The sequence below is a fragment of the Scyliorhinus canicula genome, chromosome 1, assembly GCF_902713615.1.
Source record: "Scyliorhinus canicula chromosome 1, sScyCan1.1, whole genome shotgun sequence".
Lineage (NCBI taxonomy): Eukaryota > Metazoa > Chordata > Chondrichthyes > Carcharhiniformes > Scyliorhinidae > Scyliorhinus > Scyliorhinus canicula.
The window spans coordinates 166,486,419-166,928,241 of record NC_052146.1 but is presented as its reverse complement, the minus strand read 5'-3'; the positions used below and the strand labels follow the sequence as shown (position 1 = coordinate 166,928,241).

At 48.0% G+C, this 441,823-nt stretch overlaps 1 protein-coding gene and 1 non-coding gene across 2 annotated transcripts; both read right to left on the bottom strand.

The window, feature by feature from the left end:
* Window positions 1-29,182: 29,182 nt before the first annotated feature.
* LOC119969069 (interleukin-6 receptor subunit beta-like) lies at window positions 29,183-320,819 on the bottom strand. Its single transcript, XM_038802271.1, has 16 exons — window positions 320,758-320,819; window positions 320,414-320,500; window positions 298,196-298,507; window positions 275,005-275,131; window positions 265,957-266,147; window positions 220,118-220,263; window positions 217,635-217,791; window positions 196,447-196,529; window positions 190,812-191,034; window positions 154,860-155,048; window positions 119,391-119,492; window positions 102,453-102,599; window positions 91,272-91,412; window positions 81,485-81,581; window positions 49,830-49,911; window positions 29,183-30,399 (listed from the first exon to the last, which is right to left on the bottom strand). Exons 2-16 carry the CDS (start codon window positions 320,478-320,480, stop codon window positions 29,908-29,910), a joined length of 2,556 nt encoding a protein of 851 aa, XP_038658199.1. The 5' UTR covers window positions 320,481-320,500; window positions 320,758-320,819; the 3' UTR covers window positions 29,183-29,907.
* trnag-ucc lies at window positions 305,780-305,851 on the bottom strand. Its single transcript has one exon. It is a non-coding gene; the product is annotated as a tRNA-Gly (tRNA).
* Window positions 320,820-441,823: the final 121,004 nt, after the last annotated feature.

Genomic DNA, 441,823 nt, shown 5'->3' with positions numbered 1-441,823 from the left:
CCTTTCCAAAATCTGTTTCCCAATCTGTTCCTCCACATCTCTGCTGCTATTAGGGGGGCTATAGAAAACTCCCAACAAGGTGACTGGTCCTTTCCTATTTCTGACTTCAACCCATATTACCTCAGTAGGCAGATCCTCCTCGAAGTGCCTTTCTGCAGCTGTTATACTATCTCTAATTAATAATGCCACCCCCCCCCCCACCTCTTTCACCATCCTCCCAATTTTTGTTAAAACATCTATAACCAGGGACCACCAACAACCATTTCTGCCCCTCTTCTATCCATGTTTCCGTGATGGCCACCACATCATAGTCCCAAGTACCTATCCATGCCTTAAGTTCACCCACCTTATTCCTGATGCTTCTTGCGTTGAAGTATACACACTTTGATCCATCTCCTTGCCTGAAAGTACTCTACTTTGTCAGTGCTACCTTCCCCACTGCGTCACTACATGCTTTGGCGTCCTGAATATAGAATCATAGAATTTACAGTGCAGAAGGAGGCCATTCAGCCCATCGAGTCTGCACCGGCTCTTGGAAAGAGTACCCTACCCAAGGTCAACACCTCCACCCTATCCCCATAACCCAGTAACCCCACGCAACACTAAGGGCAATTTTGGACACTAAGGGCAATTTATCATGGCCAATCCACCTAACCTGCACATCTTTGGACTGTGGGAGGAAACCGGAGCACCTGGAGGAAACCCACGCACACACGGGGAGGATGTGCAGGGTCCGCACAGACAGTGACCCAAGCCGGAATCAAACCTGGGACCCTGGAGCTGTGAAGCAATTGTGCTATCCACAATGCTACCGTGCTGCCCTCAAATATCGGCTTCCTTAGTTGCTGGACTACAAATCCAGTTCCCATTCCCCTGCCAAATTAGTTTAAACCCTCCCGAAGAGTACTAGAAAACCTCCCTCCCAGGATATTGGTGCTCCTTTGGTTCAGATGCAACCCATCCTGCTTGTACAGGTCCCACCTTCCCCAGAATGCGCTCCAATTATCCAAATACCTGAGGCCCTCCCTCCTACACCATTCCTGCAGCCACGTGTTCAACAGCACTCTCTCCCTATTCCTAGCCTCGCTATCATGTGGCACCGGCAACAAACCAGAGATGACAACTCTGTCCTGGCCTTTAACTTCCAGCCTAACTCCCTAAACTTGTTTATTACCTCCACACCCCTTTTCCTACCTACGTCATTTGTACCAATGTGCAATTGATGAGGGATGAGATGAGAGGGCTGCTTTTAGTTTCCCTCATTTTAGATGAGATTGTTGTCACCCAGCCCTCCTCCTCACCCATTAGCTTCTGTTCTGCTCCAAATCTGTTTCTGAGATCCTTGGGCATTACTTCCTTAAATTCAGTCCTCCTCAACTGCCCTTCCATCCATCCCCTGAGGGAAAATCTGACTATCCAGAGGTGTTTTTTCAGGCGTCAGATTCACAAATTGTGTATTCTCCCAACACTGACTCAGAAGTGAAAATTCAATAAATATTCAGGCCTGTATGTGTGTTTTCCAGAAACGTCAGTGATATTTCAATTGCTGTCATGCCAGACAAGAGAATAAATTCAAATTGCTCAGCTTTAACAAAGTTTATTATTAATGTTTTAATTTGCATGCAAACTTTTATTGTTATCTGCAAGTATTGAGAAGCAAAGGTCAGTATTTTTATGCACATAATAAATGCATGTAACGACAGATTCATTTGTTACAATTGTGCTCGGGAGGGGACTGGCCCATGATCGGTGCCCACCGATCGTCGGGCCGGCGTCTCCAAGAGACGCACTCTTTCCCCTCCACCGCCCCGCAAGATCAAGCCGCCTCGTCTTGCGGGGCAGTGGAGGGGAAGACGGCAGTCTGCACGTCCTCCCCGTGTGTGCGTGGGTTTCCTCCGGGTGCTCCGGTTTCCTCCCACAGTCCAAAGATGTGCGGGTTAGGTGGATTGGCCATGCTAAATTGCCCGTAGTGTCCTAAAAAAAAGTAAGGTTAAGGGGGGGGGGGTTGTTGGGTTAGGGGTATAGGGTGGTTACGTGGGTTTGGGTTTGAGCAGGGTGATCATTGGTCGGCACAACATCGAGGGCCGAAGGGCCTGTTCTGTGCTGTACTGTTCTATGTTCTATGTTCTAATTCTGCATCAGCTATCAACAGGGAATACAAACTGGAAAAACAAAAATACAAATGCTCCGTGGCTGAAGCAAGTGTCTCTCCATTTCAAAAGCCATTTAACTTTTGTGGGTACAGTCATCACATGAAGATTACAGGCCTGTGGTTTACATCAGATCAATGTAGTTTTTCAGTAATTCATTTGAATTTCACCAGAACAAGTTGAAGAATTTCTAACACCTGTAAAGAAAAATCTAGTTTCTAGAACTTCTGTTCTTAAAACATTGGGCGGAATTCTCCGCAACGGCCGACGCCGTCGTGAAACCCGGAGTGTTTCACGATGGCGTCTGAGGCCGCTCCTCGCCCCCTATTCTCCCCCTCCCCCGGGATGCTAGGAGCGGCGTTTCGTGAAGCTTGGCCGCCCGGCCTTGATGCTGGCGTCAAGGCGGCGCATCGATAATGATGCGGCCGGCGGCGCCTTAGTGACGTCAGCCGCGCATGCGCAGGTTGGCCGGCTCCAACCCGCGCATGTGCAGTTGCCGTCTTCCCCTCCGCTGCCCCACAAGACGTGGCGGCTTGATCTTGCGGGGCGGTGGAGGGGAAAGAGTGCATCTCTTGGAGACGCCGGCCCGACGATCGGTGGGCACCGATCATGGGCCAGTCCCCTCCCGAGCACGGCCGTGGTGTTCAATCCCCACAGGCCCCAAACTCACCTTTCACGCGATGTTCACGCCGGCAGCGACCAGGTGTGGTTTCTGCCAGCGTGAAACCGTCGGGGTCGTCAGGCCGCTTGGCCCATCCTGGCCGGAGAATCGCCGGTCGCCAGGAAAAACGGCAAGCGTCGATTCTCCAAGCGGGGGTGGTAGAATCGCGGGGGGTGCCAGAGCGGCCCTCCCGCGATTCTTCCTCCCGGCGTGGGGAGCGGAGAATCGCGCCCATTGTGTCGTAAGTTAAATCTGTTTAGAAAACTGATTACACGCCAAATATAAAATTAACCACCATTTTGTGTATCCACTAATTGCATCCATTTGTGAGCATTTGATACATTGCTCAAAATGAAGCTGTGTGGTTTTAGGCATAAGGCCACTGTGAAAGCTTTTGCGCGTATATGTCTTCATTTACTATCCAATGTACAACTAGTAAATGGTCTGCATAATATTTTAAAGACATTTTCATATATTTAAAAATTCACTTTCCTCACAGTTGGTTGGTGAACTCGACAGCCAAACTAATACTGTTTATCCAGTAATTAATCAATTTTCAGCCCAATGAATGGAACTGCACATACACTTTTAAATGAAGGTAACATTCACAACACAGAAGTACCAATCGGTAACAATCTGAGCAAATCTACTTATCATTACCATTGGTACCATCATTACCATTGCTGAAACTTAACACAGCCAGACTTTTTGCTACAGGTGCATGTTAGAACCTGGAAGTCTGCAGTAAGTAGCTCAGCTCCTGACTCCTCAAAGCCTGTTCACAAGACATTGCCTCAATGAGTGCAGCTCTGCCAACACTCAAGATGCTCAACATCATCCAGGACAAAGTAGCCTACTCCACAAATGCATAGTGGCAGTGGTGTTTACCATATGCACTGCAGCAACCTGTTGTACCTTCAAAACCCTTCAAGAATGACAAGGCAGCAGGTGCATGGGAATGTGAAATTGCAATTTTCCTTCCAAGCTGCAAACCATCCTGTCTTGGAATTATGACAATATTCCTTCACTGACACTGTGTCAACACCCTTGAACTTCCTTCCTAACAGCATTGTGGGTGTATCAATGCCAGATAGACTCAAGAAAAGAGTTCAGCTTGACATTTTCAAGGGTGGACAAAACATGCTGGCCTTACCAGTGATGAAAGAATAACATTTCAAAAATGGTTTATTAGAACATAGAAACACATACAATAAAAGCACTTTTGAAAATTTAGTGTGCAATTTGCATCCAGATCACCGATTCTGACTAATGTGTTACTTGGCAAAGATAGAGTCCCTCTGTTCCAAAGTATCAAGAAAGAGAAAGAAGTCAGATTTCACTCATTACTGGCTAAATACAAAAGCTGCATCAGATGATTTTGTTTCAAAGCTGGGATGTGTTACCCAATTCCATACATGAAGCTTTACTCTAAATTTCACAAACAGTGTGGTACAAAAGCTGATGAGGTGTCCGGGTGACAGCGACCCACAAACTACAACTAAGTACAAATGCATTTAACTGTTTAAAGAAGATGTGTTTTAAAAAGTGCAAGAAAGGTCACTGATCAGAAGATGGCTGAAATTGTACAGAGACCCCTATTTGATAGAGTGCTACACAATAGGCTTGTGAGCAAAGCTAGAGCTCATTGAATAAAAGGGAATGAAATGACATGGATGCAGAATTGTCTGAGTGAAAGAGTGTGGTGACGTTTGTTTTTCAGTTAAAAACCTGCAGATCATAGAAAACCTGAACGATGAGGAGGCTGATGTATAACTTCAAATGAGAGGTTAGAGGAGTGGGTGGATAAATAGTGGATCAAATTTAATGCAGAGAAGTTACAAGGAATGTACTGGGACTATGCAGATATAAAAGATTGGATAGGCTGGGGCTGTTCTCCTTGGAACAGATGAAGCTGAGGGGAGATTTGATTGAAATGTATAAAATTGTGAGGGTCCTGGATCGAGTGGATGGGAAGGGGCTATTTATCTTAGTCAGTGATATAAATTTTCTATAATTCTATTCGTGTGAAGTGATTGGGAGGAATAATACAGAAAAACTATTGAAATAATAGAAACAATGCTAACAGAGATCCAAAAGTATAAGGTATATATTTGCATTAATCATTGAAGGTGGCTGTACAGGCTGAGAGATTGGTTAATAACGTATAATGGGATTCATCAATATGGACATAGAGTACAAAAGCAAAGGAATGCAGTGAGCAGTGAGTGAAGCTGATCGTTTGGTAAGTGTGGGAGTTAAGTGAAGAGGGGGAGAGAGATTTTCTCTTTATTTTCTGCTGTCTTGTTTTCCTACTTACTTTCACAGGTCAGTCGGGGCACTTTCAGGCCGACCCAAAAAGATGGAAGATTATTGTGGATTAACTGAGAACCTTCAGGGGTAAGTAACAAGTCAGAGACTAAGAGAGGAGGCTAAAGTTAAAAGAAAGGGAGTATCTTTAAAGTTAGGTAATTAGCAAAGTTATCTCATAAGACTCAGCAAGCCGAAGTTTAAGACATGGCAGGTGAGGTCAGCAGAGTGGAATGTGTGACCTGTCATATGTGGGAAGTCATGGACCCTACCTCCATGATCACCTCATGTGATGAAGTGAGGAAGTGCTCGCAAAGGCAAAAACCTGAACTTTGCGTTTTACAGCTCGAGTGGTGGCTGGAGACACTTTGGCACATCCACAAGGCTGAGAGTTAAGTGTACAGCACATTTAGAGAGATGGTCAAGGGACTTGAAGAAAAAAGGGAATGGGACTCGGCTTTCTATTTTGGAATCTGATGAGAGTGCTGGTTCCTCCAGGGAGTGCAGACAGAGCTAATCTTCTGGTGCCACAAGGAGCCTCACTAAAGAAGCAGAGTAAGGAGTAAGAGAGATATTGTTGGTGGATTCATTAGTTAGGGAAACAGGTATTTCTGCAGCAACAGGCATGACTCCAGAATGCTGTGCTATCTCCCTGGTGCCAGGATCCAGGATGTCACTGAGTGGCTGCAGGGCATCCTGAAGGGGAGGGTGATAGGACATAGGTTGTGGTACACAGTAGTACTAATGATTTAGGTAGATTTTTCTCACAGTCTCTTTTACGGGATGTGGGTGTCACTGGTTATTGCCCATTCCTAGTTGCCCCTCAGAAGGTTCTGGTGCCTTCTTAAATTGTTGCAGTCCTTCTTGAATTGGTGAGGTGTTGGTACACCTACTGTGCTGTTAGGGAGGGTGTTCCAGCGACAGTGAAGGATCATGATATATTTCCAAGTCAGGGTGCTGAGTGACTTGGAGCAGAACCTCCAGGTGATGGGGTTCCCAGGTATTGGCTGCTCTTGTCTTTCCAGATGATAGTGGCCATGGATTTGGAAGATGCTCCTAATTTACCTTGTGGAGTTCCTGCAATGCACTTGTAGATGGTACACAGGGCTGCCACTGTTTGTCGGATTGAAGGAATTGAATGTTTGTGGAAGACGGAGGGACATTCAAGCGGGCTGCTTTGTCCTGAACGTTGTCGAGCTTCTTGAGTGTTGTTGGAGCTACACTCATCCAGGTAGTGGAGAGTATTCCATTACACTCCTGACTTCATAGAATCATAGAATTTATAGTGCAGAAGGAGGCCATTCAGCCCATCGTGTCTGCACCGGCCCTTGGAAGGAGCACCCTACCCAAGCCTACACCTCCACCCTTTTCCTCATAACTCAGTAGCCCCACCCAACACTAAGGGCAATTTTGGACACTAAGGGCAATTAAGCATAGCCAATCCACCTAACCTGCACATCATTGGACTGTGGGAGGAAACCGGAGCACCCGGAGGAAAACCATGCACACATGGGGAGAACGTGCAGACCAGTCAGTGACCCAAGCCGGGAATCAAACATGGGACCCTGGAGCTGTGAAGCAATTGTGTTAACCACTATGCTACCATGCTGCCCTTGTAGACTTTTGACTTGTAGATGGGGGACATGCTTTGGGGGGAGGGGAGGGGGGGGGGGGCGTCATGAGGTGAGTTACTCTTCACAGGATTCCTAGCCTCTGATCTGCTCTGGTAGCCACAGTGTTAACATGGCTAGTTCAGTTCAGTTTCTGATCAATGGTACTCCCAGGATCGTGATTGTGGTGGGATTCAGTGATGGTAGTGCCACTGAATGCAAGGGGCAACGGTTATATCTTCTCTTGTTGGAGATGTTATTGCCTGGCACTTGTATAGTGTGAATGTAACTTGCCACTTGTCAGCTCATCCTTGGATATTGTCCAGGTCTTGCATGGACTGCTTCGTTATCTGAGGAAACACGAATGGTGCTGAACATTGTGCAATGTTGCGAACATCCCTACTTCTGACTTTATGATGGAAAGGAAAACATTGATGAAGCAGCTAAAGATGGTTGGGCCGAGGACACTACCCTGAGGAACTCCTGCAGTGATGTCCTGGAGTTGAAATTATTGACCTGCAACTACCACGATCATCTTCCTCACAGTGCCAGATATGACTCTAACCAGCGGAGAAGTTTCCCCCGATTCCCATTGACTCTAGTTTAATTGGACTCTTTGATACCATAATTGGTCAAATGCTGCCTTGATGTCAAGGATAGTCACGCTCACCTCACGCCTGGCATTCATCTCTTTTGTCCATTTTAGAACCAAGGCTGTAATGAGGTCAGGTGCTGAGTGACCCTGGTGGAACCCAAACTGAGCGTTTGCGAGCAGGTTATTGCTGAGTATGTGCCACATGATAGCACTGTTGATGACTCCTTCCGTCACTTCCTTTTTCTTTTCTTTTTTGTTCTATAAATTTAGAGTACCCAATTCATTTTATCCAATTAAGGGGAAATTTAGCGTGGCCAATCCACCTATCCCACGCATCTTTGGGTTGTGGGGGCGAAACCCATGCAAACACACGGAGAACGAGCAAACTCCACACGGACAGTGACCCAGAGCCGCAGTCAAACCTGGGACCTCAGTGCTGTGAGGCAGCAGTGCTAACCACTGTGCCACTGCGTTGCCCTCTTCCATCACTTTACTGATGATGGAGAGTAGACTGATAGGGCGGTAATTGGCGGTGTTGGATTTGCGCTGTTTCTTGTGTACAGGGCACACCTGGGTAATTTTCCACATAATAACAACAATAATCTTTATCAGTATCACAATTCGGCAATGAAGTTACTGTGAAAATCTCCTCATCGCCACATTCTGGTGCCCCTTCGGGTACACTGAGGGAGAATTCAGAATGTCCAATTCACCTAACAAGCACATCTTTCAGGACTTATGGAAGGAATTCAGAGCACCTGGAGGAAACTCACACAAACACGGGGAGAATCTGAAGACTCCACGCAGACAGAGACCCAAGCTGGGAATTGAACCCAGGTCCCTGGCGATGTGAAACAACAATGCTACCAACTGTGCCACCGTGCCACCCAGTACTTGCTGGATAGATGGTGTAGCTGTACTGGATCTGCTTGACTAGGAGTGCGGCAAGTTCTGGTGCACAAGTCTTCAATACTATTGCCGGAATATTGTCAGGGCCCAAAGCCATTGCAGTATCAAGTGCCTGCAGCCATTTCTTGACATCATGTGGAGTGAATCATATTGGCTGAAGACTGACACCTGTGATGCTGGGGACCTCCAGGGGAGATCGAGATGGATTAATTATGTTTTTCCCTCTTGTTGGTTCCCTCACCACCTACTACAGCCCCAGTCCAGCAGTTATGTCCTTTAGGACATGGCCAGCTCGGTCTGTATTGGTACTACCAAGCCGCTCCTGGTAATGGACATTGTGGTCCCCCACCAGAGTATATTATGTGTCCTTGCTACCCTTAGTGCTTCCTCCAAGTGATTTTCACAATTGAGGAGTAATGATTCTTCAACTGATGGTAGATGGTACATGGTAATCAGCAGGATGTTTCCTTGCCCATGTGTAAGCTGAAACAATGAGACTTGTCCAGAGTCGATGTTGAGGACTACCATGGCAACTCCCTCCCGACTGCATACCACTGTGCTGCCATCTCTGCTGGGTCAGTTCTGCTGGTGGGAGGTTTAACAGGATGTTCCCTGGTGTGGAGGGCATTAACTATGAGGAGAGTTTGGATAAACATGGTTCCTTCTCACTGGAACGATGGAGGCTGTGGGGTGACCTGATGGAAGTCTACAAAATTTGAGGGGCATTGATAAAGTGGATAGTCAGAAGCTTTTTCCCAGGATGGAAGAGTCAATTACCAGCGGACAAAGGTTTAAAGTGTGAAGGGCAAAGTTTAGAGAAGATGTGCAAGGTAAGTTTTTTTACACAGAGAGTAGTGGGTGCCTGAACTCTGTCAGAGGAGGAGGTGGAAGCAGGTACAATAATGGTTTTCAAGGAATATCTTGATAAATACTTGAAAAGAATGGGAATAGAGGGATATGGACCCTGGAAGTTTAGGTTAGATGGGCAGCATGTTTGGTGCAGGCTTGAAGGGCCGAAGGGCCTGTTCCTGTGCTGCAGTTTTCTTTGTTCTTTGAATGATGATAGTGGTGTCTGGGACATTGCCTAAAAGATTTGATTCTGTGAGTATGACTAGGTCAGGCAGTTGCTTGACTAGTCTGTGAGAGAACTCTCTGAACTTTGGCACAAAGAAAGACTTTGCAGGTTCAACAGGGCTCGGTTTACCGTTGTCGTTTCCGGTGCCTAGGTTGAAACCGGGTGGTTCTTCCACTTTCATTCCTTTTTTGTGTTTTCAAAGCGGTTGAACGCAACTGAGTGGCTTGCTGGGGCATTTCATAGTCAACCACATTGCTGTGGGTCTGGAGTCACATGTAGGTCAGTCCAGGTAAGGATGGCAGATTAACATCCCTAAAGAGCATTAGTGAACCAGATGGGTTTTTACAACAATCAATAATGGTTTCATGATCATCATCAGACTGTTAATTCCAGATTTCTTTTTTAATGAGTTTAAATTCCATCACCTGCCGTGGTGAGATTCAAACCTGGGCCCACAGATCATTACCATGGGTCTCTGGATTACTAGTCCAGCGACAATATCACTACATCACTGCCTCCTGAGGGATGAGGTCCTGCGTAAGAAATTTAGGGATCTAGGCAGTAGACTAAAGAGCAGGACTTCAAAGGTTGTAATCTCTGGATTACCCCTGGTGCCACATGCGAGCGAGTACAGTATTTATTGGAGATAGAGAAGATGAATGCGTGGTTCAAGTGTTTGTGCAGGAGGGATGGGTTTAGATTTCTCTAACTCTTCGACGGTTCCTGGGGAAGATGGGACTAGCTAGATGGATAAAGAAAAGGCTGGGCAACAGGAGACAGAGAGTAGTGGTGCAAGGGAGTGTCTCAAAATGGAGAAGGGTGACTAGTGGTGTTCCACAGGGAACCGTGATCGGACTACTGCTGTTTGTGATCTACATAAATGATCTGGAGGAAGGTATAGGTGGCCTGATTAGCAAGTTTGCAAATGATACTAAGATTGGTGAGTTGCAGATAGCGAGGAGGACTGTCAGAGAATACAACAAAATATAGATAGATTGGAGAGTTGGGCAGAGAAATGGCAGATGGAGTTCAATCCAGGCAAATGCGAGGTGATGCATTTTGGAAGATCAAATTCAAGAGCGGACTATATGGTCAATGGAAGGGTCTTGGGGAAGATTGATGTACAGAGAGATCTGGGAGTTCAGGTCCATTGTACCCTGAAGGTGGCAATGCAGGTTGATAGAGTGGTCAAGAAGGCATACAGCATGCTTGCCTTCATCGGACAGGGTATTGAGTACAAAAGTTGGCAGGTCATGTTACAGTTGTACAGGACTTTGATTTGGCCACATTTGGAATACTGCGTGCAGTTCTGGTCGCCACATTACCAGAAGGATGTGGATGCTTTGGAGAGGGTGCAGAGGAGGTTCACCAGGATGTTGCCTGGTATGGAGGATGCTAGCTATGAAGAAAGGTTGAGTAGATTAGGATTGTTTTCGTTGGAAAGACGGAGGTTGAGGGGGGACCTGATTGAGGTCCACAAAATTATGAGAGGTATGGACAGGGTGGATATCAACAAGCTTTTACCAAGAGTGGGGGTGTCAGTTCCAAGGTTGTCACGATTTCAAGGTGAGAGGGGGAAAGTTTAAGAGAGATGTGCGTGGAAAGTTTTTTACGCAGAGGGTGGTGGGTGCCTGGAACGCTTTACCAGCGGAGGTGGTAACGATAGCATAATTTAAGAGGCATCTAGACAGGTACATGAACGGGCGGGAACAGAGGGAAGTAGACCTTGGAAAATAGGAGACAGGTTTAGATAAAGGATCTGGATCGGCAGAGACTGGGAGGGCCGAAGGGCCTGTTCCTGTGCTGTAATTTTCTTTGTTCTTTGTACAACTGGGATGGCCTGCACCTGAAACAGAGCAGGACTAACAGCCTTGCAGGTGTGTTTGTTATTGCTGTTGGGAGGGTATAAAAGAGGAGGTGGTGTTGCATTATTAATTAAGGAGTCTGTTACTGCAATAAGGAGGGATGAGCCCCCTCTGGGTTAGTGAACCGGCGCAGCGCCGCGCGAATAGCCCCACGCCGCCCCGACGCCGGGGCGCAATTGTCTGCAGTGCGGAGAATCGGCGCAATTGGCACTGGCATGGTCGGCGCGGCGCCGGTCGGCGCGGTGCCGGTCGGCGACTCTCGCCCCGATTCTCCAGCCCAGGTGGGCCGAGCGGCTGTCACTAAAAAGCCAAGTCCCGCCGGCAGCATTCTAACATCCTCTGAGCCAGCGGGACATTGGCGTTGACGGGTCTGGGGGCAGCCTGTGGACGTGGAGGGGGGGTTCGGCCCCGGGCGGGGGCCGACGTAGTGGCCTGTCCCGCAATTGGGGCCAGCCGATCAGCGGCTCGTGGACCGCTCCAGCGCCATGCTAGCCCCCTGTGGGCCGCAGAATGCGGTCCTGGACCAGGCACAGACGCCGGAGTAAAACACTCCCGTTTTTATGCTAGCGTTGGCACATAGCCGCCCGGTGGGAGAAACCCACCCAAGATTTTGGAAGATGATGTACCATGAATTGGTTCGAATTGGTCACAATTAGGATCCAAAATGTGGCTTTAATCAGCTAGTTGTTAGCCCGGTGGTCGACTACAGAGTAAGGCCGACCGGCGGGAACTCTGGGTACTTATACCCCACCTCGGAGGCGAGGCCTGCTTGCCTCTCGACCAATTGGGGAGCAGTCACATGACTAGTCACAGCCAATCGGACGAGATGCACATGACCAGCCAGAGCCAATGGGAAGCCAGTGCTCTGCACCAATGGCAATGCTCATATCCATACCACAACATTCACCCCTTGTGGAGAAAGAAGGCGGCGGGGGGGATGTAAGTGGAAGGGGGGGGGGTCCGAGGACTGTTGGCATGAGCAGCGGAAATCGAGAAAGGTGGGCTGCCCACTGGCTCGTGGCAAAAACAATACTACAGTAGTCCCCCGTTATACCGCGCTCCGCAATACCGCGGTTCGCGATATACCGCGGGGGGGCTGATGGAGCCCAACTGTCAGTTGTGTCAATTTCAGCGGCCGGCTGATTATTTCAGTGAGAGCAGCTTCCCTCTCTGGATCAAAGTGAGCCGGCCGCTGAAATTGACACTGCCGGCTGCTCTCTCCCTCCAATCAGAAACATTAAAACTTAAAAGTTGTAATGTAAAAGTTGTAAAAACTGCTCTCACTGAAATAATCAGCCGGCCGCTGAAATTGACACTGCCGAGGGGGGGGCGGGTGTTGGGGGGGGGGGGGGGAGAAGAGGGGGGGCGGGTGTTGGGGGGGGAGAAGAGGGGGGGCGGGTGTTGGGGGGGGAGAGGAGGGGGGGCGGGTGTTGGGGGGGAGAGGAGGGGGGCGGGTGTGGGGGAGACCCCCCTGTGGGTGTGGGGGAGACCCCCCTGGGGGTGTGGGGGAGAGAGGGTGGACCTGCGGGTGTTGGGGGAGAGAGGAGGGTCCTGCGGGTGTTGGGGGAGAGAGGGGGGCCCTGCGGGTGTTGGGGGGGGGAGAGGAGGGGGGCGGGTGTTGGGGGGAGAGAGGAGGGGGGCGGGTGTTGGGGGAGACCCCCCTGGGGGTGTGGGGGAAAGAGGGGGGCCCTGCGGGTGTTGCGGGAGAAAGGGGGGCCCTGCGGGTGTTGGGGGGGGAGAGGTGGGGGGGCGGGTGTTGGGGGGGGAGCGGGTGTGGGCGGGTGTGGGGGAGACCCCCCTGTGGGTGTGGGGGAGACCCCCCTGGGGGTGTGGGGGAGAGAGGGTGGACCTGCGGGTGTTGGGGGAGAGAGGAGGGCCCTGCGGGTGTTGGGGGAGAGAGGGGGGCCCTGCGGGTGTTGGGGGACGGGGGAGGAGGGGGGGGGAGGGGGCGAGCCGGAGGGTGTGGGGAGGGGGCGAGCCGGAGGGTGTGGGGGGACAGGGGGCGAGCTGGACACTGTGGGGGAGAGCAGGAGGGTGTGGGGGAGAGGGGGAGAGGGAGCGAGCCGGAGGGTGTGAGGGGAGAGGGGGCGAACCGGAGGGTGTGGGGGGAAAGGGGGCGAGCCGGAGGGTGTTGGGGGGGAGAGGGGGCGAGCCGGAGGGTGTGGGGGGAGAGGGGTCTAGTTGGAGGATGTGGGGGGAGAGGGGGCAAGCCGGAGGAAAAAAAAAGAAATTGACACTGCCGGCTGCTCTCTCCCTCCAATCAGAAACATTAAAACTTAAAAGTTGGATTGGAGGGAGAGAGCAGCGGGCAGTGTCAATTTCAGCGGCCGGCTGATTTCAGTGAGAGCAGCTTCCTTCTCCGGATCAAAGTGAGCCGGCCGCTGAAATTTTAATTGGATCCACGATGGGGGTTTTAAATTTATTTTAAAATCTATGCTAGCGCTTCCCATTGTGAGTCTACGGGGGTCTGACCTCTCCCCCCGCCCCCCGTAGACTCACAATGGGAAGCGCATGCATAGATTTTTAAATAAATTTAAAACCCCCATCATGGATATCCGCGGCTCGGATACAACGCGGGTGGCTGTCTTGGACCCCAACACCCGCGTTATAAAGGGGGACTACTGTACTACTACTAACTACGGGCATCACGGTAGCATTGTGGATAGCACAATCGCTTCACAGCTCCAGGTTCGATTCCGGCTTGGGTCACTGTCTGTGCGGAGTCTGCACATCCTCCCCGTGTGTGCGTGGGTTTCCTCCGGGTGCTCCGGTTTCCTCCCACAGTCACAAAGATATGCAGGTTAGGTGGATTGGCCATGATAAATTGCCCTTAGTGTCCAAAATTGTCCTTAGTGTTGGGTGAGGTTACTGGGTTATGGGGATAGGGTGGAGGTGTTGACCTTGGGTAGGGTGCTCTTTACAAGGGCCGGTGCAGACTCGATGGGCCGAATGGCCTCCTTCTGCACTGTAAATTCTATGATCTATGATTAAGGTACAACAGAATAACAGAAAGTACAAAATGTCTAAAAAAAGTCCCATGATCACAGCAGATGGACACGATCAGCCTGTCGGGTGTTCTAGAGGACCATCACAGTGGAGCCGGTGACGTCGGGCTGATGGTCGTCCTTGCCTCCGGGAGCGTCGGGCGTAGATGTGTCTCCGTATCCTGGGCTGGTGGTGGAGACACTGTAAATGGGGGAGAGGGGGCATGTGCGCTGGGTCGTGGGGGGCGCTGGGGGGAATTGGGGTTGGGGGGGTGTTGATGTAAAGGGGAGAAGGCCGCACACCGGTGGGTTCCAGGTCCCGAAGCGAGACCGTATCCTGCCGACCGTCGGGATACTCCACGTACGCATACTGCGGGTTGGCGTGGAGTAACTGGACTCGCTCAACCAACGGGTCGGACTTGTGCACCCGCACATGCTTCCGGAGCAAGATGGGCCTGGGGGTGGCCAGCCAGGTCGGGAGAGGGGATCCTGAGGACGACTTCCTGGGGAAAACAAGAAGACATTCATGGGGTGTTTGATTAGTGGTAGTACAGAGGAGAGACCGGATTGAATGCAGCGCGTCAGGGATGACCTCTTGCCAACAGGGAATAGGGAGATCTCTTGGACCGTAGGGCCAGCAGGATGGTCTTCCAAATGGTGCCATTCTCCCGCTCGACCTGACCGTTACCCTGGGGGTTATAACTGGTCATCCTGCTAGAGGCTATGCCCCTGCTGAGCAGGAATTGACGCAGGTCGTCACTTATAAAGGAGGAACCCCGGTCGCTACGGATGTACTCGGGGTAACCGAACAGGGAGAAGATGGATAGGAGGGCCTTTATGACGGTTGTTGTAGTCATGTCGGGGCAGGGAATGGCGAAAGGGAAGGGGGAGTATTCGTTGATAACACTCAAGAAATATGTGTTGCGGTTATTGGAGGGGAGGAGACCCTTGAAGTCTATACTGAGACGTTCGAAGGGGTGGGACGCCTTGATCAGATGCGCTCGTTCGGGGTGGTAGAAGCGCGGTTTGCACTCGGCGCAGACGTGGCAGTCCCTGGTGACGGTCCTGACTTCCTCAACGGAGTAGGGCAGGTTGCGGATCTTAATAAAATGGTAAAAACGGGTGACCCCTGGATGGCAGAGGTCCGCGTGGAGGGAGCGGAGGCGGTCAATCTGCGCGCTGGCGCAGGTACCGTGGGATAGGGCATCGGGAGGCTCATTGAGCTTCCCAGGACGATACAAGATATCGTAGTTGTACTTGGACAACTCGATCCGCCATCGCAAGATCTTGTCGTTCTTGATCTTGCCCCTCTGTGCATTATCGAACATGAAAGCCACTGACCGTTGGTCTGTGAGGAGGGTAAACCTCCTGCCGGCCAGATAGTGCCTCCAATATCGCACAGCTTCAACTATGGCCTGTGCCTCCTTTTCCACCAAAGAATGGCGGATTTCGGAAGCGTGGAGGGTTCGTGAGAAGGCCACGGGTCTGCCCGCTTGGTTCAGGGTGGCCGCCAGAGCTACGTCAGACGCGTTGCTGTCGACCTGGAATGGGAGGGACTCGTTGATAGCATGTATCGTGGCCTTTGCGATATCCGCTTTGATGCGGCTAAAGGCCTGGCAGGCCTCCATCGACAGGGGAAAGACTTTGTATTTCGCGATCCTGTTAACCAGATCAGAAATATGGGGGAGAGGATACGCGTCCAGTTGCGTAAACCTGTTGATGGTCTGACTGTAATCAATGACCATCCGGTTTTTCTCCCCAGTCCGAACTACCAGCACTTGGGCTCGCCAGGGACTGTTGCTGGCCTCGATAACTCCTTCCTTAATGAGCCTCTGGACCTCGGACCTGATGAAGGTCTGGTCCTGAGCGCTGTATCGTCTGCTCCGAGTAGCGACAGGTTTACAATCTGGGGTGAGATTAGCAAACAAGGAAGGGGGGTCCACTTTGAGGGACGCGAGGCTGCAGACAGTAAGGGGGGGAATAGGGCCGCCAAATTGGAAGGTCAAGCTCTGCAGGTTGCACTGGAAATCCAGGCCCAAGAGTGCCGGAGCGCATAGACGGGGGAGAATGAGGAGTTTGAAGCTTTTAAAAATCCTCCCCTGGACCGTGAGGTCCGCTATGCAGCACCCGGTGATTTGGACGGAGTGCGAACCTGAGGCCAATTCAATTTTATGTTTAACTGGATGGATGGGGAGCGCGCAGCGTCTTACCGTGTCGGGGTGGATGAAACTTTCCGTGCTCCCGGAGTCCAGCAGGCATCTCATTTTGTCTGTTGTGCTGGACCATTGTCGTAGTCTTGGCGAGCGTGTGTGGTCGCGACTGGTCGAGTTTGATGGAAGCCAGTCGTGGTGAGAGTTCCAGATCATCCTCGGTGGCAGAGTAATCGCTGGCAGAGCCTTCCGTGTTGGCCCAAGATGGCGGCGCCCAGGACCCGCACGTGGAGTCGGGTCCCAAGATGGCGGCGCCCAGGACCCGCACGTGGAGCCAGGGCCCCAAGATGACAGCGCCCATGGCCCGCACATGGCGTCCGGGGCCCTTAATGGCGGCGGCCGTGGGAACCTCGTGGCGGCTGGGGGCAGTGTCAGCGGCGTCTGCGGGCCGGTCGGGGCAGCTGGGAGCAAGGGTTGGGAGGACCGTGGGGCCGTTGCGGGGACCGGGAGGAGGGCTGGAGAGGTTGGTGCGCGGCTCTGGGCCCTAGAGGGGCCCGGGGGGAGGGGGGGGGAGATCCACGGTCGCTGCGCGGAACAGCAGTGACCGACTTGGTCTGGCAGACCACCGCGTAATGGCCCTTCGTCCCGCAGCTCTTGCACAGAGCGGAGCGTGTCGGGCAGCTCGGGTGCTTGGAGAGACCACAAAAATAGCAACGGGGCCCCGCAAGTTTGTCGGAGCAATCCGCAGCGCAGGCTTGGGGGGGGGGTCGGGGTCCGCGGAGGATGGGGTGCCATGGCGTCCAGGGGGTTGCCGCGCGGCCGGGGGCGTATGCGCGGGCGTTCAGGTCAGCAACCTCCAAGAGTCTGTGCCTCAGCTAGGCTGAGGGTGTTCTTCTCCAGCAATCGTTGGCGGATAAAAGGGGACTGCATGCCAACAACGTAAGCGTCTCTAATTAAAAGTTCCATGTGCTCGCCGAAACTTGGAGACATGCGCACGTTCTCCCTAGAGCTGCGAGGGCCTGTTAAAACTCTTCGAGTGACTCACCAGGGAACTGTTGTCTAGTCGTCAGGAGATGCCGTGCGTATACTTCGTTGACCGACCGGAGAAAATGTCCTTTGAGAATCTCCATGGCCGCATCATAATTGCTTTTGACCTCAATCATTGAGTATATCGGTGTGCCCACGCATGAGTGGAGGATTACATAGATTACATAGAATTTACAGTGCAGAAGGAGGCCATTCGGCCCATCGAGTCTGCACCGGCTCTTGGAAAGAGCACCCTATCCCCTATCCAAGGTCAACACCTCCACCCTATCCCCATTACCCAGTAACCCCACCCAACACTAAGGGCAATTTTGGACACTAGGGGCAATTTATCATGGCCAATCCACCTAACCCGCACATCTTTGGACTGTGGTGTTTTTGCTCCTTGTTGGGCTTGCCGGCTGCAGTCGTCAGGTAACTGCCCTCCAGCAGAGGGCAGCAGAGCAGAGCTTCTGATTGGCTGTTCCGGGGAGATTTGCATACGTGCAGTGCGGTCAGCGTAAGTTGAAGATGCACCTGCACAAGTGACCCGAGGAGTTCGACGGAAGGCAAGCATCCAGCAGAGGGCAGCAGAGCAGAGCTTCTGATTGGCTGTTCCGGGGAGATTTGCATACGTGCAGTGCGGTCAGCGTAAGTTGAAGGTGCACCTGCACAAGTGACCCGAGGAGTTCGATGGAAGGCAAGCATCCAGCAGAGGGCAGCAGAGCAGAGCTTCTGATTGGCTGTTCCGGGGAGATTTGCATACGTGCAGTGCGGTCAGCGTAAATTGAAGGTGGTTTGTGAAGGGGCTGTTCTCGAGTACCGTCAGGGGAGGGAGAGGGAACCGGCAGGCAGTGCAGGGATCCCCTGTGGCCGTTCCCCTCTATAACAAGTATACTGTTTTGGATACGGTTGCGGGGGACGACTTACCAGGAGTAAGCAATCGGGCACAGGTCTCTGGCACAGAGTCTGTCCCTGTTGCTCAGAAGGGAAGGGAGAAAAGGAACAGAGCACTTGTCATTGGGGACTCCACAGTTAGAGGGACAGACAGGAGGTTCTGTGGGAACGAAAGAGACTCACGGTTGGTGTGTTGCCTCCCAGGTGCCAGGGTTCGTGATGTCTCTGATCGTGTTTTTGGGATCCTTAAGGGGGAGGGGGAGCAGCCCCAAGTCGTGGTCCACATAGGTACCAACGACATAGGTAGGAAGAGAGATGGGGATTTGAGACAGAAATTCAGGGAGCTAGGGTGGAATCTGAGAGCTAGAACAAACAGAGTTGTTATCTCTGGGTTGTTACCCGTGCCACGTGCTAGCGAAGTGAGAAATAAGGAGAGAGAGGAGTTGAACACGTGACTACAGGGATGGTGCAGGAGGGAGGGTTTTGGTTTCCTGGATAATTGGGGCTCATTCTGGGGTAGGTGGGACCTCTACAAACAGGATGGTCTTCACCTGAACCAGAGGGGTACCAATATCCTGGGGGGGGGGGGGAGATTTGCTAGTGCTCTTCAGGGGGGGTTTAAACTAATTCAGCAGGGGGATAGAACATAGAACATAGAACAGTACAGCACAGAACAGGCCCTTCGGCCCTCGATGTTGTGCCGAGCAATGATCACCCTACCTAAACCCACGTAACCCGTATACCCGTAACCCAAGAATCCCCCCATTAACCTTACACTACGGGCAATTTAGCATGGCCAATCCACCTAACCCGCACATCTTTGGACTGTGGGAGGAAACCGGAGCACCCGGAGGAAACCCACGCACACACGGGGAGGACGTGCAGACTCCTCACAGACAGTGACCCAGCCGGGAACCGAACCTGGGACCCTGGAGCTGTGAAGCATTGATGCTAACCACCATGCTACCGTGAGGCCCCAATGGATGGGAACCTAAATTGTAGTCCCAGTGTACAGGATGTTGAGAGTAGTGAGGTCAGGGATAGGGTTAAAAGTTCGAAAGAGGGCACCGGCAAGCAAGACGCTGGTTTGAAGTGTGTCTACTTCAACGCCAGGAGCATCCGGAATAAGGTGGGTGAGCTTGCAGCATGGGTTGGTACCTGGGATCTCGATGTTGTGGCGATTTCGGAGACATGGGTAGAGCAGGGACAGGAATGGTTGTTGCAGGTTCCAGGATTTAGATGTTTCAGTAAGAACAGAGAAGGTGGTAAAAGAGGGGGGGGGGGGTGGCATTGTTAATCAAGGAAAGTATTACGGCGGTAGAAAGGACGTTTGAGGACTCGTCTACTGAGGTAGTATGGGCCGAGGTTAGGAACAGGAGACGAGAGGTCACCCTGTTGGGAGTTGTCTATAGACCTCCGAATAGTTCCAGAGATGTAGAGGAAAGGATTACAAAGATGATTCTCGACAGGAGCGAGAGTAACAGGGTAGTTGCTATGGGGGACTTTAACTTTCCAAATATTGACTGGAAATACTATAGTTCGAGTACTATAGATGGGTCAGTTTTTGTACAGTGTGTGCAGGAGGGTTTTCTGACACAGTATGTAGACAGGCCAACAAGGGGCGAGTCCACATTGGATTTGGTACTGGGTAATGAACCCGGCCAGGTGTTAGATTTAGATGTAGGTGAGCACTTTGGTGATAGTGATCACAACTCGGTTATGTTTACTTTAGCAATGGGCAGGGATAGGTATATACCGCAAGGCAAGAATTATAGCTGGGGGAAAGGCAATTATGATGCTATTCGGCAAGATTTAGGATGTATAGGATGGGGAAGGAAACTGCAGGGGATGGGTACAATCGAAATGTGGAGCTTTTTCAAGGAACAGCTACTGCGTGTCCTTGATAAGTATGTACCTGTCAGGCAGGGAGGAAGTTGTCGAGCAAGGGAACCGTGGTTTACTAAGGAAGTTGAAGCACTTGTCAAGAGGAAGAAGAAGGCTTATGTTAGGATGAGACATGAAGGCTCAGTTAGGGCACTTGAGAGTTACAAGTTAGCCAGGAAGGACCTAAAGGGAGAGTTAAGAAGAGTGAAGAGAGGACACGAAAAGTCGTTGGCGGATAGGATCAAGGAAAACCTTAAGGCTTTCTATAGGTATATCAGGAACAAAAGAATGACTAGAGTAAGATTAGGGCCAATCAAGGATAGTAGTTGAAAGTTGTGTGTGGAATCAGAGGAGATAGGGGAAGCGTTAAATGGATATTTTTCGTCAGTGTTTACACTGGAGAAAGACAATGTTGTCGAGGAGAACACTCAGGTTCAGTCGACCAGGCTAGATGGAATTGAGGTTCAAAAGGAGGAGGTGTTAGCAATTTTGGAAAATGTCAAAATAGATAAGTCCCCTGGGCCAGATGGGATTTATCCTAGGATTCTCTGGGAAGCCAGGGAGGAGATTGCAGAGCTTTTGTCCTTGATCTTTATGTCGTCTTTCTCGACAGGAATAGTGCCGGAAGACTGGAGGATAGCAAATGTTGTCCCCTTGTTCAAGAAGGGGAGTAGAGACAACCCTGGTAATTATAGACCAGTGAGCCTTACTTCGGTTGTGGGTAAAATGTTGGAAAAGGTTATAAGAGATAGGGTTTATAATCATCTTGAAAAGAACAAGTTGATTAGCGATAGTCAACACGGTTTTGTGAAGGGTAGGTCATGCCTCACAAACCTTATTGAGTTTTTTGAGAAGGTGACCAAACAGGTGGATTAGGGTAAAGCGGTTGATGTGGTGTATATGGATTTCAGTAAGGCGTTTGATAAGGTTCCCCACGGTAGGCTATTGCAGAAAATAAGGAAGTACGGGATTGAAGGTGATTTAGCGGTTTGGATCAGTAATTGGCTAGCTGAAAGAAGACAGAGGGTGGTGGTTGATGGCAAATGTTCATCCTGGAGTTCAGTTACCGCAAGGATCTGTTTTGGGGCCACTGCTGTTTGTCATTTTTATAAATGACCTGGAAGAGGGTGTTGAAGGATGGGTTAGTAAACTGGCAGATGACACGAAGGTCGGTGGAGTTGTGGATAGTGCTGAAGGATGTTATAGGATACAGAGGGACATAGATACGCTGCAGAGCTGGGCTGAGAGGTGGCAGATGGAGTTTAATGCGGAAAAGTGTGAGGTGGTTCACTTTGGAAGGAATAACAGGAATGCAGAGTATGGGCTAATGGCAAGATTCTTGGTAGTGTAGATGAACAGAGAGATCTCGGCATCCAGGTACATAAATCCCTGAAAGTTGCCACCCAGGTTAATAGGACTGTTAAGACGGCATATGGTGTGCTAGCCTTTATCAGCAGGGGGATTGAGTTTCGGAGCCACAAGGTCATGCTGCAGCTGTACATAACTCTGGTGCGGCCGCACCTGGAGTACTGCGTGCAGTTCTGGTCACCACATTATAGGAAGGATGTGGAAGCTTTGGAAAGAGTTCAGAGGAGATTTACTAGGATGTTCCCTGGTATGGAGGGAAGGTCTTACGAGGAAAGGCTCAGGGACTTGAGGTTGTTTTCGTTAGAGAGGAGAAGGCTGAGAGGTGACTTAATAGAGACATATAAGATAGTCAGAGGGTTAGATAGGGTGGACAGTGAGAGTCTTTTTCCTCGGATGGTGATGACCAACACGAGGGGACATAGCTTTAAATTTATATTGGACAGATGTCAGAGGCAGTTTCTTTACTCAGAGAGTAGTAGGGGTGTGGAACGCCCTGCCTGCAACAGTAGTAGACTCGCCAACTTTAAGGGCATTTAAGTGGTCACTGGATAGACATATGGATGAAAATGGAATAGTGTAGGTCAGATCGGCTTCAGATGGTTTCACAGGTCGGCGCAACATCGAGGGCCGAAGGGCCCATACTGCGCTGTAGTGTTCTATGTTCTATGTTCTAACTATTAAAACACGCCTGCCAGTTTTTAAAGATTGGAGATGCATTTGAAGCATGCAAGCTGGTGCGGAGGCAGTCAGGCTTGATGCGTAGCTCCATTCCAAAATTCTACCTGATTAAATTGATGTACCATCAATTGGACTCAAGACACAATTTGGATCCGAACTGTGGCTTTAATCAGCTTGTTGTTAGCCCGGTGGTCGACTACAGAGTAAGGCCGACCGGCGGGAGCTCTGGATGGAGGCGGGGCCTACTTGCCTCTCGACCAATTGGAGAGCAGTCACATGACTAGTCCCAGCCAATTGGATGAGAGGCACATGACCAGCCAGAGCCAATGGGAAGCCAGTGCTCTGCACCAATGGCAGTGTTCATATCCATACCACCACAGAAGGGTCTTCTAATGAGGCTTTGTTGTAGAGCTTTGTTGTAGAGCTTAGAAATAAAAAGGGGGCAGTCACATTGCTGGGAGTGTATTATGGACCACCAAATAGTCAGCCAGCAATCGAGAATATGTAGACAATTCAGCGAGATGTGTAAAAACAATAAAAGAGTAATTATATTAAGTGATTTCAACTTCCCCCAACATTAATTGGGATAGTCACATTGTAAAGGATTTAGTGGAAGCAGATTTTTTGAACTGTATTCAAAAAGAGATTTTTATATCAACATGTCAAAGGTCCAATAAGGGATGGTGCAGTTAGCTGGTGCAGTGGAAAGGCCTCTTCTCTCGTCTATGATTCTATGAAAGCAGTGGTTTGGCTTAACTGGTGTTTTCCCTGCAGTTTTGGCCACTGCACCTTCAGAAGGATGTGAGGTTGCAGAAAGGATTTTCGAGGATGACTGAGGGATGAAGAACTGCAGTTGTTAGAATGATCAGTCAAGTTGTCTGGTGTCTTTGAAGAGAAAGATTGAAAATAAATTTGATGGATGTACTCAAAATCATGAGGGCAGAGTAGGTATAAGTAAGAGAATGATCGGGCACAGATTTAGGTGCTGCACGGTGGCACAGTGGTTTATACTGCTGCCTCACAGTGCAAGGGACCCGGGTTCAATTCCGACCTCGGGTAACTATCTGTGTGGAGTCTACACTTTCTCCTTCTGTCTGCGTGGGTTTCCTCTGGGTGCTCTGCCTTCCTCCCACAGTCCAAAGGTATGCAGGTTAGGTAGATTGGCTGTGCTAAATTTCCCCTTAAGAGTCCAAAAGGTTAGGTGGTGTTACTGAGTTACGGGATAGGATGGTGGTGTGGGATTAAGTTTCCAAGGGCCGGTGCAGACTCGATGAGCCAAATGGCCTCCTTCTGCACTGTAAGTTCTATGATCCTATGATTTATGGTAATTGGCAAAAAGAAGCAGTGACAGCATGGAGAAAAAACATTTGCATTCAGTGTGTGGTTGTAATCTGGAATGCTCTGCCTGACAGTGTGTTGGTGACAGGGTCCATTGAGGCTAGCTAAAGGGAATTGGATTATTATCTGAACATGGAAAAATGTGCAGGGTTTTGTGGTGAAGTTATGGGTGTGGCACCAGGGGAATCGCTCCTTCAGAGGCCCAGCACATGGTCACCCTATCATAGAATCTTAGAAATGTTCAGCACAGGAGGCCATTTGGCACATCTTGTCTATGCCAGCCTGAGGACACCCAGGTTTCCTTTCTATTCCCATCTTTCTTGCACCTGATCTATAGCTCTTACAGCACTTAAGGTGCAGATCCAGGTACTTTTAAAAAGAGTTTAGGGTCTGTGCCTTCACCACCAATTCAGGCAGCGAATTCCAGACTCCTGCTACCCTCTGCGTAAAAAGGTTTTTCCTCATGTCCCCTCTACACCTTCTGTCACCTACCTTCAAGCTATGTCAACTGGTTCTACAATTCTCCACCAAGGGAAACAATTTTATCCTGTCCACTCTATTGTTCCCCTCATAATTTTGGACACCTTAATTAAGTCACCCCTCAGCCTTCTTTGTTCCAAGGAAAATAACCCCAACCTATCTAATCTCTCCTAATAGCTACACTTTTCTAGCCCTGACAACATTCCTGTAAATCCCCTGAGATGTAGAAATTCTATGAATCTACGAACAAGAAACCAGGCATTTCTGAATCAGGTTCTGCAAAATTAGGTTGGACACGTGGATCAAGTTTTAGCAGGGTCACATTTAGGTGACAGTGATCATTGACTTTGGAAATGGACAAAGAGCAATCCAGTATAAAATTAATTAATTGGGGAAGACCAATTTCAATGGGTAAGAATGGGGGGCCGGTTTAGCTCACTTGGTTTGTGATACAGACCATAGGCCAGCAATGCACATTCAATTCCCATACCAGCTGAGGTTATTCATGAAGGATCCTGCCCTCTCTACTTTGTCCCTCATCTAAGCTGTGGTGATCCTCAGTTTAAGTCACCACCACTCAACTCTCCCCCTCAAAGAAGCCTACAGTCATCAGGCACTTTAGCTAGTAGGGAATGCAGAAAATCATTCATTTTTCTGAATGGAAGATTGCTGGTGCCTCTGTTGCTTGTACTATATATCAGGCATTGTCAAACTTGGGCCGCAACCCGCGGGTGGGTCGCATGCAGGTGTGGAGAAGGTCTTTTAACTATGCCGGCTGCAAACGCCCTTCAAAATGGCCATGAGCATATAAAACAAAATTTGGCCGCACTGCGCATGCATGCCCAATCATCAGTGCACAAGCGCAAAACTATGCTCATGCGCACCGATGATTGGGCACGCATGCGCAGTGCGGCCGCATTTTCTTTATACGGTCGCAGCCTTTTTTTTTACAAGTTCGAGGGCTAAAGGGACCATTGGGGCCAAAGAAATCCAAAACCTTTTCCTCCATTTTTGTCAGCAACAAACAAGGTAAGAGAAGATGGCGGGTCACGCAGGTCAGCCTACATGGTCCGCGAAAGTCGTCCGGTTTTGGCCACAAAGGTCGGCCGGCGTGGGTCGCAAAGGTCAGCTAGATAGGGTCGCAAAGGTCGGCCGGGTTGGGTCACGAAGGTTGGCCGGTTGGTAAAAATGAGTCCCTGGAAAAAAAGTTTGAAAGACACTGGTATGCATAAAGAATTTGGAGGAAAGTGCAGCTGGTCTGATTAGTAAGTTCACGGATGACACCAAGGTTGGTGGAATGGCAGATCATAGAATTTTTTTATCATAGAATTTATCATAGAATATTCAGTGCAGAAGGAGGCCATTCGGCCCATCGACTCTGCACCGGCTCTTGGAAAGACCACCCTACCCAAGGTCAACACCTCCACCCTATCTCCATAACCCAGAAGGGCCACCACAACCCTTCGACCTGATTTATTGAGTCACCCACTAGAAAATCCAGACATCATCTTTTTCACCAATGGGTCAACAAACCGACCAAATGATATGACCCTCCTGGCCGGCTATGCAATAGTAATTCCATTCGAGATAGTGGAAGCTTTTGCTCTGCCTTCGGGAACGTCTGCTCAAACGGCCAAATAGTTTGCCCTGACTAAAGCATATATTCTAGCTAAAAATAAAACAGCCAATATTCATACTGATTCTCAATACGCTTTTGGGGTAGGACATGATTTTGGCCAATTATGGAAAAACAGGGGATTCCTAACTTCCTCCGGCCAACCTATTAAACATGCTAAATTGGTTTTAAATTTACCAAATGCTGTTCAGCTGCCTCGCAAGATAGCCGTTTTAAAGTGTGAAAGGCATACTACTGCAGACGATGGAGTCATGCGACAATAGATTTGCTGATAAAATAGCAAAGGAACTGGCTCTCAAAAAGCAGCCACAATTGAAAGTGGCTGCAGTTGAACTTCTGTTCACCATAACAGAACCAAAGTTAAACCAGGCACAGGAGCAAGCCTCCCTACAGGAGCATCGCTCTTGACTAAAAGCGGGTTGCTGTCAAGACAATCATCAAATCTGGATCCACCCAGATACCCGAGTAGTATGCCCCAGAAGTCTGTTCTTGCCACTATGTCACCTTGCCCATGGGCAGGCTCATGTGCAAAGGAGGGATGAAACCTGCCATATGTCAACAATGGTATGCTCCAGGTGTTATGGTAACAATTGAAGAAGTAGCCCGCACATGTATGATTTGTCAGAGGAATAATCGGGGTTAAAAAAAACACACCCACTGTCTTTGATCATTTACCACAACCCGAAATGCCTTTGGAAAATTTGCAGATAGATTTTGCACACATGCCGATGACTAAAGGATTCAAATACATGCTGGTGATAGTGGACATGTTTTTCCGGTGGGTAGAAGCTTTTCCAACCAAAAGAGATGATGCTACAACAGTGGTAAATATTCTGTTAAAGGAAATAATACCTAGGTTTGGGATACCAATGGGTATTCACAGTGACAGGGGAACTCATTTCACTAGCAAATTGACCAAAGCCCTAACAGAAGCCATGGGATTTTATTGGAAATTGCATGTACCACCCTCAGGAATGGTGGAAAGGGCGAATGGAATAATAAAACTGCAGTAACAAAATGGGCAGGTATGGCCAGATCTCATACCTATAGTAATTTGTGCCCTGAGAAATCAGAAAAATCGCAATATGGCCTTAACCCCGTATGAGGTATTAATGGGACGCCGTATGGCAACTGGAACGAAACCCCTAATGACCCCAGCAGCAGTAGCCTCAATTTGGGCAGATGAGGCATCATTAAAATATGCCTCACGGTAGCATGGTGGGGGGCCTCACGGTAGCATGGTGGTTAGCATCAATGCTTCACAGCTCCAGGGTCCCAGGTTCGATTCCCGGCTGGGTCACTGTCTGTGTGGAGTCTGCACGTCCTCCCCGTGTGTGCGTGGGTTTCCTCCGGGTGCTCCGGTTTCCTCCCACAGTCCAAAGATGTGCGGGTCAGGTGGATTGGCCATGCTAAATTGCCCGTAGTGTAAGGTTAATGGGGGGATTGTTGGGTTACGGGTATACGGGTTACGTGGGTTTAAGTAGGGTGATCATTGCTCGGCACAACATTGAGGGCCGAAGGGCCTGTTCTGTGCTGTACTGTTCTATGTTCTATGCCCAGGCCATATGTGAAACCACTGGAAAAAATACATGAAAAGTTGCGACAGGCTCAGATGCAACCAAAAGAGGGAAATACACACCCTTTAAACCTGGAGACCAAGTATGTGTGAAAGCATTAAACAAAGATTATTTTTCTCCTTGGTGGAAAGGACCCTACCAATTGCTGCTAACAACCCGAACAGCCATTAACGTAAGAGAAAAGCCAGATTAGATCCACGCAACTCGGTGTAAACTACATCATACGGAACATTGAGAGTACTAGCAAAATGCTGTCCTGAAGAGAATGACGGCGCTACTGTTCTTATGTATTGTCATATTAATAACATCATATAGGAGGTGAATTGTAAACTAACACCTTAATATACATGTCTCACTCATATGCAGAGAGGGTAACTAAATCCAGTTGTTAGGTTTGTATACAAATTCCCAGATGCTCATGGGAGGGCATCCCTGGGTGACCTATCCCATTCACCAGTAACGAGATAGCAGAATGGGCTCTAAGACAAAATAGAACAGGACGTGGTGAAGATACATAGAATATGTTAGATTGGAGATCAGCTTGATACGATATGAGTATGTTTGAGGAATGGTGGTGGCCTAGGTTTAATGTAACACGTCAACCACCCTGTTTGATCCTTCCCAATAATACTGGAGTCCAAAAAGGAAGTATATGCTTTAAGAAACATAAAACATATGGGACCTACCCAGTCGGCACGAGTCAGTGTGATCAGCCCTTGAATTGGCAACCCCCTATGTTCCACCTTACAGCTAAAGGACTATTCATCTTTGATTGGTCATGAGTTGAAAATCAAACTACTGGAGGCTCCTGGGAAGGGGATCCTATTCGAATAATGATGACTGATAGTAAAGGAAACCTGACCGCAAATAACGGCACATATTTTATCTATGGTCATAAGGCGTCCCTTGGTTACCAGAAAATTGGGAAGGCATCTGCTATTTGGATACAAAGTCCCTTATGTGCATCACGTTCAGCAATTGCAGGACCATCCTCATCACAGGACAACACAAATTATTATGACATGGGCACAAATGCTGGGAATAATGACACCACCATTAGGAATAGCCACTAATGCACATGAACGACATGAACTACAAGACATTCTTGAGCAGGTAGCTAATGATACTGCAGAAGGTGTTAAACAGATAGAAACTGAGATGGTTGCTATAAGAGCAATTGCCCCGCAGAATAGAATGGCCCTTGATTTCGTTAGCTGAAAAGAAATCAGAGTTGTGCTCTGATTGGAAGTAACTGTTGCACATACATCCCTGATAACTCAGAGAAATTTATAATATGGTGGATCAGATTCGTAGAGAGCTAATAAGATTAGATGAAAATGAGGGATGGGCCTTTGGCTTTGGGTGGTTAGGATCGTTAGGACAGAAGATTGTGTTTTGGATTATAATCACCATTATAATCTTAATTGTCACATCGTTGCTGCTTAAATGGTGCACAGACTCTTGTACAAACATGGGAACAGCCCTGGCTGCATTGCGTCATAACATACAGGGAACTGTCATATGTCCGTTCCCCTTACATTATAAACAACCCTTCTCAATGGAGGACACGATAATGTACTAAAAGGTGTTGATCAAAAGATCAAAAAGGAGGGAACTGTTGAAGGGATATTAATGAGTTACCCACTTAGAAGCATGCTGGGAAATTTTTGACCATAGTTTAACACTGCTTTTGAATGAAAATAAGGTCAGGCAACGTAAACAAAATATTGCTTAATATTTTGGACTCGGCCTTATTTTGATAAGAAGTTGTTCTTCTGAAGGACAACAAAATGCGTAATAGAAAATTGTTTTTAAACCAAGGACAAAACATTCATATTTCCGCTTACGTTTATTCCCAAGGTTTATCTCTTCAAAGTTTTTTATTTCACACTATAAATATAATGGTTTCACTCAGAGTGCTGTGTAATGGCTATGCAACCAGGCCAGTCCCCTCTCCGCAAATATTTGTGTAAATAAATTTCCTTAAATCGAACCTCGAAGAATTTGTCTTTATTATAATTTCCACGACAATAGGATTAGTGAGGAAAGGCAATATAATATAAGGGGTACAATTCTAATGGGGGAGCTGGAACAGAGGGATCTGGGGGAATATATGCATAATACCACCTTGGTAAGATAGGTTAAGCGGCCTCATTTGGCATTTGTGTTTAAATCTGGTCAGGCATTCGTGAGGATGCAGATGCTTGGGAATGGCTCCAGGGAAGCGAGATTCTAATTACTTGAATAAACTGACAAATCTAAAGCTGTTCTCTTCAGAGAAAGGAATCTTGACAAGACTTTTTACAGAGGAATTCAAAATGATTAGGGGTTTGGACAGAGTAGATTGGGAGAAACTGTTTCCATTGGTGTAAAAGTTGAGAAGCAGAGAAGATTTCAGGTGAAATGCAAAAGAACCAGAAGTAACATTAGGAAAAATGTTTCTTGCGCAGTGAATTGTTAGGATCTGGAATGCTCTGCCTGAAAGTGTGGAGGAGACAGATTCAACTTGGCTTTCAAATTGAAATTGGATGATTATACAAAGAGAAATAATTGGAGGGCTGCAGGAAAATGGCAGGGGATTGGGACTTGACGAGTTGCTCTTACGGAGAATAACAGACATGATGGGCTAAGTGGCCTTGTCATAGGACTAGAATCTTGGTATATTTGTAGCATCAGTGCATCATTATTAGTCACCAATGAATCACAGCTGTTGTCACCCTTTAATCACATTTGTTTTCAGACACTAGTCCCCATAAAAGTGGAAAGGTTTTCCATATCTCCTCTCCACCTATAAGGTCTGTCAATGAAATATCCTGAGATAGTTCACTGTCATTTGCAGCAGGCATTGTGAACCAAGGGTTCTCATGTGGTCTGGGACTTGGATTTAATTCATGCAAAAGTGGCTGATTGGATTCTGATCTGAGAAAGAGTGTGGGTCGAACTTTCTGGTCTTTAGAGTGGAGCACAGTAGCATATTGAGTCATTCCAGAAAGATTGTGGTATGGTGTGTAAACATCACAAGTATAGCCCTCTGACAAACAGTGCAGAGTATCTCCACTGTTGGGGGTCTTGCCATTAATGCTCATACCCTTTTCATCTTCTATCAAATGGCTTGATTTTACTGCAGAACCAGTGTTCTGTCTCGTGTCATTCTGAAGAAAAGTAAAAGAGGAGACGATGCAGTCAGGAGTCCCTTCCGAACAATTCCAATCCTTAATAAAACAAACATCTCAAGTTACCTCACTTTGAATAAACATCAACTATACAGAAACACTCTATGAACTCATAATCAATTATATACATATATTTGATTTGTACTAAAAAAACGGTGCCAAACATTAAATAGAATACTCCCATTTTTATTGAATGATGAGTGTTTTCAATTTAGAATTTTAGCCAAAATTCAATCCTAATCTTAACTCTATTTACAACTCTAATTGTAAACTGAACTCTCGGTATAGTCTCTAATGCCTAAATCCTATTTTAAGCTTGAGTCTAAACCCAAGATTTTAACTTAAATCATAACCTACCTCAAACTAATAATTGGAGCATAAAGGTTGGTGGAATTGCGGCTAGCGATGAGGACTGTCAGAGGATACAGCAGGGGTTAGATCATTTGGAGACTTGGGAGGAGAGATGGCAGATGGAGTTTAATCCGGACAAATGTGAGGGAATGCATTTTGGAAGGTCTAATATAGGTGGGGAATATACAGTGAATGGTGGAACCCTCAAGAGTATTGACAGTCAGAGAGATCTAGGTGTACAGGTCCACAGGTCACTGAAAGGGACAACACAGGTGGAGAAGGTAGTCAAGAGGCAAATGGCATGCTTGCCTTCATTGGCCGGGGCATTGAGTATAAAAATTGGCAAGTCATGTTGCAGCTGTATAGAACCTTAGTCAGGCCGCACTTGGAGTATAGTGTTCAATTCTGGTTGCCACACTACCAGAAGGATGTGGAGGCTTTAGAGAGGGTGCAGAAGAGATTTACCAAGATGTTTCCTGGTATGAAGGGCATAGGCTATGAGGAGCGGTTGAATAAACTAGGTTTGTTCTCACTGGAACGATGGAGGTTGAGGGGCGACCTGATAGAGGTCTACAAAATTATGAGGGGCATAGCCAGAGTAGATGGTCAGAGACATTTTCCTTGGGTGGAGGGGTCAATTACTAGGGGGCATAGGTTTAAGGGGTGAGGGGCAAGTTTTAGAGGAGATGCACGAGGCAAGTTTTTTTACACAGAGGGTAGTGGGTGCCTGGAACTCGCTACCGGAGGAGGTGGTTGAAGCAGGGATGATAGTGATGTTTAAGGGGCATCTTGACAAATGCATAAATAGGATGGCTATTGAGGGATACGGGCCCCGGAAGTATAGAAGATTTTAGTTTAGATGGGCAGCATGGTTGGCGCAGGCTTGGAGGGCTGAAGGGCCTGTTACTGTGCTGTACCTTTCTTTGTTCCTTGGAAGATGGGATTTATGGTCATTAAAGCCAAATGAATTTGAACATTCTAACATTGGAAAAGTAAAGAAAGAAAATTATCTGCAAAGTATCATTGGAATGAATCCATTAGGATTAAGAGAGCCTGAGTCGGTTGATGAAGGTAGTGCAGTGTAACATGGATTTTAGCAAGGTGTTTGGCAAAGTCCTACATGGCAGATTGGTCAAAAAATTATAAACCCATGGGATACAGAACAATGAGGCAACTGGATATAAAGTTGACTTACTAACAGGAAACAAAGGGTATTGGTCGATGGCTCCACTTGCAACCAGAAAGTTGTTTCAAGTGGTGTTCCACAGGGCTCGGTGTTGGGACACTTACTGTTTGTGTTATATATTAACAATTTGGACGTGAACATGACGGCATGATTGCAGGTGACACAAAGATGACATGCCGGGTGGTGGACAGTGTAGAGGATAACTATATCCTTCAAAATGATAGGTTGGTTGGTGGAGTGGGCGATAAAGTAGCAGATGGAATTTGAAACAGAGAAGTGTGAGACCATGCATTTGGGGACATCAAACAGTTATAAGGAGTACAAAATAAATGGGAATATCAAAAGAGAGGTAGATGAAGTGAGAAATCTTGGTGTACACATACACAGATTCCTAAAGGCAGCAGTTCCAAGTGGACAAATTAGTAAAGAAAGCATATGGAATGCTCTCCATCACTGGCAGAGGTATAGCATATATAGCATATATAAGTAAGGATATAATGTTGGAATTGTATATAACAATGGTGAAGCCACAACTGAGTATTGTGTGCAACTCTGGTCACCGCATTACAGGAAGGATGTAATTGCTCTGGAGAGAGTACAGAAGAGGTTTCCAAGAATGTTGCCAGCGTTAAAAAGTGTAGCTACGAGGCGCGATTGGATAGGTTGGGTTTATGTTCCTTGGTACAAAGAAGGCTGAGGGGTGACTGGAAGAAGGAACTGCAGGCACTGTTGCTAAGTTTGCAGATGGTATAAAGATCTGTAGAGGGACAAGTATTGTTGAGGAAGCAAGGGAGACCTGCAGAAGGATTTGGGCAGGCTAGGGGAGTGGGCAATGAAGTGGCAAATTAAATAAAATGTGGAAAAGTGCGAGGTAGGAGGAATTTAGGCATAGATTCTTTTCTAAATGGGGAAATGCTTAGGAAATCAGAAGCACAAAGGGACTTGGGAGTCCTTGTTCATGTTTCTTTTAAGGTTAACATGCAGGTTCAGTCAGCAGTTAAGAAGGAAAATGCAATGTTAGCATTCATGTCAAGAAGGCTAGAATACAAGACCAGAGATATACTTCTGAGTCTGTATAAGGCTCTGGTCAGGCCCCATTTGGTGTATTGTGAGCAGCTTTGGGCCCGTATCTAAGGAAGGATGTGCTGGCCTTGGAAAGGGTCCAGAGGAGGTTCACAAGAACGATCCCTGCATTGAAGAGCTTGTCGAATGAGGAGCGGTTGAGGATTCTGGGTCTGTACTTGTTGGAGTTCACAAGGATGAGGGGGGTTCTTATTGAAACTTACAGGATACTGCGAGGCCTGGACAGAGTGGACGTGGAGAGGATGTTTCCACTTGTGGGAAAAACTAGAACCAGAGGACACAATCTCAGACAGACTAAAGGGACAATCCTTCAAAACAGAGATGAGGAGGAATTTCTTCAGCCAGAGGGTGGTGAATCAGTGGAACACTGATTACTGTCTTTAAGACAGAGATAGTGAGGTTCTTGATCAATAAGGGGATCAGGCATTATGGGGAGAAGGCAGGAGAATGGGGATGAGAAAAATATCAGCCATCATTGAATGGTGGAGTAGACCCGATGTACCGAGTGGCCTAATTCTGCCCCTATGTCTTGTGGTCTTATGATCATATGGACTTAATTGAGGTATACAAAATTATGAGGTGAAGAGAAAGAGTGTACAGGATAAAATTGTTTCCCTTGATGGAGAATTCTAGAACCAGGGGACATAGATTCAAGTTAAGTGGCAGAAGGTGTAGAGGGGACATGAGGAAGAACCTTTTTTATGCAGAGTGGAGCAGGAGTCTGGAATTTACTGCCCGAGTTGGTGCTGGAGACCCGAAACTCTTTAAAAAAGTACCTGCATCTGCACCTTAAGTGCTCTAAGCTACAGGGCTATGGACCGGGCGCAGTAACGTGCACATGGGTGTCTTCGGGCTGGCATGGACAAGATGGGGTGGCACGGTAACACAGTGGTTAACACTGTTGCTTCACAGCTATAGGGTCCCAGGTTCGATTCCCGGCTTGGGTCACTCTCTGTGCGTACTGCCCGTGTGTGCGTGGGTTTCCTCCGGATGCTCCGGTTTCCTCCCACAGTCCAAATATGTGCAGGTTAGGTACATTGGCCATGATAAATTAGTGTCCAAAAATGTTCGGTGGGGTTACTGGGTTACGGGGATATGGTGGAGGGTTAAGTAGGGTGCTCTTTCCAAGTGCCAGTGCCAACTTGATGGGCTGAATGGCTGCCTTCTGCACTGTAAATGCTATGATTCTGGGATTCTATGTCCTCCTGCTGTACTGTAACTTTTCTAAGTTTCTATGGTTCTATGAGAGCTGAAACTAAAATGATAATATTGATCTAATAGCGAAGTGAGCAAAATGTTTTCAGAGCCTATGCTTATCTGACTCTGATTATTAATCTCTCTCCAAATACATTTGTTATAATATGCTTATCAGATATCCAAGGAAATGAGAAATTGCCAGGGCGCTGGCAATAATCTTTCAACTTTTCCAGACTCGGGAGGTGCCAAAAGATTGGAAAATTTCAAACATTATGCCCTTGTTCAAAAAATGTTCGAAGGATAAACCCAGCAATTAGACCAGTCAGTTTAACTTCAGTGGCGGGAAGCTTCCAGAAACAAGTATTCAGAATAAAATTAGTAGACACATGGAAAAAGGTGAGTTGATTAGGAAGATCCAGCATGGATTTCTACAGGGGAAATTATGGATGCGATCCAATTGCCACACTGTGCCCAAAAAGTAGTTCACCACGGTGCATCGCGGCCGATAGAAGCTGGGAGGCCTACCCGGCTCGCAATGCCTCGCGAGAGCTAACGTAATCTCATGCAATGTTGCGATGTAAATGCCGCCCATTGTGGGCGAGATCACTGTTGAGCAAATATGCATATTGAAGCAAGACAGCTAGTCTCACTTTAATGCGCAGATTCCTAAGTGATCCAAGGCGTGGGATCAATCTCTTCTGCCTCGGTGACCTTGGGCAAGTGCCGTTCAGCACTGGTCTCCACAAATGGGGACCAGACGGAATGGCATTTGTGGGGGTCTCCCAGGGGATCAGCGGTCCCCAGGTGCATGCTCTTTGGGCAGGGTGGTACCCTGGCACTGCTGTTGCCACCTGGGCACCATGGCAGGCCACAAGTGTGCCAGCCTGGCACTGCCAAGGTGACCAAGTGCACTGCCAGGGTGACAGGTTGGCACTGCCAATGTGCCATGCTGGCATTTTCTGTGCGCTGGTGATCAGGCTGGAAGTGCCCTGAGCGAGTGTTGGGGAGGTGCGTGGGGCTGTGGGAGACCATTCTTCCATAGTGAGTTGGGCTGCAGGGAGGGAGAATCAGAGATCCGGATCGGCATTGAGGAGATCTGGCGAGCAGAGTTCCTCAGTGCCCAAAACAGGGCTAAGTGCGGCCTGTGCCATGCGTTACCCGCTTAGTTATTTAATGCGAGTGGTATTTTGTAGCCATGTGTTTCTCGACCTGCGATCGCCGGGAAATATGCGACTAAATGCGTTCACGAGGGGACTTTGTTCCCTTTTAGTTGAATCGTGCCCTATGTTTAACTAACTTCCTGATTTTTTTGAAGAGGTAACGGAAAGGGTCGATGGGGTGTATGTGGACTTGCAAAAAGCATTCTGCACACACCAGGTGTGTGAGAAACGTATGGAATAAAAGGATCAGTAGCCACATTGTACAAAATTGATTGAAGAATAGAAAATAGAGGGCTGGATTCTCTGATGTTTCTTTGTATGTTTCTCGGCAGCACCTGTTCGCTGGTAGTGGGATTCTCTACTCCTGTCACTTATCAATGGAATTTCCCATTGAAGCCATCCCACACATCTGGGAAACCAGCAGGCGGGGCTGCGCTGCTGGTTGGAACAGCAAATCCCAAGAGCCATAGAGTTTTGGCTGGAGAGTAATGGTCAATGGATATTATTTGGCTGGAGGAAGGTTTATATTGGTGTTTCCCAGGGGACTATTGTTGTACAGGGGACAATTTCAAAGCTTAAAGGACATGGATAAGTTGGTGGAGTGGGCTGATAGGTGAAGTTCAATGCGGATCAGTGTGAAATTATGTATTTTGGTACATGGAGGAACAGGAGAGGCAATATAAACTAAGGGGCAAAATTCTTAAAGGCTGCAGGAGCAGAGGAACCTGAGTGAATATGTGCATGGATCACTGAAGGTGACAGGACAGGTGGAGTGACCAGTTATTAAAGTCTTTAGTTCTGGGTGCCACACTAAAGGGAGGCTATGAACACATTGGAGAGAGTGCAGAAGAATGGTTCCAGGAATGAGAAACTTAAGGATAGATTGGAGAGGTTGGGACTGTTCACGTTGGAGAGATGAAAGCTAAGAGAAGATTTGATAGAGATGTTCAAAATCTTAAGGGGGCTAGACAAAGTAAAGGCTATTCCTATTCATAAAATGATCAAGAACGAGAAGGCACAGACTTAAAGTGATTTCAGTGAGTGATTTGAGTCTGGAATGCACTGCTTGGGAGTGTGGTGGAGGCCGGCCCAGTCGAGGCATTCAAAAGGAAATGTTCCATTGCCATTATTGGGGATTAATGGACCTCTGCGATTGATGTCAGTTCTGTATTTAGTCCAGCTGGTGAGACTGCATTTTCCTGATCGGATGATTGCAGTGAAGGAACAGTTTTGCTAGTTGTTCGCATATATCTGCGGGTTGTACTGGCATATTTGGTTGTTCACTACCTTGCACACAATTGAGGTGACAACTGCTCTACTCATGTGCCAAATTGCCACATGGATCGACTCCAAAAGTGCTTTTGGTTTGTGCCCTGACTGACTCTCCAATGCTCAGCTCTGGTATGGCTTGGCAATTTTGTCCAGCTGAAATATGTGGCTGGATCCTCCGGCCCCCTCAGTCGCATGTTTCTCGGCAGTGGGAGGTGGCACACCGCTCAGTCATGGCAGGATTCTCTGCTCTTGTCACTGTAAATGAGATTTCCTATTGAAGCAACCTCACGCCACCGGGAAACCCGGGATCAGAGAATCCCGCCGCCATTAAACGGCCAACGAATTTCAGCCTTGGTGTTCTGTCATTACGCCTTGATATTTTTCATTCACACCTATTACCACTTCTGGTTTCAGTAGCATTTTGCTATTTGAAGAGACTTTGCAATGTGACATTCGTCTTTGGTCTGAACTACTTTCAATACCTTCAGTCGGTGTGTTTCTCTGCACGAGGATTGCCTTCTATACATTTGCTCAATTTCTTGACAATTTCTGGTGATTTTTAATACCACCTCAGCCTTTTCCTTTGACTGAGGATAATGTGGAAATAATTTGCAGTGTTGTATTTCACACTCTTTTGTGGAGCGGTTGAATTCTTTAATTGTAAACTGAGGGCCATGGTCACTCATCACAATGTCTGGAAAACGGTAATGACTGAAATGTGCTTTCATGCATTCTATTTATCTCCTGTCATCATTGAGATCACTTGATCTCACTCCTAGTGGTCAGAATCTACAGTGACAAGAAAATCAGTTCTTGCCAGTAGTGGCGATCCTCAGGGATCAGTGTTGGGATGCTTGCTGTTTGTAATACATATAAATGATTTGGAGGAAAATGTAACTGGTTTGATTACTAGGTTTGTAGACAACAGAAAAGTTGGTGGAATTATGGATAGCGATGAGGACTATCAGAGGATACAGCAGGATATAGATCGGTTGGAGACTTGGGCGGAGAGATGACAGATGGAATTTAATCCAGACAAATATCAGGTAATGTGTTTTAGAATGTCTAATACAGATGGGAAATATACAGTAAATGGCAGAACCCTTAAGAGTATCGATAGGCAGAGGGATCTGTGTGTATAGGCCCATAGGTCACTGAAAGTGGCAACACCGGTGGAGAAGGTAGTCAAGAAGGCATACGGCATGTTTGCCTTCATCGGCCAGGGCATAGAGTATAAAACTTGACAAGTCCTGTTGCAGCTTTATAGAACCTTAGCTAGACCACACTTGGAAAACAGTGTTCAATTCTGGTCACTACCAGAGGATGTGGAGGCTTTGGAGAGGTGCAGAAAAGATTTTCCAGGATGTTCCCTGGTATGGAGGGCATTACCTGTGAGGAGAGGTTGAATAAACTCGGTTTGTTCTCACTGCAACGACGGAGGTTGAGGGGCGACCTGATAGAAGTCTATACGATTATGAGGGGCATGGACAGAATGGATAGTCAGAAGCTTTTTCCAGGGTGGAAGAGTCAATTACTAGGGGGACAGTAGAGGGACAGGTAGTATTGAGGACACAAGAGGGATGCAGAAGGATTTGGACAAGCTGGGAGAGTGGGCAATGAAGTGGCAAATTAAATAAAATGTGATAAAGTGTGAGGTTATGTACTTTGGAAGGTGGAATTTAGGCATAGACTATTTTCTACACCATCTCAGACTTAAGGGACAATCCTTTAAAACTGAGATGAGGAGGAATTTCTTCAGCCAGAGGGTGGTGAATCTGTGGAACTCTTTACCGCAGAAGGCTGTGGAGGCCAAATCACTGTGGTCGCTGGTGGAGGAGCTGGTGGAGGAGCTCCTGGGGGGGAACAAAGTTGCGTCCCGCTCCTCGCCGAGAACATGCATCCAAGCGTGCAAATTCATCCATTTGGGCCAGCCATAACAAGAGAGTGGGGACGAAGACAAACCCGGATCCGAAGCGCATTAAAGTGGGAGACCTGGGCGCTCGGGAGCGGAGTGAACCCCCCCCCCCCCCACGCACAGCAGGAGAACGCGGGGTAAGACGAGCGGCGGCCCGGACCAAGGTGGGGACCGTGCCAGCAGCAAAGACCGAACACCCCCTCCCCCCCCCCCCCCCCCCCCAGCGGCCACCACCATGAGGCAGGCAGCGGAACAAAGACAAAGAGGGACTCCCTGCCCGACCAGAAGCCTCTCTCTCTCTCGACCCTGGGTAAGTGAGAAAAAAAAGAACTTCCCCTTTTTCAAAAAAAAACTTATTGAAAAGAAAACTTTTAAAGAGAAGGAATTTTGAATTTTTTTACTTTTTAAACAAAAAATAATTTTTTTTGAAGAGTTTTTAAAAATAAAAGTGCTAAAGGAGAGAAGGAAGGGGGAAGAAAAGGGGAGGGAACAAAAGAAAGGGGGAAAAAAGGTGAAGAAAAAAAATGCCAGAAGGAAACCAAAGCAGAGGGAGAAAGGGCACCGAAAGCAGACAGGGCAATGGGCGAGACCGTTCAGACAAGCTAATCAGCGCACAAAGCGGCGGATCGGAAGGTTCGCCGCAACAAAAGAATCGGACAGACTGGTGCATTTTCCCCTTGGGCCGGGGGGAACTGGAACTGGAAGGGTGCCTTTGCCGAGGCACTGAGGGAACATCAGAAAGATAACAAGGCAGGGATCAGTGTAGACATAGAGACCGCAGTGCAGGCAGCAATGGCCAAGGCCCTGGCGGAGGTGCAGCTCACCCTGGGCACAGCAGAGGAGAAACTGGAAGCCCAAGAGTAGAAACCGGAAGCCCAAGAGCCGACCATTTTGGAGCTGGAAAAAGCCATGACTGACATGAGCGACCGGATCACGTCCCTGGAGAAGGAGGTGGCGAGACTGGGCACAACACAGGGGAGCCTGAAGGGCAGAGTGGACGATCAGGAAAATCGCTCGAGAAGGCAAAATGGCAGGATAGTGGGCCTACCAGAGGGGATCGAGGGTAGAAACCCTCCGTCATACGTGGCTGAGATGCTGGGCAACTTAGCTGGGAGGAAAACTTTCCCAACCCACCAGAAATGGACAGATCACACCCGGCGCAGGAGATCAACCATGGGTAGTTATAGCTAAACTGCACCGGTACCAAGACAGGGAAACAATCCTGCGCTGGGCCAGGCAAAACAGAACCTGCAAATGGGAAGGACACTTCATTAGAGTTTATGAGGACATTGGGGCAGACCTATCCAGGAGACGGGCCGAATTCAATTGAACGAAAGCACCTCTTCACAAGAGCAACATGCGTTTTGATATGCTATACCCAGCAAAACTCTGGGTCACACACCAAGAAAGAGAGTACTTCTTCACAAATCCCGCAAAAGCAAACAAGTTTGTTGAGGAACACGGGCTGGAAAACCATCAGCTAGGATATAAACGCCAGGCCCCCCAGCCCCCACCCCCACCACGGCGAGTGCACCCTGAACAAAAAACAAACCACTACCCGAGGGACCGCTCCAGGTGGGAAGCCAGGCCCCAGCACGAGGGAACGAGAGTAGTGGAGAAGGGAGAGCAAGCGAGAGGAGTGCAGGATAGGATGGGGGAAGAGCGGGCAGAAAACCACAGAGGCCGGGCAAGGGAGAAGTGAGACAGTAACTCCTGCGAGGGGGGCCACCACACTAACTGGAAAGTCAGCGCCGGGGACATGCAACAAAGCAGGGCCGCAGCGTGCCCCCAACAGGGAGGAAGGCGCCAGACGGGGGTGGTGGGAAGGGGGGGGTCCACGACGACCACGCAACAGAGGCGGGAGTGCAAATGATAGGAACAGGGGAAAGAGGGACAAAAGAGGGGTATACGGAACAGGGGGGAAAAGGGGGGCAAGGGAGGGACTGGGAAGAGGGGGGAGGGACAAACAAGGCGAGAAAGGGAATAACAATAGGGCTACAAAATGCCACAACCATGGGCTCAGAACTAGGAATCGCTGCAAGCACCCACCCAGTACGGTCTCTGGGTGAAGGGAGACTCCATAGTGCAGGGGACTGCCCGCTTGGCGGACGCACAATGGGTGGCCATGTCGGATGCCCCCTAGACATAGGGAAACCCCGGAGCGCAGGGACCCGACCGCATGGAAGGAGTAGTATCATGGGCTGGAAAACCAACAGCTAGTGTAGAAGGGGCACTTGGCAAGGGGCAACAGCATGCCGACCCGGGGGGGGGGGGGGGGGGGGGGGGGCTCCCATCCTACCCTGCACTCCTCTCGCTTGCTCTCCCTTATCAGGAGAGCAGGGGGCATTAACCAGGTAAGTATGGTTAATCCCATAGGAGCGAGGGGACAGAAACCCCCCACCACGATAGTCACTTGGAATGTAAGGGGACTCAATGGCCCAGTGAAAAGATCCAGAGTCCTCACCCATCTAAGAAATATGAGGGCCGAAATAGTCTTCCTACAAGAGATACACCTGAGAGAGCAGGAATGACGGCAGGTAAGAAAGGGCTGGGTGGGACAAAACTACCATTCCTGCTGTGGGACGAGGGCTAGGGGGTTGGCAATAGTGATCAGCAAGAGGACGATGTTTAGGGTGCCAAAGACGGTTACGGACCTGAGATGAATGGCCGTTGACTCACATCCTTAGTCTGGAACTCCAGAATCATTCTTGCCATTGCAATGGACTGTCAGACTAATTTGTTGTCTTTCAATGAATATCATGATGTGGAGGTGCCGGTGTTGGGCTGGGGTGGGCACAGAAAGAAGTCTTACAAAATAAGGTTAAAGTCCAACAGGTTTATTTGAAATCACTAGCTTTCGAAGTGTAGCTCCTTCATCAGGTGAGTGAAGAGGTGGGTTACACAAACACATATATAGACAAAGCCAATGATGCAAGATGATGCACTGAATGAGAGACTTTGCAGGTAGTTAAGTCTTTACGGGTCCAGACAGTGCACCTAGAGAGAGAGATAATCACAGGTTAAAGAGGTGTGAATTGTCTTGAGCCAGGACAGTTGGTAGGATTTCACAAGCCCAGCCCAAATGATTGGGGGTTAAATGTATTGAGACATGAATCCAAGGTCCCGGTTGAGGCCATACTCTTGCATGCAGAACTTGGCTGTCAGTTTCTGTTCACTGATTCTGCCTTGTTGTGCTTCCTGAAGGCCGCCTTGGAGAACACTTACTCAAAGATCAGAGGCTGAATGCCTTTGACTGTTCAAGTGTTCCCCGACTGGAATGGAACATTCCTGCTTGGTGATTGTCACGTGATGCCCGTTCATCCATTGTCACACCGTCTGCATGGTCTCTCCAATGTACCACGCCTCGGAACATCCTTTCCTGCAGCGTATGATGTAGACAATGCTGGCTGAGTCGCACGAGTATGTATCGCGTACCTGGTGGGTGGTGTTCTCACGTGTAATGGTGGCATCCGTGTCGATGATCTGGCACGTCTTACAGGGTTGTCTGGTGTCATGGTCGCTGTTCTCCTGAAGGCTGGGTAGTTTGCTGCAAACAATGGTCTGTTTGAGGTTGTGCAGTTGTTTGAAGGCAAATATTGGGAGTGTGGGGATGGCTTGTCAAAATATTCATCGATGAGGTGTTGAAGGCTCCAAAGAAGATGTCGTAGTTTCTCCGTTCTGTATACACAGGATCTGTTCAGCTGAGGAGGAATGTAACAGACATCTACATATGCTGAAAGATGCCCTCATAAATATGGGATATGGCGCTCGACTCATCGATTGACAGCTTCAATGCTCCACAGCAAAAAAACACTCCAACCTCCTCAGAAGACAAACACTGGACTGACAGAGTACCCTTCATCGCCCAGTACTCCCCTGGAGCAGATAAACTTCTTTGGAGCATCTTTGGAGCCTTCAACACATCAACGATGAAGACGAACATCTTGCTAAGGCCATCTTATACCCATAACCCTGCACATTGATCATGGCTAATCCACCTAACTTGCACATCTTTGGAGTGTCTTTAATGAGATCATCATTTAATTGCCCTTATTCACATGATGCCACGAGTCGTGTTACTGTAGTCACACACTGACTCTTTTTAACCTTGAACATTAATGTTGAACATGTGCCATTCAGAAGTTACATTCACTTGGGTTCAAAACATGGCTCCAAGGCATTCACCATTTCAGCATTGGGTTTTTTCTGTTCTTCAGATGGATTTAAGATGGAATACAATATCAAGCAGTCTCTCTCCAGCAGTATCAAAAGTGTTGCTGTTCACATTATTTCCTACTTGTTAATTAAATGCATTGCAATCTCACAGTTTTGCAATTGCAAGTGGAAAAATTACCATTTCGGCCACACGTCACCTTTTATCTCAACAAGAGCTAAGGGTGGAAAATTTATGGCCATTTTTGACTCACCCAGTATTTTACTTGCAACCTTCAGTTGTGTTAGATTTTCCATGTCTATGTTAATTTTTTCAGCAGCATGTAGCAGGTTGGAACATTTAGGTGTTCCTCTTGCAGCAGCTGTGGTTACTCTTCCAGCTTTTCAAAACTCAATCCCAGCTCCATCTGACACCATATCATGAGCTCCAGGATTTTAGTCTTTCTAATGTAATGTCTTTATTGAACTGAATGTAACATGGCTGTGTCCAGGCAATTCATCATGTCAGAGTTCATATGACTATATTTTGTATTAATTGCATTACAAAAGCCAGAACACTCCATGTGAAAGTCTCATTGTTTTAACTTCTCCATCCTGAGGTCTCATAGAACATAGAACATTACAGCGCAATATGGGCCCTCCGGCCCTCGATGTTGCGCCGACCCATGAAACCATCTGAAGCCTATCTGACCTACACTATTCCCCATTTTCATCCATATGTCTATCCAGTGGCCACTTAAATACCCTTAAATTTGGCGAGTCTACGACTGTTGCAGGCAGGGCGTTCCACACCCCTACTACTCTCTAAGTAAAGAAACCTCTGACATCTGTCCTATATCTACCACCCCTCAATTTAAAACTATGTCCCCTCGTGTTGGTCATCACCATTCGAGGAAAACGACTCTCACCGTCCACCCTATCTAACCCTATGACTGTTTTATATGTCTCTATTAAGTCACCTCTCAGCCTTCTCCTCTCTAACGAAAACAACCTCAAGTCCCTGAGCCTTTCCTCGTAAGACCTTCCCTCCATACCAGGCAACATTCTAGTAAATCTCCTCTGAACCCTTTCCAAGACTTCCACATCCTTCCTATAATGTGGTGACCAGAACTGCGCGCAGTACCCCAGGTGCGGCCGCACCAGAGTTTTGTACAGCTGCAGCATGACCTCGTGGCTCCGAAACTCAATCCCCCTACTCATAAAGGCTAGCACACCATATGCCTTCTTAACAGCCCTATTAACCTGGGTGGCAACTTTCAGGGATTTATGTACCTGGATGCCGAGATCTCTCTGTTCATCTACACTACCAAGAATCTTGCCATTAGCCCAGTACTCTGCATTCCTGTTACTCCTTCCAAAGTGAACCACCTCACACTTTTCTGCATTAAACTCCATATGCCACCTCTCAGCCCAGCTCTGCAGCTTATCTATGTCCCTCTGTAATCTATAACATCCTTCAGCACTATCCACAACTCCACCGACCTTCGTGTCATCTGCAAATTTACTAGCCCATCCTTCTACACCCTCTTCCAGGTCATTTATAAAAATGACAAACAGCAGTGGCCCCAAAACAGATCCTTGCGGTACACCACTAGTAACTGAACTCCAGGATGAACATTTGCCATCAACCACCACCCTCTGTCTTCTTTCAGCTAGCCAATTACTGATCCAAACCGCTCAATCACCTTCAATCCCATACTTCCGTATTTTCTGCAATAGCCTACCGTGGGGAACCTTATCAAACGCCTTACTGAAATTCATATACACCACATCAACCGCTTTACCCTCATCCACCTGTTTGGTCACCTTCTCAAAAAACTCAATAAGGTTTGTGAGGCATGACCTACCCTTCACAAAACCGTGTTAAGTATCGCTAATCAACCTGTTCTTTTCAAGATGATTATAAACCCTATCTCTTATAACATTTTCCAACATTTTACCCAAAACCGAAGTAAGGCTCATAGATCTATAATTACCAGGGTTGTCTCTACTCCCCTTCTTGAACAAGGGGACAACATTTGCTATCCTCCAGTCTTCCGGCACTATTCCTGTCAACAAAGACGACATAAAGATCAAGGACAAGGGCTCTGCAATCTCCTCCCTGGCTTCCCAGAGAATCCTAGGATAAATCCCATCTGGCCCAGGGGACTTATCTATTTTTACACTTTCCAAAATTGCTAACACCTCCTCCTTGTGAACCTCAATCCCATCTAGCCTGGTCGACTGTACCTGAGTATTCTCCTCGACAACATTGTCTTTCTCCAGTGTAAACACTGATGAAAAATATCCATTTAACGCTTCCCTTATCTCCTCTTATTCCACACACAACTTTCCACTACTATCCTTGATTGGCCCTAATCTTACTCTAGTCATTCTTTTGCCTTAAGTCAAGAGTGGTCCGAGGGTAAATGTGCTAAATTGGGGGAAGGCTAATTATAACAATATTAGGCGGGAACTGAAGAACCTAGATTGGGGGCGGATGTTTGAGGGTAAATCAACATCTGACATGTGGGAGGCTTTCAAGTGTCAGTTGAAAGGAATTCAGGACCGGCATGTTCCTGTGCGGAAGAAGTATAAATACGGCCAAATTTCGGGAACCTTAGATAACAAGAAATATTGTCGACCTCGTCAAAAAGAAAAAGGAGGCAATTGTTAGGGCTAGAAGGCTGGGAACAGATGAAGCCTGTGTGGAATATAAGAAAAGTAGGAAGGAACTTAAGCAAGGAATCAGGAGGGCTAAAAGGGGTCACAAAAGGTCATTGGCAAATAGGGTTAAGGAAAATCCCAAGGCTTTTTACACGTACATAAAAAGCAAGAGGGTAGCCAGTGAAAGGGTTGGCCCACTGAAGGACAGGCAAGGGAATCTATGTGTGGAGCCAGAGGAAATGGGTCAGGTACTAGGTGAATATTTTCCATCAGTATTCACCAAAGAGAAGGAATTGGTGGATGTTGAGTCTGGAGAAGGGCGTGTAGATAGCTTAGGTCACATTGAGATCCAAAGCGACGAGGTGTTGGGTGTCTTGAAAAATATTACGGTAGATAAGTCCCCAGGACCTGATGGGATCTACCCTAGAATACTGAAGGAGGTTAGAGAGGAAATTGCTGAGGCCTTGACAGAAATCTTTGGATCCTCACTGTCTTTAGGTGATGTCCCGGATGACTGGAGAATAGCCAATGTTGTTCCTTTGTTTAAGAAGGTTAGCATGGATAATCCAGGGAACTACAGGCCGGTGAGCTTTACGTCAGTGGAAGGGAATTCTTTGACACAGGATCTATTCCCATTTGGAAGCAAATGGACGTATTAGCGAGAGGCTGTGAAGGGGAGGTCGTGTCTCGCTAACTTGATAGTTTTTTGAAGAGGTCACAAAGATGATTGATGCAGGTAGGGCAGTGGATGTTGTCTATATGGACTTCAGTAAGGCCTTTGACAAGGTCCCTCATGGCAGACTGGTACAAAAGGTGAAGTCACACGGGATCAGGGGTGAGCTGGCAAGATGGATACAGAACTGGCTAGGTCAAAGAAGGCAGAGAGTAGCAATGGAAGTGTGCTTTCCTGATTGGAGGCTGTGACTAGTGGTTTTCTGCAGGGATCAGTGCTGGGACCTTTGCTGTTCGTAGTATATATAAATGATTTGGAGAAAAATGTAACTGGTCTGATTAGTAAGTTTGCAGACGACACAAAGATTGGTGGAATTGCAGATTGTGATGAGGACTGTCAGAGGATACAGCTGGATTTAGATCATTTGGAGACTTGGGCAGAGAGATGGCAGATGGAGTTTAATCTGGACAAATGTGAGGTAATGCATTTTGGAAGGACTAATGCAGGTAGGGAATATACAGTGAATGGTAGAACCCTCAAGAGTATTGACAGTCAGAGAGATCTAGGTGTACAGGTCCACAGGTCACTGAAAGGGGCAACACAGGTGGAGAATGTAGTCAAGAAGGCATACGGCATGCTTGCCTTCATTGGCTGGGGCATTGAGTATAAGAATTGGCAAGTCATGTTGCAGCTGTATAGAACCTTACTCAGGCCACACTTGGAGTATAGTTTTCAATTCTGGTCGCCACACTAGCAGAAGGATGTGGAGGCTTTAGAGAGGGTACAGATGAGATTTACCTGGTATATTGCCTGGTATGGAGGGCATTAGTTATGAGGAGCGGTTGAATAAACTTGTTTTGTTCCCACTGGAATGATAGAGGTTGACAGGCGACCTGATAGAGGTCTACAAAATTATGAGGGGCATAGACAAAATGGATAGTCAGAGGCTTTTTCCCAGGGTAGAGGGGTCAATTACTAGGGGGCATGGGTTTAAGGTGCAAGGGGCAAGGTTTAGATCAGATGTACGAGGCAAATGTTTTACAGAGAGGGTATTGGGTGTCTGAAACTCGCTGCCGGAGGAGGTGGTGGAAGCAGGGACAAAAGTGACATTTAAGGGGCATCTTGATAAATACATGAATAGGATGGGAATATTGGGATATGGACCCAGGAAGTGTAGAAGATTTTAGTTTAGACGGGCAGCATGGTCGGCACAGGCTTGGAGCGCCGAGCGGCCTGTTCCTGCACTGTACTTTTCTTTGTTCTTTGTTCGTTGACTGATTCTTGAACATTCTGGGAGTGAAGAGTTATAGGGAACATATGGGGCAGGGTGTTTCGAGTTACGTGTCCCATCACCCACGACACAGAAACCCATGGCTGTTTAGCCCACTGCCTGCAGTTATTAAAATCTCTACAGGACCCGACTGGCCTACGGTTAAGGTTTACACCCCCATCAGGTAAGGAATGTCTCATTTAGATAGCTACCAGCTCCTCTGATTGGCCAGCAGGTCTGTAACCCCAGCAGCCCCTGTTCGATTGGTGGACACTGCTTGAACTGCAGATCAAAGAAGAGCAATTAAATGCCAGGCTTGAGATGAGTTCAGCAAAGAGAGTGGAGGTGGGAAGGGGTGGTGCACGCCAAATTTGAAAGACTGGGCGCACAGTATCTTTGTTTGTTCTCTTATCTGGCACCCGCCCACGCAGTAAAAGCTGCCAGGCTAGTCAATTATCGTTGCCTTCTATCTGATAGGTAATATAGTGCTGGAGGCACAATGAGGTACTTAAGTGGCTATTAATTGCCTTGAAATATCAAATAGTAGCAGGGCCTCCACCACTCCCTGTGAAATGGGAGGTAGGCTGGGATAGACAGATAGACAGTGACCAGGCCACAAGCTGTATTTTACAAGCCCCTCCATTTCCCCCCAAAATACATGGGGAGCTGTAAAGAACATAAGAACTAAGAGCAGGAGTAGGCCATCTGGGCAGCACGGTAGCATTGTGGATAGCACAATTGCTTCACAGCTCCAGGGTCCCAGGTTCGATTCCGGCTTGGGTCACTGTCTGTGCGGAGTCTGCACATCCTCCCCGTGTGTGCGTGGGTTTCCTCCGGGTGCTCCGGTTTCCTCCCACAGTCCAAAGATGTGCGGGTTAGGTGGATTGGCCATGATAAATTGCCCTTAGTGTCCAAAATTGCCCTTAGTGTTGGGTGGGGTTACTGAGTTATGGGGATAGGGTGGAGGTGTTGACCTTGGTAGGGGTAGGGTGCTCTTTCCAAGAGCCGGTGCGGACTCGATGGGCTGAATGGCCTCCTTCTGCACTGTAAATTCTATGTAATCTATGTAATCTGGCCCCTTGAGCCTGCTCCGCCATTCAATGAGATCATGGCTGATCTTTTGTGGACTCAGCTCCACTTTCACCATAAACCTTTTTTTCTATATTCTTCAAAAAACTATCTATCGTTATCTTAAAAATATTTAATGAAGAAACCTCAACTGCTTCACTGAGCAAGGAATTCCATAAATTCACAACGCTTTGGGTGAAGAAGTTCCTCCTAAAATCAGTCCTAAATCTACTTCCCCTTATTTTGACGCTATGCCAACTAGTTCTGCTGTCACCCGCCAGTGGAAACAACCTGCCCGCATCTAGAACATAGAACATAGAACATAGAACAGTACAGCACAGAACAGGCCCTTCGGCCCTCGATGTTGTGCCGAACAATGATCACCCTACTTAAACCCACGTAACCCGTATACCCATAACCCAACAATCCCCCCATTAACCTTACACTACGGGCAATTTAGCATGGCCAATCCACCTAACCTGCACATCTTTGGACTGTGGGAGGAAACCGGAGCACCCGGAGGAAACCCACGCACACACGGGGAGGACGTGCATACTCCACACAGACAGTGACCCAGCCGGGAATCGAACCTGGGACCCTGGAGCTGTGAAGCATTGATGCTAACCACCATGCTACCGTGTGGCCCCCTAATCTATCCTATCTATTCCCTTCATAATTTTAAATGTTTCAATAAGATCCCCCCTCATCCTTCTAAATTCCAACGAGTACAGTCCCAGTCTACTCAACCTCTCCTTGTAATCCAACCCCTACAGCTCTGGGATTAACCTAGTTAATCTCCTCTGCACACCCTCCAGCGCCAGTACGTCCTTTCTCAGGTAAGGAAACCAAAACTGAACACAATACTCCAGGTGTGGCCGCACCTTGTCAAGTGCCATCAGAATTGGATATGTTTAATTTGACTAGCCTCAGTTTATGCCTCCATGAATAAAAGGGAACTTTTCTCCTCTCTGGTGCATCACAGTATCTGAAGCTTGGTTTCTACGAACTCCCACATCGATGCGATACATTACCTTGTCACTTATCTAATAAGCGTTTTGAGGTTTTAAAATATTACTCAGCTAATTTAGTTTCAATCTTGGCGATAAACTTGTTCAATATATTACATTTAGATAAATGCTTTTGGTCTTTATTGTAATTTAGCCAACAGTCCGAATTTAATTCTGTTTGCTTAAATATATTTGTTACATATCGAACAACACCTCACTGAATGACCATGCTCACCCAAATTCGCTTGCACTCTGCTTAACTCAGGTTAAGTTGTTCCAGGCTAATAATCTTATTTATAACTACTGGCATAATTGAAACTCTTAATTTCACGCCCCTTAAGTGGCAGGCAATGGATTTGGAAATAACAGTGAGGGATGGGTTTGTAGCGAAGGGGGTGGACAGATACCGACACCTTTTGGATTCTGGTCACCCCATGACATTAGCTACTGTGGCATGGAGGCATTTACCTGAGATAGGCTCCCTGGGCTCCAGCTGGCAAGCGTACTATTCGCAGGGTTTGGTACTTTCAACCACAGATGTCTTATTATCCTGTGAATAACATCAAATACATTAATGTAAATCCTTCAAATGCAGTGACTACTACACAGACATCAAATTAAATTGCACTTTGTGACTGAACATTGGGCGATATGGAATGACATCGATTTTCTGGATGCGGTAATTCGAAATGGTCGGTCACTCGTTGAAACCGTCCGAAATTTACGCAACCAGAGTTAGCAACGCTATCCCAGAATTAAGCCTTCTGAGCCATGGAAGTCACAGTTTAATTCCAATTTGCTCTCTATGGTTATTTTCAGGCCAGTAAGTTGTAATTAGTGAAATGTTACAAGAGTTAGTATTGGGGGCTGAATTTACATTAATATTACTGATTTAGATAAAGGGGCTGACTGTATTGTAACCAATTTGTTTGCAAATGCAAGGATAAGTAGAAAACTAAGTTGTGAGGAGGATAAAAAAGTATTTATAAAGAGATAGAGATGGACATAAATTTTGAAGAGGTTGTATAATGTGGGAAAATGTGAGGTTAGCCACTTTGGCAGGAATAATAGAAAAACAGAATAGTATTTAAATAGAGGGAGGCTGCAAAATGTAGGAGTGTAAGGGTATTTGGGTATTCTTCTCCCTGAATTACAAAATCAACAAACATGCAGATACAGCAAGTAAGCAGGAAAGTAAATTATGTTTATTTCAAGTGGAATAGAACATGAAAGTTGAGAAACTTTGCTTCAAATATACAGGACTTTAAAAGGGTTGTCTTATAAGGAATGGTTGAGCAGGTTGGGCCTATACTCATTTGAGTTTTGAAGAATGAGAGGTGGTATTTTTGAAACATATATGATTCTGAGGGGGCTTGACGAGGGGGATGCTGAAAGGATGTTTTAGAATATAGAACATAGAACAGTACAGCACAGAACAGGCCCTTCGGCCCTCGATGTTGTGCCGAGCAATGATGACCCCACTCAAACCCACGTATCCACCCTATACCCGTAACCCAACAACAACCCCCCCCCCCCCCCCCCCCCCCCCCCCCCCCCACCCTCCTTAACCTTAATTTTAGGACACTACGGGCAATTTAGCATAGCCAATCCACCTAACCCGCACATCTCTGGACTGTGGGAGGAAACCGGAGCACCCGGAGGAAACCCACGCACACACGGGGAGGACATGCAGACTCCACACAGACAGTGACCCAGCCGGGAATCGAACCTGGGACCCTGGAGCTGTGAAGCATTTATGCTAACCACCATGCTACCGTGCTGCCCCCCATGCTACCGTGCTGCCCCACGATTTCTCCTTTGGGGAAATCTAGCACAAGTGGATACAATTTAAAATAAAGGATGTACCATTCAAGTTAGAAATGAAGAGCAATTTCTTCTCTGAGAGTTGTTAGTCTTTGTAATTCTGTTCCAAAGAGAGTAGTGGAGTCATTGAACATATTCAAGGCTGTTAGACAGAGCTAGGCATTGCCAAGGGTGTTGAGATCATGGGAGATATGGAAGAAAATGACATTAAGGCCACAATAAGATCAGCTATGATCACATTCAATGTTGGAGCAGGCTCGAGGAACCGAATGGCCTACTCCTACTTCTGATAAGATTATGAGATTTTAACAAAGAAAGTTGAATTTTGAATTGATAGGAATGATATGCCAAGATTTAAGTTGCAAGCTTTTACAGCACCAAAACACTAAATGTGCTATCACAGAATCACAAAATCGTTACAGCGCAGAAAGAGACCATTTGGCCTATCGTGCCTGCACCAACTCTCCAAATGAGCATCACAACTTCGTGCCATTCCCCTGCCATTTCCCCATACCCCTGCACATTGTTCATACTCAAATAATCATCTAATGCTTCCTTGAATGCCATGATTGAACCTGCATCCACCACACTTCCAGGCAGTATATTTCAGACCCAAACTACTCGGTGTGTGAAAAAGCTTTTTCTCACGTTGCATTTGCTTCTTTTATAAAATCACTCTAAATCTGTGTCTCCTCATTCTTGATATTTTTACAAGCGGGAACAATTTCTTCATATCTACTCTGTCCAGCCCACTCATGATTTAAAACATCTCTATCAAATCCCCTGTTTTCCTTCTTCTCTCCAAGGGGAACAGTCCCAACCTCTTCAACTCATCCTCTGCAACTCTTTACCCCTGGAATCATTCTTGTGACTCTCCTCTGTGCTCTCTACAATGCTTTCACAACTATGGCATGCAGAACTGGGCACAATCTCCAGATGAGGCCTAACTTTTAATTAATTGTTTAATTATATTGATCACTTAACATAGACCATAGCACATACAATGCAGAAGGAGGCCATTCGGCCCATCAAGTTTGCACCAACCCACTTCCACCCTACCCCCATAACCCAATAACCCCCTCCTAACCTTTTTGGCCACCTAGGGCAATTTAGCATGGCCAATATACCTAACCTGCACGCCTTTGAACTGTGGGAGGAAACCGGAGCAGCCGAAGGAAATCCACCCAGACAAGGGGAGAACATGCAGACTCTGCACAGACAGTGACCTAGCGGGGAATCGAACCTGGGACCCTGGAACTGTGAAGCCACAGTGCTATCCACTGAAGGAGGTCAGTTAGCTGGGTTGACTGGATGCTGGTTCTTGATGCGGAGTAAAGCCTTTCTGGTTGAGGTTCTCCAAGGCCTTCTCAAACTTGCTCTCATCTGAGGTTAAATCACCACCAGTCAGCTCTCCCACTCTGGAAAAATCCAGGGTTAAGGAGTTGTAGAGGATGAGTTGGAGAGATTGGGACTGTTTTCCTTGGAGAAAAGAAGACTAGGAGGAGATTTGATGGAGATATTTAATGCGCTGGATTCTCCATTTCTGAGGCTAAGTGGTGAGGCCGGCGCAGGATTTGTGGACTTACACGATAGTAAAGCTGCCACTGCACCTGGACTGATTCATTTACTGTTAAGGGGCTAGCATCGGCGGCATGTGGATCAAAATCGATTCCAGTGAGAAAAGGTGTGGAATTTGCTGAGTCCATGATTGACACTTAGGAGGCTGACAACCTGAAGCTGCATATTCACACTTCACTCCCCACACACACCATCCCAGCCAACAAGATGGCAGCAAGGAGACCAACCCCGAGATTCCCCCATGCTGAGCTGGAGGCCCTCCTGGACGTGGTGGAGGAGAAGCAGTACCCCTCCTGTACCCCTGGCCCGTGAAGGAGGCTGCCAACCAGGTGTTCACCATGCCTGTGCACAGTTGGAAGAGGCAGTCAGTGCACCAGTATCACAGTCCAGACCGGCCAGCAGTGCTTTAAAAAACTGCATGACGTCCTCAGGGCGGCCAGGGTGAGTTGGCAGAACTGTGCCCCTGGCACTAGCCCCGTTGCACACACCCATAACCCTACACCCCCACCCCCCCTCCGGAACCTGGAAGGTGGTCAAACCTCCACCCTGCACTACATGCTAGTACCATGGTCGGGTGCCCTGGCCACTGAGGCCATGAGCTGCCCAACTCCTGCGCTGTATCCATTGGACTGTCTGACACTTGTTATTTCCAGTTCCCCTCTCCCCATCACCCCCCTGCACCCCTCCACAAACACACCCACATACAGGAAAAAGCTGTCCATAACCACTGCGAGTGGGAGAAAACTAGAGCAAAACCTTCGGACCTGCAGCCCCTGACCGTGGCAGAACATAGGGTACTGGACATGGTCGGCAACCCAGAGGAAAGGCAGGTCACCAGGGCGGAGGAAATGAGGCCATGCTGAGTTGTGGTTCCTCACGACATGTGTGTCAACACCCCCCCCCCCACAACAAAGCGCCCACACCACCCACATCCCTACCCTCACTAGCACCATCATCCCCAAACCACCCTCAACCACACCCCACCCTCACCACCCCCGCGCCCCCACCCTAACCCTCACTCCCACCCCCCCCCACCCCTCCCCCCACATACCGCAGTCTAATCATGTGTCTTGACTTGCAGGATCTGCTTGAGATGAAGCAGGTCCATCGGGTGTCACCCACCCCCAGCCAATGCCACAGCCGGAGCACCCCTGTGAGCCGAGCTCTGATGACGAGAGCAGCTCGGACGGCATCCTTCGATGCCCGGTACGGTAGCATAGTGGTAAGCATAGCCCCTTAACAGTAATGGAATCGGTCCAGGTGCGGTGCCCGTTTTGCTATCGTGGAACTCCACAAATTCTGCGCCAGCGACAATTCACCGATTCTGTGACTTTGTCCGCAGGATCTGTCTCGTCTTATGACCAAAAAGTCAGCGGCGCCCCCCACACAACCCTTCATCCGGTGGGGGGCCAGCAGCCATTCTGCGCAAAGCCCCCAGCTTTACCGACGAATAGAACCGCAGAATGGCTGTCCATAGCTGCACGTGCGCACGGCGACAGCCTGTGGCGGAGGCACCGTACAACATGGAACCGGCCACATGCGGCACGGCCACATGCAGACCCAGCCTGCCATAAATTGCCCCCTGTAACCACCCTCGCCAACCCCGGTCCACTCCTCACCAGTCCCTCCAGCCCTAGCCGGAGCCCCCCTCCCAGTGCAATGAACAAAGAACAAAGAAAATTACAGCACAGGAACAGGCCATTCGGCCCTCCCAGCCGGCGCCAATCCAGATCCTTTATCTAAACCTGTCGCCTATTTTCCAAGGATCTACTTCCCTCTGTTCCCCGCCCGTTCATATATCTGTCTAGATGCATCTTAAATGACGCTATCGTGCCCGCCTCTACCACCTCCGCTGGCAAAGCGTTCCAGGCAGCCACCACCCTCTGCGTAAAAAACTTTCCACGCACATTTCCCTTAAACTTTCCCCCTCTCACCTTGAAATTGTGACCCCTTGTAACTGACACCCCCACTCTTGGAAAAAGATTGTTGCTATCCACCCTGTCCATACCTCTCATAATTTTGTAGACCTCAATTAGGTCCTCCCTCAACCTCTGTCTTTCCAACGAAAACAATCATAATCTACTCAACCTTTCTTCATAGCTAGCACACTCCATACCAGGCAACATTCTGGTGAACCTCCTCTGCACCCTCTCTAAAGCATCCACATCCTTCTGGTAATGTGGCGACCAGAACTACACGCAGTATTCCAAATGTGGCCTAACCAAACTCCTATACAACTGTAACATGACCTGCCTACTCTTATACTCAATACCCCATCCGATGAAGGCAAGCATGCTGTCTGCCTTCTTGACCACTCTATTCACCTGCGTTGCCACCTTCAGGGTACAATGGACCTGAACTCCCAGATCTCTCTGTAGATCAATTTTCCCCAGGACACTTCCATTTACCGTAGAGTCCGCTCTTGAATTGGATCTTCCAAAATGCATCACCTCGCATTTGCTTGGATTGAACTCCATCAGACCTCCTATACCTTCGTCCAGACCATTTATGTATATCACAAACAACAGTGGTCCAAGCACGGATCCCTGTGGAACACCACTAGTCACCTTTCTCCACTTTGAGACACTCTCTTCCACCACTACTCTCTGACTCCTATTGCCCAGTGTAGCCACCTGGGTTGGCCACTTCCTCACACAAAATGGAATAACGCAAAGGTTACAGGGAAAAATGGACAGTTACAAAGAGACAAGCAGTTTGCAGAACCTCTCTGTGTATTCTGGCTGCTAAAGAAACCAGACAGAAAAGAAACTAGCAGTTTGCATACTAATGAAGCGATCCCGGTGATTTCCAGGCAAAATGCACACAACAGTTAACTGCAATCGCTACATTCTATAGAAGGTCAGACATCCCGGTGCCAGTGGAGTCTGAAACAATAAACCCCAAGAACCGCCCAGTGATCAAGGAACAGCCCCGTTATTGGGGAAATTCAAATCAATCGATTGGGAAGAGACCATATAATAGTGGAGTGGTCGTAGTGGACAGTATACTGAAGGGGATTGACACTGTTTTCTGCAGCGAACAGCAAGAGTCCAGACGATTGTGTTGCCTGCCCAGTGCCAAGGTTCAAGACATCTTCTTTGGCTGGAGAGGAATTTGCAGAGGGAGGGAGAGGATCCAGGTGTCATGGTTCCTGTAAGTACCAATAACGCATGTAGAACAAGAAAAAAGGTTAGATATAAAGAATATGAGGAACTAGGCACTAAATTAAAAAGCTGAATATCAAAGGTTATAATCTCTAAATTATTACCTGACCCATGTGCAAATTGGATAGGATACATACAATTGGATCAATAAACATGTGTCTCAATCAATGGCATGGGAAAAGAGGGTTTGGTTTGTGGGGCACTGGCTCCAATACCAGAAAGTTGGGGTTGTACAGTTGGAGCTGCCCACATCTGAAACATGCAGGGACCAAGGTTCTTGCAAACTGCATAACTAGAGAAGTAGAGTTGGCTTTAAAGTAAATAGTGGGACAAGGGATCAAAAGGAGTGGAGCGGGATTCTCCATCACTCTCACCTCCTGGAAGTTTAGTCAAGTGCGGTCCCAGGGCTTGAACTAAGGTAGAATGCTGCGGTACCTTTGCTGGCCACTTCAAACAGTGCCTGAGTGGGCTGGAGAACAATCAGCTAATTAGACTCGCGAACAGCTCTCCAAAGTGGGAATTCCTTCCAAGGGTGAATGCTTAAATGAGCATGAAATGTCAGTAGGCCTGCCAGAGTTGATGGGGACAGGTTATGTGTCGACTTTCAGGTTGCAAATCCAGAGTGTTCAGCTTCCCAAAATTTCAGGCCATGACCTGATTGAATGGTGCAGCATGATTTAAAAAAAAATAAATTTAGAGTACCCAATTAATTTTTTCCTATTAAGGGGCATTTTAACGTGGCCAATCCACCTACACTGCACATCTTTGGGTTGTGGGGGCGGAACCCACACAAACACAGGGAGAATGTGCAAACTCTACACGGACAGTCACCCAGGGCTGGGATCAAACCTGGGACCTTGGCGCCGTGAGACAGCAGTGCTAACCACTGCACCACCGTGCTGCCCCTCATGATGGAGCAGCATTGAAGGGCTAAATGGCCTACTCCTGCTTCTAATTCATAAGTCCTTATGTGTCCTTATTGTATCCTGATGTTCTCTTTGAAACACTAAAACGGTTCCTTAGTCAGTAATGTCATCGCACCTCCTTTTTGTCTTCCTTAACTTTTCTATGAATATTAAATGCACAATCTCGCTTTTGAATCCACTCATCTATTATTTCCATTATGGTCTGTTCTAACGTGGCTATTTGTGTGCACAGCTCACCAATCTTAATCATCACACTTTGAGCTTCCCAGTATATCATCCCTCCTACAGGTATGATTCTTTCCATAGCCAATAATATAAACCATTCCTTTTAACACTCTTCTCTATCCTTTTTAAAATCCTGTAACTAGAAATGATGACCTGCCATTCCAGCTCTTCTTTAAGCCATCTTTCACCAGATGTGTTGCACTGTAAGTATGTACTGTTAATCAGTAAACATTTATTAGTCTTTGAATTTCTGCTTCCCATACTTGTTTGTTTATTTCCTGCCTCCCATTTTCATTTTTGAGAGCAGTTTTGAATCTAAGATATGATTCCCATCCTCCTGACAAGCTTGATTAAACCCTCCTCGACAGCACTATGTAAGGGTCCTTCCTGTTTATTCCCTTATTTCCCATTCCTTTGATTTCGCTGTTGTCATTTTTATTCCATGGATGATTAATGGACATGTATCCAGAGGGTGGCATGGTAACACAGTGATTAGCAGTGTTGTTTCACAGCTCCACGATCCCAGGTTTGATACCCAGCTTGGGTCACTGTCGGTGTGAAATCTGCATGTTTTCCCTGTGTCTAAGTGGGTTTCACGGGTGCTCCGGTTTCCTCCCACAAGTCCCAAAAGATATGCTGTTCGTTAATATGGACATTCTGAATTCTCCCTCAATGTACCAGAACAGGCGCCGGAATGTGGCGACTCGGGGTTTTTCACAGTCACTTCATTGCAATATTTATGTAAGCCTACTTGTGAGAATAATTTTTTTAATACTTTTATTATTATTATAAAGTCAAGCAGCAGAGAGATTGAGGAATTCAGAAGTTACAGGACAAAACACTCTGCTAGTCAGAACAGGAGCTTCAGACTTGTTAGCACCAGTGGGAAAAATGGGATTGTACTCAGTTTGATTGATTGTCTGTTTGCCAATGAATTGGCCGGAAGGCCGTACCCTGCCCAATAACAGGCAGTGATTGGATCCTATCCCAATGGAATCATTTTCAGAGTCCCATGGAACTCAGTTTGTCTCCTGGCAGTGAGGAACAAGGTCCTCCTACTATCTCTACTCTCTGTTTTCTCCAGAAAGGCTATGAGTGTTGAATTCCTGGGACTGGAATTGACCAGGATGTCACAACATAATTTGGTGGCTCGGGTCTGGAACGTTTCAAATGGTGGATGGCAAAGTTTGGGTTACAGTATAAATTAGCCAGAGACACCATGGGTTGGATTCTCCAATCCCTGACGCCGATATCGTGTTCGGCGACGGGGCAGAGAATCTCCAATTTTGCGATGCTCTGCCCCATGAAAGCAGCGTACTCACAGAGTACACCGCACACCGTATCCACGGCCTCTGTACGTTGGCTAAGGCCCACTTGTGATGTTCCGTCCCCGACCAGCCGAGTTCGCGCCGGTGAGGGACAAGTGTGGTCTCACTTGTTGGGAACACAGCGTGGCGGCTGCAGACTCAGTCCAGCACCGCCAAAGTCGGGGGAGGGCCAAACCGCAGGCAGGGGTGGACATAATCAGGACTGGGGACACTGGTGGGGCGGTCCAGGGCGTGCGTACTCCAAGACTGAACATAGGAACATAAGAATTAGGAGCAGAAGTAGGTAATTCACCACTTTGAGCCTTCTCCACCATGCAATCAGACCATGGCTGAATCAGATCAGGTCATTGAAAGTGGCAATGCAGGTGGAGAAGGTAGCCAAGAAGGCATACGCCTTGCTTGCCTTCAATGACTGGGCATTGAGTATAAAAATTGGCAAGTCATGCTGCAGCTGTATTGTGTTCAATTCTGGTCGTCACACTACCAGAAGGATGTGGAGGGTTTGGAGAGGGCACAGAGGAAGTTTACCAGGATATTCCCTGGTGGAGGGCATTAACTATGAGGAGAGGTTGGAAAAATTTGGTTTGTTCTCTCTGGAACGGCAGAGGTTGAGGGGCAACCTGATAGAGGTCTACAAAATTATGAGGGGCATAGACAGAGTGGATAGTCAGAGGCTTTTTCCCAGGGTAGAGGGGTGAATTACTAAGGGGCATAGGTATAAGATGCGAGGGGCAAAGTTTAGAGGAGATGTGCGAGGGAAGGTTTTTTTTACACAGAGGTGCTTGGAATTTGCTGCCGGAAGAGGTGGTGAAAGCAGGTACGATAGTGACGTTTAAGTGGCGTCTTAACAAATACATGAATAATGAGGCGGGCTGTTGTCAGCTGCAAAGACAGAGATAGGATGTAGAGCTGGGCTGAGATGGAGTTTAACCCTGAAAAGAGTGAGGTTGTCCATTTTGGAAGGACAAATATGAATGCGGAATACAGGGTTAACGGTAGGGTTTTTGGCAATGTGGAGGAGCAGAGAGATCTTGGGGCCTATGTTCATAGATCTTTGAAAGTTGCCACTCAAGTGGATAGAGCTGTGAAGAAGGCCTATGGTGTGCTAGCGTTCATTAGCAGAGGGATTGAATTTAAGAGCCTTGAGGTGATGATGCAGCTGTACAAAACCTTGGTAAGGCCGCATTTGGAGTACTGTGTGCAGTTCTGGTCGCCTCATTTTAGGAAGGATGTGGAAGCTTTGGAAGAGGTGCAAAGGAGATTTGCCAGGATGTTGCCTGGAGGTAAGTGATTGGCTGGTTACTGGTAAGTAGTTTTTTTTTCCCTGAGGTGTTATTGTGTGGGGCGCAGTGGTTGCTGAGTGAGTGCTTACTGAGAAGGGGAGTAAATTTTTAAAAAACTTACTGTTGGGAGTTTCCAGCTGAATCTGGTTGGAGTGAGGACAGAGTGACTGCTGGGTAAGTAGTAAAGATTAAAATTGTTTGCGCAGGCCCATAACAGCTGATTGCTGTTCTTGTCTGGGGCGCAGTGGTTGCAGGTTAAGTGTTATATTTTTATCTGAATCCCCCACCCTTCCACCTCCTGTAACCTAAGGGGTAGAGTGAATAACAGGTAAGCTCTTTCTTTCTTTTTCTTTTTTTTATCTAGAGGGGATGGCTGGGAAGGCAGTGCAATGTTCCTCCTGCAGAATTTTTGAGTGATTTCACCTGTGGGAAGTGCCCCCATCTCCAGCTCCTCAGAAACCGCATTAGGGAACTGGAGATGGAGCTGGAAGAACTGGAGCTGTAGTTACTCCTAAGAATCAAGATAGATGGGTGATGGTGAGAGGGGCTGGGAGGAAGCAGTCAGTGCAGGGATCGTCTGTCATTGTTCCCCTCAGTAACAAGTATAGATAGAATTACATAGAACATTACAGCGCAGTATGGGCCCTTCGTCCCTCGATGTTGCGCCAACCCGTGAAACCATCCGAAGCCTATCTGACCTACACTATTCCATTTTCATCCATATGTCTATCCAGTGACCACTTAAATGCCCTTAAAGTTGGCGAGTCTACTACTGTTGCAGGCAGGGCGTTCCACACCCCTACTACTCTCCGAGGAAAGAAACTGCCTCTGAAACTACCACCCCTCAATTTAAAGCTATGTCCCCTCGTGTTGGTCATCACCATCCGAGGAAAAAAACTCTCTCTGTCCACCCTATCTAACCCTCTGACTATCTTATATGTCTCTATTAAGTCACCTCTCAGCCTTCTCCTAACGAAAACAACCTCAAGTCCCTGAGTCTTTCCTCATAAGACCTTCCCTCCATACCAGGCAACATCTTAGTAAATCTCCTCTGAACCCTTTCCAAAGCTTCCACATCCTTCCTATAATGTCGTGACCAGAACTGCACGCAGTACTCCAGGTGCGGCCGCACCAGAGTTTTGTACAGCTGCAGCATGACCTCTTGGCTCCGAAACTCAATCCCCCTGCTTATAAAGGCTAGCACACCATATGCCTTCTTAACAGCCCTATTAACCTGGGTGGCAACTTTCAGGGATTTATGTACCTGGATGCCGAGATCTCTCTGTTCATCTACACTACCAAGAATCTTGCCATTAGCCCAGTACTCTGCATTCCTGTTACTCCTTCCAAAGTGAACCACCTCACACTTTTCCGCATTAAACTCCATCTGCCACCTCTCAGCCTAGCTCTGCAGATTATCTATGTCCCTCTGTAACCTATAACATCCTTCAGCACTAGCCACAACTCCACCGACCTTCGTGTCATCTGCAAATTTACTAACCCATCCTTCTACACCCTCTTCCAGGTCATTTATAAAAATGACAAACAGCAGTGGCCCCAAAACAGATCCTTGCGATACACCACTAGTAACTGAACTCCAGGATGAACATTTGCCATCAACCACCACCCTCTGTCTTCATTCAGCTAGCCAATTACTGATCCAAACTGCTAAATCACCTTCAATCCCATACTTCCGTATTTTCTGCAATAGCCTACCGTGGGGAACCTTATCAAACGCATATGAAATCCATATACACCACATCAACCGCTTTACCTTCATCCACCTGTTTGGTCACCTTCTCAAAAAACTCAATAAGGTTTGTGAGGCATGACCTACCCTTCACAAAACCGTGCTGAGTATCGCTAATCAACTTGTTCTTTTCAAGATGATTATCAACCCTATCTCTTATAACCTTTTCCAACATTTTACCCACAACCAAAGTAAGGCTCACAGGTCTACAATTACCAGGGTTGTTTGCACTGGAGTGCTGAGCTTGTGGAATTTGAGTGCTACAGTGAGAGTTTGGTGACTGAGAGAGTATAAGGGTTCATTTTTATTTAAAGTCTAGTATTTATTTTATTTAGTTAATTAACTTAAAAGTTGCTGTTTGGTCTATAAGAAGGTGGATTTTGAATCAGCTTAAACAAGGTTCTACTTGTACTTACTTGCAGCTGGAGCTTGTTAATTAGTTAATTGCATTAGGCCAGTTTTCAGAAGTTAGAGTTACAGTATAAATAGGAGCTAGTTACAGTGCAGACTTTGTTTGCACTGGAGTGCTGAGCTTGTGGCATTTGAGTGCTACAGTGAGAGTTTGGTGACTGAGGGAGTGCTGAGCTTGTGGCATTTGAGTGCTACAGTGAGAGTTTGGTGACTGAGGGAGTGCTGAGCTTGTGGCATTTGAGTGTTACAGTGAGAGTTTGGTGACTGAGGGAGTGCTGAGCTTGTGGCATTTGAGTGCCACAGTGAGAGTTTGGTGACTGAGGGAGTTAGGTGAGGAGGGAGTAAGGTGCTCCTTACATTTCATTTCCTATATTTATCAAAGAGCGTGAAGGGAGCCAGGAGTTTAGAGTACAGCTGACTGGAAGCAGAGTCGGAGGGCGGAGGTCCAGTTGGTCCACGGGGCAGCTAATTCTGTAAAATAAGAGGGGATGGATGCTAGGGCAGTTGCATGCTCCTCCTGTAGGATGTGGGTGGTGAGGGAAACCACTGGTGTCCCCGCTGACTATACCTGCGGGAAGTGCACCCAACTCCAGCTCCTCAGAGACCGTGTTAAGGTACTGGAGCTGGAGCTGGATGAACTTCGGATCATCCGGGAGGCAGAAGGGGTTATCGAGAAGGGTTACAGGGAGGTAGCCACACCAAAGGTACTGGACAAGAGTAGCTGGGTTACAGTCAGGGGAAAGAAAACTAACAGGCAGACAGTGCAGGGATCCCTTGTGGCCGTTCCCCTTCAAAACAAGTTTTAAAAATACCGTTTTGGATGCTGTTGGGGGGGATGACCTACCGGGGGAAGGCCCCAGCGGCCAGGTCTCTGGCACTGAGTCTGGCTCTGGGGCTCAGAAGGGAAGGGGGGAGCATAGAAAAGCAATAGTAATAGGAGATTCAATGGTTAGGGGAATAGATAGGAGATTCTGTGGTCGCGAGCGAGACTCCCGAAAGGTATGTTGCCTCCCGGGTGCCAGGGCCAGGGATGTCTCGGATCGTGTCTTCAGGATCCTGAAGGGGGAGGGTGAGCAGCCAGAAGTCGTGGTGCACATTGGTACCAACGATGTAGGTAGGAAAAAGGGTGTGGAGGTAATAAACAAGTTTAGGGAGTTAGGCTGGAAGTTAAAGGCCAGGACAGACAGAGTTGTCATCTCTGGTTTGTTGCCGGTGCCACGTGATAATGAGGCTAAGAATAGGGAGAGAGTGCAGTTGAACACGTGGCTGCAGGAATGGTGTAGGAGGGAGGGCTTCAGGTATTTGGATAATTGGAGCGCATTCTGGGGAAGGTGAGACCTGTACAAGCAGGACGGGTTGCACCTGAACCAGAGGGGCACCAATATCCTGGGGGGGAGGTTTTCTCGTAGTCTTCGGGAGGGTTTAAACCAATTTGGCAGGGGAATGGGAACCGGATTTGTAGTCCAGCAACTAAGGAAGCCGATAGTCAGGACGCCAAAGCACGTAGTGATGCAGTGGGGAAGGTAACAATGACAAAGGAGAATACTTGCAGGCAAGGAGATGGGTTGAAGTGTGTATACTTTAATGCAAGAAGCATCAGGAATAAGGTGGGTGAACTTAAGGCATGGATCGGTACTTGGGACTACGATGTGGTGGCCATCACGGAAACTTGGATAAAAGAGGGGCAGAAATGGTTGTTGGAGGTCCCTGGTTATAGATGTTTCAACAAGATTAGGGAGGGTGGTAAAAGAGGTGGGGGGGATGGCATTATTAATTAGAGATAGTATAACAGCTGCAGAAAGGCAGTTCAAGGGGGATCTGCCTACTGAGGTAATATGGGTTCAAGTTAGAAATAGGAAAGGAGCAGTCACCTTGTTGGGAGTTTTCCATAGGCCCCCCAATAGCAGCAGAGATATGGAGGAACAGATTGGGAAACAGATTTTGGAAAGGTGCATAAGTCACAGGGTAGTAGTCATGGGTGACTTCAACTTCCCAAACATTGAGTGGAAACTCTTTAGATCAAATAGTTTGGATGGGGTGGTGTTTGTGCAGTGCATCCAGGAAGCTTTTTTAACACAGTATGTAGATTGTCCGACCAGAGGGGAGGCCATATTGGATTTAGTACTTGGTAATGAACCAGGGCAGGTGATAGATTTGTTAGTGGGGGAGCATTTTGGAGGTAGTGACCACAATTCTGTGACTTTCACTTTAGTTATGGAGAGGGATAGGTGCGTGTAACAGGGCAAGGTTTACAATTGGGGAAAGGGTAAATACAATGCTGTCAGACAAGAATTGAAGTGCAGAAGTTGGGAACATAGGCTGTCAGGGAAGGACACAAGTGAAATGTGGAACTTGTTCAAGGAACAGGTACTGCGTGTCTTTGATATGTATGTCCCTGCCAGGCAGGGAAGAGATGGTCGAGTGAGGGAACCATGGTTGACATGAGAGGTTGAATGTCTTGTTAGAGGAAGAAGGAGACTTATGTAAGGCTGAAGAAACAAGGTTCAGACAGGGCGCTGGAGGGATACAAGATAGCCAGGAGGGAACTGAAGAAAGGGATTAGGAGAGCTAAGAGAGGGCATGAAAAATCTTTCGCAGGTAGGATCAAGGAAAACCCCAAGGCCTTTTACACATATGTGAGAAATATGAGAATGACTAGAGTGAGGGTAGGTCCGATCAAGGACAGTAGTCGGAGATTGTGTATTGAGTCTGAAGAGATAGGAGAGGTCTTGAACAAGTATTTTTCTTCAGTATTTACAAACGAGAGGGGCCATATTGTTGGAGAGGACAGCATGAAGCACACTGATACGCTCGAGGAGATACTTGTCAGGAAGGAAGATGTGTTTCGCGTTTTGAAAAACTTGAGGATAGACAAGTCCCCCGGGCCTGACGGGATATATCCAAGGATTCTATGGGAAGCAAGAAATGAAATTGCAGAGCCGTTGGCAATGATCTTTTCGTCCTCTCTGTCAACAGGGGTGGTACCAGAGGATTGGAGAGTGGTGAATGTCGTGCCCCTGTTCAAAGAAGGGAATAGGGATAACCCTGGGAATTACAGGCCAGTTAGTCTTACTTCGGTGCTAGGCAAAGTAATGGAAAGGGTACTGAGGGATAGGATTTCTGAGCATCTGGAAAGGCACTGCTTGATTAGGGATAGTCAGCACGGATTTTTGAGGGGTAGGTCTTGCCTTACAAGTCTTATTGACTTCTTTGAGGAGGTGACCAAGCATGTGGATGAAGGTAAAGCAGTGGATGTAGTGTACATGGATTTTAGTAAGGCATTTGATAAGGTTCCCCGTTGTAGGCCTGTGCAGAAAGTAAGGAGGCATGGGATAGTGGGAAATTTGGCCAGTTGGATAACAAACTGGCTAACCGATAGAAGACAGAGAGTGGTGGTGGATGGCAAATATTCAGCCTGGAGCCCAGTTATCAGTGGCGTACCGCAGGGATCAGATCTGGATCCTCTGCTGTTTGTGATTTTCATTAATGACTTGGATGAGGGAGTTGAAGGGTGGGTCAGTAAATTTGCAGATGATAGAAGATTGGTGGAGTTCTGGATAGTGAGGAGGGCTGTTGTCGGCTTCAAAGAGACATAGATTGAATGCAGGGCTGGGCTGAGAAGTGGCAGATGGAGTTTAACCCTGACGAGTGTGAGGTTGTCCATTTTGGAAGGACAAATATGAATGCGGAATACAGGGTTAACGGTAGGGTTCTTGGCAATGTGGAGGAGCAGAGAGATCTTGGGGTCTATGTTCATAGATCTTTGAAAGTTGCCACTCAGGTGGATAGAGCTGTGAAGAAGGCCTATGGTGTGCTCGCGTTCATTAGCAGAGGGATTGAATTTAAGAGCCGTGAGGTGATGATGCAGCTGTGCAAAACCTTGGTCAGGCCACATTTGGAGTACTGTGTGCAGTTCTGGTCGCCTCATTTTAGGAAGGATGTGGAAGCTTTGGAAAAGGTACAAAGGAGATTTACCAGGATGTTGCCTGGAATGGAGAGTAGGTCATACGAGGAAAGGTTGAGGGTGCTAGGCCTTTTCTCATTAGAACGGAGAAGGATGAGGGGCGACTTGATAGAGGTTTATAAGATGATTAGGGGAATAGATAGAGTAGACAGTCAGAGACTTTTTCCCCGGGTGGAACACACCATTACAAGGGGACATAAATTTAAGATAAATGGTGAAAGATATAGAGGGGATGTCAGAGGTAGGTTCTTTACCCAGAGAGTAGTGGGGGCATGGAATGCACTGCCTGTGGAAGTAGTTGAGTCGGAAACGTTAGGGACCTTCAAGCGGCTATTAGATAGGTACATGGATTATGGTAGAATAATGGTGTGTGGGTTAACTTCTTAAGGGCAGCACGGTAGCATTGTGGATAGCATAATTGCTTCACAGCTCCAGGGTCCCAAGTTTGATTTCGACTTGGGTCACTGTCTGTGTGGAGTCTGCACATCCTCCCCGTGACTGCGTGGGTTTCCTCCGGGTACTCCGGTTTCCTCCCACAGTCCAAAGATGTGCAGGTTGGGTGGATTGGCCATGAAAAATTATCCAAAATTCTATGACCTAGGACAAAAGTTTGGCACAACATCGTGGGCCGAAGGGCCTGTTCTGTGCTGTATTTCTCTATTTCTATTTCTATTTCCCCTTCTTGAACAAGGGGACAACATTTGCTATCCTCCAGTCTTCCGGCACTATTCCTGTCGACAAAGACGACATAAAGATCAAGGACATAGGCTCTGCAATCTCCTCCCTGGCTTCCCAGAGAATCCTAGGATACTGTTGAGGGGGACGACCTACCAGGGGTAAGGCACGATGAACGGATCTCCAGCACTGAGTCCATCCCTGTGGCTCAGAAGGGAAGGGGGGAGAGCAGTAGAGCAATAGTTATTGGGGACTCGATAGTTAGAGGGACAGATAGACGGTTCTGTAGCAGCGGAAGAGACTCACGGATGGTATGTTGCCTCCTGGGTGCCAGGGTCCGTGACGTCTCGGACCGTATTTTCAGAATTCTTAAGGGGGAGGGTGAACAGTCACAAGTCGTGGTACACATCGGTACCAACGACATAGGTAAAAGAAGGGACAGGGATTTAAAACAGGAATTTAGGGAGCTGGGGTGGAAGCTGAGAGCCAGGACAAACCATGTTGTCATCTCTGGTTTGTTGCTGGTGCTACGTGCTAGTGAGGTGAGGAACAGGGAGACAGTGCAGATAAACACGTGGCTGCAGGGATGGTGTAGGAGGGAGGGTTTCAGGTACGTGGATAATTGGAGCACATTCTGGGGAAGGTGGGACCTGTACAGACAGGACGGTTTGCACCTGAACCATAGGGGCACCAATGTCCTGGGAGGAAAATTTGCTACTGCTCTTCGGGGGGGGGGGGGGGGGGGGGGGGGGGGGTTAAACTAATTTGTCAGGGGGTTGAGAAAACCAGCTGTAGTCCAGAAGCCAGTGTTGAGAGTAGTGAGGTACTGAGGAGGGTATCAAGGTTGCAGGACTGTACCTGCAGACAGAAATAGGGGCCTCACGGTAGCATGGTGGTTAGCATCAATGCTTCACAGCTCCAGGGTCCCAGGTTCGATTCCCGGCTGGGTCACTGTCTGGGTGGAGTCTGCACGTCCTCCCCGTGTGTGCGTGGGTTTCCTCCGGGTGCTCCGGTTTCCTCCCACAGTCCAAAGATGTGCGGGTTAGGTGGATTGGACATGCTAAATTGCCCGTAGTGTAAGGTTAATGGGGGGATTGTTGGGTTACGGGTATACGGGTTACGTGGGTTTAAGTAGGGTGATCATGGCTCGGCACAACATCGAGGGCCGAAGGGCCTGTTCTGTGCTGTACTGTTCTATGTTCTATGTTCTAAAGGCGGGTTGAAGTGTGTCTACTTCAATGCAAGGAGCATCCGGAATAAGGTAGGTGAACTTGGAGTGTGGATTGGTACTTGGGACTACGATGTTGTGGCCATTACGGAGACATGGTTAAAACAGGGACAGGAATGGTTGTTGGAAGTTCCGGGGATAGATGTTTCAGTAAGAGGAGGAAAGATGGTAATAGAGGTGGAGGAGTAGCATTATTAATCAAGGATAGTTTAACGGCTGCAGAAAGGCAGTTCGAAGGGGATCTGCCTACTGAGGTTATATGGGCCAAAGTTAGAAATAGGAAAGGAGCGGTCACATTGTTCGGAGTTTTCTATAGGCCCCCAAATAGTAATAGAGATGTGGAGAAAGAAATTGCAAAACAGATTATGGATAGGTGTGGAGGTCTCAGGGTAGTTGTCAGGGGTGACTTTAACTTTCCAAATATTGATTGGAACCTCTATAGGTCGAACAGTTTGGATGGAGCGGTTTTGTACAGTGTGAGCAGGAGGGTTTCCTGACACAATATGTGGATAGTCTGACAAGAGGTGGGGCCACATTGGATTTGGTACTGGGTAATTAACTGGGCCAAGTATTCGATTTGTTTGTGGGAGAACACTTTGGAGATAGTGACCAATTTAGTGTCTTTCACTATTGCAATGGAGAGGGATAGGGCCAGACTGCAGGGCAAGGTTTATAATTGGGGGAGGGTATTATGATGCGGTTAGGCAAGAATTAGGGAACATAAGATGGGAACAGAAACTGACAGGGAAAGGCACAAATGAAAAGTGGAGCTTGTTCAAGGAACAAATACTGCGTGTCCTTGATAGGTATGTCCCTGTCAGGCAGGGAGGAAATGGCCGTGTGAAGGAACCAAAAGAGGTTGAATGTCTTGTCAAAGGAAAAAGGAAGCGTATGTAAGGATGAGAAAACAAGGTTCAGTTGGGTTGCTTGAGGGTTACAAGGTAGCAAGGAATGAGCTAAAAAAGGGCTTAGGAGAGCTAAAAGGGGGTGTGAGAAGTCCTTGGCAGGTCGGATCAAGGAAAACCCCAAGGCTTTCTACTCTTATGTGAGAAATAAAAGAATGACCAGGGTGAGGGTAGGGCCGGTCAAGGACAGTTGTGGAAACTTGTGCATGGAGTCAGAAGAAATAGGAGAGGCGTTGAATGAATATTTTTCTTCAGTGTTCACCAAGGAGAGGGGCCGTGTTTTTTGAGGATGAGTGTGTGATACAGGCGGGTAGGCTGGAGGGGGTAGATTTCATAGAATTTCATAGAATTTACAGTTCAGAAGGAGGCCATTCAGCCCATCGAGTCTTCACCGGCTCTGAAAGAGCACCCTACCCATGGTCAACACCTCCACCCTATCCCCATAACCCAGTAACCCCACCCATCACTAAGGGCAATTTTGGACCCTAAGGGCAATTTATCATGGCCAATCCACCTAACCTGCACATCTTTGGACTGTGGGAGGAAACCGGAGCACCCGGAGGAAACCCACACACACACGGGGAGGATGTGCAGACTCCGCACAGATAGTGACCCAAGCCGGAATTGAACCTGGGTCCCTGGAGCTGTGAAGCGATTGTGCTATCCGCAATGCTACCGTGCTGCCCCCAGATGTTCTGAGGAAAGATGTATTAGCAATTTTGAAAAACTTGAGGGTCAACAAGTCCCCTGGGCCAGATGGGATATATCCAAGGATTCTTTGGAAGGCAAGGGATGAGATTGCAGAGCCTTTGGCTTTGATCTTTGGGTCTTCACTGTCCACGGGGATCGTGCCAGAGGACTGGAGAGTGGCAAATGTTGTTCCTCTGTTCAAGAAAGGGAATAGGAATGACCCTGGTAATTATAGGCCAGTTAGCCTTACTTCAGTGGTCGGTAAGTTAATGGAAAAGATCCTGAAGGATAGGATTTATGACCACTTGGAAAGATGCACCTTAATCCGGGATAGTCAACACAGATTCGTGAAGGGTAAGTCTTGCCTCACAAATTTGATTGAATTCTTTGAGGAGGTAACTAAGTGTGTAGATGAAGGTAGAGCAGTTGATGTCGTATACATGGATTTTAGTAAGGCGTTTGATAAGGTTCCCCATGGTCAGCTTATGAAGAAAGTAAGGAGGTGTGGAATAGAGGGAAATTTGACCAATTGGATAAATAACTGGCTATCACATAGAAGACGGAGGTGGTGATAGACGGAACATTTTCAGACTGGAGACCAGTTACCAGCGGTGTACCACAGGGATCAGTGCTGGGTCCTCTGCTATTTGTGATTTTTATCAATGACTTGGAGGAGGGGGCTGAAGGATGGGTCAGTAAATTTGCTGATGACACCAAGTTTGGTGGAGTAGTGGATGAGGTGGAGGGCTGTTGTAGGCTGCAAAGAGACATTGATAGGATGCAGAGCTGGGCCAAAAAATGGCAGATGGAGTTTAACCCTGATAAGTGCGAGGTGATTCATTTTGGGAGAAAAAATGTGAATGCGGATTACTGGGTCAACGACAGGGTTCTGAGGAATGTGGAGGAACAGAGAGATCTTGGGGTTCCTGTCCACAGATCTCTGAAGGTTGCCACTCAAGTGGATAGAGTCGTGAAGAAGGCTTATAGTGTGTTAGCGGTTATTAACAGGGGGCTTGAGTTTAAGAGCCGCGGGGTTATGCTGCAACTATACATGACCCTGGTGAGACCACATTTGGAGTATTGTGTGAAGTTCTGGTCACCTCATTATAGGAGGAATGTGGAAGCATTGGAAAGGGTGCAAAGGAGATTTACCAGGATGCTGCCTGGTTTGTAGGATAGGTCGTATGAGGAAAGGTTGAGGGAGCTGGGCTTTTCTCTTTGGAGTGGAAGAGGATGAACATAGAACATAGAACATAGAACGATACAGCGCAGTACAGGCCCTTCGGCCCTCGATGTTGCACCGACATGGAAAAAAAAACTAAAGGCCATCTAACCTACACTATGCCCTTATCATCCATATGCTTATCCAATAAACTTTTGAATGCCCTCAATGTTGGCGAGTTCACTACTGTTGCAGGTAGGGCATTCCACGGCCTCACCACTCTTTGCGTAAAAAACCCACCTCTGACCTCTGTCCTATATCTATTACCCCTCAATTTAAGGCTATGTCCCCTCGTGCTAGCCACCCCCATCCGCGGGAGAAGGCTCTCGCTGTCCACCCTATCTAACCCTCTGATCATTTTGTATGCCTCTATTAAGTCACCTCTTAACCTTCTTCTATCTAACGAAAACAACCTCAAGTCCATCAGCCTTTCCTCATAAGATTTTCCCTCCATACCAGGCAACATCCTGGTAAATCTCCTCTGCACCCGTTCCAAAGCTTCCACGTCCTTCCTATAATGAGGCGACCAGAACTGTACGCAATACTCCAAATGCGGCCGTACTAGAGTTTTGTACAACTGCAACATGACCTCATGGCTCCGGAACTCAATCCCTCTACCAATAAAGGCCAACACACCATAGGCCTTCTTCACAACCCTATCAACCTGGGTGGCAACTTTCAGGGATCTATGTACATGGACACCGAGATCCCTCTGCTCATCCACACTACCAAGAATTTTACCATTAGCCAAATATTCTGCATTCCTGTTATTCTTTCCAAAGTGAATCACCTCACACTTCTCCACATTAAACTCCATTTGCCACCTCTCAGCCCAGCTCTGCAGCTTATCTATGTCCCTCTGTAACCTGCAACATCCTTCCGCACTGTCTACAACTCCACCGACTTTAGTGTCGTCTGCAAATTTACTCACCCATCCTTCTGCGCCCTCCTCTAGGTCATTTATAAAAATGACAAACAGCAACGGCCCCAGAACAGATCCTTGTGGTACGCCACTCGTAACTGAACTCCATTCTGAACATTTCCCATCAACTACCACTCTCTGTCTTCTTTCAACTAGCCAATTTCTGATCCACATCTCTAAATCACCCTCAATCCCCAGCCTCCGTATTTTCTGCAATAGCCGACCGTGGGGAACCTTATCAAACGCTTTACTGAAATCCATATACACCACATCAACTGCTCTACCCTCGTCTACCTGTTCAGTCACCTTCTCAAAGAACTCGATAAGGTTTGTGAGGCATGACCTACCCTTCACAAAACCATGCTGACTATCCCTAATCATATTATTCCTATCTAGATGATTATAAATCGTATCTTTTATAATCCTCTCCAAGACCTTACCCCCCACAGACGTTAGGCTCACCGGCCTATAGTTACCGGGGTTATCTCTACTCCCCTTCTTGAACAAAGGGACCACATTTGCTATCCTCCAGTCCTCTGGCACTATTCCTGTAGCCAATGATGACCTAAAAATCAAAGCCAAAGGCTCAGCAATCTCTTCCCTGGCTTCCCAGAGAATCCTAGGATAAATCCCATCCGGCCCCGGGGACTTATCTATTTTCACCTTGTCCAGAATTGCCAACACTTCTTCCCTACGCACCTCAATGCCTTCTATTCTAATAGCCTGGGTCTCAGCATTCTCCTCCACAATATTATCTTTTTCTTGAGTGAATACTGACGAAAAGTATTCATTTAGTATCTCGCTTATCTCCTCAGCCTCCACACACAACTTCCCACCACTGTCCTTGACTGGCCCTACTCTTACCCTAGTCATTCTTTTATTCCTGACATACCGATAGAAAGCTTTTGGGTTTTCCTTGATCCTACCTGCCAAAGACTTCTCATGTCCCCTCCTTGCTCGTCTCAGCTCTGTCTTTAGATCCTTCCTCGCTTCCTTGTAACTATCAAGCGCCCCAACTGAAACTTCACGCCTCATCTTCACATAGGCCTCCTTCTTCCTCTTAACAAGAGATTCCACTTCTTTGGTAAACCACGGTTCCCTCGCTCGACCCCTTCCTCCCTGCCTGACTGGTATGTACTTATCAAGAACATGCAATAGCTGTTTCTTGAACAAGCTCCACATATCCAGTGTGCCCAACCCTTGCAGCCTACTTCTCCAACCAACACATCCTAAGTCATGTCTAATGGCATCATAATTGCCCTTCCCCCAGCTATAACTCTTGCCCTGCGGGGTATACTTATCCCTTTCCATCACTAACGTAAAGGTCACCGAATTGTGGTCACTGTTTCCAAAGTGCTCACCTACCTCCAGATCTAACACCTGGCCTGGTTCATTACCCAAAACCAAATCCAATGTGGCCTCGCCTCTTGTTGGCCTGTCAACATATTGTGTCAGGAAACCCTCCTGCACACATTGTACAAAGAACGACCCATCTAATGTACTCGAACTATATCTTTTCCAGTCAATATTTGGAAAGTTAAAGTCTCCCATAACAACTACCCTGTTACTTTCGCTCTTTTCCAGAATCATCTTCGCCATCCTTTCCTCTACATCCCTAGAACTATTAGGTGGCCTATAGAAAACTCCCAACAGGGTGACCTCTCCTTTCCTGTTTCTAACCTCAGCCCATACTACCTCAGAAGAAGAGTCCCCATCTAGCATCCTTTCCGCCACCGTAATACTGTCCTTGACTAGCAGCGCCACACCTCCCCCTCTTTTGCCCCCTTCTCTGAGCTTACTAAAACACCTAAACCCCGGAACCTGCAACAACCATTCCTGTCCCTGCTCGATCCATGTCTCTGAAATGGCCACAACGTCGAAGTCCCAGGTACCCACCCATGCTGCCAGTTCCCCTACCTTATTTCGTATACTCCTGGCATTGAAGTAGACACACTTCAAACCACCTACCTGAACACTGGCACCCTCCTGCGAAGTCAAATCTGTGCTCCTAACCTCTATACTCTCAATCTCCCGTACCCCAAAACTACAATCCAGGTTCCCATGCCCCTGCTGAATTAGTTTAAACCCCCCCAAAGAGCACTAACAAATCTCCCCCCCAGGATATTGGTGCCCCTCAGGTTCAGATGTAGACCATCCTGTCTATAGAGGTCCCACCTTCCCCAGAAAGAGCCCCAGTTATCCAGAAATCTGAATCCCTCCCGCCTGCACCATCCCTGTAGCCACGTGTTTAATTGCTCTCTCTCCCTATTCCTCATCTCACTATCCCGTGGCACGGGCAACAACCCAGAGATAACAACTCTGTTTGTTCTCGCTCTGAACTTCCATCCTAGCTCCCTAAAGGCCTGCCTGACATCCTTGTCCCCTTTCCTACCTATGTCGTTAGTGCCAATGTGGACTACGACTTGGGGCTGCTCCCCCTCCCCCTTAAGGACCCGGAAAACACGATCCGAGACATCACTTACCCTTGCACCTGGGAGGCAACATACCAAACGTGAGTCTCTCTCGCTCCCGCAAAACCTCCTATCTGTGCCCCTGACTATTGAGTCCCCAATTACTAATGTTCTACTCCTTTGCCCCCTTCCCTTCTGAGCAACAGGGACAGACTCCGTGCCAGAGGCCCGTACCCCATGGCTTACCCCTGGTAAGTCGTCTTACCAGGCGACTTAATAGAGGTTTATTAAGATGATGAGGGGGATAGATAGAGTGGACGTTCAGAGACTATTTCCTTGGGTGGATGTAGCTGTTTCAAGGGGGGATAACTATTTTTTTTTAAATTGAGAGTACCCTATTATTTTTTCCAATTAAGGGGCAATTTAGCGTGGCCAATCTACCTACCCTGCACATCTTTGGGTTGTGGGGGTGAAACCCACGCAGACACGGGGAGAAAGTACAAACTTCACACGAACAGTGACCCAGGCCGGGATTCGAACCCGGGTCCTCAGCGCCGCAGGCAGCAATGCTAACCACTGTGCCACTGTTCTGCCCTAAGGGAGCATAACTATAAGCTTCAGGGTGGGAGATAGAGGAGGGATGTCCGAGGTAGGTTCTTTACTCAGAGAGTGGTTAGGGTGTGGAATGGACTGCCTCCTGTGCTAGTGGAGCGGACACTTTCTGAACTTTCAAGCGGTTATTGGATAGGCACATGGAGCACACCAGAATGACAGGGAGTGGGATTGCTTGATCTTGGTTTTGGACAATGCTCGGCACAACATCGAGGGCCGAAGGGCCTGTTCTGTGCTGTACTGTTCTATGGTCTATGTTCTATACTGGCGCACTCGGTGATCCCCAGCATGTTCGAAGTGCACCCTCACCCCCGCCTGTGGGGCTGGCTGCTGAGCGACAGGTGTTACCCGTTGTGGTCGTGGTTGATGATGCCCATATGAAAGCCACAGACCGACGTGGAGACCCGCTATAATGACGCCCATACGCCGACCATGGGTGTGGTCAAGAGGTGCTTCGGGATCCAGAAGATGCGCTTCAGGTGCCTGAACAGTTCTGGAGGGCCCCTCCAGATGCGAGGAGGGTCACCCGCATCGTGGTGGCCTGCTGCGTCTTCCACAATATAGCCCAGCAAAGGGGCAATGTGCTGGAGAAAGATGAGGAGGAAGGGCAGGCCTCGTCCAGCGAGGAGAATGACGGGGAGGGGTCTTTTGTTATCTTACTGTGGTGTGTTCGGTAGCACTACTGTACGTAACATGTGTTATTCAATCCAGTTGTTGAAGAGGCTTTCTGTACCTTGATGAAGAAGGTTCAAATTTGTCCAGATGTATTGAAAGGTTTATTGAGTAACTGTTAACAACTGTGTGAGTTCTTCACTTTAAGGTCAATACCAGTACAAAGGTTACAACGTTTATATACAGTAGCTATGTCATAGCACACCATTCACCCAGAGCTAGATCAATGCTCCTGCTCTTGTCACATTGTAATCACCAAGAGCGAGAGGGCTGCTTGCGTCTGGCTTTTATATCCGCCAGTGCTGTCCTCCAGTGATCTTCCAATTTCCCATTAAACCCTTATGTACATGCCCATACAAAGATCACTACAAAGGGGACAACGCTATCGCCAGGGCCAGCATGCACGGGACGCACTTGTCGCGACACGCTTCACCGACCAGGGGGAGGGGGTCTCTGGCCAGGGACACGTTTACCACCATCCCACACCACCCAACCCCCTCACCTCCCACAACACCGAACACCCTCACCTCCCACACCACCCAAACCCCTTCACCTCCCACACCACTAAACCCCTTCACCTCCCACACCACCCCACACCCCCTCACCTCCCACCCCACCCCACACCCCCTCACCACCGAACACCCTCACCTCCCACACCACCAAACCCCCTCCCCTCCCACACCACCAAACCCCCTCACCTCCCACACCACCGACCACCCTCACCTACCACACCACCCTCACCTCCCACACCACCAAACCCCTTCACCTCCCACACCACCAAACCCCCTCACCTCCCACACCACCAAACCCCCTTACCTCCCACACCACCGAACACCCTCACCTCCCACACCAACAAACCCCCTCACCTCCCACACCACCAAACCCCCTCACCTCCCACACCACCAAACCCCCTTACCTCCCACACCACCGAACACCCTCACCTCCCACACCAACAAACCCCCTCACCTCCCACACCACCAAACTCCCTCACCTCCCACACCACCAAACCCCCTCACCTCCCACACACCCTCACCTCCCACACCCCCTCACCTCCCACACCACCCTACACCCCCTCACCTCCCACACAACCAAACCCCCTCACCTCCCACACCACCAAACCCCCTCACCTCCCGCACCACCAAACCCCCTCACCTCCCACACCACCAAATCCCCTCACCTCCCACACCACCAAACCCCCTCACCTCCCACACCACCCCACACCCCCTCATCCCCCTCACCTCCCACACCACCAAACCCCCTCACCTCCCACACCACCCAACCACACGCATGCACACTGCCTCCAATTTACATACCTCTGGTGCTAGGAGCTGGGGGCACTGGGTTGGCAGTGACAGTGGATCTGGTCCACAAGATGGAGGATGATGACAGCCCGCTATGCGATGAGCTCCGTGCTCCACATCGTTTGACAATGCCTGACTCATTCCCACAGTAGCAAGTTCCACCTGGTTGTTTCCTGCATGCGAGCTGGCCAGTCTATCACACGCTCCTGTGGAATCCCGGGGACCGTTGAGGCGGGGGGGGGGGGGGGGGGGGGGGGGGGGGGGGGGGTGGAGAGCACGGTTCACCCACAGGGCCTTAATTCATCCCCCACCAGATGCACCAGGGACAGGAGGTGGGTGGGGGGTTAGAGTTCGAGGTGCTGTGGTGTTCCGGGCCTCTTCTGCTGGGGTCACTGGCACAGGCCGCAGCACCTCCTTCTCCCTCGGGGTGCCCGATAACCCCTGGGCTACTCCATGGGACAGGGTGCGGGTGGAGCCATCCCCTGAGGCCCCACCCACCACCTGGCGCTGCCATTCTGGAGGTCCACTCTGGTCTCGACCAGGGTCTGCATGCTCGCAGCCATGGAGCACAGGGAGTGGACCATCTCCGTCTGGGGCTGCACCATATCACGTTGCGACTGTGCCACCACACTGAGGGTCTGTACCACATCAGCCAGTGAGTGGGCCGCGTCCCTCAGGGTGGGCCACATCTGCCAGTGAATGGGCCACGTTCCTTTGGGACTGGGCCACATCCCTCTGGGACTTGATCACCTCCTTATGTGCCACGCCGGCCTGCGCCTGGGCAATGCTGCCGATGCTCTCAGCAATGGCCTGCTGTGACTGGGCCACGCATAGGAACGCCGCTGCAATCTCCAGGTGGATCTGGCATATGGTTGCCTTTGAGAGGGCAGCCCTGTCTTGGGCCTCGGCCCCCGCCTGCACAGAATTCGCAGGACTTGCACATGCTGGCCCACATCCGACACCGTCGCCCCCATTGCCTCCACAATGGAAGCCACTTGTGCAGTTTCGGCCTGGGTAGCACGCATGACCGGCACCATCCCCTACTCCTGCACCATCCCCTGCTCCTGGATGGACTCCTCCATCTGTATTTGCATCATTCCCTCCCATAGTCCCTGGGTCTCTGACTGCACCTCCACTGTGGCTGGGACTGGATGTTCCAGGTGCCCGGGACCCGTGTGGGCGGCAGCTGGTTCCTGGGGTCGGGCCGCCCTCCGACCATCTGGCCCCTCGGCTGCCCCACCAGAGCAGTCCAGGCACCTGAACCGCATCTTGAGGATGCTGATCCACTGTTTGATCACGCCTTGGTCACAGTATGGGCATCGGTGCAACATTGCTCCATGTTGGTCTCTGGGTATCATCAGCCATGAGCGCAACGGATACTCCCTGTTGCCCAGGAGCCAGCCGCTCACCTGGGGGAGCATGTTGAATGTGTTGAGCATCATCGAGTGCATCAGGATGAAGGCATCATGCACACTACCCAGGTGTTGGGTTCAGACATGCATGATGTGCACACCAACTGCACATTGAGTGTATTAAATCTCTTTTGGTCTGTGAAGGGCACCACATCATGCAGTGGTGTTCATAGGGGGACACGCGTTCCATCAATCACCCGTCATATATGGGGCATATATCCCAGTGATGGCGGCGAATGCCACTGCCTGGGCAACATGATGGATGTAGTATGCCGACCGGGCGTACAGGGCGTCCGTAACAGCATGGATGCAGCTGTGGACCAAAGGTCTCTGAGATTGCAGACTGGTTCCCACTCGGTGCCTGGAAAGACCCCATGCAAAGAGATTCAGGGTGACTGTCACCTTTTTTTTTTATAAATTTGGAATATCCAATTCATTTTTTCCAATTAAGGAGCAATTTAGCATGGCCAATCCACCTAACCTGCACATCTTTGGGTTGTGGGGGTGAAACCCACGCAGACACGGGGAGAATGTGCAAACTCCACACAGACAGTGACCCAGGGCCGGGATTCGAACCCGGGTCCTCAGCGCCGTAGGCAGCAATGCTAACCACTGTGCCACTGTGCCGCCCAGAGGGTGACTGTCACCTTGATGGCCACTGGGAGCAGGTCTCCTCCCCATACCCCCATGGTTCCAAATGTTCCATGATCTGGCACAGATATCTCAAAGTCCCCCCACTCAGCCACAGTCGGCGCGACATGTTCAGTCCGGCAGGTCCTCATAAGTCAGCCGCTTACGAGGTCTGATGCAATGCCTCCTCCCCACCTCCTCCTCGGCTTGTTGGTGACAGGCTTTCTATCATCACCAACTAGTTCCTGCTCCTCTGGGGCAAGGTCCTATTCAGTAGGATCCTCCCAGAGCAGCCTTTGTTTGTGCAGTCTCAATGCACCTGCTAGGTCTGTGGCAGCTAGGCAGATACCAACTGCATCTAGCTTGAAACCAAACTCCATTTTCTGCTGGGGGTAAAGGGGAGACATGTTATGGGCAGCACGGTAGCACAAGTGGATAGCACTGTGGCTTCACAGCGCCAGGGTCCCAGGTTTGATTCCCCGCTGGGTCACTGTCTGTGTGGAGTCTGTACGTTCTCCCCATGTCTGCGTGGGTTTCCTCCGGGTGCTCTGGTTTCCTCCTACAGTCCAAAGATGTGCAGGTTAGGTGGATTGGCCATGATAAATTGCCCTTCGTGATCGAAAGGTTAGATGGGGTTATTGGGTTATGGGGATAGGGTGCAAGTGAGGGCTTAAGTGAGTCGGTGCAGACTCGATAGGCCGAATGGCCTCCTTCTGCACTGTATGTTCTATGTTAACATGGTGAGTTGTCCCGTGCCAACCAGATCCAATGGGCTGCATGATATGCCTGGCCTGCATTACAGCCCCTGACCCCACATGTGCACCCTACGGCCCCCCTCCCATTCCCACCCCCAGCTCTGGCTGCTCCTCCTGGCACTTTGCCATCCGCACCACCCCCCTGACCCCGTTGGTGCCTGGTGCCGAGGGGCCTCTGACTCCACCACCTGTCCCTGCCAACAGGGATACTGGTGGCTAGTGCTACCGATGCCAGCGATATGCTCTTCGGCGCCTGTCCTTTGCCATCTTTTGGGGTCCACTGTCGGGGTGGTCCTTGGATGCGCCATGTGAAACCCCGCCAGCAGGATGGCTCTAGGTTGTGGAGGAGAGGGGGTGGGGTTCAGTGCGCCACTGATCGTCAGTGGCATGCATGCAGGCAGGGCCCACAGGTGAAGCTCGGCCGCCGGGTGTTGGGGGAGGAGCACCTGTTGAAACCGAAGCTGTGGTGTGCTGTGGGCCTTTTGTGCAGTGACTCCTTGTCTGGGGACAGGATAGATGGGGGCAGGGGCTCAGTGGGCGTGCAAAGCTTGCTGATAACTGGTCATCCTGTGGGGTGGGTTAGCTGGGGGTGTCATGGCGGAATGCCTGCCCTGGGGGGTGCTAGGGAAGATGCCGATGGCCACTGTACATGCATATCTGCCAGAAGAGCATGTTCTTTGGGTCACCTGCTGCTCTTACAGTGGGGCAGTGGGGCACAGTGGGCAGTCAGTGGGATGCACAGCCAGATGGGTGCCTTGCATGCTGCGGCAATGGTGATCCGTGCATGGACACCCCGGTCACGGGGACACGCTGACACCATGGCCCATCTCCTGGTCGCACCACGTCACATCCCCAACCCTGGCAGATGCCTCCTAGACTGCGGCACAACTGTTTGCCCACTGTTGCGCCTTTGGAAACATATCTTACCTCCTCTCTCTTCCTCATCGGCCATGGCGATGTTTCCCGATTTTAAATACCACAAGTGAACCACACCATCATCACTTCTGCCTGGTAGAGGCAGAGCATCGCGGGAGGCTTGAAAATACTGGGTAGGACCTGTCAATTATATGCTAATGGCCATTACTGTACAATTTACTTGCCCACGCCAGCACATGGCGTGGAACGCATTTACCTATATCAAGGTGCCAGAGCATGCTGATCTCGATTTTGGCTGACCTGCAATTCCCCGCCCAACTGCAATTCACAATTCCAGCATCACTGGACGGAGAACCCGCCCATTGTGTTTGCATTTACAAACCTGGTGACTTTAATTATTGGGCAGTGAAGGGTCAAAGCTTTTGGGTATTTTTCTAAGAACAATTAGTAAATTCACTTGTGTTGTGATTCCGGGTCAAGTGGGGCTATAATTGACTGCTTACTAGTTGTAACAACTAGTAAACCTGTCCAGCACCATATTTATTCCTATCCTCTTTAGGTTCAACCCATCTGGCTTATACAAGTCCCACATCCCCAAGAAAACATCCCAGTATCCCATGCATCCAAAGCTTTCCCTCTTGCAACATCTCTTCTGCCCCTAATTATTTAGAATCATAGAATCTCTATACTGCAGAAAGAGGCCATTCAGCCCATAAAGTCTACACTGACCCTCCAAAAGAGCACCCACCTACACCCACACCCCTACCCCATCCCCCCAACTCCACCTAACTTGCACATACTTGGAAACTGAAGGGCAATTTAGCATGGCCAATCCACCTAACCTGTCCATCTTTGGACTGTGGGAGGAAACTAGAGCACCCTGAGGAAACCCACACAGACACAGGAATAAAGTGCAAAATTCACACAGTCACCCGAGGTTGGAATTGAACCTGGGTCCCTGGTGCTGTAATGCACAGTGCTAACCACTGTGCCACCGTGCCGCCACGCATTTGATTCCATATTCCCCCATTCAGCCCTTCCCATATTCCATACTCACTAGCACAAAGCATTGGGACCTTTTACGGTCCTCCTTGTTAATTTCTTTCCTAGCTCCCTAAAAGTTTTATGCAAGGCCTCTCCTCTCTTTCTACCTATGTCAATGGTACAGATATCAACCCATCACCTTGGATTGTTCATCTTTTCCTCTCAAAATATTCTGCCGCCATTCAGTGTGACTGTAGACAGTTCCGTGTAGGGAGATATCTAACTGGTGCTTCGAGATGAATTGGAGTTTCCTTTTTCACATTCACCATGTTATAGATATGAACAGTACTTATTGCAGGGGATTGAGACACTTACATTCTTCGATGAAGAAAATACGTCAAAAGCAGAATTGATGGTAGTAAAAGGAGAAGTGGGGAGACCCATTTAAGGATGGTCAGCATGTTCTCATCATCTGCATGAAAAAAGCAAAGATAGTTACTGAAGTGAAGTCATACAAATCTGTTAAGTACCTTCAGAGAAACATTAATTTCCTTAATAAGAATAATCTTTACTTTGTCACAAGTAGGCTTATATTAACACTGCAATGAAGCTACTGTGGAAATCCCCTAGTCGCCACATTCCGGCGCCTGTTCAGATACAGAGGGAGAATTCAGAATTTCCAATTCACCATACAGCACGTCTTTTGGGACTTGTGGGAGGAAACTGGAGCACCTGGAGGAAACCCACACAGACACGGGGAGAACATACAGACTCCACACAGACAGTGACCTAAGCTAGGTATTGAACCTGGGACCGTGGTGCTAACCACTGTGCTACCATGCCACCCACAGATGTTGATGAGTAGCAGCCAGAGCAAACTGCATGTGACCACCACAGAGATGCAGCGAGAACGGGAAAGAGTAATGAAAGACCCGCTAGCCTTTGACCTGTCTCTGACTCTGTGGGCAGGATTCTTCGGTAATCAACACCGAAATAAATCGGATTTGGCGATCGGCCGGAGAATCAAAGTTTTCGACCAAATCGGGGCGGTGCCACTTTTGTGATGCTTCACCCCCTCCAGACGTTGCCTGAGGCCCGCCCTCCGATGCTCCGCCCCTGACGGGCCGAGTTCCCGAGAGCGTGAGTCTCTCATGGTCTCATCGATCGGGAACTTGGCGTGGCAGCTGCAGACGCAGTCCAACGCTGCCACAGTCGGGGGAGAACCAATCTGCAGGCAGGAGGAACTTTTCCAGGGGCTGGGGTCACTGTGGGGGATGGTCCAGGGTGCGCGAGCCGGCTGTTTGGCAGGCCGGGTCGCCAGTGGCCGGTGCCATGTCGCATGGTGCAGCTGCTGCAGGCCGCCGCCATGTGCATGCCCGGTCGCGGACCCGCCAATTTCCAGGCCATATTGGCAGCTGGAGCCGGGTGCTCTATGCTGCCCCCAGCCAAATAGAGGATCGGTGGCAGGTTTACACCATTTGTTCTGCCTAAAATGCCACTGTTACCACACCGGCGTGGGGACATAGCCTCAAAATCGGAGAATCAAGCCCTGTATCTCTGTCTCTGACCCCTGGACCTGAATTTTCACTTAATTGAAGTGGCTCTCTGTGGAGGATTGAATCTGGTCCTCACCATTTTCGTGGTGAGAGGGATGGGTTCAAGTTTTGAATAGCATGTCTGTGGTTCGTGGATGCAACTGCACATGTTAAAGTGCAGCTGTCTGATCGCTGATCTGATTTTGTCGACTGCATTGTCTGAAATAAGACTTGTAAGTTTGAGACGTGAAAGGCGAATGTCAGCAGAGACATTTGGAGAAATAGCGTAGTCTTTCCTATGGGCCCACGGACACTTTTTGGTGAAGTTTGCTGCCATTTTGTAAGCAGCAAAGTACCCTTTGAGATAGTTAAAATTAGACATATTTGTGTGTAAAAAGTGGATAAAATCAAATGAACTGTCTAGCTCATTGGAACTATTAAAGGGAACTGTCAAAAGGACATGCAAGCTATCATTAAATTTAAATCTCCAGCCTTTTAAAAAAAATTTTCAAAACAGTTTTTTAAAATAATTATTGCCTGCTATCTTACTGCGTCTCATAATATAAACCTAAATGTTGGCATTATAGGATTAGTGATGCATAATTGAAGGAAGTTAAGTGCAGTAAATGCGTTCTTCGAATTAATGACACTTTTGTTTATTCATCAAAGACAATCAATAACTTGATTTAATCTCAGCATGGGTCATTAGGTCTGTCCATGGTGGATACATGGGTAAGTTGGTATTATGGGCCACGGTTTAGAGAACACCAAAGTATATCATGGAGTTCACCTGACCCACAACTTTGCATAGATTTTGGTTATGGGGAGTACAAGCGCCCACTTTACAGGTGCGATGCATCAGAGAACAAAAAGTATTTTTCAACAAAACAAAATGTATTCTATGAATCCAGTTAACATATAAATCCATAGTAAGCATCTTACCAACTACCAACACCAATAACCCCACAAAAAGGGTACAGTACTCTACAGGTAACCCTTAGTAACTTTCCCAACAACATCCATCAGCCAAAATTAGTGGCCGGGATTCTCTCAGCCCGGGGCCCTACCGGAGAATCGTCGGGACCAGTGCAAATCACTCCATGACGCCCCGATGCTGGTCCGCCGATTCACTGGAACACGGAGAATCGGCTCCATTGGCGCCGGTGCAGTCGGCGCGGCGACGGTCGGGGGCCGCTCTATGGGGCCCTCCCCAGAAATTCTCAGCCTGCGATGGGCTGAGCAGACCACCTCCCCCCCCCCCCCACCAGGCCGCCCCCAGATGCATCCACACCGAGATCCCGGTGGGTAAGAGCAGGTGTGGGCGGCGCCGTCAGGACTTCGGCATGGATGCATCTGGGAGCAGACTGGTTGGGGCGGGAAAGGGAGGTCTGACCCCGGGGGAGGGGGACCTCTGCTGTGACTTGCCTGCAATTGGATTGGATTGGATTGGATTGGATTTGTTTATTGTCACGTGTACCGAGGTACAGTGAAAAGTATTTTTCTGCAAGCAGCTCAACAGATCATTCAGTACATGGGAAGAAAAGGGAATTAAACAGAATTCAAGAAAATACATGAGAATACATAGGGCAACACAATATATACAATGTAACTACATAAGCATTGGCATCGGATGAAGCAGACATGGGTGCAGTGTTAATGAGGTCAGTCCATAAGAGGGTCATTTAGGAGTCTGGTGACAGTGGGGAAGAAGCTGTTTTTCAGTCTGTTCATCCGTGTTCTCAGACTTCTGAATCTCCTGCCCGATGGAAGAAGTTGGAAAAGTGAGTAAGCCGGGTGGGAGGGATCCTTGATTATGCTGCCTGCTTTCCCCCGGCAGCGGGAGGTGTAGATGGAATCAATGGATGGGAGGCAGGTTCGTGTGATGGACTGGGCGGTATTCACGACTCTCTGAAGTGGGGCCTACCGATCATTGGGCCGGCCGCTTGGGCTGGGGGCCTCTATTGTTCCGCACCGGCCCCTGTAGCCCGACACCATGTTGCGTCGGGGCCGGTACGGAGAAGGGAGCCACTGCGCATGCGCGGCAATCACGCCGGTCCCATTGCGCATGCGCGTGTTGGCGCCGGTGCCACTGTGCATGCACGGACCCCACAGCGCCCATCTGACGCCGGGATCAGCAGCTGGTGCGGCGTGGGCAACTCCAGTGCCATGCTGGCCGTCTATAGGGGTCAGAATTTCTGCTCCTGAGGCCATGTTGATGCTGTCGAGAAAAGCGACGGCGTTTACGACGGCGTCAACACTTAGCCTCAGGATCAGAGAATCCTGCCCAGTAGGTTTGAATTCTCCACAGAGAATAGTTATCACTCTTAAATTATCAAGTGATCTAAACAAAATGGGCGGGATTCTCTGCGAACCGGTGGGGCGGGCCACTATGGCGCCGAGGAATGGCGTGAACCTCCGCACCTTCAGGGGCTAGGCCGGCGCCGGAGTATTTGGCGCCACGCCAGTCGGTGCGGAAGGGCTTGGGGCCACGTGATCTGGCGCCGGTGGGCCTCCGTCGGCCGACGCGAGTTGGCGCATGTGCGGGAGCTCCAGCACACCCAGCACATGCGCAGAGGGGTCCTTCTCCGCACCGGCCATGGCGGAGGGAAAGAGTGCCCCCACGACACAGGCCCACCCGCGGATTGGTGGGCCCCGATCATGGGACAGGACGCCCCCCCCTCCCGGGGTCAGAACCCCCCGCGGACCCCTGAGGACTCTGCAGGCCGTCCGTGGAGCCAGGACCCGCTGGTAAGGACCTGTTGTGATTTACGCCTGCAGGACTGGCCAAAAACAGGCGGCCACTCGACCCATTGCGGGCCGGAGAATCGCCGGGGGAGGGCGTTGTCATGGCTCCCGACTGGTGCGGCGCGATTCCCGCCCCCGCCAGAACTCCAGCGCCGGAGAATTCGGAATTCGGCATCCGGCGGGGGCAGGATTCATACCGCCCCCCCCCCCAGGAAAGTCTCTGACCCAACGGTGGGGGGTCGGAGATTCCCGCCCCTTGTTTACCTCAGAGAGAGAGACCAACATACATCTGCTTGGTTTGAATGCAGCTCTCCAACTGAAAGGGAAACTAAAACACAGAGCCAAAAAGAGCTTCAAGCTCAAAACGAAAGGAAAAAGCAGAATCACATTCCAGCTCCACCCCCACAATGACATCACTGCAGCCGATAAAACACACTTTTCTGAAAGGGACTCTCACATGACAGTTGGTATGGAGGCAGTTAATTAACTGGGTGGAGGAATCGATAGGTACTAAGTTGGCAGAGAGGCTATGATGGGCCATGAGTGAGAGTGGAGGAGCATTGTTTAACGTGGAGGCTATGAGGGGCCATGAGGATAGGCAGAGCGGCATTCGTCAGCATGGAGGGTATGAAGGGCCATGGGGATGGATGAAGGGGCATTGGTTAGTATGGAGGGTATGAGGGGCCATGGGGATGGATGAAGGGGCATTGGTTAGTATGGAGGGTATGAGGGGCCATGGGGATAGGTAGAGCGGCATTGATCAGCATGGAGGGTATGAGGGGCCATGAGAGTGGCTGAAGGGGCATTGGTCAGCATGGAGGGTATGAGGGGCCATGGGGATGGATGAAGGGGCATTGGTTAGTATGGAGGGTATGAGGGGCCATGGGGATGGATGAAGAGGCATTGGTTAGTATGGAGGGTATGAGGGGCCATGGGGATGGATGAAGGGGCATTGGTTAGTATGGAGGGTATGAGGGGCCATGGGGATAGGTAGAGCGGCATTGATCAGCATGGAGGGTATGAGGGGCCATGGGGGTGGATGAAGGGGCATTGGTTAGTATGGTGGGTATGCGTGCCATGAGGGTGGGTGAGGTCATGAGGTTCATGGATTGTCTTAATGGGGACATTGGGATTGTGTAAGAGGTTGAAGGATTGTGAGGGTGAGTGGTGGATGGCTTCTTTTTGTCTTATTCTTGTTTGACAACTGAGACAAATTGTTGGAACACTGAAGCAGACCTTTCAGATGGGTCTGCACTCAGCAGTCCCTCTGCTGCCTCAACACTGCTTTTAGGGCCACTCTCCAGAACAAAAAGAAGTTCACAGACACTGTTTCCTCGGGTGGATTTGCTCTGCTCGGAATTGTTCCAACGCTGTGCTCCTGACTGCGTGCAAAAATTCAAGCCTGGCTCTGTCTCTCAGTCTGTGACTCACTTAGTCTATGTTAGTATCTCAATCTGCCTCTTAGTCCAAATTTCTGTCTCTGTTTCAATCTTCCTGTCCCTGTAGCAGAATTTCTCTTTTCCTCTATATATTTTTATAATTCATGGGAATGTGTGTTTCACTGTGTAGCATCAGTACTGTGAAGTTGGGGGCGGAACCATTGGGAAAACATACACCTGAACCATGCTGGGACCAGTGTTCTTGCTAATGGCAGAACTAGGTAAATGGAGAGAGCTTTAAATTAAATAGAGTGGGGATGGTTCTGGAGAGGTGACACATAGGCGTACAAAGCAAAAGGGTATGCCTGCATTGCAAGGCAGTTATGTAGGTGTGGGAGGGGTATAGTGTTCAAATGTTCAAAAAGCTTCAGCAAATAGGGTCAAAGGAGGAAAATGGTAAAAAGGTAAAATGTATCATTCTTGATCTAAATGCATGGAGTATTCGGCATAAAATAATGAAATTAAATGAAATGAAAATCGCTTATTGTCACAAGTAGGCGTCAAATGCTGTGAAAAGCCCCTCGTCGCCACATTCCAGTGCCTGTTCGGGGAGGCTGGTACGGGAATAAATAAATAATGACACAAATTGAGGTTAATGGATATGATCTTCTAGCCATTACAGAGTTGTGGTTGCAAGGAGATTAAAGTTGGGAACTAAAAATTCAGAGGGGTGTAACTTTTCTTAAGGACGGGCAGGAAAGGTTAGGTGGCTGGGGCAGTTAAGTCGGTATGAGATAGAATCCGAGTGCCATTATGTACAGGTTGAGATGGAAGGATTATCCATGATATTCGCAGTAATGTCCACGGATGTCATTTCACTGTGACCACGGCCAGACGCTCTTACTCGGCCTTTTTAAGGAAGACAAGATGATTCCACCAATAGGCTCAGCCAGAATTCAATGCTGGGCACTGCTGTTGGTGGCTTATGAATATACAGTTTAACATCATCCGGGCAGAGATCGCACATACGGGTGCCTCAAGTCAACTCCCACTTGTCATAATATACATCAGTATATCATGGTGCAGACACACACTGATGGACACACACAGGGACCAATCAACATGTACAAACACCGCAGCCAATCACCAGTTAGAATACACACACTAGAAAAGGCAGAGGGCACCACGGTTCCCACTCATTCTGGGTGCTGCCTCTCAGTGTAACAAGAACTCATCCAGCCCAGCACAGACTCACAACACGTGCTGAGAGAATCAACTGGTTCGGACAAGGCTTAGGTCTCTAGGGCAAGTTAGCATCATTTAGACCCACAGTCATCGTGTGTTAGTTAGTTCGAAGTAGTTAATAAAATTGTGTTGAACCTTCATCTGTGTTGGAAGTGTCTGTTCATCTCTCAAGCCTAGACAAGCCAACACAACATGATACCAGGAGTTGAGGAATGCTCGCACTTCTGAAATCTACCCTTCAGTGATCTCCACCAGTCTCCAGCCATCCAACAGCCATCCTACAGAATGGACTCCGTTCGCCCACTGCCGCCTCTCCACATTGCAGGGAACCTGGGCTCCAACTGGAAACTTTTAAAACAGCGCTTCCAGCTGTACCTCGAAGCCAGGGACCTGGAAGCTGCCTCGGACACACGCAAGGTTGCTCTCTTCCTCTTCACAGCCGGTGACCATGCTCTGCACATTTACAACTCGCTCACCTTCGATGAGGGGGAGGACAAATCGAAGTTCAAGACCATAATTCTGAAGTTCGACAGCCACTGTGCGGTCGAGGTCAACGAGAGCTTCGAGAGATACATGTTTCAGCAGCGAACTCAGGGTAAGGACGAGCCTTTCCAGTCCTTTATCACCCACCTCCGCGTCCTGGCGCAGTCCTGCAACTACGGGTCCACCTCCGACTCCATGCTCATTGTTTTTGATTGTTTTGATGTTCAATCAGAGCCCCTGCGCCAGCAGCTACTAAAAGTAAAGCAGCTCACTCTTTCTATGGCCATTGAGACCTGTGTACTTCATGAGCATGCCTCCACGCATTACTCATGCATCCCGGCTGCTGAAACAGCGCAGCTAGCCCCTACGAGGCAGAACGGGTGCAGATGATAAAATCTCTTCAGGCTCTGGACCTGAATGATGGAGGCCATTTCGCGTGTTTTTCGCAGAGTCCTGCGCCCACACACAGCGGGCGCGCTGACGTCATGAACCGCTTCGTGCAGGTGCGTGCTATGCCCCGTGCATGCGCGGTAGCGCGACGCACGTCCCGATGCTCCGGTGTGCGGCAACTGCGGCTCCGCCCACTTAACGAATCTCGCAAATTCATATTTGCTCCACTACAAACAAGCAAACCAGCTTTCAAGGCAGATGACATACAGCATCAATACTGCAAACACAGAAAAAAGTCCAGGTCAGACAACAAAGATGACATACGGAATCACTACCACAAGCATAGAAAAAAAAGTCGAAATCAGAAAACAAAGTGATTCGACCATTCGAACACCTCATGATGACTTCCTGGTTACTTAAACACAAGAACACTGACGACGTCCACAAAGAAATGACAACATCGCCATCACCACTTCAACAACAGAAGAAGAAAGCAACTCAACTGAACAAATTCATAAAGATTGGACTCATAAATATTAATTGGCTTTGTATAATCATCAACATCATCACAACTTGTACATGTCATCATTTACCCACATGCTTTGTAAAATTTTCTTTAACAAATTACAGAAAATATGTAACAAGATAAAAGGGGGATGTAGTGATATGCATCATTGTATATACTCAAGGGGTTAATGTAAATACACTACAACTAAGGAACCACTAGAGGGAGCACCAGAGCTGTCATGATATACAGACACGCAACCAATGGGTCATTAGAACAGGACACAACTAATGGGTAATCAGGACACCTACAGATGGCATTGCCACAAGGGGGCACTCCACGACCCACATAAAAAGGACAAGGCACACAGGCTGTGCCTCTTCCACCGGCAGAAACCAAGAGAGCAGGACAGGATTGATTATCAGCAATATCACACCCTAACACATGGTCAAGAGCAAGCTTGTATAGTTAGCAGAGCAGACTGAGTTACTAGAGGCAGATTGGTAGAGTATCAAACTCATTTAAGAGCATTGTTAATCGTTCAATAAATACGTTAAACTTAACTCCGAGTTTGGAGCATCTTTCGGCAGAGCCGACATCAAGTAGCAGCTTATGTTACTCGAGGTAACATAACACACCACCCCTGTTAATGAAAGCCAACACGCCATACGCCATCTTAACAACCTTATCAATCTGGGTGGCAATTTTGAGGGATTTATGTACGTGCGGCCCAAGATCCCGGGGCGGGATTTTCTCAGCCCGGTGCCGGACTGGAGAATCCCCGCGACCGTCGCAAATAGCGCCATGCCACCCCGATGCTGGGACGCAATTCTCCACAGAGCAGAGAATCAGCGCCATTGCCGCCTGTCTGGTCGACGCGGCACCGGTCGGGGCCCCTACACGTCCCCCCTGCCGATTCTCGGCCCAGGATGTGCCAAGCGGCCGTTGCAAAAGACCCCAGTCCCAGTGCCGTTCACACCAGTGACACTGCGCATGCACAGACCCCGCGGTGCCCAGTAGACACCGGGATCTGCAGCTGGAGCGGCATGAGTCATTCCAGTGCCGTGCAGGCCCCCTGTAGGAGCCAGAATTGCTGATCCTGAGGCCATGTTGACACCGTCGGGAAATGCGACGGAGTCAACACTTAGCCTCAGGATCACAGAATCCCGCCCCCTGTGTTCCTCCACATTTCCCAGAATCCTGCCTTTTACCGGTCTGGATGACGATGATAATGGCATTGACCCCTCTGCTACCTGCGCCCAGGTAAGGTGAACGGCGGCGGCTGGCAGCCTCTTTCCCAGGCCGAATCCGGCGAATCCCGGACTGTTTCTCATTGGAATAGATTGTGTTCCACGTGGCACCAATGCTAGCCCCTTAACAGTTGCTGAATCGGTCCAGGCACAGCACAGTTTTGCTGTTCTTGGAAGTTTACGAATCCTGCACCGGCATGAACACAGTCTCAGGAATAGAGAATCCTGCCAACTATCTAACATGGTCATGTGTTATTTAGCATCTCCAATACAGTGGCAAGGCAATATTAAATTGTGGTCTGTTCCATGAAATGAGTATTATATTTTGAAAAGTATTACACTGAAGCAATTGAATTCTCATTGGTTTTCACTGTGTTATAATATGATCAGATTTGGTGCATCTTAGCAGCAGGATAATTAGTTGTATTCTACACTGAAACACTATGATGTATACCATAACATGTATGAAACAAAAAGCTACACGATATTAGCATACATGAAAAAAATTAACAAATGCAATCTAAGGAGTTCCTGGAACTGACAATGTTGTGAAATCAACCTCTACATTTAACAGTTGAAGTAAAATTGTTTGTGCACAATGCATCATTTTCAAAACTGTGGGTTATTTACCAGATTTCTTTGTGGTGAGATTAACAACTGAACCATTTGTCCCGCCTGCATCTGTTGTCGCCATGACTTTCACCATGTAATCGGTAGCAGCCAGGAGGCCGGTCAGTGTGTATTTCCTTTCTGCTCCATCGCTCATAACATCTAAATATATAAAACAAAGCAAAAGTGTGCAAAGTCACATGGTAATTTGGCAAATCCCAGCTGAAACAAAACTAATACTGTAAAAACAGAGGAATATACTTGCATGAAAGAAATTGATACGCATTGGACTTTGGGAGAACCAACAGTAAAAATTCACCAAATGACTCTAGAAAATCAACCTTGGGGGTCACTCTCTCAAGATTTGAAAGTTTCATCCTAACTTTCACCAAGGAAATAAGGCTACTTATCAAATGCAATCATGTTGTTGATGGAAACATTTTAAGCACAATTTAGCCAATTGTTAAAGACTGCATAATCCCACTGCAGAATTATATTCCTCTCTTGTCAGTGTGTAATTTCAATTTGCTTTCATATATGCATATTCTTGAAATGTCAAGTATGAGGATTTTGCAGTATTTATAATAAAATATGACAATAGTGAACTGTTGACTGCTACATGATTTCAATAAAATATCATAATATGAAACTGGTCAGAGCAATAAAGTCACTGACTTCTTTGTATGGGAATTCCAATCCCATTAAATGAGCCTTTCACCCTTTTCCAATACTCTCCTCCATCTGGACCCCTCTTTTCCACCTTGTCCATTGCCTCCTCGCACCCTGTTTCCTGAAAGGACTCCATTCTGTTCTCTTTTTGGTTCCCTCACCACCTGCTGATGTCCCAGTCTAGCAGTTACGTCCTCCAGGACTCAGCCAACTCGGTCTCTGGTGGTATTACTGAGCCACTCTTGGTGCTGGGCATTGGAGTCCCCACCCAGAGTATGTTCTATGCCTTTGCCGCCCTCAATGCTTCCTCCAAGTGGTGTTCAACATGGAGGAGTACTAATTTTTCAGCTCAGGGTGGTAATCAGCAGGAGGTTTCCTTGCCCATGTTTAACCTGAGGCCATGAGACTTCATGGGGTCCAGAGTTGACATTGAGGACTCAGAGGGCAACTGCCTCCTGACTGTATACCACTGTAAGAGTTGAATGAGAATGACAGTTGATCTCATTGAAACATACAAAGATTCTGAAGGAGCTTGATAATAACTGTTTCTGTTGGTCAGGGAATCTAAAACAGGCAGTCACAGTCTCAGGATGAAGCCTGATCAGAGGAGGAGAAATTACTCAGTGGGTTTTGAACATTTGGAATTAAACTGGATCCCATCTAGAGTATTGCATACAGCTCTGGGCACCACGTTTGACCAAGGAATTCGAAGGCATTAGAAAGGGTCCAAAGAAATTCACCAAAATGGTTCCAAGGATGAGAAAATTCAGTTCATAGAAACATAGAAGGCCTGCAGTGCGGAAGGAGGCCATTCGACCCATTTGGGCTGCACTGACCCTCTGAAAGATAACCCTAACCTAGACCACTCCCCCACTCTATCTCCATCACCTGTGGACACGAAGGGGCAATTTAGCATGGCCAATCCATCCAACCTGTGCATCTTTGAACTGTGGGAGGAAAAGGAGCACCTGAAGGAAACCATGAAGACATGGGGGGAAAGAGCAGACTCCATGAACCCGGGTCCCTGGTGCTGCGAGGCAGCAGTGCTAACCACTGTGCCTCTGTTCCGTGTAGATAAATTGGAAAAGATGGGATGGTTTTCCTTGGGGCAGAACTGTTTGAGGGAAAGTTAGCAGAGATTTACAAAATCAAAAGGGATGTAGATAGAGTGAACAGGGAGAAATTGTTCCCATTCGTGGAAGGATAAAGACCAGAGGGCACAGGTTTAAGATAAATAGCAACATGAGCTAATGATTTTATATGCAGAATCTGGTTAATGCACTGCCTGAGAGTGTAGTGGAGGCAGGGTCAATAATGGCATTCAAAAGGGAATGTTTTTTATTATTATTATTTAATCATTAACATGATCTCATAGTTAGGGATCCTCTCGGAAGGAGTGATCACAATATGGTGGAATTTAAAATACAGATGGAGAGTGAGAAGGTAAAATCAAATACTACTGTTTTGTGTTTAAACAAAGGAGATGAGAGAAGAACTAGCTAAGGTAGACTGGGAGCAAAGACTTTATGGTGGAACAGTTGAGGAACAGTGGAGAACCTTCCAAGTGATTTTTCACAGTGCTCAGCAAAGGTTTATACCAACAAAAAGGAAGGACGGTAGAAAGAGGGAAAATCGACCGTGGATATCTAAGGAAATAAGGGAGAGTATCAAATTGAAGGAAAAAGCATACAAAGTGGCAAAGATTGGTGGGAGACAAGAGGACTGGGAAATCTTTAGCAGGCAACAGAAAGCTACTAAAAAAGCTATAAAGAAAAGTAAGATAGAGTATGAGAGTAAACTTGCTCAGAATATAAAAACAGACAGTAAAAGTTTTTACAAATATATAAAACAAAAAAGAGTGGCTAAGGTAAATATTGGTCCTTTAGAGGATGAGAAGGGAGTTTTAATAATGGGAGATGAGGAAATGGCTGAGGAACTGAACAGGTTTTTTGGGTTGGTCTTCACAGTGGAAGACACAAATAACATACCAGTGACTGATAGAAATGACAGGTGAGGACCTTGAGAGGATTGTTATCACTAAGGAGGTAGTGATGGGCAAGCCAATTGGGCTTAAAGGTAGACAAGTCTCCTGGCCCTGATGGAATGCATCCCAGAGTGCTAAAAGAGATGGCTTGGGAAATTGCAGATGCACTAGTGATGATTTACCAAAATTCACTAGACTCTGGGGTGGTCCCGGTGGATTGGAAATTAGCAAACATGACACCACTGTTTAAAAAAGGAGGTAGGCAGAGAGCAGGAAATTATAGGCCAGTGAGCTTAACTTCGGTAGTAGGGAAGATGCTAGAATCTATCATCAAGGAAGAAATAGCGAGGCATCTGGATAGAAATTGTCCCATTGGGCAGACGCAGCATGGGTTCATAAAGGACAGGTCGTGCCTAACTAATTTAGTGGAATTTTTTGAGGACATTACCTCAGTAGATAACGGGGAGCCAATGGATGTGTTATATCTGGATTTCCAGAAAGCCTTTAACAAGGTGCCACACAAAAGTTTGCTGCATAAGATAAAGATGCATGGCATTAAGGGTAAAGTAGTAGCATGGATAGAGGATTGGTTAATTAATAGAAAGCAAAGAGTGGGGATTAATGGGTGCTTCTCTGGTTGGCAATCAATAGCTAGTGGTGTCCCTTAGGGATCCGTGTTGGGCCCACAATTGTTCACAATTTACATAGATGATTTGGAGTTGGGGACCAAGGGCAATGTGTCCAAGTTTGCAGATGACACTAAGGTGAGTGGTAAAGCGAAAAGTGCAGAGGATACTGGAAGTCTGCAGAGGGATTTGGATAGGTTAAGTGAATGGGCTGGGGTCTGGCAGTTGGAATACAATGTTGACAAATGTGAGGTTATCCATTTTGATAGGAATAACAGCAAACGGGATTATTATTTAAACGATAAAATATTAAAGCAGGCTGCTGTGCAGAGAGACCTGGGTGTGCTAGTGCATGAGTCACAGAAAGTTGGTTTACAGGTGCAACAGGTGATTAAGAAGGCAAATGGAATTTTGTCCTTAATTGCTAGAGGGATGGAGTTTAAGACTAGGGAGGTTATGTTGCAATTGTATAAGGTGTTAGTGAGGCCACACCTGGAGTATTGTGTTCAGTTTTGGTCTCCTTACTTGAGAAAGGACGTACTGGCACTGGAGGGTGTGCAGAAGAGATTCACTAGGTTAATCCCAAGGTGAAGGGGTTGGATTACGAGGAGAGGTTGAGTAGACTGGGACTGTACTCGTTGGAATTTAGAAGGATGAGGGGGGATCTTATAGAAACATTTAAAATTATGAAGGGAATAGATAGGATAGATGCGGGTAGGTTGTTTCCACTGGTGGGTGAAAGTAGAACTAGGGGACATAGCCTCAAAATAAGGGGAAGTAGATTTAGGACTGAGTTTAGGAGGAACTTCTTCACCCAAAGGGTTGTGAATCTATGGAATTCCTTACCCAGTGAAGCAGTTGAGGCTCTTTCATCACATGTTTTTAAGGTAAAGATAGATAGTTTTTTGAAGAATAAAGGGATTAAGGGTTATGGTATTCGGGCCGGAAAGTGGATCTGAGTCCACAAAAATCAGCCATGATCTCATTGAATGGCGGAGCAGGCTCGAGGGGCCTCCTGCTCCTAGTTCTTATGTTCTTATGTTCTTATTATCTCAAAAGGGAAACTGTCAAGGCTCGGGGAATTACTATTTGAATTATTCGGATAAAGGGAGAAATTCACCACGACCATAGAACATAGAACATTACAGCGCAGTACAGGCCCTTCGGCACTCGATATTACACCGATCTGTGAAACCCCTCTAAAGTCCCTCTACACTACTGCCTTATCACCCATATGCCTATCCAATGACCATTTGAATGCTCTTAGTGTTGCCGAGTCCACTACTGTTGCAGGCAGGGCATTCCACGCCCTTACTACTCTCTGAGTAAAGAACCTACCTATTGACATCTTTTCAATATCTATCGCCCCTCAATTTAAAACTATGTCCCCTCATGCTAGACATCACCATCCGAGGAAAAAGACTCTCACGGTCCACCCTATCTAATCCTCTGATCATCTTGTATGCCTCAATTAAGTCACCTCTTAACCTTCTCTCTAACGAAAACAGCCTTAAGTCCCTCAGCCTTTCCTCATAAGATCTTCCCTCCATACCAGGCAACATCCTGGTAAATCTCCTCTGCACCCTTTCCAATGCTTCCACATCCTTCCTATAATGCGGCGACCAAGACTGCACGCAATACTCCAAATGCGGCCGCACCAAAGTTTTGTACAACTGCAACATGACCTCATGGCTCCGAAACTCAATCCCTCTACCAATAAAAGCTAATACACCGTACGCCTTCTTAACAACCCTCTCAACCTGGGTGGCAACGTTCAGGGATCTATGTACATGGACATCGAGATCTCTCTGCTCATCCACACTACCAAGAATCTTACCATTAGCCCAGTACTCTGTCTTCCTGTTATTCCTTCCAAAATGAATCACCTCACACTTTTCTGCATTAAACTCCATTTGCCACCTCTCAGCCCAGCTCTGCAGCTTATCTATGTCCCTCTGTAACTTGTAACCTCCTTCCGCACTGTCCACAACTCCACCGACTTTAGTGTCATCTGCAAATTTACTCACCCATCCTTCTGCGCCCTCCTCCAGGTCATTTATAAAAATGACAAACAGCAGTGGCCCCAAAACAGATCCTTGTGGTACACCACTAGTAACTGGACTTCAGTCTGAATATTTCCCATCAACTACCACCTTTCGTCTTTTTCCAGCTAGCCAATTTCTGATCCAAACTGCTAAATCACCCTGAATAACATGCCTCTGTATTTTCTGCAATAGCCTACCGTGGGGAACCTTATCAAACGCTTTCCTGAAATCCATATACACCACATCAACTGCTTTACCCTCATCCACCTGTTTGGTCACCTTCTCAAAGAACTCAATAAGGTTTGTGAGGCACGACCTACCCTGTACAAAACCATGTTGACTATCTCTAATCAAATTATTCCTTTGCAGATGATTATACATCCTATCTCTTATAAACCTTTCCAATACTTTTCCCACAACAGGAGTAAGGCTCACTGGTCTAAAGTTACCGGGGTTGTCTCTACTCCCCTTCCTGAACAAGGGGACAACATTTGCTATCCTCCAGTCTTCTGGCACTATTCCAGTAGACAAAGATGACTTAAAGATCAAAGCCAAAGGCTCAGCAATCTCCTCCCTAGCTTCCCAGAGAATCCTAGGATAAATCCCATCCGGCCCAGGCGATTTATCTATTTTAACACTTTCCAGAATCGCTAACACCTCCTCCTTATGAAACTCAAGCCCTTCTAGTCTAGTAGCCTGTATCTCAGTATTCTCCTCGACAACCTTGTCTTTTTCCTGTGTGAATACTGATGAAAAATATTCATTTAGCACCTCTCCTATCTCCTCGGACTTCATGCACAACTTCCCAGTACTGTCCTTGACTGGCCCTGCTCTTACCCTAGTCATTCTTTTATTCCTGACATACCTATAGAAAGCTTTAGGGTTATCCTTGATCCTACCTGCCAAAGACTTCTCATGTCCTCGCTTGGCTCTTCTTAGCTCTCTCTTTAGATCCTTTCTAGTTAACTTGTAACTCTCGCGCGCCCTAACTAAACCTTCACGTCTCATCTTTACATAAGCAAATATAAAAAAAGATCATACCCTCTCCATGTCCCCATATAACTTCTTGGCCTCCCGCACCTTATCTCATGCTTCCCATGCCCCTGTAACATCACCAAGGGAATTGTGTTGTGCTTGGATCTTGTTGGTGTGAAGTTTAAGCAAACTTGAACATGAGAGCTTCAGCAAATAGCACGCTGGCTGTTTATTCATTGTGCAAAGTCCATTTCAAATAAGCGAGGTACTTCAAAATAACAAAGAAATTTAAAAAAAAATAACCTAGCTCTTTGTCGGGCGTTATCTTTACGATGATTACCTTCCCTGTATATTTTAGCGGATAGCTAAACTATATACTGGTGTACTTAAACTGAAACAGAAAGAAAGTCTCTCAGTCAGTGTTTGGAAACTAAAGGTCCACCAGGATGGATTTTCAGTCAGTCCCAGTTTATATTCCAATTCAAGGTTGCATGTCAAAGTTCAAAGTCAGGTAGTCAAACAAATGTCTCTCAAGTTGCTCACCAGCTGCCCTCCATGACGTCTGTTTATTTTCAAAGGCAGTCAGACTGCCCACTTTGTTCATGTCCCTTTATTTACATCCACCTCTGCTCACCTGTGCCTGTTCCTGTTGCAGTGCAATGCGTTCTGCGAAACATAGTGCCCGTGAATTGTTCTGTAGTTCTGTCTGGGAGCATTTGAAATATATGAGTGGGAAGGCACTGCCACTGACAGCTCTGCCCAATACCATTTTACATTCCTCAATGGCACCACCCCACAATGCAATGGACTTGTGCCTTGTAGATGGTGGAATGACTTTGAGAGGCAGAATACTCATTGCAGAAACCCCATTGTCTATCCTGGTCTTTTTTTTATTAATTTGTGGGATGCTTGGCTAGAATTTATTGCCATCCCTAGTTACCCTTCAGAATGTGGTGGCGAGCTGACTTCTAGAATCGCTGCAGTCCATGTGGTATAAGTACACCCAGAAGAATTTGACCCAGCGACACTGAAGGAACAGCGATATATTTCCAAATCAATGTTGAGTGACGTGTAGGAGAACATCGAAGCGCTGGTGTTTACAGGTATCTGCTTCCCTTGTCCTTCTAGATAGTAGCGGTCATGGGTTTGGAAGGTGCTGCCTGTGAACCTTGGTGAGTTCCTGCAGTGCATCTTGTAGATGGTACACATGGTTGCTAATGTGTGCCAGTGGTAGAGGAAGTGAATGTTTGTGGAAGGGGTGCCAATCAAGCGGGCTGCTTTGTCCTGGGTGGTGTCGAGCTTCTTGAGTGTTGTCAGAGCTGTGCTCATCCAGGCAAGTGGGGAGTATTCCATCACACTATTGATGCCTTTTAGATGGTGGGCAGGCTTTGGGGGTCATGAGGTGAGTCATTCACTGCAGGATTCCTAGCCTCTGACCTGCTCTTGTAGCCACAGTATTAATATGGCTCGTACAGTCCAGTTTCTGGTCAATGGTAATCTCAGAATATTGATAGTGGGGGATTCAGCAATGGTAATGCCATTTAATGTCAAGGGTGGTGGTTAGATCCTCTCTTGTAGGAGATGGTGATTGTCTGGCACTTGTGTGGCATGAATGTTACTTGTCAGCTCAAGCCTGGATATTTCCCAGGTCTTGCTGCACTGCTTCATCATTGCTGAACATTGTGCTGTCATCAGCAAACATCCCCACTTCTGACATTATGATGGAGGGAGGATCATTAAAGGAACTGAAGATGGTTGGGCCTAGGCCACTCAGGAACTCCTTCAGTGATGTCCTGGAGCTAAGATGATTGACCATCTTGTAGCTATATAATTAATGTCGGGAGGAGGTCAGTTGTATAGTTATCCAAGAGTTAGACCCGTGCATTTCTGTCTAATTTTATATTTCTGGTGACTACATTCTGTCTCTGGTAACTACCGAGGTAAATAAGTCACGTAATTTGAAGTCTTCAATTCTAACTTGAAATTGGAAACTTTGTTTGGAGGTTTCAAGCTGCAGGAGAATTAGGAGTCCAAACTTCCCATGCAATTGCTGCCTAGTTATTAAACCAGGACTTTGGCAGAGTCCCATAATGTATCTTTCTGGGGTCACCAGGCCTCCAACCATCAAAAGATTGGATTGTTATGTTTTGGGATATGGGCTTTAATTTAGAGTAAAATGAAGGGAGTCATGAGACCTGTTCTGAAGTCTGCTTGAGAACAGGCCATTAAATATTAAAGAAAGGCAAGTACAGTTTTGCAGAACAGAAGGTGGTAAGAATTTGAACCTGGAAACAATCGTACCAACATGTATTCACAGTAGTTACACTGTCGATCTCCAAAGCACCAGGAAGGTGCTTAGAATCAAGAACAGAAAATACTGGACAATCTTAGCAGGTCTGACAGCATCTGTGGAGAGAAAAGGAAACTAACGTTTTGAGTCTGGATGGCTCTTTGACAAAGGTGTTTAGAATGTTGGTTTGTAAATGATTCTGCTGTAAACTGTCCATTTATTTCCAAGCGAATAGAGTATTGGGACGAATCAGCAATTTTCCCTGGATAAAAGGTCGATATGGTGTACGTTTCTTTGGGTTAGACTTAGAAGGGGAGGAGACCAGAGGATTGGATTAAAGGCTTTCCAAAGGACATCCCTAAATATTCAAGACAAGTTAGTCTGCTAGGACCCATGTGAGAGGAAGCAGCTAGAGGCAAAATGTTTCTCTGGTTCAAAGTGTATGGATGTGGGTAGGACTCGCTCTTGGATTGGAAAGGCAAAATTGATGAGTATTTGAAATGAAACTGGAAGATACACTCACCTTGTGCTAGAAAGAGAATTGGCAGGAAAAGCCCTCTCAGTGAATGAGGAATTCAAAGTTTCAGGTTGGGAAAAGAAAGTAACAGAAGCAAACTGTCAGGAGAATCTGGGCCCAAGAAAATTAAATGACGATTAAAGGGACAATGTAACGTATACCTGTGAAGGAAATTTCTCAGTTGTGTTAAAAGTAAAAATTGAATGTTCTGTCCAATAATTTAAAGTATAATTTGCCTCTGAAAATGATGCGTTTAGTCTGTTTGTTACAGTAAAAGTCTTGAAACATGAAATCTTGACACATCATCCTTTAAGCTATGAAGCAGAAGTTTGAATTTCTTTCTTTATGGATTTCAATGTGAGCAAATGTAAGGTCATCCACTTTGGCATTAACAAGAATAAAACTATTTTGTAAATGGTGAAAAGTTAGAAGCTGTGGAGACCCAAAATGTCATGGGACTGTAACTTCCTCTGCGTGGCAATCAGCGGCAGATTGCCACTCGGTAGCAACTTGCCTGTACTTAAAATGGAAAGTTCCCATCTCGCCCGATCTTCCTGACTCAGGCCGGGTGAGGCTGACAAAGCGAAGCATGTCAATGGTTCCAGCAGTGAAGTGCAAAAGGAGTGGAATGATGGAAGAAAGCACGAGATGCCATATCGCAGGTGAGATTCAAGGTTGCATTGAAAGGGAGAAGATACGATTCTAAGATAAGTGAATGGGGTGTGGGGATGGGAGTTTGGACACTGGCAGGGGGGGAAGGGGAAAGCAGGAGATCCGGATATGGGGCAGTACGACAGGGGGATTAAAGGTTGGGTAAGGTCAGTTCAGTGGGGAAGGTGTCACAGGGGTGGTCGGGTTGGTGAGGTGGTCGGATTCCGGTGGTGTGTCATTCGTTGTTGGCTGGGAAGGGAGTGGGGGCTGGGTCAGGGGGCACACCGGGGTTGACGGGGAAGGTGGTCAAGTCGCTGTGGGATTAGCCCAGGTTGAGAGGGGGGTTCCGGTCGAGAGGGGTGGGGAATTCTGTGAGGATGAGCAATATGGTCAGGGTATGGAGGTCCCCTGGGGGGTTGGGGTGTGGAGGGTGTACCATGCGGGACTCGGTCTGGGTATTTAAAATAATAACTCTGAAGTTAGAAGTGTTTTTTTCCCCTTCTATCACTTTCAAAGTATGAGGGTAGAAATGGCAGAACCATCCAAAGTCAGCGATTGAAATGGTCTGATGGTTCCCAGTCCAGTGCCATTTTCCAGGGGAACTCAGCCATTTTGGACAATTGCCGGTTAAAACCTCATGTAGGAACTTCCAAGAGCGATTCCCCAGTACATCTCTGGAGTACCCCCCAAATTCGACACTGGGGGGCCAGGAAGCTGTGGCTGAATTTCCATGTGCATAGAACATTGAAGTGCCATGAATCAGGACAGAAACTAATCAAAAGACTAATGGAATTCTGGCACTAAATCTAGAAGCCTGGATTAGAAATCAGTCGAAGTCATGTACAAAGCTCTAGTTAAACCTCAACTAAAGCAAGTAAGTGGTTAGGGGCACCACACCACACATTATTGGCTTTGGAGGAAGTGGACCATAAATTTTCCATAATGTTAGCTTGACTCCAAGGATTGAATTATGAGAAAAGATGACTCAGACGTATACTGTATTCACGAGTCAGTGAGACTCGAGAGACAGGAAATATTTCTGTTGGTTGGGGAGTCTAGGACTCAGACGCATCATGTAAAAACTAAACCAAACTTTTTGAAGGGAATATAGGAGATATTTCTACACACAAAGGTTTGAACGCTCTTTTGTAAAGAACAATTTATGCTGGATCAATTTTAAATCTGAGATTGATATATCTTTGATATCCAAAAGGTATTAAGGGATCTGGGGTAAAGTTTGGGTTACGTCACAGATCAGCCATGATCTCAGTGAACGATCAAACAGATTCAGGGGGCTGAATGGCCTCCAGTCCCATGGTCCAATGATCGTCCGGACGTCATCGAATGCTGCACACCTGGACCAAAAAAGAGGGTTCAGGATCCAGTTTAATTTAGTTCTGTGATAATTCATTACACTGTTCCACATTATTCACTGTGATACTCACATCGAACAGGCCCCAACTTATCATTGTAGAATATTGTGTAATTCCGAATAAAACCTTGGCATTTGTTGATTGGTATCTTCTCCCAAATCACCTCGACCTGTGATTTTGAAATATAGTTTCCACTCACTTTAGGGCCAATCAGTGGGGCTGGGAAAATAGAAATCAAAATGAGACAGTTACCAATGAATTCTGATGAATCTGACTCAGGTTCAATGAAGAGTGCCAGAGGGCATGCCAAGAACAGCAACAGGCAAACAGAAAAATGAAGTGCCAACTGGTGAAGCGACTGGTGAAGCTACGACACAGGACTGCTTGCATGCCAGATGACGTAAACAGCAAGTGAAAGAGGGACCTAAGCAATCTGACAAGCAACAGATCAGATCTAAGCTCAGTCGTGAATGCTGGTGGAAAATTAAACAACTTCATGGATGTGTGGACAATTAAACAACTCCATGGATGTGTGTGTTAAGTGGATTGGTCACGCTAAATCCAGTTTCTTCCCACAAGTCCCGAAAAACGTGCTGTTAGGTGAATTCAATATTCTGAATTCTCCCTCTCTGTACCTGAACAGGCGCCGGAATGTGGTGACTTGTGAATTTTCACAGTAACTTCATTGCAATGTAAATGTAAGCCTACTTGTGACAATAAAGATTATTGTTATAAATTGCCCTATAATGTCCAAAGGTTGGGTGGGGTTGCTGGGTTACGGGGATAGGGTGGAGGTGTGGGCTTAGGTAGGTGCTCTTTCAGAGGCTGGTGTAGACTCGATGGGCTGAATGATCTCCTTCTGCACTATAAATTCTATGATTTCTACGAACACAGTGGAGAAGGAGGCTCCACAAATATTCCCATCCTCAATGATGGAGGAACCAGCACATCTGTGCAAAAGACAAGGCTTAGTATTCACAATATTCTTCAGCCAGAAGTGTCGAGTGGATGATCCATCTCGGTCATTGGTGGAAGCCCCCAGCATCACAAATGCCAGTCTTCAGCCATTTCGATTCACCTCACGTGTTATCAAGGAATGGTTAATTGCACTGGATACTCAAAAGGCCCTGACAATATTCTAGAAATAGGACTGAAGACTTGTGCTCAAGAACTTGCTGCACCCCTAGCCAAGCTATTCCAGCACAGCTACAACAATGGTATCTACCCGACAATGTGGAAAATTGCCCAGGTATGTCCTGTACACAAGGAACAGGACAAATCCAACCCAGCCAATTTGCGCCTCATCAGTCTACTCACAATCATCAGTAAAGTCATGGAAGGGGTCATCAACAGTGCTATCAAGCAGCACTTACTCAACTATTTCATTTTATTTCATTTCATTTTTCATAATCTGCTCACTGACGCTCAGTTGGGGTTCCACCAGGGTCACTCAGCTCCTGACCTCATTACAGCCTTGGTTCAAACATGGTCAAAAGAGCTGAATCAAAAGGTGAGATGAGAGTGACTGCCCTTGACATCAAGCCAGCATTTGATTGAGCATGGCATCAAGTAGCCCTAGCAAAACTGGAGTCAATGGAAATCAGGGGGGAAACTCTCCACTAGTTGGAGTCATTCCTGGCATGAAGGAAGATGGTTGTGGTTTTTGGAGGTCATACATCTCAGTCCCGGGACATCACTGCAGGAATTCCTCAGGATAGTATCCTAGGCCAACCATCTTCAGCTGTTTCACCAAGACCTTCCTTCCAACATAAGGTCAGATGTGGGAATGATTGCTGATGATTCACAATGTTCAGAAGGGGCTGGTTTAGCTCACTTGGCTAAATCGCTGGCTTTTAAAGCAGACCAAGCAGGCCAGCAGCACGGTTCAATTCCCGTACCAGCCTCCCCGGACAGGCGCCGGAATGTGGCGACTAGGGGCTTATCACAGTAACTTCATTGAAGCCTACTCGTGACAATAAGCGATTTTCATTTCAATGTTCAGCAAACATTTGTGACTCCTCGGACACTGAAGCAGTCCACATGCAAATGCAGCAAGAGCTAGACAACATCCAGGCTTGGGCTGACAAGTGGCAAATTACATTTCTGCCAGGCAATGACCATTTCCAATAAGGGAGAATCAAACCCTCGTCCCTTGACATTCAATGGCATTACCATCATTGAATCCCCCACTATCAACATCCTGGGGGTTACCTGTCATAAACTGCATCCATAGAACCATCAAAAATATACAGCACAGATGGAGGACATCCTGCCCACCTTGTCCATGCCAGCCCGAGGACACCCAGGTGTCCTTTCTAATCCAACATTCTTGCACCCGGTCCATAGCCCTGTAGCTTAGAGCATTTAAGGTGCAGATACAGGTACCTTTTAAAAGAGTTCAGGGCCTCTCCTCCACCAGAAACTTGAGCAGCAAATTCCGGACTCCCACTACCCTTTCATGAAAAAAATATTCCTCATGTCCCCTCTACAGTTTCTGCCATTTATCTTGAACCTATGTCCCTCCATCAAGGGAAACAACTTTATCCTGTACATTCTATCTCTTCCCCTCATAATTTTGTAAACCTCAATTAAGTCACCCTTCAGCTTTCTTTGTTCTAAGAAAAATAACCCCAACGTATCCAATCTCTCTTCATAGTTACACTTTTCTAGCCCTGTCAACATTCTTTAAACCTCTTCTGCACTCTCTCCAGAGCAATAACATCCTTCCTGTAACATGGAGACCAGAGTGAGGAAGTGAACAAACGCAGGGGGTGGACCGCAGGACCCTGAGGGTACTGTGTTCACAGACAGAGAACAAAGGGATGGAGGGGAGCTTTGCCTCGTGGTGAGCATGGTGAAAAGGATGCTGGGGTTACAATGCAAAGTGACCAATTAGGATATAGGGCCAGGTCAGGAGGTGTATAGAATGACCAATGGGAAGCTTATATGTGAATCTTACTGTGAGTTTGAATATATCAGCAGAAGTTTCTTTGTATACTCTCTCTTTACTCCTGGCTGCTACAGAAGACAGTGTGTGTGTCCTGTAGCTCTATGGATTGATGCAGCCTTGCAAGTTAGTTATTATTAAATGATATGATACCTGCAAATCCATCTCAGATTTTATTGAATCTAGACTGACAGCAAATTAACCAGGAATCAACATTTGGTGCCGAAACCCGGGATTTCTCGACTATCTTGCCTTTCATCTGCGAAATCAGAATTGGAATGCTCGCAGACGGCGAGAGAGGATAATGGGCCCACGATATTTTTATATCGATTTTCCTCTGTCTCGTATTCTGCTAACAGTCTAATCACTCGCATTTGATCAGGTCCGATTGCCTCGACGAAATCAACGGTCAGTCTGATGGATTCAAAGATTTTATTTCAGTCATTGCAGGTATGGTTAAGTTTTGGAATGAGGCGAACAGTTCAGTTGGTGTCTGATGGGATGTTGCCTGGTTACTCAGTTGCATGAGGCGAAGAGTTCAGTTGGTGTCTGATGGGATGTTGCCTGGTTACTCAGTTGCATGTGAGTAGCAAATTAAAAATTGGCTCTATTAAATTATACTTTAATTCGGTTAAGGTCTTTAACGGATTGATGTGACGTCGCGCAACAGTTCAGTAAGAGACCGCTGATGGAATGTTGGGGCGCAATTCAATTCCGTTCAATTCTAATTTGATTAAAAATTGGTTAAGGTCCGTACCGGGTAGATGTGATGTCGTGAAACAGTTCAGTGAGGAAGGACCGCTGATGGAATGTTTGCGGACAGTTCAATTCCGTTCAACTATAGCTTCGCGAAGATAGGGTTGTTTGAATGAAACAGAATTGGGTTATAAATGACTTGTGTGTTGATGAATGAACGTATAAGGATGTGAATTCCTTTTGTCTGAATGGAGATCTCCAATGAATGAATGAGTCTGTTTGATAAGAATGTGATAACCTCTGTTCCTAGTTTTGTGAAATGTTGTGTTTTAGGAGGTATTAAAGTGAGATTTAAAATGGAGTAAGTATTTGAAAGTTCTTCAGAAACTTAGTAATAATGATTAACCAGGGGCTGGTTTAGCTCACCAGGCTAAATCGCTGGCTTTTAAAGCAGACCAAGCAGGCCAGCAGCACGGTTCGATTCCCGTACCAGCCTCCCCGGACAGGCGCCAGAATGTGGCGACTAGGGGCTTTTCACAGTAACTTCATTGAAGCCTACTCGTGACAATAAGCAATTTTCATTTCATTTTTCATTAACATTGTGGGAGTTAATTAGAACATAATTCTCAGGAAGAAAACAAAAAGTGAAATCAAACTGTATAAATTGGGATTTGTAAATGATTAGTTGCAACTCGGCATAGTCTTGGCTGCTAAAAAATAAATAAATAAATAAATAAAATAGTTTCACATCAATTAGAAGTTATAAATGGCCGGCGAGCAATGTGCTCAGCACTAAATGGACACAAAGAGATTTCCAAGCAGACAGCTTTGTGTAAGCTGTACTGCATGGCTCCGCAGGGTCCTAGTGCCCGACGAGCACGAAAAGTCACTTGCAGAAATAATGATGTTTAGCATGTTATAGACATTGAAGAAGGAGATTTGGAGAATAAAGATATTGGACCAGAAGTTAGATTAAGAGAATTAATTGCAGTATCAGGAAATGAGAATCTGATTGCAGGGAAATATTTAATAAAAAAATTGATGCAGAAAAGTTAAGATATTAAAATCAATTGCTAATTTAGAGGAAGTTTGGGTGAAGCTACCAACTAAGACTGCAGGGAACATCATCCGTGAAGCTGTAAGATGTGAAGACAAGATTAGTTCAGATTCTGAGTACACATACAGTTGAATTAGAGCAGCATGGTGTCTGGAGCAAATGAAATTGTATCACAATTAAAACAAATGATCCGATGGGGGAGAAGACAGTGAATTAAAACCTGTTAGCAGCATTGATTGGACAGCTGATAAAGTTCAAATGTCATGTTTGGATCTTACTTTCATACAAATCCGGTCGTCATCAAAATAAAGTAATTAAAGTAAATGCAGTAGCACTATCAGGAATGTATCAAGGGAAGGTTTTGACCAGATCGGATCACTGGGTGAGCAAAAGAGGAGGAGTTTGAGATTCTTCGCATCTCACTCAGGGGTGCAATAACAGAAGGAGGAGGCTTAACAGGCCTTAATGGTATGATGTACATCAAGGATAAGGAAAATAAAAAGGTTCAAAAAGACGTTATGTCAGAATTTAAATAAAAAGGTTCAAAAAGAAGTTATGTCAGAATTTAAAAATCTGGTCACATTGATCAAATACAGAGGAATTATGATACTCGATCGGCAGCCTACGGGCAATGAGCGTAGGAATGTAATCAGTAAAGATTTAAATGTATGGAATGATAGAACAAGGACGGTGCTTAATGGCCCTCAGTTTAAAATGGTTCACAGTGAGTATTGGGAAACCACCAGTCAGGATTGTGGGGCATTCTGTAGCCGATTGTTTGGACTGGTAGTAGTCATATGAAACCCAGGAGATGGTCAGATACTGAGTTATCAGGAGAATGGATAATGCATTTGCAAAGACAGCGATGGGATGCTGCAGCCCCCAGGGAGATTTGGGGCATTCATGATTGTTTTGTGGAATATCAGGCAACTTTAATGATTGAGGTTTGTGACCACAGGGGGGATTTTGAATCCAAGAGCATGGAGCAGTGCAGCACAGGGTAGGCCCTTCGGCCCTCAATGATCGCCCCACTCAGACCCACGTATCCACCCTATACCCGTAACCCAACAACTTCCCCCCCCCCCACCTTAGCCTTGCTATTGGGACACTACGGGCAGTTTGGCATGGCCAATCCACCTAACCCCGCACATCTTTGGACTGTGGGAGGAAACCCACGCACACACGGGGAGGACGTGCAGACTCCGCACGGACGGTGACCCAGCCGGGAGTCGAGCCTGGGATCCTGGAGCTGTGAAGCATTTGTGCTAACCACCATGCTACATAAGTGTCAGTGTAAGTGGGATAGATTAATGACAACGTGCAATTACTGCAAGGATAATTTGGCCGACAACAATGTGACTTTAAAAGGCTGTGCAATCTTGTAGACAAGTGACAGACTTATGGTATCGATTTGTGAGGCAGTACGTGGGCTATGCTAGATGGTACTTCTGGAATATCCAAGCACGGATAGGAAGATACAAATTAAGAAATAGGGCCCTCTCCGCCTTTGACCTGTTCGTTTTAGTTTCAGATGAAGCAACGATCATACAGATGAAGAACCTGAACAACACTCTGCAGAAGAATGTTTCAGACAGTATGGGAAAAAACTAATGATACAATTGGCTACATGTTTGAGGGAATTGAATGATAGAGCCCGGAAGTAAAACCTTACGGGTTAGCAACAAATCAAAATATCAAATTATTACTGAATACTGAAACCTCCGGTCAGACATCTCTAATGGGACGTTAGCTGATGGGTGATCTGTGGTCTCCAGGAGGGACGTATTACGCGGAGGAGTTATTAAGGGTCTCGGCAGACAGCAGCGACTGACGAGGAACCCCCGTATTTTAAATGACAGTAGTCTGGAACAGTGCATCTCAAACTATCTGATGTGGCGTACCGGCAGTTTTTTTCCAATGTGCCAGGGATCGGTGAGCAAAACAAGCCAATCCAGGATTACTGTCTCTTTCTTTTCTGGAAACACTCCAAGTACCAGTACGTACACGTACCACACTTTGAGAGGCGCTGGTCTAGAATATTGGCAGCTTGCTGCCGAGAGGGGAAATTTGTAACCAATATAGCATTGGAGAGTATAACAGTTATTACAGACTAAATGTCCTGTAAATTGTTAGGGACTGTTATGTATAAATTCAATTGGGTTGTAACCACAAGAAGTTAACTGTACTAAGTGCGTGAGTGGTGTTTAAGAAAAAACAAATAATGGCAAGTATACACTCCATGCGGTAAGGAAAATGATAATAGACAATAGGGGGTTGGAGAAAACGGAGCTATTGTCTCAAGTAAGCCAGGGCTGGCGGGCTACATGATTCAGTACAATGTTCGACGTCAGAGTCAGGGAGTCAGAAATAAAACAGGATTGGTTGACGCTCCTGCAATTAATAAAGCAAGATAATCAGTGCATGATACAAAATATCATCAATTACCATTCCTATGGGAAACGGAAAGCACTTCCTACAAAAAAAAACCCCAGTGAGGGATAAGGACCTTTTGGTCGCTGATGGACTGAGTTGTGGGCTGCTTCTAAGGGACATGAGGACGCTTTTATGGTGCTACTGCCCCGAGGTAGTCAGATGCCTTGGAGGTAGTGGAATGACCGAATAGCTATTGTGTTACCTTCCTGAGCGGCGCCAGCTATGTTTCACGGTGATTGGACTTAAGGAAAGCACATCACAAAGGGTCTATTGACACTGGTCTGCGAGATGGATGCATTACACCATTGATTTTCCTACACAGTTTTCAAATCATGACATGTAAATACGAATGACAAGGCTGAGGGATAGTTGCTAGTCAGTATAACTATACGAAGGATATAAATCCTAAGGGCAACACGGTCGCATTGAGGATGGCTATCTATCTAGTCGGATTCAGCTCGGGGTTATCTCTCATAGCTCGGTCATGGGGTTTTACCTGATGCATGGATTGCTAATACTTGTTATTATAATTGTATACTGCATAATCATTGGATGCTTTAATATGTGTTGTACGCTGGCTAGGGCTCAGATGCTGCCCATCATTATTCACCAGAGAGGACATCTCGTTACTGGTGACCATCACACCAGACGGAAGAGGACGGAGAGCCAAAGGCTGTAAAAATGTGATGAGGTGTTTATGTACGGAATAACGGCTCAGTTAGTTCTGATAACAGGCCTCATTTATTGGATAGATTAACAAGGAGTTCTGCTCCCAGTTGGGCATACGCCAGCAGTTAGACCGTGCGGACAGACCGCAGTCAGCCGGGTTGGTTGAGAGACATAATCAGACCCTCAAAACTAAATTGGCTAAATTAAGAGCGGACACGGGGCCGACATGGCTTAAGTTGCTCTCCGGTGTCCTCATTCAGCTGTAGGTCACACCTGCAGGATCGGCCTGGCTCTCTCCTGCCGAGTCTTTTCCGGCAGGCCCATTGGAACACCCTGGAACCTGCCTGTTCCCAGATTGGTCCAGTTTCACCATCTGACTAAAGAAAGGACTAACTATGTTCTAGCCCTCACTAACGCCCTCAAGGAGCTCCATGGCCAGGTCCGCGCAGCTCACTCGTCACCGTCCCTATCACATAGCTCGCTCTCAGTGCAGCCTGGTCGTTATGTCATGGTCAAAAATTGGACTCGGAAAGGGTCAGAGCCACGATGGGAGGGGCCTTTCCAAGTTCTCCTTACCACCCCCACTGCAGTTAAAGTGGAGGGGTGGAGTGTTTGGGTCCACCTCCACCACTGTAAAAGGTCGGTCACTAACCTGCCTCCCTTCCCCAGCGCTATTTTACAGGTGTGAAGCATGATGGGGTGGCTACACGCCGCCTGTGTGATCTTCGGCATCGCCTCGCTTAGAGTGACATCGGCGGCGGAAATGGAACAGGGGAATATCATCTACATCTGTAACCCCAACCGAAGTACCCGGACATTTCACCTCTGCAAAGATGACGTTCTTCGCTGCCCCCAGATACGAGGATGTGGTATCGACTCATGGAAGGTCATCCGGTTAACGGACCATGCAGGACTTATGACGCAATGGCACCGGTCCCAACGATTGGAATGGAAGACTGCATGGACATTGCCTTGTTTTTGGAGTATATGTAAATTTGATTTTGGATGTGTTAACCTTGATGCCTTACAGGTGAAATCAGACTATGAGGAGGGGGTAGGAAGAGGTTGTGAGAGAGAAAGAGGGACTAGACAGAGGAAGGGCTGTGTAAGGGGAGAGGTACAACTAGACGTAGGTTATCAGGAGATGTACTTAATTTATTTTGGACCCGGAATGAGGGAAACCTGGACGGTATAAATCTCTTCTAGATTTACCACCGCTTGTATGGCCAGGGGAGGGTTGTCTGCTACCCAAACCCCACATCTGTGTCTAGGTTATTTTCTGTTTCACCGCTTTGGGGCATTCCCCAAACTGTGGTTCATTGTCAGAGTTCCGAGCCACCGCCCGCGCAAGTTACTCTTCCTTACGATCCAGGGTCGGCCCACCGGCTATTCGCCTTCCGCTTCCTCGGGATAATTCCCACTCTCACTAGGATAAGCTTCAACGGTGGAGGGCATATATACCTAGCCCCTCCACTCCCAATATGAGAATTGTTTCAGCAGTGAGAGGTACGGCTGTTTGCTGGTAGAGATGAAAATGAATATAACATGTCTGTCCTCCACTTGTACTGATCCAAAGTGTTGCATAACCCTGACATCAGGTCAATGTGCCTGTTACAATGTCACTTGTGTCCCATTGACGCTGGGCATCCAGCTCCTTTGTAGCTGGGCGAATGTCTCTCATATCACTGTTGAGTTTAGGGCACTCCGCATTGCTATGAGGCCCGGATGGGCGTTCCAAAGTTGGATGAAATGGGCTACTGGGGGTTCCCTGCTCAATCAATACACTGATTTTGATGCTAGCCTGAACACGGAGCAAGGATACTACTTTTTCTTTAATGGTACAGCGACCAATGTTTTGTCACCCCCATTTCCCCGCCAAATTGCTATCGGGACTCTAGTCCCCACCACAGTCCCCTGCCCCACTGAGTGGATACTGCACCATAAATTGGCGCGTCGGTCAGTCTCAGCCGAATTCTGCGAAGGTTGGAAGAAACCTCAGGTTCCAGCACCCAACCGGGGCCACTCAGCCGGATGGGGAATTCTGAGCGCCTAGACACTGGGGGGTATGGGGGGTTCCTTGGCGGTCAACGATAGGAAGTATTTTATTTGCGGCCTTACCATCCTGGGAAACGATACCTTAGGGGCCCTCGGGGCAATAACCAGGGAATTATCTCAACTCAGGTTGTTTGTCATGCAGAACCGTTATGCTCTTGACTATCTCGCCTGCATCTTTGTGGGCACGATCATCCTTAAATGCGTGATGGGTAAAATGCAGGGTGCCGTGAAACAGATAGCCGCCCCTAGAGTCTTGACTGTTAGGATCTACGAGCATGCAGCGGCCGATGAGGTGCTGCAGTAGGATTTAGAAATGCAGCAACAAGTTTTCTTAGTTGAGGGGCCATAACTGCAGGTAGGAATGATGGGTTATCATGAAATGATAAAAGGAGGGAATGAGGAAGTGAACAAACGCAGGGGGTGGACCGCAGGACCCTGAGGGTACTGTGTTCACAGACAGAGAACAAAGGGATGGAGGGGAGCTTTGCCTCGTGGTGAGCATGGTGAAAAGGATGCTGGGGTTACAATGCAAAGTGACCAATTAGGATATAGGGCCAGGTCAGGAGGTGTATAGAATGACCAATGGGAAGCTTATATGTGAATCTTACTGTGATTTTGAATATATCAGCAGAAGTTTCTTTGTATACTCTCTCTTTACTCCTGGCTGCTACAGAAGACAGTGTGTGTGTCCTGTAGCTCTATGGATTGATGCAGCCTTGCAAGTTAGTTATTATTAAATGATATGATACCTGCAAATCCATCTCAGATTTTATTGAATCTAGATTGACAGCAAATTAACCAGGAATCAACAAGAGTTGCACACAATACTCCAGTTGTGGCCTCACCAGTGTTTTATACAATTCCAATATCATATCCTTACTTTTATATTCTATACCTCTGCCAATGAAGGAGAGCATTCCATATACTTTCTTCACAACCTTGTCTACTTGAACTGCTGCCTTTAGTCACCTATGTTCTTGTACGCCAAGAACCCTCACTTCATCTGCTCCAGTTAGCATATTCCTATTTATTGTGTACTCTCTTTTACTATTTGACCTCCCTCACACTTAGAACATAGAACATAGAACAGTACAGCACAGAACAGGCCCTTCTGCCCTCAATGTTGTGCCGAGCCATGATCACCCTACTCAAACCCACGTATCCACCCTATACCCGTAACCCAACAACCCCCCCCCTTAACCTTACTTTTATTAGGACACTACGGGCAATTTAGCATGGCCAATCCACCTAACCCGCACATCTTTGGACTGTGGGAGGAAACCGGAGCACCCGGAGGAAACCCACGCACACAGGGGGAGGATGTGCAGACTCCACACAGACAGTGACCCAGCCGGGAATCGAACCTGGGACCCTGGAGCTGTGAAGCATTTATGCTGACCACCATGCTACCCTGCTGCCCCAAGCAGGGTTAAATTCTATCTTCCACTTTATCGCCCTTTCCACGAACCCATCTTTATCATTCTGGAGATTACAACTATCCTCAACACTGTCCACCACTCAGCCAATCTTTGTGTTGTCTGCAAATTTTCCAATTGTGCCCCCCACATTCACATCCGAGTGGTTAATATATAAAACAAACAGCAGGGGTCCCAACACCGAGCCCTGTGGAATGCCACTCGATACAACTTTTCCATTTGCAAGGGCAGCCATCACCAATTACCCTTTGCTTCCTGGTACTAAGCCAACTTTTATCCAGTTTTCCACATTGCCCTGTATCCCATGGGCTCTTACTTTTTTGACCAATCTGCCATGTGGGACTTTGTCAAACGCCTTGCTAAAATCCATGTACGCAACATCCACTACACTACCTTCATCAACCCTTCTGGTCACTTCCTCAAAGAATTCAAACAAATTTGTGAGGGAAGACCTTTCTTTAACAAATCCATGCTGACTATCCCTGAACATAGAACATAGAACAGTACAGCACAGAACAGGCCCTTCGGCCCTCAATGTTGTGCCGAGCCATGATCACCCTACTCAAACCCACGTATCCACCCTATACCCGTAACCCAACAACTCCCTCCCTTAACCTTACCAATAGGACACTACGGGCAATTTAGCATGGCCAATCCACCTAACCCGCACATCTTTGGACTGTGGGAGGAAACCGGAGCACCCGGAGGAAACCCACGCACACAGGGGGAGGACGTGCAGACTCCACACAGACAGTGACCCAGCCGGGAATCGAACCTGGGACCCTGGAGCTGTGAAGCATTTATGCTAACCACCATGCTACCCTGCTGCCCCTACTACCCTGCTACCCTGCTCGTCCATGCCTTTCTCTGTGTCAGTTAATCTTATCTCTCAGGATTGATTCTACTAATTTTGCTCACCACTGATATAAGAATAACTGGCCTATAATTAATTGGCATTTCCTTCAATCCCTTTTAAACAATAGAACCAGTTTCACATTTCTCCAGTCTTCCCCTGCATCTAGGGAAGATTGGAAAATAATCCTCAAAGCATCTGTTTTCTCCCCCCTGAGCTTCTTCAGCAGCCTTGGAAACAATCCATCTGGTCACATATTCACTTTCAAGGTTTCAAACCTTTGAGTACTTCCTTTCTCTTTATGATTATCCCATGCAATGTTTCACAGTGTTCCTTATGGATGACTATATATTTTTTATTCATTCATGGGACGTGGGTGTCGCTGGCTGGGCCAGCATTTATTGCCCATCCCTAATTGCCCTTGAGGGGGCAGTTAAGGATCAACCACATTTCTGTGGATCTGGAGTCACATGTCGGCCAGACCATAAGGATAGCAGATTTCCTTCTCTAAAGGACATTAGTGAACCAGATGGATTTTTAAGACAATCGACAATGGTTTCATGGTCATCATTAGACTTTTAATTACAGATTTTTATTGAATTCAAATTTCACCATCTGCAGTGGTGAGGTTCAAACCCTAGAGCATTACCCAGAGTTTCTGGTTTACTGGTCCAGTGACAATACCACTACGCTACTGCCTCCCTAATATCTGCATCATCCATTTCCTTTGTAAACGCGTAGACAAAATATTCATTTAAAACCCTTCCCACAGCCTCTGCATTTACACCCAAATTCCTTTCCTCATCTCCGATAGGTCCCACTTTTTCATCAACTAACCTTTTACCATTAATAAATAACATGCAAGGGAGGGGAATGGGCAAGGAGTCAGAGGAGGAAGAAAGAAGGACAAAATCAAAAGACAGAAAGGGGAACTATAAAAGTGATAGGCAGAGAAAGCAAGGACTAGAATCAAACAGGGCCACAGTGAAAAATATTAGGAGCAAGACTTGTAATGTTAAAAAGACAAGCTTAAAGGATTTGTGCCTTAACACGCAGAGCATTTGCAATAAAGTGGATGAACAAATCGTGCAAATGGATGTAAATGGGTATGATATAATCGGGATTACTGAGACATGGCTGCAACATGATCAGGGATGGGTACTGAATGTCCAGAGGTATTCAGTATTTAGGAAGGGCAGACAGAAAGTAAACTGCAGTGGAGTTGCAGTGCTGGTTAAAGAGGGAATTGACGCAACAGTGAGGAAGGATGTTAGCTCTGACAATGTAGAATCTCTATGGGTAGAGCTGAGAAACACTAAGGGCAAAAAACATTAGTTGGCATTGTATATAGACCCCCAAACTGCAGTGGTGATGTTTGCAATGGCATTGAGCAGGAAATTAGAGATGCACGCAATAAAGGAACATTTGCAATTATGGGTGATTTCAATATGCATATCGATTGGGCAAATCAAATTGGCCCACAGTACCGTAGAGAAGGAATTCCTGGAGTGCATATGGGATGGTTCTCTGGACAAATACATTGAGAAACCAACTAGAGAGCAGATAATCCCAGACTGGGTATTGGGTAATGAGAATGGAATCAATGGCAATCTAGCGTGCGAGTCCCCTTGGGGATGAGCAGCCATAATGTGATATAATTTTTCATGAAGATGGAGAGTGAAGTAGTTGATTCTGAGACTAGGGTCCTGAATCCTAATAAAGGAAACTGCAATGGCATGAGGCTATGTTGGCTATGGTAGATTGGGAAATGTTACTGAAAGTAATGACAATAGATAGGCCATGGCAAACATTCAAGGACCGCATGGGGGAACTGCAACAATTGATTATTCCTGTCTGGCACAAAAGTAAAACGGGAAAGGTGATGAATCCATGACTGACAAGGGAAATTAGAGGTAGCATTAGATCCAAGATAGAAGCATATCAATTAGCCAAGAAAAACAACAGGTCTGAGGATTGGGATAAGCTTAGAATTCAGCAAAGAAGGACCAAGGGATTGATGAAGAGATGGAACACAGTGTACGAGAGTAAGCTTGCAGGGATAGGATGGGTATAGAGGGATATGGCACAAGGAAGTACTGAGAGTTTAGGCAAAGGTTGGTATCATGATCGACACAGGCTTGGAGGGCTGAAGGGCTGGTCCTGTGCTGTATTGTTCTTTGTTCTTTGGAACATAAAAACTGAGGTTTCTTTAGGTACGTGAAGAGAAAAAGATTGGTGAAGACAGTGAGCCCCTTACAGTCGGAAACAGGTGAATGTATAATAGGGGGCAAAGAAATGGCTCAGCAACTAAACACGTACTTTGGTTCTGACTTCACAAATGAGGACACAAATCAGATTCCAGAACTCTTTGGGAACGCAGGGTTTAGTGAGAGGACGCAACTGAAAGAGATCAATATTAGTAGAGAAATGTGGTGTTTGGAAAATTGAAGGGATTAAAGGCTGACAAAACCCTGAGGGCCTGATAATCTACATGCAAGAGTACTTCAGGAAGTGGCTCTAGAAATAATGCATGCAGTGGTGGTCATCTTCCAGGATTCTATAGACTCTGGAACAGTTCTTGCAGGTTGGAGTGTAGCTAATTTCACTCCACTATTTAAAAAGGGAGAAAGAGAGAAAGCAGCGCACTATTCACCAGTAAGCCTGACTGACGTCAGTTGTGGGGAAAATTTGAGAATCCATTATCAAAGTTTTAGAGTCATAGAATCATACAGCAAATAAAAGGCTCTTTGGCCCATCGTGTCTGCGCCGGGCAAAAACAACCACCTGACCATTCTAACTCCATTTTCCAGCACTTGGCCCATAGCCTTATATGTCGCAAGAGCACAGCTAAATACTTCTTCAATGTTATGATGGTTTCTGCATCCAGGACTCTTTCAGCACTCTTTCAGGCAGCGAAATGCAAACTCCCGCCACCCTCTGGGTAAAAAAGTTTTTCCTCACATCCCCTCTAAACCTCCTGCATCTTACCATAAATCTATGCCTCCTGGTCATTGACTATCCAATCTCCCTTCGTAACTAACACATTGTAATACTTTGAGCTTCTTCCAAAGAGACCTTTCCTGCCATCACTCCTTGTGTCTCGGTCCCTCCTCAATCAGAAGTTTGAGATGGATGTTCTACCAATAGCCACTGCCTCCTTGGTGGTGCTTTAGTGTGGAGATGCCGGCATTGGACTGGGGTGTGCACAGTAAAAATCTTACAACACCAGGTTAAATTTCAATAGGATTGTTTCAAATCACCAGCTTTTGGAGCACTGCTCCTTCCTCAGGTAAGGTGCAGAAGAGGTGCTGACCTTTGATTGGCTTGCAACTCTTGGCAAGCCAGATGAGCTTTCCATGCCAGGGACTGGCCAAGGGGCAAAGCCTGCCACTAGCCTGTTAAGTGCCAGGCAGCAACGCGATGTGGCTTGTTTTCCTGAAAAGAGATGATGTCGGAGTCGTTCTGGCTCAACACCCAGTGTCTTCCACAAAATGCCCATCTAAATCTTCAATTTTGATATGTGCCACTGAGGAATGTGCTCTATACTGTATGCAAAGAGACATCAATAGGATGCAGAGCTGGGCCGAAAAATAGCAGATGGAGTTTAACCCTGATAAGTGCGAGGTGATTCATTTTGGGAGGACAAATTTGAAGGCAGATTACAGGGTCAACGGCAGGGTTCTGAGTAATGTGGAGGAACAGAGAGATCTTGGGGTTCATGTCCACAGATTTCTGAAGGTTGCCACTCAAGTGATAGAGCCGTGAAGAAGGCCTATAGTGTGCTAGCACTTATTAACAGGGGGCTTGAGTTCAAGAGCCATGGGGTCATGCTGCAACTGTACAGGGCCCTGGTGAGACCACATTTGGAGTATTGTGTGCAGTTCTGGTCACCTCATTATAGGAAGGATGTTGAAGCATTGGAAAGGGCGCAAAGGAGATTTGCCAGGGTGCTGCCTAGATTGGAGGGTAGGTCATTTGAGTAAAGGTTGAGGGAGCTAGGACTTTTCTCATTGGAGCGAAGGAGGATGAGAGCGACTTAATAGAGGTTTATAAGATGATGAGGGGGATAGATAGAGTAGACGTTCAGAGACTATTTCCTCGGGTGGATGTAGCTGTTACAAGGGGGCATAACTATAAGGTTCAGGGTGGGATATATAGGAGGGATGTCCGAGGTAGGTTCTTTACTCAGAGAGTGGTTAGGGTGTGGAATGGACTGCCTGCTGTGATAGTGGAGTCGGACACTTTAGGAACTTTCAAGCGGTTATTGAATAGGCACATGGAGCACACCAGGATGACAGGTAGTGGGATAGATTGATCTTGGTTTCAGACAAAGCTCGGCACAACATCGAGGGCCGAAGAGCCTGTTCTGCTGTACTGTTCTATGTTCTAAGTAGTAAGTTATCTGTTTACATTTTTACAATGTTGTATTTTGATACTGTGCTCGAAAGATCATTGCCATTTCTTTTCTAATTTTCTGAGGGAAGGTGTTATGAATGTGAGACTTTATAATATGTTTATACTTCAAACTGTTTCCATTACTGTAAACAGAGTATTGTGGATAATTCTGCTGCATACTCTGCAGGAAATATGTGAAGGCCTTTGAAAAATGCAGAACAGACTGATGAGAATGTTAGTGGGAAGGAGAAGCTTCAGTGATGAAAAAAGCTTGAGAAGTGCCAAGTAAGACTGATGTTAATCTACTTCATTATGCCATCAAATTTGGTTCTGTCTTGTCCTGTTCACAAGAAATGAAATCAATTAGCAGCTTGAAGTGTCACAGAAAGCATTGCGTGAAACACTGATCAAATAACTGATGTTTGCCTGACAGAGAAGTGATTGAATGAGAAGTTTGTGAATCACTTACCTCCTTGCTTAGAATATGCTTCAGTAGAAACTGGGGATGCAACTCCATTCGGAAGCAGAGGGAAGACGGAGATGCTGTAACGTTTCATGGGCTCAATATTCTCTGTAGGGATGAGATGCATGAATGCAAATTTTCACTAATGTCCAAATGACTGCGAATACAAGGGTTGCGATTCTCCCAAAAGGGAACAAGGTCCCCAAGCGAGCACGCTTAACCACGTGTTTCTCGGTGCTCGCAGTACTGAGAACCACATGGCTATTCAACACAAAACGCATGGAATAAGGACCTGAATGGGGAAGGCACAGCCGAGTCTGCACGTAGCCCCATTTTGTGCATTGTAGAAAGAAATCGATATGCCATTTAAAAATGGCATCCTGATCTCCAAGGTCCCCCAAATGATCCCCGACTTCCCTCCATGCTGAACACAGTGTAGGATCTCGCGAGGTCGCATTAAATCTCGTGAGGCATTTTGAGCCGGCTAAATCCCGGCAGCGGTGCCTCCTGGCTTTCAATGGCCACGCTGTGGCAAGCTGCTTTTCTGTCACAGCATGGCCGATAGATTGCACCCAAGATGAACCTATCAATAGCAGCAATGCAGTGTCATCCCATTCAGCACTTAGAATGGAAATAATGAAAAAAACCCACAGAGTGAGGCAGCAATCAGGTTAGCACATGGGCTATACTGGGAGCCATCCAAAAATGTGATTTAAATTGAAAACTTTGGATGGTTCTGGAAGGGTTTCACTAATAGTTACTTAGAAAAAGTTAGAACAATTAACTCCTCTTCCAACTTCTGGGTAACTATTATATAAGACCAGACCAAACCTCCCCATGGAACACACTCCCTCCCACACACCCACGACCCCCCCAGGATCACCCGTACTCTAACTACCCAGCACTACAGTTTTCTCAGAATCACAGAAATATACAGTGCAGAAGAGGCTCTTCGGCCCATCGAGTCTGTACTGACGCACAAAAAACATCTGACCTGCCTACCTAATCCCGTTGGCCAGCACTTGCCCCATAACCTTGAATGTTATGTCATGACAAGTGCTCATCCACGTACCTTTGATACCAACACTCCGATCCGCAAGGTCTCGGTGATATCTCAACAATTTGAACAATTGATGAAGCTAACTTTTTTATGCAGTAATACCACAATAGTTTACAGGATGCTGCTGTCAACCAGAAAAGGACTGCCTATGACACAAACGAGTAATGAAATTCAGTGCCAGTGTGATGTTGGGTATATAATAGAATATATAATAATATCTTGTCACAAGTAGGCATACATTAACGCTGCAATGAAGTTACTGTGAAAAGCCCCACACTCCAGTGCCTGTTCGGGTACACAAAGGGAGAATTCAGAATGTCCAATGCACCTAACAGCATGTCTTTCAGGGCCTGTGGGAGGAAACCGGAGCACCCAGAGGAAACACACACAGAGACAGGGAGAGCGTGCAAACTCCACACAGTGACCCAAGCCGGGAATCGTACCTGGGACCCTGGCGCTGTGAAGCAACAGTGCTACCCACTGTCCCTACATGCCGCCCTTAAGACAGAGAGGTTCTTGACTAATAAAGAGATCAGGGGTTACAGGGGGAAGGCAGGAGAATGGGGATGAGAAACAAGTCAGCCATTATCAAATGGTGGATCAGACTCGATGTGTCAAGTGACCAAATTCTGCTCCTATATCTTATGGTCTTCACAGCGCCAGACTGCAAAGTTTTCAGCACCACTCGCGACTCCTCAGACACTGAAGCGATCCACATGCAAATGCAGCAAGATATGCCGGCTTAGGCTGAGAAGTGGCAAGTAACATTCTTGCCGCACAAATGCCAGGCAATGACCATCTCCAATAAGAGAGTATCAAATAATTGTCCCTTGACATTCAAAGGCATTACCATTGCTGAATCCCCCACTATCAACATCCTGGGGGGGGGGGGGGGGGGGGGGGGGGGGGGGGTGGGGGGGTGGTACCATTGACCAGAAACTGAACTGGACTAGCCATATAAATAATGTGGCTGCAGAAGCAGATCAGAGGCCAGGAATCCTCCAACAAGTAACTCACTCCCGAAAGCCTGTCTACCACCTACAAGGCACAAGTCCCAAGTGTGATGAAATAATTCCCAGTTGCCTGAGTGAGTTCAGGTCCAACAACACTCAAGAATCTTGACACCATCCAAGACTAAGCAGCCTGCTTGATTGGCACCCCTTCCAAAATATTCACTCCCTCCATCACCAATGCACAGAAGCAGCCGTGTGTACTGTTATATTACTCTTTGGTAATATATCGTTACTCTTTGCTTCATAATCCAGAATGGCCTGATGGTGTGATTATAAAGAAACCACCAACCTCTAACTTAAAGCAAAGCTGATTTGTTGAATAATGATTAATTAATATTCAGTCTGCACACTCCAAAGAATTATAACTATTAATAAAGTAATCTATATTTAATAATACCTAATTAAAGTACACGTGCTGCTTCTGTCTAATCTTAACTATGCTGTGATCTATCTCTCTCTCTGCTGACACTCAACTGACTAGTACCCAAGATTCCCTGAGTTCTTATATTTATACTGGGAATGAGTGGTGCCCTCTAGTGTTTATATTACACTGAGATGTAATAATTAACCCTTTAATTGTCCACATATATAGATATCATTACATGTATCATCTACAAGATGTACTACAGGAACTCACCAAGGTTCCTCAGGCAGCACCTTCCAAACCCACGACCATCTGGAAGAACATGAGCAGCAGATACCTGGGAACCCCAACACCTAGAGGTTCCCCTCCTCCTCACTCACCATCCTGACTTGGAAATATGTCCCTAATCCTTCACTGCCACTGGGTCAAAATCCTAGAACTCCCTTCCTACAGCATGGTGGTGTACCTACATAAATGGACTGCAGTAGTTCAGGAAAGCAGCTCACCACCACTTTCCCAAGGGTAATAAATGCTGGCCTGAACAGCGAAGCCCACATCCTGTAAAAAGTTTTTTAAGGTTATTGCTGAGTAAGTACGATTTGACTGGGCTGTTGATGATCCCTTCCACCAGTCTGCTGACAATCAAAAATAGACAGGTGGTCATCGGTTGAGTTGGATCTGTGCTGCTTTTGTGGATAGAACATACTTGGGCAGTTTTTTTATATTGTTGGATGGATACCAGTGTTGTCACTGTACTGGCAAAGCTCAGCTGGAGACCTGGCCGGCTATGCAGGACAAGTCATCAGAACAACAATCGATATTATCAGGGGACATAGTATTTGCTGAATCCAATGTCTCCAGCCATTTCTTGACATCACATGGATTTAATTAAATTGGCTTAAACTGGAATCTGTAATATTAGGAATCAGGAGGAGGTCATAAAGTTATAGAGTCAAGATTTTTTCAGTACAGAAGAGGCCCTTGGGCGATTGTGTCTGTGCCAGCCAGGTGTCTTGGGTAGCATGGTGATAACACCAGACTAACCCCATTGAGCCTGTACCAACCCTCTGAATAGCATTCTATCCAGGTCCACTCCCCTGCCAGGGCCTTGGATGACTGTCTGTATGGAGTTTCCACTTTCTACCCATGTCTGCGTGGGTTTCCTTTGGCTGCTCTAGTTTCCTCCAGCAGTCCAAAGATGTACAATTTATATGCTTTCTGGGCAAGGGATTGGGCCTGGGAATGTGCTCTTTCAGATGTCGGTGCAGACTCGGTGGGCTGAATGGCCTCCTTCTGTACTGTAGGGATTCTATTATTCTATGATTGATCTACTCTAATCACATTTTCCAGCACTTGGCTCATAGCGTTGTATGCAATGCAGTTTCAAGTGCCCATCTAAATACTTCTTAAGGATTATGCCACCCTTTCAGGCAGTGATTTCCAGATTCCCACCAATCTCTGGGTGAAAAGGTCTTCCTCAAATCCTTCTTAATCTCCTGCCCCTCACCTGGAATGCATACCCCTATACTAAGGGGAAATGTTTATTCCTATCTACCCTTACAAATTTGTTAGAGTTCTTTGATGGAGTGACCGGGAAGGCTGATGAGGGCAGGGCGGTAGACATAGTTGATATGGACTTCAGTAAGGCCTTTGAACTTTTATGCACAGAGGGTGCTAAATATGTGGAATGAGCTGCCGGAGGAAGTGGTTGAGGCAGGGACATTGACAACATTTATAAGGACAGATACATGGATAGGAAAGGTTTGGAGGGTTATGAGCCAAATGCAGGCAAATGAGGTTAGCTAAGATGGGCTTTTTGGTTGGCATGAACCAGTTTGGGCCGAAGGGCCTGTTTCCATGCTGTAGATTCTGTGATTCTATCTATGTCCCTATAATTTTATTTACCTCAACCAGGACTCTGCCCCCCCACCCCCCCTCACCCCGCCCTCAGCTTTCTCTGCTCGAAGGGAAACAACTCCAGACTAACCAGCCTCTCTTCATAGCTGAAATGCTCCAGCCCAGGAAACATCCTGGTGAATCTCATCTGCACCCATTCCAGTGCAATCATATCCTTCCTATAATGTGGATTCCAGAACTGCACACAATGCTCCAGCTGAGACCTAACCAACATTTTATACAGCTCCATCATAACCTCCCTGCCTCTTTGCCTTGGCTAATAAAGGCAAGTATCCCATATGTCTTCTGAACCTCATTATTGACCTCTCCTGCTGCCTTCAGGGATCTTTAGACATGCACCCCAAAGTCCCTCAGGTTGTCTGTACTTCCTAGCTTTCTACTATTTGTTGTATATTCCCTTGCCTAGCTGCCCTCCCAAAATGCATCACTTCACACTTTTCAGGGTTAATTCTAATTGTCACTGTTCCGCCCATCTGACCAGCCAGTCTATATTATTTTTAATAGAGAATTTCACAGGATCCCTACAGTGCATTAGGAAGCCATTCAATCCATTGAGTCTGTACCAACCCTCCGATAGAGCACTCTATCCAAGTCCACTCCCCTGCCTATCCTCAGAAGCTACCCTTCACATCCCTGGGCACTAAGGGGCAACTTAGCATGGCCAATTCATCTGACCTGTGCATCATTGCACTGTGGGAGGTAACTGGAGCACCCGTAGGAAACTCACACAGACATGGGCAGAATGTATAAACTCCACACAGACAGTCACCCATGGATGGAATCGAATCCAGGTCCCTAGCACTGAGGCTGCAGTGTTTACCACTGTGCCACCATGAAATCTCACCCAGAAATCTAAAGCTTTCGACCTCGCTATTTACCATACCACCAATTTGTGTGTGATCTGCGAACTTACTGATCATACCTTCCACATTCACACCCAGATCATTAATACATAGACAAACAGCAAAGATCCCAGCGATCAAATCAAGTAAAATCAAATCATCATCAATCATCAAATCAAATCATCATCATCAGTTTTGATCCTTCAGTAAACCAATGGGAACAGGCTTCCAGTCACAATATCAACATTCTGCCATCACCTTCTGCCTCCTGCCACAAAATCAATTTTGCTAAATTGCCCTGGATCCCATGGGCTCTTAACTTTGTGATCAGTCTCCCATGTGGGACCTTATCAAAAGCTTTACTGAAGTCCATATACATCTCATACATTCACTGCACTGCCCTCATCTATACACCTAGTCACCTCCTCATAAAATGTAATCAAATTTGCGTGACCTGGGGCGGGATTCTGTGATCCTGAGGCTAAGTGTTGACGTCGTTGGAAATGCCATCGCGTTTCTCGACGGCGTCAACACGGCCTCAGGAGCAGCAATTCTGGCCCCTACATGGAGCCAGTATGACACTGCAGCGGCCCACGCCACTCCAGCTGCTGATCCCAGCATCAACTGGGCGCCACAGGATTCGTGCATGAGCAGTGGCACCGGCGCTAACACGTGCTTGCGCAGTGGCTTCCTTCAACGCGCCAGCCCCGACACAACATGGCGCAGGGCTACAGGGGCTGGCGCGGAAGAAAGGAGGTCCCCAGAGAGAGGCTGGCCCACCAATCGGTGGGCCCCGATCGTGGGCCAGGCAACTTCGGAGGCCTCCCTCGGGGTCGGACACCCATCCTCCCCACAGGCCAGCCCCCGACCCTTCCACGCTGAGTTCCCGCCGGCTGAGAGCAGGTGTGAACGGCGCCGGTGGGACTCAGCTTTTTTACAATGGCTGCTCGGCCCATCCCGGGCCGTGAATCAGCAGGTCAGCTGCGTAGAGCGGATTGCGACTGGCACCACGCCAACCACACCAGTGGCGCCGTTTCTCCGCTCTGCAGAGAATTGCGTGCCGGCATCGGGGTGGCGTGGCGCGATTCGCACCTGTCGCGGGGATTCTCCGGCCTGGTCCCGGCTGAGAGAATCCCACCCATAATCTCCCTTTGACAAAACCATGCTGAATATGCTTGATTAATCCTTGCCTCCTCCAAGTGTGGATCATTTTGTCCCTGAGAAGTTTTTTCCAATAATTCCCTACCACTATTATTAGACTCACTGGTGTATAATTTCCTGTGTTTTCCCAACTTGAATAATGAAACCACATTAGTTGTCCTTCAATCCTCTGGCACCTATTGGCAGACAGGATTTAAAAATTAGCCTTCGAGCCCCTACAATCTCCTCCCTTGCCTCCCACAGCAGCATCTAATCTGGGCCTTGGGATTTATCACTTTCAAATTGCTAATCGGGGCTGGTTTAGCTCACTGGGCTAATCACTGGCTTTTAAAGCAGACCAAGCAGGCCAGCAGCACGGTTTGATTCCCGTACCAGCCTCCCCGGACAGGCGCCGGAATGTGGCGACTAGGGGCTTTTCACAGTAACTTCATTGAAGCCTACTCGTGACAATAAGCGGTTTTCATTTTCATAGTACCTCCTCCCTCTCAATGTTAATCTGTTCAATTACATCGCAGGTGGCAGTGGATCATCCACTTGACACAGTAGCTGAAGCTGGTTGCGTATCCTTCAATATTGTGTTTTGTGCTGATGTGCTAGCCACCACTTTCATTCACTTTTGGAATATTTGTGGGGCCTCCTCCTCCACATTGGTGTTTAATAGACCACTACATCATGACTTTGATCTTGATCTGATCCGTTGGTTACGATAATGCTTAATTCTGTTTATCGTATGCTGCTTCCACCATTTGACATCCATGTGTTGTAACTTCATCAGATTGATACCTCATTTGTAAGTATCCAGGCATACTACTCTCCTCATTGAACTCATGTTGATAGTAATGGTCGAGTGGAGGTATGCTAAACTATGAGGTTACAAACTTGGTGGCATCTAATTCTGCTCACCATATGAATGCCCTGTTCTGTTACATTGATAGTATCCACAAAGACTGCAAAGTAGTCATCCTGACCTATACAATCATGGGCAGATACATCCGAGACAGGGAGGGTGATAGGAGTGTATGTGGTAATCAATTAGAGATTTCTTTGAAGCTGAGTCAGACGGACTCAAAACCTAAATTCTATTTCTGCTCCACAAATGCTGCCAGACCTGCTGAATCTTTCCAGCATTTTCAATTTTTGTTTATTTGCACGTGCTTGGTTCGATGCCCAAACTTTATGGAGTCCAGAGCTGACTTTGAGGATTTCCAATGCAATTCCCTCCCGAATTGTCTCCACTTGCCTGGATGAACAACACAGAACATTACAATGCAGGATCAGGCCCTTTGCCCACCAAGCCTATACTGATTCAGATTCCTTATTTAAACCTACAACCTATTGTCCAAATGATCTGTATTCCTCCATTCCCCACCCGTTCATGAGTCTATCAAGATATATCTTGAATGTTACTATCGTGCATGCCTCCCCAGCTCCACTGGTAACACATTCCAGGCACCCACCACTCTCTGCGTGAAATGCTTTCCCCGTATATCTCCCCAAACTTTCCCGCTCCGCACCTTGAACCTGTGCCTCCTTGTAATTGTGACTCCACCTTGGGAAAATGCGTCTGACTATTCACCCTGTCTATACCTGTATTCTAGAACACAAGACTTGGGATGTACTTCTGAGGCTGTATAAGGCTCTGGTCAGACCCCACTTGGAGTATTCTGAGCAGTTTTGGGCCCCGTATCTAAGGAAGAATGTGCTGGCCTTGGAAAGGGTTCAGAGGTGGTTCACAAGAATGATCCTTATAATGAAGAACGAGTCATATGAGGAACAGTTGAGGACTCTCGGTCTGTACTCATTGGAGTTTAGAAGGCTGAGGGGGGATCTTATAGAAACTTAAGGGATACTGCGAGGCCTGGATAGAGTGGACGTGGCGAGGATGTTTCCACTTGTAGGAAAAACTAGAACCAGAGGACACCATCTCAGGACTAACGGGCAATCCTTTAACAAAGGGATGAGGAGGAATTTCTTCAGCCGGAGGGTGGTGAATCTGTGGAACTCTTTGCCACAGAAGGCTGTGGAGACTAAATCACTGAGTGACTTTAAGACAGAGACAGATAGGTTCTCGCTTAATAAGGGGAGCAGGGGTTAAGGGTAGAAGGCAGGAGAATGTGGATGAGCAAATATCAGCCATGATTGAATGGTGGAGCAGACTCGATGGGCCGAGTGGCCTAATTCTGCTCCTATGTCTTATGATCTTATACCTCTTGTAATTTTGTAGACCTCAATCAGGTCTCCCCTCAGCCTCCATCTTTCCACCAAAAACAATCTGAGTTTACACAACCTCACCTCATAGCTGACGCACTCTAGACCAGGCAACATCCTGACAAAGAAGTGCACCTTCTTTGCAGTCTCTCCAAAGCATCCACGTCCTTCTGGTACTGTGGTGACCAGAACTGCATGTCAGATTCCAAATGTGGCCTAACTAAAGTTTTATAAAACTGTAACAAGACCGACCAATGTTTGTACTCAATGTCCCTGCCGATGCAGGAAAGCATGCCGTATTCCTTCTTGACTACCTTATCCACTTTCATGGAACTATAGACCTGAACACCCAATGTCAATGTACTGAAGGGTTCTGCTATTTAGGAGATAATTCACACCTGAATGTGATCTTACAAAATGTACCACCTTGCATATCTCCCTTAAACTTTTCCCCTCTCACCTTGAACGCGTGAACCCTAGTAATTGAGCCCGCACTCTGGGAAACAGCTTCTTGCTATCCACCCTGTCTATACCTCTCATGATTTTGCCGACCTCAATGAGGTCCCCCTCAACCTCCGTCTTTGTAATGAAAATATTCCTTATCTACTCAATCTTTCTTCATATCTAGCGCCCTCCATACCAAGGCAACATCCTGGTGAACCTCCTCTGCACCTTCTCCAAAGCATCCACATCCTTCTGGTAATGTGGCGACCAGAACTGTACACAGTATTCCAAATTTGGCCGAAGCAAAGTCTTACACAACTGTAACATGACCTGCCAACTCTTTTACTCAATACCCCTTCCAATGAAGGGAAGCATGCCGTATGCCTTCTTAACCACTCTATCGACCTGCGCAACCACCTTCAGGGTACAATGGACCTGAACACCCAGATCTCTCTGTACATCAATTTTTTCCCCATGGCTTTTTCATTTACCTTATGGTTCCTCTTGAATTGGATCTTCCAAAATGCAGCACCTCGCATTTGCCCGGACTGACTCCATCTGCCATTTTCTTCCAACTCTCCAATCTATCTATATTCTGCTGCATTCTCTGACAGTCCCCTTCACTATCTGCTGCTCCACCAATCTTAGTGTCATAGAACGATACAGCGCAGTACAGGCCCTTCGGCCCCACGATGTTGCACCGACATCGGAAGTCAAAAACTAAAGGCATCTAACCTACACTATGCCATATCATCCATATGCTTATCCAATAACTTTTAACTGCCCTCAATGTTGGCGCGTGCACTACTGTTGCAGGTAGGGCATTCCACGGCCTCACCACTCTTTGTGTAAAAAACCAACCTCTGACCTCTGTCCTATATCTATTACCCCTCAATTTAAGGCTATGTCCCCTCGTGCTAGCCACCTCCATCCGCGGGAGAAGGCTCTCACTGTCCACCCTATCTAACCCTCTGATCATTTTGTATGCCCTCTATTAAGTCACCTCTTAACCTCCTCTCTCTAATGAAAACAACCTCAAGTCATCAGCCTTTCACTCATAAGATTTTCCCTCCATACCAAGCAACATCCTGGTAAATCTCCTCTGCACCCGTTCCAAAGCTTCCACGTCCCTTCCTATAATGAGGCGACCAGAACTATACGCAATACTCCAAATGCGGCCGTACCAGAGTTTTGTACAGCTGCAACATGACCTCATGGCTCTGGAACTCAATCCCTCTACCAATAAAGGCCAACACACCATAGGCCTTCTTCACAACCCTATCAACCGTGGGTGGCAACTTTCAGGGATCTATGTACATGGACACCGAGATCCCTCTGCTCATCCACCCTACCAAGAATTTTACCATAGCCAAATAGTCCGCATTCCTGTTATTCTTTCCAAAGTGAATCACCTCACACTCTCTACATTAAACACCATTTGCCACCTCTCAGCCCAGCTCTGCAGCTTATCTATGTCCCTCTGTAATCTGCAACATCCTTCCACACGGTCTACAACTCCACCGACTTTAGTGTCGTCTGCAAATTACTCACCCAACCTGCTGTGCCCTCCTCTAGGTCATTTATAAAAATGACAACAGCAACTGCCCCAGAACAGATCCTTATGGTACGCCACTCGTAACTGGACTCCATTCTGAACATTTGCCATCAACCACCACCTCTGTCTTCTTCAAATAGCCAATTTCTGATCCACATCTCTAAATCACCCTCAATCACCAGCCTCCGCATTTTCTGCAATAGCCGACCGTGGGAACCTTATCAAACGCTTTACTGAAATCCATGTACACCACATCAACTGCTCTACCCTCGTCTCCCTGTTCAGTCACCTTCTCAAAGAACTTGATAAGGTTTGTGAGGCATGACCTACCCTTCACAAAACCATGCTGACTATCCCTAATCATATTATTCCTATCTAGATGATTATAAATTGTATCTCTTATAATCCTCTCCAAGACTTTACCCACAACAGATGTGAGGCTCACCGGCCTATAGTTATGGGGTTATCTCTACTCCCCTTCTTGAACAAAGGGACCACATTTGCTATCCTCCAGTCCTCTGGCACTATTCCTGTAGCCAATGATGAATAAAATCAAAGCCAAAGGCTCAGCAATCTCTTCCCTGGCTTCCCAGAGAATCCTAGGATAAATCCCATCAGGGCCCCGGGACTTATCTATTTTCACCTTGTCCAGAATTGCCAACACTTTCTTCCCTACGCACCTGAATGCCATTCAATTCTAATAGCCTGGGTCTCAGCATTTCCTCCACAACATTATCTTTTTCCTGAGTGAATACTGACGAAAAGTATTCACTTAACATCTCGCCTATCTCCTCAGCCTCCACACACAACTTCCACCACTGTCCTTGACTGGCCCTACTCTTACCCTAGTCATTCTTTTATTCCTGACATACCTATAGAAAGCTTTTGGGTTTGCCTGATCCTACCTGCCAAAGACTTCTCATGTCCCTCCTTGCTCGTCTTAGCTCTCTCTTTAGATCCTTCCTCGCTCCTTGTAAAACTTGCTAATCAGACCACCTATACCTTCCTCCAGATCATTTATGTATATCACAGACAACAGTGGTTCCAGCACGGATCCCTGTGGAACACTACTGGTCACAGTTCTCCATTTTGAGAAACTCCCTTCCACTATACTCTCTGTTTCCTGTTGCCCAGCCAGTTCTTTATCCATCTAGCTAGTACACCCTGGACCCCATGAGACTTCACTTTCTCCATCAGCTTCCCATGGGTAACCTTATCAAATGCCTTACTGAAGTCCATGTATATGACATCTAGAGCCCTTCCCTCATCAATCAACTTCGTCACTTCCTTAAAGAATTCTATAAGTGTTGGTAAGACAGACCTTACCTGCACAAAACCGTGTTGCCTATCCACTGATAAGAACATAAGAACATAGGAGCAGGAGTAGGCCATCTGGCCCCTCGAGCCTGCTCCGCCATTCAATTAGATCATGGCTGATCTTTGTGGACTCAGCTCCACTTTTCGGCCCGAACACCATAACCCTTAATCCCTTTATTCTTCAAAAACTATCTATCCTTTACCTTAAAAACATGTGATGAAAGAGCCTCAACTGCTTCACTGGGCAAGGAATTCCATAGATTCACAACCCTTTGGGTGAAGAAGTTCCTCCTAAACTCAGTCCTAAATCTACTTCCCCTTATTTTTTGAGGCTATGTCCCTAGTTCTGCTGTCACCCGCCAGTGGAAACAACCTGCCCGCATCTATCCTATCTATTCCCTTCATAATTTAAATGTTTCTATAAGATCCCCCCTCATCCTTCTAAATTCCAACGAGTACAGTCCCAGTTTACTCAACCTCTCCTCATAATCCAAACCCCTCAGATCTGGGATTAACCTAGGAATCTCCTCTGCACACCCTCCAGTGCCAGTACGTCCTTTCTCAAGTAAGGAGACCAAAACTGAACACAATACTCCAGGTGTGGCCGCACTCACACCTTATACAATTGTAACATAACCTCCCTAGTCTTAAACTCCATCCCTCTAGCAATGAAGGACAAAATTCATTTGCCTTCTTAATCACCTGTGCACTTGTAAACCAACCGTCTGTGACTCATGCACTAGCACACCCAGTCTCTCTGAACAGCGGCATGCTTTAATATTTTATCGCTTAAATAATAATCCCATTTGCTGTTATTCCTACCAAAATGGATAACCTCACATTTGTCAACATTGTATTCCATCTGCCAGACCCTAGCCCATTCACTTAACCTATCCAAATCCCTCTGCAGACTTCCAGTATCCTCTGCACTTTTCGCTTTACCACTCATCTTAGTGTCATCTGCAAACTTGGACACATTGCCCTTGGTCCCCAACTCCAAATCATCTATGTAAATTGTGAACAATTGTGGGCCCAACATGGATCCCTGAGGGACACCACTAGCTACTGATTGCCAACCAGAGAAACACCCATTTATCCCAACTCTTTGCTTTCTATTAATTAACCAATCCTCTATCCATGCTACTACTTTACCCTTAATGCCATGCATCTTTATCTTATGCAGCAACCTTTTGTGTGGCACCTTGTCAAAGGCTTTCTGGAAATCCAGATATACCACATCCATCGGCTCCCCGTTATCTACGCACTGGTAATGTCCTCAAAAAATTCCACTAAATTAGTTAGGCACAACCTGCCTTTTACGAACCCATGCTGCGTCTGCCCAATGGGACAATTTCTATCCGATGCCTCGCTATTTCTTCCTTGATGATAGATTCCAGCATCTTCCCTACTACCGAAGTTAAGCTCACTGGCCGATAATTTCCTGCTCTCTGCCTACCTCCTTTTTTAAACAGTGGTGTCATGTTTGCTAATTTCCAATCCACCGGGACCATCCCAGAGTCTAGTGAATTTCGGTAAATTATCACTAGTGCATCTGCAATTTCCCTAGCCATCTCTTTTAGCACTCTGGGATGCATTCCCATCAGGGCCAGGAGACTTGGTCTACCTTTAGCCCCATTAGCTTGCCCATCACTCCCTCCTAGTGATAACAATCCTCTCAAGGTCCTCACCTGTCATAGCCTCATTTCTATCAGTCGCTGGCATGTTATTTGTGTCTTCCACTGTGAAGACCGACCCAAAAAACCTGTTCAGTTCCTCAGCCATTTTCTCATTTCCCATTATTTAAAACTCCCTTCTATCCTCTAAAGGACCAATATTTACCTTAGCCACTCTTTTTTGTCTTATATATTGTAAAACCTTTACTGTCTGTTTTTATATTCTGAGCAAGTTTACTCTCATACTCTATCTTACTCTTCTTTATAGCTTTTTTAGTAGCTTTCTGTTGCCCCCTAAAGATTTCCCAGTCCTCTAATCTCCCAGCAATCTTTGCCACTTTATATGCTTTTCCTTCAATTTGATACTCTCCCTTATTTCCTTAGATATCACCGGTCGATTTTCCCTCTTTCTTCCGTCCTTTCCTTTTTGTTGGTATAAACCTTTGCTGAGCACTGTGAAAAATCGCTTGGAAGGTTCTCCACTGTTCCTCAACTGTTCCACCATAAAGTCTTAGCTCCCAGTCTACCTTAGCTAGTTCTTCTCTCATCCCCTTGTAATCTCCTTGTTTAAACACAAAACACTAGTATTTCATTTTACTTTCTCACCCTCCATCTGTATTTTAAATTCCACCATATCGTGATCGCTCCTTCCGAGAGGATCCCTAACTATGAGATCATGATCAATCCTGTCTCATTACACAGGACAAGATCTAGGACCGCTTGTTCCCTCGTAGGTTCCATTACATACTGTTCTAGGAAACTATCGCGGATACATTCTATAAACTCCTCCTCAAGGTTTGCCTTGACCGACCTGGTTAAACCAATCGACATGTAGATTAAAATCCCCCATGATAACTGCTGTACCATTTCTACTGCATCAGTTATTTCTTTGTTTATTGCCTGCCCCACCATATCGTTACTATTTGGTGGCCGATAGACTACTCCTATCAGTGACTTTTTCGCCTTACTATTCCTGATTTCCACCCAAATGGATTCAACCTTATCCTCCATAGTACCGATGTCATCCCTTACTATTGCCCGGATGTCATCCTTAAATAACAGAGCAACACCACCTCCCTTACCATGCACTCTGTCCTTCCGAATAGTTTGATACCCTCGGATATTTAACTCCCAGTCGTGACCATCCTTTAACCATGTTTCAGTAATGGCCACTAAATCATAGCCATTTACGATGATTTGTGCCATCAACTCATTTACTTTATTCGAATACTACGAGCATTCAGGTAAAGTACACTGATGTGGTTTTTTACCTATGTTTTGAATCTTAACATCTCAGTTTTATTCCTTTTGTTATTACTGGGCCTATTACTGAGCTCCCCTCAGCACTGTACCTTGTACTGTCGCCCTTTAGATTTTTGACTATGTCTTCTCTGCCTTGCACTTTTCCCCTTACTTCCTTTTGCTTCTGTCCCTGTTTTACTACCTTCCAACTTCCTGCATCGGTTCCCATCCCCCTGCCACATTAGTTTTAAACCCTCCCCAACAGCTCTAGAAACACCCCCCCTAGGACATCGGTTCCAGTCCTGCCAGGTGCAGACCGTCCGGTTTGTACTGGTCCCACCTCCCCCAGAAACCGGTCCCAATGCCCCAGGAATTTGAATCCCTCCTCTTGCCACCATCTCTCGAGCCACGCATTCATCCTATCTATCCTGACATTCCTACTCTGACTAGCTCGTGGCACTGGTAGCAATCCTGAGATTACTACCTGTGATGTCCTACTTTTTAGTTTAACTCCTAACTCCCTGAATTCCGCTTGTAGGACCTCATCCCGTTTTTTTACCAAAATCGTTTGGTGCCTATGTGCACCACGACAGCTGGCTGTTTCACCCTCCCCCCCCCAGAATGTCCTGCAGCGCTCCGAGACATCCTGACCTTGCACCAGGGAGGCAACATACCATGCTGGAGTCTCGCTGCGTCACAGAACAGCCTGTCTATTCCCCTTACGATCGAGTCCCCTATCACTATAGCCCTGCCATTTTTCTTCCTGCCCTGCTGTGCAGCAGAGCCAGCCACGGTGCCATGAACCTGGCTACTGCTGCCTTCCCCTGGGTGAGCCATCTCCTCAACAGTATCCAAAGCGGTATATCTGTTTTGCAGGGAGATGACCGCAGGGGACACCTGCACCGCCTTCCTACTCTTGCTCTTTCTTTTTGGTCACCCATTTTCTATCTCCCTCATTAATTTTTCACCTGCGGTGTGACCAAACTCGCTAAACGTGCTATCCACGACCTCCTCAGAATCGCGGATTGCTCCAAAGTGAGTCCATCCGCCGCTCCAGAGCCGTCAGGCGGTCTAACACGATCGTGCCACTGAACACACTTCTTGCACGAGAGGCGCCAGGGACAGTGAACGTGTCCCTGAGCTCCCACATCGCACACGAGGAGCATGACACAGGTCTGGGATCTTCTGCCATGTCTTGTGTGTGGAATCAGGGAGAGAGGGGAAGCGTTAAATGGATATTTTTCGTCAGTGTTTACACTGGAGAAAGACAATGTTGTCGAGGAGAAACACTCAGTTCAGTCGACCAGGCTAGATGGAATTGAGGTTGAAAAGGAGGAGGTGTTAGCAATTTTGGAAAATGTCAAAATAGATAAGTCCCCTGGGCCAGATGGGATTTATCCTAGGATTCTCTGGGAAGCCAGGGAGGAGATTGCAGAGCCTTTGTCCTTGATCTTTATGTCGTCTTTGTCGACAGGAATAGTGCCGGAAGACTGGAGGATAGCAAATGTTGTCCCCTTGTTCAAGAAGGGGAGTAGAGACAACCCTGGTAATTATAGACCTGTGAGCCTTACTCGGTTGTGGGTAAAATGTTGGAAAAGGTTAAAGAGGTTTATAATCATCTTGAAAAGAACAAGTTGATTAGCGATAGTCAACACGGTTTTGTGAAGGGTAGGTCATGCCTCACAAACCTATTGAGTTTTTTGAGAAGGTGACCAAACAGGTGGATCAGGGTAAAGCTGTTGATGTGGTGTATATGGATTTCAGTAAGGCGTTTGATAAGGTTCCCCACGGTAGGCTAGTGCAGAAAAGGAAGTATGGAATTGAAGGTGATTTAGCGGTTTGGATCAGTAATTGGCTAGCTGAAAGAAGACAGAGGGTGGTGGTTGATGGCAAATGTTCATCCTGGTGTTCAGTTACTAGTGGTGTACCGCAAGGATCTGTTTTGGGGCCACTGCTGTTTGTCATTTTAAAAATGACCTGGAAGAGGGTGTAGAAGGATGGGTTAGTAAACTTGCAGATGACACGAAGGTCGGTGAGTTGTGGATAGTGCTGAAGGATGTTATAGGATACAGAGGGACATAGATAAGCTGCAGAGCTTGGCTGAGAGGTGGCAGATGAGTTTAATGCGGAAAAGTGTGAGGTGGTTCACTTTGGAAGGAGTAACAGGAATGCAGAGTACTGGGCTAATGGCAAGATTCTTGGTAGTGTAGATGAACACAGAGATCTCGGCATCCAGGTACATAAATCCCTGAAAGTTGCCACCAGGTTAATAGGGCTGTTAAGAAGGCATATGGTGTGCTAGCCTTCATAAGCAGGGGGATTGAGTTTCGGAACCACAAGGTCATGCTGCAGCTGTACATAACTCTGGTGCGGCCGCACCTGGAGTACTGCGTGCAGTTCTGGTCACCACATTATAGGAAGGATGTGGAAGCTTTGGAAAGGGTTCAGAGGAGATTTACTAGGATGTTGCCTGGTATGGAGGGAAGGTCTTACGAGGAAAGGCTCAGGGAATTGAGGTTGTTTTCGTTAGAGAGGTGAAGGCTGAGAGGTGACTTAATAGAGACATATAAGATAGTCAGAGGGTTAGATAGGGTGGACAGTGAGAGTCTTTTTCCTCGGATGTTGATGACCAACATGAAGGGAAAATACCTTTAAATTGAGGGGTGATAGATATAGGACAGATATCAGAGGCAGTTTCTTTACTCAGAGAGTAGTAGGGGTCTGGAACGCCCTGCCTGCAACAGTAGTAGACTCGCCAACTTTAAGGGCATTTAAGTGGTCACTGGATAGACATATGGATGAAAATGGAATAGTGTAGGTCAGATAGGCTTCAGATGGTTTCACAGGTCGGCGCAACATCGAGGGCCGAAGGGCCCGTACTGCGCTGTAGTGTTCTATGTTCTATGTTCTATGTCTTAAACCCTTGGTAATCTTAAACAACTAGAATTTCAAAATAAAAATAAATAAATTAGACAATGAAAAGAAAAAGAGAGACTTCTTACCAGTCACTTACCAGGGTAAAAAGCACCTCCTAACACTCTGCACCGAATTACCTCACTGCACCAATGACCAAGTTTCAATCCCCCACTCTGGATGAGTCTCACTCCAGATGTGTCTCCTGGAAAAGTGCTAGCTTACTGTGTGCGCTGCCTGTCTGTCTTTTATACAGACCTCAGCTAACCGATGACTCAAAAATACCTTAACTTCAAAGAGAAGAATACAATGTGCCCCTAAACAGGCCTCAGGTGATTGACAGATAACTGCCTCTCAGCAATTATGGTGGGGGCAGCTTCAACCAATCAGACACTAAGCTCCATTTCTTCCAAATGGGAATAGATCCTACCCTCAGTATCTTCTCCAGTAACTTCCCTACCACTGATGTCAGGCTCACCGGTCTATAATTACCTGGATTATCCCTGCTACCCTTCTTAAACAAGGGGACACATTAGGAATTCTCCAGTCTCACCCGTGTTCAAATATGCTGCAAAGATATCTGTTATGTCCCCAGCTATTTCCTCTCGCACTTCCCTCAGTAACCTAGTTCAGATCCCATCCAGACTTGGGGACTTGTCCACCTTAATGCCTTTTAGAATACCCAACACATCCTCCCTCCTTATGCCGACTTGACTTAGAGTAATCAAACATCTATCCCTAACCTCAACATCCGTCACGTCCCAGTCCTCGGTGAATACCGATGCAAGTACTCGTTAAGAATCTCACCCATTTTCTCTGGACTCCACGCATAACTTTTCCTCCTTTGTCGTTGAATGGGCAAACCCTTTCTCTAGTTACCCTCTTGCTCCTTATATAGGAATAAAAGGCTTTGGGATTTTTCTTAACCCTGTTTGCTAAAGATATTTCATGAACCCTTTTAGCCCTCTTGATTCTCGTTTCAGATTGGCCCGACCTTCCCGATATTCTTCCAAAGCTTTGTCTGTTTCAGTCGCCTGGACCTTACGTATGCTTAATTTTTCCTCTTAGCTAGTCTCACAATTCACCTGTCATTCATGGTTCCCTAATCTTGCCATTTCTACCCCTCATTTTCACAGGGACATGTCTGTCCTGCACTCTAATCAACCTCTCTTTAAAAGTCTCCCACATATCAAATGTGGATTTACCTTCAAACAAGCTGCTCCCAATCCACATTCCCCAGCTCCTGCCGAATTTTGGTATAGTTGGCCTTCCCCCAATTAGAACTCTTCCTTTAGGACCACTCTAAACTTACAGAATTGTGATCACTATTCCCAAAGTCCATTCCCGACTGAAACTTCAACCACCTGGCCGGGCTCATTCCCCAACACCAGGTCCAGTATGGCCCCTTCCCCCATTGGACTATTTACATACTACTCTAGAAAACCCTCCTGGATGCTCCTTACAAATTCTGCTCCATCATCTAGACCTCTGACACTAAGTGTATCCCAGTCAATGTTGGGGAAATTAAAATCTCCTGTCACCACCACCATGTTGCTCCTACATCTACATCTGTTTCCATATTTGTACCTCTATCTCACACTCGTGTGGGAGATCTGTAGTACAGCCCCAACATTGTTACCGCACCCTTCCTAATTCTGAGTTCTGCCCATATCGTCTCACTGCTCGTGTCCTCCATTGTGCCCTCCTTCAGCACAGCTGATATCCTCTCTGACCAGTAATACTACTCCTCCACCCCTTTTACCTCCCTCTCTATCCCTCTCCATCTCTATCTAATAAGACATTAGGGTACAGATCAGGGGAAGAGAAAAAGAGAGATACGAGATATGAGAGGAAAAGAAAGGAGAGAGGGGAAACAGAAAAAGAGTTTAAACTTCAGAAAATGTCCGTGAAACATGAGAGTCAGTTAAAATTGGCAGATGGAAAGAAAAATGTACGGTCTGAGGAGAGTGATGAGAATAATGAGCTTGAGCACCATAGCAAGGCTTGGTGCGGATCTATTAAATATGTCCACACAGTGCCAAGGTTTGTCGAGAAGCAGGTAGAAACATTTTTCATTTCATTTGAGAAGGTTAGCTTAAGATAAAAAAGAAATCCAGGAGGGTGGAAGAGACATGAAAAGATTCAAATGTTTTCACTGTAATAAACTAGGCCCATGTCAAGTCACAGTGTTGGTGGTTGAAGAAAGGCACTGGGAAGGCTGAGGTGGTAAAACAGGATAAGACAGTGGGGTTGTTAAAGTGGCAAAGGAAAGCCCAAGTGAAGCGAAGGAGGTGTAAAAGATTGCAGAGCCTGATCAAGAGGTGATTGATAAGAAGGTGCCAGATATCTTGAAAGAATTTACTTGTGTGGGTAAAGTTTACTCATGTGTACCAGAAGGAGCAGGTAAAGAAGCTACAATTTTAAGAGATACGGAAGCGAGTCAATCTTTAATGGTAAGAGATGAGGTGCTATGTAGTTTGGGAAGAATGTGCCAGAAAAGGTGATAATATGTGGAATTCAGGATGAGAAGAGTAGTGCTCCATTATATAAGGTAAGGTTGGAAAGCCCAGTAAAGAGTGGTGAAGTGGCAGTAGGAGTACTAGAGAAAACTATCTTGTCCACAAATACAGTTTAACTTGGGTAATTGATATAGCTGGATCACAGGTAGGAGTGATGCCTACTGTGGTTGATAAGCTAGTGGAAAATCAGACAACTGAAGTGACAAATATCCCTGCGATTTTTCCGGATTGTGTAGTAAGTAGGTCGCAAAGTCACAGGTTAAGACAGGAGGAGAAATCAAAGAGTGAAGATAAGTTGGAGTGCAATTATCAGAAACGATTTTTGATCAGATGATTAATAAACAACAAGAACAGGTTGAGGATGGGGATGATATTTTTTGTTCAGGAAAATTGGCGGAGTTACAACTGAAATATATAGAAATAAAATGGATGTATTAGAAAGCAGACATGGAAGAGGAATCTGAGTGTATACCGGAGTGTTATTACCGTAAAAATTATGTCTTGAGAAAATGGAGACCTTTACATTTGCAGGCGGATGAAAGTGGGCGGAGGTTCATCAAGTAATATTGCCGGTAGGGTACACAAAGGAGGTGTTGTGAGTAGCACATTAGATACCAGTGGGAGGTCATCTGGGAGTAAGGAAAACTCAAGCGAAAATACGAAACATTTTTATTGGCCTGGACTGCATAAAAATGTAGTTAAATTTTGTAAATCATGTCATACATGTCGAAACCTCAAGCAGTGATACAACTAGCACCCTTAATACCCATTCCAGCATTTGAGGAGCCTTTTACAAGGGTTTTAACTGATTGCATTGACCGCTTCCTAAACAAAAAGTGGGAATCAATATCTTTGACTATAATGGCTCTGTATACGAGGCTTCCAGAGGCCATTCCAGTACGAAATATTACAGCTAAAAAGATTGTGGAGGAGTTACATAAATTCTTTGCTAGATATGGACTATCCACAGAAATAAAATTGGACAAGGATTACATTTACCTCAAGGTTATTCAAAGCAGTAACGGATAGCTTGGCGAATAAAACAATTTAAATCAACTGTGTACATCCAGAATTGCAGGCAGCGTTAGAAAGGTAGCATCAGACATAAAAGACAATGTTGAGGGCTTATTGTCACGATTATTCAGAGGATTGTGGATAAAGGAATTCCATTCGTACTGTTTGCAATTAGGGATGCACCTAATGAGGCAACCAAGTCAGTCGTTTTGAACTAATGTTTGGTTGCGAGGTAAGAGGACCACTTAAATTGATTAAGGAAAATTGGTGAGTCAGCAATTCAGAGCTTGGAATACGTGTCAAATTTTAGGGAATGATTCTAATAGAGCCAGTGGGAATTGCCTAGACCACAATTTAAAAGTTGCACAAAATGTCATAAAACGGGTAGCGGACAAGAAATCCAAAGTTCCTAATTTTGCAGGTGGAGATAATGTTTTAGTATTGTTCCTCGTGGTAGGTGAACCGTTAAAAGCTAGGTTTTATGGACCTTAACAGATTGAAAGGAGTTTAAGTGGGGTGAATTATGTAGTAAGAATGCCAGATAGAAGAAAAACTCACTGAGTGTGTCATGTGAATATGCTTAAAAGGTAATTTGAAAGGAAAGGAGAGCAAACAGGGGAGGTTTTAATGATTCTAACTCAAAGTGACGGACCAAATCCAGATGACTGTAAATTTGACATACCTCAAATTAAATTGGAAAACGAGGATGTTCTTTAAAAATGGGATAAATTGTTGAGTTACCTTCCAGAGGAAAAACGGACTGACCTAAAAGAATTATTGATATCACATGGGCAAGTTTGTGGAGATAAATTGGGAAGCACCAAAATGGCTATACATGATGTAGATGTGGGAAATGCTGTTCCAATTAAACAACATTCATATGGACTTAACGCTTCAAAATTGGCACAGCTTAACAAGGAGTTTAAAGTATGCTTAAAAATGGCATAATTGAGGGCAGCACGGTGGCGCAGTAGGTTAGCACTGCTCCCTCATGATGCTGAGGCCCCATGTTTGATCCTGGCTCTGGGTCACTGTCCGTGTGGAGTTTGCACATTCTCCACTTGTTTGCATGGGTTTCGCCCCCACAATCCAAAAGATGTGTGGGGTAGTTGGATTGGCCACACTAAATTGCCCCTTAATTGGAAATAGTAAATTGGGTACTCTGAATTTAAACAAAATTACATAATTGAAGTGGGTTGCAGCCAATGGAGCTCACCCACAGTTATGGTACCGAACCTGGATGGTACACAATGGTTGTGTGTGGACTATAGAAAGGTTAATGCAGTTACAAGAACGGACTCTTATCCTTCCCACGTTTGGAGGCTTGCATTGAGAAAGTGGGACATCAGCTTTTATTTCCAAACTGGATTTACTTAAAGATTACAAGCAGGTACCTTTATCCGAAAGGGCGAAGGAGATTTCAGCTTTTGTGACTCCAGATGGCATATACCAATTCAACTGTTAGCTAACAAAGTCGTTTCAGGATTACCCAATGGTGCAGTATACATCGACAATCTGGTAATTTTCAGCCAGATATGGACAGAATATTTAAAAGATCTAATGCAGTTATTGGATCAACTTCAGGAAGCGGGTTTGGTGGTAAACCCAGCCAAAAGTGAATCTGGAAAAGCCCAAGTCGCTTTCTTTGGCCATACAATCGGACAGGCTTGAATGGTCTCACGGGATGTGAAAACAAAGGTTATTGGGGAGTTTCCAATACCCTCGACACAAAGGGAAATAATGCGATTTCTTGGCATGAGTGGATTTGATTGAACATTTGTGCCAAATGTGTGTAGCGGATTGATTCACTGATGGACTTGCTGAAGAAACGTCAAAATTTTCAGTGGACAGTGGAGTGTCAACAGGCTGCCTGATGGCTATGATAACCAATGCTCCTGTGTTGGAGAATTACAAGGGGCTCTGTGATCAAATTGAACTAAAGTATCTAACTTCAAAGAGAAATGCCAAGGCGTAGAGAAATGGATGGATCGTGCAGAGATCTTCTTGTTCAAAGAGACTGTCGATCAAGAAGGATATCGGTGGAGGAAGAAGAACTAAAACAAGCTATGTTATTATAAATGTTTGTGTGTATTGTTTTGTTGAATAAGAAATGTATTTTCACTGTCCATATTTCTTAAAGGAATGTGAAAAGGTGAAAAATGAAACCATCTAGAAGTCGATGGTTTATTTTTTTTCTTGGGGGGAGGTGTTTAAGAAAGGGGTTTTTATAAAAGAGCTGCAGTGGATGTACCTTTAAGAAATGGGCATTTATCAGTGATATCAGAGTGTGGGTCGAGCTGGGCTGTCTGTCTGCTTTTACTTTCGCTTTGGGCTGTCTGCTACAGGGTGTGTTTAGTTTCATTTTAGATTTGGAGAAGCTGCAGTCACGGTAAGATGAGTATGAATTTCTTCAAGCTAAAGAATGTTCATTTGGTGATTTCAAAGTGCTAACTGCTCTCAGTACAGAAGTTAAACCTAATGTATTTCTGTGAAAAGGGTTCTTTCTGTCTTGTGGATGTTGCAAGTAAAGATTAAGAGTTACTTATAGATTACTGTATTCTTTGGGGGATTTATTGTTGTTGATAGTTGTTGGGATGTTTCCTGTGGGTTTATGAAGTTTTAACTGGTTTCATAAATAAACATTGTTTTAATTTAAAAGTACTTTAACTCTCTGTTGCACTACACCTGTAAGGTAGGCCCGTGTGCTCCCCATAATCACAATCTATTAAAAGGTGTGGGTGAGGTGAACTCCATGATATACTTCGGGGTGCTCTTAAACCTGGCCCATAACAAGATAGATTGATAGGTAGTAGATAGAATACTAGATAGATAGATAGAATAATAGATGATAGTAGAATAATAGATAGATAGAATATATATATCTATATAGATAGAATAATCGATAGATAGAATGATAGATTCACACAATGATAGGTAGATAAAATATAGCTTGATAGAATAATAGATAGAATGATATATAGATAGATAGAATAATAGATTGATAGATAGATAGAATAACTGATCGAAAATCTATAGAATAATAGAGAGACTGAGTAGCTAGATAGGTAGATAGATAGATGGGTAGATTGAGATAATAATTGATGATAGAATAATAGATGATAGAATAATAGATAGATAGAATAATAGATAGATAAATAGATAGATAGATAATCGATAGATAGAATGATAGATTCACACAAGATAGATAGATAAATAATAGCTTGATAGATAATAGATAGAATGATAGATAGACAGATAGATAGATAGAAATAATAGATTGATAGATAGATAGAATAATGATAGAAAATATATAGAATACTAGAGAGACTGAGAGATAGATAGGTAGATGGATAGATTGATATATAATTGATAGATAGAATAATAGATAGATAGAATACTAGATAGAATAGAATAATAGATGATAGATAATAGATAGATAGATAGTTAACTAGATAGATAGATAGAAGAATAGATAGATAGATAGATAGAATATAGATAATGGCTAGATAGCTAGAATAATAGATAGATAGATAGATAGATAGATAGATAGATAGATGAGATAGACTAGATGATAGATAGATAGATGATAGATAGATAGATAGATGATAGATAGATAGATAGATAGATAGATAGATAGATAGATAGATACATAGACAGATTGATAGATGGATAAATTGCTGCATAGGTGAATTGTTAGATAGTGTGGACGTGGAGAGTATGTTTCCACTTGTCGGAAAATCTAGAACCAGAGGACACCATCTCATTCTAAACAGATGGGGGGGCGATTCTCCGCACTCACGACGGTGCGGAGAATAGCGGGGGTCGTAAATTTTTACGGCCACGCTGGTCTGACGTCCTCCCGCTATTCTTCCCCCCCACCCCCACGCCCGCCTCCCGACACGAATCGCTGCCCGCCGTTTTTTTTACGGCGAGCAGCGATTCTCAGCTGGCCGATGGGCCGAATTCCAAGCCCTTTAACGACCGTTTTTAGGAACATCAACACACCTGGTCTGACCGTTCATAAAAACGGCCGTAAAGTTGCGATCTTGGGAACCATGTCACCGATTGGCACGGCAGTACCACGGCCGTGCCAAGGGTGCCATGGGCCCGCGATCGGTGGGCACCGATCGCGGGCAGCGGGTACTTACCCCGCGCACTCTTTATCCTTCCGCCCCCCCCGCTGTATCCATTCGCGGGGCGGCTGAAGAGTCTTCCAATCCGCGCATGCGCGGCTGACGTCATGTGATGCGTCAGCCGTCGCAAACTCTGGCAAGCGGGCTTAACGAAATTCGTTAAGCCCGCGATGCCGGAGTTCACGGCCGCGGCATGCTAGCCCCGACCGCGGGACCAGAATCGTTCCCGGTCGGCGGGCGGAGGCCTGGCGTCAAACCCCGCCCGTTTTGACGCCAGCCTCACGATTTCTCCCGGTTTCGGAGAATCACGCCCATGATCCTTTAAAACAGGGATGAGGAGGAATTACTTCAGCCGGAGGGTGGTGAATCTGTGGAATCCTTTGACGCCGAAGGCTGTGCAGGCCAAATCACTGAGTGTCTTTAAGACAGAGATAGGTGGGCTCTTGATTAATAAGGGGATCAGGGGTTATAGGGAGAAGGTAGGAGAATGGGGATGAGAAAATATCAGCCATGATTGATGTCGGAGCAGACTCAATGGGCCGAGTGACCTATTTCTGCTCCTATATCTTGTGATCTTATACCTCTCTTAATTTTGTAGACCTCAATCAGGTCTCCCCTCAGCCTCTGTGTTTCTAACAAAAACATTCCGAGGTTACTCAACCTCTCCTCGTAGCTAACACACTCTAGATCAGGCAACATCCTGGTAAACCTTCTTTGCACTCTCTCCAAAGCATCCACGTCCTTCTGGTACTGTGGTGACCAGAACTGCATGTCAGATTCCAAATGTGGCCTGAATAAAGTTTTATAAAACTGTAACATGACCTGCTAACTATTGTACTCAATGCCCCTGCCGATGAAGGCAAGCATGCCGAATGCCTTCTTGACTACCTTATCCACCTGTATTGCCACTTTCATGGAAATATAGACCTGAACACCCAATGCCTCTGTATGTCAATTCTCCTAAGGGTTCTACTATTTCTAAGATAATTCACACCTGAATTTGATCTTCCAAAATGTACCACCTTGCATTTTTCCAGATTGAACTCCTTCTTCCATTTCTCTGCCCAACTCTCCAACCTATCTAAATTCTGCTGTATTCTCTGACAGTCACCTTCATTATTTGCAACTCCACCTATCTTAGTGTCATCTGCAAACTTGTAAATCAGACCATCCACATTTTCTTCCAGATCATTTATATATTCATATATATATATGTATGTGTGTCTGTCTAAAAAAACTCCCTTGCACTGTTACTCTCTGTCTCCTGAAGTTGGACAAGGAAAGTGGGAATGGGCCCACAATGTGAGCAGCTGGAAAATTACCACATTGATTTTCTCCTTTTCTCATGGTCTGATTGGTCTGGTCACTCGCGGTTGGTGCGGAAAGATCGTCTTAACGAAATCAAAGGTCAGTCTGGGGATTAGAAAATTTAAAAATTCAGTCAATGTAGGTGCGACTGAGGGTTGAAAAAGACTGATGGGATATCATAACAGTGATAGTTCAGTTAAGGGTTGATTGCGGAATTGATGAGATGTCGGAAGGACAGTTCAGTTCCACGTGTGTTTTGGAAACTATAATTGATTAAGCTAAAATTGTATCCTTGGACTGTAGTGGCGAACAACGCAGTCTTGAGGACTAGTTCGAGATTATGGGGAATTGCTTGGAGTGATCCAAACAGTTCATTGCAAATATTATGTGATATTTATCCAGATAAAAGCGAGAGATTTTAGAAAAATGGTCAGCAACTTTAAGGAAGAAATTGGGTGACGAATGGCCACTAGGGGGCACTAAAGATCTGGAAATCATTTAAAAAAGTTCAGGGTGAAATATGGAAGAAACGCTAATGTATATGGGCCAAAGAGTTGATTGGATTATGCAGACAATATTGTCAAGAGGAGAGTGATAAGATCATGTTATCAAGTTGGCAAGAAAATGCCCTAAATGGGGATTCCATTAGTGAAGGGGGGGAACCATAAAACTCTGGAGATCTTGAAAAGGAGTGTGCATTCAAAAAACGCGCAAGTAAAGAGAGGGAGACACCTAGCGGGGAAGACTCGATTTTTAAAAATGGGGCTACGTAGTTCAATGGATGGCCTTGCATTGACAGAAGCAGATGATAACCTAGAGAATTGGACCATGTCGGGTAGAGTCCCAACTGCAACCAGTAGCATTGGTCTGCACTAATTCCAGACCACCAGGGTATCATAATTTATATCCAGTCCTGCTTCCCAGATTCAAATCATGCCAGCCTCTTCAGTCCCTTCGGTTGATAGTTTGGGTCCTATTTCTGCACCTTCATCGTCAGTTAGAGAAGGGGAGCTCTGTTCCACAAACCCAGTTAGCTCTAGGACCCGATCTCGGACAATGAGAGAGGGGCCTGATCCTATCCAGAAACAATTACGCATACCACCTAGATCCCTTAAGGCAGATATGGTAGGACAGAAAAGCATGAGAACAAAGCAGGGGGCAGCAGGGTAGCAGGGGGCAGCAGGGTAGCATGGTGGTTAGCATAAATGCTTCACAGCTCCAGGTCCCAGGTTCGATTCCCGGCTGGGTCACTGTCTGTGTGGAGTCTGCACGTCCTCCCCGTGTGTGCGTGGGTTTCCTCCGGGTGCTCCGGTTTCCTCCCACAGTCCAAAGATGTGCGGGTTAGGTGGATTGGCCATGCTAAATTGCCCGTAGTGTTCTAATAAAAAAGTAAGGTTAAGGGGGGGGGGGGGGGTTGTTGGGTTACGGGTATAGGGTGGATACGTGGGTTTGAGTAGGGTGATCATGGCTCGGCACAACATTGAGGGCCGAAGGGCCTGTTCTGTGCTGTACTGTTCTATGTTCTATGTTCTATGTTCTAAAGGGTGAGGACGAGAATGGTTCTATGGAGCCGGAGCTCCCCCTATCGGAAAAGAAGGATGTCAAAGTCTTTGAAGACCCATAGGAATCTGCTAAAGCACCCCCTAGTGAGACTCTGAGACAGTTGCCGATTAGGAAAATACCCAACCCTGATGCTGCTACAGCAGCAGCCCAGCCCACAATAGACGTTTATTTCCCATGGAGACCCAGTGAGATGATGGCTATTCTGGCTGCAATCCCAGACAGGAAGAAATCTCCTGCTGCTTTCATGGACTATCTGAGAACTACCATCTCAGTTTATCAAGCTGATTCTAGAGACCTCTGGGCCCTAGTCATAGACATAGACATAGACATAGAATTTACAGTGCAGAAGGAGGCCATTCGGCCCATCGAGTCTGCACCGGCTCCAGGAAAGAGCACCCTACCCAAGGTTAACACCTCCACCCTATCCCCATAACCCAGTAACCCCACCCAACACTAAGGGCAATTTTGGACACTAAGGGCAATTTATCATGGCCAATCCACCTAACCTGCACATCTTTGGACTGTGGGAGGAAACCGGAGCACCCGGAGGAAACCCACACACACACGGGGAGGATGTGCAGACTCCGCACAGACAGTGACCCAAGCCGGAATCGAACCTGGGACCCTGGAGCTGTGAAGCGATTGTGCTATCCACAATGCTACCATGCTGCCCCAGTAGGTTTTAACCCCAGCAGAGTACCGCAGTCACCTCAACCACTTGAATTATGCTAGCCACGCCGCAGTTCAGCAAGCCCATGCCTTGGACGATTATAGACGGACACAAATCCTGAATGGGTTGAATGCCGCATTTCAAAAGCCCATAAACATCTCTGCTATCTTAGACCTCAAACCAAAAAAGACTGAGGAGCCAGAGGAATTTCTGGAACACTTTAATGAAACCTACCGTGGGCAGTCAGACGATTTGCTGTACCAAAATGGTCAGAATTCCCCTCAATATTGTGCTATGTTAATGCATTGCCTACCACCTTCCGCGGCTACTGCCATGAAATGTAATAACATGAATTGGACAGAGAATGATGGCCTCAGATGGCCCCCAGATGGCCTGGGCAGTCAGATTTTATTGGAAGGAGGGAGGAGGCCAGGAAGGAGGCTCAGTTACAAAGATTAAGACTGAGTATGTAATGGAAAAGGATGATCTGAGACCCCAACCAGTGGCAGATACAGTGGCTTACCAGCTGGAACCCCAATATTGTGACCTTGGGTGGGTGGATCAACACGGGGGAGGATATCAAACCCACCCAAATGGACCCTCAGCCCCTCTTTATGTTCCACCGTATGCAGCAACAGCTTTACAACTGCCGCCCCCTCTGAGGGCCATTGGTCCACTAGAAAAAGAGGACGGGGCAGATATAGAGGGAACAATGCATGTTTTATTGGTGGCCGTACAGATCACTGGCATCAAGAATGCCCCTTTAAAAGACGGGCAGCAGAAGGAGACTACCTGACCCACAGGAGGGGGTACCCACCAAGGGGAGGACAGACGAGGTACACCGACTTCTCCCAGGCAAACCTTTTCCCAACACAAGATTGACTAGCTAACTTAGTCATAAGGACTCTCCAATCGGACAGGGAACCTATTATCTCTCTGCAGATAGGAGATCAACATCACCCATTTGTAATCGACTCAGTGCAATTAGAACTTCAACTACCAACTCCGACCACATCCAGCATTTGTCGCGGTTCCAAGGCCAGGTGTGTGAGTATCCTATTTCTGAACCTGTGACAGCCACTTATGAGAATAAGTCTACAGATCATCAGTTTGTGGTGACTACTGGATTGGACTGTAACTTGTTGGCCCGAGATTTACTGTGTATCTTCCAGCTACAGCTAGAGTGCGGAGACGAAGGAGTAACGGTTCAATCATGGAGGATGAGACAACAGTGCTATATGGGCAGCACGGTAGCATGGTGGTTAGCATCGGTGCTTCACAGCTCCAGGGTCCCCGGTTCGATTCCCGGCTGGGTCACTGTCTGTGCGGAGTCTGCACGTCCTCCCTGTGTGTGCGTGGGTTTCCTCCGGGTGCTCCGGTTTCCTCCCACAGTCCAAAGATGTGCGGGTTAGGTGGATTGGCCATGCTAAATTGCCCTTAGCGTCCTAAAAAAAATGATGTTAATGGGGGTTGTTGGGTTGCTGGTATAGGGTGGATACGTGGGCTTGAGTGGGGTGATCATTGCTCGGCACAGCATTGAGGGCTGAAGGGCCTGTTCTGTGCTGTACTGTTCTAAGGATTCTAAGGATTTCTATCACACCCCAGTGGTGGATGTTGGACATTGAACATTCACTGCACCACGTTACCCTGGCCTATGACAGAACCAGACAGAACAGGGAGTTGGAGGACAAATACCGGCCATTAACTGGGACCGAATGGCCAGTCAAGATTACAGCCACAGTCACGGGAAAAGAGGGTACAGCCGATTTTGTTACAATACCACCACATTTATAGCAACAGTCAGCTTCTGTAGGCCCTCATATTACACGTCACGTCCATGACCAATACCATGCCAAGGATCTGGGGCCTATGATAAGGAGGGCAGTGGATCATTCAGATCCAACAGAGTACGCACTTCAAGTCTCTGAAATGATTAACACTCAACTTTAGCATCACCAGGGACGTGACGTTTTGGAATATGTCAACCCACAGGTCTGGGCAGAATACCCATCACAAGTGGGACAGGCAAATGTTACACCCATTAAGGTAACGATTAAGGACCATGTAACGCTGCCTTCCATTCGGCAATACCCCCTGAAGCCCCAAGCTGCCCCGTCTATAGACAAATTAATCCGAGAACTGTTGAAACAGGGTATTTTGGTCCTTTGCCAATCAGAATGTAACACCCCAATACTTGTGGTGCCCAAACCAGGCAAACCAGACCAGTACCGGTTAGTACAGGATTTATGTTCAATCAATGCCAACACGAAGCCGTTACATGCTCTGGTCCCTAATCCAGCCCACATACTGGCTCAAATTCCAGCTCGAGTCCGGGTCTTCGCCATAGTTGACCTCCAGCCGCTTTTCTTTGCCCCTCCACTCGCATCTGAAAAGCCAATATTGTTTGCCTTCACTTACAATGGACAGCAGTATATCTGGACCCGACTGCCTCAGAGGTTCGTCAACTCACCTACGATCTTCTCCAGATGTCTGCAGACCCAACACCCGGCCTTGACATTGGAGCATGGTTCCACTCTAGTGCAGCATGTAGATGACCTATTGGTAGCGAGTCCCGCCGAGCCCAGAAACAGGGATGATGTGATCCAGTTATTAAACCACCTATCCTGGTTGGGTTACGTTGTTTCACAATCAAAGGTCCTGGTGGCTCAGACAAAGGTCACGTTCTTAGGAGTTTTACTTACAGCCACAGAAAGAAGTCTCGAACCCAGTAGGATTGAACCCATATGCCAATTCCCCGCCCCTACCACAGCCAAGGAGGTCCGTCATTGGCTGGGTATGGTGAATTATTGTAGGCAGTGGATACCAAACATCGCTGTCTATACAAAGCTGCTGACGCCTTACACTAGCAAAGGGGGGAATTTTACTCTCACCACCGAGGCACTCGAGGCCTTCCGTTGCCTGAAGCAAGCCTTGTTACAAGCACCGGCACTCGGTAGGCCCCTGTACGACCGACCGTTCCAGATATACTGTACTGTTCTGGAAGGGTGTTCGACAGCGGTACTCACCCAGCAACATGGGGATAAGCACTGGCCCGTGGCATATTACTCTTCCAAACTTGATCCAGTGGCATTGGGCCACCCTGTTTGCACCCAGATCCTGGCAGTGATATACAATAGTTTGCAGGCTGCTGCCAATATAACTCTCCAACAGGACATTACGGTGTATAGCTCCCACTCGGTCATCACACTACTGGGGCAGCTGCAGACTCAGCATCTTACCGCAGCTCGTCAGAATAGGTATGAAATATACCTTTTAAACAATCCACGTCTGACATTTAAATATTGTAACACTATCAATCCAGCCTGTTTTCTTAGCGGTCCCCCTGACCATGAAGAGGCACCTGCCACGACTGTCTAGCCTTGATTCAGGAAGCTACTACAATAAGGGAAGATCTGAGCGATATTCCGTTAGATCGACCTGACATGATCCTGGTACCTGAGCACCCTGGCAGTGCGACCCTGGCCCCCTGGCCAAGAGTGGCATTGCCAAGCTACCTGGGTACCAATATCTTGGAAAGGCTACAAACTACATCTTCTCGAATTGCAACAAGTCTATTATGTGCAGAGTTTGAAGAAGTTGCATTTCTGACCATAGATAGGACAATGTCAAGTAGCGATGTAATAAAGATTCAACATCATCCAAGATTTTGATAAAACAAGAAAGGAGAATTGCTTCCACTGGCAGGAGCGTCAGTAGCAGATGATGCAAATTTAAATAAATTGCACAATATAACAGTGGAGAAGAGTGGTATCATAGAATCATAGAATTTACAGTGCAGAAGGAGGCCATTCGGCCCATCGAGTCTGCACTGGCTCTTGGAAAGAGCACCCTACCCAAGGTCAACATCTCCACCCTATCCCCATAACCCAGTAACCCCACCCAACACTAAGGGCAATTTTGGACACTAAGGGCAATTTATCATGGCCAATCCACACTTCCTGCACATCTTTGGACTGTGGGAGGAAACCCACGCAGACACGGGGAGGATGTGCAGACTCCGCACAGACAGTGACCCAAGCCGGAATCGAACCTGGCACCCTGGAGTTGTGAAGCAATTGTGCTATCCACAATGCTACCGTGCTGCCCGAGGTATATGAGTTGGTGATTGAGATGTTATGATCTGGAATGCACAGCCTTGTTGGGAATTGGAGAAATAAGAACAAAGGAAAGTGCAGCACAGGAACAGGCCCTTCGGCCCTCAAAGTCTGCGCTGACCATGCTGCCTGTCTAACCTAAAACCTTTGACATCTCCAGGGTCAATGTCCCTCTATTCCTATCCTATTCATGTGTTTGTCAAGATGCCCCTTAAATATCACTATCTTACCTGCTTCCACCACCTCCTCCGGCAGCGAGTTCCAGGCACCCACGACCCTCTGTGCAAAAAACTTCCCTCGCACATCTCCTCTAAACTTTGCCCCTCCCACCTTTAACCTATGTCCCCTAGTAATTGACTCTTCCACCCTGGGAAAAAGCTTCTGACTATTCACTCTGTCCATGCCCCTCATAATTTTATAGATATCTATCAAGTCACCCCTCAACTTCCATCATTCCAGTGAGAACAAACCAACTTTATCCAACCTCTCCTCATAGCTAATGCCCTCCATACCTGGGAACATCCTGGTAAACCTCTTTGGTACCCTTTCTAAAGCCTCCACATCCTCTGCTACTATGAGGTGAACAGAATTGAACACTATATTCTAAGTGTGGCCAAACTAAGGTTCTATAAAGCTACAACGTGACTTGCTAATTTTAATACTCAATGCCCTAGCTGATGAAGGCAAGCATGCCGTATGCCTTCTTGACTACCTTCTCCACCTGCATTGCCACTTACGGCCACCTGTGAACCTGTATACCCAGATCCCTCTACCTCAAAATATTCTTAAGGGTTCTAACCATTTACTGTATATTTACCACCTGTATTAGGCCTTCCAAAATGCATGACCTCATATTTGTCCAGATAAAACTCCATCTTCCATCTCTCTGCTGGAGTCTCCGTCGATCTATATCCTGCTGTATCCTCTGACAGTCCTCATTACCATCCACAATTCCACCAACCTTTGTGTCGTCCGCGAACTTACTAACCAGACCAGTTACATTTTCTTCCATATCAATTATATATGCTACAGGCAGCAAAGGTCCCAGCACCGATCGCTGCAGAAGTCCACTAGTCACAGCCCTCCATTCAGAAAATCACCCTTCCACCACTACCTTCTTCTATGACCAAACCAGTTCTATATCCATCTTGCCAGCTCACTGCTGATCCCGTGTGACTTCAACTTCTATACTAGGCTTCCATGAGAGACCTTACCAAAGGCCTTATTGAAATCCTTATAGACATCATCCACTGCCCTACCTTCATCAATAATCTTCATCACTTCCTCCCCTTCACAAAACCATGCTGCCTCTCACTAATACATTCACTTGCTCCAAATGGGAAAAAATCCTGTCTCGAAGAATCCTCTCCAATAATTTCCCTATCACTGATGTACGGCTAACCGGCCTGTAATTCCCTGGATTATCCTTGCTAGCCTTCTTGAACAAAGAAACAACATTAGCTATTCTCCAGTCCTCTGGGACCTCACCTGTAACCAGTGCGGATACAAAGATTTCTGTCAAGGCACCAACAATTTCCTCCCTTGTCTATCTCAGTATTCTGCGGTAGATCCCATCAGGCCCTTGGAACTTATCTGCCTTAATGTTTTTCAAGATGCCCAACACTTCTTCCTTTTTGACCTCAATGTGACCCAGACTATACTTGAAAAGATTATAGTTCAATATTTAATGGATAATATTTTCACGGCTCTAGGGGCAGACAAGGAAGGTGTCACAAATTGCAAATATATGGGGCTGGATTCTCCAATTCTGGGGCTATGTCCCCACGCCGGCATGGGGCGGTGGTGTTTTACGTCAGAAAAATGGCGTAAAGCGGCCATTGATTCCCCGTTATGCTGGGGCCTAGCATGCGGCAGCATAGAGCCGCTGCCGATATGGCCCAGAAAATTGGCGGGTCCATGGCCGTGCATGCGCACGGCGGCAGCCTGCAGCGGCCACGCATGGTACTTGGCGAAGGGTGCTCACGGACCCAGCCCCCTTTACCGGCTCGCGTGCCCCGGACCACCCCCCACAGTGCCCCCAGCCCCTGATAACGTCCATCCCCACCTGCGGATCGGCCCTCCCCTGACTGTGGTGGCGCTGTACTGAGTCCGCAGCCGCCATGCCGAGTTCCCGACGGATGAGACCACACATGACCGACGCCATCTGGAATTCAGCTGGTTGGGGGCGGGGCATTGGGGGGGCAGGCCTCAGGCAATGTCCTGAGCCCATCGATACGTGGCGTGAGTATGCCGCTTTGGAGGGGGCAGAGCATCACGAAAGCGGTGGCACCCTCCAATTTGGTCGGGAACTGTGATTCTGTGGGCGATCGCCGAATGCGATTTCGCCGTCGGCAACTGGAGCATCCAGCCCATGGAATTCGTATGATGGGATGAATGGCCTGCTTCAGAACAGGATGAGTCTATGATTGATGAGTGCTTCTTACCTTGGAGAACACAATTTGTGATGTCAGCTGCAACCTTCTTCCAGGACATTTCACAAGGAAATGTTCCTGATATTTCACACCATTCGACCACATAACCATTAACCGCAGTACTGGGAGAAGTCCAACTAATTTGGAGACTGTGCTCAGTAATTGGAATAATGTTCACACTTAGAGGATGAAGAGCAATATCTGAAAAAGTAAAAAATGGCTCACAGTTAGCAGGAGATACTGAACAAACAATAGACTAACTCAAATTATCTGTTGACTGCGAGAAATATTTTGGATCATATTTAGATTCCTATTATATAGATTGTGGTTATTTCATGTTAAATGGTTCAGCTCAGAAGTTGTGAATTTTACCTTTAATGCCTCATACCTTTAATAATGGAAATCTTCTATTCTTACCTGGTCTGGCCTACACATGGCTCCAGACCCATAGCAATGTGGCTAACTCCTCACCATCCTCTGGAATGCTCCACTAAGCCACTGAGTTCTCGAGTAATTAGAAATAGGCACCAAGTGGTGGCCTTGCGAGTGTTGCCTATGTTCCATGAAAATGTAGTATTGGAGCTGGAATTGATATTTACCTAAAAAGCTGTTCTCATTAGCTGGTGGTACAAGGACAAGGTTAAGATTTTGAGCAAGTAATTTTGAGAATGTGAGGAAGGGCCTTTCAATGTGATGGTAATGAGCTGGAACACGTAGCTTAAGAAGTCAGTGCAAGTGGAGATTAGAAATTATTTCTGTAGAAATTGCTGGTTTGTACAGACTGATGGCAAGAGACTAACAAGTAAAAGGGTTCATTCAACAATTTTAGCAGCTCTTGCATTCTGTGTGTCTGCCTGTGCTGCGGTAGAACTTCCGCATTACTGACATGTCACTTCCCGTGACCACCCAGTCTACATCTTCCCAGGTGTATGACAATGTAGGACAGCAGCGACAGGTTATAAACTATTTACAAATTACAGAGCACAAACCTGGGCAATAGAACATCAACTATTTACAATACGCAGAGCAATGACTTGGGCATCATCGCCCATCGCGTCACTTCCCCACTTTTTAAAACACAGTCCATATTTAGGGTAGGTTGGTACATAATCGTTGAACTTTGAATTTGACCTGCTCAGGTGCCTTAAACATGTTATTGTGCCATTTGGCTATGTTTGGGATGCCCTTGGGTTGTTACCCCAGGGTGGATGGGGTCAGGCATCATTGTGGTGTGCCCAGTGGCTGCAGGCTTGTTTTATTGGTCTCAGGAGCGGCCTCATTTCCGCCAGTACAGAGGGAAAGGTTGCAGATTCGGCGCGTTGGACTCAAAGGTGGTTGGTGGTCCTGTTTTGGGTACTTGCAACAGGTGACAGTTCCGGACATAGAGAGCATGTCTGAGGCAACCACATAGCTATTTGGTTTTGGAGTTGGTCGAGGGTGGCATGTGTGTGTACCACTGCCAGTGTGTTCTAACTACAAGTGGTTTGGATCCTGACTATTTGGCCTGCTTCAGGGTGCAGAGTCTATGGGCATTGCCGTCTGTGTGCATTTGCTGCTTGATGAAGTGAAACCCACATTTATCTCCACTTTTAGTTGTAGAAGGGCTGTGGTGACAGGGATCATGGTCCTGATCTGTCTGGAGAACATTCTCTGTGTTGACGAAGGCAGGCCCCACCTTGGCACATTTTGCAGGTTGAGCAGTGCAGCATGAAAGTCTCAAACACATCTCTCAAGTAGATGTTTTGCTGAGCGTACCATCCGTTCTGCCAGACCATTTGATTGTGGGTAGAGGGGGCTACTTGTAATGTCCCATGTTTGTGCCAAGTCCTTGAACTCCCTAGAGATGAACTGCTGAGCGTTGTCTGTCAATATCCTCTGGGGCTATGTGCAGCAAGTGTTTTTTTCAGTTGGTCTATGACTGTTGCTTTTCTGATCGGGCAGATAGTTAATTTCATGCCAACCAATTACGAGTCAACCAGGACCAAGTGCTGTTTTCCATTCCATTTGAATATCTCTGCTGCCAAGAGCAACCATAGAAGGTCTGGGACCTCATGAAGGTGCAGTGGCAGTGCAGTGGTTTGATGAGGTTTGAATGCATTGCACAGTGCACATCTGGACACTTTCTTCTATATGTCCACATACATGGAGGGCCAGTACAAGGATTCCTTTGCCCAGTACCATGTTGCTTCCAGCCTTGGGTGCCTTTTGTGGAGTTGCTTGGTGTAGTATTTGTGCAGAGAGGTGGAGATGGCACAGGGTTGGCACAGCTAACTCCTCTTTCCTAGTAAGACATCTTACAACACCACATTAATGTCCAACAGGTTTGTTTGGAGTCACTAGCTTTTGGAGTGCAGCTCCTTCATCACTCACCTGATGAAGGAGATGCGCTAGGTTTCCTCCCACAGTCCAAAGATGTGCAGGTTAGGTGGATTGGCCATGCCAAATTGCCCTTAGTGTCCACAAAAAGGTTGGTTGGGGTTACGGGGATAGGGTGGAGGTGTGGGGTTAAGTAGGGTGCGCTTTCCGGGGGCCGGTGCACCCTCGATGGGCTGAAAGGCCCCCTTCTGCACTATAAATTCAAGATAGTAGAAATTACAAGATTTATTTCAATACAATTCTAATGCTCCTCTTTCCACTGATGATTTGCACTGAATGATGAATTTGGGTGCATTTGAGTGCTAGAGTGAGAGTTTGGTGACTGAGTGATATTAAGGGTTTATTTTTTATTTTTATCTAAAGTCTAGCCTTTCTTTTATTTAATTAATTGACTTAAAAGTTGTTGTTTGCTTGAGAAGAAGGTGAATTTTCAATCAGCTTCAAACAAAGGTTCTACTTGTAGGTACTTGCAGCTGGAGCTTGTTAATTAGTTAATTGGATTAGGCCAGTTTTCAGAGGCGAGAGTTTAAATCTGAGCTAGTTACAGTGCAGACTTTGTTTGCACTGAGTGCTGAATTTGGGTGTATTTGAGTATTATAGTGAGAGTTTGGTGACTGAGGGAATTAGGTGAGAAGGAAGTAAAGAGCTCCTTTCATTTAATTTCCTACATTTCCTCAGAGCGTGAAGGGAACTGGGTGTTTACAGAGAGTGGAGCTGACTGGGAGCAGAGTCGGAGGGCGGAGTTCCAGTTGGTCCACAGTGCAGCTATATTCTGTAAGGTAAGAGGGGATGGAGGCTAGGGCAGTTGCATACTTCTCCTGTAGGACATGGGTGGTAAGGGATATTACCGGTGTCCCCGCTGGCTATACCTGCGGGAAGTGCACCCAACTCCAGCTCCTCAGAGACAGTGTTAGGGAACTGGAGCTGGAGCTGGATGAACTTCGGATCATCCGGGAGGCAGAGGAGATAATAGAGAAGAGGTACAGGGAGGTAGCCACACCCAAGGTACAGGATAAGAGTAGCTGGGTTAAAGTCAGGTGAAAGAAAACGAATGGGCAAACAGTGCAGGGATGCCTTGTGGCCGTTCCCCTTCAAAACAAGTACCGTATATACTCGCGTATCCTGCGATCTCACGTATCATGCGACCCCTAAATTTTCGGCCCCAAAACATGATTTTATCATACATCTTATGTATCATGCGAGTCACTTTTTTGAGATACCAGATGACACTAGGCTAGGCTTTCCGCCGTAAACAACCGAATGAGAAACAGCTGTTTTGCTGTTTTTAATCACGATAATAAACAGTTACCTAACACGTAACAAGTACCGTAACACATAACAACGATCGAATACTTCTACCATTAGCCACTATGGAGAAAAGATCTGCGAAGAAATATACTGCCAAATTGAAGCTGCAAGTTGTTGCCGAAGCGGAACAAAGCAACAACGTTAAAGCTGCAAAGCTGTTTGGTGTCGGAGAAAGCTGTGTCCGAAACTGGAGAAAACAAAAAGAAAAATTGAAGGAAACTCCTTCCTATAAATGCGCAAATCGTGGGTCGAAATGTCATTGGCCGCAGTTAGAAGATAAAGTATCAAAGTGGGTGTCCGAAAATCGAGAAAATGGTTATATTATAACACAATCTAAAATAAGACTTTATGCTTTATGAGAAGCAAGAAAAATGGGCATTCGTGTGTTTACTGCAAGTCTCGGATGGTGTAGGTGGTTCATGAAAAGACATGACTTTGTGTTAAGAAGAAAAACAAAAATTGCACAGAAACTCCCAAAAGAATTAGAAGAAAAAGTGACTAGTTTTCAAACATTTGTAATCAAACATCGCAAAGCTAACAGCTATAAGTTATCGTGCATTGGAAACATGGATGAGACACGCGTGAATTTTGATATGCCATCAAACTCAACCGTTAATAAAGTCGGCGAGAAAAGTATTTTTATCAAAACTACAGGGCATGAAAAGACACATTTTACGGTTGTACTAACGTGTATGGCAGATGGGACGAAACTTCCTCCAATGGTTATCTTTAAATGGAAATTAATGCCCAAACTAAAACTTCCAAATGGTATCATTGTCCATGTCCATGAAAAAGGATGGATCAACGATAATGGCTGCAAGATTTGGCTGAAGAGAGTTTGGGAATCAAGAGCAGGTGGTTTACGACGCCAAAAAAGTTTACTTGTGTGGGATATGTTTAGGTCACATCGAGTGGATTCTGTTGTGAAAGCTGTTCACGAATCGAACACCGATATAGCAATTGTTCCAGCTGGCTTGACTAGCGTCGTTCAGCCACTTGACGTATCCATTAATAAGCCATTTAAAGACAATATAAGAAAGAAATGGAATGACTGGATGATGGAAGGAGAGAAATCATTTACGAAGGGAGGGAATATGAAGGCTCCGGATTTGCCTCTACTGTGTTTGTGGGTAAAAGAAGCATGGGCTGAGATAGGTGGAGATTTGATTGTTAAAGCATTTTAAAAATGTGGAATAGCAAATGCTTTGGATGGAAGTGAAGATGATGCTTTATTCGAAGATGCAGGAGAAGAGGATGAAAATATTGAAGACCTGGAAGATGATCAGTATGACGACTGCCTCGATGAAGAAGAATTCCAAGCTTTATTTGATGATGACACTGATAACAATGAAAGCGAATTTGAAGGATTTTAGTTTACCTGTAATAATTTGTTTTAATAGTGTTTTTATTTTATTAAATGTTAATTAACCTACATATGTATTCCTGTTTTATATTTCATTATGTCCAAAAATAAATATAATAGTTTCATTAACTACTGGGTACTATTTGACTTACCGTAAATGGATACGGTCTGCTTAACAGCCTAACAGCCCAATCTTGGCCAGCACTTCACACCTGCAAATTTTGTATCTCGCGTATCATGCGACCCCCCCAAATTTAGGTTACAATTTAGGTTTTCAAAAGTCGCATGATACGCGAGTATATACGGTATACCGTTTTGGATGCTGTTGGGGGAATTACCAGGTCTCTGGCACTGAGTCTGGAGAGAAGGGGGGAGAATAGAAAAGCAATAGTGATAAGTGACTTAATGGTTAGGGGCTTAGATAGGAGATTCTGCGATCCCGAGCGAGACTCCCAGAAGGTTTGTTGCCTCCCAGGTGCCAGGGCCAGGGATGTCTCGGATCGTGCAGCTCTTGTTAGACCGCATGATGGCGCTGGAGCTGCGGATGGACTCACGTTGGAGCATCCGCGATGCTGAGGAGGTCGTGGATAGCACGTTTAGCGAATTGGTCATATCAGAGATTAGGATTGCTGAGGGAGAAAGGGAATGGGTGACCAAAAGGCAGAGAAAAAGCAGGGAGGCAGTGCAGGTGTATGCTGCGGTCATCTCCCTCCAAAACAGGTATACCGTTTTGGATACTGTTGGGGGAGATGGCTCACCAGGGGAAGGCAGCAGTAGCCAGGTTCACCGTGGCTGTGCTGTACAGAAGGGCGGGAAAAAGAGTGGAAGGGCTATAGTCATAGGGGATTCAATTGTAAGGGGAGTAGATAGGCGGTTCTTTGTCGAAAACAACATTCCCGAATGGTATGTTGCCTCCCAGGTGCACGGGTCAGGGATGTCTCAGATCGACTGCAGAACATTCTGAAGGGGAGGGTGAACAGCCAGTTGTCGTGGTGCATATAGGCACCAATGAAACAGGTAGAAAATGGGATGAGGTCCTACATCCATAATTTAGGGAGTTACGAACCAAGTTAAAAAGTCGGACCTCAGAGGTAGTAATCTCAGGGTTGCTACCAGTGCCACGTGGTCGTCAGAGTAGAAATGAAAGAATAAACAGGATGAATGTGTGGCTTGAGAGATGGGGCAGGAGGAAGGGGTTCAGATTTTTGCGAGATTGGGACCGGTTCTGGGGTAGGTGGGATGACTACAAATTGGACGGTCAACATCTGGGATGGACTGGAACCAATGTCCTTGGGGGTGCTTTTGCTAACGCTGTTGGGGAGGGTTTAAACTAATGTGGCAGGGGGATGGGAACCAAATGAGGAGGTTAATGGACAGTAAGGAGGTAGTAACTAAAGCCTGTAAGGAATTGGATCATGATGACAGCGTGACTAAGGGGAAGAGTAGGCAGGGAGCAGATGATGAATCCAAAGGGACAGGTGGTCTGAGGTGAATTTCTTTTAATGCAAAAAGTGTAGTAGGTAAGGCAGATGAACTTAGGGCTTGGATTAGTACCTGGGAGTATGATGTTATTGCTCTTACTGAGACTTGGTTGAGGGAAGGGCATGATTGGCAACTAAATATTCCAAGATATCGTGCTTCAGGCGGGATAGAGAGGGAGGTAAAAGGGGTGGAGGAGTTGCATTACTGGTCAGAGAGGATATCACAGCTGTGCTGAAGGAGGACACTATGGAGGACTCGAGCAGTGAGGCAATATGGGCAGAGCTCAGAAATAAGAAGGGTGCGGTAACAATGTTGGGGCTGAACTACAGACCTCCCAACAGCAAGCGTGAGATAGAGGTACAATGCACAGGGCTCATATGTCCGGGATGAGGATGAGCAAGTTCTTTGGGGGTTAGGACAGATGCATCAGGTGTTCGTGGAGCCCAGCGAACCATGCCCATATGTTTTGGGCATGCCCAGCACTGGGGGAATTCTGGCAGGGGGTAGCGAGGACGGTATCGAGGGTGGTAGGGTCCAGGGTCAAGCCAGGCTGGGGACTTACGATATTTGGGTTGGGGTGGAGCCAGGGGTGAAGGAGGTGAAATAGGCCGATGTTTTGGCCTTTGCGTCCCTAGTAGCCCGGCGAAGGATCTTGCTGCAGTGGAAAGATGCGAGACCTCCGAGCGTGGAGACCTGGACCAATGACATGGCGGGATTCATTAAGCTGGAGAGGGTCAAATTCACCCTGAGGGGGTCAGTACAAGGGTCCTTTAGGAGGTGGCAGCCTTTCCTCGACTTTCTGGCTCAACGATAAGGAACTAGGTTAGCAGCAGCAGCAACCCGGGGAGGAGGGGGAGGGGGGGGGGGGTAGTGTTTAAGTTAATTTGCTTATTGTTAATTTATTTTGTTGTTTATTGGGTTTGGGGGGGGTGGGGGGTTTTGTTACATGCATTGTTACGGGTGCCGGGAGTGTTTATTATTGTTATTATTATTATTCTGTTGATATATATTTTTCAAAAACTTCCAATAAAAATTATTTTTTAAAAAAGAGATAGAGGTACAAATATGTAAACAGATTATGGAAAGTTGTAGGAGCAACAGGGTGGTGGTGATATGAGATTTTAATTTTCGCAACATTGACTGGAATACACTTAGTGTCAGAGGTCTAGATGGAACAGAATTTGTAAGGAGCACCCAGGAGGGTTTTCTAGAGCAGTATGTAAATAGTCCAACTCAGGAAGGGGCCATACTGGACCTGGTGTTGGGGAATGAGCCCGGCCAGGTGGTGAAGTTTCAGTCAGGGATTACTTTGGGATTAGTGTTCACAATTCCATAAGTTTTAGAATACTCATGAACAAAGACAAGAGTGGTCCTAAAGGAAGAGTGTTAAATTGGGGGAAGGCCAACCGTACTAAAATTCGGCAGGATCAAGGGAATATGGATTGGGAGCAGCTGTTTCAAGGTAAATCCACATTTGATATTTGGGAGGATTTTATAGAGAGGTTGATTAGTGTGCAGGACAGACATGTCCCTGTGAAAATTAGGGATAGAAATGGCAAGATTAGGCAAGATGACAGGTGAAATTGTGAGACTAGCTAAGAGGAAAAAGGAAGCATACAAAGGTCTAGGCGACTGAAGACAGAAAAAGCTTTGGAAGAATATCGGGAATGTAGGGCCAATCTGAAATGAGGAATCAAGAGGGCTAAAAGAACAAAGCACAAAGAACAAAGAAAATTACAGCACAGAAACAGGCCCTTCGGCCCTCCCAGCCTGCGCCGATCCAGATCTAGATAATAATCTAAACCTCTCGCCTATTTTCCAAGGATCTACTTTCCCCTGTTCCCACGGGTTCATATATCTGTCTAGACGCATCTTAAATGATGCTATCGTGCCCGCCTCTACCACCTCCGCTGGCAAAACGTTCCAGGCACCCACCACCCTCTGCGTAAAAAACCTCCCACGCACATCTCCCTTAAACTTTCCCCCTCTCACCTTGAAATCGTGACCCCTTGTAATTGACACCCCCACTCTTTGAAAAAGCTTGTTGCTATCCACCCTGTCCATACCTCTCATAATTTTGTAGACCTCAATCAGGTCCCCCTTCAACCTCCGTCTTTCCAATGAAAACAATCCTAATCTACTCAACCTTTCTTCATAGCTAGCCCCCTCCATACCAGGCAACATCCTGGTGAACCTCGTCTGCACCCTGTCTAAAGCATCCACATCCTCCTGGTAATGTGGCGACCAGAACTGTACGCAGTATTCCAAATGTGGCCTCACCAAAGTCCTATACAACTGTGACATGGCCTGCCGACTCTTGTACTCAATACCCCGTCCGATGAAGGCAAGCATGCTGTATGCCTTTTGACCACTTTATCGACCTGCGTTGCCACTTTCAGCGAACAATGGATCTGAACTCCCAGATCTCTCTGTACATCAATTTCCCCAAGGACTCTTCCATTGACCGTATAGTCCGCTCTTGAATTGGATCTTCCAAAATGCATCACCTCGCATTTGCCTAGATTGAACTCCTGATGTCATGAAGTTTCTTTCGCAAACAGGGTTAAGGAAAATCCCAAAGCCTTTTATTCATATATAAGGAGCAAGAGGGTAACAAGAGAAAGGATTGGCCCACTCAAGGACAAAGGGGGAAAGTTATGCGTGGAGTCAGAGAAAATGGGTGAGATTCTTTGCATCAGTATTCACTGAGGAGAGGGACATGACGGATGTTGAGATTAGAGATAGATGTTTGATTACTCTAGGTCAAGTCGGCAGGAGGGAGGATGTGTTGGGTATTCTAAAAGGCATTAAGGTGGACAAGTCCCCAGGTCTGGATGGGATCGATCCCACATTACTGAGGGAAGTGAGAGAGGAAATAGCTGGGGCCTTAACAGATATCTTTGCCGCATCCTTGAACACAGGTGAGGTACCAGAGGACTGGACAATTGCTAATGTTGTCCCCTTGTTTAAGAAGGGTAGCTGGGATAATTCAGGTAATTATAGACCGGTGAGCCTGACATCAGTGGTAGGGAAGCTGCTGGAGAAGATACTGAGGGATAGGATCTTTTCTCATTTGGAAGAAAATGAGCTTATCAGTGATAGGCAACATGGTTTTGTGCAGGGAAGGTCATGTCTTACCAACAAGTCTCATGGGGTCCAGGGCGTACTGGCTAGATGGTAAGGAACTGGCTAGGCAACAGGAGACAGAGAATAGTAGTGGAAGGGAGTTTCTCAAAATGAAGAACTGTGACCAGTGATGTTCCACAGGGATCCGTGCTGGGACCACTGTTGTTTGTGATATACATAAATGATCTGGAGGAAGGTATAGGTGGTCTGATTAGCAAGTTTGCAGATGACCCTAAGATTGGTGGAGCAACAGATAGTGAAGGGGACTGTCAGAGAATACAGCAGAATATAGATAGATTGGGGAGTTGGGCGGAGAAATGGTAGATGGAGTTCAATCTGGGCAAATACGAGGTGATGCATTTTGGAAGATCCAATTCAAGAGCGAACTCTACGGTAAATGAAAAAGCCGTGGGGAAAATTGATGTACAGAGAGATCTGGGTGTTCAGGCCCATTGTACCCTGAAGGTGACTGCGCAGGTCGATAGAGTGGTCAAGATGGCATACAGCATGCTTTTCTTCATCGGACGGGGCATTGAGTACAAGAGTTGGCAGGTAATGTTACAGTTGTCTAAGACTTTGGTTCGGCCACATTTGGAATACTGCGTACAGTTCTGGTCACCATATTATCAAAAGGATGTGGATGCTTTGGAGAAGGTGCAGAGGAGGTTCACCAGGATGTTGCCTGGTATGGAGGGTGTTATCTATGAAGAGAGGTTGTGTAGATTAGGATTATTTTCATTAGAAAGACGGAGGTTACAGGGAGACCTCATTGAGATCTCCAAAATCACGAGAGGTACAGGCAGGGTGGATCGCAAGAAGCTTTTTCCCCAAAGTGGGGGACACAATTAATAGTGGTCGCGAGTTCAAGGTGAGAGGGGAAAAGTTTGAGGGAGATATGTGTGGAAAGTTTCTTAACGCAGAGGGTGCTGGGTGCCTGGAACACATTGCCGGCGGAGGTGGTAGAGGCGGGCACGATAGCATCATTTACGATGCATCTAGACAGATACATGAATGGGCGGGGAACAGAGGGATACAGATCCTTAGAAAATAGGCAACAGTTTTAGACAGAGGATCTGGATTGGCGCAGGCTTGGAGGACTGAAGGGCCTGTTCCTGCGCTGTAATTTTTCTTTGTTCTTTGGGTCACCCCACCAGGACGGCCCCCACATCCAGAACTCCGAGGTCCCGCCGGGTAGAACCATACGTAACATACGCCGGCGGGACTCGGCCAAACTCGACAGGCACTCGGCCCGTCGAGGCGCGCAGAATTGGCGGGCCGTCATCAGAGCGGTGTGGCGGGATTCCCGTGCATCCCCACCGATTCTCTGACACGGCGGGGGATCGGAGAATCTCAGCCACGAAGTGCAGTAAATGATAGTCTGAAAGCAGGAAATAATTTGGGAAATAGCAATTGCAACATTTAAAAGGCTTCAATGAAGAAATACTAAAAACACTGGACAAGAAAATGGAAGAGTTCAATGAAGTAAGGAAATTGTCACTCCTACATTCAGTGGACATAAAACCTAGCAATCTGGCAAAAGGCCCAACTCTGTTCCAGTCTGTTATAAGCATGCAGGAGGCCCGGTGATCTGCAACCTTAGAGTCCCTGTGGCCTCACCTGAGTACGATCTCTCCAGATGAGTGGGCGCGGAGCTACCCACTTAAACCAGTGACTGCTGGGACACGAATACCCCGGCCCAAGTGTGGGTTGGGCGCGGGAGACCCTTTGGGGAATAGGAGATGTAAATACATAAGGAAATAAATCTAACTTTTTCTAAAGTCGTCGCATCCGAGTGCTCGCTTGCCTGAGGCTACACTGTCGACGAGGGTAAAGTGGAGCTGCAAGTTATGCCACTTCTTCTGGGCCAAGCCCACCTCAATTAGACCTCAGGAGGTCTTCATTCAGGCAGCTCGGATGCTGAACCTGAACATGAATCAGAATTATTCTAAATGTAAACATATGTCTATCTAAATGTGAATCTAATTCACTCAGAATGGGAATCTGATTCAATCCGAATGGGACCTCCAATCAATAGAACATAGAACATACAGTGCAGAAGGAGGCCATTCAGCCCATCAAATTTTCACCGACCCACATTAAGCCCTCACTTCCACCCTATCTCCGTAACCCAATAACCGCTCTTAAACGTTTTGGACACTAAGGATAATTTAGCATGGCCAATGCACCCAACCTGCATGTCTTTGGACAGTGGGAGGAAATTGGAGCACCCGGAGGAAACCCACACAGACACGGGGAGAATGTTCAGACTCCGCACAGACAGTGACCCAGCAGGGAATCGAACCTGGGACCCTGGCTCTGTGAAGCCACAGTGCTATCCACTTGTGCTACCGTGCTGCCCTGTGCAATCTGAATGGGAATTTGAATCAATCTGATTGGCAATCAGGAGCAATCGGTATTTGAATAGGAATCATTCTAAATGGGAATATGAATCAATCTGAATGGGAATCTGATTCAAACTGAATAGGAATTTCAATTAAACTGAGAGGGAATCAAAATCAATTTGAATGTGAATCTGGATGATTCAAACTGGGAACCTGAATCAATCTGAGTGGGAATCTGAATCAATCTGTAGGGGAGCCTGTATCAATCTGAGTTGGAATCTGAATCAATCTGAGTTGGAATCGGAATCAATCTGAATGGGAATCGGAATCAATCTAAATAGGAATCAGAATCATTGGGAATGTGGATCAGAATAAATATGAATTGGAATCGGAATCAATATGAATGGAAATCTGAATGAGTCTGAATGAGAATCGGAGCCAATCGGAAAGCTAGAGGCATTCGACACCGAGACTGGGGATCGGACCCAGGGATGACAGGCAGATGGTGACCCTCCTAGCGATCTGCAATGCAGACACTTACAGCATCATCAAAAGTTTAACTTTTCCAGACTCACCCAACATCCGTCAGTTTGCAGATTTAGTTCTCTGGTCGGCACCAACTTTGACGCGAGTGCTGAATTTGGGTGCATTTGAGTGCTATAGTGAGAGTTTTTGTGACTGAGGGATATTAAAGGTTTATTTTTTTATTTTTATCTGAAGTCTAGTCTTTCTTTTATTTAGTTAATTAACTTAAAAGTTGCTGTTTGGTTGAGAAGAAGGTGAATTTTCAATCAGCTTTAAACAAAGGTTCAACTTGTAACTATTTGCGGCTTGTTAATTGGATTAGGCCAGTTTTCAGAGGCGAGAGTTTAAATCTGAGCTAGTTACAGTGCAGACTTTGTTTGCACTGAGTGCTGAATTTGGGTGCTTTTGAGTGCTATAGTGAGAGTTTGGTAACTGAGGGAGTGCTGAATTTGGGTGCATTTTAGTGCTATAGTGAGAGTTTGGTGACTGAGGGAGTGCTGAATTTGGGTGCATTTGAGTGCTATAGTGAGAGTTTGGTGACTGAGGGAGTTAGGTGAGGAGGGGGTAAGGTGCTCCTTTTCATTTCCTTTCCTACATTTCCTCAAAGAGCGTGAAGGGAGCCGGGTGTTTACAGAGAGTACAGCTGACTGGGAGCAGAGTCGGAGGGCGGAGTTCCAGTTGGTCCACATTCTGTAAGGTAAGAGGGGATGGAGGCTAGGGAGTTGCATGCTCCTCCTGTAGGATGTGGGTGGTGAGGGATACCACCGGTGTCCCCGCTGACTATACCTGCGGGAAGTACACCAACTCCAGCTCCTCAGAGACCGTGTTAGGGAACTGGAGCTGGAGCTGGATGAACTTCGGATCATCCGGGAGGCAGAAGGGGTTATCGAGAAGAGTTATGGGGAGGTAGCCACACCCAAGGTACTGGACAAGAGTAGCTGGGTTACAGTCAGGTGAAAGAAAACGAATGGGCAAAACAAGTATACCATTTAGATGCTGTGGGGGTGGGGGGGGGGGATGACCTACCGGGGGAAGGCCCCAGCGGCCAGGTCTCTTGCACTGAGTCTGGCTCTGGGGCTCAGAACAGAATGGGGGAAAATAGAAAAGCAATAGTGATAGAAGACTCAATGTTTAGGGGCTTAGATAGGATATTCTGCGGTCACGAGCCAGACTCCCGGAAGGTATGTTGCCTCCCGGGTGCCAGGGCCAGGGATGTCTCGGATCGTGTCTTCAGGATCCTTAAGGGGGAGGGTGAGCAGCCAGAAGTCGTGGTGCACATTGGTACCAACGACGTAGGTAGGAAAAGGGATGTGGATGTAATAAACGAGTTTAGGGAGTTAGGCTGGAAGTTAAAAGCCAGGACAGACAGAGTTGTCATCTCTGGTTTGTTGCCGGTGCCACGCGATAGTGAGGCTAGGAATAGGGAGAGAGTGCAGTTGAACACGTGGCTGCAGGAATGGTGTAGGAGGGAGGGCTTCAGGTATTTGGATAATTGGAGAGCATTCTGGGGAAGGTGGGACCTGTACAAGCAAGACGGGTTGCATCTGAACCAGAGGGGCACGAATATCCTGGGAGGGAGTTTTTCTAGTACTCTTCGAGAGGGTTTGAACTAATTTGTCAGGGGAATGGGAAACGGACTTGTAGTCCAGCAACTAAGGTAGCTGATGTTCAGGATGTCAAAGCGTGTAGTGAGGCAGTGGGGAAGGTAACACTGACAAAGGAGAGTACTTGCAGGCATAGAGATGGGCTGAAGTGTGTATACTTCCAACGCAAGAAGCATCAGGAATAAGGTGGGTGAACTTAAGGCATGGATCGGTACTGGGGATTACGATGTGGTGGCCATCAAGGAAACTTGGATAGAAGAGGGCCAGAAATAGTTGTTGGAGGTTCCTGGTTATAGGTGTTTTAATAAGATGAGGGAGGGTGGTAAAAGAGGGGCCGGGTTGCATTATTAATTATGGTTATAGATGTTTTAACAAAAATTGGGAGGATGGTGAAAGAGGTGGGGGGGGGGGTGGCATTATTAATTAGAGATAGTATAACAGCTGCAGAAAGGCAGTTCGAGGAGGATCTGCCAACTGAGGTAGTATGGGTTGAAGTCAGAAATAGGAAAGGAGCAGTCACCTTGTTGGGAGTTTTCTATAGCCCCCCCAAAAGCCACAGAGATGTGAAGGAACAGATTGGGAAACAGATTTTGGAAAGGTGCAGAAGTCACAGGATAGTAGTCATGTGTGACTTCAACTTACCAAATATTGAGTGGAAACTCTTTAGATCAAATAGTTTGGATGGGGTGGTGTTTGTGCAGTGTGTCCAGGAAGCTTTTCTAACACAGTATGTAGATTGTCCGACCAGAGGGGAGGCCATATTGGATTTAGTACTTGGTAATGAACCAGGGCAAGTGATAGATTTGTTAATGGGGGAGCATTTTGGAGATCATGACCAACATTCTGTGACTTTCACTTTAGTAATGGAGAGGGATAGGTGCGTGCAATAGGGCAAGGTTTACAGTTGGGGAAGGGTAAATACGATGCTGTCAGACAAGAAATGAAGTGCATAAGTTGGGAACATAGGCTGTCAGGGAAGGACACAATTGAAATGTGGAACTTGTTCAAAGAACAGATACTACGTGTCCTTGACATGTATGTCCCTGTCAGGCAGGGAAGAGATGGTCGAGTGAGGGAACCATGTTTGACAAGAAAGGTTGAATGTCTTGTTAAGAGGAAGAAGGGTACTTATGTAAGGCTGAGGAAACAAGGTTCAGACAGGGCGCTGGAGGGATACAAGATAGCCAGGAAGGAACTGAAAAAAGGGATTAGGAGAGCTAAGAGAGGGCATGAAAAATCTTTGGCGGGTGGAATCAAGAAAACCCCAAGGCCTTTTACACATATGGGAGAAATATGAGAATGACTAGAGTGAGGGTGGGCCCGATCAAGGACAGTAGCGGGAGATTGTGTATTGAGTCGGAAGTGATAGGAGAGGTCGTGAACGAGTACTTTTCTTCAGTATTTACGAATGAGAGGGGCCATATTGTTGGACAGGACAGTGTGAAACAGACTGGTAAGCTTGAGCAGATACTTGTTAGGGAGGAAGATGTGTTGGGCATTTTGAAAAACTTGAGGATAGACAAGTCCCCCTGTCCTGACGGGATATAGCCAAGGATTCCATGGGAAGCAAGAGATGAAATTGCAGAGCCGTTGGCAATTATCTTTTCGTCCTCACTGTCAACAGGGGTGGTACCAGGGGATTGGAGAGTGGAGAATGTCGTGCCCCTGTTCAGAAAAGGGAATAGGGATAACCCTGGGAATTACAGGCCAGTTAGTCTTACTTCGGTGGCAGGCAAGGTAATGGAAAGGGTACTGAGGGATAGGATTTCTGAGCATCTGGAAAGACACTGCTTGATTAGGGATAGTCAGCACGGGTATGTGAGGGGTATGTCTTGCCTCACAATTATTATTGAATTCTTTGAGGAGGTGACCAAGCACGTGGATGAAGGTAAAGCAGTGGATGTGGTGTACATGGATTTTAGTAAGGCATTTGATAAGGTTCCCCATGGTAGGCTTATGCAGAAAGTAAGGAGGCATGGGACAGTGGGAAATTTGGTCAGTTGGATAACGAACTGGCTAACCGATAGAAGTCAGAGAGTGGTGGTGGATGGCAAATATTCAGCCTGGAGCCCAATTACCAGTGGTGTACTGCAGGGATCAGTTCTGGGTCCTTTGCTGTTTGTGATTTTCATTTATGACTTGGATGAGGGAGTTCAAGGGCGGGTCAGTAAATTTTCAGATGATACAAAGATTGGTGGAGTTGTGGATAGTGAGGAGGGCAAAGAGACGTAGATACGATACAGAGCTGGGCTGAGAAGTGGCAGATGGAGGTTTACCCTGAAAAGTGTCAGGTTGTCCATTTGGAAGGACAAATGCGGAATACAGGATTAACCGTAGGGTTCTTGGCAATGTGGAGGAGCAGAGAGATCTTGGGGTCTATGTTCATAGATTTTTGAAAGTTGCCACTCAAGTGGCTAGAGCTGTGAAGAAGGCCTATGATGTTCATTAACAAAGGGATTGAATTTAAGAGCCATGAGGTGATGATGCAGCTGTACAAAACCTTGGTCAGGCCACATTTGGAGTACTGTGTGCAGTTCTGGTCACCTCAGTTTCGGAAAGATGTGGAAGCTTTGGAAAAGGTGCAAAGGAGATTTACCAGGATGTTGCCTGGAATGGAGAGTAGGTCTTACGAGGAAAGGTTGAGGATGCTCGGTCTTTTCTCATTAGAACAGAGAAGGATGAGGGGTGACTTGATAGAGGTTTATACGATGATCAGGGGAATAGATAGACTAGACAGTCAGAGACGTTTTCCTCGGGTAGATCAAACCATTACAAGGGGACATCAATTTAAGGTGAATGGTGGAAGATATGGGGGGATGTCAGAGGTGGATTCTTTACCCAGAGAGTAGTGGGGGCATGGAATGCACTGCCTGTGGAAGTAGTTGAGTCGGAAACATTAAGGACCTTCAATCAGCTATTGGATAGGTACATGGATTACAGTAGAATGATGTGGGTAGATGAATTTGTTCTTAATCTAGGACAAAAGTTCGGCACAACATCGTGGGCCGAATGGCCTGTTCTGTGCTGTATTTTTCTATGTTCTATGTTCTAAACCACCGCTAATTGTCCTCCGTTTTGTTTCTACATGGCTGCCGAGTACCTCGGAGAGTCACTGAATTCCGGGGCCGTTTGCGTAAACTCGCCGATTTCTGAGAGTTCAGCCCAACATTTTCTGAAGCGCTTAGAGACTGGCTAGTCTGCGGCATCCGGAATGTGACAGCTCAACAATGCTTGTTCGGAGAGTTACAGCTTGACCTGAAAATAGTAACCACAATATCTTTGTCCCAGGATGGTGCTGAACATTGTGTCCAGGAGCTTTATGAAGCTGCCATCCTAAACCTAAGATGCCCAGAAGGGTGCGGAGTGCCCTCTCTAATTCCAGACCCCCTCCGTTGGGGACTGATGCACAATCAATTACTACTAAAGCGAGATTGTCGTCCAACTGAAGGCTTTAATAAGCTAGATGTTTCCCCCAGCAGCTCAGGTACAGAAAGGAAGCTGCTGGGGCGGCACGGGCTCTTATACCCCGCCTTGCAGGGCGGAGCTACCATACAGGCTCGACCAATGGAAAGCATACATTATCTGCCAATGGTGTTCCAGCATTGGTATGTACCATAATAGCTCTAAACAGACTACCGCATTGACGCACTCTGGGAGATCAGGACCAATGGCAACACTTTCCCAGAGAGAGACACTGTACCTCCCCACACCGGAGACCCCCGACATGCGGGACGAACCACTGGTGCCAGGAGAGGCCGATGAATTAGATGCCAGTGAGGAAGCCCGTCTACCCACCGTCTCTACCCCAATGACCATCCCAGAGGGTGGACACATTTCACCAACAACCAGCTGGAAGGGGCCCAACACCATTACTGCATCTTGGGGCCACGGGTGGTGCCCATTTAAGTGACGGTCCGGATCAACAATTTCCCAATATGAATGGAGCTCAACTATGAGCCATGGTTTCAGTGATCAGCTGCCGCACTTATGATCAAATCTGCTCAGGCATGGGCATTTTGGTATTGTGAGACAATGACACTCGGCTGGCGACATACACTGGGGAACTATTCGAGATCGCAGCCACCTCGGAAGTCCCTGTGGAATATGGGGCACAGACGGAAAATCCACAATTAGTGGCAGTGAAAGGCTTGGGCCCAAATTTGCTGGAGTGTAATTGGCTGAAATGCTTCTGGCTGGACTGGCAGCACGTGTGCCGTCTGTACCCTGATGGGCCAGATACAGTATTGGCATGAATTCTGGGGGTTTTCCAGGGAGGACTCGGTACCATCTGAGAAGCCTCTGCCAAGATCTCAGTGGACACAGAGGTCTAACCACAGTATTTTTGGACCTCCCCCATCCCCTATACACTGAAAACAAAAGTTGATGTATAATTGGACCGCCTGGGTCGGTTGGGAATCATCTGCCCAGTGCAATTCGGGGATTGGGCAGCGCTGGCTGTATCGGTAATTAAGCCTGATGGTTCCATCTGCCTTTGTGGCGATTACAAGGTGACAATCAATCGAGCATCCTGTTTGGATCATTATCCGGTACCCAAGATTGTCGGTCTATACGCGAGGCTCAGTGGAGGACGTGCCTTCACCAAGATCGACGTGCGCCACTCTTATCTTCAATTAATTCTGGACCCGGCCTCATGGAAATATGTAGCCATCAACACTCACAGGGGTTTGTATGAGTACACCAGGCTGCTATTTTTAATTTCCTCAGCATGTGCCATATGGTCACTGATTCCTCCAACCAGGAACACATAAAAATTCTGGAGGACATGCTATGTCGATTCAAGGCAGTTGGGAGTCTGCCTATGGGATGAAAAGTGTTCCACCCAAAAGAAGTAGTCAATGCGTCTGCAGCGTGGACAAAAAAAGTTCAGTGGATGATAAGGTATGGGTGATCCAACAAACACTTGTGCGAAAGGATCAAACAGAACTCCGTTCTTTCTTGGGCCTTATAAATTTTGATGGCAAGTTCATCCCAAACGTGGTAACAATATTGGTCCCGCTGCACCCGGTGTTAAAGGAGGGTCACCATTGGTTTTGGGATCCACCATAGTAGACAGCTTTCGATGACGTATCATCACCGCATCTGCTGATGCATTTCTTCCCGTCAAAACCTTTAATGCTAACATGTGACGCCTCGCCCTATCACATCAGTGCCATTCTGGTACACACGATGGAGAACGGTACAGAGCAGCCCATAAGGTTCGCTTCACACACTTTGGCGGCGGAAGAGCAAAATTACGCTCAAATAGCGAAAGAAAGTTTGGTGCTGGTTATCAGAGTAAACGCTTCCATCAGTAAGTCTGTGGACATATGGTCACAGCTTCTACGGACCATAAGCGCTTATTAGGGCCGTTCAAAGAGGACAGGTCAATACCCCCAGTAGTGCACCCGCATTCAGCGTTGGGCTCTGCTCTTGCCGGAGTATGAGTGTGTTTTGGAACATCGCCCAGGGACGAAGATTTCTCATAAGGACACTCTCAGCCCTCGCCCTCTGTCCGTAGTACGCCAATGCCAACAGCGTCAGACAAGGTGATTGCTGCACTACACTTTAGGGGCTCTTTCCCAGGGCCCAGGTAAAGACATGGAGACAGACATATCCACTATTAGCCAGGATCCACCACATAGTGCTGTACAGGGCCCAGCATCGCGCCCTCCCAGAGGAGCAATGTGCTTTTACCACAAGAATGGAAAAACTCAGCGTGGTGGATGGCATCCTACTGTGGGATTCCTGAGTGGTCATTCCCAAGAATGGTCAGTGGCCAATCTTGCAAGACTTCCACAGCGGACACCTGGGAGTCTCTAAAATGAAAATTTTGGCCTGAAGCTGCGTCTGATGGCCCAGATTAGATGCAGAGATTGAGAAGTTAGCACAACAGTGCACATGTTGCCAGGAACACTGAAAGCTCTCCCCAACAGCTTCACTTCACCCAGGGGAATAGCCGGGCCGGTCATGTGGATTTTGCAGGATCTTTTAAAGAGGCGATGTATCTCATCGTCTGGATGCACGTTCCACATGGATGGATGTTCTGAATGACCCCGACAACATCACGAGCCACCACTGAGCGGCTCTGACAATCTTTCAGTGTTCAGGGACACTGGTATTGGACAATGGCACCGCCTTTACAAGTTCAGAATTTGCCGATTTTCTAAGACAAAATGGGGTCCATCATGTTCGAACCGCATCGTTCAATGGGTTGTCCGAACTAGCAATACAGATGTTTAAACTTGGGATGAGGAAACAGACCTCGGGTTCTCCAGAAACCCACCTCGCCTGTTTCCATTTTTACTATCACACCACATCACAAGCAACAACTGGGGTAGCGCCCACAGAGCTTTTGATGGGACGTTGGCTGTGCACACGGTTGAGCCGGGTATTGGAAAAAGGATCCGCGACCAACAGGAACTTGTTGGAACGAAAAGGACCAGACACATTGGGGAATTTTTAGCGGGTAACACCGCTTACATTCGATATTTGGCAGTTGGAGCGTTGTGGATCTGGGAAAAGTAATAAAATGGCCCAGTCCTGTTTCATATTCTGCATGGGTACAAGGGACTCTAACTGACAAGTGGACAATCTCCGAAGCTGGGCTGTACATGTGTCCAAGGACCAGATGAGGCCCCCAAGGCCAGCAGTGGCTCTTCCTCCAGAACAACTACTATTGATAGCCAGCAAGGCGTTTCAGCCCTACAATTCCGAGATGCGGGAAGTTGACCTGTCCGACCCAGAGTCGGACATGGGGTATTTACCCACAGAGGTCGAAACTGGTCTGCTGTTGATTGCAAGAAAGGTGCAGCTGAACCATCCAGATGCTCCCCGGCAAACTATTCCCTTCTGGACCCAGAGCAGCGGGCACTGGATAGACAGCCCCGGCCAAAGAGAGTCAAAGATTCCCCCATCCTGCCGTCAAAATGGAAGACATATTCGACTTTATGGCGAGGGGCGGGGGGAGCTTTATTCCTCAATTTAGATTTTTACTCACTAACCCTTCCTTTCTCTCTGTTTTCCATTCACTGTGTCTCTACTCCTATCTGGATGAGTTGTTAAGATGGTATCTGTGGTTCATTGGGTAACATCATGGGCTGGATTCTCCGTTAGCCGACACCAAAATAGGTAAACGCGATTAGGCGGAGAATAGTTTCCGATGCCGAAATCGTGGTAGACGCTGGTTTGATGTCGAATCAGGATGCTCTGGCCTCCCCAAAATAGTGTAAATGCACAGCCTGAAAGTGCAGTAGGTATATCATTAGCGAGCCTGCTGCCCTCTGCTCTGGCACCTCCGCGATTCAGGATTTTTGTTGGGCTGGTTTCCCGATGGGGTGGTTCACTTTTGGTTTTAATAATCGTGAACCTGGCATCCTGGCTGCTGATTGATTGAGAGGAGGTAGGAAATGGCGTGGAGTCAATGTGGGCTGCCGCCTCTGACACCGGCCATGCTGGTTGCGGCGGGGGGGGGGGGGGGGGGGGGGGGGGGGGGCGGTGGCCAGACAGGGCCAGGGGAGATGAGGGGGAGGTGGGGTGGGCCCAACAGCCAGAGAACACCCCCCCCCACAGGACTGGGGCGGTGCCCAGGCACTGACAGCCACTATTGTAGTGGCCATCTTGCTGACCACCCACCTCAGCCCCAGTGACACCGGCAGTATGGGGGCACATCCCCACCCCCAACCCTGAACACCCCACCCAAACGGCGACACCCCATGGGGGACCAGCCAGGGCCACACCGACAGCAGACCCCAGTGAGGGCTGTGCCAGCCCATGGTGCCCCTGACAGCAGGGATGGGCGCCAGGGTGCAGGGGGTGGGGGGGGGACATGCGTAGGTGGAGCCCGCAGTGCCAACCGGGGCCACAATGTAGCCCATGGCACCTGGTTGGGCCACTCAGAGAGGAGGCATGTGCTGCAGCAGAGGACCGGGCTGCAGAGAGGCAGTGGCAGCCGATCGGTATGGAGGGCTGGCCGCCCAACAGGCCAAGTAGGAGGAGGAGGTGCCAAGGAGACACCCCGTGAGGCCCCATGTGTACCGCAACCACATGTCATTTGAGGACCTTCCGGACCGGGCATGCAGGTGGAGACTGCGGATGAACAGTCTGCCAGATGATGGCACACCTGGCACTGCAGGGATATGGGAGAGGACACCCGCTCCTAGTGACTGTCAAGGTGACGATCGCCCTCAACTACTACGCAACGGATCCTTCCAGACGCCGAGTGGGGACCTGTCCAGTATTCCACAGGCATCGGCACACAGGTGCATCTGTGCAGTCAGAGGGGTACATCCAGTACCCTGTGGACCGTGCCCATCAGGATGCCCAAGCAGCCGGGTTCGCTGCCATCGACGGGATGCCCCGGGTCCAGGGGGTGATCCATGGGATGCATGTCGCCCTACGGCCACCGGTGGATAACAGGCCACTGTGCACCAATAGGGCAGCAGTGGTTAGCAGTGCTGCCTCATGGCGCTGAGGTCCCAGGTTCGATCCCGGCTCTGGGTCACTGTCCGTGTGGAGTTTGCACATTCTCCCCGTGTGAGGTAAATCAGCAAAAGTAAGTGGAAAATCTAATTCTGCTGTTTTTCAGTTAAAAGTGCAGTGTGGAGCTTAGTGTCTGATTGGTTGAAGCTGCCCCCACCCTAATTGCTGAGAGGCAGTTATCTGGCAATCACCTGAGGCCTGTTTAGGGGCACATTGTATTCTTCTCTTTGAAGTTAAGGTTTTTTTGAGTCATCAGTTAGCTGAGATCTGTATAAAAGACAGACAGACAGCGCACAAAGTAAGTGAGCACTTTTCCAGGAGACTCATCCGGAGTTCGGTGCAGAGTGTGAGGAGGTGCTCTTTAACCCTGGTAAGTGACTGGTAAGTAGTCTCTCTTTTTCTTTTCATTGTCTAATTTATTTATTTTTATTTTGAAATTGTAGTTGTTTAAGTTTACCAAGGGTTTAAGACATGGCAGGAGATCCCAGACCCGTGTCATGCTCCTCGTGTGCGATGTGGGAGCTCAGGGACACGTCCACTGTCCCTGGCTCCTTCACGTGCAAGAAGTGTGTTCAGTTGCAGCTCTTGTTAGACCGCTTGACGGCTCTGGAGCTGCGGATGGACTCACTTTGGAGCATCCGCGATGCTGAGGAGGTCGTGGATAGCACGTTTAGCGAGTTGGTCACACCGCAGGTGAAGGTTACTGAGGGAGATAGAAAATGGGTGACCAAAAGAAAGAGCAAGAGTCGGAAGGCAGTGCAGGTGTCCCCTGCGGTCATCTCCCTGCAAAACAGATATACCGCTTTGGATACTGTTGAGGGAGATGGCTCACCAGGGGAAGGCAGCAGCAGCCATGTTCATGGCACCGTGGCTGGCTCTGCTGCACAGCAGGGCAGGAAGAAAAATGGCAGGGCTATAGTGATAGGGGACTCGATCGTAAGGGGAATAGACAGGCGGTTCTGTGGACGCAATCGAGACTCCAGGATGGTATGTTGCCTCCCTGGTGCAAGGGTCAAGGATGTCTCGGAGCGGCTGCAGGACATTCTGGGGGGGGGGAGGGAGGGTGAACAGCCAGCTGTCGTGGTGCACATAGGCACCAACGATATAGGTAAAAAACGGGATGAGGTCCTACAAGCGGAATTCAGGGAGTTAGGAGTTAAACTAAAAAGTAGGACCTCAAAGGTAGTAATCTCAGGATTGCTACCAGTGCCACGAGCTAGTCAGAGTAGGAATGTCAGGATAGATAGGATGAATGCGTGGCTCGAGAGATGGTGCAAGAGGGAGGGATTCAAATTCCTGGGGCACTGGGACCGGTTCTGGGGGAGGTGGGACCAGTACAAACCGGACGGTCTGCACTTGGGCAGGACTGGAACCGATGTCCTAGGGGGGGTGTTTTCTAGAGCTGTTGGGGAGGGTTTAAACTAATGTGGCAGGGGGATGGGAACCAATGCAGGAAGTTGGAAGGTAGTAAAACAGGGACAGAAACAAAAGGAAGTAAGGGAAAAGTGCAAGGCAGAGAAGACATAGTCAGAAATCCATAAGGGCGACAGTACAAGGTACAGTGACTGAGGGGAGCACAGTGAATAGGCCCAGTAATAACAAAAGAAATAAAACTGGAGATGTTAAGATTCAAAGCAGAGGTAAAAAAAACCAACATCAGTGTACTTTACCTGAATGCTCGTAGTATTCGGAATAAAGTAAATGAGTTGGTGGCACAAATCATCATGAATGACTATGATTTTGTGGCCATTACTGAAACATGGTTAAAGGATGGTCACGACTGGGAGTTAAATATCCGAGGGTATCGAACTATTCGGAAGGACAGAGTGGATGGTAAGGGAGGTGGTGTTGCTCTGTTATTTAAGGATGACATCCGGGCAATAGTAAGGGATGACATCGGTGCTATGGAGGATAAGGTTGAATCCATTTGGGTGGAAATCAGGAATAGTAAGGCGAAAAAGTCACTGATAGGAGTAGTCTATTGGCCACCAAATAGTAACGAGATGGTGGGGCAGGCAATAAACAAAGAAATAACTGATGCATGTAGAAATGGTACAGCAGTTATCATGGGGGATTTTAATCTACATGTCGATTGGTTTAACCAGGTCGGTCAAGGCAACCTTGAGGAGGAGTTTATAGAATGTATCCGCGATAGTTTTCTAGAACAGTATTTAATGGAACCTACGAGGGAACAAGCGGTCCTAGATCTTGTCCTGTGTAATGAGACAGGATTGATTCATGATCTCATAGTTAGGGATCCTCTCGGAAGGAGCGATCACAATATGGTGGAATTTAAAATACAGATGGAGGGTGAGAAAGTAAAATCAAATACTAGTGTTTTGTGTTTAAACAAAGGAGATTACAAGGGGATGAGAGAAGAACTAGCTAAGGTAGACTGGGAGCTAAGACTTTATGGTGGAACAGTTGAGGAACAGTGGAGAACCTTTCAAGCGATTTTGCTCAGCAAAGGTTTATACCAACAGAAAGGAAGGACGGAAGAAAGAGGGAAAATCGACCGTGGATATCTAAGGAAATAAGGGACATTACCAGTGCAGTAGATAACGGGGAGCCGATGGATGTGGTATATCTGGATTTCCAGAAAGCCTTTGACAAGGTGCCACACAAAAGGTTGCTGCATAAGATAAAGATGCATGGCATTAAGGGTAAAGTAGTAGCATGGATAGAGGATTGGTTAATTAATAGAAAGCAAAGAGTTGGGATAAATGGGTGTTTCTCTGGTTGGCAATCAGTAGCTAGTGGTGTCCCTTAGGGATCCGTGTTGGGCCCACAATTGTTCACAATTTACATAGATGATTTGGAGTTGGGGACCAAGGGCAATGTGTCCAAGTTTTCAGATGACACTAAGATGAGTGGTAAAGCGAAAAGTGCAGAGGATACTGGAAGTCTGCAGAGGGATTTGGATAGGTTAAGTGAATGGGCTCGGGTCTGGCAGATGGAATACAATGTTGACAAATGTGAGGTTATCCATTTTGGTAGGAATAACAGCAAACGGGATTATTATTTAAACAATAAAATATTAAAGCATGCCGCTGGAGGGTGTGCAGAGGAGATTCACTAGGTTAATCCCAGAGCTGAAGGGATTGGATTATGAGGAGAAGTTGAGTAGACTGGGACTGTACTCGTTGGAATTTAGAAGGATGAGGGGGGATCTTATAGAAACATTTAAAATTATGAAGGGAATAGATAGGATAGATGCGGGCAGGTTGTTTCCACTGGCGGGTGACAGCAGAACTAGGGGACATAGCCTCAAAATAAGGGGAAGTAGATTTAGGACTGAGTTTAGGAGGAACTTCTTCACCCAAAGGGTTGTGAATCTATGGAATTCCTTGCCCAGTGAAGCAGTTGAGGCTCCTTCATTACATGTTTTTAAGGTAAAGATCGATAGTTTTTTGAAGAATAAAGGGATTAAGGGTTATGGTGTTCGGGCCGGAAAGTGGAGCTGAGTCCACAAAAGATCAGCCATGATCTAATTGAATGGCGGAGCAGGCTCGAGGGACCAGATGGCCTACTCCTGCTCCTAGTTCTTATGTTCTTATGTTCTTATGTTCTTATGTTTGCGTGGGTTTCACCCCCACAACCCAAAGATATTTGTGGGCAGCACGGTAGCATGGGGGTTAGCATAAATGCTTCACAGTTCCAGGGTCCCAGGTACAGTTCCCGGCTGGGTCACTGTCTGTGCGGAGTCTGCACCTCCTACCCGTGTGCGCGTGGGTTTCCTCCGGGTGCTCCGGTTTCCTCCCACAGTCCAAAGATGTGCGGGTTAGGTGGATTGGCCATGCTAAATTGCCCTTAGTGTCCTAAAAAATAAGGTTAATGGGGGGGGTTACTGGAATAGGGTGGATACGTTGGTTTGAGTAGGGTGATCATTGCTCGGCACAACATCGAGGGCCGAAGGGCCTGTTCTGTACTGTTCTATGTCTATATGCAGGGCAGGTGGATTGGCCTCGCTAAATTGCCTCTTAATTGGAAGAAATGAATTGGGTAATCTAAATTTAAAAAAAAAACAATGCTGTACAATGTAATGGTAAACTTACCTTCATCGAACCAATCACTGCAATGAAAACTATGTACCATCGAACTACTGAAATGGAGTTTTTTTTTCAAAGCTGTCAATGAAGAAATATAGGTGCAGGTAACTATTTTTCCTGGTTCCCCACTCGAGAACAGGATTCTCCAAGGTTCTCAACTACTCTGTGCTGTGAGCAATGTGTTTTTCCGAAGTGACTTGATTGAACAGAAATTGCTGGTGGGTGGAGGATGGGGTTTGGACGTCCCAATAGATTCAGCAAGAGTGACCCTTAACCTTACCTTTACAAAGTGTCAAAAACGCTTGTGGAAGCAGGAATCCCAGAATCAGATGTACCTGCACTTATTAACGAGCTCCAGAGATAACCCGGCTCAATGTAGATCTGGACCATGATCTCATGATTACTTCTATGCAGTACTGAGGGAGGGCTACATTGCTGGATGTTCCATATTTTGCTCAGTCAATAAACTGATCCGACCTTGCAGGTGGATGTAGATATCCAGTGGATCTGTAAAGACTTAATTACCAGCAAATACTCGAATTCTAAGCATCGTCTTACATCTTTGAATTTGTCTATATATATGTTTCATTCACCTGAGGAAGGAGCAGTGCTCCGAAAGCTAGTGTTTGAAACAAACCTGTTGGACTTTAACCTGGTGTTATAAGACTTCTTACAATGCATTTGAAAGTCACCCAAACCAATCAAGACAACATAGAGGTAAGGACAGATGGCCTCAGACCGATAACATTTTCCTTAAACATGAGAGTTTGGACAGCCTTTTTCTAGCTGAATCAATTTATACTTTTATTTGACTATTCGCTCTCCTAATTTTCATATTTTCCATTATAAAACTCTTGATGTCTGCGCAAGCTGTCTTTGCTTTGAAAATTAAAATTGTTTTATAAATTAAACCATTTAAAAGATCTCAAAAACTATGATGAAATGCTTGAAACAGTTTGGAAGGGTTTTCTGGAATGGAACTCCAGCCAAAAGAGGAAAACTATGAACTGAGTGCATTAAGATAATTTAAAACCCATTTTTCTTTTGCTGGCAAGGCTTTACTGAAAATAGATTTAAGTTTCTCTCAATTATAATCAGTAAAGGCAATAAATGATTCTTACTTCACATCTGAGACGTGTAACTCACATTTCTACCGAGTTTTAAAGTTTATGCGAGACTGCAATTGAACTGCATGGTAGATCTCTACAATTGGCGTAGGACGGCAAAAGGGGAGGAGCGCAGAGTTGGAGGAAATCGGAAGACCGAAGAAAGGCCAGAAGGACGGAAAACCCAAAGAAAAACGGCTAAGACTGGGGTAAGAGAATATCTTTTTCACCCATTAAAAGTCTTAAAGCCGCACCAAATAGTGCTTCCACCCCTTAAGAAAGCATTATTCAATCGGTTGCAGGTCGTAAAACTAAATAAAATGAGACTGAATAACGAATAGTCGCGGCCGTGTGATCGTCAGATTGCACAAAACGTGATTGACGACCAAAAAAATTGTGTGTAAGGCTGAGTTTATGGCGGACAAAAATCCTAAAATAGATTCAGAACCTTCAAATGGTGGAGAACTACTTCACACAACCTCTAAGGGAGGCCGTGCTGAACCAGATGCCTCTGTTGACGATATATTGGGAGACCTCAGATCTTCAATTTATAGGCATTTTGGATTGTCTAGAGAAGCAACGAAAATTGAATCAAAATATGACAAGCCTAAAGGACAGTGGTTCCTTCACGACTAACAAAAAAGTTTTGGGGAAAACCACATGATTGACCAAAAAGAAACCTCTGAAATGGTCTTTTGCAGTAATGGCCCAGCTCCATAAGCAGCAAGAAACAGTTGCAAACACAAAACACAATTGCGAACTTAAAACTGCAAAAGAAAAACTAGTGGCAGTCATTGACCAATTGCGAGCTGCAAAATCTAAGCTTGAGAAATCTGATCAAACTGAAACACTATTGGCAGACTCAAAATGCAGAACTATTACTATTACAAATTGATGAACCCCAAAAGAGAAATACTGACTCAGAATCCAAACTTCGACAGGTAATATCAGAAAATGATGGTCTTAAAATTCAAAATTGCCAGTTCCTTGAGGAAAAATGTATTTTGAAAAGTGACATGGACACCATGAAATGTCATAACAAATTACTGACAGACAAATTAACTGCTCAAAAGACATCAAATCTGTCTTTAGAACCTCAGTTCAATTCTCCAAAGCAAACAGCGCCACCAACAGCAAGAGTTGACATGATTTTAACTAAGGCCCAAGATGTACCAATGGTATCTAAATCCTGCATTATTGCAAGCTGCCACTGACATGAAAATAATGAATACACTGATCGGAATTCCACAGGGGGAGTCTGGGCAAATGGACTATCTGTCCGTTCCGGGTTCAAGGACCCTTTTTCCCCAGAACAAACCGTGATGTTACTCTGAAACCGACCAAGAGATGCTGCTGGCCCCAACCCAAAAGCCTCTCATGGCAGCTTTAATAGACTTTGAGATTTTTAAACAAGAAAAGCCTATTTAGTTGAACAACGAGCCAAATGGCAAAAAAGTGCAATACAACTTAACCCATTAAGCACCAAACAGCTTGGAGTTGAAGTGAAAAAGACAACAGCCTGGGTTTTAAAAGGTCTCAAAAACTATGACGAAATGTTTGAAAAAGTTTGGAAGGAGTTTTCTGGAATGGAACTCCAGCCAAAAGAGGAAAACTGTGAACTGAGTGCATTAAGATGATTTAAAACCCATTTTGTCACTGGTTTTAGACCAGAACTGTCTGCAACTTTAAACTTGATCTTACCCAGACCACAGTCCCAGTCCGAAACAGCAACATTACATCAATCGTTACTTCCCCTCCTCCGTTAACAATAAATTGATCCCTGTACTCACTCCGGAAAAGAATTCCAGAAAAGATATGAAATTCCTTTCCTGTGTTGAAGACAGCCATTTCTGTCTTCGGGGGTCGGCATGAATCCTGCCCCCACCGTCCTCCTAATTCTCCCGCCCCCCCAAAAACCGACCCGGCCGCCTGCCTCAGAGAATGGCGGGGTCCGGCGCGAATCAATGGATGCCGGGGCTGCCCGAAATCTCTGGCCCGCGATAGGCTGAAGTCCCGCCCTTCTGTTGCCCGTCCCGCCAGCGTAAATTGGAGTAGGTACCTTACCTGCGGGACCTGGTGGCGTTGGCAGGCCCTGGGGTTCTTGGGGGAGCGCGGGGCAATCTGGCCCCCACGGTGGCCTGGCCCGCGATTGGGGCCCACTGATCCGCGAACGGGCCTGTGCTGTGGGGGCACTCTATCCTTCCGCACCGGAGGCTGTGGTCCTCCGCCATTCCTGGTGCTGAAGCAAATCCCTCTGTGCATGCGCGGGAATGACGCCTGCACGCGCTGGATCCCGCGCATGCGCCGAATCGCTCCGGCCAGTGGAGGCCCTTCGGTGCCGGTTGGCGTGGCGCCAAGCCCCTTCCCTGCCGGCCGGCGGGGCGCCAACCACTCCGGGGTAGGCCTAGCCCATGATGGTGCGGAGGATTCCACACATTTGGGGTGGCCCGACGCCAGAGTGGTTCATGCCACTCTGTCCTCCCTTGGTCTTTGGAATATATCTACTAATATTTGGCTTATAATGGAACATATTTTAGAAATCAGCTATTTCTGATAGATAAAAGGCCATTTTAAAATAACAATTTCAGCATTCGTAACATTAGGTCATGACAAAACACATAACGTGACTTCCAGTAGCGGCAATGACCAGCTGAGCCGCACGTTCGGAGGCTCCCGAAAAAAACGGACTTCGGGGCTTTTTTAAATGAATGAATGAAAATCGCTTATTGTCACGAGTAGGCTTCAATGAAGTTACTGTGAAAAGCCCCTAGTCGCCACATTCCGGCGCCTATCCGGGGAGGCTGGTACGGGAATCGAACCGTGCTGCTGGCCTGCTTGGTCTGCTTTATAAGCCAGCGATTTAGCCTGTGAGCTAAACCAGCCCCTAAAGGCCCCCAACGGAGCTTAAGAGGCAAATCCCGACGGGGAAGAGGCCAGGAGTTTCCCCAGAGGTCCCATGGTGCAGACCAGGAGCGGAGCAGGGAGAGAATCGGGAGGAAAATGGCGGCCGGCGAAAGTTTTGAAGAACTGAAGAAGTGAGTCCAGACGACTGCTGAGCCTCTTCCAGGATCTGAAAGTGGAGCTGCTGGAGTCCATCAAGGTAACCAACAGGGAACTGATGGATACCCAGACAGCCCAGGGGGCTGCGATCCGGGAGCTGCAGCAGCAAGCCGCCGAGAGGGAGGACGAGGTCGTGGCCGTGGTGGGGAAGGTGGAGGTGCACGAGGCGCTCCATAAAAGATGGCAGGAGCGGTTCGAGGAGTTGGACAACCGGTCAAGGAGGAAGAATTTACGGATCCTGGGCCTCACGGAGGGGCTGGAGGGGTCGGACCTAGCGGCCTATGTGGTGATGATGCTGAACACGCTGATGGGGGCTGGGTCCTTCCAGGGGCCCCTGGAGTTGGAGGAGGCCCACAGAATTCTGGCTAGGAGGCCCAAGCCGAACGAGCCGCCGCGGGCGGTGTTGGTAAGGTTCCACCGGTTTGTGGATCGTGAGTGTGTGCTCCGGTGGGCCAAGAAGGAGCGGAGCAGCAAATGGGAGAACACGGAGGTGCGGATCTTCCAGGACTGGAGTGCGGAGGTGGTGAGGCGGAGGGCCGGGTTTAACCGGACGAAGGCGGTGCTCCACAGACTGAAGGTGAAGTTTGGAATGCTGCAGCCAGCGCGTCTGTGGGTCACCTACCAGGATCGGCACCACTATTTTGAGTCCCCGGAGGAGGCGTGGGCCTTTGTGCAAGCCGAGAAACTGGACACAAACTGAGGGTCCCCCGGATGGGGGATGCTGTGGAATACTGTATTTATTTATACTGCATGTGTATCTGCGGGATTTAGGGTATGATGTGGGGTGGCCGTAGGGTGGGTGGGGTGATGCCGTACGGGTGTTTTCTTTATGGGTTTTCTAGCAGGATTTGGGTGGACGGGTTTGGACTGAGGGGTAAACGGGGTGTTTGGGGAGCTGGTGGGGGGGACTGACAATGGGAGTGGCCCTGGAGGAGGCGGGGCCCGGCAGGGCGAAAGTGCGGGCTTTCTGCGGGAAGGGGGCAGGGAGCCCTCGGATCCGGCTGATAACCTGGAATGTGAGGGGGCTGAATGGGCCGGTCAAAAGGGCCCGAGTAGTTGCGCACCTGAAGGGACTGAAGGCGGATGTGGCCATGCTCCAGGAGACACACCTGAGAGTGGTGGACCAGGTTCGGCTGAGAAAGGGGTGGGTGGGTCAGGTATTCCACTCAGGGCTGGACGAGAAGAGTAAAGGGGTGGCGATTCTGGTGGGGAAGAAGGTGTCGTTTGAGGCGTTGAAGGTGGTGGTTGACAGTGGCGGGAGATATGTGATGGTGAGTGGCAAGCTGCAGGGGGAGCGGGTAGTGTTGGTGAATGTTTATGCCCCAAATTGGGACGATGCGGGGTTAATGCGGCGTATGCTGGGCCGCATTCCGGACCTGGAGGTGGGGGGCCTGATCATGGGGGGAGACTTTAACACTGTGCTGGATCCCCCATTGGATCGATCCAAGTCCCGGACGGGTAGGAGGTCGGCGGCGGCTAATGTGCTGAGGGGATTTATGGACCAGTTGGGGGGGGTGGACCCTTGGAGGTTTGAGAGGCCAAGGGCCAGGGAATACTCGTTTTTCTCCCATGTACATAAGGCCTACTCGAGGATTGACTTTTTTGTCCTGAGCAGGGGGCTGGTGCCGAGGGTGGAGGAAGTGGAATACTCCGCCATTGCCATTTCGGACCATGCCCCGCACTGGATGGACCTCGGGCTGGGGGAAGAGAGGGACCAGCGTCCGCTCTGGTGCATGGAGGTGGGGCTGCTGGCAGAGGAGGAGGTGGCCGGGAGGGTCCGGGGGTGTATTGAGAGATACCTCGAGGCCAATGATAACGGGGAGGTTCGGGTGGGGATGGTCTGGGAGGCATTGAAGGTGGTGATGAGGGGGGAATTGATTTCCATCCGAGCCCATAGGGAGAGGGGGGAGCAGAGGGAAAGGGAAAGACTGATAGGGGAGATGGTGCAGGTGGATAGGAGATATGCGGAGGCCCCGGAGGAGGGATTGCTGGGGGAAAGGCGTAGCCTACAGGCCAGATTTGACCTACTGACGACCAGAAAGGCGGAAGCCCAGTGGAGGAAAGCACAGGGGGCGGTGTATGAACACGGGGAGAAGGCGAGCAGGATGCTGGCGCACCAGCTCCGGAAGCGAGACGCGGCCAGGGAGATTGGGGGAGTGAGGGATAGCGCTGGGAAGGTGGTGCGGAGGGGGGTAGAGGTCAATGGGGTCTTCAGGGACTTTTATGGGGAACTGTACCGCTCTGAGCCCCCGGTGGAGGAGGGTGGAATGGGGCGCTTCCTGGACAGGTTGCGTTTCCCGAGGGTGGAAGAGGAGCGGGTGGAGGGACTAGGGGCACCGATCGAGTTGGACGAGGTTGTCAAAGGGATAGGGAGCATGCAGTCGGGGAAGGCGCCGGGGCCGGACGGGTTTCCGGCGGAATTTTATAAAAAGTATTTGGACCTGTTGGGCCCCCTGTTGGTTCGGACCTTTAACGAGGCATGGGAGGGGGGGGGGCTTTGCCCCCAACTATGTCGTGGGCGCTGATTTCCTTGATCCTGAAGCGGGACAAGGACCCTCGGCAGTGTGGATCATATAGGCCGATTTCGTTGCTGAACGCCGATGCCAAGCTGCAGGCAAAGATCCTGGCCACTAGAATAGAGGATTGTGTGCCTGGGGTCATACATGAGGACCAGACGGGGTTTGTGAAGGGAAGGCAGCTGAACACAAATGTGCGAAGACTCCTCAATGTCATTATGATGCCGGCGGTGGAAGGGGAGGCGGAGATAGTGGTGGCGTTGGACGCGGAGAAGGCCTTCGATAGGTTGGAGTGGGAGTATTTGTGGGAGGTGCTGGAGAGGTTTGGGTTTGGGGAGGGGTATATCCGTTGGGTGAGGCTGCTCTACGAGGCCCCGATGGCGAGTGTAGCCACGAATAGGAGGAGGTCGGAGTACTTTCGGCTGCATCGGGGGACGAGACAGGGGTGCCCCCTGTCCCCCTTGCTCTTCGCGTTGGCAATTGAGCCCCTGGTCATGGCATTGAGGGAGTCAGGGAACTGGAGGGGCCTGGTGCGGGGGGGTGGAGGAGCATCGAGTGTCACTGTACGCGGACGACCTGCTACTGTATGTGGCGGACCCGGTGGGGGGGATGCCGGAGGTGATGAGGATCCTTGGGGAATTCGGGGGTTTCTCGGGGTATAAGCTGAACCTGGGCAAGAGCGAGGTGTTTGTGGTGCATCCGGGGGATCAAGAGGAGGGGATTGGTAGGCTCCCACTGAAGCAGGCAGGGAAGAGCTTCAGGTACCTAGGGGTCCAGGTGGCTGGGAGCTGGGGGGCCCTGCACAAGCTCAACCTTACAAGGTTGGTGGAGCAGATGGAGGAGGAGTTTAAGAGGTGGGATATGTTACCGCTGTCACTGGCGGGGAGGGTGCAGTCCGTTAAGATGACGGTGCTCCCGAGGTTTTTGTTCTTGTTCCAGTGCCTCCCCATCTTTATCCCAAAGGCCTGTGACCTCAAGAGCAATTAGGAATGGGCAATAAATGCTGGCACAACCTGTGATGCCCACATGCATGAATAAAAAAAATTCCTCTCTCCTGATCCACAGCTCCTTTTTCCACTGTCACTCATGACCCCTCCCAACCCTGACCATGTTTTCAATCCCGACCATGTCCCACTCTTTCTACCCTCCACCTCTCCCGTTCTCTCACCCTCAGGGAATGGCAGATAGAGTTTACTCCGAACAAATGTGAGGTAATACACTTTGGAAGGTCTAATATGGGTGGGTAGCATACAGTGAGCAGCATGGTAGCATAGTGGTTAGCACTATGGCTTCACAGCGCCAGGGTCCCAGATTCAATTCCCGGCTTAGGTCACTGTCTGTGCGGATTCTGCATGTTCTCCCCGTGTCTGCGTGGGTTTCCTCCGGGTGCTCCGGTTTCCTCCCACAAGTTCTGAAAGACATGCTATTAGGTAATTTGGACATTCTGAATTCTCCCTCTGTGTACCCGAACAAGCGCTGGAATGTGGCGACTAGGGGCTTTTCACAGTAACTTAATTGCAGTGCTAATGGAAGCCTACTTGTGACAATAAAGATTATTATTAATGAATGGCATAACCCATAAGAGTATTGACAGGCAGAGAGATCTGGGTGTACAGGTCCACAGGTCACTAAAAATGGCAACGCAGGTGGATAAGTTAGTCAAGAAGGCATACGTTATGCTTGCCTTCATAGGCCGAGGTATTCAGTTAAAAAATTGGCACGTCATGCTGCAGCTGTAGACAGGCCACACTTCGAATATAATGTTCAATTCTGGTCGCTCACTACCAGAAGGATGTGGAGGCGTTGGAGAGGGCACAGAAGAGGTTTACCAGGATGTTGCCTGGTATTGTGGGCATTGTCTACGAGGAAAGGCTGGATAAACTCTCATTGTTTTCACTGGAATGACGGAGGTTGAGGATTGAGGGGCGATCTGATAGAAGTTTACAAAATTATGAGGGGCATGGACAGAATGGATAGTCAGAAGCGTTTTCCCAGGGTGCAAGAATCAATTACTCGGGGACATAGGTTTAAGGTGCGAGGGGAAAACTTTAGAGGAAATGTGCGAGGGGAGTTTTTTTACACAGAGGGTAGTGGGTGCCTTGAACTCACTGCCACAGGAGGTGGTGGAGGCAGGTACAATAGTGACGTTCAAGGGGCATCTTGACAAGTACATGAAGAGGATGGGGATAGAGGAATATGGACCCCTGAAGTGCATAAGGTTTTACTTTAGACAGGCGAATGCTCAACGCAGGCTTGGAAGGCCGAAGGGCCTGGTGCTGTGCTGTACTGTTCTTTGTTCTCTTGCAATCATTGTCTCTATCTCCCTCTCCCCTATTCTCTTTGCCAGGCCCGGACCCTCTTTTATGTGGCTGTTGCTATTTTATTCAACTGATACGGAATCCAATTAAATTCAAAATTGAAAATGAGTGTAGGCCAAGATAGAGGAATTAGGAAACATTTGGAGAACATGGCTGAAGATAGAAAAAAAGAGGAGGAAGAATATGACCAAGGGGTGGAGCAAATAGCTGTTTAGAAATTACTTTTGAGACCGAATTTATGTATAAGAAAGAGCAAATTGACGCTATTTCCTTAATAATTGAGTTGCAGCAGAGTCCTGTATTAAACTTGCCTGTCTGATACAGTGTCTTCACGATTAGTTGTGATGGAGGTGATTCTCCAGCACTGTTGTAAGCACGGATGCAGATGTTTCCATCTCCTTTTGGTATTGAAATTCTGCAGCTCAGACTACTGGTGTTGCAGAGAGTGATCTCAGGATGATTGGTCTCATGTTCAGGTCTGTATGTCACCCTGTAGCCACTGATCCTCCCGTTCACTTCTGAATCTTTCAGTTGCTGGTGAGGTATTAAAAATGTATTCAAAACCTCAGCGGGAAAAAGCAAAATGACATGGCTAAAGTCTGCACAGCAAATTCACATCTGTCCAACTTACACTAATTTTCTGCAGCTGTGTCAGTCTTAAATTTCTATGGAATAGAATTCTTACAGTGCAGAAGGAGGTCTTTTGGCCGATCAAGTCTGCACCAGCCCTCTGAAAGGGCATCCTAGCTAGGCCCACTCCCCGCCCTCACCTAACCTGTACATCCCAGGACAGTCCACTTAAAATGTGGCACGGTGGTTAGCACTGCTGCCTCACAGCCCCAGGGACTCGGGTTCAATTCCAGCTTCGGGTGACAGCCTGCGTGGGGTTTGCACATTCTCCCCATGTCCATGTGGCTTTCCGCTGGATGGTCTACTTTCCTCCCACAGTCCAAAGATGTACATTTTATAATATAATAATAATTGTTTATTGGTTAGCACTGTTGCTTCACGGCGCCAGGGTCCCAGGTTCAATTCCTAGCATGGGTCACTGTCTGTGTGGAGTCTGCACGTTCTTCCTGTGTCTGCGTGAATTTCTTCCGGGTGCTCCGGTTTCCTCCCACAAGTCCCAAAAGGTGTGCTGTTAGGTAATTTGGACATTCTGAATTCTCCCCCCATGTACCCGAACAGGTGCCGGAATGTGGCAACTAGGGGCTTTTCATAGTAACTTCATTTAATGTAAGCCTACTTTTGACAATAAACGATTATTATTATATTATAAAATGTACATCTTTGAACTGTGGGAGGAAAGTAGACCATCCAGAGGAAACCCACACGGACATGGGGAGAATGTGCAAACTCCACGCAGGCTGTCACCCGAAGCTGGAATTAAACCCGAGTCCCTGGTGCTGTGAGGCAGCAGTGCTAACCACTGTGCCACCGTGCCACCAAAATTGACCAACATATCCATAGAGTCATTCAATCATAAGACAATACACAAGAGTGTCTGTCTACAGTACCATTTGATTCCCTTGTCATTCAAAAATCTATCTGACTCAGCCTTAAAAATATTCAATGACCCAGTCTCCATCACACTCAGGAGAAGAGATTGCCACAGATGAACAACACTCTTAAAATTCTCCTCAACTGTGTCTTCAGACATTAATTTTTATGTTATAAGCAAATTACTGCGGATGCTGTACGGGAGCTAAAGTTTTGAGTCTGGATGACTCTTTGTCAACATTTTTACGTTGTGTCTCCTAGTTCCAGTCACTCTCAGGGGCCGCCCTGTCAAATGCCCTCAGGATCTGATAGGTTCCAATAAGTTCACCTCTCATTTTTCCAAACTCCAATGGATACAGGTCCAATCTACTCAACCTTTCCTCAGAAGATAACACCTTCACCTTGGGAATTTGATGAGTAAACCATCTCTGAATCGCTTCTGATGCAATTATATTATTTTAAAGTAAAGAGACCAATACTGTACACAATACTCCAGATGTGGTCTCATCAATGCCCTATGCAACTAGCCAAACTTTTTTTTACTAATTCAAGGGATGTGGGCACCACTGACTTGGCCAACATTTATTGCGCATCCCTAATTGCCCTTGAAAAGGTAGTGGTGAGCTGCTTCTTGAATCGGTGCAGTCTATTGATACGTGTACACCCATAGTGCTGTTTGGGAAGGAGTTCCAAGATAGTGACCCAGTTTACCTACTTTTCTACTCCACCCCCTTGCAACAAATAACAACATCCCATTTGCCTCCGGATCATTTGCTGAACCTGCATACTAATTGTTTGTGATTCCTATACCGGAATATTTAAATATTTAACTAATATTCTATTTTTTCTTCCAGAGTGGAGAAGTTCACATTTTCTTACATTATACTCCATCTGACAATTTCTTGTCCACTCACTTGGTTAAGCAAAGCAATGAAGCAATATCTAAATTGCAAACTCTTTATGCCCTTCTCACAACTTACTTTATACATCCAGTCCTTTCATCAAGTCATTTATATAGATTATAAATAATGGATGCCCAACACTCCATTAGTTCCAGCTTGCCAGACCAAAAATGTACCCATATGCTCTGTTTCCTGTTAGCTAGCCAATCCTCTATCCATAAAACCCCAAAATCTCATTTTGAATAGTAAACTTTGATGTGGCACTTCAAACACCCTCTGCAAATCCAAGTCCAGCATACCTACATGTTCCCCTTCATTCACCTAACTTGTTACTTTCTCTAAGAATTCCAATTAACTAGTCAAACATGATTTCCCTTTCACAAAACTATATTAACTTATTGCATTAAGATTTCCTCAATGTCTTGTCATAACCTCCTTAATAATGGATTCTAGAAATTTCCCTATGATAGATGTCAGATGTTTGATAGATGTTAGGCTAATTGGCCTGTAGTTTCCTGTTTCTTTTACCTCCTTTCTGACTAGAGGAATTACATTTGTGATTTGCCAATCTGATGGCACCTTTCCAGAATCTAGGAAGTACTTGGAAGTGCATGGTAAAATAGGACTGAGTCAGCACGGCTTTGTCAAAGGGAGGTCGTATCTGACAAATCTGTTAGAGTTCTTTTAGGAGATAACAAGGAAGTTAAACAAAGGTGAACCAGTGGGCATGATTTATTTAGATTTCCAGAAGGCCTTTGTCAAGGTGCCACATAGGAGACTGTTAAACAAGTTAAAAACACATGGTGTTAAGGGTAAGATCCTGGCATGGATAGAGGATTAGCTGACTGGCAGAAGGCAGAGAGTGGGGATAAAGGGGTCATTTTCAGGATGACAGCCGGTGACTAGTGGTGTGCCTCAGGGTCTGTGTTGGGACCACAACTTTTCACAACATACATTAATGATCTGGAAGAAGGAACTGAAGGCACTGTTAGAACATAGAACATAGAACAGTACAGCACAGAACAGGCCCTTCGACCCTCGATGTTGTGCCGAGCAATGATCACCCTACTCAAACCCACGTATCCACCCTATACCCGTAATCCAACAACTTTTTAACCTTACTTTTTAGGAAACTACAGGCAATTTAGCATGGCCAATCCACCTAACCCGCACATCTTTGGACTGTGGGAGGAAACCGGAGCACCCGGAGGAAACCCACGCACACACGGGGAGGACGTGCAGACTCCGCACAGACAGTGACCCAGCCGGGAATCGAACCTGGGACCCTGGAGCTGTGAAGCATTTATGCTAACCACCATGCTACCGTGCTGCCCCCTTTTTTTTTTTTAGACACCTTCCCCTCTCCGACCCACACCCCCGAAAGCTCTGTCCATCGTCCCCCGCCCTGTCCATCGTCCCCCGCTAAGTTAGAACATAGAACAGTACAGCACAGAACAGGCCCTTCGGCCCTCAATGTTGTGCCGAGCCATGATCACCCTACTCAAGCCCACGTATCCACCCTATACCCGTAACCCAACAACCCCCCCCCCCCCTTAACCTTACTTTTTTTTTATTAGGACACTACGGGCAATTTAGCATGGCCAATCCACCTAACCCGCACATCTTTGGACTGTGGGAGGAAACCGGAGCACCCGGAGGAAACCCACGCACACAGGGGGAGGACGTGCAGACTCCACACAGACAGTGACCCAGCCGGGAATCGAACCTGGGACCCTGGAGCTGTGAAGCATTTATGCTAACCACCATGCTACCCTGCTGCCCCATTGTTGCTAAGTTTGCAGATGATACAAAGATCTGTAGAGGGACAGGTAGTATTGAGGAAGCAAGAGGGCTGCATAAGGACTTGGACAAGCTGGGAGAATGGGCAATAAAGCGGCAAATTAAATATAATGTGGAAAAGTGCACTTTGGAAGGAGGAGTTTAGGCATCGACTATTTTCTAAATGGGGAAATGCTTCAGAAATTAGAAGCACAAAGGAAATTGGGAGTCATTGTTCACGATTCTCTTAAGGTTAATGTGCAGGTTCAGTCGGCAGTTAAGAAGGCAAATGCAATGTTAGCATTCAGATCAAGAGGGCTAGAATACAAGACCAGGGATGTGAGGATGTGAGGCTGTGTTAGGCTCCGGTCAGTTTTGGGCCCCATATCTAAGGAAGGATGTGCTGGCCTTGGAAAGGGTCCAGAGGAGGTTTGCAAGAATAATCCCTGGAATGAAGAACTTGTCATATGAGGAACGCTGAGGACTCTGGGTCTGTATTCGTTGGAGTTTAGAAGGATGAGAGGGGATCATATTGAAACTTACAAGATACTGCGAGACCTGGATAGAGTGGACATGGAGAGGATGTTTCTACTTGTAGGAAAAACTAGAACCAGAGGACACCATCGCAGCCTAAAGGAACCATCCTTTAAAACAGAGATGAGGAGAAGTTTCTTCAGCCAGAGGGTGGTGAATCTGTGAAAATCTTTGCTGCAGAAGCTGTGGAAGCCAATTTACTGAGTGTCTTGAAGACAGAGATAGATAGGTTCGTGATTAATAAAGGGATCAGGGGTTATGGGGAGAAGGCAGGAGAATGGGGATGAGAAAATATCAGCCATGATTGAATGGCAGAGCAGACTCGATGGGCCGAGTGGCCTAATTCTGCTCCCATGTCTTATGGTCTACTATTTCAGCCGCCACTTCATTTAGCTTCACTTAAATACCGTGACTATTAGAGCAGGTCAGACGCTGGGAATTCTGGGCATCTCACCTCACATTCTCCAAACCCTATTTATAATGTACATGTTATGCAGTATAATGGAATCCTCTCCACTTGTCTCGATGAGTGCAGCTCCAACAAAACTCAAAGCTCGACACCATCTAAGTACAAGGTTATCTGCTTGATTGGCCATCTCAAATATTAATCCCTCCAACACCAGTAACTCGCAAACCCACAATCTCTGTCAGCAGAGCGCCTTTACCTGCATGTTCCCCTGCAAATTAACTACTTTGCTGATTCTTCACTTCCACAATGAAAATCATGAACTCCCTCTCTAACAGCACTCTGGACTGCCGAGGTTCAAGAAAGCAACTCACCACCACCTTGTTGAGGGCCATTTGGAATGAGCGCCTACACTAGCAGCAATGCTCGCATCTCAGGAATGAATAAAAAACATGCATATTAATTTCCTACAATCCACACAAACTCAACAGCTGCATAACATGCATGGTAGCACAACAGGCAGCACTGTTGCTTCACAGCTCCAGGTCGCAGTTTTGATTCCCGGCTTGGGTCACTGTGCGGAGTCTGCACGTTCTCCCTGTGTCTGCGTGGGTTTCCTCCGGGTGCACTGGTTTCCTCCCACAAGTCCCGAAAAACGTGCTGTTAGGTAATTTGCACATTCTGAATTCTCCCTGTATACCTGAACAGGCGCCGGAATGTCGCCACTAGGGGCTTTTCACAGTAACATCATTGCAATGTTAATGTATGCCTGTTTGTGACAGTAATAAAGATTATTATTATAAACTATCTCACAAATATATTCACCTTCCAAAATAGTTGAATGTACAGTTTTTTATCTTGAGCAGAATCTTCAATATGCCACCAGACATCAGGGAGCCCCACAGGAGCTGCAACAGAAGAAAACAAGTTTAGTGAGTGTTCTATTGTGTAACTAACCTTTGCTGTTCCTGATCTGGGAGCTTTTACGGGAAAAGGGTATAGGTGTTTCAGGCATGATAGGAGAGGAGGTGAAGGAGGAGGAGAAATTGCATTATTAATTGGGGAGAACATCTTGTCAGTGCTCAGGGATGATATCTTGGTAGATTGCTCAAATAAAGCCATATGGGTAGAACTTAGTGCAAAATGGGGATGATTACGTTGCTGGGAGTGTACTATAGGCCCTCAAACAGCCAGGGAGAGATAGAAGGTCAGATATAGAATCAAATCTCTGAGGATTGTGAGAAAAATTGGATGCTAATAGTAGGTGATTTCAACTTCCCCAGTATTCACTGGGATAGTCAAAATGTGAAAGGCTTAGAGGGGGTGAAATTCTTAAAATGAGTCCAGGAGAGCTACTTATGCCAATCCATAGAACGTCCTAAAATGGAGGGGCCAGTGTGGATCTAGTTTTAGGGAATGAAGCAAGTGGATGAAGTTTCAGTGGGGGAGCATTTTGGAAACAGCGACCATAAGTTTGAGTTATGCAAATGGACAAAGATGGACCGGAAATTAAGCTTCTTAATTGGGGCGGGCCAATTTTAATAAAATCTGTCCAAAGTTAACTGGGAGCAGCTACTTGTAGGAAATCCTACATTAGAGCAGTGGGATTGATTCAAAAGGAAAGAGAGAGTGTACAGGACCAACATTTTCCCATGATAGCGAAGGGTGGGAGCAATAGGTCCAAAGAACCCAAGGGATATCCAGAGCTAGATAAGGAAAAAAGGGAGGCTTATGGCAGAAACTGAGGGCTCAAAACTGCAGAAGCCCTCATGTTATGGGCCCAAGGTTTAGAAAACTCCAAAGTATGTCATGGAGTTTACTTCACCTGCACCTTTAAACAGATTTTGGTTATGAGGAGCACAAAGGCCTACTTTCCAGGTATTGTGCCACAGAGACCTTAAGAATTTTTAAACAAAACAATGTTTATTCTATGAATTTAGTTCACATTTTACAAACACACAGTAAACATTTTATTAACTACCAACACAAATGCCCCCCACAGATACCTGGGGCAGAATTCTCCGCTCCCGCGATAAATCGGGAAGGCCGTCGTGAACTCGGCAGAGTTTCACGACGGCCTTGGAGGCCGCACCTCGCACCTTATTCACCCACACACGGGGGGCTAGGAGCGGCGCTCCGTAACTCTCGGCCGCCGGGCCTTGACGCTAAGTTTTTTTTTTTATAAATTTAGATTAGCCAATTATTTTTTCCAATTAAGGGGCAATTTAGCATGGCCAATCCACCTACTCTGCACATTTTTGGGTTGTGGGGGCGAAACCCACGCAGACACGAGGAGAATGTGCAAACTCCACACGGACAGTGACCCAGAGCCGGGATCGAACCTGGGACCTCAGCGCCGTGAGGCGGTTGTGCTAACCACTAGGCCACCGTGCTGCCCCGGCGGCGCCTAAGTGACGTCAGCCGCGCATGCGCAGGTTGGCCGGCTCCAACCCATGCATGCACGGCTGACGTCATGACGGCTGACGGCTCCAACCCGCGGATGCGCTCCGCTGCCCCGCAAGATGTGGCGGCTTGATCTTGCAGGGCGGCGGAGGGGAAAGAGTGCGTCACTTTGAGACGCCGGCCTGACGATCGGTGGGCACCGATCGCGGGCCAGTCCCCTCCCGAGCACGGCCGTGGTGCTCACTCCCCTCTCTGCCCCCCACATGCTTCAAAAGAGCATTTGGTGCCCATGTTCACAACGGCAGCGACCAGGTGTGGTTGCCGCTGTCGTGAACCGGTCGGAAATGGCAGGCCGCTCGGCCCATCCAGGCCAGAGAATCGCTGGTTGCCGTGAAAAAAGGCGAGCGGCGATTCTTCTTACGAGCGGGTGGCGAGAGAATCACGGGGGGGGGCAGGCGGACGTGTCGTGAGTTGCCCAGCCCTCCCGTGATTCTCCCACCCAGCATGGGGAGCAGAGAATCACGCCCCTGATGTACATGGGAGAAGAATGAAAATAATTTCCTTCCAGGATTTTGAAATCTCCAGTGATCTACTCCCCACCTACCATCTTGTCCAAATTCACTTTTGGCTAGGTTTACCACCAAACCCACATTTTGAAGTCGATAAAATACCTCCATCAGATGCTTCAAATGTACTTTCTAACTGTGGCTGAAAATTACCAGATCGTCGATTTATACCGCACAATCGGGTAATCCTGAAACGACTTTGTTAGTTAACCGTTGAAATGTGGCTGGGGTGTTTTTTATGCCAAATGGCATAACTTTGAATTGGTATATACCTTGAATTGGTATATACCACCTGGAGTCACAAAAGCTGAAATCTCCTTTGTCCTTTCGGGTAAAGGTACCTGCCAGTAACCTTCAAGTAAGTTCCAGTTTGGAAATAAAAGCTGATTGTCCCACCTTCTCAATGCAGTCCTCCAAGCGTGGGATAGGATAAGAGTCCGTTCTTGTAACTGCATTCATCTTTCTATAGTCCAGTAAGAAGTCTTACAACACCAGGTTAAAGTCCAACAGGTTTGTTTCAAACACTAGCTTTCGGAGCACTGCTCCTTCCTCAGGTGAATGAAGAGGTATGTTCCAGAAACATATAGACAAAGTCAAAGATGCAAGACAATGCTTTGAATGTGAGCATATGCAGGTAATTAAGTCTTTACAGATCCAGAGATAGGGGTAACCTCAGGTTAAAGGGGTGTGAATTGTCTCAAGCCAGGACAGTTGGTAGGATTTCGCAAGCCCAGGCCAGATGGTGGGGGGTGAATGTAATGCGACATGAATCCAAGGTCCCGGTTGAGGCCATACTCATGTGTGCGGAATTTGGCTGTAAGTTTCTGCTCGGATATTTTGCGTTGTCACGTGTCCTGAAGGCAGCATTGGAGAACGCTGACCCGGAGATCAGAGGCTGAATGCCCTTGACTGCTGAAGTGTTCCCCGACTGGAAGGGAACATTCCTGCCTGGTGATTGTCGCACGATAGTTTCTATAGTCCACACACAACTTTCTATAGTCCACACACAACTTTCTAAAATCCACACACAACTTTCTATAGTCCACACACAACTTTCTATAGTCCACACACAACTTTCTATAGTCCACACACAACTTTCTATAGTCCACACACAATTGTTGGGTACCGTCCGGTTTCGGTCCTATCACAATGGGTGAGCTCCAGTAAGGAGATGGTTCTGTATGATCCACCTTCCACTGGGTCTTTTTCTTTTTTGGGGATTAATGAAATTGATAATAAGCGGTAATTCCCCCCATACTTAAAAAAAATCAGAAAGCATATTTAAGAGGCCAATACGGTCACAAATCATTCATAAAAATCAATTGGAAATCCATCGGGACCACTTTCCCTGACTGCATTGCACCAATTCCACCCATCACTTCCTGTAATTTCAGTGGAGCATCCATTTCCTGCCATTTCTCTTTTTCGTGTCGTAATATCTGCAAGAAATGCCAGGGGGCAGCAGTCCTTGAATAAATTTGCAGATGACACAAAGATTGGTGACATAGTGGATAGTGAAGAAGGTTATCTAACATTGTAGTGGGATCTTGATCAATTGGGTCAGTGGGTTGATGAATGGCAGATGAAGTTTAATTTGAATGTACTTTAAATGTAATAATTTCCCCTCGTACCACTGTGTTTAATGCTTCCCAGAACATGGGGGAGGAGACGTCCCCCTTTTGGGTAAATTCAATGTATTATTTTGTGACCGAAGTCATTTTTCCGCAAACTTTTTTGTCAGCTAATAATATTGAATTCATACTCCATGAGAGTCCCTGAGGTTGACCAACTCTCACTCTAATATCCATTAAATGTGGAGTGTGATCAGAAACCACCATCACCCCATATTTCATTTCAACTATTTCTGGGAGAATTGAATTATTCACTATAAAAAAAATCTATACGGGCAATACCTGATATTCATGGGAAAAGAATGAAAATTCTTTACTTCCAGGATTTTGAAATCTCCAGGTCTCTACTCCCCATCCCCCATCTTGTCCATTAATATCCCCAGTTCCATAGCCATTTCGATTTCATTAATGTTTTTTGGCAAGACCGGTCGAGTTAAGGATCTATTACATCATTGAAATCGCCACCCATGATCAATTTGTGTGAGTCTAGGTCCAGGATGCCAGCTACCAATCATTTAGAACATAGAAAGTAGAACATTCAGTGCAGAAGGAGGCCATTCGGCCCATCGAGTCTGCACCGACCCACTTAAGCCCCCACTTCCACCCCATCCCCGTAAACCAATAACCCCACCTAACCTTTTTGGTCACTAAGGGCAATTTATCATGGCCAATCCACCTAACCTGCACATCTTTGGACTGTGGGAGGAAACTGGAGCACCCGGAGGAAACCCACGCAGACAAGGGGAGAACGTGCAGACTCCACACAGACAGTGACCCAGCGGGGAATTGAACCTGGGACCCTGGCGCTGTGAAGCCCCAGTGCTATCCACTTGTGCTACCGTGCTACCCATGATTTAAGAAATTCCGCATCACCCCAATTTGGCGCAAAAATGTTTATCAGCGTGACTGGGACCACTTCTATGATTCCACTTAAGAAGGACCGCATTTGGAGTATTGCGTACAGTTCTGGTCGCCTCATTATAGGAAGGACTTGGAATCTTTGGAACGGGTGCAGAGGGGATTTACCAGGATGTTGCCTGGTATGGAGAGAAAACCTTATGAGGAAAGGCTGATGGACTTGAGGTTGTTTTCGTTAGAGAGAAGAAGGTTAAGAGGTGACTTAATAGAGGCATACAAAATGATCAGAGGGTTAGATAGGGTGGACAGCGAGAGCCTTATCTAGCGGATGGAGGTGGCTAGCACGAGGGGACATAGCCTTAAATTGAGGGGTAATAGATATAGGACAGAGGTCAGAGGTGGGTTTTTTACGCAAAGAGTGGTGAGGCCGTGGAATGCCCTACCTGCAACAGTAGTGAACTCGCCAACATTGAGGGCATTTAAAAGTTTATTGGATAAGCATATGGATGATAAGGGCATAGTGTAGGTTAGATGGCCTTTAGTTTTTTTCCATGTCGGTGCAACATCGAGGGCCGAAGTTGCGCTGTATCGTTCTATGTTCTAAGGGAGATTGAAACAGCACAAGAGGAGCTGGGAGATTGAAACAGCGTGAAAGGAGCCCGGTGTCATGTTCTGTAGACTGGCTGAAGTCAATTTATTGTAATACAACTGTGTGGTAAGGTAACTAGGATAAAACAACTAACACTAAACAATCTCGTGGAACTACTCCAAGTACATCTCTCACCCAGCACGGCCAACTCCAAACCCTAGGATCACATGGTGACGTGATGGGTTTACAATGCCACCTAGTGGTCAGAGGTCGTGAATAACAATATGTACAAACTTAAATTACGCATAACATCACATCCCCTTTCCTTTGTAAAAGAAAACTATTTACAAGCATTGAATTACCTTTCATATTTCAACATGATATGCATAACAATATACACGTGACCCTGTGCACAGTTCACTACTCGTTCAGTCTTACAGGTATGGCGGCACGGAAGTACAGTGGTTAGCACTGTTACTTCACAGCACCAGGGTCCCAGGTTTGATTCCTGGCTTGGGTCACTGTCTGTGTGGAGTGTGCACGTTCTCCCCGTCTCTGCCTGTGTTTCCTCCAGGTGCTCCAGTTTCCTCCCACAGTCCAAAGCATGCTGTTAGGTAATGTGAACATTCCGAATTCTCCCTCTGTGACCCGAACAGGCGCCGGAATGTGGCGACTCAGAGCTTTTCACGGTAACTTCATTGCAGTGTTAATGTAAGCCTACTTGTGACAATAAAGATTATTATAAAGATTATTATTATCTTCTCATTGGTCTACTCAGCATCGACCGAATACGTACTCTTTTTTTCTTTTTTCGAAAGACTGGCTTCGGTCTTTGAATCACCAACTCTTTCAGCCTTCCTTTCAGCCTTTTAAAATGATGTTTTTTTCTTCTCATTTTCGTCTTGGCTTTAGTGCCACTATCAGTGAAATTGGTACAGTCCACATTCACATCTGCCTGTGCACCCAGAGCATCATTCTTGCTATAGGTCACGGCCAAGGGATTAACTGTTTCTGGATCTTTTGCAGAATTGAGGAGTTTTGGCTGATCCATGGTACTTACGCTCAAACGCTGTACCACATGTCCATTAATAGGTAAGGCATCTAATGTCGGCATATTTTTGGACGCATTCGAAGTTTCAGGCAAATGTGTGACTTCAGGAAAGATCTGCAAACCCTCGCATTCCGGTATCTCGGGTCAATGTCCTCAACATTAGGCTTGACTTTTTCAGTTTGTGTTTTAGTGTCAATGAGTGGCTCATCCTCATCTGATATAACGATACATGCTTTGTCTGTTGTTGGAGAACTGCACGAAGATGTATCCATGTGTGCTTCCTGCAAGTTTTTTAATGGACTTGCCTCGAGTACTTGGGAATACACTGCCGGAACTATTCCGTAGGTATAGGATAATTTATCTTGGTATTTGGAGCCAATTCCTCCAAAATGGGGATTATTTCTTCAGTTAACGGTTGGCATATCGCAGTTGATTTGCACTCAGCTAATTTGCCTGCTGTTGCAATCGGCCTTTGCCCATTCCATCAGAGAACTTTCACACCCATCATTGCCCTGCGCAGATGGAATACTACCTGTTATCACCTCGTCACTAATGCCTAATAAACTAAATAAACTTTCATTGTCTTCCTCTTCAAGCCCATCATCTGATTCTTCAATTTCCTCATCGTAATCATCATCATGGTAATCATCATCATCTCCTCCAATCGCTTCTCCTGTGAAGCATAACACTGCTTGTGGAATAACGTGTTCATGCAAGAAGTGACCAATTTCAAAGTCAGCAGCGAGTCTTGCTGCAGAACTTTCATCCAGCTCGCCATGTTCTGGAATTTCAGGAGGGCTAAAGAAATTGAAGAAAAAGTCATTTGGCACAGTTTCTGTAACTGTTCTACCAGTGTGTTGACCCTTATGCTTCTGCTTCGTTTTAATGGTTTTCAATGTTATGTTTTTTTCCTTCATTCCAGTCGATCTGGCATCCTGTGCATCCTATAATTTTTGGTTCATCAAAGAAGAAAAAGTGTGGCTCATCAGGCTACGACTCAATCTGGTATGTTTTTGTCACTGCTTCATTTGTGAAATACTAATTTGGCTCAAACTTAAACTCCAGAGTAAAACTCATTGACAGTCCAGAATCTGAAAATTTCACCTTTAAATCCTATAAATGCTTTACAATAGGCACTTCATGCTCCCTGAGCGTGTCACTGACCAAATCCACATTTTTGAAGACTGTCAACCAGAATCCTGGAATTGCTTTTGGCTCCTCCTTTTCTTCACCCTTTTTATCCTCCACCTTGACTTTTTCTTTCATTTCATCTGATAGCTCCTCTACTTCATCTCATTTGCATTCATCCTTTGTCGCTGTGGTGTCTCGAATGCACAGCCACTCACCTAACTTCAGTGCCTCACTCCGGGGGACTGAAACAAGCGAGAGAGGAGCCAGGATATCGAAACAGCGAGAGAGGAGCGGGGAGACTGAAACAGCGAGAGAGGAGCCGGGAGATTGAAACAGCGAGAGAGGAGCGGGGAGACTGAAACAGTGAGAGAGGAGCCGGGAGATTGAAACAGCGAGAGAGGAGCCGGGAGATTGAAACAGCGAGAGAGGAGCCGGGAGATTGAAACAGCGAGAGAGGAGCCGGGAGATTGAAACAGCGAGAGAGGAGCCGGGAGATTGAAACAGCGAGAGAGGAGCCGGGAGATTGAAACAGCGAGAGAGAAGCCGGGAGATTGAAACAGCGAGAGAGGAGCCGGGAGACTGAAAGAGCGAGAGAGGAGCCGGGAGATTGAAACAGTGAGAGAGGAGCCGGGAGATTGAAACAGTGAGAGAGAAGCCAGGAGATTGAAACAGCGAGAGAGGATCCGGGAGATTGAAACAGTGAGAGAGGAGCCGGGAGATTGAAACAGCGAGAGAGGAGCCGGGAGATTGAAACAGCGAGAGAGGATCCGGGAGATTGAAACAGTGAGAGGAGCGGGGAGACTGAAACAGTGAGAGAGGATCCGGGAGATTGAAACAGTGAGAGAGGAGCCGGGAGATTGAAACAGTGAGAGAGGAGCCGGGAGATTGAAACAGCGAGAGAGAAGCCGGGAGATTAAAACAGCGAAAGGAGCGAGTTGGTTGAAAAGAGCGTGAGAGGATCAGTTTAGCTGGCATGGTGTCCTGGAAAGCTTGTGATGTGTGCGGCGTGCAAGATGTGGGAGGTTTTGGACCACAAGACAACCGGGACAGTAATATCTGCAAGAAGTGCCAGGGGGCAGCAGTCCTTGAACAATATGTGGCTGATTTGGAATAGTGACTCTCTTCACTGTACACCATTTGAGAGAGAGAGAGGTTTCTGGAACAGTTGGACCAGAGGGTGGTCACTCCACATCGTGATAGGCAAACAAGGAGGAGTTTACTGATGGCTGGAGAGTGGGTGACCGTTCATTGAAAGGAAACGAGACAGCAGGTCCAGGAAACTCAGGACTCCTTGGAGCTGTCCAACAGGTATGACATTTTAAATGCCTATAAAGTTAGCAACACGACTGAGTCGGGGTGGATGACGTGAGGGAAAACTATAGTAGCCTGGTGCCTGAGGCTACTCTGGGAAAAGACAGGGAGACTGGTATGCAGATTAGAAAGGTGGTAGTAGTGTGTGACTCAATAGTTCGAAGGATAGACAGTGTAGTTGACAGCTGAGATTGTGAGTTCTGTATGATCTGTTGCCCACTGGGTGCAAGGGAATAATGGATCAGCTGGATAACATTCTGGAAGGAGAGGGTGAACAACCAAAGGTTGTCATTCATGTGGGAACGAACAACAGAAGTTGGGGCAGCACGATAGCATTGTGGTTAGCACAAATGCTTCACAGCTCCAGGGTCCCAAGTTTGATTCCGGCTTGGGTCACTGTCTGCACATCCTCCCCGTGTGTGCGTGGGTTTCCGTCGGGTGCTCCGGTTTCCTCCCACAGTCCAAAGATGTGCGGGTTAGGTGGATTGGCCATGATAAATTGCCCTTAGTGTCCAAAATTGCCCTTAGTGTCCAAAATTGCCCTTAGTGTTGGGTGGGGTTACTGGGTTATGGGGATAGGGTGGAAGTGTTGATCTTGGGTAGGGTGCTCTTTCCAAGAGCCGGTGCAGACTCGATGGGCTGAATGGCCTCCTTCTACACTGTAAATTCTATTGAATTCTATGTAACATAGAGGGATAGTTTTGAGGACTTGCAGGATCAGTTTCAGGGGTTAGGGAGTAGGTTGAAAAGCAAGACCTCCAGGGTAGTAACCTCAGGGGCTGGTTTAGCACACTGGGCTAAAAATCGCTGGCTTTGAAAGCAGACCAAGGCAGGCCAGCAGCATGGTTCAATTCCCATACCAGCCTCCCCGAACAGGCGCCGGAATGTGGCGACTAGGGGCTTTTCACAGTAACTTCATTGAAGCCTACTTGTGACAATAAGCGATTTTCATTTTTCATTTTCATTTTCAAAGATACTACCTGCAAAGGCAGATCAGGGAGGTAAATATGTGGCGTGAGCGATGGTATCGAAGGGAGGGGTTTAGATTTGCGGGTCATTGGGATCAGTTTTGCAAAAGGAGAAAGCTGTTTAGAAGAGATGGACTTCATCTGAGCCAAAATGGAACCAATCTCCTGCTGGAGAGAGTTAATAGTGTAGTGGGGGTGGTTTTAAACTTGTAAGGTGGGAGGCGGGTTGTGGGGGGGGGGGGGGGGGGGGGGGTTGACTAATGGCCCTAGCTTTAGAATTATCAGTGAGGGCAAAAAGAGAAAATGGGGAATAGGGAAATGGAAGTGGGGGAAGGCGAGAGTGTTGACAGTGAACAAAGAAATGATTGCCTCCCAAAGAGCAAGGAATAGATAAGGGTGTGTTAAATTGTATGTATGTAAATGCATGGAGTATAGTGAACACAAATGAGGAACTAGAAGCAGAAATTGCTTTTGGGGCATATGACAAAGTAGCATTGACAGAATTGTGGCTTAAGCCAGAACAAGACTGGATACTTAACATCCTAGGTTACAAGGTTTATGGTAGGAACAGGGTGAGTAAAAAAGGAGGTGGTGTAGCAGTCTTGGTCAAAGATAGTATCATAGCTCTTGAATGAGATGCAGTTCCAGAATTAGAATCTATGTGGTTGGAGGTGAGAAACAGGAAGGGAGCGGTGACGTTGTTTGGTATTTACTACAGACCTCCAAATACAGGGGAGGTACTGGATGAAAGAGCTTGTAGGCGGAAACCTGCAGGGCAAGTAGGATTGTGATAGTTGGGTATTTCAATTATCTTAACGTAGACTGGGAAGTGGGGCACGGAAAGGGAGAAATTCTTGCAGTGTGTGCAAGAGAGCTTTCTGGAGCAGTACATTTCCAGTCCTACCTGGAAGAAAGCTGTGCTGGATCTGGTCCTCAGAAGTGAGGCAGGGCAGGTGGAGAATTTCATAGAATTTCATAGAATTTACAGTGCAGAAGGAGGCCATTCAGCCCATCGAGTCTGCACCGGCTCTTGGAAAGAGCACCCTACCCAAGGTCAACAACTCTACACTATCCCCATAACCCAGTAACCCCACCCAACACTAAGGGCAATTTTGGACACTAAGGGCAATTTATCATGGCCAATCCACCTAACCTGCACATCTTTGGACTGTGGGAGGAAACCGGAGCACCCGGAGGAAACCCACACACGCACGGGGAGGATGTGCAGACTCCGCACAGACAGTGACCCAGCCGGGAATCAAACCTGGGACCCTGGAGCTGTGAAGCGATTGTGCTATCCACAATGCTGCCATGCTGCCCCAGGATGTCAGAGTGGGTGAGCTGTTGGGAAACAGTGATCATAATATAATACGATTCAATATTTAGTTGGAAAAGGGTAAGGATCAGTCACGGATTAAGATCCTAGACTAGAAAACAGCAAATTTTAGGAGCTTAAAGGTTGAATTGGAGCAGGTTGATTCAAAATGCATTTTGATGGATAAAACAGTGGATGAAAAATGGGAGACTTTCAAAGGAGAGATGAACAGCTAGGTACATACCCATGAGAAATAAATACGGGGGTCCAAAGCTAGAGTATCTTGGATGACTTGGGATTTTGATGACAAAATAAGGAATAATAATAGTAACCGAAATCAGGAAGAGTATCTCAATTGAGGTTTTAATGATTCTAGCTCAAACTGAAGAACCAAATCCAGATGAAAATGAAGATGTCTTTAAAAATTGGGATGAATTGTTGAGTTACCTTCCAGAGGAAAACAAACTGACCTAAAAGAGTTCTTGATATCACATGGGCAAGTTTGTGGGGATAAGTTGGGAAGTACTCAAATGGCTATACATGATGTAGATGTGGGAAATGCTGTTCCAATTAAATAACATCCATATAGTCTGAACCCTTTAAAATTGGCACAGGTTAACTAAGAAATTGAGAGTATGCTTAAAAATGGCATAATTGAAGTGGGTTGCAGCCAATGGAGCTCACCCATAGTGATGGTACCAAAACGGGATGGTACCCAACAGTTGTGTTTGGACTATAGAAAGGTTAATGCAGTTAAAAGAACGGACTCTTGTCCTATCCCACACTTGGAGGATTGAATTAAGAAAGTGTGACAATGAGCTTTTATTTCCAAACTGAAATTTACTTAAAGGTTACTGTTATCTGAAAGGGCGAAGGAGATTTCAGCTTGGACGAGAGAAAGGTTAATGCAGTTACACGAACGGACTCTTATCCTATCCCACGCTTGGAGGATTGCATTGAGAAGGTGGGACAATCAGCTTTTATTTCCAAATTGGATTTACTTAAGGGGTACTGAGATTCCAGCTTTTGTGACTCCAGATGGTATGTACCAATTCAATGTTGTGCCATTTAGCATGAAAACCGCTCCAGCCACATTTCAATGGTTAACTAACAAAGTCGTTTCAGGATTACATCGACGATCTGATAGTTTTTAGTCATACATGGAAAGAACATTTGAAGCATCTGATGGAGTTATTCGATTGACTTCAGGATGCGGGTTTGGTGGTAAACCAAGCCCAGAGTGAATTTGGCAAAGCCCAAGTCACCTTCTTTGGCCATACAATTGAACAGCGTCGAATGGTCCCACGGGATGCGAAAACAAAAAATTATGAGGAGTTTCCAGTACCCTCGAAACAAAGGGAAATAATGTGATTTATTGTCATGAGTGGATTTTATCGAAAATTTGTGCCACATTCTTGCAGCGTGGTTGCTCAGCTGATGGACATGCTGAAGAAACATCGAAAATTTGAGTCGACAGCGGAGTGTCAACAGTCATTTGAAGGTCTCGAGGCTGTGATAACCAATGCTCCTGTGTTGGAGAATTACAAGGGGCTCTGATCGGATTGAACTAAAGTATCTGACCTTAAAGAGAAATGCCGAGGCATAGAGAAATGGATGGATCGTGCAGAGACCTTTTTGTCCAAAGAGACTGTCAATTGAGAAGGATTCCAGTTGCAGGAAGAACTAAAATGGACTATGTTATTATAAATGTTTGCGTGTTTTGTTTTGTTAAAAAAATGCATACTTACTGTCAATATTTGTCCACAGATCTCTGAAGGTTCACTCAAGTGGATATAGCCGTGAAGAAGGCCTATAGTATGTTAGCATTTATTAACAGGGGCTTGAGTTGAAGAGCCGCAGGGTTATGCTGCAACTGTACAGGACCCTGGTGAGACCATATTTGGAGTATAGTGTGCAGTTCTGGGCACCTCATTATAGGAAGGATGTGAAGCATTGGAAAGGGTGCAAAGGAGATTTACCAGGATGCTGCCTGGTTTGGAGGATAGGTCTTATGAGGAAAGGTTGAGAGAGTTTGGGCTTTTCTCTTTGGAGCGAAGGAGGATGAGAGGTGACTTAATAGAGGTTTATAAGATGATGAGGGGGATAGATAGAGTGGACGTTCAGAGACTATTTCCTCGGGTGGATGAAGCTGTTACAAGGGGGCATAACTATAAGGTTCAGGGTGGTAGATATAGGAGGGATGTCCGAGGTAGGTTCTTTACTCAATGAGTGGTTATGGTGTGGAATGGACTGCCTGCTGTGATAGTGGAGTCGGACAATTTCGGAACTTTCAAGTGGTTATTTGATAGGCACATGGAGCACACCAGAATGACAGGGTGTGGGATAGCTTGATCTTGATTTCGGACAAGGCTCAGCACAACACCGAGGGCCAAAGGGCCTGTTCTGTGTTGTACTGTTCTATGTTCTAATATTTCTTAAAGGAAAGTGAAAAGGTGAAAAATGAAACCATCTTGAATTTGATGGTTTGTTTTTTTTTCTTGGAGGCTCTGTGTTTTACTTTCGGTTTAGAACTTTGGAAGCTGGATAAAGACAGAAAAGTCTTGTGTGTGTGTCTCTCTCTCTCTGCAGGTTAAAAAGGTGTCTCCAGATCACTTGATCACTTCAAAGTAATACCTGTTTTCTGTAAGGAATTCAAACCTACTGTTTTGTGGGAAAAAAAGTGTTTTGACTTATGGATGTTGTTAGGAAAGTTATTAAGGGTTACCTATAGAGTATTGTATCTGTGGGGATAATCAGTGTTGGTAGTTGATGAACTGTTTACTGTGCGTTTATAATATATTAACTGAATTCACAGAGTAAGCAATGTTTTTGTTTAAACATATTTAAGATCTCTGTTGCATCACACATGTAAAGTGGACCCTTGTGCTCCCCAAAACCAAAATCTATTCAAAGTTGTGGGTCAGGTGAACTCCATGATATACTTTGGTGTTCTCTAAACCCTGGCCCATAACAGAAGTGGGGCTCGTAAGGGACAAGCAGGGAAAAGTGCTCACTGAAGCAGCGTGTATGACAGTGGTACTAAATTAGGATTTTGCTTCTGCCTTTACCAAATTAGAAGATGGTGACAACAGTCTAGTTGAAAATGTGGGTGTTGAACAACTGAGCAGTATAGTGAGAGATAAAGAAAAGATGCTAAAGAGGCTGGCCACACTCCAGGTAAAGAAGTTGCCAGGCCCAGAATGGATGCATCCTAAATTGCTGAGAGAGATAAGGCAGCATATTGCGGAGCTGTTGACAGAAATTTTTCAGGACTCTCTGAACACAGAATTAGTCCTGTGGGACTGGAGGATTACAAATGTGACACTGTTGTTTGAGAAAGGGGCAAATGATAACCCAGGAAACAGCTTGACATCAATAGTGAACTGATGGGGGCCATAATATTGGATGAGATAAACATACACTTAGAGAAAAATAAGTTAATACTAAACAGCCAACATGGCTTTGTCAAGTGCAGGTCGTGTCTGACAAATTTTGTTGAGTTCTTTGACGAGGCGACACAGGCAGTGGATGAAGGTAGTGCTGTGGATGTTGCATGTTTGGACTTTCAGGAAGAATTTGATACAGTGCCACATGACAGTTTGGATCGCAAATTAAAAATATTTGGGATTGATGGGTCCTTGGCAGCACGGATTAGAAGTTGGTTAAGGAATCAGAGGAGAGGTATAGATGGGCATTTCTCAGACTGGAGACGGGGTGGAAGTGATGTTCCCCAGGGATCAGTGTTGCTTTTCCTGATATATATAAATGGTTTAGAAGTGGGTGTTGAGGGCAAAATCTCTACGTTTGCAGATGATCCTAAGCTAGGGAGAATGGTGAATTGTGAGGATGATGCTGAGCGACTTCAGAGATACATTGGCAAGTTGGCCAAATGGGAACGACACCTGGCAGATGAACTTCAAAGCAACAAAATGTGAGGTTATGCACTTTGATAGAAGAAACATGGGGAAACAATGTAGGCTCAATGGTAGCACAGGGCTAAATCACTGGCTTTGAAAGCAGACCAAGCAGGCCAGCAGCACGGTTCGATTCCCGTAACAGCCTCCCCGAACAGTTGCCGAAATGTGGCAACTTAGGGGCTTTTCACAGTAACTGAATTTGAAGCCTACTCGTGACAATAAGCGATTTTCATTTCATTGAAGGTAGTACAGGAGCAGAGGGACCTCGAGGGTCAAGTGCATAATTCACTTAAGGTAGTTGGACAGGTTGAAACAGTTGTTGAGAAGGCTTATTGTATCCTTGGGTTTATAAATAGAGGCATAGAGTATAAAAGCAAGGAAGTGATTCGACACCTCTACAAATCATTGGTCAGACCACATATGGAATATTGTGTTCAGTTCTGGGCACCTTACTTAAGAACAAAGAACAATACAGCACAGGATCAGGCCCTTCGGCCCTCCAAGGCTACGCCGATCATAGTACCTGCCTAATCTAAAACTGTATGCACTTAAGGAGTCCGTATCCTTCCATTCCCACCCTATTCATATATTTGTCTAGATGCCCCCTAAATACCCCTATCGTACCTACTCCCACCACCTCCCCAGGCAGCGCATTCCATATATTTACCACCCTCTGAGTAAAAAACATGTCTCGCACACCAGTTCTAAACTTTCCCCAATGCACTTTAAACCTATGTCCCCTCGTACTTTACTCTCCTACCCTGGGAAAGAGGAAGGATGTTGAAGCTCTGGAGAGAGTGCAGAGGAGATTAACTAGAATTTGGTGGGGACAATGTAGAGGGAGCTTGACTCTGGATTTAACCCCATGCTTTACCTAACCTGGGAAGAACAGGTCCTCGAGGGTCATAATCTCCGGATTACTGCCCGAGCCACGTGCTAATTGGCATAGGGATAAGAAAGTTAGGGAAGTAAACACGTGGGTAAGGGATTGGTGTGGGAAAGAGGGATTCCATTTCATGGGGCATTGACACCAGTTTTGGAACCGGGGGGGGATCTGTACCGTTGGGACGGTCTCCACCTGAACCGATCTGGAACCAGTGTTCTAGCGAAAAGGATAAATAGGGTGGTGAGTAGGACTTTAAACTTCTGAGTCAGGGAGCAGGAAAAAGGAAAGCGACAGGGAGTAGGGAGTTAAATGGAAGGATAAGCAGCAGTTTAGCATGTGTGCAGGTGGGTTTAAGTTCAAGGCAGACTAGGAATGAAGCAAAAAGGAAGGATAATTTAGGACATCTCATGATGTCCAATTTCTCTAATAATGATAAGAAAGTCAGCATTAAGGCACTTTACCTGAATGCTCGTAGCATTCGTAACAAAGTTGATGAATTAACGGCACAAATCATCACGAATGAATATGACTTGATAGCCATTACGGAGACATGGTTGCAGGATAATCACGACTGGGAGTTAAATATCCAGGGGTACCAGATGTTTCAAAGGGATAGACAGGTATGTAAGGGAGGTGGAGTAGCACTAATAATCAAGGACGACATCAGGGTGGCATTGAGGGATGATATAGGTTCTATGGAGAATGAGGTTCAATCCATTTGGGTAGAAATTAGAAATTCTAAGAAGAAAAAGACACTGATAGGCGTAGTCTATAGGCTACCAAATAATAGCATCACACTGGGACGGGCAGTAAATGAAGAGATAACTAATGCCTGTGAAAAGGGTACAGCAGTTATCATGGGAGATTTTAATCTGCATATAGATTGGTCAAATCAGCTCGGTCAGGGTCGCCTTGAAGAGGAGTTCGTTGAATGTATCCGGGATAGTTTTCTGGAACAATATGTAATGGAACTGACGAGAGAGCAAGCTATCCTAGATCTGGTCCTGTGTAATGAGGCAGGAATAATTCATGACCTCATCGTTAGGGATCCTCTTGGGAGGAGTGATCACAGCATGGTTGAATTTAGTATACAGATGGAGAGTGTGATGATAGAATCCAAACCCAGGGTCCTATGCTTGAACAAAGGGGACTATGATAGAATGAGGAAGGACCTCGCTAAAGTAGACTGGAAACAAATATTTTATGGTAGGACAGTTGAGGAGCAGTGGAGTACTTTCAAAGAAATTTTTCATAGTGCTCATATTCCAGTGAGAAGGAAGAATTGTAAGAAAAGAGGTAATCTACCATGGGTGTCTAAGGAGTACATGAGGCTGTCAAATTGAAAGAGAAGGCTTACAAAGTGGCAAGATCAGCGGGAAACTAGAAGATTGGGTAAACTTTAAAGGTCAGCAGAAAGCCACGAAAAGAGCCATAAAGAAAAGTAAGATAAAACACTGAAAAAAACTGGCACAGAATATAAGGACAGATAGCAAAAGTTTTTATAATTATATAAAACTAAAAGAGTGGCTAAAGTAAACATTGGTCCATTAGAGGATGAGAGTGGTCATTTAGTTATGGGATATGATGAAATGGCGGAGGCATTGAACAAATATTTTGTATTGGTCTTCACAGTGGAGGACACTAATAACGTGCCAGCCTTTGACTGAGAGAAGAAGGTAGGTGAGGACCTGGAAACCATTACTATCACGAAAGAGCAAGTGTTGGGCAAGCTAATGGAGCTCAGGATAGATAAGTCTCCAGGCCCTGATGGAATGCATCCCAGGGTACTGAAAGAGATGGCTGGAGTAATAGCAGATGCACTGGCGATAATTTTCCAAAATTCGCTGAACACTGGGGCAATCCCAGAGGATTGGAAAACAGCAAATGTGACGCCACTGTTTAAAAACGGAAGTAGACAAAAGATGGGGAATTATAGACCGGTTAGCTTAACCTCTGTCGTGGGGAAGATGCTTGAGTCTATTATCAAGAAAAAGATAGGAGGGCACCTCAATAGAAATTGCCCCATTGGACGGACGCAGCATGGATTCATGCAGGGCAGGTCATGCTTGACGAATCTCTTGGAATTCTATGAAGACATTTCGAGCAAGGTAGACAAAGGGGACCCAGTGGATATGGTGTACCTTGATTTCCAAAAGGCCTTTGACAAGGTACCGCACAAGAGGCTGCTGCATAAGATAAGGATGCATGGTGTTAAGGGTAGAGTACTAGCATGGATAGAGGATTGGTTGTCTAACAGGAAACAAAGAGTGGGAATAAATGAGTGCTATTCTGGCTGGCAATCAGTGACGTGTGGTGTGCCTCAGGGATCGGTGTTGGGACCACAATTATTTACAATTTATATAGACGGTTTGGAGTTGGGAACTAAGTGTAAGGTATCCAAGTTTGACACGCAGATGACACGAAGGTGTGTGGCAGAGCAAAGTGTACTGAGGACTGTAAAACCTTACAGATGAACATTGACACATTGAGTGAGTGGGCAAAGGTCTGGCAGATGGAGTATAATGTCAATAAGTGTGAAGTCATGCATTTTGGTAGGAGTAACAATAGAACGGGTTATTACTTAAATGGTAAAAAGCTGCAGCATGCTGCTATGCAGAGGGACCTGGGTGTACTTGTGCCAAAGTCACAGAAGGTTGGTCTGCAGGTGCAAAAAGTAATTAGGAAGGCAAATGGAATTTTGTCCTTCATTGCGAAGGGGATTGAGTTTAAAAGTAGAGAGGTAATGTTGCAGTTGTACAAGGTGCTGGTGAGGCCACACCTGGAGTACTGTGTGCAGTTTTGGTCTCCACACTTGAGAAAGGATGTGCTAGCACTAGAGGGAGTGCAGAGGAGGTTCACTAGGCTGATTCCGGAGTTGAGGGGTTATCGTATGAGGAGAGGCTGAGTAGATTGGGATTATATTCACTGGAATTCAGAAGGTTGAGGGGGTATCTAATAGAAACATATAAAATTTTGAAGGGAATGTATAAGATAAAAGTAGAAAGGATGTTTCCACTGGTAGGTGAAAGTAGGACAAGAGGGCATAGCCTCAAGATTAGGGGAGCAGATTTAGGACTGAATCAAGGAGGAACTTCTTCACCCAGAGGGTTGTTGAAGTATGGAATTCCCTACCGAAAGGAGTAGTAGACGCTACTTCATTGGGGCTGTTTAGCTCACAGGGCTAATCGCTGGCTTTGAAAGCAGACCAAGGCAAGCCAGCAGCACGGTTCGATTCCCTTAACAGCCTCCCCGAACAGGCGCCGGAATGTGGCGACTAGGGGCTTTTCACAGTAACTTAATTTGAAGCCTACTCGTGACAAAAAGCGATTTTCATTTTCATTTCATTTCATTGAATATATTTAAAGGTAGGGTAGATGTTTGTTGAAAAATAAAGGAATTACGGGATATGGCGAGAATGCGGGAAAGTGGTCCTGAGACCACGAAAAGATCAGCCATGATCTTATAGAATGGCGGAGCAGGCTCGAAGGGCCGGACAGTCTACTTCTGCTCCTAGTTCTTATGTTCTTATGTTTGATGGTGACAGTGTGCAGGGAATTTACTCTGTATCTAACTCCCTGCTGTCCTTTTCCTGGGATTGTTTGGTGGGACAATGTGAAGGGAACTTTACTCTGTATCTAACCCTGTGCTGTACCTGTACTGGGAGTGTTTGATGGGGACAGTGTAGAGGGAGCTTTACTCTGTATCTAACCCTGTGCTGTACCTGTACTGGGAGTGTTTGATAGGGACAGTGTAGAGAGAGCTTTACTCTGTATCTAACCCTGTGCTGTACCTGTCCTGGGAGTGTTTGATAGGGACAGTGTAGAGAGAGCTTTACTCTGTATCTAACCTCGTGCTGTACCAGTTCCAGGAGTGTTTGATGGGGGCAGTGTAGAGGGAGCTTTACTCTGTGTCTAACCCTGTGCTGTACCTGGCTTGCGGCTGTTTGATGGTGAAAGTGTAGAGGTATCTTTACTCTCTATCTATCACCGCGATGTATCTATCCTGGGAGTGTTTGGTAGTGAGTGTAGCGGAAATTTTATTCTGTATCTGACACCGTTTTGTACCGATCCTGGGAGTGTTCGATGGAGCAGTTCAATGGTCCATTGCAACGGTCCATTGAGGAATCCCAACTATGTAGAAAAGTTGTGTGATGAACATTGTGTAATGAGAATATTTTGTGAGCTTTATTCTCATCATTCAGCACCATCTGTCTTAGACTCACCAGCAAATATGCCAAGTGTTGAAATCTGCTTGTCAGTGACATTACACCCTACACTATGTGTAGGTCATACAAACCTTTAAACCTCAATTTTCTGGGGGTTGTTGGGTGAATTCTAGAATTAAATAACACGGAAGGCTCTTTGGTCTATTGCGCCTATGTTCGCTCTTTGAAAGAACTTTCTGGTCAATCCTGCACTCCTTGCTCATTAACAATACCCCTGAACCCCTTTCTCCTTTGAATGTTTATCTAATTCTATTTTGAATGTTCAGGCAGTGCATTCCAGTTCCAAATGACGTGTTATGAAAACAATCCTCCCCTCACCTCTCATTATTGTGACAATTATCTGAAATCTGTGTTCTCTGGACACATCTCCTCTCTCACTGGAAACAATTTCTATGTATTCAAACTGTCAAAACATGCATGTCTCCTGAACCTGCATCTCAGAGGGTGTGACACGGTGGCACAGTGGCACATTCCTGCCTCACAGCTCCAGGGAGCAGGGTTCAATCCGGCCTTGGGTGACTGTCTGTGCAGAGTTTGCACTTTCTCCCCATGTTTGGGTGGGTTTCCTCTGAATGTCCAGAGATAATCTTTTTATTGTCACAAGTAGACTTACATTCACACAGCAATTAAGCTGATGTGAAAAGCCTCTAGTCGCCACATTCCGGCACCTGTTTGGATACACAGAAGGAGAATTAAGAATTCTCAGCTGGTATGGGAATTGAACCCGTGCTGCAGGCCTTATTCTGCATCTCAACCCAGCTGTCTAGCCCGCTGAGCTAAACCAGCCATGTGCAGGTTAGGTGAGGTTGCGGGGTTGGGACGTGGGAGTGGACCTGGGTACGGTACCCTTTTAGAGGGTCAGTGCAGACTCGATGGGTTGAATGTAGGGATTCTATGAAGGACAATCGCAGTTTCTCCAGTCTGGTTACAGACTGAAATACCTCATCACAGGGATAATTCTCAAAATTACCTACACACCCTCTTCAAAACCAGGTTGGACAGTTCTTGTTCAAGCCTAATCATTGTTTTATGAAGGATTGTAAGGAACCCAAATTTATATTTGCACCCAAAAAAACAAACTTGAAAATCACACCAGCATCTTTGGTCGATGGTTAAGTGTTCACTGCTGGAAAAAGCCCACCCCAGACCTCCCGGTACCTACGGCTCTCAGAAGTATGTCCAGGGTGTTCCAGGCTCCAGTCGCTCCAATATCCCTTCCTACCACGTAATTTGCAGCGAAGTCGGACACGGTACTCTGTTCCAGGTGACAAATGACACAGACATTGTTCTCGGTGCATTTTATTCATAGTCGCCAACTTCTGTAGAAATAAAAATAAAGCATTTCTCAAAATCTATTCAGTCCAACGCAGCTGTGGGCAGGCGCTGCTTTGCATCTGAAGTCCTCCAAGCAGACAAGACATGATGTCTCAGATCGTGTTTTCGGGATCCTTAAGGGGGAGGGGGAGCAGCCCCAAGTCGTGGTCCACATAGGCACCAACGATATAGGTAGGAAAAGGGATAGGGATGCAAGGCAGGAATTCAGGGAGCTAGCGTGGAAACTTAGAGCCAGAACAAACAGAGTTATTATCTCTGGGTTGTTACCCGTGCCACGTGCTAGCGAGACAAGTAATAGGGAGAGAGAGCAGTTGGCTACAGGGGTGGTGCAGGAGGGAGGGTTTCAGATACCTAGATAATTGGAGCTCATTCTGGGGTAGGTGGGACCTCTACAAATGGGATGGTCTACACCTGGACCAGAGGGGTACCAATATCCTGGGGGGGAAATTTGCTAATGCCCTTTGGGAGGGTTTAAACTAATTCAGCAGGGGGTTGGGAACCTGAACTGTAGCTCCAGCACACAGGAGGTTGAGAGTAGTGAGGTCATGAATAAGGTTTCAAGGTTGCAGGAGTGTACCCGCAGGCAGGAAGATGGTTTAAAGTGTGTCTAATTCAAGGCCAGGAGCATCCTGGTGCTAAATGAATATTTTTCGTCAGTATTCGCACAGGAAAACGACAATGTTGTCGAGGAGAATACTGAGATACAGGCTCCTAAACTAGAAGGGCTTGAGGTTCATAAGGAGGAGGTGTTAGCAATTCTGGAAAGTGTGAAAATAGATAAGTCCCCTGGGCCGGATGGGATTTATCGTAGGATTCTCTGGGAAGCTAGAGAGGAGATTGCTGAGCCTTTGACTTTGATCTTCATGTCGTCATTGTCGACATGAATAGTGCTAGAAGACTGGAGGATAGAAAATGTTGTCCCCTTGTTCAAGAAGGAGAGTAGAGACATCCCCGGTAACTATAGACCAGTGAGCCTTACTTCTGTTGTGGGCAAAGTCTTGGAAAGGTTTATAAGAGATAGGATTTATAATAATCTAGAAAGGAATAATTTGATTAGGGAGAGTCAACACAGTTTTGTGAAGGGTAGGTCGTGCCTCACAAACCTCATTGAGTTCTTTGAGATGGTGACCAAACAGGTGGACGAGGGTAAAGCAGTTGATGTGGTGTATATGGATTTCAGTAAAGCGTTTGATAAAGTTCCCCACGGTAGGCTATTGCAGAAAATACGGAGGCATGGGATTCAGGGTGATTTAGCAGTTTGGATCAGAAATTGGCTAGCTGGAAGAAGACAGAGGTGGTGATTGATGAGAAATGTTCAGCCTGGATTCCAGTTACTAGTGGTGCACCACAAGGATCTGTTTTGGGGCCACTGCTGTTTGTCATTTTTATAAATGACCTGGAGGAGTGCGTAGAAGTAAATTTGCAGATGACACTAAAGTCGATGGAGTTGTGGACAGTGTGGAAAGGTGTTGCAGGTTACAGAGGGACATAGATAAGCTGCAGAGCTGGGCTAAGAGGTGTCAAATGGAGTTTAATGCAGAAAAGTGTGAAGTGATTAATTTTGGAAGAAGTAACAGGAATACAGAGTACTGGGCTAATGGTAAGATTCTTGGTAGTGTGGATGAGCAGAGAGATCTTGGTGTCCATGTACATAGATCCCTGAAAGTTGCCACCAAGGTTCATAGGGCTGTTAAGAAGGCGTACGGTGGAGGGATTGAGTTTCGGAGCCATGAGGTCATGTTGCGGCTGCACAGAACTCTGGTGCGGCCGCATTTGGAGTATTGCGTGCAGTTCTGGTCGCCGCATTATAGGAGGGATGAGGAAGCATTGGAAAGGGTGTGGAGGAGATTTACCAAGATGTTGCCTGGTATGGAGGGAAGATCTTATGAGGAAAGGCTGAGGGAGTTAAGGCTGTTTTCGTTTGAGAGAAGGTTAAGAGGTGACTTAATTGAGGCATACAAGATGATCAGATGATTAGATAGGGTGGACAGTGAAAGCCTTTTTCCTCGGATGGTGATGTCTAGCACGAGGGGACATAGCTTTAAATTGAGGGGAGATAGATATAGGACAGATGTCAGAGGTAGGTTCTTTACTCAGAGAGTAGTAAGAGCGTGGAATGCCCTGCTTGCAACAGTAGTGGACACGCCAACATTAAGGGCATTTAAATGGTAATTCGATAAATATATGGATGATATGGGAATAGTGTAGATGGGCTTTAGAGTGGTTTCACAGGTCAGCAGAACATCGAGGGCCGAAGGGCCTGTACTGCACTGTAATGTTCTATGTTCTATGATAGCAATCAGCACAAACCTGTCTCCAGGTAGGATTCTGATGTTCTCTGTACTGAAACTCGCATTCAATTGGCGGACTAATATCCAGCTTCCAATCTATAATCAGACAGTGGCTTTTCATACGATGATGATGTACATGGCGAATCATAGGCTGTTCCAGCTTCGCTACTCTCAAAAGAAATGAGAATCAATAGTCAGGACACAAATTAGAGAAACACAGACTAGAACTGGTAACAAGAGTAAAATATTTCTCAATTAGTGCCACAACAAATCACAGAAGTATATGAACCCGGTTAATAATGTGGTGTTTGTCGTTCGGGGACCAGGTTATTGTGGTGTTGGGGTCCCTGTTAATCTCATTTTGGGGTCCCTGTTATCATGGAATCATAGAATTTACAGTGCAGAAGGAGGCCATTCGGCCCATCGAGTCTGCACCGGCTCTTGGAAAGAGCACCCTACCCAAACCCACACCTCCACCCTATCCCCATAACCCAGTAACCCCACCCAACACTAAGGGCAATTTTGGAAACTAAGAGAAATTTAGCATGGCCAATCCACCTAATCTGCAAATCTTTGGACTGTAGGAGGTAACCGGAGCACCTGGAGGAAACCCATGCACACACGGGGATAACGTGCAGACTCTGCACAAGACGGGAATCGAATCTGGGACCCTGGAGCTGTGAAACAGTTGTGCTAACCACAATTACTCTGGTGTTGGAGTCCCTGAGCTCGATTCACCTAATTTGGAACAAGATCCCACAGTGGGCGCGTTTAGCAGTGTATTTCCCGGTGACTCACATTGTATAAGGGGCCTCAGCGGGTACCACACGGCCGAGGCCGCACATAGTCCCATTTTGTACACTAGGGACCTCCGCTCACCGGTGCTCCCAATGAAACGAGAGATTGAAAAGCCATTTTTAAATGACACCCCGGTCTCCGAGGCCCCCGTACACCCCCCGGACCCAACGCACTATGGAAGAGTCCCCGCCAGCCCCCCAACACCAACGCGTGGCACCCCAGTCTGGTCACGCGTGTGCAAAAACTGCCAGTTTGACACCATGGCAGTACCCACGCCAGCTAGTAGTGCCACTTGGGCACCCTGGTAGTGCCAGGCTGGACCATCAGTCCCGGTGCATCACCATTCCCAAAAAGCATGCAGCTGAGATCCTGGGACCTCTGTGAGACCCCCACAAGTGCCGTTCCATCTGGTTCCCGTTGGTGAGGACGAGTGCTGTACGGCACTCGCCGAGGTATCCGAGGCGTAGATGATCAATCCCAAACCGCTGGGTATCTCAGGAATCCGCAGATTAGAGAGAGACTAATTGATTCACTATAATATGCAGATTTGCCATGAAGTGATCCAGCCTACAGTGGGCCGGATTTATATTGCAACATCGCGCAAAATCGCATTGGATCTCGCGAGGCGCTGAAAGCCAGGTAGATCGCATGAACAGGGTTTTCCAGCTTTTATCTGCCACACTGTGCCGCAGCGAGCTGCATTTCAGGTGCAGCGTGGCAATTGGACCGCGCCCCAGTTACTCTGTTGTTCGGGTCCCAATTACTCTGGTGTTGGAGTCGCTGTTACTGGGGTGTTAGGGTCCAGTTACTCTGGTCCTGGGCAAACAGTTACTCTGGTTTTGATCACCCAGTTACTCTGGTGAGGGAGTCCCAGTTACTCTGGTATTGGAATTTCAGTTACTCTGGTGTTGGAGACCCAATTACGCTGGTATTGGAGTTTCAGTTACTCTGGTATTGAAGTCATAGTTAGTCTGGTGTTGGAGTCCCAGTTACTTTGGTCTTGGAGTTTCTGTAAATCTGGTATTGGAGTTTCAGTTACTCAGGTTTTGTAGTCCCACTTAATCTGGTATTGGCATTTCCATTACTCTGATATTGCAGTTTCTGTTACTCTCGTATTGGGGTTTCAGTTACTCTCGTATTGCAGTTTCAGTTACTCAGGTATTGGAGTTTCAGTTACTCTCGTATTGCAGTTTCAGTTACTCTAATGTTGGAGTCTCAGTTACATGGGTGTTGGATTTTCAGTTACTCTGGTATTGGAGTCACAGTTAGTCTAGTATTGGAGTTTCAGTTACTCAGGTATTGGGCTTTCAGTTACTCTGGTATTGGGGTTTCAGTTACACTGGTTTTGGAGTCACAGTTACTCAGGTATTGGAGTTTCAGTTACTCTGGTTTTGGAGTCACAGTTACTCTAGTATTAGAGTTTCAGTTACTCTGGTATTGGGGTTTCAGTTACTCTGGTATTGGGGTTTCAGTTACTCTGGTATTTGAGTCCCAGTTACTCTGGTATTGGACTTTCAGTTACTCTCGTATTGGAGATTTAATTACTCTGGTATTGGAACAGTTACTCTGGTATTGATGTTTTAGTTACTCTGGAATCAGAGTCCCTGTTACTCTGGTATTGGAGCATCAGTTACTCTGGGATTGGAGTTTCAGTTACTCTGGTATTGGATTTCCAGTTACCCTGGCATTGCAGCCCCAGTTACTCTGGTATTGTAGTCCCAGTTACTCTGGTTTGGCAGTTTCAGTTACTCTGGTATTGAAATTTCAGTTACTATGGCATTGGAGTTTCAGTTACTCAGGTATTGGAGTTTCAGTTACGCTGGTATTGGAGTTTCAGTTACTCTGGTATTGGAGTTTCAGTTACTCTGGTATTGGAGTTTCAGTTACTCTGGTACTGGAGTTTCAGTTACTCAGGTATTGGAGTTTCAGTTACTCTGGTACTGGAGTTTCAGTTACTCTGGTATTGGAGTTTCAGTTACTCTGGTATTGGGGTTTCAGTTACGCTGGTATTAGAGTTTCAGTTACGCTGGTATTAGAGTTTTAGTTACTCTGGTGTTGTAGATTCAGTTACTCAGGTATTGGAGTTTCAGTTACTCTGGTACTGGAGTTTCAGTTACTCTGGTACTGGAGTTTCAGTTACTCTGGTATTGGGGTTTCAGTTACTCTGGTATTGGGGTTTCAGTTACGCTGGTATTGGGGTTTCAGTTACTCTGGTATTGGGGTTTCAGTTACGCTGGTATTGGGGTTTCAGTTACGCTGGTATTGGGGTTTCAGTTACGCTGGTATTGGGGTTTCAGTTACGCTGGTATTGGGGTTTCAGTTACGCTGGTATTGGGGTTTCAGTTACTCTGGTTTTGGGGTTTCAGTTACGCTGGTATTAGAGTTCCAGTTACTCTTGTATTGGAGTTTCAGTTACTCTGGTATTAGAGTTCCAGTTACTCTTGTATTGGGGTTTCAGTTACGCTGGTATTGGGGTTTCAGTTACGCTGGTATTGGGGTTTCAGTTACTCTGGTTTTGGGGTTTCAGTTACGCTGGTCTTGGGGTTTCAGTTACTCTGGTATTGGAGTTTCAGTTACTCTGGTATTGGAGTTTCAGTTACTCTGGTTTTGGAGTTTCAGTTACTCTGGTTTTGGAGTTTCAGTTACTCTGGTCTTGGGGTTTCAGATACTCTGGTATTTGAGTCCCAGTTACTCTGGTATTGGAGTTTCAGTTACTCTGGTTTTGGAGTTTCAGTTACTCTGGTCTTGGGGTTTCAGATACTCTGGTATTTGAGTCCCAGTTACTCTGGTATTTGAGTCCCAGTTACCCTGGTATTGGAGTCACAATTCCTCTGGTATTAGAGTCTCAGTTACTGCGGTATTAGAGTTTCAGTTTCTCTGGTATTGGAGTTTCAGTTACTCTGGTATTGGATTCCCAATTATTCTGGTATTTAAGTTTAGGTTACTCTGATATTTGAGCTTCATTTACTTTGTCATCGGAGTTTCAGTTACTCTGATATTGGAGTCCCAGTTACTTTGGTATTGGGGTCCCAGTTACTCTGGTATTGGAGTTTCTGTCAGTCCAGTATTAGAGTTTTTGAATTTGAATTATTCCGGCATTGGAATTTGAATTACACTGGCATGGGAGATTCAGTTACTCAGCAATTGGAGTTTCAGTTACTCTGGTATAGGAGCATCAGTTTCTCTGATGCTGGATTCCTAGTTACTGTGGTGTTGGAGTCCCACTTACTCTGGTTTTGGAACCCCAGTTACTCTGGTGTTGGAGTCTCAGTTACTCTGGTATTGGAGTTTAAGTTACTCTGGTGTTAGTGTTTCAGTTACCCCGGTAATGGAGTTTCAGTTACTCTGATATTGCAGTTTCAGTTTCTCAGGTATTGCAGTTTCTGTTAATCTGGTATTGCAGTTTCAGTTACTCTGGTGTTAGTGTTTCAGTTACCCTGGTAATGGGGTCCCAATTTCTCTGGTATTGGATTCTCAGTTACTCTGGTATTAGAGTTTCAGTTACTCTGGTATAGGAGCATCAGTTTCTCTGATGCTGGATTCCTAGTTACTGTGGTGTTGGAGTCCCACTTACTCTGGTTTTGGAACCCCAGTTACTCTGGTAGTGGAGTCCCAGTTACTCTGGTGTTGGAGTCTCAGTTACTCTGGTGTTGGAGTCTCAGTTACTCTGGTATTGGAGTTTCAGTTACCCTGGTAATGGAGTTTCAGTTACTCTGATATTGCAGTTTCAGTTTCCCAGTTACTATAGCGTCAGTGTCCCAGTTACTATAGCGTCAGTGTCCCAGTTACTATAGCGTAGGTGTCCCAGTTACTATAGCGTCAGTGTCCCAGTTACTATAGCGTCAGTGTCCCAGTTACTATAGCGTCAGTATCCCAGTTACTATAGCGTCAGTGTCCCAGTTACTATAGCGTCAGTATCCCAGTTACTATAGCTTCAGTACCCCAGTTACTATAGTGTCAGTATCCCAGTTACTATAGCGTCAGTGTCCCAGTTACTATAGCGTCAGTATCCCAGTTACTATAGCGTCAGTGTCCCAGTTACTATAGCGTCAGTGTCCCAGTTACTATAGCGTCAGTGTCCCAGTTACTATAGCGTCAGTGTCCCAGTTACTATAACGTCAGTATCCCAGTTACTATAGCGTCAGTGTCCCAGTTACTATAGCGTCAGTGTCCCAGTTACTATAGCGTCAGTATCCCAGTTACTATAGCTTCAGTGTCCCATTTACTATAGTGTCAGTATCCCAGTTACTATAGCGTCAGTGTCCCAGTTACTATAGTGTCAGTATCCCAGTTACTATAGCGTCAGTGTCCCAGTTACTATAGTGTCAGTGCCCCAGTTACTATAGCGTCAGTGTCCCATTTACTATAGTGTCAGTGTCCCAGTTACTATAGCGTCAGTATCCCAGTTACAATAGCGTCAGTGTCCCAGTTACTATAGTGTCAGTATCCCAGTTACTATAGCGTCAGTGTCCCAGTTACTATAGTGTCGGCGTCAGAGCTACTGTAGCATACGTGCCCCAGTTGCAAAAGCATTGGTGTCGCCATTACAACTGCTTCAGGGTCACAGCGACTACAGCATCACAGTACCAGTTACTGTACCATCAGGATCCCAGTTCCTATAGCCTCAGGGTACCCGTTACTAAAGCATCAGTGTCCCAGTCACTATAGCATCAGGGTCCCAGTTACTAGACGATCTGGGTGCCAGTTACTATAGAATCCGTGTTCTTGTTATTATAGTGTCAGGGTCCCAGTTACTGCAGCTTTATGGTAACAGTTATGAATGTGAGAGGGTCCCAGTTACGATAGCATCAGTGTCCCAGTTACTAAAGATTCAGTGCCTCAGTTACTATAGCTTCAGTGATGTTACTCGAGGATCATTGTCCCAGTTACTATAATGCCAGTATCCCAGTTACTATAGCATCATTGTCCCAGTTACTATAATGCCAGTATCCCAGTTACTATAGCATCATTGTCCCAGTTACTATAATGCCAGTATCCCAGTTACTATAGCATCATTGTCCCAGTTACTATAATGCCAGTATCCCAGTTACTATAGCATCATTGTCCCAGTTACTATAATGCCAGTATCCCAGTTACTATAGCATCATTGTCCCAGTTACTATCATGCCAGTATCCCAGTTACTATAGCATCATTGTCCCAGTTACTTTGGCATAAGTGGCCCAGTTACAGCAGCATCAGCAGCAGCATCAGCATCGGTGTCCCCATTACTACAGCTTCAGGGTCATTGTTACCACAGCATCAGAGTACCAGTTACTATCGTGCCAGGATCCCAGTTTCTATACGGTCAGTATCCCAGTTACTTTAGCATCAGTGTCCCAGTTACTATAGTGTCAGTGACCCAGTTTCTATAGTGTCAGGGTCCCAGTTACTGTAGCGTCCGTATTCCAGTGACTATAGCAACAGCGTCCAAGTTACTATAATGTCATTGGCCCAGTTTCTATAGCGTCAGGATCCCAGTTACTGTAGTGTCAGTATACCAGTTACTAGAGCATCAGTGCCCCTCTTACAATAGCGTCTGTTTTCCAGTTACTACAGCGTCATGGTCCAGGTACTACAGTCCCAGTTTCCATTCTGTCAGGGTCCCAGTTCTTGTGACAGCAGCGTACCATTATCGACAGCATCAGGGTCCCAGTTCTTATAGCATCAGGGTCCCAGTTACTACAGCGTCAGAACAAAGAACAAAGAAAAATTACAGCACAGGAGCAGGCCTTTCAGCCCTCCAAGCCTGCGCTTATCCAGAACCTCTATCTAAAGCTGTCGTCTACTTTCCAAGGATCTGTATCCCTCTGCTCCCTGCCCATTCATGTATTTGTCTAGATACATATTAAATGACGCGATCGTGCCCGCCTCTATCACCTTCGCCGGCAATGTGTTCCAGGCACCCACCACCTTCTGCATAAAGAACTTTCCACGCATATCACCCTTGGACTTTTCCCCTCTCACCTTGAACTTATGACCACTAGTAATTGAGTCCCCACTCTGGGGAAAAAGCTTGTTGCTATCCATCCTATTTATACTTCTCATGATTTTGTAGACCTCAATGAGGTCCCCCCTCAACCTCCGTCTTTCTAATGAAAATAACCCTAATCTACTCAACCTCTCTTCATAGCTAGCACCCTCCATACCAGGCAACATCCTGGTGAACCTCCTCTGCACCTTCTCCAAAGAATCCAGCAGAGGGCAGCAGAGCAGAGCTACTGATCATCTGTTCTGGGGAAATTTGCATACGTGCAGTGCGGTCAGCCTAATTTGAAGGTGTACCTGCGAAGGAGACCCGAGGAGTTTGAGTGAAGGCAAGCATCCAGCAGAGGGCAGCAGAGCAGAACTACTGATCATCTGTTCTGGGGAAATTTGCATACGTGCAGTGCGGTCAGCCTAATTTGAAGGTGGTTTGTGGAGGGGCTGTTGTCAAGTGACAGTTAAACCCGAAACACTTCGCCAATGTTTCCCACCCTACCTCCTGCTCTAACCAAAATAAAACCCACGGTCGTTGGGAAGCGGGAGCAGGGGCCTGTCGTGAAGGTGAGTGAGTGCCTTTAAATTTGCTTACCTTTCAGCGGGAGCAGGGTTTGAGGGAATATCAGGGAAGCTCTTCCTTTCTTTTTCTTGTTTTTTTTTAAAATCTAGAGGTGATGTCAGGGAAGGCAGTACAATGCTCCTCCTGCAGAATGTTTGAGGTGAGGGACGCTGTCAGTGTCTCTGCTGATTTCATCTGTGGGAAGTGCACCCAACTCCAGCTCCTCAAAAAACGTGTTAGGGACCTGGAGCTTGAGCTGGATGAACTTCAGATCATTCGGGAGGCAGAGGGGGTCATAGATAGAAGCTTCAGGGAGGTAGTTACACCAAAGAATAAAGATAGATGGGTGACGGTGAGAGGGGCTGGGGGTAAGCAGTCAGTACAGGGATCCCCTGTGGTCGTTCCCCTTAGTAACAAGTATACCGTTTTGGATACTTGTGGGGGGGACGACTTACCAGGGGTAAGCCATGGGGTACGGGCCTCTGGCACGGAGTCTGTCCCTGTTGCTCAGAAGGGAAGGGGGGAAAGGAGTAGAACATTAGTACTTGGGGACTCAATAGTCAGGGGCACAGATAGGAGATTTTGTGGGAGCGAGAGAGACTCACGTTTGGTATGTTGCCTCCCAGGTGCAAGGGTACGTGATGGGGGCAGCAGGGTAGCATGGTGGTTAGCATAACTGCTTCACAGCTCCAGGGTCCCAGGTTCGATTCCCGGCTGGGTCACTGTCTGTGTGGAGTCTGCACGTCCTCCCCCTGTGTGCGTGGGTTTCCTCCGGGTGCTCCGGTTTCCTCCCACAGTCCAAAGATGTGCGGGTTAGGTGGGTTGGCCATGCTAAATTGCCCGTAGTGTCCTAATAAAAGTAAGGTTTGGGGGGGGTTGTTGGGTTACGGGTATAGGGTGGATACGTGGGTTTGAGTAGGGTCATCATGGCTCGGCACAACATTGAGGGCCGAAGGGCCTGTTCTGTGCTGTACTGTTCTATGTTCTATGTTCTATGTCTCGGATCGTGTTTTCCGGGTCCTTAAGGGGGAGGGGGAGCAGCCCCAAGTCGTAGTCCACATTGGCACGAATGACATAGGTAGGAAAGGGGACAAGGATGTCAGGCAGGCCTTTAGGGAGCTAGGATGGAAGCTCAGAGCGAGAACAAACAGAGTTGTTATCTCTGGGTTGTTGCCTGTGCCACGTGATAGTGAGACGAGGAATAGGGAGAGAGAGCAATTAAACACGTGGCTATAGGGATGGTGCAGGCGGGAGGGATTCAGATTTCTGGATAACTGGGGCTCTTTCTGGGGAAGGTGGGACCTCTATAGACAGGATGGTCTACATCTGAACCTGAGGGGCACCAATATCCTGGGGGGGGAGATTTGTTAGTGCTCTTTGAGGGGTTTAAACTAATTCAGCAGGGGCATGGGAACCTGGATTGTAGTTTTGGGGTACGGGAGATTGAGAGTATAGAGGTCAGGAGCACAGATTTGACTTCGCAGGAGGGCGGCAGTGTTCAGGTCTGTGGTTTGAAGTGTGTCTACTTCAATGCCAGGAGTATACGAAATAAGGTAGGGGAACTGGCAGCATGGGTTGGTACCTGGGACTTCGATGTTGTGGCCATTTCAGAGACATGGATAGAGCAGGGACAGGAATGGTTGCTGCAGGTTCCGGTGTTTAGGTGTTTTAGTAAGCTCAGAGTAGGGGGCAAAAGAGGGGGAGGTGTGGCGCTGCTAGTCAAGGACAGTATTACGGTGGCGGAAAGGATGCTAGATGGGGACTCTTCTTCCGAGGTAGTATGGGCTGAGGTTAGAAACAGGAAAGGAGAGGTCACCCTGTTGGGAGTTTTCTATAGGCCACCTAATAGTTCTAGGGATGTAGAGGAAAGGATGGCGAAGATGATTCTGGAAAAGAGCGAAAGTAACAGGGTAGTTGTTATGGGAGACTTTAACTTTCCAAATATTGACTGGAAAAGATATAGTTCGAGTACATTAGATGGGTCGTTCTTTGTACAATGTGTGCAGGAGGGTTTCCTGACACAATATGTTGACAGGCCAACAAGAGGCGAGGCCACATTGGATTTGGTTTTGGGTAATGAACCAGGCCAGGTGTTAGATCTGGAGGTAGGTGAGCACTTTGGAAACAGTGACCACAATTCGGTGACCTTTACGTTAGTGATGGAAAGGGATAAATATACCCCGCAAGGCAAGAGTTATAGCTGGGGGAAGGGCAATTATGATGCCATTAGACATGACTTAGGATGTGTAGGTTGGAGAAGTAGGCTGCAAGGGTTGGGCACACTGGATATGTGGAGCTTGTTCAAGGAACAGCTATTGCATGTTCTTGTTAAGTACGTACCAGTCACGCAGGGAGGAAGGGGTAGAGCGAGGGAACCGTGGTTTACCAAAGAAGTGGAATCTCTTGTTAAGAGGAAGAAGGAGGCCTATGTGAAGATGAGGCGTGAAGTTTCAGTTGGGGCGCTTGATAGTTACAAGGAAGCGAGGAAGGATCTAAAGAGAGAGCTAAGACGAACAAGGAGGGGACATGAGAAGTCTTTGGCAGGTAGGATCAAGGAAAACCCAAAAGCTTTCTGTAGGTATGTCAGGAATAAAAGAATGACTCGGGTAAGAGTAGGGCCAGTCAAGGACAGTGGTGGGAAGTTGTGTGTGGAGGCTGAGGAGATAAGCGAGATACTAAATTAATACTTTTCGTCAGTATTCACTCAGGAAAAAGATAATGTTGTGGAGGAGAATGCTGAGACCCAGGCTATTAGAATAGATGGCATTGAGGTGCGTAGGGAAGAACTGTTGGCAATTCTGGACAAGGTGAAAATAGATAAGTCCCCGGGGCCTGATGGGATTTATCCTAGGATTCTCTGGGAAGCCAGGGAAGAGATTGCTGAGCCTTTGGCTTTGATTTTTATGTCATCATTGGCTACAGGAATAGTGCCAGAGGACTGGAGGATAGCAAATGTGGTCCCTTTGTTCAAGAAGGAGAGTAGAGATAACCCCGGTAACTATAGGCCGGTGAGCCTCATGTCTGTTGTGGGTAAAGTCTTAGAGAGGATTATAAGAGATACGATTTATAATCATCTAGATAGGAATAATATGATTAGGGATAGTCAGCATGGTTTTGTGAAGGGTAGGTCATGCCTCACAAACCTTATCGAGTTCTTTGAGAAGGTGACTGAACAGGTAGACAAGGGTAGAGCAGTTGATGTGGTGTATTTGGATTTCAGTAAAACGTTTGATAAGGTTCCCCACGGTCGGCTATTGCAGAAAATACGGAGGCTGGGGATTGAGGGTGATTTGGAGATGTGGATCAGAAATTGGTTAGTTGAAAGAAGACAGAGGGTGGTGGTTGATGGCAAATGTTCAGAATGGAGTTCAGTTACAAGTGGCGTACCACAAGGATCTGTTCTGGGGCCGTTGCTGTTTGTCATTTTTATAAATGACCTAGAGGAGGGCACAGAAGGTTGGGTGAGTAAATTTGCAGACGACACTAAAGTCGGTGGAGTTGTAGACAGTGTGGAAGGATGTTGCAGGTTACAGAGGGACATAGATAAGCTGCAAAGCTGGGCTGAGAGGTGGCAAATGGAGTTTAAGGTAGAGTAGTGTGAGGTGATTCACTTTGGAAAGAATAACAGGAATGCGGACTATTTGGCTAATGGTAAAATTATTGGTAGTGTGGATGAGCAGAGGGATCTCGGTGTCCATGTACATAGATCCCTGAAAGTTGCCACCCAGGTTGATAGGGTTGTGAAGAAGGCCTATGGTGTGTTGGCCTTTATTGGTAGAGGGATTGAGTTCCGGAGCCATGAGGTCATTTTGCAGCTGTACAAAACTCTGGTACGGCCGCATTTGGAGTATTGCGTACAGTTCTGGTCGCCTCATTATAGGAAGGACGTGGAAGCTTTGGAACGGGTGCAGAGGAGATTTACCAGGATGTTGCCTGATATGGAGGGAAAATCTTATGAGGAAAGGCTGATGGACTTGAGGTTGTTTTCGTTAGAGAGAAGAAGGTTAAGAGGTGACTTAATAGAGGCATACAAAATGATCAGAGGGTTAGATAGGGTGGACAGTGAGAGCCTTCTGAGATGGAGGTGGATAGCACGAGGGGACATAGCCTTAAATTGAGGGGTAATAGATATAGGACAGAGGTCAGAGGTAGGTTTTTTATGCAAGGAGTGGTGAGGCCGTGGAATGTCCTACCTGCAACAGTAGTGAACACGCCAACATTGAGGGCATTTAAAAGTTTATTGGATAAGCATATGGATGATAATGGCATAGTGTAGGTTAGATGGCCTTTAGTTTTTGACTTCCCATGTCGGTGGAACATCGTGGGCCGAAGGGCCTGTACTGCGCTGTATCGTTCTAGGTTCTATGTAATCCACATCCTTTTGGTAATGTGGCGACCAGAACTGTACGGAGTATTCCAAATGTGGCTGAACCAAAGTCTTATAAAACTGTAACATGACCTGCCAACTCTTGTTCTCAGTACCCCTTCCTATGAAGGAAAGCATGCCATATGCCTTCTTGACCGCTCTATCGACCTGCGCAGCCACCTTCAGGGTACAATGGACCTGAACACCCAGATCTCTCTGTACATCAATTTTCCCCAGGGCTTTTCCATTTACCGCATCGTTTGCACTTGAATCGGATCTTCCAAAATGCATCACCTCGCATTTGTCAGGATTGAACACCATCTGCCATTTCTCTGCCCAACTCTCCAATCTATCGATATTCTGCTGTATTCTCTGACAGTCCCTTTCACTATCTGCTACTCCACCAATCTTAGTGCCATCTGCAAACTTGCTAATCAGACCACCTATACCTTCGTCCAGATCATTTATGTGTATCACAAACAACAGTGGTCCTAGCACGGATCCCTGTGGAACACCACTGGTCACCGTTCTCCATTTTGAGAAACTCCCTTCCACTACTACTCTGTCTCCTGTTGCCCAGCCAGTTCTTCATCCATCTAGCTAGTACACCCTGGACCCCATGAGACTTCACTTTCTCCATCAGCCTACCATGGGGAACCTTATGAAATGTCTTGCTGAAGTCCATGAATATGACATCTGCAGCCCTTCCCTCATCAATCAACGTTGTCACTTCCTCAAAGAATTCTATTAAGTTGGTAGGACATGACCTTCCCTGCACAAAACCGTGTTGCCTATCACTGATAAGCCCATTTTCTTCCAAATGGGAACAGATCCTATCCCTCAGTGTTTTCTCCAGCAGCTTCCCTACCACTGATGTCAGGCTCACCGGTCTATAATTACCTGAATTATCCCTGCTGCCCTTCTTAAATAAGGGGACAACATTAGCAATTCTCCAGTCCTCTGATACCTGAAAATGAAATGAAATTAAAATAGCTTATTGTCACAAGTAAGCTTCAATGAAGTTACTGTGAAAAGCCCCTAGTCGCCACATTCCGCCGCCTGTTCGGGGAGGCTGGTACGGGAATCGAACCGTGCTGCTGGCCTGCTTGGTCTGCTATAAAGCCAGCGATTTAGCCCAGTGAGCTAAACCAGTCCCGTGTTCAAGGATGCTGTAAAGATATCTGTTAAGGCCCCAGCTATTTGCTCTCTCACTTCCCTCAGTAACCTGGGATAGATCCCATCCGGACCTGGGGACTTGTCCACCTTAATGCCTTTTAGAATGCCCAACACATCCTCCCTCCTTATGGTGACTTGACATAAAGTAATCAAACATCTATCCCTAACCTCAACATCCGTCATGTCCCTCTCCTCGGTGAATACCGATGCAAAGTACTCGTTAAGAATCTCACCCATTTTCTCTGGCTCCACTTATAACTTTCCTCCTTTGTCCTTGAGTAGGCCAACCCTTTCTCTAGTTACCCTCTTGCTCCTTATATATGAATAAAAGGCTTTGGGATTTTCTTTGACCCTGTTTGCTAAAGATATTTCATGACCCCTTTTAGCCCTCTTGATTCCTCGTTTCAGATTGGTCCTGCACTCCCGATATTCTTCCAAAGCTTCGTCTGTCTTCAGTCGCCTAGACCTTATGTATGCTTCCTTTTTCCTCTTAGCTAGTCTCACAATTTCATCTGTCATCCATGGTTCCCTAATCTTGCCATTTCTATTCCTCATTTTCATAGGGACATGTCTGACCTGCACTCTAATCAACCTCTCTTTAAAAGCCTCCCAAATATCAAATGTGGATTTACCTTCAAACAGCTGCTCCTAATCCACATTCCCCAGCTCCTGCCAAATTTTGGTATAGTTGGCCTTTCCCCAATTTAGCACTCTTCCTTTCGGACCACTCTCGTCTTTATCCATGAGTATTCTAAACTTACGTAATTGTGATCACTATTCCCAAAGTAATCCCAGACTGAAACTTCAACCACCTGGCCGGGCTCATTCCCCAACACCAGGTCCAGTATGGCCTCTTCCCAAGTTGGACTATTTACATACTGCTCTAGAAAACCCTCCTGGATGCTCCTTACAAATTCTGCTCCATCTAGACCTCTGACACTAAGTGTGTCCCAGTCAATATTGGGAAAATGAAAATCTCCTATCACCACCTGTTTACATATTTGTACCTCTATCTCACGCTCGCTGTTGGGAGGTCTGTAGTTCAGCCCCAACATTGTTACCGCACCCTTCCTTTTTTGAGCTCTGCCCATATCGCCTCACTGCTCGAGTCCTCCATAGTGCCCTCCTTCAGCACAGCTGTGATATCCACTCTGACCAGTAATGCAACTCCTCCATCCCTTTTACCTCCCTCTCTAACCCACCTGAAACATCAATATCCTGGAATATTTAAAGAACAAAGAACAAAGAAAATTACAGCACAGGAACAGGCCCTTGGGCCCTCCCAGCCAGCGCCGATCCAGATCCTTTATCTAAACCTGTCTCCTATTTTCCAAGGTCCACTTCCCTCTGTTCCCACCCGTTCATATACCTGTCCAGATACATCTTAAATGATGCTATCGTGCCCGCCTCTACCACCTCCTCTGGTAAAGCGTTCCAGGCACCCACCACCCTCTGCGTAAAAAAACTTTTCACGCGCATCTCCCTTAAACTTTCATAGGAAATCGTGACCCCTTGTAACTGACACCCCCCACTCTTGGGAAAAGCTTGTCACTATCCACCCTGTCCATCCCGCTCATAATTTTGTAGACCTCAATCAGGTCCCCACTCAACCTCCGTCTTTCCAACGAAAACAAGTTGCAATCATGCCCTTCCCTCAACCAAGTCTCAGTAATAGCAATAACATCTTACTCCCAGGTACTAATCCAAGCCCTAAGTTCATCTGCCTTACCTACTGCACTTCTCACATTAAAACAAATGCACCTCAGACCACCAGTCCCTTTGCGTTCATCATCTGCTCCCTGTCTACTCTTCCCCTTAGTCATACTGACTACATGATCTAGTTCCTTACTGGCTTTAGTTACTACCTCCTAACTGTCCACTAACCTCCTCATTTGGTTCCTGTAATGAACTCCAATTGGCTTTATTGGTTGGCCAATTGGAGTATGAGCTCCTTCAATGATAGCTCATTGAGGGGGCCCATATAATCACCTGTGTAGGCTTTGTGAGTCAGTCTTAAGTTGACTGGACTGCTAGCAGCACTGTTTGTAGCTGCTCCTGTAATATCGTTATTGTAAATAAATATTGGTGTGGTGACGGAACTCCTGCCTCCCGTGGATTACTACAGTGGCAACGAGGTAAACTAAGAATTTTGCGGAGACCAGCTGCCGCACTCGGAGGGTAAGCCTTGCCATTTTAAAAATACCGTTTTTTGAAGGTTAGAGGCATTCGACCCGGCTATTGAGGACTGGTCCCAGTATGTGGAGAGAATATGTTACTTCTTCCGGGCAAATAATATACTGACGGACAAAAGGAGACGGCTTATCCTGCTGTCGGTGTGCGGACCCTCTGCTTTCGCCATTATACGTAGTCTGACTTATCCCGATGCGCCGGATACGAAAACTTTCCAAGAAGTAACGGAATTGGTGAAAGAGCACTACGACCCAAAACCACCCCACATTTTGCGTATGTACAGATTCTACACAGCGAAGCGGGAAGACAGGGAGTCAGTCACGAATTTCTTGACCCGCATGAGAAGGCTGGCGGAAAAATGTGTGTTCGGCCCAACGCTAAATGAAATGCTTCGGGACCGGTTAGTGTGTGGTATAAACGACCTCACAATACAGAAACGCCTGTTGGCAGAAACGGAGCTAGACTGCAGGCAGGCATTACAGCTCGCTCTGTCCCTAGAAAAGGCAGCAAGTGGGGCGCAGGAACTACAGGGCACGCCAATGGAGGTAGATACCTGTGAGAGGGACTACCACAACGGGTCCTGCTACCAGATAGCCGCTCTCAGGAAAAACCTGAGGAATAGAGGGAAAAAAGAAAACCCCAGAACTGCCCCCAAGTCTGCCAGGACTAACTGGAGACAGAGGGAAGTACCGGCTGAGGCTCTCCCAACAGAGAAGGACCGTTTCTGGCACCAGACAGAGTGGGGTAACAATGACAGAAACCCTAGAAGGAGGTGGCAAAAGAGGAATAACAGATGGGGATGCAGGGAAGTACACAACCTAGACGCCCCATCCTCCTCCCAAGGGGAACAATTATATAATATTGCAACGAAGAAAGCGGAACCCATTAGGATTACCCCACGGGTGAACGGGCGGCCGAAAATAATGGAAATAGACACGGGTGCGGCCGTATCAGTAATTGGAGTGGCAGCATTTAGAAAAATCAAAGATGGACTCCACTAACCCTAACAAAAACATTGACGAAACTTAAAACCTACACGGGGAAACCCCAGGAAGTTCTAGGCATGACTCATGTACCTGTGGAATATGAGAAACAATTGCTCAGATTACCGTTGACTATAGTAGAGGGCTCCGGACCGAGCTTAACTGGACGGAACTGGCTGAAAGACCTAAAATTAGATTGGATGAAAATTTTCCAGTGTGGAAGCGGGCAGCTGAGTGGAGTACTCCAAAAATACCCGGAGGTCTCCAGGAAGGTTTGGGGGAAATCATAGGCGCCAAAGCAACTTTGCACGTGGACCCAGAAGCCCTTCCGAAATTTTGTAAGGCCAGGCCGGTACCTTTTGCATTAAGAAACAAAGTAGATGACAAAATAGAAAGGTTACGGCGCGACGGCATTATCAGACCAGTACAGTTCTCAGAATGGGCAGCGCCAGTGGTACCAATTTTGAAGCCAGATGGCTCAATACGTCTTTGTGGAGATTTCAAACAGACAGTAAACAAATACGCAGTGCTGGACAAATACCCAATCCCGAAAATAGACGACCTATATACCAAATTGGCAGGTGGGCTTTTGTTAACGAACCTGGACATGAGCCACGCCTACCTGCAGTTAAAACTGGACAAGGGCTCCCAGAAGTTCGCTACGATCAACACCCTGAAGGGCCTTTTTCGTTATACTAGGCTACCTTTCGGAGTGTCATCAGCCTGCGCTATATTCCAGCGTACGATGGAAAATATTCTGCAGGAACTACCGCAGGTGGCAATTTATTTGGACGCTGTCTTAATCACAGGTAGGACAAACAGGGAACACTTAAGGAACCTGGAGGAAGTGCTCAGGCGTTTCGCAAAGGCAGGCGTACAGCTAAAAAGGGAAAAATGTGTTTTTCTGGCCCCACAAGTGACGTACCTGGGATATAAAGTAGACGAGTCAGGCTTACATCCATTAGAAGACAGAGTAAGGGCAATAAAAGAAGCCCCAGCTCCCACCACGGTCCAGGAGCTAAGATAATTTCTAGGGTTGGTAACCTATTATGGAAAATTTATTGAAAATAGGGCGTCCATCCTAGAACCCCTCCACCAGCTACTAAAAAAGGGGCAAGAATGGAAATGGTCCACCCGCCAAAGCCGAGCATTTAGGGACATTAAGGAACAGCTGTCATCCGAAAATGTCCGAGAGCATTATGACACAAGGAAGGAGTTGGTGGTCACTTGTGATGCATCCCCCTACGGGGTAGGAGCCGTCTTAGCCCATAGAGGAAGGAATGGGGAAGAACGGCCAATAGCCTATGCTTCGAGGACCTTGGCGATGGCTGAGAGGAAGTATGCCCAAATCGAGAAGGAAGGACTGGCGGTGATATTCGCAGTAAAAAAATTTCACCAGTATCTGTATGGGCGGAAATTCACCATAGTGACGGACCATAAGCCGTTATTAGGGTTATTAAATGAGGACAAGTCAATACCCCCGATTGCATCAGCTAGAATCCAACGCTGGGCGTTGCTACTGGCGGCGTATAGATACGTTCTGGAGCACAGACCGGGAATGCGAGTAGCAAATGCAGATGCTTTGAGCAGACTTCCCCTCCCAGACACTCCGCCGCAAATACCAAAAGTAGAGGAGACAGTAATGACATTAAATTTTTTGGACACCCTACCTTTGGACGCACAACATATTCGGTTGTGGACGCAAAAAGACCCAGTTTTAGCCAAGATGAAGCATTTACTGCTAACAGGGGAACTGGAAAGACCAGTGGAGCCCCAGATGCACCCATACTGGAGCAGAAGGGACCAAATAACCGTAGAAGACGGCATCCTATTATGGGGAGCCCGGGTAATCATCCCAGCTCAGGGCCGTCAGGCAATCTTAACCGAGTTACATCACGGACACCCAGGGGTGTCTAAAATGAAGATGCTAGCTCGAAGCTATGTTTGGTGGCCAGGTTTGGACACAGACATAGCAGCCTTGGTACGTCGGTGCCAGGAGTGCCAACAGGGGCAAAGAGTGCCACCAGCGGCACCAGGCGCCATTGCACCCGTGGGAATGGCCAGGCAGACCGTGGACCCGCCTGCATATTGACCACGCCGGCCCTTTCATGGGCTCAATGTTTTTGGTGATAGTGGACGCCCACTCCAAATGGTTGGATGTCCACCGGGTAAACACGGCAAGCATCGACAATTGAAAAGCTCAGGGCCTCGTTTGCAACACATGGATTTCCGGAGGTATTGGTGTCGGACAACGGAACGGCATTCGCAAGTGTGGAATTTGGAAAATTCCTGAAGGAAAACGGAGTCCATCACGTCAAAACGGCCCCTTACCATCCAACGGCCTAGCAGAGAGCGGTCCAGACACTTAACGCAGGACTCAAGAAGCAGCCGGCAGCGTCAATGGACACAAAGCTCTCCCGCTGGCTGTTTGATTACAGGACCACACCGCATTCCACAACGGGTATACCGCCAGCTGAACTCTTAATAGGAAGGCGGCTGCAAACGAGGCTGAGTCTCCTTTTCCCAAATTTTACGGGGAAAGTGGAGAAACATCAGGAGGCCCAACGCAGGGGGCATGATAATAGTCGGCAGTAGAGACATTTGCAGGTGGGGGCAGGAATTATGGGAATGGACCAATGTGGGTCAAAGGCACGGTAGAGTCCCAAACAGGGCCCATATCCTATGAGGTTTCAATAGGAGGTAAGGTGCTGAAGAATCACCTAGACCAAATAAGGGCAGAGGAACCACACCTGGAGGCAGGCGAAGCAGGACAACCTTGAGCTGGGATAGCCCAGACGGAAAGGATACCCACACCCCAGCCCCGAGCAATTTCTCCAGACCCCGTCATCCAGTCGTCAGAGTCGGAGATGGACACGCTCGACGAGGCCGCCGCGACACCTCTCCCCAAGGAGGAGGAAGAACAACTTCCAAGGAAGTCGTCAAGGAAAAGACGGGCACCTATAAGGTACACCCCTCCCACTTCGGTGAACGACCCGGCGGAAGACACAGAGGTGACAGACCCAGACATGAGGAGCAGGAAGAAGCTCAGAGGAATGCCAGCTGGCAGGAATTCCTCGGACCTTGGGGAGGGGGGGGGGGGGGGTGTAATGAACTCCAATTGGCTTTATTGGTTGGCCAATTGGAGTATGAGCTCCCTCAATGATAGCTCATTGAGCGGGCCCATATAATCACCTGTGTAGGCTTTGTGAGCAGTCTTAAGTTGACCGGACTGCTAGCAGCACTGTTTGTAGCTGCTCCTGTAATATCATTATTGTAAATAAATATTGGTGTGGTGACGGAACTCCTGCCTCCTGTGGATTACTACAGTTCCCATCCCCCTGCCACATTAGTTTAAACCCTCCCCAACAGCGTTAGCAAAAGTATAGGACATTGGTTCCAGTCCGGCCCAGATGTAGACCGTCCAATTTGTCCCACCTTCCCCAGAACCGGTCCCAATTTCCCAAAAATCTGAACACCTCCCTCCTGCACCATCTCTCAAGCCACGCATTCATCCTGCCTATTCTTTCTTTTCCACTCCTAGTACCACGTTGTACTGGTAGCAATCCTGAGATTACTCCCTCTGATGTCCGACTTTTTAACTTGGCTCCTAACTCCCTAAATTCTGCTTGTAGGACCTAATCCCGTTTCTTACCTATATCATTGGTGTCTATATGCACCACGACGGCTGGCTGTTCACCCTCCCCCTTCAGAATGTTACCACAGAACCGCCCAAGTACTCCCCTTACAATTGAATCCCCTATGACTATAGCCCTTCCACTTTTTTTCCTGCCCTTCTGTACAGCACAGCCAGCCACGGTGCCATGAACCTGGCTGCTGCTGCCTTCCCCTGGTGAGCCATCTCCCCCAACAGTATCCAAAACAGTATACCTGTTTTGGAGGGAGATGACTGCAGGAGACACCTGCACTGCCTTCCTGCTTTTTCTCTGCCTTTTGGTCACCCATTCCCTTTCTCCTTCAGCAATCCTAATCTGTGGTGTGACTAATTCGCTAAACGTGCTATCCACGACCTCCTCAGCCTCGTGGATGCTCCAAAGTGAGTCCATCCGCAGCTCCAGAGCTGTCATGCGGTCTAACAAGAACTGCAGCTGGACCCGACAGCGTCAGGGTCTCAGTTACCACAGCGGCAGGGTCACAGTTTCCATAGCGTCAGGGTCCCAGTTCTTCTAGCATCAGGGTCCTAGTTACTACAGCATCAGTGTCTCAGTCACTACAGTGTCAGGGTGCCAGTTACCATCGTGACAGGGTCCCAGTTCTTATAGCGTCAGAGTCGCAGTTACTATTGCATCAGAGCCCCAGTTACTATAGGTTAGTGTCCTAGTTACTTCAGCGTTAGGGGCCCCAGTTACCATTGCGTCAGGGTCCCAGTTCTTATAGCATCAGGGTACAAGTTATGGGAGCATCAGAGCCCCAGTTACTATAGTGTTAGTATCCCAGTTACAATCGCATCTGTGTCACAGTTACTATAGGGTCAGTGACCCAGATACTACAGTGTCAGGGTCCCAGTTGCTACAGCATTCGGGTCCCAGTTACTAGAATGTTAAGGTCCCACTTACGAGAGCATTTGGATCTCCTTTACGAAAGCGTCAGGGTCCCAGTTACTATAGTGTCAAGGTCCCAGTCACTCTAGTGTCTGACTCCTAGTTACTATAGTGTCTGGGTTCATGTTACTTCAGTATCAGTATCCCAGTTAGTGCAGCGTCAGATTTGCAGTTACTTTTTCATCAGTGTCCCAGTTTCTATAGTGTCAGTGTCCCAGTTTCTATAGTGTCAGTGTCCTAGTTTCTATAGTGTCAGTGGCCCAGTTTCTATAGTGTCAGTGTACTAGTTTCTATAGTGTCAGTGTCCCAGTTTCTATAGTGTCAGTGGCCCAGTTTCTATAGTGTCAGTGTCCTAGTTTCTATAGTGTCAGTGGCCCAGTTTCTATAGTGTCAGTGGCCCAGTTTCTATAGTGTCAGTGGCCCAGTTTCTATAGTGTCAGTGGCCCAGTTTCTATAGTGTCAGTGGCCCAGTTTCTATAGTGTCAGTGGCCCAGTTTCTATAGTGTCAGTGGCCCAGTTTCTATTGTGTAAGGGTCCCAGTTACTGTAGCGTCAGTATCTCAGTTACTACAACGTCAGGGTCCCAGTTACTGTAGCGTCAGTATCTCAGTTGCTACAATGTCAGGGTCCCAGTTACTATAGCATCAGTGTCCCAGTTACTATATCATTGTCCCAGTTACTATATCATTGTCCCAGTTACTATATCATTGTCCCAGTTACTATAACATCAGTGTCCCGGTTACTATAACATCAGTGTCCCAGTTACTATAACATCATTGTCCCAGTTACTATAACATCATTGTCCCAGTTACTATATCATTGTCCCAGTTACTATATCATTGTCCCAGTTACTGTATCATTGTCCCAGTTACTATAACATCATTGTCCCAGTTACTATAACATCATTGTCCCAGTTACTATATCATTGTCCCAGTTACTATAACATCATTGTCCCAGTTACTATATCATTGTCCCAGTTACTATAACATCATTGTCCCAGTTACTATATCAGTGTCCCAGTTACTATAACATCATTGTCCCAGTTACTATAACATCATTGTCCCAGTTACTATAACATCATTGTCCCAGTCACTATAACATCATTGTCCCAGTTACTATAACATCATTGTCCCAGTTACTATATCATTGTCCCAGTTACTATAACATCATTGTCCCAGTTACTGTATCATTGTCCCAGTTACTATAACATCATTGTCCCAGTTACTATATCATTGTCCCAGTTACTATAACATCATTGTCCCAGTTACTGTATCATTGTCCCAGTTACTATAACATCATTGTCCCAGTTACTATATCATTGTCCCAGTTACTATAACATCATTGTCCCAGTTACTATAACATCATTGTCCCAGTTACTATAACATCATTGTCCCAGTTACTATAACATCAGTGTCCCAGTTACTATAACATCATTGTCCCAGTTACTATAACATCATTGTCCCAGTTACTATAACATCATTGTCCCAGTTACTATATCATTGTCCCAGTTACTATAACATCAGTGTCCCAGTTACTATAACATCATTGTCCCAGTTACTATAACATCATTGTCCCAGTTACTATAACATCATTGTCCCAGTTACTATAACATCATTGTCCCAGTTACTATAACATCATTGTCCCAGTTACTATATCATTGTCCCAGTTACTGTATCATTGTCCCAGTTACTATAACATCATTGTCCCAGTTACTATAACATCATTGTCCCAGTTACTATAACATCATTGTCCCAGTTACTATAACATCATTGTCCCAGTTACTATAACATCATTGTCCCAGTTACTATATCATTGTCCCAGTTACTATAACATCATTGTCCCAGTTACTATAACATCATTGTCCCAGTTACTATAACATCATTGTCCCAGTTACTATATCATTGTCCCAGTTACTATAACATCATTGTCCCAGTTACTATAACATCATTGTCCCAGTTACTATAACATCATTGTCCCAGTTACTATAACATCATTGTCCCAGTTACTATAACATCATTGTCCCAGTTACTATAACATCATTGTCCCAGTTACTATAACATCATTGTCCCAGTTACTATAACATCATTGTCCCAGTTACTATATCATTGTCCCAGTTACTATAACATCATTGTCCCAGTTACTATATCATTGTCCCAGTTACTATAACATCATTGTCCCAGTTACTGTATCATTGTCCCGGTTACTATAACATCATTGTCCCAGTTACTATATCATTGTCCCAGTTACTATAACATCATTGTCCCAGTTACTATATCATTGTCCCAGTTACTATAACATCATTGTCCCAGTTACTATATCATTGTCCCAGTTACTATAACATCATTGTCCCAGTTACTATATCATTGTCCCAGTTCATATAACATCATTGTCCCAGTTACTATATCATTGTCCCAGTTACTATAACATCATTGTCCCAGTTACTATAACATCATTGTCCCAGTTACTATAACATCATTGTCCCAGTTACTATATCATTGTCCCAGTTACTATAACATCATTGTCCCAGTTACTATATCATTGTCCCAGTTACTATAACATCATTGTCCCAGTTACTATATCATTGTCCCAGTTACTATAACATCATTGTCCCAGTTACTGTATCATTGTCCCAGTTACTATAACATCATTGTCCCAGTTACTATAACATCATTGTCCCAGTTACTATAACATCATTGTCCCAGTTACTATATCATTGTTCCAGTTACTATATCATTGTCCCAGTTACTATAACATCATTGTCCCAGTTACTATATCAGTGTCCTGGTTACTATAACATCATTGTCCCAGTTACTATAACATCATTGTCCCAGTTACTATATCATTGTCCCAGTTACTATAACATCATTGTCCCAGTTACTATAACATCATTGTCCCAGTTACTATAACATCATTGTCCCAGTTACTATATCATTGTCCCAGTTACTATATCTTTGTCCCAGTTACTATAACATCATTGTCCCAGTTACTATAACATCATTGTCCCAGTTACTATAACATAATTGTCCCAGTTACTATAACATCATTGTCCCAGTTACTATATCATTGTCCCAGTTACTATATCATTGTCCCAGTTACTATAACATCATTGTCCCATTTACTATATCAGTGTCCCAGTTACTATAACATCATTGTCCCAGTTACTATAACATCATTGTCCCAGTTACTATATCATTGTCCCAGTTACTATATCATTGTCTCAGTTACTATAACATCATTGTCCCATTTACTATATCATTGTCCCAGTTACTATAACATCATTGTCCCAGTTACTATAACATCATTGTCCCAGTTACTATATCATTGTCCCAGTTACTATAACATCATTGTCCCAATTACTATATCATTGTCCCAGTTACTAAAACATCATTGTCCCAGTTACTATAACACCATTGTCCCAGTTACTATAACATCATTGTCCCAGTTACTATAACATCATTGTCCCAGTTACTATATCATCATTGTCCCAGTTACTATAACATCATTGTCCCAGTTACTATATCATTGTCCCAGTTACTATAACATCAGTGTCCCAGTTACTATAACATCATTGTCCCAGTTACTATAACATCATTGTCCCAGTTACTATATCATTGTCCCGGTTACTATAACATCATTGTCCCAGTTACTATATCATTGTCCCAGTTACTATAACATCATTGTCCCAGTTACTATATCATTGTCCCAGTTACTATAACATCATTGTCCCAGTTACTATATCATTGTCCCAGTTACTGTATCATTGTCCCAGTTACTATAACATCATTGTCCCAGTTACTATAACATCATTGTCCCAGTTACTATATCATTGTCCCAGTTATTATATCATTGTCCCAGTTACTATAAAATCATTGTCCCAGTTACTATAACATCATTGTCCCAGTTACTATATCATTGTCCCAGTTACTATATCATTGTCCCAGTTACTGTATCATTGTCCCAGTTACTATAACATCATTGTCCCAGTTACTATATCATTGTCCCAGTTACTATATCATTGTCCCAGTTACTATAACATCATTGTCCCAGTTACTGTATCATTGTCCCAGTTACTATAACATCATTGTCCCAGTTACTATATCATTGTCCCAGTTACTGTATCATTGTCCCAGTTACTATAACATCATTGTCCCAGTTACTATATCAGTGTCCCAGTTACTATAACATCATTGTCCCAGTTACTATAACATCATTGTCCCAGTTACTATAACATCATTGTCCCAGTTACTATAACATCATTGTCCCAGTTACTATAACATCATTGTCCCAGTTACTATAACATCATTGTCCCAGTTACTATAACATCATTGTCCCAGTTACTATATCATTGTCCCAGTTACTATAACATCATTGTCCCAGTTACTATAACATCATTGTCCCAGTTACTATAACATCATTGTCCCAGTTACTATATCATTGTCCCAGTTACTATAACATCATTGTCCCAGTTACTATAACATCATTGTCCCAGTTACTATAACATCATTGTCCCAGTTACTATATCATTGTCCCGGTTACTATAACATCATTGTCCCAGTTACTATAACATCATTGTCCCAGTTACTATAACATCATTGTCCCAGTTACTATAACATCATTGTCCCAGTTACTATAACATCATTGTCCCAGTTACTATAACATCATTGTCCCAGTTACTATAACATCATTGTCCCAGTTACTATATCATTGTCCCAGTTACTATAACATCATTGTCCCAGTTACTATAACATCATTGTCCCAGTTACTATATCATTGTCCAGTTACTATAACATCATTGTCCCAGTTACTATATCATTGTCCCAGTTACTATAACATCATTGTCCCAGTTACTATAACATCATTGTCCCAGTTACTATAACATCATTGTCCCAGTTACTATAACATCATTGTCCCAGTTACTATATCATTGTCCCAGTTACTATAACATCATTGTCCCAGTTACTATATCATTGTCCCAGTTACTATAACATCATTGTCCCAGTTACTATATCATTGTCCCAGTTACTATAACATCATTGTCCCAGTTACTATATCATTGTCCCAGTTACTATAACATCATTGTCCCAGTTACTATATCATTGTCCCAGTTACTATAACATCATTGTCCCAGTTACTATATCATTGTCCCAGTTACTATAACATCATTGTCCCAGTTACTATATCATTGTCCCAGTTACTATAACATCATTGTCCCAGTTACTATATCATTGTCCCAGTTACTATAACATCATTGTCCCAGTTACTATATCATTGTCCCAGTTACTATAACATCATTGTCCCAGTTACTATAACATCATTGTCCCAGTTACTATATCATTGTCCCAGTTACTATATCATTGTCCCAGTTACTATAACATCATTGTCCCAGTTACTATAACATCATTGTCCCAGTACTATAACATCATTGTCCCAGTTACTATATCATTGTCCCAGTTACTATAACATCATTGTCCCAGTTACTGTATCATTGTCCCAGTTACTATAACATCATTGTCCCAGTTACTATAACATCATTGTCCCAGTTACTATAACATCATTGTCCCAGTTACTATATCATTGTCCCAGTTACTATATCATTGTCCCAGTTACTATAACATCATTGTCCCAGTTACTATATCAGTGTCCTGGTTACTATAACATCATTGTCCCAGTTACTATAACATCATTGTCCCAGTTACTATATCATTGTCCCAGTTACTATAACATCATTGTCCCAGTTACTATATCATTGTCCCAGTTACTATAACATCATTGTCCCATTTACTATATCAGTGTCCCAGTTACTATAACATCATTGTCCCAGTTACTATAACATCATTGTCCCAGTTACTATATCATTGTCCCAGTTACTATATCATTGTCTCAGTTACTATAACATCATTGTCCCATTTACTATATCATTGTCCCAGTTACTATAACATCATTGTCCCAGTTACTATAACATCATTGTCCCAGTTACTATATCATTGTCCCAGTTACTATAACATCATTGTCCCAGTTACTATATCATTGTCCCAGTTACTAAAACATCATTGTCCCAGTTACTATAACATCATTGTCCCAGTTACTATAACATCATTGTCCCAGTTACTATAACATCATTGTCCCAGTTACTATATCATCATTGTCCCAGTTACTATAACATCATTGTCCCAGTTACTATATCATTGTCCCAGTTACTATAACATCAGTGTGCCAGTTACTATAACATCATTGTCCCAGTTACTATAACATCATTGTCCCAGTTACTATATCATTGTCCCGGTTACTATAACATCATTGTCCCAGTTACTATATCATTGTCCCAGTTACTATAACATCATTGTCCCAGTTACTATATCATTGTCCCAGTTACTATAACATCATTGTCCCAGTTACTATATCATTGTCCCAGTTACTGTATCATTGTCCCAGTTACTATAACATCATTGTCCCAGTTACTATAACATCATTGTCCCAGTTACTATATCATTGTCCCAGTTATTATATCATTGTCCCAGTTACTATAACATCATTGTCCCAGTTACTATAACATCATTGTCCCAGTTACTATATCATTGTCCCAGTTACTATATCATTGTCCCAGTTACTGTATCATTGTCCCAGTTACTATAACATCATTGTCCCAGTTACTATATCATTGTCCCAGTTACTATATCATTGTCCCAGTTACTATAACATCATTGTCCCAGTTACTGTATCATTGTCCCAGTTACTATAACATCATTGTCCCAGTTACTATATCATTGTCCCAGTTACTATAACATCATTGTCCCAGTTACTATATCATTGTCCCAGTTACTATATCATTGTCCCAGTTACTATAACATCATTGTCCCAGTTACTGTATCATTGTCCCAGTTACTATAACATCATTGTCCCAGTTACTATATCATTGTCCCAGTTACTGTATCATTGTCCCAGTTACTATAACATCATTGTCCCAGTTACTATATCAGTGTCCCAGTTACTATAACATCATTGTCCCAGTTACTATAACATCATTGTCCCAGTTACTATAACATCATTGTCCCAGTTACTATAACATCATTGTCCCAGTTACTATAACATCATTGTCCCAGTTACTATAACATCATTGTCCCAGTTACTATATCATTGTCCCAGTTACTATAACATCATTGTCCCAGTTACTATAACGTCATTGTCCCAGTTACTATAACATCATTGTCCCAGTTACTATATCATTGTCCCAGTTACTATAACATCATTGTCCCAGTTACTATAACATCATTGTCCCAGTTACTATAACATCATTGTCCCAGTTACTATATCATTGTCCCGGTTACTATAACATCATTGTCCCAGTTACTATAACATCATTGTCCCAGTTACTATAACATCATTGTCCCAGTTACTATAACATCATTGTCCCAGTTACTATAACATCATTGTTCCAGTTACTATAACATCATTGTCCCAGTTACTATATCATTGTCCCAGTTACTATAACATCATTGTCCCAGTTACTATATCATTGTCCCAGTTACTATAACATCATTGTCCCAGTTACTATATCATTGTCCCAGTTACTATAACATCATTGTCCCAGTTACTATATCATTGTCCCAGTTACTGTATCATTGTCCCAGTTACTATAACATCATTGTCCCAGTTACTATAACATCATTGTCCCAGTTACTATATCATTGTCCCAGTTATTATATCATTGTCCCAGTTACTATAACATCATTGTCCCAGTTACTATAACATCATTGTCCCAGTTACTATATCATTGTCCCAGTTACTATATCATTGTCCCGGTTACTGTATCATTGTCCCAGTTACTATAACATCATTGTCCCAGTTACTATATCATTGTCCCAGTTACTATATCATTGTCCCAGTTACTATAACATCATTGTCCCAGTTACTGTATCATTGTCCCAGTTACTATAACATCATTGTCCCAGTTACTATATCATTGTCCCAGTTACTATAACATCATTGTCCCAGTTACTATATCATTGTCCCAGTTACTATATCATTGTCCCAGTTACTATAACATCATTGTCCCAGTTACTGTATCATTGTCCCAGTTACTATAACATCATTGTCCCAGTTACTATATCATTGTCCCAGTTACTGTATCATTGTCCCAGTTACTATAACATCATTGTCCCAGTTACTATATCAGTGTCCCAGTTACTATAACATCATTGTCCCAGTTACTATAACATCATTGTCCCAGTTACTATAACATCATTGTCCCAGTTACTATAACATCATTGTCCCAGTTACTATATCATTGTCCCAGTTACTATAACATCATTGTCCCAGTTACTATAACATCATTGTCCCAGTTACTATAACATCATTGTCCCAGTTACTATAACATCATTGTCCCAGTTACTATATCATTGTCCCAGTTACTATAACATCATTGTCCCAGTTACTATAACATCATTGTCCCAGTTACTATAACATCATTGTCCCAGTTACTATATCATTGTCCCGGTTACTATAACATCATTGTCCCAGTTACTATAACATCATTGTCCCAGTTACTATAACATCATTGTCCCAGTTACTATAACATCATTGTCCCAGTTACTATATCATTGTCCCAGTTACTATAACATCATTGTCCCAGTTACTATATCATTGTCCCAGTTACTATAACATCATTGTCCCAGTTACTATATCATTGTCCCAGTTACTATAACATCATTGTCCCAGTTACTATAACATCATTGTCCCAGTTACTATATCATTGTCCCAGTTACTATAACATCATTGTCCCAGTTACTATATCATTGTCCCAGTTACTATAACATCATTGTCCCAGTTACTATAACATCATTGTCCCAGTTACTATATCATTGTCCCAGTTACTATAACATCATTGTCCCAGTTACTATAACATCATTGTCCCAGTTACTATATCATTGTCCCAGTTACTATAACATCATTGTCCCAGTTACTGTATCATTGTCCCAGTTACTGTATCATTGTCCCAGTTACTGTATCATTGTCCCAGTTACTATAACATCATTGTCCCAGTTACTATATCATTGTCCCAGTTACTATAACATCATTGTCCCAGTTACTGTATCATTGTCCCAGTTACTGTATCATTGTCCCAGTTACTATATCATTGTCCCAGTTACTATAACATCATTGTCCCAGTTACTATATCATTGTCCCAGTTACTATAACATCATTGTCCCAGTTACTATAACATCATTGTCCCAGTTACTATAACATCATTGTCCCAGTTACTATATCATTGTCCCAGTTACTATATCATTGTCCCAGTTACTATAACACCATTGTCCCAGTTACTATAACATCATTGTCCCAGTTACTATAACATCATTGTCCCAGTTACTATAACATCATTGTCCCAGTTACTATAACATCATTATCCCAGTTACTATAACATCATTGTCCCAGTTACTATAACATCATTGTCCCAGTTACTATATCATTGTCCCAGTTACTATATCATTGTCCCAGTTACTGTATCATTGTCCCAGTTACTATAACATCATTGTCCCAGTTACTATATCATTGTCCCAGTTACTATATCATTGTCCCAGTTACTATATCATTGTCCCAGTTACTGTATCATTGTCCCAGTTACTATAACATCATTGTCCCAGTTACTATATCATTGTCCCAGTTACTATAACATCATTGTCCCAGTTACTATATCATTGTCCCAGTTACTATATCATTGTCCCAGTTACTATAACATCATTGTCCCAGTTACTGTATCATTGTCCCAGTTACTATAACATCATTGTCCCAGTTACTATAACATCATTGTCCCAGTTACTATAACATCATTGTCCCAGTTACTATAACATCATTGTCCCAGTTACTATAACATCATTGTCCCAGTTACTATAACATCATTGTCCCAGTTACTATATCATTGTCCCAGTTACTATAACATCATTGTCCCAGTTACTATAACGTCATTGTCCCAGTTACTATAACATCATTGTCCCAGTTACTATATCATTGTCCCAGTTACTATAACATCATTGTCCCAGTTACTATAACATCATTGTCCCAGTTACTATAACATCATTGTCCCAGTTACTATATCATTGTCCCGGTTACTATAACATCATTGTCCCAGTTACTATAACATCATTGTCCCAGTTACTATAACATCATTGTCCCAGTTACTATAACATCATTGTCCCAGTTACTATAACATCATTGTTCCAGTTACTATAACATCATTGTCCCAGTTACTATATCATTGTCCCAGTTACTATAACATCATTGTCCCAGTTACTATATCATTGTCCCAGTTACTATAACATCATTGTCCCAGTTACTATATCATTGTCCCAGTTACTATAACATCATTGTCCCAGTTACTATATCATTGTCCCAGTTACTGTATCATTGTCCCAGTTACTATAACATCATTGTCCCAGTTACTATAACATCATTGTCCCAGTTACTATATCATTGTCCCAGTTATTATATCATTGTCCCAGTTACTATAACATCATTGTCCCAGTTACTATAACATCATTGTCCCAGTTACTATATCATTGTCCCAGTTACTATATCATTGTCCCGGTTACTGTATCATTGTCCCAGTTACTATAACATCATTGTCCCAGTTACTATATCATTGTCCCAGTTACTATATCATTGTCCCAGTTACTATAACATCATTGTCCCAGTTACTGTATCATTGTCCCAGTTACTATAACATCATTGTCCCAGTTACTATATCATTGTCCCAGTTACTATAACATCATTGTCCCAGTTACTATATCATTGTCCCAGTTACTATATCATTGTCCCAGTTACTATAACATCATTGTCCCAGTTACTGTATCATTGTCCCAGTTACTATAACATCATTGTCCCAGTTACTATATCATTGTCCCAGTTACTGTATCATTGTCCCAGTTACTATAACATCATTGTCCCAGTTACTATATCAGTGTCCCAGTTACTATAACATCATTGTCCCAGTTACTATAACATCATTGTCCCAGTTACTATAACATCATTGTCCCAGTTACTATAACATCATTGTCCCAGTTACTATATCATTGTCCCAGTTACTATAACATCATTGTCCCAGTTACTATAACATCATTGTCCCAGTTACTATAACATCATTGTCCCAGTTACTATAACATCATTGTCCCAGTTACTATATCATTGTCCCAGTTACTATAACATCATTGTCCCAGTTACTATAACATCATTGTCCCAGTTACTATAACATCATTGTCCCAGTTACTATATCATTGTCCCGGTTACTATAACATCATTGTCCCAGTTACTATAACATCATTGTCCCAGTTACTATAACATCATTGTCCCAGTTACTATAACATCATTGTCCCAGTTACTATATCATTGTCCCAGTTACTATAACATCATTGTCCCAGTTACTATATCATTGTCCCAGTTACTATAACATCATTGTCCCAGTTACTATATCATTGTCCCAGTTACTATAACATCATTGTCCCAGTTACTATAACATCATTGTCCCAGTTACTATATCATTGTCCCAGTTACTATAACATCATTGTCCCAGTTACTATATCATTGTCCCAGTTACTATAACATCATTGTCCCAGTTACTATAACATCATTGTCCCAGTTACTATATCATTGTCCCAGTTACTATAACATCATTGTCCCAGTTACTATAACATCATTGTCCCAGTTACTATATCATTGTCCCAGTTACTATAACATCATTGTCCCAGTTACTGTATCATTGTCCCAGTTACTGTATCATTGTCCCAGTTACTGTATCATTGTCCCAGTTACTATAACATCATTGTCCCAGTTACTATATCATTGTCCCAGTTACTATAACATCATTGTCCCAGTTACTGTATCATTGTCCCAGTTACTGTATCATTGTCCCAGTTACTATATCATTGTCCCAGTTACTATAACATCATTGTCCCAGTTACTATATCATTGTCCCAGTTACTATAACATCATTGTCCCAGTTACTATAACATCATTGTCCCAGTTACTATAACATCATTGTCCCAGTTACTATATCATTGTCCCAGTTACTATATCATTGTCCCAGTTACTATAACACCATTGTCCCAGTTACTATAACATCATTGTCCCAGTTACTATAACATCATTGTCCCAGTTACTATAACATCATTGTCCCAGTTACTATAACATCATTATCCCAGTTACTATAACATCATTGTCCCAGTTACTATAACATCATTGTCCCAGTTACTATAACATCATTATCCCAGTTACTATAACATCATTGTCCCAGTTACTATTGCACCAGTGTCCCAGTTATTATAGCGTGAAGTCCCAGTGACTACACCTGTTACTACAGCATCAGATTCACAGTTACAACAGCATTATGGTCCCAAATACTACAGCGTAAGGATACCAGTTCCTATAGCATCATTGTCACAGTTACTATATCATCAGTATCCTAGTTATTATCGCATCAGGATTTCAGTTTCTTTAGCGTCAGAATTGCAGTTACTACAGCCTCAGTGTCCCAGTTACTACAGCATTGTTATGAATGTGACAGGGTTCCAATTACTATAGCATCAGTGCTCCAGTTTCTGTAGTTTCAATGCCCCAGTTACTATAGCTTCAGTACCCCAGTTACTATAGCGTCAGTGTCCCAGTTACTATAGCTTCAGTACCCCAGTTACTATAGCTTCAGTGTCCCAGTTACTATAGCTTCAGTATCCCAGTTACTATAGCTTCAGTACCCCAGTTACTATAGCGTCAGTGTCCCAGTTACTATAGCTTCAATGCCCCAGTTACTATAGCTTCAGTACCCCAGTTACTATAGCGTCAGTGTCCCAGTTACTATAGCTTCAATGCCCCAGTTACTATAGCTTCAGTGTCCCAGTTACTATAGCTTCAGTACCCCAGTTACTATAGCTTCAGTACCCCAGTTACTATAGCTTCAGTGCCCCGGTTTCTATAGCATCAGTGCCCCAGTTACTATAGCTTCAATGCCCCAGTTACTATAGCTTCATTGCCCCAGTTACTATAGCGTCAGTGCCCCAGTTACTATAGCTTCATTGCCCCAGTTACTATAGCTTCAGTGCCCCAGTTACTATAGCTTCAATGCCCCAGTTACTATAGCTTCATTGCCCCAGTTACTATAGCGTCAGTGCCCCGGTTTCTATAGCTTCAGTGCCCCAGTTACTATAGCTTCAATGCCCCAGTTACTATAGCGTCAGTATCCCAGTTACTATAGCTTCAGTATCCCAGTTACTATAGCGTCAGTATCCCAGTTACTATAGCTTCAGTGCTCCAGTTACTATAGCGTCAGTATCCCAGTTACTATAGCGTCAGTATCCCAGTTACTATAGCTTCAATGCCCCAGTTACTATAGCTTCAGTATCCCAGTTACTATAGCGTCAGTATCCCAGTTACTATAGCTTCAGTGTCCCAGTTACTATAGCTTCAGTGTCCCAGTTACTATAGCGTCAGTATCCCAGTTACTATAGCTTCAGTGCCCCAGTTACTACAGCGTCAGTACCCCAGTTACTATAGCTTCAGTATCCCAGTTACTATAGCTTCAGTGTCCCAGTTACTATAGCGTCAGTATCCCAGTTACTATAGCTTCAGTGCCCCAGTTACTACAGCGTCAGTACCCCAGTTACTATAGCTTCAGTGCCCCGGTTTCTATAGCTTCAGTGCCCCAGTTACTATAGCGTCAGTACCCCAGTTACTATAGCTTCAGTGTCCCAGTTACTATAGCTTCAGTATCCCAGTTACTATAGCGTCAGTGTCCCAGTTACTGTAGCTTCAGTGCCCCAGTTACTATAGCTTCAATGCCCCAGTTACTATAGCTTCAATGCCCCAGTTACTATAGCTTCAATGCCCCAGTTACTATAGCTTCAGTATCCCAGTTACTATAGCGTCAGTGTCCCAGTTACTGTAGCTTCAGTGCCCCAGTTACTATAGCTTCAGTGCCCCGGTTTCTATAGCATCAGTGCCCCAGTTACTATAGCTTCAATGCCCCAGTTACTATAGCTTCAGTGCCCCGGTTTCTATAGCATCAGTGCCCCAGTTACTATAGCTTCAATGCCCCAGTTACTATAGCATCAGTGCCCCAGTAACTATAGCTTCAATGCCCCAGTTACTATAGCTTCAGTGCCCCGGTTTCTATAGCATCAGTGCCCCAGTTACTATAGCTTCAATGCCCCAGTTACTATAGCTTCAATGCCCCAGTTACTATAGCTTCAGTGCCCCGGTTTCTATAGCATCAGTGCCCCAGTTACTATAGCTTCAGTGTCCCAGTTACTATAACTTCAGTGCCCCAGTTACTATAGCGTCAGTGTCCCAGTTACTATAGCGTCAGTGCCCCAGTTATTATAGCGTCAGTGTCCCAGTTACTATAGCTTCAGTATCCCAGTTACTATAGCGTCAGTGTCCCAGTTACTATAGTTACAATGCCCCAGTTACTATAGCTTCAGTGCCCCAGTTACTATAGCGTCAGTATCCCAGTTACTATAGCTTCAATGCCCCATTTACTATAGTTTCAGTGCCCCGGTTTCTATAGCATCAGTGCCCCAGTTACTATAGCTTCAGTGCCCCGGTTTCTATACCATCAATGCCCCAGTTACTATAGCTTCAATGCCCCAGTTACTATAGCTTCAGTGCCCCAGTTACTATTGCGTCAGTATTCCAGTTACTATAGCTTCAATGCCCCAGTTACTATAGCGTCAATGCCCCAGTTACTATAGCTTCAGTGCCCCAGTTACTATAGCTTCAATGCCCCAGTTACTATAGCTTCAATGCCCCAGTTACTATAGCTTCAGTGTCCCAGTTACTATAGCTTCAGTACCCCAGTTACTATAGCTTTAGTGCCCCAGTTACTATAGCTTCAATGCCCCAGTTACTATAGCTACAGTGCCCCAGTTACTATAGCTTCAGTGCCCCAGTTACAATAGCTTCAGTGCCCCGGTTTCTATAGCATCAGTGCCCCAGTTACTATAGCTTCAATGCCCCAGTTACTATAGCTTCAATGCCCCAGTTACTATAGCTTCAGTGCCCCGGTTTCTATAGCATCAGTGCCCCAGTTACTATAGCTTCAGTGTCCCAGTTACTATAACTTCAGTGCCCCAGTTACTATAGCGTCAGTGTCCCAGTTACTATAGCGTCAGTGCCCCAGTTACTATAGCGTCAGTGTCCCAGTTACTATAGCTTCAGTATCCCAGTTACTATAGCGTCAGTGTCCCAGTTACTATAGTTTCAATGCCCCAGTTACTATAGCTTCAGTGCCCCAGTTACTATAGCGTCAGTATCCCAGTTACTATAGCTTCAATGCCCCATTTACTATAGTTTCAGTGCCCCGGTTTCTATAGCATCAGTGCCCCAGTTACTATAGCTTCAGTGCCCCGGTTTCTATACCATCAATGCCCCAGTTACTATAGCTTCAATGCCCCAGTTACTATAGCTTCAGTGCCCCAGTTACTATAGCGTCAGTATTCCAGTTACTATAGCTTCAATGCCCCAGTTACTATAGCGTCAATGCCCCAGTTACTATAGCTTCAGTGCCCCAGTTACTATAGCTTCAATGCCCCAGTTACTATAGCTTCAATGCGCCAGTTACTATAGCTTCAGTGTCCCAGTTACTATAGCTTCAGTACCCCAGTTACTATAGATTTAGTGCCCCAGTTACTATAGCTTCAATGCCCCAGTTACTATAGCTTCAGTGCCCCAGTTACTATAGCTTCAGTGCCCCAGTTACTATAGCGTCCGTGTCCCAGTTACTATAGCGTCAGTGCCCCAGTTACTATAGCTTCAATGCCCCAGTTACTATAGCTTCAATGCCCCAGTTACTATAGCGTCAGTGTCCCAGTTACTATAGCTTCAATGCCCCAGTTACTATAGCTTCAGTGTCCCAGTTACTATAGCTTCAGTACCCCAGTTACTATAGCTTTAGTGCCCCAGTTACTATAGCTTCAGTGCCCCAGATACTATAGCTTCAGTGCCCCAGTTACTATAGCTTCAGTGCCCCAGTTACTATAGCTTCAGTGCCCCGGTTTCTATAGCATCAGTGCCCCAGTTACTATAGCTTCAATGCCCCAGTTACTATAGCTTCAATGCCCCAGTTACTATAGCTTCAGTGCCCCGGTTTCTATAGCATCAGTGCCCCAGTTACTATAGCTTCAGTGTCCCAGTTACTATAACTTCAGTGCCCCAGTTACTATAGCGTCAGTGTCCCAGTTACTATAGCGTCAGTGCCCCAGTTACTATAGCGTCAGTGTCCCAGTTACTATAGCTTCAGTATCCCAGTTACTATAGCGTCAGTGTCCCAGTTACTATAGTTTCAATGCCCCAGTTACTATAGCTTCAGTGCCCCAGTTACTATAGCGTCAGTATCCCAGTTACTATAGCTTCAATGCCCCATTTACTATAGTTTCAGTGCCCCGGTTTCTATAGCATCAGTGCCCCGGTTACTATAGCTTCAGTGCCCCGGTTTCTATACCATCAATGCCCCAGTTACTATAGCTTCAATGCCCCAGTTACTATAGCTTCAGTGCCCCAGTTACTATAGCGTCAGTATTCCAGTTACTATAGCTTCAATGCCCCAGTTACTATAGCGTCAATGCCCCAGTTACTATAGCTTCAGTGCCCCAGTTACTATAGCTTCAATGCCCCAGTTACTATAGCTTCAATGCCCCAGTTACTATAGCTTCAGTGTCCCAGTTACTATAGCTTCAGTACCCCAGTTACTATAGATTTAGTGCCCCAGTTACTATAGCTTCAATGCCCCAGTTACTATAGCTTCAGTGCCCCAGTTACTATAGCTTCAGTGCCCCAGTTACTATAGCGTCCGTGTCCCAGTTACTATAGCTTCAGTACCCCAGTTACTATAGCTTTAGTGCCCCAGTTACTATAGCTTCAGTACCCCAGTTACTATAGCTTCAGTGCCCCAGTTACTATAGCTTCAATGCCCCATTTACTATAGCTTCAGTGCCCCGGTTTCTATAGCATCAGTGCCCCAGTTACTATAGCTTCAGTGCCCCAGTTACTATAGCATCAGTGCCCCAGTTACTATAGCGTCAGTGTCCCAGTTACTATAGCTTCAGTGCCCCAGTTACTATAGCGTCAGTGCCCCAGTTACTATAGCGTCAGTGTCCCAGTTACTATAGCATCAGTGCCCCAGTTACTATAGCGTCAGTGTCCCAGTTACTATAGCGTCAGTATCCCAGTTACTATAGCGTCAGTACCCCAGTTACTATAGCTTCAATGCCCCATTTACTATAGTTTCAGTGCCCCGGTTTCTATAGCATCAGTGCCCCAGTTACTATAGCTTCAATGCCCCGGTTTCTATACCATCAATGCCCCAGTTACTATAGCTTCAATGCCCCAGTTACTATAGCTTCAGTGCCCCAGTTACTATAGCGTCAGTATTCCAGTTACTATAGCTTCAATGCCCCAGTTACTATAGCGTCAATGCCCCAGTTACTATAGCTTCAGTGCCCCAGTTACTATAGCTTCAATGCCCCAGTTACTATAGCTTCAATGCCCCAGTTACTATAGCTTCAATGCCCCAGTTACTATAGCTTCAGTGTCCCAGTTACTATAGCTTCAGTACCCCAGTTACTATAGCTTTAGTGCCCCAGTTACTATAGCTTCACTGCCCCGGTTTCTATAGCTTCAGTGTCCCAGTTACTATAGCTTCAGTACCCCAGTTACTATAGCTTTAGTGCCCCAGTTACTATAGCGTCAGTGCCCCAGTTACTATAGCTTCAGTGCCCCAGTTACTATAGCTTCAGTGCCCCAGTTACTATAGCGTCAGTGTCCCAGTTACTATAGCTTCAGTACCCCAGTTACTATAGCTTCAGTGTCCCAGTTACTATAGCTTCAGTACCCCAGTTACTATAGCTTTAGTGCCCCAGTTACTATAGCTTCAGTACCCCAGTTACTATAGCTTCAGTGCCCCAGTTACTATAGCTTCAATGCCCCATTTACTATAGCTTCAGTGCCCCGGTTTCTATAGCATCAGTGCCCCAGTTACTATAGCGTCAGTGTCGCAGTTACTATAGCTTCAGTGCCCCAGTTACTATAGCGTCAGTGCCCCAGTTACTATAGCGTCAGTGCCCCAGTTACTATAGCTTCAGTGCCCCAGTTACTATAGCGTCAGTGCCCCAGTTACTATAGCGTCAGTGTCCCAGTTACTATAGCTTCAGTACCCCAGTTACTATAGCTTCAATGCCCCAGTTACTATAGCGTCAGTGCCCCATTTACTATAGCTTCAGTGCCCCAGTTACTATAGCGTCAGTATCCCAGTTACTATAGCGTCAGTGTCCCAGTTACTATAGCGTCAGTACCCCAGTTACTATAGCTTCAATGCCCCAGTTACTATAGCGTCAGTGCCCCAGTTACTATAGCTTCAGTGCCCCAGTTACTATAGCGTCAGTATCCCAGTTACTATAGCGTCAGTGTCCCAGTTACTATAGCTTCAGTACCCCAGTTACTATAGCTTCAATGCCCCAGTTACTATAGCGTCAGTGCCCCAGTTACTATAGCTTCAGTGCCCCAGTTACTATAGCGTCAGTATCCCAGTTACTATAGCGTCAGTGTCCCAGTTACTATCGCGTCAGTGCCCCAGTTACTATAGCTTCAATGCCCCATTTACTATAGTTTCAGTGCCCCGGTTTCTATAGCATCAGTGCCCCAGTTACTATAGCATCAATGCCCCGGTTTCTTTAGCATCAGTGCCCCAGTTACTATAGCGTCAGTATCCCAGTTACTATAGCGTCAGTGCCCCGGTTTCTATAGCATCAGTGCCCCAGTTACTATAGCATCAGTGCCCCAGTTACGATAGCGTCAGTATCCCAGTTACTATAGCGTCAGTGCCCCGGTTTCTATAGCATCAGTGCCCCAGTTACTATAGCATCAGTGCCCCAGTTACTATAGCGTCAGTGTCCCAGTTACTATAGCGTCAGTGCCCCAGTTACTATAGCTTCAATGCCCCAGTTACTATAGCTTCAATGCCCCAGTTACTATAGCGTCAGTGTCCCAGTTACTATAGCTTCAGTGCCCCAGTTACTATAGCGTCAGTGTCCCAGTTACTATAGCTTCAGTGCCCCAGTTACTATAGCTTCAGTGCCCCAGTTACTATAGCTTCAGTGCCCCAGTTACTATAGCTTCAGTACCCCAGTTACTATAGCTTCAGTGCCCCAGTTACTATAGCTTTAGTGTCCCAGTTACTATAGCTACAGTGCCCCAGTTACTATAGCGTCAGTACCCCAGTTACTATAGCTTCAGTGTCCCAGTTACTATAGCTTCAGTATCCCAGTTACTATAGCGTCAGTGTCCCAGTTACTGTAGCTTCAGTGCCCCAGTTACTATAGCTTCAATGCCCCAGTTACTATAGCTTCAATGCCCCAGTTACTATAGCTTCAATGCCCCAGTTACTATAGCTTCAGTATCCCAGTTACTATAGCGTCAGTTTCCCAGTTACTGTAGCTTCAGTGCCCCAGTTACTATAGCTTCAGTGCCCCGGTTTCTATAGCATCAGGTCCCCAGTTACTATAGCTTCAATGCCCCAGTAACTATAGCTTCAGTGCCCCGGTTTCTATAGCATCAGTGCCCCAGTTACTATAGCTTCAATGCCCCAGTTACTATAGCTTCAGTGCCCCGGTTTCTATAGCATCAGTGCCCCAGTTACTATAGCTTCAATGCCCCAGTTACTATAGCTTCAATGCCCCAGTTACTATAGCTTCAGTGCCCCGGTTTCTATAGCATCAGTGCCCCAGTTACTATAGCTTCAGTGTCCCAGTTACTATAACTTCAGTGCCCCAGTTACTATAGCGTCAGTGTCCCAGTTACTATAGCGTCAGTGCCCCAGTTACTATAGCGTCAGCGTCCCAGTTACTATAGCTTCAGTATCCCAGTTACTATAGCGTCAGTGTCCTAGTTACTATAGTTTCAATGCCCCAGTTACTATAGCTTCAGTGCCCCAGTTACTATAGCGTCAGTATCCCAGTTACTATAGCTTCAATGCCCCATTTACTATAGTTTCAGTGCCCCGGTTTCTATAGCATCAGTGCCCCAGTTACTATAGCTTCAGTGCCCCGGTTTCTATACCATCAATGCCCCAGTTACTATAGCTTCAGTGCCCCAGTTACTATAGCGTCAGTATTCCAGTTACTATAGCTTCAATGCCCCAGTTACTATAGCGTCAATGCCCCAGTTACTATAGCTTCAGTGCCCCAGTTACTATTGCTTCAATGCCCCAGTTACTATAGCTTCAATGCCCCAGTTACTATAGCTTCAGTGTCCCAGTTACTATAGCTTCAGTACCCCAGTTACTATTGCTTTAATGCCCCAGTTACTATAGCTTCAATGCCCCAGTTACTATAGCTTCAGTGCCCCAGTTACTATAGCTTCAGTGCCCCAGTTACTATAGCGTCAGTGTCCCAGTTACTATAGCTTCAGTACCCCAGTTACTATAGCTTTAGTGCCCCAGTTACTATAGCTTCAGTACCCCAGTTACTATAGCTTCAGTGCCCCAGTTACTATAGCTTCAATGCCCCATTTACTATAGCTTCAGTGCCCCGGTTTCTATAGCATCAGTGCCCCAGTTACTATAGCTTCAGTGCCCCAGTTACTATAGCATCAGTGCCCCAGTTACTATAGCGTCAGTGTCCCAGTTACTATAGCTTCAGTGCCCCAGTTACTATAGCGTCAGTGCCCCAGTTACTATAGCGTCAGTGTCCCAGTTACTATAGCATCAGTGCCCCAGTTACTATAGCGTCAGTGTCCCAGTTACTATAGCGTCAGTATCCCAGTTACTATAGCGTCAGTACCCCAGTTACTATAGCTTCAATGCCCCATTTACTATAGTTTCAGTGCCCCGGTTTCTATAGCATCAGTGCCCCAGTTACTATAGCTTCAATGCCCCGGTTTCTATACCATCAATGCCCCAGTTACTATAGCTTCAATGCCCCAGTTACTATAGCTTCAGTGCCCCAGTTACTATAGCGTCAGTATTCCAGTTACTATAGCTTCAATGCCCCAGTTACTATAGCGTCAATGCCCCAGTTACTATAGCTTCAGTACCCCAGTTACTATAGCTTCAATGCCCCAGTTACTATAGCTTCAATGCCCCAGTTACTATAGCTTCAATGCCCCAGTTACTATAGCTTCAGTGTCCCAGTTACTATAGCTTCAGTACCCCAGTTACTATAGCTTTAGTGCCCCAGTTACTATAGCTTCAATGCCCCAGTTACTATAGCTTCAGTGCCCCAGTTACTATAGCTTCAGTGCCCCAGTTACTATAGCGTCAGTGTCCCAGTTACTATAGCTTCAGTACCCCAGTTACTATAGCTTCAGTGTCCCAGTTACTATAGCTTCAGTACCCCAGTTACTATAGCTTTAGTGCCCCAGTTACTATAGCTTCAGTACCCCAGTTACTATAGCTTCAGTGCCCCAGTTACTATAGCTTCAATGCCCCATTTACTATAGCTTCAGTGCCCCGGTTTCTATAGCATCAGTGCCCCAGTTACTATAGCTTCAGTGTCCCAGTTACTATAGCTTCAGTGCCCCAGTTACTATAGCTTCAGTGCCCCAGTTACTATAGCGTCAGTGCCCCAGTTACTATAGCTTCAGTGCCCCAGTTACTATAGCGTCAGTGCCCCAGTTACTATAGCGTCAGTGTCCCAGTTACTATAGCTTCAGTACCCCAGTTACTATAGCTTCAATGCCCCAGTTACTATAGCATCAATGCCCCGGTTTCTATAGCATCAGTGCCCCAGTTACTATAGCGTCAGTATCCCAGTTACTATAGCGTCAGTGCCCCGGTTTCTATAGCATCAGTGCCCCAGTTACTATAGTATCAGTGCCCCAGTTACTATAGCGTCAGTGTCCCAGTTACTATAGCGTCAGTGCCCCAGTTACTATAGCTTCAATGCCCCAGTTACTATAGCGTCAGTGTCCCAGTTACTATAGCTTCAGTGCCCCAGTTACTATAGCGTCAGTGTCCCAGTTACTATAGCTTCAGTGCCCCAGTTACTATAGCTTCAGTGCCCCCGTTACTATAGCTTCAGTGCCCCAGTTACTATAGCTTCAGTACCCCAGTTACTATAGCTTCAGTGCCCCAGTTACTATAGCTTTAGTGTCCCAGTTACTATAGCTACAGTGCCCCAGTTACTATAGCTTCAATGCCCCAGTTACTATAGCTTCAGTGCCCCAGTTACTATAGCTTCAATGCCCCAGTTACTATAGCTTCAGTGCCCCATTTACTATAGCGTCAGTGCCCCAGTTACTATAGCTTCATTGCCCCAGTTACTATAGCGTCAGTGCCCCAGTTACTATAGCGTCAGTGCCCCAGTTACTATAGCTTCAGTGCCCCAGTTACTATAGCTTCAGTGTCCCAGTTACTATAGCGTCAGTGCCCCAGTTACTATAGCGTCAGTGCCCCAGTTACTATAGCTTCAGTGTCCCAGTTACTATAGCATCAGTGCCCCAGTTACTATAGCGTCAGTGTCCCAGTTACTATAGCTTCAGTACCCCAGTTACTTTCGCTTCAGTGCCCCAGTTACTATAGCATCAGTGCCCCAGTTACTATAGCTTCAATGCCCCAGTTACTATAGCTTTAGTGTCCCAGTTACTATAGCTTCAGTGCCCCAGTTACTATAGCTTCAATGCCCCATTTACTATAGCTTCAGTGCCCCATTTACTATAGCTTCAGTGCCCCAGTTACTATAGCTTCAGTGTCCCAGTTACTATAGCGTCAGTGCCCCAGTTACTATAGCTTCAATGCCCCAGTTACTATAGCTTCAGTGTCCCAGTTACTATAGCGTCAGTGTCCCAGTTACTATAGCTTCAATGCCCCAGTTACTATAGCGTCAATGCCCCAGTTACTATAGCGTCAGTGCCCCAGTTACTATAGCTTCAATGCCCCAGTTACTATAGCTTCAGTGCCCCAGTTACTATAGCTTCAATGCCCCAGTTACTATAGCTTCAGTTCCCCAGTTACTATAGCATCAGTGCCCCAGTTACTATAGCTTCAATGCCCCAGTTACTATAGCTTCAGTGCCCCAGTTACTATAGCTTCAATGCCCCAGTTACTATAGCTTCAGTACCCCAGTTACTATAGCTTCAGTACCCCAGTTACTATAGCTTTAGTGCCCCAGTTACTATAGCTTCAGTGCCCCAGTTACTATAGCTTCAGTGCCCCAGTTACTATAGCTTCAGTGCCCCAGTTACTATAGCTTCAGTGCCCCAGTTACTATAAATCAGGGTCCCTGGTACTAGAGCATTAGTGTCCCAGTTTCTATAACGTCAGGGAACTAGTCAGGGGCATCAGGGTCGTAGTAAAAATGGCATCAATGTCCCAGCTACTGTCCCAGTTTCTACAGTGTCAGTGTCCCAGTTACTATAGCGTCAAAGTCCCAGCTCCTACAGCATTACATTCACAATTACGGATGCGACCGGGTCCCAGTCGCTATAGCATCAGTGTTGCAGTTACTGTATCTTCCAGGTCACAGTTACTTTAGTGACAGGGTCCTTTTTCTACAGCATCAGTTTTCCAGTTACTGTGTTGTCTATATCCCAGTTACTATTGTGTCAGTGTCCCTGTGCTATATCCTCAGGTTGTTCATTACTATAGCGACAGAGTCCCAGTGTTATGGGCCAGAGTTCAGAAAACTACAAAGTATATTATGGAATTCACCTGTCCTATTGATTGATTTTGGTTGGGATGAGCTGAAGAGCCTGACTTTCGACTGTTCTTCAACAAACTTCTTAGGAGCTTTTAATGTAAAATACAGCTCTATTTTAAGAATTTAGTTAACATCTGTACAAGAACACACTAAGAATTATCAATGACAAACATAAAGGACCCCACACAGCTACAGTAATCTATGTATAACCCTTAATGAATTCCCTCTTAACTGTTCCAATTCAATAACAAGACCCATAAACCAAAAATCCTTTTTTCAAAGGTGTGGCTCAGTACATGGCATTCTTACTTATCCAGAACTGTTCTCATTGATACTCTGTTCCCCTTTTCATAACAGCAGATTTGAATTCCTTCCAGAAAGCAATTATCTCTTTTAAGTTATCATCAGTTTGGAAGCAGCTTTTAAAATGAAGATAGAGAAACACTTCTTTCAACCTGTGCAGTTAAAACCAGTCCAAACTCAAAGCAAAAGTAAAAAATCACACAGCCGCAGCCCAGCTCCACCCACACAATGACATCAGTGAAGCCACGTGGTAAGACAAAAACAATTCTTAAAGGGACACTCCCATGACACCCAGTTGCTACAGCATCATTGTCCCAGTTACTAGAGTGTCAGTGTCCTGCTTCCTATATCCTCAGGTTCCCTGTTACTATAACATCAAAGTCCAAATTACTGTAGCGTCCTAGGATCCTAGTTACTTCAGCATGGTGTCCTGGTTACTATAGCATCAGTGTCCCAGTTACCACAGCATCATGTTTCCAGTTACCACAACATCAGGTTTCCAGTTTCTACCGCGTCAAAGTCCCAGTTACTACAGTGTCAGTGTTGCAGTTACTACGACGTCTGGGTCCCAGTTACTCCAGCGTCAGGGTCCCACTTAGTGTAGCTTATTGGACTGTAAGTGTCCCATGTACTATAGTGCCACGTTTTGGTTTCTGTCGTGTCAAGTTCCAAGTTGCAAATGTGTAAGTGTTCCTGTTGTTTTAGTCCATCAGTGAGACTCGTGTAAGGTTTCAAAATACTATAGTGTCAGGTTATCAGTTATTGCAGTTTCTGGATCTGAGTGCAGGGGTCTCAAATATTGCAGCGTTGGGTTCCTTACATCTATTCTTGGGCAGAGTAAGACACATGAAAGCGAGCCACTGACACAATCAGGCTTACAACTGCGGGCCTCACGGTAGCATGGTGGTTAGCATCAATGCTTCACAGCTCCAGGGTCCCAGGTTCGATTCCCGGCTGGGTCACTGTCTGTGTGGAGTCTGCACGTCCTCCCCGTGTGTGCGTGGGTTTCCTCTGGGTGCTCCGGTTTCCTCCCACAGTCCAAAGATGTGCAGGTTATGTGGATTGGCCATGCTAAATTGCCCGTAGTGTAAGGTTAATGGGGGGATTGTTGGGATACGGGTTACGTGGGTTTAAGTAGGGTGATCATTGCTCGGCACAACATCGAGGGCTGAAGGGCCTGTTCTGTGCTGTACTGTTCTATGTAACTACTGACAAATAGTGCATGAGCTGTTGAAGGAGAATTGAAGACCACTCTTTTCACATGTTGAACACTCACCTACATCCATTGCATCGATGCACTGAACGTCAGACTCTACGGATCCGAATATATTCTCTGCACGCACAGAGATATCATAAGTGGAGAACAGCCGCAGTTTCTCACGGCGCACTGTACATGAATGGGAATCCTGAGACAAGCAGTCAATCCTCTCGCCATTAACTTCATGATTATGGCACTTACCCAGATTCCTAGAAGTGGTGAAGAAACAGGGATATAAAAGTAGATGAACAGAATGGCAGATTATTTGCAGACAGAACATTAAAGCGCAGTACAGGCCCTTCGGCCCTCGATGTTGCACCGTCCTGTGAAACCACTCGAAAGCCCATCTACACTATTCCCATATCATCCATATGATTATGCAATGACCATTTGAATGCCCTTAGTGTTGGCGAGTCCACTACTGTTGCAGGCAGGGCATTCAACGCCCTTACTACTCTCAGAGTAAAGAACCTACCTCTGATATCTGTCATATATCTATCTCCACTCAATTTAAAGCTATGTCCCCTCGTGCTAGACATCACCATCCGAGGAAAAAGGCTCTCACTGTCCACCCTATCTAATCCTCTGATCATCTTGTATGCCTCAATTAAGTCATCTCTTAACCTTCTTCTCTCTAACGAAAACACCCTCAAGTCCTTCAGCCTTCCCTCATAAGATCTTCCCTCCATACCAAGCAACATCCTGGTAAATCTCCTCTGCACCCTTTCCAATGCTTCCACATCCTTCCTAGAATGCGGCGACCAGAATTGTACGCAATACTCCAAATGCGGCCGCACCAGAGTTTTGAACAGGTGCAACATGACATCATGGCTCCGAAGCTCAATCCCTCTACCAATAAAAGCTAAGTAAGAAGTCTTACAACACCAGGTTAAAGTCCAACACGTTTGTTTCAAACATAGAACATAGAACATAGAACACTACAGCGCAGTACGGGCCCTTCGGCCCTCGATGTTGCGCCGACCTGTGAAACCATCTGAAGCCTATCTGACCTACACTATTCCATTTTCATCCATATGTCTATCCAGCGACCACTTAAATGCCCTTAAAGTTGGCAAGTCTACTACTGTTGCAGGCAGGGCGTTCCACGCCCCTACTACTCTCTGAGTAAAGAAACTGCCTCTGACATCTGTCCTATATCTATCAACCCTCAATTTAAAGCTATGTCCCCTCGTGTTGGTCATCACCATCCGAGGAAAAAGACTCTCACTGTCCACCCTATCTAACCCTCTGACTATCTTATATGTCTCTATTAAGTCACCTCTCAGCCTTCTCCTCTCTAACGAAAACAACCTCAATTCCCTGAGCCTTTCTTCGTAAGACCTTCCCTCCATACCAGGCAACATCCTAGTAAATCTCCTCTGAACCCTTTCCAAAGCTTCCACATCCTTCCTATAATGTGGTGACCAGAACTGCACGCAGTACTCCAGGTGCGGCCGCACCAGAGTTATGTACAGCTGCAGCATGGCCTTGTGGCTCCGAAACTCAATCCCCCTGCTGATAAAGGCTAGCACACCATATGCCTTCTTAACAGCCCTATTAACCTGGGTGGCAACTTTCAGGGATTTATGTACCTGGATGCCGAGATCTCTCTGTTCATCTACACTACCAAGAATCTTGCCATTAGCCCAGTACTCTGCATTCCTGTTACTCCTTCCAAAGTGAACCACCTCACACTTTTCTGCATTAAACTCCATCTGCCACCTCTCAGCCCAGCTCTGCAGCTTATCTATGTCCCTCTGTATCCTATAACATCCTTCAGCACTATCCACAACTCCACCGACCTTCGTGTCATCTGCAAATTTACTAACCCATCCTTCTACACCCTCTTCCAGGTCATTTATAGAAATGACAAACAGCAGTGGCCCCAAAACAGATCCTTGCGGTACACCACTAGTAACTGAACTCCAGGATGAACATTTGCCATCAACCACCACCCTCTGTCTTCTTTCAGCTAGCCAATTACTGATCCAAACCGCTAAATCACCTTCAATTCCATACTTCCTTATTTTCTGCAATAGCCTACCGTGGGGAACCTTATCAAACGCCTTACTGAAATCCATATACACCACATCAACAGCTTTACCCTGATCCACCTGTTTGGTCACCTTGTCAAAAAACTCAATAAGGTTTGTGAGGCATGACCTACCCTTCACAAAACCGTGTTGAGTATCGCTAATCAACTTGTTCTTTTCAAGATGATTATAAACCCTATCTCTTATAACATTTTCCAACATTTTACCCACAACCGAAGTAAGGCTCACAGGTCTATAATTACCAGGGTTGTCTCTACTCCCCTTCTTGAACAAGGGGACAACATTTGCTATCCTCCAGTCTTCCGGCACTATTCCTGTCGACAAAGACGACATAAAGATCAAGGACAAAGGCTCTGCAATCTCCTCCCTGGCTTCCCAGAGAATCCTAGAATAAATCCCATCTGGCCCAGGGGACTTATCTATTTTTACATTTTCCAAAATTGCTAAAACCTCCTCCTTTTCAACCTCAATTCCATCTAGCCTGGTCGACTGAACCGGAGTGTTCTCCTCGACAACATTGTCTTTCTCCAGTGTAAACACTGACGAAAAATATCCATTTAACGCTTCCCCTATCTCCTCTGATTCCACACAACTTTCCCCTACTATCCTTGATTGGCCCTAATCTTACTCTAGTCATTCTTTTGTTCCTGATATACCTATAGAAAGCCTTAGGGTTTTCCTTGATCCTATCCGCCAATGACTTTTCGTGTCCTCTCCTCGCTCTTCTTAACTCTCCCTTTAGGTCCTTCCTGGCTAACTTGTAACTCTCAAGTGCCCTAACTGAGCCTTCATGTCTCATCCTAACATAAGCATTCTTCTTCCTCTTGACAAGTGCTTCAACTTCCTTAGTAAACCATGGTTCCCTTGCTCGACAACTTCCTCCCTGCCGGACAGGTACATACTTATCAAGGACACGCAGTATCTCTTCCTTGAAAAAGCTCCACATTTCGCTGGTACCCATCCCCTGCAGTTTCCTTCCCCATCCTATACATCCTAAATCTTGCCGAATAGCATCATAATTGCCTTTCCCCCAGCTATAATTCTTGCCTTGCGGTGTATACCTAACCCTGCCCATTGCTAAAGTAAACATAACCGAGTTGTGATCACTATCACCAAAGTGCTCACCTACATCTAAATCTAACACCTGGCCGGGTTCATTACCCAGTACCAAATCCAATGTGGCCTCGCCCCTTGTTGGCCTGTCTACATACTGTGTCAGAAAACCCTCCTGCACACACTGCACTAAAACTGACCCATCTATAGTACTCGAACTATAGTATTTCCAGTCAATATTTGGAAAGTTAAAGTCCCCCATAACAACTACCCTGTTACTCTCGCTCCTGTCGAGAATCATCTTTGCAATCCTTTCCTCTACATCTCTGGAACTATTCGGAGGTCTATAGACAACTCCCAACAGGGTGACCTCTCCTCTCCTGTTCCTAACCTCGGCCCATACTACCTCAGTAGACGAGTCCTCAAGCGTCCTTTCTACCGCCGTAATACTTTCCTTGATTAATAATGCCACACCCCCCCCCTCTTTTACCATCTTCTCTGTTCTTACAGAAACATCTAAATCCTGGAACCTGCAACAACCATTCCTGACCCTGCTCTACCCATGTCTCCGAAATCGCCACAACATCGAGATCCCAGGTACCAACCCATGCTGCAAGCTCACCCACCTTATTCCGGATGCTCCTGGCGTTGAAGTAGACACACTTCAAACCAGCGTCCTGCTTGCCAGTGCCCTCTTCGAACTTTTAACCCTATCCCTGACCTCACTACTCTCAACATCCTGTACACTGGGACTACAATTTAGGTTCCCATCCCCCTGCTGAATTAGTTTAAACCCCCCCGAAGAGCACTAGCAAATCTCCCCCCCAGGATATTGGTACCCCTCTGGTTCAGGTGAAGACCATCCTGTTTGTAGAGGTCCCACCTACCCCAGAATGAGCCCCAATTATCCAGGAAACCAAAACCCTCCCTCCTGCACCATCCCTGTAGCCACGTGTTCAACTCCTCTCTCTCCTTATTTCTCACTTCGCTAGCACGTGGCACGGGTAACAACCCAGAGATAACAACTCTGTTTGTTCTAGCTCTCAGCTTCCACCCTAGCTCCCTGAATTTCTGTCTCAAATCCCCATCTCTCTTCCTACCTATGTCGTTGGTACCTATGTGGACCACGACTTGGGGCTGCTCCCCCTCCCCCTTAAGGATCCTAAAAACATGATCAGAGACATTACGAACCCTGGCACCTGGGAGGCAACACACCAACCGTGAGTCTCTTTCGTTCCCACAGAACCTCCTGTCTGTTCCTCTAACTATGGAGTCCCCAATGACAAGTGCTCTGTTCCTCTTCTCCCTTCCCTTCTGAGCAACAGGGACAGACTCTGTGCCAGAGACCTGTGCCCTATTGCTTACCCCTGGTAAGTCGTCCCCTGCAACAGTATCCAAAATGGTATACTTGTTATAGAGGGGAACGACCACAGGGGACCCCTGCACTCCCTGCCGGTTCCCTCTCCCTCCCCTGACGGTAACCCATCTACCTTCTTCTTTTACCTGAGGTGTGACTACCTCCCTATAACTCCTCTCAATAACCTCCTCCGCCTCCCGAATGATCCGAAGTTCATCCAGCTCCAGCTCCAGGTCCCTAACGCGGCTCTCGAGGAGCTGGAGTTGGGTGCATTTCCCGCAGATGTAGTCAGTAGGGACACTAGAGGTGACCCTTTCCTCCCACATTCTGCAGGAGGAACATTCAACTGCCCTAGCCTCCATTCCCACTGAACTGACTTCACTGAACTAAACACGAGCTTTCAGAGCGCAGCTCCTTCCTCAGGTGAATGGAGAGGTATATGACCCCTTCTTGAACAAGGGGACAACATTTGCTATTCTCCAGTCTTCTGGCACTATTCCTGTAGACAATGATGACATAAAGATCAAAGCCAAAGGCTCAGTAATCTCCCCCCTAGCTTCCCAGAGAATCCTAGGATAAATCCCATCCGACCCAGGGGACTTATCTATTTTCACACTTTCCAGAATTGCTAACACCTCCTCATGAACCTCAAGCCCTTCTAGTCTAGTCACCTGTATCTCAGTATTCTCCTCGACAACATTGTCGTTTTCCTGTGTGAATACTGACAAAAAATATTAATTTAGTACCTCTCCTATCTCCTCGGACTCCACGCACAACTTCCCACGACTGTCCTTGACTGGCCCTATTCTTACCCTAGTCATTCTTTTATTCCTGACATATCTATAGAAAGCTTTAGGGTTATCCTTGATCCTACCTGCCAAAGACTTCTCATGTCCCTTTCTGGCTCTTCTTAGCTCTCTCTTTAGGTCTTTCCTAGCTAACTTGTAACCATCGAGCGCCCTAACTGAACCTTCACGCCTCATTTTTACATAAGCCTCCTTCTTCCTCTTGACAAGTGTTTCAACTACTTTAGTAAAGCACGGTTCCCTCGCTCGACCACTTCCTCCCTGCCTGACAGGTACATACTTATCAAGGACACGCAGTAGCTATTCCTTGAACAAGCTCCACATTTCAATTGTGCCCATCCCCTGCAGTTTCCCTCCCCATCCGATGCAACCTAAGTCTTGCCTAATCGCATCATAATTGCCTTTCCCCCATACATAACTCTTGCCCTGCGGTATATACCCATCCCGTTCCATCACTAAAGTAAACGTAATCGAAATGTGGTCACAATCAGCAAAGTGCTCACCTACCTCCAAATCTAACACCTGTCCTGGTTCATTACCCAGTACCAAATCTGATATGGCCTCGCCTCTCGTTGGCCTATCTACATACTGTGTCAGGAAACCCTCCTGCACACATTGGACAAAAACGGACCCATCTAAAGTACTCGAACTATAGCGTTTCCAGTCAATATTTGCGAAGTTAAAGCCCCCCATAACAATTACACTGTCACTTTCGCTCCTATCCAGAATCATCTTTGCAATCCTTTCCTCTACATCTCTGGAACTTTTCGGAGGCCTATAGAAAACCCCTAACAGGGTGACCTCTCCTTTCCTGTTTCTAACCTCAGACCATACTACCTCAATAGACAAGTCCTCATCAAACATCCTTTCTGTCACCGTAATGCTGTCATTGACTAACAATGCCACCGCTCCCCCTCTTTTATCTCCTTCCCTGAAATATCTGAACCCTGGCACCTGCAATAACCATTCCTGTCCCTGCTCTATCCATGTCTCCGAAATGGCCACAACATCGAAGTCCCATGCCACACGTTCACCTACCTTATTCCGGATGCTCCTGGCATTGAAGTAGACACACTTTAAACCACCTTCCTGCCTGCCGGTACACTCCTGCAACTTTGAAATCTTACTCATGACCTTACTACTCTCAACCTCCTGTATACTGGAGCTACAATTCAGGTTCCTAATGCCCTGCTGAATTAGTTTAAACCCTCCCGAAGAGCATTAGCAAATTTCTCCTCCAGGATATTCCCCTCGGTCCAGGTGTAGACCATCCCATTTGTAGAGGTCCCACCTACCCCAGAATGAGCCCCAATTATCCAGGAATCTGAAACCCTCCCCCCTGCATCATCCCTGTAGATAATCCAGAGAAGCTGCTCAATTTGATAGAAAGGTCAGCGGGCGAATGCATAGTTCTAAAGTGCATTCTAGGGGAGAGAGACCTGGGTTGAGATTCTCCGGTCGCCGAAATCGCATTCGACGATCAGCCGGAGAATCCCCGTTCACGACCAAATCGGGGCGGTGCCGCTTTCACGATGTTCTTCCCCCTCCAAAGCAGCGTACTCAGAGAGTACGGTGCCTGAGGCCCACCCCCCGATGGTCCATCCCTGACTAGATTGGTTCCCCACACAGTTGGTTGTGTGTGGTCTCATCCGTCGGGAGCTCGGCGTGGCAACTGACTCAGCCCCAGCGCCGCCACAGTCGGGGGGGGGGGGCGCGATCGGTGAGCAGGGGCAGCACGGTAGCATTGTGGATAGCACAAATACTTCACAGCTCCAGGGTCCCAGTTTCGATTCCAGCTTGGGTCACTGTCTGTGCGGAGTCTGCACATCCTCCCCGTGTGTGCGTGGGTTTCCTCCGGGTGCTCCGGTTTCCTCCCACAGTCCAAGATGTGCAGGGTTGGTGGATTTGCCATGATAAATTGCCCTTAGTGTCCAAAGTTGCCCTTAGTGTTGGGTGGGGTTACTGGGTTGTGGGGATAGGGTGGAGGTGTGGGCTTGTGTAGGGTCCTCTTTCAAAAAAGAGCCGGTGCAGATGGGCTGAATGGCCTCCTTCTGCACTGTAAATTCAATGATAATTCTATGATTGGCCAAGTTCCCGAAAGCGTAGGTCTTTCAGGTTATTTTTCTTCGGGAACTCGGCGTGGCCGCTGCGGACTGAGTTCAGCGCCGCCACAGTTGGGGGAGTGCCGATCGGCGAGCAGGGCCTGTGGGGATTGGTGGGGGGTTGTCCGGGGATGGCGAGCCTGCTAAAGAGGGGGGGCACTATTTGGCAGGCCAGGTCCGTGCATCGCCGCCACCAATTTGCATGGTATGGTCCGCTGCATGCACGGACACGGACTCGGAATTCTCCACCCATATTCTCCACCCGTATTGACAGCTAGAGCTGGGTGCTCTACGCTGCGTGCCTGCTAGACCCCCACCATTACTTGGCTGCGTGCCTGCTAGCCCCCACCATTACTTGGCTGCGTGCCTGCTAGACCCCCACCATTACTTGGCTGCGTGCCTGCTAGACCCCCACCATTACTTGGCTGCGTGCCTGCTAGACCCCCACCATTACTTGGCTGCGTGCCTGCTAGACCCCCACCATTACTTGGCTGCGTGCCTGCTAGCCCCCACCATTACTTGGCTGCGTGCCTGCTAGACCCCCACCATTACTTGGCTGCGTGCCTGCTAGCCCCACCATTACTTGGCTGCGTGCCTGCTAGACCCCCACCATTACTTGGCTGCGTGCCTGCTAGCCCCCACCATTACTTGGCTGCGTGCCTGCTAGCCCCCACCATTACTTGGCTGCGTGCCTGCTAGCCCCCACCATTACTTGGCTGCGTGCCTGCTAGCCCCCACCATTACTTGGCTGCGTGCCTGCTAGCCCCCACCATTACTTGGCTGCGTGCCTGCTAGACCCCCACCATTACTTGGCTGCGTGCCTGCTAGCCCCCACCATTACTTGGCTGCGTGCCTGCTAGCCCCCACCATTACTTGGCTGCGTGCCTGCTAGACCCCCACCATTACTTGGCTGCGTGCCTGCTAGCCCCCACCATTACTTGGCTGCGTGCCTGCTAGCCCCCACCATTACTTGGCTGCGTGCCTGCTAGACCCCCACCATTACTTGGCTGCGTGCCTGCTAGACCCTCACCATTACTTGGCTGCTTGCCTGCTAGCCCCCACCGTTACTTGGCTGCGTGCCTGCTAGCCCCCACCATTACTTGGCTGCGTGCCTGCTAGACCCCCACCATTACTTGGCTGCGTGCCTGCTAGACCCTCACCATTACTTGGCTGCGTGCCTGCTAGCCCCCACCATTACTTGGCTGCATGCCTGCTAGACCCTCACCATTACTTGGCTGCGTGCCTGCTAGACCCTCACCATTACTTGGCTGCGTGCCTGCTAGCCCCCACCATTACTTGGCTGCGTGCCTGCTAGCCCCCACCATTACTTGGCTGCGTGCCTGCTAGACCTCCACTAAACGCAGGATCGGTGGCCGTTGTGCGCCGATTTATCGGCCGTAAAACACCACCATTCCCATGCCAGCCCCAGGACCCAGTCTCCAAATCAGAGAATCCAGCCCAGAGAGTTATACGCACATACACATGCAGTGCACACAGAGTGTTATACACATACACACAGTAACAGACAGAGTTGTACACACACAGTAACATATAAAGAGCGATATGCACAATGCCAACAATCTGAACAATTAATTTAGCTCATAACATGTTTGCAGAATGGATGGTATTAATTCCAGGTAACTAAATTAATTTGAAACGGCAGGAGTTTTGTTATAGTTGGCAGGGTAACTCACTTTATTCTACGGAGAGTGTAGTTAGTTGGTCTGTGTGGGTTTCTGCCTGGGTTCCAGCTGCATTTCATGCTCGGTTCTTTCTTCCAGCTTGTGACACACGTTAGGTTCACTGGTTTATCTGGAGGTACTAAAAACAAAAACATTATCCAGAAACTACCACTGGAAGGGCTTTTGAAAATAACAGTTGTGAGGACTGTGTGCGAGTACGGTCTGCAACATACAAGATTAGTGAGGGGTCACGTGCAGTACATTTCACATAGTGATGTAAGAAGGCACATGACACTGAGCCAGGGTCAGTCTGGATAGAAACATGCAAAGATCTAGGATGTAGTCAGCTCCGTCCCTTTATTCCTCTACTGCATATACAAAAATGTTATGAGCTCCCGATGAAGACTTGTTGTTAATTTATGCAAACTTAAAGAATCACAGAATTATTACGGTGCAGAAGATCATATGACCATAAGACGGAGGAGCAGAAGTCAGCCAATTGGCCCATTGAGTCTGCTCCACCATTCAATGAGATCATGACTGATCTAATATAGGGCTCGATTCAACTGACACACACAGCAAGCATGTTTAACCACGTGTTTTATGGCGTGTTGTATAAGGGGCCTCAGTGGGGAACGCACAATCGAGGCCGCATATAGCCCCGTACACTCGGGAGCGAGAGATCAGGACGCCGTTTTAGAACGTTGCTTGCCTTTCGCCAGACAATTTTATAACTCTGGGCGTGGCCAGTGTGTGCACACCATTACGATTGTGACATCACCACCCATTGTACGAAGCTTTCTTCACAGATTCATAGAATCATAGAATTTACAGTGAAGAAGGAGGCCATTCAGCTCATCAAGTCTGCACTGGCCCTTGGAAAGAGCACCTACTTAAGCCCCACGCCTCCACCTATCCCCAGTACACCCGCCTAACCATTTTGTACACTAAGAGGAATTTAGAATGGCCAATCCACCTAACCTGCACATCTTTGGACTGTGGGAGGAAACCAGAGCACCCGGAGGAAACCCACACTCACACGGGGAGAACGTGCAGACTCCACACAGACAGTGACCCAAGCCGAGAATCGAACCTGGGACCCTGGAGCTGTGAAGCACCTGTGCTAACCACTATGCTACCATGCTGTCTTTCTTTGCGGTGACACGCTAGCATTTTTTCACGCAATCGTTCGTCATTTATCCCAAATACAACTTGATCACGAAGCATTGGAATCGGCAGCGGAGGAAAAATTACAGGACTGTGCTCTTAACTTCAAAGCTGTTATGAAAGAATTTACTGACTCCCTTTTAACTGCAGCCTTTTTCTGAACATGAAACGCTCATCGGTCTCATTCACCTGCTTCTTGCAGTGTGTGTTGAACTTCTGTGGGCCTATGTTATATTTTGTTTTAACCTCATCAGCAGTAAATTCAAAGGAACTGTAAAATTTTCGGGCTGCATTCTCCGATCCTGGGGCTAAGTGCTGACGGCATCGTAAACGCCGTAGCGTTTGCGACGGCGACAACAGGCCCCTAGGATCGGCGATCCTGCGCTCCACAGTGGGACCAGCACGGCACTGGAGGGGCTCACACAGCTCAGCTGCCGATACGGGTGTCAGCACAGGCGCCGCAGGTCAGCGCATGTGCGTCGCAGCCGGCGCGAGTTTGCTCATGCGTGTGGGTTGCCTTCTCCGCGTCGGCCCTGACGCAACATGGCGAAGAGCTACAGGGGCCCGGCACAGAGGAACATAGGTCCCCACCGGGATAAGCCCGCCCGCCAATCGATACACCCCGATCATGGCCAAGCCATCGTGGCGGCCCCACCCGGGGTCGGATCCCCCCTCCCCCCCCAACCAGGCCGCCCCCCGGAACATGAATGGCGAGGTACCGCCAGAAGGTCACACACGAAATCGCGCCAGCGGGGACTCGCCCTAACTCGGCGGGCACTCAGCCCATCGTGCGAGGAGAATCACAGGGGGGGGGGGGTCGCGTTGAGCAGTCCCTGTCCCGGTGCCGTCTCGCGAGTCTGTGCTGGCGCCAATGGTGCCAATTCTCTGGTCACCGGAGAATTGGCGGACCTGCGACCCGGCACGGAGTCGGAGAATCCCGCCCAGAATGCTTGCGTTCCATGCAAATTTAGAAGAAGTGCTATCTTACGCTGATCGTAAGCATTTTCTAGCATGGAGGCAGTTAGTAAAATTTCAAATTGCTGTTTAAAGAATGCCCAGTTTTGACGTAGTTTACCGTTTGTCCTGAAGTGATCAGGCTTCTTGAGACTCTCCATCTTACAATTTGCCTTCTGTGTAGATTTTCTGGTCCAGGTAGCAGTGTGATTGCTTTCTACAGTTTTCTTGTGCTAATCTTTTCTAATCTAGCTGTTTCTTACTTGTGGAAATAAATACCTGATACCATGTGGTGTTGTTTGCGTTGAAAAATTAAGGATGATTAGCGTAGTGTTCACAAAGACCACAAAAGGGGCTGGTTTAGCTCACTCAGCTAAATCGCTGGCTTTTAAAGCAGACCAAGCAGGCCAGCAGCACGGTTCGATTCCCGTACCAGCCTCCCCGGACAGGTGCCGGAATGTGGCGACTAGGGGCTTTTCACAGTAACTTCATTGAAGCCTACTTGTGACAATAAGCGATTTTCATTTCATTTCAAATAGTTTTAACTTGAACAAAGTTATAAATGTATTAACATTACTAATTTGGATTCAACATGTACTCCTAAATAATACAGAGTTGATAATTAACATATAATCTACATTCACCGACAACTAATCTGTGCACTAATATAAACTAAGGTCTGCTCTTACTCAAACTATCTTTCCTTCAGTCTATGCTCTAGCTAACTCCTTCGCTTCTCTCCCCACAAGGCTCAGCATTAATGTCTTGATTATTTGTAACTTTTGCTCCATCTTGCAGCTGATCTAGACATTTCATTAACCCTTGCAGTTCTTACATTTATGGTAATACCACACCGCTCTGTTGAACAACATCTCCATACCAGCTCTTCCTCTGAATTTTACTGGTCCAATTCACCCTCATTATTTCACCTTCTGACCGATTGCTCTGGTTCCCACCCACCTGCCATGCAAGTTTAAACCCTCCCATATGGGACTAGCAAACCTCGCTGTGGTGTTCTTTGTGTTGCTTATTTCAGGATGGTTGGCATAGTGTCCACATAGACCACAAAATAGCTTGAACTTAAACAAAGCTATAAATTAGGGCAGCACGGTAGCATGGTGGTTAGCATAAATGCTTCACAGCTCCAGGGTCCCAGGTTCGATTCCCGGCTGGGTCACTGTCTGTGCGGAGTCTGCACGTCCTCCCCGTGTGTGCGTGGGTTTCCTCCGGGTGCTCCGGATTCCTCCCACAGTCCAAAGATGTGCGGGTTAGGTGGATTGGCCATGCTAATTGCCCTTAGTGTCCTAAAAGTAAGGTTAAGGGGGGGGTTGTTGAGTTACGGGTATAGGGGGATACGTGGGTTTGAGTAGGGTGATCATTGCTCGGCACAACATCGAGGGCCGAAGGGCCTGTTCTGTACTGTACTGTTCTATGTCTATGTATTAACACTACTAATTTGGATTTGACATGGACTCCGAAAGAATACATAGTTGATTAATAACATTTAACTACATTCGCCTACAGCTAATCTTAATACTGATATAAACTATGATCTGCTCTCACTTACACTATTTGTACTTCTGACTCTCTCTACCTAACTCTATGTACACACTCTCCCCACAAGGCTAAGAAATACTGCCTTATATAGTTGTAACTGTCGCTCTCTCTAGTGGCTGCTCCAGACACTTCATTAAGCCTTGCAGTTATGATAATACTACGCTCGCAGACAGGATATTTATGCCTCTCCAGTTTAGATGCAACTGGTCCTGCTTATACAGGTCCCACCAGCTCGGGATGCGATTCCAATGGTCCAGATAGCTGAAACCCTCCCTCCTACACCAGCTGTTTAGCCACGTGTTAAGCTGCTCTATCTTCCTATTTCTAGCCTCACTGGCACGTGGCACAGGGAATAATCCTGAGATTACAACCCCTAGAGGTCCTGTTTTTTTACTTTCTACCTAACTCGCTGAACTCCTGCTGCAGGACCTCGTGACTCTTCCTGCCTCTGTCACCCCCTGCCCGTTCAGAGACATCCTGGACTCTGGCACAGTGAGGCAACAGACGATCCTGGAGTCTCTTCCATGTCTATAGAAGCGCCTATCTGTGCCCCTTACTATGGAGTACCCGATAACTATTGTTCGTCTGCGCTTTCACCCTCCCTGCTTAACAACAACCCAGCCGTGGTGCCACTGCTCTGGCTGCTGCTGTTTTCCCCTGATAGGCCATCCCTTCCAACAGATTGTTGTCTTTAAGCACACTTTTCTTCAAACTAAGCTTTCAGTTCGAAGTTTCTGTCTTCAGTCTGTAGTGGTTTTCGCTGCAAATTCATTAATTCAGGTTCTCTCTAGCTTCAGAAATATAGCAGCTCACAGCATTTCTGAAGAGAGAGAGAAAGAAAAGATTAGGAAGAGCAAGGCACTAACAGCTCCTTACTCCTTTAGGGTCTCTGCTTCCCTTGGGTCTGCAAATCAATCCCATTCAGGTCGGATCCAATAATCGGGCAGAATATGGCCTTTTGGCCACTGCAATTGGCCTGAAGCCAACCAATCGAACTGACCTCCCACCCATTTTGGTGCCACAAAATCTGAGTTCCGCTGTCCCGAAAACTAGCACCAAATATTCTGCAGGATTCTCCATCAGTGGGGATCCTCCCCTTTGCCGGCAGTGCACCCATGCCCGCAGGTTCACATGGGGTGGCCCACAATGGGAAACTCCATTGCCGCTGCGGAAAACTGAGAATTCTGCTGCTGGCGAGGGGGCACTATGCAAGAAAACGGGGCTGGCAGGATGGAAGAAGCCCGCTTATTGTGTTGCAACTTTCTTGAATTCCTCACGCTCTCTGCTGCTTGACATTAAGATACATGTCCATTTAAGGGTCCAATGGATCAAATGATAACATCAAAAAATAAGAAAGAAGAAAGAAGAAAATCGGCCTTCCCCCAAGTGTGGTCACCAGGTGCAGTCTAACTAGTGTCTTGTATAGTTTTAGCAAGGTTTCCCTATTTTATACTCCATTCCCTTTGAAATAAACTAAGAAGTCTTACAACACCAGGTTAAAGCCCACAGGCTTGTTTCAAACATGAGCTTTCGGAGCGCAGCTCCTTCACCTGAGGAAGGAGCAGTGCTCCGAAAGCTAGTGTTTGAAACAAACCTGTTGGACTTTAACCTGGTGTTGTAAGACTTCTTACTGTGCTCACCCCAGTCCAATGCTGGCATCTCCACATCTTTGAAATATAGGCCAACATTCCATTTGCCTTCCCAATTACCTTCTGAATTTGCATGCTAGCTTTGTGATTTCTGCATGAGACACCCAACTCCCTCTGTGCTGCAGCTTTCTGCAGCCTTCCCTCCATTTAAATAGTATTCAGCTCCTTTATTCTTTCTGCCCAAGTGCATAACTGCACACTTTCCGGACATATATAATCCATCTTCCAAGTTATTGCCCATTCACTTAACCCATCTGTATCCCTTACCACTTGCCTTCTTACCTATTTTTGCGTCATCCACAAACTTAGCAATAGTACATTCAGTTCCCTTGTCCAAGTCATTAATATATATTGTAAATACTTGTGGTCCCAGCACTGAATCCTGTGGCACTCCAATAGTTACAGGTTGAAAAGCACCCTACCACTGATACCTTCTGTCTTTTATGACCGAGACAGTTCTGTATCTATTTTGCCAGCTCAAATTTGATCCCATGTGACTTCACCTTTGCTGTTTGTAGTACATAAAATGATTTGGACGAAAATTTCACTGGTTCGTGATTAGTAAATTTGCCAGACTGACACAAAGTTTTGTAGAATTGCGGACAGCGATGAGGGACTGTCAGAGGACACAGCAGGATATCGATAGGTTGGAATCTGGGGCGGAGAGATGGTAGATGGAGTTTAATCCGGCCACAATGTGAAGTATTGCACTTTGGAAGGTTGAATACAGATGGGAAATACCCATTAAATGGCAGACCTCTTAAAGTATTGTAGGCAGAGGTATCTGCTATCAACTTTGGGGCAGCACGGTAGCATGGTGGTTAGCATAAATGCTTCACAGCTCCAGGGTCCCAGGTTTGATTCCCGGCTGGGTCACGTCTGTGCGGAGTCTGCACGTCCTCCCCGTGTGTGCGTGGTGTTTCCTCCCAGGTGCTCCGGTTTCCTCCCACAGTCCAAAGATGTGCGGGTTAGTGGATTGGCCATGCTAAATGCCCGTAGTGTCCTAAAAAGTAAGGTTATGGGGGGGGGGGGGGGTTGTTGGGTTACGGGTATAGGGTGGATACTTGGTTTGAGTAAGGTGATCCTGGCTCGGCACAACATCGAGGGCCGAAGGGCCTGTTCTATGCTGTACTGTTCTATGTTCTATGTTCTATCTGGGTGTACTGCTCCACACTTCATTGAAAGTGGCAATGCAGGTGGAGAAGGTAGTCAAGAAGGCATACAGCATGTTTGCGTTCATCAGCTGGGGCATTGAGTATAAAAATTGGCAAGTAATGCTGCAGCTGTATAGAACCTTAGTTTGGCCACACTTGGAGTATAGTGTTTCAATTTCTGTTGTCGCACTACCAGAAAGATGTGGAGGCTATTAGAGACGGTACAGAAGAGGTTTTGCCAGGACGTTGCCACGTATGGAGGGCATTAGTTATGAGGAGAGGTTGGATAAACACAGTTTGTTCTCACTGGAGCGACAGAGGTTGAGCGGCGAACTGATAGCAGTCTACAAATTATGAGGGTCATGACCTGGACCGAGTGGAGTCTTTTTCCCAGGGTGGAAGAGTCATTCACTAGGGGGCATGGTTAAGGTGCGAGGGCAAGGTTGTAGAGGAGATGTGGCAGGCAAGGTTTTCATACAGACGGTCGTGGGGTGCCTGGAACTTGCTGCCGGAGGAGGTGGTTGAAGCAGATATGATGGTGGCGTTTAAGGGACTTCTTGACAATACAATGAATAGGGTGGGAATAGAGGGATTATGGACCGCCGGAGTGTCGAAGGTTTTTCGGATAGACGAGCAGCATAGTCGGCACAGATTTGGAGGGCCGAAGGGTCTGTTCCTGTGCTGTACGTTTCTTTGTCCTTGTTTCTTTGACCAGTCAACAGCAACTTGCAGGCAATCCTCCTCGCTGTCAACCACACGTGCCAATTTTTATCATATCTGCGAACATCTTGACCAATCCATCATTAATGAGAATGACAATTTTGCATCCAAATCATTAATTTATAGCAACAAACATCAGGGGAACGGGTATTGAGTCCTGCAAGAACCCCACTGGAACAGTCTTCCAGTCACAAAATCTTCCATCAACGGTGACTCTTTGTTTCCGAGCCACTGAGCTATTTTGTATTCCAACTTGCTACAATCCCTGGACCCAATGGGTTTTTTATTTTTCAACCAGTCTGCCATGTGAGATCTTGTCAAAAGTTGAGCCAAAATTCATGTAGACCACATCAACTGCCTCCTTCTTACCTCCTTAAATTTCAATCAAGTTATCAGACACATTTTTCCCTTAACAAATCCATCCTGACCTGTCCTTGATTAATCTGCAATTTTCGAAGGGACAGTTTATCCTGTCTCTCGTATTGATTCCAATAATTTGCCCACTAGTGAGGTCAGGCCTCTCTGACCTGTAATTATTTGCTCACCTCCATCACACCTTTTTAATCTAATTGCCACAATCTCCCTTGGCTGTTTCACCCCTTCGTACCTATGTTGCTGTCATTATTTTAAATTCAATATTCTAGTTATCAAGTCGAAGTCAAAAGTGCAGAAAAGGCCATTTGGCCCATCGAGTCTGCACTGACAATAACTATCCCTCATCTCGCACTAATCCCATATCTCGCAGTAATCCCATTTACCAGCACTAGTCCCATATCCTTGAATGTGATGGTGTTTCAAATGCTCGTTCAAGTGCTTTTTAAAGTTGTGAGATTTCCAGCCTCCACTACATTCCCAGCCAGATGATTCCTGAGTCAGGCGCGACAAGGCCAGTAGATTATGTCCAACCTCTCACCTCATTTCAGTAATTGATTCCTTAATTAATAGTGCAACACCGCTGCCCATTTTACAACCTCCTCTGTCTCGCCTAAAGATCCTGTATCGCGGAATGTTAGTGATGCACCATCATGAGACGAAAATGGTGAAACTATTGAGGCTTTATTGCACAAGATGTTTAGCCTCCTGCAGCTGGAACCAGAATGGGAGCAGCGCAGGAGAGCATACACTTTTATATGGCGCCTGCTGGGAGGAGCCAGCTGGCCGGAATTTACCGTGTACCTGTACAGTAAGAAGTCTTACACACCAAGTTAAAGTCCAACAGGTTGTTTCAAACACTTAGCTTTCGGAGCACTGCTCCTTCCTCAGGTGAAGGAGCAGTGCTCCAAAAGCTAGTGTTTGAAAGAAACCTGTTGGACTTTAACCTGGTGTTGTAAGACTTCTTACTGTACTCGCCCCAGTCCAACGCCGGCATCTCCACATCAGTGTTCCCTGTAGTACAGTGGCAGTACCATTATACGCATTGTGTGTTACCAGTTATGTTTACCACATTCACCCCCTGTTTAAAAAAGTCCAGCAGGGTGAAGAACACATTACAGATTGAGTCTGTCGGTGGCTGTGACCCTCCGCCGCGATCGCCTCAGTTCTGGTTGTGGTGTGGGCGCCCGAGTGGGTACCTGCGACTCCGGGAGTGTGTTGTCCTCTCCTTCTTCACCCAGTAGTGGATCCGGTGAGGGGACGGAAGCTACTGGGGTGGGGGTGGGGCTGCGGTGGGATGGTGAGCGGCACAGGGGTGGGGGAAGCAACCGGCAGGGGAGGGACAGTGCCAGGTCGGGGGTGGTGGTGGTTGTGGGTCGGGACCCAGCGGGTACCAGGTCCCAGAGGGAGACTGTTGTCCTGTCGCCCATCATGATGTGCTACGGAGGCGTATTGTGGATTTGCATGGAGGTGGTGCCTCACTTGACAAGGGGGTCTGATTTATGGCTCTCTCACATGCTTCCGGAGGAGGACGGGCCCAGGACCATCTGCCAGGTTGGGAGAGAGACCCCGGAGGTGGACCTCCGAGGGAAGGCAAACACACGTTCGTGAGGGGACTCATTATTAGCAGTGCACGGGAGCGACATGATGGAGTGGAGAGCATCGGAGAGGACCTCCTGCCAGCAGGAGACCAGGAGATTCCTTGACCAAAGGGCCAGCAGGACGGCCTTCCAGACTGTCCCGTTCTCCCTCTCTACCTGTCCATTTCCCCGGGTGTTGTCGCTGGTCGTCCTGCTCGAGGCAATGCCCTTGCTGAGCAGGAACTGACACAGCTCATCACTCATGAAGGAGGATCCCCAATCGCTATGGATATAAGTGGGGAAACCGAACAAGGTGAAGATGCTGTGTAGGGCCTTGATGACCATGGCAGACGTCATGTCGGGGCATGGATGGCGAATGGGAAATGGGAGTACTTATCATTACATTGAGAAATTACACATTGCGGTTAGTGGAGGGGAGGGGCCCATTGAAGTCCATGCTGAGGCGCTCTGTCTCGCCGGTAGAAGTGCGGCTTGCACTCCGCGCAGACCTGGCAGTCTCTGGTCACAGTCCCGACCTCCTCGATGGAGGAGGGCAGATTACAGGCCTTGATAAAATGGAGAACCGGGTGACCCCAGGTGGCAGAGGTCATTTTGGAGAGCCCGGAGTCGGTCCACTTGTCCGCTGGCACATCTGGGGGCTCATTGAGTTTCCCCGGTGATACAAGATCTCGTAGGTATAGGTGGAGAGCTCAATCCTCCACCTCAAGATCTTGTCGTTCTTGATCTTGCCCCACTGTGTATTGCTAAACATGAAGGCAACCGACCGTTGGTCAATGAGGAGAGCGAGTCTCCTGCCGGCCAGGTAATGCCACCAATGTCGCACAGCTTCCACATGGCTTGGGCCTCCTTATCGACAGAGTAGTGCCAAACTTTGGTAGGCACTCCCCCGAAATTCGAGGCAGCAGAAGAAGAAGAGACCATGGGTTTGCCCACCTGGTTGAAGGTGCCGGCCAGAGTCACATCCAATGCATCACTCTCCACCTGAAAGGGGAGTGACTCGTCGACCGTGTGCATCGTGGCCTTGGCGATATCTGCCTTAGAACATAGAACATAGACACTACAGCGCAGTACGGGCCCTTCGGCCCTCGATGTTGCCGCGACCTGTGAAACCATCTGAAGCCTATCTGACCTACACTATTCCATTTTCATCCATATGTCTATCCAGTGACCACTTAAATGCCCTTAAAGTTGGCGAGTCTACTACTGTTGAGGGCAGGGCGTTCCACACCCCTACTACTCTCTGAGTAAAGAAACGTGCCTCTGATATCTGTCCTATATCTATCACCCCTCAATTTAAAGCTATGTCCCCTAGTGTTGGTCATCACCATCTGAGGAAAAAGACTCTCACTGTCCACCCTATCTACACCTCTGACTATCTTATATGTCTCTATTAAGTCACCTCTCAGCCTTCCCCTCTCTAACGAAAAACAACCTCAATTCCCTGAGCCTTTCCTCGTAAGACCTTCCCTCCATACCAGGAAACATCCTAGTAAATCTCCTCTGAACCCTTTCCAAAGCTTCCACATCCTTCCTATAATGTGGTGACCAGAACTGCACGCAGTACTCCAGGTGCGGCCGCACCAGAGTTATGTACAGCTGCAGCATGACCTTGTGGTTCCGAAACTCAATCCCCCTGCTGATAAAGGCTAGCACACCATATGCCTTCTTAACAGCCCTATTAACCTGGGTGGCAACTTTCAGGGATTTATGTACCTGGATGCCGAGATCTCTCTGTTCATCTACACTACCAAGAATCTTGCCATTAGCCCAGTACTCTGCATTCCTGTTACTCCTTCCAAAGTGAACCACCTCACACTTTTCCGCATTAAACTCCATCTGCCACCTCTCAGCCCAGCTCTGCAGCTTATCTATGTCCCTCTGTATCCTATAACATCCTTCAGCACTATCCACAACTCCACCGACCTTCGTGTCATCTGCAAATTTATCTAAACCTTGATGTGGTTGAAGGCCCAGCGGGCCTCAGCTGTCTGGGGAAAAACTGTGGACTTGATGTGTGGGCGGGCCTTATCCGCATAATTAGGGACCCACTGGGCATAATATGAGAAAACCCCAGGCATCGTTTCAGGGCCTTGGGGCAATGGGGGAGTGGGAGTTCCATGAGGGGGCACATGCGGTTGTAGCCGGGCCCTAGGACTCCATTTTCAACAACTTAGTCAAAGATGGCTAAGCGGTTAGTGCGGAAAATACATTTCTCCTTATTGTATGTGAGGTTAAGGAGTTTGGCAGTATGGAGGAATTTATGGAGGTTTGCGTCATGGTCCTGCTGATCATGGCTGCAGATGGTGACATTATCTAGGTACGGGAACCTGGCCCGCAGCCCGTACTGTTCAACCATTCGGTCTTTCTCTCGCTGGAAGACCGAGACCACATTGGTGACGCCGAAGGGAACTCTAAGGAAGTGATAGAGGCAGCCATCTGCTTCGAAGGCAGTGTATCGGTGGTCCTCCGGGTGGATGGGGAGCTGGTGGTAGGCGGACTTCAAGTCAACTGTGAAGAAGACTTGATACTGCGTAATCTGATTGACCATGTCAGATATGCGTGGAGGGGGTACGAGTCGACCTGTGTGTACCAGTTGATGGTCTGACTGTAGTCGATAACAAAGAACAAAGAAAATTACAGCACAGGAACAGGCCCTTCGGCCCTCCCAGCCTGCGCCGATCCAGATCCTTTATCTAAACCTGTCTCCTATTTTCCAAGGTCGACTTCCCTCTGTTCCTGCCCGTTCATATACCTGTCTAGATGCCTCTTAAATGATGCTATCGTGCCCGCCTCTACCACCTACGCTGGTAAAGCGTTCCAGGCACCCACCACCCTCTGCGTAAAAAAACTTTCCATGCACATCTCCTTAAACTTTCCCCCTCTCACCTTGAAATCATGACCCCTTGTAACTGACACCCCCACTCTTGGGAAAAGCTTGTTGCTATCCACCCTGTCCATACCTCTCATTATTTGTAGACCTCAATCAGGTCCCCCTCAACCTCCGTCTTTCCAACGAAACAATCCTAATCTACTCAACCTTTCTCATAGCTAGCACCCTCCATACCAGGCAACATCCTGGTGAACCTCCTCTGCACCCTCTCTAAAGCATCCACATCCTTCTGGTAATGTGGCGACCAGAACTGCACGCAGTATTCCAAATTGGCCGAACCAAAGTCCTATACAACTGTAACATGACCTGCCAACTCTTGTACTCAATACCCCGTCCGATGAAGGCAAGCATGCTGTATGCCTTCTTGACCACTCTATCAACCCTCCGTTGCCACCTTCAGGGTACAATGGACCTGAAATCCCAGATCTCTCTGTACATCAATTTTCCCCAAGACCCTTCCATTGACCATATAGTCCGCTCTTGAATTTGATCTTCCAAAATGCATCACCTTGCATTTGCCTGGATTGAACTCCATCTGCAATTTCTCTGCCCAACTCTCCAATCTATCTATATTTTGTTGTATTCTCCGACAGTCCTCCTCGCTATCTGCAACTCCACCAATCTTAGTATCATCTGCAAACTTGCTAATCAGACCACCTATACCTTCCTCCAGGTCATTTATGTAGATCACAAACAACAGTGGTCCGAGCACGGATCCCTGTGGAACACCACTAGTCACCCTTCTCCATTTTGAGACACTCCCTTCCACCACTACTCTCTGTCTCCTGTTGCCCAGCCAGTTCTTTATCCATCTAGCTAGTACACCCTGAACCCCATACGACTTCACTTTTCCATCAACCTGCCATTGGAACCTTATCAACGCCTTACTGAAGTCCATGTATATGACATCTACAACCCTTCCTTCATCAATTAACTTTTGTCACTTCCTCAAAGAATTCTATTAGGTTTGTAAGACATGACCTTCCCTGCACAAAACCATGCTGCCTATCACGATAAGTCTATTTTCTTCCAGATGTGAATATATTCCTATCCCTCAGTATCTTCTCCAACAGTTTGCTTACCACTGACGTCAAGCTCACAAGTCTATAATTCCTGGATTATCCCTGCTACCCTTCTTAAACAAAGGGACAACAGTAGCAATTCTCCAGTCCTCAGGGATCACCCCGTGCTCAAGGATGCTGCAAAGATATCTGTTAAGACCCCAGCTATTTCGACCCTCGCTTGCCTCATCAACTGGGATAGATCCCATCCGGTCCTGGGGAACTTGTCCGCCTTAATGTCTTTTAGAATACCCAGAACTTCCCCCCTTCCGTATGACAACTTGACATAGAGTATTTAACATCCATCTCTAGCCTCAACATCCGTCTTGTCCCTCTCCTTTGTGAATACCGATGCAAAGTACTCATTAAGAATCTCACCCATTCCTCTGAGTCCACGCATAAATTCCCTCTTTTGTCTTTGAGTTGGTCAATCCTTTCTCTAGTTACCCTCTTGCTAAATACGAATAAAAGGCTTTGGGATTTTTCTTAACCCTGTTAGCCAAAGATATTTCATGACCCCTTTCAGCCCTCTTTAATGCGCGTTTGAGATTCGTCCTACTTTCCCGATATTCTTCCAAAGCTTCATCAGTTTTGAGTCGCCTCGATCCTATGTATGCTTCCTTTTTCATCTTAGCTCGTCTCACAATTTCACCCGTCATCCATGGTTCCCTAATCTTGCCATTTCTATCTTTCATTTTCACAGGAACATGTCTGTCCTGCACTCTAATCAACCTTTCCTTAAAAGACTCCCACATTTCAAATGTGGATTTACCCTTAAACAGCTGCTCTCAATCCACATTCCCCAGCTCCTGCCGAATTTTGTTATACTCTGCCTTTCCCCAATTTAGTACTCTTCCTTTCAGACTACTCTTGTCCTTGTCCATGAGTATTCTAAAACTTACGGAATTGTGATCGCTTTTCCCAAAGTAACCACCGACTGAAACATCAACCACCTGGCCGGGATCATTCCCCAATACCAGGTCCAGTATGGCCCCTTCCCGAGTTGGACTATTTACATACTGCTCCTAAAAACTCTCCTGGATGCTCCTTACAAACTCTGCTCCATCTACGCCTCCAACACTACCATCCTGTGTTTCTCCCCAGTCTTAACTACCACCACTTGAGCTCTCCAGGGACTGTTACTGGCCTCAATGACCCCCCTCCCGCAGAAGCCGTTGGACTTCCCACCTGATAAAGGTCCTGTCCTGTGCACTGTACCATCTGCTTCTCATGGTGACGGGCTTACAGTCTGGGGTGAGGTTTGCAAAAAGTGAAGGTGGATCGACCTTAAGAGTCATGAGGCCACAGTCGGTGAGGGTCCACCGAATTTCAGAGTAATGCTCTGGAGGTGGCACTGAAAATCGAGACCTAGTAACAGGGCAGTGCAGAGGTGGGGGTGGATGGTAGAGCCTGAAGTTGCTGTACTCCATGCCCTGAACGGAGAGGGTCGCAACTCAGTACCTCCGGATTTGCACGGAATGGGATCCGGTGGCCAGGGAGATTTTCTGGGTGACGGGGAGGACCGGGAGGGAGCAGCAGGGTGGATGAAACTATGTGCTCCCAGAGTCAAAGAGGCAGGTCGTCTCATGCCGGTTGATCTTTACAGTCGTCGTAGCAGTCACGAGGTTGCGGGGCCAAGATTGATTGAGGTTGATGGAGGTGAGTTGCGGAAGATGTTGAGGGGTCCCGGGCTGATCAGCGGTGGAGGAGGTATCGGCAGGCCGTGAATGGGCAGGCGAGCAGGGTTCCTGCGGCGCAGTCCAAAATGGCGGTGCCCACGGGCCGCATGTGGCGGAGAAGATGGCAGCATCCCTGGATCGCATGTGGGGGGTGTAGCGATGCTGGGCCTAGAAACGGCAGTGACCGATCAGGCCTGGCAAACGGAGACAAAGTGGCCCTTCTTTCCACACCCATTGCAGGTTGCGCTCCGCAGCAGGCAGCGCTGCCCTGGATGTTTGCTCTGGCCACAAAAATAACATTTGGGCCCTCCGGAGTTGGCTAGCTGCCGCGCGGCTCAGGCTTGTGGTATACCCGAGTCGGCAGATGGTCGGGCCCACGATGCCCTCGAGGGTGCCGCACAGTCGGAGGTGTAGGCCTCCAGATTGCGGGATGCCACTTCTAGGGAGTCAGCAAGCTGCACAGTCTCTGCAAGGTCGAGCCTTCAAATAGCCGCTGGCGAACGTAATTAGACTTAACGCCTGTGACATAAGTGTCTCTGATTTGTAGTTCGGTGTGTTGGACTGCCGACACTGCCTGGCAATTACAATTCTTACCAAGTAGCCGTAGAGCCCGCAAGAAATCGTCCTGAGACTCCCCCGGGAGTTGCCGTCTCATGGCCAGGAGGTGCCTGCGAACACCTGATTCACAGTCTTGATGTCCTTTTAGTAGCGCCATTGCTTCTGTGTAGGTCCCGGATGAGGGGAAAAACTTGTGGGGTCACCTGTGAGTAGAGGATCTGGAGCTTCTGCGGGTTGAGAGGGCTTCTGTGGCTGCTCTGAGGTATCCTTCCAAGCAGGCTAGCCAGTGCTCGAAGGTGGATGTGGCATCGGCTGTGTAAAGGTTCAGCTCCAGGCGATCAGGCTGTTTAGCGCAGGGCTAAATCGCTGGCTTTGAAAGCAGACCTAGGCAGGCCAGCAGCATGGTTCGATTCCCGTAACAGCCTCCCCGAACAGGCACCGGAATGTGGCGACTAGGGGCTTTTCACAGTAACTTCATTTGAAGCCTACTTGAGACAATAAGCAATTTTCATTTTTTTTCATTTCATTAAGACGTTCATCTGTAAAAATCTTGTGCAATAAACTGATAGACCATCAATGACCAGGAGACGAAAATGGTGAAACTATTGAGGCTTTTTTGCACAAGATGTTGAGCCTCCTACAGCTGGAACCAGAATGGGAGCAGCGCAGGAGAGCAGACACTTTTATACACCGCCTGCTGGGAGGAGCCAGCAGGCTGGGATTTACCGTGTTACCTGTGGTACAGTGGCAGTAACTGTAATACGCGTAGTGTGTTACCACAGTTAGGTTGCCAGTCGTGCCCTTCCCTTAACCACGTCTCTGTGATGGCAACAATGTCACAATTCCATGTGTCAATCTAAACCCTTAACTCATCAATCTTACCTGTTACACTCCGAGCATTATCCAGCTTTGCCTTACTCTCTTGACATTCTGTGGTGAGACAGAGGTGTACACTGTTGGCCACATTAGAATGTGCATGATTGCCTTTTTAAGAAGGAGCAGCTGGGACTTCATCTCCCAGGTGCAGCAAGTAGCACTTAGTAAATGAGCTCAGATAGCCTGATGCTGAGGCACAGTTGCAATAAAGTGCCCCTGTCAGCTCTTTGGCGGAAAGCCCTTCAGGTCCAGCAGTTTTCCAGGATCCTGGTATGTGCTGTGTTAAAGTCTTTACATGTTTCATCTGCTTACAAATGTTTTTTTGAAGTCGTTTTGGTTGATTTCTGGTGTTTATAAGGGTTCCTTCATTCAATTTTTAATGAAAGAACCACCCCTACTGATCGCTCCACGTGTTCTATCATCCTCTCCTCCTGCTCACCCTCACTTTCACCACTGTGAGTACTCCTCATCCCATTCCCACTCCAACTCTGCTCATCATCCCCTCTTCCTTCTGCCTCTTCAGGGCTGCAGTAAAGCCAATGGGTGGTCTTCTCCATCAGCTGACGCCGGAATCGGGAAATGCGATTGGGCGGAGAATCAGTTCCGACTCTGAAATCGCAGCGGGCGCCGATTTCACGACAGATCGCAATTCTCTGTAGCCTCGACAGCGGCGTCAATGCAAACCAGAACGCGTGTACAATAATTAACCTCAGAATACCATTACCGGGCTTGACCTGGTATCCTCCCCGGCTCCGGGATTCTCCGCCTCCAATGGGCCGAATTCCCGATGCCGAGGTTCACTTCTGCTTTTAAATATCATGAAACGGGTGACGTGGCTGATGAGTGAGAGAGGAGGTAGGGCGCATAGAGGCGTGACTGTGGGCTGCTGGGCCGGACACAGGCCGGGATGGCTGGGGTAGGGGGGTGCCAGCAGGGTCGGGAGGACAGGGGAATGGCCGTGTAGCCGGAATTACTCCCCATGGCCTGGGGTCATGTTGAGGCACGGAACGCTATTCCCATTGCCTGCAAGGCAGCCATCTTGCTGTCCATCCCTCTTACCATCCACCTTGGCTCCTGGTTTTGCAGAGTGAAACCGGCCGCATGGGTGCCTCAGCACCCCATCCCCACATCCCAGTAACCACCCTCCACCCAATCCTCCACCATACCACCACCCCCCCACCTAAGGGCAACGCCCACAGTAGTCCTACGGGGACACCGGGAGGGTACCGTGGAGCATACCAGCAGAAAGGGCGGTGCCAGCTGATGATACCCCTGGCAGGAGGGACAGGTATCAGGGCCAGGGGCCCCCATGGTGGCAGGCACTGACGGGGCAATGATTTGGGGATGGGAGATACAGGGGGGGGACATGTGGGAGCAGGGTCAGCAGTCTCAACCGGTGTCACCATGTAGCCCATTGTACCTGGTTTGGCACGGGGTACACGCCATGCTAACATGTGAGCCTTTCACCCCTGCAGCCAATGGATATTGGAATTCAACCAGCAATGGTGGCCTCCCTGCTGGTCGCAGCAGCCCTGGTGATGCCGTGCAGTTGGATTTGGATTTTGTTTATTATCAAATGTTCATCCTGGAGTTCAGTTACTAGTGGTGTACCGCAAGGATCTGTTTTGGGGCCACTGCTGTTTGTCATTTTTATAAATGACCTGGAAGAGGGTGTAGAAGGATGGGTTAGTAAATTTGCAGATGACACGAAGGTCAGTGGAGTTGTGGATAGTGCTGAAGGATGTTATAGGATACAGAGGGACATAGATAAGCTGCAGAGCTGGGCTGAGAGGTGGCAGATGGAGTTTAATGCGGAAAAGTGTGAGGTGGTTCACTTTGGAAGGAGTAACAGGAATGCAGAGTACTGGGCTAATGGCAAGATTCTTGGTAGTGTAGATGAACAGAGAGATCTCGGCATCCAGGTACATAAATCCCTGAAAGTTGCCACCCAGGTTAATAGGGCTGTTAAGAAGGCATATGGTGTGCTAGCCTTTATAAGCAGGGGGATTGAGTTTCGGAACCACAAGGTCATGCTGCAGCTGTACATAACTCTGGTGCGGCCACACCTGGAGTACTGCGTGCAGTTCTGGTCACCACATTATAGGAAGGATGTGGAAGCTTTGGAAAGGGTTCAGAGGAGATTTACTAGGATGTTTCCTGGTATGGAGGGAAGGTCTTACGAGGAAAGGCTCAGGGAATTGAGGTTGTTTTCGTTAGAGAGGAGAAGGCTGAGAGGTGACTTAATAGAGACATATAAGATAGTCAGAGGGTTAGATAGGGTGGACAGTGAGAGTCTTTTTCCTCGGATGGTGATGACCAACACGAGGGGACATAGCTTTAAATTGAGGGGTGAGAGATATAGGACAGATGTCAGAGGCAGTTTCTTTACTCAGAGAGTAGTAGGGGTGTGGAACGCCCTGCCTGCAATAGTAGTAGACTCGCCAACTTTAAGGGCATTTAAGTGGTCACTGGATAGACATATGGATGAAAATGGAATAGTGTAGGTCAGATAGGCTTCAGATGGTTTCACAGGTCGGCGCAACATTGAGGGCCGAAGGGCCCGTACTGCGCTGTAGTGTTCTATGTTCTATGTTCTATGTTCTATCACATGCACCAAGTGAAATGTTTCTCTACAGCAGCTCAAATTGATCATTAAGTACATGAAAAGAAAAGAAAAAGAAAATACATAAAAGGGCAACACAAAGTCCACAATGTAAATACAAAGACACTGGCACTGGGTGAAGCATACAGGAGTGGAGTATCATTCAGGTCAGTCCATAAGAGGGTTGTTTAGGAGTCTGTTAACAGCAGGGAAGAAGCTGTTTTTGAGTGTTCGTGCGTGTACTCAAATCTTTGTATCTCCTGCCCGATGAAAGAAGTTGGAAGAAATGAAATGCAAATCGCTTATCATCACTAGTCGGCTTCAATGAAGTTACTGTGAAAAGCCCCTAGTCGCCACATTCCGGCACCTGTTCGGGGAGGCTGGTATCTGGGGGGCGGGGGGGGGGGGGGTCTTTGATTATGTTGCCCGCTTTCCCCAGGCAGCGGGAGGTGTAGATGGAGTCAATGGGTGGGAGGTGGGTTTGTATGATGGACTGGGCTGTGTTCACGACTCTCTGAAGCTTATTGCGGTCTTGGGCCGAGCAGTTGCTATACCAGGCTGTGATGCAGCCAGATTTCATAGAATTTACAGTGCAGAAGGAGGCCATTCGGCCCATCGAGTCTGCACCGGCTCTTGGAAAGAGCACCCTACTCAAGGTCAACACCTCCACCCTATCCCCATAACCCAGTAACCCCACCCAACACTAAGGGCAATTTTGGACACTAAGGGCAGTTTATCATGGCCAATCCACCTAACCTGCACATCTTTGGACTGTGGGAGGAAACCGGAGCACCCGGAGGAAACCCACGCACACACGGGGAGAACGTGCAGACTCCGCACAGACAGTGACCCAAGCATGGAATCGAACCTGGGACCCTGGAGCTGTGAAGCATTTGTGCTATCCACAAGGCTACCGTGCTGCTCAGTTGTACGAGCTGGAGCTGCTCGAGGTGGTGGAAGCTGCAGCAGCAGAGTGTGCAGCAGTGGAGCCTGTGCCAGGGGAACAGGAGACAGCCGCTCAGGATGGAGAGCCGCTCGCTCAATAGGCCGAAGAGGAGGAGGTGCATAGGCGGTGCTGCATGAGTCCTTGCGTGTATAGGCAGTGCCTGTCATTCGAGGACTTGCCAGACCAGGAATGTTGGCAAAAATTCTGGCTGAGCAGGGAGATAGTGTGATGTATCTGTCAGATCAGTACCTGGGACCATGGCAGAAAGCGGGAAGCCACCCACTCCTGATGGCCATCAAGGCGTTGGTTGCCCTCAACATTTATGCCACGGGGTGCTCCCAGATGCCGAGTGGGGACCTATCTGGGATTTCAAAAAGCTCGGTGCACAGGTGCATTGGCCCTGTATGCCCGGTCGGGACAATACATCCATTTCAATGTGGACCGAGTCCATCAGGATTCCTGGGCAGTGGGATTCACCACCATCGCCGACATGCCCCAGGTCCAAGGGCTGATTGACGGGATGCATGTTGCCCTACGAGCATCTGCAAATGACAGGCCACTCTCCACCAACCACTCAAATGTGCAGCTCATATGTAACCATCAGCTATGCATCATTCACCTCTGTGCCCAATACCCGGGAACTGTGCATGACGCCTTCATCCTGGCACACATGACCATTCCTGATATGTTCGAGAGGCCCCCCCAGTGTACGGGTGAGGATAGTGTGGGAGTGAGGATGTTATGGGGGTGAGGATGGTGTGGGGGGGGGGGGGGGGATTTTGTGGAGGGGGGGGAGATATGGCGCGGGGGGGGGGGGGAGATGTGGCACGGGGAACTGCAACTAAGCAGGGTTTCACTTCCTCGCCCGCAGCCAACCTCCAACCGGCGACAGCCCTTTCTTCTGGGCCGCTGACCATGTCTAGGGCAATGTGCTCAGCCATGGTCAGGGACCTCGGGTCCGAATATCCTCCTCCAGTTTTCTCCCGCTCCTGGCAGTTATGGGTGGCCTTCTCCTGGGGGGCTGGAAACAGAAATTCACAGTATTAGACAGTCCATTGAATAACCATGTGATTCTTGGCACTGCAAGTGCCGGGAAACACACGGTGAAATGCGCTCACTGTAGGACTTTGTTCACTTTTAGGCAGCATGGTAGCACAGTGGTTTGCACAGTTGCTTCGCAGCTCCATTGTCCCTGGTTCGTTTCCCGACTTGGGTCACTGTCTGCATTTTCTCCCCGTGTCTGCATGGGTTTCCTCCGGGTGCTCCGGTTTCCTCCCACAGTCCAAAGATGTGCAGGTTAGTTGGATTGGCCATGATAAATTGTCCTTAATGTCTAAAAAAGTTTAGGTGGGATTACTGAGTTATGGGGATGGGATAGACTTTGATGGGGCGTTCTTTCCAAGGGCCGGTGCAGACTCGATGGGCCAAAGGGCTTCTTCTGCACTGGAAAATCGATTAAATGCGCCCATTATGTGCAGGTGGATACTTCATTAAGTCACAATTGGAACCTTATTCTGAAGATGAACATTTTCCACAGGCAATCAGGGATCAACAAGGCTAGGGAAAAATTCCATTTCCACAACCAGTAAAGCTGACATGCAATTTGAGTCAAGAGAGTGACTTTGTCAATATAAATAGCTGTTTGTTGGCCAAAGCCAGGCCATGCACTAACTCAAGGCTGGCAAGATCAGAAGAAGAGTGATGAGATGTTATAACCTGCCTGCTTACTACTGGCTGGCTGGGGACTAATTTGGGGGGGCGGGGCGGGGCGGGGCGGGGAAGAGAGTTGGCCAGTTTGGAACCAGCTAAAGAGGAGTGAGCAGCAAGCGAGTTACTGCTGCTGTTGTGTTATTGTCAGTAAATTATATTTCTTTCAATCCTTCAACTGGTGTTGGATTTTTCATGGCCCTCACAAAATGAGGCAATGTTGAGATGCACTACATTGAATTTCCCTCCTCTGAGAACCAACAAAACCATTCCTTCTATAGCACTTAGGGCAAATGGAATCAAAGGATACGGGGAAAGCGAGATTAGGCTATGACCAGCCATGATCATAATAAATGGTGGAATAGGCTTGAAGGGCCAAATGGTCTCCTCCAGCTCCTATTTTTTATATGTTTCTATGTTTCATTTGCTCGCAGTTCTGAGTGCTTGGTTCACTACCAGGGCCAGGTCTCTCTAGATTCTCTTCAACTTCAACAGTTGTATAGAATCTTGGTAAGGCCGCACTTGGAATATTGTGTACAATTCTGGTAGCCACACTAATCAGAAGTATGTGGAGGCTTTGGAGAGGGTGCAGAGGAGGTTAACCAGGATGTTGCTTGGGCTGGAGGGTGTTAGTTATGTGGAGAGGCTGAATAGACTCAGACTGTTTTCATTAGAAAAGCGAAGGTTCAGGGGTGACCTAATGGAGGTCTACAAGATTATGAAGGGCAGGCATATTTCCCAGGGTGGAGGGGTCAGTCCTTAGGGGGCATAGGTTTAAGGTCCGTGGGGCAAGGTTTACAGGAGAGGGTGGTGAGTGCCTGGAACGCGTTACCAGGGGAGGTTGTGGAAGCAGATACATTAACGGCGTTCAAAAGGCATCTTGACAAACTAAGGATGGGTATAGAGGGATACGGCACAAGGAAGTGCTGAGAGATTTGGCAAAGGTTGGTATCATGACCGGTACAGGCTTGGAGGGCCGAAGGGCCTGTTCCTGTGTTGTGTTGCTTTTTTGTTCTTTGTTCATTTCCACTCTGCCTACCCCAGCAAAGTGAGGAAAGAACAATGGTTATCCAGATGCTGAGGTCTTTGAGAACATAAAATCCCTACAGTGCAGAAAGAGGTCATTTGGCCCGTTGAGTCTGCACTGGCCCGCCGAATGAGCACTCTCCCTCAGCCCACACCCCACCTTATCCCTGTAACCCTGCCAATCCACCTAACCTGCATATCTTTGGAGTGTGGGAGGAAACTGGAGCACTTGGAGAAAACCGACACAGACACAGGGAGAACGTGCAGACTCAGCACAGACAGTTACCCAAAGTCGGAATTAAACTCGGGTTTCTGGCGCTGTGTGGCAGCAGTGCTAACCACTGAGCCACCGTACCACCCTTTTGTTTGTTTTATTTTTGCTTTTATGCTGTTCAGACAGAATGTTGCCCGTCTCACAGTCTGGAGCCCAGTGTAAATCAGGAAAAACCCTTAGAATTGATATTTTATGGATAAACAGGAAGGTGACAGCATGAGGACTTGCCCTGAGTGAACTGGTATCTCAGCCTTCCAGGTGTTGCCATCTGAGTTGCATTGTTTACAAAATATATCTTGTGGAGGAGTGCAAAATTATTAACGTAGCAATTTGGAGACAAGGTGGGAAATGGAGATAGCTCAGGTTTACAAAGTAACTGGAATTTTATGTTTCTGACTGTTGATACTTACAGCCAGTGTAGATTCTCACGTCATTTCGCAGAGTCACTCCTGGTCCTTGGTGGATCTGACAGCTGAGCATTCCAACGGTTTGATTGAAAACAGGAATGTTGACCTGAGATACAGTGCTATTCAGAATGGTGTACTGTGTCCTGGGAATGTCCACTTTGTTCAGTTGCCAAAATATCTTGGAGGCATTTGTAAGGAAGGCGACATCACAGGAAGTGTTTGTTATTGCACATATAGCAGCCAGTGGAGAGCCCCATTGCACAGTATCAGTGCTCACTAGAATACGGATGCATTCATTTGCCTCCAAAACAGCTCCTGTAAAGCAATGGGACCAATCTTTTATTTTCAAAAGGCAGTACTGTAACCTTATATTTAATAATAATAATCCTTATTCTCACAAGTAGGCTTACATTAACACTGCAATAAAGTTACTGCGAAAAGCCCCTCGCCTCCACATTCAGGCCCCTGATTGGGTACACAGAGGGAGAATTCAGAATGTCCAAATTAACTAGCAGCACGTCTCTCAGGACTTGTGCGAGGAAACTGGAGCATCCAGAGGAAACCCACGCAGACACAGGGAGAACGTGCAGACGCCGCACTGACAGAGACCCAAGACGGAAATCAAACCTGGGACCCTGGAGCTGTGCAGCGACAGTGCTAACCACTGTGCTACCGTGCCGGATAGCTTTGAGTGAGCTGGGTAGCACTGAGTGTGCTGCATAGCTTTTGAGTATGCTCGGTAGCATTGAGAGTCAGCTGGATAGCTTTGATTTCGCTGAATAGCTTTGTGTGCCCTGGATTTGTGTGCACTCAATAGTTTGAGCATGCTGGATAGGTTTGAGTGTGGTGGATAGCTTTAAGTGCACTGGATAGTTTTGACTGCACTGGATCACATTTATTGTGCTAGATAGTGTTATGGGACAGGGCTTAGAGAACCCCAAAGTGTATCATGGAGTTCACCTGACCCACAACTTTTAATAGATTGTAGTTATGGGGAACACACGGGCGCACTCTGCAGGTGCCAGCACGGTAGCATGGTGGTTAGCATAAATGCTTCACAGCTCCAGGGTCCCAGGTTCGATTCCCGGCTGGGTCACTGTCTGTGCGGAGTCTGCACGTCCTCCCCGTGTGTGCGTGGGTTTCCTCCGGGTGCTCCGGTTTCCTCCCACAGTCCAAAGATGTGCGGGTTAGGTGGATTGGCCATGCTAAATTGCCCGTAGTGTCCTAAAAAAAAGTATGGCTAAGGGGGGGGGGGGGGTGTTGTTGGGTTACGGGTATAGGGTGGATACGTGGGTTTGAGTAGGGTGATCATGGCTCGGCACAACATTGAGGGCCGAAGGGCCTGTTCTGTGCTGTACTGTTCTATGTTCTATGTTCTATGTATGATGCAACAGAACTCTACAGTATTTTAAAATTGAAACAATGTTTAATTATGAAACCAGTTTGTTATAACCTGCCTGCTTATCACTGTCTGGGGACTAATGGCAATCCCATAGTCTTTCGGGAGTATGACCTTGCCCAATGAGGGAGGCGGATAAATCATTAGCAGATTCCCTGCGTAAATATAGCTGGGCAGTATGGAACCAGTTAGAGAGGAGTGAGCAGCAAGGGAGTTACTGCTGCTGTTGTGTGTATATATGTATATGTTATTGTAAATAAATGTTATTACTTTCTATTCTACAACTCGTGCTGGATTCTTTGTGGCCCTCACAAAACTGGCGACAAGGGTTAAAGTAGATAGCTGGCTACACTGCTGAAGCCACCTCCCTGGATTTTTGTTGGATACAAGTTGGAAGTTTTTTTTCTGTGACACCATGCCTCTGTACGGACGTTTGGATGTCTTTGATGCTGTGCTGGAAAGTTGGAACCAGTACGCACAACGGATGTTACTATTTCCAGGTGAACAACATCACCGAAAACGAGCATCAGGTGGTCAATTTGCTCACCGCCTGAGGCCCGCATACGTTTGGGGTGATTAGGAGCCTTACGTACCCAGCTGCACCGGACACCAAGACATTTGATGAACTTGTGACCTTGGTGGGGCAACATTTTAACCCAATCCTGTCCGCGATAGTCCAGCGTTACCGGTTTAATACCGCTGAGAGGACCCCAGGAGAATCCCTTGCCGAGTTTCTATCCAGGCTATGCAGGATTGCGGAGAACTGTGACTATGGTGAGACCTTGTCAGAAATGTTACGTGACCGTTTGGTTTGCGGTATTAACAATACGGCCACCCAGAGAAAGTTGTTAGCCACCGTTCCCACGCCGGCGTGGGGACATAGCCCCAGAATCAGAGAATCCAGCCCATTGCCTAGCAAAGTGATTTGTTCTTCCACACTTAATAATAATAATAATAATAATAATCTTTATTGTCACAAGTAGGCTTACATTAACATTGCAATGAAGTTACTGTGAAAAGCCCCTAGTTGCCATATTCCGGACCCAGGGCGGGATTCTCCCTTCTGGGGACTAAGTCCCCACGCTGGCAGGAAAACCGGCACCAACCACTCCGGCGTCAACAGCCCCAAAAACTGAGGAATTCTCCGCATTTTCGGGGCTAGGTAAACGCTGGAGGGGTTGGCGCCGCTCCAGCTGGCGCCGAAGGGCCAGCGCGGGTTTGCGCGTGCGCGGAACGGCTAACGTGATCAAGCACATGCGCGGACCGGCCGGTGTATTTCCGCCATGCGTAGACCAGCTGCCATATTTCCGCGCATGCGCGGGGGTTCTCTTCTCCGCACCGGCCCCCAGACAATGTGGTGGAGCCCTATGGGGCGGAGGAAAGAAGTCCCCCCACGGAACGAGCCCGCCCGCAGATTGGTAGGCCCCGAACGTGGGCCAGACCACTGTGGGGGCCCCCCCTGGGGTCGGATCCCCCTGCGCCCCCCCAAGGGCCGCCCCCATACACTCACCTGCCAGGTCCCGCCGTGCGTAAGGTGAGTAATTCATGCCAGCGGGACTAACCAAAACTGGACGGCCGCTCGGCCCATTGGAGCCCGGGAAATCGCCGGGGGGGGCGGTCACTGTCAACGGCCCCCGACCAACGTGGCGGGAATCCCGTCGCCGGCCAAAGAACAGCGCCGGAGAGTATGGCTGCTGGCGTCGGGGCTGGATTGCGCCTTGACCCGGGGATTCTCCGACCCGCTGGGGGTCGGAGGATCCTGGCCCCTGTTTGGGTACATAGAACATACAGTGCAGAAGGAGGCCATTTGGCACATCGAGTCTGCACCAACCCATTTAAGCCCTCACTTCCACCCTATCCCCGTAACCCAATCACCCTACCGAATCTTTTTTATCAATAAGAGACAATTTAGCATGGCCAATCCATCTAACCTGCACACCTTTGGACTGTGGGAGGAAACTGGAGCACATGGAGGAAACCCACGCAGACAGGGGGAGAACGTGCAGACTCCGCACAGACAGTGACCCAGCGGGGAATCAAACCTGGGACCCTGACGCTGTGAATCAACAGTGCTACCCATTTGTGCTACCGTGCTGCCCAAAGGTACGGAGGGAGAAGTCAGGATATCCAATTCACCAACAGCACGTCTTTCAGGACTTGTGGGAGGAAAGCGGAACAGTCGGATGAAACCCAACGCAGACATGGGAAGAACAATCAGACTCCACACAGACAGTGACCCAAGCCGGGAATCAAGCCTGGGACCCTGGAGCTGTAAAGTAAAAGTGCTAACCACTGTGCTACCGTGCCACCCACTTGGAACATGCCTTGCCAAGCACCTCCATACTCCCGGAACGCCTTGACCCACTTCAATTCGCATATCGTCGCAACCGGTCCACATCAGACGCCATTTCCCTGGCCCTACACTCATCCCTAAAGCATCTCGAAAACAAGGACTCCTACATCAGACTCCTATTTATTGACTTACAGCTCCGCCTTCAACACCATAATCCCAGCCAAGCTCATATCAAAGCTCCAAAACCTAGGACTTGGCTCTCCACTCTGCAACTGGATCCTTGACTTTCTGACCAACAGACCACAGTCAGTAAGAATGAACACCAACACCTCCTCCACAATAGTCCTCAATACCCGTGCCCCGCAAGGCTGCGTACTTAGCCCCCTACTCTACTCCCTGTACACACACGACTGCATGGCAAAACTTGGTTCCAACTCCATCTACAAGTTTGCTGACGATACGACCATAGTGGGCCGGATCTCGAATAACGACGAGTCCGAATACAGGAGGGAGATAGAGAACCTAGTGGAGTGGTGCAGCGACAACAATCTCTCCCTTAATGCCAGCAAAACTAAAGAGCTGGTCATCGACTTCAGGAAGCAAAGTACTGTACACACCCCTGTCAGCATCAACGGAGCCGAGGTAGAGATGGTGAGCAGTTTCAAATTCCTAGGGGTGCACATCACCAAAAATCTATCCTGGTCCACTCATGTCGACGCTATCACCAAGAAAGCACAACAGCGCCTTTACTTCCTCAGGAAACTAAGGAAATTCGGGATGTCCACATTAACTCTTACCAACTTTTACCGATGCACTATAGAGAGCATCCTATCGGGCTGCATCACAGCCTGGTATGGCAACTGCTCGGCCCAGGACCGCAAGGAACTTCAGAGAGTCATGAATACCGCCCAGTCCATCACACGAACCTGCCTCCCCATCCATTGATTCCATCTACACCTCCCGCTGCCGGGGAAAGCAGGCAGCATAATCAAGGATCCCTCCCACCCTGCTTTTCCAACTTCTTCCATCGGGCAGGAGATTCAGAAGTCTGAGAACACGCACGAACAGACTCAAAAACAGCTTCTTCCCCACTGTCACCAGACTCCTAAATGACCCTCTTATGGACTGACCTCATTAACACTACACCCATGTCTGCTTCATCCGATGCCAATGCTTATGTAGTACATTGTATATATTGTGTTGCCCTATTATATATTATCATGTATTCTGTTTAATTCCCTTTTCTTCCCATGTACTGAATGATCTGTTGAGCTGCTTGCAGAAAAATACTTTTCACTGTACCTCGGTACACGTGACAATAAACAAATCCAATCCAAACATTGTCGGGGCAAATGTTGATTGCCGCATCGCTGGCACAAAATAGCAGATCAGGTCGGTGGTTTAAAATTCGTCTTTGAGTGTATCACTATGTTTATGGTGCTGGCATCTTCTGCCATACTGATGCCAGAATGTTTCAGATAGAGCACGCCAATCTGCTGTGCAGCTAGCTCGCTTGCGGGGCAAATATTGATAGCGTTTTTTTGCTGAAGCTCTTCTTCCCTCAATAGCCTCTGAAGTACCTTATCATTCGATATCTATCATACTATATACATTAATAGATAACTATATACATTAGTGTGCATATGCGTATCACCACACTGTTCCAAGAAAGAGGCATCTCATTCACCAAAGATCAATTATAGTAAAGTGATTTTAAAAAATCATGCCATCAAAGAACATTAGTTCACCAACAATCCTGCCCACAAATAACACCAATCGCAAACATGGTGAGACGGAGACAGGGATGGGGCTTGTCCCCTTTTGGGGAGAGGTCTGACTGGATTGCTCAGTGGAAAACCAGCTTGGTGTCGCTGCATCAAATGACCTCCCTCTGTGTCATACATTTTTACTCTCTATCCCATGAAGTTGGCTGGTGAAGGATATAACCAGAACTAATCTTTGCAAAATTTTACTTACAGAATTACACATTGCAAACATGCAGCTCTTAGCCCAACAGCCATAGTTATCTTTTGTGTTTATTTATACAGGAGTTCAAGTGAATCTCTGGTTAGGATTGGATTGGATTGGATTTGCTTATTGTCACGTGTACCGAGGTACAGTGAAAAGTATTTTTCTGCGAGCAGCTCAACAGATCATTAAGTACATGAGAAGAAAAGGGACCTTCTGGCCTGCATGTGACTCCAGACCCACAGCAATGTGGTTGCCCTTTAACTGTTCACTGAAATGCCAAGCAAGAAAGTTCAGGGACAATTAGGGATGGGCAATAAGCATTGGCCCAGCCAGTGACACCCCCATCCCATTAATGAAAAGAAAAAGCTCACGACCTGCATACAATTAAATACAGTAATATATCCTTTTTGTCTCTTTAAATAAAAATTAGAAATAATCGGCAGGATTCTCCCATTTAACGGCAGAGTGTTGACGCCATCATAAAAACTGGAGAGTTTAATGACGGAGTCATCGGACTGCTAAGTGTAGCGATCCTCTGCCTTACAGGAGGCCAGCACAGCACTGGAGCGACCCACGCCACTCCAGCTGTTGATACCTGCATCAAACGTGCGCCGGAGGTCTGCGCATGCGTGCTGTGACCAGCGCAAATGCGCACAAGTGCACTGCGATCAGCGCGAATACGGACATGCGCAGTAGCTTCCTTCTCTGCGCCGGCCCTGACGCAACATGGCATAGAGCTTCAGGGGCTGGCACGGAGCAAAAGAGGACCCCACCACGAGAGGCTGGCCCGCCGATCGGTAGGCCCCGATCACGGCCCAGGCCATAGTGGAGGCCCCCCCTTGGGCCGGACCCACCTCCCCCACCACCAGGCCGCCTTCAACAGGATGGACTCCGAGGTCCCGCCGGGTAAGACCACATGCGAATGGCGCTGGCGGGACTCGGGCTTTGTTGGGCAGCCACTAGGCCCATCCCGGTCGGAGAATCGCCAGGGGGGGGGGCGGGGGGAGGGTGTGCCTGGATCGCCCCCCGACCGGCGACGCGCCGACCACACTGGCGCGAATGACGCTGATTCACCAGTCACGGGAGAATCGGCAGACCGGCATCGAGACGGCGTCGGGCGAATCGCGCCCAGCCTGCCGATTCTCCGACCCGCATGGGCTGCGAGAATCCCGCCCAATATGTCTACAATTTAAACCTTCTCTATTATGTGAGAAAATGTAGATACAACTAGTAGAAGAGATAAGGGAGAAACCAGTGGATCTGGTGTATTTGAACTTTCAGATGGCTTGTAATAAAGTCCATCGGAAGAGGTTAGGGCCAGGATTCACCCCTAACCGTGAATCACTCCAGCGTCGGGCCGCCTGGAAGGTGCGGAATCCTCTGCACCTTCAGGGGCCGGCAGAGTTGGCGAAGGGACTCTGCCGGCAGGCACGAGTTGGCGCTTGCGTGGGAGCGCCTGCATGTACATAGAGTACATAGAACATAGAACAGTACAGCACAGAACAGGCCCTTCGGCCCTCGATGTTGTGCCGAGCAATGATCACCCTACTTAAACCCACGTAACCCGTATACCCGTAACCCAACAATCCCCCCATTAACCTTACACTACGGGCAATTTAGCATGGCCAATCCACCTAACCCGCACATCTTTAGACTGTGGGAGGAAACCGGAGCACCCGGAGGAAACCCACGCACACACGGGGAGGACGTGCAGACTCCACACAGACAGTGACCCAGCCGGGAATCGAACCTGGGACCCTGGAGCTGTGAAGCATTGATGCTAACCACCATGCTACCGTGAGGCCCCGAAATGATGAGAAAGTTACTTATTTCACTCCCCTCCCTAATTGGTCATAAAGTCTGAGTGAGAAACTGTTTTTCTTCCTCAGTTTGAAACTAACGAAGGGGCGCACTAATTTGTTATTGCGATGGCTGGGAATCGAACCCGGGTCAACTGCTTGGAAGGCAGCTATGCTCACCACTATACCACCATCGCTCACTCGATGTGCTGGAGTGATCCCAGCGTATGCGCGGGGGGGGGGGGGGTTCTTCTCTGCACCGGCCATGGCATGAATCCCACCCTGCCAACCCGACGCGCGGGAACGGGAGTCACGTTGCGCCGGTCAGAGGTCATGGGCAGTAGCCCCCCCGGCAATTCTCCGTCCCGCGATGGGCCGAGTGGCCGCTCGTTTTCGGCTGGTCCCGCCGGCGTTACCTGGCTCTGCTGGTGGCCTGCGGAATCCTCGGGAGGGTGCGGGGGGGGGGGGGGGGGGGGGGGGGTGGGGGGGGGGAGATCCTGGTCCCGGGGGGTGCCCCCATAGTGGCCTGGCCCACGATCAGGGCCCACCAATCCGGGGGCGGACCTGTGCTGTGGGTGTACTCTTTCCGTCCGCGCTGGCCGCTGTAACGGCCCGCCATGGCCGGAGCAGGGAGGAACTGCTCTACGTATGCGCTGGGATCACGCCAGCACACTCTGGCGCTCCTATGCATGCGCCAACCCCGCCGGCGCCGACCTAGCCCCTGAAGGTGCAGAGGATTCCGCATCTTCCGGGAAGCCCGACACCGGAGTGGTTCACACCACTCCTCGGCGCCGGTACGGCTCGCCCTGCCGGATAGGGGAGAATCCCGGCCCTGGTCCCGCTGGTAAATTCTGCACTGTAAATTCTATGATAATTCTATGTAAGGACCTGGTGTATTTCACGTCAGCGGGACCGGCTGGAAACGGGCAGCCACTCGGCCCATCACGGGGGAATTGCCAATTACCCCCCGACCGGCGCGACGTGATTCCCGCCCCCGCCGTAGAATCCGGCAGCCAGCGTCTGGGCGGGATTCACGTCGCCCCCCCCCGCCCCCCGGTGATTCTCCGGCCCGGCTGGTGGTCAGAGAATCCCGCCCTAGGATTCTCCTTCTTGAAACCATTTAATGACTGAGATTCCACAGCACTATGGGGCAGTGAGTTCTCAACCTAAATTTGTGACCTCTCATTCTGGACTGCTGCACAAGGGTGAACATTTGGTCTACATTTGTTTTATCAATCCCTTTTATAGAAAATACCTCAATCAGATCACCTCTCATCCTTCTGAACTTGAGCGAGTGTAAGCCCAAATATTTAATCTCTCCTCATACATCAACCCTTTTATCCCCGGAATCAATCTGTTGAACCTCCTCTCAACTGCCTCAAAATGCCACCACATCCTTCCTCAAATAAGGAGACAAAAACAGGACACAATACTCCAGATGTGGTCTCACCAACATCCTATACAATTGCAAAAACACTTCTGTACTTTATTCTCGCGTCCTTTTGCAATAAACTCTAACATTCCATTTACCTTTTTATTACATGCTGTACCTGCATACCAGCTTTCTGCGATTCATGGACAAAGGGGCAGCAGGGTAACATGGTGGTTAGCATAAATGCTTCACAGCTCCAGGGTCCCTGGTTCGATTCCCGGCTGGGTCACTGTCTGTGCGGAATCTGCACGTCCTCCCCCTGTGTGCGTGGGTTTCCTCCGGGTGCTCCGGTTTCCTCCCACAGTCCAAAGATGTGCGGGTTAGGTGGATTGGTCATGCTAAATTGCCCGTAGTGTCCTAATTAAAGTAAGGTTAAGGGGGGGGTTGTTGGGTTACGGGTATAGGGTGGATACGTGGGTTTGAGTAGGGTGATCATGGCTCGGCACAACATTGAGGGCCGAAGGGCCTGTTCTGTGCTGTACTGTTCTATGTTCTATGTTCTAAAGACACCCAGATACCTCTGCCCAGGTGCATTTTGAATCTGCTTTCCATTGAGATAATAATTTGCCTTTCTATTTTTTGGCCAAAATGGATAACCTCACACTTATCCATATTAAACTCCATCTGACAAACTTTGGCTGAGTCTGGCATCAAAGACCCCGATCAAAACTGGAGTAAATGGGGATCGGGGAAAAGCTCTCAATTGCTTGGTGTTATACCCATCACAAATGAAGATAGTTCTGGTTGTTTGAGGTCAATCATCTCTGTTTCAGGACATCACTGCAGGAGTTCCTCAGGGTAGTGTCCCGGACCCAACCACCTTCAGCTGCTTCATCAATGATCTTCCTCTTCCTCCCATCATATGGTCAGATGTGGAGATGTTCGCTTAAAACTGCACAATGTTCAGCACAATTCACACCTTCTCAGATGCTGCTGCAGGCCGTGTATGACTGTAGGGGGCATGGTGGTGCCTCAGAGCACCAGGTACCCAGGTTTGATTCCGATCTTGGGAGATTGGTCTGTGTGGAGTTTGTATGTTCTCCTATGTCTGGGTTTCCTCTGGGTTCTCTGGTTTCCTCCCAAAGTCCAAAGATGTGCAGTTTAGGTGGATTTGCCATTCTAATTTTCCGTTTAGTATCAAAAGATTAAGTGGGGTTATGGAAATAGGACAGGGGAGTGGACCTAGGTTGGGTGCTTTTTCAGAGGGTGGGTGCAGACTTGATGGGCCAAATGGTCTCCTTCTGCACTGTAGGGATTGTATGATTCTCTGTCAAAATGCAACAAGACCTGGATAATATCTGGCTTGCGTTAACAAGTGCCAAGTAGCATTTGTGACTCACAAGTGCCAGGCAATGACCATCTCCAACAAGAGAGAATCTAACCATCATCCCTTGACATTCAATGGCATTACCATTACTGAATCCTCCATTATCAACACCCTGGTGGTTATCAATGACCAGAAACTGAACTGACTCGACATAGTAATACTGTGTCAACAAGGTTAGAGTCTAGAAATCTTGTGGCATGTAACTCACCTCCTGTCCACCATCTACAAGGCACAAGTCAAGAGTCTAATGGAAGACTTCCGGTGATGGTGATGTTCTGAGCAGACATTCATCTGGTGGCTCTCCTCCAGAACATAACCAAATAGCACTTTTAGGCAGATTTAGGCTATAAATTCAACAGCATCACACGCTGAATCAAGAAAGGGAATCAGAAAGGCAATCGCCCAAGGCGGGGAACAACCGAGGACGATTATCATTGATACCAGAATCGTGATAGGATCCTGAGGTGGGCGAGACAGACAAAGGCGAATAGCTGGGAAGGACACAGGATCTGGGTCTAACAAGACATTCGGGTGGACATGGCAAAAAGCAGGGCCGAATTTAATTAAAAGAAATCGGCCCTGTATAGGAACGGGGTAAAATTTGTAATGCTCTTCCCAGCCAGGCCCTGGGTGACATTCCAAAATAAGGAACTCGACTTCAACACCCTGATAGAGGCAGATGAGTTTGGTCGGTTGTGGTGAATGTAACATGGTAATTCACACTGTATCTTTGTAAGCGCAGTAGCGTTTTCCGACCACTAGGCGGAGTAGCTCTGGGGATGCTCAGGAGCTTGTACAGTGCTCCACCCTTGGCTCCGCCCATGACTCCTCCCCCTTGTGCTGCTGTATAAATACCCGTGTCCAGAGTCAACCTGCAGTTCACCGAGAGTTCTTCAACGGGTAACAGGCTGGCTCTGTAGTAAGTAGATTAAAGCCTATATTCATATCGGAAAACACGTGTCTGGTGAATTGATGGTCCCATTAATTTAATCTATTTAAGAACAGTCAAGATCGATCATGGAATCAGCCCTCAAGCCTGGACCTCGACCCGCAGGGTGCAGAGGCAAAATAAATCTCCCACTGGCTGCTGTGCTTTAAGGCCTACCTGGCAGAAGCAAGCACAGCCGAAACAACAGAGGAACAGAAGTTAAGTCTACTGCACGTGAGGGTGAGCCACCGAATCTCTACGCAACTAAACTCGGCCGGTTCATATACTGCAGCGCTAGTGGTACTCGATAAGATATATGTAAGGCCCATTAGCGAAGTTTACGCACGCCATGTGTTCATGACTCGCCGCCAGCAGCCTACAGAATAACTTGCCAAATTTTTAAGGGAACTCAATAATTTGTCAAATGACTGTAATTATCAAGCGGTTACTTGAACACAGAGAATTTGCTGTACGCGATGTTTTTGTAGCGGGCCTCAGGTCTAATTATGTGCGCCAACGACTGCTGGAAAAGGGGGCCCAAGATTTAGAAACAACTGTGGAAGCTACAACCACGATGGAGGTCTCCTTCCGCAGTCTTAACTCATTCCCCGCGGACCCCGCGACCCAATCATGGGCCCCCGACCTTTACTACGCGGCCGCCCAGCCACCATGCTGCCCCAGCCAGCCACTATGCTGCTCCAGCCAGCCACTGTACTGCTCCAGCCTGCCATTTCTGCGGCCAGAATCAGCACCCACAGCAGCACTGCCCGGCCCGCAACGCGACCTGCAGCAGCTGCGGGCGGAAAGGTCACTACGCAAGAGTGTGCCTCGCTAAAAGGGCCCCAGCTTCCAACTCCCCAGCGGCACAAAGTAATCACTCCCCACACCCGCAGGCCCACGGGGCCCAAAACGCTGCGGCCTATGCCCCGACTCCGCCCCCTCCCACCACGTGCGATCCATGGGGGCCGCCATCTTGGCAAACCTCCCCCACGCGGCCGGCCACGTGCGACTCATGGGGGCAGCCATCCTGGATGCCATCTTCCTCGCCGCCCGCCACGTGCGATCCACGCATCTCCTTGCTCGGACAACTAATCGGAAGAGTACGACTATGAACTCAGAGGGCAGTCATCACGGGGCCACTCCAGCACAGCTGATCAAGCCGCCGACTACCCGCAACTCAGCGCAGTCACTCTGGACCAATCACGATGGCAGAGATCCAAATCAACGGGTACCAAACGCCCTGCCTCTTCGACTCCGGGAGCACTGAGAGCTTCATACATCCAGACCTGGTAAGGCGCTGTTCGCTCCCCGTTTTCCCTGTGCGGCAAACTATCTCATTCGCTTCAGGCTCCCATTCGGTCCAGATCCAGGGACGCACCGCCGCGACACTCACAATCCGAGGCGCTAGCTACTCAAAATTCAAACTCTACATTTTGCCTGACCTCTGCGCGCCTCTCTTATTAGGCCTAGACTTTCAATGTAACTTTAAGAGCCTCACTCTCAGCTTCGGCGGGCTCCTGCCCCCACTCACTATCTGCAGCCTCGCTACGCTGCAAATTCCCCCCCCCCCCCCCCCCCCGCCTCCTCTCTTCGCCAATCTCACAAAGGACTGTAGACCCCTACCCACTCGTAGCAGGCGGTACAGCCTGCAGGATAGGGTATTTATCAGAACTGAGGTCCGAAGGCTTCTCAGTGAGGGGATTATAGAGGCCAGCAATAGTCCCTGGAGAGCTCAGGTGGTGGTCGTTAAGACCGGGGGAAAATTCCGCATGGTTGTCGACTATAGTCAGACCATGAATAGATTTATGCTCCTCGACGTGTATCCCCTCCCCAGGATTGCAGAGATGGTAAACCAGATCACCCAGTACCGGCTCTTTTCCACGGTGGATCTGAAGTCTGCATACCAACAGCTCCCAATCCGCCCGGAGGACCGTCACTACACGGCATTCGAGGCCGATGGCCGCCTCTTCCATTTCCTCCGTGTCCCTTTCGGCGTCACTAATGGGGTCTCGGTGTTCCAACGAGCAATGGACCGAATGGTGGACCAGTACGGGCTGCGGGCCACGTTTCCGTACTTGGTCAATGTCACCATCTGCGGCTATGACCAGCAGGACCACAACGCCAACCTCCACCGTTTTCTCCAGACGGCACAGAAACTAACAAGAATGTTTACTTTCTAAACGTCGTAGATGAGTTCTCCCGTTTCCCATTTGCTATCCCGTGCCCCGACATGACCTCCCACAGTCATTAGGGCCCTGCATAGCATCTTCACCCTGTTTGGTTTCCCCAGCTACGTACACAGCGACCGGGGTTTGTCCTTCATGAGCGACGAGCTGCGTCAGTACCTGCTCAACAAGGGCATTGCCTCGAGCAGGACTACCAGCTACAACCCCAGGGGGAACGGGCAGGTGGAGAGGGAAAACGCGACGGTCTGGAAGACCGTCCTACTGACCCTTCGGTCTAGAAAGCTCCAAGTCTCCCAGTGGCAGGAAGTCCTCCCAGACGCGCTCCACGCTATTAGGTCCCATTTGTACACAGTGACCAATCAAACCCCTCACGAGAGGCTCTTCATTTTTTCCAGGGGCACTACCACGGGGGTCTCACTTCCGGCATGGCTGAGGACACCGGGCCCCGTACTTCTGAGGAAACACGTCAGGGCACACAAAACCGACCGCCATGTTGAAAAGGTGCGCCTGCTCCACTCCAACCCCCAGTACGCATTCGTCGAGTTCCCTGACGGCCGTCAGGACACTGTATCCCTCCGGGATCTGGCATCTGCCGGCATCTACCCCCCACAGAAGGACCTCTCACCCTACACCCCATGCTGCCGCCCCCTCACGCTCCCGAGCCCACGAGCTCACTCCACCAGTTCCGCGCACCCGCGCCGGCCAGCCCCCAGTCGAACCAGGAGAGTATGAAGCTCGGATACAACCCTCCCTGGAGTCCGCCATCGTACCCCAGCACACAACACCCACCCAGCCACCGCAAGAGGCTGCAACCCCGGTGCTCCGCAGATCACAGCGGACAGTTCGACCACCGACTTTGTAAACCACCACCCCTGCTGAACTTGATTTTTTTGCAGGGGGTGAATGTGGCGAATGTAACATGGTAATTCACACTGTATCTTTGTAAGCACAGTAGCGTTATCCGACCACTAGCGGGAGTAGCTCTGGGGATGCTCAGCAGCCTGTACAGGGCTCCACCCTTGGCTCCGCCCACGACTCCTCCCCCTTGTGCTGCTGTATAAATACCCTTGTCCAGAGTCTGCCTGCAGTTTACCCAGAGTTGATCAACAGGTAACAGGCTGGCTCTGTAGTAAGTAGATTAAAGTCTATATTCATATCGGAAAATACATTTCTGATGAATTGATGGTTCCATCAGCGGTCAAAGGGCCTAGACAAGGAGCAGGCGAAGCAGCGCTGAAGGCGAAGCAGAGGAGGAAAGAGAGAGAGAAAGAAACTTTTTTTTAAAATATTTTATTAATTCATGGGACATGGGCGTCACAGGCGGTTCAGCATTGATTGTCCATCCCTAATGCCCCTGAGGGGGCAGTTAAGAGCCAACCACATTGGTGTGGATCTGGAGTTACATGTAGGCCAGACCAGGTAAAGGCAGCAGATTTCCTTCTCTGAAGGACATTAGTGAACCAGATGGTTTTTTCCAACAATCGACAATGTTTCATGGTCATCATTAGAATTTTAATTCCAGGTATTTTACTGAGTTTAAATTCCATCACATGCCATGGTGAGATTATCCTGGGTCTCTGGATTATTAGTCCAGCGACAATACCACTCTGCCACCGCCTTCCCGCATGGACATGTGATATGTTTGCACGGGACTGTGCTGCCTCGCTTTCATCAGATAGATCAGATAGTAAGGAAGGGCAAGGGCAGCTGAATGCAGGTGAGGGCGAGGCATAGGCAGAGAGAGCAGACAGTCAGGGGGCATGGGACAGCTCTGAGAGCAGGGCCACCACATGAGCAGGGAAAGCGAGCGCAGGAAGTACAATAGTAAGAGGGGCTGCGGTGCATTTCCCGGCAGGGAGGGAGTGTCTGGAAGGGGGGGGAGAACACAGGTACAGGGAGGAGGAATGCAAAGGTAACATGGTGGGAAGAAATGATTCATTTTCAGATTGGCTTTGACAGGTAAGTTGCTGGACGAGGGAAGAAGATGGCCACACAAGTAGCCACTTCGGAGGGTCCCTAAACAAAGGGAAGCTCCAGAGTGCAGGGGTGCACCCATGTGGCGTACACAAAGTTGACGGTCATGTGGGTGCCCCCTCGACAAAGGGAAACCCCGGAGTACAGGGGCCCGACCTCATGGTGAGAACGGTGACCACGGTCATATTGGACAGCCCCCAAACAAAGGGAAACCCCAGAGTGCAAGGGCATGTCCACCAGCTAAGTATAGTTGATCCTGCAGGAACCAGGGGGACAGAAGCCCTCCACCAGGATTATCACCTGGAATGCCAGGGGACTTAACGGCCCAGTGTAAAGATCCAGAGTCTTCACCCACCCAAGAAGTTTGAAAGCAAGAGACCCACCTGAGGGAGAAGGACTGACTGCGGGTAAGGAAGGCCTTAGAACATAGAACATAGAACAGTACAGCACAGAACAGGCCCTTCGGCCCTCAATGATGTGCCGAGCAATGATCACCCTACTCAAACCCACGTATCCACCCTATACCCGTAACCCAACAACCCCCCCCCTTAACCTTACTTTTTAGGACACTACGGGCAATTTAGCCTGGCCAATCCACCTAACCCGCACATCTTTGGACTGTGGGAGGAAAACCGGAGCACCCGGAGGAAACCCACGCACACACGGGGAGGACGTGCAGACTCCGCACAGACAGTGACCCAGCCGGGAATCGAACCTGGGACCCTGGAGATGTGAAGCATTGATGCTAACCACCATGCTACCGTGCTGGCCTTGGTGGGACAAATTCATGCTAGGGCTAGAAGAGTAGCAATACTGATAGCAAGGTTATAGGAATGGTTACGGACCCAGGGGGATGGTATATCATAGTCAGCAGTGTCCTGGACGGGTCACCGGTAGTTCTGGTAAACGTGTACGCTCCCATCTGGAATAACATGGATTTAATAAAAAGGAATATGGCGGAAATCCCCGACATTGACACACTGATTGATCATGGGGATGACTTCAACTGCGTACAAGACCCACTGATGGACCGATCAAGCTCTAAAATAGCGAAAAAGACAGACATGGCTAGGGAACTGGGAACTTTAATGGAGCAGATGGGGGCAGAGGACCCGTGGAGTATCCTACACCCCGGTGAGGTGCCAGAGGATAAAGTATACTCCCGAAATAACTTCTTTGCAGTGGGAAAATCGGTGCTTCCAGAAATAGCCAGAGCAGAATACATCTCCGACAACACCCCACGTTACATGGATGTGAGGTTGGAGATAGACCATGCCCAGTACCCTGCATGGAGTTTGAAGCATGGACCTCTTGGCCGACAAGGTCTTCTGCCAGAAAACATCGCAAGCCATAGGCGAGTTCATCACCTACAAGCAGAATGGGGAAGTCTCAACTCCCACATTCTGAGAGGCATTCTGGTGGTGACCAGGGAGAGATGGAGATTATAGCCTACAAGACACGTAGAGATAGGGAAGAGAGGGGAGCTGGGCAGGAACTAATCGACTCCATCCTGGAGGTCGCCAAAAAATTCCGAGACACCAACCGCAGAGCTTCTAGCGGAGAGGAAGCAGCTAAAAATGGACTTTAACCTGCTGTCCACCAGGAAAACAGTGCACCAACCCTGCCAGACACAGGGAACTTCTATGAGCACAGAGAGAAAGTTAGCTACCTGTTGGCTAACCAGCTGGGAAAGCAGGCAGCTACGAAGGAGATAGTACAGGCGAAGGATAGCAGAGGCAAATTGGTAGCCGAACCACAAAAGGTCAACTCAGCATTTGAGGTTTTCTACTGGAGACTGCGGCGAGATTCTCCGACCCCACGCTGGGTAGGAGAATCGCTGTTTGGCCGCGCCACGCCGAGCCGATGCCGGGATGCAATTCTCCGCAGTGCGGAGAATCTGCGCCATTGGCGGTGGCATGGTTGGCGTGGCGCTGGTCGGAGGCCGCACTCCGGGGCTCCCCCACGATTCTCCGGCCTGGATGGGCCGAGCGACCGTAAAAAAATACCCGACTCCCGCTGGCGCCGTTGTAACCTGCTCTGAGCCGGCGGGAACTCGGCGTTGAACGGTCCGGTTGCGGCCTGTGGGGGGGGAAGGGGGGTCCGACCAGGGGGGGGTCCGATCGAGACCCGCCGATCGGAGGGCCTGCTTCTCTGTTCTGGCCTCCTTTCTTCCGCGCTGGCTCCTGTACTCCTGCGCCATGTTGGTTCGGGGCCGGCGCGGACAAGTGAGACACCGTGCATGCACGGAAATCGCGCCGGTGGGACTGCGCCGGACCCATTGCACATGCGCGCATCCCCCGGTCCCATTCCACGGCTGGATCAGCAGCTGGAGTGGTACGAACCGCTCCAGTGCCATGCTGGCCCCCCCTAGGGGCCAGAATTGCTGATCCTGGGGTTGTGCTGATGCCATTGAGAAGCGCGACGGCGTTTTCGACGGCGTCAACACTTAGCCTCAGGATCAGAGAACCCTGATGGGGACATAAAAACATAAGAGCATAAGAACTAGGAGCAGGAGTAGGCCATCTGGCCCCTCGATCCTGCTCCACCATTCAATGAGATCATGGCTGATCTTTTGTGGACTCAGCTCCACTTTCCGGCCCGAACACCATAACCCTTAATCCCTTTATTCTTCAAAAAAACTATCTATCTTTACCTTAAAAACATTTAATGAAGGAGCCTCTACTGCTTCACTGGGCAAGGAATTCCATAGATTCACAACCCTTTGGGTGAAGAAGTTCCTCCTAAACTCAGTCCTAAATCTACTTCCCCTTATTTTGAGGCTATGCCCCCTTTCACCCGCCAGTGGAAACAACCAGCCCGCATCTATCCTATCTATTCCCTTCAAAATTTGAAATGTTTCTATAAGATCCCCCTCATCCTTCTAAATGCCAACGAGCACAGTCCCAGTCTACTCAACCTCTCCTCATAATCCAACCCCTTCAGCTCTGGGATTAACCTAGTGAATCTCCTCTGCACACCCTCCAGTGCCAGTACGTCCTTTCTCAAGTAAGGAGACCAAAACTGAACACAATACTCCAGGTGTGGCCGCACTAACACCTTATACAATTGCAACATAACCTCCCTAGTCTTAAACTCCACCCCTCTAGCAATGAAGGACAAAATGCCATTTGCCTTCTTAATAACCTGTTGCACCTGTAAACCAACTTTCTGTGACTCATGCACTAGCACAACCAGGTCTCTCTGCACAGCAGCATGCTTTAATATTTTATCGTTTAAATAATAATCCCGTTTGCTGTTGTTCCTACCAAAATGGATAACATCACATTTGTCAACATTGTATTCCATCTGCCAGACCCTAGCTTATTCACTTAACCTATCCAAATCCCTCTGCAGACTTCCAGTATCCTCTGCACTTTTCGCTTTACCACTCATCTTAGTGTCATCTGCCAACTTGGACACATTGCCCTTGGTCCCCAACTCCAAATCATCTATGTAAATTGTGAATAATTGTGGGCCCAACACGGATCCCTGAGGGACACCACTAGCTACTGATTGCCAACCAGAGAAACACCCATTAATCCCCACTCTTTGCTTTCTATTAATTAACCAATCCTCTATCCATGCTACTATTTTACCCTTAGTGCCATGCATCTTTATCTTATGCAGCAACCTTTTGTGTGGCACCTTGTCAAAGGCTTTCTGGAAATCCAGATATACCACATCCATCGGCTCCCCGTTGTCTACTGCACTGGTAATGTCCTCATAAAATTCCACTAAATTAGTTAGGCACGACCTGCCCTTTATGAACCCATGCTGCGCTGCTCAATGGGACAATTTCTATCCAGATGCCTCGCTATTTCTTCCTTGATGATAGATTCCAGCATCTTCCCTACTACCGAAGTTAAGCTCACCGGCCTATAATTTCCCGTTCTCTGCCTACCTCCTTTTTTAAACAGTGGTGTCACGTTTGCTAATTTCTAATCCACCGGGACCACCCCAGAGTATAGTGAATTTTGGTAAATCATCATTAGTGCATTTGCAATTTCCCTAGCCATCTCTTTTAGACCTCTGGGATGCATTCCATCAGGGCCAGGAGACTCGGGGATGAAATAGTTCTTCGATGGGCTGGACATGCTGGTCGTGGGGGACGACAGGTGAGGGGAACTGGAAGCACCAATAGGACTGGGATAGATCATGGAGACCATCAACTCCATGCAGGCGGGGAAGGCACCAGGACCGGATGGTTCCGGCGGACTTCTACAAAAAATTTGCATCAACCCTGACCCACACCTATAGGACATGTTCGCAGACTCGCTAGCAAGGGGCCCCCTGCCTCCAACACTAACACAGGCCACAATATCGCTGATACCCAAAAAAGAAAAAGACCCACTGAATGCGGATCAAGACCCATTTCGCTGCTCAATGTGGACGCGAACATACTCATGAAAGTACTGGCTAAGAGACTGGAGAGCTACATACCAGAGATGGGTGCAGAAGAGTCAAGGTAGACAGCTAACTGTGAACATCAGGCGGCTTCTGACTGTAATAATGACCCCCTCCGGGGAGAGAACATCAGAGGTGATTGTCTCCCTGGACGCAGCAAAGACCTTCGTCAGAGTCGAATGGAAATACCTCACAGGTACTGGAGCGGTTGGGCTAAGGTCGGAGTCCACCTCGTGGGTGAAACTCCTGTTCAATGTCCCCAAGGCGAGCATTCGGACCAACATCACCAGCTCTGAATACTTTCAGCTGCACAGAGGCACAAGGCAGGGATGCCCTCTATCCCCACTCTTCTTCACCCTAGCAATCGAACCACTGTGAGGTGCGAAAGGCTGGAAGGGCATCCTAAGAGGAGGCAGAGAGCACAGGGTTTCACTCTGTGCGGATGACCTGCTCCTCTACATCTCAGACCCACAGAATGGCCTGAAAGTAATCATGAAGCTCCTGGAAGAGTTTGGGTCCTTCCCGGGCTACAAAATCAACCTGGACAAGAGTGAAGCATTCCTGGTGAACTCGAACGGGGACGGGGCAGAGCTGGAGGGACTATCATTCAAACTAGCCAAAGCAAATTCCGCTACCTGGGGATCCAGATAGCCCATGACTGGACACGGATCCATAAATGGAACCTGACCATTGTTACGTTCTGATGCTTGGCCGGGAGGGATCATGCATAGTAGAACATCTAGTTCTTAACTAGTTACATTTTTATTATTTCCTGGCGGGAAGCTGCAGACGATTAAGATGATCAAAGTTCCTATTCCTGTTTAGATCCATACTGATCGCCATCCCCAAGGGACAGACAAAATGGTGTTTGGGTGGGGGGGGGGGGTGAAAAAACTCAAGGAGCCCCAAGTCTACACTGCAAAGGAGAAAAAACATGGGTGGCCTGGCTCTTCTGAAGCTGCAATACTATCACTGGGCTGCCGCAGCTGGGAGGGTGAGGGGATGGATCCAAGAACCGAACACAGAATGTGTGAGGCTGGAGGAATTCTCCTGCAAGGGAACGACCCTCTGAGCCCTCTTCACGGCAGTGCTTCCATCCCTCCCGGTGAAATACACATCCTGCTCAGTGGCGGTAGCCACATTGATGACATGGAACCAAATGATTTCAGTTTAACCGAGATTTTCCATGGCCCCCATCTGTGGCAATTATAAATTCCCACCAGCCATGCTAGACACCACCTTCAAGAAGTAATAATAATAATTGCTTGTCACAAGTAGGAATCAATGAAGTTACTGTGAAAAGTTCCTAGTTGCCACATTCCGGCGCCTGTTCGAGCAGCCGGTACAGGAATTGAACCCGCACTGCTGGCCTTGTTCTGCATTACAAGCCAGCTTTTTAGCCCACTGTGCTAGACCAGCTAAACCAGTGGAGACAGGACAGGGGAACACTAGAGGTCAGGGACTTTTACATGGGGGACAGACGCGCAACCCTTGACAAAATAACAGAAGAACTGGAACTGCCAATAGGACAGGAGCTCCGGCATTTACAAATCAAAAACTTCCTCCGCAAGGAGACAACAAAGGTCCCCTCGGGCCCGAGAGACACTTTGCTGGAGGAACTACTGGGCACGGATAGTAGGGAGAAGAGAAACTGTGGGGACATCTACGGACAACTTCTGGAAAGGGCTAGAACACCATTAGATAGAGCACGGCTGAAATGGGAGGACAAACTTGGGACGGAAATGAGTTGGGGACTCTGGAGTTAAGAACTAAGTAGAGCCAACTCCACCTCCTCTACAAGACCTACATATGGGGAAGAGGGCTGATGCCCTGGCTTTTGCTTGCTTACTCGCATGCCGGAGAATCCTGCTCGGCTAGCAATCAGCAGCACCACCCACAGCTGCAGACTGACTGGCAGACCAGTAAGAATTTCTGCACCTGGAGAAGATCAAGTACACCATCCAAGGGTCGGATGAGGGCTTCCACAAAGCATGGGGGCTATTCATCAGCCTGTTCCAAGCCCTGTTTGAAGCCAATAGTGATTAGGAAGAAACAGGGGCGAGGCGGACCGATGAGGGCAGACGAAAATGCACAAAACAGAGAGCAGCCAGGGGGCACCACCAATGCAAAGTGGCAGCCGTGAGTAACAACCACACTCCAGGCATTCACCAAAATCCTGGAATTCCCACCTTAACAGCACTGTGGGGTGTATCTACAGCACATGGACTGCAGCTGTTCAAGAAGGCAGCTCACCACCACCACCTGATGAGCAATAAATGTTGGCACTCTTGAATACATTTTTAAAAAAATATCCAATTAGCAGTGATGGGGCTCATACAGGATCAGCTATGGGGGTGTCATGACCAGGCACAGTTCGAATGCAGCAATTCCGCCGCAGGAGGCTGCAGTTCTCTCTGTCAACAGTACACAATGTTTACTGGCATAGCCCTTACACATCAACACTGCCTACATCGCAAGCATAAGTATAGCAAAATAAATTCTCCTTACCTGTTCGAAGACTGAGCAGATGAATAAGACAGAACAGCGGAGTGATTGAACCTGGGAATATCAACATAGTGCTGACTGAAACACCACCTGCCAATGACAAGAGACCATTAGGAGACAGTTAGCTAAAGCTGTATCAATATAGCCACAACATGATCAGCTGAACCAAACACAGACCAGGACAGACTGAATGTGCACAAGGACTGGCAGTGAAACAGGACAAGGCGGGAGTACAATATAACAAACAGGGCCATGTGGGAGGGGCTTGTGTCCCCTCCTGCGAGTGAGTAGAAGGTACAGTGCCAGAGGACATTAAGTTGAGCAGTATGGAATGGACAGTAGAGTACCAGCATGCTGAGTATCTCTGCTTTCTCTGAAGGCTGATCTCAGTGGCTGCAGAGTCTTTTGTTGCAATCACCTGACAGGAAGCATAATAAAACCAAACCAATCAGCTTGGGTCATTTCCTTTCCTCAGACCCAGCTTCCAGCTGCCAACAGTTGCCTGTACTTTCAGGCTGAGCTTGTATATGACGCAAGTAAATTGTTTCTCAACAGTATTTGCACCAACTATACTGTCCTGTGTTCAAAGGGCTCTTACATATGAACATACACATTAGGAGCAGGAGGAGGCCACTCAGCCCCTTGAGCCTGCTCCACCATTCAATAAGATCATGGCTGATCTTTTTTTAAATATTTTTATTGCCATTTTGCATTTAAAAACAGAACTTTGCAGAAGAAAAGTACAAGACAACAATAGTAATAATCCACACAATAGTAACGACAACAGATGGTCCCCAAAGTTGCCGCCGTGTGCGACCGATGTCCCAATTCTATCTTGCATTGTTTACATTAGTGTTTGAGTAATGTGGTGAATGTATAATTCACACTGTGTATCACTGTATCCCCCCTGTGGGCTTCATCTGTGAGCCGTTGCGCGACTCTGCCCACAGGGGGAGATGAGGAGCTTGTACAGGGCTCCTCCCTTGGCTCCGCCCATGGCTCCTCCCACAACCGGAAGTATAAAGTGCTGCGGTCTTGCAAGCCGACCCTCAGTTCATCTAGTCGCAGGCAGGCTCAGTTGTAAGTCAATTAAAGCCACAGTTTACTTCTACTCGTGTCTTGAGTGAATTGATGGTCGCATTGAGTGTATTATACAGTTTTTCTGAAGGGTTCTTACTGAGATTCCTACCGCTTGGTGGCAAGAGTTACACCCAGCTTTATCCACATATTTACATTCATTGCCGGGACCCTTCACCTCGTTTGCAGATTGTCTTTGTTTTGGTGGTAGGGAGGGGAGTGGGGGGAAGAGTCCTGTTCCCTAACCCCTGACTTTTCAAAGGAAGTCAGGCAAGTCCATCTTCCAGGTTTGGCCCGTGTGGGAGGCGTTTGTGTCCCCTCCTGCAAGTGGCTCTCCTCCCCATTCCTTCTCAACTATTTGCAAGCACCTTTTCATCCAGGAGGCCTTCCCTGTTCCCCCCTTTCTACCGCCACTTCCGATCCCCCCTTCCCTAGCTGCTCCCCCCTCTCCTCTTCCTAGTTAGCTGCTGTTGCGAACAGGTCAATGAAGAGGGCTTATGAATTTTTTACATGTGTTGTGGAATCTCTCCTTGAATCCCTTGTTGCAAACTTTATTTTTTCCAGTCTCAGGAACTCAGCTCGGTCAGACAGCCGTTCCAAGGTCCTGGGTGAGGCTACCGACTTCCAACCTTGCAGAAGCCTGACAATCAGTGACGCAAAGGTCAGGGCGTCTGTTCCCTCCTTGGCCAGAGCTCTGGATGCTCTGACACCCCAAAGACTGCCACAGGTGGCTCAATCTTGCCCCATCACCCTGGAGGTAGCCTCGAAAAGAGCGTCCAGAACTCCCCGAGACTGGAGCAGAACGAAAACATGTGGGTGTGGTTGACCGGGCCTCCCTGACACTGTTCGCACTTATCCCCACCTCTGGGAAGAACCCTCTCATGCATGTCTTGGTGAGGTGCATTCTGTGCACCACCTTGAGCTGCATCAGGCTGAACCCAGTGTAGGAAGAGATGGAGTTGATCCAGTAACATGCCTCGATCCACATCCTATCTCCATGCCCATCTTCTCCCCCCTCTGGTCTCGTCCAGTGGGTCCTCATAGAATCATAGAATTCCTACAGTGCAGAAGGAGGCCAATCAGCCCATCGTGTCTACACCGGCCCTTGGAAAGAGCAGCCTACTTAAGCTTAAGTCCACCCTATCCCCATAACCCAATAACCCCACCTAATCTTTTGGACAGAAAGGGACAATTTAGCATGGCCAATCCACCTAATCATAGAACATAGAACATAGAACATAGAACAGTACAGCACAGAACAGGCCCTTCGGCCCTCAATGTTGTGCCGAGCCATGATCACCCTACTCAAACCCACGTATCCACCCTATACCCGTAACCCAACACCCCCCCCTTAACCTTACATTTAGTAGGACACTACGGGCAATTTAGCATGGCCAATCCACCTAACCCGCACATCTTTGGACTGTGGGAGGAAACCGGAGCACCCGGAGGAACCCACGCACACAGGGGGAGGACGTGCAGACCTCCACACAGACAGTGACCCAGCCGGGAATCGAACCTGGGACCCTGGAGCTGTGAAGCATTTATGCTAACCACCATGCTACCCTGCTGCCCCAAATCTGCACATCTTTGGACTGTGGGAGGAAACCAGAGCACCCGATGGAAACCCAGACAGACACGGGGAGAAAGTGCAAGCTCCACACAGACAGACACCCGAGGCCGGAATTAAACCCAGGCCCCTGAGCTGTGAAGAAGCCGTGCTAACCACTGTTCCACCGTGCCGGCCTGAACTTTTCTAGGAGTTGTGCATTGACACTTGTCGTCCCCTAACCAGTCCAACCCTACCACTGTGCCCAGAAAAGTGTGGTCCGGGTCTCTGGGGGGAATGTTTTTGTCTCCTAATGGAGAAAGTCGCGCAGCTGCAGGTACCTGAGCTTGTTTCTTTTCGGGAGATGGAGTCTCTCGGAGAGTTCCCCAGGGCTTCAGTCTATCATCTACATAAGTCCTGAGCCTCAGTGTCCCTCTGTCCTCTAGGTCACTGTGGTGGTATGATTAACATAGCTGCCTGCCATTGGTGCAAAACACCGGCTTACCATTGGCCCTGGTCAGTCATGTGCCTCTCGACTGATTGGTTGAGACCAGTCATGTGACGGCTCCCCGATTGGTCGAGGGGCTGAGTTAACCCCGCCTCCAGGGCGAGGTATAACTACCCAGTACGCCCGCGGTCGTCCATTTACTGTAGTCGGCCGCAGGGCTAACATCTAGCTTATTAAAGCCTTACTTTTGTACAGCAACTCGTCTCGCGTTCAATTGATGGTTTATCACTCACGTCCCAAATGTGGGAACTATTGTTGCCGGTGCGAACCTGTAGTTGTTGCAAATGGTGATCTCTATGGACATCTGACAAAGTTTGAAGTGGTGCCTGAACTGATTCAATGTCCTTAGGATAGTTCCTACCACTGGGCTCAGGAATAAGAGGTTCGGCAGGGCCAGGCCTCCCACATGTCACCCTCGCTGTAAGATGGTCTTATGAATCCTCGGATCTCTTCCCCCTGCCAGACAAAGGCCATGCTGATCCTGGTGAAGAAGGATTTGGGGATGAAAATCAGGAATGATCTGAAAACGAAGAGGAACCTAGGCAGCACATTCATTTTCACGGTCTGCACCCTTCCCGTTCGCGAAAGTTTGAGTGAGTCACATCTCCGCAGGTACCTCTTCACCTCCTCCACTAGGCTGGAGAGGTTCAATTTGTGGAGCCCTTTCCAGATGTGGGCCACTTGAATCCCTAGATACCTGAAATTCGTTTGGTCACTTTAAACGGTATTCCCCTGCAGCTCCGCCTTCCTCTTGGGGGTTCACCGGGAATATTTTGCTCTTTCCCAGATTACGTTTATAACCTGAGAAGGCAATGAACTCCCTAAAGAGTCCCATTATCTTTCCCATGTTGGTTACGCAGTTCGACACGTAGAGGAGCAGGTCAGCTGCTTAGAGCGAGACTCTGCTCCCACTCTGAATGCCTACCCGCCAGTTTGCTGATCTCAGGCTGATAGCCAGCGATTTTGATTGCCAGTGTGAACAGGAGTGGGGATAACGGGTTTGTTCCCCTTTGCAGCTGAAAGTATTCGGAGCTGGTGATGTTCATTCGCACACTCACCATAGGAGCGTTGTACAGGAGCTTCACCTGTTCACGTGGTGAACCTTGTCCCGAACCCAAACTGTTCAAGCACTTCCATGAGGTACCTCCATTCTACTGAATCAAAGGCTTTCTCAGCGTCCAGGGAAACAATTACATCTGGTGCCTTCCCCTTGGGTGGTGTCATTATTACATTCAGTAGGCGTCTAATGATCGCTGTTAATTGTTTGCCCTTGACAAACTCAGTCTGATCTTCCACGATCACTCCTGGTGGGCAGTTCTCCAGGTGCCATGCCAGAACTTTCGCAAGGACTTTTGAATCAGTGTTTATGAGAGCGATGGGTCTGTATGATCCACATTCAGTCGGTTTTTGTCCTTTTGGGGATCACTGAGATTGAGGCCTGTGCCATCGTGGGCAGCATGGCCCCCTTTGACAGTGAGTTGTTGAATATCTCCCACAAGTGCGGGACCAGCGCTGCAGAGAATGTTTTGTAAAAGTCTACTGGAAACCATCCGGTCCCGGCGCTTTCACTGATTGCATGGAATTGATGCACTCCATGATTTTGCCCAGCCCGAGCGGTGCTACCAGCCTTGTTTCCTGTCCTCCACCACCACCAGTCTGTCAAGGAACTGTTCCATCCCCAAGTCCCCCTCCGGGGATCGGAGATATATAGCCCTTGGTAAAAGTTTGATGAAAGGAGTAATGTGCCAATATCTACTGTTAGAGAGTTTGATGAAAAGTGAAATAATGGTAGGAATAGAAAAATTACCTTTTAAAGGGTACAGTTTATTCTGGGCAATGTAATAGCTCGATCACAGGTGCGAGTGATGTCTACTGTGGTTAAAAAGCTGGTGGAAGCATTGAGGTGTGAGAAGAAGCATATCCTGGGTGTTTCCAGCTTGCGTGGAGCAAGATCACAAAATAAAAGGATGAGACTTTTTTTTTTAAAGTTTAGAGTATCCAATTCATTTTCTCAAATTAAGGGGCAATTTAGCATGGCCAATCCACCTACCCTGCACATCTTTTGAGTTGTGGGGGGAAACACATTCAAACACGGGGAGAATGTACAAACTCCACATGGACAGTGACCCAGAGCCGGGGTCGAACCTGGGGCCTCGGCGCCATGAGGCAACCGTGAGAAGGATGAGACTTGAGGAGTACTGATAGGGCAGCTAAAGTTCAGTTATCAGAAACCATGTTTGATCAGATTATTGATAAAGAACTAGAGCAGGTGGTGGATCATAGAATCCCTACAGTGTAGAAGGAGGCCATTCGGCTCAACGAGTTTGCACCAATCCTCCGAAGGATCACACCACCCAGGCCCTTGCCCCATCCCCGTAACCCCACCTAACCTTCTTTTGAACACTAAGAGGTAATTTAGCTTGGCCAATCCAACAAACCTGCACAGGGGCTGGTTTAGCTCACCAGGCTAAATCGCTGGCTTTTAAAGCAGACCAAGCAGGCCAGCAGCACGGTTCGATTCCCGTACCAGCCTCCCCGGACAGGCGCCGGAATGTGGCGACTAGGGGCTTTTCACAGTAACTTCATTGAAACCTACTCGTGACAATAAGCGATTTTCATTTCATTTTTTCTTCATCTTTGTGTCATAATATACACCAGTATATCATGGTGCAGGCACATACTGATGGACATACACTAGGACCAATCAACATGCACAAACACTGCAGCCAATCACCAGTTAGAACACACGCACTATAAAGGCAGAGGGCATCACTTTTCCCGCTCATTCTGGATGCTGCCTCTCAGAAGCACAAGAGCTCATCAAGTACAGTACAGACTCACACCACGTGCTGAGTGATTCAACTGGTTCGGACAGGCACAGGTCTCTAGTTAAACTAACATCGTGTAAACCCACAGTTATAGTACCTCTAGTATTTTATAAGAGTTAATAATTCTGGCCAAGTTTGCCGATGATACAAAGATAGGTGGAGGGGCAGGTAGTATTGAGGAGGTGGGGAGGCTGCAGAAAGATTTAGACAGTTTAGGAGAATGGTCCAAGAAGTGGCTGATGAAATTCAACGTGGGCAAGTGCGAGGTCTTGCACTTTGGAAAAAAGAATAGAGGCATGGACTATTTTCTAAACGGTGACAAAATTCATAATGCTAAAGTGCAAAGGGACTTGGGAGTCCTAGTCCAGGATTCTCTAAAGGTAAACTTGCAGGTTGAGTCCATAATTAAGAAAGCAAATGTAATGTTGTCATTTATCTCAAGAGGCTTGGAATATAAAAGCAGGGATGTACTTCTGAGGCTTTATAAAGCACTAGCTTAGGCCCCATTTAGAATACTGTGAGCAATTTTGGGCCCCACACCTCAGGAAGGACATACTAGCACTGGAGCGGGTCCAGCGGAGATTCACACGGATGATCCCAGGAATGGTAGGCCTAACATACGATGAACGTCTGAGGATCATGGGATTATATTCATTGGAGTTTAGGAGGTTGAGGGGAGATCTAATAGAAACGTACAAGATAATGAATGGCTTGGATAGGATGGACGTAGGGAAGTTGTTTCCATTAGCAGGGGAGACTAGGACGCGGGGGCACAGCCTTAGAATAAAAGGGAGTCACTTTAGAACAGAGATGAGGAGAAATGTCTTCAGCCAGAGAGTGGTAGGTCTGTGGAATTCATTGCCACAGAGGGCGGTGGAGGCCTTTAAGACATTGAGTGTCTTTAAGACAGAAATTGATAAATTCTTGATTTCTCGAGGAATTAAGGGCTATGGGGAGAGCGGGAAATGGAATTGAAATCAACCATGATTGAATGGTGGAGTGGACTCGATGGGCCGAATGGCCTTACTTCCGCTCCTATGTCTTATGGTCTTATGGTCTTAATAAAATAGTTTTGAACCTTCTTCAGTGTTGGTGGCATATATCTGCTTCACAAGTCCACAGTGCCCACCACTTCACTTTGGACTACTCGAGGAAATCCAGAAGAAAGCCACGCATACACTGGGAAAATGTACAAACTCCACACAGACAGTCACCCAAGGTGGTGACCTGGGTCCCTGGTGCTTTGAGGCAGCAGTGCTAACTGCTAAAGTGGATATCTTTAGCTCCAGAAAGTTGGTAGAATCACAACAGAAGGATTCAGAAATAAAGCAGTTGAATCAGAAAGCGCACTCAGAATTAACATTTGAGTATATACCAGAGTATTATTACATTAGAAATGATCTATTAATGAGGAACTGGAGATGTTCAGGCAGATGAGAAATGGACAGAAGTTCATCAAGTGATATTACCGGTGGGTTATAGAAAGGAGGTTTCGTGGGTCGCACATGAGGGGATCATTTCTGATTAAGGAAAACTCAACCAAATATACAAAAACATTTTTATTGGCCTGAAGTGCATAAGTGACCTGGAAGAAGATCGGACCCAAACCGGAAGTGAAGCCCCGACCTCGATTTGGAGCCGACCCGGGCCTCGGAGCTCCAAACCAGGCCTAACTACCGACGCCAGCCCCCGGAGCTCCCGACCCGACCCCCGACGGCCAGACCCTGCCCAACGCGACCCCGAGAGACCCACCCAGCGACCCGACCCGGAGAGGTCCGCCCAGCAACCCGACCTACCTGGTGATGGAAGAAAGAAAAATCCACATGGAGGCCCCACCGTGCCGACTTCAAGATCCGACCCAAGGAGCGCCCAGGGAGGAACAGACCATGGGACATAGCCCACCCTGCCTCAGGAAGCTCCTGCCCATGACCCAGGACCCCAGAAACAACGGAGACCGCGCGCGAGGACCCGAACGCGCTGCAAGGTATTCCCACGCCCGCAGAACACCTGGACCCATCCGGCTTGCAAACTCACCCCCCTAGCAACCCCTCTACCTCAACCAGCGCCCAGGACCCTGCCAGACGCGACCCCAGCAACGTAACCAGTGCCCTGGTCCCCGCCAGCGGCCTGGGCCCCGCCAGACGCAACCACCTACCTTCCACAAGGGCTGAGGACTCCCATCGGATCCCAGGATCATCCAGCAGCAGCCGCCGACCGAGAAAGCGAGGAAAACGCGGCGGTCTGCAGGTTAGACTGAAGCAACGAGGTTTCAAGACCTCGCTCCCCAGCATACTCCTGGCAAACGTCCAAGCGATTGAAAACAAGCTGGATGAACTTAACGCCAGACTTACCTCTCAGAGGGAAGTAAGAGACTGCTGTGTGCTCTGTTTCACAGAGACATGGCTCACCCCCGCCTCACTGTGCCATACAACCTGAAGGCTTCTCAATTCATCGGGCGGACCGCACGGCATCTTCAGGCAAAGCGAAGGATGGAGGGGTTAGCCTCCTCATCAACTCCTCCTGCTGCTTGGATGTGGTGACCCTGGCGACCTACTGCTCCCCAGACCTGGAATACCTGACCGTAAAGTGCCGCCCATACTATCTTCCACGTGAGTTCACTTCAGCCATTATCACAGTGGTCTACATCCCACCCCAGGCAGAAGTGAGGGAGGCACTGGATGAACTGTACACAGTCATATACAACTACGAAACAGAATACCCGGAGGCCTTGTTCATCGTGGCCGGAGACTTCAACAAGGCCAACCTCAAGAGTGTACTGCCAAAATTCCACCAGCACATCTCCTGTCCCACCAGGGGCGACAACACTCTTGACCACTGCTACTCAAAAATCAAGGGCGCCTACCGTTCCATCCCCCAACCGCACTTTGGGAAAACAGACCATAAGACTGTGCCCCTTCTCCCGTTTTACAAGCAGAAACTCAAGCCGGAGAATCAAGCTAAGAAGGTTGTGCAGTGCTGGCCCGAGGAGACAGAAGAGCTCTTACGTGACTGGTTAGAGACAGTGGACTTGTCCATATTTAAGAACTCAGCAACCACCTTAAATGAGTATGTCACCACCGTCACAGACTTCATCAGCAAATGTGTGGATGACTGCGTGCCAAAGAAAGCAGTACGTGTGTTCCCCAACTGGAAACCATTGCTCAACCGCGCGATTGACTCCCTACTGAAGGACAGATCTGAAGCGTTCTAGGCAGACGACCCTGTCCTATACAAGAAATCCAGGTATGACCTCCGCAAAGCCATCCGAGATGCCAAGAGAGAATATCAAACTAAGCTAGAGTCACAGACAGACTCTCGGCGGTTGTGGGAAGGACTAAACAACATAACATAGAACATAGAACATAGAACATAGAACATAGAACATAGAACAGTACAGCACAGAACAGGCCCTTCGGCCCTCAATGTTGTGCCGAGCCATGATCACCCTACTCAAACCCACGTATCCACCCTATACCCGTAACCCAATAACGGGCTACAAAGCGAAGCCGAGCAGTATCTCTGGCGGCAGCGCACCCCTCCCCGATGAACTTAATGCATTCTATGCTCGGTTTGAGCAGGTAACCAACAATCCGCTATCGAGTGCCCCAGCAACCCATAATTCTCCCATACCCACCATCACAGCTTCAGATCGGCCTTCCTGAAAGTGAACCCACGGAAGGCGATGGGCCCGGACGGGATCCCTGGTCGTGCACTCAGAGCCTGCGCAGACCAGCTGACAGAGGTATTCACAGACATCTTTAACCTATCCCTACTCCACTCCGAGGTCCCCACCTGCTTCAAGAAGACCACCATCATACACCGAAGAACCAGGCAACGTGCCTCAATTTACCGCCTGGTGGCCCTGACGTCAGTTGTAATGAAATGCTTCGAGGGGCTGATCATGAAGCGCATCACCTCCATACTCCCGGAACGCCTTGACCCCCTTCAATTCGCATACCGTCGCAACCGGTCCATATCAGACGCCATTTCCCTGGAATAACAACGAGTCAGAATACCAGGAGGGACATAGAGAACCTGGTGGAGTGGTGTAACGACAACAATCTCTCCCTCAAGGAAAGCAAAACTAAAGAGCTGGTCATCGACTTCAGGAAGCAAAGTACTGTACACACCCCTGTCAGCATCAACGGGGCCGAGGTGGAGATGGTTAGCAGTTTCAAATTCCTAGGGATACACATCTCCAAAAATCTGTCCTGGTCTACCCACGTCGGCGATACCACCAAGAAAGCACAGCAGCGCCTATACTTCCAAAGGAAACTAAGGAAATTCGGGAGGTCCACATTAACCCTTACCAACTTTTACAGATGCACCATAGAAAGCATCCTATCGGGCTGTGTAGCCACCGAAGTTAACCATTCCCTAAATACAAAATGGAGGAACGCAAAGCTTGCAGGTTAAAATGGACAATGTTTACAGCACAAGCAGGCTGCACCAAGTCAATGTGTATTCTGTCTGCTAAGAGAGCAGACAGCACCAAAATGAACATTCCGCATACTAATGAGGCAATCTCCGGGACAATGGACACAAATAGAGAAGTGATTGCAACAGTGTATGGGAAACCAGGCACCCCGGCACCAGCGGGGTTCGAAAACAAAGCACCTGAAGGCCCTCCCAGTAGCCGAGAGATAGCCTCAGTATTGGGGGGATTCAAACAAATTGATTTTGGGCAGCACGGTAGCATGGTGGTTAGCGTAAATGCTTCACAGCTCCAGGGTCCCAGGTTCGATTCCCGGCTGGGTCACTGTCTGTGTGGAGTCTGCACGTCCTCCCCGTGTGTGCATGGGTTTCCTCCGGGTGCTCCGGTTTCCTCCCACAGTCCAAAGATGTGCGGGTTAGGTGGATTGGCCATGCTAAATTGCCCGTAGTGTCCTTAAAAGTAAGGTTAAGGGGGGGTTGTTTGGGTTACGGGTATAGGGTGGATACATGGGTTTGAGTAGGGTGATCATTGCTCGGCACAACATCGAGGGCCGAAGGGCCTGTTCTGTGCTGTACTGTTCTATGATCTATGATCTATGATCTATTGGGAAGAGACCCAATCGATTCCGAGCAGGTAAAGGGGCCCGCCCAAAAGGGCGCGAAGCCCTAGGACCTATAAAAGACAGGTCCCACACATAGTTTGTTCTTCTTAACCAGCCTTCCTCTCTGGACCAGCATCTCGACCAGCTTTTGCCAAAGAAGACCTTGAACGAGAGACAGGAGAGGTTTTGACAGCAGCCGCCAGCAAGTAAGTGTCTCACAACGATCGCTACCAGAGATAAGACACTCCTGACCCCTTTTAACTTACACCAACCTGAAGTCTGCAGACCAGAGCAGAGCAAGAGGCCTTGTCCCCTGATCCGGCAGTTCCCTTTGAGATAAGCATTGGTTTATTTAGCGGTAGGAATAGTTTAATCCTCTTAGCGTGTGCATGGGTAGTATTATAGTTGTATTATAATAAACTCAGTTGTTTGAACTTACTAATTGGTGTATGGTTTTATTGCTTTGAACTTGACCTTGAAACTTGTGGCGGTATCTTAACGATACCTGGCGACTCCAGAGCCAAATTGAGTGTTAAGCACACTCACCCAGAACGAGCAACAGCTGCATCACAGCCTGGTCTGGCAACTGCTCGGCCCAGGACCGCAAGAAACTTCAGAGAGTCGTGAATACCGCCCAGTTCATCACACGAACCTGCCTCCCATCCATTGACACCATCTACACCTCCCACTGCCTGGGGAAAGCGGGCAGCATAATCAAGGATCCCTCCCACCCGGCCTACTCACTTTTCCAACTTCTTCCATTGGGCAGGAGATACAGAAGTCTGAGATAACACACAAACAGTCTCAAAAACAGTTTCTTCCCCACTGTCATCAGACTCCTAAATGACCCTCTTATTGACTGACCTCATTAACACTATACCCTGTATGCTTCATCCAATGCCAATGCTTATGTACTTACATTGTATATCTTGTGTTGCCCTATTATGTATTTTCTTGAATTTTGTTTAATTCCCTTTTCTTCCCATGTACTGAATGATCTGTTGAGTTGCTTGCAGAAAAATACTTTTCACTGTACCTCGTGACAATAAACAAATCCAATCCATCCAAGGATGTAATTGAATTTTGCCACACTTGCCAGGTAATAGGAAAACATCAAGGTACAATCAAACCAGCACTCTTAATACCCATTAGTATATTTGTGGCACCTTTTACTAGGGTCCTAATTGAATGCATGGGACCCCTTCCGAAAACAAAAAGTAGAAATCAGTATTTGGAGCAGCATGGTGGCAGTGTTTAGCACAGCACCAGGGACCCGGGTTCAATTCCAGCCTCTGTGTGTCGTTTATACGTTCACCCCGTGTCTGCATGTGTTTCCTCCGGGTGCTCCAGTATCCTCCCACTGTCCAAAGATGTGCAGGTTAGGTGGATTGGCCATGATAAATTACCCCTTAATGTCCATGGATGTGCAGATTAAGTGGGGGAGGAGAGGGAGTGTAAATAGGTACAGTGCTCATTCAAAGGGTCGGTGCAGAATTGATGGGCTGAATAGCCTACTATTGTACTGTCGGGATTTTATGATTTTTTGACCATAATGGATGTGTCTACTAGATTTCTGGAGACATTCCATCACAAAATATTACATCTAAGACGGTTGTAGAAGAGTTAACTAATCTTTTTACCACATATGGACTACCATAGGAAAATCAATCATATCACAGATCCAGTTTTATGTGCAAGTTGGCATAAAGGAATTCCATTTGTACTGTTTGCAATTAGTGATGCACATGATTAATCAACTAATTTAGTCCACTCAAATGGAATTTTGGTCATGAGATAAGAGGACCACTTAAATTAATTAAGGAGAAATTGGTGAGTCAGCATTTGGAGACAGAATTGGTGGACTTCTGTTAAATTTGGGAAGAGATTAAATAGGGCTGGTAAATTGGCTAGAAAGCATTTAACATTGTCACAGCATGTGCTGAAAAAAGAGGCAGATAAGAAATCAAAAACACGTGGTTTTATTAGTGGGGAGAAAGTATTAGTATTATTACAAGGGGTAGGTGAACAGATTTAGTGGGCCTTATTTAATCAAAAGGAAATGGGGTGAGGTGAATTATTTGATAAGAACACCAGATACATAGATGCATACACAGAAAAATAGAAGCAAGAGGAGGCCATTTGGCCCTTTGAGCCTGCCTCGCCTTTTATTATGATCATGGATGATCATCAAGTTCAATACCCTGATACCGCTTTTCCCCGATATTCCTTAATACCTTTAAGCGCCAAGAGCTTATATCTAATTCCTTCTTGAAATTACACAATATTTCAGCCTCAACTACCTTTTGTGAATTCCACAGATTCACCACTCTCTGGGTGAAGAAATTCCTCCTCACCTCAGTCCTAAAATGTTTTATCTCTTATTATCAAACTATGATCCTTAGTTCTGGGCTCCCCCATCATCAGAAACATTCTTTCTGAATCTACCCTGCCTAATCCTGTTAGAATTTTATAAGTTTCTATGAGATCCCCTCTTACTCTTCTATATCTAATGAATATAATCCTAACCAATTTAGTCTCTCCTCATATAACAGTCCCGCCATCACAGGAATCAGTGAGGTAAACCTTCGCGCAAATCCTCTGCAGCAAGAACATCCTCTCTCAGATTCCTCAGAGAAGGACATCAAAACTGCACACAATAGTCCAGGTGGAGCCTCACCAAGGCTCCATACAATTTTCGTAAAACATCCCTCTTCCTATACTCAAATTCTCGCCATGAAGGCCAACATACCATTTGCCTTCTTTACTGCCTGCTGTACCTGCGCACTTTCTTTCAGTGACTGATGCACGAGGACATCAAGGGCGCGATTCTCCCAGAGAGGGAGAAATCGTAAGGCTGGCGTCAAATCCGGGCGGGTTTGACGCCAGCCTCCCCCTCCCCGACCGGGAACCGATTCTGGTCCCCGGTCGGGGCTAGCATGCCGCCGCCGTAAACTCCGGCATCGCGGGCTTAACGAATTTCGTTAAGCCCGCTTGCCAGAGTTTGCGCCGGCTGACGCGTCACATGACGTCAGCCGCGCATGCGCGGATTGGAAGACTCCAACCCGCGCATGCGCGGATGACGTCATCGCGCATTTGCGCGAAACCCGCGCATGCGCGGGCCGGGATGCCCCTCAGCCACCCCGCGAAGTGATACAGCGGGGCGGCGGAAGGGCAAAGAGTGCACGGGTATCGGACCCGCTGCCCGCGATCGGTGCCCACCGATCGTGGGCCCATGGCACCATTGGCACGGCCGTGGTACTGCCGTGCCAATCGGTGCCATGGTTTTAAAAATCGGCACTTTACGGCCGTTTTTCCGAACGGCCAGACCAGGTGTGTTTGCCGTTCGTAAAAACAGCCGTAAAGGGCTTGGAACTCGGCCCATCGGCCAGCTGAGAATCGCTGCTGGTCTTAAAAAAACGGCGGCAGCGATTTGTATCGGGAGTCGGGCGTGGGGGAGGGGGGGAGAATAGCGGGAGGGCGTCAGACTAGCGTGGCCGGAAAATTTTACGAACCCCGCTATTCTCCGCACCATCGTGAGTGCGGAGAATTGCGCCCCAAGTTCCTGCTGAGTATACACCTCTCTGAATTTACACCCATTCAAATAGTAATATGCCATACTATTTTTGCTACTAAAGTGGATAACCTCATATTTACCCACAATATATTGTATCTGCCATGCATATGCCCACTTACGAAGTCCAAATTCCGCTGAAGGTTCTCTGCTCCTCACAGCTCACCCTTGAACCCAACTTTATATCATCTGTAAATTTGGAAATGCTACATTTAGTTCTCTCGTCCAAATCATTAATATGTAATGCGATTTGCAGTTGCGGGGGAAATTTGCAGACGTGCATTGCAGTCAGCGGAACTTGAAGGGGCACCTGTGCAAGAGACCCTAGGTGTTCAAGTGAAGGCAAGCATCCAGCAGAGGGAAGTAGAGCGGAGCTGCTGATTGGCTGTTGTGGGGAAATTTGCATACGTGCATTACGATCAGCGGAACTTAAAGGTGTACCTGTGCAGTTTGTGGAGGAGCTGTTAAATGACAGTTGAACCCTTCCTCTAATCAAAAAAAGAAACAACAATAACCACTGTAAGGATCCCAGCCAAGTAAAGATCAAGAAGAAGGCTCAACGGCAGGTCGAAGTAGAAAGAAGTTAAACCGTGACGTCACAGCCTGCAACAGAAGCGGCCTTCACATTTTCGGCGAGAGCAGTGGCGAGGGGGCTGTTGGGAAGGTAAGTTTACCTCTATAAAACTTTAAAAACTTACCTTGAAGAGTGACACCACAGCAAAGCAGTGACCTGATTGGCTGGTTAGGAAGGTGCTCCAATTAGCAGTAGCTGGGAGAATTTTAACTCTTTGTGTGTTGGTAAGTATTGTGATTGGCAAGTCGAATCCTCATTCCATTCACTTCATTATTTGATACTATATTTGTAATCAGTTAAGGTAAAGTGTAAAAATGGCAGGAGATCCCAGACCTGTGTAATGTTTCTCGTGCTCAATGTGGGAGTTCAGGGACGCAGCCGATGCCCCCGACTCTATCATGTGCGGGAACTCAAGAATAGTCAAAGTAAAATCAAGTAGAAACTCAAGAATAGTCAAAATGAATACGTGGCTTGACAGATGGTGCAGGAGGGAGGGGTTCAGATTTTTGGGACATTGGAACCGGTTCTAGGGCGGTGGGACCATTACAAATCGGATGGTCTACACCTGGGTAGGACTGGAACCAATGTCCTAGGGGGTGCTTTTGCTAATGCTGTTGGGTAGTTTTTAAGCTAATGTGGCAGGGGAATGGGATCCAGATTAGGAAGTTAGAGGTCAGTAAAGAGGCAGCAACTAAAGCCAGTAAGGTACTAGATAATAAACTCAATGTGACTAAGGGGAAGAGTAGACAGTGAAGAGATGATGAACGCAAAGGGACAGGTGGTCTGAGGTGCATTTGTTTTAATGCGAGAAGTGTAGCAGGTAAGGCAGTTGAATTTAGGGCTTGGATCAGTACCTGGGAATATGATGTTATTGGTATTACTGAGACTTGGTTGAGGGAAGGGCAAGACTGGCAACCAAATATCCCAGGGTATAGATGCCTCAGGAGGGAGAGAGAGGGAGGTCAAAAGGGTGGAGGAGTTGCATTACTAGTCAGAGATGATATCACAGCTGTGATTAAGGAGGGCACGATGGAGGATTCGAGCACTGAGGCAATATGGATAGAGCTAAGAAATAGGAAGGGTGCAGTAACATTGTTGGGACTTTATTACAGGCCTCCCAAAAGCGAGCGTGAAGTCGAGGTACAAATATGTAGACAGATTATAGAACAATGTAGGAGCAATAGGGTGGTTGTGATGGGAGTTTTTAACTTCCCCAACATTGAATGGGACTCATGTAGTGTTGGAGGTGTAGATGGAGCAGAATTTGGAAGGAGCATCCGGGAGAGTTTTTTAGAGCAGTATGTAAATAGTCCAACTCGAGAAGGGGCCATACTGGACTTGGTATTGGGGAATGATCCCGGCCAGGTGGTTGAAGTTTCAGTCGGTGATTAGTTTGGGAATAGTGATCACAATTCCGTAAGTTTTAGAATACTCATGGACAAAAGACGACAGTGGTCCTAAAGGAAGAGTGCTAAATTGGGGAAAGGCCAAGTATAACAAAATTCGGCAGGAGCTAGGGAATGTGGATTGGGAGCAGCTGTTTAAGGGTAAATCTACATTTGAAGCGTGGGAGTTCTTGAAGGAAAGGTTGATTCGAGTGCAGACCCTTTGAAAATGAGAGATAGAAATGGCAAGATTAGGGAACCAGGGATGACAAGTGGAATTGTGAGTATAGCTAGGATGAAAAAGGAAGCATACATAAGATCGAGGCAACTCAAAACTGATGAAGCTTTGGAGGAATATCGGGAAAGTAGGACAAATCTCAAACGCACAATAAAGAGGGCGAAAAGGGGTCATGAAATATCTTTGGCTAACAGGATTAAGGAAAATCCCAATGCCTTTTATTCATATATAAGGAGCAAGAGGGTAACTAGTGAAAGGGTTGGCCCACTCAAAGACAAAAGAGGGAATTTATGCGTGGACTCAGAGGAAATGGGTGAGATTCTTAATGAGTACTTTGCATCGGTATTCACAAAGGAGAGATACAAGACTGGATGTTGAGGCTAGGGATGGATGTTTAAATACTCTAGGTCATGTCAGCATAAGGAAGGGGGAGGTTTTGGGTATTCTAAAAGGCATTAAGGTGGACAAGTCCCCAGGATCAGATGGGATCTATCCCAGATTACTCAGGGAAGCGAGGGACGAAATAGCTGGGGTCTTAACAGATATCTTTGCAGCATCCTTGAGCACGGGTGAGGTCCCGGAGGGCTGGAGAATTGCTAATGTTGTCCTTTTGTTTAAGAGGGGTGTGTATGGAGGGTGCTAGCTATGAAGAAAGGCTGAGTAGATTAGGATTGTTTTCGTTGGAAAGACGCCGGTTGAGGGGGGACCTGATTGAGGTCTATAAAATTATGAGAGGTATGGACAGGATGGATAGCAACAAGCTTTTTCCAAGAGCGGGGGTGTCAATTACAAGGGGTCACGATTTCAAGGTCAGAGGGGGAAAGTTTAAGGGAGATGTGCGTGGAAAGTTTTTTACGCAGAGGGTGGTGGGTGCCTGGAACACTTTACCAGCAGAGGTGGTAGCGGCGGGCACGATAGCATCATTTAAGATGCATCTAGACAGATATATGAACAGGCGGGGAACAGAGGGAAGTAGATCCTTGGAAAATAGGCAACAAGTTTAGATAAAGGATCTAATTCGGCACAGGCTGGGAGGGCCGAAGGGCCTGTTCCTGTGCTGTAATTTTCTTTGTTCTTTGTTGTTCTTTGAATAGTTGGGGACCGAGCACACATCCCTGCAGTAACCCACTAGTAACTGCCTGCCTATCGAAAAAAAAGCATTTATTCCAATGTTCTGCTTTCTGTTTGCTAACCAGCTTCTATCCATCCCAACGCACTACCCTCAATCCCATGTGCTTCATATTTACATAGCAATCAGCCATGCGAGCCAACTCATGCTTCATCACATCATTGTACCTTCATTGAGATTCATGACCATCGTCTTCGAATTAGCTATCTCATCATCCGACATGATAAAGAATATTTCATATTATGGTCACTCATCCCCAAGGGTTCTCTCACTAGCGCGTTGCCAACCAATCCTTTTTCATTGCACAACACCCAGTCCTAGATGGCCTGTTCCCTTGCTGTACCTCAAAATATTGGTCCAGAAAACCATCCTGTACACACTCCAGAACTTCCTCCTCTATTTTACTGTGGCTAATTTGACCTACCCAATCTACAGGGGCTGGTTTAGCACAGTTGGCTAAGCAGCTGGCTTGTAATGCAGAACAATGCCAGCAGCGCGGGTTCAATTCCCGTACCAGCCTCCCTGAACAGGTGCCGGAATGTGGCGACTAGGGGCTTTTCACAGTAACTTAATTGAAGGCTACTTGTGACAATAAGTGATTATTATTATTATATGCAGACCAAAGTTACCCATAATTACAGATGTTCCTTTATCACATGCAGCTCTGATTTTCTGTCAAATGCTATTTCCAACATCACCACTGCAGTTTGGTGGTCTGAATACCACCCCATGAATGTCTTTTCCCCATGGTGTTTCTTCATACAACCCATATAGATTCCACATCATCTGTACCTTTCCTCAATATTATATCAATATTTTCTTTAATCAACAATGCAACTCCACCAGCTTTTCCTTTCTGTCTGTCCTTCGTAAAAACTGAATATTCCTTAATGTTTAGTTCCCATGCTTGGTCATTCCTGTATCATCTGTTATTCCACTTCTTTGTGTGTTTTGATAAACTACGGAGTGTAATATGTGTTACTCAAACCTTAGTTCCTGATGAGGTCTTCTGAATCTCGATGAAGAAGATTCAAACTCATCCAGTAGCAACAAAAGGTTTATTGAATAACTATAACAATAATTGCATCAGTTCTTTACTTTAACATTGATACGAGTGATAAGATTAACAAGATCTAACAACAGTAACTATGCGTAACTACACTAACCATCTGAGCTAATCTGATACTCCTGTCCTGGTCACAGTATATCCAAAAAAGAGAGAGAGACACACACAATGCGGTTGTTTTTATACCCCTGTTGGTCCGGCCCTCTGGTGATCATCTGGTGCTACTGATTACACATTAACCCCTTATGTACATACGCATACAGAGATCACTACAGTCACCTTGAAGCCAAGTCTCCATAACCATATAATCATATCCCTTTCCATCTATCTGTGCAACTAATTAATCCATTTTATTTTCAATGCTCAGAGCATTCAGAGACAAAACCTTAAGGCTAGTACTGAAAATGTTCTTTGACCAGTCCCTCCTACATTTTACAGTGTTGTTATCTGATACTGGCCTTGATTTCTCTGCCTATCACTTTACTTATTCTCCTTGCTGTGTTTTTCTCTTGTTCTCTTGTTCTTAATTTCCCTTGCTTGGAATCTTTACATAGGACCCCAACCCAGCTGGAAGTAAAATTCACAGGGTGTGTCATGTTAATATGTTCAAACGGCATTTTGATAGGGAAGGAAAGCAGAAGGGTATAAGTTGCTATAACTCAGTGGGAAGAGATAGAACAAAGAACAAAGAAAAGTACAGCACAGGAACAGGCTCTTTGGCCCTCTAAGCCTGTGCCGACCATGCTGCCCGTCCAAACTAAAATCTTCTACACTTCCTGGGTCCGTATCCCTCTATTCCCATCCTATTCATGTATTTGCCAAGGTGCCCCTTAAATGTCACTATCGTCCCTGCTTCCACCACCTCCTCCGGCAGTGAGTTCCAGGCTCCCACTACCCTCTTGTGTAAAAAAATTGCCTCGTACATTTCCTCCAAACATTGCCCCTTGCACCTTAAACCTATGCTCCCTAGTAATTGACCCCTCTACCCTGGGAAAAAGCCTCTGACCATCCACTCTGTCTATGCCCCTCATAATTTTGTAGACCTCCATCAGGTCGCCCCTCAACCTCCGTCGTTCCAGTGAGAACAAACCGAGTTTCTTCAAGCACTCCTCATAGCTAATGCCATCCATACCAGGCAACATCCTGGTAAATCTCTTCTGCACCCTCTCGAAAGCCTCCACATCCTTCTGGTAGTGTGGCGAGCAGAATTGAACACTGTAGTCCAAGTGTGGCCAATCTAAGGTTCTATACAGCTGCAACATGACTTGCCAATTTTCATTCTCAATGCCCCGGCCAATGAAGGCAAGCATGCCGTATGCCTTCTTGACTACCTTCTCCACGTGTGTTGCCCCTTTCAGTGACCTGTACACCTAGATCTCTCTGACTGTCAATACTCTTGAGGGTTCTACCATTCCCTGTATATTCCCTACCTGCATTAGACCTTCCAAAATGCAGTACCTCACATTTGTCCGGATTAAACTCCATCTGCCATCTCTCCACCCAAGTCTTCAAACAATCTAAATCCTGCTGTATCCTCCGACAGTCCTCATCGCTATCCACAATTCCACCAACCTTTGTGTCGTCTGCAAACTTATTAATCAGACCAGTTACATTTTCCTCCAAATCATTTATATATACTACGAACAGCAAAGGTCCCAGCACTGATCTCTGCGGAACACCACTCATCACAGCCCTCCAATCAGAAAAGCACCCTTCCATTGCTACTCTCTGCCTTCTATGACCTAGCCAGTTCTGTATACACCTTGCCAGCTCACCCCTGATCCCGTGCGACTTCACCTTTTGTACCAGTCTGCCACAAGGGACCTTGTCAAAAGCCTTACTGAAGTCCATATAGACAACATCCACTGTCCTACCTGCATCAATCATCTTTGTGACCTCCTCGAAAAACTCTATCAAGTTAGTGAAACACGACCTCCCCTTCACAAAACCATGCTGCCTTTCGCTAATACGTCCATTTGCTTCCAAATGGGAGTAGATCCTGTCTCGAAGAATTCTCTCCAGTAATTTCCCTACCACTGGCGTAATGCTCACTGGCCTGTAGTTCCCTGGATTATCCTTGCTACTCTTCTCAAACAAAGAAACAACATTGGCTATTCTCCAGTCCTCTGGGACTTTGCCTGAAGACAGTGAGGATCCAAAGATTTCTGTAAGGTGTTGCTCGTTCTGGTGAGTGTGCTTTACACTCAATTTGCTCTGTTTTATTACCTTGCTCTAGTGTTGCCAGGTATCTTAATGATACCACCACAAGGTTCAAGTTCAAGTGCTGATCAATGACTCAGTTCACCAGTTAGTAAGGTTCAAATCAAAACACGTTTATTATATACACAGTTAATCGCTACTCATGCATAAACACCAAGAAACTAGGCTACCTCTACCACTACAGGCCAATACTTATCTTTGGAAAGGAAACACACTGGGTCAGGGAACAATGGCCTCTTGTTCAATTCTGGGCTGCAGGCTTCCAACTGGTATGGACTAAGGGTCAGAAGTGCCTATCTCGTAGCATGCGTTGACTGGACTTGGTGGTGCAGCTGCAAGGCAGTTCAGGATCAAGTGTTGTTTCGATCTGCTGCGTGACCCTGCCGAGAAGTCTATCGTGCGAGACTGCCAAGAGGAACTGCCAAGAGACTGAATTGAACTTGGGACCTGTCTTTTCTAGGCCCCAGGGGCTTCGCGCCCTTTTGGGCGGACCGCGTACCTGACTCCAATCGATTGGATCACGTACCAATCGATCGGTTTGAATTCCCCAATACTGGGGCTGTTCCCTGATCGCTGGGCATTCCTTGAGTGCTCATTAGCCTCTTTTGTCTTGGACTCCTACTGGCGCCGAGGAGTCTGGCTTTGCTTTGGTTATTCTTGATTGTTACCATTGTGCCCTGGAATTGCTCATTTAATATGTATGGCTGCTGGTTTCAGTGCTGTCTGCTTTCTGCGGACTGGATACAGAAAGGGACTCTGCAAACTGCTTGTTTTTGAACATTTTCCATTTTTCCCTGCGCTCTTTGCGAATCTCCATTTTGACTCGGGAAGTGCCCAACCCAGGTGGCTACAAAGGCCTCAGCAATTTCCTCTCTAGCCTCTTTCAGTATTCTGGGGTAGATCCCATCAGGCCCTGGGGACTTATCTACCTTAATATTTTTCAAGACGCCCAACACCTCATCTTTTTGGATCTCAATGTGACCCAGTCTATCTACACACCCTTCTCTAACTCAACATCCACCAACTCTTTCTCTTTGGTGAATACTGATGCAAAATATTTATTTAGTACCTCGTCCAATGCAAGCCTATTGACATCAAGTTTATTGTTCCAATCATTTAATTTGAAAATTAAACATGTAGTAGGAAGAGAAAATGTGAGTACTGATGTTTATGCCGACTTTGAGATTTGAGAAGAATGGAACATTCAAAGTTGGAAACCAAAGACTGAAATGGACAATACTAATGTTAAAATCTGCACGCATAAATACAATATATTATAGAGTACCAGCAGTCTTTAGGAATGAGTAGCGTTTAAAGTTAAGAAGGCTTCCATAAATGAAGCCAACTATTCATTTGGTTCAGTGGTTCATAAGGGGAGAGGTGTGATTAATGTAGGAATTTTTTATATGGATCATCAGTGCTGCTGCCTCACAGGGCCAGGGGTCAGGCATTCAATTCTGGCCTTGGGTGGCTCTGTGGAGTTTGCACATTCTCCCCATGTCTGCGTGGGTTTCCTCCGGGTGCTCCAGGTTTCTCTCACAGTCCAAAGATATGCAGTTAGGTAGATTGGGCATGATAAAATTATCCCTCTGTGTCCAAAGATGTGTAGCTTAGGTGGGTTTACAGGGATAGGGCACGGGAGTGGACCTAGTTAGGGTGTTCTTTCAGAGGGTTGGTGCTGACTCAATGGACCAAATGACCTCCTTCTGCACAGTCAGCATTCTACTATTATATTATATATATATATATCTGTTGTAGTCATGTTATTAAGAACCAAGGTTAAGGTATCCCAACTCTGTGTCTGCGAAAGCTACAATTAAGATGTCATAAAAGTTGGGGACATGATTAACTTTAACCATTTACTTTTTTGCAGAAAGATGCTGAATGCATCATGTTATGATTGCTGGAGATTCCCTGGAAAGTACATAATTTATGGGGGAGTGGTGTTTAGTCCTAGCTAAGCAGGTCATATTGAGTAATAAAGCTGATGTAATTAATGGGAAGAGCTACGTCTATCGCAAGCACTTTTGGCTGCAGGATTTCGTAGTCTGACTAAGACTGAAGAATCTGCAGGCTGCTCCTGAAAGAGATTCTCTGTACAATCAGTCTTTCTAAGCAATCATTACACAAAAGTACAGAAAGCAACCCTGTGTTTGCCAACTTTTTTTAGACGTGCCTTTGTATCTGTACCGGGCTTTGCTTAATTTCTTGTTCTTTTGCAACATTCTTTGTTCTTTTGCCACAGGTTTAGATAATGGATCTGGATCGGCACAGGCTGGGAGGGCCGAAGGACCTGTTCCTGTGATGTAATTTTCTTTGCTCTTTGTTCTAATTGATATTAGAGAACGTAAAAGTTAGTAGTTAAAGTGTTTTCCTGCTTTTTTTAGAACTGTTGATTGCAGTGTTGTTTTTCTCTGATGTTAATGTGGTTAATACTGTGTTAATAGTAGTTTGTTTCAATTCCTATGTCAGTGGAATTACTGCTGAGGCAAAGTATTCTTTCCTCAGTTTTACAAATTGAAAAATTGTTGGGGTTTCGTCCAATTTCTGAACATAAATGGGGATCCGGTCCAGTACCACAGCAATAGTTAGAAAGCATTTGGGATCTTGGGATTCATAAATTAGATACAAAGGCAGGGAAGTTATGCTGGACATTTATAAAGCTCTTGTAATGTCCAAACAAACCCTCTTTGAGATTGTGCAGAGGAGATTTCCAGGAATTAAGCCGCCAGAAGTGCGTCTTCCTGTGCATACACGAGCATGGCCTCCCCCTCAATAGGGCCAAATGCTCTTTCGGCCAGTCGGACATTAAATTCCTGGGTGACCACATTTCCCATTTGGGTGTGCGGCCGGATGAGGACAAGATTGCTGCTATCACTTCCATGAAAACACCCGAGGACAAGAAAGCGGTCCTCTGGTTCCTGGACATGGTAAATTTCCTAGGAAAGTTTATTCCCAACCTCGCCTCGCATACCACGGCGCTCAGGAACCTGGATCGAAAGACAACGGACTTGTGGCTCCCTGCCCACGAGCTCGAGTGGAGGGAACTGAAGGCCAAGCTATCCACAGCCCCAGTGCTGGCCTTTTTTGATCCGGCCAAGGAAATGAAAATCTCCACGGATGCCAGTCAGTCTGGCATTGAAGCCGTCCTTCTGCAGCGTGATGAGGCCTTGTCATGGGCCCCCGTTGCGTATGCGTCACGGGCAATGACCCTCATGGAACAGCGTTATGCGCAAATAGAGGAGTGCCTCGGCCTTCTGACCGGTGTTGTGAAGTTCCACGATTATGTTTATGGACTTCCCCAGTTCACTGTCGAGACCGACCATCGTCCGCTCGTCAACATAATACAAAAGGACTTGAATGATGTGACGCCTCGCCTCCAGCGCATCCTGCTCAAGCTCCGGAGGTATGATTTTCAACTCGTTTATACCCCTGGCAAAGACCTTGCCCTCTCCAGGTCGGTCACCACTCCATGCGATCACGAGGGGTTCGTTTGCCAGGTCGAAGCTCAAGTTCAGTTCGCAGCCTCCCACTTGCCAGCATCGGATGCATGCCTGGTACAAATTCGCCATGACACAGCGGCTGACCCCCTTCTACAGCGTGTCATGCGCCTAATGACGGACGGATGGCTCAAAGGCCAATGCCCACAGTTTTACAATATTCGTGACGATCTGGCGGTTGTTGACGGGGTGCTCCTGAAGTTGAATCGCATCGTGATCCCGCACAGCATGCGCCAGCTGGTCCTAGGGCAGCTGCACGAAGGCCATCTGGGCGTTGAAAAATGTCGCCGCAGGGCCAGGGAAGCTGTCTATTGGCTGGGAATCAACAACGACATCGCCAATGCAATACTCAACTGCCACACCTGCCAGCATTTTCAACCCGCCCAACCACGGGAGACCTTGATGCCCCATGAGTTGGTCACATCGCCCTGGACCAAGGTGGGCATTGACCTGTTCCACGCATTGGGTAGGGACTATGTTTTAATTATTGATTACTTCTCAAACTACCCGGAGGGCAACAGGTTGCACAACCTCACTTCTTCTGCTGTCATTCGGGCATGCAAAGAGACGTTTGCCCGGCATGGCATCCCGCTCACAGTGATGTCGGACAATGGCCCCTGCTTCACAAGCCAGGAATGGGCCAGCTTCGCCCGGCAGTATAACTTCACACACATCACATCCAGTCCCCTGTACCCTCAGTCCAATGGCAAAGCAGAAAAGGGGGTTCATATAGTCAAGAGGCTGCTCTGCAAGGCTGCCGATGCCGGCTCTGACTTCCATCTTGCTCTGTTAGCCTATCACTCCGCCCCGCTCTCCACTGGGCTGTCACCTGCACAGTTACTGATGAACCGCACCCTCAGGACGACGGTGCCGTCTATTCACACCTTGAATCTTGATCATGTTCCCGTGCTCCACAGGATGCAGACATCTAAGGCGCAGCAAAAAGCGACACACGACTCACGTGCTGCTGATCTCCCCGACATCCAACCACATGACACAGTTCGCATTCATCTCCCGGATGGTGGCTGGTCTGCGACTGCTGTTGTCCTCAGGCAGGTGGGCCCAGTCCTTCCTGGTCCGGTTACCAGACGGATCCATTCGGCGCCAGAATCGGCGTGCCCTTCGCCTTGTTCCACAATCGTCACAGGATCCTCCGAGTAGCTCCTCTGCTGACCCTGCCATGGACTGTGCAGAGCTTCCGGTCACTCTGCCTCCCCCTGACTGTGCTGCAGCCCACCCAGCCCCTCTGCTGACCCTGCCATGGACTGTGCAGAGCTTCCGGTCACTCTGCCTCCCCCTGCTGACCCTGCCATGGACTGTGCAGAGCTTCCGGTCACTCTGCCTCCCCCTGCTGACCCTGCCATGGACTGTGCAGAGCTTCCAGTCACTCTGCCTCCCCCTGCTGACCCTGCCATGGACTGTGCAGAGCTTCCAGTCACTCTGCCTCCCCCTGACTTTGCTGCAGCCCACCCAGCCCCTCTGCTGACCCTGCCATGGACTGTGCAGAGCTTCCGGTCACTCTGCCTCCCCCTGACTGTGCTGTAGCCCACCCAGCCCCTCTGCTGACCCTGCCATGGACTGTGCAGAGCTTCCGGTCACTCTGCCTCCCCCTGACTGTGCTGCAGCCCACCCAGCCCCTCTGCTGACCCTGCCATGGACTGTGCAGAGCTTCCGGTCACTCTGCCTCCCCCTGACTGTGCTGCAGCCCACCCAGCCCCCCTGCTGACCCTGCCATGGACTGTGCAGAGCTTCCGGTCACTCTGCCTCCCCCTGACTGTGCTGCAGCCCACCCAGCCCCTCTGCTGACCCTGCCATGGACTGTGCAGAGCTTCCGGTCACTCTGCCTCCCTCTGCTGACCCTGCCATGGACTGTGCAGAGCTTCCGGTCACTCTGCCTCCCCCTGACTGTGCTGCAGCCCACCCAGCCCCTCTGCTGACCCTGCCATGGACTGTGCAGAGCTTCCGGTCACTCTGCCTCCTGACTGTGCTGCAGCCCACCCAACCCCTCTGCTGACCCTGCCATGGACTGTGCAGAGCTTCCGGTCACTCTGCCTCCCCCTGCTGACCCTGCCATGGACTGTGCAGAGCTTCCGGTCACTCTGCCTCCCCCTGCTGACCCTGCCATGGACTGTGCAGAGCTTCCGGTCACTCTGCTTCCCCCTGACTGTGCTGCAGCCCACCTGGCGGCTATCGACCCACCCTTGAGGTGGGCAACCAGAATTCGTCGCCCACCTCAGAGACTGAATTTATGAACTTTGCAAATTTAATGACTCTCTGAGATGTTTCCTTCCTTGTTCAATCGTTTTCTATTGGTTTGTATATAGCACTGTTCTTGTTCACTTTGTTGCATACTAACTATCTGCACCAGGCACCTTCCCTTGTATATAGCTTTTTTTTTTACTGTATATAGATTTGTACATATGTCTTCGCACCTCACATCTAGTTAGGAACATTCTCCACACACCCACACTATTTATTGTCACACATTCACATCAAATTTTTTTTTAAAGGGGGGATGTCATAATATACATCAGTATATCATGGTGCAGACACATACTGATGGACATACACTAGGACCAATCAACATGCACAAACACCGCAGCCAATCACCAGTTAGAACACACGTACCATAAGGACAGAGGACATCACCTTTCCCGCTCATTCTGGATGCAGCCTCTCAGAAGCACAAGAGCTCATCAAGTATAGTACAGACTCACACCACGTGCTGAGAGATTCAACTGGTTCGGACAGGTACAGGTCTCTAGTTAAACTAGCATCGTGTAAACCCACAGTTATAGTACGTCTAGTTTTTTATAAGAGTTAATAAAATAGTGCTGAACCTTCTTTAGTGTTGGTGGCATATATCTGCTTCACAAGTCCACAGTGCCCAACACTTCACTTCTTGCATTGAAACAGACACACTTTAACCCATTCCACTGAGTGCAACTTTGCCCTATCAACTGTCTATCCTTCCTCACAGACTTGCTGCATACTATTTCTGCCTGTTCAGCAGCTACCCTATCCTCTGATCCATCGCTATGGTTCCCATCCCCCTGCCAAACTAGTTTAAACCCTCCTGAAGAGCTCCAGCAAACCTCCCACCCAGGATATTGGTGCCCCTCCAGTTTAGGAGCAATTTTTCCTTCATGTACAGGTCTTACCTTCCCCAGAAGATATTCCAATGATCCACATATCTGAAGTTTGGGGGAAAAGATGCAAGGACAATATGTGGAAAAACCTTTTTAGCAATGAATTGTTATTGAGCTGTAACACACTGGCCTCGAAGATGGTGGAAGCAGAAACGATCAATAATTTCAAAAGGAAATTTGATGGGCACTTGGAGGAAATAGACTTGCAAGATTGAGCAGGGAAATGGGACAGACTGGATTACTCAACAAAGAGTATGATTCAAGAAGCCTCTCTCTGTGCTTACATCAATTCCTGACTCATTACAACTCAGCCTTAGAACCACAGAACTATAGAAAAGTTACAGCCCATTCGGCCCATCTTGTCCGGGCCAGCCCGAGGACATCCAGATGCCCTTCCTGCACCCGGACCATAACCTTGTAACTTACAGCACTTAAGGTGCTGATCCAGTTACTTTTTGAAAGAGTTTAAGGTCTCTGCCTCCACCACCAACTCAGGCAGTGAATTCCAGATTTCCAGTCCCTCTGTTTAAAAACGTTCTTCCTCATGTTCCCTTTACACCTATTGCCACTTATCTTGAATCTATGCCTCCTGGTCTAGGACTCTCCACCAAGGGAAACAATTTTATCCTATTGGCTCTGTCTTTTCCCTTCACAATTTTGTACACCTCAATTAAGTCACCCCTCAGCCTTCTTTGTTCCCAGGAAAATAACCCCAACCAACCCAATCTCCCAATCTCTCCTCAGATCTACATTTTTCTAGCTCTGGCAACATTCTTGTAAACCTCCTCTGCAATTTGTCCAGAGCAATTACATTGTTCCTGTAATGTGGCGTGGGATTCTCTGATCCTGAGGATAAATGTTGCTGCCATCGTAAACACCGTTGCGTTTCTCGAAGGCGTCAACGTGGCCTCAGGAACAGTGATTCTGACCCCTACCAGGGGCCAGCACAGCACTGGAGCGGCCGACGCTACTCCAGCTGCTGATCCCGGTGTCCGATGGGCACCGCGGGTCTGCGCATGCGCAGTGGGACCAGCGGCAAATGCGCACATGTGCAGTGGAACCGGCATGAACTCGCCCAAGCACAGTGGCTCCCTTGGCCACGCCAGCCCCGAAGCAACATGGAGTAGGGCTACAGGGACCGGCGTGGAACAAAAGAGGCCCCCAGCCCGAGAGGCCGGCCCGCCCATCGGTAGGCCCCGATCGCAGGCCAGGCCACAATGGAGGCCACTCCATGGTGGGAGGCCCCTTCGTAGTGGGACCCCCTCCCTGGGACCCCCCCTCCCCCCTCCCCCTTCCAACCAGGCCACCCCGGATGCATGCACGCCGAGGTCCCGTCGGATAAGACCAGGTGTGAACAGTCTCTGGGAGGGGCCTCCACGATGGTCACGGGGGCCACCGATCGGCTGGCCCGCGCGATCTAGAGGGGACCTACCTTATTCCGTGCCGGCCTACTGTGTGGGTACGCCATGCTTTGCGGGCTAGCGCCACAGCGGACCCGTGGCCGGAAGTGCAGGGCCCCGAATCCGCAGCAGAAGCTGCGCGGCGCACGCCAGGGCCCTGCAAGCCCTCTTAAAAATGGAAAATCATCCCGGACTTTTTCGAAAAAGTCCGGAGTGATTCGTGCCCGTTTTCTGGCGGTCGTGGGGACACAGCCCCATTATTGGAGAATCCCGGCCTATATATTAAATTGCATCTTCTCTGATTGGGTTTGTCTCTAATTGTTTGAAATTAATTTCCTGGACACACTGCATTAGTTCTTCTCCCTCAGTTCCCCTAATATAAGTAGGCCACATTCCGGTGCCTGTTTGGGTACACAGAAGGAGAATTCAGAATGTCCAAACGACCTAACAGCACGTCTTACCAGGATGTTGCCTGGGCTGGAGAGTTTTAGTTATGAAGAGAGATTGGATAGACTTGCATTATTTTCCTTGGAGTAGAGGACTGAACAGGGACATGATTGAGATGTATAAAGTTATGAGGAGGGGGGGGAGATTGTTGGCTAGGGGATTGCCATTGTATTTATTGTTATTGTTGATTATCTGTTTTGTAAATTTTGATGAAAATGTGCAAAAGGAGAGAATAAAAATATATATTTTAAAAAATGATGAGGGGGGTAGAGTAGTCTGGAAGAAATAGAGGGATATGGACGGCGGAAGTGAAAAGGTTTTAGGGAAGACCGGCAGCATGGTTAGTGCAGGCTTGGAGGGCCGAAAGGCCTGTTCCTGTGCTGTACTTTTCTTTGTATTTGGTGAAAGGGTCAATGAACAGGGGACATGGATTTAAGGTAAGGGGCAGGAGGTTTAGAGGGGATGTGATATTGTTCTTGGGGAAATGCACAACAGTAATGTGGGGGTTGTTTAAGGAGCACTTTCTGCGAGTGCTGGAGAGTTTTGGCCCACTGAACTGAGGAAGGAATGGTAAGGTGAAGGAGCTTTGGATGACAAGAGAAGTGGAGCTTCCAGTCAAGAGGAAGAAGGAAGCTGACCCAAGGTTGAGGAAGCAAGGATCTGGCACAGCTCTAGAGGGTTGCAAGGTAGCCAGGAAGGAACTAAAAAATGGATTTAGGAGAGCTAGCAGTGGGCATGAAAAAGCCCTGGCAGGAAGGATTAGGCGTTCTACACTTATATGAGAAATAAGAGGATGATCAGGGACAGTGGAGGGAATTTGTGCCTCGAGTCTGAGGAGATGGGGGAGGCTCTAAATTAATATTTTGCTTCAGTATTCACTAGAGAGAGGGACCTTGTTGCTCATGAGAATAGTGTGAACCAGGTTCATGAACGCAAACAGGTTGATATTAAGAAGGAGGATGCGCTGGAAATATTGAAAAGCATTGGGATAGATAAGGGGGAGGAGATTGCTGTACCATTGGCGATGATCTTTGCGTCCTCACTCTCCACTGGAGTAGTACTGGATGATTGGAGGGAGGCAAATGTTGTTCCGTTGTTTATGAAAGGGAATAGGGAAATCCCTGGGTCTTACAGACCCATCAGTCTTATGTCTGTGGTGAAGAAAAGATTGGAAAGGATTCTGAGAGATAGGATTAATGATTATTTACAAAAACATCGTTTGATTAAAGATAGTCAGCATGGCTTTGTGAGGGGCAGGTCTTGCCTCACAAGCCTCATTGAATTCTTTGAGGATGCGATGAGACACATTGATGAAGGTCGGGCAGTGGATGTGATGTATATGGATTTCAGTAAGGCATTTGATGATGTTCCCCATGGTAGGCTCATTCAGAAAGTTAGGGGGCATGGGATACAGGGAAATTTGGCTGTCTGGATACAGAATTGGCTGACCGAAAGAAGACAGCGAGTGGTAGTGGATGGAAAGTATTCCGCTTGGAGGTCAGTGACCAGTGGTGTCCCACAGGGATCTGTTCTGGGACCTTTGCTCTTTGTGGTCTTTATAAATGACTTGGATGAGAAAGTGGAAGGGTGGGTTAGTACGTTTGCCGATGACATGAAGGTTGGGGGAGCTGTAGATAGTGTTGAGAGCTGTTGCAGGTTACAACAGGACATTGACAGGATGCAGAGCTGGGCTGAGAAGTGGCAGATGCAGTTCAACCTAGGTAACTGTGAAGTGATTCATTTTGGAAGGTCAAATTTGAATGCTGAATACAGGGTTAAAGGCAGGATTCTTGGAAGTGTGGGGAACAGAGGGATCTTGGGGTCCAAGTACATAGTTCCCTCAAAGTTGCCACCCAGGTTGATAGGATTGTTAAGAAGGCGTATTATATGTTGGCTGTCATTAACAGGGGGATTGAGTTTAAGAGTCACGAGGTTTTGCTGCAGCTTTTAAAACCCTAGTAAGACCACACTTGAAATGAAATGAAATGAAAATCGCTTATTGTCACAAGTAGGCTTCAAATGAAGTTACTGTGAAAACCCCCTAGTCACCATATTCCGGCGCCTGTTCGGGGAGGCTGATACGGGAATCGAACCGTGCTGCTGGCCTGCCTTAGTCTGCTCTCAAAGCCAGTGATTTAGCCCTGTGCTAAACTGGAATATTGGATGGGATTCTCTCACCCCAGGGGCCGGCCGGAGATTCGTCGGCACCGTCATGAATAGCGTCACGCCACCCCGACACCGGTCTGCCGATTCTCCCGAGAGTTAAGAGTCGCCACCATTAACGCCGGCGCAGTTGGCGTGGTGCCAGTAGGGGGCCGCTCTACGAGCCCCACCCCCCATCGATTCTCCACCCGGGACGGGCTGAGCGGCCGCGCTAAAAAAGCCGAGTCTTGCCGGCACCGTCCACACGGCTCTTACCGGGCGGGACCTTGACGTGGATGCATCGGGGAGGCGGCCTGGTTGGAGGGTGTCCGACCCCGGGGGGGGCATCCGCTGTGGCCTGGCCCACGATCGGGGCCCACCAATTGGCGAGCTGGCCTCTTGGGCTGGGGGCTTCTTTTGTTCTGCGTCGGCCTCTGGAGTCCGACGTCATGTTGAGTCGGGACCGGAGCGGAGAAGGGAGCCACTGCGCATGCGCAGACCCGCGGCGCCCATCTGATGCCGGGGATCGGCAGCTGAAGTGGCGTGGGTCGCTCCAGTGCCATGCTGGCCCCCTGTAGGGGTCAGAATTGCTGCTGCTGGGCAGCACGGCGGCGCTGTGGTTAGCACTGCTGCCTCACGGCGGCGAGGTCCCAGGTTCGATCTCCATCCTGGGTTACTGTCTGTGTGGAGTTTACATATTCTCCCCATTTCTCCGTAGTTTTCGCCCCCACAACCCATGTGCAGGGTAGGTGGATTGGCTATGCTAAATTGCCCCTTAATTGGAAAAAATTAATTGGGTAGTCTAAATTTATTTTTAACAAAGAAAAAAAAAGAATTGCTGCTCCTGAGGCCATGTTGACACCGTCGTGAAATGCAACAGCGTTTACGATGCCGTCAGCACTTAGCCTCAGGGTCAGAGAATCCCGCCCCCTGTGTCCAGTTCTGGTAGCCTCATTAAGTGAAGGATGTGGATGCTTTGGAGAGGGTACAGAGGAGATTTACCAGGATGCTGCCTGGACTGGAGGGCATGTCTTATGAAGAAAGGTTGAGGAAGCTAGGGCTTTTCTCACTGGAGCAAAGAATGAAGAGAGGTTACTTGATAGAGGTGAACATGGTGATGAGAGGCATGGATAGAGTGGATAGCTAGAGACTTTTCCCCAGGGCGGAAATGGCTGTCACGAGGGGACATAATTTTAAGGTGATTGGAGGAAGGGAGATTCAGAGGCAAGGTCTTTGCACAGACAGCGGTGGGTGCGTGGAATTCACTGCCAGCGGAGGTGGTGGAGTCAGAGTCATTAGGGATATTTAAGCGATTCTTGGACAGCAGTAAATTGAAAGGATGTAGGTTAGGTTGATTTAAGAGTCGGATAAATGGTCGGCACAACATCATGGGCCAAAGGGCCTGTACTGTGCTGTACTGTTCTATGTTCTATGAGGAAAAACCTTTTTACCTAGAGGGTGGTGGGAATTTGGAATTCGCTGCCTGAAAGGGTTGTGGAGGCAAGAAATATTTAGATGTGCATACAAGATGGGCATACAAGGCTATGGGCCACGTGCTGGAAAATGGGATTAGAATGTGTTGTTTTTGATTGGCACAGACGCGATGGGCTAAAGGGCCTTTTCTGTGCTGTCTGACTCTATGACTGATAATCATGCTGATTGACTTTGAAACCTATGCTAATGTGAAAGCTTGAGCAGTGAGAAATCAAGTTGTTTTAACTGATGTTTTAAGTTTGAAAGATATAATGCACTGTTTGCAGATTTCACAATCTTATCATGCTGATCTTGTTTATCTCGTACCCTCAGTTTGAACCAAAAACAAATCTAAACTGTCAGAATTGCCTTGTTGTGTCACATTTGACCTAATCTGTTATGGGTCACATGGATTGAGTAGTGGCACTAGAGAAACTCTGCACTCTTCCCATTAAAGTCATAACAAATGGCAGTGTTGATAAGAGTAACCACCACACAGTCCTATCTTCACAATACATTAGAATCCATAGAATCCCTATAGTGCAGCCCATCATTTCTACACCGACCCTCCAAAAGAGCTCTTTACCTAGCCCCAGTCCTCCGGTCGATCCCCATAACCCTGCATTTTGATCATGGCCAATCCACCTAAACTAGACATCTTTGGACACTAAGAGGAAATTTAGCATGGCCAATCAACCAAACCTCGACATTTTTGAACTGTGGGAGGAAACCGGAGCACCCAGAGGAAACCCATGCAGATATGGTAACGCAACGCCAGAACCAAACTTGGATCCCTTGTGCTGTGAGGCAGCAGTGCTAACCGCTTTGCCACTGTGACACAATTGTGTTGTCTTGCACTGCTATATTTTTAACTGGGATAGCTTGAAAACAGATTGAGCAACTCAGAATCCATGAGGGACAGTGGGCCATCAGCAGTGGCAGATATGAATTCAACCACAATCTGTAATCTCGTGGCCCAGCATATTTCCCACTCTACTATTACCATCAGTCAAGGAGACAAACACTGGTTCAATGAGGAAAGCAATATTGGGCACAACAAAATATGAGGTTCAACCTGGCGAAGTTACAACATAGAACTACATTCCTGCTAAACAGTGAAACAGTATGCAATAGTCAGAACTAAATGATTCCACGTCAAGTTCTACAGTTCTGTCACTGTTATGGGCCAGAGTATAAAACTCCAAACTGTGTCCAACCTTTTGTTGAATTTGGCGAGAATGAACACAAGAGCCTTTCAGTAAGGCATTTGATGATGTTCCCCATGGTAGGCTCATTCAGAAAGTTAGGGGGCATGGGATACAGGGAAATTTGGCTGTCTGGATACAGAATTGGCTGACCGAAAGAAGACAGCGAGTGGTAGTGGATGGAAAGTATTCCGCTTGGAGGTCAGTGACCAGTGGTGTCCCACAGGGATCTGTTCTGGGACCTTTGCTCTTTGTGGTCTTTATAAATGACTTGGATGAGAAAGTGGAAGGGTGGGTTAGTACGTTTGCCGATGACATGAAGGTTGGGGGAGCTGTAGATAGTGTTGAGAGCTGTTGCAGGTTACAACAGGACATTGACAGGATGCAGAGCTGGGCTGAGAAGTGGCAGATGGAGTTCAACCTAGGTAACTGTGAAGTGATTCATTTTGGTAGGTCGAATTTGAATGCTGAATACAGGGTTAAAGGCAGGATTCTTGGAAGTGTGGGGAACAGAGGGATCTTGGGGTCCAAGTACATAGTTCCCTCAAAGTTGGCACCCAGGTTGATAGGATTGTTAAGAAGGCGTATTATATGTTGGCTGTCATTAACAGGGGGATTGAGTTTAAGAGTCACGAGGTTTTGCTGCAGCTTTATAAAACCCTAGTAAGACCACACTTGAAATGAAATGAAATGAAAATCGCTTATTGTCACAAGTAGGCTTCAAATGAAGTTACTGTGAAATCCCCCTAGTCACCATATTCCGGCGCCTGTTCGGGGAGGCTGATACGGGAATCGATCCGTGCTGCTGGCCTGCCTTAGTCTGCTCTCAAAGCCAGTGATTTAGCCCTGTGCTAAACTGGAATATTGGATGGGATTCTCTCACCCCCGGGGCCGGCCGGAGATTCGTCGGCACCGTCATGAATAGCGTCACGCCACCCCGACACCGGTCCGCCGATTCTCCCGAGAGTTAAGAGTCGCCACCATTAACGCCGGCGCAGTTGGCGTGGTGCCAGTAGGGGGCCGCTCTACGAGCCCCACCCCCCATCGATTCTCCACCCGGGACGGGCTGAGCGGCCGCGCTAAAAAAGCCGAGTCTGGCCGGCACCGTCCACACGGCTCTTACCGGGCGGGACCTTGACGTGAATGCATCGGGGAGGCGGCCTGGTTGGAGGGTGTCCGACCCCGGGGGGGCATCCGCTGTGGCCTGGCCCACGATCGGGGCCCACCAATTGGCGAGCTGGCCTCTTGGACTGGGGGCTTCTTTTGTTCTGCGTCGGCCTCTGGAGCCCGACGTCATGTTGAGTCGCGACCGGCGCGGAGAAGGGAGCCACTGCGCATGCGCAGACCCGCGGCGCCCATCTGATGCCGGGGATCGGCAGCTGAAGTGGCGTAGGTCGCTCCAGTGCCGTGCTGGCCCCCTGTAGGGGTCAGAATTGCTGCTGCTGGGCAGCATGGCGGCGCTGTGGTTAGCACTGCTGCCTCACGGCGGCGAGGTCCCAGGTTCGATCTCCATCCTGGGTTACTGTCTGTGTGGAGTTTACATATTCTCCCCATTTCTCCGTAGTTTTCGCCCCCACAACCCATGTGCAGGGTAGGTGGATTGGATATGCTAAATTGCCCCTTAATTGGAAAAAATTAATTGGGTAGTCTAAATTTATTTTTAACAAAGAAAAAAAAAGAATTGCTGCTCCTGAGGCCATGTTGACACCGTCGTGAAATGCAACAGCGTTTACGATGCCGTCAGCACTTAGCCTCAGGGTCAGAGAATCCCGCCCCCTGTGTCCAGTTCTGGTAGCCTCATTAAGTGAAGGATGTGGATGCTTTGGAGAGGGTACAGAGGAGATTTACCAGGATGCTGCCTGGACTGGAGGGCATGTCTTATGAAGAAAGGTTGAGGAAGTGGGGCTTTTCTCACTGGAGCAAAGAAGGCAGAGAGGTGACTTGATAGAGGTGAACATGGTGATGAGAGGCATGGATAGAGTGGATAGCTAGAGACTTTTCCCCAGGGCGGAAATGGCTGTCACGAGGGGTCATAATTTTAAGGTGATTGGAGGAAGGGAGATTCAGAGGCAAGGTCTTTTCACAGACAGCGGTGGGTGCGTGGAATTCACTGCCAGCGGAGGTGGTGGAGTCAGAGTCATTAGGGACATTTAAGCGATTCTTGGACAGCAGTAAATTGAAAGGATGTAGGTTAGGTTGATTTAAGAGTCGGATAAATGGTCGGCACAACATCATGGGCCAAAGGGCCTGTACTGTGCTGTACTGTTCTATGTTCTATGAGGAAAAACCTTTTTACCTAGAGGGTGGTGGGAATTTGGAATTCGCTGCCTGAAAGGGTTGTGGAGGCAAGAAATATTTAGATGTGCATTTGCAATTTCAGGGCATACAAGGCTATGGGCCACGTGCTGGAAAATGGGATTAGAATGTGTTGTTTTTGATTGGCACAGACGCGATGGGCTAAAGGGCCTTTTCTGTGCTGTCTGACTCTGTGACTGATAATCATGCTGATTGACTTTGAAACCTATGCTAATGTGAAAGCTTGAGCAGTGAGAAATCAAGTTGTTTTAACTGATGTTTTAAGTTTGAAAGATATAATGCACTGTTTGCAGATTTCACAATCTTATCATGCTGATCTTGTTTATCTCGTATCCTCAGTTTGAACCAAAAACAAATCTAAACTGTCAGAATTGCCTTGTTGTGTCACATTTGACCTAATCTGTTATGGGTCACATGGATTGAGTAGTGGCACTAGAGAAACTCTGCACTCTTCCCATTAAAGTCATAACAAATGGCAGTGTTGATAAGAGTAACCACCACACAGTCCTACCTTCACAATACATTAGAATCCATAGAATCCCTATAGTGCAGCCCATCATTTCTACACCGACCCTCCAAAAGAGCTCTTTACCTAGCCCCAGTCCTCCGGTCGATCCCCATAACCCTGCATTTTGATCATGGCCAATCCACCTAAACTAGACATCTTTGGACACTAAGAGGAAATTTAGCATGGCCAATCAACCAAACCTCGACATTTTTGAACTGTGGGAGGAAACCGGAGCACCCAGAGGAAACCCATGCAGATATGGTAACGCAACGCCAGAACCAAACTTGGATCCCTTGTGCTGTGAGGCAGCAGTGCTAACCGCTTTGCCACTGTGACACAATTGTGTTGTCTTGCACTGCTATATTTTTAACTGGGATAGCTTGAAAACAGATTGAGCAACTCAGAATCCATGAGGGACAGTGGGCCATCAGCAGTGGCAGATATGAATTCAACCACAATCTGTAATCTCGTGGCCCAGCATATTTCCCACTCTACTATTACCATCAGTCAAGGAGACAAACACTGGTTCAATGAGGAAAGCAATATTGGGCACAACAAAATATGAGGTTCAACCTGGCGAAGTTACAACATAGAACTACATTCCTGCTAAACAGTGAAACAGTATGCAATAGTCAGAACTAAATGATTCCACGTCAAGTTCTGCAGTTCTGTCACTGTTATGGGCCAGAGTATAAAACTCCAAACTGTGTCCAACTTTTTGTTGAATTTGGCGAGAATGAACACAAGAGCCTTCCCTTCAGGTGTGATTCAACAGGACTCGACTTCCGGGCGGCGAGCGAGGAGGTCGCAGGGAGAGGGGCTCCCGCAAGCGCCAGGAAGGAACCCCCCCGACAGGCCGGACGGCGGAGGAGGAGCGGGCGGCAACGGCGGAGGAGGAGCGGGCGGCAACGGCGGAGGAGCGGGCGACAACGGAGGAGCAGCGGGCGGCAGCGGAGGAGAAGCGGAGGAGGAGCGGGCGGCAGCTGAGGAGGAGCGGGCGGCGGCGGAAGGCGGAGGCGAGGAGCAACGGCGACAGGGAGGCCCAGCAGCGGCAGGTCCAACCCCTCTCTCCCCCCCCCCCCCCACGCGGGCCGGGAACGGTGCGGCAGCGGCGGGCCCTCTTTCCCCCCCCCCCCCAAACCAGCAGCGGGGACCCACCCCCCAACCAGCAGCGGGACACCACCCCCCCCCCAACCAGCAGCGGGGACACCACCCCCCCAACCAGCAGCGGGGACACCAACCCCCCCCCCCCCAACCAGCAGCGGGGACACCAACCCCCCCCCCCCAACCAGCAGCGGGGACACCAACCCCCCCCCCCCCAACCAGCAGCGGGGACACCAACCCCCCCCCCCAACCAGCAGCGGGGACACCACCCCCCCCCCCCCAACCAGCAGCGGGGACACCAACCCCCCCCCCCAACCAGCAGCGGGGACACCACCCCCCCCCCCAACCAGCAGCGGGGACACCAACCCCCCCCCCCAACCAGCAGCGGGACACCAACCCCCCCCCCCAACCAGCAGCGGGGACACCAACCCCCCCCCCAACCAGCAGCGGGGACACCAACCCCCCCCCCCAACCCGCAGCGGGGACACCACCCCCCCCCCCCCCCAACCAGCAGCGGGGACACCACCCCCCCCCCCAACCAGCAGCCCCACTCGCCCCTCCCCCTCCCCCCAACTGCAGTGACCACCACGTGGCAAGGACAAAGGGGGACTCTCTCTCTCTCTCCTGGGCGAGTGGAGAGAGAAAACAAAAGAAAAAAGAGACTTATATTTCTGTTCTTTTTTTAAAATAAAAACCCAAAAGAAAACTGGTAAAGAGAAAAGGGGTGAAATAAAGGGGTAAAGGAAAGAAGGGGGGAAATAAATTTTTCATTTAAAAAAAAAATATATACATATATTTTTATATATATATATATATATTAATAAATAAAATTAAAATAGGGTGCGGAAAAGGGGGAAAAGAAGAACAAGGAGAGAAGAAACGATGAAGGGGAAGGGGGAGAAAAAAATGCCAGAAGGGACCCAAGAGAAAGGGGGCACCGGAGGTAGACGGGGCAAAGGGCAAACCAGCTTGGGCGAACGAGTCAACACGCGAAGCAGCGGGAAGAATGTATCGCCGCATCCAAAAGAGCTGGACGGGCGGGCAACCTCTCCCCTGGGGTTAGAGGGGGGCGTGAATTGGAAGGAAGCCATTGCCGAGGTGGTGAGGGAGCAGCTGCAGGCAATCAAGGCAGAGTTAAAAGCAGACACAGAGGCCGCAGCACAGGCAGCAGTGACCAGGGCCATGTCAGGGGTGCAGCAGGCTCTGACCAGAATGGAGGAGAAAGTGGATGCCCAAGGGAAGATACTGGAAGCCCAAGGGGCAACCATTAAAGAGCTGGAGAAGGCAGCGACTGACGTGAGCGACCGGGCCATGTCCCTGGAGAGGGAAATGGCGAAACTGAGTGCAACACAGGGGAGCCTGAAGGGCAGGGTAGACGACCAGGAGATCAACTCGAGAAGGCAAAACATTAAGATAGTGGACCTGCCAGAGGGGATAGAGGGTAGAAATCCCACAACATTCGTGGCTGCGATGCTGGGCTCCTTAGTGGGGCGGGAAACTTTTCCCACCCCACCGGAAATGGACAGAGCTCATCGGTCACTGCGCCCGAAGCCCAAGGAAGGGGAAAAACCGAGAGCAGTTATAGCCAGACTGCACCGGTACCGGGATAGGGAGACAATCCTGCGCTGGGCCAAGGAGAATAGAGCCTGCAATTGGGACGGGCACGCCATCCGAATCTACGAGGATTTTGGAGCGGACATAGCTAAGAGACGGGCGGAGTTCAACAGAGCGAAAGCAGCTCTCTATAAGAACAAAGTACGTTTTGGTATGCTGTACCCAGCAAAACTCTGGGTCACATACCAACACAAGGAATATTTCTTTACAGCCCCTGCCGAGGCGAATAGATTCGTTGAGGAGCACGGGCTGGAAAAACGCCATGGGAAGTAGGGACGAGGGGCCCATGGCAAGGAGATACGTCATGCCGACGGGGGGGTGGGGAGGGGCGAGGCAAAGCCAGCCCCCTCCCCCCTGGCAGGAGCACCCAGGAAAAACAACCCAATGACCAAGGGCCCGCTCCAGGTGGGAGGCCAGGCCCCGGCACGAGGGAACGGGAGTACTGGAGAGGGGAGAGGGGAAGGGGGACAGCAACCTCCGAGCGGGGAGCCACCGTGCTAGCAGGAAAGCTAGCGAAGGGGGCGCGCAACAGAGCAGGGCCGCAGCGCACCCCCAACAGGGGGGAAGGCGCCAGGCAGGGGAGGGGGGGGATCACCCATCAAAGGTGGGAGAGCAAATGGGGACAGGAATGGGGGAGAGAGGGGCAATGGAGGGGTACACAGGGGTATCCCCGAAAGGGATAGAGCGGGGGGGGGGGGGGGGGGCACTCGGGGGGCGAGAGACCAGGGAGGGTAAATGCAGGGACGAAGGGACAAAAGAGGCCAGAAAGGGAATAGGGCCACAAAGTGCCACAGACAAGGGCTCGAAACAGGGAACTGCTGCAAACACCCACCCAGTACGGTCTGTGGGTGAAGGGGCCCCCCGGAGTGCAGGGGACTACCCGCGTGGCGGACACACAGTGGACGGCCATGGCGGGTGTCCCCGGGACAGGGGGGAACCCCGGAGCGCAGGGACCCGACCGCATGGGGAGAGCAGTGATAGTGGACATCCTGGACGGCCCCCTAACAAAGGGAAACCCCAGAGGGCAGGGGCGCGTCCACCGGACAAATATGGTTAACCCCACAGGAGCAAGGGGGCAGAAGCCCCCCACCAGAATAGTCACCTGGAACGTAAGGGGACTTAATGGCCCAGTGAAGAGATCTAGAGTCCTCACCCACCTTAGAAACATGAGGGCCGACATAGTCTTCCTCCAAGAGACGCACTTGAGGGAGCAGGACCAACTGCGGGTAAGAAAGGGCTGGGTGGGACAAACCTATCATTCCTGTTATGGGGCAAGGGCCAGGGGGGTGGCGATCCTGATTGGCAAGAGGACAATGTTTAGGGCGACAAAGACAGTTACGGACCCAGGGGGACGGTATGTCATGGTCAGCGGGGCCCTGGATGGGGCGCCGGTAGTCCTAGTTAACGTGTATGCGCCCAACTGGGACGACACGAGCTTCATCCAAAAGACCATGGCAGAAATCCCGGACATAGCGACGCACCGACTAATCATGGGGGGGGACTTCAACTGTGTACAGGACCCAACGACGGACAGATCAAACCCCAGAACGGGGAAAACCTCAAACATGGCAAGGGAACTCAGTCACTATATGGAGCAGATGGGAGCAGTAGACCCCTGGAGATTCGCCCACCCGGGGGAGAAAGAATTCTCTTTCTTCTCCCCAGTACACAACGTGTACACCAGAATTGACTTCTTTGTGGTGGGGAAAACGGTGCTTCCAGAGATAGACAAGGTGGAATACTCCGCAATTGTGATATCAGACCACGCTCCACACTACATGGATGTGCGGCTAGAGACGGGAAGGGCCCAGCGCCCCAAATGGAGGTTGGACGGTGCCTTACTAGCTGACAAGGCCTTCAGCGAAAGGATAGCGCGGGCCATAGCGGAGTACACTGAGATCAACCAAAACGGGGAGGTCTCACCCTCCACGTTCTGGGAAGCGCTTAAGGCCGTACTAAGAGGGGAAATCATAGCCTACAAAGCGCAAAGAGATAGGGAGGAAAGGGTGGCTAGGCAGAAGCTGGTCGACTCCATACTGGAGGTAGACCATAAATACTCCGAGGCCCCGACCGTAGAACTCCTGGCGGAGAGGAAAGAATTACAAAGGAACTTTGACCTGCTCTCCACCAGGAAAGCAGTACACCAACTCCGCCAGGCACGCGGGGCCCTATACGAACACGGAGACAAAGCCAGCCGCCTGTTGGCCCACCAGCTGAGAAAGCAGGCAGCCAGCAGAGAAATTGCGCAAATCAGAGATACCAGAGGCACGTTGGAAACAGAACCAGAGAGGATTAACAAAACCTTCAAGGCCTTCTACCAAGAGCTGTACACCTCAGAGCCCCCAACGGGGAAGGCTGGGATGAACCGGTTTCTTGACGGACTGGACATACCAGTTGTGGGAGAGGGCAGAAAACGGGATCTGGAAGCACCACTAGCACTGGGAGAGATCATGGAGAGCATTAGCTCCATGCAGGCGGGGAAGGCGCCGGGACCGGACGGATTCCCGGCGGACTTCTACAAAAAATTTGCGACAGCGCTGGCCCCGCACCTGCGGGAGATGTTCACAGACTCGCTAGCTAGGGGCACATTGCCACCCACGTTAGCACAGGCCTCAATCTCGCTGATACCTAAGAAAGACAAAGACCCAACGGAATGTGGGTCATACAGACCCATATCTCTGCTGAATGCAGACGCCAAAATACTGGCCAAAATCCTAGCCAAGAGGCTAGAAGACTGTGTACCTGAGGTGGTCACAGAGGACCAGACGGGCTTTGTCAAAGGTAGACAGCTTACCGCGAACATCAGGCGCCTGCTGAACGTGATAATGACCCCCTCCGGGGAGAGAACACAAGAGGTGATCGTCTCCCTGGACGCAGAAAAGGCCTTCGACAGAGTCGAGTGGAAATACCTCATAGAGGTACTGGAGCGGTTCGGGCTTGGAACAGGGTTCACCGCTTGGGTAAAGCTCCTGTACAACGCTCCCATGGCGAGTGTACAGACCAACAATACCAACTCCCAATACTTCCAGCTGCACAGGGGCACCAGACAAGGATGCCCACTGTCCCCGCTGCTGTTCGCACTAGCAATTGAACCGCTAGCAATCGCGCTCAGGGCAGCAAAAAATTGGAGGGGGATCCGAAGGGGAGGTAGAGAGCACAGAGTCTCACTCTATGCGGATGATCTGCTCCTCTATATCTCGGACCCACAAAGCAGCATGGACGGAATCATCGCGCTCCTGAAAGAGTTTGGAGCCTTCTCGGGCTACAAACTCAACATGAGCAAAAGTGAGATCTTCCCAGTACACCCGCAAGGGGGGGGGGGGGGGGGCAGCACTAAAGGGGCTGCCGTTCAATCAAGCCCGACATAAATTCCGCTACCTGGGGATCCAAATAGCCCATGACTGGAAAGGGATCCACAAATGGAACCTCACCAGCCTGACGGAGGAAGTTAAAAAGGACCTGCAAAGATGGAACACACTCCCGCTCTCCCTCGCGGGGAGAGTTCAGACGATCAAAATGAATGTACTGCCCAGGTTCCTCTTCCTGTTTAGATCCATTCCGATCTACATCCCCAAGGCCTTTTTCAAAGCGCTGGACAAACTCATCATGGCGTTCGTATGGGGGGGTAAAAATGCTAGGATCCCAAAGAAGGTCTTACAAAAAACAAAAACCAGGGGAGGGCTAGCCCTCCCGAATCTACAATTCTACCACTGGGCAGCAACAGCCGAGCGAGTAAGGGGATGGATCCAGGAGCCAGAGGCTGAGTGGGTGCGTGCGGAGGAGGCCTCCTGCATGGGAACCTCCCTCCGGGCCCTCGCCACGGCAGCACTCCCATCCCCACCCAAAAAACACTCCAGCAGCCCAGTGGTGACAGCCACCCTCCAATCCTGGAACCAACTGCGGCAGCAACTTGGCCTGACCAAAATGTCGAACAGGGCTCCCATCTGCAACAACCATAGGTTCACACCAGCACTGACTGACGCCACCTTCAAAAGGTGGAGGCAGGACGGGGGGACACTGACAGTCAGGGACCTATACACGGACGACAGGATCGCAACACTGGACGAACTGACAGAGAAATTTCAGCTAGCTGGGGGGAACGAGCTACGGTACCTGCAGCTCAAAAACTTCCTACGAAAGGAGACAAGGACGTACCCACAACCGCCACGACAGACACTACTGGAAGACCTACTGGACGCAAGTATCCTAGAGAAAGGGAACTGTAGTGACATGTATGACCGACTGGTAGATAGGGACGACACCGTACTGGACGCAACAAGAAGGAAATGGGAGGACGACCTGGGGATGGAGATAGGGTGGGGACTCTGGAGCGAAGCACTGCATAGGGTCAACTCCACCTCCACGTGCGCAAGGCTCAGCCTGACGCAACTAAAGGTGGTACATAGAGCCCACTTAACAAGAACCCGTATGAGTAGGTTCTTCCCGGAGGTGGAAGACAGATGTGAACGGTGCCAAAGAGGCCCGGCCAACCACGCCCACATGTTCTGGTCTTGCCCCAGACTCGTGGAGTACTGGACAGCCTTCTTCGAGGTTATGTCCAAAGTGGTGGGAGTGAGGGTGGAGCCATGCCCGATAGTGGCGGTCTTCGGGGTTTCAGAACAGCCAGATCTATTCCTGGGGAGGAGGGCGGACGCCCTTGCCTTTGCCTCCCTGATCGCCCGCCGTAGAATCCTGTTTGGCTGGCGGTCAGCAGCACCGCCCAGAGCTGCGGACTGGCTGTCCGACCTCTCGGAATCTCTCCAAATGGAGAAAATCAAATTTGCCATCCGAGGGTCGGACGACGGCTTCCACAGAACGTGGGAGCCATTCATGCAACTGTTCCGGGACCTATTTGTGGCCAATGTACAAGAGGAAGAATAGTCGGGGGAAGGTAGCGGGAGGGGGGGGGGGGGGGGGGGCTACAGGTTCGGTACGGGGGTTCGATGGCTAGCTAAGGCCCAAAACCAAACTAAATAAACATGTTGAGGGGGGGGGGGGGGGGCGGGCGCAGTTACTACTACGAAGATGCTTACCTGTAAATATGTATGTTAATTTTTGCGTGTTTGTTTGTTTTTTTTTGTTCTTTTTCTCTCCTAACAATTTGTAATTTGTTCAATATAAAATATGAAAACTGAATAAAAACATTTATAAAAAAAAAAAGGTGTGATTCAACAGTCTTTCCATACATTTTAATCAAACAAGCTTTATTCTAAGAATGTAGTTAACATTTATATAAACACACAGCAAGAATTTTTATCAATTGCAAACATAAAGATACCCCACAGCTACAGTAATGTATGTACAACACATAATGAAATGAAATGAAATGAAAATCGCTTATTGTCATGAGTAGGCTTCAATGAAGTTACTGTGAAAAGCCCCTAGTCGCCACATTCCGGCGCCTATTCGGGGAGGTTGTTACGGGAATCGAACCGTGCTGCTGGCCTGCCTTGGTCTGCTTTCAAAGCCAGCGATTTAGCCCAGTGTGCTAAACAGCATAATGAATTCTCCCTTGTAAAACAGAATCCCATAAACCAAAACTCCTTTTCAAGGGCCGGCCCAGCACTCTGCATTCTCACTTGAATAAGACTGGCTTCTCCTGTGATTCTGACCCCGTCTCACCAGCAGGTATAAACCCTTCCAGAAAGCAAACTATATATTTTTAATTAAGCACTTAGCTATAATCAAAGGGTGTTTACTGGAACAAATATTTAAAATGAAAATAGAGAGACAGGATAAAACACTTCTGTTCTCTGTCTGTAGTTCACAGCAATAAAATGTGAAAGCGAAACCAAAAACAAACCTCACAGAGGCACAGCTCAGCTCCACCCACACAATGAATCACTGAAGCCACGTGATAAGACAAAAATATTTCTTAAAGGGACACTCCCATGAAACACATTGAATTCTGAATGGGATATTTGAAAAACCGTTGGTGCAGACTCGATGGGTTGAAGGACCGCTTCTAGACTGCATTTTCTATGAATCTGTGAACTAACTAGCAGAGGACGCTTCACGAATATCCCCATCCACACTGATGGAGAGCCTAGAACATCAGGTCAAATTATAAGGCATTTGGTACAATTCAGCAACACTGCCTCACTATTCTAAACTTGTACTCCAGAACTAGCCATGCCCATGGCCAAGCTGGTTAAGTAGAACTACAACACTGGCATCTAATGTGAATAATTTCACAGGTGTGTAATAAAAAAACAGGACAAATCCAATGTGGCCACTTACCACCCAATCATTAGCAAAGTGACAGGTGTCATTGACAACGCTATCAAGTGGTATTTATACGGCAATAGCCTGTTCGCTGATGCTCAGATTAGGTTCTGCCAGTATCACTCAGCTTTTGCCTCAATATAGCCTTGTTCTAAACATGGACAAAAGAGCTGAACTCAATATTTGAGGTCAGAATGAGTGTCCTTGACATCAAAGCAGCATTTAATAAACCATGGCATCAAAGACCCCTCGAAAAGCAAAAGTCAATGTGAATCAGGGTAAAAAGTCTCCATTGGTTTAAGTCATACCTAGCTCGAAGATGGAGGTCATCTTAGCCCTGGGCATCACTTTAGGAGTTCTTCAGGTTATTGTTCGAGACTCAACATCTTCACCTGTTGCATCTTTGACTTTCCGTACATCATAAGGTCAGAAGTGGGGATGTTTGCTAATGATGGCACAATGTTCAGCAACATTAATTACTCCTCAGATATTGAAGCAGTCTATGGCCCCATTATGAAATCCATTCATTCTGTGTTTCTTGTTTAAGCTTGTAGTCTGTGGAGATTGTAATATTTAAGGTACAGGATCTTCCATTGCATGTTACATTTGTTCCTGTCTAGTAACAAGGGCCCTTGAAATCAAGGCAGCAATTGACTGAGTATTTCATCAAGGAGCCCTAGCTAAACTGGAGTCAATGGCAATCAGGGGCACATTCTCCACTGGTTTGAGTCATACCTGACACAAAAGAAGATGGTTGTGGTGGTTGGACGTCAATCATCTCAATTCCAGAACATCACTGCAGGAGTTCCTCCGGGGGGGGTGGGGGGGGGGGGGGGGGGGGTCCTAGACCAATCCATCTTCAACTGCTTCATCAATCACCTTCCTTCCATCAGAAGGTCAGAAGCGGGGATGTTTGCAGATGACTGCACAATGTTCAGCACCATTCGCAACTCCTAAGATAATGAAGCTGTCCATGTCCAAATGCAGCAAGACCTGGGCAATATCCAGGCTTGGGATGACAAATGGAAAGTTACATTCATGCCACACAATGCCAGGCAATGACCATCTCCTACAAGATGAGTTAGATGAGGATCTAACCATTACCCCTTGACATTCAATAGCATTACCATTGCTGAATCCTCCACAATCAACATCAATAAGATTTTCCGGAATCTGCACTTTGCAAGATGCTGAAAACCTTGAGATTCGGTGTGTCAGGTACAACCTATTTCACTGTCTTCGTTGGGTGATGAGGTCTGAGCAGCGTTTTATTCAGGTCGGCTTTATGAATACATATCCTGACCATGCCGTCTCTTTTTACTGCAGTGACCATTGCTGAAACCCATTTTGTGGTGCAGTCTATGGGGACTCTGAAACCCAGTGTTGTCATGCGTTCCATTTCATCAATTACTTTCTGCTTCATTGCGAGGGAAATTCTTCTTGGAGGACAGGCTGTAGGTGGAACCGACTTACCTCGCTTCATATGATACATAGCAGGTAGCTTCCCAAAATGTCCCAGTTGAATATTTTAACATTTCTGGCCCTGGTTCTGCAGAGTTTTTACGTCTGGACCGAGGTGGATTAGCCCCATGTGATGCTGTCCCAAAGACCCAACAACAGCCTTATGTTTTAGTGAAATGACATGAAACTGAAGCTGCCCTTTATGTAATGGAGAATGGCCACACCTCCCATGTCATACGTCACAGGGTCCACCTGAGTGTTGGGATACAGTGCAGCATCTGGGTCAATTTCCTGGGCTGGGCATTGCATTTTGCATTTAGTTCCAGTGTTGATCTTTACTTTTAGTTTTGTATTGCTGCAGACAATGTTTAATGTGGTGAAAATCTTATTCTCCTCTGTAATTGAAGAGGTTTATTTAGGGATATAAAGGTAGATTCAGGTGTAAAAAGGTAGATTTATGGATAGGGCTCACATGAGCTCCTGCTTGCAGAGACTAGGAGATGTCTGTCGACAGATGGCAACAGATAAAACTCCCAAAGACTTGTAGTCATGGCAAGGATGCCTGCGCATAACGTTAATTGGTACCAGACAGTTATTGTTCACGTGATCATCTTCGAACACAGGACAATGGAAGGGAGTCTGGGGCTATAGTTCAGATGTATACTTAATCTGCTAACTGTCTAGAAGCTTCTAGATAAGTAGAGGCACTTTTGTGCCTGGCAATATATTATGTATGTGCCTTGATAATGATTGGTAACTATACTCATGTGTGAAGTATTATGTGATCCTAATTATAAGTTGTGAGTTGGCATAGATAATTTTTGAACAAATGTATTCTTTTGATTGGTGTATGTTAATTATTCAGATAACAGGGTAAAGTGTAATTGACCTGTAATTTCTGTGCTCAGGGAACTGGCAAGTCATCTAGTGATAGTGCAGTCCTTTGCTGCAGCTTGCAATAAAAGTTAAACTGAACTTCAACAAGTGTCGTCTGGTCAGTGAGAGAGTGAAGTACATTATGGTTAAAGAACTACCAGTGAAACTGCCACAACAATAATAGTGTCAACATTCTCAAAATAAAGGCCGGGATTCTCCCCAACCGGTGGGCCAAAGAGTGGTGTGAACCATTCTGGCGTCAGGGCACCCGGAAGTTGCGGAGTCCTCCTATGCTGTCGCTGGAGTGTTGGCGCTGTGCCAACCGGTGCCGAAGGGCCTCCGGCGGCCGGCGCGAGTTGGCACATGCGCAGGAGCGCGAGTTTGTTCTGGCGCATGTGCAGAACCGCTGCCGTGATCCCTGCGCAGGGGTTTTTTTCTCCGCGCCGGCCATAGCGGAGCTTTACAGAGTCCGGTGCGGAGGGAAAGTGTGCCCCCATGGCACAGGCCCGCCCACAGATCAGTGGGCCCCAATCGCGGGCCAGGCCACCGTGCTCCCCCCCCCCCCCCCCCGGGGCCGGATACCCCAGCGTCCCCCCAAGGACTCCGCAGGCCGTCCTCATAGACCTTGTCTATTTCACGCCGGTGGGACCAGCTGAAAACAGGCGGCCACTCGGCTCATCGGGGCCCGGAAAATCGCCGAGGGGGCCACTGCCAATGGCCCCTGACCGGCGGGATGTGATCCCCGCCCGTGCCAAAAAAAGGGCACCGGAGAATTCGGCAGCCAGCGCCAGAGCGGCAGGGTGGGATTCATGCCGCCCACCCCCCGGCGATTCTCCGACCAGGCGGGGGGTCAGAAAATCCCGCACCAAGTGTTTTTGGAGGCTTTGTACCTTGTTCACTCTGTTTGAGTTCCAATTTATATACCATGTTGGTGCTCCAGAACCTGGGTAACTAATCGGCTGTGGTGTAGCTGATGGCCTGGGCAGGTTTCTGTGACTTGTATCTGCAGCATTTTGTGAAATGGTTCCATTTTCCACATTTGTTGCACCATTTACCATACACCTGACATGTAGTTCTGTTCTGTAAGTGCCGGCCACCATTGTTGTGGCAGGGTGTGCTCTGCACCACAAAAATGTCTTCTTCCCGCCTTAACTCCTTGCTGCTTCTTTCTGACTGCTCATTGAGCAGACAGATGCTCATAGCATATTCCACCATTAGATCTTTCTAGTGAAGAAGATATTTGCAGACAACAGCATAATGTGATTTCTCACCATGTTGTCTACATGGACTTCAGTAAGGCCTTTCACAAGGTTGACATGGCAGACTGGTACAGAAGGTGAAGTCACATGGGATCAGAGGTGAACTGGCAAGCTGGATACAGGGATGGTTCGGTCATAGAATACAGATGGTATCAGTGAAAGGGTGCTTTTCTAATTGGAGGGCTGTGACTAGTGGTGTTCCACAGGTATCAGTGTTGGGACCTTTGCTGCTCGTAGTATGGAAATGATTTGGAGGAAAATGTAACTGGTCTAATTAGTAAGTTTGCGGATGACACAAAGGTTGGTGGAATTGTGGATAGCGGTGAGGACTGTCAGAGGATACAGCAGGCTATAGAAGACTTGGGCGGGGAGATGTCAGATGGAGTTTCATCCGGACAAATGTGAGGTAATGCATTTTGGAACACGGATGGCAAACACACAGTAAATGGCAAAACACCTCAGAGTATTGAGAGGCAGAAGGATCTGGGTGTACAGGTCCACAGGTCACTGAAAGTGGCAACGCAGGTGGAGAAGGGACTCAAGAAGGCATACGGCATGCTTGACTTCATCGGTCAGGGCAGTGAGTATAAAAATTGGCAAATCATGTTGCAGCTGTATAGAACCTTAGTTCGGCCACACTTGGAGTATAGTGTCAAATTCTGGTCGCCACTCTACCGGAAGGATATGGAGGCTTTGGAGGGGTCGGAAGAGGTTTACCAGGCTGTTGCCTGGTATGGAGGGCAGCAGCGATGAGGAGAGGTTGGTTAAACTCGGTTTGGTCTCACTGGAATGACAGAGGTTGAGGGGCGATCTGATAGAAGTCTACAAAATTCTGAAGGGCATGGACAGAGTGGGTAGTCAGAAGCTATTTCCCAGTATGGAAGAGTCAATTACTAGGGGACATAGGTTTAAGGTGCGAGGAGCAAAGTTTAGAGAAGATATGCGAGGGACGTTTTTTACACAGAGGGTAATGTGCGTCTAGAACTCGCTGCCAGAGGAAGAGGTGGAAGCAGCTATGATAGTAATGTTTAAAGTGCGTCTTGACAAATACAAGAATAGGATAGGAATAGAGGGATACGGACTCCGGCAGGGAGTGGAGCGTGCGCAAACCCAGGGAGGAGGAACTTCAGAACAATGAATATATAAACTTACCTTGGGAATTCGCAGCCCAGTCGGTATGAAGTGGAGTTTGTGCAAACCCGGGGAGGAGGAAATTACAACAGCAAGTATAAATAACTTAACTCAGGGGATTTGTAGCCTTGTCGGTGGGGAGTGTAGTTTGTGCGAACCCAGGGTGGAGGAGCTTCAGGGCAATAAGTATAAATAACTTACCTCGGGGATTCGCGGCCCAGTTGGCAGGGAGTGGAGTTGTGGTGAATGTATTCACCTAAGTATGAACTGCCTGTATTGTCATGTGAGAGTACCTTTAAGAAATGAATGTTTAAGCAATGTACCTTTAAGAAATTGGGCAGCTCATATTACTGAAGTGATGTCAGAGTGGGGAGCTGAGCTGAGATCACTTCTGCTTTTTCTGTTTTTAGTTTCAGTTTGAGAAAGCAGCTGAAAAGTGCCTGGGTGGTTTGCTGTGAGCTGTTTTGAAAGCAGAAAGCCAGTTTGAGAAAGCAGCTGAAAAGTGCCTGGCTGGTTTGCTGTGAGCTGTTTTGAAAGGAGAAAGCCAGTTTGAGAAAAGAGCTTGGGTGTGTCTGTGTTTACAGCAAGCTGGATCTGCTGTGATCTTTGTCAGGGAAGAATATCTCTGAATCATTTGGGTGATTTAAACTCATAATAGTAATGTCTTTAACCTGATGTGTTTCTGTTTAAAGGTGTTAAGTATTTTGGAGGTTTGAAGGAACATTTTGAGGAATTATTTAGTGTTGTATTATTTTAAGTAAGGGGTGTTAAGGGATCCAATATTTATTTAAGAAGATTAAGTTGAATTCAGGGAATAAACATTGTTTTGTGTTTAAAAACCCACGTGTCCATAATTGTAATACCACACCTGGAGACCAAGCCGTGTGCTTCAAAAGCAACAATACATTAAAGTGGGAGTTGGTTGAACTCCATGATACATTTTGGGGTTCTGAAAACGCTGTCCCCATAACATTATAGTGCTGTGACCTACGACCCGTAAATAATAATACGGTCTACTTCCAGGTACTGTACTGGAACTCCGGTGGGCTCCTCCTCTGGCTCCACCCTCCCCATACACCATGTGGGTGGCACACATTTGTTCAGCAGACACTGGCAGGCGAGTTCCTGGAAAATAAAGCCTGATGTTCACTCGTTCTCACAGTCTCGCAGTGAATCGACCGTATAACAGGAGTTGGTGCGAGGAACTTCAGGAGAGTAAGAGCAAATAACTTACCTCAGGGATTCGCGTCCCAGTTAGTATGGAGTGAATTTTGTGCGAGCCCGCGGAGGAGGAGCTTCGTATAAATAACTTACCTCAGGAATTCGCAGCCTAGTCGGTAGGTGTGTTAGTCACCACTGATGTATATATTGTATATAGAGGATGTCTGTGTAGGTGATTTGTGGAAAGGCCCTGTACTACAGGTACGGGGTAGTTCCCTGACTGCTGGCTCCGCCCAGTAGGCGGAGTATAAATATGTGTGCTCCCAGTACAGCAGCCACTTCGCCAGCTGCTGTAGGAGGCCACACATCTTAGTGTAATAAAGCCTCAATTGCATCCAACTCTCGTCTTAGCGTAATAAATTGACGCACGATCAATTACACAAAGTTTTCAGAAGATGGACCTCTGCATCAAGCCAGATCGCCTGCAGCTGGATCCGCAATCAGACAACGCCAAAAAGGACTTTCAACATTGGCTAACCTGTTTTGAAGCGTACATCGGGTCTGCGCCAGACTCAATTCCTGAAGCTCAGAAGATTCAGGTCCTCCACACGCGGCTGAGCTCCAACATCTTTCCGCTTATCCAGGACGCGCCGACCTACGCAGACGCCATGGCGCTACTGAAGGAAAACTACGCTCAGCGGACTAACACGCTCTACGTCAGGCACATCCTCTCCACTCGTCATTAACTTCCTGGTGAGTTAGTGGAAGATTTCTGGCGTGCCCTGATTCCCCTAGTTAGAGACTGTGACTGTCAGGCCGTCACGGCCACGGAACACTCAAACTTGCTCACGAGAGACGCTTTTGTCACAGGGATAGGGTCCGATTACATCCGACAGCGCCTCTTAGAAGGGGCCACGCTCGACCTCGCGGAGACTAAAAAGCTAGCGCTCTCGCTTACGGTCGCTTTGTACAAAATCCAGGCCTACGCCCCCGGCGCCATCCCTCCTGCGCATCGTGGACTCCGCAGACGGCCGCCCCATCGTGGACCTCACCAGCGACCCCCCTCAGCCAACCTCATGCTTGCACCGCGTGGCAGCCAACCAACCTCGGGGGTCCCAAATGTTACTTATGTGGGCAGCCTAAACAGCCCCGACAGCGCTGCCCGGCCTGCAGCGCCCTTTGCAAAGCCTGTGGCAAAAAGGGACACTTTGCTGCGGTGTGCCAGGCCCGTGCAGTCGCCGCTATTGTTCGGGCTCCCCCCACGTGAGACCAATGGGCGCCGCAATCTTCCCCTCCTCGGACCACGTGTGCCGCCATCTTTTTCTCCCCAGGATCATCAGGCACCACCATCTTGTCTTCCCCACGACACGTGCGGCCCCTGGGCACCGGCATCTTACCAGGACCCATGCCCCCCGGGCAACTCATCGCCCGCCACCATCGACAACCAGCCGCGTCTTGCCTTGGTCATGATTGACCAGTCTCGCCCACACAACCTGTCAACTGCTTCCACCAACATGAAGATCGATGGGCATGAGATCTCCTATCTGCTGGACTCTGGGAGCACCTAGAGCTTCATTCATCCCGATACGGTAAGGCGCTGCTCTCTCGCGGTACACCCCGCCAACCAGAGAATCTCCCTGGCCTCCGGGGACCATTCCGTGGCAATCCAGGGGTACTGCATAGCCACTCTCACTGTCCAGGGCATGGAGTTCAGCGGCTTCCGCCTCTACGTCCGCCCCAACCTCTGCGCTGCCTTGCTACTCGGCCTGGACTTCCAGTGTAGCGTCCAGAGCCGAACACTGAATTTCGGCCGGCCCCTACCACCCCTTACTTTGTGCGGCCTCGCTACCCTAAAGGTCGACCCACCTTCGCTATTTGCAAACTTAACTCCGGGTTGCAAACCTGTCGCCACCAGGAGCAGACGGTACAGTGCCCAGGACAGGACCTTCATCAGGTCAGAAGTTCAGCGGCTGCTTCGGGAAGGCATCATCGAGGTCAGCAACAGCCTCTGGAGAGCCCAAGTGGTGGTGGTGAAAACTGGGTAGAAACACAGGATGGTTGTGGACTACAGCCACACCATCAACAGGTACACACAGCTCGACGCGTACCCCCTCCCACGCATATCTGATATGGTCAATCAGATTGCACAGTACCGGGTCTTCTCAACTGTGGACCTGAAATCTGCCTTCCACCAGCTCCCCATCCATAAGGCAGACCGCTCATACACTGCGTTCGAAGCAGACGGCCGCCATTAACACTTTCTCAGGGTTCCCTTTGGCATCACCAATGGGGTCTCGGTTTTCCAACGGGAAATGGACCGAATGGTTGACCGGTGCGGACTGCAGGCCACCTTCCCATACCTGGACAATGTCACCATCTGCCGCCATGATCAGCAGGACCATGATGCCAACCTTGCCAAATTTCTCCACACCGCCACTCTCCTCAACCTAACTTATAACAAGGAGAAGTGCGTGTTCAGTACAAACCGCTTAGCCATCCTCGGCTATGTGGTCCAGAACGGAGTTCTGGGGCCCGATCCCGACATCATGCACCCCCTCATGGAACTCCCCCTTCCCCACTGCCCCAAGGCCCTCAAACGATGCCTGGGGTTTGATGTGTTATCTGTGTTGGTCTAACATTGACTGCAACTGGATGCAGTAAAATGAGAAACAGGCTTTCGACACAGGAGATGGTCCAACTCTGTTTTATTGAACCTGTTGATTGCTGTACATAATCTGCCATGGGTTGACACTCTATTAACCTAACTGATAACCTCCTACTGGCTTCACCAGGCTAGCTCTCTATCACATGGTGATGATGTTCATTGGCCTGTGCACTGCGACAATCTCCCTAGCTGTGTCCTGTGAGAGAGAGAGCCTTAATGCCCTGTGGACTTTATAGTGGTGGTGTCCTGTCTGGTGATTGGTTGTTCTGTGTCATGTGTGTTCATTGGTTATCCTGTGTGTCAATCACGGCCTGTCTGCATCATATGATATACATAAGTGGATATTATGACAGGGTTCTTCTCTTATTACGCCCAGTGGGTCCCAAACTATGCGGACAAGGCCCGTCCACTCATTCAGCCTACTGTTTCCCCTGATGGCCGAGCCTCACCAGGCCTTCAACCGTATTAAGGCTGACATCGCCAAGGCCACGATGCACGCTGTCGACGAGATGTTACCATTTCAAGTCCAGAGCGACGCATCAGACGTCGCTCTGGCCACCACCCTCAGCCAGGCAGGCTGGCCAGTGGCATTTTTCTCACGAACCCTACATGCTTCCAAAATTCGGCACTCCTCCAGCAAAAAAGAGGCCCAAACCATCATTGAAGCTGTGCGCCATTGGAAGCATTACCTGGTCGACAGGAGATTCACTCTCCTCACTGACCAACGGTCGGGAGCCTTCATGTTCAATAACACACAGCGGGGTAAGATCAAAAACGCTAAAATCTTGAGGTGGAGGATTGAGCTCTCCACCTGCAATTACGAGATTTTGTATCTTATATCGCCCCAGAAAGCTCAACGAGCCCCCCGATGCCCTATCCCGAGGTACATGTGCCAGCGTACAAGTGGACCGACTCCGAACCCTGCACAACAATCTCTGTCACCCAGGGGTCACCCGTTTTTACCATTTCATCAAGACCCGCAATCTGCCCTACTCCATCGAGGAAGTCACGGCAATCACCAGAGACTGCCAGGTTTGCGCGGAGTGCAAACCGTACTTCTACCGGCCAGACCGTGCGCGCCTGGTGAAGGCCTCCCATCCCTTTGAACACCTCAGCGTGGACTTCAAAGGACCCCTCCCCTCCACCGACCGCAACACGTACTTCCTCAGTGTGGTCGATGAATATTCCCGATTCCCCTTTGCCGTCCCATGCCCCTACGTGACGTCTGCCACCATGATCAAAGCCCTCAACACCATCTTCGCTCTGTTTGGCTTCCCCGCCTACATCCGCAGCAACCGGGGATCCTCATTCATGAGCGATGAGCACCCCACCACAGCCCCCACTCCAGGACAATCCGTCCTCCCCTTGCTCCCACCCGGGGATGAAGAGGATTTCGACACACTCCCCGAGTAACTGAAGACCAAACCACCGCCTGAGTCACCACCAGCACTGCGGCGCTCTCAACGACAGATCAAGGCACTGGACCGCCTGAATTTGTAATATTATCTGTAATTTTAAACACAACTTTCTGTACATAGAACTCCACCACCAACGTTGGATTCATTTTTAACAGGGAGTGAATGTGGTCGTCACCTCTGATGTATATACTGCATATATATATGTTTTACGGTAAGGCCCCTGTACTACAGGTACGGGGGTAGATCCCTGCCTGCCGGCTCTCCCCAGTAGGTGGAGTATAAATATGTGTGCTCCCCATACAGCAGCCATTTTGTCAGCTGCTGTAGGAGGCCACACATATCTCTGTGTAATAAAGCCACGATTACATTCTACTCTCGTCTTTGCGTAATTGATAGTGCATCATGGAGTTTGTGCGAACCCAGGGATGGAGGAGCTACAGGACAGTAAGTATAAATAACTTACCTCCGGGATTTGCGGCCCATTCTGCAGGGAGTGGAGTTTAAGCTAAGTTATTTATACTTACTGTCCTGAAGCTCCTTCTCCCCAGTTTCGGACAAACTCCACTCCCTGCCGACTGGTCCGTGAATCCCCAAGGTAGGTTATTTATACTTACTATGCTCCCGGGGAAGGAGGGGCTACAGGACAGTAAATATAAATAACTTAGCTAAACCGGGAAGGCAGAGTTTCAGGACAGTAAGTAAAAATAACCGATCTCGGGCATCCACTTCCCAGTCGGCAGGGAGTCTAGTTTGTGCGAACTGGGGATTCGCGGCCCAGTCGGCAGGGAGTGGAATTTGTGCAAACCTGGGGATGAGGAGCTTCAGGATAGTAAGTGTAAATAACTTAGCCAGTCAGCAGTGAGTAGCGTTTGTGTGAACCAGGGGAGAAGGAACTTCAGAACAGTAAATATGAATAACTGACCTCGGTGAATCGCGGATTTGTGTGAACCCGGGGATGAGGGGTTTCAGAACAGTAAGTATAAATAACTAAGCTCGGGGATGCATGGCCCAGTCGGCAGGGAGTGGAGTTTGTGCAAACCCGGGGAGAAGGAGCTTCCGAACTGTAAGTATAAACAACTTACCTCGGGAATTTGTGGCCTGATCGGTAGGCAGTTGAGCTTGTGCGAACCCGCTGAGGAGGAGCATCAGGACAGTAAGAATAAAAAACCTACCTCATGGATTCACAGCCCAGTCGGCAGGGAGTGGAGTTTGCGTGAACCCGGGGAGAAGGAGCTTCAGAACAGTAATTATAAATAACTTACCTCGGGGATTGCGACCACTAATTCACGTGAAACAGAGAGTAGATGTAAACTGTGGCTTTAATCGACTAGAACAGTGCCTGCCTGCGACTGCTCTGCTAGAGAGAGCCTCCTAGAGGGCAGCTGCTCTTTATACCTCCCCTGAAGGGGCAGAGCCAGGGGCGGAGCCCACAAGAGCAACAACATGATACATAGAACATAGAACATAGAACAGTACAGCACAGAACAGGCCCTTCGGCCCTCGATGTTGTGCCAAGCAATGATCACCCTACTCAAACCCACGTATCCACCCTATACCCGTAACCCAACAACCCCCCCCTTAACCTTACTTTTTAGGACACTACGGGCAATTTAGCATGGCCAATCCACCTAACCCGCACATCTTTGGACTGTGGGAGGAAACCGGAGCACCCGGAGGAAACCCACGCACACACGGGGAGGACGTGCAGACTCCGCACAGACAGTGACCCAGCCGGGAATCGAACCTGGGACCCTGGAGCTGTGAAGCATTGATGCTAACCACCATGCTACCGTGCTGCCCTAATTACATTCCAGGTAATATCGTACAATGGTCCAGAGTTGGAGCCCACCTGTGCAACAGCGTGATCAGTAACATACATGGTGAATGGTTAATACAATACGTTCACCACATCAGGGAGTGGAGTTTGTGCAAACCCAAGGAAGAGGAGCTTCAGGACAGTAAGTGTAAATAACTTATCTCGGGAATTCGTGGCCCAGTCGGTATGGAATGGAGTTTGTGCGAACGCACTGAGGAGGAGCATCAGTAAGTTATTTATAATTACTGTCCTGAAGCTCCTCCTACCAGGGCAACAGATCTATACACCTCCCCTGAGGAGCGGAGCCGGGGCAGAGCCCACAAGGACACCAACATGATACAATGCAATGTAATGTAATACAATGGTCCATAGGTGGAGCCCACAAGGGCATCAACATAGTACAATGTAATGTAATATAATACAGTGGTGAATGGTTGCCGTAATGCATTCACCACAGAAAGTATGAATAACTAACCTCGGGGATTCATGGCCGAGTCGGCAGGGAGTGGAGTTTGTGTGAACCCGGGATGAGGAGTTTCATCACAGTAAGTATGAATAACTTACCTCGGGGATTTGCGGCCCAGTCGGCAGGGAGTGGAGTTCGTGCGAACCCGGGGAGGAGGAGCTTCAGGCCAGTAAGTATGAATAACTTACCTGTTAGGTATCAGTGACTGGGGAAAATTAATACAAAGAGTGATGTCACCGTAAAGCTGACCTGATTGGCTGGTTGGAAATCTGTTCGAAATTTGCAAAACTAAAATGATTAACTAAGTAGAGGATGATGCACAATTTGCTACACAGAAACCCTTTATCTCTACTGAGTGGAAACCGGAGGCCAGGGAGATTTTTTGATTAACAGGGTGGACGGAGAGAGAACTGCACCTTACCGTGTTGGGGTGTATGAAGCACTCCGTGCTCCCAGAGTCGATTAAGCAGGACATCTCGTGTCCGTTGATTAGCACCGTTGTTGTAGCAGTTGAGAGTGTTCGAGGCGGAGACTGGTCCAGGGTCACCGAGGCTAATCGTGGCAGCAGCTGGGTGTTTTCGTCGAGCAGTGTGTGGTCATCTGCACCGAGGTCCTGGGAGTCCACCCAAGTTGGCGGCGCCCACTGGTCGCACGTGGCTGTGGGTGCACAAAATGGCGGCGCCCATCCATCACACGCGGCGTCAGCGGGACAAGATGGCAGCGCCCGGAGGCCACACGTGGCCCTGGAGGAGGAAGATGGTGGCATTCACTGGCCGCACGGGGCCCGTGGAGCGGTCCGCATTCGCTTCCGGAGACCACAGCGACCGCCCAGGCCTGGCATACCGCCACGAATTGGCCCTTTTTGCCGCACCCTTTACAGATGGACGAACGGGCTGGGCAGCGCTGTCGGGGTTGTTTGGCTTTCCCGCAAAAATAGCAGCGGGGCCCTTCTGGGTTGCTGGGCCATCTTGCAGCGCAAGCTTGTGGGGAAATGTGGGGCATTGTCTCAGAGTCGGCCGCAGAGGGATTCCACGCTGCCCAGGGAGCTGCCGCGCAGTCAGGGGCATAGGCACGGGCGTTTCGGGAGGCCACATCCAGGGAGCCGGCAAGGGCCTGTGCCTCCTTGAGGCCTAGAGTTTATTTCTCCAGCAAACGCTGGCGGATTTGAGAAGACAGCATACCCACAACAAAAGCGTCCCGAATCAACAGTTCAGTGTGGTCGTTTGCTGAAACTTGCGAGCAGCTGCAGTTTTTCCCCAACACTAGGAGCGCACGGTAGAATTCTTCTAGTGACTCACAGGAATTTGTCGTCTCGTTGCTAGTAGATGCTGGGCGTAGACCTGATTTACAGGGCGAATGCAATGTCCTTTCAGCAACTCCATCGCGGCATCGAAGTCGTCCGCGTCCTCGATCAGGGTGTAGACTTCTGGGCTCACCCTCGAGTGCAGGATCTGCAGTTTCTGTTCTCTTGTGGGTGTGTTTTCTGCCGTTCCGAGGTAGCCATTGCACGTTAGCCAGTGCTTGAAAGTCGCCGCCGAGTTTACTGCGTGGGGGCTGAGTTGCAGACACTCCAGCTTGATTCGGAGCTCCATTCTTTAAATCTAGCTTATTAAATTGATGCACGATCAATGACTACTAAAGCGAGGTTGTAGTCCAACTGAAGCCTTTAATAAGCTAGATGTTTCCCCCAGCAGCTCAGGTACAGAAAGGAAGCTGCTGGGGCGGTACGGGTTCTTATACTCCGCCTTGCAGGGCGGAGCTACCATACAGGCTCGACCAATAGAAAGCATACATTATCTACCAATGGTGTTCCAGCATTACTAGGTACCGTAATACCTCTACACAGACTACCACAGAGGAGTAACTGGGAGATTAGTGTATTTAGCATCTAATATTTATCAGAGAAATATACCGCAATGGACTATATAGTTAATTTCAACCTAAATTTAACAAGTATTTTTTTAACGTAATTCTTTAATTGTTGCTAAATTGTATAACTATTTATTTTGATGTCATTATTTAATTAGTGCTAGGTATGTCTATCAGTGAGGTGCAATGCTCTAACTTGGAGATGTGGGAGATCCGTGACGCTTCCAATATTCCAGATGACTACATCTGCAGGAAGTGTAGCCAATGACAGCTCCTTGTAGATCCCGTGGTTCAGTTGCAGTAGTGGTTGGATACACTTAAGAGAATGCAGGTGCCGGAAAGCATCATAGACATGAGTTATAGAGATGTGGTCACACCCAAGTTGCCGGCAGATGGGTGACCGTTAGAAAGGATAAGCAGTCAGTGCAGGAATCACCCATGGCTGCCCCCCTCTCTGACAAGAATACCGTTTTAGTTACTATCATGAGGAGATGGCCTATCGGGGGAAAAGGACAGTCTCGGCCAGAGCAATGCCACCACGACTGGCTGTGTTGTTCAGCAGGGAGGGTCAAAGTTCAGAAGAGCAATTGTCATAGGAGACTCCAGAGTCAGGGGCACAGTGTTCGTGAAAAAGACTCCCGATGGTGTATTTCCTCCTTGGTGCCTGGGTCCAGGATATCACTGAACGGCTACAGGACATTCTGAAGGGGCAGGGTGATAAAGCAGAGGTCATAGCACATGTTGGTACCAATGACGTAGGTAGAAAGAACGATGGGCAGCATTGTAACACAGAGGTTAGCTCTATGCTTCACAGCTCCAGGGTCCAAGGTTCATTACCCGGCTTGGGTTACTGTCTGTGCGGAGTCTGCACGTTCTCCCTGTGGGTTTCCTCCGGGTGCTCCGGTTTCCTCCCACAATCCAAAAATGTGCAGATTAGGTCGATTGGGTATGCTGAATTGCCCTGAGTGTCCCAAAAGTGGTTAGGTGAGGTTGTTGGGTTGTGGGGCAGGGAGGAGGTGTGTGGTTGGGTGGGGTGTTCTTTCCAAGGGCCAGTGCAGACTCAAAAGGCTGAATGGCCTCCTTCTACACTGTAAATTCTATGATTCTATGATGAAGTCTTGAATTCTGACATAATAAACTGCTTTTTTGACTTATACTCAAATCTTCATGTGAATATTTTCACCCCTAACAGTAATCCTGAGATCATTACCTTGGAGGTCCGACTTCTCAATTTTCTTCCTAACTCCCTGTATTCTGCTTTTAGTACCTCTTCCTTTTTTTTTACCTATGTCGTTTGTACTGATGTGCACCACGACAATTGGCTGTTGACCCTCCCTCTCCAGAATGTCCTGTACCCGCCCGCTCCGAGATATACTTGACCCTCGCACCAGGGAGGCAACAAACCATCCTAGAGTCTCATTTGCGGCCACAAAAATTCCTATCTATTCCCCTTACAATCGAATCCCTTTCAACTATTGCACTGGCACACTTTTTACCCCTCCCCTCTGCAGCAGAACCGTGGTGCCACGAGTTTGGCTGCCACTGCCTTCCGCTGAGAGGTCATTCCTCCGAACAGTATCCAAAATTGTATATCCTTTTGCAGGGGAATGTCCACAGGAAAGTCCTACACTACCTGCCTTGCCCTCTTGCTCTGTCTAATGGTCACCCATTCCTTTCCCATAGTTTCTTCTCCACCTGACTACAGAGTTTCACCTTCTCATTGAGTTCTGAGAAGGGTAGGGAAGTGGGGCCTAGGTGGAGCATTCTTTTGGAGGAGTGGTGTAGGGATTCTAAGGATTCTATGAAGAGTACCAAAAAATGTACTTCAAAAGTGTAATGGTAAGGGTCACAGCACATTAAAAAAACAAGTAAATACTGCACAACACTCATGTCATACAACCAACTCAGCATGATTTTCGCAAGACAACAGGCGACAAACACCTCTCTGATCATATATCATACACCCTGGTCAGAATAAAAGGCAATAATATGAAATCAGAAGTAAAATCACAAAAGAACAAAGTTCAAGATTAGTGATGAACAAACAGGGTGGGACAGTGGCACAGTGGTCAGCACTGCTGCTTCACAGCACCGAGGACCTGAGTTCAATCCCGGTCCCTGGTCACTGTCCGTGTGGAATTAGCGCATTCTCCCCGTGTTTGCGTGGGTCTCACCCTCACAACCCAAAGATGTGCAGGGTAGGTGAATTGGCCACACTAAATTGCCCCTCAATTGGAAAAAGAAATTCAATACTTTAGATTTATTTTTTAAAAAGGATTGATGGTGAACTGCAGAATAATGTAACCGGCCGTGGAGCTTGGAAAGGCCAAAGTCATGACAGGAATATCGAGCAACATCCAAGATTCATCAGGAGTGCATGGATATTCCTCCTCCCGCCTCATCTCCCTGAATCAATCAGGATGCTTGACATGCCAATGTAGCAAAGACTGAAGGTGAGCCCACCAAGGAAACAGCCCAATCAACTGACATTATTCCCTTCTCCGCTTCATCCATTTCCTTTATAATATCTCTCAGTTCAATGTCAGCATCAATAATTTGTGCCAAGGAGCTGAGACCATGGTCCATAATCTACACACATTGGCAACCATCATCTCAACACCAACGTCCTCCAAAGTGAAGAAAGTAACCTCTGAGAAATACTGTCATTAGGGAGGTGGTGCACAGAGCAGATATCACTTGGAAACGGAGATAGCCTCAGCTGTTATTATGCTGAAAGCAGGCCCAGAACCCAGGGCATGAAGTGAGAGATCCTGGTGATTTCTTCATTTAAAAATGTATCATAGATGTATCATAGAATTTACAGTGCGGAAGGAGGCCATTCAGTCCATCAAGTCTGCACCGGCTCTTGGAAAGAGCACCCTACCCAAGGTCAACACCTCCACCCTATCCCCATAACCCAGTAACCCCACCCAACACTAAGGGCAATTTTGGACACTAAGGGCAATTTATAATGGCCAGTCCACCTAACCTGCACATCTTTGGACTGTGGGAGGAAACCGGAGCACCCGGAGGAAACCTACGCACACACGGGGAGGATGTGCAGACTCCACACAGACAGTGACCCAGCGGGGAATCAAACCTGGGACCCTGGAGCTGTGAAGCAATTGTGCTATCCACAATGCTACCGTGCTGCCCTTAAGGATAAGAAAGATTAATACATCGAAGAACATGAGAAGCAGGTTCAGGAGAAGGAAGTTCAACCCCTCGAGCCTGCTCCGCCATTCAATACAATCATGACTGTTCTCATGTCGGCCTCATCACCACCTTCCTTCCTGTTTTCTATAAGCCTTCAACCCACTATTAATTAAATGCCTATCTATCTCCTACTTCAATTTGATTAATGTTCTGGTGCCCACTGCACTCTGGAATAAAGAATTCCACCATTGATTCCACCACTGTGAATTGGGCCCCGCTGCGGATATCTCCGACCACCCCAATCAAACAAGGATTTCCTTAACTTGGCTCCCCATCACCAAACTTTAGCCAGGATTTTCCAGGAACATAGCACAGACCATATACATCAGGATCAAATAATTATGGGTTATGCATCAGAATTTTTAAAAGGATTAAAATGAGCAGTGCCAGAGCTCGCAAAAACGCAACCACACTCACGCTTTCATCCGGTGATCCTCTCCAAAATATTGTTTTATTTGAGTGAAAAATAAATAAAATATTAACACTCAGGCAATCTCATGGTGATTGCAGAAAGCCTAATGCATCTGGTTAAATTAAAAGTCAAACCTTAATGATCCTTGTGGATAAAACTCCCCCTCCCCATCTACCACACAATATATCTCAATGGAATCTATCACAGAATGATCAGTTGTGAGATTCACATCTGATTCTATTCCATTACCTGCCACATTTCACAATGATGATAATCCTGTGTCTTCATCTGCAGTCTTGAAATGCAATGTGCTGTCTGGCTGGGTGCTTCAATCACTCTGTATATAGCAGCATCTTCCAGCACATTTTCATAATTATCACACAAAGGAGCCAAAGTTCTGGAAGTTAGACTAAATCAAGGCTTGAATTCAGCAATTAAAATCTTCCTCTGGTTTTGACCTCTGGTCAGATAGCTTTTCATTTCATGACATGTAATACAATTAAAATGGAAGTTTCCCAGCTTTGGAGCAAAAAAACAAGACAATCCAATATTACAAAATGTGAAAGTCAGAAAGGGAAGAAAGTACAAAAGGGAAATGAAGCCTGGGCACAAAATGACTGGAATAACTTGCTGACTAAACGCCTGTCACAGTGCTCGCTGCTTGAGAACGAGAGTCGAAACCGGAACTGTCTTTACACCCTCTAAGGTTTTATTTATAGAGATACACTGCTCCTTCATATGTGGATTCAAGAAAATCCCCAGTTAAGGCTTCACCATCTATATAATTGATATATATTGACTCTCTCATTAAATAACAATAATACGTACTGCCAAATTTCCAAGACAAATTAAATCAAAGACTTCCATACCCTGTACAAAGTATCACATTGTGAGATGCCCCTCTTTTTGGGCTCGTAACATTTCCTTGTACATGTGTCTCTTTTTGAAGAACAATCCAACAGTTGATGTTCGTATCCTCCCATGAAACTTAAGACATTTCCTTTCTCTGCAGTATTTGTTTCAAACTGACAAGGTTAATCCATGTCTCACTCAGACTTTTTGTGGAGTGGACATTATCTCAGATACCATGATTTTTTAGGTTACATTAGGTAAATATGGTACCATCACTGTGCCCATTGTACTGAATCTCACTTAAAACACCATAAATAGAACTTCAAATTCACAGCGGGGATTCTCCAAAATCCCGGCCAAGTGTTGATGCCGGCTTCAAAACCGGCGCGAGCGACGCCGGCGTCAATGGGCCTCCAGGCCCAGGCATTCTCCCCTTCCTCGGGGGCGGGCATAGCGCCGGAGTGCTGTGTGCTGCTCCAGTGCCGAAAGCCAGCCCTACACGGCCGCACCCGCCCACCGGGCAACATGGCGGAGCTCGAACCAGCTGCCTCTCTGTCTCAAGGTGAACCATAGGGGGATCCACTTGGCATGTGTCAAGTGCTCACTTAACCATGATTGCCAATTCCATATTAGCGATAGCCTTCAGCTGCGCAGCCAAAGTATTCAGCAGACGGTGGGGCGGATGGGCAGGGAAAAGGGTTGCCCCCGGAATGGGGTTGGGAACAAGGGTTGGCATGGTGGTTCCTTGAGCGATTGCCCATCCAATTGCCCTACCAGCGCCTGCACCCCATCCTCCCATGGCAGAAATCCCCTGCGGAGGGTCCACTAGACCCCGCCAAGCACTGGGATGAGAAGCCCAGCATACCCTGACTCGATGCCTGTGAGCAAACATTGCTACTCACCTCCTTGGCTCCCACGGAAGACCACTGCCAGGTTTTCATTTTTTTAAAAAGGAGTACTCATCAGTGCCAGCATGAGCACTTGCTGGGGAGGCCAATGAATGATGGGATGCCGTTGGATATGGGGTCGCTTTTATTGATTGTATGGAAATGGCGCTGGTGGTGATGGAAGTGGTGATAATGGGTTTCCCACCACACGACGACAAGATCACGATTTCGCCTATGGGAGTGGGCGCTTGCTTTGCAAACTGTTTTCTGCCTGCCGCGGATCTCGGTTTTGGCCTCTCCGGCTATTCAACGGCGTCGTTACGCTTGAGTGCGAGTGTAATGAGGCCGGAAGATTGCGCCCATTGTCTTTATTGCTGGAGATTCTGTAGGGTATAGATAATTTGAGGGATTGTGTTTAATCCAAGCTAAGCAGGTCATGGGACATCTTGGTGGGATACAAATGATGTAATTAGGAGGAGGGGCCAGGTCTGCCTGTAGTTTTCAGTTTTGCCAAATATTGTTAGGTTGAGCAGAAAGACAGAACTGTACCGGATTTGCTATTGAAAGGAGCTCTTTCTTAAGGGCTGCACAGATAAACAAGTAACTCTCATTATTAACTATATTTATAAGTGGCATTTTGGTAGATCCAATTCAGGTGGGAGCTACAAAATAAATGGCAGAACCATCAGGAGCACAGAGACACAGAGCTGTCTGGGCGTGCAGGTCCACAGACCCTGAAGAGTGGCAGCACAGGTGGAAATGATGGTAATGAAAGCATATGACATGCTTGCCTTCATAGGGCGGGGTATCGAGTATAAATGCTCAAAAATTATGTTACAGTTATATAGAACGTTGGTTAGGCCACATTTGGAATACTGGGCGGGTATTCTCCGACCCCGCGCCGGGTCAGAGAATTGCTGGGGGGGGGGGGTGTGAAACCCGCGACACCGCTCCAACGCTGGTCCAGGTCCACCAATAGCACCGACGCGGTCGGCAGGGTGCCAGTTGGGGGCTGCTCAACGCGCCAACCCCCCAGCGGTGATTATCCGCGCTCGATGGACTGAATGCCCGCCGAGTCCCGCTGGCGGTGTATGCATGTGCTCCTACCTGGCAGGACCTCACCGGTCATGCTGCAGGGACCGTCCTGGTGTGGGGGAGGCGACTCGGGGGGGGGGGGGGCCTCCACGCTGGCCAGGCCCGCGATCGGGGCCTACTGATCGACGAGCGGACTTATCCCGGGGTTGGCATATGTTCCTCCGCGCCGGGCCCCTGTAGAAATCAGCCATGTTGCCCGGGGGCCAGCGCGAGAAGGCAACCCAGTCGCATGCACAAACTCATGCTGGCCGTAGCACGCATGCGTGAACTTGCGCCCCCGCGTGGGCTACCTGTGGGAGCGGTGGGGGGGGGGGGGGGAGGGGCAGGGACTGCACACCCGGCACCGAGGTTTCACCACCCGTCACCCCCAGCGACACTCGGTCACCATCACGATTCCTGTGGCTGTGGAACAATCACACGGTATTACAAGTAAGGTGGAACAGTGCGTTTAATGTTAACAATTATTTACAGGTGCCCTAGCCCCTACAACTAAACTGTGCCCTTCACCCATGCCAACTTACTCAGTGTCTATCTTAGTTGCCTTACGGGCCCTACCACTACGTCTAAGTGACTCCCCAGATGATACAGCAGGAGTGGAGGAGGATTGCTGCGAATCGCCCCCCTCGACTCGTTTCTCCTTGGCCAAGCGTTTCCTGGGGCGACCCGGCCTTGATGGGCCAGGCTGCTCTGCGGGCGTCTCGGGTGACATTGTGCCACCCTGCTCTGCCTGCTGCCCACCCGATGCACCAGGGATGGGACGGGGGGAGGCCGAGAATTCCGGGACGTCCCGTGATGGAGTTAATGGGACGGGCCCCGAAACCTCCTCCTCCCTCGGGGAGCCCGGTGGCCCCCGGGCCTCACTTTGGGACAGAGGTGCGAGCGGGGAGGTGCCCCGTCGCACCACCGACACCTGGCGCTGCCAGTCCTGGAGGCCTGCAACGGTATCCACCAGGATCCGAAGGTTTGCAGAGACGGAGTCCAGGGAGTTAGACATTCCCACCAGGGACTGTGCGACCTTAACCTGTGTGTGCACGACGCCATCCAGCACATGTGTCAGGCGGTTGATGGTCTCCGCGACCGACTGCTGAGACTGTGCTATCGACTGCTGGGACTGTGCTATCGACTGCTGGGACTGTACCGTGGCGTGCTGAGACTCGGCCATAGCCCGCATAGCGCCGGCAATGTCGTTTTGGCTCTGGCACATTGCTGCCTGTGAGAGGGCAACCCTGTCCAGGGCCGAGGATGACGCGTGCACATTAACCCCAACGTCTTGCATAACCTGACCCATTGCCTCCACCGCGGATGCCACCCGAGCGGTGTCGGACTGGGTCTCTGCCATGAGCGGCACCACTCCCTGCTCTTGGACGCGGTTCGACTCCTCTAACAGCGTCTGCAGAGCCAGGAAGGCAGCCCTCCTCCCGCCATTGTTTCCCTGGGTTTCCTGAGGCATCGGCTGTGCGGGTGGGTTGATAAACTCCAGGAACTCAGAAAACGTCTGGGAGCCAGCTGCATCCTGGGCCTGGTCTGGCCTCCGCGAGTCCGGGCCCTCTGTTGCTCCGACCTCCACCTGCTGTACCTGCTCAGCTGTGATGTGCCAACCAGACTGTGCCCCAGGAGACTCATCACTAAATAGGCCCGCCAGGGTGTGTGTCTCTGGGATGATGGATGTGGTGGGAGAAAGCAGTGCCGCAAGCCCGACGCTCTCAATGTTTAGGGCCTCCTCCAGGGTGTGGGGCTGCTCAGCGACAGGAGGGTTGTCCCTGGCCATTTCTGGTGGTAGTGGACTTCGAACCCTCTGTGCGTCCTGGTCCGCAGATTGGGTTGGGGCGGATGGGGCTGCCCGCTGATCGGGCACCCTCTGTTGTGAGGCCCCGGGTGAGGTGGCGGCAGATGCCTGTGTCCGTCTGGAGCCAGACGGCCCTGGTCGTTCGGCATCACGTCCTAGGGAAGAGAATGAGACGGGTTATTTCGATTTGCTCGGCAGGCCGCTGGACGGTCCCAGTGGGCAGGGTGTGTGAAGGGACAGAGGATGGGGGAGGTGTCCCAGTGGGCAGGGTGTGTGAAGGGACAGAGGATGGGGGAGGTGTCCCAGTGGGCAGGGTGTGTGAAGGGACAGAGGATGGGGGAGGTGTCCCAGTGGGCAGGGTGTGTGAAGGGACAGAGGATGGGGGAGGTGTCCCAGTGGGCAGGGTGTGTGAAGGGACAGAGGATGGGGGAGGTGTCCCAGTGGGCAGGGTGTGTGAAGGGACAGAGGATGGGGGAGGTGTCCCAGTGGGCAGGGTTTGTGAAGGGACAGAGGATGGGGGAGGTGTCCCACTGGGCAGGGTGTGTGAAGGGACAGAGGATGGGGGAGGTGTCCCAGTGGGCAGGGTTTGTGAAGGGACAGAGGATGGGGGAGGTGTCCCACTGGGCAGGGTGTGTGAAGGGACAGAGGATGGGGGAGGGGTGAGTGTTTGTCAGGGAGGGTTGTCTCACTTGCTGCAGTTCCGCCAACCTCGCATAGCGCGATATCGCGGCTGGCAGACCCCCCAACAAGATCCAGGGCCCTCTGTTCAAAGGTGCTGAGGGGGTGCAGGTTGGGAGAACCCCCTCCAGTCTTGTGCCGCTCACAGTGGTTGTGAGCGGCCTTGGCCTGTTGGGGGAGGGAACATAGGTAGATCATTACAAAACGGTAGGTCTCAGCAGTCCGTTCAGATACTGGCACAGTTTGGGGGGGGGCAAGTTGTCATAAGACGATTGCATCTCTCCTCGGGGCCAGAGCGCTGGGTCTGCGACAACTTTGTGAACCATCCTCAAATAACTCTGCCCCAATCCCTCTCCCCCCCTCCTCCCGTGCCGGGGGGGGGGGGGGGGGGGGGGGGGGTGTGCTTAAGTTAAGGGGGAGGGATGGTTGTGACTAGGGGGCACCGTCATGGCACTTACCCAGGCAGACCTGGTGAGGTCGTGTAGCTTCATCCTACATTGCTCAGCTGAGCGAGGGGTCTGCCCCACAGCACTGACGGCAGCAGCCACGTCACGCCAGGCCTGGCATACCGCGCTGGCAGGTTGGCGATGCCCTCTCCGCGGGCGGATGATGCCCCTCCTCTGCTCCACGGCATCGAGCAGCGCCTCGACGTCAGCATCAACAAAGCGAGGAGCAGCTCTCCTCGGCTCCGACATCCTGCCCGACAGATTCTGTGGTCGCCTGCGCCTTTTTACGGCGTCGGGCGGCGTCACGTGGGCGTGATTGTGTCGCCGCCGCGTTCCGTCGTCATCACGCGCGTAATTGACGCGGCCGCGCTACTAGCCCATTTCCAGGAAGTGAATCCGTCGGGAAATGAAGCCTTCGCGACCGTCGTAAAACGCTCCCGATTTTTACGACGGTTTTACGATTTTCCGCGGGTGCGGAGAATTTCGCCCCATGTATATGACACCTACAGCCCTTCCCTCCTCAATTAATTTTGTCACTTCCTCAAAGAATTCTATTAGGTTTGTAAGACAGGGAAGGTTTAAACTAGTATGGCAGGGGAGTGGGCACTGGATCAATAGGTCAGAAGGTGAAAGCATTGAGGGAGAACCACGGAATAGGGCCAGTATGGCTCTGAGGCAGATCAGACAGGGAGATGTTGCTGAACACAGCGGGTCTGGTGGCCTGAAGTGCATATGTTTTAATGCAAGAAGTATTACGGGTAAGGCAGATGAACTTAGAGCTTGGATTAGTACTTGGAACTATGATGTTGTTGCCATTACAGAGACCTGGTTCAGGGAAGGACAGGATTGGCAGCTAAACGTTCCAGGATTCAGAAGTTTCAGGCAGGATAGAGGGGGATGTGAAAGGGGTGGCGGAGTTGCACTTCTGGTTAGGGAGAATATCACAGCTGTACTACAGGAGGACATCTCAGAGGGCAGTGAGGCTATATGGGTAGAGATCAGGAATAAGAAGCGTGCAGTCACAATGTTGGGGGTTTACTACAAGCCTCCCAACAGCCAGCGAGAGATAGAGGAGCAGATAGGTAGACAGATTTTGGAAACAAGTAAAAACAACAGGGTTGTTGTGATGGGAGACTTTAACTTCCCCAATATTGACTGGGACTCACTTAGTGCTAGGGGCTTAGACGGGGCAGAGTTTGTAAGGAGCATCCAGGAGGGCTTCATAAAACAATATGTAGACAGTCCAACTAGGGAAGGGGCTGTACTGGACCTGGTATTGGGGGAGTGAGCCCAGCCAGGTGGTAGAAGTTTCAGTAGGGGAGCATTTCAGGAACAGTGACCACAATTCAATAAGTTTTAAAGTGCTGGTGGACAAGGATAAGAGTGGGCCTCTGGTGAATGTGCTAAATTTGTGGAAGGCTAATTATAACAATATTAGGCGGGAACTGAAGAACCTAGATTGGGGGTGGATGTTTGAGGGTAAATCAACATCTGACATGTGGGAGGCTTTCAAGTGTCAGTTGAAAGGAATTCAGGACTGGCACGTTCCTGTGAGGAAGAAGGATAAATACTGAAAATTTCGGGAACTTTGGATAACGAGAGATATTGTAGGCCTCGTCAAAAAGAAAAAGGAAGCATTTGTCAGGGCTAGAAGGCTGGGAACAGACGAAGCCTGTGTGTGATATAACGAAAGTAGGAAGGAATTTGAGCAAGGAGTGAGGAGGGTTAGAAGGGGTCACGAAAAGTCGTTGGCAAATAGGGTTAAGGAAAATCCCAAGACTTTTTACACGTACATAAAAAGCAAGAGGGTAGCCAAGGAAAGGGTTGGCCCACTGAAGGATAGGCAAGGGAATTTATGTGTGGAGCCAGAGGTAATGGGCGAGGTACTAAAGGAATACTTTGCATCAGTATTCACCAAAGAGAAGGAATTGGTAAATGTTGAGTCTGGAGAAGGGTGGGTCACATTGAGATCCAAAAAGACGAGGTGTTGGGTGTCTTGAAAAATATTAAGGTAGATAAGTCCCCAGGGCCTGATGGGATCTACCCCAGAATACTGAAGGAGGCTAGAGAGGAAATTGACAAAAATCTTTGGATCCTCACTCTCTCCAGGTGATATCATAGAATTTACAGTGCAGAAGGAGGCCATTCGGCCCATCGAGTCTGCACCGGCTCTTGGAAAGAGCACCCTACCCAAGGTCAACACATCCACCCTCTCCCCATAACCCAGTAACCTCACCCAACACTAAGGGCAATTTTGGACACTAAGGGCAATTTATCATGGCCAATCCACCTAACCTGCACATCTTTGGACTGTGGGAGGAAACCGGAGCACCCGGAGGAAACCCACGCACACACGGATTTCTATGACTTCATCATAGAATCATAGAATTTACAGTGTAGAAGGAGGCCATTCAGCCCTTTGAGTCTGCACTGGCCCTTGGAAAGAGCACCCCACCCAACCACACATATCCTCCCTGCCCCACAACCCAACCACCTCACCTAACCACTTTTGGACACTAAGGGCAATTCAGCATACCCAATCGACCTAATCTGCACATCTTTGGACTGTGGGAGGAAACCGGAGCACCCGGAGGCAACCCACGCACACACGGGGAGGATGTGTAGACTCCGCACAGACAGTGACCCAAGCCAGAATCGAACCTGAGTCCCTGGAGCTGTGAAGCAATTGTGCTATCCACAATGCTACCGTGATGTCCCGGAGGACTGGAGAATAGTCAATGTTGTCCCTTTGTTTAAGAAGGGTAGCAAGGATAATCTAGGGAATTATAGGCCGGTGAGTCTTACATCAGTGGTCGGGAAATTACTGGAATGAATTCTTTGAGACAGGATCTACTCCCATTTGGAAGCAAATGGACGTATTAGTGAGAGGCAGCATGATTTTGTGAAGGGGAGGTCATGTCTCACTAACTTGATAACAGTTTTTCGAAGAGGTCGCAAAGATGATTGATGCAGGTAGGGCACTGGATGTCGTCTATATGGACTTCAGTGAGGCCTTTGACAAGGTCCCTCATGGGAGACTGGTACAAAAGGTGAAGTAATATGGGATCAGGGGTGAGCTGGTAAGGTGGATACAGAACTGGCTAGGTCATAGAAGGCAGAGAGTAGCAATGGAGGATGCTTTTCTAATTGGAGGGCTGTGACTAGTGGTGTTCCACAGGGATCAGTGCTGGGACTTTGCTGTTCGTAGTATACATAAATGATTTGGAGGAAAATGTAACTGGTCTGATTAGTAAGTTTGCAGACGACACAAAGGTTGGTGGAATTGCGGCTAGCGATGAGGACTGTCAGAGGATACAGCAGGATTTAGATCGTTTGGAGACTTGGGCGGAGAGATGGCAGATGGAGTTTAATCCGGACAAATGTGAGGTAATGCATTTTGGAAGGTCTAATGCTGGTAGGGAATATACAGTGAATGGTAGACCCCTCAAGAGTATTGATCTAGGTGTACAGGTCCACAGGTCACTGAAAGGGGCAACACAGGTGGAGAAGGTAGTCAAGAAGGCATATAGCATGCTTGCCTTCATTGGCCGGGGCATTGAGTATAAGAATTGGCAAGTCATGTTGCAGCTGTATTGAACCTTAGTTAGGCGACACTTGGAGTATAGTGTTCAATTCTAGTCGCCACACTACCAGAAGGATGTGGAGGCTTTAGAGAGGGTGCAGAAGAGATTTACCAGGATATTGCCTGGTATGGAGGGCATTAGCTTTGATGAGCGGTTGAATAAACTTGGTTTGTTCTCACTGGAACGACAGAGGTTGAGGGGCGACCTGATAGAGGTCTGCAAAATTATGAGGGGCATAGACAGAGTGGATGGTCAGAGGCTTTTCTCCAGGATAGAGGGGTCGATTACTAGGGGGCATAAGTTTAAGGTGCGAGGGGCAAGGTTTAGAGGAGATGTACGAGGCAGGTTTTTTACACAGAGGGTAGTGGGTGCCTGGAACTCGCTTCCGGAGGAGGTGGTGGAAGCAGGGATGATGGTGACATTTAAGGGGCATGTGGATAAATAATGAATAGGATAGGAATAGAGGGAAACAGACCCAGGAAGTGTAGAGGATTGTAGTTTAGTTGGGCAGCATGGTCGGCACGGGATTGGAGGGCCGAAGGGCCTGTTCCTGTGGTATACTTTTCTGTGTTCTTTGTTCTTTCACTGTGGACAGTTCCAGTGATCTTGGCAGGAAGCGATTATTGCATTTTAATGCACATCTATACCCATTTTTAACTTTTTTAAAGAACGCTTTACCTCCCCCATCTCCCAAGGTGGCCTCGGAGGAGATCCAAATGGACACCTTACGACTCCAAAGGGCCATCCTGGCAATAAAATGAATCCACAAAGTTTCGCTATTATCTGGTCTAATCTGCACGTTGTAGTTTCACACGCCTGCCCTATGAAAATACATTACTGTGAGGCAGCTAAAGATATAAATTACCAGGTGCCTCTACAAACCATTCATGTGTAATATGCCCCAATCCCATCCCCGTGAAGATGAGAGATGTCATGTTCGGGGTGAGACTTCTAATTTTTGGGCAATTCCGTTATTTGCCCCACGGTGAAGAGCCTCTCCAGCATGGTGAAAATCTGGGACAAAGGCCCATGAGACTGGTCCTGGGATCAACAGATTGCCCTATGGGGGAGAGATTGAAAGGATCAGTTCGATGTTCCCTATGGTTTGGAAGAATAAGCATAGATCACATTGAAAAATATTAAATTCTTCAGGGGTTTGACAGGGTAGATACTGAGAAAATGTTTCCCCTGACTGGGGAATCTAGAATTTGGGCTCACCATCTCAGAATGAGGGGTCAGTCATTTAGGCCTAAACTGAGGAGAAATTCCTGATTAAAGTTGGTGAATCTTTGGAATTCATGGTCCACGGTGAATGCTTAGTGGTTGAGTATATTCAATAGAGAATTTGATTATCTTTTGAGAGCTAATGAAGTTAAAGGATTTGGAGATAATGAGAGAATGTGGAGTGGGGTAAAAGACCAGCATTGATCTTCTTGAATAGGGAAGGAAGGCTATTCACCAAGGCCACTATCAGTAATACTCACAATTTGTTCACTCACTCCATGGAACCATGATGATAAACAGCTTCCTTTAATTGTGAGAAAAGGGGAAGTGAGATTGTTTTCTGCGACCACAATATGATGAAGCTTCCTCAGTAAACACAAGATGCGTTACACTGACATGACGCCAGAAACTGCTGCAAGGCAGGCCCAGTTTCATAAAATGTATGTGAATGCATGGAGTTTAATAAATCGGATTGAGGAGTTACAGGCGCAGCTTGCGTTGTGAAAATGTGGGCGGAATTCTCTGAAAATGGGGCGAAGTCCCCACGCCCACGAGAAGACGAGTGTGAATCACTCTGGATTTTCCTGGAGAAAGTCCATAGTGATTCTCCGTTTTGCAGGAGGCTTGCAGGGCCCCGGAGTGCCCCTCGCAGCTCCGACTGCCGATACGGGGCTCTGCACCTGCGACCGCAGGTCCGCATACGTGTGCTGTGGCCGCCTGCAGCGGCGCCCTGCACAACATGGCGGACCCGCACCGCAGGCCGACCCGACAATATAGCCCCCCCCCCCCGAGATTGGGCGCACCCACCGATTGGTGGCCCTCGATCGCGAGCCTGTCCGTCCTGGAGGCTCCTCCCCGGTGACAGATCCCTACCGCCTCCTAGCAGGGTGGCCGCAGAAGAGTTCCTGCTGGGTGGAACCATGTGTGAACCGCGCCGCCGGGAACTCGTCCAGTTGTCAGCGGGGAATCGCCGCATGGGGCTCTTTCAATGGCACCCGACCGGCGCCGTTCGACTGCGCACGCACAATTGCCGGCGATCGGAGAATCGCGAAAGCGGCATCGGACCCGATCACGGGTCTGACGCCTATTCTCCGCCCCTGCGAAGAGCGGGATTGCGGCGCGGAGGCTCGGAGAATCCCGGGTATGTAATGTGGTGATAACCTGGCTCAAAGAAGGGCAGGACTTGGTGTTAAATATTTCAGGGGATGAGGTATTCAGAAAAGATAGAAAAGGAAGGAAAAGGGGAGGGATGAGGGTATTGGTTAAGGAGAACATTTCAGTGCTGCAGAAAGAGAATGTCTCAGAGGGTTCAAGGACAGAATCAATTTGACTAGAGCTCAGGAGAAAAGGGTTCAATTACATTACTGGGTGTAGTCTGTAAACCAGCAACGAGTGAGAAGGATGTTGAAGAACAAATCTGCAGGACAATTACAGAGAGATGTAAACATTATATAATGGCAGACTTTACAGTGGTCGTGTAAAGGGCAATGAAGGGCAAAAATGCCTAGATTTTCTGCAGCAGCTTGTGTCCAGTCCTATAAGAAAGGATGCACTGTGGACCTTGTTCTTGCAAATGAGATGGGCAAAGTATATCAAGTATTCGTGTGGAACATTTAGGAGACAGTAGTCATTGTATGGTAATGTTAGGAAGATGAGAGAAAAAGACAATAGACAATCCAGAATTAAAATAATTAACTGGGGAAGAATTGACTTCAGTGGGGCAAGAATGAAGCTGAACCGGTTAGACTGGAATGAAAGGTTGGTGGGGAAAATCTGTGGCCGAACAATGTGCTTCCATCATAGCAGAAATGGTCCAAACACAATCAAGGTATATTCCCTTAAAAGGGAAAGCAAGGGCAATCAAATCCAGAGCTCCCTGGATGAAAAAGGTGATAAAAATTAAGATAAGGAAGGAAAAATGTGTTTACGGCAGGTGTCAGGTAGAAAATACAGTTGAGAATTAAGAGGAATTCATAAGGTTCAGAGGGAGGTGAAAAAGCTCAGAGAGGGATTAAGAGAAAAGACTGGCAGCCAAAATAAAGAGGAATCCTAAAGTTTTCTATAGACAAATAAATTGTAAAACGGTGGTTAAATGAAGAATAGAGCAGATTAGGGACGCAAGGACAATAGTGGGAACATTTACATGGAGACTGAAGATATAGGAGAGGTCCTAAATGAATACTTTTCTTCAGTGATCACAAAGGAGAGGGGACATGTTGTTGAGGAGGATAGTGCGATCCAGGCTGGTAGGCTGGAAGAGGTAGATATTCGGAAGGAAGACGTGTTAGAAATTTTGAGAAGCCTGAGGATAGATAAGTCCCCTGGGCCTGATGGGATTTATCCTAGGATTCTTTGGGAGGCGAGGGATGAGATTGCAGAGCCTTTGGCTTTGATCTTTATGTCCTCACTGTCTACAGGAATAGTGCCAGAAGACCGGAGAGAGGCGAATGTTGTCCTCTTGTTCAAGAAAGACAATAGGTATAATCCTGGGAATTATAGGCCGATTAGTCTCACTTCGGTCAAAGGTAAATTATTGGAATGGGTCCTGAGGAATAGGATTTATGATCATTTGGAAAGATACAGCTTAATCCAGGATAGTGAGCATGGATTTGTGAGGGGTAAGACTTGCCTCAGAAGTTTGATTGTATTCTTTGAGAAGGTAACTAAGCACAGAGATGAAGGTAGAGTAATTGATGTTGTATACATGGATTTTAGTAAGGCATTTGATAAGGTGCCCCATGGTCGGCTCATGCAGAAAGTAAGGAGGCATGGCATAGCGGGAAATTTGGCCGAATGGATATCACATAGAAGACAGAGGGTGGTAGAATATGGTGAATTTTCATCCTAGAGCCAGTTACCAGTGGTGTACCACAGGGATCAGTGCTGGGTCCTCTGCTATTTGTGATTTTTATCAATGACTTGGACGTTGGAGTTGAAGGTCGGGTTAGTAAATTTGCTGATGACACCAAGATTAGTGGAGTTCGACGGAAGGCAAGCATCAAGCAGAGGGCAGCAGAGCAGAGCTTCTGATTGGCTGTTCCGGGGAGATTTGCATAGGTGCAGTGCGGTCAGCGCAAATTGAAGGTGTACCTGCACAAGTGACCCGAGGAGTTCGACGCAAGGAAAGCATCCAGCAGAGGGCAGCAGAGCAGAGCTTCTGATTGGCTGTTCCGGGGAGATTTGCATAGGTGCAGTGCGGTCAGCGTAAGTTGAAGGTGCACCTGCACAAGTGACCCGAGGAGTACGACGGAAGGCACGCATCCAGCAGAAGGAAGCAGAGCATCTGATTGGCTGTTCCGGGGAGATTTGCATAGGTGCAGTGCGGTCAGCGTAAGTTGAAGGTGTACCTGCACAAGTGACCCGAGGAGTTTGACGGAAAGCAAGGATCCAGCAGAGGGCAGCAGAGCAGAGCTTCTGATTGGCTGTTCTGGGGAGAATTGCATAGGTGCAGGCCGGTCAGCGTAAGTTGAAGGTGTACCTGCACAAGTGACCCGAGGAGTTCGACGGAAGGCAAGCATCCAGCAGAGCAGAGCTTCTGATTGGCTGTTCCGGGGAGATTTGCATATGTGCAGTGCGGTCAGCGTAAGTTGAAGGTGTACCTGCACAAGTGACCCGAGGAGTTCGACGGAAGGCAAGCATCCAGCAGAGGGCAGCAGAGCAGAGCTTCTGATTGGTTGTTCCGGGGAGATTTGCATACGTGCAGTGCGGTCAGCGTAAGTTGAAGGTGTACCTGCACAAGTGACCCGAGGAATTCGACGGAAGGCAAGCATCCAGCAGAGGGCAGCAGAGCAGAGCTTCTGATTGGCTGTTCCGGGGAGATTTGCATAGGTGCAGTGCGGTCAGCGTATGTTGAAGGTGTACCTGCACAAGTGACCCGAGGAGTTCGACGGAAGGCAAGCATCCAGCAGAGGGCAGCAGAGCAGAGCTTCTGATTGGCTGTTCCGGGGAGATTTGCACAGGTGCAGTGCGGTCAGCGTAAGTTGAAGGTATACCTGCACAAGTGACCCGAGGAGTTGGACGGAAGGCAAGCATCCAGCAGAGGGCAGCAGAGCAGAGCTTCTGATTGGCTGTTCCGGGGAGATTTGCATAGGTGCAGTGCGGTCAGCGTAAGTTGAAGGTGCACCTGCACAAGTGACACGAGGAGTACGACGGAAGGCACGCATCCAGCAGAAGGAAGCAGAGCTTCTGATTGGCTGTTCCGGGCAGATTTGCATAGGTGCAGTGCGGTCAGCGTAAGTTGAAGGTGTACCTGCACAAGTGACCCGAGGAGTTCGACGGAAAGCAAGGATCCAGCAGAGGGCAGCAGAGCAGAGCTTCTGATTGGCTGTTCTGGGGAGATTTGCATAGGTGCAGTGCGGTCAGCGTAAATTGAAGGTGTACCTGCACAAGTGACCCGAGGAGTTCGACGGAAGGCAAGCATCCAGCAGAGGGCAGCAGAGCAGAGCTTCTGATTGGCTGTTCCGGGGAGATTTGCATAGGTGCAGTGCAGTCAGCGTAAGTTGAAGGGGTACCTGCACAAGTGACCCGAGGAATTCGACGGAAGGCAAGCATCCAGCAGAGGGCAGCAGAGCAGAGCTTCTGATTGGCTGTTCCGGGGAGATTTGCATACGTGCAGTGTGGTCAGCGTAAGTTGAAGGTGTACCTGCACAAGTGACCCAAGTAGTTCGACGGAAGGCAAGCATCCAGCAGAGGGCAGCAGAGTAGAGCTTCTGATTGGCTGTTCTGGGGAGAATTGCATAGGTGCAGGCCGGTCAGCGTAAGTTGAAGGTGTACCTGCACAAGTGACCCGAGGAGTTATGACGGAAGGCAAGCATCCAGCAGAGCAGAGCTTCTGATTGGCTGTTCCGGGGAGATTTGCATATGTGCAGTGCGGTCAGCGTAAGTTGAAGGTGCACCTGCACAAGTGACCCGAGGAGTTCGACGGAAGGTGAGCATCCAGCAGAGGGCAGCAGAGCAGAGCTTCTGATGGCTGTTCCGGGGAGATTTGCATACGTGCAGTGCGGTCAGCGTAAGTTGAAGGTACACCTGCATCAGTGACCCGAGGAGTTCGACGGAAGGTGAGCATCCAGCAGAGGGCAGCAGAGCAGAGCTTCTGATTGGCTGTTCCGGGGAGATTTGCATACGTGCAGTGCGGTCAGCGTAAGTTGAAGGTACACCTGCATCAGTGACCCGAGGAGTTCGACGGAAGGTGAGCATCCAGCAGAGGGCAGCAGAGCAGAGCTTCTGATTGGCTGTTCCGGGGAGATTTGCATACGTGCAGTGCGGTCAGCGTAAGTTGAAGGTGCACCTGCATCAGTGACCCGAGGAGTTCGACGGAAGGTGAGCATCCAGCAGAGGGCAGCAGAGCAGAGCTTCTGATTGGCTGTTCCGGGGAGATTTGCATACGTGCAGTGCGGTCAGCGTAAGTTGAAGGTGCACCTGCATCAGTGACCCGAGGAGTTCGACGGAAGGTGAGCATCCAGCAGAGGGCAGCAGAGCAGAGCTTCTGATTGGCTGTTCCGGGGAGATTTGCATACGTGCAGTGCGGTCAGCGTAAGTTGAAGGTGCACCTGCATCAGTGACCCGAGGAGTTCGACGGAAGGTGAGCATCCAGCAGAGGGCAGCAGAGCAGAGCTTCTGATTGGCTGTTCCGGGGAGATTTGCATACGTGCAGTGCGGTCAGCGTAAGCTGAAGGTGCACCTGCATCAGTGACCCGAGGAGTTCGACGGAAGGTGAGCATCCAGCAGAGGGCAGCAGAGCAGAGCTTCTGATTGGCTGTTCCGGGGAGATTTGCATACGTGCAGTGCGGTCAGCGTAAGTTGAAGGTACACCTGCATCAGTGACCCGAGGAGTTCGACGGAAGGTGAGCATCCAGCAGAGGGCAGCAGAGCAGAGCTTCTGATTGGCTGTTCCGGGGAGATTTGCATACGTGCAGTGCGGTCAGCGTAAGTTGAAGGTGTACCTGCACAGGGCACTACGGGCATCCTCTTACAGAGGGCAGCAGAGCAGAGCTTCTGATTGGCTGTTCCGGGGAGATTTGCATACGTGCAGTGCGGTCAGCGTAAGTTGAAGGTGTACCTGCATCAGTGACCCGAGGAGTTCGACGGAAGGCAAGCATCCAGCAGAGGGCAGCAGAGCAGAGCTTCTGATTGGCTGTTCCGGGGAGATTTGCATACGTGCAGTGCGGTCAGCGTAAGTTGAAGGTGTACCTGCACAAGTGACCCGAGGAGCTTCGACGGAAGGTGCAAGCATCCAGCAGAGGGCAGCAGAGCAGAGCTTCTGATTGGCTGTTCCGGGGAGATTTGCATACGTGCAGTGCGGTCAGCGTAAGTTGAAGGTGTACCTGCACAAGTGACCCGAGGAGTTCGACGGAAGGCAAGCATCCAGCAGAGGGCAGCAGAGCAGAGCTTCTGATTGGCTGTTCCGGGGAGATTTACATAGGTGCAGTGCGGTCAGCGTAAGTTGAAGGTGTACCTGCACAAGTGACCCGAGGAGTTGGACGGAAGGCAAGCATCCAGCAGAGGGCAGCAGAGCAGAGCTTCTGATTGGCTGTTCCGGGGAGATTTGCATACGTGCAGTGCGGTCAGCGTAAGTTGAATGTGTACCTGCACAAGTGACCCGAGGAGTTTGACGGAAGGCAAGCATCCAGCAGAGGGCAGCAGAGCAGAGCTTCTGATTGGCTGTTCCGGGGAGATTTGCATAGGTGCAGTGCAGTCAGCGTAAGTTGAAGGTGCACCTGCACAAGTGACCCGAGGAGTACGACGGAAGGCACGCATCCAGCAGAAGGAAGCAGAGCTTCTGATTGGCTGTTCCGGGGAGATTTGCATAGGTGCAGTGCGGTCAGCGTAAGTTGAAGGTGTACCTGCACAAGTGACCGAGGAGTTCGAAGGAAGTGTGAGCATCAGCAGAGTTTAGCAGAGCAGAGTCTTCTGATTGGCTGTTCCGGGGAGATTGCATTACGTGCAGTGCGGTAGCGTAAGTTGAAGGTGTACCTGCATCAGTGACCGAGGAGTTGACGGAAGGCTCAGCAAGGGGCAGAGCAGAGCTTCTGATTGGCTTTCGGGGAGATTTGCATACGGTGCAGTGCGTCAGCGTAAGTTGAAGGTGCACCTCACAAGTGACCGAGGAGTTGACGGAAGGCATCCGCGGGCAGAGAGCAGAGTTCTGATTGGCTGTTCCGGGGAAATTTGCATAGGCAGTGTGGTCAGCTGTAAGTTGAAGGTGTAGCTACACAAATGACCCGAGGAGTGCGATGGCAGCCAGGATCCAGCAGAGGGCAGCAGAGCAGAGCTTCCGATTGGCCTGTTCTGGGGATTTGCATAGTGCATGCAGTCAGCGTATTGAGGGACCTGCACAAGTGACCCGAGGAGTTCGACGGAAGGTGAGCATCCAGCAGAGGGCAGCAGAGCAGAGCTTCTGATTAGGCTGTTCCGGGGAGATTTGCATACGTGCAGTGCGGTCAGCGTAAGTTGAAGGTACACCTGCATCAGTGACCCGAGGAGTTCGACGGAAGGTGAGCATCCAGCAGAGGGCAGCAGAGCAGAGCTTCTGATAGGCTGTTCCGGGGAGATTTGCATACGTGCAGTGCGGTCAGCGTAAGTTGAAGGTACACCTGCATCAGTGACCCGAGGAGTTCGACGGAAGGTGAGCATCCAGCAGAGGGCAGCAGAGCAGAGCTTCTGATTGGCTGTTCCGGGGAGATTTGCATACGTGCAGTGCGGTCAGCGTAAGTTGAAGGTACACCTGCATCAGTGACCCGAGGAGTTCGACGGAAGGTGAGCATCCAGCAGAGGGCAGCAGAGCAGAGCTTCTGATAGGCTGTTCCGGGGAGATTTGCATACGTGCAGTGCGGTCAGCGTAAGTTGAAGGTACACCTGCATCAGTGACCCGAGGAGTTCGACGGAAGGCAAGCATCCAGCAGAGGGCAGCAGAGCAGAGCTTCTGATTGGTTGTTCCGGGGAGATTTGCATACGTGCAGTGCGGTCAGCGTAAGTTGAAGGTGTACCTGCACAAGTGACCCGAGGAGTTCGACGGAAGGCAAGCATCCAGCAGAGGGCAGCAGAGCAGAGCTTCTGATTGGCTGTTCCGGGGAGATTTGCATAGGTGCAGTGCGGTCAGCGTAAGTTGAAGGTGTACCTGCACAAGTGACCCGAGGAGTTGGACGGAAGGCAAGCATCCAGCAGAGGGCAGCAGAGCAGAGCTTCTGATTGGCTGTTCCGGGGAGATTTGCATACGCGCAGTGCGATCAGCGTAAGTTGAAGGTGTACCTGCACAAGTGACCCGAGGAATTCGACGGAAGGCAAGCATCCAGCAGAAGGCAGCAGAGCAGAGCTTCTGATTGGCTGTTCCGGGTAGATTTGCATAGGTGCAGTGCGGTCAGCGTAAGTTGAAGGTGCACCTGCACAAGTGACCCGAGGAGTTCGACGGAAGGTGAGCATCCAGCAGAGGGCAGCAGAGCAGAGCTTCTGATTGGCTGTTCCGGGGAGATTTGCATACGTGCAGTGCGGTCAGCGTAAGTTGAAGGTGCACCTGCATCAGTGACCCGAGGAGTTCGACGGAAGGTGAGCATCCAGCAGAGGGCAGCAGAGCAGAGCTTCTGATTGGCTGTTCCGGGGAGATTTGCATACGTGCAGTGCGGTCAGCGTAAGTTGAAGGTGCACCTGCATCAGTGACCCGAGGAGTTCGACGGAAGGTGAGCGTCCAGCAGAGGGCAGCAGAGCAGAGCTTCTGATTGGCTGTTCCGGGGAGATTTGCATACGTGCAGTGCGGTCAGCGTAAGTTGAAGGTGCACCTGCATCAGTGACCCGAGGAGTTCGACGGAAGGTGAGCATCCAGCAGAGGGCAGCAGAGCAGAGCTTCTGATTGGCTGTTCCGGGGAGATTTGCATACGTGCAGTGCGGTCAGCGTAAGTTGAAGGTGCACCTGCATCAGTGACCCGAGGAGTTCGACGGAAGGCTGAGCATCCAGCAGAGGGCAGCAGAGCAGAGCTTCTGATTGGCTGTTCCGGGGAGATTTGCATACGTGCAGTGCGGTCAGCGTAAGTTGAAGGTTACCTGCATCAGTGACCCGAGGAGTTCGACGGAAGGTGAAGCATCCAGCAGAGGGCAGCAGAGCAGAGCTTCTGATTGGCTGTTCCGGGGAGATTTGCATACGTGCAGTGCGGTCAGCGTAAGTTGGAGGTGCACCTGCATCAGTGACCCGAGGAGTTCGACGGAAGGCAAGCATCCAGCAGAGGGCAGCAGAGCAGAGCTTCTGATTGGCTGTTCCGGGGAGATTTGCATACGTGCAGTGCGGTCAGCGTAAGTTGAAGGTGCACCTGCATCAGTGACCCGAGGAGTTCGACGGAAGGTGAGCATCCAGCAGAGGGCAGCAGAGCAGAGCTTCTGATTGGCTGTTCCGGGGAGATTTGCATACGTGCAGTGCGGTCAGCGTAAGTTGAAGGTTTACCTGCACAAGTGACCCGAGGAGTTCGACGGAAAGCAAAGATCCAGCAGAGGGCAGCAGAGCAGAGCTTCTGATTGGTTGTTCCGTAGAGTTTTGCATAGGTGCAGTGCGGTCAGCGCAACTTGAAGGTGTACCTGCACAAGTGACCCGAGGAGTTCGACGGAAGGCAAGCATCCAGCAGAGGGCAGCAAAGCAGAGCTTCTGATTGGCTGTTCCGGGAAGATTTGCATACGTGCAGTGCGGTTAGCGTAAGTTGAAGGTGTACCTGCACAAGTGACCCGAGGAGTTCGACGGAAGGCAAGCATCCAACAGAGGGCAGCAGAGCAGAGCTTCTGATTGGTTGTTCCGGGGAGATTTGCATACGTGCAGTGCGGTCAGCGTAAGTTGAAGATGTACCTGCACAAATGACCCGAGGAGTTTGACGGAAGGCAAGCATCCAGCAGAGGGCAGCAGAGCAGAGCTTCTGATTGGCTGTTCCGGGAAGATTTGCATACGTGCAGTGCGGTCAGCGTAAGTTGAAAGTACACCTGCATCAGTGACCCGAGGAGTTCGACGGAAGGGAGCATCCAGCAGAGGGCAGCAGAGCAGATCTTCTGATTGGCTGTTCCGGGGAGATTTGCATACGTGCAGTGCGGTCAGCGTAAGTTGAAGGTGTACCTGCATCAGTGACCCGAGGAGTTCGACGGAAGGGCAGCATCCAGCAGAGGGCAGCAGAGCAGAGCTTCTGATTGGCTGTTCCGGGGAGATTTGCATACGTGCAGTGCGGTCAGCGTAAGTTGAAGGTGCACCTGCATCAGTGACCCGAGGAGTTCGACGGAAGGTGAGCATCCAGCAGAGGGCAGCAGAGCAGAGCTTCTGATTGGCTGTTCCGGGGAGATTTGCATACGTGCAGTGCGGTCAGCGTAAGTTGAAGGTGCACCTGCATCAGTGACCCGAGGAGTTCGACGGCAGGTGAGCATCCAGCAGAGGGCAGCAGAGCAGAGCTTCTGATTGGCTGTTCCGGGGAGATTTGCATACGTGCAGTGCGGTCAGCGTAAGTTGAAGGTACACCTGCATCAGTGACCGAGGAGTCGACGGAAGGTGAGCATCCAGCAGAGGCAGCAGAGCAGAGCTTCTGATTAGGCTGTTCCGGGGAGATTTGCATACGTGCAGTGCGGTCAGCGTAAGTTGAAGGTACACCTGCATCAGTGACCCGAGGAGTTCGACGGAAGGTGAGCATCCAGCAGAGGGCAGCAGAGCAGAGCTTCTGATTGGCTGTTCCGGGGAGATTTGCATACGTGCAGTGCGGTCAGCGTAAGTTGAAGGTACACCTGCATCAGTGACCCGAGGAGTTCGACGGAAGGTGAGCATCCAGCAGAGGGCAGCAGAGCAGAGCTTCTGATAGGCTGTTCCGGGGAGATTTGCATACGTGCAGTGCGGTCAGCGTAAGTTGAAGGTACACCTGCATCAGTGACCCGAGGAGTTCGACGGAAGGTGAGCATCCAGCAGAGGGCAGCAGAGCAGAGCTTCTGATTGGCTGTTCCGTGGAGATTTGCATACGTGCAGTGCGGTCAGCGCAACTTGAAGGTGTACCTGCACAAGTGACCCGAGGAGTTCGACGGAAGGCAAGCATCCAGCAGAGGGCAGCAGAGCAGAGCTTCTGATTGGCTGTTCCGGGAAGATTTGCATAGGTGCAGTGCGGTCAGCGTAAGTTGAAGGTGCACCTGCACAAGTGACCCGAGGAGTTCGACGGAAGGCTAGCATCCAGCAGAGTGCAGCAGAGCAGAGCTTCTGATTGGCTGTTCCGGGGAGATTTGCATAGGTGCAGTGCGGTCAGCGTAAGTTGAAGGTTTACCTGCACAAGTGACCCGAGGAGTTCGACGGAAAGCAAAGATCCAGCAGAGGGCAGCAGAGCAGAGCTTCTGATTGGTTGTTCCGTAGAGTTTTGCATAGGTGCAGTGCGGTCAGCGCAACTTGAAGGTGTACCTGCACAAGTGACCCGAGGAGTTCGACGGAAGGCAAGCATCCAGCAGAGGGCAGCAGAGCAGAGCTTCTGATTGGCTGTTCCGGGAAGATTTGCATACGTGCAGTGCGGTCAGCGTAAGTTGAAGGTGTACCTGCACAAGTGACCCGAGGAGTTCGACGGAAGGCAAGCATCCAACAGAGGGCAGCAGAGCAGAGCTTCTGATTGGTTGTTCCGGGGAGATTTGCATACGTGCAGTGCGGTCAGCGTAAGTTGAAGATGTACCTGCACAAATGACCCGAGGAGTTTGACGGAAGGCAAGCATCCAGCAGAGGGCAGCAGAGCAGAGCTTCTGATTGGCTGTTCCGGGAAGATTTGCATACGTGCAGTGCGGTCAGCGTAAGTTGAAGGTGTACCTGCGCATGTGACCCGAGGAGTTCGACGGAAGGCAAGCATCCAGCAGAGGGCAGCAGAGCAGAGCTTCTGATTGGCTGTTCTGGGGAGATTTGCATACGTGCATTGCGATCAGCGTAAGTTGAAGGTGTAACTGCACAAGTGACCCGAGGAGTTTGATGGAAGGCAAGCATCCAGCAGAGGGCAGCAGAGCAGAGCTTCTGATTGGTTGTTCCGGGGAGATTTGCATACGTGCAGTGCGGTCAGCGTAAGTTGAAGGTGCACCTGCATCAGTGACCCGAGGAGTTCGACGGAAGGTGAGCATCCAGCAGAGGGCAGCAGAGCAGAGCTTCTGATTGGCTGTTCCGGGGAGATTTGCATACGTGCAGTGCGGTCAGCGTAAGTTGAAGGTGCACCTGCATCAGTGACCCGAGGAGTTCGACGGAAGGTGAGCATCCAGCAGAGGGCAGCAGAGCAGAGCTTCTGATTGGCTGTTCCGGGGAGATTTGCATACGTGCAGTGCGGTCAGCGTAAGTTGAAGGTGCACCTGCATCAGTGACCCGAGGAGTTCGACGGAAGGTGAGCATCCAGCAGAGGGCAGCAGAGCAGAGCTTCTGATTGGCTGTTCCGGGGAGATTTGCATACGTGCAGTGCGGTCAGCGTAAGTTGAAGGTGCACCTGCATCAGTGACCCGAGGAGTTCGACGGAAGGTGAGCATCCAGCAGAGGGCAGCAGAGCAGAGCTTCTGATTGGCTGTTCCGGGGAGATTTGCATACGTGCAGTGCGGTCAGCGTAAGTTGAAGGTGTACCTGCATCAGTGACCCGAGGAGTTCGACGGAAGGTGCAAGCATCCAGCAGAGGGCAGCAGAGCAGAGCTTCTGATTGGCTGTTCCGGGGAGATTTGCATACGTGCAGTGCGGTCAGCGTAAGTTGAAGGTGCACCTGCATCAGTGACCCGAGGAGTTCGACGGAAGGTAGCATCCAGCAGAGGGCAGCAGAGCAGAGCTTCTGATTGGCTGTTCCGGGGAGATTTGCATACGTGCAGTGCGGTCACCGTAAGTTGAAGGTGCACCTGCATCAGTGACCCGAGGAGTTCGACGGAAGGGCAAGCATCCAGCAGAGGGCAGCAGAGCAGAGCTTCTGATTGGCTGTTCCGGGAGATTTGCATACGTGCAGTGCGGTCAGCGTAAGTTGAAGGTGCACCTGCACAAGTGACCCGAGGAGTTCGACGGAAGGTGAGCATCCAGCAGAGGGCAGCAGAGCAGAGCTTCTGATTGGCTGTTCCGGGGAGATTTGCATACGTGCAGTGCGGTCAGCGTAAGTTGAAGGTGCACCTGCATCAGTGACCCGAGGAGTTCGACGGAAGGTGAGCATCCAGCAGAGGGCAGCAGAGCAGAGCTTCTGATAGGCTGTTCCGGGGAGATTTGCATACGTGCAGTGCGGTCAGCGTAAGTTGAAGGTACACCTGCATCAGTGACCCGAGGAGTTCGACGGAAGGTGAGCATCCAGCAGAGGGCAGCAGAGCAGAGCTTCTGATTGGCTGTTCCGGGGAGATTTGCATACGTGCAGTGCGGTCAGCGTAAGTTGAAGGTGCACCTGCATCAGTGACCCGAGGAGTTCGACGGAAGGTGAGCATCCAGCAGAGGGCAGCAGAGCAGAGCTTCTGATTGGCTGTTCCGGGGAGATTTGCATACGTGCAGTGCGGTCAGCGTAAGTTGAAGGTGCACCTGCATCAGTGACCCGAGGAGTTCGACGGAAGGTGAGCATCCAGCAGAGGGCAGCAGAGCAGAGCTTCTGATTGGCTGTTCCGGGGAGATTTGCATACGTGCAGTGCGGTCAGCGTAAGTTGAAGGTGTCACCTGCATCAGTGACCCGAGGAGTTCGACGGAAGGTGCAAGCTATCCAGCAGAGCAGAGCTTCTGATTGGCTGTTCCGGGGAGATTTGCATATGTGCAGTGCGGTCAGCGTAAGTTGAAGGTGCACCTGCATCAGTGACCCGAGGAGTTCGACGGAAGGTGAGCATCCAGCAGCGGGCAGCAGAGCAGAGCTTCTGATTGGCTGTTCCGGGGAGATTTGCATACGTGCAGTGCGGTCAGCGTAATTTGAAGGTGCACCTGCATCAGTGACCCGAGGAGTTCGACGGAAGGTGAGCATCCAGCAGAGGGCAGCAGAGCAGAGCTTCTGATTGGCTGTTCCGGGGAGATTTGCATACGTGCAGTGCGGTCAGCGTAAGTTGAAGGTGTACCTGCATCAAGTGACCCGAGGAGTTCGACGGAAGGTGAGCATCCAGCAGAGGGCAGCAGAGCAGAGCTTCTGATTGGCTGTTCCGGGGAGATTTGCATACGTGCAGTGCGGTCAGCGTAAGTTGAAGGTGCACCTGCATCAGTGACCCGAGGAGTTCGACGGAAGGTGAGCATCCAGCAGAGGGCAGCAGAGCAGAGCTTCTGATTGGCTGTTCCGGGGAGATTTGCATACGTGCAGTGCGGTCAGCGTAAGTTGAAGGTGCACCTGCATCAGTGACCCGAGGAGTTCGACGGAAGGTGAGCATCCAGCAGAGGGCAGCAGAGCAGAGCTTCTGATTGGCTGTTCCGGGGAGATTTGCATACGTGCAGTGCGGTCAGCGTAAGTTGAAGGTGAAGGTGCACCTGCATCAGTGACCCGAGGAGTTCGACGGAAGGTGAGCATCCAGCAGAGGGCAGCAGAGCAGAGCTTCTGATTGGCTGTTCCGGGGAGATTTGCATACGTGCAGTGCGGTCAGCGTAAGTTGAAGGTGCACCTGCATCAGTGACCCGAGGAGTTCGACGGAAGGCAAGCATCCAGCAGAGGGCAGCAGAGCAGAGCTTCTGATTGGCTGTTCCGGGAGATTTGCATACGTGCAGTGCGGTCAGCGTAAGTTGAAGGTGTACCTGCACAGTGACCCGAGGAGTTCGACGGAAGGCAAGCATCCAGCAGAGGGCAGCAGAGCAGAGCTTCTGATTGGCTGTTCCGGGGAGATTTGCATACGTGCAGTGCGGTCAGCGTAAGTTGAAGGTGTACCTGCATCAAGTGACCCGAGGAGTTCGACGGATGGCAAGCAGAGGCAGCAGAGCAGAGCTTCTGATTGGCTGTTCCGGGGAGATTTGCATAGGTGCAGTGCGGTCAGCGTAAGTTGAAGGTGCACCTGCACAAGTGACCCGAGGAGTTCGACGGAAGGCTAGCATCCAGCAGAGGGCAGCAGAGCAGAGCTTCTGATTGGCTGTTCCGGGGAGATTTGCATACGTGCAGTGCGGTCAGCGTAAGTTGAAGGTGTACCTGCATCAGTGACCCGAGGAGTTCGACGGAAGGTGAGCATCCAGCAGAGGGCAGCAGAGCAGAGCTTCTGATTGGCTGTTCCGGGGAGATTTGCATACGTGCAGTGCGGTCAGCGTAAGTTGAAGGTGCACCTGCATCAGTGACCCGAGGAGTTCGACGGAAGGTGAGCATCCAGCAGAGGGCAGCAGAGCAGAGCTTCTGATTGGCTGTTCCGGGAAGATTTGCATACGTGCAGTGCGGTCAGCGTAAGTTGAAGGTACACCTGCATCAGTGACCCGAGGAGTTCGACGGAAGGTGAGCATCCAGCAGAGGGCAGCAGAGCAGAGCTTCTGATTGGCTGTTCCGGGGAGATTTGCATACGTGCAGTGCGGTCAGCGTAAGTTGAAGGTGCACCTGCATCAGTGACCCGAGGAGTTCGACGGAAGGTGAGTATCCAGCAGAGGGCAGCAGAGCAGAGCTTCTGATTGGCTGTTCCGGGGAGATTTGCATACGTGCAGTGCGGTCAGCGTAAGTTGAAGGTGTACCTGCATCAGTGACCCGAGGAGTTCGACGGAAGGCAAGCATCCAGCAGAGGGCAGCAGAGCAGAGCTTCTGATTGGCTGTTCCGGGGAGATTTGCATACGTGCAGTGCGGTCAGCGTAAGTTGAAGGTGTACCTGCATCAAGTGACCCGAGGAGTTCGACGGAAGGCAAGCATCCAGCAGAGGGCAGCAGAGCAGAGCTTCTGATTGGCTGTTCCGGGGAGATTTGCATACGTGCAGTGCGGTCAGCGTAAGTTGAAGGTGTACCTGCATCAGTGACCCGAGGAGTTCGACGGAAGGCAAGCATCCAGCAGAGGGCAGCAGAGCAGAGCTTCTGATTGGCTGTTCTGGGGAGATTTGCATAGGTGCAGTGCGGTCAGCGTAAGTTGAAGGTGTACCTGCACAAGTGACCCGAGGAGTTCGACGGAAGGCAAGCATCCAGCAGAGGGCAGCAGAGCAGAGCTTCTGATTGGCTGTTCCGGGGAGATTTGCATACGTGCAGTGCGGTCAGCGTAAGTTGAAGGTGCACCTGCATCAGTGACCCGAGGAGTTCGACGGAAGGTGAGCATCCAGCAGAGGGCAGCAGAGCAGAGCTTCTGATTGGCTGTTCCGGGGAGATTTGCATACGTGCAGTGCGGTCAGCGTAAGTTGAAGGTGCACCTGCATCAGTGACCCGAGGAGTTCGACGGAAGGTGAGCATCCAGCAGAGGGCAGCAGAGCAGAGCTTCTGATTGGCTGTTCCGGGGAGATTTGCATACGTGCAGTGCGGTCAGCGTAAGTTGAAGGTGCACCTGCATCAGTGACCCGAGGAGTTCGACGGAAGGTGAGCATCCAGCAGAGGGCAGCAGAGCAGAGCTTCTGATTGGCTGTTCCGGGGAGATTTGCATACGTGCAGTGCGGTCAGCGTAAGTTGAAGGTGCACCTGCATCAGTGACCCGAGGAGTTCGACGGAAGGTGAGCATCCAGCAGAGGGCAGCAGAGCAGAGCTTCTGATTGGCTGTTCCGGGGAGATTTGCATACGTGCAGTGCGGTCAGCGTAAGTTGAAGGTGCACCTGCATCAGTGACCCGAGGAGTTCGACGGAAGGTGAGCATCCAGCAGAGGGCAGCAGAGCAGAGCTTCTGATTGGCTGTTCCGGGGAGATTTGCATACGTGCAGTGCGGTCAGCGTAAGTTGAAGGTGCACCTGCATCAGTGACCCGAGGAGTTCGACGGAAGGTGAGCATCCAGCAGAGGGCAGCAGAGCAGAGCTTCTGATTGGCTGTTCCGGGGAGATTTGCATACGTGCAGTGCGGTCAGCGTAAGTTGAAGGTGCACCTGCATCAGTGACCCGAGGAGTTCGACGGAAGGTGAGCATCCAGCAGAGGGCAGCAGAGCAGAGCTTCTGATTGGCTGTTCCGGGGAGATTTGCATACGTGCAGTGCGGTCAGCGTAAGTTGAAGGTGCACCTGCATCAGTGACCCGAGGAGTTCGACGGAAGGTGAGCATCCAGCAGAGGGCAGCAGAGCAGAGTTCTGATTTGTTGTTCCGGGGAGATTTGCATAGATGCAGTGCAGTCAGCGTAAGTTGAAGGTTTACCTGCGCAAGTGACCGAGGAGTTCGACGGAAGGCAAAGCATCCAGCAGAGGGCGCATAGCAGAGCTTCTGATTGGCTGTTCTGGGGAGATTTGCATACGTGCATGCGATCAGCGTAAGTTGAAGGTGTAACTGCGCAAGTGGACCCGAGGAGTTTGATGGAAGGCAAGCATCCAGCAGAGGGCAGCAGAGCAGAGCTTCTGATTGGTTGTTCCGGGGAGATTGCATAGGTGCAGTGCGGTCAGCGTAAGTTGAAGGTGTACCTGCACAAGTGACCTGAGGAGTACGACGGTAGCATGGTGGTTAGCATCAATTCTTCACAGCTCCAGGGTCCCAGGTTCGATTCCCGGCTGTGTCACTGTCTGTGTGGAGTCTGCACGTCCTCCCCGTGTGTGCGTGGGTTTCCTCCGGGTGCTCCGGTTTCCTCCCACAGTCCAAAGATGTGCGGGTTAGGTGGATTGGCCATGCTAAATTGCCCGTAGTGTAAGGTTAAGGGGGGGGATTGTTGGGTTACGGGTATGTGGGTTTAAGTAGGGTGATCATTGCTCGGCACAACATCGAGGGCCGAAGGGCCTGTTCTGTGCTGTACTGTTCTATGTTCTATGTTCTATATGTGCAGTGCGGTCAGCGTACGTTGAAGGTGTACCTGCACAAGTGACCCGAGGAGTTCGACAGATGGCAAGCATCCAGCAGAGCAGAGATTCTGATTGGCTGTTCCGGGGAGATTTGCATAGGTGCAGTGCGGTCAGCGTAAGTTGAAGGTGTACCTGCACAAGTGACCTGAGGAGTACGACGGAAGGCAAGCATCCAGCAGAGGGCAGCAGAGCAGAGCTTCTGATTGGCTGTTCCGGGGAGATTTGCATACGTGCAGTGCGGTCAGCGCAAGTTGAAGGTGTACCTGCACAAGTGACCCGAGGAGTTCGACGGAAGGTGAGCATCCAGCAGAGGGCAGCAGAGCAGAGCTTCTGATAGGCTGTTCCGGGGAGATTTGCATACGGGCAGTGCGGTCAGCGTACGCTGAAGGTGCACCTGCATCAGTGACCCGAGGAGTTCGACGGAAGGTGAGCATCCAGCAGAGGGCAGCAGAGCAGAGCTTCTGATTGGCTGTTCCGGGGAGATTTGCATACGTGCAGTGCGGTCAGCGTAAGTTGAAGGTGCACCTGCATCAGTGACCCGAGGAGTTCGACGGAAGGTGAGCATCCAGCAGAGGGCAGCAGAGCAGAGCTTCTGATTGGCTGTTCCGGGGAGATTTGCATACGTGCAGTGCGGTCAGCGTAAGTTGAAGGTGCACCTGCATCAGTGACCCGAGGAGTTCGACGGAAGGTGAGCATCCAGCAGAGGGCAGCAGAGCAGAGCTTCTGATAGGCTGTTCCGGGGAGATTTGCATACGTGCAGTGCGGTCAGCGTAAGTTGAATGTGTACCTGCACAAGTGACCCGAGGAGTTTGACGGAAGGCAAGCATCCAGCAGAGGGCAGCAGAGCAGAGCTTCTGATTTGTTGTTCCGGGGAGATTTGCATAGATGCAGTGCAGTCAGCGTAAGTTGAAGGTGTACCTGCGCAAGTGACCCGAGGAGTTCGACGGAAGGCAAGCATCCAGCAGAGGGCAGCAGAGCAGAGCTTCTGATTGGCTGTTCTGGGGAGATTTGCATACGTGCAGTGCGATCAGCGTAAGTTGAAGGTGTACCTGCACAAGTGACCCGAGGAGTTTGACGGAAGGCAAGCATCCAGCAGAGGGCAGCAGAGCAGAGCTTCTGATTGGTTGTTCCGGGGAGATTTGCATACGTGCAGTGTGGTCAGCGTAATTGAAGGTGTACCTGCACAAGTGACCCGAGGAGTTCGACGGAAGGCAAGCATCCAACAGTGGGCAACAGAGCAGAGCTTCTGATTGGCTGTTCGGCGAGATTTGCATAGGTGCAGTGCGTTCAGCGTAAGTTGAAGGTGCACCTGCATCAGTGACCCGAGGAGTTCGACGGAAGGTGAGCATCCAGCAGAGGGCAGCAGAGCAGAGCTTCTGATTGGCTGTTCCGGGGAGATTTGCATACGTGCAGTGCGGTCAGCGTAAGTTGAAGGTGCACCTGCATCAGTGACCCGAGGAGTTCGACGGAAGGTGAGCATCCAGCAGAGGGCAGCAGAGCAGAGCTTCTGATTGGCTGTTCCGGGGAGATTTGCATACGTGCAGTGCGGTCAGCGTAAGTTGAAGGTGCACCTGCATCAGTGACCCGAGGAGTTCGACGGAAGGTGAGCATCCAGCAGAGGGCAGCAGAGCAGAGCTTCTGATTGGCTGTTCCGGGGAGCTTTGCATACGGGCAGTGCGGTCAGCGTACGCTGAAGGTGCACCTGCATCAGTGACCCGAGGAGTTCGACGGAAGGTGAGCATCCAGCAGAGGGCAGCAGAGCAGAGCTTCTGATTGGCTGTTCCGGGGAGATTTGCATACGTGCAGTGCGATCAGCGTAAGTTGAAGGACAAATTGCAGCACACCGAGCAAACTGCAGCACGCCGAGCAAACTGCAGCACGCCGAGCAAACTGCAGCACGCCGAGCAAACTGCAATGCATTGTTCAAACTGTAGTACACCGATCAAACGGCAGTGCATTTTTCAAACTGTATTGCACCGATCAAACGGCAGGCCACCGATCAAACGGCAGGCCACCGATCAAACGGCAGGCCACCCGTCAAACGGCAGGCCACCGATCAAACGGCAGGCCACCCGTCAAACGGCAGGCCACCGATCAAACGGCAGGCCACCGATCAAACGGCAGGCCACCCATCAAACGGCAGGCCACCCATCAAACGGCAGGCCACCCGTCAAACGGCAGGCCACCCGTCAAACGGCAGGCCACCCGTCAAACGGCAGGCCACCCGTCAAACGGCAGGCCACCCATCAAACGGCAGGCCACCCATCAAACGGCCATACACCCATCAAACGGCAGTACACCGATTAAACTGCCGTGCACTGTTCAAACTGCAGTACAAAAAATCAAACTGCAGTATACCGATCAAACTGCAGGACGCCGATCAAACTGCCGTGCACCGATCAAACTGCCGTACACCGATCAAACTGCCGTACACCGATCAAACTGCAGTATACCGATCAAACTGCCGTGAACCGTTCAAACTGCAGGACACCGATCAAACTGCAGGACACCGATCAAACTGCAGGACACCGATCAAACTGCAGGATACCTATCAAACTGCAGTACGCCAATCAAACTGCCATGCACCGATCAAACTGCCGTGCACCGATCAAACTGCCATGCACCGATCAAACTGCCGTGCACCGATCAAACTGCCGTGCACCGATCAAACTGCCGTACACCGATCAAACTGCCGTACACTGATCAAACTGCCGTGCACCGATCAAACTGCAGTACACCGATCAAACTGCCGTACACTGATCAAACTGCCGTGCACCGATCAAACTGCCGTACACCGATCAAACTGCCGTACACTGATCAAACTGCCATGCACCGATCAAACTGCCGTGCACCGATCAAACTGCCGTGCACCGATCAAACTGCCGTACACCGATCAAACTGCCGTACACTGATCAAACTGCCGTGCACCGATCAAACTGCAGTACACCGATCAAACTGCCGTACACTGATCAAACTGCCGTGCACCGATCAAACTGCCGTACACCGATCAAACTGCCGTGCACCGATCAAACTGCAGTATACCGATCAAACTGCCGTACACCGATCAAACTGCAGTATACCGATCAAACTGCCGTGCACCGATCAAACTGCCGTGCACCGATCAAACTGCCGTACGCTGATCAAACTGCAGTATACCGATCAAACTGCCGTGCACCGATCAAACTGCAGTATACCGATCAAACTGCCATGCACCGATCAAACTGCAGTACACCGATCAAACTGCCGTGCACCGATCAAACTGCCGTACACTGATCAAACTGCAGTATACCGATCAAACTGCCGTGCACCGATCAAACTGCTGTGCACCGATCAAACTGCCGTACACCGATCAAACTGCTGTGCACCGATCAAACTGCCGGGCACCGATCAAACTGCCGTACACCGATCAAACTGCAGTACACCGATCAAACTGCCGTGCACCGATCAAACTGCAGTACACCGATCAAACTGCCGTGCACCGATCAAACTGACGTGCACCGATCAAACTGCCGTGTACCGATCAAACTGCCGTGAACCGTTCAAACTGCTGTACACCGATCAAACTGCCGTGCACCGATCAAACTGCCGTGCACTGTTCAAACTGTAGAACACCAATCAAACTGCAGTACACCGATCAAACTGCAGTACACCGATCAAACTGCCGTATGCCGATCAAACTGCCGTGCACCGATCAAACTGTAGTACACCAATCAAACTGCAGGACACCGATCAAACTGCAGGACACCGGTCGGAGATGTCCCGCACCCTGGCACCGGGCAGGCAACACACAATGCGGGACTCCCTATCCGGCTTGCAAAGGATACTATCTGTCCCTCTAATTATAGAATCCCCTATAACAACTACTTGTCTTTTTGCTCCCCCCTCTTGAATGGCCTTTTGCACCATGGTGCCATGGTCAGCTGGCTCATCCTGTCCACAGCCCTTTTCCTCATCAGCACAGGGAGCAACAATCTCATACCTGTTGGACAAGGTCAAGGGCTGAGGCTCCTGCACTCCAAATCCCCCTACCTGCCTCACTTACAATCACACCCTGTTTTTCCTGAACACTTACTGAATTTGAACTATTTAATCTACCAGGTGTGACTGCCTCCTGAAGCAAAACGTCCAGGTAACTCTTCCCCCTCCCGGATGTGCCGCAGAGTTTGAAGCTCAGGCTCCAGATCATCAATACTGATCCGGAGTTCTTCCAGCAACCAACACTTGCTGCAGATGTGGTCACTGCCGTTCACAATGGGTTCAGCCAGCTCCCACATCATACAGCTCCAACACATCACCTGTCCAGCTATCTCTACTTATTTAATTAACTTTTACAAATTTATGTTAAATAATTTCTAGTACTTCTCTGCTACATAAAAAGCTTAATTCAACTATAATACTCAATAATAAACTTATACGAAATAAGAGTAAAAAAAAGAACAACTTTACCGTATCAAATTGGTTAGAGGAGGAGGGGAGTGGGAGACACGACACGTGTAGTAAATCGGGTTTAGCCGCCGCCCAAATATATAGGATCACGTACCTACCCGGCAGCCCTCCTGGTCTACGTCACCTCCGCTCCTGCTCCCGCTCCTCCCTGCGACAACGGCACTCCGTTCACAAGTGAGGAGTTTGCGAGGTTCATGAAGGTGAACGGCATACGCCATATCCACACTGCCCCTTACCACCCGGCTTCAAATGGGTTGGCGGAGCGCGCAGTGCAGACATTCAAACGAGGCCTAAAGAAGCAGTCTTCCGGGTCGATGGACACGTGACTGGCTCGTTTTTTTGTTTTCATATAGGACCACCCCCCATGTGGTGACTGGGGTAGCTCCCGCAGAACTCCTAATGGGCCGGAGAATTCGCACCCGCCTTAGCATGGTTTTCCCGGACATTGGCGCAAAAGTACGCCACACACAAGAACGGCAGGGACATGGTTTTTCTCGGCATCGGCCGATTCGGCAGTTTACGCCCGGTGACCCAGTGTTCGTTCGGAATTTTGCTGGTGGTGCCCAGTGGGTCCCTGGCGTACTCTTTCACCAAACGGGCCCTATCTCTTACCAGGTACAAGCCCAGGGTCGTCTCCAGCGCCAACATGTAGACCATGTTTGGTCCAGAAGACTATCCCTTCCAAAGTTTCCCCGCCCCAGGAGCTCATTTCTACAGCCACAGAGACCAGACACAATGGAAAGTATTCCTCACAATCTTCCTCTGGTGCCTCACCCAAAGCCTGCGCCGGTCGTGACAGAACCGTGTGGAGATAAAGACGCCGAGATGTCGGAGGCAGCAGACTCTGACTCCGAGATGGAGACACAAGACACCTCAGAGGGGGAACCTCGGGCCCACGGGCTGTGGATGTACAACCGTTACGCCGTTCATTACGGAAGCACCGGCCTCCATCTCATTACACGCCGCCCGATCCAGCATCTCGTGCAAATGGGGTCCGGCCTGCGGCAAAACGAGTCCGACGCCCTCCTTCGCCAGTGTCTTCAGTGGATTCCTTAGACTTGGGGGGGGGGGTGGGATGTTATAACCTGCCTGCTTACCATTGGCTGGGGACTAATGGCAATCCCACAATCCTATGGGAGTATGTGCTTCCCCAATTGGGGGGTGGGGGGGGGAGAAATCATTAGCGGACTCCCTGCATAAATAAAGCTGGCCAGTTTGGAACCAGCAGAGAGAGAGAGGAGTGAGCAGCAAGGGAAGTTGCTGCTGTTGTGTATATATATGTATATATGTTATTGTAAATAAATATTATTTCTTTGAATCCTGAAGACTCGTGCTGGATTCTTCGTGGCCCTCACAAAACTCTCCCACTCGCCCTGTGTGTCTCTCTCTTTCTCCGTGTGTGTGTCTCTCTCTCCGTGTGTGTGTGTGTCTCTCTCTCCGTGTGTGTGTCTCTCTCTCCGTGTGGTTGTCTCTCTCTCCGTGTGTGTGTCTCTCTCCGTGTGTGTCTCTCTCTCCGTGTGTGTCTCTCTCTCTCTGTATGTCTCTCTCTCTCCGTGTGTCTCTCTCTCCGTGTGTCTCTCTCTCCGTTTGTGTCTCTCTCCATGTGTGTCTCTCTCTCCCTGTGTGTCTCTCTCTCCCTGTGTGTCTCTCTCTCCGTATGTCTCTCTCTCTCCGTGTGTCTCTCTCTCTCCGTGTGTGTGCCTCTCCCTCTCTCTCTGTGTGTGCCTCTCCCTGTGTGTGTCTCGCTCTCTCTCTCCCTGTGTGTCTCTCTCTCTCCCTGTGTGTGTCTCTCTCTCTCCCTGTGCATGTGTGTCTCTCTCGCTCTCTCCGTGTGTGAGAGAGAGACACACACACTCTTGCTCTCTCCCTGTGTGTGTCTTTCTCTCTCTCCCTGTGTGTGTGTCTCTCCCTCACTTCCTGTGTGTATCTCGCTCTCTCCATGTGTGTCTCTCTCTCTCCATGTGTGGCTCTCTCTCTCTCCATGTGTCTCTCTCTCTCTCTCTCCCTGTGTGTGTCTCTCTCCCCCTGTGTGTGTGTGTGTGTCTCTCCCTCTCCCCCTGTGTGTGTGTCCCTCCCTGCGTGTGTGTCACACCCTCTCTCCCTGTGTGTTGTGGCTGTACCACTATATTAAAAACTGATCAGAACTGACTTTATATTAAATCATGTATTAACTCTATATTAAAAACTGATGACTGATGAAGTCATATATCTCTTGTAAACCATTACTTATCACAATAATGTTTTTCAACAAGTACTACAGATATCCTTTGTAAAAGCCCAGCTTGCAGTGAGCTCATTAAGTCTAGTGGCCTTGTCTAGAAATAAGCCTCACCAACTACTGTTTGTCTGAAATAACTGTTGGGAGTTGATCTAGTATCTTCAGAAGCAGGTGCTCTGCTAAAACTCCCTTCGACTCTCTCAGTAAGAAAACCTTATAAATGTTTAAGCAAAGGCTGCGAGAAAGGATTCGCTTCGAGAGCTGTTTAAGATATTGCTGAGTGTTTACCTGGTCAAGCCGCTGCTGCTATTGATTGAGTATTGAACGCCGAGGATACTAGCCATTGTAAATTGTTTATAGTTTAAGCAATTATGTCGTTAGGGAGTTCAAAGGCTAACTCATCACATATCCTGTATTTGCCGAACTGTACCATTTATTAAAAACTTGTATTACCCTTATTCTTTAAATAAATTGCATATATATTTTACCACACAGACCCGTGTCTATTTTCATAAATAAGTCTGACATTTAACTCAGGCTCATCATACTGTCACCTCTGAGGCTACTGGAGGATGACTTACCCATACACGGCTCTCAGAATAAGAAAGATTTAGCTACAGTTCAGGATACGATAGCACCCAAGTGATCGTCGACCTCGTATATCGAAGGTAGTGAAAGTAAGGAACATTATTGATACTATAATTAGACATGTCAAACAGCGAGTCTTCCTTTAGATATTGACAAGACCTTGTCTGGTAGCTTACAACCTCAGCTAATCGGTAAGATCTTGGGTAGAATAGTCCACGACTGTCACATTTGCCGCCCAACTTGGGGCCCGTGATTTAATCTTGGGCCTCAAAAAATAGACACAATAACTCTGTCGCTAGAATGTAGTTCATTATAAACCAAATTAAAGAGGTGCAAAAATAGACCCTTAAGTAAGCTCAAAACAATACAAAACACTAATACCAGCAAACCTAAATCGAATTTGACTACTATAGTTAAACTGTGTTTACGAGTAAAAAAGACCAAGTATATATTCTTAAAATATTTTGGCTATGGCAGCTCAAGCTCACCAATGGCGCAACCCTCCAGTCATCTCTGATGCCCTCGCGGGACAAACATTTAATGTCCCATAAGGAATATTACTGGTCGATCATTTACTCGCATTGCAACCTACTTTCGTAGACGGACAGAGGTGTACGCTAGAAATAACAGAATGTTTCCCGGGGAAAAACCACAGACAGGATTGCCAGCTAGAATTAGCAACTCGCCTAATCATAGAACATAGAACATAGAACATAGAACAGTACAGCACAGAACAGGCCCTTCGGCCCTCAATGTTGTGCCGAGCCATGATCACCCTACTCAAACCCACGTATCCACCCTATACCCGTAACCCAACAACCCCCCCCCCCCCTTTAACCTTACATTTTAGGACACTACGGTCAATTTAGCATGGCCAATCCACCTAACCCGCACATCTTTGGACTGTGGGAGGAAACCGGAGCACCCGGAGGAAACCCATGCAAACAGGGGGAGGACGTGCAGACTCCACACAGACAGTGACCCAGCCGGGAATCGAATCTTGAACCCTGGAGCTGTGAAGCATTTATGCTAACCACCATGCTACCCTGCTGCTAATCAGGCCAGGTTGTAGTGTACAACCTCAGAACTTTGTACTCTTTGTGGTATGTCACTCAGAAGATATAGACCCACTCAATGCTAGTCCCGTTCCAGTCCTGCAAACCCCTACCTTTGAACCAGGGAATCCCTGTGGAGACGCTATAGTTATTGTTAGTGACCTTAATATCCCCGCACTTCTGACACCGGCTCAGACAGATATAACGAGAAGAGCCATTGCAGGGATGAATCATACCCTCCTAACGTCCTAAACAGGAAGGCGGACGAGCGGTCCCTGTCAGGATGAGATCAGTAAATGGGGAACACACCATGTCCGTATTTAAAGATACTTTCGGACCAATTCCCCCAGACAATAAACAAGCCTTTAAACGGTTTTCTGAAAAAATGTCCATGCCAGAAATATTTTTCAGACCTCTAACACCAAGAGATAAACAGCTGCTGCGCGGAACAGCATCACCAGGCTTCCACCTCCCAGAAGTGAAATGTGGAAGCCCGTTTCAAATCCTAGCTGCAACACATAAGAAAGTTTATGGACATGGTAAAGGAGGATTCCGAAATATTCTTTTAAACATCCTTAAAGTAGGAAGCATCAGAGAAACTTTCCAGCTAAGTCCGACAATTACAATTTGACTTTGCTCAAGTCAGCCGATTGTCACCAAAATCAGTCTCTGACTCAGCCCATCGCTGCGCCTACAGGATGCAGCGCACGGCCAACAAAACCAGGATGCTAAATACCATGCAGTTATTCAGGCATACGGAGACCTTGAGGAACTGCTGTTGGGTTAGGGTCGGCTGCACCTCTGGGACACAACCCAGGGGGGAGCACCAGCTGCCACTCATATTCCAGGCAGGAGACAAACTCCTGCTGGAAGGTCCCCAGAAACTCCTGCACGAGCCCCAGCCTCAGGTCCCAGACAGCAGCCTTTTAGACAAAGCCGCAGGATGACACCACCGAGACCCCGAGGGACAGGCAGCACCCCGTCGCCTATTCGAGGACAGAGGTCCGCGATACCCCCAGTACCCTCCTCAACAAGGACGGCATGTGTTCTAAGATCGAGCTAATATCAGCTCCCCCTGGAAGATTTACATAGAATTTACAGTGCAGAAGGAGGCCATTCGGCCCATTGACTCTGCACCGGCTCCCAGAAAGTACACCCTACCCAAGGTTAACACCTCCACCCTATCCCCATAACCCAGAAACCCCACCCAACACTAAGGGCAATTTTGGACACTAAGGGCAAGTTAGCATGGCCAATCCACCTAACCTGCACATCTTTGGACTGTGGGAGGAAACCCGAGCACCCGGAGGAAACCCATGCACACACAGGGAGGATGTGCAGACTCCCCACAGACAGTGACCCAAGCCTGAATCGAACCTGGGACCCTGGAGCTGTGAAGCGATTGTGCTATCCACAATGCTACCATGCTGCCCGTGATACCAGGATGATAGAAATCCACAGAGGCAATAACAACAAGACCAGGATCAGCCTAGAACTAATGGCAGTACTGGACAAGGCAGAGGCCAAAGTAGAAATGCTAGAGGCGGCCGCGTTACGGCCAACATCCGAGTGTACACCACCTCTAAGAATCGCTATTGACTAACAGGCAGGTCCACTCACAAAGTCACCCAAATCGCTCCCGCTCAATTCCCATGCATAAATACCACCCTGTACCTTAACCCAAAATTACTAACCACTACAATAGGGGTAATTTTACTCCTAGATACTGGGGCAGAAATGCCCCTCATAGACGAAGGATTTGCCAACTACCATTTCTTAAATAGGCCCATAACAAGGACAATGAAGCTTTGCGCAAGTCGAGGAGACACAGCTGGAGTGAGACACATCCAGAGTGGGGATTGGAACTTGGTAATTTGGTGCAGTGGGAGAAGGTGCTTTTTCCCTCCTGTTTTGTTCTCTCTTTCTTCTGGCCTGTAATTTTTTATCTGCAGGGAGAGGACCAGAGAGCATCCGAGACCCTTGGTGAGTTCTCCCAGTGAGCCAGAGAAGAGACAGCCAGAGTGAGGCACAACCAAGAGTGAGTTTGGGTATTTGAAGCTCGGTGGGAATTCGAAGCTTGGCGGGGGGGGGGGGGGGGGGGGTGGAGGTACTTTTAAACCTGGTAAGTGACTGGTAAGTAGTTTTTTTTTCATTGTCTAAATTATTTATTATTTCTTTCGTTTTTTGTAATTGTAGTTGTATAAGTTCACCAGAGGTTTAAGACATGGCAGGAGATCCCAGACCCGTGTCATGCTCCTCGTGTGCGATGTGGGAGCTCAGGGACATGTCCACTGTCCCTGGCTCCTTCACGTGCAAGAAGTGTATTGAGTTTCAGCTCCTGTTACACCGCCGATGGCTCTGGAGCTGCGGATGGACTCACTTTGGAGCATCCGCGATGCTGAGGACATCGTAGATAGCACGTTTAGCGAGTTGGTCACACCGCAAGTGACAGTTACTGAGGGAGATAGAAAATGGGTGACCAAAAGACAGAGCAAGAGTAGGAAGGCAGTGCAGGTGTCCCCTGCAGTCATCTCCCTGCAAAACAGATATACCACTTTGGATACTGTTGAGGGAGATGGCTCACCAGGGGAAGGCAGCAGCAACAAGGTTCATGGCACCGTGGCTGGCTCTGCTGCACAGCAGGGCAGGAAGAAAAATGGCAGGGCTATAGTGATAGGGGTCTCAATCGAGTTAGGAGGTAAACTAAAAAGTAGGACCTCAAAAGGTAGTAATCTCAGGATTGCTACCTGTGCCACGAGCTAGTCAGAGTAGGAATGTCAGGATAGATAGGATGAATGCGTGGCTCGAGAGATGGTGCAAGAGAGAGGAATTCAAATTCCTGGGGCATTGGAACTGGTTCTGGGGGAGGTGGGACCAGTACAAACCGGACGGTCTGCACCTGGGCAGGACTGAAACTGATGTCCTAGTTCTGCTAGAAAGCAGAACTAATGTGGCAGAGGGATGGGAACAGATGCAGGTAGTTGGAAGGTAGTAAAGCAGGGACAGAAACAAAAGGCAGTAAGGGGGAAAGTGTAAGGCAGAGAAGCCACAGTCAAAAATCAAAAAGGGTGACAGTACAAGGTACAGTGACGGAAGGGAGCTCAGTGAATAGTCCCAGTAATAGTAAAAGGGATAAAACGGGTTCAACGACAAGGAAAATTAGGAGAAAAGATAAGAGGAAATATAACTTAGGAGAGGTTACTGATCGAGGTGTTAAGATTCAAAACAGAGGTAGAAAAGCCAACATAAAAGTGTACTTTACCTGAATGCTCGTAGTATTCGGAATAAGGTAAATGAGTCGATGGCACAAATCATCGTGAATGACTATGATTTAGTGGCCATTACTGAAACATGGTTAAAGGATGGTCACGACTGGGAGTTAAATATCCGACGGTATCAAACTATTCGGAAGGACAGAGTGGATGGTAAGGGAGGTGGTATAGCTGTTATTTAAGGATGACATCCGGGCAATAGTAAGGGATGACATCGGTGCTATGGAGGATAAGGTTGAATCCATTGGGGTGGAAATCAGGAATAGTAAGGCAAAAAAGTCACTAATAGGAGTAGTCTATAGGCCACCAAATAGTAATATTATGGCGGGGCAGGCAATAAACAAAGAAATAACGGATGCATGTAGAAATTGTGCAGCAGTTATCATGGGGGATTTTAATCTACATGTCGATTTACGGGCAGCACGGTAGCATGGTGGTTAGCATAAATGCTTCACAGCTCCAGGGTCCCAGGTTCGGTTCCCGGCTGGGTCACTGTCTGTGTGGAATCTGCACGTCCTCCCCGTGTGTGCGTGGGTTTCCTCCAGGTGCTCCGGTTTCCTCCCACAGTCCAAAGATGTGCGGGTTAGGTGGATTGGCCATGCTAAATTGCCCGTAGTGTCCTAATAAAAGTAAGGTTAAGGGGGGGTTGTTGGGTTACGGGTGTAGGGTGGATACGTGGGTTTGAGTAGGGTGATCATGGCTCGGCGCAACATTGAGGGCCGAAGGGCCTGTTCTGTGCTGTACTGTTCTATGTTCTATGTTCTATGTTCTATCGAGGGCCGAAGGACCTGTTCTGTGCTGTACTGTTCTATGTTCTAAACCTTCCAAGTGATTCTTCACGGTGCTCAGCAAATGTTTATACCAACAAAAAGGAAGAACGGTAGAAAGAGGGAAAATCGACCGTGGATATCTAAGGAAATAAGGGAGCATATCAAATTGAAGGAAAAAGCATACAAAGTGACGACTGGGAAATCTTCAGGGGGCAACAGAAAGCTACTAAAAATGCGACAATGAAGAGCAAGATAGATTATGAGAGTAAACTAGCTCAGAATATAAAAACAGATGGTAAAAGTTTCTACAAATATGTAAAACAAAAATGAGTGGCTAAGGTAAATATTGGTCCATTAGAGGATGAGAAGGGAGTTTTAATAATGGGAGATGAGCAAATGGCTGAGGAACTGAACAGGTTTTGTGGGTCGGTCTTCACAGTGGAAGACGCAAATAACATGCCAGCGACTGATAGAAATGAGGCTATGACAGGTGAGGACCTTGAGAGGATTGTTACACTAAGCAGGTAGTGATGGGCAAGCTAATGGGGCTAAAGGTAGACAAGTCTCTGGCCCTGATGGAATACATCCCAGAGTGCTAAAAGAGATGGCTAGGGAAATTGCAAATGCACTAGTGATAATTTACCAAAATTCACTAGACTCTGGGGTGGTCCCGGCAGATTGGAAATTAGCAAACGTGACACCACTGTTTAAAAAAGGAGGTAGGCAGAGAGCGGTAATTATAGGCCAGTGAGCTTAACTTCGGTAGTAGGGAAGATGCAGGAATCTATCATCAAGGAAGAAATAGCGAGGCATCTGGATAGAAATTTTCCCATTGGCAGACGCAGCATGGGTTCATAAAGGGCAGGTCATGCCTAACTAATTTAGTGGAATTTTTTGAGGACATTACCAGTGTAGTAGATAACGGGGAGCCAATGGATGTGGTATATCTGGATTTTCAGAAAGCCTTTGATAAGGTGCCACACAAAAGGTTGCTGCATAAGATAAAGATGCATGACATTCAGGGTAAAGTAGTAATGCATGGCATTAAGGGTAAAGGGCATGTATAGAGGATTGGTTAATTAATAGAAAGCAAAGAGTGGGAATTAATTGGTGTTTCTCTGGTTGGCAATCAGTAGCTAGTGGTGTCTCTCAGGGATCAGTGTTGGGCCCACAATTGTTCACAATTTACATAGATGATTTGGAGTTGGGGACCAAGGGCAATGTGTCCAAGTTTGCAGACAACACCAAGATGAGTGGTAAAGCGCAAAGTGCAGAGGATACCGGAAGTCTGCAGAGGGATTTGGATAGGTTAAGTGAATGGGCTAGGGTCTGACAGATGGAAAACAATGTTGACAAATGTGAGGTTATCTATTTTGGTAGGAATAACAGCAAACGGGATTATTATTTAAATGATAAAATATTAAAACATGCTGCTGTGCAGAGAGAACTGGGTGTGCTAGTGCAGGTGTCGCAAAAGTTGGTTTTCAGGTGCAACAGGTGATTAAGAAGGCAAATGGAATTTTGTCCTTCATTGCTCAAGGGATGGAGTTTAAGACTAGGGAGGTTATGCTGCAATTGTACAAGGTGTTAGTGAGGCCACACCTGGAGTATTGTGTTCAGTTTTGGTCTCCTTACCCGAGAAAGGACGTACTGGCACTGGAGGGTGTGCAGAGGAGATTCACTAGGTTAATCCCAGAGCTGAAGGGGTTGGATTACGAGGAGAAATTGAGTAGACTGGGACTGTACTCGTTGGAATTTAGAAGGATGGGGGGGATCTTATAGAAACATGTAAAATTATGAAGGGAATAGATAGGATAGATGCGGGCAGGTTGTTTCCACTGGCAGGTGAAAGCAGAACTAGGGGACATAGCCTCAAAATAAGGGGAAGTAGATTTAGGACTTAGTTTAGGGCGAATTTCTCACCCAAAGGGTTGTGAATCTATGGAATTCATTGCCCAGTGAAGCAGTAGAGGCTCCTTCATTAAATGTTTTTAAGATAAAGATAGATAGTTTTTTGAAGAATAAAGGGATTAAGGGTTATGGTGTTTGGGCCGGAAAGTGGAGCTGAGTCCACAAAAGATCAGCCATGATCTCATTGAATGGCGGAGCAGGCTCGAGGGGCCAGATGGCCTACTCCTGCTCCTAGTTCTTATGTTATGTTCTAAAAGGGAGAGGGATGTAAGGCAGGAATTCAGGGAGCTAGGGTGGAAACTTAGAGCTAGAACAAACAGAGTTATTATCTCTGGGTTGTTACCAGTGCCACATGCTAGCGAGATGAGGAATAGGGAGAGAGAGCAGGTGAACACGTGGCTACAGAGATGGTGCAGGAGGGAGGGTTTCAGATACCTGGATAATTAGGGCTCATTCTGGGGTCGGTGGGACCTCTACAAACGGGATGGTCTACACCTGGACCAGAGGGGTACCAATATCCTGGGGGGGAAATTTGCTAATGCTCTTCGGGAGTGTTTAAACTAATTCAGCAGGGGGTTGGGAACCTGAATTTTAGCTCCAGTATACAGGAGGTTAAGAGTAGTGAGGTCATGAGTAAGGTTTGAAGGTTGCAGGAGTGTACCGGCAGGCAGGAAGGTGGTTTAAAGTGAGTCTACTTCAACGGCAGGAGCATTCGGAATACGGTGGGTGAACTTGCAGCATGGGTTGGTACCTGGGACTTCGATGATGTGGCCATTTCGGAGACATGGCTAGAGCAGGGACAGGAATGGTTGCTGCAGGTTCCGGGGCTTAGATATTTCAGTAAGCTCAGGGAAGGTGGTAAAAGAGGGGGAGGGGTGGCATTAGTAGTCAAGGACAGTATTATGGTGGCAGAAAGGACGTTTGATGAGGACTCGTCTACTGAGGTAGTATGGGCTGAGGTTAGAAACAGGAAAGGAGAGGTCGCCCTGTTAGGGGTTTTCTATAGGCCTCCGAAAAGTTCCAGAGATGTAGAGGAAAGGATTGGCAAAAGTAATGGGGTAGTTGTTATGGGGGACTTTAACTTTCAAAATATTGACTGGAAACGCTATAGATCGAGTACTTTAGATGGCTCCGTTTTTGTCCAATGTGTGCAGGAGGGTTTCCTGACACAGTATGTAGATAGGCCAACAAGAGGCGAGGCCACATTGGATTTGGTGCTGGGTAATGAACCAGGACAGGTACTAGATTTGGAGGCAGGTGAGCACTTTGGTGATAGTGACCACAATTCAGTTACGTTTACTTTAGCAATGGAAAGGGATAGGTATGTACCGCAGGGCAAGAGTTCTAGCTGGGGGAAAGGCAATTATGATGCAATTAGGCAAGACTTTGGATGCATAGGATGGGGAAGGAAAATGCAGGGGATGGGCACAATTGAAATGTGCAGCTCGTTCAAGGAACAGCTACTGCGTGTCCTTGATAAGTATGTACCTGTCAGGCAGGGAGGAAGTGATCGAGCGAGGGAACCGTGGTTTACTAAAGTAGTTGAATCACTTGTCAAGAGGAAGAAGGAGGCTTATGTAAAGATGAGACTTGACGTTCGGGCGTTCGAGAGTTACAAGTTAGCTAGGAAGGACCGAACGAGAGAGCTAAGAAGAGCCAGAAGGGGACATGAGAAGTCTTTGGCAAGTAGGCTCAAGGATAACCCGAAAGCTGTCTGTAGGTATGATGTGTAGATGCCGGGGTTGGACTGGGGTGAGCACAGTAAGAAGTCTTACAACACCAGGTTAAAGTCCAACTGGATTGTTTCAAACACTAGCTTTCAGAGCGCTGCTCCTTCCTCACACTCACCTGAGGAAGGAGCAGCGCTCCGAAAGATAATTTTTGAAACAATCCTGTTGGACTTTAACCTGGTGTTGTAAGACTTCTTTCTATAGGTATGTCAGGAATAAAAGAATGACTATGGTAAGAATAGGGCCAGTCAAGGACCGTAGTGGGAAGTTGTGCGTGGCGTTCGAGGAGATAGGAGAGGTGCTAAATGAGAATTTTTCATCAGTATTCACACAGGAAAAAAACAATGTTGTCGAGGAGAATACTGAGATACAGGTTACTAGACTAGAGGGCTTGAGGTTCATGAGGAGGAGGTGTTAGCAATTCTGGAAAGTGTGAAAATAGATAAGTCCACTGGACCGGATGGGATTTATCCTAGGATTCTCTGGGAAGCTAGGGAGGAGACTGCTGAACCTTTGGCTTTGATCTTTATGTCGTCATTGTCTACAGGAATAGTGCCAGAAGACTGGAGAATAGCAAATGTTGTCCCCTTGTTCAAGAAGGGGAGTAAAGACAACCCTGGTAACTATAGACCAGTGAGCCTTACTTCTGTTGTGGACAAAGTCTTGGAAAGGTTTATAAGAGATAAGATTTATAATCATCTAGAAAGGAATAATTTGATTAGGGATAGTCAATACGGTTTTGTGAAGGGTAGGTTGTGTCTCACAAACATTGTTGAGTTCTTTGAGAAGGTGACCAAACAGGTGGACAAGGGTAAAGCAGTTGATTTGGTGTATATGGATTTCAATAAAGCGTTTGATAAGGTTCCCCATGGTAGGCTATTGCAGAAAATACGGAGGCATGGGATTCAGGGTGATTTAGCAGTTTGGATCAGAAATTGGCTCGCTGTAAGAAGACAGAGGGTGGTGGTTGATGGGAAATGTTCAGCCTGGAGTTCAGTTACTAGTGGTGTACCACAAGGATCTGTTTTGGGACCACTGCTGTTTGTCATTTTATAAATGACTGGAGGAGGGCGTAGAAGGATGGGTGAGTAAATTTGTAGATGACACTAAAGTCGGTGGAGCTGTGGACAGTGCGGAAGGATGTTACAGGTTACAGAGGGACATAGATAAGCTGCAGAGCTGGGCTGAGAGGTAGCAAATGGAGTTTAATGCAGAAAAGTGTGAGGTGATTCATTTTGGAAGGAGTAACAGGAAGACAGAGTACTGGGCTAATGGTAAGATTCTTGGTAGTGTGGCTGAGCAGAGAGATCTCGGTGTCCATGTACATAGATCCCTGAAAGTTGCCACCCAGGTTGATAGGGTTGTTCAGAAGGCGTATGGTGTGTTAGCGTTTTATTGGTAGAGGGATTGAGTTTCGGAGCCATGAGGTCATGTTGCAGCTGTACAAAACTCTGGTGCAGCCGCATTTGGAGTATTGCATGCAGTTCTGGTCGCCGCATTATAGGAAGAATGTGGAAGCTTTGGAAAGGGTGCAGAGGAGATTTACCAGAATGTTGCCTGGTATGGAGGGAAGATCTTATGAGGAAAGGCTGAGGGACTTTTTGTTAGAGAGAAGAAGGTTAAGAGGTGACTTAATTGAGGCATACAAGATGATCAGAGGATTAGATAGGGTGGACAGTGAAAGCCTTTTTCCTCAGATGGTGATGGCTAGCACGAGGGGACATAGTTTTAAATTGAGGGGAGATAGATATAGGACAGATGTCAGAGGTAGGTTCTTTACTCAGAGAGTAGTAAGGGCGTGGAATGCCCTGCCTGCAACAGTCGCGGTAACGCCAACATTAAGGGCATTTAAATGGTCAATGGATAGACATATGGATGATAAGGGAATTGTGTAGATGGGCTTTAGAGGGGTTTCACAGGTCGGCAGAACATCGATGGCCGAAGGGCCTGTACTTCGCTGTAATGTTCTATGTTTTAAAGGCATAACCTCAGATGTAAGACAAATACCATTGGTACAGATCACCAATTAGCGAAAACGCTAATGATCAATCAACTAATTAGATGTCAAGCTGGCCTGATTTAGACAAAGACCATGATTGCTCTCTCAACACATAATTCAAAAATATGACTTACTTCTATTAGCCCCTCAGGATAACAGACGAGAACAGTTAGAGGAAATTCTTAGGGATAGCCTGGACAAACAAACAAAAGCACAAATTAAGAACTTAATTCTCAGACACTGGGACTTATTCCAAAAACATCAGAATCACTGCGGACTGCTAAAAATTCAACCAGTCACAACCGGAGTCAACGACTTCCCGGTTCAGAAACAATGGTCCATCCGAGACATTGAGTGCAGAGCCGCGCTCCAAAAAACAATCGACTCCTTATGCCAACAAGGTGTTCTGATTAAAAAATCATCTCCGTATAACTCCCCTTTTTTGGGATCCCAAAGTTAAAGGTGGAGTCAGACTTTTAGTTGACAACCGAGAACTAAACCGCGTTACGATTCCAAACGAAGCCCAATCCACTCGCATACAACAAGTTACACAACAGATTAGCCAAAAAAAGTACAAATTCACTTTAGACTTATCCAATGGCCCAATTCACCTCAGCCCTTCGCGGCCGGCGTTATTTCTGCATTAGCGCCGACGCGCCAAAAGTACGATATCGACGTCCATCTGGACGATGTATACGTGACAACCGACACCCGTGAACAACACCTAAAAGCCCTAAACAACATTTTTTCATTTTAAAGGTCCATGGATACATAGTCCTCGGCCTTAAGAAATGCCAATTACTAAAGTAATCAGTTGAATAGCTCGGTATCAATGTCACAGACACTGGCCGAGGCCTTACCGACTCTTTTTCCGAGAAACTCTCAGCTATTAAAAATCCTACTTCCCTTAAACAGCTACAATCTATACTTGGACTGCTTAATTTTGCACGGACGTTTGTACAAGCATCCGTTCCACTTTCAGCCACCTTGTATGAGTCCTGTACCCCGACAAATACACCTTTCTGCTTCCCGGAGCATGCAAAGGAAGCTGTTACACAGCTAATTCTAGCAGTAAAAAAATGCCACTGACCTTAGCTCCAGAGACCCATCCAGGGACATCTGTCTTATCCCTTGGATCGCTTCTCGAGCAGCCTGCTTCGATGAGGCAGCCACTATGCCTTTCCATACCTCTCCCTTAATTACTCCTCCTGTGAACCGAGATTGAGGGCAGCATGGTAGCAGAGGGTAGCATGGTGGTTAGCATAAATGCTTCACAGCTCCAGGGTCCCAGGTTCGGTTCCCGGCTGGGTCACTGTCTGTGTGGAGTCTGCACGTCCTCCCCGTGTGTGCGTGGGTTTCCTCCGGGTGCTCCGGTTTCCTCCCACAGTCCAAAGATGTGCGGGTTAGGTGGATTGGCCATGCTAAATTGCCCGTAGTGTCCTAAAAAAGTAAGGTTGGGGGGAGGGGGGGTTGTTGGGTTACGGGTATAGGGTGGATACGTGTGTTTGAGTAGGGTGATCATTGCTCGGCACAACATCGAGGGCTGAAGGGCCTGTTCTGTGCTGTACTGTTCTATGTTCTATGACCGCCGTAGAACGCAGCATTGTCCTCATCCTAAGGTGGCCTTGTATATTAACTGATTGCAAAAACTTGTGGCAAATTGTCCTCAGTGCCTTCAGACCTCGAAAGGAGGAGTCACCAGATCTAAATTCATCTCAAGAACAAAACCAGACATGTGTGGCAGGCTGATTATGTGGGACCCTTTACGCCCTCTACTGGGAACACTTCTTACACAGGCCAAACCAGTACATCTTAGAAGTTGTTGACACCTTTCCCTCCTACACGTGGTTGGTGCCCACAACAAGCTGTATGGAAATCGCAACTGTACATGCATTCGAAAAAATCATTTTTCCCTACGCTGGTTCCTCCATCTGTCTCCACACAGATCGTGGATCTGCCTTTGTTGGAATGGCGTTCCAGAAAATGTGTATTAACAAAGGTATTAAATTGGAACACAGCACACCTTTGCACCCACAATCAAGTGGGTCGGTGGAGCGGCGCAACCAAGATGTGAAGCTTTACATGACCAAACTGTTAATGACACAAGGATGCAGTTGGGCCAAATTGGTGCAGGAGGTATAGCTGGCAGTCAACCATCTACCCCTGAGTCGCGTAGGACCTGAAAAACATATCACACCTTACTTTTTGCTGTTTAGGGTACAAATGAATACTGCTCAGCAGGCATTTGAAGGAGTAATTCCTCAGTACAACCCAGAATTAGCCCAAGAAATGATTGGCTTATTGTCCCAAATGCAGCCTCCTAAACCGCCAGAACCCAATAAGTGGTCACCACAAGAAGGTGACTGGGTATAAGAAAAGAAAAATCCTAAGAATACCTTACTTTGACCTTAATGGAAACTCCCCGTTTGTGTCAAACAGGTCCAAGGTCGGACGCTTCTAGTTGACCACGGGACGAAAGGTACCAAACTAATATCCATTGATAACTGTCAACCAGTTCCCAAAGCCTTTGAACCACAGGTAACAATATTGGATTGGATTGAATTGGATTTGTTTATTGTCACGTGTACCGAGGTACAGTGAAAAGTATTTTTCTGCAAGCAGCTCAACAGATCATTCAGTACATGGAAGAAAAGGGAATTAAACAAAATTCAAGAAAATACATGAGAATACATAATAGGGCAACACAAGATATACAATGTACATAGAACATAGAACATAGAACATTACAGCGCAGTACGGGCCCTTCGGCCCTCAATGTTGCGCCGACCCGTGAAACCACCTGAAGCCTGTCTGATCTACACTATTCCATTTTCATCCATATGTCTATCCAGTGACCACTTAAATGCCCTTTAAGTTGGGGAGTCTACTACTGTTGCAGGCAGGGCGTTCCACACCCCTACTACTCTCTGAGTAAAGAAACTGCCTCTGACATCTGTCCTATATCTACCACCCCTCAATTTAAAGCTATGTCCCCTCATCCGAGGAAAGAGACTCTCACTGTCCACCCTATCTAACCCTCTGACTATCTTATATGTCTCTATTAAGTCACCTCTCAGCCTTCTCCTCTCTAACGAAAACAATCTCAAGTCCCTGAGCCTTTCCTCGTAAGATCTTTCCTCCATACCAGGCAACATCCGAGTAAATCTCCTCTGAACCCTTTCCAAAGCTTCCACATCCCTCCTATAATGTGGTGACCAGAACTGCACGCAGTACTCCAGGAGCGGCCGCACCAGAGTTATGTACAGCTGCAGCATGACCTTGTGGCTCCAAAACTCAATCCCCCTACTGATAAGGCTAGCACACTATATGCTAGCCCTATTAACCTGGGTGGCAACTTTCAGGGATTTATGTACCTGGATGCCGATATCTCTCTGTTCATCTACACTACCAAGAATCTTGCCATTAGCCCAGTACTCTGCATTCCTGTTACTCCTTCCAAAGTGAACCACCTCACACTTTTCCACATTAAACTCCATCAGCCACCTCTCAGCCCAGCTCTGCAGCTTATCTATGTCCCACTGTATCCTATAACATCCTTCAGCGCTATCCACAACTCCACCGATCTTCGTGTCACCTGCAAATTTACTAACCCATCCTTCTACACCCTCTTCCAGGTCATTTTTAAAAATGACAAACAGCAGTGGCCCCAAAACAGATCCTTGCGGTACACCATTAGTAACTGAACTCCAGGATGAACATTTGCCATCAACCACCACCCTCTGTCTTCTTTCAGCTAGCCAATTACTGATCCAAACCACTAAATCACCTTCAATCCCATACTTCCTTATTTTCTGCAATAGCCTACCGTGTGGAACCTTATCAAACGCCTTACTGAAATACATATACACCACATCAATCGCTTTACCCTCACCCACCTGTTTGGTCACCTTCTCAAAAAACTCAATAAGGTTTGTGAGGCATGACCTACCCTTCACAAAACCGTGTTGAGTATCGCTAATCAACTTGTTCTTTTCAAGATGATTATAATCCCTATCTCTTATAACCTTTTCCAACATTTTACCCACAACCGAAGTAAGGCTCATAGGTCTATAATTACCAGGGTTGTCTCTACTCCCCTTCTTGAACAAGGGGACAACATTTGCTATCCTCCAGTCTTCCGGCACTGTTCCTGTCGACAAAGACGACATAAAGATCAAGGACAAAGGCTCTGCAATCTCCCCCCTGGCTTCCCAGAGAACCCTAAGATAAATCCCATCTGGCCCAGGGGACTAATCTATTTTTGCACTTTCCAAAATTGCTAACACCTCCTCCTTGTGAACCACTAACAGGGCCCACATTCAAAATTTCATCAACCACTCGATCCCTGACTACCATATGCCTCAACCCATGGCTGGCAAACATATTATTTGTTCCACTTCTTTCTACGGGTCCTGGTACAAAGAATCCAAAGATTCTATTAATTTCCTCAAGTCACTGTCACGAAATTCGTCCGACAACAACCTTCCTGATACATACCTACGTGTTCTCCAAGGCACCAACCACTCGGGTCATGCCAAGATTTCTTTCAACCTGTCACTGTTCATGACATTTGCAGGCACCCCCTATGGGTTTCCCTCCTCAATCAATCCTTATCAAACTATACAATTGGCAAGAGATTGAACGGAAAAGGTATGGGAGCTTGTCCAATAGAAAACAGCACCATTACTAAACCCTATTAGCGTTGAACTAATAACCTCACAGCCTCTATCTGGACAGATAACAATGATCAGAATATCACCTTCAGATCTCTCTATCTCGTCCCATTAGAAAATGAGACCCTCCTACACTCGCTTCACCACGCGGTTCCCTTTTGGAACACTACCCTTGCATACAGCGCAGGAAATTTGACTGCAGCAATTGACTGTGTTTGGCTCCAACAGCTTGATTTCCACTTCAGAAATAGACTCCCCTCTTTCATCTCTAACTTCAAACCCGAGGTTCATCTTCTAGAACTTCCCTCAGGTTTCGCACATATCGCATAGAATCTCGCCATGCCTCAACCCATGGCCAGCCATGAATGCAGATCTATTTCCGCTCAAATAGTTAACATAGAACATAGAATGATACAGCGCAGTACAGGCCCTTCGGCCCTCGATGTTGCACCGACATGGGAAGTCAAAAACTAAAGGCCATCTAACCTACACTACGCCATTATCATCCATATGCTTATCCAATAAACTTTTAAATGCCCTCAATGTTGGCGAGTTCACTACTGTTGCAGGTAGGGCATTCTACGGCCTCACCATTCCTTGCGTAAAAAAACCTACCTCTGACCTCTGTCCTATATCTATTACCCCTCAATTTAAGTCTATGCCCCCTCATGCTAGCCACCTCCATCCGCGGGAGAAGGCTCTCACTGTCCACCCTATCTAACCCTCTGATCATTTTGTATGCCTCTATTAAGTCACCTCTTAACCTTCTTCTCTCTAACGAAAACAACCTCAAGTCCATCAGCCTTTCCGCATAAGATTTTCCCTCCATACCAGGCAACATCCTGGTAAATCTCCTCTGCACCCGTTCCAAAGCTTCCACGTCCTTCCTATAATGAGGCGACCAGAACTGTACGCAATACTCCAAATGCGGCCGTACCAGAGTTTTGTACAGCTGCAACATGACCTCATGGCTCCGGAACTCAATCCCTCTACCAATAAAGGCCAACACACCATAGGCCTTCTTCACAACCCTATCAACCTGGGTGGCAACTTTCAGGGATCTATGTACATGGACACCGAGATCCCTCTGCTCATCCACACTATCAAGAATTTTACCATTAGCCAAATATTCCACATTCCTGTTATTCTTTCCAAAGTGAATCACCTCACACTTCTCCACATTAAACTCCATTTGCCACCTCTCAGCCCAGCTCTGCAGCTTATCTATGTCCCTCTGTAACCTGCAACATCCTTCCGCACTGTCTACAACTCCACCGACTTTAGTGTCGTCTGCAAATTTACTCACCCAACCTTCTGCGCCCTCCTCTAGGTCATTTATAAAAATGACAAACAGCAACGGCCCCAGAACAGATCCTTGTGGTACGCCACTCGTAACTGAACTCCATTCTGAACATTTCCCATCAACCACCACCCTCTGTCTTCTTTCAACTAGCCAATTTCTGATCCACATCTCTAAATCACCCTCAATCCCCAGCCTCCATATTTTCTGCAATAGCCGACCGTGGGGAACCTTGGGGAGCTTTACTGAAATCCATATACACCACATCAACTGCTCTACCCTCGTCTACCTGTTCAGTCACCTTCTCAAAGAACTCGATAAGGTTTGTGAGGCATGACCTACCCTTCACAAAACCATGCTGACTATCCCTAATCATATTATTCCTACCTAGATGATTATAAATCGTATCTTTTATAATCCTCTCCAAGACTTTACCCACAACAGACGTGAGGCTCACCGGCCTATAGTTACCGGGGTTATCTCTACTCCCCTTCTTGAACAAAGGCACCACATTTGCTATCCTCCAGTCCTCTGGCACTATTCCTGTAGCCAATGATGACATAAAAATCAAAGCCAGAGGCTCAGCAATCTCTTCCCTGGCTTCCCAGAGAATCCTAGGATAAATCCCATCAGGCCCCGGGGACTTAACTATATTCACCTTGTCCAGAATTGCCAACACTTCTTCCCTACGCACATCAATGCCATCCTACCTTGATCCTACCTGCCAAAGACTTCACATGTCCCCTCCTTGCTCGTCACAGACAACAAATCACTGTGGACCTTTTCTTCAGGTTTCTATCCTGGAATAAGGAACTGACGAACAACCAGCAGAATATTGCTCACTATTATTTCCCTCTATGCCAAAGACGCCCGAGATGAGAACAGATTAATTGATCAATTTAAGAAAGGATTCAAGAAATTCTCCCTCTGAAATGGATGGGGACAAAACCAGACCCCATACCACTCAGCCTACAAGCATACGGAAGCCACATTTTCTAACCTTACACTGAAAATGGTCTGTGAGGAAGTAAGTCACGAAATTGGATTTTGTCCATGGCAATTGGATGCCCAAAAAATACACCAGATGGAAATAGCCAAATTAACCATGTATGGTCATTCTCCATTCCATGCGTGTGTGTCTCTCTCTCCTTGTGTGTGTCTCTCTCTCCCTGTGTCTGTCTCTCTCTCCCTGTGTGGTGTGTCTCTCTCTACCTGTGTGTGTCTCTCTCTCTCCCTGTGTGTGTGTCTCTCTCTCCCTGTGTGCGTGTCTCTCTCTCCCAGTGTGTGTCTCTCTCTCTCTCTCTGTCTCTCTCTCCCTGTGTGTCTCCCTCTCCCTGCGTGTCTCTCTCTCTCCCTGTGTGTGTGTCTCTCTCCCTGTGTGTCTCTCTCTCTCCCTGTGTGTGTGTCTCTCTCTCCCTGTGTGTGTCTCTTTCTCTCCCTGTGTGTGTCTCTCCCTCTCTGCCTGTGTGTGACTCCCTCTGTCCCTGTGTGTCTCTCTCTCCCTGTGTGTGCCTCTCTCTCCCTGTGCGTCTCTCTCTCTCTCCCTCTGTGTGTCTCTCACTCTCTCCCTGTGTGTGTGTCTCTCTCTCTCCCTGTGTGTGTGTCTCTCTCCCTGTGTGTGTCTCTCTCTCTCCCTGTGTGTGTCTCTCCCTCTCCCTGTGTGTGTCTCTCTCTCTCCCTGTGTGTGTCTCACTCTCTCCCTGTGTGTGTGTGTCTTTCCCTGTGTGTGTCTCTCCCTCTCCCTGTGTGTGTGTCTCTCTCTCACTGTGTGTCTCTCTCTCTCCCTGTGTGTCTCTCTCTCTCCCTGTGTGTGTCTCTTTCTCCCTGTGTGTGTGTCTCTCTCTCCCTGTGTGTGTGTGTCTCTCTCTCCCTGTATGTGTATCTCTCTCTCACTGTGTGTGTGTCTCTCTCTCTCCCTGTGTGTGTGTCTCTCTCATCCCGTGTGTGTCTCTCTCTCCCTGTGTGTGTCTCTCTCTCCGTGTGTGTCTCTCTCTCTCCATGTGTGTGTGTCTCTCTCTCTCCCTGTGTGTATGTCTCTCTCTCCCTGTGTGTGTGTCTGTGGCGCTAACAATTATACTCAAAGCCGAGAGACTAGTACAATAGAGGCTTTATTGCTGTACGATGTTGTCCCTCCATCCGCAACTGTAGACTGAGGGTCTGAGCAGCTCTCATACATATTTATACACAAGCTCCCTGTGGGCGGAGCTAGCCGGCAGGGGCTGACCGGAGGAACCTGTATTACAGGTACAGGCATACATCCCCCTACTGCAGTACACATAACTACAGTGGTTATCTCACCACATTCACCCCCTGTAAAAAATGAGTCCGGCGGGGGTGACATGTAACTTCTAATACAAAGGATGCTATTTACAAGAGGGTCCAACAAGGAAAATCAAGAGTCCATCCGGTTAGCAGGTTACAGGTTGAGCCGAATCGGTGGTCGGACGTTCCGCTGTGATCGGCGTAGCTGTGGTGGTGACGTCGGCACAGGCGGTGATGGCCCCGATGGTGCAGGTGCTGGCGGTGTTAGTGCTGGCTGCTGGCGGGATGACTCCGAGAGCAAGCTGAAATCTTCCATGTCCTCCAGGGTGGGCAGGGGGATTAGGGATGGACCTGATGGGGACGAATAGGGGGGCGCTGGGGTTGGCGCAGGAAGGGGTGTGGGCATGGGATCGGCACCTGAGGGAGCCAGGTCCCGGAGCGAGACTGTGTCCTGGCGGCCGTCGGGGAACTCCACGTAGGCATACTGAGGGTTGGCGTGGAGAAGGCGTACTTTGTCCACCAGGGGTTCCGCCTTGTGGTGCCGTACATGCCTACGGAGAAGGACTGGGCCTGGAGTCGTGAGCCAAGTCGGGAGCGACACTCCGGATGTGGACTTCCTAGGGAAGGCAAAAACGCGTTCATGGGGTGTACTGTTAGTTGCGGTGCACAGTAGCGACCGAATGGAATGGAGCGCGTCAGGGAGGACCTGCTGCCAGCGAGCGGCTGGGAGGTTCCTGGACCGTAGGGCCAGCTGGACGGCCCTCCATACCGTCCCGTTCTCCCTCTCTACCTGCCCGTTTCCCCGGGGGTTGTAGCTGGTCGTCCTGCTGGAGGCAATACCCCTGCTGAGCAGGAACTGACGCAGCTCATCGCTCATGAATGAGGATCCCCTGTCACTGTGGATATAGTCGGGGAAACCGAACAGGGCGAAAATGGAATCCAGGGCCTTGATGACGGTGGCAGACATCATATCTGGGCATGGGATGGCAAAGGGGAACCTAGAAAATTCACCGACCACACTAAGGATGTAGGTGTTGCGGTCGGTAGAGGGAAGGGGCCCTTTGAAGTCCACGCTGAGGCGTTCTAAGGGGCGGGATGCTTTCACCAGGCGCGCGCGATCTGGCCGGTAGAAGTGCGGCTTGCACTCCGCACAGATCTGGCAGTCTCTGGTGACTGTCCGTACTTCCTCGACGGAGTAGGGCAGATTGCGGGCTTTGATCAGATGGTACAAGCGGGTGACCCCCGGATGGCAAAGGCTGTCGTGCAAGGCACGGAGCTGGTTCACTTGTGCACTGGCACATGTACCTCGGGAGAGGGCGTCTGGGGGCTCGTTGAGCTTGCCGGGGCGATACAAGATCTCGTAGTTAAAGGTGGAGAGCTCGATTCTCCACCGCAAGATTTTGTCATTCTTGATCTTGCCCCGCTGCGTGTTGTTGAACATGAAGGCTACCGACCGTTGGTCAGTGAGGAGATGCCCATGTGTGTCTCTCTACCCGTGTGTGTGTCTCTCTCTCCCTGTGTGTCTCTCTCTCCCTGTGTGTGTGTGTCTCTCTCTCCGTGTGTGTGTCTATCTCTCTCCCTGTGTGTGTGTCTCTCCCTCTCTCCCCTGTGTGTGTCTCTCTCACTCTCTCCCCCTGTGTGTGCGTGTCTCTCTCTCCCTGTGAGTGTCTCTCTCTCTCTCTCCCTGTGTGTCTCTCTCTCTCCCTGTGTGTGTGTGTCTCTCTTTCCCCGTGTGTGTGTGTCTCTCTCTCTCCGTGTGTGTGTGTGTCTGTCTCTCTCCGTGTGTGTGTGCCTCTCTCTCTCCGTGTGTGTGTGTCTCTCTCTCTCCCCGTGTCTCTCTCTCCCTGTGTGTGTGTCTCTCTCCCTGTGTGTGTCTCTCTCCCTGTGTGTCTCTCTCTCCGTGTGTGTGTCTCTCTCTCCCTGTGTGTCTCTCTCTCCCTGTGTGTGTGTGTCTCTCCCTCCGTGTGTGTGTCTCTCTCTCTCCCTGTGTGTGTGTCTCTCCCTCTCTCCCCTGTGTGTGTCTCTCTCACTCTCTCCCCCTGTGTGTGCGTGTCTCTCTCTCCCTGTGAGTGTCTCTCTCTCTCTCTCTCCCTGTGTATCTCTCTCTCTCCCTGTGTGTGTGTGTCTCTTTCCCCGTGTGTGTGTGTCTCTCTCTCTCCGTGTGTGTGTGTCTGTCTCTCTCCGTGTGTGTGTGCCTCTCTCTCTCCGTGTGTGTGTGTCTGTCTCTCTCCCCCTGTGTCTCTCTCTCCCTGTGTGTGTGTCTCTCTCCCTGTGTGTGTCTCTCTCCCTGTGTGTCTCTCTCTCCGTGTGTGTGTCTCTCTCTCTCCCCGTGTGTGTCTCTCTCTCTCCCCATGTGTGTCTCTCTCTCTCCCCGTGTGTGTCTCTCTCTCTCCCCCTGTGTGTGTGACACAGATCCCTGTGTCTCTCTCTCTCTCTCTGCCTGTGTGTGTGTCTCTCTCCCTGTGTGTGTCTCTCTCTCCCTGTGTGTGTGTGTCTCTCTCTCCCTGTGTGTGTGTCTCTCTCTCTCCCTGTGTCTCTCTCTCTCTCCCTGTGTGGGTCTCTCTCTCTCTCTCCGTCTGTGTCTCTCTCTCTCTCCCTGCCTCTCTCTCTCTCTCTCTCCCTGTGTGTGTCTCTATCTCCCTGTGTGTCTCTCTCTCCCGGTGTGTGTGACTCTCTCCCTGTGTGTGTCTCTCTCTCCCTGTGTGTGTGTCTCTCTCTGTCTCCCTGTTTGTGTGTGTCTCTCTCTCCCTGTGTGTGTCTCTCTCTGTCCGTGTGTGTGTCACTCTCCCTGTGTGTCTCTCTCCGTGTGTCTCTCTCTCTCTCCCTGTGTGTGTCTCTCTCTCCG

Bases quoted from the DNA above. Each gene is read 5' to 3' on its own strand.
- LOC119969069 (XM_038802271.1), bottom strand. From the start codon at position 320,480: ATGTTGATATTCCCAGGTTCAATCACTCCGCTGTTCTGTCTTATTCAT. The intron at 266,148-275,004 runs GTGAGTTACCCT...CACCACTTCTAG, and splicing joins TACACTCTCCGTAGAATAAA to GAATCTGGGTAAGTGCCATA. The intron at 91,413-102,452 runs GTGAGTATCACA...TTATATATTTAG, and splicing joins TAAGTTGGGGCCTGTTCGAT to ATGTTATGAGCGATGGAGCA.